At 42.1% G+C, this 576716-nt stretch overlaps 1 protein-coding gene and 1 non-coding gene across 3 annotated transcripts; both read right to left on the reverse strand.

The window, feature by feature from the left end:
- Positions 1-8679: 8679 nt before the first annotated feature.
- LOC124777529 (lactosylceramide 4-alpha-galactosyltransferase-like) lies at positions 8680-464155 on the reverse strand. 2 transcript variants are annotated; one of them, XM_047252975.1, is made up of 6 exons: positions 464037-464155; positions 216264-216319; positions 85917-86106; positions 64716-65035; positions 37442-37661; positions 8680-11197 (listed from the first exon to the last, which is right to left on the reverse strand). In XM_047252975.1, exons 2-6 carry the CDS (start codon positions 216302-216304, stop codon positions 10937-10939), a joined length of 1032 nt encoding a protein of 343 aa, XP_047108931.1. In that variant the 5' UTR covers positions 216305-216319; positions 464037-464155; the 3' UTR covers positions 8680-10936. The 2 variants fall into 2 exon arrangements, with proteins under 2 accessions (XP_047108931.1, XP_047108932.1); XM_047252976.1 differs by lacking the exons at positions 216264-216319; positions 464037-464155 and adding an exon at positions 177260-177321.
- Positions 28943-29017, reverse strand: Trnas-cga. Its single transcript has one exon. It is a non-coding gene; the product is annotated as a tRNA-Ser (tRNA).
- Positions 464156-576716: the final 112561 nt, after the last annotated feature.

The raw sequence follows: 576716 nt of genomic DNA on the forward strand, positions 1-576716 counted from the left end.
GAAGCCACTGTCATACCCATATCTAGGCCCGATAAGGATAAACACCTTCTTTCTAGTTGTAGCCCCATTTCTCTCACCAGCTGTGTTTGCAAGGTGATGGAATGTATGATTCATGCTCAGCTGGTACAGTGGCTCCAGTCTCCCAATTTACTGACCACAGCACAGCGTGGATTTTGAGCACACCGTTCTGCAGTTGACCATCTCGTCACTTTGTCAACCCATGTCATGAATGGTTTTCTGCAGAAATACCAGACTGTGGCCATGTTTTTTGATTTGGAGAAAGCCTATGACACCTGCTGTAGGGCTGGTATGCACTATACTCTACACGAGGGGGGGGGGGGGAGGTGGGGGGGGGGGGGGGGGGGTTCTGTGGTCGCATGCCCCATTTCCTTCAAGAATTTTTAAAAGATTGAGTTTTCAAGGTACATGTGAGTTCTGCCTTGTTGGACACCTTTATCCAGGAAAACAGTGTGCCTCAGGGTTCCATCCTGAGCGTTGTCCTCTTTGCTATTGCCATTAACCCTATTATGGCCTGTCTCCTGCCGGTCATCTCCAGCTCCCTTTTTGTTGATGATTTTATGATCTATTGCAGTTATCCATGGACTTATCTCCTTGAGCAGCATCTTCAGCAATGTCTTGATCATCTTTACTCCTGGAGCGTTGACAATGGATGTCACCTTTCCACGGACAGAACCGTTTGTATGAATTTCTGGTGCCACAATTGGTTTCTTCCACCGTCTTTACATCTTGGGCATGTTACGATAGGAAACTTTCTTGGTCTTTCCTCTTGTCTTACCTGGCTGCCTGCTGTATGGGGTCCCTCAATGTCCTACATGTCCTCAGCGGTACTTCCTGGGGAGTGGATCCATCCACCCTCCTCCACTTGTACCCGTCCCTTGTCCATTCAAAAATAGACTAAGGGAGTTTCGTTTATGCATCTACGCCTCTGTCCCTCTTACGCCGCCCCAATACTGTCCACCATTGTGGCATATGCTTGGCCACTGCTGCCTTTTACACTAGCCTGACTGAGAGTCTGTATGCAGAAGCCGCCGAACTACCACTGTCATACTGCTGTGACTTTCTCCTCAGTAGTTACGCATGTCATTTGTCTTCCATGGCTGCCCACCCATCCTATGCCTCCTTCTTCGAAGGCTCCTTTGATCTCCAGTATGAGATGCATCACTCTTCTCTGTTACCTCCTAGAGTTCACTTTTGGCTCTTGCTCCAGCAGCTTCATGCTGCCTGCCACTTTCCTGATGGGTGTGAACCCTTCACCACCTTGGCTTGATGCAGCAGTCTGCATTCACATTGGCCTTCATTTGCTTACTAAGGAAACTCTCAAGCCTTGCTCTATTGCCATAAGTTCCAGAACCTTCGCACGGAACTTCACTTTTGTGTATACTGATGGCACTTGAACTGACTGTGGTGTCGAGTATGACTTCGTCATTGGAGCTGACGATTTTTGGTATCGGCTTCTGGAACACTGCTCAGTATTTAAGCAGAGCTCTTCCCCCTGTATCAGGCCAGAAAGTACATCTGGAGGCAAAGGCTTTTAAATTGCGTCATCTGCTACGACTCTGTCGATGCCCTTCAGAGCCCCTGTGTGCTGTACACCATCCACCCCTTAGTGCAATGGGGTCCAGGAAAGCTGTCACTTGCTTATTCTTGATGGGGCCACTGTAATGTTTATGTGGGTTCCTGGGCAAGTCAGTCTGACAGGAAACGAGGCTGCTGACGCTGCTGCCAAGGCTGCAGTCCTCATACCTTGGCCCGCTATTTCTTCCAGTCTCACCAATGACCTCTGTGTTGCTGTCTGTCAGCAGATGGTGTCACTTTGGCATCACCACTGGTCCTCCTTTCATGGGAACAAGCTCCAGGGAATCAAGCCTCTCCCAGTAGCTTGGACAACATCCTCTTGGCCCTCTCACCATGAGATTATTTTAGCTAGGTTGCATACAAGTCATTGTCTTTTTAGCCATCGCCATTAGGTAAGTGGTGCTCTCCCGCCACTTTGTGCTCACTGCCCTCAATCTCTGATGGTTCGTCATTTCCTGGCGGAATGCCCTTTTTTAACCACTTACATTCTCATTTATGATTGCTGTCTGATTAGCAGCTGTTTTAACGAATGACATGTGGGCTGTCAACCACATTTTACTTTTTACCCATCATAGCAGTATGGCGGAGGACATTTAATCTTTAATCTCTCTGGCATATTTTATGGATCTTTCTCCAGGTCCCTGTTTTTAGCTGTCTTTCCTTCCATCAACATGTAGTCATTTTTAATTTTTTTTTCTTCCTGTTCTATGGTTCTGATATGAGTGCCTATGTTCTTCAATTGTCCCAAAGAAAACAATGTCATTCAGATTGAAAAGATGCATAGGCCATTTAAGATATCAAAGCAGGTTGTCCACATTTTCAAAGGTGTCTCGAGTGTTATGAAGTCTAAATGACATAACTTTGAACTCATAAAGCCTGTCAGAGCTACGAAGGGAATCTCTTCCGGGTCAGTCTAGTCGCTCTTGATTTGCCAGAAGCCTGCCTCTGTGTCCAATGTTGAGAAGTACTTTGCTTTTTGCAAGCGGTCTATGGTGTCATCAATAGGCAGCAATCCTTCCTTTGTGATTTTGTTCAGTCACTGGCAGTCAGCGCGGAAATGTCATGTGCCATCCTTCTTCACAAGGACCACAGGAGGTGACCAAGGACTCTCAGAAGATTCAGTGACATATTCTCCATTTTCAAATGTGCCATTTGGCTGGCAATGCCCTGTAAAGGTGCTGGCTGGCTGGCAGATAATTCTTAGTGTCAATCCAATGTTTTACCATTGAATGGTTTTTTTCTGTCTTTCTTCCACTCTGGATATGAAAGCATTCATTCGAAAATTGTCACAGAATGGTCAACACTCACTGATACTGTTCATCAGTCAGGTGAGACCTTGTTAACAGTTTGGTATTAGCTTCCTCCAATGCTTTCTTTATCCATAGTGGTAGTGGAGCACTATTTTTCATCGATGGCACAGAGATACCCATCCTACATTGATTAGGCTGTTTCAGCACATATATCTCCAGGGATGAGTTGCCAATACTTGTGACAGTTTGTAATCCAAAGTTCTCTTTGATAACCTGCAATGCTTGTGATCGGTGATGGTATGTAGATGTCTTTTGTTAGCTCAAGTACCTTTTTTTCAGTTGACCAAATATTCACATTTTAACAATGAAGCATTTCACCATTATTTAGGCATTATATTGGCTGATATTTGGTAGCAATAGGTACATGGTATACCACACATTAAATCTCCTAGCAGGTCATTTACCTGCTGGGAGATTTTATGCACAGTATCCCATACCCATCACTGCCAATATCAGCCAATCTGAAGATGCTCAAATAATGATGAAATGCTTCATTGGGAAATAATAAAAAAAATTAGCACTGCAACCAACACTGCTTGTTTCTTCATATAATGACTGGAACTCATCTTGTTGATGACAGCAGGATAACAATGTCTTCATTGGCAAACAACCACCTGGAGCAACCTTTATTTGTGTTTCTTGGAATAGCTTTTGTTTATCCAGAGCTCTGTTGCACTGTTTCCTTTACTATGTGACATATGAAGAGGTGTGGTCTGGCAGTCTTACGTAATTGCTGTATGGCCCATGTTCACAAATCAGTGCTACTTCTTTTGTCTGACTCTGTTCTGTTGCATTTCACTGATGTGCTGGCACCACCTGATGAATTTCTCAGTTTTTGTGACATGCTTTACCAGAAGAGCTTGGTACATGTCTGCTATGATACTCTTCATCAAGTACAAGATTTTGCTGGCTTATGTCATATGTGGATTTATGATGTGGCATTGGACCAAAACATTCTTTACATAAGACTGTCATTTCCCCATGATGGGTCCTGCTTTTAGATTACTGTTATGCTAAGTGGGTTGACTGCAGATCGCCACAAAATATTTTCTTCAGTTGGATGTGGGATTTTTCCGATTTGATGAGCTTCTCTGTGGTATTCTGTAACCACTGGTGGACTTTGCCATCCAAGTAAAAGTACACATTTATCAAAACAGTATGTCATACCACTTGTTGTATTTGGCAACTCAGTCAAATGCTGATGTGCAGCTGACTTCTTGCTGTTTTGGAATTCATTGATTTCCTGAATGTACAGACCTCGGGGACAATTCACTGCTCATATTCCAGTTCCTATCTGAATAGGCAACAGCTTTTATGTTGCCTAATTGGAGCTTGGAATTCGTTGATTTCCTGAATGTACAGACTTCGCGGACAATTCACTGCTCATATTCCAGTTCCTATCTGAATAGGCAACAGCTTTTATGTTGCGTAATTGGGGCCATGGTGATGTAGATATTTTGAAGTATTCAGTGCCTCCATAAAACTCTGTCATGTCGTAATCACAATGAGGTCCAAATCTCAGAGAAGGATTGTTAATGAAGTACAACACTTAGCACTATAGCACATTTACTACAAATGCCAATGTACAAATGGAAAACAACTCAACTCTTGCATGGCATATGTTGCTAGTTATTCAAACAGAGAGTATTCCAGAATACAGAAACATTACAAACATAGGATATTTCAAGAACCTTCCAGAAATGACAAATATTAAATAAAAAACAATTGCTGACAGTTGGGACGAGGACGGGATTAGTGTTTAATGTCCTGTCAACAATGGGGTCATTAGAGATGGAGCATGAGCACAGATTAGGGAATGATGGGGAAGGAAATGAGCCATGCCCTTTCAAAGGAACCATCCTGACCTTTGCCTGAAGTAATTTAGGGAGAGCATGGAAAACCTCACAAGACACTCACAGTTAGACTTGCAGTTAGATGTGTACTGGGACGCTGCATAGTGCTCAGCTCGGTGATTGACATGTTAATCTTTATTAAGGAGATGTTGCATACGGGCAGCCCATCCAGCAGCATACGTGAGGGGACAGTACCAGCTCTGGTCTCCTCTGCTGCCGCTGTCAATCAGCAATGCAGGATTAGCAGACATCGCGGCAGACTCGCTCGCTGCCAATGCTGACCACAGCAGTGAGCCATCGTCAAGATTGTGCGAGGCCTAGGCCCTGTGCATCCGCCGTCACACCCGGGTGAGCCGACGACGCTGGGGGACTGTAGCCCGTTCCGCCCATCCACGGCGGATGAGCAACCAGGAGGAGCATGGAAGAAGACGGGCTGGGATAAAGTACACTGCACTATGAGAACACCTCTTGTGCCGACAGCACCGGGACTCCAACCCAGAGCCTCCTACGCGCAGCGGCCTACTGTCCGTCGCCGAGCCGGCCAGCCAGCCGGGCGCCGCCAGCCACGCGCGGCTGAAGTAAGGGCGTTCCACTGCTACGTCACAGCACACAGCGCTGCGCTAGCAAGACTGGTGCGGCCTGGAGCTGGTGTCATCGCTCCGAGTCAGCGAGGACTCGGGGAAGGTCGTTGATATCACCAAGCTCAGCCAGCCTGTGTTACAAGGGCCACATTGTACTTGGCAGGAATAATGGTGCCATGAATTAATAATGTTTCTTTGGCGTTTCTCACATGTCCACAGTCATTTCCTAGCATCCTGTCAACTGGAGAGGTCACTGCTCGGCTTCCAGTCCACGATGGGCGACCGGGACCACCAGGGCGCCTACAACAGTCTTGAACCGTCTTCCTCCTGAATGCGACTCCTTTGTGCTAACCACTGCGCCACCTCACTTGGTTGACAGTTGCGTTTGAACTGGCAATCCGCAGTGCGCCAGCCAGTATTGCTAGCCACTACACATCATCACATGCAGCACAGTTCGCAGCAACATCTCAGTCACTCCAACGTGGCAGCGATCCATGTTGCCACCATTGCATTATTCAAAACAAAAATGCAGTGTCATCCCAAGTCACACAGAGAATGTACTAACGTCTAGTGTATCTGTCAGATCAACCACTATTCAGCACTCCCCATCACTTTTAAATTATCCTGAAGGAGACTTTTATCCAATATATTTATGTCTGCTTGTGTCTGTATGTGTGGATGGATATGTGCGTGTGTGCGAGTGTATACCTGTCCTTTTTTCCTCCTAAGGTAAGTCTTTCCGCTCCCGGGATTGGAATGACTCCTTACCCTCTCCCTTAAAACCCACTTCCTTTCGTCTTCCCCTCTCCTTCCCTCTTTCCTGATGAGGCAACAGTTTGTTGCGAAAGCTTAAATTTTGTGTGTATGTTTGTGTTTGTTTGTGTGTCTATCGACCTGCCAGCGCTTTCGTTCGGTAAGTCACCTCATCTTTGTTTTTATATATAACCTATAAAAATATGTTGAAGTACATACATAAACTGTCAAAACTTTACTGACCTACAGAATTCATTTTATATAAGCAGTACACCAGCTGAAAAAAACTCATGTCAGCACAAAAAGCCATATATGTTCCTCACTGAAAAACTGGCAGAAAAGTAGGAATCAGCTGCCTCAATCCTCATTCAGCCTTCCCCGCCAAAATATTTGGCATCTGAACATTTGGGTGCTTTTTTGTGTTGAAAGAGAGTAGCAGAGAAACAGTGACGGTAGGAGAGAGACATTGCCAGTGTGTGAGAGAGAAAGAGGGAACAGTGGCAGTAAAATAGAAAGACAGATGAGTGGGTGTAGTAGCAGTGGGAGCAAAAGAGAGATGGGTGGAGATGTACAAAAGCTTGGAGGAAGGGAGGGGGGGGGGGATGTCTGGACACATCCCACCCCCAAAACAAACACACACACACACACACACACACACACACACACACACACAAAGACTTACTCATGCTGGCAAACTTTAAGATGAAAAAGTTTGCCAACTTTACTCCATACCCACATGTTAAAGTTTTTCATTGTAGGGGTGAAAACCGTGAAGAAACCATCCCCAAGGACATGTGTGGAGAGGACAGACAGCAGACTGTAAGTGATAAAGAGAGAGACAGTGGCAATGGGAGACAAAGAATGGGACAAAGACAATGGAAGTGGGGCACAGTGAAAGTAGGAAAGAAGGAGAGTGGTAAAGAAGATAAGAGAGAAAGAGATAAAGACGCTGACAGTGGGAGATCAACAGTATAAGGAAAAAGACTGCTACTCGCCATGAAGATGACATGTTGAGTTGCAGGCAGGCACAACAAAAAGACATTTACACATTTGCCTTCTATCACATCCTTTGTCAGAAAAAGAAACACAGAAACATTCATCCACACGAGTAGGCACACCTCACGTACACATGACTGCTATCGCCGGCAGCTCGGACCGGGATGTTGCATCTCGGTCCAAGCTGCCAGAGATGGCAGTCATGTGTACATGAGGCCTGCCTGCTTGTGCGAATTAATGTTTGTATGTTACCTTCTCTGACAAATGCTTTGGCCGAAAACTAATGTGTCTTTTCATTGTGCCTGCACGCAGTTTAACGTGTCACCCTTAATGAGTAGCAATCTCCGTTTTCTGTATATATTTAACACTGGGAAAGACACAGGATAAATTGCCAACAGTAGGAAGAAACAGTGGGAGAGAGACATAGATAGACAGTGGTAGTGAGGGGGAGATGCTGAGTTTGAAGGCTTCACTTTGGAGAGTGACTGGTAAAAGGATTTTGAATGTTCTGTGTTAAAAAACTGCAAATATGTTAGCATACCAAAATTTTTTGTAAGGAACGTGGAATGAGGGTTGAGGCAACTGGGTCCCACTTTTCTGTCAGAGTCTTTTAAAGAGGAGCATATTTGCCTTTTTTGTGCTCAGAAGGAGCATTTTTCAGTTGGTGATAGGCCGATCTCTGTAGGCTTTCATTGAGGAAATCTACATGCTCCAGAAATGTTATAATGTTCACACTTCGTAATGTTCACACTTTATAATGTTTCTGAGAGTGGAAATAAACATGTTATATGATTCCACAACAGACTGATGTCAGAAATTCATCCCTATAATTATTTACATCTGCTCAACAACTCTTCTTGAAAATGAGAACTCAATTTTTATTCAAGTTTTAATTAACATTAGTTAAATAACTTATGCAAAACTAGTTATCTGAGTCAAGGTATTTTGACCTCATGCTTTGACACAGATATCGCAGTTGTCTCAAAAGACTTTATTAAGAAATGCATGAGAAAGAAATTGAGCAGTGCTTACAGTGTCACTGTGAATGAAATGTAGTTCTGTTTCACTAAATGTTATGCATTATTCCTAAAAATGAAACCAAGAGTCCAAACTTCAGTCACATGATGGCAGCTGATAGAGTGGAAATAAGAAACTTGAATGGTATAAAACTAGATTCATTATTTCAAGCATTTATGTTGTAGTGATAAGGGGCTGTTAAATCACTACACGAAACTTTAGGTTATCATGATCAAAGTGTTTGCAATTGATATTAGATTAGTAAAAAGAACAGAGAAGTCAATAGGATTTATCACAACCCTCATATTTAATGGTTCCAAGTACAGTAGTAGTCCAAGACACTTAAACAAGTTGCTTTAGGTCTCCAAGACATGCGAGGGGCAGTAACAGAAATTTCTTGATTACTGTTGGTTATACAGTTCATTTCATTTCATACAATTTGAAAATGCGTTACTTTTGATCAGAGAGCTACTTCTGTCCGGGAAAAAGGAAATGGGAGGGAAGGAGATTCAAAAATTTGAAATTTTTAGGTTTTTTTAATTCTTTATTTATTTATTTTAGGAATTTGCAAGTATGGCAGACAAATAAATTGTCCTTTTCTGTAGGTTTTCACAAAATATGAGCCCTAAATACTGGTATCAGTGCATCAAAATCTACAAAATATAAATTCTGTAAGGCAGCATTACTTGATATGAATGCCGTAACATTTTGTTTTAAATTGGCAACATTTTCTAGGATTCATGCAAAATAGTCATACATGGCATTCTTTTAGTATAGTTTTTTTCCCCTTGAAAGCAGACAAAATATATAACACTTTCATTCTAAGAAGAGACTACAAATTGGCCTTCAGAATCACATACACAGTGCTTTCTCCAGTTGACTACATTTCTTAACATGATCATTAATTAACAACAATGAAAAATAAAAAGTTTTATTATCCTAACATTGCAGAATAACTCTCTGATGAAATTAGATCAGTTCCTGTTTACAATCCCAGTTCAGTATCATTGTTAAGGTACTGTGATGTTTTCATTAGTAAATGGTATTTAAGCGCACAAAAAACCTTGTCTTCCTGTCAGATGTTCTATGAGACATATATGTGGGGCTGAAAGGTACTGGACCTGTATCAGTGGAGATTTGAGGCATTAATTGTTAAACTGTAACATGATTGTGTCATGTAAAACATACACCTTATCCTCATCTTCTGATACAGCTCCTGTCCAGTTTCAGAAATAGTTATGTACATGAATGGTTGTCTAGTGGATGACAGTTCTTGGTGAAAAGGTGCACATCATCAGCTTTAAAATTAGTTAACCAAAGCTTTACTCCACACTAAATCAGGAAAATTGAGCACATATAGTAACAATGAAAGGGCCTACATAATAGGAAAGTTGCTGATAACACCAGCACCACACTTTCTTTTAGCAAATTTTAATATCAAATTACTTCATAATTGTATTTTTTTTTTTAGAAGGGAGATAAGCACTAAGGTTTAAATTCTGTTAACACAGTTAATGTCTCCAGGAAATTTAAGAATTATTATACCAGTAAAAATCATTTGCATACACAGCACTTCACTCTATATGTATACAACAAAAGCTAGTTGTAATTCCTTATTGAATTAATAACATCTTCACATTTAAAATGACAAACAGCCGACCACTTTATCTCATCAATAAGCAAATCATAACAATGTGTAGTTAATCCACCTTATCAGACAATAATATAAGCACTGAAATTACCACAGAAAGTGGCATCAAATCAAATACCTTGCACAAGGATAGGAGATACATTTATGTATTTTTTTTATTGAATGATGTACTTTTGTTACAATTAGTGGCTATCTAGATGAAAACATGAGCCTTTTGAAATGTCTCAAGTTTCATAGGGAAAAAACTAACTTCATAGGGAACCAATAAATCCCTCCTATTGCAGAAAAAAAGAAAGTTAAAGTAATAATGTAAGCTTGTACTGTTTATGTGAAGCATCACATTTATAGTGTACAGTGCATACTGTCTGGCTTTTTTGTTCTTTTTTCCACTAAGTGATCATGATTATAAATATAAAGCTGCAATTTAAGGTAAGTCATAGGACTGTTAAACGGGCACAACCTTATTAAATGTAAAACAATATGCTGTTGGTGTTTTTCTTTTTCTAAAAGACTGTTGCATGTGCTTATATCAATTTAAATACAATATTAAACAAATTTCCAATGTGTTACAGCAAGTCAGTGAAAAAATTCACTTGTTTAAAAAAATGTTGGTGGACTCTTTGAGAGAATAGTTCTAGCCCTAACAATAATTGTGACTCTCATATCTATCGTTGAGATGCTGTATGATATTTTAGAGGCTCTGCCCATTTATCTTGATTTCTCAGAAATACCAATCTTGACTTTTAGTGTATCGAAAAGCTGAAGAATCACAATTAACAAATTTTTCACAAGTGTTGCTACAATGATAACATCCTCTGCAACTGCTAAAAGTTTATGAAAATTAATCACAGTTTCATGGTTTCTAATGTGGTTTTAATCATAGTGGACACTAAAATTTAAAATGAAATGACTGACTGAATCATCATATAAAAGTAAAGCCCTTATAAGGGTAAATTCGGTACTGGTATGGGAAAATAGTAACTTTTCATAGTTACTTATAACTATCTTAGGAAATAACAAAATATTGAGCTTTGGCCATACTCTCATTGAAAATCCTTAAAAAATAAATTAAATAAATAACTAAAACCTGCAGTTTATAAAGTACAAGTGTTTCTCAATGCTGTTCACATTCTTTGATTAAAAGTCCAGTTTTTTTGTCACTTATCACAGAAAACATTTTCAAAAGCCGTCAAGTGCACTTTTATAGGCATCAGGACAGTTCACACGTGCAATCTTGGCATAAGCAGAGTGAGGGAGTGTTTTGCGGCTGATTCTGCTTAGCTTGTTCCATACATGAACAGCATACGCTGTTTCCAGCTTGGCAAGTGTTGTGTTTGCATCCTCCTCTGAGAAGTACATCTGCCATGAGTTATAATGAACTGGGAAAAATAGTGCTGCTGGCAGCACACGAAAGCCACCACAATCTGCCATAGCTGCTGTCTGAGGGAAAAAAAGAGTAATTGTAAAACAAAACCTCATTTTATTAAATCTCCCACCAAATTGTTACCTCTAAATTTTAAATAAATTATGTAATATTGGTTCTCGTGTTCTGAATGAGAGTCACTTCTTTCCTTCAAAATGGATGTGTTATTGTTGGTTCTGCTCTTCAAATATCAAAAAATGCTTCTTTTATTATTTCTATTTTTATCTTTTTTTTCATAATGCATTTTTCATATTATTCTCCAAAGTCTCTGTTTACCTCTCTTGACAGTCTGACAGATTTTCTATATATTCTCAGTGTACTTTCCAATAATTGCAATGACTGCTCTCTGTTAATATCTTTAATGTCAGTATTTAATGAATGTAAACAAGGAAGTCTGTATGCAAGCAGTTTGAGTGAGATTTAAGGGAGAACAACCAAAATTTAATTTAATACTTTGTACAAGTTACCTTTCATGTTCTACAGTGTACTGAGTCATCAGTGAGATTATGTGCATGCAGCCAAAAGTAGTTAGCACACTATTTCACTGTAGCACACTACATCTGATGATATGCCTGAAAGCACTTACCTATTCCAAATGCCAGTTATTAACATTTAGCACAGATTCTCTATCCACTGGGAATCAAATATTTAGGAAATATTTTATTTTATTTTGTCCTTCTTACTACAGTTTTAACACACATACAGTTGTTCAGTGGTGACCTGTATGTTCAGTGCACAAATGCCAACCATAACAATTTACAGGGTGTTGCCCTGACTGTGTTAAAACAGGATAAAATAGAAACTTAAAATTCAATAGCACACACACAATATTTTGCCTTGACACAGGAAGGCACCTAGAAGAAATACAGAGTTAATGATTTAATACAGTACTGCAAACTGATTTATTAGATATATGTGCTTTCTTGTTCTTGGTAGAACAATATATGAGACATTCAGCCACACATTAATGCCATCACTCTAGTAATTTAGGATGAAACTTCAACAACATGACGTTTTTAACATCATATTCATTTCACTCACATCTAAAATAGAGCAGAACCTCAGGGCTATGCTAGTGGTTGTTGTCTGGTGAGTTAATTTAATAAAACAAGATGCACTGAAAGTAAAGGGCAAAGTCTTTGCAGGAAAGTTAAGTGTGCTGTCTGCATGAGATAACTACAAATCTTTGTCAGTGCTCTAGTTAAATTTCAGGTCGAGGTGCCACTGCATCTCATCACAGTGGCTGGAATAATATTTCTTCCATCATCCACATATAGCTATTCATTACCTTTATCCCTCAATGTTCCATTTTTTTAAGTTCTTCTTGACAGTGATACTTTCGCACATAAAATTAGAGCTCAGTGAACAGCTTCACACGATTCATTTGTTGTTGTTATTGTGCTTTGTGCTAACTGCTAATTATGTTCCTTGCACTTAAAAGTATTCTAGTATCCAGAAAAATGAGACAATGTTCCTCTGTTTGCAAATGGAGGTATGAATTCAAAATGTGCTGGTTACCACGTAGAGGAGGCGTTGAGTTGCCAATAGTCACATTGAAAAGACTGCTGTAATATAACAAACTTTTGACAAAGTCCTGTGTCTAAAATAAAAAACACATTCACACAGGCACAACTCACATACATATGGTATTGTCTCCATGCACTGGAGGCCAACGGCCCAAATCTTTAAGACAGGATCTCCAAAAATGTAGCTGCTGTTAGACTGGATAACCATTACACCTAAAATTTTTCTGATTTGTACACTACATTTACAAGTGTTGAGCAAAACTGGCATTGCTGACAGAATAAAATTTTGTGTCGGATGGATATTCAAACCTGGATTTTTGCATTCATCATAATGCTGCACCATCTGACTCATCTAAGGACATTTCTTGATCACAGTGAAAGCTCCAGTCAGCCAGTATCACTGTTACTTTTCTTAACTGCAAATGGTTCTCCATCATACATTACTGGATTAGCATCCAAGAAAAAAAATTCAGTAGAAAATGACTCGGTGACACCCGAGAGGTTGGCTCCATAATATTAGATGTCTAAAATTAGTCAGCAATGTTTTAGGGTCTCACCATTTGCTCAACAGCAAGGGCCTTCATGAACTCCACATTGTATCAGTTTTCAGAAGGGATGGAGAAAATAATCATAAAACTGTTAATGAAACTATCATCCTAGAGTTTCCTTTGAATGGTTAATAGAGCCACAGACATTTTTGACTAGGATTATTAAAGTTTGAAATTTACTTTGACAGTTAAGAAGCCAGTATTTTACCACTGCTGCTAGTCTGCCCAGTAAAATGATGAAATGTTATATTTTGAAAATATACAGGCTGTAGGCAGTTCATAAAAACTTTCCCTGTGAGAAACAACAGTTATGTCTGTACTACTTGCCTACGCACATCACAATTGCAGTGCTACTTTAAAATGTTTTTTTAAAAGTTAAATTTTTTTTAAGTACAGTCTCTTTCAGAATAATCCATATAACTGATCTCACTGTCATGTGATGCATGTAAATATCTAAATTTGTTCAAAATCTTGAGAATGAGACATATCCCATTTTCATAGCAAGTAGTGTGTTTCCGCTGATTTTGTTGCTTTTGGTCCTCATGATGTGTGTAGACACACACACACACACACACACACACACACACACACACACACACACAGAGCTGTTCTCATTTAATAGGTCAAACTAACGTTTTATTTAACTTTTCACTATTGTTATCTATATAACGGTGAAGTATGAACTAAATTCACACCACTAAACCCAAAATTCTGATAAATTATAGAGGTTCTGGTTAATAAGGTACCCTCTTTCTTTGGTTTTCAGTACTTAGAGATTGTCAGTTTCCTGCCTAATGTCTGCCAACAACCTGTCGAACCCAGAATTTAAAGATCTCTTCTGAACCTCGGATATCAATGCATAGTTTATATTAAAATTACTTTTGCGTACAATATTGGAGGTGTGAATTTCATAGTTCATCCACTCGACACCCCAGTCTGTTCATAATACCAGGAAACCCTGAAGTGACATGCTTGTTGCAGTACAGCCTCTAGATTAAGCTGAAGATAACATTAGCTTAAGTAATCTACAAGTTATGTAGAAATGTGTTGACCTGATCCAGAAGCTGCTGTTGTAAACATCTAATATTCACAGGAGTTAATATCCCAGTGAATAACTGGCTGCTCACACTCCTCTAGTTTGATCTCAAATGTGATGGAACATGATATTTGACTATCAGCAAGCAGCCATTAAGCTCATAATCAGACCAATTAATCATTATTTTATAAGAGTTCAACACCTCTTTTTAGCACTGCTCTGAAACAATGTTCAACTGGCATTGTGGGGAGTGGTGGCTCCGAGTACAGCCAGATGCTTAGTTGTAAATTACTAATTACTTTCCAAGAGCAACCGTCATTTCACTTAAATCACCATGCTTCCCTTATTATACTCCTATCACTATATTTCATTTATTTCTTCATATGTGACAAAAATTTTAAGCTGCTTTAATTGATCAGCATGTAACACTCTGGTGTGCGTGTTTGCTAAATGTATCATAACATAGCACAACTGGTGGGTGTTGTGGGTGATACTCAGCTAAAGTTTAGGATACTTAAAAATTTAATCATTAACTCACCTGTTAAAATATTGAAAAAGTCATAAATTAAGGCTAAGTTAAAAGTTAAGAACAGGATCAAATATGTCTGGTTGATCTCATTCCTACACACATGATTAACAACAAACACAGATACCTAACTCCTACAAAAAGAAACAGAAAAAGGAAAATACTGACCAACCTTTGTAAAGCATTCAAATTAAAAATTATGTCCAAATACTTTCACAAACTATTAAGATATGCTTTAACTTTAATCTGTCTGAAAGTAGCTCTATAGAAGTGAGCACTGTAAGGTAATTATACATAAGCAAATTCAAGGAGGACAGCAGTCAGTCATTTTATGTCTACTATGTAAAGGCTAGTACCATTTTATCTTACTTTATGCTTGTCACATTGTGACCTGACTCACTCTTTGGTAATGAAACAATGATAACCATGTTATAGTTGAAATCTAGATCTGCAATAAATTACAGATTTTGCGACTTTCTTGAATTTTAATGCTCAATGATAATTGCAGACACAGGCATCCAATGGATTCCAGCTCATTAATTGTAAACATTAGATTTGTTTCACACAACTTCATCTTTAATATTGAAATTGAACTTAATTCATCCAAAATAACTTGATTCCGTGATCAAGAGTTTAATGTATTTATTTCTGTCGTGAAAATTGGTGGTGACAAGATTCCTTTGGCAACTGTAATGTGTAAGAATGTCTCATTATTAAAAAACTGCTCAGATGACTTGTTTGCAATTTTGAGTTGCAGAAGTTTAATTGTAGTGCCTTTACAGCTATAGCAATATTATCATATCTGTACCTATGAGAAAAAAGTGTGTTACAATAAGAAAATCTGTTGCAACAACATTTATGACAAAAGTTAAGTTTTAATATTTACTTTCAGGAATGTATCAGTAAATATGGACACTTATTAGTTTTGTTAAACTTCAGTATTCACAAAACCATTAGCACTAGTTGAACATAAATTGATACACAATTATTTTGAATGAAAAAGTATGCCAGAACTTTTCACCTTTTGGACTTTAAATTTCATCAGGATCAGAAAAGACACACATTCATACAAGAAAAAGCCATCACAATTTGCAACCATATGGCCACTGTCGTCTTTGGGCACTAAGGTTTGACTGCAACTGTGTCTGAATAGAGAAATGGCAAGAACTACATATGTGAATTGGTAGGAAAGAAGATGTGAAGTACTGGGGTGGGAGCACGGGAGGGAATGGAGTTAGGTAGAGGCCAGAAAGTAATGGAGGTTGTGTCCAGGCAGGGCTTATGGGAATAAAAGATATGTTGTAGGCAGAGTTTCCATCTGTGCCATCCAGAAAAGCTGGTGTTGATGGGAAGAATCCAGATGGCAAAGTCTGTGAAACAGTTGTTAAAATAAAGCACATGGTGTTGAGTGGTGTTCCATATATCCTTATACTATTATCTACTCCAGTTCCGCCATGGGCATCTCCTTGCCCATTAAGGGCAGGGCTGCCTGTTTAAGCAGATATGAGATCAAGAAATGTAGTCGCACCCATTATGCTGCATTCAACATGGATATGACTACTAACAAGCTGTCTGTCTGCATGTATGGCATGTATGATCACTGCCAGTATGTGGCTAGGAGACAGCTGGACCAGCCAGTTCCAAGAACGCCGCTCAACACAATGTGATTCACTTTAATGACTGCCTCACAGCCTGTGCCATCTGGATTCTTCCCACCAACACCAGCTTCTCTGAAGTGCACAGGTAGGGACTCTCCTTGCAGTATATCCTTTGTTCTTGTAACTCCCTTGGCTTCAACCATCATTAGGACCTGTCCTCCATCTGCTTGTCCTCTTCTCTGCTCCCCATCCAGTACTACACATGCCTTCTATCACGACAATGCACATACATAATCCTCACTCCCCACCCCCTGTTTCACATTAGTGTGAAGTTCGTTTCCAGTGACGTGGTATGGATGTGAGTGATGCTTCATCCCCCCCACTCAGTTGCATCTAAATGCTTCTGGTAAGTGGCCACTTGCATAACTAATTCCAAGAAGCATTGTCCAGCTAAAGCAATATCAGTCTTATCCCAGTGTGTTCCCTGTGCCTTTTTATGGTAAATTCATCGAAATGAGAGCAGAAAAATAAATATAGTTGGATTTGAAACACCTACTATGGAAAAAATATAGCTTTAACAAAGCCAGGGGTATTAAAGAAATTGAATTTAGTATCTTACAACAAAAAATCAGATGTGTCAGTAATGGAAAAGGACAAACTTGACTTTTGCAGACAGGAAAATGAAAACATAGATGGAATTTCAGTAGACTTGTTGTGCATTTGTGGAAACCACTTGGAAATAACTGAAGTGGAAAAGTTCATCTTGATAAAATGGGTTGCAATAGAATGTTGCCTCATTTAACAGAGCAGAACTTGTTAACATCCTCTGAAAAAGGGAATGCCTCAGGCATGGCTAACAAATTTGGCAACTTGTTTGTATACAACCTGAAATCGAAAGACTAAGATAGTCTGGCTCAACACCCCTCTGATTTTATTTTTGAGGAAACCACCCTTAAATTTCTTGATGTGCAATCTGCTCAAAATTGATGAGATCAATAGATAATTGGAAATGGAGCAGTTTTCATTGTCATAAATGAGGTTTGCAAATGTGTATTTTCCTAGAAATCAAAGATAGAAATTATTAATTCTGCCCTTTATGTATCCCCAGGATAAATACTAGTGAACAAAAGTACCACTGGCATAGCAACCAAGGCGTTTGACTAGGGTATGGAGAACACCTGAGTTCAGTTTTCAAACAAAGACTGTCGCCCCCCCTTTTTTTTAATACCAAAAGAGATAGGAATACGAGGGTTAATAAGATACATAAATCAATAGGGAATAATAACAAGGTAGGCACATAAATTCCTCAAACAACATTACTAATGAAAGAACTAAAATTTTAAGCCTTGTTGTATGAAAACAATTCTGAATAAGACTGCTGCAAATCAGTCATGAGGGGCCACACCCAGCCAACTGTGCAGACGGCACAGGACAGAATTTTATTTTGGTGGTTCAAAATTGCACTGCTTTTTCTAGAAACCCAGAGGGAATTGCCCAACTGCACAGATGCAATAATAATTCATAGCATGATCAACTGTAAGCACCAATTTATCAGGCAATGTTATTATATGTCTGTTTAAATGTAAACCAAGTCTGTTTTTCACCAAATCTTTAGAAGGAACAATATAGTGACACAAATATTGTAGTTATTAGATGTTCTGGATGCCATGAGTATATTTGCTTTGAGTGTTTTTATGCCAAATACCATTCATGTTGTTGCTAAAATGGTATACAGATGAGCTAGCTCTCACTAGGGAGGAGATGCTCAGACTGTACAGAATATATAAAAATTCTTGTAAACAAGGACCTGAACTAGATAATACTTCTCATAGAGCTTCTCTAAAATGTAAAAAAATCTACAAAGACAAACTGTCCTTGGCCAAAAAACAGGCATGAGAACATTACGTTGAAAGTGCTGCCAACAAATGTAAAGCAGCGTGGGATATCATCAACCAATGTAATTCATAAACCCATACACAAGATGCAATGCTGCTCCCAGAAGAAGTAAATAATTACTTCCTAACCTAAGTGAGTGAGCTGAAAAACTGGCACTTGTGCACTAGATCATCTTGGTGCTGTGCCCCATTCCACTGGAATGTTGTCACCCCAGAGGATATTGTAAAGCTGTGGCAAGGTTCACCAACTCCGAAAGTATGGACTGTTATTGGTTTTCTAGCTATGTAATGAAAAAATAATACACCTTATCTGTCAACCTCTTTCTTTCATTTTTAATATGTGTTTAGAATCTGGAGTTTTCCCAGATGCACTCAAAACTGCTAAAGTGATACCAGTCTTTAAAAAGGGAGATAAGCATCTGCCCCAAAACTATCGACCAGTTTCTATTGTCCCAATTTTCTCTAAAGTTTTTGAATATCTAATGTACAGTCAACTAAATAACTATTTTGAAAAGCATGATCTCCTCTCCAACAGGCAGTTTGCATATCAACGTGGTAAAAATACCACTACTGCTGTCACTGAAGTTGTTAACGAGGTGTTAACTGCATTCGAAAATAAGGATCTAGTATCAGTTGTACTTTGTGATCTTAGCAAAGCCTTCGACTGCATACCATCTAACACCCTACTTGCAAAACTGGAATTTTATGGCATACACAAACCATTTTTAGATGTAATCAAATTATACTTAAGTAACAGGAGACAGTTTGTATCTATTAAAAATAGATCCTCCTCGCTGAAGGAAGTTCGGACTGGAGTGCCTCAGGGCTCGGTCCTAGGTCCTTTTCTGTTCATCATTGCAATTAATGACTTACCTTACCATGTAGGAGCAAATTCAATTGTGTGTTATGCAGATGATACAACATTGCTCAATACACACCATGACACAACAGAACTGCATCAGGCAACACAGGAAAAACTAGAACTAGTAATGGATTGGTTTTCTTCTAATGAACTCCTGTGTAATCCTGATAAAACACAAGAATTAATTCTGGGTTTAACTACAGCTGTAGAAAGCAAATCAGTAAAATTGTTAGGTTTCCACATTGATTCAAAATTAAACTGGGAGGAACACATTGGCCATATCTGCAAGAGAATAGCAAAAGTGTGTTATCTCATTTGGAGATTGACAGATGTAGTCACTGATGAGTATCTAAATACTCTTTCAATCACACATTTCCTACGGCATATTGTTATGGGGACATTCTTGCTTTGTCAGTGAAATTCTGAAAATTCAAAAAAAGTAATCAGAATAATAAGCAAAGTTAAGCCCAAGGAACACTGCTGCCCCCTCATTATCAAGCACATGATATTAACTGTTGTGAATCTATACATCTACACAGCACTGCTTTATGTCAAAAGCAACTTAAATGAGTTCGAGACCAGAGAGAACATACATCCCCAGAACACCAGAGGCAAACTGGATTTCGACATACCAAGACACAGACTCACAAAGACTGCAAAACTCACACAAAATAATGAGTTTAAAACTCTTCAAACTTCCAGCATCGGCTCGGCCACTGACCAGTAATATTTTCAAATGTAAGATTTATGACTGGTTACTCAAACACCCATTTTATAAGATAACAGAACATTTTGAATAATCATTGACATTAGTATATAAGAATATTCCTAAAAGAAAGGGAATTAAATTGTAAAACCTTTACTGTAAAGTTATTGTTAATTGTATATTTAATGTTCAGACCTATTCCGCTGTAAGTGGTCAATGGTGAATAAACTGAATACTGAATACTGAGGACGTAACAGAATGAGTGAAAGATCCATTGTAAGACAATCTGGATTAAATTTTTAATTCTTTACTAATCAAAGCCATTCGAGAAATTTATTTGCTTACCTTATTAACCCTCTTTCTACCTTATTTGATTCTGGAAAAATACATGTAAAAAAAAGTGACAGAATTCATTTGGGAATCAGACATGAGTTCCTCACTCCCCATCCAAATGCCTCAGTCATTGCGCCAGTGGCACTTTCATTCACCAGCATGTATCTTAAGGTTAGGTAAGCTTCTTTCCTCAATTTCCAGAAAAATATTTGTTTGTGGACTCTCATAAATGATAATGAAAAATGCTCTATTTTCAATTATCTATTGACCCCATCAATTTTGAGTCAGCTGCATGTACTGATCTTTAGGGGTGATTTTCTCAGAAATGGGGAGGTGTTGAGCCCAAATATTTTAGAGCCTTTTGTTTCAAATAGCACACAAACAGCCTGCCAAATATGAGCTGAATCGGTTGACCATGGCTCATGCCTTTCCCTTGTGGGAGTTATCTTTCATAAAGGAATCCCCACAGATAAAGCAACACAAGACCTAATGTGAAGTGTTGGCAAATTTAGTCAAGAAAAATTATCCTGCTGGTATATCCTGAAGCATTTCCGTAAGACTCGTTTGATGATCAAACCTACCAGTAACAAATCTAGCAGCCCGCCTCTGAATTGCTTCTATGTCCTCCCTCAATCCGACCCGATAGGGATCCCAAATGCTCAAGCAGTACTTAAGAATAGGTCACACCAGCATTCTACAAGCGGTCTACTTTACAGATTCTACCAATGAACCGAAGGCGACCATCCGCCTTCCCCACAACTGCCATTACATGCTTGTTCCACTTCATATCGCTCTGCAATGTTATGCCGAAATATTTAATCGATGTGACTGTGTCAAGCGCTACACTACTAACGGAGTATCCAAACATTACAGGATTCTTTTTCCTATTCATCTGCATTAATTTACATTTATCTATATTTAGAGTTAGCTGCCATTCTTTAAACCAATCACAAATCCTGTCCAAGTCATCTTGTATCCTCCTACAGTTACTCAACGACGACACCTTCCCGTACCCCACAGCATCATCAGCAAACAGCCGCACATTGCTATACACCCTATCCAAAAGATCATTTATGTAGATAGAAAACAACAGCGGACCTACCACACTTCCCTGGGGCACTCCAGATGATACTCTCACCTCTGATGAACACATCGAGGACAACATACTGGGTTCTATTACTTAAGAAGTCTTCGAGCCACTCACATACTTGGGAACCGATCCCATATGCTTGTACCTTAGTTAGGAGTCTGCGGTGGGACACCGAGTCAAACGCTTTCTGGAAGTCAAGGAATATGGCATCCGTCTGATACCCTTCTTCCATGGTTCGCAAGTTATCATGTGCAAAAAGGGCGAGTTGCGTTTCGCAGGAGCAATGCTTTCTAAAGCCGTGCTGATGCATGGACAGCAACTTCTCTGTCTCAAGGAAATTCATTATATTCGAACTGAGAATATGTTCGAGAATCCTGCAACAAACCGATGTTAAGGATATTGGTCTGTAATTTTGAGGTTCCGTCCTTCTACCCTTCTTATATACAGGCATCACCTCCGCTTTTTTCCAGTCGCTCAGGACTTTATGTTGGGCAAGAGATTCGCGACAAATGCAAGCTAAGTAAGGAGCCAATGCAGTAGAGTACTCTCTGTAAAACCGAATAGGAATCCCATCAGGACCTGGCGATTTATGTATTTTCAACCCATTCAGCTGCTTCACATTATTACTGGCAGGTTGTATACGATTAAAAAAATAATATTTTCTGGAACATTTCAAGTTTATTAGAAATTTTAAAACTGATCAGTAATTATAAGAAGAATTTTGTGATTGGCTTCTACCATAGCATTTCATGCCTCTTCATTTTATCACATGTATATAGTTCAATAACATTGAACAGTACAGTGGTATTGCATTTTTAATATAGTATACAGATTAAGTTTCTCCAATTTCCACGCCCAGAGAAAATGGTGAATGGATGACAATTAAAGGAAGACGAATGTGGGCAAGCATTAAAACGAAGTGTTCAGAAACAGAAGTGCAGTTCTTCTAGAAAAGAAAAAATTTCAAATCAGACAAAAGCAAAGCAGCATCAAATGAGATTTATAACAATGAAGGCAATCAATTATTGACAAAATTATTTAATTGAATAGATAAAAAATCTACTCACCAAGCGGCGGCAGAACACACACATATAAGAACATTGTAATTGCCAAGCTTTCGGAGATGTTAGCTCATTCTTCAGGCAGAAGAGTTGAAGGGAAAGGAAGAGGGGTGAAGGAAAAGGACTGGAGAGGTCTAGGAAAAGGGGTAGGTTTTGAGAAAGTCAGCCAGAACTGCGGGTCACAGGAGACCTACCATACAGAATGCGAAGGAAAGATTGATTGTTGGGGACTGCATCGGACAATATTCGAAAACCTGAGAGCATAAATATGGAAGACAGGGTATATGCAAGACAGAGATTGCTACTAAAACATCATGAATTAGTTAATAAGAATGAAAAGCTAAGTGCATTGTACGTAACAGAGATGGAAGGGGGGCAGTGAAAAGTAGATGGAAAAGACAATGAAAGATGTAGAAAACTAAAATGATGTGAAGCAAAGAGTAGTTACAATGAAGGAATGCTGAAACGGAACAAATTAACATAAATTAAGGCCAGGTTTGTGGCGAGAACCAGGTCTAGTTCCCCCCGCAGAGTTCTGAAAAACTGGTGGCTGGGGGAAGAATCCAGAAGACGCATGTGGTGATACAGGCGCCATGATCACAAATGTCATGTTGTAGAGCATGCTCTGCAAAAGGATATTGCGAGTTGCCAGTATACACCATCCGCCTATGCCCATTCATCCTAATTGATAATTTGGTTGCAGTCACCAGTTTCTCAGAACTCCACAGTTGTAAACTATCACTAAACATGTCCTTAGTTCTTGCACCCATCTGGCCTTAATTTATGTTAATCTCTTCTGTCTCAGCATTTTTTCATGGTAACTACTCTTTGCTTCACTCCGATTTAATTTTCTATATCTTTCATTGTGTTTTCCATCTACTTTTCACCATCACACTCCCACCTCTGTTATGTACAATGCAGTTAGCTATTTATTCTTATTAACTCGTGTACCCTGTCTTCCACATTTAAGCTCTCAGGTTTTCAAATCTTGTCCAATGCAGTCCCCAGCAATCATTCTTTCCTTCTCATCTTGTACAGTAAGTCTCCCATGACCTGTGGCTCTGGCTGACTTTCCCGAAATCTACCCCTTTTCCTAGTCCTCTCCAGTCCTTTTCCTTCACCCTTCTTCCTTCCCCTTCAACCCTTCCACCTGAAGAAGGAGCCAATGTCTCCAAAAACTTGCCAATTACAACATTCTTTTATGAGCATGTTCTGCCGCCACTTGGTGAGTAGATTTTTTTCTATCCAATTAAATAATTTTGTCAATAATTGATTGTTTTCATTGTTTTGTTCATTGTTGCTAATAAGCCAAAATGGCCATCATTCCTTCTTATTTAACACTCTTGTCCGTCTTTGTTGTCATCTGTCTTGTTCAAAAAAATGTGTTGAAATGTGTGTGAATTCCTAAGGGGCCAAACTAATGAGGTCATCGGTCCCTAGACTTACACACTACTTAAACTAACTTATGCTAAGGACAATACACACACACCCCTGGCCAAGGGAAGACTCTTACCTCCAGCAGGAGGGGCTGTGCAGTCTGTGACTTGGTGCCTCTAATTGCGCAGCCACTCCATGCAGCTGTCTTGTTCAAACTGTCGTCTGTTTTCTACCTTATCAGCTAATCTATCCGTTTATTTATCTGTGTTGTTGTTGTTGTAGTCTTCAATCCAGAGACTGGTTTGATGCAGCTCCTCATGCTACTCTATCCTGTGCAAGCTTCTTCATCTCCCAGTACTTACTGCAACCTACATCCTTCTGAATCTGCTTAGTGTATTCATTTCTTGGTCTCCCTCTAGGATTTTTACCCTCCATGATACCCTCCAATGCTAAATTTGTGATCCCTTGATGCCTCAGAACATGTCCTACCAACCGGTCCCTTCTTCTTGTCAAGTTGTGCCACAAAGTCCTCTTCTCCCCAATTCTATTCAATACCTCCTCATTGGTTATGTGATCTACCCATCTAATCTTCAGCATTCTTCTGTAGCACCACATTTCGAAAGCTTCTATTCTCTTCTTGTCCAAACTGTTTATTGTCCATGTTTCACTTCCATACATGGGTACGCTCCATACAAATACTTTCAGAAACGACTTCCTGACACTTAAATCTATACTCGATGTTAACAAATTTCTCTTCTTCAGAAATGCTTTCCTCGCCATTCCCAGTCTACATTTGATGTCCTCTCTACTTCGACCATCATTAGTTATTTTGCACCCCAAACAGCGAAACTCCTTTACTACTTTAAGTGTATCATCAAGACTAATCAACAATTTGCCCCTACATCTTTTCTAATTCTGATTTCCATGCTCGTGGACGGTTCCACTTTTAACTGCATATAAAAATTCCATTGCTATTTACGAATTTGCATACAACAATTTACACTTCATTGCACTGCATGGCCTTCTCCCGATCATCTTTCACCTATTTATTTGCAAATTTTACAGCTATTTTTTTCCACCATCCACTTTCTTGTTTATATGTCATTTTTTCACGTTTTTGTGCATTTGTTTTTCGCCAAACCGATCTTATCGACTTTTATTGCCATCTCTCACGTCACTTTAATTGCCAAGTTAAGTAGTTTACATTTTCTCCTATGACTTTCACTTTCTGTTTACCCAGTTTCTAAAATTTCATCTGTTTTCACGACTTTGCCGATCGATTTTTTCCTTTTATTTTTTTTCATATCATATAGATCGCCCACTCATTACCTCTTGTTCTATTTCCATACGAATTTTTTGCTTGCTTTTCTTCCATTTTTCTATCTTTTCCACCCTCTGCTTATTTATTTTTTACCACTCTCATGATTTCTAATTCTCCAAACTGTTCTCTTTTGCCATGGTGAATCCCATCTGACAATACACCCATTCTTTTTGAAAACATACCTTTGCACTATCACAACTAAGGTCCCACATTCTGTTTCTTGAAACCTGATTGTCCCTTGGAGTTACTTCAAAAGGCATAACATTGGAAGTCACTGTTTCTAGATGCAATCCTACCCCACTCCAGGCTCTTTTACAGTTTCAAATACAGCAATCTCTTGCTCTTACCTGGCTAACCTGTGACCTATATGCCTCATCAGCAAATTTCCACTCTACCAGACTTCTCTCCTTCTACAAAATCGACCAGTTATCTGCTCCTTATGTTTCCTTGAATGTTATCATCCACCAAGCCAACTTTGAACTGCAACAACATGCCAAACTTGTTCTCGAAAAGCTATCCCACCTTCTCGTAAACTACCTGAAAAGTGGTATTTCCCTTCCTGTCCCTCTGCAGCTCCCTAAACAGCCACACCATCAACCACCACTCTTCTCCTGCAAACTGAGCTTGGCCAACCTTCTTAACACCACACAACCTTCACCACTGCCTCCCAGAACAAGAATAACCCATAATCCCAAGAACCAGTCTCAACAGTACAGTGTCCTTAACCTGTCATCTAAAGCACTCTCCTCTCCTAAATTGTATTATCTAAAGTCCTCACTTTCAGCCCTAAACCTGCGTTTGATAATGCTGCTTTGGTGAAGGACCTACTTTTCTTCACCCGTAATATCTGTTGGAAATATCACTTTGCAACCCAACCACAAAACCTTTCCACCAGCAAACCTGACATTTAACCCTGACTTTAACAGTTCAGACCATGATCCCAACCTGATCCACTGTGACTACCTCAAAATCATCCCTTACAAGCCTTCCACGAATTCCTCAAATCCAGTATTTCTTCACAACCCTTCCTCAGATCCCTATAACATGACTGTAACCTGTCCTCTGCAGAACTCCAGGCTCTATGTTTCCCAAAAGCTGATGACTCCATCATTTTCCTCCCAGCAGATAAAGGATTTGCCATTGTAGTACTTGACCAAAAGGAGTATGTTAGTGAATGTCTACGCCAGCTGTCTGACACCTCTACATACAGCGTCCGCCAACAAGATCCCATCCCTGTAATCCAAACTGACCTGCAGTCCCTCCTTTAAACATCAGGACCCTCACAAGGATTAACACCTCAATCCAAAGAACTTATCACCTCATCCAAACCATGCATCCCCTCCTTTTACCTTCTTCCTAAGATCCACAAACCCAATCATCCTGGTCGTCCTATAGTAGCTGGTTTCAAAGCACCCACTGATTATATATCTGCCTTAGTTGTTCAACACCTGCAACTCATAGTACAAAGACTCCCCTCCTACATCAAAGATACCAACCATTTCCCAGATTGTCTGAAATCTGTGCCTGTTCCACTCCCACCACACACCTTGCTTGTCACCATTGATGCGACCTCCCTCTATACCAACATCCCCCACGTACATGGTCAGTTTGCCGCTGAACATTTCCTCAGTCAGCGTCCATCTGATCCCAAACCTATGACATCCTTCCTACTCACCTTAATCAACTTTGTACCTACCAACAACTACTTCACTTTTGAGAGGCAGACATACAAACAAATCAGTGATATAGCCACGGGAACCAGGATGACTCCTTTCCTTGCCAACCTTTTCATAGGTCACTTGGAGGGGGCTTTCCTGGGATCTGTAAGTCTTCAGTCCCTGGTTTGGTTTAGATACATTGATGACATCTTTACCATATGGACTCATGGTGAGGCTGACCTGCTAAAATTCCTGGAATCTCTGAATACCTTCTCCCAATTAAATTTCACATGGTCCTATTCCGAATCCCATGCTACTTTCCTTGATGTTGATCTCATACTCACCAAAGGCCAGCTACACACTTTTGTCCACATTAAACCTACAAATAAAAAACAGTACTTACATTTTGACAGTTTCCATCCTTTCCATGTCAAACGTTCCCTCCCACACAGCCATGGCATCCGAGGCAAACGTATCTGTTCGGATGCAGACTCTTTACATCAATACATCACCATTCTCACCTCAGCTTTCATTGCATAATTACCGCACCAGCCTAGTTAAAAAGCAGATTTTCCAGGCCATCACATCCAATCCTGGAACTGCTGACCCCTCCAAACAACAGCTTTGGAGTACACCATTGGTGACTCAGTATTATCCTGGCCTGGAATATGTTAATCAGCTACTTCAACAGGGCCATGTCTTTCTAAAATCATGCCCTGAAGTGAGATCCATTCTGTCTGAAATTTTTCCCACCACTCCTAGGATGGACATGGATGGCTGGTAGGACATGTCCTGAGGCATCAAGGATCACAAATTTAGCATTGGAGGACAGTGTGGAGGCTAAAAATCGTAGAGGGAGACCAAGAGATGAATACACTAAGCAGATTCAGAAGGATGTAGGTTGCAGTAGGTACTGGGAGATGAAGGAGCTTGGACAGGATAGATTAGCATGGAGAGCTGCATCAAACCAGTCTCAGGACTGAAGACCACAACAACAACAACTCCTAGGATAACTTTCCGTGTCCTTTCAACTTCCGCAACTTTCTTGTCAGACCCTACGCTCCTTCTGCACCCATCTCCCTACCCTATGGCTCCTACCCCTGTGACCCAGCCCACTGCAATACTTGCCCTATGCACCCTTCTACCACCACTTATGATAGCCCTGAAACTGCAAAACATATACTATCAAAGGGAGAGCCACCTGCAAAACAACACATCATATACCATCATATACCAGCTATTACGTAAACACTGTTCAGCCTTCTACATAAGTATGACTACCACCAAATTATCAATTAGGATGAACTGGCATAAGTGGAGGGTGTATACTGGCAACTCACAATATCCTGTTGCATGCTCTACAACATGACAATCATGACCATGGTGCCTGTTTCACCACATGCGTCATCTGGATTCTTCCCCCAGACACCAGTTTCTCAGAACTCCACAGGTGGGAACTAGCACTACAACTTGTCCGTAGTTCTCGCCACCCACCTGGCTTAATTTATGTTAATTTCTTCCATCTCAGCATTACTTTACTGTAAGTACTCTTTGCCTCACACCATTTTAGTTTTCTACATCTTTCACTGTCTTTTCCGTCTACTTTTCACTGCCCCCTCCCACCTCTGTTATGCACAATGCACTTAGCTTTTATTCTTATTAATGCTTGCATGATGTTTCAGCAGCAATCTCTGTCTTGCTTATTACTCTGTCTTCCACATTTAAGCTCCCAATTTTTCGAATCTAGTCTGATGCAGTCCCCAACAACCAGTTTTTCCTTCGCATCCCATACAGTAAGTCTCCCCTGATGCATGGTTCTGGGTGATTTTCCTGAAATCTACCCCTTTTCCTAGATCTCTCCAGTCCTTTTCCTTCACCCTTCTTCCATCCCCTTCAACCCTTTTGTCTGAAGAATGAGTCAATGTCTCCTAAGGCATGCCCATTACAACATTCTTTGATGTGTGTGTTCTGCCACCATTTGGTGAGTAGATTTTTTTATCTTTCCAATTAAATAATCAAATGTGATTTGAATAATAAACAATTATCTGTTAAATTATCAATCACAGAAATGAAGGAAACTGTCTTCTGAAATAATACAGAAATTTATACCAAAATTTTCAAGATAAACCCAAGGAGTAACAGGTAATATGCATGTTTCCAGAATGAGATTTTCACTCTGCAGCGGAGTGTGTGCTGATATGAAACTTCCTGGCAGATTAAACCTGTGTGTCGGACCGAGACTCGAACTCGGGACCTTTGCCTTTCGCGGGCAAGTGCTCTACCGACTGAGCTACCCAAACGCGACTCACGCCCCATCCTCACAGCTTTACTTCTGCCAGGTTTGCAGGAGAGCTTCTGTAAAGTTTGGAAGGTAGGAGACAAGGTACTGGCATTAGTAAAGCTGTGAGGACGGGGCGTGAGTCGTGCTTGGGTAGCTCAGTCGGTAGAGCACTTGCGAAAGGCATAGTTCCCAAGTTCGAGTCTTGGTCTGGCACACAGTTTTAATCTGCCAGGAAGTTTAATATGCATGTTCTTCAAAGGTGAAAATTGTATAATACAATGCAAAAAACCTGCTGATAGAAGAGGAACACCAACAATTTTACACACAGGATCTGCCGTGCATAAATAAACTACAGACATCATCATAGATTTCAGTTCAGTATCAGAAAGGATCTCCCCAATGACCTTCAAATCAGGAAACATCAGATATGCAACCATCATTATACATGCATTGACAAATGATCACAACAGGAAGAAACTACAGGAAGTCTAGGTCTTTTAGGAGGACCTGGAAGAAATAACAAACAAAATACCAGAAAGACATGTTAAAATTGTATTAGGAGATACCAGTGCATGCCTAGGCAAAGATAAAAAGCACAAGCAAATCACAGGCCCATACATAGAACACAAACCCCCAGCTATGAATGGGGGCATCTCATACATTATTGTCAAAATAATAACTTAAAAATTATGTCACCACAATTCCAAATGCCAGGACAAAAACTCACATGATAAATGCTCAAAAACATATGGGGAGAGTTTCAGATAGTTGTATATAGGTAAATATAACAAACAAAAATACAAGAGAGATTTTGAACTTGAGAATACATAAAGGATACTTGGATTCTGATCACCACTCGCCACAAGTAAAGATAAGACCAATCGCAACAAACTGAAAGGGAATACAAAATAAAATTAAAAGACTGGATCCAGAATACTTGAAAATAAAAAAAACTCCATCTTCAGGCCACGAGTGGCCTACTGGGACCATCCGACTGCCATGTCATCCTCAGGGGAGGATGCGGATAGGAGGGTCGTGGGGTCAGCAAATTGCTATCCAGGTCGTTATGATGGTATTCTTGACCAAAACCACTACTATTCGGTCGAGTAGCTCCTCAGTTGGCATCACAAGGCTGAGTGCACCTCGAAAATGGCAACAGCGCATGGCGGCCTGGATGGTCACCCATCCAAGTGCCGACCACGCCCGACAGCACTTAACTTCGGTGATCTCACGGGAACTGGTGTAACCACTGTGGCAAGGTTGTTGCCATACTTGAAAGTAAACAAAGGCAAACTTATTGAAGAAATTAATCAAAAAACAACACAAAATTGGACACTTCTTGTGAAGACAGTTAAGAAGGCAAGTCATTGGGGTCAACCTCCTACAAAACACCAACATAGATGGTGGAAAGCAACTTGAGATCAGACCACTGAATATAGATTCCAGGCATGGAAGAAGTTTAACAGTAACAGAAACATGGCAGGATTTCCATTAAGTCCAGAAATGAAAACAGTCCTTGAAAGATATTAAAAAAGTGAAAAGGGTATACAACAGAAGTCAACTGAATGAAATCAAGGAAGACTTTAAAAGGAATAATATGAGAAACTTTTAAAGAATATTCAAGGATAAGCATTAAGCAGTTATCAGCCTTCAAATATCTGCTTCTAAAGAACAGACAACCTCTAGAAACAAACACTGAAGAATACTGGAAAATTCCTTCAAAATACGAGGGCAGTTCAATAAGTAATGCAACACATTTTTTTCTGAAACAGGGGTTGTTTTATTCAGCATTGAAATACACCAGGTTATTCCCCAATCTTTTAGCTACACAACACTATTTTTCAACGTAATCTCCATTCAATGCTACGGCCTTACGCCACCTTGAAATGAGGGCCTGTATGCCTGCACGGTACCATTCCACTGGTCGATGTCGGAGCCAACGTCGTACTGCATCAATAACTTCTTCATCATCCGCGTAGTGCCTCCCACGGATTGCGTCCTTCATTTGGCCAAACATATGGAAATTCGACGGTGCGAGATCGGGGCTGTAGGGAGCATGAGGAAGAACAGTCCACTGAAGTTTTGTGAGCTCCTCTCGGGTGCGAAGACTTGTGTGAGGTATTGCGTTGTCATGAAGAAGGAGAAGTTCGTTCAGATTTTTGTGCCTACGAACACGCTGAAGTCGTTTCTTCAATTTCTGAAGAGTAGCACAATACACTTCAGAGTTGATCGTTTGACCATGGGGAAGGACATCGAACAGAATAACCCCTTCAGCGTCCCAGAAGACTGTAACCATGACTTTACCGGCTGAGGGTATGGCTTTAAACTTTTTCTTGGTAGGGGAGTGGGTGTGGCGTCACTCCATTGATTGCCGTTTTGTTTCAGGTTCAAAGTGATGAACCCGTGCTTCATCGCCTGTAACAATCTTTGACAAGAAATTGTCACCCTCAGCCACATGACGAGCAAGCAATTCCGCACAGATGGTTCTCCTTTGCTCTTTATGGTGTTCGGTTAGACAATGAGGGACCCAGTGGGAACAAACCTTTGAATATCCCAACTGGTGAACAATTGTGACAGCACTGCCAACAGAGATGTCAAGTTGAGCACTGAGTTGTTTGATGGTGATCCGTCGATCATCTCGAACGAGTGTGTTCACACGCTCCGCCATTGCAGGAGTCACAGCTGTGCACGGCCGGCCCGCACGCGGGAGATCAGACAGTCTTGCTTGACCTTGCGGCGATGATGACACACGCTTTGCCCAACGACTCACTGTGCTTTTGTCCACTGCCAGATCACCGTAGACATTCTGCAAGCGCCTATGAATATCTGAGATGCCCTGGTTTTCCGCCAAAAGAAACTCGATCACTGCCCGTTGTTTGCAACGCACATCCGTTACAGACGCCATTTTAACAGCTCCGTACAGCACTGCCACCTGTCAGAAGTCATTGAAACTATACGAGACGAAGCGGGAATGTTTGAAAATATTCCACAAGAAATTTCCGGTTTTTTCAATCAAAATTGGCCGAGAAAAAAAATGTGTTGCATTACTTATTGAACTGCCCTCGTACTTAGATAAACCCCTCAACTGCAAAACCTAAAGAAAAAAGTCATCAAAACAAAACCAAATGTTGATTCAAAACAGCCTACAATCACAGAGGTAGAGGAGATTTTAAAAAAAAAGGACCAAAACATCACACCGAATATTCACAAAATTCTTGCAAAAATCTGGATTACAGAGAAAATATGACAGGAATGGAAATTTTCATTGATCCACTGACTGCACAAAAAGGGCAACAAGACATTCTAATAATTACAGATGTATCTCATTATTACTGGTCACTTACAAAATTCTTCCCAAGGCATTACTCAACAGACTGGAACAACATGCTGATACAGATAGGTGAATACCCAGCAAGCTGCAAAAGGGGAAGATCATAATTATATTTAACATACTTTGAACCTGTGAACACTCCTGAAAGTCAGGCAGATGAGCAACACTGTAGTCCAGTTGTGGACTTAAAGGAGGTGTACAACTCCACATACAGAAAGGAACAGTCAGAAAAACAAGGGAACCCATACAACAGACAGTGAATGTCTGTTGTATGAATGCTCTAGCCTTTCTTTCTATTCTGTATTCTTCTAATATGACAAAGAGGGTCTACCTGTCTATGGAGTTTTAGGCCGTCTTAAAGACCACAGTTTGGACTACAGTGTTGTTCATCTGCCTGATTTTTCAAGTGTGTTCACAGGTTCCAAATCTGTTCAATTCAGACACCACATTACATAAAAAGCAAAATCTCAACCATTTGACATACATATAGTGGTCAGATGAGGAAATGGGCTCTCACAACTTTCATTCAACGTGCTGTTGGACAACATTATCAAACAGTGGGAAGAAAAAGTAAAAGGGATTCAGTTAGGAAGAACATGTGCAAACAAAAAAAAACATAAAATGACTAGAATTTGCAGATGACCTGCAGACAACACACAAAAGCACTGGAACACTTAAGTGAAGTCTGTGCCAGAACGGGTCTACAGATATCACATGAGAAAATGCAATACATGGAAAGGAAGAACACCACACAAGCCATGCACACAAAATATAGAAGTGTTAAAATAGTGGAAAAATTCAAGTATCTAATGGAAAACAATCCCAACTTGAAATAATTAATATAGAGTAATGAAATTTTGAAAATACTTTGTCTATGTAACATACTTAAGTGATTAACATCACAAGTTCACAGAATAATGTAAGTGAACTGTGACTTCCTGTGATGCTCATGGCAGGATAGTTTCTCAGTTGAAGTTATGTCCTTTGTGGTGTCCTGGTTGGCTAGAGCCCTCTATTTAAGAGGGTCGTGGCTCACGATGTGGGATTCAGTCAAGGGCAGTGACGGAGACTTGGCCAGCAGCAGTGACAGAGGGAAGACAGTGCACAGAGCATTGCGAGTAGTCAGTCAGCACTATGAGGATGGACAGTGTTGACATTCCAGTGCCTGGGTGTGGTGGCAAGCAGAACTGGAGTGCGGAAGCAGTCATCGGTCAACTTAGGCTCTGTTTAAGAGTCGTGTCTATCTTGAATCCTGAGGAGAGTGCATGAGATTACCCTGGCATGCATGTTAACAGCAAGCTCCTATACTACCTTTAAATAGTGAGCCATTTTGTGGTGGAACTTTTGGATGTGATTGCTTCACGTAGACATTTTGATTTTCACTCATCATTACATAAACTATTTGGACATGGGTCCAGGATACTTGGTATTGCAAGTCCATAAAACTGTGCTGTGTCCTGGTTCACTTGCATTTATCTCGAATCACAAGTCTGGCCAATATTCAGCAATTCCTTTTTTATTATTATTGTCAATATGTTAAGTGGTCAATTTTTTGAGTCAAAGGTTAAGATTATTTGCGGATTGTCTGGTCATTATCACCTTGAGCTAGTTGTGGTTTATAAATTTATCAAGTGAAATTTCATGTCATAGGAGATTGTTTAATGAACTACTGCTTTAACAGTAACTGCGGTCATCACACTATAGCGTTTAACATCTCTTCCTGCATTTGGTGCTACCCAGTGCTTGGCTGTTGGTTTTAGTATTTTAGTGAACTGTATATTAATACTGGGTTTTTGTGTACTAGAAGCCATTATTGGTGTGTGTAGGCCCTCTTGCCTGTTGTTGTCACTTGAGCTCTCGAGCACAGAATTCAGACATGTGTCAATATGAACGGAAAACGTCGAGAATGTGCTGGTTGCTGTGTAGATTTTTCAGGCTATCATAACATCATATTGCCAAATGTTATTTATGAGATCTTGCTATTTGAGTATTTTTGAAAACTAATAGCTTTTACAAATTGTTATTTTTCATATTCACAAGGCCAGATAACTGACTTAATTTCACAACTAGTGAGCTCAGATCTGCAGTTATGTTAAAGTTATATCTGTGTAACATAATTTTTAGTAACTTAAAATTGGGCCATAAGGCTGTTTTTCTTTTAAATTTTTTTGAATTGTTCTCATTGCTTTTAAAAAATTGAATAAGCAGTGTAAATCACTGCAATTTGTGCAATTTGCAAATGCTAATTAATCAATGTGTTGTTACCAGTGAAAATAAAATTTTGTATCCTCAAATAGGGTCAGCATTCCACTCCAGCAACCCAAGTGCCCTGCTTACCATTCCTATACCTTACCAATGGTAGCAGAGTGTGGTCGCAATTTTCATGGGAGGGGGATACTAAGTAAAGTTCACTGGTAACAGTGTAGTAACTAGTGTAACACCTGTACTCATTGAATTGTATTGCTTGTTCTTTGGATTATGGCTGTTGTGCTGTTTATTGTGTTACAGTATGGATTCCACAAGAGCCCATGTGCCCTGCTTAGCAATCCTATACCTTACCAGTAAGTTTGAGAAAAACCATTGCAAGCTTCAAATGCTGGCACATGAATAACCAGTGTAACTGACAGAATGATGAATGCAAGCATGCAAATGTGCACGCATTGTGTTGTACAGGTGCAGGATGTCAGTTTGTAGGATGGACTTCCATGTGTGTTGTGTTTTATTGGTCAATACAGGGTGGGTTAATAATGCTGGTTGTGGATGCTGCTGGAGTTGTCATCTGATGATGTCCCTTGCGTGCTTGGCTGGAAACAGATCTAGTGATCGAGCAGGCCAAGGTAACATGTCAACACTTTGTAGAGCTTGTTGGGTTAAAACAGCAGTATGGGGATGAGCATTATCCTGTTGAGAAACATTCCCTGGCATGCTGTTCATAAATGGCAGCACAACAGCTCAAATCATCAGACTGATGTACAAATGTGCAGTCGGGATGCCTGCACCTGCTGTCACATGAAATTGTGCTGTTGGTTGCAGGTGGTCACCTGGCCTCCTCCTAACTAGCATACTGTCATTGCTGGCATTGAGGCAGAACCAGCTTTCATCAGAAAACACAACAGACCTCTCCTCTGACTTACAACAAGCTCTTGCTTGATGCCACTGAAGTTGCAAATGGTAGTGGCCTAGAGTCAGTGGAATGCATGCTACAGGATGCCTGGCCCAGAGCTGTCCTTGAAGTAACCAATTGTAACACTAACAGTTCATTGTGTCACTGTTGTGCCAACTGTTGCTTGAATTGCTCCTGCAGATACAGTATGGTGTGCCACAGCCATGTGAAAAACGTGACAGTCTTCCCTCTCATTAGTGCCACATGGCCATCCAGAGCCCAGTCTTGTTGTGACCGCACATTCCCGTGACCACCACTGCCAGTGGTCATGTAAAGTGGCTGCAATCATGCCAAGCCTTTCTGCGATACTGTGGACGGAACAGCCAGCTTATCATATTCTTATTACCCAACCTCGTTCAAACTCGATGAGCTGTTGATAATGACATCTTTGTCATCTTAAAGGCATTCGTGATTAACACTAACGTATGTCCAGTCTCAAGAGTAATGACCATTACAGTGTGTACTTAAAGCAAACCTGATTTGCATCCTCATACAAGCACTACCGGTGCCACATTCATTTGACTGGCGTGCAATTTGAATAGGCATCATCTTTCAGTCCTTCTTGGTGTTCAAACTTTTTTTCTGTCAGCGTACATGAATAGGAGGTTCAGACAAGGCAGCCAACATACAGGAACAGAAAAACTTCAGAAATCATAAAAACTCACATGGGCACACTACAATAAAAGAAACATATCAAGACAGGCCAAACTCAGGCACTACAATACAGTTGTAGTTCCAAAAGCTGACTGTGCATCAAAAATGACCACAGACAAAGCATCAGGTGTGAACAGTACACAGAGATGGTATATGGATGAAGGGACCAACCAAAGAATTAGACAAACATACAGATGGACTCGCAGTTATGACCAGAAAATGCTGCTTCAAATCCTGTGGACATAATATGAACAACAGATTCACAAAGAGGATTTTTAACATAGTACACAGCTCAATAAAAAAAACTGGCTTCAAAAAATAGAAAAAGATGTAAAATGCGCAGGTATCAGTACAGAAATAATGAATGAAAGAGATAAATTCAGAAACAAAATCTGAGGTAAAAGGAAGGATGAAAACTGGGACAATGTCAATAATTCACTACAGTATGTTCTACAATGGCACAACAACAGGATAATTTACAGGTCTCTGTAAACAGAGACATGACAGACAAGAAATCTCAAAATCTGGTATCAAAAACAAAAAATTAAAAAGTAAGTAACATAATTCATGACAATTCAACAAACGTAAAAGTGAAATTTAGGGAAGAAAATTTTGAAATAACTAATGTTTTTGACACTGCTTCGCCACCTTACAATCAAAGTGCCATCTTCCAACCTAAACTAGGCCTGAGGCTATGTTTACAGATCAGTATTGCACCACAACTAACATTTCCTGTTTACATTTATTGGCTCCACTAACTCTTGTTACTCTTGCTCAGTCACTTTTGAATGTAGCCTATATCTCAGACTACACTATAGATCAGTCTGTTGCCGCTGCCTATGTATTAAAAAACATGTTTGAAAAATATTTCCAATGTTCTGTTCCCTTTCTTTTTGATATACTATATCATCATTATGTTGCAGGATAAGGCTAACATCTGGTATCAGTAGGTTCAATCGACTTGATACACCTTGACCAATCAAAATTTTAAAAAAAGTGGTTTAATGGAGGAGTATGGTCCAGCAAATATACTGTTCAATTGTGATTTATAGAAAAGTAAGTATTCAAAATGTAGAATGAGGAAAATAATTTCATTAATCTTTTACGAAGAAAAACAAACAGAAGTAAAATAAACTATGTTTTATAATAGAAGTGATCACAAAAATACATCCTTTAAGAAAAGTAGACAACAGGACTGGTTTAATAATTGTCATTGCAAAAAATATTTATGATAGACATGAAACATGCACCAAAACACGTGAACGAGATAGGTCAGTATATTTACTTGTACTTACACTATCAGCATTGCATCGCTGTGCAAGGATGCGTGTAAGGAGAGCAGGTCCATTGTGTGTCCACTGTTCACCATCAAAGCAATCCCTTAGTGACTGCAGGCAAGCAGCAGCCACCTCAGGACCTGCACTGTCAGGCCGTGCAGACAAGGACAGTGCACAGTTGGCTACTGTTGCAGAGTCCTCAGCACCAGCCCAGTTCTCACCCAGTTCTGATAACTGCCTGTGGACCATAAAGCCCAAGCCCATTATACACTGCTCATTAAACAAAAGAGTCATTGTATCCTAATGTTTCTAGTCCCATAAATCAGAACAGTTGTGAATCAAACTGAAATCATGAACAATGGTAGAAAAATGTGCATGGTCAGATTCATTCATTTGTAATGGCCCACTAATACCATCAGAAAGGAAGACATTCAAAGATGTACAATTGTGTCCAGGATTTGAAGTGGGGCCCAACTCCCATTACTTGTGGTTTTGAGAGTTCATGTGCAAACCATTCATTTTCTAGCCATGCTTCTGCAGAACGCCACTGGCAGCCCAACTCCCAATTTTAGAGCTTGAATTAAGAAAATTCTGCAAATAGGAAGAAGGCTCAAGTGACTGGAGTTGGGCCAATCTTGGAATTCAATGACCTGTTTTTCAGAACTCTCACTATGTGACAGCGCAGCCACAGAGCAATAGTTTCGCAAATGGCTTACCCTTCATCTGCTAGCAGTGCTTCAGAGATTGATTTTTAATTAAGTAAATGTGAAAATAAAACAAAATGAACAGGATTGGACTCAGAATAAAAGTGTGTTTACTTGTTCAGATCTGCATGATATTTGTTCATAAATTGTTTTACTGTTTGCAGATTTTAACTCATAAAAAATTTGTATTTTATATGTTGATGTTCATGTTAGCACTACTTTTCAGAATAGTGCAAAAAAACTGTTTGAAAAATTAGGAGATCAAAATGGACAAGATGCAGTTTTACCAGGCATGCTTACACATGAGAAAATAAAGCATAAATATCTTAAATTGGAAGAAAGGAACCATCAAAGATCACATCGGCTTATTTATAAGGTATTTTAAGAAAAATACAGAAAAAAGTAATTTCATTTTTGTTTTGTTATTCACAACAGACCTATTAAATATATCATATGCGGGTGTCAATAACAAAATGCATGGTGTCTGTTCATCAAGACATGTCCAAGAGAACAGACACCACACATTCACCTAGCTGGGCAATGGATCCACCTTTTTCAGTGTGGATGCATAAATACGTACAACCTCCTATGGGAATCTCAGAACAGCAAACATGGAGTAAATGGACGGGGACTGTGGATGGGTAGCACTTGATGGGAAAGTGGATTGACCATGAGGAATTAGGGATATTCCACACAGCTGTGATAACACTTTGGCCTGGACGGCACAGTGGTTAATGCAGCTGCTTAGTAAACAGGAGATCCTGGGTTTGAATCCCAGTCTGGTACACATTTTCCCCTGTCACCGCTGATTCTGAATACTGTCCCTATGCAACTGACAGCAGTAGTCCCCTCCCTTTCCTTTCCTTTCTCCCCCTCTCAACCTCAATTTGCATATAAAATGTATTGCTTGAAACACAAAACAACAAGCAAAGCAACTGCCAACAGGGTTAATATTTGTAAATTCAACACTTTCTTTTTACATGAAGTCATATTTCTCTAATTTTAGGTTACTGCAGGTACAGAATGTGGAACTGTGTGTCATGAAGGTCTTGTCACTTTGCATGGTGTATCTGTGAAATGACTTAGAAGAATACCTATATTGAAAGCTCAAGAAGAGACTCCTGTTGATCAGAGAAACATAATAATAGATGTTGAGCAAAAGTAGAAAATATTTCCTTACAGAGTGATTCATTATGTAAAATCAAAAGACAACATGAAAAGAAGATATTTATCTGCTGATTTGTCTGTTTCAAAAATGTATTGTACATTTTTGCAAATAAATGATCCAGATAATTATGATGAAATTGTAGCTAGAAATACTTATGTAGAAAAAGTGAAATCTGAAGTATCATGCAGGTGTTATGTTAAATGTTTTAGAGATCATTTTAGTTATGCTTTTGGGAGCTCAAAAAAATGTATTTGTAGCCTTTGCAATCAAAAGAAGATCCAAATTCATCCAGAGAAGAGTAAAGAGGTAAGAGATCGGCTTCAAAAAGATCTTGCAGTCCATAAATTTTATTCCAGTTTTAAAAAAAGTATGAAGAAAAGGCTGGGACTAGTGATGAAGCAGAAATATTGTGATTTGATTTTATGGTAAACATACCATTTCCTCATTTACCAATCTGTGAAATATTTTATTTAAGACAACTGTGGTTGCATGTTTTTGGTATATACAGTGACACAACCAAATAATCTAAAACTTTTTTGTGGCCCAAAATAAAAGCAAGAACTAGGGGAAATGAGATAATCAGTTCCTTATACAAATATTTTAATGAAAAGTTAGATAAAAATGTCACAATGTTGTATCTTTTCAGTGATGATGCTGCTGGGAAAAACAAAAGCCATGGTTTCAGTTCTCTCATCTTTAATAAAAAGAGAGAGATTTAAGAAGATAGTTCATACATTTTCTCTAAGAGTACACCAGATTTTCCACATGATCTTTGTACACGCCTGCAGTTCCTGCAAACCCAACAAAACTGCAGGATTTAAGTAAAATAAGAATGCATATGGAAACACTTCAGTTTGCAGAAAATGTAGAATGTGACAGTGAAGTGGAATAATATAATAAGATCACAAGTGGTTAAGTTCACAGAATCGCTCTGCTTTGAAAAATGTATCTGAAGATAAATACTGTGTGTAAAATGAAACTATAGGAGATTTGCATTACTTCATTAGTTGTTTTACATTTTTATTTACTGCAACAACTTACTTTAATATCCCAGAAGTACTGTTATTTCAGGCAAATTTTCTTTTCTATGATATCAGATTCCAAGAAGGGCCTAAAATTTTCATTTTTAATAATTCACTTAAACAAGTTTGAAATGCATTTTCATGCTTCAAGTGTATACATGAATCAAAAATATTTGCTTAAAATAATTTTTTCACATTGTAATACTCAATTCTAAATTTTAAACAGTTTTTCTTGATTTCCCACAAAAATGGTGTCGTGGAATTGGGCCTCTCTTCGAATCCGAGATTCAATTTATAATGAAGGAAAAACTACTTTACATCCCATACAGAGTGCTGATATACATCACCCGCCCAAAACATTCAGAGACTGATTGTATGCCTAGTGTACAAGCAGTGTCAGTACAGTAATTATGATGAAAGCTGAAACAAATAACTGTAAACAGCAGATGTGCATTCAACCAGTGAGCTGCGTGCAGGCAGTGTTAAGCAATGGATGTGCAGCCGTAATGTGTCAACACTGTCATGTCACAAATCTCAATGGAGCAACATCTCTAAGTGTTCAAGGCATTCCCTAGAATGTTTTGAAGAAGTAAAGAGTGTGTACAAATTTTGTTGCACACAAAATAACTCCCTAACAAAAACAGAACCCTTGAACACTTGCCATGACTTGAGTCAAATACAAAACGTGGAAAATTCTTTTCTGGAAAAAATCATCAGGTATGATGAAACTTATTGTTATCAATATGAATCTATCACAAAATGACAAAGTGCAGAAGTTCATATCGAGAGTCAGTGCTTTGATAACATAACTGACATTCGAGCCAACATGACATGCGAATTGAACAATATCCCAAAGAAGGACTTTCCTGACGCTTTGACATAAATTGACTGTGCATTGTTCTCAACTGGGAGGAGACTATGTAGAACACCTGAAGATTTAATACTACCACCTTAACTTTTTTTAATATTAATCCAATCCCAAAACTTTTTGAATTGACAGGTAATTTTACAAACATTATACAAAATACAGAAAAGAAGGCAATCAAAGCAACTGAGATAACAATGGCTCACTGCCGAACTCCTGAACATATTTTCAGTTGTAATATAGTAAATTTCATTTACACAGAAAAGTTTTTATCAGTAAATCAACATGGTTTAGGAAGCATTGCTCATGTGAAACTCAGCTTGCCCTTTTCTCATACAATATCCTGTAAACCATGGATGAAAGGTTTTTGTCACAGTGCCCCACCGCAGACTGTTAATGAAGGTACGAGCATACAGAATAGTTACCCAGATATGTGAGTGGCTCAAAGACTTCTTAAGTAACAGAATCCAGTACGTTGTCCTTAACAGTGAGTGTTTATCTGAGACAAGAGTATTGTGGGGAGTGGACCCAGGAAGTGTGAAAGGACTGCTCTTATTCTCTATGTATGTAAATTATCTGACAGATAGGGGGAATAGCAATCCATGCACATGATGCTGTGGTGTACAGGAAGGTGTCATCATCAAGTGACTGCTTGGGGATACAAGATGACTTGGACAAAATTTCTATTTGGTGTGACAAATAGCAGCTAGCTCTAAATTTGGAAAAAATGTAAGTTAATGAGTAGTAAAAACAATCCTAGCATTAGTAGTATGTTGTGTGACACAGTAATGTCAATCAAATATCTAGGTGTAATGTTGCAAAGCAGTATGAAATGGAATGAGCATGTAAGGATGGTAGTACAAAAGGTGAATGGTTGATTTTGGTTTATTGGAAGAATATTAAAAAAAGTGTGGTGCATCTCTAAATGAGACAATGTATACAAACTAGTGCAACCTATTCTGGATTACTGATCAAGTGTTTGGGATACCCACCCAGTCAGATCAAAGGAAGACATCAAAGCTATTCAGAGGCAGGCTACCTTAACTAGTAGGTTTGCTCAACATGCAAGTATTACAGAGATGTTTCAGGAACTCAAATGGGAATCCCTGGAAGGGAACACTATTGAGAAACTTTAGAGAACTAGCATCTGAAGCTGAATGCTGAACGATACTAATAGCGCCAACCTCCATTTCACATAAGGACCATGAAGATAAGGTAAGAGAAATTAGGGTTGCGGAGGTATATAGGCAGTCATTTTTCACTCACTTTATTTGTGAGTAGAATAGGATAGGAAATGACTAGTAATCATACAAGGTAACCTCCACCACATGTCACAGCCTTGTGGAGTATGTAAGCAGATGCAGATGAAGCTAAAAATATTCATGTAACTGTTAACATTAATGTATCATTTGGTACAGGAATATTCCCAACAAACCTAATATGAGTGTGTGTTACCTGAAAACATGTGGAATCTTCGCAATTAAGCAGCCAATTACAAAATTAGTAGAAATGATTTTCACAGAGAAGTAGATAGGAAGTCTCTTATCAGGGAGGTGTGTCAGATCAACCTAAAATAATATTCAGTACATTGCCTGCAGAAATGGAGAACATAAAAACAAACAATGGAAAATCCAAGAGTTGTGAATTTCTGTGACTCAGCATCTGTGCTATATGGTGAGCAGCAACTACATTGTAACATAAAAACATTTCTTTAAGAAAGAAGAAACAGATGCTAATAATTAGTAGTATTTATAGCATTGAAGAATACATATATTATTCACATTGGCACAGGTCTTCCACTTAGTTGAAGAATGTGTTTGATGCATTTACTATGCCTCTCGTGTAAAGAACATTTATGGTGTGGCATCTCAAAGAAATACATGAAAAGTGGGGTGAGGGCAGGTGGGGCGGGGGGGGGGGGGGGGGGGCATGAGAGGGTTTATGTGTATATAAAAGTGATGAGACCTGTGGAGTATAGCATAAAAAGAGAGACCTGATCTGCTCATATCTAGATTACAGCTACAAGACACCTGAAAACGCACCTTAATATATTCTCAGAAGAACTGATACAATACATTTCAGAAGCTGTGCATCACTAAGACTAATGCTGTTCTAATTAAAGCTGTGGAAATGCCCCTCTATATCTGAAGGGAATTACTAGCCAATAGTAAAAAAAACACTACTATTAGTCAAAGGATACATTCACTAGATACGTATCATACCTCTAACACGGAAGCACAGCATAAAATAAATGTTTAGAAAGGTGCACGAGCTGACTATGTTCCAGCCTCCAAAATTCTATGTGCTTAACTGCTTAATCATGCAAAGACTCAATCAGTTCAGTGGTACAAAATGATCAGAGCATTTAGCAGATTTATAATACAGGCAGAATTGCTTCGCCAGTTTCCCCCTCTCAACTGTGCTATATAAAACTCTCCCTTCCTATTAACACTAGAATTTTTACCGCAGAAACTGTGATCATGAAGAAGGCTCATGCTTATGGTATAAATTGGGATGACAAAATTGCAATTTTGACAGTTTTGAGCAGCACTTTGAAAAACTTATAATTAGGACCAAATCTTAAGTCTACAATTGAAGAGTTATATATACAACATTATAGAGGTAATCAAGACAGCAAAAGCAAGTGGAAATACTGTTAATGTGAATTAGTTAAGGCTCATACTGACAAATAACACATTGTAGTGGCTTGCTTGAAAATGCACAGTAATTCTAATCTTAACATTACACAACAATCATGCAATGTGTTGAGGAGGATTTTGTGTGTGCAGCAGGGCGTGTTCAGTGAGTTAACAAATACATGCAGAATGAACCAGGCTCAGAATTTAAATGTCCCTAAGCCATTTCATTCAAAAACCACAGACAGAACTGAACATTCTAAGTTGACCTGGAAGCTATAAGCCAAACACGAAAGAAAATTTGTAAGGACAAGCATGCAAACTATTTCTTAGCGTTCTTACATCAGCGGGTAAAAACAGAACCCTTATAGGATCACTTTATGTCCTTCTGTCTGTCTGTCCTATTGTTAAGACCTCTTTTCCTCGGGAACTGGTATAGGTATCAAGTAGAAATTTATGTCACATACTAAGGGCTACAATCCCTTGATGATGGGAAAAATTTAAGCTTCTCAGCCAGTACAATCAAAAACTACAGTCAAGCATGTCACATATTTTGATACTTGCAAATTCATCATCAAAATCTATGGGTGAACTAAATACATACATTTCAGCCCTGGTAATCTAGTGGTAAAGCACATGCTTGGAAACTGAGAGGTCACAGGATAGGACTGTGGATTTTTCAGTCTTCCATTTAACCTAGTCTTCGCCTTTCATCAGTGTGAGGAGTCACCAGAAAAAACACATTGTTTGTATTCTGTGTTTAACTGTAGTTTACCTTTCCCTGGTTGGATAACTGGGGTAGGATAAGGACATTAAATGACCAAAGTGGCTTCCACTGAGCCACACAAAATTATCATTATCATTTATATTCATAACTAAGCTTGTTAGAGTATCAACCAACTTCAAATGGTGTCAGGTTTTTCAATGGACTTTTTCTGGCTTGCACTATGTTTTCTGATGTTTGGATTTATTTCTGGTGGTTTTCTACTGGTGTCTTCATTGTGTAGATGACATCATCACAAAATGGCAAAAGGAAGTTTTATTTTGGCCACCCTGTATTATCTGACCATCCAAACTTACACCTAACTTGATTTAATTATTTTTTCAAGCCTGAAAAAATGACCACTTCCTTAATTTGAAAATGACTAGAGCATGGGTTGTTCACAGTACACTTACTCAATCTAGGTGCCATCAACTCTTAACACTGTGAGATCAATCAACAAGAAATAGCCGATCTGCATTATTTACTTCTCATGTGCTCTGAAGTCAACCCGGGGTTAGCATGCCATTTTTGTGCAGGATTGAGAGGCAGCTGTAGGGAGGATGCAAGCCAGTGGCAGCACATTAAAACAGTACCAACAAGTCAATCACTTCATTACAACTCATGAAACTACACTTAGATGACACAGGGTGACAGTCAGGCCCCTCATAGCACGTGATGAATGCTGACGACTGCAGCAGCTAGTAGCACATGACCCAGTAATCCTTGCTGTGCTGTGCAAGTGCTGTTTGCTGTGTAGGAGACAACCGGAACACTTGCAAAGGATGCCAGCCTCCTGGTGGGAAGTTCCACCTCAGCGAGCAGTGGCATGAGGTGCTGCAGCACCCACACCATTGTAGAAGGAAGGGCGGCTGTACCATCCCAGTTGGAACCTGCTGTTCCCTGGGCATAAGTTGTGCTACTGCTGGACAAGCCTAGAGTGGCTCACCAGTGAAGCAGCACTATGTCCTGGAAAGTAGACGTAGTGCTAGTAGGTGGTGCTATGATGGCAGCTGCCTAGGCTATGGTAGCTGCTTGCTGGCCCATGTGCAGCAGTTCCCATCGTAGTCCACTCATCATAGTCTGGCAGGCTGTGAATGTCTCTGCTAAGAGAGTTAGTGGCTCATTTGTTGTGCTGAAGCACCACTTCTAGTTACATCTTTGACAACATGTTTGCAGCTTGTCAGGGGAGGGGGCAGGGAGGGGGGGGGGGGGAGAATCACTTGCATCCTGGGTTATTCTGTAAGATCACTGCCTTACTGCTGCACTGGTAGGCGCATGGTGCTGGGCTTGGTCTGTCTTGCAATACAAAAACAGCTCTGTCATTGTAATTGGCAGGCTGCCGTCCTGCACTGCTGGCCGCTTGCAGTTTCTGCAATGCTGTATTCCAATCCTTACACGGAACTGCTAAAAAATAGTGGGCAGTGCTACAATACCACCATCCTCTGGAAGACCCAGGCCCCAAGTCTCTAACCATGACTGGTCTGCAACAAAACTCAACATGCATGGACAAGAATGTACAAAGATTTATACTTCATTAGTACTAGGTAGCTTGAACCACAAGGTTCAGAGCCTGTGAATTTACCATACAATGTTTAGCTCATTAGATCATTCCTTACAACTACAAGATTACACCTTTTTTATAATAAATAATCAGGGGCCTCAATATGTGGAAACGAAAATTTATAATAAGTTAAAAGGGAACAAGTTAATGCAGATGAATTTGGGTCCACTTAAAAGGAAGCTATATGAGCCACTGACACTGAATGTTATTACTCAGTGGATGAATTCATACAGGATGAACTGGAAACTTGAGCTAGATCAATGTGTTACATATCCAAATAAATATCATTGTAGTGTTATTATTTATTTTAGTGCTATTATTTATTAGTACAAGGGCCGTTCAGAAAGTAACCTCCGGTTGATTTAAAAAAATACACCAAGTTAAATAAAAATATTTTAATATGTACATCTTACAACTACATCTTTGCACTATTTTTCTACATAGTCTCCATAGCGATTGAGGCACTTATCGTATCTCTTCACAAGCTTTGAAATTCCTTCTGCATAAAAATCACCCGCTTGTGCCTGGAGCCAGCCTGTGACCGCATCTTTGAGCTCTTCGTCGTCATCAAACCGCTGTGACCTGAGCCATTTCTTCAAATGCATGAAGAGGTGATAATCACTTGGCGCCAGGTCTGGGCTGTAAGGTGGATGGTTGATAACGTCCCACTTGAAGGACTCAAGAAGGGCCGTTGTTCTGCGAGCAGAGTGAAGACGGGCGTTATCGTGCAAAAAAACGATGCCGGAAGTCAGCATACCACGGCGTTTGTTCTGTATAGCCCGTCGTAACTTTTTTATTGTTTCACAGTACACGTCTTGATTAATGGTTGTACCACGTTCCATGAATTCAACCAACAACACCCCTTTGGCATCCCAAAACACCGTTGCCATCAGTTTTCTGGCAGAAAAATCTTGCGAGGCTTTTCTTGGTTTGGTAGGCGAATTTGAATGTGCCCACATCTTTGATTGTTCTTTTGTCTCAGGGTTCACGTACTTAATCCAGGTTTCGTCACCGGTCACGATTCTGTTTAACAATGGTTCTCCTTCGTCCTCATAACATGACAGAAAGTCTAATGCAGAGGCCATTCTTTGAGTTTTGTGGTGGTCGGTAAGAATTTTGGGCACCCATCATGCACAGAACTTACGGTAACCCAATCTTGCTGTCACTATCTCATACAAGAGAGTCTTAGAAATCTGTGGAAAACCAGTAGACAACTCCGACATTGAGAAACGTCGATTTTCACGAACTTTTGCATCAACTGTCTGAACGAGTTCGTCAGTCACCAATGATGGTCTACCACTCCTCTCTTCATCATGAACGTTTTCTTGTCCACTTTTAAATAAACGTACCCATTCACGGACAACTCCTTCACTCATAACTCTTGGTCCGTACACGGCACAAAGCTCACGATGAATAGCTGCTGCAGAATATCCTTTGGCTGTAAAAAACCTTATGACAGCATGCACTTCACTTTTGGCAGGGTTTTCTATTGCAGCACACATTTCAAACTGCCACAAAAACTAAACTAGCGCAGGTACGACGTTCACTCGACCACGGCTTGATGCCGACTGACCTGTTGAGTGCGTGAATGCACAGATGGCGTCGCTACTCCCCCCACAACCCGCACTGTGACCAATCGGAGGTTACTTTCTGAACCGCCCTCGTATAAAAGTAATTGTAGCTGAATTACAAATTTTTGATGTCTCCTGTACGCAAACCAAATGGATTGCAAATGTACGTCATGAGATGAATAAACCGCAATTCCATTCCAATAGCTTTTGTGAGGACAAACAACACAACTAATATCTCACTAGCCATGCCATCTTCACAAATTTCTGCACACCACTTAACACCTCATCTCTCTTCCAAGGTCTACATGACCTACTCAGTGGCCTTATACTTCCTAAATGATAGGAAATGCTTTCCTTACTATCACATACATTACATCACACATACAACAATTAACTTTCACTTCTCACTTTTCACTTACAGCTAAGAACTGTACTGAAAAACTCCTTCCTTCTTAATAAATTATCTTGAACAAATCAGCTTTAACAATACCTGGCGTAATGTAGCAGAATGGGGCATTATTAGACAAAGAGTATGACTCTACCCATATCTGAGATTAAATGCCATCAGTGGAAACTACTTAAGATAAAATTAAACAAGTCTGATAATTTTATGGATATATTGTGCTACAAATCAAAAGATATATCAAACATAATGTAAACATAAGCCCAACTTACCCTTTGTGAAGTTTATACATAGAAAAGTAGTATGATTATGATAGACACCACTGTAAAGACTCAGTATTCATCTTAGGAACAAAAGTTGTACTGAAGTTGCAAAATAATTAATGGAAATAATTATCATTGTTATTGATGAACATTTTATAAAATTTTAATATGAAAACTGTGATATTTTGAAGTAACTAATTGTATCAGGGACATTGTAAAGCTGAAATCCATGAAAGCATGTAACTGTTAATTGTAAGTTCAGTTATGTTAAATTTAAACAATATGTGATGTGACTTTTTAATTGTTGGAACTTACATAAGCAACCTTGGTGATGATCAAATCAAGTTAATGCTGCGTCAATATTGCAGGAGTTAGTGCTGAGTTAGTATTGTGTCAGTCTTTTATCTATGTTGTCTGTTTTCATTACGTTATTTTTGGTGAACTCATCACAAGTTGCCTAACACTACGTAAAACTGAACCCAGATGATATTTTAAGTGGAGGAACTGCATTAAACCTGAGTTACAGACCTCAGTGATATCTTCGGTAATCAGAATGTTAAGTAACTGAAACGCAGCCACAAAATCTGGTAATGTTTTACTATGATATTTGGAGATGGGACATGTTTAAAAAAAGTCAGGATAGACTTATTAACAAATTTTGAGTTTCCGGTATCTATGCATCACAAAAATATTTCAAACAAAATTCTAAATTGTGAATATGGACAGCACTGACAGCATAACTGACCAAAAATGAAACAACCAGATGGGCAAGGAATGCGGTGAACTACATTTATATTTTTTTTCCATGCAGCTGAAAAGAAAAGAAAAAAAAAAAAACAGTAGTTAGCTCGTATGACCTGAGAATTTTTTGGTGTGTTAGGTGAAACTGTTTAATGTGGAAAAGAGAAATGAGGCATCTAAACAATGAGTAGGATTTAATTATGATTTTGTTGAACAACAAAATAATTTTATAAAGAAACAATCTAATAATCAAAATAAAGAATTACACAAAATATTCAAACAATCATGGAATGTACTAAATCAATCACTAGGTGAAAAATTGAGACATTGACAAATAAACTATTTAACAGTCCACAGAAAATAAGCAATAAAACTGAGGCATCAAGTACTGAATTGAAGCATCAAAAAGTCATTTAAGCGGTAAGCTTGATACAATGAACAATGAAGTAAAAAACTTGAGAAACTCCTTCAACAGCTTTTAGGTGGGGTTGCCAGTCTTCAGGCGCTACTGGAGCCACAAGGCACCACTTAACTGAATTTATCTCAAAGTCTCTGAGAGGTACTTTTGTAATGTGGTCAACAAAGATGCATGGGTGGCACCGAGGGTGTTGCTGTATTGGGAATCATTGAGGGACACTTTGCCCTTTTATTCACCCACATGTCAATGTTACACTCTTCTGTGATCAAACCACAGAAAAGCACACTGTAGGAGAGCCAAAAAAGAATAAACACCTTTTGCTGGTTTGGATCACATTCAAATTTTGTCAAACAGTTTTGAATAGCCCTAGTAGTTCCACCCTGTGTACCAGAGCAAAAATTGTGGTTGCACTACACACCAAAGAGGTCAGATCATGTTCATTAAGGTTGCAGCCCACGATTTCCTTAGAACGGGGTTGAATCATCTGAGGGCTGTCAGCAGTATTGAACATTGTTAAGAACATCATCCTGTTGCTCATTACACTGCAAACTGTGATTATCAACTGTGAAACATATGGGAATCAATGTCCCAAGAGAAGGGGTGGTTCCATTACTGCCTTTTATGCTACCTCCTGAGAGCTTTCCCTGTCAATTACGAGCAGTGGTGTGTCTGAAATATTTTCCTTGGCCACCTGTAAGAAACTACTTGATTTAAACGCTGGATATCTAGGTTCTGACTTACATTGCAGATGCATAAAAAAAAGGGGTGAGAGAGGGTGTGACGACCTTCCCATCATGTGACATGTGATGGTGCTGGGCAGAATTGCGGTGAAATCTGGTGCCTATGTGACATCATTAACCCACCTTACACTTTACATAAACTTTTGAGCTGTGGGCTATTTTTTACATGTGTCAACATCTTGCTGGTTCAAGCATCATTGACCCTGAGGGTGACATTGCAGGGTGCCATGCATTTGCACCATCGCAGAGGAAGGTTGTAGGCACTTCTAAGCCAAATTTCAAAGTTAAGCATCACAACCCAAGACAATCATGTGGTTTCAAAAAACTGATATTATTTTTTTGTGCAATGCAACTGTTCTATTGGAAGCATTGGTAAAGGTTATATGAAGACCATTTTCACACAAGTCAACATCTACAAAAAGCAGAATTTTCAGAAGACACATTCTATTGAATTACTGGAACAATATACACTGCTGCTGTCTTACAAAATTATATTTTACAAATAATCTCTGGATATGTGATACAATGATGGAAATAAAAAATGTGAAAGTCATAAATTTTTTTCTAAACTGAAAATCCACAGATTAATTATTTTGTAGGAGTAATGTTTTAGTTTATTTTAACCTACTGAACAAATAATAATTTAATAAATTTGTTCATTAAGCTAATGTACTTCATTATTTTCACTGTCAAGTTCATCACAATACTCTAGGGCCTTACTGTAGAACTCTTGGGTTCTTCTAATGATGTTCTGAAAAATCTCTTTAGCTTCTGTACATCATCAGCTTTTTTGACACTCAAATTGTTTCTAGGTTTTATTACAGCTGACTGTTTGATGTCCTTCAAACAATCTACATTAGGTTTTTTCACTTCAATAATGATTGGAGAGGAAAGATATGTTGCTCCGATTCTGCAGAGGGTTTCTTTTTTTATAAATAAGAACTCTGGTTTCAAAAAATTTTAATGGTAGCTTCGCTTTCATTAAGCTGTTAGCGCTTGTCTTCAAATCACAAACATGCAAGTCCTTCCCTAAAACCTATGGTTGGTCATAATCTCATGATAGTGTGATGGTAAGTTTACAGTTTCAAGTTTTCTCAATTCCTTTTTAATGGTATCAGGTATCCTACCAGGAGGCACATATGGCAAAGTTCTGCTTATTATGGCAATAATGTGATAACTGTGCATCTCATATGACAATACTTGGCAAAAAGTATAAATAGTTTCCACCATATTATCATGTTCTATTAAAGTGAATTCATACAAGTATCAGACATCTGAACAAGTTACTTCACAATATGTAACTGGTGCTTTTATTTAACATTTCGTGCATGTAAATGACATGGCATTACCTTCCACACAGAAGTTATCAGTAGAATAAAATGTTGAATCAGTTAACTTGTTTAAGTTGTTGCAATCAGGTAAAACTATTCATCAGTTAATGTTTACAGAGAACAAACTAAAATATGTTGAATGTAGAGAACTAGTGTCAACTTTGGTGCTACCAGAATTAAATTCTAGGACTTCACTATGCTTTACAATGTGTACAAAATTCTTTACAGTATGTACAAAACTCAAGAGTAAGCATGTATCTCATATATGGCAAAATGTATTAGTGACAACATGACGAAACTTGTTTTTTACTGATCCACCTTCTCAAATAAGTTTGAAAAATATTCTCATAACTTATATACATGATTTACAATTAATGGGACAAATTAAGTATAATCCCACAGCACTTTCAAATTTCCATGACAGAAGGTACTTGTAGACAGTAGAGATTCACAGAATTTTTTTATCTTTTTCACAAAATTATTTCATAAGAGCAGTGTTTTTGCACAGCCTCTGAGAGTACAACCCCCCCCCCCCCCCAATTCCCCCACCCACCCCCAACACCACCACCACATCTTTTCTACCTCAGAAACAATTTTCTGGTATCATTTCAGCTTGAAAAAGTCTCGATTCCTTCTTAAGCTCTGTTTTCTTTAATAGTCTACACTTGCTACCAGAAATATGCAGCTGGTACAAAATATTAGTCAGCAACATCACTTTCTTCCAAAACTATTTTCCATGGATTACTGTCCTACTATTTTCATTACCTTAACACATGTTTTGTTATAAACTCATGAGATATAGTCAGGATACTTCATTATAGTATCATCAGATTAATGGTAAACACAGTAGAAGCCTTCATCTTATTTCCAGGTACAACAACATACTACGTGACACAACTGATTATCACAACACACCACAATGAATAAAAGTTCCCTAACACAAGGCAAACTCATCTTAATTATCATCTCCAAAATAATACAATGCAACCTATATATCATCAAAATCTTATCAAAACATGAAGAAAATCACTGTATTTCATCATCACAGCATTATAGACCTACCTCAACACAATATCATAATACTCATAGACAATTCATATTTCAACATAAATGCAAAACCTACGAACTCCATGTTTTAAAATACTTGACCATTGTGTATCAGTTCTCAAATCATAATCATCTAGCACATGTTCAATATGTCAGAACCTATTTTCCATCACATTTCAAACAAACATTAATCCAGTTCACACATAAAATTACTGATATTAGTCATATTTCTCATCTGTTACTAGTTTTCAAAGATAACAATGTAGCTTGAAAAATAATCTCCTTAACCTAAGCATCATCTACAGTAAAATGTACTTGAGTTAATAGACAAAAGTTATTAAAGTCTGAAAATTTCAACTTAATACTCTCTTATCATAATATGAGAACCATTTCCACAAAACTCAACAGCCACAAACTACAAATGTGTTTGAACATCACGTACACTCTGTTGACTGGATGATTGTGCTAGAGGAGTATTCTATGCTGAGAGTAATTTACCAGTGGAATATGTTGACATAAGAAAATACTTTTAACTGCAGAAACAAAATGAATTTCTATTCTATTTGACACATATTTATTGTCATATGGTGATGCTTCTTGATGAATTAACAAAACAGTTAAATCCATTCTAATTAGTAATATGTTTAATTAGCATTTTATCTTGGAAATTTTGGATCCACACATACCACATGCAACCCCAATGCTAAAAGAAGACATTCTAATCACTAAGAGTCTATATAGGCTGAAGAAAGAATGCCACACTTGGTGGTTGGCATATGATTCCTCATCTCAATTCAAGCATAAGTGTCTCTAGTAAAATCTAGCACTACCAATAGATGTAATAGAAATGCAATGTTAAAATAATAATAATAATAAAAACATGCATTTTCTTATATTTGCAACAATACAATGAAAATACCTTCAAGTATTAAAAAAAAAAGTCCCTCTGGCTATGCTGCAACCATGTGCAGCATGGCCAAGAACAGGTAGCATGAACTCTGCACTGTGCCAGAGCTGTTCCATTAACTCAGTGATATGAGGCAATGCTGTGGGGAATGATATGCAGACTCATCAATGTTTTAGTCACATTTGCACAAAACATTTATTTGTCAGTAAAAGCATCAAATTGTATCCAATTTACACTTCCACAGTGAGGTATCTTGTGTATTTCTTTCGGTTACTGTTACCTTTGTTTGAACATTAAGACATGACATGAACTTCTTACAGATGTAAATGACCATTTTGTTTTATCCTTGATCCAAATAAACCCAATAGAAAATAATAGGGGATACAGTAACATCATCTGTATCCAATGAGGTACATAAAACACAAGAGGCAGGCTAAACTAGACTGCACATTATGCTATGCACAATAATTCCATTCTGTATGTTTAATGTACAGAGCAATATACACTTTAGAGAAAATGTTCAAAGTGACCAGCTTGCATTTGCAAACACTTCACCCCTCGCTGGATCATACTTTGCTGGAAACTATCCAACACGCCTGCATCCCCCATTGCCAAAGCAGCATGCATGCAAGCTGTTAGTTCATGAACATCCATGTGTAGAGCACTATAAACTTCTTCCTTTAAGTGTCCCACAAACGAAAATCTAACAGATTAAGGTCCGGGGAACATGGAGGCCAGAACATTGGACCTCCATGACCAATCAATTTTCCTGTAAATGCTTTATTTAAAAAGTTAAGCACATTCATTCCAAAGTGTGGCAGCACATCATCATGCTGAAACCATAGCAGTCACCAAGCACCAAGTGGAATGTTTTCTTATGTGTCAGGCAATGTATTGCAAAGACATGTACGATACAGGGGTGCATTCAACTTGCCCAGCCATAGATAAAAGCCCAAAAGCACTCCTGTCATAATTCCAGCCCACAGGTTATGCCAAACATGCCTGAAAGCCACATTTGTGGGTGACATGTGGGTTCCTTTCTGAACAATAATGGCTGTTGTGGAGATTAAAAAAACTTTCACGAGTGAAGCTAGATTCATTAGGTCATGACATATTACTTATAAAGTGTTCATTATGTCCAATTCTGAAAAACTCATTCACAGAACTTGACTTGTTGAATGCGGTCTTCTGGCCACTAGGGTTGAGTTAACGTGTAATGATATGAATGTAGTTGTTCATTGCACAACACTTCAATAACAAGTTTTTGAAATATATGCTAGAACTGCCTTGCAATTCATGGGTACTTTGGCAAGGTGTTTGGTGAACAGTTTCACAACTCATGTCCTGTACTTGTGGAGTACATCTAATCCTTGGACTATCTCTGTCCGTTACTTATAGATGAAGATTACCAGTTTCTCAAAGATGTTGCTCGAGGCTACGAAAAACATTCAAGATGGCATCCTTGAGGATACTGAGCAGTATATGCAAGAGCAGCAGCAGTAGCTTTGGCATCAGATGCACACAGCACCAAAAGCATGTAGATGTATTCATCATTAATGTAAACAGTTGGGAAGCTGCCCTGCAAGAACCTGACAAGACCAGTTATGGTTTTGCATTGCATGTTTAGTAGACAAATGCATGCAGTTGAATTAATCCCACTGAGATGAATTAAGGCTATTGTTGTATGGAAAAATGATGTCCTGCTTACAAACAGTAAGAACTAGGGAACCAACATCCAAAAAATAAAAAAAGAACCCGGCAAGGATTTGAACCATATCTCCATGATGGATGGATGGATGGATGTGGGTTTCATATCCCAGCAGTCTACTCAATGAGCTGTGAGGGCTGGTACAGTAGTGTTGGGTGATAAACTTTTCTCTGTACATTCCAATGTGCTGCACAATATGATAGTGTTGTAAGATCCGTGTTTTCATGCATGTGTTTTCAAAACACACCTGATCTGACTTTGCTAGATAAACTTTTGACTTGAATCTGGATGAGGAATAGCATGCCAACCTCCAAGTGTGGCATTTTTTCTTCACCCTGTATACATGAATAGGTTTTATAATAACTGAAACATGAATGACATAACCATATACTTGTACTGTTCCATAATACAATTATCTGAAACACTTAATTTTTAATTCTGCAATATTAGAAGCAGTAAAGCTTAACTGTTCATTGATCACACAGGATTGTTTATATTTTTCTGTAGTTGTGCTCTGACTGAACTACTTGTAATGGAGACTTTCCTTGAAAGACAAAGTATCTGAATGAAATTGAGGAGAAGTGGGATGCTGAATGGCAACACTTCAAGGACAAGTTTTGGCTGTTTTTGCAATTTTGTGAAATGGAGGAAGGACACTCTCAGGGCATTTATCAAAGAAAAACATGTGTTAATAATTTTCGTAAAATAAATAAATGTGTGTGTGTGTGTGTGTGTGTGTGTGTGTGTGTGTGTGTGTGTGTGTGTAGAGAGAGAGAGAGAGAGAGAGAGAGAGAGAGTTAAAACAGTACTTTGTATAAAATGTAAATAACAGAACTGAATTTGTCACTACTTTGTTTCACTAACAGATGCAGACACTGCAATCACTTTGTATAACAAACCTCCTATTCTGATGCATGCCTGCCACGATAAAGTTTCAACTTTACATGTGATATTTTTGGCATGGGGTGGGGGGGTGGGAAGGGGTATGTATTGTAGCAGAATGGAACAGCGTTAGATGAAGAATACGATTTCACTTATATTGGAGATTATGATACTATCACACAATGTGAAGTTATTTACATGTACAAGTTTAAACTGTAACATTGCTTGCCTAGTGTTCTAATGAAAACTAGTTGACTTCAGATGAAATTAAACTAATACTGATACGTTTATGGAGATATTGCACTACAAATCAAAGATATGTCAAATATAATGTATACATAAGCCCAACTTATTCTTTGTGGAGTTTATACACAGAAGAGTAATAGTGATTACAACAGAGTGCACTGTAAAGACACAGAATTCATCTTAGGAACAAAAGTTGTACTGCAACTGTAAAGTAATTAACAGACATAATTAAGATATTGTTACTGATGCACATTTAATGAAATTTTAATATGAAAATGTGTCATACTTCGACATACTAAATGTGTCAGGGACATTGTAATCATCTTTAAAGCTAAAATCCATAACTGGTTCTATGGAAGCATGTAAATGTTAATTGTAAATTCAGTTATGTTCAATTTTAACAACATGTAATGTGACTTTGTAATTGTTGGAACTTACATAAGCACCCAAACCAGTAGCCAAATTGTGTTACTATTGCATCTTTGTTGCAGGAGTTAGTATTGAGTTAGTACAGCACCACTCTTAGGTCAGTTTTTGGGCACTAACCCCATTTCAGTTTTATCTGTTTTGTGATACAGAAAACATATTTTAAAAGTATTTTGTGTGTTTTGACTACATTATTTTTTGGTGAACTCATCACAAATTGTCTGACATTATGTAAAACCGAACCCAGATGATATTTTAAGTGAAGGAACTGCATTAAACTTGAATTACCAACCTCAGTCATATCTTCCATAATTAAGTTAAGTAACTGAAATGTAGCCATTTAAGCTGGTTATGTTTTAAGAGTCTGACTCCCTGAAACTCTTGTGTTCAGCATCTGTTTTGTCTATCTAGTGGTTTTTTAACTCATTGTTTGAGAACATCATTGAGATCTTTTTGAATGCAATAACAGATCCTCCTATACTTCCCTAGGAAACATATTCCCACACCTATCCTCATACACGAATCACTTATGATACTACCACTTGCAGTACGTTGATAGGTAATCCTCTTTTCGCTCCTATTGCAGTGTTAACACAGACTGGATTTTTCTTGAAATTCTCCTCCGAAAAGAGCCTTCCTGGTGCCCAGTGGCATGATATGATACAAATTAAGCCTCCATGGTCTTGTTTGCAGAGTAATCAATTTGTCCCTCAATCCACTGATGACAGTTTCCCTTAGGTAGAGTTTTGTGTGTGTACGTTTCAGCATGTGTCACTGAAGGTCAGTTCTGGCATTATGTTTTGGCACAAAGTTTACTGCCAGGATTGCCCTGCACCCTTCATCTACAACACACTCATCGTGCACTTCAGACTGTGCTTGCATTGTAAACACCTCATGGCATGCATAAGCAGCTTGCTCTGCAAAACTGTGACCTAGTGCTCATGCTACTGTAACATTATGAACCTCAGGTATACACTTCTCAAAAGATTTTGCCTTGTTGGTCTGATCAGTAACTTTACAAACATGTTCCCCCTTCCTTTCCCTATGCCCGCCATGCTTCTGAGAAAAGAGGTGAATATTTACCATTTTTTTCAGAACATCTGTGGCACAACCATCAGCATCCATGTCAACAGTCTTGTGCATTCCTCATTGTATCTCCAGTAACCTCATCATCTGCAGTGGCACTCTGCATGATGCAAAAATCAATGGCACACATACTCCCCTCTGGCCCTGACTTCATAACGGCTAGACAACTCCCATTTTCACCCAATGAGATATCCGTCTCTTGAATCATCCATGTTGTTATCCACACTCTTATTCACTCCCATGCACGATACATTCTCTCCATATGGGAGTACAGCTGCTTCAGACTCCAATTCCACATGACATCATAGTGGATATTTCAACATTCAAATGGTTCAGATGGCTCTGAGCACTATGGGACTTAACTTCTGAGGTTATCAGTCCCCTAGAACTTAGAACTACTTATACCTAACTAACCTAAGGACATCACAAACACCCATGCCCAAGGCAGGATTCAAACCTGTGACCTTAGCGGTCGTGCGGTTCCGGACTGTAGCGCCTAGAACTGCTTGGTCACCCCGGCCGGCATTTCAACATTACTCCTTTTAACGTCCAAGTTAGTACTCTGCATGCTGCATAAACTCTGGAATTTTTACAATGCTAGCACCCTCTTCATTAACTATCATAACCTTACCACTTACATCATCATCCCACAACAAAACAGCAAAACCAAAATCAGAAGGACACTTAACTGAAGCAATACCAAAAGACATCTTACTGTAACTTAATTACTCTGTTTGAGTGGCTGCCAGTAGTTACTACTTCACACACTAAAAACAATGAATACTTCTTGACAGCCCTTAGCTTCACCTCTTGAATAGCTACACATTCTTAACTACACGTAGATATTACCTTATATATTCCTGGACAATGAGCCACACCCCCACAATTACGCATCTTTATCCATGGATGGCAATTGTAGGCACTGTAGATGCTGCTTCTGACACAAACTGAAAGCAACGCTGGTGCAGGATTGGGGTGTGGCAATAGGTGATTGTGAGGATGTGAGTGCTGGCAGCTCATTCAAACAGTACCAATAAGGCAGCCATTATCACAATTCTTGAAGCTACACTCAGATGCTGTGAGGTGGCAGCCATAGCTCTCACAGCACGTGGCGGGATAGGCATGTGTGGCACAGTGTCAGGTAGCATCCAGCCGGCAGGCTCTCACTTATGCATCCCAGAATGCTAACATCTGTGGCCGGCTAGCAGCACATGACCCAGTTACACATGTCACACTATGCAGGCACTATTAGCAGTGCAGGAGACAACTGGAAAACTTTCAGAAAATGTCAGCCTACCAGTGGGAAGTCCTGCCTATGTGAGTGATGGCACGAGCTGCCACAGTACCCACTTCGGTGTTGACAGAAGGGTGACTGTACTGCCCCAGTCACAACCTGATGCTCCTTGGGCAGGAGCTGAGCTGCTGCTGGGCAAGACTGGGGTGGCTCATCAGTGAAGCACCACAAAGTCCCAAAAGGCAGACTTGATAATAATAGATGGCAACTAGCAACTGGCAGTGATCATAGTGGCTGTTTGCCGTCCTGTGGTGGACAGTGCCTAGCGTAGCCCCCTCCTCATAGCTAGTCTGCCAAGCTGTGAACAGCTCTGCTACAATGTCACAGCAATTTGTTAGAGGAAGTGGTTCATTTGTTGTGCTGATGTGCTGCCTCTAGTCACTTCACTAACAACATTTCCATGGCCTCCCAATGAGGAAACCACTTGGCTCATCTTGTAAGACTGTTGTGTAGGCAAGTTCATGGTGGCTCAATATACGAAAACCACTCTGTTGCTGTAATCAGCTTGCCATCATCTTGTGCAGCTAGCTTCTTCCAGTTTCTGCAATGCTGTGCCACAGCTCGAACCCAAAGTGCAATGCAAGGAATTGTATGCCCCAATAATAAAGAACAAAATGCAAGTACTAGTCAAGGTTATGCATGTTTTACATGTATTCCACACTACAATTTACTCAGGAATATGTAAATATCTACTTGATACAGGGCTTTCAATGTAATAGGTAGTAATATTTACTGGTATACTAAAATACATACTTCATGCATACACCGATGCTCCATCTCACTCAGTAATTTGTATCAAGATGTGCCCCATATTTTAAGACACAAGGTTGTACACAGGGAGCGATGATTTAGGCCCCTGTCAAGGGTGCAGGCATGGAAGGGGGTGGAAGAACTGACAAAAAAAATTCAAGAAAGAAACATGGTTAAAGAACTAACTAGGAGAAGTACATGAGGTCTCCTGTTCCAAGAAGCCTCGCATTCGCCCCATGACAGTAAACACACACAGCTGGCACTATCATTTCTACAATGTCATTACACCCAAGAAGCACCTTAAAGAAATTACTAGCAAACAGACCTCTATCACTAACATGGTTTACGTGGCAGCAGTGCATTTGGTTCACATTGCCACCAGCTATGTGGCCCAGCCATGTTCAACAATATTCATACTGCTATTTTGTTATGGTGTAGTAGGGTCTCACAGGTTGGTGAGTGGGTGCTGAATCAAATATGCTGTTAAAGGTTAAGATATGTTGATCCAAATATTCAAATAGCTGTGAGGTTATTTCTGACTGTGCCAGTCACCTTGTAAATGCAGTTCCAGCAAATTAAAAATGATAAATTATGTAAAATCAAATATGGGTGGGAAAGCAGACTATCAAATTTAGCTATTTTGTTGATAGAATGTGACAAAGTTGCTAATTTTCACTTTTATGACATAATTAATGAGTTTGCTTTGCTCAAAGCAAGAAAATGCAAACTAAAATTATAATAAAAACACAATTCCTGGAAAGAAGTATTTCTCAACACTTAATTACAGAGTTTTTTGGAATAATATCCATGGAAAAACCGCAGTCCATAAAACTTTAGTAAAATTATTTCAGTAAAAGCACTCTTGATCACACATTAATTACTATTTCATTCTGTGACAGGGTTTGATCTTTTATAGGATCATCATCCATCCATTTTACTGTGTGAAGAAGAGTAATACACTTTCTTAGAGGTCAAAGGACATGAATACAATGATAAGAATAAAATAATATAAAAATATGGTTGATATGCTTTTAGTGACAGTAGGATACAGTGCCCATAACGCTCTTGAGAGGTGTGAAGAACAAGGCTGAATAAGGCTCAGTTACTCATAGTTTAATAGCGAAACCTCCACCCACCGCCTCCAGCATAACATCACTAATATGTGACAATTTCATAAAGAAGACTCTGTCCACCATCTTTTGCGTAATATTACATATTACAGACATTATGCTGGAGGTGATCAGTGGAGCTTTCGCTACTAAACTTCAAGCGACTGAGCCTTATTCAGCAGTGTCCACGCACCTCCAGAGCAAGCTTCTCCACGCCACTGTCTCCTGCTGTGACCAAGGATATATTAACCATACTATTATATTATTTCATTCTTATGACTGTATTTATTCAAGTCCTTTGATCTCTATGAAAGTGTATTACTCTTCTTCACAGAGTAAAATGGTCTGATGTTGATCCCACAAGAGGTCAAAACCAGTCACTGAATGGAATAAGTAACTTATATGTGATCAAGGCTACTTTTATTGACATAAGTTTATCTTAATTATAAACCTTTTCCTTTTACTGCTAACTAATAACTTATAAACTATTAATAACTTGTGAGGAGCAAATAAAATTTGATCTTCATTACAGATCTTAAAATGGTTCAAATGCCTCTGAGCACTATGGGACTTAACATCTGTGGTCATCAGTCCCCTAGAACTTAGAACTACTTAAACCTAACTAACCTAAGGACATCACACACATCCATGCCCGAGGCAGGATTCGAACTTGCGAGCGTAGCAGTCGCGTGGTTCCGGACTGCGCGCCTAGAACTGCTAGACCACCACGGCCGGCTACAGATCTTACTAAAACTAACGTACGGTAGTGTCTACAAACAATAAGATATAGATTTTTTGCCTCAATTTCTTTTAGGAACAATATAGAATCTGTAATAACTTAATACAGTGATACATTTAATTTGTTGTATGCAATATTTTTCATTAGTATAGTTTATTAGTGTAATATTCTCTGGAATGCTATTTTTATTTTCAGAAGAGCTGTATTGTTACAAAATTTGTAAATAATGCATGGGCAGAAAACGTATAATGGTTTTGTACAATACTAAAAGGGGGTGGGTTGTCTTCTGCAGTTCTGACAAACACACACAATCACCTAGGTAATCTTCTGACCAAATATATAGATTTTTCCCCTCTTACAAGCTTTTATGAAAAAGTTTTTGCTAGGCTTTAGTCAAACAACTATTTTCATTTTCTAGAAGTTCCGAACATTTTTTTCTCTGCATGCTTTTTTATGCTTTTTATTAACTTACTTTTTTAGCTCCTTACTTATGAGCAAATTGTTTGACTTACACTTTTAGTCACATTACTGTGACCACCAGCCAAAAGCCTGAATACCAACTTTTGCAGCGTGTACCTCTGTGACACATGCAGGAAGAGAGTCAGTGAAGTTCTGGAAGGTACTGACAGGGATGTGAAGCCATGCTGACTCCAATGCACTAGGTTTCCCAGTTGTGGATCCATGGTACAAACAGCCTGATTGAGGTGATCTCAAAGATTCTTAATTATGTTTAAATGCAGAAGTTTAGTGGCCAGGAGATTAAGGCAAACTCATCCTGGTGCTCTTCGAAAGATGCACAAACACTGCAACCTGTGTGAAATGTTGCATGGTCCTGCTGGTAGATGTCATCATACCAAAGAAAAACAAACTGCACATAGTGGTGGACATGGTCCTCAAGGATAGATGCATATTTGTGTTGATACATTATTACTTCCTGAATCATGAGATACGATACCACAAAAACATTCCTCAGGCTATAAGAACTCCTTCCTCCAGCCTTGAAGCTCTGCTTTCAGATGTGTCATGCCACAGACGTCAACAGCCATCTGCCCGATGAAGCATAAAACATGATTAATCTGAAAAGGCTACCCGTCATCACTCAGTGGGTGTCCAGTTAGGGCATTAGCATGCTAATTCTGGCCTTCAATGATCATGCCCTCCTGGATGTCAGATAATTCACTCCATTTGCACATTAATGACTGCACTGTTTTCCGAGACTCCTCGAAATGCTTTATGTACCCCCCACTGCTGGTGCTGCTGTCTGTCATCTGTGAGTGTTTACTGCACATTGACATTGAACATAGGCGGTGGTCACATTAATGTGACTGGAAATCATATCAGTTTAAACCTATAACTCATAAAAGGTTTTAACCTATTATCACTATCATTTTGACATATAAGATGTTGGAGGCACCATAGACATTTCTTCAACAGTAGGTTCCTTGGGCATATCTCCAAGAGCTACCACACTTTGCAGTACAAGTCATCTGATGTAATGATAAAGTATCTAGTGATGAGAAGCAATGCAATCTTTCAACAGACAATGAGCAGCAAACAAACCTACAATTAGAAGGACATAATTGAGCAGCACTACCATGAAAAAAGCTTCACTAGAGTCCAGTAGAGAAACTGAACCAACAGCTCATGTGTGATAATGTGCACAGTTTGTTATTTCAAATAGTTTATATCATGGACTTACATAAAAAGAAGTTGGTATCACATACTAGGGCCATTCAATAAGTAATGCAACACTTTTTTTTCTGAAAGCAGGATGGTTGTATTCAGGGTTCTGAAATAACACATTACTCCACACTATTTTGGCTACAAAACCCTGTTTTTCAAAGTAATCTCTGGTCGACATCAGAGTCAACATCTTGCTAAATCTATAATCCCCCATCATCCACGTACTGCTACCCTTGGAGTGCGTACTTCACTGGGCCAAACAAATGGAAGTTGGAAGGTGCGATATATGGGCTGTAGGTTGGATGAGGAAGAAGAATCCAGTGAAATTTTGTGAGCTCCTCTTGGAGCACAGACTTGTGTGAGGCCCAGCAATGTCATGGAGATGGAGAAGTTCATTGAATTTTTTGGTGATGAACACACTGAATGAGAGTGTCTGTATGTTCCAATGTTTCAGGAGTCACAGCCACATGCAGCTGGCCGGTACACAGGAGACCAGACAGATGATGAGAGACACCTCAGCCAATGACTCACCATGCTTTTGTTCACTGCCAGGTCTCCATACACATTCTGCAAGCATCTCCGAATATCTGCGATACTATGGTTTTCCACCAAAATAAACTACCGGTAGCTCTCTGCTTGGAACACGCCTCCATTGCAGACGCCATTTTGAAGGGTACATAAAATGCTGCAACCTTAATGAAATGGTAGGGGCTGATGTGGGAATATTCCACAATGTCCCACAACAAATTCCGCATTTTTTCAACCAAAATGGTGGAGCAAAGAAAATGTGTTGCAATACTTATTGAATACCCTTTGCAGAAAGATTGCTTCCTGGCCATTCTGTGATTTTGCGTAGACTAAAGGGATTTTGGAGTAAAAATTTCAGAGTAATCATTTTTTAAATCATACTGGAGTGGCAGTGATTGTGTTTAACAGTCAAAACAACATTCAGTCCAGATTGCAACAAATCTTATTTTATCACTGGCTTTGGTCAAAAATGACCACTTTCAGACCAGTACCTGAGTATATACACAACCTTTTTTTTTTTCTATATTGCTTGTATGTTAGTTTGTAAGATGAACAGCTGCGCCATACTTAGCCAATTTAGTTAATTTCAGAGTTACTGGTCTGAAGAGGTCACTTTTTACTAAAACCATTTCCTTCAATTAATAAATTAATATTTGTTACAATCTGCACTGATTTTTTCATACGAGATAAGAGTAATTTACCTGAGTACGACAAAGTCGAGGTCCAGGTAGACACCGCCATATTTCCATAGCGCCACCAGTCGCATCACGTCAGAGGCATGTTCTATTGGCCAGTTACTGGCAGCAAGAGCGCCTTGCTCTATGAGTGGCGTGTATAGTGGCGTGTCACTCAGGAACTCTGCCAGAGGCACATACACTGCTGTGGCACCCGCTGGCACCCAACGGACAGGGAGGGGTGTAACACACGTGTGCAGCACATAGATATGCCACCCAGGATGGTGCCGTGCTGCAGACTCCACAGCACATGCTTGTCTCGGTCTCAGCCCAGACCACGACACATTCTGTAAAACGTAAGCAAAATGTGTGTCTAGAGCAAACACTTAACTATGTCGTTGAGAGCTGCTTCTACTGTCTTCTTGTTTCTTCCTTGCTCTGCAGATTAAGGGTTTTAAAATGACAGAGTGTAAATTTGAAAACAGGCTTTGTTAGAATCGAGCAGCAGAGACTAAAAAAGGGGGAGGGTACAGGGCACTGGCAGGTACAGAAAATCCTCAAGGGGGGGGGGGGGGGCTAGGTATAGGAAACAATTGTTACATTATTAGTAAAAATATTTTTTCGAGTCCCGTAACAATATTTTTACTGAGAAATTGTTATGAACTACTATTATTAATACTTCATAATCAACTGATCACTCTCACGCTTGACTAATCTTCACACCTGCACTTGCTACAACTAGGACTTATTACTTATTCATTCCTCAGTCTTAATACACTCCTGGAAATTGAAATAAGAACACCGTGAATTCATTGCCCCAGGAAGGGGAAACTTTATTGACACATTCCTGGAGTCAGATACATCACATGATCACACTGATAGAACCACAGGCACATAGACACAGGCAACAGAGCATGCACAATGTCGGCACTAGTACAGTGTATATCCACGTTTCGCAGCAATGCAGGCTGCTATTCTCCCATGGAGACGATCGTAGAGATGCTGGATGTAGTCCTGTGGAACGGCTTGCCATGCCATTTCCACCTGGCGCCTCAGTTGGACCAGCGTTCCTGCTGGACGTGCAGACCGCGTGAGACGACGCTTCATCCAGTCCCAAACATGCTCAATGGGGGACAGATCCGGAGATCTTGCTGGCCAGGGTAGTTGACTTACACCTTCTAGAGCACGTTGGGTGGCACGGGATACATGCGGACGTGCATTGTCCTGTTGGAACAGCAAGTTCCCTTGCCGGTCTAGGAATGGTAGAACGATGGGTTCGATGACGGTTTGGATGTACCGTGCACTATTCAGTGTCCCCTCGACGATCACCAGTGGTGTACGGCCAGTGTAGGAGATCGCTCCCCACACCATGAAGCCGGGTGTTGGCCCTGTGTGCCTCGGTCGTATGCAGTCCTGATTGTGGCGCTCACCTGCATGGCGCCAAACACGCATACGACCATCATTGGCACCAGGGCAGAAGCGACTCTCATCGCTGAAGACGACACGTCTCCATTCGTCCCTCCATTCACGCCTGTCGCGACACCACTGGAGGCGGGCTGCACGATGTTGGGGCGTGAGCGGAAGACGGCCTAATGGTGTGCGGGACCGTAGCCCAGCTTCATGGAGACGGTTGCGAATGGTCCTCGCCGATACCCCAGGAGCAACAGTGTCCCTGGGAAGTGGCGGTGCGGTCCCCTACGGCACTGCGTAGGATCCTACGGTCTTGGCGTGCATCCGTGCGTCACTGCGGTCCGGTCCCAGGTCGACGGGCACGTGCACCTTCCGCCGACCACTGGCGACAACATCGATGTACTGTGAAGACCTCACGCCCCACGTGTTGAGCAATTCGCCGGTACGTCCACCCGGCCTCCCGCATGCCCACTATACGCCCTCGCTCAAAGTCCGTCAACTGCACATACGGTTCACGTCCACGTTGTCGCGGCATGCTACCAGTGTTAAAGACTGCGATGGAGCTCCGTATGCCACCGCAAACTGGCTGACACTGACGGCGGCGGTGCACAAATGCTGCGCAGCTAGCGCCATTCGACGGCCAACACCGCGGTTCCTGGTGTGTCCGCTGTGCCGTGCGTGTGATCATTGCTTGTACAGCCCTCTCGCAGTGTCCGGAGCAAGTATGGTGGGTCTGACACACCTGTGTCAATGTGTTCTTTTTTCCATTTCCAGGAGTGTATTTCTGCTTCTGAATGTAAACTAGCATCCTATTTGGCGAATAGCCCGAATTTATAGCGCTACTTGTCGAAGATTCTCTGTACCAGAAAACAGCAGACTATTCGCGACTTTTCTCAACCAAGTGCCAGACAGAATAACGCATCGAGATCACTAGAATGGCCGCGATTTTTCTCGTAGGTATGTGTTAGCTATCTATGTTCCAGACAGAAACGTATAAAATACGCTGACGTGGGTGCTACATAGGAAAGTACAACTACTCGATAACTCGATTCAGTCGAGTCGACTGACGAAAGAAATGAACGAATAGCGTGCGGACTGACTGGCGGAGGCGGTGCGGGTGGGAATGTGGGCGCCCCGCGCGCCATATGCTGTGCTTTTCTTCTGAAAAAAAGTTTGATAGTACTCTGACATTGGATATAATGCAGCGAAAATTACTTATTACTGAAGCATGGGATACCACCCGTCTGCTTTTAGCCATGACGACATCAACATGTCGAACTAAAAAAAAGGTATCGGTCGGACTCTACAGTTTACTCCAGCTCAAATGAAGCAGGCGATACCGAGAAACACCCAAACATACAAGAGAATGTGGTATCGAACACTTCAGTTTACTTCAAATGAAGCATGCGATTCCTATCATCTCCGGAACAATAAAAGAAAATGGTATCATACACTTCAACTGACCTTTAATACACCTCAATGAAACAGGTGAGTCCAATGAACCCTCCAGTCAATGACATCACTTTTCCCACCAAAAACTGTACTGGTATCGTCCGTATTGCAATTACCAACACAAAAAATGAGATAAAAAATTTACGTCCGTGAAATAAACCTTTGGCACTCTTCCAAGTTCTCAACATCGTAAAAAAATTACTTTGTCAACGAAAAAGTTTAGGGGGACGAATCCCCAGCCTTCCCCCAGAAAAACAGCACTGGCCATATGTATTCGCCACTGGTACAGGGCAGAAGATGTCTGGTCGTGGGGGGCGGGGTCTTCATACCTAGAAATGTGTTAGAAATTCTAGAATCACGATGTTTAGTGCCGGCCGTGGTGGCCAAGCGGTTCTAGGCGCTTCAGTCCGGAACCGCGCGACTACTACGGTCGCAGTATCGAATCCTGCCTCGGGCATGGATGTGTGTGATGCCCTTAGGCTAGATAGGTTTAAGTAGTTCTAAGTTCTAGGGGACTGATGACCTCAGATGTTAAGTCCCATAGTGCTCAGAGCCATTTGAACCATTTTTTGATGTTTGGTAAACAGATAATACTTTATCAAATTGCAAGTTAAAAATAATCTTTTTATCCACTTAAGGAAAATTAGCTTTATAGTCAGCCACTATATAAACGCTACACACAACATTCATTTGAAAATGACCATGCATTTATGATCACGATGGTTCCTAACTACTCTCTACTACGAGCCTACAGGCTACATGGAGAGATAAAAATTACTGTTAATGGATGTATAGTCCATGATCTGTCATCGAAACGATCTTGCGAGTCTTTTTTTAGTGAAATGAATTCACCCACCTGTCTTCCAGAAAAGAAACGTAAGAAAAGCAAAGCCCGAAGAGACACAATCACTAACTGGATCTTTATCCTAATAGTTTCCCCTCGTGGAGTAAATAAAGATGGCAAAGAAATGAGTAATCAACATGTTAAATATGGCTCTGGTGGACCTATAATTATGGTTGTTAAGCTTAAAAACACAGGTGAAAAGCCTAGCGCATGCGATTTTAGTGATGACTTTTGTGTAACTGGCACTGAGAAAAAGTGATGATATGGATAGTAATGATGAGAACATTACTGAGAAACGAAATGTTTCAAAAAGAATCGTGAAACCTTATGTGGTCGTTTCCACTGTGTGATATCAGGTAGGTTGTTCACGATAGATGTGGTTGTCACTCTTTCCCGATTTATTATACTCAAGAAAGATGCGGCGGGGTCAGGGATTTTCTCTGGCTCGTGATGACTGGGTGTTGTGTGCTGTCCTTAGGTTAGTTAGGTTTAAGTAGTTCTAAGTTCTAGGGGACGGATGACCATCGATGTTAAGTCCCATAGTGCTCAGAGCCAAGAAAGATGTATTTCATCATGCAGTGGTGTTTCGTGTTTTGTGTGCTGATGTAACATGGCAGATGGATCCATGCCACATCTGTAAACAAAGTTATGGAGAGAATGTCTGAACGGTGAACAAGAAACCCCTGAAACCATCAACAGTAACACAGTCTTCTCTTATGATCTGTTTCTTGCAGTACTTGGACCATGTGCATTCTGTATGGTCGCAGTGCGGTTTTCTTCGCAGCCATCTGACATGTGCCACTTGAATTGCTTGACCAGTGGCTCATTCGACGCAACAATTTCCTTGGAGAGCTCTCCAAGCGTCTTCGAACATTATCAATAACCAATGCACTCAGTGATGGTTTATGTTTACCACTGTTACTGTTTAGTACACCCGTTGTCTCCAGCTTTCTTCCAATTGATAAAACTGTTACCTTTCTTGGAACATCGCGCACACTGTATTCTCTCCGGAATGCTCAGTGTGTCTGTTTTTCAGCACGATGTCACCATAAAAACTCGCTTTCGAAGTGTGTACTGCATGTTTCTGCCATCTAAAGACTGCGAAGAGTCGCTAATGTGTTCGTTATTGTCACGCGGCCCGAACTACACACTCACGGATTTCACAAACCGCGGCTGACAAGGCTGCGAACGAAATAATACGAGCCGGGCAAGCGCAGCGTTATGCTGGGCATAGTCCAGTCAATGAATGCCCAAATGAGGGGAGTAGAGTGCATGGGATGTGCGAAAAATTTTGACTTCAGCACTTTATTAGGAACAGTTAGGCGTGAAGAGGGAGGTGGGGGGTAGAAAGGTCCAATTTTTTTTATTTTTCAGTTATATCTCGTAAACGGTGCACTGTAGAAAATAAAGTTCCGGATAAAAATGAAAGCTTTTTAAATTTCCCATAAAATTGTTTCAATAGATATCAGACTAACTCCCAAAGGTTTTCTAGAAATATGTTATTGAAAATCGATGAATTTCGAAAAAAAAATTTTTTACGTCGCTCTTTCAGTCAGACATTTGCTTCTAGTGTCTCCCACGACCGTTTCTCATAAAAATGGTCAAAGACGAAGCTGTAGAGCATTAAATGTCCAATGTCATATACAGTGTGAGTCAGGAGGAAAGGTACATGCTTTGAGGGGTGATAGTATTAGTGATTCTGAACAAAAACTTCATGTGGACGTATGCCCTATGCCGGCCACTGTGGACGAGCAGTTCTAGGCGCTTCAGTCCGGAACCGCGCTGCTGCTACGGTCGCAGGTTCGAATCCTGCCTCGGGCATGGATGTGTGTAATGTCCTTAGGTTAGTTAGGTTTAAGTAGTTCTAAGTCTAGGGGACTGATGACCTCAGATGTTAAGTCCCATAGTGCTTAGAGCCATTTGACCCATTCGTATGCCCTATTCCGAATGTGTTCCAAGATAGAAAACATTTAATATCACTTTTGTATGTTTTTCTTGAGTAACTCGAGAACCGCATCCTCCAGCGAAATCGTGTCGCATTCCAAAATTAAACTATATTAAATTTCCTACAAAAGAGGTCCTATTCATTTTTTTCTCTGTAACTACTGGTTTGTGCGAAGAGAGCGCGAGAAATGATGGAAAACTCACTCGATGCGCATGCGCTGTAGCTTACGTAGTTTCTGTAGGCCAATTTGAGGTATTTTCCCGACTTGATAGACAGCAAGTGTCCCGTATCAAATTGTTCGCCTCAACTTGGTTCAAATGGCTCTAAGCACTATGGGACCTAACATCTGAGGTTATCAGTCCCCTAGACTTAGAACTACTTAAACCTAACTAACCTAACGGCATCACACACATCCATGCCAGAGGCAGGATTCGAACATGCGACCGTAGCAGCAGCGAGGTTCCGGACTGAAACGCCTAGAACCGCTCGACCACAGCAGTCGGCCGCCTCAACTTGCTACCTCAATATACTATCATCATGAAGTTAGTTTTTCCTTTAGCGTGTTCACCTGGTTTTTCTACAGACTCAAAAGGTCCCTCCGTGTTTTGATAAACTTCACTATCCTTTTCAATAATCAAAGGTCTACTGTGGTTTGAAACAGGTATTGGCAAGTGTGCAGTATCATATGGATGAAGAGGAGTCAAAGTTAGATGCATCAGAAATATGTTCATCCTGCACTGACACACACACTTCTCTAGACGTGTCTGTTCTTGGTATCAGACGCACACCCACAATGAAGTACTGTACCCAACCAACATTTCATGTGCCAGACGTAGATGTGAGTTTTCAGATCACAGCTAAGTCCTCGTTTCTTTCTTATGAAGAGGTGACCATACAGTCTTCCACAGTAATGATAAAATGGTTCAAATGGCTCTGAGCACTATGGGACTCAACCGCTGAGGTCATTAGTCCCCTAGAACTTAGAACTAGTTAAACCTAACTAACCTAAGGACATCACAAACATCAATGCCTGAGGCAGGATTCGAACCTGCGACCGCAGCGGTCTTGCGGTTCCAGACTGCAGCGCCTTTAACCGCACGGCCACTTCGGCCGGCACACAGTAATGATAATCGAAATGGATAAGGACTTGTATATCTGTTACTTCTTGCGTGGGCCGCCAACCATAATGTGTCTCCACAACTCAGGAACAGGGCTGACGCATAAAAATTATTCTTCAGGACGATGTGACTTCCTTAAATAATGAATTCAGTTCAGTCTTACAGATCCTTATGTACGATGTTCACTAACTAGAGATATTTTATTTGCATAAAGATATTTTGAAAATACGTACTTTGCGTTTTGTATTTAAATACTTTTATTTAAAACCACTTTGCATTTACAACTGAAAAAGAAAAAAAAATAATTTGAATACTTTTACTAAACTATTTTGCACATCTCTGACCGTGGACAATTGCTGAAGTCCGTGAGGCCACTAAACTTGAAATTAGCAACACTAGCGGGGCTACACGTACAGAACGTTTGGGAATATGGGGAAACGAGTAGAGCCGAGCATCGATGCTGGTGGAGGCGACTTCCGACATTTGTAGTGAGGACTTTATATGTACGTATGTACTCTTCCAGTTGTGTATTAACATTTCCCAAAATCGCAAATGTGTTCCATTATTGGTTCAAATCTTATGACTCATTAAAGTAGTTCAGGTTTATACGATTCGCACAGTATTTGAGTTATTGTCAGATTTGTTACGCACTCTGTATGTGATTGCACTCTGGCCAGACAGCAGCTTGTAGAGATTTTACGCCTGTGAGCATATATATGAGCTTTTATCTGACAAGGAGACCTTGTGGACTGACCTTGTCCGATGTCCTTTATTATATTCGTAGAATTTGAAAGTCTGTGACCAGAAATCTGTTTATTAACGACAGAGTAAGTAAAAAGAATTCACAAAATGGGTGTAGGTAACTGTAATCGAATGAATAGCATCGAAGTTACATGCTGAAAGAAAGTCAACTTGGATCATGTTTTCCACGCAACTTTTTATGCTTGTATTTAAAATGGTTCAAATGGCTCAGAGCACTATGCGACTTAACTTCTAAGGTCATCAGTCGCCTAGAACTTAGAACTAATTAAACCTAACTAACCTAAGGACATCACACACATCCATGCCCGAGGCAGGATTCGAACCTGCGACCGTAGCGGTCACGCGGTTCCAGACTGAAGCGCCTTTAACCGCACGGCCACACCGGCCGGCTGCTTGTATTTAAAGTCTATATTTTTTGTCAAGTGTAAATTACAATAGACAAGTACTAAATCATAATTTTCTAATTTATTTATTTATTTAATCGTGTCAGAAGCATCGTACATAAAATCAGAATGATTAACACATTCATATCAAATATATAACAAACACAAAGTTTTCTAATGAAAATTATATTTCATTTTCAATTTTGGGTCACACGAAACAAATAAAGATTTGATACAGACATGTGAAAGGACACAAATGTACATCAATAATACTCCATAAAGAATTTTCACTCTGCAGCAGCGTGTGTGCTGAAATGAAACTTCCTTGCCAAAAACAGTATTATTCTGCCAGGAAGTTTCATCAATAATACTGGTGCAATTCGTATGCTCGTTTCTCCACAGAATGAAGAAAAAAGTAGTCGTGGGCTTTCGCAGTAAATAGAGGAGATATAGAATACCCAGGAAAAATGTAATTGCATTTGACCAGCAGTCCAACCTCTTGTATTTTTATGTACTTGAATCTACGATATGATCCTCTGAGGGACGGCTGTCATGTTATTTGTTTGCTTTCCCACTTCCCTGACAGTGTCTCTCAAAGTTTTGCACGATTAAATTAGTTTGTTTCTGTAAACAGCATTCATTCTACCAAGTATGCAAACGCACCAATTTTTTTGGTGATTTACGTTTCTGTGAATTATCGTGCACACGACCATCACACTTTATGTAGGCTTTATCTTCCAATCCTTGCTGATAACGTGAAGTTTGAATTTCAGTTTTGCCACGACCCAGAACACCAGGTTTTGCTTCGGTTTCACTACTACCACAGAATGTTGACTCTGATAAATTGTAAGTGATGTGTAAATGATTTGACATCCACTGTTATTAGATCAAATGAAGACATTAGTCCTATGTCTTGTGGGCAAGGGTATGTGACCATGTGTTGTATGGTATGGGGGCAGTGCCACGTTTGTCATCTGTCCTAATGGACGAAAGTCTACTTAAGTATAGGCAGTTTCAAGTATTCATTCACGAGAAAAAATGTACACATCCCTACATGTTCATCAGGACTTTTAAAAATGTACTACACAGCTCATAGACTGATAAACAAAGAATTCAGTACTTCACTGACTTCATCCAAGAGGAAATTGCCCTTTGGGCCACTGAGACTGAAGAATTGGTAAGATTATGCTCAATTTGAATAGGCATTTTTGCCAGAGAATTGGTCTCAGTTTGTGCAGAAACGACTTATAAAGGAGGATTTAATCCAGAGTCCTTTAACACCAGACAGGATAGCTTCCGAAAATATTTTGAAAAATGTTTGGGTCAAACCTTTATTCAACTAGGTCACTCTCAGAATTTTAAAGGCCAAACCGCCGATGGATCTCCTGGATAAATTAGTACAAGTACCAGAAACCGACCTTCATCACTTAATGTCAGTCTTGGATTCTCTTGTCTTATACAAGAGGATCCAAGAGTGAACAACCGCAACAGTAGTGATGTGGCACAATCTTCTCCGACATACGAGGTGGAATCCAAAATTTTCGGGACTGGTGCTACTATCTAGAAAGTAGGAGTAGTAGATATTTGCACCACTAGGTGGCGAGAGCTGCATATCTGATGAGTCAGTGTGCGGCGTGGCACTCAGCTGGGAGGACATGTTAGGTGTCCACAGTGATTTCCGTAATACTCTGTGTTTGGTGTGTGGCGATTTTACGATGGATCCGCGAACAGAACAGCGCATGTGTATCAAATTCTGTGCGAATGTCGGTAAAAGTGCTACGGAGAGCCTTCCAATGATTCAACGAGTGTTTGAGGGACAGAGCATGAGCCATATGCGTGTGTGTGAGTGTCATGGTCGGTTCAGGGCAGGCCTTACAGACTTCGAAGATGATGCTCACACTGGAAGACCCGTTAGTCGCACAATGCCAGACATTGTTGCCAAACTTCAACAATTGGTTCGTGAGGATCGACGTAGAACCATTCAAGACCTTGCGGACGAAGTGGGTATTGGTTATGGAACATGTCAACGAATGTTGACTGATGAATTGGTCATGCATCGTGTCGCTGCAAAATTTGTGCCAAGGATCTTCATTGCTGATCAGAAGGCACAGCGTGTTTAAGTGTGCATGGACCTTCGTCAGACTGCATCTGATGATCCAACCTTCTTGTTACGTATTATCACCGGTGACAAGTGCTGGATTTACGGTTATGACCCAGAGACAAAGCAACAAATGTCCTAGTGGATGAGCCTGGGCTCTCCAAGACCCAAAAAAGCGAGACAGATGAAGAGCAAAGTGAAGAGTGTGATCACCATTTTCTTTGATACCAAGGGAATTGTGCCCAAAGAATTCGTCCCACCCAATCGAACAGTGAATTCCGCGTACTACTGTGAAGTTTTGCGAAGGCTCCATGATAACGTGTGGCGATGATGGCCCAAACTCTGGCGTCAAGGGAACTGGCTGCTGCATCACGACAATGCGCCCTGTCTCACGTCCTTGCTCACCACGTCCTTGCTCATCAGGGCCTTTTCGGCAAAAAACAACATGTCGGTTGTACCCCAGCCACTGTACTCGCCAGATTTGGCACCTTGCGACTTCACGCTATTCCCAAAACTGAAACTCAAGTTGAAAGGCCGTCGGTTCGACACTAGAGAGGATCCAAGAAGCATCGCTGGTGGTGATAAACACCCTCAAAGAACAGGACTTCCAGAAAACGTTTGACCAGTGGCAGAAGCGCTGGGACCGGTGTGTACATGCGGATGGGAACTACTTCGAAGGTGATGGTGACCATTAGTCCAAAGGTAAGGTTTTCAACAGATGGCAGCACCAGTTCCGAAAATTTTGGATAGCACTCGTAGGTACAGTGATACTACAACAGTGTCCAATACATTATGTAATGCAATCGGGTTTACCTCCCACGCAAAATCCGGAGCATATAGATTGTGGACTACGTGAGTTTAATAAAAGAAAGCGAGATGACAGCCACTATTCCCCAGGATAGTATGGAAATGATCACTCACCAGGCCACCGTAGTAACTGAAATAACCACTACAGCTGGGAATCTCCCATGGGAGGTCATTAGAATAAAAGTCCAAATACAACAATTTGTCTGTGTCAATCACTTTTTATTTTCTCCCACGAAGCATTTCGAGAGTTTGTACTCTCCCATCTTCGGGTGGATAACAGCAGTATCTTGTTACATGTATACCAGCTGGATGCAGCCAGCTGGTGCCCATGTAACAAGATATCGCTGTTTTCCACCTGAAGATAGGAGTAGAAACTCTCAAAACGCGTCATGAGAGAAAATAAAAACTGACTGACACAGACAAATTGTTTTATTTGAACATTTATCGTCAATAGAGTGGCGGTTTCCTTAAAAGAAAAAAAGGTCCAACATGGATGACATAAGGTTAGGTCATGACAAACTGCAAACGCATAATCGTAATAAAAGTAATGAAATGCACAAGGCACCAGTACAGACTTGTACCATTAAAGATGACTGGCAAACCCGACACCCAACAGTAAATATGACTGCATTGTCAGATGAGCCACACGTCTCCAATATGGTGTTGAAATGTAGAGCTCACCATGGGCTGGATGTGGGCAATGCAGGGCGTCCAATAAATATACTATGTTACAACGATGATACAGATATCATGGTGGAATTACCCACAGATCAGTTTAAATGCAGTAATAACACTAAAGAGATTGTACAAGTTAGTATACATGCAATGGTAGGAGGTACTGCCAAGGGTTAAAAGTAAAGTTAATTGAAACCAAGACAGCACCCATCTGTAACACGTATACAGGGTGTTACAAAAAGGCACGGCCAAACTTTCAGGAAACATTCCTCACACACAAAGAAAGAAAATATGTTATGTGGACACGCGTCCGGAAACGCTTACTTTCCATGTTAGAGCTTATTTTATTACTTCTCTTCAAATCACATTAATCATGGAATGGAAACACACAGCAACAGAACTTCCCAGCGTGACTTCAAACACTTTGTTACAGGAAATGCTCAAAATGTCCTCCGTTAGCGAGGATGGATGCATCCACCCTCCGTCGCATGGAATCCCTGATGCGCTGATGCAGCCCTGGAGAATGGCGTATTGTATCACAGCCGTCCACAATACGAGCACGAAGAGTCTCTACATTTGGTACCGGGGTTGCGTAGACAAGAGCTTTCAAATGCCCTCATAAATGAAAGTCAAGAGGGTTGAGGTCAGGAGAGCATGGAGGCCATGGAATTGGTCCGCCTCTACCAATCGATCGGTCACCGAATCTGTTGTTGAGAAGCGTACGAACACTTCGACTGAAATGTGCAGGAGCTCCATCGTGCATGAACCACATGTTGTGTCGTGCTTGTAAAGGCAAATGTTCTAGCAGCACAGGTAGAGTATCCCGTATGAAATCATGATAACGTGCTCCATTGACCGTAGGTGGACGACGAAACTAAAATGAGCTCTAACATGGAAATTAAGCGTTTCCGGACACATGACCACATAACATCTTTTCTTTATTTGTGTGTGAGGAATGTTTCCTGAAAGTTTGGCCGTACCCTTTTGTAACACACTGTATACAAAGTAATAGGGTTGAAGATATTGATAACCAGATAGTGGTCGAAGTAGCCGAGTGGACCACTTCTGATTCATCGCAATGAACTGGGTTAAAAATTTATTTTTAAAGTATGTGCGCATATTCAGTAAAGAATATGGTATTATAAACGCTTATCAGCATCGTATGGAAATCCAGTCCCATGAGATTTATGTTACAATATTTATTCCATCCAGTGATCTAAGACAGCAGCAATTAACAGCGAAATAAAACAGATGCTTGAACGGATTATAATAGAATCTTCTATGTCACCATTTTGCAGTCCACTGTTAGTTGTGGCGAAACCTGACAACACTGCTCCATGTGCAAACTTGTCTGGGGAATGTGGATGAAAAATTACACAAATTTATTGCAATTAAATTCCTCTCTAGCACTGATTTACAAAGTTCTTACTGGCAGGTAAGTCTCACCAAGGAGTCTAGGAAATACACTGCCTTTATTTACAATGGAAGAAGCTAGCAGTTCTGTGTACTGCTATTTGGCTTAAACATGAGTTCAGGAGTATTTATAAATGTCTTAGATACTGGCTTAGGATCTGAACGCTCTGGCCGAATTACACTCCATGTTGATGATATACTAATGGCCACTCATACCTGTGAAGAACATGTAGAATTGTTAGAAAATACACTGAGGCAGGAGTGACAGCTAATTTGCAAATGTCTAAATTTGTCAGGGAGAAGATTAAGTTTCTTGGTCCATAATTATCTCTACTGTAATAACACCTAACCCAGATAAGATTAGTGCCTCCAAAAATTTTCTATAACCTCTTACTAAGCAACAATTTAGAGTTCTTTGGTTTATGCTAGTTCTGCACCCAAACAGCTTTTAAGCAGTACAAACTCGCTAAGTCTTTTGAAGAAAAATACAACATGGGTCTGGACCAGTGAATGTGAGAATGATTTTAAGGCAATAAGAGAGGCTCTAGTAAATTTTGACATTCTGCATCATACTGATATGACTACGGATTTCTCTTTAGTTACTGGTGTGTCATTTTTTGAATTAGGATCATGTTTATTTTAGATCCATGAGGGAAAAGGAAAATCAGATATTCGAGTCATGTTTTGCTAGAGGTCCCTTATCTGAATGCAAAGGATCATACTCTGCTACTGAGTTAGAAACTTTAGCGATGATTTGGGCGTTTAGAAAATCGAACAATTACATTTGCAAAAAAGAACATTTAAGTCTGTTGTAACTATCAGGCGTTGAGCTTTCTCATGTCATGCAAAATGCTACATTCATACTTCGTGTACTGGTCTTTATTTCTTCGGGAATAGAATTTTGAGGTCATTTATACGTCTGGAAGAGATAACTTGTAGCAGATTCACTGTCATGATTACCACAAGGCTTGTCAGAATACACGAAACCAACTGAACAACTGACTACTGAGTAGCAAGATTGTAATGATAGCCAATGTTATTCAGATATGTGCAAGAACATGGCTGATTTATAGAACGTAGACAGTCAAGAAGGTAAAGACGTTAGTTTCAAAATCTATTAGACAAACTGAAAAAAGCGCTACACGATACAGAATTATGTCCCATTCTATGGACAAATTCCTAAGTCCAACATCTGGTATGTTTGCATTCCTAGTTCATATGAAGAAGCATTAATCTGATATACATGTTCTCCGCTAGCTCAGCCACAGGAAAGCAAGCAGAGAAGACACGATATATTCGCCATCGATACCGCACTCTAATATAATATCGATGATAGATTTTTTTTACTTTTAATTAAGGGGCACTACTTTATTAATTGTATTATGATTAACTGATCTCTTAGGATAGAAGATTTCGTGATTTTTTTTTATTTTATACTTTTTATTCTGGCATTCATAAAAGGTTGTATGTTACCTAACCAGGCTAAGGGCTGTATTGTATAATATTTGTGCTTTTTATGGATTTCAAGTATAAGTCCAATTTCACATATAGTATATCAGCATATATTTTTAATGTCAGACGCTCATTTAGCCAAAGAAAAATTTTAACTAAAGACAGTGCATACTGCATTTTAATCTTCATATTTGCGACACTGGTTTACTATGTACTCTACCTAAAGTGCCCTCTGTTGGCAGTAGATTCTTGTATAAATGCCTGACGCAACCTGAGTATTATCAGCACGTACCATGTACTCACATGTTTAACTTGACGATGATTTTTTATCAGAATATTTTAACGGTATATATGGCTGCTATACAAGGCTATAAATATTTCATATTTTTATATTCCATGCATCATTAATACTGTATAGATTTAGTCTTAACTAATTGAACCTGGTCGCTTACACAATTTTTATATTTACAACAGATCTGAAGATGGCGGTAAGCCGAACCCGGTAATAAAGTGTAAAGAAATCTGTGTGATCAAGACGGGCTTGTGAAAATAAAAGTGCCAAAAATAAGATGATTGCGGACTCATTTACAGACTTCATGTCCTCAATTGATACGATTGTTAAGTAAATATGCTTCATGCAATTAAAATTAACAAATCAGTGCGCTACTGATAAATATACATACATACGAACCTAAAGTTTCAACCTCTGAGACCAAAAGAGATCATCTTCTTTTGTTGTTTTTGCTTTGGTGCGCAATAACGATCACATAACTTCAGTTAAAGGAAACAATTATAATCAGTTATTTTGCACACCGAAGTGTTGGGTATAATCTGTGTTAACATTTTTACAGTTTAACAGCTCGTAAGAAGCTCTGTGATAAAAATAATAACCATTATCTGTTTAAAAGACACTTTCAAAAACCATGTTACAATTACACTACACACACACACACACACACACACACACACACACACACACACACAAACAAACACACAAATATATACTGGCCAGTTCCGAAAGTTACTAACGATATTCTACACGTTCTCTCTAAAGCACTCAACCACTAAAGTTCCTGACCTAGGCTGCCTATAAAAGCATCTGATTACCATTTTCGACCGATCTTTGATGCTTAACTTCAGTCAGATTAATTCACATTTAGAATATGTGATAACTTCGCTCGATATTATCGAATAATTCATTGCAATAATTACGCCACCAGCGGTGGGTGTAACCCATCCTTACAATAAATAATCGCATCTGAATTTATGATTTTGTTGCTGTTCACTTCTGATTTCAACAAGCTTTTTGTTCCTAATACTGTCTGATCATTGTAACCTTCAGTGAGTGATACTAATTCTATGACCTTTCCCTGGATGTTCCTGCAGTTTACTATGTCATGTTAACATCTCCTCTATCTGATCCGCGAGAACGAGCACTCGCTGATGTAACAGCGACCTATGCAGGCAATCCGTCTCTGATCCCAAGGAGGGGTTACTCTAACCTAAAAAACCTCATGTGCACACCACCCAGACTCCGCTATCCTAGAAGCTGCCACCTGCGCGTAATGCACGCCTTACCTATTAAGGGTAACCCTACAACTCTCCACCTAATAGCAGAGGTGAGAAATTTGCACCCGATACTGCCACTGAAACGTCTGAGCCTCTGGTTTAGACCTTCCACTTTGCTCCAGACCAGAGGACCATGACTGACCCTGGACAAGAAAGGCATCCCCTGCTGGCTCAGATCATCGGGCAGCATTTCATGTCTGTTGCTAAGAGTAAGGAGCCAGCCGTGTGGTCCATTCCCTCTTTCGGTTTCCGGCCTGTGACATGTACCTACCACTATCCGCCACTCATTCTTGAGTGGAGATGAACTGGTCAGATGTTGTGTATTAGAAGATGCAACGACAACTAGGTCACCGTGGGATTCTAACGGCACCAAGAGTCTCGCAGCTCTCGTAACCGGCCCCCTGATGTCGCCGCAGGTTTAAGCATCAGTGAGAAGCCTCTCGACCGTGGCCGACGCAGCCTCCAGCTGTTTACAGATAACAGCAAATTCTCCTTGTGTTCATTCACAATAAGCACAGTCCCTATACATATCGTAAGTAGCTGAAAGAGTACAAGCAGACATCCAAAAAGCCAAAAAGGAGGAAATTATCCGACTGTGGCGATTCCTAGGCAAAACCTCACGCTGCTGTATGCACACCAACTCACTGAACACAATTGCACAGCACACAGGGAGACAAAAGGCAAACTGATTCTCTAAACGTTCAAACTACTCGATTGTCGTGCTATATTCGGCGTAAATCTGCACTACTAAAACTACGATACATGAAAATCTTTACACAAGGAAACAAAAATTAAATCTGGTGTCTCTTTAGACGGCAATGAAGGCAATATTAATAACCAAACTCACAAAATGAAAAGCGCAAGCAACTGTATAAAAGCTAACTCGCTGCACACAACTGCACAACACGCAGGGAGACAACGAACTGGTCCTTATGAGATTATGAGCGTACCCCGCAATGGAAGTTATCTTCCGGCTTATCCTAAGAGTAATAAGATAAAGGGCTAATATTACCATCAGGATTTGAAGAAATATTTTCACAAGTAATTCATCTCATTTTCGTATATGTAATATTTATGTTTAAGTATACTCAGTGAAGTGATTTATAGCTGGTTAACGAGTAACGAAACTTCCTGGCAGATTAAAACTGTTTGTCGGACCGAGACTCGAACTGGGGACCTTTGCCTTTCGCGGGCAAGTGCTCTACCAACTGAGCTACCCAAGCACGACTCACGCCCCGTTCTCACAGCTTTAATTCCGCAAGTACCTCGTCTCCTACCTTCCAAGCTTCACAGAAGCACTCCTGCGAACCTTGCAGAACTAGCACTCCGAGTGCTCTGTCAGACTTCCATTTCTTCCCAAAACTGAAAATTTTTCTTGGTGGACGAAGATTCACTTCCTACGAAGAATTGATGGCCAGAGTTGGCAACTATTTTGCAGGCCTGGATGAAACTCATTTTCGAGATGGGACGAGGCACTGGAACATTGCTGTACCAAGTTCATTAATCTACAAGGAGACTAAATTGAAAAACAAAAAAAAGGGTTCAGGGATGTAAGTACCTCTTTTCTATTCCGTTCTGAGAACTTTTCAAACAACTCTCGTAATATGAGGTCTGTCCGCCCTTCACCTTTGCGAAGACTTGAACTCTGCTGGGGATACTTTGGGCTTTCAGTGTCTTTGTAGAAATGTCATACTACAAAAATGCACCATACTGGATTTGCGCCAATGTGTATATGCTTAGGACAACAGCACTACATCCTGAGTCATGTCATTGTATTGGCCTGAGAAGGTAGAAACGCTGGGGTCTGACGTGAAGTCGACTATCTGACTCATCCCCAAGGCGTTCCATTGGCAACAGGTCGGAACCCTGAGCAGGCCAGCCAATTTCAGGAATGTTATTGTTAACAAACCACTGTCTCCCAGATGCTGCGTTATGACAGGATGCATTGTCATGCTGATACGAACAATCACTATCTCTAACAGTTCCTCTACTGTGAGCATTACACAACGCTGTAAAGCGTCTTTAGATCCTTCCGTATTTATCGCTTTCTTAGGCGCAATAAGTGGACCACAACGTAACCATGAAAAATACCTCCATACTCTAACATCACCTCCTGCGTGTTTCATTCCTGGCACTACACATGATGGCACGTAACGTTCTCCAGGCATTCACCACACACAAACCCTTCCACACGATTGGCACAATGTATAGTGTGATTAATCACTCCAAATCAGTCATTTCCAGTCGTCCGATGCCCAGTGACGTGGCTCTTTATACCAACTAAATCGTCGCTTAGCACTAACTGCTAAAAGTTTGGTTTAGGAGGAGCTGCTCGACCATAGTAACCTGTTATTTTTAACTCCATCCGCAGAGTCATCGTGGTAGTTGGACTGCTGTTAGCACTTAGACGAACTCACAAGTGATTTCTTCCGCTGCCTGCATGCGATTTTTTACAATCACCCTTCCCAATACGTGATGGTCCGTTTCCATCAGTGCATGAGGTCTTCCTATTCTTGGTTTAGATTTGATTGTTATTTCGAGATTCCACGTTACAATCACATCACAAACAGTCAAATTGGGCAACTTTAGAAGGTTTAATATGTCCTTGATGGATCTGTTGCTCAAGCGACATCCAGTGACTAGTCTACGTCCGAAGTCTCCTGGTCGTCAGCTACTGCTGTTACTGCATCTCTACAGACAACACAATTCCTCAACCCCTTTTCTACTGGTGGGCCCGCCTTTCATAACATCTAATGGGCAGTTCCGCAATACATAGCAGCGTCCAGTTACTTCTCGTCAAACAACGTTTATCAATTACAGTAAGGTAAAGAAAATGTATAATCACCAAAGCGAAAAGAAGATAATGCATGTAAACAATGAAGTCATGCAAGCAGTTGTGTTTTTGGTTTTAGGGCCGTTAAAGACGGCGACTGGATACAGCAAAAGGAATAAACAGAAGAGCAGACATGACCACGAGTGTTTTTGCAAAATGAGGTGGATTTCTCAAAACCAAGCTTCCGAATTGAAGGACAGTTTATAGTCAGTGTGTGTTACAAACAATGATTTATTATTGTGAAACAGTCATTTTCAACGGAAAAAACGCCAGTGTTAGGGACTAAGTTTTGAGACATAAAAATGAAGAAACAGATCGGGAAATAGGCTGGCGTGGAAAACGGTGATTTTGACTGTGTTCAAAATGTGTGGGAGTGGGGTTGCACATGCAGCCCGGGGAATGAAAAGTAGATGAACCAAAGGAGCTCTTTGCCGGAATCCAAAGAATTAGAAAAGATCGGTACGAAGACAATTGAAGGTGGGTGCATGACATTGTAATACACAGGACGACAGAGCAACAGCTGGCCGGTGTGGCCGTGCGGTTCTAGGCGCTTCAGTCTGCAAACGCGTGACCGCTACGGTCGCAGGTTCGAATCCTGCCTCGGGCATGGATGTGTGTGATGTCCTTAGGTTCGTTAGCTTTAAGTAGTTCGAGGTTCTAGGGGACTGATGACCACAGATGTTAGGTCCCATAGTGCTCAGAGGTATTTGAACCATTTGACAGAGCAACACAATTATGAATCCTGTTAATAAGAGATCATAACCGAACTGTACACGGACAAGGCACGAGATATTGGATCTAACTGAAGAAAGGACACAATCACAATCTAAAAAAGTGAATCATGCAAAAGGGAAAATAGATGTTCAATAAGTTAGGGAAGTGCAAAATGACAAAGTAGGAATGGTTAGACGAGAAATTAGGGGATGTAGAAGCATACATATCTAGAGGAGAAGAGGTGCTGAGGAAAATTATAGAGAACTTTCGAGAAAAGAAAAGCCGCTGTATGAACGTGAACATCTCAGATTGCAAGCAAGAACTTAGCAAAGAGGGAAAGGTGAAAGGTTTGGTTTAGTTTAGTTGGATGGAAGGTGTATGTGGAAGGGTTATAAAAGGGAAATGAACGTGAAGACTTTATTATAGAAAGGAAGAGGACGCAATCGAAGATCTGTAGGGAAATACGAAGAATTTGACAAAGAGCATTGAAAAATCTAAATTGAAATAAGTTCCTTGGAATAGAAGAGATCAGGACATTACCTTTGAATTATTGAGTTCCTTACGACAGTCAGAGAGAAAAAAACTACTCGACTTGCTGTGCAAGATATATGAGGCAGGCGAAACATATCTTAGAAGATAGGGTAAAGAACGGAAAACCTTCGTTTACAGCATTTGCAGTTTTGGAGAGAGCTTTTGACAATGCAGACCGCAATATATTTTTTGAAATACTGTAAGTAGCAGGCCTAAAATCCAGGGTGCGAAAGGTTAAAGTACAGAAACACGATTACAGTTGTAACAGTCTAAAGACATGAGAACGTGGCAGTGGTTGAGAAGGGACTAAGACAGGGTTGTAGCTTATTCGCATTGTTGTCAATCTGTACACTGAGCAGACTATAAAGGAAATAATAGAAAATTTGGAGACGGAATTAAATTCCAGGGACAAGAAGTAATATCATTGAGATTTGCCGACGGCACTTTAAATCTGTCAGATACAATAATGGATTCCGAAAAGCAGACGAATGGAATAGACAGCGCCCTGAGAAGAGCAGTTATATGAACACCAATGAAAGTAAATCAAGGAGTATGGAATTAGGTGATACTGAAGGATTTAGGTAGGGGGATCAGATAGTAATAGTAGTAGATGAGTTTTGCTATTTGGGCAGCAAAACAACTGACGATGGCTGAAGTACAGAGGAGGTAAAATACAGACTGGTTATAGCACGAGGAGCATTTCTGAAAAAAAGAGGAATTTCTTAACATCTAATATCAGTTCCAGTGTCAGGAAGTCTTTTTGAAAAGCATTTGTCTCGTGTGTAGCCTTGTGCAGAAGTCAAACGTGGGCGATAAGCGTTTTAGACAAGAAAATAATCGAAGCTCTTGAAATGCAGAAGACTGCTGAAGATTGGTCTTTCAGGTCAAGTGACTAAAAGGAAGGTACCGAACCGGATTGGTGATAAAAGGTATTTATGGCACAACCTGACTATAAGTAGGAACCAGTTGACAGGACACATTCTGATGCATGAAGGGATCGTCAATCTTGTAATGGAGGGAAGTGTGGAGGGATGAATGCAGTACGCACGTTCAAATGGATATAGGTAGCAGTAGTTATTCGAAGAAGAATAGGCGTGACAAGGATAGAGTGGTACAGGGAGAGTTCGGATTGAAGCCCACAACTACAACAAGCAGATTGTTGTGAAACGTATGCTTCTACTTTGCACACCTGCTACAGTGACACAAAGAGAGATCTGCTTACCTTGATGGCACAAGTGGTCTCTACGAAAATAATGTTACGCGCTCCACGCCGGGGCATGAACGGCTCATCGATGAGCAACGGTGGCAGGATGACAACATCGGGAAGCTTGGGTGGAGCTGCCAGCCACGTGAAGAAACTCGTCACACTCAGCAGGAGGGCCGCCACCAGTCCGTACCTCTGCCATCGATACCTGCCAAAGAACGTACACAAGTTGAAGCATTACGTTCTCCATGTGTCATAGCAGTAGTATCTGTGCTTTGATCTATAGATTAGCTACAGTACTAGACCGAAACCGTGGTTCTCTGCGTTAATGAGTTGGTGGCTAATGTATAGGCTATTAAGCAGGAGTTCACAGGTCAATCACAAACCGCTAAGGGACAGTTTTTAAGCACCCCAGTGACTTACACAGTTTGTGTTCTTATCTTTTTTTTTGGGGGTGGGGGTGGGGGTGGGGGGGTGGGGGAACTTCTTTCTTGGTACTCTTGTGACCACAGGAAATCACTACGTACGGGTATATGGAAAGCTGCGTTCTCATCGAGGTTCCGTAGAACGCTAATTGTGCCCTACTGTGAACGGGACAACGAGACCTGTGCACACTTTTCAGCCTGTCAGCGTGGCTCACACGATAATTTCAAGCTTCGACAGTGCACGTTGTCCCTTTACATATATGTAGGGGTGTCTGTTCATTCGGACATGTCCAAAAGAACAGACTCAATTTTTATCCTGCAGCCACTATGAATCAAAACACAAAGGAAAGACATTAGCTGCTAGTGGGCAATGATTTACACACATCAAAAAAAGTTTTGCATCACTCCGGTTCCCAGAACTCCTGAAGATAGACGATGACTGTGGATATTGTATCACAGACACACTCCCTTTGTTCAGAGATGTCACTAAACCCGCCCAAAGATGTAATCAACCATGCATGAGCAGCGCCTATTAGACAGAGGAGGTCCGACAGCCGACCAGTTCCAGTTACTCCTCCAGGAAGGTGGTACACGGCTCGTGTTCTCTGTATGTGCCAGGATGGGCTCTCAACAAGGGAAGTGTCCAGGCGTCTCGGAGTGAACCGAAGCGATGTTGTTCGAACATGGAGGAGATACAGAGAGACAGGAACTGTTGATGACATGTCTCGCTCAGGCCGCCTAAGGCTACTACGGCAGTAGGCGATTGCTACCTACGGATTACGGCTCGGAAGAACACTGACAGCAACGTCAACGTGTTGAATAATGCTTTTCGTGCAGCCACGATTCAAACTGTGCGCAATAGGCTGAATAATGCGCAACTTTACTCCCGACGTCCATGACGAGGCCCATCTTTGCAACCACGACACCATGCAGCGCGGTACAGATGGGTCCAACATGCCGAATGGACCGCTCAGGATTGGCTTCACATTCTCTTCATCGATGAGTGTCGCATATGCCTTCAACCAGACAATCGTCGGAGACCTGTTTGGAGACAATCCGGTCAGTGTTAGACGCACTGTCCAGCGAGTGAAGCAAGGTGAAAGTTACCTGTTGTTTTGAGGGGCCGACGTACGCCGCTGGTGGTCATGCAAGGCGCCGTAACGGCTGTACCATACGTGAATGCCATCCTCCGACCGATAGTTCAACCATATCGGCAGCATATTGGCGAGACATCCGTCTTCATTGACGACAATTCGCGCCCCCATCGTGCAAATCTTGTGAATGAATTCCTTCAAAATAACGACATCGCTCGACTAGAGTGGCCAGCATGTTCTCCAGACATGAACCCCATCGAACATGCCTGGGATAGATTGCAAAGGACTGTTTAAGGACGACGTGACTCATCTACCACTCTGAGGGATCTACGCCGAATCGCCGTTGAGGAGTGGGACAATCTGGACCAACAGTGCCTTGATGAACTTGTGGATAGTACGCCACGACGAATACAGGCATGCATCAATGCAAGAGGACGTGCTACTGGGTATTAGGTGTACCGGCGTGTACAGCAATCTGGACCACCACCTCAGAAGGTCTCGCTGTATGGTGGTACAACATGCAATGCGTGATTTTCATGAGCAATAAAAAGGGCGGAAATGATGTTTATGTTGATCTCTATCCCAATTTTCAGTACAGGTTCCGGAACCGACGTGATGCAAAACTTTTTTTGATGCGTATATATCAGCAGGGAAAGTTGAAAGTTCGTGCCAGACTGGAATTCAACCCTAGGTCTCCTTACTAGGCAGATGCGTTGGCCACTAGCCTCTGGACACACTGCACAGGCTACCCTAGCATGCCTCCAGTCAGACCCAAATTCTCAACCCATCCACACACTACTGACGTAGTGTCTCTTGCCCATTATCCTCATTACTCACAGCATTTCGCTGATTCCCATAAGAGTTTTGGGTTGGTGTGCATGTGCACAGAAGTGACCTTTGCCCATCCTCGCCTTAATTATGTATATGTGGTGTCTGTTCTTTCAGACATGTCGGACACATGACACCATTTTGATCCTGCAGGCACTATGAATCAAGACACAGAGGAATTAAAGGCGTTAGCTGCCAGTGGGTATTGATTGAAAATTTGTACCAGACTGGTTTCTGAAACCTGTCTCTCCTCCTTACTAGGCAGATGTGCTGACCACTACGCCATCTGGACATAGTGGTCAACTTAACTGTATGTGCTACCCTAGCACGCCAGTAGTCAGTCCCAAATCCTGATGTAGTGCCCCTAGCCCACTATCCTCATTATTCGCGGCATTTCGCTGATTGCTTTGAGAGTTTGAGCTTGCTGAGCATCTGCACTGAAGGGATCATTGGCCATCGTCGCCTTAATTATATGTATGTATGTGTGTGTGTGTGTGTGTGTGTGTGTGTGTGTGTGTTGTCTGTTCTTTCGAAATGCCGCGAGTAATGAGGATGATGGGCAAGGGTCACTACTTCAGTAGTGTGTGGATAGTCGAGAATTCGGTTCTGACGAGAGACGTGTTTGGGTAGTTTGAACAGTTGTGTTGACCACTGTGTCTGGATGGCGCAGTGGTCAGCGTCATCTGCCTAGCAAGCAGAAGACCCGGATTCAAATCCCAGTCTGGCACTAATTTTCAACTTTCCGCATTAATATAAATAAATGTCCACAGGCAGCTAATGTCTTTAATTCTGTTGTATCTTGTCTCTTCACGGCAAAAAGTGTTGCCAGCATGGATTTAGGACTTATTAGATGATAGAGTTCAATACATTGTTCTTAATGGGCAGAAGTCTACAGATGTAAACATAATTTCTGAAGAACTCCAAGGGAGTGTTACAATGCAGCCAGTACTTTCAGTGTACATAAATGAACAAAATGTGTGAAGTCGGAAGCTTCGGGAGGCTGTTTGCAGACGATGCTCTTTATAGGAAGGTAGTAATGCAGTAAGACTGTAGGGAAATGCAAGAATAACTGTGGGGGATCGGTGATTGGGGCAGGAACTGACAGTTGACCCTGAACGTAAATAAGTGTACAAGAGCATGCTGAAAAAGATTCCATCCGAATTTTTAATTCTGTTCTCGATATCGGTTGAGGTTTTACATTCACGCACATTACTCGGTCGACTTTCCCGCTTCGCTTACGCAAATTGCAACATTCTGCCGCTAGAGGACTCTATAGCGTAGCATTTAACATGGCGGTGCATGCTGTAATCGAGTTTCTAACCGCAGAAAATGTGTCTCTGACTGAAAAATCGTTGAAAAATGAAAGCTGCGTATGCTGACGACTGAATCGACATCAGTAATGTGTGACGTTGGTTTCGTAATGAAGGAAGCAGTGGTGCTAATCTCAACGTGTGTGACAAGAGTTCAGAGCGGACAACCGAAAGACTCATCGGAATAGATTTGACGAATTCACCCGAGAAAATCGTTGGATAACACACTTCCAAGTAAGTGTGGCATATCACGAGAGCTTCTACAGGCTATCGTTGCAGCACTGCGGTACAGAAAATTGTGTGTACAGTGGGTGGCTCGAATGCTCACTCCCATCGTGAAACAGAGCAAAGCTGACATCCGTCAACATTTCCTTTGCTGTTTAAGCATGAGAGTGATGGGTTCCTTAACAACATTGCGATAGGTGATGAAAGCTGGGGTCAACATTTTAACTCAATCTCGCACATTATTGACTACGATACAGTCATCACCGTATGACAGCTTTCAGTCTTCTATGGATTTCAATTGGAGGCGCGTTTTATGTGGTTTGAAACTCGGTTACAGCATGTTGTTTCTCATGCACCAACATCGAAACGTTACACATTACGGAGACCTTAATCAGAAGAGGGTTGCAACCTTCGGCGATGCGAGAAAGTCAACCAAGTAATATGCATGACTTGTAATATCTCAACAGATACTGAGAGCAGATTAAAAAATTCCGAGGCATTACTTTTCAGCACCGTCGTAACATATTGCACACAAACAGGCGAAGAGACCCATTATTTTTCAGTTATACTATTATTAATAAAACACTGGGAACGGCAAAGACCGTAGACTATCAAGGAGTAGTCATCCGAAGCTACCGCGACTGGCAGTTAAAACAAATTGTAGGAATGCAGAAAAAGCAGATACAGTACATTTCGTCACAGGATCGTTTAGCAAGTGTGACAGCGTTACAAGATGCTCAACAAACTCCAATGGCAGACGCTACAATTGAAGATTTGTGTGCAACGGAGAGTTTATTGTTCAAGTTCCCAGAATGCGAAAAGAGTCGGCCGATAATACGTCTCGTGAACTAACAAGTGAATACGCGAACACGCGATTAAGGGCGACCTGAGTCATGCAACTGTAAGCGACTGGGATCGTCCTCTGCAAGTGACTTCGTGCGACAGGCAGTTTGCAACCAGGTAGGTGATCAAAAATTTACAGTGAGTCCAGTGGATAATGCGGATATGACTTACTTTTTGGAAACGCTATACCTGATCAGGCGTATTACGCAAACTGCTAAAAGAAAACGTAGGTTCTAAATTAGACTATAAGTCCTTGTAGAGACGTGCAACCATTATGAATATAATGATTGGGAAGAATTTTAAAAAGCTGAGTGGGTCCTTACAAACAGTCGCTGGTTTTTTCTGTATTTCTTTATCATCAAAATATCTATTACGTTACAAATTTTACAGTAACACAAACTTCTTATAAAAACCAGTTCTAGACAATATTCAAGAACAAAAGGCATTTTTTACATAGAAATACATACCATTTTAGATACAAATACATGAGAGTTTGATGTAGATGTCAAATTCCGTCACTACTAATATGTACAATAACCCAAACTGTTGAAATATCACACAAGCAATGGCCAGCGGCATCGTGCGTATGTGTGTTGGGAGGAAGGCTCGTTCACACTAGGTGGTGTAATCCTGTCGATGAATGTTTAAGGAGCGCCACACAGTTCGTAGCCAATGTAGGTATTACATTTAAATTTTTAAGGCACAACTGCCGAAAGTGCGTGTCAATATACACTGAAGCGTCAAAGAAACTGGTATAGCATGCGTATTCATATACAGAGATATGTAAACAGGCAGAATATGGTGCTGCGGCAGGCAACACCTGTATAAGCCAAGCGTCTGGCGGAGTTGTTATATCGGTTACTGTTGCTACAATGGCAGTTTATCAAGATTTAAGTGAGTTTGAACGTGGTGTTAATGTCGGCGCTGGAGCAAAAGGCACACAACATCTCCGAGGTAGCGATGAAGTTGGGGATTTTCCCGTACGATCATATCACAAGTGTCTCGTGAATATCAGGAATCCGGTAAAAATCTCCGACATTGCTCCGACCGGAAAAAGTTCCTGCAAGACGGGGCCAACGACGACTGCAAATAATCGTTCGAGACTGCAAATAATCGTTCGACTTGACAAGTGCAACCCTTCCGCAAATTGCTGCAAATTTCAATGCTGGGCCATCAACAAGTGTGAGCGTGTGAACCATTCAACGAAACGTCGATATGGGCTTTCGAAGCCGATGGTCCACTCGTCAAACGAACATTTGACTATTGATGACTGGAAACATATTGTCTCGTCGGACGAGTCTCGTTTCAAATTGTATCGAGCGGATGAACGTGTACAGGTATGGAGACAACCTCAAGAATCCATGGACCCTGCATGTCACCTGGGGACTGTTCAAGCTGGTGGAAGCTTTGTAATTATGTGGGGTGTGTGCAGTTGGAGTGAAAGGCGACCCCTGATACGTATAGATACGACTCTGAGTGGTGACACGTACGTAAGCATCCTGTCTGATCACCTACATCCATTCATGTCCGTAGTGCATTCCGATGGGAAATTCCAGCAGGACAGTGCGACACCCCACACGTCCTGAATTCTTATAGAGAGGCTCCAGAAACACTCTTCTGAGTTTAAAAACTTCCGCTGGGCACCAAACTCCCAGACATGAACAATATTGAGTTGATCAGGGATGCCTTGCAACACGCTGTTCAAAAGAGATCTCCATCCCATCGTATTCTTACGGATTTATGGGCAGCGCTGCAGGATGCATGGTGTCAGTTCCCTCCAGCACTACTTCAGACATTAGTCGAGTCCGTCCCACGTCGTGTTGAGGCACTTCTGCGTGCTCGTGTGGCCCTAAACGATATTAGGCAGGTGTATCAGTTTCTCTGGCTCGTCAGTGTGTAAAACACTTAAAATTGCTTACCTACACACGGGCAGAAATCCTATCTTGCTTATAAAAATTCAAATTACATACAAAACAAGGGTATGGCTCTGAGCACTATGGGACTCAACTGCTGAGGTCATTAGTCCGCTAGAACTTAGAACTAGTTAAACCTAACTAACCTAAGGACATCACAAACATCCATGCCCGAGGCAGGATTCGAACCTGCGACCGTAGCGGTCTTGCGGTTCCAGACTGCAGCGCCTTTAACCGCACGGCCACTTCGGCCGGCAAAACAAGGGTACAAGAATGTTTACAAGGCTTTTTGTTTGCATAGGTATGTAAAATTTTAAATATATGAGCAACTGAAATCTGTTACAGTGCAAATTAGCTATGTAATTTAGCACAAAAATATATATTCATTTTTATTACAAAGTAAAAGTTCTTGGATCATTGTTTATCCGGCCAAGTGCAAATATTTACAACATTAGATAGAGTTAAATCTTCACAAATTAATTTACAGTTTCAATCTCACAACAGAACAAAGACTCATGAGTCATCACTCAACCGGTGTAGTGCAAAAGAGGAGGAATATTGGATGAAGTTAAATTTTCATAAATGAAAGGTTATGTTATGTTATGTTATGCTAACTGGGGACCTAGAAACGACGGAGAAGCTCCGTCCCCGCCGCAGCCGCAGTGGTCCACAACCCCACGACGACTATCGCAGTCCACTTCACCCCTCCGCTGCCCCACACCGAACCCAGGGTTATTGTGCGGTTCGGCCCCCGGTGGACCCCCCAGGGAACGTCTCACACCAGACGAGTATAAACCCCTATGTTAGCGTGGTAGACTAATGGTGGTGTACGCGTACGTGAAGAACTTGTTAGCGCAGCAATCGCCGACATAGTATAGCTGAGGCGGAAGAAGGGGAACCAGCCCGCATTCGCCGAGGCAGATGGAAAACCGCCTAAAAACCATCCACAGACTGGCCGGCTCACCGGACCTCGACACTAATCCGCCGGGCGGATTCGTGCCGGGGACCAGGCGCTCCTTCCCGCCCGGAAAGCCGTGCGTTAGACCGCACGGCCAATCGGGCGGGCCTAAATGAAAGGTTGTCAGTAGTGCAGATATTGGTACAAACAAGAACGGGATACTCTATGATTATATTTTATTTCGATCGAAGAACAGTTCGTCGTAAAAAAAAAAAAAAAAAAAAAAAAAAAAAAAAAAAAAAAAAAAAAAAAAAAAAAAAAATATATATATATATATATATATATCCGGTTACGGTTGCTCGTTGTCTGCTCGTTAATCGAAAATTTTGTGTTCGGCAGGTTACTGACGTAAAATATCATTACTACGAGTATGTCCAAATTATTACCGTTAATTTCATTGTGCAATGTTGATAAACAATTTTTAGTGGAAACTAAATGATCATTCTGTTCCCTTAAGACTTAAGTGGTATCCCAGGTCTTCCTGTTTGGCCGCTGTAGTAACATTCACAGGATCCACATTTGATCCTTTACATACCAGCATTGCAAAACTTATTTTTTGGGGCTTCCAACTTTCGTCGTATACTCTGCCTTTGTTTGTTACTGATTCGGAAACCGACCCGTATATTGAATTTTTTTAAACGTATTTGCAATTTTATCTGATAATGGACCATGGTAACATAATGGAACATGTCTAATGTTTTCCTTATTTGTTATCATTCACTTTTAGGTGTTGGATGAACCCAATAATAGTTAAAAACCACAGTATTTCTTTGATTATTGCAGGATGCATCCAGAGCACGTACTCACAGGAGATCCGATCAATGCTGGCAGCATGGCAAAATTATAAGCATTACTTCTCAATTTTAATGCAAGCTGTCGTTAACTCCGAGCGGTTCTAGGCGCTTCAGTCGGGAGTCGCGAGGCTGCTACGGTCGCAGGTTCGAATCCTGCCTCGGGCATGGATGTGTATGATGTCCTTGGGTTAGTTAGGTTTAAGTGGTTCTAAGTTCTAGGGGACTGATGACCTCAGATGTTAAGTCCCTTAGTGCTCAGAGCCATTTGAACCATTTTTTGTCGCTAACTCAGATTACAACGTACATCGCCGCTGACATGGGAGCATACGGTAAGGAGAGCAACGGTAGTATTTTCTCCAAATCTAAACTTGGCACACATCTTGAAACTGAAGGACTACACATTCAAAAAGTTTCCACATTGTCTGGATCGAATATTAAAGTTTAGCATGTTTGGGGATAAGTGTATCCTCTTAAAACGTACCTAATGATTCTGTTTCCCGCGTCAAAACTTGGTTCATCAATAACAATATTTAGTAAGGGAGTTTCAAAGCCACGGCAAGTTACTGAGTGTACATTCGGTACCATGGCCAGCCAGTAGCGAGTGCTCATGTACTGAGATCAACTCCGATTCGCTAATGCTATTGATAAATATTTGCAGCTGTTACATAGTATTGTCAGAAATAAAGAAGGTGAACAATAATATGTGCTTCATTACAAGAGCAACCACAAACAGAAAGCAGTGGAGCTCCCATTAGATTTGCTGCGCTAGATGAAAACAAACGCGTCACAAGAGACAATGTCATCAGAGAGAAATATGTAGCATATTTCTGTGAACACGACTCGAATGCTTGAGTATGTGCTTGAGTAATATATTCATTATTGCAAAACCTTTCTGTACTATTAACATCACATGCATCTATAAGGTGGTTATAATTAAACTTTCGCTACCTGAGAGGGCCCCATGAAAAGGAGTGATCGTAGGAGAATGAAACTTTTTGGAAACATTTGTAAGGACATACAGAAGAGAACGAATAAACCACTGAAAGTAACATTTTAATTTCCATGTGAGAGGGTAACATCTGCTAATTCCGTGCGACGTTTACGTCCCAGGTTACAAATGTTGTTCATCGTGACGAGCATCTGCGTCCATCACAGCCTGGAATTGCGCAAGAGATACAATTTCACAACTGTTCGCAGCGCTAGTAGAATAGTGCATCACGGAATATTCAGCTGATGTGTGATATCTCGCGCACTTCTTGAAGGTGGCACATTGCGTCCAGGATTCTCCGCCATGGCAACAGTAACTCCCTCAACAATTTGTGGCGCAATTGGCCGTTGGCCTCTACATCTACATCTACATCTACATCTACATCCATAGTCCTCAAGCCACCTGACGGTGTATGGCGGAGGGTACCTTGAGTACCTCTGCCGGTTCTCTCTTCTATTCCAGTCTCGTAGCCGGCCGGTGTGACCGAGCGGTTGTAGGCGCTTCAGACTGGAATCGCGCGACCGCTACGGTTGCACGTTCGAATCCTGCCTCGGGCTTGGATGTGTGTGATGCCCTTAGGTTAGATAGGTTTAAGTAGTTCGAAGTTCTAGGGGACTGATAACCTCAGATGTTAAGTCCCATAGTGCTCAGAGCCATTTGAACCATTTTGAACCAGTCTCGTATTGTTCGTGGAAAGAAAGACTGTCGGTATGCCTCTGTGTGGGCTCTAATCTCTCTGATTTTATCCTCATGGTCTCTTCGCGAGATATACGTAGAAGGCAGCAATATACTGCTTGACTCCTCGGTGAAGGTGTGTTCTCGAAACTTCAACAAAAGCCCGTACCGAGCTACTGAGCGGCTCTCTTTCAGAGTCTTCCACTGGAGTTTATCTGTCACCTCCGTAACGCTTTCGCGATTACTAAATGATCCTGTAAAGAAGCGCGCTGCTCTCCGTTGGATCTTCTCTATCTCTTCTATCAACCCCATCTGGTACGGATCCCACACCAGTGAGCAGTATTCAAGCAGTGGACGAACAAGTGTACTGTAACCTACTTCCTTTGTTTTCGGACTGCATTTCCGTAGGATTCTTCCAGTAAATTTCAGTCTGGCATCTGCTATACCGACGATTCATTTTATACGGTCATTCCATTTTAAATCACTTCTAATGCCTACTCCCAGATAATTTACGGAATTAACTGCTTCCAGTCGCTGACCTGCTATATTGTAGCTAAATGATAAAGGATCTTTCTTTCTATGTACTCGCAGCACATTACACTTGTCTACATTGAGATTCAATTGCCATTCCCTGCACCATGCGTCAATTCGTTGCAGATCCTCCTGCATATCAGTACAATTTTCCATTGTTACACCTTCTCGAGATCGACGTTAGAAATGTAGGTCTATAGTTCTGCACATCTGTTCGACGCCCCTTCTTGAAAACGGGGATGACCCGTGCCCTTTTCCAATCTTTTGGAACGCTACGCTCTTCTAGAGACCTACGGTACACCGCTGCAAGAAGGGGGGCAAGTTCCTTCGCACACTCTGTGTAAAATCGAACTGGTTCCCCATCAGGTACAGCGGCCTTTCCTCTTTTGAGCAATTTTAATCGTTTTCCTATCCCTCTGTTATCTATTTCGATACCTACCATTTTGTCATCTGTGCGACAATCTAGAGAAGGAACTACAGTGCAGTCTTCCTCTGTGAAACGGCGTTGGAAAAAGACATTTAGTATTTCGGCCTTTAGTCTGTCATCCTCTGTTTCAGTACCATGTTGGTCACAGAGTGTCTGGACATTTTGTTTTGATCCACCTACCGCTTTGACATAGGACCAAAATTTCTTAGGATTTTCTGCCAAGTCAGTACATAGAACTTTACTTTCGAATTCGTTGAACGCCTCTCGCATAGCCCTCATCACACTACATTTCGCTTCGTGTAATTTTTGTTTGTCTGCAAGGCTTTGGCTACGTTTATGATTGCTGTGAAGTTCCCTTTGCTTCCGTAGCAGTTTTCTAACTCGAATGATCCTCTCCCACGAGCGATTCCCAAATCGCCAGACAATTCGAACTTCCTAATCATGTTCTCCAGCCACGGTGCGGAAGGAGGAACTCTCCGCATTCGTGAAAAGTATCGATACTCACCAAGAGCAGCGGCACTATTACTGCCGGTTTAATAAAACAGCTTTACGAGTCAAGCCCTGGTCACCTCGCCCATTCCTATGTTGACCGTCCACAACTGCAATGCACACTGATGCTTCAGTTGCAAACCTACGTCGCCGTACCAGTACTGGCGCCTAACGGCAGGTGGCGACACTATCACAACTAACAACGCAAATCGCGCAACACACAGTTTGGGCATCATTCCTATAAAGTTCGGTACCCATAAGGTAAATAGTTTTCCGTCTACACTGGCTGACGTAGCGGAAGTTTAATTATCCTGTGCCGGCCGCTGTGGCCGAGCGGTTCTAGACGCTTCAGTCCGGAACCGGGCTGCTGCTGCGGTCGCAGGTTCGAAGCCTGCCTCGGGGATGAATTTGTGTGATGTCCTTAGGTTAGTTCGGTTTAAGTAGTTCTAAGTCTAGGGGACTGATGACCTCAGATGTTAAGTCCCTTGCTAAGAGACATTTGAACCATTTTAATTATCCTGTACTATAAAAGTGACTACATACTTACCACTGCTGACACCCACTTCTTCTATAACTTTCAACCATAGTTTTCTTTGAATACCACGAGAATAATACTTATCGTCTTTCGTACTGCACGGAGATGATTTTGAGCGAACTACAACAATCAATTTTACACAATCTACATCCGTGACGATTGTGGTTGCAGCAGCATGTGTACTGGGGACGAGCGACTACAAGCGACTATTGCCGTTCCTAGTAGCCCACCGTTGCGTATAATCGCGTCGAATAGCCGCATGTAATGGACGATGTTCCGTAACACTGCTCGTACCGGTATCGATTCCGCGACTGCTCTCGTAATCGCTTCCAGCGGACGAGCAGCCTTACAGTTATGTGCTGAATATGCTCTCTTTTTTTTAAAAAAAAAAACAGTGCTACTGTGAAGCTAACCAGAATGAAATTTCAAACAAAAAAAAGTTTTTCCTCGTGTATGTACCTGTGTCAGCCTGGCGCCGCAGTTACTCCAGGGCCGATACACAGTGCTACGAGCAAGAGAGGTCGTTCCGCCGTAACTTCTGACATTTCGTTTCGCATTGTCAGTCACCTTCCGTGTTGATTCAGCCAGTGGCTTTATAACTCTGCCAACTGTCTCTGAGTGCTGAGCCACAGCCTCTCAGGCAATCAATGGCATTGGCAATGGTCCAACCTCTGCGGCGGCTTTACCTGAACGAGAGCAAAGTTGTTCTTTATTACTCATTAACGATGACTTCAAAGAGAAGATTTTGTATACATGATCAGCCATTTCTTGACGCAAACCTACGTAATTGTGACTATGATGTAGCAGCATCAATATGCCATACAGTTCGTTGGGCCAAATATCTGGTGCGTACCTAATCAGTCATAACGCAAGCTAAACCCGAGGAAAACGTGTTTACCAACAAAAAACAAAAAATGGCTCTGAGCACTATGGGACTTCGCTTCTGAGGTCATCAGTCCCATAGAACTTAGAACTACTTAAACCTAACTAACCTAAGTACATCATACACATCCATGCCCGAGACAGGATTCAAACCTGCGACCGTAGCGGTCGCGCGGTTCCAGACTGTAGTGCCTAGAACCGCTCGGCCACCCCAGCCGGCGTTTACCAACAGATTTTTGTCATTTAATAGTAAAAATAAACAATAAGGTCGAACAGGAATGTAGCAATCACAAAATACGTATTTTCCGTTACGTTTATAATGCCTTATCACCAAACTATTACAGTATTAATTTCTCACGCAGCTTCTATGGTAGCAATGAACTGTCATAATCAAAGCTGCTCCCGGCAATAGTACGGTCTGGGAAAGGGGGGGGGGAGTTGGTAAAAACCTGCAACAGTGGCTACCTTTTTCTTCCCAAATAGTGACAAGTGTACGAAAATCCTGATCATTTGAGGGGGGGGAGGGGGGTTGGGGAAGGGGTGTTGATTTGCGGGAAGGATACCAAACTGCTAGGTCATAGGTCTCATCGGATTAGGGAAGGATGGGAAAGGAATTCGGCCGGGCGCTTTTGAAGGAACCATTCCGGCATTTTCCTGAAGCGATTTAGGGAAATCACGGAAAACCTAAGCCAGGATGGCCGGACGCGGGATTGAACCGTCGTCCTCCCGAATTCGAGTCCAGTGTCCTAACCACTGTGCCACCTCGCTCGGTGTCCTGATCATTTGGCTTGACCTGAAGCCGAACCCACGATTCACCTAACTTCCATGACAAAGATGCCTACGAATGTGGTAGTGTATGCGTACGCACTGATAAACTAGTGTTTCGATATCTGCACGTCTGTACGCGTGGAACTGTGACTGCACAGATCTATGTACAAGGTGCGACAATAAAGTGATGAGACTGATGTGAAAAAAAATGTTGCTTACCGTTTTAGTCAAGTTTAGTATTGCCTCCTTCAAAGTAGTTCCCTTCTGATTGCACACACTTTTTCCAGCGCTTCTGCCACTGATGGTAACATTTCTGGAACACATCGTCTGTAATATCCTCCAAGACCCTCGTCACAGCTTTTTGGACATCTTGTGTTGTTTGAAAATGGTGTCCCTTGACCGCCGTTTTGACTCTTGGAAATAGTGGCTGTGGCAGTACTGAAATTAGCCGGCCGCGGTGGCCGAGCAGTTCTGGGCGCTTCAGTCCGGAACCGCGTGACTGCTACAGTCGCAGCTTCGAATCCTGCCTCGGGCATGGATGTGTGTGATGTCCTTAGGTTAGTTAGGTTTAAGTAGTTCTAAGTCTAGGGGACTGATGATCTCTGATGTAAAGTCCCATAGTGCTCAGAGCCATTTGAACCAGTACTAAAATTTGTTATGAGGTTAAAAATTGCTGAACTGACAGAGCAGTATGGGATGGCGCATTATCGTGATGCAGAATCCAATCTTTCTCACACCAAGATCTTCAGTTATTATTAGACAAACTGTTTCTCGATTGATGTTCAGTTCTTCTGCAATCATTTTCACGAATAATCTTCGATCAGATCATAAGAGTTCACGCACCCTGGCCAAGTTGGCATCCGTCCATGAGGTTGATGTTCGTCCATTGCGGTCTTCATCTTCAACATTCGTTCTGCCTTCACTAAACATTTTATGCCAACGAAAAACTTGAGCTCTTGGCATAACCTCCTCTCCAAAGGCCTTCTGAAGCTTACCGTAAGTTGTTGTCGCGTTTCCACCCAATTTAACGCAAAAATAAATGGCATACCGTTGTGCAATATTACGCGGTTCCATTTCCGTGACGAGTGACGCAAACACGTGTTAACTTATTACAGCACATCTCACGACTGAGCAGTTGCATCGATGTGCTGCTTGGACTAGAAGCAGCTTATAGACCAAGGTCAAAGATATTGTGCCTACAGAAGCCTGCAGGGTTGCCACATCTTGCAAAGAAAATCAGTATCATTACTTTATTGTCGCACCTCGTAGATCTATTATATCCTTAGGGCAAAATCCCCCCTTGGTACTAAACCTACATTAATATTTACATGAAACGCATTCGCAGTCAATATGGACAACCATCAGCTGTGTAATGGAATGACGATAGTGAAAATTTTTGCCAGACCAGGACTCAGACCCCAATTTCCCTTTTATCGCGAGAGGTTGCCTTACCATTAGGCTATCCGAGCACGACTCACGGCCAAATTTCTATATGTCGTCAACCACGTGTTTACAATCTGTGCTCGTGCATCCATTGTGTATATTCCCGTACAGGCGAGGGCATTTTACTGAAAACTCACTTGACTGTAATCGGCAGATAAATACGGTATTACAGTGCTTGCGTTGCTCAGAAGTGCGATGCAGTGTCCCTTTGGACGTGCACGGGAATTTACATAACAAATGTACAAGTCCAGGTTGTAGACGCAATGTTGACAACATTTGGAAGTTTGAGTCTGGCCGTGAACCGTGATCGAATAGCGTAATTGTAAGACGACCGCTCGTGTCAAGGGGGAAATCTAGTTTCGTGTTCCGGTCCGGCACAAATTTTCATCGTTGTCGTTTCATTATTACAGATGATGGTTATCCATATTCGGAATTGCGAATACATTTCACGTAATTCTTAACGGCTGTAGAGGCCGCAGTACCTGTCCCTTCGGACATGCATGCTTGCATGTCCATGTATGTCCATCAATATTTGTCAGTCTAGTCACGGAAGTCTGTAAAAAGTGGAATAGGCGGCGAGTAGTGGTACTGGCCGTTCCTCCGTGCTCAATAATAAAAAACGGCATGCAGGACGTTCTCTCACATGTTCTGTGCAAAGTCCCCACAGATGTAGTCCCTTCAAACAGTTCTCGTAACATATGGGATTTGTTCAGAGATCCTAACAGTCTTCCTATACAACTATGAATGGATTTGCGGGTAGCTTATCTACTTTAAATAATATTTCAGGGTGCCATTACTGCCCATATTTTGACAATCACCGCCAAATAATTAACAATCACGCAGTTTTATACAATCAACCTCTAAAAGTTACGGTAAACTGAGAGCATGGTTTCCACGGTGACCAGAATCCCTAAAGCCGACAGAGGTGCGTAGCCTGCGACAGAAATCTCTAGTGCTTTTCGCGTAACTTTCGAACGATTCGTACAATGATAATTATCATTTGTTTCTTAATATGGTAGTTTACTGTGTAGCAGAGTTACGGTAGCAAAGCTTTAGTTATACTTAAGCTGCTCCTAGCACTTATTATGTCACAGGTAAGTATTAGTAATTAATATTTGATATAGAAAAGTTCTTAGCTTCGTGCCTCTGTGTTGTTGGATCACTGTCGTTCAGAATCGCCGAGTTAGTACCACTCTTAAGTGTATTCATGACTCCTCTCGCCAATGGGATAGTCTCAGAACAATGAGGCGCTGCCAGCGATCCAACTGTGGTAACTGTTTTCCTTCTCGCCGCAGTAGGAATATGTATTGCTGCTTAAGAGGGCGAACTCGCAGTGACATCGCCTTAAAATCCACCAAATAACATTGTAACACCCGATATCAGCACTATTCTCAACAAAGCACCGTGACTCATCGCCGCTAGGGATCTGAGCGCAGTACACCTCGACTGGAACTCGCGAATACGAAACCCCAAAGGCAAAAAAGCTATACGATCACTCACTAGCCCAAAGCTCCATGACACTAGAGCCGGACGTACCCACGCTCGAGCCCAAACACAGGCGACAGAGGTTAGATGTTATAGACATAGCCCTCATCAAGAGCATCAAATGAACACTCAACATTGCAGTTGAGAACGATGTGGTCTCTGACCACATGCCAGTAATACCGTACAAGGAAGAAACACAGCAGGACGCAGAACCACACCGGATACTAAACCACAAGCGCACGAAATGGGCTCTATTCAAGGAAAAGCTCGACAGCAGTATCCCGAAAACATACGAAATTACTCACACAGCACAAACCGATGAAGCTGTCGAAGCATTTACCACTGCGGTCCAGGGCGCAATTGGTGACGCCATTCCAGCTCTCACAACGCGACGACGCTCAACGGCCCTACTCCAGGAAGTCCTGGAAAAACGGTATCCCATTTGAGTCAATTGATGTTTCAAAGTACTGCACTGAAAAGGTGTTTGAATGTTGTGCAGGTGTGGTTAAATTTAGTGGAGCTAAACTTCTTACTGTTGTTATTTATAGATCCCCAGACTCCGATTTCACAACATTTTTGCTAAAGCTAGAGGAGGTTCTTGGTTCACTTTATAGGAAATACAAAAAGTTAGTTATATGTGGTGACTTCAATATTAATTGTATAAGTGATTGTGCAAGGAAAAGGATGCTGGTAGACCTCCTTAATTCATATAATCTTATGCAAACCGTACGCTTTCCAACGAGAGTGCAAGGGAACAGTAGAACAACCATAGACAATATTTTTGTTCATTCGTCATTATTAGAAGGGCATTCTGTTAGCAAAAAGGTGAATGGCCTTTCAGATCATGATGCACAAATTTTAAGACTAAAAGATTTTTGTGCTGCAACACATGTTAAATATAGTTACCAACTTTTTAGGAAAGCTGATCCAGTTGCTGTACAGACTTTTGTAAACCTTATCAAGGAACAAGAGTGGCAAGATGTTTATAGTGCTGATACAGTAGACGATAAATATAATGCTTTCCTCAAGACTTTTCTCGTGCTCTTTGAAAGTTGCTTTCCGTTAGAACGTTCAAAACAGGGTACTAGCACAAACAGGCAGCCTGGGTGGCTGACTAAAGGGATAAGAATATCTTGTAGAACAAAGTGGCAATTATATCAAAACGTTAGAAACAGTCAAAATCTAAATGCAGCAGCCCATTACAAACAGTATTGTAAGGTGCTTAAAAAAGTTATTAGGAAGGCAAAAAGTATGTGGTATGCAGATAGAATAGCTAAGTCTCAGGATAAAATTAAAACCATATGGTCAGTCGTAAAGGAAATGGCTGGTCTGCAAAGACAGGTCGAGAACATAGAATTAGTGCGTAGTGGGGATGTCCGTGTTACTGATAAGTCGCATATATGTACAGTACTTAATAATCACTTTCTGAATATAGCGGGTGAACTAAATAGAAACCTAGTCCCAACAGGGAATCATATAGCGCTCTTAGAAAAAAGTGTTCCGAGACTGTTACCTGAAATGCTCCTCCATGATACTGACAAGAGGGAGATTGAGTTAATAATTAAATCACTAAAGACCAAGAACTCTCATGGATATGACGGGGTATCTAGCAGAATACTGAAGTATTGTTCCACGTATGTTAGCTCAGTACTTAGCCATATCTGTAACTTTTCCTTTAGGAGTGGTCGGTTTCCTGACCGATTAAAGTACTCGGTAGTGAAGCCATTTTATAAAAAGGGAGACAGGGGTAATGTTGACAATTATAGACCTATTTCTATGCCATCGGTGTTTGCTAAAGTTATCGAGAGGGTTGTATATACAAGGTTACTGCAGCATTTAAATTCACATAATTTGCTGTCAAATGTACAGTTTGGTTTTAGAAATGGCTTAACAACTGAAAATGCTATAGTCTCTTTTCTCTGTGAGGTTTTGGACGGATTAAATAAAAGGTTGCGAACGTTAGGTGTTTTCTTTGATTTAACGAAGGCTTTTGACTGTGTTGACCACAAAATATTACTGCAGAAGTTGGAACATTATGGAGTAAGGGGAGTAGCTTACAATTGGTTCGCCTCCTACTTTAAGAACAGAAAGCAGAAGGTAATCCTCCGCAATATTGAGAGTGGTAACGATGTTCAGTCCCAATGGGGCACTGTTAAATGGGGCGTTCCCCAAGGGTCGGTGCTGGGGCCACTGCTGTTTCTTATTTATGTAAATGATATGCCTTCTAGTATTACAGGTGATTCAAAAATATTTCTGTTTGCTGATGACACCACCTTGGTAGTGAAGGATCTTGTGTGTAATATTGAAACATTATCAAATAATGTAGTTCATGATATAAGTTCGTGGCTTGTGGAAAATAATTTGATGCTAAATCACAGTAAGACTCAGTTTTTACAGTTTCTAACCCACAATTCAACAAGAACTGACATTTTAATCAGACAGAATGGGCATGTTATAAGCGAGACGGAACAGTTCAAGTTCCTAGGCGTACGGATAGATAGTAAGCTGTTGTGGAAAGCCCATGTTCAGGATCTTGTTCAGAAACTAAATGCCGCTTTATTTACCATTAGAACAGTATCTGAAATAAGTGACATTTCAACACGAAAAGTAGTATACTTCGCATATTTTCATACGCTTATGTCATATGGTATTATTTTTTGGGGTAATTCTTCTGATTCAAAAAGGGTATTTTTGGCTCAAAAACGGGCTGTTCGAGCTATGTATGGTGTAAGTTCGAAAAGCTCTTGTCGACCCCTATTCAATAATCTGGGAATTTTGACATTGCCCTCACAGTATGTATTTTCTTTAATGTCGTTTGTTGTTAGCAATATTAGCTTATTCCCAAGAGTTAGCAGCTTTCACTCAGTTAATACTAGGCAGAAATCAAATCTGCATGTGGAATGCACTTCCTTGACTCTTGTGCAGAAAGGAGTGCAGTATTCTGCTGCATCCATTTTCAATAAGCTACCACAAGAACTCAAAAATCTTAGCAGTAGCCCAAACACTTTTAAGTCTAAACTGAAGAGTTTCCTCATGGCTCACTCCTTCTATTCTGTCGAGGAGCTCCTGGAAGAGCTAAAAAATTAAGCAAATTCCAGTGTTACATTCTTGATTTTCTTTATTTAAACTAACGACTTGTCGCCTGAATATGTTTCTTATATTTCATTTTATCTGTTTCTACAATCGTGTTATAATTTCATGTATTGACTCGTTCCATGACCATGGAGACTTCTCCTAAATGTGGTCCCACGGAACAATAAATAAATAAATAAATAAAATGGCTCTGAGTACTATGGGACTCAACTGCTGAGGTCATTAGTCCCCTAGAACTTAGAACTAGTTAAACCTAACTAACCTAAGGACATCACAAACATCCATGCCCGAGGCAGGATTCGAACCTGCGACAGTAGCTGTCTTGCGGTTCCAGACCGCAGCGCCTTTAACCGCATGGCGGCTTTATCCTAATAAGAAACCGTCTCAGTAGCCGGCCGCTGTGGCCGAGCGGTTCTAGGCGCTTCAGTCCGGAATCGCGCTGCTGCTACGGTCGCAGGTTCGAATCCTGCCTCGGGCGTGGATGTGTGTGACGCCCTTAGGTTAGTTAGGTTTAAGTAATTCTAAGTTCTAGGGGATCGATGACCTCAGATGTTAAGTCCCATAGTGCTCAGAGCCATTTGAACCATTTTTTGCTGCAGGCTTCAGATGCACGACCACTTCCTGACACCAATTTTGCAAGAGAAAGCTATTGGTAGGGCGCTAAGTAGAGTTGGTTATGTGTCAGGAGCCACCCTCGTTGTACGCTCTTTGCCAGAAGGACAGTAGCGACCTGTGGTCACCAGTAGGCGCAGGGCAGCATCTTGACTCGTGGTTGGCATTTGAAACAGTCTCAGTAGATACCGGCAGCGCACCAGGCGCCTATTGTACACACTGCATGCTAACAGGCTCCAGGGTATCAAACGGGAAAAAATTCAAACATTTGAAACCACACAATGGGACCAAAAACTCGGTGAACTGATACTACACGACCGGTAGTGTGGAATTTAGCTCGACACTTTACCACGGAGCGACCCCCGCTCTGGCCGGCCTATGTGGCCGAGCGGTTCTAGGCGCTTCAGTCTGGAACCGCGCGACCGCTACGGTCGCAGGTTCAAATCCAGCCTCGGGTATGGATGTATGTGCTGTCCTTAGGTTAGTTAGGTTTAAGTAGTTCTAAGTTCTAGGGGACTGATGACCTCACATGTTGAGTCCCATAGTGCTCAGAGCCATTTTTGACCCCCGCTCTGTGAGGACCAGACTCGGCGGAGAAGGTCGAACTAATGGTCAGAACTCTAGCAGAGTCCTTCACACAGAATTTGTCTCTCTCACACACATCATTCACGCTTGAAACGGACCAGGAGGTTACACGACCTGTAGACCAGTCCGTGAGCGATAAAATCAGACGTACCAGCGCACATTAAACCACGTGGGCTATTAAGCACTGCTCAGCTAGGAAAGCTCCTGGTCCCAACGGCATTCAAAACCGTATACTCAAAGAGTTGACGGATAAAGCCAAAGAATCCTTGACACATCGCGAATGTCATCCTACGACACCAACAATTCCCTGTCTTTTGAAAGGTAGCCAAGATCCGGATGTTCAGAAACCAGGAGATCAGAATGAGATTTTCACTCTGCAGCGGAGTGTGCGCTGATATGAAACTTCCTGGCAGATTAAAACTGTGTGCCGGACCGAGACTCGAACTCGGGACCTTTGCCTTTCGCGGGCAAGTGCTCTACTAACTGAGCTACCCAAGCACGACTCACGCCCCGTCCTCACAGCTTTACTTCTGCCAGTACCTTGTCTCCTACCTTCCAAACTTTACAGAAGCTCTCCTGCGAAGCCAGGAGATCACTTACTCCCCAAAAATTACCGACTCATCAGGCTGCTGAGCTCGCTCACCAATATTGTTCAGAGTGTGATTCTAAAACGACTCACTAGGCACTGCGTCAACAACGACACCCTGAGCCGGAGCAGTTCGGCTTCAGGAATCACCACTCAACAACGCAACAACTACTTCTCGTAGTGGAGCATATAACAGGCGGCTCCATCGACGACGGCTGTGTTGCTGGACATCTAAAAAGCCTTCAGCGATCTCACCGACGCTGGTTTCCACGGCGGACTCGTATGCCTGATGCTCCCTTATCTGACGAGCAGATGTTTCAACACCGACATTCATGGCAAACAATCAACACGACATGGCATTCTGGCCGCAGTACCCCAAGGCAGCGTCCTGGGGACCCTCTTGTTTAACTTCTACATAAGTGATGTTCCAACAACACATAACACGATGGTTGCCATCTACGCAGATGGCACTGCCATCCTAGCACAAGATTGGAAACCATCAAACATTAACTTTCGACTACAAATAGCACTCAGAACAGTCGAGACTTGGTTAGAGAAATGGCGTGCCAAGGTAAATGTCGACAAATGCGGGGCTGTTCTGTTTACAAGCAGACCGAGACAACTGCAGAAACACCAGTACTGTAGAAAATTATACACTCACACCCAAGACTGCAGATGTAAGTCGTCTGTTAGATTTCCGGACCTGCATCCAATAAGTATGATTGAAATGCTCTCGACAGGATATTATGTTTCGCAGTCGTTTCCCCCATATCGTAACAACGCCGAGATCAGCGTTGCTAGGAGAACTGGAATTCATTTCCAATGGAACTAATCCCTTTCAAACGAACCATTCTGGCACTCGCCTTAAACTCCACGGAAAATCCAACTTGGGTGCTGGGTCGGAAATGTCAGATTACCCTCTTGAATGTCAAACCAGGAGAACAGCTATCTCGTCACCTCATCCTTATCTTGCTCATTGGTTGGAAAGTATTGCCACAGGCTGAACACTTTAAGGCGTGTGCCGTCGGTTTTCGGTACAATGTCCATAATCAGTGTAGTCACGTACTCTACAAAGGGGTCACTTTAACTCTAGCATACCGAAATAAGCTCAGTGAATTATAGTAGGCAGAAGATTTCGTTGCGAAGTTGTTTTGAAGTTTACAGCAACGCCCAAATGGTGGAAGGCAGTTCAGTTTTCTTGTGGTAGCCGCGGACACAGTGCAGAACATGTTTGGTCTAGACGCGTTCCAAACTCATGAATTTCCACCTCCTGTAATTCGGATTCCTACGGCAGTACTGCTCGAAAATCTGGTAGTCTAGTATACGGAATTGTCTTTTGAAAACTGATACCGGTTGTGCTAAGAACGCTACAGCTTTCACAACGCAGAAACATTCAACTACTGCCATTTTTTTGCGCTTGACAATACCAATCACATTAAGCGAGGACTTAACTACTAAAGTCGAAAAGTTCAGACGCAACACAATCTAACGTCTACCGCTGAACAACTGAGCTTTTTGGCATGCAGGCCAATCATTATGATCGTTGAGCAGAAACTTAAAACCATGTTTACTGAACGCTCTCTCAACAGGTCATAAACACCAAGAGGAAAACTTCCCTGCACCAGGCCTATTGTTCTCATCATTTCCATGTCTACATTTCTAAGCGGCTAAGTTTGTCACCATTTCCAGTTGTAGGTTGCATATACACTCCTGGAAATGGAAAAAAGAACACATTGACACCGGTGTGTCAGACCCACCATACTTGCTCCGGACACTGCGAGAGGGCTGTACAAGCAATGATCACACGCACGGCACAGCGGACACACCAGGAACCGCGGTGTTGGCCGTCGAATGGCGCTAGCTGCGCAGCATTTGTGCACCGCCGCCGTCAGTGTCAGCCAGTTTGCCGTGGCATACGGAGCTCCATCGCAGTCTTTAACACTGGTAGCATGCCGCGACAGCGTGGACGCGAACCGTATGTGCAGTTGACGGACTTTGAGCGAGGGCGTATAGTGGGCATACGGGAGGCCGGGTGGACGTACCGCCGAATTGCTCAACACGTGGGGCGTGAGGTCTCCACAGTACATCGATGTTGCCGCCAGTGGTCGGCGGAAGGTGCACGTGCCCGTCGACCTGGGACCGGACCGCAGCGACGCACGGATGCACGCCAAGACCGTAGGATCCTACGCAGTGCCGTAGGGGACCGCACCGCCACTTCCCAGCAAATTAGGGACACTGTTGCTCCTGGGGTATCGGCGAGGACCATTCGCAACCGTCTCCATGAAGCTGGACGACGGTCCCGCACACCGTTAGGCCGTCTTCCGCTCACGCCCCAACATCGTGCAGCCCGCCTCCAGTGGTGTCGCGACAGGCGTGAATGGAGGGACGAATGGAGACGTGTCGTCTTCAGCGATGAGAGTCACTTCTGCCTTGGTGCCAATGATGGTCGTATGCGTGTTTGGCGCCGTGCAGGTGAGCGCCACAATCAGGACTGCGTACGACCGAGGCACACAGGGCCAACACCCAGCATCATGGTGTGGGGAGCGATCTCCTACACTGGCCGTACACCACTGGTGATCGTCGAGGGGACACTGAATAGTGCACGGTACATCCAAACCGTCATCGAACCCATCGTTCTACCATTCCTAGACCGGCAAGGGAACTTGCTGTTCCAACAGGACAATGCACGACCGCATGTATCCCGTGCCACCCAACGTGCTCTAGAAGGTGGAAGTCAACTACCCTGTCCAGCAAGATCTCCGGATCTGTCCCCCATTGAGCATGTTTGGGACTGGATGAAGCGTCGTCTCACGCGGTCTGCACGTCCAGCACGAACGCTGGTCCAACTGAGGCGCCAGGTGGAAATGGCATGGCAAGCCGTTCCACAGGACTACATCCAGCATCTCTACGATCGTCTCCATGGGAGAATAGCAGCCTGCATTGCTGCGAAACGTGGATATACACTGTACTAGTGCCGACATTGTGCATGCTCTGTTGCCTGTGTCTATGTGCCTGTGGTTCTGTCAGTGTGATCATGTGATGTATCTGACCCCAGGAATATGTCAATAAAGTTTCCCCTTCCTGGGACAATGAATTCACGGTGTTCTTATTTCAATTTCCAGGAGTGTATAAACCTTCCAGGAGCAAAAAATATGATTTTCAATATTTCATATAATTATTGACTGAATTTAAAATTTTGAAATGCTGTCGTAATCTGCTTATTAAGAGACACAATTTAACATCAATGGTTTAATACCAACCTTAGAGTCAGAAACTGTGGATACGTCTTGACCAGCGTAACTCATGGCGCGAAAATTACTCGTACTGTATTCATCCAATATTTGAGACTTAGCGACTTCAAACAAACTTAACACATAATTTCAAACTACCACAAAATAATGAAATTACGTTTTCGTCAGTCATGCAGTAAAACTTCAGCATGTGGCACCACGTTTCAATTTGTTACTTCTTTACTACTTGTAACGCTACCTCCTTCGTAGCGCTGTGGGTTTTATTCTAATTTTCAAGTAAGAATACGAAATGTTAACGAAGGATAGGCGCATCACATACACTGAAAAGCCAAACAAACTGGTACACCTGCGTAATATACTTTAGGGTCTCCTCGAGAACGCAGAAGTGCCGCAACAAGACGTGACATGGACTCGACTAATGTTTGAAGTAGTGCTGGTGCGAACTGACACCATGAATCCTGCAGGACTGTCCATAAATCCGTAAGAGTACGAGGGGGTGGAGATCTCTTCTGAACAGCACGTTGCAAGGCATTGCCCAAGTCCGTCAGAATGCACAATGGACATTAATGGATGCAGGTGATCAGTCAGGATGCTTACGTGCTTGTCGCCTGTCAGAGTCGTATCTAGATGTATCAAGGGACCCATATCACTCCAACTGCACAAGCCCCATACCATTACAACACCCCCACCATCTTTAACAGTCCCCTGGTGACATGCAGGGCCCATGGATTCATGAGGTTGTCTCCATACCCGTACGCGTCCGTCCGCTCGATAAAATCTGAAATGAGACTCGTCCGACCAGGCAACATGTGTCCAGTCGTCAACAGTCCAGTGTCTGTGTTGACGAGCCTAGGTGACGCGCAAAACTTTGTGTCGTGCTGTCATCAAGGGTACATGAGTAGGCCTTCGGCTCAGAAAGCCCATATCGATGATGTTTCGTTGAATGATTCGCACGCAGACACTTGTTTATGGCCCAGCATTGAAATCTGCAGCAATTTGGGGAGGGGCTGTACTTACGTCACGCCGAACGATCTCTTCAGTCGTCGTTGGTCCCATTGTTGCAGGATCTTTTTCCGGCCGCAGCGATGTCTGAGATTTGATGTTTTACCAGATTCCTGATATTCACAGTACACTCGTGAAATGGTCGTAAGGGAAAACCCCCACTACATCGCTAGCTCTGAGATCTGTGTCCCACTGCTCGTGTGCCGACTGTAACACCACGTTCAAGCTCACTTAAATTGTTATAACCTGCCATTGTAGGAGCAATAATCGATCTAATAACTGCGCCAGACACTTGTCTTACACAGGTGTTGCCGACCGGAGCGCCGTATTCTGCCTGTTTACATATCTCTGTATTTGAATACGCATGTCTATACCAATTTCTTTGGCGCTTCAGTGTATTTACCCGTGTGACCCAGCATTTATGCATTGAATTAAGAACGATTTGCCTTGCTGCGTATCTCATTTTTGCTTTCATCAAAGGTCGAAATCGACGTTAGGAAGCGGCAAGCTCGGTGACACAAAACTGTGCCATTGTTAAGTTTCAATGCAGGGAAATGATCTGCATTCAAATAATAATGATGATCGGACTTCGTTAAATGCTTGTATTGCACGCTCGTTTTACAAATATTGGAATGGATAAACAATAACACGGTTATGGTGTGCGATAGTTGCGTCACCAAACCAACCACTTGCAATGTACGCATTTAAAACGCTGCAAAACAAACATTTTCACAGTGAACCTCTGAATTCATAACTTTTAAACGCTTCAGCAAACGCATTTCAACAATCTCTAGACACAGTCCAGAGTAATACTCTTCAAGTTTTTTCCACTTGTATTATGGAGCAGAGGATAGATGGAGTGTGAGTTACTATTTTTTGTACCATACGTGATAATTTTTAAATTGAGCTCTGAACTGTATTGAGCTGGTGAATATTTCGTGTTCTGTTATTACGAAATGGACTTAGTTTTGAAGTAGCTTTTATTACAATTTATTTTTATGATTTTACTACCATTCTCGTAAAGCTCTCAATGCAAAATTTATTTGCATTTTATAAGGATATTTTCTATCTGTATTTTAACTGGATATCGTAGGACCACTTCCAGTTTATTTAAGATGTCCTTTTTTCAATAGGCATTATTCAAAAAAAATCTCTGTCGTCTGCATCGGTTACAATAGAACCCTTGTTAATAAATTATTCATTTAACTTTCGTTCTGTATTTCTGAGTATTTGATTAACTGGCAATTCTAGCCAGCGCACAGATTATTTGGCTGCACGATCACAGCTACAGGTGAATATTTGCAGCGAATGAGCTGCGGGGCATAAAAGCAGTAGTGCATGGCTCGACGTAGTGACTACACCGAGCTGTTCTTTGTGTGCATACCCCAAGCACCTAAAGCATGAGTAACCACACGTAAATATGCAACTGATTTGCTCGTAAGGGATGCTGTTTGGAAGAGCAAACACAATTGCCGTAACCGTTAAACAGCCGGCACACGGACCGTGCTGTCGAACGTTAACGTTGAGCGTGCCAAGTTCAACGTGCTGCCGAACGCTCAGGAATGATACAACTTGTGCATACGGTACGTGGGCCCCAGCGTGGTATACGCGATCGCAACGCACTCCAGCAGCAGTTGAGGGATGTCTCTAGTTCGTAAACCACACTGTTTACTCAACGGGCGCGCGTAAAATTCCCACGTTAGCTCTATTAAAACGCACATTTCCTCCATCGTCCACGAAAAGGAAAGTACCGCGTCCAATCAGTAAGGACAGAGACATATAATAGTTCCATTACAAACAGTGCGGTACAAATTTGGAATACTTGTCCGCATACGATAAACATTATTTCGTCATTGCCCGCATCTCGTGGTCGTGCGGTAGTGTTCTCGCTTCCCACGCCCGGGTTCCCGGGTTCGATTCCCGGCGGGGTCAGGGATTTTCTCTGCCTCGTGATGGCTGGGTGTTGTGTGATGTCCTTAGGTTAGTTAGGTTTAAGTAGTTCTAAGTTCTAGGGGACTGATGACCATAGATGTTAAGTCCCATAGTGCTCAGAGCCATTTGAACCATTTATTTCGTCATTCCCACATTTTAGTAAAACCCCAAGGTCAGTCTTACTCGATCACTGTTCCTACCCAGTAGCAGAATCTTTGCAACGCGTGAATTACGAAGAGTAAAAGAAAAAGGAGCAAAATAGCTTTACACAAGTAGCGCAAGGTGTCCTGTAGATCAAGCCAATCGAACAAAGTCACCCCTAAAAAAAAGGTGAACTTGTATTTACATAACATCAAATATTATAGTCTATACTTATATTGAGCTAATAATAAAGTATCAGAACCTAATGAAACCGCGAATGTTAGGAAAAAAAATTGGTTGTGTCAGGACGCGAACCACCGCCCCAACAAAAAAACTCCCTTAAGGTGTGACGCTATCCAGGACGCTAAACCAACTTCACAACTTCCATTGTAAATCATAGTGACTTAGCACTTTCTAAAAACCTTAATCGTAGGTATGTTACTAACGGAAATCTAATTATAAGAAATTGTACCAAGAACAATGTGTTTTGGGTGGTTCTTCAGTGTGTTGCTGCCTTCAAATAGCCCACTCCCATTATACGCAAGTTACAATAATTCTTTTGCCACGAATATGATGTTTCTCATTATTTTATTGCAACGAATCACACAGTTAACAACGGGTTTTGCAGTGATTCTCAATTTTCTGGTGCTCGGAACGTTATATATACATATAGCCTTGAAATGAATGCCAATATGGCGCCTCACAACTCTGTACTGAAGGGAGACGGCGTGCATGTGACGTAGGTGGCGTTGCGCCATCTCAATGGTCAACACTCAGACGCACGCTCAGAATATCTGACATGCCAGATATTGCTCTGCACGTTCGGAAAGACTTCCGAACGTGCTATTCCACGCCATGACGTCAGAAACTCGGCACGCTCAACGCTCAACGTTCGGATGCACGGTCCGTGTGCCGACGGCTTTAGGTACGGCTCGGTTCCTCAGTGGCAACATTGTGTTACATCTACACCTATACGTAGTTCATGAGCGTCTTCACAGCTTGTATCGTCCAAATGCTTAATGAAGTGGAGATCGATGGGGCGTGCTAACCCAACTTCGACCCCAGCAGCAGTAGGACAGGATGTTGGCGGCAATGTTGCAAGTCCTTTCCGCCTCGTCCGAGGTCCTCATCACGTGTAAACCACGTGCTTCCTCATATCTGCAGCGACACAACCTTCGGAACATCGTTATAAATATAGTTCTCCAATGAATAGTCTCACCAGGCTGTTAGTTTATATTCATTAAAAACTGTTGGCCAGTTTCGAGTATGTGATCATTTTTAAGAGTACAGTTGGATGAGGACACATCTTCCCCGTAAGTATCTAGGATGTTCCAAGATTAGAGGGCATAATTTGAGGTATGTAATCCAGATATGTAGACAATAAAAGAAATTAATTATAACATGTGTTCTGAAATGTACAGTTTCTGAGTTTGGTCACCAAATAATAGCGATATTCACCGAAACATTTCTCTTCCCACAGGTAGTTGCAGTGGCAGAAGACATTAAGGGAAGCGTCCGATTCCACTCGACTACGTTGACCCATGACGCCATCAATGTGGCAGAAACGCCTACTTGCACCGTATACAAAACAATGACGATGTTGTCACTACACGCCAACAAACGCGGACAAAAATACACAGTAACTTCCAACTCCAACAATAAAATGAAACTAACGTGACAACCGCGGGGAAAAGGGAGATTTAGGGCGGGACAAGCTAAATATATAACAATACAAAACACTGCACCATCCTAAAACAAATATTATAAAAAAATCTCAACTTACGACATAGCGCTGCAGCCACAAAACCAACAGGAATCACACATTTCATTCGACCTGTGTAGTTCAAAAGAAGCCCACAATACCAAATAACCAACATCTGAAATTCCGAAGAGCGAAATCGGACATTTCAATTTACCTAATAGCTCAAACGAAGCCCTCGATACCTAAAAACCAACACCTTCAACTACCAGAAGTGGAATAGGGCATTTCCCTTGTCCTGTGATCTCAAACGCAGCTCGCGATGCCTACTGGCAAACCACTAACAAAAAAATCACAAGCACAAACTTCACACTCCTATATAACTCATAAAACACCACCGAAACCAAACACCCAACAATTCGAAAACCTCAAAACTCCCATATTCACTAGATCAGTTAAAACAACCGAAATTATGTAAATATAAAACGGGCACAGCATCACGATTGCTATACAATAAAACCAGAACAAAAATTAGTTACTGACAAAAGCATCCGACAAAATCACTTAAGTTGGATACACACCCACCCACCCACCCGCCCACACACACAACCACAACGACGACAAGTAATCAGACATAACAAAAACGTCAAACACATAAACAAGAGGGAAAAACCATAACAACTCACTGAAAACAAAGCAAACACTTTCAGATCCACGTTACAGCACTGACTACGCAGGCAGATAAACCCACGTCACCACGGCGTTATCCAAGGCTCAAATGAACCAAATACCGCACGTTAAACCCAATCCGTCAACATCCACCACCTGAGGGCGCCAACTACAAACAATTGAAACACACTGCGTCATAGAGACGTCACACACCACAACACCGTTACGTCACAGGTCAAGGCAGACTAGTGAAATCGGACGCTTCCAATGACCCGGACAGTTAATTCCGAGACGATGCGTACAGTCTGGCGTTCGACATGCACATAAATCAGGAGCTGGCAAAGAGGAGCCTGATTTACGATATGGCGGACAGCAATGTCGCGCTGGCTTATCGTTTGTACCAGGAGAGGTACCCACAGCGAAGGTGTCCAGTTCGGAAGACATTTGGACGTCTGTATCGCCGTCTGTATACTCTTGGGAAGTTTACATCTCCTGCTTTGGTGAGGGGACGATCCAGATCTACAAGTCCAGGCATAGAGAAGGAGATTCTGGATTCTGTGCACACGATCCCTTCTAAGAGCACACGAAGGTTAGCACTGCAAGTGAATGTTGCTCATACGACTGTCTCGAAACAGTTGCGATAGCAGCAACTGTACCCTCATCATTTGTAACGTGTATTCGCCCCATCACCAGCAGATTACCCTGCTGGAATTAGATTCTGCCAGTGGTTCTCGCAGCAGTGTGCTACAAATCTGAACTTCTTAGCCTTAGCATTATTCACAAATGAAACATACACCAGCTGGCATTACAAACTTCCGTAGCCAGCATGTATGGGCATGTGAAGACTGATACGAAATTGTATTATCTAATCACCAAGTGCCGTTCTCCCTCAACAGGTAGGCCGGTATCGTTCGAGATCAGTGAGTTGGATCCCATGTATTTTGTAAACAGACTTACGGAGCAGGGATACACAAACTTCCTGGAAAGCACCAAACCTCAAGTTTTTGAAGAAACTCCGTTGATCTTTCGTCAACAGCTTCACATGCTGCGATGGATAGAATGTTTCCAGATCGATGGATAAGTAGTGGTGGCCCAATTGTCTGGCCTCCACTCTCACGTGATGTGAACCCTATCGATTACTACTTACGAGGGCATTTAAAACCATCGGTGTATTCGTCTCCAGTGCCTGACATGGAGTTTCTTTGGAATCGAATAGTGGTTGGTTGTGGGGAAATACGCAAAACACCGGGAATTTGGGTTCATGTTCGGAGAGCCGTGAGACATGGATGTGAGACCTGTATTCAAGTAGGACGTGGGCATTTCGGACGTCTTTTGTGAAGGCAACTAACTACCTGTGGGAAGAAAAATATTCTGGTGAATATCACTTCGATTTGGAATTACATTTTTTATAATAATTCAATGATGACGAGATATAGTCCGAGAAGATACATACCATGGACTACATACAGGGTATGTCTCAATTGGATTACGATGAAGGATAGTTTTATTTATTGCATCAGAAGCCGTAGTCTTCGTATAGTCTTTTGAGGTTTTTTTTTTTTTTTTTTTTTAGTAGTAGTCTATCACCCAACGACTATCACTGTCTTGAAGGTCATACGTCTGGAAAACCAAGGATTTCCAGACACGTATTGTAATAATTTTTTATTGTCGAGATACAAGAAATACATATGTGAAATTATTCCCTCCAGTTTTGAAATACCTTGTACAACAAAAATCACTCGTTATGCTCAAATACGATGACATTCTCGTCAATTCTGAGTTTGTATCCATTGAAGACCATGCCATATTTATTTATCGAGGCTATGGTGCCTCCCCCCCCCCCCCCCCCCCTCCTCTCGACGAAGTAACAAATGCCTTGTTAAGTGCAAACGCAAGACATACAGGATGACACCTGAACCTAACAGACAGCTATCGACATTTCACTCTACACATAATTCTTAAACTTCATTGTTACAGGCGTGTCGCCTGATAAGAATTGCGAGTGTTTTCACACATCTACAACTGTTAAGGTTTGCTTACATGTGTAAAAGCAATCGAAAGGCGTTCTGAAAATTTCTGAAGACTTTCTGTTTGTAAAATGGTCTTTCATTAACTACTCCAGAATGAAGGAGTTTCGTTCATATGTTTACATGTTGTGATCACCAGCAGGATAGACTATTCAACAGGTCAGGCAGGTCTTAGTCGAATACCACAGGGCTTGTAAGATGTCGTGGTCTCCTGACCTTCATTGCTTACATATTCCGCCCCCACAATCATATTCCGCACATCAAGAGGCTTCATTCGAACCCAAACTCGATAAGATAAAGTCAAATGGTTCAAATGGTTCAACTGGCTCTGAGCACTATGGGACTTAACTGCTGAGGTCATCAGTCCCGTAGAACTTAGAACTACTTAAACCTAGAATGAAATTTTCACTCTACAGCGAAGTGTGCGCTGATATGAAACTTCCTGGCAGATTAAAACTGTGTGCCGGACCGAGACTCGAACTCGGGACCTTTGCCTTTCGTGGGCAAGTGCTCTACCGACTGAGCTACCCAAGCACGACTCACGCCCCGTCCTCACAGCTTTACTTCTGCCAGTACCTCGTCTCCTACCTTCCAAACTTTACAGAAGCTCTCCTGCGAACCTTGCAGAACTAGCACTCCTGGAAGAAAGGATATTGCGGAGACATGGCATAGCCACAGCCTGGGGGATGATTCTAGAATGAAATTTTCACCCTACAGCTGAGTGTGCGCTGATATGAAACTTCCTGGCAGATTAAAACTGTGTGCCGGACCGGCACACAGTTTTAATCTGCCAGGAAGTTTCATACTTAAACCTAACTAACCTAAGGACATCACACGCATCCATGTCCGAGGCAGGATTCGAAACTGCGACCGTAGCGGTCGCGCGGTTCCAGACTGTAGCGCCTAGAACCGCTCGGCCACTTCGGCCGGCAAGATAAAGTCAATGTTGTATGAATTCATGTAAACTATATGGAAATAACTAGTAAATCGCAAAGGCACACTGTGGTTGAAACACTCAAGGCTGGCGTACACACACACATTCAAGACACGACCGTCACAAAAGCTTTTTGTTGGGGAGAGTGCAAACCGCACGCCGGGGGGCCGGTCCCTTCAGAGGACGAGTCAACCTATCTACGTCGGCCGGCGACCGCCCGTAGAGTAGACAGCGTTTGCCCGAGTGAAAGGGAGAATGACCCTGTGTTCAGCTTAAAAGCAAATTCCGCTACATTGTGTGGGAGCGCCCAGCCTACGCATTCTTTACAAACATAGCATGCAGTTTCAGAGGTTTTCACAGGGAGACAGCAAACACGCTACAGATTCCCAGACTGGTCGCCTTAAACGAAACGTCATTCTCCCGTTTTAGAAGAGCAATGCTGATTGGCAGGCTATATTCCTGACGCCTTGAGCTGAAGGAGTAATGGAAGAGACTGAAAGATATACCCCTTCACATCTGGCGTAAAGAGGGGCTGTTCTGTTGTCGCTCTTGGAGCGAGAACACGTAACAAGAGCGTGTGCGCTCGTACATGTACTCAAAGAGCGAGGAACAAGTCTCTCCTCAGTGCTTCACTGGGAGAGCACCTCTGTCGAGAGCGAATCGGAGTGCGACTCTATACTGAGTCCTTGCGATTAAGCGTTGTTCACTGTGTTGGCTGCCACAGTTATTGTGCGGTGTGAACGGAAAGAGTTATAGTTAGCCGCCTGCGAGCGAATTTTTGAGTGGCATCGTGGTGGACTGGTTCTCTAACCGGTGTACCACGCCAATAGTTAGACTAGGGGCGAATAGGAGTCCTTGACTTCATCAAGGCGTAGGGAGAGTTTGATTGGCGAAGGCCAATCCAAATAGAACGAGAGTTATCTTATTTGTGAGCAGCGAGCGGCGCAGCTTACGGTATTGTGCACTACAGCTCTTGCGAGCCCCATATTTCCTCCACAACAGTACACTTCACTGCATTTCAAACGCGACAGCCTCGACCGTACCTAGCAACATTCTAACGGATAATTATTCAAGTTGAGTAGGCGTGGCTCTCAGCCATTCTGCCAAGTCAATAACAATCTTAAACTTTGTATAGAAATTTCATTAGCGAATCCTATCCGTAAGAGGTAACTTCACATTCCGAACAGAACCCGGAAATAACTTGTTCAGTTCATAACTAAAAGTGCCATTGTAATTTCTCAGAATTTTAGCAAAATAAATAATAATTTTCGTCAGTTTCATGTTTTTCTTACACTAACTAGCACTACTCCAGTACCCAAGTATCCCACAAGTTACGTAAGAAATTTTGTGAATTTTTGTGTCATTTCCTTACAGCGGACAACTCCTGAAGATATTTATTGCTGAACGTTTTTCAGGCATTTCTCTTTAGAACGTTAGGAGTGTCTGTCTGACTTCCGTAGTAGTGTGGGGGTGGAAATTGCATGTTGCAGGAGCCACAGGGTAAAGGGTACAGCTCAGATTAATCCGCTGCACAGAATGACAGAATAGCACCCACACACCCATAGGCTCTTGACACCGGCACCCTACTTTATGCGGTTCAGAAACCCAGACTAATCATCATCGGCTATCTCTACGAAACGACGTAGATTTTCTTTTGTATATAAGTGCTGTATCTTGTATTCACCATTCACTATTGCGTTTTCCAATGTCTATAATGCACTTTTTCTCATTTTTTCTGAATTTTTCATTCCTTTGCTTAACTCAATAATCTTTAGAAATTGTTCAGGGTGGTTCAATAAGAGTCACTCGATTTAACAAGACTTTATCTTCTACATAAACGAAGATAACAACTTCCAATAACTAAGAAGACAGTTTACAGCACTCGGTATATTAGAAAAATCCTAACCTCGTTGACAGCATAGGTTCTAACCCCCTTGATCCCATCAAAAATTGATGGAGGAGATCGGTCCCACTGTGACCAAGCGGTCGGCTGACGGGGTCTGGCTGCCGTTGTCGGTGCCACTGTGAACGCAGCCCAAGCCGGCGCCGTGGGTTTTCAGGCAGAACGTCAGAACGTGAAACGTGGGGAACAGCAAAACATTACGAGTATATCAAAGCGCTGGAGGCGTCAAGCGCAACGAAGCTAGCGTTTACCCTCCGACACGTTCCAAATCTCACAGCGGTGTGCAGGAAAGTGAAAACCATCCGCTTTCAAGTGGCCCAAATGTTAGTTTCCCTATCACTTCGTGGCCTGGCATAAAGCTGCGCCGTACAGTGAACGGAACCATTTGGTCCTCCCGTGTATGGTACAGGATGACTTAGACAAACTTTCTCGTTGGTGTGATAAACGGCAACTAGCTCTAAACGCAGAAAATCATAAGTTAATGCAGATAAATGTAACGTTCGAATTAATCATTAGTAGTGTGCTGCTTGACACACCCATGGTGATTGAATATCTAGGCGTAACATTGCAAAGCCGGCCGAGGTGGCCGAGCGGTTCTAGGCGCTTCAGACTGGAACCACGCGACTGCTATGGTCGCAGGTTCGAATCCTGCATCGGGCATGGATGTGTGTGATGTCCTTAGGTTAGTTAGGTTTAAGTAGTTCTAAGTTCTAGGGGACTAGTGACCTCAGATGTTAAGTCCCATAGTGCTCAGAGCCATTTGAACCATTACCAAAGGGTTATTACATGGAATAAGAACGTACGGACGGTAACAGGGCAGTGGTCGACTTCGGTTTACTGGGAGACTTTTACGAATGTGGGATTTAAGGAGACCGCGTACAGAACACTACTGCGGCCCATTCTTGAGTACCGCTCGTGTGTTTGGGATCCGCACCTGGTCGGTTTAAAGCAAGACGTCGAAGTAATTCAGATGAGGGCTGCTACATTTCTTACCAGTAGGCTCGATCAACAAGCAAGTATTTGGAGATTCTACGGGAACTCAAATGGGTATCCCTGGAGGGAAGGTGACGTTCTTTCCGAGGAACAACAGGGAGAAAATCCACAGAACCGACATTGGAAGCTGACTGCAGAACAATACTACTGCCGCCAACGTACAACTCGCGGAAAAACCGCGAAGATAAGACGAATTAGGGCTCGAGCGGAGGCATACAGAAAGTCGTTTCTCCCTCGCTCACGTATTAAGGTACAAGGTACCCTTCGCCGCGCACCATCTGGTGGCTTGCGGTGTATGTACAGATCTGTATATGTAGAACTAATGCGTTGGACAAATCAGCTTGTGACACGCCTAGGGAATAAGAGTCTGCTATCTGTTAATGAATAACTAAAGCCTTAGCAGAAGTAAATGATCGTATTAAAATGATTGCCGAAAATGTGTGGTTACAACTGAACAGGAACTGTTTATATTCTGAAATCAGTCGAGATCAACAATGTAAGATGCGTACAGCGCCGAGAAAGGATTCCACTGCCAGCGACGATTTGAATTTCATGAGTCTGAGGAGCCCATGCCATAGTTATTTATCTTCCGAATGTTCTCTGTGACGAATGGACGAATTTCAGAGGCATTCTTCACGTATTAGTTGTGAGTTGACCTTTACTTTTACGTAAGATCTACTATAACCAGACACTGAACTTTATTTATCAAGGTCTAAGTTTAGGTCTGATGATGGCAGTAGCCGAAACATGTTACGTGAAATAACGATAAAGATGATACCTCAGCGACTATGTCAGTGTTATTGGTCATAAACATTTAATATGTTTTGTTAACACAGTTTATCAGAAAATAAAATACAAATTTTAGGAGGGTGTCCCCAAGGCAATAACAAAACGTTAGATACAGAAATATCCTCCAAACCTGTTTGAAATATATTTTCACACTTAACTACATTCTCGCTATGCTTATATTTCTGTTCAGTATTCATTTCCAAGTCTTTCAAAACTAAGTTCGTAACGGCCCTCGATTGACTGTCCCACTATTACGAGCACTTATGGCGCATACTGAATCGCCTCAACGGCATGTGTAAACAAATATCGCAGATTATTTATTGCAGTAGCATAAATCGATATGGCTAAACGCCTAGTAATTCCCAACAAGGAAGCGCCCGTCGGGATAAGTCCTGTGAGTGAGATGGTCATGCTACGAGTATACGCCTGCAACAGCTAATGTAAAACACCATCTCAGCGTCGGTAAACATTACAAAATAAATGAGATGGTGCTCCATCAAAGTGTGAACTACATTACAGTGTAAGAGACAAATCGTAACTTGCTAATTTCGTCATTATTTTGAGCAGAATACACGAAACATTTATTTTCATTAATTATGTACTAACAAGGGAACCTCCCCATCGCACTCCCTTCAGATTTAGTTATACGTTGGCACAGTGGATAGGCCTTGAAAAACTGAACACATATCAATCGAGAAAACAGGAAGAAGTTGTATGGAACTATGAAAAAAATTAATAAAATATACAAACTGAGTAGTCCATGCGCAACATATGCAACATTTAGGAGAAGTTGAGCTCAACAGCGTGGTGGTCCCGTGGTTAGCGTGAGTAGCTGCAGAGCGAGAGGTCCTTGGTTCAAGTCTTCACCCGACTGAACATTTTACTTTCTTTATTTTCGCAAAGCTACGATCTGTCCGTTCGTTCATTGACGTCTCTGTTCACTGTAATAAGTTTAGTGTCTGTGTTTTCCGACCGCACCGCAAAACCGTGCGATTAATAGACGAAAGGACGTGCCTCTCCAATGGGAACCGAAAACATTTGATCGCAAGGTCATAGGTCAACCGATTCCTCCACAGGAAAACACGTCTGATATATTCTATACGACACTGGTGACGGCATGTGCGTCACGTGACAGGAATATGTCGTCGGCCCCTCCTAACTTGTACACTTAGCAAATGGGTAAAAAGATTCTTCTACCTTGCCCGATTTAGGTTTTCTTGTGGATGTGATAATCACTCCCAAAAAAGTGATGAAAACATAGGAGTTTGTCACATAAACTGAAAATAAAAAATTAAACTTTTCACTCGAGGGAAGACTTGAACCTAGGACCTCTCGTTACGGAGCTGGTCTCGCTAACCACGGGACCACGACGCTCCTTGACTGCCAGTCTTCTTGATGTTGCATATGTTAAAATGGACTACTTAGTTTGTATATTTTACTAATTTTTTTCATAGTTCCCCACAACTTCTTCCTGTTTTCTCGATTGATATGTGTTCAGTTTTTCAAGGCCTATCCACTGTGCCAACTTATAACTAAATCTGAGGGGGGTTGCGATGGGGAGGTTCCCTTATAAGTGATTCGTTCTGCTTCAGGACAGTGCTATGGGTGAAAGGCATACATCTCAGTGCCCCACTTCTACATATTTAGTCAAGTTTCTGCACTTCTGCATTTTTTTATCAAGCTTCTTTTTGGTGTTGATTCGAGAGTAGTCTTTATTCACACACCGTATTGGGCCTCCTGGTGCATTCGTGATCAGTGAACTGGAAGAGCGACTGTTGTTTAGCTTCTTTGTTATTGTTATTTTTATTGTCTTCAGATTTGTTTGAAGCAGCTCTCAACATTAGTCTATCCTGTGCACGCCTCTTCATTTCATTAACTACTGCAACCTACATCCATTTCAAACGGCTATCTTTATTCAAGCCGATTATCCCTCTACAGTCTATGAATTTGTATTATTTGATGCCACTGATTTTATTCCGCATATTTTATGATACCTGATGATAGTCCGTGGACTGAAACTGGTTGTGTAATAAAGAATTTTTTATCTCTAGCTCTTGCCTGTGAATTATCACGTATTTATGAGCTATCGGGTGACATCTCCTTAAAATATAGATTAATATCTCAAAAGATCATACTCCAGCTATGTCCGAGCTATTTTTTGGGCATACTAATCCTGAAAAATCGCCTGGACCTGATGAAGCCCTGTGAAACACAGTTTATATGACTATTATAAAATTTCAGCATGCTTGTTGATTATCAGTATCCTGTAACCAAGAAGAAATTAAACGCTTTGTCACCGATGTGACAAATTGCTTCCTTTGCCGAGGTGGTTAATGCACGTTAATGTAATAGTGACAGACCCCTGTAGCCGTCGGCGTTGACCCAGACTTGTGCGGAGGAGTTCCGCTCTTAGGTACACGGTTCGAACCTCGAGGGAGTAATTCACTTTAATGCTTGGCACTGTGCAGTGGAGCAGATCGCCAGCTTTTCTTCGCGTGTCAAGACACCACGTAGCGGCTGTAACAGGCACTTTTTTGTGAAGGTGAATGTGCTGTTCAGAACCACTTTCACTGTGGCAGCTGCAGTGGCTGGCAGTGACTAGCACTGCATTACACCTTGGCCTCTGCATCGCAAAGACAAAACTCAGGTGTCACGTTGCCTTTTTACGCTTCGTTATCGATTACAATGATAATTCTACGATTAGCATGATCAGTAAACTTATGAAAATCTCGACAAAGTTCTATTTAAAGCGCTCTGCCACTACAACTCCTAATGTAGTTGGTCAATAAAAGCAACCAATAACATTTTTGTTTGCCTTTGATGCTTTACCTCACCCAGATTATTTCATACTTGGAATCAATAATAAAGACTGTCAGATATTATCGAGTTCTGTAAGGCATTAAGTAGGATGCCATAATTAGCATCTAACCTATCATTCCGATATACATTGGTGTGCGAAACTTATATACGACAGTTAGTTTTGCATAATGTGCCACTGCCAAGCAACTTAGGTAGATAAAAGTTGGACCATACATAGAAAAAACTACTATGGTATAGTACAGAAGGTAACTTACAGATATGCGCAGTGAAACGTGCAGAAATAAGAAGGCACTGCGATTCATGATGGTCCCCTCGACGTTACAAAAGGGCAGCAGGATTCTTAATAGGGTATGAGATCACCAAGGACAGCAATGCACGCTCTGCAACGTGCTCCCAAAATAGCCGCAAGGTTAGTAAGGAATTCTTCTGGTAGGGCGTTCCGTCCCCCACCACCGCCGTTAACAATTGCTGAATGGTCGTTGCCCTTGGAGGTCCTGCAATACGTCTCTCCGCAATGCTGGACGTTCCCTCATATAGTGAGAGGTGTGAACACATAATGCATCCTGGAAGACTGTCGAACATGATCTTTTGGTGGTCCAGATGTTATAGTGTGGGGAAGCATAAAGTTGCATGGGCGTATTGACCTCCAAATCTTTGACACGGTACGCTCAGCGGTCGCCATTAACCCGCCAGGTTAGCTGAGAGCGCTAAAGCGCTGCTTGCTGGACTCAGGTAGGCGCGCCGACCCCGGATCGAATCCGCTTGGTGGATTAACGACGAGGGCCAGTATACCAGCCAACCTGTACGTGGTTTTTAGGCGGTTTTTCGCATCCCAATAGGTGAATACTGGGCTGGTCCCCACGTCCCGCCTCAGTTACACGACTCGCAGACATCTGAACATGTCCACACTATTCCATGGATTACACTAGACGCAGCCAGCTGGGGTGCACTAATTCCGTCCCCAGGGGTACGGAGTGGTGGCTGGAAGGGCATCCGGCCACCCCTTTACATTAACCTTCCCAAATTCGATACTAACCATGCCGACCCTGTGGAACCGTGGGATAAAGACATTAGCGAAAGGAAGATGAATCCTCAGCACTCGCCTTTACTGTGGCACTGTATACGTTTTACATGAGCGTCGTTTCTGGTGTGCACAAGATCCCGACTTCATTTTTAATGTTCCGTACCTCAAAGTTAAAATTTATATCAAACACTGGCTCTACGGTTCCCTGGCCGTGTACAAAATTTAAGCTTCTAAGTCAATGCAATCTAAATATACAGCAACTTATGTCACATATTCTGATGCTTCCAAACTCACTCGTCAGAACCAATAGACAAACTATCCATATACATAATTAAGTTTGAACAGAACCATCAGACCGCAAAGTCCCTTTCGGACTTGTCCGTTTTTTTGCGAATGACAATGCGTGACCGCATCCCATAGCGTGTAATATCATCTTTTAAAAGTGTCATTTCCGTTCGACTAATTGCTTATTTGTTTCACTTACCTTATGTACTCTACTGCAGCAATTCTTTCTATCTATAGTCCATATTTCACAAGTTGTTTTTCTCGTCAGTTCATGCGAAGGTTATTGTCATCCTTGAGCTTTGCATGCCAGTGTATATTTCAGTCTGAATTTAGGATGTTACTGCTATTCACTTCCCGTTTCAGCTAACTTAATGTACCTAATCATATGTAGCCACTACCAGCGATACTAATTCCAGGACCTTACCACGGACGTTCCTGCACTTTACTAATATCACATTAACAGTTTATCTTTATGATCTACGACGAAGTTCTCGTATCTTTCCTCTCTCTCTCTCTCTCTCTCTCTCTCTCTCTCTCTCTATCTATCTATCTATCTATCTATCTATCTATCCCCCCCCCCACCCTCCGCCAAAGTAGCTACATGCATATACAGTGAAACGCCAAAGAAACTGGTAAAGGCATGCGCATTCAAATACAGAGATACGTAAAATGTCAGAATACGTCGCCGCAGTCAGCAGTGCCTGTATAAGACAACAAGTGTACGGAGCAGTTATTAGATCGGTTACTCCTGCTACAATGGCAGGTTATCAAGATTTAAGTGAGTTTGAACATGGTGTTATAGTCGACGCACGAGCGATGGCACACAGCATCTCCGAGGTAGCGTTGAAGTGGGGATTTTCCTGTACGACAATTTCACGAGAGTAGTGAATATCAGGAATCTGGTATAACACCAGATTTCCGAAATCGCTGAGGCCGGAAAACGATCCTGCAAGAACGGGACCAACGAAGACAAGAGAATCGTTCAATGAGACAGAAGCGCAACCCTTCCGCAAATTGCTGCAGATTTCATTGCTGGGCCATCAACAAGTGTCAGCGTGCGAACCATTCAGCGAAACATCATCGATATGGGCTTTCGGAGGCGAAGGCCCACTCTTGTACCCTTGATAACTGCACGACACGAAGCTTTACGTTTCGCCTGGGCCCGTCAACACCGACATTGGTCTGTTCATGACTGGAAACATGTTGCCTTGTCGGAGGAGTCTCGCTTCAAATTGTATCGGGCGGATGGACGTGTAGAGGGTATAAAGACAACCTCATGAATCCATGGACCCTGCATGTCAGTAGGGGACTGTTGAAGCTGATGGAGGCTCTGTAATGGTGTTGGGGGTATGCAGTTGGAGTGATATGGGATCCCTGACAAGTCTAAATATGACTCTGACAGGTGACACGTATATATACTGTCTGATCACTTGCATCCATTCATGTCCACTGTGCGTTCCAACGGACTATTGCAATTCCAGCAGGACTATGCGAAACCCCACACGTCCACAATTGCTGCCGAGTGGATCTAGGAACACTCTTCTGAGTTTAAAGGCTTCCGCTAGCCACCAAATTTCTCAAACATGAACATTATTGAGCATATCTGGGATGCCTTGCAACGTGCTGCTCAGAAGAGATCTCCACCCCCTCGTACTCTTACGCATTTGTGGACAGCCCTGCAGGATTCGTGGAGTCAGCTGCCTCCAGCACTGCTTCAGACATTAATCGGGTCCATGCCACGTCGTACTGCGGCACTTCTGCGTGCTCGCGGGGTTCAAATGGTTCAAATGGCTCTGAGCACTATGGGACTTAACATCTGTGGTCATCAGTTCCCTAGAACTTAGAACTACTTAAACCTAACTAACCTAAGGACATCACACACATCCATGCCCGAGGCAGGATTCGAACCTGCGACCGTAGCGGTCACGCGGTTCCAGACTGAAGCGCTTAGAACCGCACGGCCACACCGACCGGCGTGCTCGCGGGGGTCCTACACGATATTAGGCAGGCATACCAGTTTCTTCGGCTCTTCAGTGGAAACTGCACTGTAGCATTCATCAACAAACGAACTCTCTTTCCAAAAAAATAATCTAAATTCCAGAAAATATGTTTAAAGGTCTAAAATTACTTGTATCAAAAAGCAACCGACAGAGAGGGATCACTGCGGTAAATGGAGTTTTAGTAACAACAAATTTCACTGAAGACAAAGTGAAGTGTATGACACTGTACTCTTGTAGTGGCATGATCAGAAACAGTTACAACAAACTGATGCAGAGCGCTGCTAATGTGGGAGGAGGATGAAAGCACAATTACACGGCTACATACGAGAACATTGTGACTGACAATATGGCGTATAGAGTTAGTGTTAGTTGTCTCTCCATGTTGCTTGATTGACGGCGAATGAGTTATATGCGGGCCGGCCAGGGTGGCCAAGCGGTTGCAGGCGCTACAGTCTGGAACCGCGCGACCGCTACGGTCGCAGGTTCGAATCCTGCCTCGGGCATGGATGTGTGTGATGTCCTTAGGTTACTTAGGTTTAAGTAGTTCTAGGTTCTAGGGGACTGATGACCTTAGAAGTTAAGTCCCATAGTGCTCAGAGCCATTTGAACCATTTTGTTATATGCGGTACTTGCGGATGGAATACAACCAGTGGGCTTTGGCAATCAATTAAGTGGGGCTATTGTCTCTGTAAGGACTAGCCATCACGAAGACAGACTGACCTCGCTGGGGACGGCTCAGAATAGTTAACACAAGGCACACATTGAGCGGCGCATCGTTAAAGTATTAATTAAAGGTGTCGACGGTGATTTAAGTAGAACTTAACGGTAGAGCTAACGTCTTAAGAAAACTTCAGAATTACGTTCAAGCAATGGCTTAAGGAGGAAGATCACAGTTGCTCCGAGCATTAGGAAAATAAATGGACAGTTCAGAAAACCATAGCAAATTCGTCAGCAACATGTACACACGACACGTAAACGGACAGATATAAGAGAAACCAAGAAGCTGATATTTCGGGAAAGCCGGTATTCTGTGGTAAAATGTTCTGAAGTGCGATTTCATTGCATCCCGGGCGAAAGTATTAAGAGGGTGCGTCATAAAATTTGCCACGTATTCCAGCAGTTCACCAACCTGAAAACCTCTGGCTGAACAATTAATCGTACGACAATTATTTGGAAAGGAGCAAGGAATAATAAGAACAACAACATATATATAATTTTTTTAAAATATAATAACAGTCATTTCTTTAGTTGAATTTGTCTGTTTGTACTATCTGTAATCGTTTTGTCGTAACATCCAAGAAACTGCATTCCTCCAAAAACTTCCTGCACTCGAAAATTAAGTGGCTTAAAACGTTGACTGCCACGTGAAGCTATAAAGCATGGTTTTAGTGGGAGCAGAACTTTTGCCCCGCGTACTACGTGATGCGACCGGCGTAGTGCTTCGTCCCCTCGGCAGTGGTAGGAGAATGAAGGTGTTTTCCGACAGAGCGCAATCCGTAGTGCGTCAGCGCTTTACGTCAGTGAATCTCGACAAGTCTAGTGCGTTATATGTTGCGTTCTAGTGAAGGAATTGCTGCCAGTCAGGTAAAGTTCGTGTGCCAAATGCCTAGAAGGTGAGCTAGAAAGCTACAAGTGCGTTTCAGTGCTGAGGAAGATAAAATGTCGATTAACACCGTGTCAAAAATATGCTGCTATCTGCTTTCCTGTGCTTCGCGTATGTCTGTAGCAAATAATCCTCTTCTTCATCGTCCATTATATGTTTGGCTATCAGCAGTGACTTTCAGTAACTGCAAGTACTAAGCACTGGGTTCCGTCGGAAAACCCCTTCACTATTTGATCACTTTTGACAAATCGAGGAGTTTTGTTTTATTTTCTCTCACGCAACCCAGCAATACGGTCACGGGCGCCCATATCCATGGGCAAGAGGGGAGCGGGGAGGCTAGCTCTCAGGGGAAGAAAAAAAAAATAGCGTAGTCCGGTGTTTTTATTTCAAGAAAAGTATTTAAAATGTATTATGTTGGTTTTTAACAGGGTTGGAACTGAAACTTTTTCATGTCGCCATTCGTCTTCCAGAATATTAAAAATACACCATATTCTCCGGTCTTGCCCTCACCCCTCCTCGTACAAACTATCGTACTGGCACCCTTGAATACTGTACAGTAGAGTAGCACTTTTAAGCAACAACATTTTGTTTCAACACTCTTCCCAGGCAGCACGTGTGGAATGAATAGTTAACGCGCTTGCTGTTTCATTTCTGGGAAAAAACAGATTCGCAACTTGTTTAAGTTTTGCTTCCCTGCGGATGAAAACCGACCTGTCCAGTTCCCGCGGCACAAAATTCCTGCTCGTAGGAAAACCAGTCTTACGGAAATCCCTGTTAGGCCACGCGGCGCTGCTTTCAAGGGCGCTGCTATAGCACAGCCAGGCGCACTTCTAAGTGACGACATTTACCCGTGCAAGGGTGTAAACATACTAGGCGCCCTCCTGGTTGGCCGTGCGCGCCTGGTCCCCGGCACGAATCCGCCCGGCGGACTTGTGTCGAGGTCCGGTGAGCCGGCCAGTCTGTGGATGGTTTTTAGGCGGTTTTCCATCTGCCTCGACGAATGTGGGCTGTTTCCCCTTATTCCGCCTCAGCTACACTATCTCGGCGATTGCTGCGCAAACAAGTTCTCCACTTACGCGTACACCACCATTACTCTACCACGCAAGCATAGGGGCTACATTCTTTCTGAAATCAAAGGAAGAGGAGGAACATGTTGAAGAATGGCATGATCGGAGAAGTGATCAACCAAAGCTTTAATCAGACCTCTTGGGGTTAGAACTGAAATTTTGAGTATAAGGTCAGATTTAGCGGATAAATTGTTCGAGGCCATTGCCGAACAAACTTACTTGCCAGCAGTGAGAAGATGGGTGGATACTCGCAGCGCTTGAGCAACTGGACAGTGAAATACAAAAATGAAGTAAAACGATTTTTTGGGCTAGTTATATGGTTGGGGTTGGTTAGACTATCATCTTTACATTCATACTAGCCCCATGATACTGCATATATGCAAACATTTCCGAAAACAACATGTCCAGGAACAGATCTGAAATATTATTGAGAATGACATGTTTTGCTGACAACAGAAAGAGTAACTGCTTGTTCAAAATACAACCACTTACAGACACTTTGGAAATGAATGACAAAAAAATATTACAATCAACACGAGACACACGTACATGTATTTATAAATTATTGATCCCGTTTCGTGGCCGTATTATATTTAGACAATATTTAAAACAAACCTCAAGAATTAAAATATTTAAGTCGCGCTGCAGATCTCATTACACGTATGCCCTTCTCGCATATACAAGGGAATTCTAGAAGAGGAAAACTTTGCGCCCACTAACAATGTAATGTCTCTTTGTAGAGATTTATTCGGTAAGGGATACATGTTGTATACCGACAACTGGTATACGAGTTTAGAACTGGCAGACAAAAAATGGTTCAAATGGCTCTGCACACTATGGGGCTTAACATCTGAGGTCATCAGTCCCCTAGAACTTAGAACTACTTAAACCTAACCGCTACGGTCGCAGGTTCGAATCCTGCCTCGGGCATGGATGTGTGTGATGTCCTTACGTTAGTTAGGTTTAAGTAGTTCTAAGTTCTAGGGGACTGATGACCTCAGAAGTTAAGTCCCGTAGTTCAAAAATGGTTCAAATGGCTCTGAGCACTATGGGACTTAACTTCTGAGGTCATCAGTCCCCTAGTACTTAGAACTACTTAAACATAACTAACCTAAGGACATCACACACATCCATGCCCGAGGCAGGATTCGAACCTGCGACCGTAGCGGTCGCGCGGTTCCAGACTGTAGCGCCTAGAACCGCTCTGCCACCCCGGCCGGCTATGTCTCATAGTGCTCAGAGCCATTTGAACCATTTTTACTATGGAAGTCAGTCCCTCAGGTCTTATCATCCTGTTCCTTCTCCTTATAGTACTTTCCACATGTTCCTTTCCTCTCCGATTCTGGGCAGAACCTCGTGATTCCTTACCTTATCAGTCCACCTAATTTTCAACATTCGCCTGTAGCACCACATCTCAAATGCTTCGATACTCTTCTGTTCCGGTTTTCCCACAGTCCAGTTTCACTACCACACAATGCTGTACTCCAGACGTACGTTATCAGAAATTTCTCCCTCAAATTATGGTCTGTGTTTGATACTAGTACATTTCTCTTGGCCAGCAATGCCCTTTTTGCCATTGCTAGTCTGCTTTTGATATCCTGCTTGCTCCGTCCGTGATTGGTTATTTTACTGCCTAGGTAGCACGATTCCTTAACTTCATCTACTTCGTCACCGTCAATCCTGATGTTAAGTTTCTCGCTGTTCTCGTTTCTACTACTTCTCATTATCGTCCTCTTTCTTCGATTTACTCTCAATCCATATTCTGTACTCATTACACAGTTCATTCCGTTCAGCAGATCATGTAATTCCTCATCACTTTCACTCAGGATAGCAAATGTCATCAGCGAATCGTGTCATTGACACCCTTTCACTTTGAATTTTATTTCCACTGCTGAACCTATCTTTATTCCCATCACTGCTTCTTCGATGTACAGATTGAACAGTAGGGGGAAACACTACACCCCTCTCTTGAACCCTTTTTAATCCGAGCACTGCGTTCTTGGTCTTCCACACTTATTTTTCGCTCTTGGCTGTTGTACATATTGTATACTACCCGTCTCTCCCTATAGCTTACATCTATTTTTCTCAGAATTTCGGACATCTTGTAGCAATTCACATTGTCGAAGGCTTTTTCCAGGTCGACAGATCCTATGAACGTGTCTTGATTTTTCTTTAGTCTTGCTTCCATTATCAACCGCAACGTCGGAATTGCCGCTCTCGTGCCTTTACCTTTTCTAAAGCCAAACTGATCATCATCTAGCACATCCTGTTTTCTTTTCCATTCTTCTCTATATTATTCTTGTCAGCAACTTGTACCCGTGAGCTGTTAAGCTGACTGTGCGATAATTCTTGCACTTGTAAGCTCTTGCAGTCTTCGAAGTTGTGTCGATGATATTTTACCGAAAGTCAGATTGTATGTCGGCACTCTCACACACTTTACACACCAATGTGAATAGTCTGTTTGTTACTACTTCCCCCAATGATTCTGGAGATTGTGAGAGAATGTTATCTATCCCTTCTGACTTATATGATCGTAAGTCCTCCAAAGCTCTTTTAAATTCTGATTCTAATACTGGATCCCCTATCTCTTCTAAATCTACCCCTGTTTCCTCTTCTCTCATTTCATACAAATCTTCCCCCTCATAGAGGCTTTCAATATATTCTTTCCACCTATCCGCTTTCTCTGCCGCATTTAACAGTGGATTTCCCGTTGCGCTCTTAATGTTATCACCCTTGCTTTTAATACTACCGAAGGTTGTTTTGACTCTCCTGTATGCTGAGTCTGTCCTTCTGACAATCATTTCTTTTTCGATGTCTTCACATTTTTCCTGCAGCCATTTCGTCTTAGCTTCTCTGCACTTACTACTTATTTCATTCCTCAGCGACTTGTATTTCTGTATACCTGAGTTTCCCTGAACATTTTTGTACTTCCTTCTTCCATCGATCAATTGATGTATTTCTTCTGTTACCCATGGTGTCTTCGCAGTTACCTTCTATGTACCTATGTTTTCCTTCCCAACTTCTGTGATGGCCCTTTTTAGACATGCCCATTGCTGTTCAACTGTATTGCCTACTGATTGCTGTATCTACAGTCTTAGAGAACTTCAAGCGTATCTCGTTATTCCTTAGTACTTCTGTATCCCAATTCTTTATGTATTGATTCTTCCTGACTAATGTCCCAAACGTCAGGTTACTCTTCATCACTGCTACATTGTTGTTTGAGTCTATATCTGCTCCTGAGTATGCCATACTTTCTAGTATCTGATTTAGTAGTCTGTGTCTGACCATGATGAAACCTAGCTGAAATCTTCCCGTATCACCTGGCCTTTTCGAAGTATACTTCCTCCTCTTGTGATTTTTGAACAGAGTTTTCGCTATTACTAGCTGAAAGTTATAGAACTCAATTAGTCTTTCGCCTCTCTCATTCCTTGTCCCAAGCTCATATTCCCAGTAACGTTTTCTTCTGCTCCTTCCCCTACAACTGCATTCCAGTCTACCATGACTATTAGATTTTCGTCTCCCTTTACATACTGTATTACCCTTTCAATATCTTCATGTACTTTCTCTATCTCTTCATCTTCAGCTTGCGACGTCGGCATATATACCTGAACTATCGTTGTCGATGTAGGTTTGCTGTCGATTCTGATAAGAACAACCCTATCACTGAACAGTTCACAGTAACACACTCTCTGCCCTACCTTCCTATTCATTAGGAATCCTACTCCCGTTATGCCATTTTCTGATGCTACTGATATTACCCTACACTCTTCTGCCCAGAAATTCTTGTCTTCTTTCCATTTCACTTCCTTGACCACTACTATATACAGGTTGAGCCTCCGCATTTCCCTTTTCAGGTTTTCTAGTTTCCCTACCACATTACCCTTTCGTTGATTATTCAGTCTTTTTCTAATGGTCACCTCCCCCTTGGCAGTCCCCTCTCGGAGATCCGAATGGGGGACTATTCCGGAATCTTTTGCCATTGGAGAGATCATCATGACACTTTTCATTATTACAGGCCGCATGTCCTGTAGATATGCCTTACTTTCAGTTGAGCTCTTACTGAATACTTAAATTCAGAAACTTTACATTTTATATAAAAACATCACCAAGAATTACCAAATTCCGGAAAAAATTAGTCGTACACCTCACAAATTGCCGGGACGAAGACATTCCATTTAGCAGTATTGCTCATACCTCTGTTAATCCACGACAAAAACTAAAACTTGGAAAATCCTGTCAGTGCGAGGATGTTCTAAACTGTAATATGAAGAAAAGTGCCACAGTTTGGTAGGGAAACTGTTTGTATATTTATTGCGATTCGCTAAAAATCTGTTAAAATGCTGTTGTCGGAGATATTAAGAACATTAATGGAACGATCCTGTAATTTAAAAAATTCAGTACATGTTAAATAGATAGTATGTAATTATCTACCATAATAATATTTAAAACAATGTCTTTGAAACAGTGTAATTGTTTTAGCTTTGTACTGAATTTTACACTGCCAGTCGCTGGTGACCGACGCGCACTTAACGTGTTAACTTTTACGTTTTATCCTTTCACAGGTTTCAGTTACATTTCATTCCACTTAAAAACAGTAGTTCTTAGTTATAATATTTGCCAAATAGGATGATCTTCAACTGAACAACCTTACAGCTATTTGTTAAAAAGCTTTAGGCATGATACATGATTTTTACGCATTACTAGTTGTGGCTGTTATGTCAGCTGAAATTCAATGGCAAACATTATAATCTTGCCTTATGTGATACTATCACAGAACTAATTGCAATATGACCAGCTGAAAAATGCTCATGTTAGAGAACAAAAAAGGCGAATATGCTCCTCTTTAAAAGAATGACAGAAAAGTGGGAAGCCAACTGCCTCAATCCTAATTCCGCCTTCCTCACCAAAGAGTTTGGCAAGCGTACATACTTGCGCTCTTTCAACACAGGACATTTTAAATCCATTTATCCAGCCCTCTTTTTAGTGTAGCCTCCATACTCATCATTTCCCTTCCACTGCCGCCGTGTACATAGACTGTGGCGAAAAAGGTCAAGAGATAACGATATTAACACATACAGATGGCGGTAGTATCACGTACACAGGAAATAAATGGACATTGTATTGGCGTACCTGTCAATGGTGTTCAGATGGTTGACGCGAAAATATGTCCGACATGATTACGGCTGCACAACGGGAATTAACACACTCTGAAAGCGGAATGGTAGTTGGAGCTAGACGCATGGGCCATTCCATTTCGGAAATTGTTGGGGGATTCAGTATTTCGAAATCCACAGTGTCAAGAGCGTGCCGAGAATATCAAATATCTTGCATTACCACTCGCCACGGACAACGCAGTGGCGGACAGTCTTCACTTAACGACCGAGCTGCAGTGTTTGCACAGAGTTGTCAGTGCTAACAAACAAGCAGCATTGTGTGAGTTAGTCGCATATATCATTGTGGAACGAACGACGAACGTACCCGCTAGAAAAGTGCGACGAAATCTGTTGTTACTGAGCTATGGCAGCAGTAGACAGACTTTGCTAACAGCACGAAATCGCCCGCAGCGCCTCTCGTGAGTTCGTGATCACATCAGTTGGACCCCAGACGACTGGAAAACCGTGGCCTGGTCAGATGGGTCCCGATTTCAATTGGTGAGAGCTGATGGGAGGGTTCGAGTGTGGCTAGGACAGCGCGAAGCCATGGACCCAAGTTATCAACAAGGAACCGTGCAAGCTTGTGGTGGCTTCAGAATGGTGTGGGCTGTGTTTCCATGGAAGGGACTGCGTCATCTGGTCCAGCTGAGCCGATCAGTGGCTGGAAAAGGTGATTTTCAGTTACCTGGAGACCATTTGAAGCCATTCATGGTTTTCATGTTCCCAAATAATGATGGAATTTTTATGGTTGACAATGCGCCATGTGACTAGGCCATAAGTGGTCGCGAGTGGTTTGAGGAACATCCTGGAAAATTCGAGCGTATGATTCGGTCATCCAGATTTTTTCCCATTTAAGTTCGCCAGTCTGGGAGTGTGGGGATGTCCAGACCACCCCCCGTCCAAGTCTCCTCTCATCTCTCTCATTTTAATTTCCACTCTCTCTCTTTTGCTCCCACTGCTACTGGCTCCAACCATCCATCTCTCTCTCTCTCTCTCTCTCTCTCTCTCTCTCTCTCTCTCTCTCTGTCTATTACTATCCATCACTATCTCCTTTCTCTTTGGCTCCTACTGCTGTTGTCTTCACCCATCTCTCTTTCTCTTTCACTGACACCTTCCCTCCCTCACCATCACTGCCTCCTCTCTCCTTCTCTTCCACTGGCACTGTCTCCTCACTCTTCCACCGTCACTGTCTGTCTGCTACTCTTTTTCAGCACAAAAATGGACGAATATGTCCGCACACATAAATTTTTGTCGAGGAAGGCGGAATGATGATTGAGGCAGCTGGTTATCCACTTTTATGTCCTCACAGCATATTCGCCTTTTTTTGTGCTCTATCAGGAGCATTTTACAGCAGGGTGTGCTGCTTAGCAGAGTGATTCAGCTGACTCTACCTATGGGTTTTATGCAATCCGCAACGCCTTCGTAAACCTCTAATTCGTTACATGCAAACCATTAGCCCTACAGAAAAAAATGAAGAGGACCTTTTTGTAGGAAATTTAATGAAGTTAAATTTTGTACTGGATGCGTTTTTCTTGACGGCGATGTCATCCTTCTATAGTACAGCTGTTCGTGCCTCGGAGCCAGAGACGTGCAAAAGTGGTTTGAGGAACATTATAGGGAACTCAGGTTGATGTCAAGGTGACCAAATTCGCCTGATGCAAAACCTACGGAACACATCTGGGTCCACCGGTCGCTGTCACTGTGAACGCAAATCGGCGTCTCGTTATTTACACGAATTACATGATCTGTGAGTAGACATCTAACGCCACATATCTCCACAAACCCACCAACCAACTGTCGGATCTCTGATAAGCAGAATCAGTGATTGATTTCGTTCCAAAGACGGACAAACAAACTATTAAGCAGGTAGTCATAATGTTTTGCAGAATCAGTATTCGGCTCCAGTGAAATCGCGTGCAACGTTTTTACTTTTCTTAGGTATGATAATCAGACAGTGTTGACAAAATTGTTTCGAAGATCCTGTTGCTTACTACGAATGAAATTTTTCTTTACGAAAAGAAGATCGTCTGTCGAAGCATACCAGTGATTGGCGTATTGCGAACTTCCTTTTATGTCAGACACAATCACATTCTATCACCAAATTATAATTGATTTCGGCCTAAGCTGGCCATCTTCAGGTGCTGTTGTTTCCGTGCGGCATATGGAGAACAAAAATTCTTTATATGGGTTGCCATCGCAATGGACAATGTGTAACCTGGTGTATAGTCCTCGTGCCAAAATACAGGGTGCCTCAAAGTAATGCCTACACTCGCTGAAACTGTATTTCTCTCTAACTAAAGCCGATTAAGATGAAAAATTTTGGTATCATATACATTAACATGTAACTCGAAGTGGTATATGCTGAAAATGACAACCTTCCACAGCAGGGTGTCGTCGACAATAGCTTAGAACAAAGGACATACCACTATTACTGTTTGGAACAGCATCGAGGGCTTACTCATTTTGTCTCTTAGATCATCCAGTATTTGCGGTTTTGCGGCATACACTGTGCCCCTGACAGTATCCCAAGGACAGAAGTGTACAAAGGTCAAGTCCGGCGATCGAGCTGTATATTCCACAGCACTTCATCTTCGTCCTACCAGTCACTAAGAGAAGGGCGACTGACAAATTCCCTTCACGAAGTTGAAAGTGAGGTGATGCCCCATCACCCTTGGTTCAAATGGCTCTGAGCACTGTGGGACTCAACATCTTTGGTCATCAGTCCCCTAGAACTACTTAAACCTAACTAACCTAAGGACATCACACAACACCCAGTCATCACGAGGCAGAGAAAATCCCTGACCCCGCCGGGAATCGAACCCGGGAACCCGCGCGTGGGAAGCGAGATCCCATCACCCTGAAAGTAATAATCTTCACTGACAAAAAGGTCAAACTTAGAGTTACTAAGCGCAACAGTTCTACATAAGAGGCACTGCTTCGTATTGTGTGTGCACCTGAATCACTGTATCAACGCGTTCGTGATCTGTTGAACGTTTCTCTTCCGCTAGGTCCGGTCTGTACAACATGCACCGTTCCCTCAACTTCCAACTTGTCTCGGAATCCTCTAATTGTTAACAGTAAAGGTGGTGGTCTTCCAAATTCAACTCTCTAACGTCATCGAATTCCACTCACATTCTCAGTTTTCCAATCACAGTTTAGCACATGCTTCCGTTTTTCAAACGATAACGTCATGCTTATTTTCCATGCTGCAACAAGTGGAAGCGTTGTCAAGTTTTTCGCTACCTTCTGAATTATTACACAAAAAAGAATTAATTATACCAGCTTTAATTAAAGAGAGAGAGTCACTTTCGAAGAGTGAACACACTATTTTGGACATCTCGCATGTCTTCCGCGCTAATGTTGAGCACTCCCAACTCACTACGAAAACTTTCTAATGGTGCTCTGTAATTTTAGCCAGTTGTGAAGATTACTACTGTAGTAAGATGTACTTTTTTCTTTTCTTTGTGTTTTCTCAGGTTTTTATCAGGTTACTTTCCATTCAGAAAGCTGTTGCCCTCAGCGACTGTTATATTGACTTGTAAATTGTAGATTGCAGCGATCAGTCGTCCTTTTTAAATTTTATTGTGCAAATCTAGATTTCGGCTAGAAGCTAGCCATTCTCAATGCATTATTATTTTTTTGGATCAATGCATGTAATGCCTGTTGGTCGGGCTTTATCCACAGTTCATTGGCTACTCATACACACAAAATAGAGTGATTCTTGGAGTAAATTATTGTAGCTGAACTTAGTAAGGTTGTAGAGACGTCGGTCGTCAGCCGAAACAGATGTTAGTTAATCAGCTGATCGGCCGGCGCATGTCAACAGGGTTCGCGCGCTGACCGCCAGGAGCGCTGTGAGACGCTTTCTCCGTGCTGCAGAGCTCGCTCCATGAATTTAATAATTTTCCTTGCCTTCTTTAGTATTCCTGTTACTGTTACTGTTTTCCTTACTTAGTTACCAAAAAATGGTAATATTCGTTGCACTGGAAATGTTTCATAATGTTTTTCCTACTGTTATGTGAGCTTGAAATAAACTTCTCGTCTAAATAAAGTGTTGAACAGAATTATACGTCGTACGTATCTTATTCTCGCTGCGGCGTCACCCTCGACCGTCGCCTCTCCTGGACTCCCCACCTCCGGACAATCCAAGCCAAGGCACGCTCCCGACTCAGTCTCCTCAAGCTCCTCTCCGGCCGCACGTGGGGTCTGGACCCCTCCACCATCCTCCACACTTATAAATCCCTCATCCGCCCTATCCCTTGTTATGCCCATCCGGCTTGGATCTCCGCCCCCCCTTCCTTTTATAAATCCCTCCAAATCCTCGAACGCCATGGTCTCCGCCTCCCTATCACATCCGTCTCCCCTCCCCTACGCGGATCCTGTACGATCTCATCCCCTTCCCCCACCTCCTCCTTTTCCTTGAAAGGATACGGATCTTGTACACCTCCCGCAAACTCGATCCTCCTCACCCGCTCGTCTCCCCAATCCTCTCCCACCCCCGCCCGCTGCCGCGCCTGTATTCCCACGTCCCACTTGGTCTCCATCTCTCCACCCTCTTTATCCTCTCCCAAGGTGGCTTCCGCCAGCTCCCCCTCCCTGATGATGTCCTCCTCCCCTCCATCTACCCCTCCTATCAACTTTGACCCTGCCCCACCCCCCACTTCCGGTGTCCTTTCCTTTAGGCACCCTCCCTCCCTCCCTTCTCCTCCCTTCCCGTCCCTTCTCTTTCCTTTTCCCCCGACCCCTCCCTCCACCCCTCTTCCCCCCGGGCTTCCCCTCCCACTTCCTCCCTCCCCTCTTTCTACCCTGCCCGTGGCATCTCTGCTCTCCCCTCTCCCTCTCCCACTCCCCTTCCTCCTCCTCCTCTCTTGGCAGGTCCCCGGACTCGCACACGCATAGTGAACATTCGCACACCGGAGATCGTCGCCATCAGTGTTTAGTGTGTGTGCTTCGTTTTGTGTTTCGTGCAGTTTCAACTCAACTGTTCACATGTGCCGTCGCCGTTCTCCGTGTTTTGTGCGCTGTGTCACCAAGTGTTAGTGTTTTTATCGTCCAACGTGAACGGCTTCTTGTTTTTTGTTTTTTGTAACTACTTTCTTTGCCCGCCATTTTTTGTATTGTCTATGTCACCTATATCATATTATTGTACCCCATAAGGCTGAAGAACAGCGTATTAAGCTGCTGCCAGCCCGCCTGTATCAGGTGATGAAAATTACAATAAAGGAAAAAAAAAAATTCTCGCTGCGGAAAAGAACACGAAAAGGAGATTGCAATTACAACACATACGACTGGCGACAGTGATGACCCTGACGTCGCTCACCATTATAACGCCGTTTGATCTTTTGTCAAACTTGTTTATGCCGTTCGGATTGAGAAATGCTGCCCAGACATGCCAAAGATTTATAGATTCCGTTTTGCGAGGCTTGCAGTGTTGTTTTGTATATCTTGATAGTATACTCACCTTTTCAGCGACCACAGAAGAACACAAACAGCAGCTGATTGAGGTAGTTAAACGCCTTGACGAATACGGAGTAGTACTAAACACCGCAAAGTGTGTTTTTGGCCAGACAGAGGTTATCTTTTTAGACCACTGGATTTCATCAAAGGGATCACTGCCATTACCGGAGAAAGAAGAAGCTATACAGGGTGTACATAAAGTCCGGTAACACTTTCAATTCAAATGGTTCAAATGGCTCTGAGCACTATGGGACTTAACATCTATGGTCATCAGTCCCCTAGAACTTAGAACTACTTGAACCTAACTAACCTAAGGACAGCACACAACACCCAGTCATCACGAGACAGAGAAAATCCCTGACCCCACCGGGAATCGAACCCGGGCGTGGGGAGCGAGAACGTTACCGCACAACCACGAGCTGCGGACACTTTCAATTATTTATTAAAAAAGAACATATTGAAATTTGAAGAAAACCTCAGCTTTTTTTGTTTTTTTTTTTACAAAATTCGATATGTGAACCATGAGTGACCTGGCAGACGTCAATTTTTTTTTTACAAAATTCGATATGTGAACCATAAGTGACCCGGCAGACGTCAATAAGGTAATCGAATTCTTGCCATACCCGTCCCAGCACGGCATAGTCGACTGTGGCAGTCGCTTCCCGTATTCTCTCCCGGAGCTCTGCGACATCACGTGGCAGCGGCGGTACATACACCCGATCTTTAATGTGTCCCCACAGAAGAAACTCACACGTAGTGAGATCTGGTGACCGGGGAGGCCATTTCATGAAACAGCTGTCCCTTTCTGTAGTACGGCCGGTCCAGCTCGCCATGTTTGCGACTATCGGCGAATTACCAAACTCCCCTGTGGCGGTATACATGAAAAACAACTTTCAGGGTTTCTCTTCAAAATGATATATGTATGATATCTGTACAATGTTTGGTTCTTGTGCAATAAATAATTGAAAGTGTTCCCCGACTTTATGTACACCCTGTATTGAGTATTCCACGGCCAGAAACTGCTAAAGGACTGCGACGAATCTTGGGAGTCCTTAATTTCTACCGACGTCACTTACCTCATGCGGCAGAACTCCAAGAGCCTCTTACCGCAGCTCTAGCTGGTCTTAAGGCTAAAGGCAAAACGCCGGTATTGTTGAAACAGTCGATGAAAAACACGTTCGAAGCGGCCAAGAAAAGTATAGCAGACGCAGCTCTTCTTACGCATCCTGCTTTGGAAGCACTTCTCGCGCTGGTAGTAGACGCTAGCCAACCGGCAATCGGTGCTGCCTTGCAACAGTATGTGGACGGAGCCTGGCAGCCTCTCGCATTCTTTTCACGAAAGCTATCTCCTGCGCAGCAACAATGGAGCGCATACGACCGCGAATTGTTGGCGATGTATGGGTCCGTTAAATAATTCCGTACACTGTTGGAAGCTAGAGTTTCTGTCATTTTTACAGAACATAAACCCCTCAGCTATACCTTTCGGCAAAATAATGACAAATGTTCTTCCAGACAATATGATCAACTGGGATTCATCGCGCAGTTCACTACTGATGTACGACATATGTCGGGAATCGACAATGTCGTTGCCGGCCGCTGTGATCGAGCGGTTGTAGGTGCTTCAGTCCGGAACCACGCGGCTGCTACGGTCGCAGGTTCGAAACCTGCCTCGGGCATGGATGTGTGTGATGTCCTTAGGTTAGTTAGGTTTAAGTAGTTCTAAGTTCTAGGAGACTGATGACCTATAGTGCTTAGAGCCATTTGAACCATTTTTGACAATGTCGTTACAGACTGCTATCTCGGGTGAGCAGTATCACGAAGACTGTAGATTTCGCACAGCTAGCCCAAGCACAGGGCTCAGACCTCGAACTTCCAGATTTTTTACAAGATGTCACGTCTGGCCTTGAGCTTCGGCCAATCGAAGTTCCAGCGACAACTGGGTGAGGCTTCAACTGGGAAAACTCGTCCTTTCGTTCCTTTGGTGCTACGCAAGCAAGCCTTCGAAAGTCTACATAATTTATGTCCCTCCCTCCCCCCCCCCCCCCCCCCGTTGCCATTTTGTATGGCCTGAAATAAAAAAAGACTGTCGAGCATGGGCTCACGCATGCGTACAGTGTCAGCGCAGCAAGATTTCTCACCATATCTCTGCGTCGGTGAGCAAATTTCCGGACACAACAGCGCATTTGCCCATATTCATATTGATGTAGTAGGTCCGTTGCCCCTTCAGAAGGACTACTTACCTACTGACAGTAATAGACCGATTCACGCGATGGCCAGAAGCCATTCTGGTAGATAACATTTCTATTGAGACGCTAGCCACTGCATTTGTGCCACACTGGATCGCCCATTTTGGTTGTCCGCTTCATATAACCACGGACAGAGGACGGCCGTTCGAATCTGACCTATTTGCCCAACTAAGTAAATTTGCATCACACAACAAGTTACCATACTGCCAATAACAGCATGACTGAAAGCCATTACCGATCGCTTAAAGCCGCCCCAATGTGCCATGAATCACAATGGATCTCCGCCTTGCCACTGGTTTTGCTCGGCCTACGTAACATGTATAAACCGGATGTAGACGCCTCACCGGCAGAACTGGTATATGGAGAAGTCCTACGGCTTCCCGGTGAGTTCGTGGACCCATACGCGATTTCGTTGGACGATGTTAATGCACCACCACTATTCGTCGCCCACCTCAGAGAAAGGCTGACGCAGATCCGACAGCGACAAGAATCGCGCCATGGTACTCGTACATCGCAAACATTCGTACCCCGAGAGTGACGATCCTGTACACACGTAATGTTGCGAGTAGAGGGCGTCAAACCGCCACTCACACCGCCATATACTGGTCCGCATCGTGTTGCCATTAGAGGTGACAAAGTATTTGATATCATCGTCAACGGCAAGATTAGTAATGTTTCCACTGCTAGAGTGTAACCAGCGTTCGTCCTACAACACTTTCACATATGTAACGTAATCAGGTGAAACCTCCCACCACCCAAACCTCCACCGGCTCCAACTGAACGGCAAAACACGTTCCGGACGACGGTTACACTTCCCGCCACGCTGCAGGGACGTCACTTCCGGCTTCATCCAAGGCCGGCGCTTCCCTTTACCGAAGGGAGCTGGTGTAGCGACGTCGGGCGTCAGCCGAAACAGATGTCAGCCAATCAGCTGATCGGCCGGCGCAAAGTGTTCAACAGAATTACACGTCGTGCCTATCTTAATCTCGCTGCGGACAAGAACAGGATAACGAGATCGCAAGTGCAACACACACAACCTGCGACAAGGTGAAAGCTGTCAGTCGGGACAGGGTAAAGACAGTTGTACCAAGTTGTCCGCTTTTTATAATAGTGAAGTACAAGTAAAAAAATTTAATTTATTGCCACGAACTACTATTTCACGCAACAATTATCTAAAAGCTACGGCTTTTGGACTGTGGAGCGACGTGTCTGCCAAGTGAACACCTTCCGATACACATCGCAGACTGCTATACATAACGTGTTACTCGCACTAAACTAATGAGAACACTACAACGTTCGAACCGTCGTGAGAAATGATTAGTAAGCGCAGTGGCGTCGGTGAACATTGCCTGTTCGCTGCGTGTAGCACGTTTGATCTACATCGCCGACAGCTGGTACTTCAGTCAATGAGAAGAGTGCGAATGTCCCAGTTTCGTTCTGCATCTATAAACGATTTGCCATTTCGGAAGGAACAAGTACAGCAACAATTATTAAGGAGAATTTCGCTACTGGTTTATGGACCATCGACGTGGGACAACGGCATGCCGAGTCCGACTTCATAAATGATAGGAAGCTCTTCTCTAGTGGACAAATGCCCTAAACAATTTCGTAACAAACGCATCATTTTGTTCTGATGTAATTATATTTACCTGGAGACCAGAGTCTCAACTTTAGCTCTGATAAAGATAGAAGCTGAAGCAATAAATTAAAATCGGTGCTATAGCTGGGACTTGAACCCTGGTCTATTGCTTACTTGGCAACTGTGCTAACCACTACACCACCGTAGCACTGCTGATACCTCCATTACACTCTGCTATTCCAGTGTCGGAGTGTCAGGAATACTGACACCTCAAGTCTGCGTTAAGGGGCATTGGACGAGGGTTTTCCGTGCAGCTATGGTAACTGAAATGCTATGGTGGTTAGCACACATGTCTAGTAAGTACGAGAGCTGGGCTCAGTGGTACACATTTTAATTCATCGTTTTAGCTTCTATTCTTAACGAGCATCATTTTGCGTTAATGTTATGTTTAGAACTTCTCATTGTTGCTACCGTTGTCACGTAACTAAAATCCCAAGCATTTGAAAGAATACGCTCGGTGATTTCAAAAGCTCAAAACAAAATTAATGTCTTTTATTAAATGAATTTCAATAGCAAATATTGTATTTTTGCGAATACTTTATCTTTTGACACTTCTTTCATTCTTGTACCATTTACGTGTACTACGTATTTACCGGCACCTGCACAAATACAAACCTTTTCAGTTTTGTTTTCTTCTTTTCCTGCTACATACAAATGTGGTGTTGCAGTGTTTGTGAGCTTTTCTCCTATCTTCGCATGTTTATCCAAATTGCATGTTGAATTTTGTGCTGTTTAATGCAATGCGCTATTGAAATACGCGCGTCGTATAACATCCGCCATTAAACTAGCAATTTAATTGGTATAGATAGCATGAAAACTTTGAATCTGACAGATGCATGTTGTTCCACAGCATTTGTTTATATATCAGAATTCTTCGTACTATGGTATTCCAGAGCCACTGTGGGGTTTGTGCGTACTTCTTCAGTGAATATTAGTATTACTCGCGCAAACGAAGTTGACACTCGGCGAGCTGGTTGATGGAAGCGACTGTTAATGGGAAATGCCTTAACAGCCGCGCGGAGTGGCCACGCGGTTTGAGGCGTCATGTGACGGACTGCGTGGCCCCTATCGTCGGAGGTTCGAGTCCTCCCTCGAGCATGGGTGTGTGTGTGTGTGTGTGTGTTGTTATTAGCTTAAGTTAGTTTAAGTAGAGTGTAAGTCTAGGGACCGATGACCTAAGCAGTTTGGTCCCTTAGTAATTCACACACACATTTGATTTGGCTCAAATGACTCTTAGCACTATGGGACTTAATTGCTGAGGTCATCAGTTCTCTAGAACTTTGAACTACTTAAACCTAACTAAACTAAGGACATCACACACATCCATGCCCGAGGCAGGATTCGAACCTGCGACCGTAGCGCTCGCTCGGCTCCAGACTGTAGCGCCTAGAACTGCTCGGCCACACCGGCAGGTCACATTTGATTTAAAATGCCTTAACAGTCGCTCCCATCAGACACCGCGCCGAGTGTCAACTTTGTGTGCACGAGTAATAATCGGGTCACTCCAAGCTGATGTATTAGTTAGTGAATTCTGGGAACATCAGTGGACTGAAAAAAAAGACAGCCAACCAGACGCAAATTACAGATTTATTAAACCTTGACCATGGTTTCGACATCATCTTCTTCAGAATTCTTCAGAAGATATTGTACACTGATGCAAATATTATCTATATCTGATGTGGGAGCTTGTCTAGTACATGCGTGTGTGATCCACTTAATCAATATTTAAAATACTTGATTTAAAAGTAGTAGTCTCTACTGTAGAGCTTTGTCTTAAAACATTTTAAAATACCACACATTTGACAATGGATCCTACAACATATGGAGAGCTACTACTTGTAAATCTGAAGAAGACAGTTTAAACATTTTCGAAACGATGGTAAACGTTTAATAAAGCTGTATTGTGCCCACACGATTAGCCGTGCGGTTTAACGCACTGCCTTCAGGGCGGGAAGGATTGCCGGTCCCCGGCACGAATCCGCCAGGCGGATTAATGTCGATGACCGGTGTGCCGGCCAGTCTGTGGATGGTTTTTAAGGCGGTTTGCCATCTGCCTCGGCGAATGCGGGCTGGTTCCCCTTATTCCGCCTCACACTATGTCGGATATTGCTGCGCAAACACTTTCTACACGTACGCGTACACCATAATAACTCTACCACGCTAACATTGGGGTTACACTCGTCTGGTGTGAGACGTTCCCGGTGGACCGCTCAATAACCCTGGGTTCGGTGTGGGGCGGAGGTGGGGTGAGTGGACTGCTGTAGCTTGTTGTCGGGTTGTGAACCACTGAGTGTTACGGAGGCGATGACGCCTCTCCGTCGTTTCTAGGTCCCCAGTTCCATACAATACAACCTGTATTGTGCAACTATTTGGCTGTTATTTCCAGTCCACTGAAGCTCTTGCATGCACAGTTGCTGAAGCACACCAATGTTTAAATTCTTAAAATTCTGAAAATAGTTAGAACTTATTGATTTTAGTTATCCCAAAACTTTCGTAAACGAGATCTTGTACTCATTTCGTTAGGAACGTATCAGGTTTCCGTAACTTTTAATATATGTTGGGGTTAAATTTTGCTATAATTTAAAATATAAATTGTTTTATTACTAAATTTTTATATGAATACGGTCATTTCTGGTAGAAGTAATTCATGGGAGTTTCCTGTTTCGTTACACAATCACTGAATACGATTCCCCGAAATTAATACTTGATCACTGTGTCAAAAAATTGTTATCATCACCTACCCAGCGGAAAAATGGATTTTTCTGTTGTAGATATACTTTCACCTTCGCTCCGGCCGGTGTGGCAGTGCGGTTCCAGGCGCTTCAGTCTAGAACCGCGTGACCGCTACGGTCGCAGGTTCGAATCCTGTCTCGGGCATGGATCTGTGTGATGTCCTTAGGTTAGTTAGGTTTAAGTAGTTCTAAGTTCTAGGGGACTGATGACCTCAGAAGTTAAGTCCCATAGTGCCCAGAGCCATTTTTTTGAAATCCATGTTCTTCACAGTCACAAGGACTCCAGACGTCCTTCAGGCTATATTTCACCGTTTCCAAACAAGGTTTTGAGATAGCTTTCCGCGAGGTCTTCCACTTCCAATAACAAACACAACAGCCATGGCCCACTTAACTTATTTATAAGCAAACTTCAATCAGGATATTGAGTACACTTTTATCCAGACAACTTCAACAATCTGTTGCTACGGTCTACTAGCAAGATACCACGTATTCTATTAACTACTTCTTCAGAAAGATCCTCGATTGGACGACCGGAAGGAAGGAACGAAGGAAGGAAATAAAGAAACAAGTAAGGAAAATTAGGATTTAACGTCGATCGACAACGAGGACATTAAAGATGGAGCACAAGCTTCGGATTGCGAAAGGTAGCAAGAAATCGTCTCGGCATGATCTGATGTGGATTCGAACTCCACTTCCCCTCGCAATTAGCAACCACAGAGCCACAGCAATAGGTATCAGACGCCCTGAACGCGACAAATCTGCATGATTGTACGACCTCGTTATAACTCATCTATCCAGTATCAAACAGACTGATCATGCAGAGCCACCTGTCATTCTCTCCTTCTTCCCTCCCGCCCTTCCCCCACCCCTCCCCCAACTCTGCCTCAAGTATTTTCTTTATCTGAGCTGTAGTTCACTTTTAAATGAGTCAAAAGATCATCCAGGACAGCTGCCAACAAACAGTTGGATGTTGTTGCTTCCGATCCTTCGAATAATATCTACAATAAAATCATTTTTGCCAAAATACGTGCCCCTTAACAATATTTCTCATTATTTCGCACAAATTTTGATGACGTATCAATCCAACCTCGTAACAACCACCCCTGGTACGCGCGCCAAGCTCTCCATTGTATTGGCTCCTTGAGGAGTGCAGCGCCTTGATAGTGCCGTGTAACAAAAGGCCTTTCACATGCCGAAAATCAATAACCAGCAAGGGCTTCACTCCTTAAAGGGGAGGTCAACGAGGATCAGCCAACAGGTTAAAATCCGTCACTTTTCATCACATCATGGACTATCACTGACCGTGTCCTAAGGAACTACGCAAGAACGTGACTGCATGTGCAACTACACTTTGAAAATCTCTATAAATTTCAGACCAGAAAGTACAAGTTGTTGTGTCACGTATTAAGATTTTCCCAGTTCTGTCTTCCTGTGTAAGAAGTGTGGGAAAAAAGCGAGTACTTATAAGCATTCTGCAGTTTTTAGTCCAAATTCTTCTTCCACATTCGCTACGTGACCATTGTTTACAGAGATGAAGATCATGCTTTGGTTACTCACAGAACAAAACTTCTGAAAAATTTGTATATTTTTGCGAAGTATTACTTGGCTTTCCTCAAGCGAATGGCTCTTCCGATTTTACAGCAATGCCTTTTTTTCCTATACTCACTGTCTTATGTTATCCCAACTTGATATGGGTCCCACCAGTGCTGGAAGTATCCATTGTAGGACATAATACGTTATTTCGTGCATACGCACATCAAAAAACTGGTGCATCACCTCGGTTCCGAGAGTTCCGGAAACTTTACAGAAAATAGGAATAGAGATCAACATAAACATTATTTCCGCCCTTTTTATTGTCCATTAAAACCACACATTCCATGTTGTACCACCATACAGCGAGACCTTCAGAGGCGGTGGTCCAGATTGTTGTACACATCGGTGCCTCTAATACCCAGTAGGAAGTCCTCTTGCATTGATGCATGCCTGTATTCGTCGTGGCATACTATCCACAACTTCATCAAGGTAATGTTGGTCCAGATTGTCGCACTTCTCAACGGCGATTCGGCGTAGATCTTGGTCCTGATTATCCCACTCCTCAACGGCGATTCGGGGTAGATCCCTCAGAATGGCAAGTGGGTCACGTCGTCCATAAACAGCCCTTTTCAATCTATCCCAGGCATGTTCGATAGGGTTCACGTCTAGAGAACATGCTGACCACTCTAGTCGAGTGATGTCGTTATCCTGAAGGAAGTCATTCACAAGATTTGCACGATGGGGGCGCGAATTGTCGTCAATGAAGACGAATGCCTCACCAATATGCTGCAGATGTGGTTGCACTATCGGTCGGAGGATGGCATTCATGTATCGTACAGCCATTGCGACGCCTTCCATGACTACCAGCGGCGTACGTCGGTCCCACATAATGCCACCTCAAAACAGCAGGGAACCTCCACCTTGCTGCACTCGCTGGACAGCTTGTCTAAGGCGTTCAGCCTGACCGGGTTGCCTCTAAACACGTTCCGACGATTGTCTGGTTGAAGGCATATGCGACACTCATCGGTGAAGAGAACGTGATGCCAATCCTGAGCGGTCATTCGGCATGTTGTGTGGCCCATCTGTACCGCGCTGTATGGTGTCGTAGTTGCGAAGATGGACCTCGCCATGGACGTCGGGAGTGAAGTTGCGCATCACGCATCCTATTGCGCACAGTTTGAGTCGTAACACGACGTCCTGTTGCTGCACGAGAAGCTTTATTAAACATAGTGGCGTTGCTGTCAGGGTTCCTCCGAGCCATAATACGTAGGTAGCGGTCATCCACTGCAGTAGTACCCCGTGTGCGCCTGAGCGAGGTATGTCTTCGACAGTTCCTGTCTCTCTGTATCTCCTTCATGTCCGAACAAAATCGCTTTGTTTCACTCCGAGAGCCCTTCCTGGCACAAATTAACAACGCGACGCGATCGAACCGCGATATTGACCGTGTAGGCGTGGTTGAACTACAGAAAACACGAGCCGTGTACCTCCTTCCTGGTGGAATGACTGGAACTGATCGGCTGTCGGACCCCCTCCGTCTAATAGGCGCTGCTCATGCATCGTTGTTAAGATCTTTGGGCGGGTTTAGTGACATCTCTGAACAGTCAAAGGGACTGTGTCTGTGATATAATATCCACTGTCAACATCTGTCTTCAGGAGTTCTGGGAACCGGGGTGATGCAAAACTTTTTTAAGTGTGTATTTTAGTTTCCTAGTATCCTATCAAAGAATCTAAATATTCTATTACTTCAGTTCTCGATTTGCTTTACAAGTTCGTTCCATCGTATACTGCCACTCACAGTTACTATTAGCTACATTTACTACACCACTGACCAAAGTTAAGACTTATAAATCCTGTAATCAAGGCTATTACAAGTTTAGATTTAACACTTGCCCTATCGTCTTGTGCTTTTCCTGTCAGTGTTTTCCACATGTTAATCTTTCGCCGATTCTACGAAGAATCTTGTTATTTCTTACCTTAACAGTACAACTAATTTTCAAAATGTTCTAATGTGTGTGAAATCTTATGGGACTTGACTGCTAAGGTCATCAGTCCCTAAGCTTACACACTATTTAACCTAAATTATACTAAGGACAAACACACACACCCAAGCCCGAGGAAGGACTCGAACCTCCGCCGGGACCAGCCGCACAGACTAATTTTCAGCACTCTTTAATAGCACCATCTCGCAAACGTTTCGATTCTTTTCTTTTCCGGTTTTTCCACAGTCCATGATTCACTTTCGCACAATCCTGTGCTCCAAACGTACCTTCAGAGATTTCTTCCTCAAATTAAGGCCAATGTTGGATACTAATAGTGATCCAGTGAGGTTCTGGAAGGTAGGGACAGGGGTGTTCGGATGCCGATTCCAGTGCTGTGGCCAGCTGCGCTAGCTTTCTCGGTTGAGGATCGGTGGCGCGAACAGCCCGATCGAGGTGGTCTCACATATTCTCGATTGGGTTTGAATCCGGGCAATTTGGTGGCCAGGGGTTTACGGTAAACTCTTCCTGGTGCTCTTCGAACTAACGTTCACTGCCAAGCTGTGTGAAACGTTGCATTGTCCTGCTGATAGACGCCACCATGCCGAAGGAAAACAAAATGAATGTACGGGTAGACATGGTTCCCCAGGATAGGTACACACTGTTCTTATGTTGATCCATTATGCCATCCAAAATGGCGATGTAACGCAGGGAATGCCTTCTAACAGTTGTTGCAGGGTATTTGGTTTCAGACGTTTCACACCGATTGAGCATAAAAGTGATTCATCTCAAAAGGTCAACCGGCCCCATGAAGTGCGCGTCCAGTTACCAGTTGCAGTATTGGCGTGCAAAATCCAGCCATCGTTACCGATGAATACCATTCACCATGGGTGCACGAACCAGGCGCCTGCTGCAGGAGTCCATAAACAGCAACGTTCGCTGAGGGTCGGTGAGGAGTCACTGTTGGTAGCCACTTGGTTCATCTGGGCGGTTAGCTGCTCAACAGTTGCACGTCTATTCACTCGTACACACCTTCGCAGTCGTCGTTCACCCCTGTCATCTATGGGTAATGGTGCAACACAGTTGCCTCGGCGCCGGTTTGGATAGCGCCATATTGTCATGCACGATATACACTACTGGCCATTAAAATTGCTACACCAAGAAGAAATGCAGATGATAAACGGGTATTCATTGGACAAATATATTATACTAGAACTGACACGTGATTACATTTTCACGAAATTGGCTGCATAGATCCTGAGAAATCAGTAACCAGAACAACCACCTCTGGCCGTAATAACGGCCTTGATACGTCTGTACACGTACAGCTGCCCATGCAGCTTTAACACGATACCACAGTTCATCAGGAGTAGTCACTGGCGTATTGTGACGAGCCAGTTGCTCGGCCACCATTGACCAGACGTTTTCAATTGGTGAGAGATCTGGAGAATGTGCTGGCCAGGGAAGCAGTCGAACATTTTCTGTATCCAGAAAGGCCCGTACAGGACCTGCAACATACGGTCGAGCATTATCCTGCTGAAATGTAGGGTTTCGCAGGGATCGAATGAAGGGTAGAGCCACGGGTCGTAACACATCTGAAATGTAACGTCCACTGTTCAGAGTGCCGTCAATGCGAACAAGAGGTGACCGAGACGTGTAACCAAAGGCACCCCATACCATCACGCCGGGTGATACGCCAGTATGGCAATGACGAATACACGCTTCCAATGTGCGTTCACCGCGATGTCGCCAAACACGGATGCGACCATCATGATGTTGTAAACAGAACCTGGATTCATCCGAAAACATGACGTTTTGCCATTCGTGCACCCAGGTTCGTCGTTGAGTACACCATCGCAGGCGCTCCTGTCTGTGATGCAGCGTCAAGGGTAACCGCAGCCATGGTCTCAGAGCTGATTGTCCATGCTGCTGAAAACGTCGTCGAACTGTTCGTGCAGATGGTTGTTGTCTTGCAAACGTCCCCATCTGTTGACTCAGGCATCGAGACGTGGCGGTACGATCCGGTACAGCCAGGAGGATAAGATGCCTGTCATCTCGACTGCTAGTGATACGAGGCCGTTGGGATCCAGTACGGCGCTCCGTATTACCTTCCTGAACCCACCGATTCCATATTCTGCTAACAGTCATTGGACTTCGACCAACGCGAGTAGCAATGTCGCGATACGATAAACCGGAATCGCGATAGGCTACAATCCGACCTTTATCAAAGTCGGAAACGTGGTGGTACGCATTTCCCTCCTTACACGAGGCATCACAACAACGTTTCACCAGGCAACGCCGGTCAACTGCTGTTTGTGTATGAGAAATCGGTTGGAAACTTTCCTTATGTCAGCACGTCGTAGGTGTCGCCACCGGCGCCAACCTTGTGTGAATTCTCTGGAAAGGTAATCATTTGCTTATCACAGCATCTTCTTCCTGCGGTTAAATTTCGCGTCTGTAGCACGTCATCCTCGTGGTGTAGCAATTTTAATGGCCAATAGTGTACTTTAACCACGGCGGCCGTGACCAGTGCACAAACGTAGCCGTTTGGGAAATCCTTCCACATTTGGCCTGAAAGACAAAAAAAAAAAAATGCCTTTCTTTACGTCAGATAAATCGCTCCATTTCCACATTACGACAACTGCACTGTTTTCCGCGTCCCCCGACACGCTGTATATAGCCTCCACCGCTTGTGGAGCCACCTGCCGTCAAATATAGACGGTGATCACATTAATGTGACTGGACCGTGTATATGAGCAGCTTGCATGGATACTATTGGTTTGTTTCTTCACGTCTCCTGTAAAATCTCTAGAATACTATTAAACGGCTGATGGCTCAGTGCAGTCTCTTGGTGCCATGCACTTGTTTACAGAACTAGCCGGTGCACCGAAAGGCAGCCATCATGAATTGCTGCTGAGATGGCCATCGTTACCAACACAAGAAAGGGGCGTTCCGGTGAATGGGTGGTGGAATGGAAAAGCGAAACAAAGAATCAGGTCACTACGATTTTAAAGTAAGATTTGGACTTTACATCCGAATATTTATACCATGTTTTTATTTTAGGAATACTTCGTGTTTTTAAGTACCTTTTAAGAAGGGTTGAACGTAGGCAGCCAGATGATGATGCGTAGCTGTCGATTATATTCCTCACATTTGTGCGTTGTACACTACGTAACAAAAAAATGGTTCAAATGGCTCTGAGCACTATGAGACTTAACTTCTGAGATCATCAGTCGCCTAGAACTTAGAACTAATTAAATCTAACTAACCTAAGGACATCACACACATCCATGCCCGAGGCAGGATTCGAACCTGTGACCGTAGCGGTCGCTCGGCTCCAGACTGCAGCGCCCAGAACCGCATGGCCACTCCGGCCGGCACAGTACGTAACTTTATCGATTATCGTTACAACCGCTTCTCCATTGTTTAAGATGGATAGTATTAGACTGTACATCAATTTTATGATCCTATAAACGATAGTTTTTATTTTTGTTTATGCGCTACTATTAAAAGTTCGCCTTATAACAAGGACTTTGGGTAGGTGAGAGCTCACAGTGCAAGAAAATTGAAATGATCGTATGGCATATTATAGGTCGAGTGATTGACGTCTTTTAAAGTTTTAATTTTGTATCATCTAACATCATCTATAAAATGAAATGTTACTGAATGAATGTGCGACTTTCAATATTTATACTTGAGCCTGCACCCCCACAGTCTTTATGTTAAAAGTGTGTCGTAGTCTATCTTCTACGCTGAAGAAGCAGGCTTCCGGAATACGTCTATAGTTTCAGATGGCGGCGAAGCCTGGTTGTGTGCAATGCTCCATGCGCGATGAAGTTTTGTGCAAGAAAGATTAAATGAAGGAAGAACCTAATACGAGTGGCGTTCAATAAGTAATATAACACATTTTTATTCTGAAAGCAGATTGGTTTTATTCACCATCTTACTACTGACCACTCTTTTGATTACAGCATCCTACTTTTGAACATAAATCTCCGTTTAATGTGACGGCCTTAGGTCACCTTACTGGGAGGGCCAGTATACCCGTATGCATCAATAACCTCCCCATCATCCACGCAGTGCTTCGCGCGGAGTGCATCCTAAATGGGACAAACAGATAGAAGTCGGAAGGTGCGAGATCCGGGCTGCTTGCGCGACACTGTTGCGTTGATGACAAACGTCTCACTCAACGACTCACCGCACTTTTGTTCACTGCCAGGTCTCCGAAGACATTCTGCAAGCGCCTGCTGCGATGCTCTAGTTTTCCGCCTAAGGAAAACGACAGCGCTCTGCTTGGAATGCACCTCCGTCACAGACACCATTTTGAACGCTACATATAACGCCACCACCTATTGAAACCTTATGAAGTTCGAGGGACTGAAGCGAAATATTCCACTATGTCCCACAACACATTTTTCATTTTTTTCGTGGCCAAGGAAAAAAAGTGTGGTGCATTACATATTGGACCCTCATCGTATTATTCGTTTTGAGTAATAAATTATTATTTTTCACGTTGTTTGACGGCACTAACTGTTGACGGACACAGCCTAACCAAGCGGGGTGGCGCAATGGTAAGCACACTGGACTCGCGTTCGGGAGCACGGCAATTCAAACCCGCGTCCGGCCATCCTGGTTTCACTAAATCGCTTCAGGCAAATGCCGGTATGGTTCCTTTGAAAGGGCAACGCGGACTTCCTTCCCCATCCTTCCCTAATCTGATAGGGCCAATGAATTCTCTGCTTGGTCCTCTCTCCCGAATCAACCAACCAATTCAGCCTGACGAAAACAGTGAAGTACCAGGAAGACATGGTCGGAAAATAGTGTAACTTCGTACACATACGCATCATCGGCGGGAATGTAAATGATTAGAGGTGCATCTCCGAGACAGGTAGAACGGCCACCAGAGTGCATTAGTGTTGTTCGTGTTTAGTGTTGTTACCAGGCCTGGTAGGGTATATAAGGAGCGTGAACGACGTCAGATACTGAATGATCAGTCTGAAAGATAAGTATGTTGCAGAGTAGGATGAGACAGTGTTATCAGCACTCGATAGAGTTTGAAAGGGGCCTGACTGTGGGTTTCTACACTCCTGGAAATTGAAATAAGAACACCGTGAATTCATTGTCCCAGGAAGGGGAAACTTTATTGACACATTCCTGGGGTCAGATACATCACATGATCACACTGACAGAACCACAGGCACATAGACACAGGCAACAGAGCATGCACAATGTCGGCACTAGTACAGTGTATATCCACCTTTCGCAGCAATGCAGGCTGCTATTCTCCCATGGAGACGATCGTAGAGATGCTGGATGTAGTCCTGTGGAACGGCTTGCCATGCCATTTCCACCTGGCGCCTCAGTTGGACCAGCGTTCGTGCTGGACGTGCAGACCGCGTGAGACGACGCTTCATCCAGTCCCAAACATGCTCAATGGGGGACAGATCCGGAGATCTTGCTGGCCAGGGTAGTTGACTTACACCTGCTAGAGCACGTTGGGTGGCACGGGATACATGCGGACGTGCATTGTCCTGTTGGAACAGCAAGTTCCCTTGCCGGTCTAGGAATGGTAGAACGATGGGTTCGATGACGGTTTGGATGTACCGTGCACTATTCAGTGTCCCCTCGACGATCACCAGTGGTGTACGGCCAGTGTAGGAGATCGCTCCCCACACCATGATGCCGGGTGTTGGCCCTGTGTGCCTCGGTCGTATGAAGTCCTGATTGTGGCGCTCACCTGCACGGCGCCAAACACGCATACGACCATCATTGGCACCAAGGCAGAAGCGACTCTCATCGCTGAAGACGACACGTCTCCATTCGTCCCTCCATTCACGCCTGTCGCGACACCACTGGAGGCGGGCTGCACGATGTTGGGGCGTGAGCGGAAGACGGCCTAACGGTGTGCGGGACCGTAGCCCAGCTTCATGGAGACGGTTGCGAATGGTCCTCGCCGATACCCCAGGAGCAACAGTGTCCCTAATTTGCTGGGAAGTGGCGGTGCGGTCCCCTACGGCACTGCGTAGGATCCTACGGTCTTGGCGTGCATCCGTGCGTCGCTGCGGTCCGGTCCCAGGTCGACGGGCACGTGCACCTTCCGCCGACCACTGGCGACATCATCGATGTACTGTGGAGACCTCACGCCCCACGTGTTGAGCAATTCGGCGGTACGTCCACCCGGCCTCCCGCATGCCCACTATACGCCCTCGCTCAAAGTCCGTCAACTGCACATACGGTTCACGTCCACGCTGTCGCGGCATGCTACCAGTGTTAAAGACTGCGATGGAGCTCCGTATGCCACGGCAAACTGGCTGACACTGACGGCGGCGGTGCACAAATGCTGCGCAGCTAGCGCCATTCGACGGCCAACACCGCGGTTCCTGGTGTGTCCGCTGTGCCGTGCGTGTGATCATTGCTTGTACAGCCCTCTCGCAGTGTCCGGAGCAAGTATGGTGGGTCTGACACACCGGTGTCAATGTGTTCTTTTTTCCATTTCCAGGAGTGTATTTGGCTGGCTGGTCGAATCGTGTAATATCCAGATTTGTGGGGCATTCGAATGTAACCTTGGCCGGGTGTCAGAATGTATGGGAACATTAGGGCAGGCATACTGCTCGATATGGTTCCGGTCCACCATATCTGACCACCACAAGGGAGGGTCATTGTACTGAGCATTAAGCACATCGCACCCCCTTCACATCTGCACTTGCCATCGGAGAACAGATAATGGACTCCATGTGACATTCTACGCCTTCTCCCAACATTTGGAGACTAGCAGCAGCTGGTATAGGAAATTACCGGCTCATATGTAGACTGTCAGTAACACCACAACACAACATCCACGCCTGCAGTTGTATCGTGCCCGGAGAGCAGGGACTGCTGATGAATGTGTCGCTTTATGTTCAGCGATGAGTCGTTGCTCTACATCACCCCGTCTGACTATCGTTGGTGGGTACAGCAGCGAAATGGGCAGCGGTCCCATTCTTCCAATGTTCTGGAGAGGCACAGTGGCGTCATGGTGTGGGGAACCATCAGGTACATACAACAGCTTTACGACACCCTTCACGACCGAATCAGTACTGGCATCCAACCCAGAGCGGGTGCAACATCATACTGATACCTACGCTAATGCTACCAAGTTATTTACAAATCTGACTAGATTTTGCAATCACTGACTTAACATCAGGCCGGAATTCTAAAACTAGCTTTCAAAAACTCGTTTACGGTAGAGGACTGCAGCACCATTCCCCCTTTCAACTATCGAACAAACGCAAGTATAACTGACATAGTATTTAGTGTACCTGGGATTGTAAAACAGTTAAGATCCTTAGACGCCAGGAAGTCATCTGGCCCAGACGGCATCCCCGTAAGACTATATGGTGACTATGCTACAAATACAGCACCATTCTTATCCATCACCTATCAGAGATCACTGAAACAGCGGAAAGTTCCACGGGACTGGAAAAGGCCCAGGTCATCGGAATCTATAAAAAGGGTAGAAAATCGGATGCACAGAATTACCGGCCAATTTCACTGACATTGATTTGTTGTAGAATCATGGAACATATTTTGTGTTCAGACGTAATGACCTTTCTAGACTCTGAGAAGCTCATCTGCAGTAACCAGGACGGTTTTAGGAAACAGTGGTCATGCGAGACACAGCTGGCCCTCTTTGTGCATGATATACAACAGGCTCTATATACCGGCTCCTAGGTTGATGCCATTTTTCTCGACTTTCGAAAGGCGTTCGACTCAGTTTCGCACTGACGTTTGATCCAAAAAGTGTGCGCTTACGGTCTATTCGATCACATATGAGGTTGGAAGATAGTTTTCTAACAGGCGGCGAGCAGTATGTCGTCCTGAACGGGGTGACTTCCACAGAAACAAGCGTAACTTCAGGTGTGCCCCAGGGCAGTGTAATAGGTCCGCTGCTTTTTACGATTTACATAAACGATCTGGTTGATGGTATTGACAGCGGCATTAGACTGTTTGCCGATGATGCTGTAGTCTACAGGAAAGTAGTATCACACGAAAGCTGAGAACAAATCAATGAGGATTTGCAGAAAATAAATGCGTGGTGTAATGACTGGCAGCTATCTCTCAATTTAGTAAGTGTAACCTACTGTGTATAACAAGGCGAAAATCCCGATTAATGTATGAGTACAAAATAAATGCCCAGTCTTCGGAAGCGGTAACATCCGCCAAGTGTCTTTGTGTAACTATTCGAAATTATCTCAAATGGAATGACCAGATTATACAAGTAGCGGTAAGGCAATCTCTAGATTGCCGTTTATGTCGGAATCCTGAAGCGATGCAGTCCTTCAGCAAAGCAAATAGCTTACGATACGTTAGTTCGTCCAGTCTTAGAGTATTGTTCGTCTGTATGGGACCCTTACCAGTTGGGTCTGATTCAAGAGATTGAGAAGGTGCAAAGAAGAGCGGCAAGATTCGTAACTTGTACATTTAGCCAGCGTTACAAATCTCATAGAAAGTTTGAAGTGGGACACACTTGCAGATAGATCGCGCGCTAAACGGAAGGGGCTGCTGACTAAATTCCGAAACCCGATCTTCGCCGAGGATGTAGAGCACATATTATTACCACCAACTTTCAGACCATCACCACTTAAAGATAAGGGAAATTGGAGTTCGTACTGAGGCGTTCAGACAGTCGTTTTTTCCCTCGCGCGATTTGGGAGTGGAACAGAGGGCGGGGGGTGGGGGGGGGGGGGCGGAATATGACTTTGGCGCGGATTGTGCCCTCCGCCACACAGCACTTGGTGGTTAGCGGAGTATATATGTAGGTGTAGATCACATATCCCCTCAAACTGTGAAGTTTGATTTCATTTTCTTCTCGCCTTCTGGGAGCATAACTCTTTTTTTCAAAAATGGTTCAAATGGCTCTGAGCACTATGGGACTCAACTGCTGAGGTCATTAGTCCCCTAGAACTTAGAACTAGTTAGACCTAACTAACCTAAGGACATCACAAACAGCCATGCCCGAAGCAGCATTCGAACCTGCGACCGTAGCGGTCTTGCGGTTCCAGACTGCAGCGCCTTTAACCGCACGGCCACTTCGGCCGGCTCTTTTTATCAGGTAGTATATAAAAGAAGTACCGATTCCACAGCTTTGGTTAATCACGTCAGACATTTTATCAAATGAAACTATTTAATTTTTTTTTTTACTTGCAACACTCTCGTCCTTCTTGCACCCTCGATATTCTATCCAAGATGTTAATTTCATCAGCGCTGCTGGTAAACCTTTCGGGATATAAGGTCGAGTTCCACGAAACTCTTCTGTTCCTAATGTTTCGTCCAGACCTGCACTGGTCATCTTCAGAGGCGTTGCTCCTCCGTTAAGTCTCGCCGACAGTCAGCAAGAAGCAACGTGGGAGCAACGCCTCTGAAGACGACCAACGCAGCTCTGGATGAAACGTTAGGAACAGAAGAGTTTCGTAGATCACGATCTTATATCCCGAAAGGTTTACCAACAGCAATGACATCCTGTCGTGAAAGCCTTCATTCTACCAATTTCATCAATACTTTTCCGTACACTCCCACGTCATCGATCGTCTATCCCTTTGCTGCTACCGTTCGACCACACTGAGTTGGCGTGACTTCCCTCGGGTGCGTCCATCTGCGTCACACGTTGGAACATCACGTGAACAGGATGCAGGGATTGACAGAAAAAAAAACACACGCGCGTTTCATGTGATCGTTAGACACATCGCAGCATTCATCTGGACCTTTTTTTTAAAATGTACTTTTAGATGAAACAGCTGCATCAGAGGGGAACTTAATTCAAGGGATAATTGAGATATTCTTTTACATACAGGGTGTCCCAAAAGGAATGGTCAATGTTCAGAGATATGACAGTAACGATCATTCGGAGGAAAAAAACTGGAGTAAACAAGGGCTTTGAAACGCTTACCTTAAAAGCTGTGAGACTTGTTCATCTTCAATACAGTAAAATATATATCTTCTACTTCACACGTGCTCACAGTTCTTAAGATGTGTATTGTACACCCCATGTTTACTGGACAATCTTTTCTTGTTTTGGTCCATACTACCTCCTCCCAAAATATGGAAAGCAAAGAGCTTGCAGTAGCGGACATTTATTTCTAGTATTGAAGAAGAAGAAGGCCTCATAGCTTTTAATATTGTGACCAGACGAAACTACTTTCATTCGGCTGTAAATGTGGGTTCTTTGATTGCTCTGGGAGAAGGCCCATCAAACTAGGACACATAAAATACTTGTTCACTTTATTACATAAATAAATAAAACATTTACGAGGGGCGTTCCATAAGTGAAGCACCACTTTTTTTGTTACTGCAAGATGGCTTTATTCAGGGTTCCAGTATACCGTATTATTCCTCACTATTTTGGTTACAAAATCGTATTTTTCAACACCATCTCCGTTCAGTGCGACGGCCTTACGCCACCTTACTTGGAGGGCCTGTACGCCCGCGTGGTATCGCTCTATTGATCGACGTCGGAGCCAACGCCTTGCTGCATCAATAACCTCACCATCATCCACGTACTGCTTCCCGTGGAGTGCATCCTCCGCTTGGGCAAACAGATGAAAGTCGGAAGGTGCGAGATCCGGGCTGTATGGTGGATGAGGAAGAATAGTCCAATGACATTTTGTGAGCTCCTCTCGGGTGGGCGTGAGGCCATGCGTTGTCATGGAGAAGGAGAAGTTCGTTGTTAGTATTTTTGGGGGGGCGAACACGCTGATGTTTCTCAGTTTTCATGAGGGTACCACCGTTAACTTCAGAGTTGATTGTTGCACCATGAAGGAGGACATCAAACAAAATAATCACTTCAGCGTCCCAGTTGACCGTCGCCATGACTTTACTGGCTGACATTGCGGCTTTCAACTTTTTCTTCGGACGAGTGGACGTGTGTCGCCACTCCGTAGGTTGCCATTTTGTTTCTGGTTCAAAGTGATGAAACCTTGTTCTGTACATGCACCCAAGCCAGACGGGGTGCAACATCTTACTGATAACTACGCTAATATTACCAAGTTCTTTATAAACCTGACTCGATTTTGCGGTCACTGACGTAACACCACGTATCCTCTCAAATTGTGAAGTTGTTCGACAAAAAAAGTGCCTTCTAACACGCAAACAAATCCGCAAAGCTGGTCCTTCGTTGTTGTGCCCTTTATGGTCTTGGGTGGCGAGGAAACCAACAGGCATACACCTTTGAATGCCACAATTCTTGGATGGGTGTATCAGTACTACCAACAGAGAAATCCAGTTGTGCAGCGATGTACTTGATTGTGATCTGTCGATCACCTTGAATGAGAATATTCGCACGTTCCAACTCTGCAGGAGTCACAGCTGTCGCGATCTGCTGGAATGCTGCAGATCGGAGAGGTCTGTACGACCTCTGTTGCGATGATGACCGACGTCTCGGCTAAGGACCCACAGAGCCTCTTTCACTGCCAGGTCACCGTAGACATTCTAAAAGCGCCTCTGAATATCTGCGATGCTCTGGTTTCCCGCCAAAAGAAACGCAATGACAATTCCGTGTGTGAAATGCCTCTCCGTTACAGATGCCACTTTGAAGGCTACGTATAGTTCCACCACCAACCAGAATGTCATAAAACTAAAGGGGCAGAAGCAGTAATATTCCACAATGTCTCACAACAAATTCTGCATGTTTTCAATCAAGATTGGCCGAGTAAAAAAAAAAGTGCTGCATTAGTTATTGAACGGCCCTCCCGTACTTAACTTTGACACAGTTCTTTCGCACAGGACTGCTTGATGATTTAAAACTGTCATTTGATGCACTAAGTAACGCACTGTTCTCTTCAGGTACAATGGTCGACATTTGCAACAATATAAGCTCACTGATAACGTAATAACTCGTTTGTCCTACACTATGATGTTGACTCCTTCGGATGAGTTCATGAATTGATGTGAGTTCTTGCTTGCTCGAAGTTATACTGACCTCAGCGAGAGTGCGCTGCAGTGTGGTCCAAGGAGAAAAATGACATTTCAGCATTACCAGATAGCGCTGTGTCCAGCGTCGAGCTAAGTGAACATTCCTGGTGAAATGCGTGCAAAGCATGGTGCAAGCTGGAGGCAGTTGTTACATTCTGAAATGATTTAAATACGATGGAATGGATCCTTTGGACAGTTTCACTCATACCTTCAAATTATTGGCTAAAACCAGATTTTGGCTTTAGTCCTACATCTGGTCGATAAATAACTTTGAAATTACTCATCACGTCCACGATTAGGATATAAGTTCTACAGTTTTGTTGAGCAGGTTGCAAAAATAATGATACTCTTTACAGACAATGTTTTCCATTTATCAAAATACTGTAGAAAAATGGCATGGCGTCTACAACATGGCACGCCACTGACTGCAAGAAGAAGATACACTACTGTTAGCAAGTTGTCATGTAAAATACATAACTCATATTTTCACGGTATTCAATGTAAATATTAGTTTTTGTATTACAAATACACTGTCATTCCAGCTGCAAAAGAAACTAAAAAAACACAGAAAAACTGGCAAATTATAGAGCTTATCAGATCAACTGCCAAAACTGCGACCATTTCTACATAGGTCAAAGTGGCGGAAATTTTCGAGTGAGGCTTAAAGAACATCTTGCAGCCTTTGGCCTACAACAAGGAAATGAAACGGCGGTAGCTGCCAATTTACTTGAAACTGGGCACACTGTTGACAGTACTGAAAATGACCTGGAGATCGTACATATACAAGACAAAAGCCGAAAACTGGACATCCCAGAATATTTAGAAATCTTCAGGCACAAAATCACGCAACCAAATCATAGCCGGCCGGTGTGGCCGTGCGGTTAAAGGCGCTTCAGTCTGGAACCGCATGACCGCTACGGTCGCAGGTTCGAATCCTGCCTCGGGCATGGATGTGTGTGATGTCCTTAGGTTAGTTAGGTTTAAGTAATTCTAAGTTCTAGGGGACTGATGACCACAGCAGTTAAGTCCCATAGTGCTCAGAGCCATTTGAACCATTTTTGCCAAATCATATACGTAACGAAAAGATAGGCAGCGAATACGCTACACTTGTAAATACTGGCTTAAAGCAGATTCACCCATTGTAGCTCTTATATCATGCTATCTTCTTCTGTTCCTTCAAAAATAAACGCGAAAAAAAATGTAAAAACAGTCCGTACCTTTTGTCATTATAATTTGCATAATTTCAGGTAGCAGTGAAAAATTGTAGTCTTAAATAGAAATTATTGCCCCTCCAGTGTCTTATACCTAAACCAATCTATAAACGAGTATCTTTGGTCGCATTGACTCTTTATTTTAAGTTTTCTTCTTACGTTTGTGGCGCTTTATGTACAAGAAAAATCAAGAAATTTCACCATGGGCCTCCAGTTAAGCAGTTTCGCACAAGATGCAGGTATTCCATAGCGCCGCAGTTTGTTTTTAATTGATCTCATTCATTTTGCATTAAATAACGACATAACCTCTCTCAGGTGCAACTGTTTCACCAGCTGAAAACGGAAAGCCTCTTGTAAATATGTAAACCTTTGATGACGGAATAGGTATTGGAAATTTAAAAAAAACGAACAAATGAGAATTGGACTTAATTACGTATGTACACCGAAGAGCAAAGTAACTGCCACACCTGCCTAATATCGTGTAGGGCCCCTGCGAACGCGCAGAAGTGCCGCAAGACGAAGTGGCGTGGACTCGACTAATGTCTGAAGTAGTGCTGAAGGGAATTGACTCAGCGAATCCTGCAGAGCAGTCCACAAATCCGTAAGAGTGCGAGGGGTGGAGCTCTCTTCTCAACAGTACGTTGCAAGGCATCCAAGATGTGCTCAATAATGTTAATGTCTGGGGAGATTGGTGGACAGCGGAAGCGTTTAAACTCAGAACAGTACTCCTGGAGCTACTCTGTAGCAATTCTGGACGTGTGAGGTGTCGCATTGTCCTGCAGGAAATGCCAAAGTCCGTCGGAATGCACAAAGGACATGAATGGATGCTGGTGATCAGACGGAATGCTTACGTAAGTGTCACCTGTCAGAGTCGTATCAAGCCGTATCATGGGTCCCATATCACTCCAACTGCACATGCGCAACAGCATTACAGAGCCTCCATCGGCTTGAACAGTCGCCTACCGACATGCAGAGTCAATGAATTCATGAGGTTGTCTCCATACCCGTACACTTCCATCCGCTCGATACAATTTTAAACGAGACTCGTCCGATCAGGCAACATGTTTCCTGTCATCAACAGTCCAATGTCGGTGTTGACGGGCCCAGGCGAGGTGTAAAGCTTTGTGTCGTGTAGTCATCAAGGGTACACGAGTGGGCCTTTGGCTCCAATAGCCAATATCGATGACGTTTCGTTGAATTGTTCACACGCTGACACTTGTTGATGGTCCAGCACTGAAATCAGCAGCAAATCGCGGAAGGGTTGCAAGTCTGTCACGTTGAACGATTCTCTTCGGTCATCATTGGTCCCGTTCTTGTGGGATCTTTTTCCGGCCGCAGCGATATCGGAGCTTTGATGTTTTACCGGATTTTTTATATCCACGGTACACTCGTGAAATGGTCGTACGGGAAAATCCCCACTTCATCGCTGTTTCGAATATGATGTGTCCCATCGCTCGTGCGCCTACTATAACAGTACGTTCAAACTCACTTAAATCCTGATAACCTGCCACTGTAGCAGCAGTAACCGATCTAACAGCTGCCCAAGACACTTGTTGTCTTATACAGGCGATGCCGACCGCAGCGCCGTATTGTGCCTATTTACATTATGTCTGTATGTGAATACGCATGCCTATACCAGTTTCTTTGGCGCTTCAGTTTAGAAGCTTCATCTTTAGGTTTTGATGAGTTTGCGAGTATCAAAATATATGACGTAAATGGCAATGGCCTTACATCTACATAGATAGGCCTACTCTGCAAATCACACTTAAGTGCCTACCAGAGGGTTCATCGAACCGCTTTCACACTAACTATTATTTCAATCTCGAACAGCGCGCGAAAGAAACGATCACTTATATATTTCCACGCGATCTCTGATTTCCTGTACTTTATTATGATGGTCGGTTGTCCCTATGTACGCCGGGGTCAGTAAAATACTTTCGCATTCGGAGAAGAAAATTGATGTTTGAAATTTCGCGAGAAGATTCCGCTGCAACGACAAACGCCTTTCTTCCCCACAACATTTTCTATGTGTTCTTTCCAATTTAAGTTGTTCGTAATTGTAATTCCTAGATATTTAGTTGACTTTACGGCCTTTAGACATGACTGAGTTATCGTGTAAACCAAGTTTAACGGATTATTTTTTGCACTCTTGTTGATGACCTCACCCTTTTCTTTCTTTAGGGTCAGTTGCCAAATGATTGCATTGCTTTCGGAGCTTAATTTTTTTTATCGTCAAGGTATGTAGTCGTCAGTATGTGAAATAAATTTCAACTTCAATGCCTCTAACCGTCCCTGAGAAAAAGGATCTTGACAGACAAGCAGACAGACGGACAACAAAGTGATTCTACTAGGGTTCCGTTTTTAGCGACTGAGATACGGGATTCTAAAAATGGAAATATCGAAACGCTAGCGATGGACCTTTTTTCACAAAATATTGACCTGATAATAAGGTCAGAGTACTGCAGGGTTCATCGGATCGAACAAAATTCTCCAAGTAGCCAAAGATTGGAAATTCACCGTTCTGGAGCAATAGACATAAAATGACAACCAATCAGCGCAGATGTTTAGCCGGTAAGCGATATTTTTCAGTGTGTAACAATACAGTTTTCTCCATATCAGTAAAGCGTATTACCTTGACAAATTAATGACATTATGGTACTTTTAGCGCATCTGATTTAATAGTCAAGCTGTAGCCAGTTAACACCACAGGAAACAGCGTCTAACAGCCAAACGGGCACAGTATAGTTTACATTATGTGTTAGAAAAACTATGGCATTACCGGTCGATCAACGCTGGTGTATGCGTGAATAGTTGATCTTGAGAGATCAACGGGCATTTAGAAGTCAACTTGGAAATATGGATACTTTGACAAAATGCCTTTTAATTGTTAAGTAATGGCAGTTTCGTACTGTTATTATTTTTTATATATTTGACTCCTTAGTCTTAACGTAACATTTACGTAAATCACGTACGTTGTACTTCTAACTTCCCACGCCAGATGGTGGGTATTATGTTTTTCTTTAAAAACCTGTGTTACACCTCATTTATGTTATTCATTTATTATTGTTTTTCATTACCTTTTGCTCTTTTATATGTCCTGTACTCTGACAACTTATCATCGATCTGTTTTATGTTTTATAAGTTCGTTTTTTAAAAAACAATACGCCAATGTATTTTAGATATTTCCTTCCCCCTTCGTCTGCTATGTGTTGTACGTACATTTTAAATTTTAATTACTGCACGATTCACAAATGCACAAGAGTTATTTAGTGTTAATATCTCGCAAAACCAGTAATACTATGTCTTCACGTGACACATGTCACATAGAGGGCGTGTCAAGCCCCGTCACACCGAGGTCTGCTGAACAAGTGCATGTAAACAGCGACCTCAGTCTATGTGATCGCCGTAAGCTTATTGACACCAGTGCTTAGTAATTTAAGTTATAATTACAGGTATGTTCCTAACAAGTGTTATGTTCATATGCAGATGTAATTGTGATTTTCTGTTTTATACTCTCTGATCGTAATGTGGAAAAAATTTTTAACTTCTAGCACTGAAGATGGTCATTAAGTGACAGAAAATCGATTTTGCGATAATAAACAAAAATATACGACCAATGCTGTCTCTCCTTCCAAGTATACCCATTATCTGGTCGTAGTGCACAGGACACTATGGAGTCGCCAATCAACAGTTTTATTGCTAGGATTTTTCTTAATTTATTACTGGGATTCTTATATTATCGCAATGCTTCTGGTTGTAAATATAGAAGTTGTCGAGGAATCTCCAACCGTTTCCTTCTTGAAAAAAGTTACACCACAAGGCATGTCCTACATGACTTTCACCTTTTATTTTCGATCCGTCCGCGCAAAGTGGAAAATAGTCTGGCGATCTAATTTGCAGTGTTAACGAAAGATTGGATGTAACAGACCCTAAACTATTGTAATGTGTAAGAAGCGGAGGAACTTTTCAAGCCCTCGATATGGGAAAATGAAGAAGGGATAGGTGTTAATGGAACTTACCTGAATCTCTTTTGCTTTGCGGATGCCATGGCACAGATGGCTTCTAGCCCAGATAAACCTCAGTAGCGAATGGAAAGATTCGCGGGAACAAGTCTGCAAGTAGGCCTGACATGCAGTTACAATAAGAATGATACAATGTGTAACCATCCCACTGAAAAAGTATTACAAATTAACAATGTAATTATAGAATAGATTCATAAGTTTTTGCATTTAACAGAGTAGAGATAGCTATTGGATGCACAGAAAAAGAAACAGAAGTAAAAAATACATAGGGTGTTAGGGGTATAAATGCTGATATTGTGATCATTGGTACGTTAATACCCGTATGTATCCCCATCAGTGTGATAACTGTTTTTCTCTGCATTTCTTCCCATGAACACGTCACACAATGTGTGCCTGATGTTATCTGCACAGACGTAACTGCACCAATTAGTTGACTACAACCGTCAGCTTAGACTAACCATTTTGTGTCCATACACCCACACTTCAACACCCAATCTGCTTCCCAGGGGAAAATAAGCTCCAATGGCTCCGCTCTAGCAACACATACTAGGATGTACTACCCAATCTAAAAACATACTACTCCTAATAACTATAATTATTGGTCTGAAAATGAAGTAAATACTTATGTAATGAAGTTCTTACACTGTCGTCGCTCACCAATAAAAATCTCTCCACTTATAAGCCGAACATCCTGTATGTGTGATGTCTGTTCTTTCAAACGTGTGCAAAGGAACAGACACCATTTTTGACTCAGTGCCCATATATGCACACGAAGTAAGAGAAAGACCTCAGCCGCAATCAGGCACTGAAATAAATCCAATGGCGACAAGTGGAAATTTGTGCCGAACCGGGACTTCAACCTTGATTTCCCGCTTTACGCTGTCGTTTTAACTGTTCGGCTAACAAATGGCTCTGAGCACTATGGGACTTAACATCTGTGGTCATCAGTCCCCTAGAACTTAGAACTACTTAAACCTAACTAACCTAAGGACATCACACACATCCATGCCCGAGGCAGGATTCGAACCTGCGACCGTAGCGGTCACGCGGTTCTAGACTGAAGCGCCTGGAACCGCACTGCCACACCGGCCGGCGTTCGGCTAACAACGAACACTTTCCGTCCAACCCAAATTCTCAATTTGCTGCAAGCTGCATATGTAGCGTATACTGCCCATTACCATAATTGCTTGCAGCTTGATCTGGTTCCCGCAAGAGATCGTATGTGGTGTGCATCCGCAAAGAAGGTATCATTGTTGACGGCGAATGATGACACCTTAGGTGCGGACGCACACCACATCCTATCTGAAACTTCCTGGCAGATTAAAACTGTGTGCCAGACCGAGACTCGAACTAGGGACCTTTACCTTTCGCGGGCAATTGCTCTACCAACTGAGCTACCCAAGCACGATTCACGACCCGTCCTCACAGCTTTAATTCTGCCAGTACCTCGTCTCCTACCTTCCAACCTTCACAGAAGCTCTTCTGCAAACCATGCAGAACTAGCACTCCTGGAATAAAGGATATTGCGGAAACATGGCTGAGCCACAGCCCGGGTGATGTTTCCAGAATGAGATTTTCACTCTGCAGCGGAGTGTGCGCCGATATAAAACTTCCTGGCAGATTAAAACTGTGTGGAAGGTAGGAGACGAGGTACTGGCAGAATTAAAGCTGTGAGGACGGGTCGTGAGTCGCGCTTGGGTAGCTGAGTTGGTAAAGCACTTGCCCGCGAAAGGCAAAGGTCCCGAGTTCGAGTCTCGGTCTGGCACACAGTTTTAATCTGCCAGGAAGTTTCATATCGGCGCACACTCCGCTGCGGAGTGAAAATCTCATTCTGGACACTTCCTATCTGTTGCAGGAACCAGATCAAGCTGCAAGCAATTGTGATAACCGACAGCGGAGGCTACATGTGTACTGTGCGAGAAGTTGAGAATTTGGATCGTATGAAAAACGTGCTCTGATAGGCACGACGGTTAAGCCAACCGCTCACGTAAAGCAGAAAATTCGGGTTCGAGTCTCGGACAGGCACAGATTATCATTTGTCGCTACTGGATTTGTTTCAATGCCCAGTTGCCGATGAGATCTCGGATTCTCTCACGTCAGAAATAAAAAAAATGTTCGTAAGGTTTTGTAAATGCGTTGCCATCCATGTCATGGTGAATAATAATGTACCATTCATACGTCACTTTATACCATATCATCTACACCCTAAAAGAATTTTGTGGGAAATAAGCTTGTTGTGGATACGACGGGACATTTATAACTAGTGTGTGTTACGAGTTCAGACTAATGGGAGCGAGACTTTTAACGAAAAATACTCAGAAACTGAGGGTTGTTAAGAGAACAATGGAGAAGTATATATTGGGAGTTAGATGAAGATATAGGAAAAATAAACACATGGATTAGGGACATACTGGAGTGGAAAAATAATTAGAATTGCAATGAAAATGAAACGGTTGCGGCGGACCATATAGCCAGGCGAGTGAATGATGGAACCAAAGAATTTCTTTGCTAGGTCCCAAGAGAGAAGGGAAGACCGACACGATGACGTAATTGAAGGCGAGTAGACAATGTCAAGAAACACGTAGGATCATCAGGCAGCTTATCTCTGAGGACTGCCATCTCATTTAGCCAAAAATGAGTTTTAAATGGTTGACGATTATGTTGATGACGATGATGACAGTGAGATCTACGAACTCTTCTGGCTAACTTTTGCAACTTCTTGAATGAAGAAACAATGAGACGTGACAGTGGCCACCGATCTGAATTTCCGTCAATTGTCTTTTGATTTCAGATGCGAGTTCAAATTAAAAACTTCTTGCATGCTAAGTACCGAGTGGAATGGCACAGAAGGAACGTTACTCGTGCTTAAGGAAAAGCGATGTTCAAATGTAAGTTACTCAGTATAGTTTGTCTTTTTTTTTTAAATCCAATCCAGTAAAATCCCGACATGGTTTCTTTAAGTAGACTGTAGACGATTGCTATTCCTAGAGAATTTATCCAACGCTACACAGTTGAAGTCACGGTGGAGCGGATATGAGCGACAAGCAACAGTTTAAAGAATTGTTCTCTAAAGGAGTGAAATCCTGTAGTTTTAATCAAACGACTGGTCGCATTCCTTGTAACAAAAATTAAAAACTGAGATCATAATGAGCTAGGATGTGAGCGCTGCCTGGTGGCGACAGGTGGGTGGGGCAGATATGCTGTGTGACGTCACATGACGAATCGCTCACTGGACATTACTTCCGCTCTGGCTTCCACGAAAGAAACGTGAGCTTCTGTTGCCTGAGGGCACCTGCGCGCATTATCCTGTGACAGTTCTCCGCCTTGTATCCATAGCATGCACAGTCAGTAAAATAGATCGTGTAGAGACCGGTCGATATTCTTGGAGAAAACTAAGCACGTGAGGGCCGTAAACTTCACGTATTCATCGTGCAAATATAATACTGTTGGAAATAAACGTATTCCTTAAGAATTAAACACAGAACGCCAGTTTTATACTGAAACGCATGTAGTCACCAACCGATGTAATGTTCACACCCCATAATATTTGACAAGCTGTTCAAGATATCTAACAAAGTTAAAATTATAAGAACGCAAGAGGCAGAGTTATTTTGTTAATAAACTGAAAGCGATTAGTTATTGGAACTTAACTATGAACTTCGTGGAATGATAGCGGATTTCATGTAATCAAGGCTTTCGCGATCGGTTATCTCAGTTATTGGTGAATCTTTTGGTCTTTATGGACGTAGTACATGGAACTTTTCGCTCTCAGCGTTTGCCCTGAGCTTCGTTGCATATCTTCAGAGGTTCTCCTGGTTGCGTTGAGTCGTGGATTGACGGGTCGGGTGTACGAGAGCGACACAAATACTCCACCTTTTTCACGATGTTTATGTCGCTCTAAGCTGCATTTGGAATCTTCAGTAGTTTTCTCAATCAGCTTCACTGTTTTCTTTGAATGTTTCTGAACTGTACGAGGAGACATGTAATGTCATTAATCATAAGCTCTAAGTTTAATTTGAAATCTTCAGTAGTTTTCTCAGTCAGCTTCACTGTTTTCGCCGGCCGCTGTGGCTGAGAGGTTCTAGGCGCTTCAGTCCGGAACCGCGCTGCTACAACGGTCACAGGTTCGAATCCTGCCTCGGGCATGGATGTGTATGATGTCCTTAGGTTGCTTAGGTTTAAGTAGTTCTAAGCCTAGGGGACTGATGACCTCAGAGTTGTCCCATAATGCTTGGTGCCATTTGATTTTCACTGTTTTCTTTGAATGTTTCTGAACTGTACGAGGAGTTATGTAATGTCATTTACTGTGTATTAACTGTGTAGGAGGTATGTAATGTCATTAACTGTGCATTACGATCATATGACAGGCATCCGTTTCATTATCTTTCTTTTCTAGTATGGATAATTTATCTACGAGGGTCTTGAACAATGCGGGTAGGGAAGGGACTATCAGAGCCTCTAGATTTTTCATGTCAGATCCCTTCAAGAAATTTACGTTAAAATCTCTACAAATTAATAATCCCTTCTTTGTATCTGACACAGCAAAATAAACTATCAAAATATTTCATGAAAATTCTCCAATTATTCAGTGGACACCTGTGTATTGTAACAACAACAACTTTTGCATTTCCCAGTATTAACTCACAACGGTACGTATCCTGAGATACACAGAATTTACTTCTTTCTTCATTTTTGTATTCTTTTTCAATGAATGTGACAACTCCCCCTGAGCCGGTCGCTGGTGGCCGAGCGGTTCTGGCGCTACAGTCTGGAACTGCGCGACCGCTACGGTCGCAGGTTCGAATCCTGCCTCGGGCATGGATGTTTGTGTTGTCCTTAGGTTAGTTAGGTTTAAGTAGTTCTAAGTTCTAGGGGACTTATGACCTCCGCAGTTGAGTCCCATAGTGCTCAGAGCCATTTGAACCATTTTCAACTCCCCTGATCCATACTGGGACTACATGAATTAACAACTAATTTATAAGCACTCGCATTAAGAATTTCTATCCCTATGGTTATACGATGTTCAGAAAGACAAATTATTTCAGTTTCTTTCCAACCGCTAAGATATTGGGAAAAAAAGAAGAAAAAGAAAGAAGGACTGGCACATCATTTACTTAAAATTTTTTCCCCGAAATACTCTGATGAAGGAATTTGCTTTCATCTTTCCCTTCATTATTTTCTAATTCACAAGCACTTTTACTCTCTGTGCGTTCTCTTTGAAGAGAATACAGTTAGACGCCCTGTCAGGTGTGAGCTCTGCATGTTATCGAGACCTCCTAGCACAATATCTGAATCCTGCTTTGGAAGAGCGCAGCAGTGTTTTCGTGCAAAATGGGCGACAACTCACGTCGCTCGTCCAGTGAAAGATCTGATTAATGGAATCTTCTACGAATGCGTTATCTCCAGAGGTTTTCCAGCTGCATGGCCCACGAGATCACCTAATCTAAACCCGTGTGGCTCTTTTGTCTCTAGGGATATCTAAAATAATGCGTTTACCAGGGACACGTTCGGTCTCTACCTGAAGGTCAGTGTAGAGTAATAAGTTGCTCAGTTTCCACCGCATCTGCTGCGAGCAACCGTTTATCACGTTTTACTGATACAGGATCTCGTCGACGTATTCGGTGCTCATATTGGACAAATTGTGTAAGCGGCGGTTAATAATATCAAAAAATGTATTTCTCACTCGTTTGACCTTCTCTGCCCACCTCGCGGTCGTAATCTGTTACGTACGGACATATTTCTACACGTCTTTCCTGCGTTCAAACAACCAGATTTGCACCTGGTGGCCAAAACTGAAACTAAATTTTTTTGCATTAATCGGTTCCCGCATCAAAGCATTAGCGTAGCTACCAAGTTTAGCTGTCACATAAGACAACTACAGCCCACTCTAGACCTCTGTGAGTAGCTGCACTTTAATTTTAAGCACCCAGTACCAGTTATGAGAACAGAGGTGATCGTGTCGCAATACACAATGGTGATCCGTGTCCAGTGATGTCAGGCACTCCATGTGCTGATACACACTGCTCCTTGTGACACGGAGCACAAAAATATCCTCTTATGAACAAATATTCACAGGTGATTTTTGCTGCATTGATATTCATTCGCGTATCCAACCACGTAGAGCACCTCATGCCAACTTCCAGTTTCATACACTACTAGCCATTAAAATTGCTACACCAAGAAGAAATGCAGATGATAAACGGGTGTTTATTGGACAAATATATTATAGAAGAACTGACATGTGATTACATTTTCACGCAATTTGGGTGCATAGATCCTCAGAAATCAGTACCCAGAACAACCACCTCTGGCCATAATAATGGCCTTGATACGCCTGGGCATTGAGTCAAACAGAGCTTGGATGGTGTGTACAGGTAAAGCTGCCGATGCAGCTTCAACACGATACCACAGTTCATCAGGAGTAGTGACTGGCGTATTGTGACGAGCCAGTTGCGCGGCCACCATTGACCAGACGTTTTCAATTGGCGAGAGATCTGGAGAATGTGCTGGCCAGGGCAGCAGCTGAACATTTTCTGTATCCAGAAAGGCCCGTACAGGACCTGCAACATGCGGTCGTGCATTATCCTGCTGAAATGTAGGGTTTCGCAGGGATCGAATGAAGGGTAGAGCCACGGGTCGTAACACATCTGAAATGTAACGTCCACTGTTGAAAGTGCCGTCAATGCGAACAAGAGGTGACCGAGACGTGTAACCAGTGGCACCCCATACCATCACGCCGGGTGATAACACCAGTATGGCGATGACGAATACACGCTTCCAATGTGCGTTCACCCCGGTGTCGCCAAACACGGATGCGACCATCATGATGCTGTAAACAGAACCTGGATTCATCCGAAAAAATGACGTTTTGGCATTCGTGCACCCAGGTTCGTCGTTGAGTACACCATCGCAGGCGCTCCTGTCTGTGATGCAGTGTCAAAGGTAACCACAGCCATGGTCCCCGAGCTGATAGTCCATGCTGCTGAAAAGGTCGTCGAACTGTCCGTACAAATGGTTGTTGTCTTGCAAACGTCCCCATCTGATGACTCAGGGATCGAGACGTGGCTGCACAATCCCTTACAGCCATGCGGACAAGATGCGTGTCATCTCGACTGCTAATGATAAGAGGCCGTTGGGATCGAGCACGGCGTTCCTTATTACCCTCCTGAACCCACCGATACCATATTCTGCTAACAGTCACTGGATCTCGACCAACGCGGGCAGCCATGTCGCGATACGATAAACCGCAATCGCGATAGGCTTCAATCCGACCTTTATCAAAGTCGGAAACGTGATGGTACGCGTTTCTCCTCCTTACACGAGGCATCACAACGTTTCACCAGGCAACACCGGTCAACTGCTGTTTGTGTATGAGAAATCGCTTGGAAACTTTCCTCATGTCAGCACGTTGTAGGTGTCACCACCGGCGCCAACCTTGTGTGAATGCTTTGAAAAGCTAATCATTTGCACATCACAGCATCTTCGTCCTGTCGGTTAAATTTCGGGTCTGTAGCACGTCATCTTCGTGGTGCAGTAATTTTAATGTCCAGTAGTGTACTTGTTGCGTGCCGCTGCCATATCGCGCGATTTTTACAGGCAGCAGTGTAGCAGTTACCAAACCACGTGGGACAATACAGTCAGTTAGCCCCACAGTCGCAGATGAATACGCAACAGTTTAAACAAAAAATGACAAATGCACAAGAAATTTACAGAAAATCTTCTAACTAATATCTTATGATGCTGGTAAATGCATACATTTACACGTACTTGCACAGACACATACATATAGCCTATAAACACACACAGATGCATACGTACGAAATAAGAACCATGCAGAGCATACAACGCTTCCCATATGCGACCTCGCAGCGCCTCGTGAAGGGAGCGCCCTATTTGTGGCGCTGTGCAGAAAGTTGCCAAAGACGTCCGCCGACGCATTTAGGACCGCGTCAAGACCGCGCTATTTCTGTCTCCGGCGCCACAGCACCCGACACCCATATAGCGGCGCCGAAAGCATGGCACAGCTTGAATTCAGGTGCACTCGTTCACTCCCATAAGGGCAACTGTTAACTAACTGCAAACTTCACCCACTGTAAGTATAAGATACAGTTATTATTAGGTAGTGACAACGGAGGGCAAGGTTCTGTAACATTAGGTTGGTGCATAAACTCGTAGCACTTTTGTTTGGCATGTTGGTATTCCGGTTGATATGGGTTTGTTTATCGAGCGACATTTTTTATTCGTAGTTCACAGTTGCTATTTGAGTTTACAAATAGCTTTGGTCTTATGTCTTACGTCAAAACGGTAGGTGTATCGAAACAAAATGTCCAGACACCCTATGACCAAAATTGTACTGAAACAGAGGATGCCAGACTAAAGGCCGAAATACTGCACTGTAGTTCCTTCTCTAGATTGTCGCACAGATGACAAAATGGTAGATATCGAAATAGATGACAGAGGGATAGAAAAACAATTAAAATCGCTCAAAAGAGGAAAGGCCGCTGGACCTGATGGGATACCAGTTCGATTTTACACAGAGTACGCGAAGGAACTTGCCCCCCTTCTTGCAGCGGTGTACCGTAGGTCTCTAGAAGAGCGTAGCGTTCCAAAGGATTGGAAAAGAGCACAGGTCATCCCCGTTTTCAAGAATGGACGTCGAACACATGTGCAGAACTATAGACCTATATCTCTAACGTCGATCAGTTGTAGGTATTTGGAACACGTATTATGTTCGAGTGTAATGACTTTTCTGGAGACTAGAAATCGACTCTGTAGGAATCAGCATGGGTTTCGAAAAAGACGATCGTGTGAAGCCCAGCTTGCGCTATTCGTCCACGACTCACAAGGGGAGGCCGCCAATTGTGAAATTCAGATTCGATTCATACTGCGCATAATAAAAGCTCATGGCCAGAGGTGTAATGTGGCAAAGCAGCAAGATGCACTTCTAAGCTGTTGTCGAGAAAATCGACAGTTAAAAGAAACCGTTGCGGTGAAATACTACAGCGTCGTGGCGCAGCGGTAAGCGCTCGGATTCGTAATCCGAATGGTCGCCGGAACGAATCTCGCGCCATGCAACCTTTTTTTTTAGTATTTGTTTTTTGTAATTCAAATATATATATACATATATATATATATATATATATATATATATATATATATATATATATATACATAATTCCCGGCAATCAGTTGCAACAATTATGCATATAATAAGTTGTTGAAACTCGTTTCTCGTGGAAAAACTGGCGACTTCGAACATCATTATGTTTTCCGCAAACAAAGTTGTATTTCACAAATGTTATTAATTGTCTTCATAATGTTAACCACGTATAGTTAACGGAAGACGTAGAAACGATATTCCGAAACGAATACGTGTAGCGTAAGTCAAACGTTCGAATTAGAACAGAGACCCACGAACACAAATTTCCTGTGGCAGGTATGAAATATAAACTCCGTTACTCGCTCGTTACACTTGAATGACAGATGTTGAATGGGCCGAAACGAGCCACCGCATAACAGTGTAGTTGCCTGCTAACTTCGAAAGAAGTTAGATGCGGTCCCTAGCGCAACTTATAACGTCGTCGAAAATCAGTGCGGACGGGAGAGCTTTGGTACACCCTGTTAAAAAAAACGGAAAAATGGAGGCGGTACAATTGGAGAGCGATCCGCCTTCACCAACATGCATAAGCAATTCATTAATAGTTTATATATATATATATATATATATATATATATATATATATATATATATTAATAAGAAATATTGCATGGCGCGAGGTTCGATCCGGCGACCTTCGGGTTACGAACCCGAGCGCTTACCGCTGCGCCACGACGCTGTAAAAAATCATTAATCGTTGAGAGTATTTCACCGCAACGGTTTCTTTTAACTGTCGATTTTCTCGACAACGGTTGAGAAGTGCATCTTGGTGCTTTTCCACATTACACCTCTGGCCATGAGCTTCTATTATGCGCAGTATGAATCGAATCTGAATTTCACAGTTGGCGGCCTCCCCTTGTCAGAGGGCCATAGACACGGGTTCTCAGGTAGGTACCGTGTTTCTTGACTTCCGCAAGCGTTCGATACAGTTCCCCACAGTCATTTAATGAATAAAGTAAGAGGATATGGACTATCAGACCAATTGTGAGATTGGATTGAAGAGTTCCTAGATAACAGAACACAGCATGTCATTCTCAATGGAGAGAAGTCTTCCGAGGTAATAGTGATTTCAGGAGTGCCGCAGGGAAGTGTCGTAGGACCGTTGCTATTCACAATATACATAAATGACTTTGTGGATAAAACAGATGTTCACTGAGGCTTTTTGCGGATGATGCTGTGGTATATCGAGAGGTTGTAACAATGGAAAATTGTACTGAAATGCAGGAGGATCTGCAACGAATTGACGCATGGTGCAGGGAATGGCAATTGAATCTCAATGTAGACAAGTGTAATGTGCTGCGAGTACATACAAAGAAAGATCCTTTATCATTTAGCTACAATATAGCAGGTCAGCAGCTGGAAGCAGTTAATTCCATAAATTATCTGGGAATAGGCATTAAGAGTAATTTAAAATGGAATGATCATATAAAGCTGATCGTCGGTAAAGCAGATGCCAGGCTGAGATTCATTGGAAGAATCCTAAGGAAATGCAATCCGAAAACAAAGGAAGTAGGTTACAGTACGCTTGTTCGCCCACTGCTTGAATACTGCTCAGCAGTGTGGCATCCGTACCAGATAGGGTTGATAGAAGAGATAGAGAAGATCCAACGGAGAGCAGCGCGCTTCGTTACAGGATCATTTAGCAATCGCGAAAGCGTTACGGAGATGATAGATAAACTCCAGTGGCAGACTCTGCACGAGAGACGCTCAGTAGCTCGTACGGGCTTTTGTTGAAGTTTCGAGAACATACCTTCACCGAGGAGTCAAGCAGTATATTACTCCCTCCTACGTATATCTTGCGAAGAGACCATGAGGATAAAATCAGAGAGATTAGAGCCCACACAGAGGCATACCGACAGTCTTTCTTTCCACGAACAATACGAGACTGGTATAGAAGGGAGAACCGATAGAGGTACTCAAAGTACCCTCCGCCACACACCGTCAGGTGGCTTGCGGAGTATGGATGTAGATTTTGTCAGTTGGAGATAGCGAGTGGAGCTGTGGAAGCTACAAAATGGAGTGCCAAGTGGAGGAATCGGAACATTACCGACAGATTCTTCTGTCTGAGTTCAGTATATGGGTGAAAGCAGCCGAGACAACCAGAAACATATGCGCCCTCTATTGACATAATGGCACGGGACAGGGCGCGGCAAGAAAATTGTTTCCTCGTTTTTAGGAGGACTTTTTTGACAGTAGTGACACTCTACGTTCAGGAAGACCTTCAGGGTTTGATGAATATCGTTAAAACGTATTAATCCACAATGATCCACGTCAGCGCACTCGAGAATTAGAAAATGAGATTTGCTGTGATCATTCCACCATCGTGCGACATTTGCATGCAAAGCGGAAGATTCAGAAATCGGGTGTATGGGCACCGCATATTTTAAGCCAAAATTACAAGAATCAAAGGGTCGCCATATGTGCATCACTGCTTTGTCGCAGTCAGTTGGCTCGTGAACAACGCCGAGCATTCCTATCCTGTCTAGTTAATGGCGACGAGAAAAGGTATCTGTAACCTGGTTGGTTCTAGGCGCTTCAGTCTGGAACCGCGCGACCGCTACGGTCGCAGGTTCGAATCCTGCCTCGGGCATGGATGTGTGTGATGTCCTTAGCTTAGTTAGGTTTAAGTAGTTCTAAATTCTAGGGGACTGATGACCTCAGATGTTTGGTCCCATAGTTCTCAGAGCCATTTGAATCATTTTTTGTAACCTAACGTACGGAAAAGAAAAGCCTAAACAAACCAGCAACTCCCGTACAAAAGACCCACAAAAGCTAATAATTTACATCTGGTGGACCTGCTGATATTTGTCAACAACTGAAACGTCTTGCAGATGAAATCCAAGAACAGCGACCCGGAAGATTGCGTAAAGTGACATTATTCCACGATAACGACCGCTCGCGTTCTGCTAGACTGTCAATAAGCACTTTACAGGAGTTAGGTTGCGAAGTCATTCCGCATCCACCTCATTCACCTGATCTTGCACCCTCAGATTTTCACATTTTCCACCGTCTACCGAACAACCTGCAAGGAATTTCCTTTCCGGATGAAAATGTACTCCGAACATGGCTCGACAAGTTCTTAGCCTCAAAACTAGGTGATTTCTACAGTCGCTGAATCGAAAAGTTACCCCAGCGTTGGCAGACTGTTGTAAACACTGCAGGAGAATATATTATTGTGGACTAAAGTCTTTTTTATATCTACCTGTTGTATTTATTACACTTACGCTACGAACTTATGAACCAATCTAATACATTCTAAGGCCGGCCGGGGTGGCCAAACTGTTCTAGGCGCTACAGTCTGGAACACGATTGCTGACGTGCTGCAATGTTAAAAGTTCTCAACCTATATTTTTCCGTGCCAACTCGGACTTCCCTCTTTTTATTATGATGATCGTTTCTCCCTCTGTAGTTTGGTGTCAATAAAATATTTTCGCATTCGGAGGATTTATTTATTTAATCGTGTAGTTATTTTATACAATATACAGTTGATATAAGACAAGTGATTTTATACAATATACATATGATATAAGGCAAGATTAAACCTTGAAGTCCGTGTTTTTCAACCAATTAATTAAGCTGGGTATGAGAGTGAAAAAGTCGTCGGGAATTCCAGGGTATGAATGAAGTGGACTGCGTTGGACTATATGTTCAATTGTCTGCTCTTCTTGATTACATTCACACATTGGTGAACTGATCCAGCCCCATTTGTACCTGAAGTAGTTACAACAACCATGTTCAGTCCTTAACCTGTTGAGGCGGCACCAGAGCTTCCTCGGTAGGTCAAAACCTTTTGGCTTCTTTGTCGGATCAAGGTGATGGGCTCTTGTTCGCAATGTTTTTGTTGACCACTCATGCTTCCAGCTTTCATTTAGATCAAAACCATCCGCGATGAGTTGTCCTGCACTAACACTTGCTGATCTTCTTGATCGCAATCGTTGCTGTGGCGGATGACAGAATTCCTGATGCAGTGGTAGAGAGGGTGATGCAGAGATTTTCTTAGCCTCCCTCATTAGAGATTGTTTCCACCTTAAGCGAGCTCGGGGGGGGGGGGGGGGGTGTCGATCGTTGCTCACGTCCGTAAGTATAACCTAAATTACCCTACACGTGACCCCTGACGCCTGGATGGTGCTAAACGAGCAACAGTGTCATAGGTGATATACAATATGTCCGGAATTCGGAGGAGAAAGTTGACGATTGAAATTTTGTGAGAAAATTCCGCCGCAAACAAAAACGCCTTTGTTTTAGTTATGTCCACCCCAAATACTGTATCATGTCAGTGACACTCTCTCCCCTATTTCGCAATAATACAAAACGCGCTGCTCTTCTTTGAACTTTTTCGATATGCTCCGTTAATCCTATCTGGTTCAAATGGCTCTGAGCACTATGGGACTTAACATTTACGGTCATCAGTCCCCTAGGACATAGAACTACTTAAACCTAACTAACCTAAGGACATCACACAACACCCAGTCATCACGAGGCAGAGAAAATCCCTGACCCCGCCGGGAATCGAAGCCGGGAACCCGGGCGCGGGAAGCGAGAAGCGAGAACGCTACCGCACGACCACGAGCTGCGGACTCCTACCTGGTAACGATCTCAGACCGCGCAGCTGTACTCCAAAAGAAGACGGACAAGAGACGTGTAGGCAGTCTGTTTAGTAGGTCTGTTACATTTTCTAAGTGTTCTGCCAATAAATCGCAATCTTTTGTTTGCCTTACCCACAACATTTTATGTGTGTTCTTTCCAACTTAAGGTGTTCGTAATTGTAATTCCTAGGTATTTAGTTGAATTTATGTCCTTTAGATTTGACTGATTTATGGTGTAACCGAAATGTAACGGATTCCTTTTAGCACTTCTGTAGATGACCTCACACTTTTCATTATTTAGGGTCAATTGACAATTTTCGCACCGTACAGATATCTTTTCTAAATCGTTTTGCAAAATGGCTCTGAGCACTATGGGACTCAACTGCTTAGGTCATTAGTCCCCTAGAACTTAGAACTAGTTAAACCTAACTAACCTAAGGACATCACAAACATCCATGCCCGAGGCAGGATTCGAACCTGCGACCGTAGCGGTCTTGCGGTTCCAGACTGCAGCGCCTTTAACCGCACGGCCACTTCGGCCGGCAATCGTTTTGCAATTTGTTTTGATCTTCTGATGACTTTTCTAGACGATAAACGACAGCATCTTCTGCAAAGAACCTAAGACGGTTGCTCAGATTGTCTCCTAAATCGTTTACATAGATGAGGAATAGCAGAGAGCCTAAAACACTATCGTAGTTAGCGCCAGACATCACTTCCATTTTACTCGATGGCTTTCCGTCGCTTACTACGAACTGTGAACTCCCTGACAGGAAATCACGAATCGAGTCACATAACTGATGGATGATATTCCATAAGCACGCAATTTCATTACAAGCCGCTTGTATGGTACAGTGTCAAAAACCTTATGCAAATCTAGGATTAAGGAAACAATTTTAAATTCCGTGTCAATAGCGCTCAACACTTCGTGTGAGTAAAGAGCTAGTTGTGTTTCAGAAGAATCATGGTATCTAAATCCGTATTGACTGGTGTCAATAGACGGTTGTCTTCGGGGTAATTCGTGACGTTCGAACACAGAATATGTTCGAAAATCCTGCTGCATATCGACGTTAATAACGTCGGTCTGTAATTTAGTTGATTGCTTCTACTACCTTTCTTGAATATTGATGTGACCTGTGCAACTTTCCAGTCTTTGGGTACGGATCTTACGTCGAGCTATCGGTTGTGTATGAGTTAAGTATGTAGCCACTGCATGAGCATACTCTGAAAAGAACCTTAGTTGCTTCACTACTCCGAGGATATCAATTTCTAAGTTACTCATGTTGGCAGCTGTTCTTAGCTCGAATTCTGAAATATTTACTTCACTCTCTTTGGTGAAAGAATTTCTGAAGGCTGCGCTTAGTAACTCTGCTTTGGCAGCACTGTCATCAGTTCTTCCATTGCTATCACGCAGAGAAGGCGTTGATTGAGACTTTCCGCAAGCGTACTTTACATACGACCAGACCTAAGGAGTAGACTATAATCGTGATTTCCTGTCAGGAAAGTCGCAATTCGTAGTAATTTATGGGAAATCACATACTAAAACAGAAGCGATATCTGGGATTTCCCATGAATAGATGTACGCCCTCTTCTGTCCTTAATTTATACAAATGAGAGAAGTCCTGTTATATTGTTATGCAGATAATGCTGTCGTTTTCTGTCTAGTTTAGTCATCAGTAGAATTCCAAACGATTCAGACTTGATGTCTACATGTTGTATGACTCTCAACAATAAAGTACGTGCACATGAGTTCTAAAACAAATACGTTAAATTTCGGTTACACATCAATAACATAAATTTAAAGGTCGTATATTCACCTGAATGCCTAGGAATTACAGTTACAACCAACTTAAACTGGTAGTATCGCAGAGGAAATGTTATGCGAAGGTGAACCAAAGACTACATTTTACTGGCAGAAAGGAAGTTGCAACAAATGTACTAAAGAGATTCCCACACTACACTTACCCGTCCTCATAATGGAGTACTGCTGTGCAAAGTGGAATCCTTACCAGACAGGATTGACGGAGCACATCCAAAAAGTTCAAAGAAGGGCAGTAAGTTCTGTATTAAACGTAATTGTGGAATAGAATGCAGCAGGTATCATAAATGAGTTCGGATGGCAATCATTGAAACACAGGCATTTTTCGTGGCGGTGATATCCTTTTCACGAAATTTCAGTTGCCAACTCTCTTCTCTGAATGTCAAAATATTTTGTTGACTCCCACGTACACATAGAAAAACGACCATCGTAATAAACCCAGAGCTTTAGATTTAGGCGTTCATTTTTCCCAAGTGCTAATCGAGTCTGGAACGATCAAGAAATTGTCTGAAAATGGCTCTGTTAACCGTCCGCCAAACAAATAAGTGTGAACTGAAAAGTAATGAAATAGATGTAGCATGGGGTGGGGAAATAAAAGTTGCTCGGAGAAAAAGAGTTCAAAGATAGTTCTTGGAGACCATGAGGGTTGTTGCGATATACTTTAGACTTGAGTGCTCCCCACACAAAGCAATCGCACACTGACAGATCAGTCACCTGGGTGGCCAGTAAGAGCCACGACAAGACCAACCTCTTGTAACAACTCAGTCAGGCGTTAAGACCGTGTAAATGTGCCCCAAGTTTCGGCCAGCTGTATGGGCAGTTGCACCATCCTGCTGGAAGTAACTGTAATTCTCTTCCTACTCTGTTGATGCTGCCACAAATACACGTCCAATCGAATCCATTTGTCTGGGTCACTTTTACTTGCACGACGCTGCATATGTAGAAGGAAACCGTAGAAGCACCGTGGCCGAGAAACTACTGGAGTGCACAATCTGATCTAAGATATCCGGGCAGCCTTATGTAGTACGTAATTGACTACTAGATGATAAGAGAGGCAGACGGACCAGTACAAAAGGAGGCAGGGAGGCCACGCGGGATTAGCCGAGCGGTCTAAAGGCGCTGCAGTCATGGACTGTGCGGCTGGTCCAGGCGGAGGTTCGAGTCCTCCCTCGGGCATGGGTGTGTGTGTTTGTCCTTAGGATAATTTAGGTTAAGTAGTGTTTAAGCTTAGGGACTGATGACCTTAGCAGTTAATTTCCATAAGATTTCACACGTATTTGAATTTGAGGCAGGGAGTATTGGGTTGCCGGTACAGAGGCAGTAACAGCAGAATGAGGCGGTCATGACAGTTCAGTGACTTCAAACGTAGATCAGTCATTGGCTGTCACCAGAGTAACAGATCCATCAGGGACATTTCAACCGTCCTCAAGCTACCCAGGTCGTCTGTTGGCGATGAAACTGTGAAGTGGAAACACGAAGAAAGAACCGCAGTCCAGACAGCATTGTGACTGTGCGTAGGGAATTAAAACGGATGGGGTACAATGATCGAGCAGCTCCTCATAAGCACACATTTGTGTAGCCAAAGATAAGCGGCGCTTGAGGTGGTGTAAAGAGCGACACATACGGACAGTGTGACTGTAAACGAGTGAATTGGAATGATGAATAACGCTACACCTGCGGCAATCCGATGGAAGGGTTTTGGTTTGGTGAATAGCTGGAGAATGTTACCTGCCATCATGCCAGCAGAGAAGTACGGAGGAATTGGTATGAGGGTGTTTTCTGTAGTTAGTGTGGTCCCCTCACTGCACTTAATAAAACGCTACTGTGGAAGGATATGAAGAAATTTAAAGCACTGTGTACCGCGTGCAATAGGGGAACAGTTCATTGGCAATTATTAAATGGTTCAAATGGATCTGAGCACTATGGGACTTAACTTCTGAGGTCATCAGTCCCCCAGAACTTAGAACTACTTAAACCTAACTAATCTAAGGACATCACACACATCCATGCCCGAGGCAGGATTCGAACCTGCGACCATAGCGGTCGCGCGGTTCCGGACTGTAGCGCCTAGAACCGTTCGGCCACCCCGGCCGGCGGCATTTATTATACGAGCATAATGCACCTTGTCATAAAGCAGCATCTGTGAGACAATGTTTTGTGGACAATAACACTCATGAAATGCCGGCCGCTGTGGTCTAGTGGTTCTAGGCGCGCAGTCCGGAACCGCGGGGCTGCTACGGTCGCAGGTTCGAATCCTGCCTCGGGCATGGATGTGTGTGATGTCCTTAGGTTGGTTAGGTTTAAGTAGTTCTAAGTTCTAGGGGACTGATGACCACAGAAGTTAAGTCCCATAGTGCTCAGAGCCATTTGAAGGGTGAACACTCCCCAGAGTCATGTCCACTAATATGTGTCCGGATACTTTCTATCATGCAGTGTAGAAATCAGAGATCTTGGTTTCAATCGTTAGTCTATACTGGAATTTTTTTATCACTTTCGCATGTGACAACGATATTGTTCGTGTAAAAAACCTCAGATTGCATTGTGCTTCGGAGCACACGTTAAACTATAGGTCCACCTGCAACAGGTTAGCTAAGTAAGTTGGAAGGACGGAGGAAGGCATGGACATATCCCATCAGCTCAAAATGTTTAGAGACCAAGTTAATAAAATATGCAGAAACCTTAAGAAGTTGGTTTTAATGTTTTTGAATAGTCTCCACCCCTCCCCGCAACCCTCTCCATGCACTTGAATACAACGCAACACAAAACATCCGTAAGGCATGTGACTCTGTCAGGAAAGTCCTTTTTTTCTGATGTTATTCAACTCGGGCGTCACATGGCTTGAATGCCGATGGACGTCGTCAAAGCGAATTTGCGCACTTTGTCATTTTGGGGAAGGATCGTACTGATAACACAGTCTAGTCACCCAAGACGATTTTTCTTCACGAAAGAATTGTCCGCGTTTTGCATTTTAACAAAGTGGCCGCAGGGCTCCACGCGTTGTTGTTTTTGTTCGAGAGTCAAGGGTGTGCGGGACAAACTATGCAGAGACTTTTCTTTAAATCCTTCTGGAGAATGTCTTCAACACTTGATTTAAAAATTTTGCTCCACTGCAATCTGCGACACAATAACGTTGCCACACTACGGCCACACGTCCACTATTTGACACTGTCTGCTTCCAAATGATTGATCGAATGCCCGTATATTGTTTGCAGTTGTTAAAGTTGCCACCGTATATTCTGCTTGCTCTTAAGTCGTTCATACGCCAAGAATAAAATCGGTCTCGAAACTTTTTAGAGGGACGGTGTTCTTCATTCAGTATGATCCTGTCGCGTTCAAACAAGCTTTCCATTTGATGGCAACTTTGCTTAGATACATGTAAACAGTTAACATTCCATCTTCCTTGAGTTACGGAACATGGTAGTCACTGGGACACACTGTCGACAGACAACTAAAATTCAATCAGGCAGATTATAAGCGGAATCAGTAAAGCGAATGGATCAACGAATTTCCTAATGTGAAAGCCCAATATGTTGTACACTTACACTGGACAGCTAACGTTTTATATTAATGAAATTATCAGGTGTGCTCGGGATGTCACATTAGGACCGCTAATGTTGTTAAATACATAGATTCTTCGCTGACAATACTGTCCTATGTCTACTGTAATCTTCTAGGAACGTAGCAGCGTGCTTCTCTGAACAACTAATACTACACACATCAAAAAAAGTTTTGCATAACTCCGGTTCCCAGATCTCCTGAAGTTAGACGTTGACTGTGGATATTATATCACAGACACAGTCCCTTTGACTCTTCAGAGATGTCACTAAACCCGCCCAAAGATGTAAACAACCATGCATGAGCAGCGCATATTAGAAGGAGGGGGATCCGACATCCGATCAGTTCCAGTCATTCCATCAGGAAGGAGGTACACGACTCGAGTTACCCGTAGTTCAGTCATGTCTAGACGGTCAATACCGCGGTTCGATCCCTTCCACATTGTTACTTTGTGCCAAGAAGGGCTCTCAACAAGCGAAGTGTCCAGGCGTCTCGGAGTGAACCAAAGCGATGTTGTTCGGGCATGGAGGAGATACAGAGAGACAGGAACTGTCGATGGCATGCCTCGCTCAGGCCGCCCAAGGGCTTCTACTGCAGTGGATGACCGCTACCTTCGGATTATGGCTCGGAGGAATCCTGACAGCAACGTCCCCATGTTGAATAACGCTTTTCGTGCAGTCACAGGATGTCGTGTTAAGACTCAAACTGTGCGCAATAGGCTGCATGATGCTCAGCTTCACTCCCGGCGTCCATGGCGAGGTCCATCTTTGCAACCACGACACCATGCAGCGCGGTACAGATTGGCCCAACAACATGTCGAATGGACCACTCAGGATTGGCATCACGTTCTCTTCACCGATGAGTGTCGCATATGCCTCAACCAAACAATCGTCGGAGACGTGTTTGCAGGCAAACCGGTCAGGCTGATAGCCTTAGAAACACTGTTCAGCGAGTGCAGCAAGGTGGAGATTCCCTGCTGTTCTGGGGTGGCATTATGTGGGGCCGACGTACGCCGCTGGTAGTCACGGAAAGCGCCGTAACGGCTGTACGATACGTGAATGCCAGCCTCCTACCGATAGTGCAACCACATTGGCAGCATATCGGCGAGGCATTCGTCTTCATCGACGACAATTCGCGCCCCCTTCGTACACGTCTTGTGAATGACTTCCTTCAGGATACCGACATCGCTCGACTAGAGTGGTCAGCTTGTTCTCCAGACTTGAACCCTATCTAAAATGCCTAGGATGGGTTGAAAAGAGCTGTTTATGGACGACGTGATCCACCAAACACTCTGAGGGATCTACGACGAATCACCGTTGAGGAGTGGGATGGTCTGGACCAAGATCTACGCCGAATCGCCGTTGAGGTGTGGGAGAATCTGGACCAACATTGCCTTGATGAAGTTGTGGATACTATGCCACGACGGATACAGGCATGCATCAATGCAAGAGGACGTGCTACTGGGTATTAGAGGTACCGGCGTGTACAGCAATCTGGACGACCACCTCTGAAGGTCTCGCTGTGTGGAGGTACAACATGCCATGTGTGGTTTTCATGAGCAATAAAAAGGGTGGAAATGATATTTATGTTGATTTCTATTCCAATTTCCTGTACAGGTTCCGGAACTCTCGGAACCGAGGTGATACAAAACTTTCTTTGATATGTGTACATATGACATCAGGCCTTAGCGTGATCTTTAGTGTCTTGTACGCTTTTTCTTGAATATTTGAAGAAAGGTAATTTCTTTCTCTGGAAACTATTAGGAAAACATAGAGAATCAGTCTTTCAGATAGGCTGTAACACTTCTGGCTCCATAGTCTACCTCGCGTATGCATCATAAGAACAGCGTAGTAGATTAGGTTGAAAGCGGGGGAACACTGAAATGTTTCATACAGAGAGGGAATATCTAACATTGGCAGCAAGTAACCTACACCGTGCTCTGTAATGAGAATCGCTCGAAGGGAGATGATATATTAACGGCAATGAAACGTCTTCGTACGCTAATAACAAGCCTTTCAAATACCTATTGACAACTGAATAAATTAGGATTGAGCGAACAATGCAATTTCAAAATGAACGGGTAATTAGTATTCGTAGCCACGTCATTTCACTGTGAGGAATAAGGGGCCCGTATACTTCCCAAGTGTTGTCAAGATGTGTCCTTGACATATTATACTTACCACACACAGCGCTGACTTCAGTATTATGAAGTACGCTGAACGCGATCAGAGACCAAAAAGTCAAATTTTTTATTATAAATATTTAGTGGGGAAGAAAGATAGCAGCAGTTATTAAAGAAAAGACTGAAGGCAGATGGAGGTAAATAGCAACGCACCTTAATCTTGTGACTGTGGTAATATCAGTTTGACAGTTTTGAGGTAAGCATCATTTGTATGTTGAACTGTGTATTTAAAGAGAAAGATGAGGAAACAGTGTAAGAACAAAGTTCTCTGATCTGAAGAACATTAATTAATTAATTAATTAATTAATGGAACTGAGATCAGATTCCTGACCCAGTAAGTAAAATTCAACGGGAGTTAAATACAAAAGGACGTACAAAGTGTTCCTACCTGTAAAACGTTCGATGAGCAGTAAACAGAAAATACAAAGAAAACGATTTAATTACCGTTCAAAGCCTATTTGACAACTTTTTAGAAGCCGCTGGAGATTGCTAGAAAGATTTTCTTGGATAGATCTTTGTAAATTAGGCTTTCTGCTTCTATTATCGTAAATAATTCGCCTTTACAGAACTGGGACAATGTTGAATGAGCTCGCTGCCTGAGTAGCGAATAAGATCTTTGACTCTGTTTTAGCTGTGGTTGACGTGCTAGTCAGTCAGTTGGCCAGCGATGGGCCATTAATGTTTGAGGCTTTGTAGCGGGCTGTTGCGTTTTTCAGAGAATGACATCGGTTTGTGTGTGTGTGTGTGTGTGTGTGTAATCTGGGAGAAGCTATCTGGAATACTGTATTATGATGAAAACTCATCTATAATACTTTCTTGTTCTTTATATTGATGGAGAAGATTTTAGAGGAATTTTGAAGGGAATCGTTGTCCCTCAGTAAACTAATAACTTTCAGGACTAGGTTTAATCTGATGTCTTTGTTTTTAATTATGTCACGAATAACTCAACTAACTGAAATGTTTGTAGTTTCTTTGTAATGAGAGAATTTTGTAAGTGTTAGTCTTTTTATGTTGTGTAGTTCTTTTGTAAATAATCAGAGTACGATTTCTCAAAAACGATTTACTTTAAAGTAAAACCCACGTCCGTGATTTATAGAAAAGTTTAGAACATTTTATCGTGTGTGCATTGCACCTTACGCCACACAAAGTCGCAGACTGGTTCTGACCAGCAAAAAGAAATAAATTAGTAGTGAGAAGTTTATTTTCCTTTAGCTGCCGCATCTGCTGGTTTGTACTCGTGTATTTGCTTGTGAGAACGTTACTACAACAGACACAAAACAGCACGCTGAGCAAGAGGTGAGTCACTTTTATTTCAGGGCAGATCTCCTCTTACATTCCTGAGCAAACAGTGTGTAGTAGGTGTCGTGCTAGCATGCAGATTATTTTTCAGTCAACAGTAGCCGGCCGGTGTGACCGAGCGGTTCTAGGCGCTTCAGTCCGAAACCGCGCGACCTGCTGCGGTCGCAGGTGCGAATGCTGCTTCGGGCATGGATGTGTGTGATGTCCGTAGGTAGTTAGGTTTAAGTGCTCAGAGTCATTTGAACCAGTCAACAGTACTGTTAATATCGAACATTTATTTTCATCTGAGTAGAACAGTAATTTATTTCTGTCGCTATTCCATGTCAAACAAATGGTTCAAATGGCTCTGAGCACTATGGGACTTAACATCTGAGGTCATCAGTCCCCTAGAACTTAGAACTACTTAAACCTAACTAACCTAAGGACATCACACACATTCATGCCCGAGGCAGGATTCCGACCTCCAACCTGCGACCGTAGTGGTCGCGCGGTTCCACACTGAAGCGCCTAGAACCGCTCGGTCACACCGGCTGGCCCCATGTCAAACTGTGCACTTCATGTCACACAACATCCCTAATGTACTTCGCTACTGAATTTCAGTTATATAATTTTCAATGAGCACGTAATTAGTTTCTTTTGGCATTTAATTAGATTCAGTTTCTTTATTTGAAATTTTGCATTTCATGAATTTTATTTCACGACACTGTTCACATAGGACCAACTAACAGCCAGCTTTGCTCAGCAATTGACTACGAGACCTAAAGTACATGTTGCATGAGGAGAAAGTTGCTGGAATCAACATATTCACTTTGCTCACATACAAATTATATTTTTTATAGAAAGCTTACACATTACAAGAGTTTTAACAAAAATTAAAATTTATTAGCGTATCACATTCGTCATTAGAGCTCATATTCCGATGTTATCAAGAAGCTGCCACATAATTCAAGAGCTGTTAGACCCGAGTACCGAGAGTTGTTACCTAAGATTGTGTTACAATTCCGTTCGTCTAATACCTTCATGTGTGTTGTTTTGTCAAAGGCGGCGTTGCTATAACTACAATGGTTTTCTTTGTTATAAAATAACATTTGCGCCGGACTGTCACTAGTTTTATTTATTTTCCTCAGGATGTGTGTCGCGAAATAAATTCCACTTTTAAACGCGTTGTGCTGTACTATCATACTTTTAAACGTGATGTTTTGGATACGTGGACTGCTGTTCTATTCTGGTGAGGTTAATGTAATATAAACACACGTAATTTTATAATTACTGGAGTAATGCCATTAATATGATTTTCTGTAATTTACATTTACATAATTGAAATAAAGTTGTTACAGGTTTTTACAAAGATATGAAACTTTTCTTAATACTTCCATGTCACATAAAACAAAACCATAAGAAAAATTTTTGTGTATACTTTCTAAAATAATATAACTTATGTATTTTCTCTCATAATATTCCATTCACCGAACCTTTTAGATGCATCTTTTAAATGATATCAGCTCTCAACGGTATACTGTAGTAACTAAGTGACTAAAATAGTTGCATGATACGCGGTAAACTAAATCGCACGCTAGACTACAGAAATACGACGTCACCATTAATGACACATTTGAAGAGCAGAAGAAAAGAAATCGGTTCGTGTTTGTTAAATGTAATGAAATTGCCCTGGCGTAAATAAAAAAGTAGTATTGTATATTACTAACTGACAAATTACTGACTTACGTTTCAGTTAGGTAAGACAATTCTAACGACTCCATTGCAGTCCACTAGGGACCGGTTGTCGGAGAAGTAATAGCTAAATTCGGATTTTAGTCAGAAGAGAAAATTTACCTACTTTTTAAGAACGAAGCGACTGACCCCCGTGAGCATCGAGACGAACAGCCAATGGAATTCTTAGAAGACTTCCCGACAAGCATGAGGGCTAGGTAACCCCTTCACTGACAGCCTCAGAGGGATGAGGACATTTCCCACAAATCTGAGCGTAATGTGGCATTCGTGGATGCTTTCACTATACGGATTATTCAAAGGGTTACCGTGACTGGTCGTGAACTTGCCAAATTTGGTTATCAGTAGTTTCCGCAAGACTTCCTAATCGAAGAGAAAGTTGTCATTAGCTGTAAAAGGAGCTGAGCGAATGAGAATGCTCGTGTATAAGAAACAAGCTTATCACTCTGCAGCCAATGCCTAGTTGGCTATGCGGCTTAACAGTTCAACAAAATTTCCAGAACTGTGTGCTAACGTAGCTTTAATGTCAGACACTTTTGCAGGGTCTAAGGGTCCTGGACGCATTGTTTCTAAGGCAGTATCGAGTTCCCCAGGCGGACTTTAACTTTAGGAGAGCGTGATTTTAAAGCAGGAGCTTCGCTACAGCACTGGCACATTAGTAGTTGACTCTACAGTTACACTCCTGGAAATGGAAAAAAGAACACATTGACACCGGTGTGTCAGACCCACCATACTTGCTCCGGACACTGCGAGAGGGCTGTACAAGCAATGATCACACGCACGGCACAGCGGACACACCAGGAACCGCGGTGTTGGCCGTCGAATGGCGCTAGCTGCGCAGCATTTGTGCACCGCCGCCGTCAGTGTCAGCCAGTTTGCCGTGGCATACGGAGCTCCATCGCAGTCTTTAACACTGGTAGCATGCCGCGACAGCGTGGACGTGAACCGTATGTGCAGTTGACGGACTTTGAGCGAGGGCGTATAGTGGGCATGCGGGAGGCCGGGTGGACGTACCGCCGAATTGCTCAACACGTGGGGCGTGAGGTCTCCACAGTACATCGATGTTGTCGCCAGTGGTCGGCGGAAGGTGCACGTGCCCGTCGACCTGGGACCGGACCGCAGCGACGCACGGATGCACGCCAAGACCGTAGGATCCTACGCAGTGCCGTAGGGGACCGCACCGCCACTTCCCAGCAAATTAGGGACACTGTTGCTCCTGGGGTATCGGCGAGGACCATTCGCAACCGTCTCCATGAAGCTGGGCTACGGTCCCGCACACCGTTAGGCCGTCTTCCGCTCACGCCCCAACATCGTGCAGCCCGCCTCCAGTGGTGTCGCGACAGGCGTGAATGGAGGGACGAATGGAGACGTGTCGTCTTCAGCGATGAGAGTCGCTTCTGCCTTGGTGCCAATGATGGTCGTATGCGTGTTTGGCGCCGTGCAGGTGAGCGCCACAATCAGGACTGCATACGACCGAGGCACACAGGGCCAACACCCGGCATCATGGTGTGGGGAGCGATCTCCTACACTGGCCGTACACCACTGGTGATCGTCGAGGGGACACTGAATAGTGCACGGTACATCCAAACCGTCATCGAACCCATCGTTCTACCATTCCTAGACCGGCAAGGGAACTTGCTGTTCCAACAGGACAATGCACGTCCGCATGTATCCCGTGCCACCCAACGTGCTCTAGAAGGTGTAAGTCAACTACCCTGGCCAGCAAGATCTCCGGATCTGTCCCCCATTGAGCATGTTTGGGACTGGATGAAGCGTCGTCTCACGCGGTCTGCACGTCCAGCACGAACGCTGGTCCAACTGAGGCGCCAGGTGGAAATGGCATGGCAAGCCGTTCCACAGGACTACATCCAGCATCTCTACGATCGTCTCCATGGGAGAATAGCAGCCTGCATTGCTACGAAAGGTGGATATACACTGTACTAGTGCCGACATTGTGCATGCTCTGTTGCCTGTGTCTATGTGCCTGTGGTTCTGTCAGTGTGATCATGTGATGTATCTGACCCCAGGAATGTGTCAATAAAGTTTCCTCTTCCTGGGACAATGAATTCACGGTGTTCTTATTTCAATTTCCAGGAGTGTATTTAGCCCGAACTGGGTTTGTGTTGGTGGGTCTGACAAGTAATAGTTAACTGGACAGGTATTGCTCGAAGACAGATTTATCAAAGTGACGTATCGGTTTTCGTTCAATTGAAATGGATTTTCGTATGACTATACGTACGTGTCTGCAGCCTGTATCGCAAAAACTTACTTTACTGGGACACTGAAGACGTCACAAACTGCCAGCTGGAGATTAAACGGCGATTGACGGTGGTGTATGATACAGCACCGTTGTGGTTCAAATGGCTCAATGGCTCAGAGCACTATGGGACTTAACATCTGAGGTCATCAGCCCCCTAGAACTTAGAACTGCTTAAACCTAACTAACCTAAGAACATCACACACATCTAGGCCCGAGGCAGGATTCGAACCTGCGACCGTAGCGGTCACGTGGTTCCAGACTGAAGCGCCTAGAACCGCTCGGCTTAGCGGCCGGCAGCACAGTTGTATAATTTTTAATTTCTCTACGTGCAAAAGGATTGCCAACACTGCAGTCACCAGTAAAATCTGAATTCTTTTAACACGTTCACTGCCACTGTAATTGGCCTTGCTTTGCCACGTAACCAATATTTTTCTTAATAGAATCTGAAAATATATTGCTAAAAGTAATATAACATGTATTTATTTTATAAGTACACAATCAAATTTACTCTCGTGAATCAAAGTTGTTTTGGGGCGCACTAAGGCGTCAGTGGCATATCAGGCCATATTCTGTAGCGGGTGGCCGTGGACGCGCCAATGCGTCTAGTGTATTGTTCCTGGTTAGTGTGACAGTTTAGGTTACTACAATTTCATTTTATATTCATAAATGAAACGAAACATCCTACTGACAAACGACATATTTATTGGACAAAAAATATAGTAGAAACATTCAAATACAAACACAAGATCTCGAAGAAACTTCTGAAATAAAATGTATGTCAAATCTAAGAAAAATACAATCTAGAGCTTTATCCATTACACTCTCAAACAAATAAAATAAATACAAAGTTTACGAATAGTACCGACACATAACTGTCGAAAAATAAATGAGCAACGAAAGTGCTATCTGCCTTTAGAGGTGGTGAATAACACAACAATTCAAACAATATCCTGCTTTATTTGGGCAATCTAGGCACTCGTAAATCGTGTCTGTTCGTTGTCCACGGCTGGCGCATGATCTGCACTTTTTTCGCGGTGTTTTTGATTTTCCATTTGATTCTCGTTTTACCACAACATGTTGGGGATTTCTGACTGGCCGTTCTACCTGCTTTCGTGGCAATAGTGCTCTTATAATACTGAGTCTAAATTCTTGGAGGGGCATTTTTGTGCCACAATATTTATTGTGTAGGGCATGTGCGTTTGTCAGTATCATTTCCACAACGTGGATAAAAAGTTTCTTGTACCAGCGTATGGTTTTGCGTTCCGAGAGGTAATATGATAACATCTGATCGTGCCGATCAACTCCCGCCATAAATTTATTGTAGTTTACAATGGCCAAGGGCTTAGATTTCTTCTCCTTTCTTTTGGTTTCAACCTCAACCATTTCATTTGTAAATGCATTAGAAATGTAGCAAACCTCCCTCTTATCACGCCACTTACCTATCATAACTCCTTCCGCAAATCTGGCAACGGCTTCACCTTTTCGTAGTTTTGCTTCCTGTATTTCCTTGGGTGTATCCTTCCTATTCGCCCTCAGAGTTCCCGTGCAGTGGGTCTTCTTATCCAGGAGCAGCTTTGCCAATGCGAAGCTGTTATAGTAATTGTCCATGTACACATGGTGACCAGCATTCAACTTTTCATCTAGTAAATGAAGAACAATTTTTTGCGCATGGCCTCTTCCTCCTAAATCGTCCAGCATGCCAGTGTATACCGCGAATTTTAGGACCATTCCAGTGGGAGTTGTCAAAATATATAGCTTTATGCCATATTTGTGCTTTTTGTTTTTGATGTATTGGCGGAAAAGTAATCGTCCACGCCAAAGGATCATTGATTCGTCCAGAGACAGTTCCCGTCCAGGGTAGTAAACTTGGCACATCCTTTCATTGAAAAAATTGATAACGGGACGTATTTTATACAACCTGTCGGATGGTGTTGGTTTGCCCTGTTTTGGATTTTCAGAAAAGTGTAATGCACGTAGTATTAGCAGAAAACGATTTCGTGAAATACTATCGGCAATTCCTTTCACGTTGAATAAAGCGTCCTTTTTCCAATAGTCCTGCAAATTCCTCATCTTTACATTTCCCATGTGCAGGAAAACTCCCAAGAACACTAACAATTCGCCAACAGTCACATCTTTCCAACAGTTTATTCGTGATTGTCCTTTGGTTCCCGCAGAAAGGAATAATTCAATCGCGTTTCGATTTGTTTCTTCTACAACTGTCAATAGAAATTCGTCCGTCAGCAAAAGACGAAAATAATCTAAGGGAGTGTTTTCCGTCGGTTGAATAAGCAGTCCCTCATTTTTTATAAATGGGCAATTTATCATTCCAACTGGCTCTCTTTCCCACGCAACAGTTGTATCAGCTGCGTTATCTCTTGTTACCACTCCTTCTGCCATTTCCCTGTCGCTAGGATTCACAGCCATTTCTACAGTCTCATCTAAAACAAACTCGGCTCCGTCAGACTCTTCACTGGATTCCACGCCGTCCTCCTCACTGGCCAGTTCCGTTTCCGAATCGCTTTCTTCTAATATTCGTAATAATTCCGCATCCGTTAGTTTTTGTACGTTTCTTGTGTCCTGTGTTTTACGTTTCTTAGGTTCTGAAGGGCCCGCCGTGTCACGATTGTCTTCCATTTTCAGTCCCACAACAGAGAAAAACTGTAGGGAAAACACACGAACCGCACCCGCAAAAATTGAAAACAATACGTTCTTAGAGTGCCTGCGCAATGAACCACACCGAATGGCTGTGCCCGACTAAACTGTGGCGCTGAGAAACAGCTGAGTGTCTCGCCGCGCAGGCGCGTCGACGGCATATGCACTAGTATCGGCCGGACGCGCTGGTGCGCCGATGGCAGTGAACGTGTTAACCCAGTATCGCCGGTGAATGCGACGTTGTTGACCGGTACCATAAACAAAAAAACTCCACCCAAACAGGCCATGAAAACCCTACGGTAACCGGCCGGCCGCTGTCATCCTCAGCCCGTAAACTCACCGCTCTCCCGCCCGTATGTCAGTTTACGAGGCCGGAGCTGCTACTTTTCAGTCAAGTAGCTCCTCAGTTTGCCTCACAAGGGCTGAGTGCACCCCACTTGCCAACAGCGCTCGGCAGACCGGATGGTATTCATCCAAGTGCTAGCCCAGCCCGACAGCACTGAACTTCGGAACCGGCGTTACCAGTTCGGCAAGGCCGTTGGCTACCGGTACCATAAACCGTTTCGATAATGCAACAGTGGAAAGCTTGATCCGAGTTGGCCATTAAGTTTCCCTTCACCGATAGCGATACAGTATCGTGTAGCAGGATCGAATGTGTTGCAAAAATCACGAGCGCCTGGACTCGGGACAGACGGGATACTGTAACTGCGAGCGGCAACCACAGAGGGTTTGATGACTGTTACACAATAATGATTTCGGTAACGTAATACATTGCTAGACTGATACTTTACATGTACGTAGCCCTGAGGCGCAATTATTAGTCAGTGGATGCTGACGACAGTGTCAGTAGCTGAAGGACAGTTACACATTCGGTACACAAACCAACCTATGCCACATTATCAGCATAGCTGGTAGCATGAAATTAAAGCTTTTTTGTGGGGACCTCAGATTTCTGGCTGGACTGATGCTGCCTGTCACGATTTTCTCTTCTGTGCCAAACTCTTCTGCTCAGAGCAGAACTCGCTGCCAACGTTCTCCATTATTTTTGGATATATTCCAGTTTTTGTCTTCTCCTGAAATCTTTACCGTCTACAGATACCTATTTTACTATGCAAGTTATTCCCTAATGTATTAACACATATCCTATCATCCTGTATCTTATTCTTGTCAGAATTCTTCATAATATGTTCCTTTCCTTGTTGATCCTGCGGAGAACTACTCATTTCTATTCCACCAAATTTTCTATGTCTTTCAGTAGCACAACATCTCAGACGTTTCGATTCTCGTCTTCTCCGGTGTTCCCACAGTCCATGGTTCACCTCTACACAACGTTCTGGTCCAAACTTAACGTTCTCAAAAAACTTTTTCTGTACATTAAGGGCCATGTTTGACGCTGGCAGACTTCATTTGGCTAAGAACCCCGTCTTCACCTGTACTAATGCTTTTTACCTTCTTCTTGACTCACCCTATCTGTGTTATTCTGCTTCAAGGGGAATAGAATTCGTTCATATCGTGGTCACCAATTTTGGTGTTGGGTTTATTGTTAATCTAATTTCTTCCAATCTTAATTACTTTCCCCTTTCTTCGGTATACTGTCAGCTTCCATTCTGTGCTCACTAGACTTCATTCCATTCAACAAGTCCTATAGTTCTTCTCGTTCCAACGGAAGATAGCAATGTCGCCAGTGAATCTTACCCTGAATTTTAATCACAGTCCTGAACATTTACTTCATTTCCGACATTGCTTCTACGATTTATTGTGTGTAGGGGTGAAAGACACGCTTTTTAATCCGATCACTTCGTTCCTGAACATCCATTCTTGTTGTTCCGCCTTGGGGTCTAATACATATTGTTTGTAATGGCGGACAAAAAAACACTTGAGACATTCGCAACGGCACTCTAGTGGATTCTAGCAAACCTAGATTTACTTCTGCACAGATTCTACAACACACACAAAATATTAAATAAGTTTATTAAAACTTGAACAGTCTGAAATGCTTAACTTGGAAATAATTCATGTCCATAGGAATATTTATGTATTTGTTACTGCGGATGAACGCTATGACTTTCGTCATTTGATACCATTACAGAATGAATCTCCCAAGATGCAGTTGACTATAAACTTCGATGCTGTTCTGACTTTTAATACTACGTAAGTACTCTTCCAGCAGCGGTGCCGTATCGAACCTCTTGAGAGCGTGTCTACACCGACAGCTCTCATTCGTTGCTGCGTCAGGCAGCGACTGTCCTTACTTGTCGTTTTGTCGTGCGATACCAAGTTTGCCATTGGACCTCGTGCTTTGGACTCCACCACATTGTACACTGAAGAGACAAAGAAACTGGTACACCTGCCCAATACCGTGTAGGGTCCTCGCTCGAAACTGCCACAACACGACGTGGCATAAACTCGAGTAATATCTGAAGTAGTGCTGGAGGGAACTGATACCACGAATACTGCAGGGCTGTCCATAAATCCGTAAAAGTACGACGGGGTGGAGATCTCTTCTGAACAGCACGTTGCAAGGCATCACAGATATGCTCAACAATGTTCATATCTGGGGAGTTTGTTGGCCAGCGGAAGTGTTTAAACTCAACAGAGTGGACGTGTGGAGTGTCGCATTGTCCTGCTGGAATTGTCCAAGTCCATCGGAATGCACAATGGACATGAATGGCGTATCCAGACGTATCAGGAGTCCCCCACTACTCAAACTGCACACGCCCCACATCTTACAGAGCCTCCACAAGACTGACAGTGCCTTGCTGACATGCAGAGTCTATGGATTCATGAGGCTATCTCCATACCTGTACACGTCCATCCGCTAGATACAATCTGAAACGAGACTCGTCCGATCAGGAAACATGTTTCCTGTCATCAACAGTCCAATGTAGGTGTTGACGGGCCCAGGCAAGGCGTAAAGCTTTGTGTCATGCAATCATCAATGGTACAAGAGTGGGCCTTCGGCACCGAAAGCCCATATTGATGATGTTTCGTTGAATGGTTTGCAAGCTGACATTTGGTGGCCGCGGTTCTAGGTGCTACAGTCTGGAACCGCGCGATCGCTACGGTCGCAGGTTCGAATCCTGCTTCGGGCATGGATGTGTGTGATGTCCTTAGGTTAGTTAGTTTTAAGTAGTTCTAAGTTCTAGGGGATTGATGACCACAGATGTAAGTCCCATAGTGCTCAGAGCCATTTGAACCATTTGAACTTGGTGGCCCAGCACTAAAATCTGCAGCAGTTTGCGGAAGGGTTGCATTTCTGCCACGTTGAACGATTCTCTTCAGTCGTCGTTGGTCACTTACTTGCAAGATCTTTTTCCGGATGCAGCGATGTCGGAGACTTGGTGTTTTACAGGATTCCTGATATTCACAGTACACTCGTGAAATAGTCGTACGGGAAAATGCCCACTTCATCGCTACCTCGGAGATGGTGTGTCCCATCGCTCGTACGCTGACTATAACACCACGTTCAGATTCACTTAATTCTTGATAACCTGACATTGTAGCAGCAATAACCGATCTAACAATTGTGTCAGACACTTGTCTTGTATAGGCGTTGCCGACCGTAGCGCCGTATTCTGCCTGTTTACATACCTCTGTATTTGAACACGTATGCCTGTACCAGTTTCTTTGGCGCTTCAATGTATATTAGCCAGAGTTAGTTATAGCTTACGCTTTTTTTGAGAATTTCGAACATTGCTACTATTTTGCAATGCCAAACGCTTCTTCTAGGTTGACAACATGACCTATGAACATGTATTTTGTTAAGTTTTGCTGATTACAGTGAGATATTTATGACAAATTGTTCCATGTGGAAAATGTCATGAGGCGCAGTATAGCTTACACCCAACTACCACATATGATCCCGCGCTAAGTTCTTGTGTGATCACGTGAACAACCATTTGTCGCCCCCCATTGGCTGCCCGCAGGACGCCCTTGTTAAGGAAAGTTACATTTCCTGCCCTCTTATCGGCCAACAGTCGAGAACAGGTATTCCAAAATAGCTTGAAAATAAGTTTTCGGCGTCAGTTCTCACGATAAAGTCGCTCTGGGCAAGAATGTGCTCTGAGACAGATATAAACTCAGTGCGACAGTGCGTTCTTATTCAAAATGGATTGTGTTTAAGCATACCAGTGTATTTAACAAAACGTAGTGGCACACATTACACCATTGCAATAAAAGCATTGCCGAGTACCTGAAAAATTTAGTATGGTTCAGGGGATTTAGAGAATCCTACGTCCTCATTAGAGTCACGATGTGTACCTTCAACAAACAGTGCGAATTCTTCTGCGAGAGGGACACAATTATTATACGCCGCCAGGTGAGTGCACAGAAATTTTGCGACATGTGCCTGAAATGAACACGTTCAACAGCAATGTCCACGTGATCTGTCAGGCTGTTACAGCTAATCCATATCACCAGGTTCAAGCCGACCGGTGTGGCCGAGCGGTTCTAGGCGCTTCAGTCTGGAACCGCGCGACCGCTACGGCCGCAGGTTCGAATCCTGCCTCGGGCATGGATGTGTGTGATGTCCTTAGGTTAGTTAGGTTTAAGTAGTTCTAAGTCCTAGGGGATTGATGGCCTCAGAAGTTAAGTCCCATAGTGCTCAGAGCCATTTTTGAACCAGGTTCAAGATCTCAAAACAATTAGTTGGGGGTCCTCTATCATCTGTAATATTTTGAACCTAGGGCGTCCAGGGAAGGGCGACAGATCACACAGATCAACATCATGTCACATGATCTGCACCCAGCTCGCTCGTGTATTGGCAAATCGCAGTGTTCGATCTCTGATCGTTAGAAATTGCCAGGCAATCTGATGAATCCCAAGCGACAGATAGCCAGTCTTTCATAATACGGTTGTCTGGTTCCGACTCGTTTTTCTAGTTGTTATTCGAAGTTGACTTTTAATAATTTTATTTCATTTTGCTATGTGCAGTGGCGTTAGAACTTTACGATAGAATATACGGTTACAGAAGGAACATGAACCTCACTCAAAAGTTAAGATAAAGCGGAGTTGTAGCCATTATTAAGAAGGGATAAATATCTAAAAACATTGATACCCTTCGATTTTGCAGTGAGCAGCATTTTGAAGCTTGTTTTGTAAAAGTAGAAATTCGTGGGAAGTCACAATTTACTGGGCTCCTGCTGGTGAATATTAGCAACTAGACGGGGTAATATTAAGAATGTAATATTAAGAGTTGAATGTTTAGGGCATACCTATTCAACAGCCATACAGAGGTCCCCTGTCATTTGATATATTCTAACTCTCCGTCACAAAACTTACAACACGAGTTATGGAAACCAGAGTGCTGCTGTTGGTAGCATTTCTATAGTCACATCGAAATTGCGAAACCACTATGTAGATATTTCTAGTTAAATTACAAGACTAATTAAAGAAAAAAGGAAATGTAGATTTTAAAAAGCATGCAGAATCGATAGATGTACACAGCCCACTTGGCGTCAATGAAAAATGTAATGAACACTAATAACTGGTAGCATTTAACCGTTTCTTCTGTCCCACGCAAGACTCAACAATGCTTTTCTAGAGACAATGCTGTAATCATCAGGTAGTCAATGTGTTCTGTAACATATTCTACAGTTCCCAGAAAAAGTGCTGCAAAAATGGCAATTCTACTTATTATTATTATTATTTTATTCTTTTAGAATATTAGACGACGTGCAGAGAGATCAATTAGCACTGCCGCTAAACATAGCATTTCATTTTTCGTAGCAGAAACACACGGCACAGTGCCGTTCGAAATATTGGCTGAAACTGCACACTAAATCGCGATATTACCAGCGATCTGTGTCGCTCATATGTGTTGGGGGGGGGGGGGGGGGGGGAGGCAGCAATGTTCGGACACCTCGTATAGTGTTGTTAATAATAATCAAATCGGTAACCAAGCATAAGGCATTTTAATTCAAATTCAATAATCCCCCCAGGGGGTCCACAACTCTTTCGTGGATACGTGCGTGGCGAGCACGGGGCCCCGAGCCATTGCAGCCTTCTTTCTCTCCCGGGCTGCATTTCCTTTCCCTTCCCCTCCTTTCCCCTCCATACCCCTTTCCCCTCGCCCTCTCCTCTCCCTCTATTGGTGTCCTTGCTTATGTTGGCCCCCGCTATCCTCCTGGTTCTGTTGGTTTTACACTCCGGCTTTGTTGCGTAATCATCTCCTCCTTTTGGCATTCCTTGGTCCCCCTCTGGGGTTTGACCTCCATTCCAAAATTTCTCTTCCGTAGTGTGAGCCATTTGGGGAAGAGCACCTTACCTAGTGTCTCTGACGTGTGCCCTACTAGTACATTCCACCTTCTCTTTTACGTCGTTGTCTGATGCTAGGGTGCATAGCCAGCACGGTAGCCAGCTCGTGTGGTGGGGTCGCTATGTACCCTTTTGGTTGAGCCCCCTGAACACACAGGGATCACACTTCTGATACCTGAGCTGTGACCTCCTCATGCATGCCTTGGAGTGGTTGCTCGTCATCCTGGAGCATCGGAACTCCCGGCAATGGCCGCCGTGCCAGACGGCCCTTGCTGTGGCTGGGTGGCGCCCGTGAGGAGAGCCCCTGATCGGAGTGGGTGGTATCAGGGCGGACGCTATGCAGATGAAACGCATACGGGTCCAAAACTCTGGCCGCTCTTCTGCGGCCGTCTCTCTGCGTGGTACTGATTCCTCAAGTGCTGCTTCTCTTGCCCCTTCGGCCTTCCCTTCCGTGGCTACCCCCTGGGAGGAGGGTCAGGCCCGTCGTCTAGGGGCAAAACCCTTCCCCCATTATCTAGTTTGCACCAGGACTGATGGAGATACTTTCACCAGTGTCAAACCTTTATTCTTTGTGGAACACATTGAAGACAAGTTCGGCGAAGTGGACTCCCTGAGCAAGATGCGGTCGGGTTCGTTACTGATAAAAACTGCTTCGGCTGCCCAATCTGCGGCCCTTCGTGCCTGTACCCATCTTGGCACAATTCCCGTGTCCATTACCCCTCACCAGTCTCTAAATATGGTACAAGGTGTGATTTTTCACAGAGACCTCATCCTTCAAACTGATGAGGAACTTCGAGACAATCTCGGACGGCGGGGTGTTCACTTTGTTCGGCGTGTTCAGAAGGGTCCTAAAGATAATCGTATTGATACTGGTGCCTTTATCCTGGCCTTTGAAGGGGATACCCTTCCTGAGAAAGTTAAGATTATGGTCTATCGCTGTGATGTGAAGCCGTACATCCCACCTCCTATGCGGTGTTTTAAGTGCTTGCGTTTTGGCCACATGTCTTCTCGCTGTACCCAGGTCCCTCTCTGTGGTGACTGTGGACGTCCACTCCATGAGGGGAGTCCCTGTGTTCCCCCTCCTGTATGTGTAAATTGTCATGGTAGTCATTCTCCACGTTCAGCAGATTGCCCAGTCTATAAGAAAGAAAAAAAGATACAGGAGTATAAGTCTCTTGATCGTTTAAGCTACACAGAGGCCCGTAAGAAATATGCACGATTGCACCCTGTGTCCATGACATCTAGTTACGCCTTGGTTACCTCTTCATCCCTTCCTCCCCCTTCCTTACCCCCATCCCGGACCCCTCTCCTTCCCCCCTCCCCTGCGGCTCCCACCCCTTCTCCTCTGGGCGCCGCTCCCCCTCCCCAGCCGGAGAAGTGTCCCACTCCTTCGGCGTCTGCCGGTCAAGGGCGCCTCTCCCGGGATGCCCCTTCCCGGCACCTTCCAGGTCAAAGGTCTGCTGCAGCGCGGCGACCGCGAGAGCCGCGGTCTATCGGCCCCCAGGTCGCCCGGTCTCTTTCTGTTCCTGATCTTGCTGCAGCTGGCTCCATTATGCCACACAGCCCTCCTCGATCTCAGCCTGAAAAGAAGAAGAAACATAAGTCCCGGGACAAAGAGCCTCTGGTGTCACCGGAGGTCCCTTCCCCGGCTTCACAACCGGATTCTGACCTGTCGTTTATGGATGTCGCCCCCTCCTTGTCGGTGACGGGTGGGGACCCGGCGGTATGACTGGATTTAGCGTGTTCAGCCCTCATTTAAACCATCGTTCTGTGGTTCTCCAATGGAATTGTAATGGCTACTATCGTCACCTTCCGGAATTGAAATCCCTTCTTTCGTCCTACTCAGCAGCTTGTGTGGTTCTCCAGGAATCTCATTTTACTGATGCTCACTCACCGACCCTCCGTGGGTTCCGTGTTTTCTGTCGAAATCGGGTCGGACCCTTGCGGGCTTCTGGTGGCGTTTGTACGTTGGTCCGTACAGACATTGCTAGCACGTGGATTTCTCTCCAAACTACATTGGAAGCGGTTGCTGTTAGGGTCCACTTAGACTCTGCAGTCACAGTATGCAATCTTTATCTCCCTCCTGACAGGACTCTTACACCTGCTGCCTTAACCACCCTTCTTCAGCAACTTCCTCCTCCCTTCCTCCTCCTTGGGGATTTTAATGCTCATCATCCTTTGTGGGGCAGTGCCTTTCCATCTAGACGAGGTCTTCTTATAGACCAATTTATTGCAGACCACGACCTGTGCCTTCTTAATGATGGCTCCCCTACTCATTTCAGTGCTGGTCATGGTACCTTTTCTGCCATTGATCTTTCTCTTTCTTCTCCCTCTCTCCTCCCTTCATTACACTGGTCGCCACACGACGACCTTTGTGATAGTGACCATTTCCCGTTGATTATCACGCTCCCTTCCCGCTCCCCGATGGACAGGTTACCTCGTTGGTCTTTCCACCGCGCCGATTGGCCTCTATATACTGCACAGGTCGAGTTTTCTCCCTCTTTGTTGGGTTGTATTGATGACGTCCTACGTGACGTGTCTGACGCGATTGTTCGCGCTGCTAACCTTGCTGTCCCGCGCTCATCTGGACAATTTCGTCGTCGGCAAGTCCCGTGGTGGAGTACGGCCATTGCCATTGCCATCCGTGATCGCCGTCGAGCTTTGCAACACTTTAAGAGGCACCCATCTGTAGCCAGCCTTTCTACCTTTAAGCGCCTTCGCGCTAAAGCCCGTTATTTAATCAAACAGAGCAAGCGGATATGTTGGGAACGATTCGTTTCTTCCCTTGGTTCCACTGTCCCTCTGTCACGGGTATGGGCTACACTTCGCTCTCTCCAAGGTTGCCATCGGCAGTCCACCCTCCCAGGCCTTCACCTCCCAGATGGCATTTGTACGGACCCATTAGTTCTCGCAGAACATCTTGCGACCCATTTTGCAGTGGCATCAGCGTCGGCCTCCTATCCAGCTGCTTTCCTTCATCAAAAACAGCAGGCTGAAGCTGTCACCTTATGTTTCACCACTTGTGAGTCAGAATCTTACAACGAACCTTTCACTGGATGGGAATTTCTTTCTGCTCTATCTTCTTCTCATGATACGGCCCCTGGCCCAGATTCCATTCATAACCAGCTGCTTCAACATCTCAGTGCTCCACAACGGCACCATCTTCTTCGGGTGTTTAACCGTATCTGGCTCCAGGGTGACTTCCCTTCTCAGTGGAGGGATAGCATTGTGGTTCCTGTCCTTAAGCCTGGTCAGAACCCCCTATCTGTTGACAGCTATCGGCCAATTAGTTTGACCAATGTTGGTTGTAAGTTACTTGAACGGCTGGTAGCCCGTCGGCTCACTTGGGTCCTCGAATCTCGGGATCTATTGTCCCCTTACCAGTGTGGCTTTCGAGAGGGACGATCTCCAATCGATCATTTGCTTCGCTTGGAATCCGCAGTTCGGCAGGCTTTTTCCCAGCGTCGCCATTTGGTTGCAGTGTTTTTTGACCTTCGCAAGGCCTATGACACGGCCTGGCGCCATCACATCTTACTAACCCTTCATCAGTGGGGTCTTCGGGGCCCACTCCCGATTTTTATCCGCCAGTTCCTGATCCATCGGTCATTCAGAGTTCGAGTTGGTACTGCTTTTAGTTCTCCACGGACCCAGGAGACGGGCATCCCACAGGGTTCTGTCTTGAGTGTCCTTCTTTTCCTCATTGCTATCGATGGACTTGTGGCCTCTGTCGGTCCCTTGGTTGCCCCTGCCCTGTATGTGGATGATTTCTGCATTTGGGTTAGTTCCTCCTCGATGCCATCTGCAGAACGGCAGCTCCAGGTGGCTATACGGCGTGCCTCTGCATGGACCCTCTCACACGGGTTTCAATTCTCTCCTTTAAAATCGCGGGTGGTCCACTTCTGTCGCCGTACTACGGTCCACCCTGATCCAGAGCTCTATCTCGCTGCACAAAGATTGCCTGTGGTTCCACAGTTTCGTTTCCTAGGTCTTCTTTTCGACAACAAGCTCACTTGGCTGCCCCATATCAGACTCCTGAAGGTAGGTTGTTTCCGCAAACTCAATGTCCTTCGCTTCCTTGCCCACTCCTCCTGGGGTGCGGACCGTTCCCTCCTCCTCCGTCTTTATCGTGCTCTAGTTCTGTCACGTTTGGACTATGGTTGTCAAGTTTATGGTTCAGCTGCTCCTTCCACGCTGCACGTGCTGGATCCAGTCCACCATCGTGGTATCCGTTTGGCCACCGGTGCCTTCCCTACTAGCCCTGTTGATAGTCTCCTGGTTGAAGCTGGGATCCCCCCCCTTTCTGTTCGGCGGTCCCAGCTTCTGGTGTCTTATGCCCTTACTATCCGTTCTTCTCCCGCTCATCCTTCCTATTCTATCCTATTCCCAGACCATGGACGTCGCCCGCCTGACTCCCACCCTCGGGCGGGTTTACCGGTTGGACTGCGCCTTGCGTCTCTAAACCGTGATTTTCGGCTTCCTTCTTTGTCCTGTCTTCCTCGCTCCCTCCCCTCCACCCCTCCTTGGTTAGTTCCTCGGCCTCGAATTCGGATGGATCTCCGCCGCGGTCCGAAAGATTCCATCCCCCCCGGTGGTGTTCCGTTCCTTTTTCCGCCAAATTTTAAGGGAGTTTCGGGATGCTGTTGTTGTTTACACTGATGGCTCTAAATCTGCTGATCATGTTGGGTATGCCTTCACGTCCTTTGTTGGAACGGAAAATCATCTACTGCCACCCTCATGTGGGGTGTTTACTGCGGAATTGATGGCAATTTCCCAGGCCCTTACCTTTATTAAACAATCCCAACACAACCGCGTTTTGTTATGTACGGACTCGATGAGTGGCCTTCTTGCTATTGACCGGTGTTTTTCACGCCATCCCTTGGTCTCTGCCATCCATGACCATCTCGCTGATCTTCACCGTGCTGCTTGTTCCATTGACTTCCTATGGGTCCCAGGCCATGTGGGTATCCCGGGTAATGAGCTCGCTGATCGTTTGGCTGGGGGAGCAGTTACTTACCCCCCCGTTTTCTGTAACCCCTCCTGCAGCAGATTTACGGCTTCACATCAAATCCCACTTTGCCCAGTCATGGGCCAATTCTTGGGAGGCTACTCCACTGTCTAATAAACTTCGTGCCATTAAGGTGAATCCAGGCCCATGGCGTTCTTCCTTTCGCCTCTCCCGCAAGGAAGCGACCACACTGTGTCGTCTCCGCATTGGCCATACCAGGCTGACCCATGGTTTCCTTTTGCGTGATGAGCCACCCCCGCTATGTGGTTGTGGAGCCTTCCAGTCAGTGGCCCACATTTTGGTTGAATGCCCCCTTCTTTTGGCTCTGCGTGCTAAGTACAGACTCCCCCACACTTTACCTTTGATGTTGGCTGACGATTCCCGGATGGTCTCTCTGGTTCTAGGTTTCCTTCGGGAGAGTGGTTTTTATTCTCAGTTTTAAAGTTTTTAATCTCCCTCTGGTGTTGGGGCAGGGCGGTGAGTGTTTGGGTGTCTCCCACTGTAGGCAGTGTTCAGAGATTCCCGATTCACCTCTCTGACCGGAATCCTCTTTTCTTTCCCTTTTACTCTGTTTTTACCCCTTCATTTTAAGGCTTGGTTAGTTTTTCTATTCCCATACGTACTTTCTGCATTATAGCAGTTGTACCTTTTAAGTCACAGGTGGTCTTGCCTATGCTGCTTCAGCATAGTGTTGGGTTCGTTCTCTTGCCAACTTCCCTCATTTGTTTTTACTAATGACAACGTGACTGCCCTTTTACGTTTCCCCTTTATCCGTTTTATTTTTCTGACTATACTGAGATGTCCCGTTAGCAGAATGGAGTCTATTTGAAACGAGGGACTGATGACCTTGCTGTTTGGTCCCTTTAACCTCAAACAACCAACCAACCAACCAACCAAATTCAATAATGCTACGTTTGATTCCAGTTCATGTTAAGCTTTACATTCTATGAAAGACGTACGATCCTGATGACAACAGTTATTGAAACATCGTAATGAATGAAATTACATTAAGCGATCTAGACGACATTATTCATAAGAAAAAGTAATACGTACAGTTTAGGGAAGTAGCGGTGACCCATAATTTACTAGTCCTCTTAAAGCTACAGGTATGCAAACTAATTGTGTGTGAGGAGTGCATTGGGTGCGCTGGAGGAGTTCCTTGTGCTGTAAAGCTGCAACCTGTGACAAGGTCTTTGTGGGTCACATTATAATTGCTGCCGCGCCGCGCAGCATTTAGTGATAATTCGCAGCCTCGAAACACCGACTGAGTCCGCCTTCGGTAATTAACTGCTCAAAAGGAGATTTGAACCACACTCGTGAATTATTTAGTTTGTTTTTAATCTCTTCTGAAAAAAATCACAAACCTCTGGCACAATACACTTTCGCTCGCAGGAAGGCGCTGTGTAATATAGATAAGAAATTTCTGTGTTCGCAGTTCGGCTCCACGTCGTAAATTTTTGGTCAAATGCCGGGATAAAATCATAACAAGTGTTTCGTAATAATATGTAATTTAATTATAAATTTCTATTATACATTGGTTACACAGTGTAGTGTAATGGTTACATAATAGATAAGTAAGTGTAGGATGTTGCTGCCCGCGGTAAGCCCGACGGGCCAGCAGCGTAGTCTCTCTGCGCTGTTTTTGCATTTCTTCTTCCATTCTGCCTTAGTTCGTTCTGGAATTCGCTCGGCACCATAATTTTTAGGCTTTCTGGATTCTTTTCGACCAGAGCTTTCCTGTGACGCGTTTTCTATCAGTCTGAGCATATTTACGAGTCATATGATGGTTCAAATGGCTCTGAGCACTATGGGACTTAACATCTGAGGTCATGAGTCCTCTAGAACTTAGAACTACTTAATCCTAACTAACCTAAGGATATCACACACATCCATGCCCCAGGCAGGATTCGAACCTGTGACCGTAGCGGTCGTGCAGTTCCAGACTGAAGCGCCTAGAACCGCTCGGTCACAGCGGCCGGCGAGTCATATGAGACGACATCTTTCATTACTTTGTAGTTTTCAATTTAATACCGATTTTCATTTATATTCCGGTGAATACTTCGCAAGCCACCATATGGTGCGTGGCGGAGGGTACGTGGTACCCCTGCTAGTCATTTCTTTTCCAGTTCCACTCGGAAATGAAGCGAGGCATACACGGCTGTCTATGTGCCTCAGTACAAACCCTATTTTCTTTTTTTTTAATCTTCGTTGTCCTTATGCGAAATATACGTAGGTGGCAGTTGAATCGTTCTGCAGTCAGCAAATGTCGGCACTCCAAAATTTTCTCAATAGAGTTTCACGAAAAGAACGTCATCTTGCCTCCATAGCTTCTCATTTGATTTCGCGAAGTATCTCGGTAATATTTGCGTGTTGATCGATCTTACTAGTAACAAATCTCCAGCCCGACTCTGAACTGCTTCGATCTCTTCAGTTAATCTAGACCTGGTGCATATCCCAAACTCGCGAGCAGTACTCAAGAATGAGTCGCATAGTGTCCTCTACAGGCGACCCACACTTTCGTAAAATTCTCCCAATAAATTGAAGTCGACCATTCGCCTTCCCTACTACAATCCTTACACGCTCCTTCCATTTCATATCGCTTTGCAGCGTTACACCCAGATATTTCAACGACGGGGCTGTGTCAATAAGCACTATACTAAGACCGTATTCAGACCTTAAGGGATTGTTTTTCCTGCTCATCTGCATTAACTTACGTTTTTCTACATTTAGAGGAACTGCCAGTCATCACTCCAACTACAAATTTTGTCTGATTTATCCTGCGCCCTCCTACAGCCACTCAACGTCGACACCTTACCGTACAGCACGACATCATCAACTAACAGCCGCTGTTCATTCTGTCCGTCAGATCATTATGTACACAGAGAATAGAAGCGGTTCTGTCACACTTCTCTGGGTTACTCCTGCCGATACCCTTGTCTTTTATCAACATTCGATGTCCAGGACAACGCAATGGGTTCTTTTCCTTAAGAAGTCTTAGAGGGATTCACATATCTGGGGACGTAATCGGTATCTTCGGACCTTCATTAACAGTCGGCAATGCGGCACTGTGTGAAACGCTTTCCGGAAATCTAAGACTATGGAATCTCCCTGTTGCCCTTCACCCATGGTTTGCACGATATTATGTGAGGAAATGTCAAGCTGAGTTTCGCACGAGCGATTCTTTCTAAATCCATGCTGATTTGTTGGCAGAAGCTTTTCAGTCTCAAGAATGTTTGTTGTATTCGCAATCACAATATGGTGAAGAATTTTTCTGTAAACCGTCTACACTGGTACGATGACGTCATAGGCAAAACAAATACTACGAACACACGTACAGACCATTGTGGGCTCAACAGTATACGCCTTGTAAGTCTCGTAGCTATTAGCGATTCAAATCTGGTGGTATTTTGTCACACAACAAAGTTAGACTGAGAAGCGAATGGACGTTTACACAATGAAAGTAAACCTGCATTCTTGAGCGGCTGAGCGCCCTGTGTTTCCGATCGTGAACAGGGCGGTGAGGATCGGGTACACTGTAGAATCTACCAACATACCTCGAAGATTCACTTAAAGTTCAGACCGCGCATGCAGTGATAGCTCACGGTAAGATGGGTCCTCAGCCCTTGAAACTGGCCGCTGAATTGGCTTACACTACAGCGACATAATTCGGACAATCATCCACGACAGTGAGACAATACACTGAAGATCTGTCACGTACCGGATGGCTGTGTCGACCCGGACTGTACGCAATGTCTCCCCACGATCAGTTTGGCCTAAGGCGTCCACTATGAAAACTGTGGAAGCATAAGAGATGGGTAAGGGAACATCTAGAATGGAACGTGAATCAACGGTGTCGGTTCCTCTACATTGAGTGCAAAATAGTCAGACGCATGATACTGTTGGTAGAAGAAACGTGCTTTGGTACGAAGTCGCCTGCACATTCAAGTACGCAGTCGCCGGGTTTCAGCAAGAAAGTGTGAGAGTCATGTTTTAGGCCCATATCATACATGGTTTTCGGACAACTCTCTTCGCATTCGAGGCTGATTTGGCGCTGTACATTACCGGAACAGGATGTTCCAGCCTATTTTTCACTCCTAAGATCTCGGCGACAGGGTCGGCTTTGACGACGATAATCCAAGAGCAGACTGCGCACAACTCGCGAACACGCGTCATTCAAGAGCCAAGAATCACGTGTGTTCATTAGCCAAGCTGTATCTGCTGAAAAATTCTGTTGAGCATTCTTGCGACCAGTTGGAACTTCCATAGTCGCAGGAAACTGCCTTAGGCTGCTTTCACAGCGGCGACTTCGTCGTGGTAACAGCGTGGTTCAGTCTCTCATTAGCCAAGCTGTTATCTGCTGACAAATTCTGTTGAGCATTCTTGCGACCAGTTGGAACTTCCATAGTCGCAGGAAACTGCCTTAGGCTGCTTTCACAGCGGCGACTTCGTCGTGGTAACAGCGTGGTTCAGTCTCTCATTAGCCAAGCTGTATCTGCTGACAAATTCTGTTCAGCATTCTTGCGACCAGTTGGAACTTCCAGAGTCGCAGGAAACTGCCTTAGGCTGCTTTCACAGCGGCGACTTCGTCGTGGTAACAGCGTGGTTCAGTCTCTACAAAGCGCGATTATTCGTGCAGTTGAGTTGCGCGGTTGAATCGCCGAGCACGTGACTGAACCGTGCAGCTGAAACTGAGTGGCGAGAACTGTCTGTGTGCTTGCCGAGCAAGTTACGGAAGGTGTCTGAGGAGAATATATTGCTTTTCGGTTTTTTGTTGAAAAGGAAGTACAGACGTCAACGAAAGTATTGAATTTTCGCAGTTGCGGTGCAAATATTTTGCACATCTCCTCCCAAGCAATACATTTTTCAACCTTGCCTTCTACTGTTCCTGATCATATGGACGACATAGGAGACAATCCGAGCAACCCTCTTGTATTTTTTGCTGTTAATGCTGTCATTTACCATCTTAAAGTCGTCAGTTGTTCATAAACCAATCGCAAAATGACGTAGACAAGGTATCTGTACGGTGCAAAAAATGGCAATTGACTCTAAATAATGAAAACTGTGAAGTCACCCACATGAGCACTAAAAGAAACCAGTCAGATGTCGTTTACACAAAAAACACACAAATCTAAAGGCTGTCGACACGTTTGATGTAGCGCCATTGCAACGATCCGCAACCAAGGGTCATCGCGCAGCCCTTCCCATAACATGTGTTTATCTCGGAAAGTATGCGTTTAAGGACCTATGTTTATTGGACTTACTTTTCTTGTCTTGATCAATATTACCACCTCTCAAAGTATTCGACACCTTTTTTTGAACACCCTGTTTAAGCCATGATTGTTGGGGTAATTTCACGCACAGAGACCGAGTGCATCATTTTACCCCACTTCAGTTTGACACTAATGGAGGTAGGTAGCTAAATGCAATTTAATGAACGCATATTTAACAAGTCAAAATAACACAGTGAATCATTTTTATCAGAATGGGTCCCTCTGTTCAGATGAGGATGTACATCCGTAAAACATAGAGAGCTTCTTGGATGGCGGGTGAATAAGAAATGCCGTCAGTGCTGTTCACAACGGAAATTCTGACAGCGCCACCCGACAAAGTAGGCCAGAGGCAAAGGTGTATGCGTAGTATGTGGTGAATTTGAGAAAGATAGCGATAAATGGTACCTGTGTATTTCTTGTGCTTTTGGTATCATTCTGAATAGAGTGGGTGGGACAGCCCTGAAAACTGTAACTGTGACTCCCGTCTGAAGAAGCATTAGTTGTTCTTCAGATATGCAAGAGACCAGTCACTCGAATCTTCTTTATTTCTGTCGCTATTTTGTCAGAAAACTATTTTTTTATATCTATTCCTTAGTTAACTAAGCTGATATTTTCGCCTTTTACCATTTGAGAACTATGTTGTTCAGTGTTTTGCTTAATAAAAGTAATATTCAAAACATATATTTTGTGCTGTACCCGGTATGTCGGGTAAAATGACACAGTCCGATGATGTTATACTTACCAGTTTCTTTTCTAAAGCATGGAGTTGTAAATTTATAGTTTTAAGGTATGTTACAGTAAACCAATGTGGCCAATACTCTACGTAAATTGGAGCCTCTAGGTGTTATATAATAAAGATTATAATCAAAATCCCTTAGGTGCGCAACCACCCCATTTTCCGCTAACCGTTTTTTAATAGTGTAGAGTAACGAACTGTTCATCTTCCACTTGCGAAGCCATTTTATTCCACCGTGACTGGACGCTGTACTATTCCTGGCAAGCTAGATTAAGATGCCAGAAATTTCTATGGAGGTAATTAATATTTTGTAGAACTCACCCACGGCGCTGGTCAGGGATCAATCTCTTTACGGCAGCCATCCATGACGGAATTTTCTGGAAAGAAATTCACAAATCGTTAAATACTATCTAACGTTTTTTCGCTGTTTGAAACTTTTCTTTAATTGTGCTACAGCTTGTCTTATCACACACCCGCCCTCAGCCCTTCCTGTTACAGCCACATATAGTAACTTAAAAGTTATTTATGGAGAACTGCAATATTCACATTACCATCATCAACTGTAATACGCACAGTTCGTCATTAAAATTGTACGAATGTCAAATAGGAACGCCATCGGTATGATTTCAGGTCATCTATGGAAATGATTCAGGGAGGCATTACGTCACAGACATTCGGTATCTTCGAGTGTTAGCTCTCATGATAGTATCCTGACACCATTTTCAATAAGAAAATGCTCTTTCCACACGCATATTGTCTGAACTGCATGCTTGATGTTAACGTACGCTGTTTATAACATATACAATAAAAACTAAAGTCACACACGAGAGGGATGATTTTTTTATTTGATGTAGAAAATGTTAGAATAATAAAATTTATTAGATTTGCCATCAGACACAATACTTTCATCATTAACATTTTTGAAAGTAAAGTCCTGGGAAGGGAAGGAAGAGGATGGACCACGAAGAAATATTTGGAAGAAATCGAGAAGAGAACAGAATGTGACAGTTACATGTAACAATGAACAGCTAATGACAGAAGAAAGTTGTTGCATTCACAAGATTTTAGGCTTTAGACTGTGTGATGTAAAATTACATATATTATTATTATAAAAAATAAATGAATTAGTCGTATTTTTACACACTGTAAAGAAAATATGAGAATTTTAAATATCTCCTTTGCATAACGACAGGCTTTTACACCACATATTCCCGATCACTCCCTTATTCTCCTTCGTGACACTATGTACCCTCCCTCCCATTTACTACCCATCATTGTCGATTTATATGCTGTTGCAGTACGAATTGATGTTGGTAATATGTGCATCCCGAAAGAAAGGCTAGCAGACTTTCAAGGCTGCGTGGTGCTGTTGGAATTTCTTTATTGTATAACTCTTGGATGATAACTTTCATCTAAGGAATCTTGAACCATCTCGGCTTTGAACACTAATGTATTACTACAATGAAACTTGCTAGCAGATTAAAACTGTGAGCCAGATCGAGACTCGAATTCTGGACCTTTGCCTTTCGCGGGCAAGTGCTCTACCATGTGAACTACCCAAGCACGACTCACGCCCCGTTCTCACAGCTTCACTTCTGCCAGTACCTCGTCTCCCACCTTCCAAACTTCACAGAAGCTCTCCTGCGAACCTTGCAGAACTAGCACTCCTGGAAGAAAGGATAGTGCGGAGATATGGCTTAGCCACAGCCTGAGGGATGTTTCCAGAATGAGACTTTCACTCTGCAGAGGAGTGTGCGCTGTCCGCGAAAGGCAAAGGTCCCGAATTCGAGTCTCGGTCTAGCACACAGTTTTAATCTGCCAGCAAGTTTCATGTCAGCGCACACTCCGCTGCAGAGTGAAAATCTCATTCAGGTATTACTACAATGTAGAATTTTAGTAAATTATTTACCTTTTTGTTTATTTATTTAAACGGGTACTTACTATTTTGTATCCACATTTGGAAATGTTCATTATATACGATCAAAACTAGACATTAATCATCGTCCTTACAAAATACCAAGTCTTTAAACTATTATTGCACGAATAATAAGTAAATGTATTATATTCTCATTAGTTCCTGTTGACGAGTTAGATAAATTTATAGCCATATGATGTTACGATCAAAAAAATACCGTTGGACAGTAAAGCACGACAGTGGAAGCAGACTGGTTACGAAGCTGGCAGGACGCGGTAAGTGTCCGGTACGAGCAATCGTAAACGTTGATCCGTTAGTATTACTCTTCCATCGGCAGTTATGAGCCAGATAGAGTTATACATGAGCAGTATGTGGAATGGAAAAAAGAGACTCCAATACCAGCGCTGGTTCACATTCTACAGCTCATAAACATCAATTAAAGACATACAGCTCGTCAACATAATTTAAAGACAAAGTATAATTCCGCCAGTACTGTATCAGGACGTGCCTAAGAGAAATTATTGTACCATTGGAGTTGCTGGAAGGAATTTCCATCACAATCTTTCTTTATCCTGAAGCAGCGAACACGTAAAAGGATACTTACCTGCTGCGAAAAATAAACGCTTTTGTTTTTTCAACAAAGTTCTCAACAGTCCTCAACAGTGCAACTTCAAAAAAAATCTCGCCACTTTAAAATTCATTCAATTTAAGTATGCATAGTTTAATTTCGAATGTGATATGTTATTTTAATTACTTATAAGCATAAATATTTTCCCTTCTTTCCTGTGCTGTTTATGAAAAGTGTCGAATATGGGTTACCTTGTTTGTCCCTGAGCGACAGTGGTTAGCATTGAAATGTACTCGTAGGTAAACAAATTAAGTAAGGTAATTTTGGTTCCGAATACTCTAAAGCGAGGTGTTGAGTGAAGTATATATTGAATAGAGATAACCTTGTTCATGTCACAGTAATTAAATTTTCCTGTGATAAACATTGACCGAACAAAAAATGTTGGATGTCAATATTACTTCATACAAGTACACATCATGGGCGAATATGTAAACGATTAGACTTGCAGTTCTGTACATCAGGTAGAATGACCACCAGAGTGCGTTAGTGTTGTTCATGTTTTGTGTTGTTACCAGGCTCCGTAGGGTATATAAGAAGCATGAACAACGTCAGATGATGAGTGATCATTACGAAGGACAGAGAGTAGCCGAGTACTCGTGTGAGATAGCATTATTAGCACTTCACAGAGTGAAAGCTGTTTCATTCTGGGTCTAGAAATGGCTGGATGGCCGAATCGTGCAATATCCATATTGGTGAGGCATTCAGATGTGACGTTGATCCGATGTTGGAATAAATGGGATCGTGAGTGAAGGTGTACTCATCATCAAAGTTCTGGTCAGCCATGTCTGACCACTACAAGTGAGGATCATCGTATCATGCACCAAGTACATTGTAACCCCTGCCAGTCCACCCCAGCCATATGGCATCATGTAATAGACTCCCTGCAACATACTGTCATCCCACACTCTAATTGGAGGCTAGCTGCAGCCAGACTAGGAAATTACCGTCCCGTATATCTGCTGCCGTTAATACTTTACCACAAACGGCAGCGTTTGGAGTGGACCGAAAACCGGGGGTGAATGGTGACTAGTAGTGTTTAGTGATCAATCGCGGTTCTGCATTACTGTAGGTGGCCATCTTCCAGATTATGGCCGCCACCTGAGAAGAGGTCTCCAACTCCCAAAGTTTTGGAAAGCCGTAACGGTGTTACTCCTCGTGTCATGGTGTGTAGAGCTATAAAGTATGGCTTCAGGTTACGTTGGTAGTGACTGAGGGGGAACTACACTACTGGCCATTAAAATTGCTACACCAAGAAGAAATGCAGATGATAAACGGGTATTCATTGGACAAATATATTATACTAGAACTGACATGTGATTACATTTTCACGCAATTTGGGTGCATAGATCCTGAGAAATCAGTACCCACAACAACCACCTCTGGCCGTAATAACGGCCTTGATACGCCTGGGCATTGAGTCAAACAGAGCTTGGATGGTGTGTACAGGTACAGCTGTCATGCAGCTTCAACACGATACCACAGTTCATCAAGAGTAGTGACTGGCGTATTGTGACGAGCCAGTTGCTCGGCTACCATCGACCAGACGTTTTGAGTTGGTGAGAGATCTGGAGAATGTGCTGGCCAGGGCAGCAGTCGACCATTTTCTGTATCCAGAAAGGTCCGTACAGGACCTGCAAATTGCGGTCGTGCATTATCCTGCTGAAATGTAGGGTTTCGCAGGGATAGAATGAAGGGTAGAGCCACGGGTCGTAACACATCTGAAATGTAACGTCCACTGTTCAAAGTGCCGTCAATGCGAACAAGAGGAGACCGAGACGTGTAACCTATTGCACCCCATACCATCACGCCCGGTTATACGCCAGTATGGGCGATGACGAATACACGCTTCCAATGTGCGTCCACCGCAGTGTCGCCAAACACGGATGCGACCATCATGATGCTGTAAAAAGAACTTGGATTCATCCGAAAAATGAGGTTTTGGCATTCGTGCACCCAGGTTCGTCGTTGAGTATACCATCGCAGGCGCTCCTGTCTAAGATGCAGCGTCAAGGGTCCTTGCTGATGCAAACGTCGTCGAACTGTTCGTGCAGATGGTTGTTGTCTTGCAAACGTCCCCATCTGTTTACTCAGGGATAGAGACGTGGCTGCACGATCCGTTACAGCCATGCGGATAAGATCCGTGTCATCTCGACCGCTAGTGATACGAGGCCGTTGGGATCCAGCACGGCGTTCCGTATTACCCTCCTGAACCCACAGATTCCATATTCTGCTAACAGTCATTGGATCTCGACCAACGCGAGCAGCAATGTCGCAATACGATAAACCGCAATCGCGATAGGCTACAATCCGACCTTTATCAAAGTCGTAAACGTGATGGTACGCATTTCTTCTCCTTACACGAGGCATCATAACAACGTTTCACCAGGCAACGCCGGTCAACTGCTGTTTGTGTATGAGAAATGGGTTGGGTACTTCCCTCATGTCAGCACATTGTAGGTGTCGCCACCGGCGCCAACCTTGTGTGAATGCTCTGAAAAGCTAATCATTTGCATATCATAGCATCTTCTCCTTAAGTTTCACGTCTGTAGCACGTCACCTTCGTGGTGTAGCAATTTTAATGGCCAGTAGTGTATTATTGGCAACAGTTCCATGTGATCGTATTGTGACTACTAGCATAAGCAATCTCTCACGCTCTTGTTTGTAAGTTTGAGTCGTAATTGCAGTGTCGCTTGTGCGAACCCAGCTTGCAAAACCTCTTATGCAGCTCCTGGATTCGAGATGTAGTGTTATAGTTGGCTACGGATCCAGAATTGTTCCGGCGTAACGTCAAGCGGCGGTACATCGGTCAAGAATATTAGAGCAAAGAGGACTGTGAGACGTCAGACAATAGTACGCTGACCGACCCCTTCTCTAGGACGACGAGACAGTAGCGCCATCTACATGAAGAGGACAGGAGCGCCGCGGAGCCTGGCCGCAGCCCAGTGGAAGTCTAACCGACCTACGAGCTCTACAGCAGTGGCTTATGAACTGTATTGTTTCGCTTGTATTACGAGTTGTATACACTGAAGAGACTTCTTATTTGACTGTCGCCAATTGCTTGCTACATACATTGTAAATTCCCAAAGTTAAGTATAGTCACTTACCTGTAATAAAAATTTATTAACACGATTTGCTTGAAATGATGTCACCGATCCGAGAAAGAAGGTTTCCTAGGCATCCTATATTAGACGAGTGGACAGGACATGACATTGGAGACGACGAGGATGGAATACGTCGGACGGGCATGTTGGAAGAAACAAATGCAGGCAAGGCTAACAATTTTGTTGCACGTATTACCATGAGAGGCAATGCTCAGCCGAAATTTTGCCGGGCCAGAACTGTTCGCATTGCATTACGGGACAAAGTCGCTGCCGAACTTAAAGAATTGCAAGATAACGGAGATATTGCGCCCGTACAAGGTAGTCAATGGGCTAGTCCACTGGTTTTGCTCCCCAAACCTTCTGGTCGCATTCGCCTCTGTGTTGACTTTAAATCTTCAGTCAACCCACAAACTGTGATTGATACTAACCCATTGCCACGCCCAAAGGATCTCATGGACAGATTAGGTGCTGGTCGTTACTTTTGTAAAATTCATTTGCGTGACGCATATCTTCAAATACCACTAGATGAAGAATCTCAAAAAGTGTGTGTTGTGAACACTCATTACGGCTTGTTTCAGTATCCGCGTTTGCGTTTTGGCAGTGCTTCCGCACCCGCCATTTTCCAACGGTTTTTGGAACAACTGACTGCCCAAGTACCAAATTGTTCAAACTATTTGGACGATATTGTCGTATCAGGTCGTACATCTGAAGAACACATTGCAAATTTGCGTGCTTTATTTCGTGTGTTATCTGATGCAGAACTAAAGTGTAGACTGGAAAAGTGTGATTTTTTTTAAGCTTGAACTACAGTACCTTGGTCATCTTATAAGCAGTCAAGGTGTGCATCCTCTTCAGTCACATTTGTTAGCCAGACGAGACCTACCAGTTCCCCGCAATGTCACAGAATTTCAGTCAGTGTTACAGAAAATGAACTATTATATCCGCTTCGTACCGATTGCTGCACAAATCGCAGCTCTATTGCATCGCTTGCGTTGCAAGAATGTCCTCTTTGTTTGGGCAGCTGAGTGTCAAGAAGCTTGGAACCGCGCGACCGCTACGTCGCAGATTGTTATCCTGCCTCGGGCATGGATGTATGTGACGTCCTTAGGTTAGTTAGGTTTACGTAGTTGTAAGTTCTAGGGGACTGATGACCTCAGATGTTAAGTCCCATAGCGCTCAGAGCCATTTGAACCATTTTTGATCCTAACAAACCAGTTGTGTTGCAAATTGACGCTTCCTCTTATGGAATTGGTGCAATGCTTTCGCGCAGAATTGGTGACAAAGACAGCCCTATTGCTTTCGCATCAAAAGTGTTGTCCAAAGCTCAACGTAACTATTCACAAATAGAGAAATTCCACCACTACTCGCATGGCAGAAAATTCTACTTAGTAACGGATCACAAGCCATTGCAATCCTTGTATCATGCGACGAAACCGGTTCCTGTACGAATTGCCCAAAAATTCAAGGATGGGCTTTGTCGTTGTTTCAATACCAGTACGAGATTGTGTATCGTCCGACAGCTAAACATGGTCATGCGGATGCACTTTCACGTCTTCCTCACACAGAATTTGACGCTTCTGCTGCATCTTGTTGTCATATCGATGCTGACGATTCTTATCACTTAAATCTTTACTCTGAACTATGGGAAAATTGCACATGTAGGGAAGCAGCCTACTCACACTGTAGTAAATTCACATCAGTTTCCATTGTGTGCCAGCCAGTCTGCTGTAACTAGCTCTGACGTCATAAATGTTGCGCAATACCTTAAAAATCAAGAAAATGACCTAAAACTTTTCTAGCATGTCAGGAATAATACTAAATTAATGTGTGTTAAATATCAGTTCGATAACTTCAGCCATTTTCGAAATTTGGACGTTTTTCTAAAAAAATCATTGGCGCAACAGAAAAGAGCTAGAGACTTCAAAATTTATATTTAGATTCATCTCTCATAATGATTTAATAAAAACAGTACTTTGGATTTCACAAATTAAGACTTTAGTGGAAATTCATGATTTTCTGGTTTTCGTCTCAAAACTGAAGGAAGCAAGATAGATTAAGTAGGCTAATAAATAAGGCTAGGATGTTTAGATTTAAATAGATTGGAGGTCCGCTATGACTATGAAGATGTGAAAAGTTTCTTTTGAATACCTATAAAATTACAGCGATAGCGGATCTCAAAAGGGCCAGTTCAGAGCTCATCTACTGCGTGCAGTGTAATTAAATTAATTCTCTCGCCCAAAATATTTAACTTAGCCACGTCAAAATTTTATTATCAATACTTACCTGCGTGCTGAATGCACGTTTAAATTAAGAGCTTCATCGGCCATCAGCAAAAGAAGCTATAAATTATTATGTAACTTGAAGTGGTGCGTTACTAGCCCAGCGGCTAGTCGGGAGAGCCGATTTGATCAGGCGTTCCCTTAGCCGTCCGCACCGCGGCTATATATATAAGAACGCTGCGCGAGGAAGGAAGGCCCCAGTTCTCTCCAGAAGCTGAATAACACGCCATCTGTGTCGGGAGTCGCGTCGCATCGGTATCACTGCTACAAACAGCCTCGGGTGCCGTATTAAGTTACTAGAGATACGCGGAACCATGAAATCATTTCAAGTGAAGGGTTAATTCTGGGATGATTTTCATTATCTAGCTTCAGTTTGCGTATTGTCGTATTTTCACGTGCCGTCGCGGGACAGACATTCTACCAATTATTTAGCGTGGCGTTTGATGAAATACTCTCATCAAATTATGGCGAGCATTCATTTCAATATTTAATTCGGACATTTATAGTTGCATCAGCGCATTAGACTCTGAACTGCTCTGTTAGTTAGGTTGAAAGGATACTTGTGTTTTTTATCAGTGAACTTCAGAATATACTCAACTATTTTGGAAAATCGTTTTTGATTAGAAATCCCGGACAATCTCCTAATTCCTCAGAGCTATAAGCTGCAGCTATAATGGTATTCTGAGATGAAGTGGGCACTAGGAACTCTAATTACAGACTTCACGTTTTGTTAAATCACTTTCTGGGTGCTAAAAAGTAAATAGAGAGCCAGTGTTGAGAACGGCGAAAGACAGCATTAACAACATTCTAAAAGCCTGAAACTGATTCAACATGCAAGCATTTATACAGCAATTTATTTTTACAACTTAACCGCCGCCCCACACACAGACCACGGAAGATGATTCAGATTTGAACATTTTGCTACAATACATTCGCATATCTTGGCCTCGCTCTCTGCATAGCATGTAGAACTCTGTAGTGCACCGATACTTTGCACGTCGGCATAGCCTCGCTATACAGAAAGGTGTGATTCTTGTTCAAAATGGCAGTGGACAGTGTTGATCCCTAAAGCTTTGTAAAACGAAGTGTTGCTGTTACTTCACCAAGGACACTTGACGATTGTTCGTACGAAACAGCGCGTCGACACTGTACCTGGCAGGGTACGGACACCCAAGTAGTACAGATGACGTCACAGTGTCACTCATGTGCGGAAAATCAGTCCGCTCCGCCACAAAAATTCTCTGCTTGGCCTAAGTCGCAATCACAATGGCAAGGTGTGCACATAGACTATGCGGGACCTTTTCGGAACACTTGTTGATTGTGGCAGACTCATACAGCAAGTTTCCTTTTTCTGTGCCAATGAACTCGACAGCGTTGCGTAGCACAGTTCAGGCGCTCTCCTCTGTTTTTTTGCCTCGAAGGTTTGCCTGAAGTCATAGTGTCGGACAACTGCCCTCAGTTCACTTCACACGAATTTGAAACATTTTGTGAACGCAATAGCATGCAGCATCTACCAAGTGCATCGTTCCATCCACAGTCAAAAGGCGAAGCGGAACGTTTTGTCAGAATATTCAAGCAGCAGATAGTCAAACGTCGCACCACAGACACCAGGGATCAAGTATCGCCATTGTTTCTCGCCTCCTACCGTTCACATCAGATCCACGGATCCCGAGAATACCGCGGCCACAGCAACCGCCAGGAGGTGTCATCACGACACCGCAGGACGACCCCATGGAGCCTTCGCCACCTCCGTCTCCTTTCGCCCTACCGATGGAGCTGGACCCGCCCAGGTTGCAGCAGCCACCGCCTTCGTCACTTTGCAATGGGACTCAGACACGTACCCTTCTGGTCGTTTCCGGGGGACGTTTCCGCCAGAATGAAGGCCGGATAGCGGGGTAGGTCCAGAACCTGACGTCCCCTGTAACCACAGCTTCTGATCCGAAGTAACATTCACACTCCTGCCTCCTCCGCCGTTGTCGAACTCTCTATACGACGACGGTCCGTCACTTTGTGGGGAGGAATGTTCCGGCGTAACGTCAAGTGGCGGCAAGTCGGTCAAGAACGTTAGAGCAGAGAGGGCTGTGGGACACCGTCAGCCAACAGTTCGCTGACCGACCCCTCTCTAGGACGACGACGAGACAGTGGCACCATCTACACGAAGAGGACGTAAGCGCCGCGCCACCTGACCGCAGCCCGGTGGAAGTCTAACCGACCTACGAGCTCAGCAGCAGTGACTTACGAACTGTATTGTTTCACTTGTATAAGGAATTGTATACACTGAGGACACTTCTTAATTTGACTGTCGCCAATTGCTTGCGACACGATTGTAAATTACCAAAGTATTGTCATTTATCGTACTAAGATAAAAATTCATTAATACGATTTGCTTGAATTGCTGTCTAGCGATCCAAGAAAGCAGGTTTCCTAGGCACCCTATATTAGACGAGTGGGCAAGACAGAACAAGAAGTAGACACTGTCGTTCTCAAGGTGGACGATATTTTGAAAATCGTGCACTCTTTCGAAATAGCGTGGGCAGCATATGAGCGCCTCATGATTCGGCAACTAGTAGCAGTTGATTCAGACGCCACATCACCTCCTAGGAGGGATGGGTGTGGGGGAGGGGGGGGGAGGGATTTGCGGCATTCTCGCAACACGCTTTCCCAATGACGACACCACGTTTCGTCAATATCTGGTGTGTCGATGACCTCTGAAAAGCCGGCCACACCCTATTGGTATGGGTGACGGTGTCTTCTATTTTGTCTAGACTCCTTCGTGGCACACCCACATGTGAACTCCCATATTGATTCGCACATTGGCCCATAGTGGGACAGATGGGCATCTCCAAGCTAAGAGCTTCAGGACAGTCAGATCCCTGTCATCCATATGTATCAAGGGATGGGGCATGAACTTCAAGTGGTTGTTCCCCAGGGCGATCCTAACTCTACCAAGTTGTTCATCATTCTTACAACTGTGGATCAGGATATCCATTTCCAGGTGGACGCGGGATCTACCGTTTCCTTGGTAATCCTCCAAAATTATGTTCATGTGGGTTCCCCAACACAGGCACCATTCTCCCACACCTTCGTCACGTATGGTGACAGTTCAGTTCCCTTCTGAGGTCAGTTCACAATTACAGCTGCCTGCAAAAAGGCCACATAGCTGATAACACTATTTGTTGTCAGCAGACAGTCAAATGGCAACATTTTTGGTCTGGATACCTTCTCACGGCTTAGATTCGCCATTAGTGACAAGGTTCGGGTCATTCTGATACAAGGTCCATCCTAGCTTGTACTAGCTATCTCAGTGACTTCATTGTCATGGACACTTTCCATCAAGATACCTTGCACAACCTTTGCTGCCTCTTTACTAGGTTGCGTGATAAGGGCTCAAGTACTGCTTACTGAAATATCACATTTTTTCAGGAGCATGTGGAATACCTTGGATACTTGCTCAACAAAGAATGTATCCAGCCCACTGACTGCAACATCACTGCTGTTGACTCTCTAACCCGCCCCCCAAAACTTACAGAAACGGCAGGTTATTTTAGGAATTATTCCACGTTCCCCCTTGCACTGGCTGCAGCTGCAGGCCGACCTCCACCTTGGCGGCCTATCAGTACTCACGGCCACCCTGTAAAGCTACCACCACAGCGGCTCAGTCTTCAGTCGTGATTCCACTGTGGTCTTGTATTGTTGGCACTAAGGATTGTTGACTTGGTTACAGATTTCGCTATGCCTAAGATTTTTTATTTAGATTACTCGTTGGATTTGTTATTCTTCTGTGCCACCTCTGTTGCCTGTATTCCTATTGTTGTTGTCCTGTTTCCTCCTGACGTCTCACTGTTGATGGCATTTGCCCATTTTGCAGGTTCTCACGCCATTCCCGGTTTGTCAGATTCTGGCCACAATAAAAATAAAGACACAAGCAAAATTAATTTTCTATGATCTTTTGCAAGATTCGTATTTTAGTTTTTTATTGTTGCAAATTATTGCAATGAGGGCCTGACAAGGATCAGCAATGAGCAAAAAAGCAGCAGAGGCTAGGCGACTGGCAAGGATTCATCAGCAATGGTTAGCTAAGAGTCAGCAGGAGTACAACAACGAGAGAAAATCAGACAACGGAGATGGCACTGCGGGATGAGGAAGTTCTGATGAGTAACGCAAGAGTGAAAACCTAAAGGTAAAGCACTCTGAGACCAAATCAATGGCGTATAATGAGAATGATACCATAGCATAGTAAATACACAACTGAAGGCAAAGCCATCATGTGGCTAGCTTTGTGCAGCAGCAAGTAATATTTTGCCAGCAAGGTGGCTGTGGCCCTGTGGTGCCATGCATACTGACTGGAATGAATTACGATTCAACCCTCACAGCACAATAGTCCTGCAGGGAAGTGGAGATGTAAGGCATTACCAACCATCCCCTCCCCCCCCCCCCCCCCTATGAAATCCAGATGGAGCAGACAGACAGTTCTGAGCTACGTTTAAAATATCAAGTCTCTACGCCATTGGGAACATAGGTTAAAATCAGTTACAAAACTTGCACTGAACAGGCAGACAAGAAAGCGACCTAATAAAGCTACTTAAAAAGAAAACAATGATCACTGCACAAGCCATGTTCCAAGATGGCTGCTCGGTGTGATACGTAGGTCTATTTAGTCCAGAAAAATAAGTTATTTAAGAGTAAGTGGTGTTTAATTTAAATTTATTTAAAAATTTACAATTGTACACCAGCCACAAGTCGCATATAGCTTTCTCTTTATTTTTACATGTTTCATTCGACCAATGTGAGAATCTTCAGAAATTAAGTAGCTGTGGGGTACACATCACAAACATTTGGCTGTGCATTGTGTCACCATCATTCATAAATGACATGTATGATGGCAGCGCTATACAAAGCCCGACATTTGCAACATGAAGCCTTCAGGAACGTAATTCCGAAGATGCCAGCGTTGGTCGAGCGAAACATGTAAAAATAAAGAAAAAGTTCATGTGACTTGTGGTTGGTCTACAATTTTAATTTCTAATGGTAGCTGTTCCCATGCAGGCAAGTGCCTGCACTTCCTAAATTTCTTTTTTGTTCTATGTACTTGTGTTGGGGGATGGGGGAAACTGTATTGGGCCACCAGCATTTTCAGACTAAATGCAGGGCAAAATGATAGAGAAATTAGGGTCCGTGTGTGAGGATTTTTCAAATGAGGGCCATGTAGTGACAGTGGATGGATGGGAAACAGTTCGGATAGGGGTGGGGCATACGACATAAGTGGTGACTTGGACAAGATATCTCTCCAGACTCATGGTACGAAGTAGACTTTGTCAAGCTGTCCTGGGACATGGTTAGCTGCACCTTGATGGAGTCATGAGGCGGATTAATGTGGGGTTAGAGATGGTTGCCGACTTTGCTCTGATACTAGTCAGGTCTATAAATAAATGGGATTTCACTAGGAATTGCCTACACCTAAACTGCACTGGAAAGTAAAGATTGGCATAGCTGATTCATGAAAGTACAGGGATGGATCTTGGACCAGGCATCGTCAAATACCTCTTGTTTGGATAGGAGAAGTAGGTATTTTTTAGTGTAGATCCATAAAACAAGTACACCTATCCAAAGAGTATTTCCACTAGTTTTAAAACATTCTGCAGTAATCACTAACAAGGTAGATTCTAGCAAACCAAAACGCAGACATACACAAGTAAAAGAAAAGGAAAGCATTTGATAAATGAACACAAGACATTTCACAGAAAATAATTCTTCGCCAAAACTTGCGATAAATAAAAAATAAAATATAGAGATTTGAAACCGTGTCCCAATATTCGAACTGCATCACAATTAGTATTATTGCAGACTCTAACTACTTCTACATCAGAAGGTGGAAGGTGCATCATGCCTTTATATCAGGGAAAAGCAGTTGAAATCAAGACATGACCTTATTAATGTAAATGAAGATAAAATCTTTTAAATATCAGCTTTGAATTAATAGTGGTTAACGTCACTGTGAAATTAATCATTCTGTGCGTGTATCAATCACCCAGTGCTGATCAGTAAATTGACAGAAGTTCTAGATAAAATCTCAAGTGCAAAAGTCAACATAATTTTGTGTGGGGATGTAAACATAAACACAATCATCACAAATGCAACTAATAGCACCCTCATTAACATGCCTTGAAGTTTTATGGTGCCCCTCTTGGCGAATAGTGTAGCAAGAGGTATTACAGTGACTGCATCAATAACCGATCATGTGGCCACGAGTAGAGGCAAGGAAGAGTGTTATGTAGCTGTAAAAGATCTCAGGCTCTCATTGTCAGACCGTTTCTGCAGAATAATAAAGTAAAATTGAGTACGGAAAAATCTGTAAACTGTTAGCCTCCAAAGACACCTATAAATCATAAATCAAAAAACAAGATTTTTGAAGAGGACTAGCAAACCAAATGTGGGATGAAGCATAGAGAGAAACGAATGTAAATGCGAAATTCTATACTTTCTCAACATTATTTAAACTGAACTTTGAAAAAGAAAACTTCAAGGCACCCACAACAGTATTAATTTCACAGAAATGTAAAGTGATAACAGTTATTAGGAAGCCCTCTCAAACCCTTAACTGCTTCGTTTCCAAGAAAGAGAACGGTAATGTGCTGGTGTTCTGAAATTACTATCACAGGTATAAAAAGATGTATAGGAAGGTGCTAATTGCTGTAAAGAAGTCATTTAATGACAAAATAATATACAATGCAGAGAATAAAAGAAAAACAGTCTAGGGTGGTATTAAAAAGAAAACAGGAAGAGACAAACAAAGGCATAATAACACACTGATAATGGTGGGGATGAAGTAACAAACAATCCTCATCATCTAGAAAATTATGTGAAAGAACATTTTTCAAGTGCCTCAGAGACATTACAAGAAAAACTCCCAAAAACAAATATAATGCCTGTAAATAACCATGCACTGATTACAATATTACTTCCAGCCACAGAGCATGAAGTCAGTAAAACTGTCCAACACCAGAACTTCGCATGTGGCTTGATTATTTTTTGTTACGGTAATAGTAAAGGTAGCTTAAAATATCTTTGGCGTCCCCTCCTGGATGGTTTTCTGTACCCGCCACTGCTCCCACATGTTACAACAATTACTGTTAGGTTCGCAGTTTTTAAACTGTCCAGAATCACCCCAATTCATGGAATATGAAAGTGCAGTACGTCTGTTTTTGTAACGCGTTTTACACCCACGAGATCATTATCTGGCCAGTAACATTCACATTTACGGGTTTTCCCAGGAGGAATGGTTAATATTCGGGGGTATGACAGGTACGATAATTCGAAGCGAAAAGGTTTATTAAACATGGACTTTAAAATGTATACCGTAACGGCTATGAGCACTTGTTAAGCAGAAGAAATGGGTTTCACAATATCGAAGATGAAGAAGTGCTCACAGCTCTTAAGGTATCCGCTTTGGAGCCCATGTTTACTGGGATTTTCTTGCTTTGAATGATTGTTCGTGTCGTATCACCCAATATTGATCATTTCTCCTGCGACACCGATATATAAAACTGTTTAAGCTGTTTGCATCACTAATTTTAGTACCTGAACGCGCGTGAAGCCACATTAGTTTGCAAAAGAAAATATAAAACGCGTCAGTTTTCCGCCACTCACGTCACATTATATCCGTCCATCCAAGCAACAATCAGTTTACCCGCTTATACATTGACAAGATAGCCTGTAGCGTATCATGAGGCTCAAACTACTTAAATCTATCTCCCTTCACACAATGTTTGAGATGAAGTCCATAAATTATTCGAAATTTAAATGTTCAGTTGTGCGTGGAATGCTTTTTATTCTGACACGAAACAGACCTGCTGCTATATCTGCGTTCACACGAACTCTCACACGCACGCTCACTCTTGTCAACTCTCGGCCCATCGATTTAGCACTCGGTCTTTCCCACTCGTATTGCAGTTCCCCTTTAGTATACGAATATTTATTACAAAAATTTACTTGAAACTGAAATATTGCACGCCCAAAAAGAAACACGTTAATAATAACTAGATAGCATAATACAATACAAATAAAACGCACATGTACCCTAACACTTCAAGAAGAATATAATAATTCCAGCCGGCCGAAGTGGCCGAGCGGTTCTAGGCGCTACAGTCTGGAACTGCGCGACTGCTACGGTCGCAGGTTCAAATCCTGCCTCAGGCATCGATGTGTGTGATGTCATTAGGTTGGTTAGGTTTAAGTAGTTCTAAGTTCTAGGGGACTGATGACCTCAGCACTTAAGTCCCATAGTGCTCAGACCCATAATAATTCCAATCCCAAAGAAAGCAGGTGTTGACGGATGTGAAAATTACCGAACTAACAGTTTAATAAGTCACAGCTGCAAAATACTAACACGAATGCTTTACAGACGAATCGAAAAACTGGTAGAAGCCGACATCGGGGAAGATCAGTTTGGATTCCGTAGAAATACTGGAGCACGTGAGGCAATACTGACCTTACGACTTATCTTAGAAGAAAGATTAAGGAAAGGCAAACATATGTTTCTAGCATTTGTAGACTTAGAGAAAGCTTTTGACCATGTTGACTGGAATACTCTCTTTCAGATTCTAAAGGTGGCAGGAGTAAAATACAGGGAGCGAAAGGCTATTTAAAATTTGTACAGAAACCAGATGGCAGTTACAAGAGTCAAGGGGCATGAAGAGGAAGCAATGGTTGGGAAGGGAGGGAGACAGGTTTGTAGCCTCTCCCCAATGTTATTCAATCTCTATATTGAGCAAGCAGTAAAGGAAACAAAAGAAAAATTCGGAGTAGGTATTAAAATCCACGGAGAAGAGATGAAAACTTTGAGGTTCGTCGATGACATTGTAATTCTGTCAGAGACAGCGAAGGACTTGGAAGAGCAGTTGAATGGAATGGACAGTGTCTTGAAACGAGGATATAAGATGAACATCAACAAAAGCAAAACGAGGATAATGGAATGTAGTCTAATTAAGTCGGGTGATGCTGAGGGAATTAGATTAGGAAATGAGACACTTAAAGTAGTAAAGGAGTTTTGCTATTGGGGAGTAAAATAACTGATGATGGTCGAAGTAGAGAAGATATAAAATGTAGACTGGCAATGGCAAGAAAAGCGTTTCTGAAGAAGAGAAATTTGTTAACATCGAGTATAGATTGAAGTGTCAGGAAGTCGTTTATGAAAGTATTTGTGTGGAGTGTAGCCATGTATGGAAGTGAAACGTGGACAATAAATAGTTTGGACAGAAGCGTTCAAAATGTGATGCTACAGAAGAATGCTGAAGATTAGATGGGTAGATCACATAACTAATGAGGAGGTATTGAATAGAATTGGGGAGAAGAGACGTTTGTGGCACAACTTGACTAGAAGAAGGGATCAGTCGGTAGGACATTCTGAGGCATCAAGGGATCACAAATTTAGCATTGGAGGTCAGCATGGAGGGTAAAATCGTAGAGGGAGACCAAGAGATGAATACACTAAGCAGATTCAGACGGATGTAGGTTGCAGTAAGTACTGGGAGATGAAGAAGCTTGCACAGGATAGGGTAGCATGGAGAGCTGCATCAAACAAGTCTCAGGACTGAAGACCACAACAACAACAAACAACCAAAACACGTGAACCAACAAAGATATAAATAATGTGTAAGTAGGCTGTTCAGGTTTTTATGTTGGTGACGTCACGTAGCGCTCTGTATGAAAATCACTGGCTGTGCTGTATGCAGTCTGTGGCTGGTTGGCATTGTTGGAATATTCGCTATTGTAGAGTTGGGCAGTTGGATGTGAACAGCGCGTAGCGTTGCGCAGTTGGAGGTGAGCCGCCAGCAGTGGTGGATGTTGGAAGAGAGATGGCAGAGTTTTGAGAGCGGACGATCTGGACGTGTGTCCGTCAGAAAAACGAAATTTGTAAGACTGGATGTCATGAACCGATATATATAAGGTAAATACATTGTTTGTTCTCTATCAAAATCTTTCATTTGCTATGCCTATCAGTAGTTAGTGCCTTCAGTAGTTAGAATCTTTTACTTAGCTGGCAGTATTGGCACTCGCTGTATTGCAGTAGTTCGAGTAACGAAGATTTTTGTGAGTTAAGTGATTCATGAAAGGTATAGGTTATTGTTAGTCAGGGCCATTCTTTTGTAGGGATTATTGAAAGTCAGATTGCGTTACGCTAAACATATTGTGTGTCTGTTTAGTGTTGATCAGTTCAGTTCTGCTCAGCTGTTTGAAAATCGAATAACGTAAGATGTTTACCAGCGCAGTTATTCATAAATTTTTTCTAAGGGGACGTTTCAAATGTTTCCATATTGCAGCGACATAAAAAGAGAAAAGAAGAGAAAAAAATACCACTGGGAATTAGCGTTGTCTTCACAAGTTGTACAACATATCTCACTTAAATTCATGTCTCTCGATCCTTGAGCTCTGTGACAGCAGTAACCCAGCCTTGTTCAGTATTTTAGATGACACACTCACGGACAATTCCATAATAAACTAAGACAATCCATAAGGTCAAACTGTGTGTCATTTGTTAATGTATGGAAACGGCTTTGACATTGCGCAGCAAGACTTAATTAATATGTGTGAAAGAGAGGAAGGACGTTACACCGTGAGCAGCAAGATCCCACGATGTACAACTGATGTAACAGGCCCAGACAACTCCATCCGAAGTAAAAAAATCCAGGTTATTAAGGACCTCTGACAAAAATTGTGGGCCTATGTCCCTCAAGAGAACTACGACACTCTTTCCATCCGATTCAGGGCATGCAATGCTGTTCAAAGGGGTGAAGCATCCAGCTGATAAGGGACAAGCAGCGCACTCGCATTCTCAGTTTCTTTGTCCATTTAGCTTGATTCTATAATCATTGAAATAAATCCTCGTAACTGTGCCGTGTGGTCCTACCCTCCGGGGTTTCTGAAATACCGCCACCTGCCGTGTATGGTGCTGCTGTCAAAGTGACGCTCTCTACTGGACGTTTTCGCGGCGAGAACGGAAACGACATAACGTTTTGCACTATCCCAACCATGTCGTCCAAGCTCTCACCAGGCGACCAATGAAAAATCAGAATGGGAGAGCCAATGGGAAAGCGCTAATTTTCACCAGCGTGCATGCAAACTGAGCTAATTTCCAGATTGGAAGTATGTGACTTTTGTTGACCATCTAAAGCACTGCTGCTTCTTTGAAAATTTGTCTACCTATGTGTGAAAAATTTTTCCTCTGAAAATTATATTTATTTGAACTCAGGTAACCTAAGCGTGTTTGAAGTGCAATCAAAAGCTTCTAGAACACTAGAATAGTTTCTGTAAGACATGTTTGGTGTATTTTACAGTGCAGTAGTAAAAGCAAGCCCTATAACGTGAATGCTATCAAATGGGCGCCAAATAAATTATATGACGTGCAGTTATTTTACACAGAGCACTATACGGAAAAGCAGTATTTTTCGTCGTAATGTTCGATGCAGTATTCACACGCTATTCTGTTACCAAATGCAGGCTTTAATCACGGAAACTGGACCTCCTAAAGTTGCTTAAACTGATCACCTTCCTTTTTTACATTTAAAGTTTTTCTGTGGCAGTACGCGTTCTTATTCTCTTGCTCATTGCAAGTGGGTAATAGGGAGGGTTGATCAAAGAAAGTGGTTTGTCTAAAATGACTAGAGCTATTGATGTCGTTCAAAAACAGGTGAATTGGAAGAAGGTCACTGAGGAGTTTCATGTTCTAAAAACAACTCTTATGAGGGCGTCCAACAAGAAGTACAGTACACTTCAGGAAGCAGCAAAAACAGTAACAGCCAGACCTACACTTTTGGGTAAACATCTTGAAGAAGTGCTGGTTTAGTACTGTCTTGCCACGGAAACTTCTTTCTTCTTGCTTACTTGCAATGACTTGTGAAGAAGGCTATACAACTGGCAGAGAGAAATAACATTGAACAAACTCTCAAAGACGAAATTGCTCGAGAAAGGGGGGTAGTTCTTAAACGACTGTCAGAAATAATTCCTACAAAATGGTTCAAATGGCTCTGAGCACTATGGGACTCAACTGCTGTGGTCATAAGTCCCCTAGAACTTAGAACTACTTAAACCTAACTAACCTAAGGACATCACACACATCCATGCCCGAGGCAGGATTCGAACCTGCGACCGTAGCGGTCGTGCGGTTCCAGACTGTAGCGCCTTTAACCGCTCGGCCACTCCGGCCGGCTAATTCCTACAGGGATATGCTACAGCAGAGATCTTTGGTTCGGCAAAGAAAACAAATAGAAATTCTACATCTTTCCTCCTATGCAAGTAGATTGTTTTCTCCGATTTAATGCCGTCTTCTAATTTTGTTTAGTGCTACTTTGAATATTTGTTCATGGGATTCGACTTTGCCATCTATTTATGGAACTAACTAAGTGTAAAGTTTTTAAAAAATTTCATAATAACTTTTCGTTTACTTCCTGTTACTAAAATGCAAATGTTGCATAAGATTATAAATATTACATGCATTTAAAACATAATTTTTTACTCTTTTTTATTCGTTAAATAAGAACGAAATGGGGGACAGCTTTTAGGCACTTTCCACACTAAAAGTCATTTATGCTCATTCACTCACAACAATTTAAGCTGTAGCCTTAGGTTCCTGTCTAGCCACAACAATGAAAATCGCGATATAGTCGAAAAAGACCGTCAGATATTTGTGACAAGTAACAATACAAATATTGCTGGTCTCAGAATCCGTTAAAAATATGAAAAAAACTTTTGCATACAACGAGCTGCAATTCTGCGACCACTAACACGCATTTCTTTTTGAGTCATCAATGTTCTGGCTGGTTTGATGGGCCCGCCACAAATTCCTCTCCTGTGCCAACCTCTTCATCTCAGAGTGTCACTTGCAACCTACGTCCTCAACTATTTGCTGAATGTATTCCAATCTCTGTCTTCCTCCACAGTTTTTGCCTTCTACAGCTCCATTTAGTACCATGAAAATCATTCCCTCATATCTTAACAGATGTCCTGTCATCCTGTCCCTTCTCCTTGTCAGTGTTTTCCACATATTTCTTTCCTCTCCGATTCTGCGCAGAACCTCCTCATTCCTTACCCTATCAGTCCTCCTAAGTTTCAACATTCGTCTGTAGCACTACATCTCAAATGCTTCGATTCTCTTCTGTTTCGGTTTTCCCACAGTCCGTATTTCACTACCATACAATGCTCTGCTCCAAACGCACATTCTCAGAAGTTTCTTCTCCAAATTAAGGCCTATGTTTGATACACAAGATCTGAGGCGCCTTGCCAGGGTTCGCGCGACTCCTCCGGACGGAGGTTAGAGTCCTCCCTCGGACATGAGTGTGTGTGTTGTCCTTAGCGTAAGTTAGTTTAAGCTAGATTAAGTAGCTTGTAAGACTAGAAACTGATGACCTCAGGTTTGGTCCCATAGGAACTTACGAATTTAAAAAAAAAAAAAAAAAAAACTGATGCTAGCAGACTTCTCTTGGCCAGGATTGCCCTTTATGCCAGTGCTAGCCTGCTTTTGATATCCTCCTTGCTCCGTCCATCATTGGTTGTTATGCTGCCTAGGTAGCAGAATTCCTTAATTTCATCTACTTCGTGACCATCAATACTAATGTTAAGTTTCTCGCCATTCTCATTTCCGCTACTTCTCATTACTTTCGTCTTCCTTCGATTTACTCTCAGACCATATTCTGTACTCACTAGACTGTTCATTCCATCCAGCAGGTCACGTAATTCTAATTCACTTTCACTCAGGGTAGCAATGTCATCAGCCAATTGCGTCATTGGTATCCTTTCATAGTGAATTTTAATTCCAGTCCTGAACCTTTCTTTTATTTCCATAATTGCTTCTTCGGCGGCGTACAGACTGAAAAGTAGGGGCGGTGTGTGTGTGTGTGTGTGTGTGTGTGTGTGTGTGTGTGTGTGTGTGCGTGTGTGTTTGACGAGTTACGTGTAATCACTGCGTATAAAAAAAAAGAATTAGTGGTAGGAACGACTAATTTAAAAGACTAAAACGGTCAGTAAGTTGTCATATTTTTCGCTGTTGATGGGCATTATGAACGTAAACTAACACATTCGATATTACAGTGACAGACCGCATTTATAATCCATTGAACAAGCAAACAATTAACCATCATCTGCGAATAACTCCATGGGATCTGACCGGTAACATCGAAAACCACCGATATCTCGACAAGTAACAGTCACTGTGATTTTAGGGCCTTACCAGTTAGTGCCTTGAAAATGACAGAGATTTACAACATGGTGGGAGAAGCTTAACTTCTCCTTGTGCAATATGTTGAACATTATAGTCTGCATAATTAAAAGGATACAGAGTCCTAATCAAAAAGGCTAGGAAGTTATAATTACTATGTATGCAACGTATATGTTGACAAACACATTTTTTAAACCAAGAGTCTTTAAAACTAAGAAATATTATTACTTCTACATTGTAATACTATCGTTACTTCAATTTGATTTTGTTTCCAAACAATCTGATTTTAAATTTATTATGATACGTTCAAGGCTTATATCCATCATTACTTCCCTGTCAAATTCTTTGTGCCCACACTGCAGGTGGGATGTTGTCTGTTGCCTCATTGTCTATTAACCTCATGCACAAGTGATTCACTGTATGTTATCTTGAATGTTTTGATTTTTTTTCACCCACATAGCCTTAAAACCCTTTGCCGAAATTAATTCCATGGAGATACATTGACAGTGACACGTGGGTAAATGCAAAGCTGTGTGATCCCATTCACGTGCAAGGAAGTCAAGTTTGTACGCTCTGTCACGTGACTTGTACAGTATAAATTAACGAGCTGCAGGAGACTGGCACGAATCTGGTTTACACGGTGCTTCATATTTTTATTTTTAAGCTGGGGAAAAATATCCTCTTTTCTGGTGTTTGTGCATTATGTTTTCTCTATAACGGTTGAATTATAACTGGCAATGACCGACTTCGAAGTGCTTGTGAAGCACTTCACATTTATTGCCGTCACCTGAATCTTCGTTTTAATCGCACTGAAACATTTACAAGATACACATTCACAGCTATACCGCAACAAGAAAATGAAAACGAAATAAAAAAATTGATAGTTGAATGAATAAATCGATTGTCACAAAGCGCGGCAACAGTGCAGCATGTAGGAGCGTGATTATCGCTCTCTAGCTGTAACTCACTACTAGCTGCTCGGAAAGAGAATGAATATTACTGGCCGCCAGTGGCTAGTGGAGGGGGATGCGCAGAACGGCTGAAAATTGGGCCGTCTTCTTACATCACATGAACAATAGCTGGGAGTATGGGCCGCCTGTAGCGATTGTGGTGATAGACTTTCGTCGTCGTATGGCTCAGGTATGTAGGCGTGTGTTTAGATGTGGTTCTAGAAGGAGATTTTCACTCTGCAGCGAAGTGTGCGCTGATATGAAACTTCCTGGCAGATTAAAACTGTGTGCCCGACCGAGACTCGAACTCGGGACCTTTGCCTTTCGCGGGCAAGTGCTCTACCAACTGAGCTACCGAAGCACGACTCACGCCCGGTAGTCACAGCTTTACTTCTGCCAGTATCTCGTCTCCTACCTTCCAAACTTTACAGAAGTTCTCCTGCGAACCTTGCAGAACTAGCACTCCTGGAAGAAAGGATACGAAACATGGCTTAGCCACAGCCTGAGGGATGTTTCCAGAATGAGAGAAGTGAATCAAGGCAAGAGAGTGGTCTTAGATTTAGTGCATCATCTGGCTGGCAGTGGTAAGAATATTACCACTGACAAATTTTTCACGAGCTATGACCTTGGCCAAGTATTGTTGAAAATGAAGTTGACACTTGTAAGTACTCTACGTTCTACAAGAAAAGAAGTCCCAAAAGAGTTTTTGTCTTCGAAAACTAGGGAAGAATGCACTACCAGATTTGCATACAGTGGTAAAATCCTATTAGTTTCGTATGTTCCAAAAACAAATAAGGCTGTGCTACTCCTGTCAACACAACATCAATCATTTGAAGTGCCCAAAGAAAACAACTTGAAACGAAAACCAGAAGTAGTGTTGTGTTACAACTCAACAAAATCAGGTGTTGATACGCTAGATCAAATGAGCTCTTACTATTCTGTGAAAAAGGGTACAAAACATTGGCCATTAACATCTTGTCGATCTAGCTGCACTCAATGCCTACAGACTCTTCTGTGTTGCTGTTGAAAAAACAGAGAGACGTCTTTTTCTAATGAAGTTGGCCAAAGAAATGGCAAAGCCCCAAGTGGAACGTCGTTTGAGTTTACCACAAGCAAGGAACAAGGATATTATTAGCAGTATCAAACGGTGTGGATTTGATGATCTGTTAGACAATGGACATCCAGACGTAATACCCGACAATCAGAAGAGAAAGCGAGGCAGATGCTCCATTTGCCCCCGATCAAAGGACACAAAATACAGTTCAACATGCAAAAAGGGTAACAAATTTGTTTGCAAGGAACATTCTGAAATAGTTACTACTTGCAGAATATGTGCAGATGACTATGGTACGGATTCCGGTTAGAATTATGTTTCCTGTTGAGTTGTTCATCACATTTTCTGTAAATTTGAAGCCATTGTGAAATATTTATGAGTGAAACAAATTATGATTTAGAGTAATATTGTAACTTCTGATATGTAATTACTCTGTCATATGTAATTTAATTCTACTATGTACATACCTGTTACAAAAGCTGTGAAATGTGTCTAAATAATAAATAAAATGTAAACAAACAGTATTAAACGACAGACCGTTGTTCTCTGAATGATTAGTACACACAGTCAATTATATATTGATTGGGGTCATGTATGACCCCAGATGGAGTACTAGGGAAATTTTAGCAGAGTGAGTCCTAGGGTTAATTTGTTCATGCTCTTCTGTGTCAGTGAAGGCTACAGGTCTTGTGTCATTCAGATCATCATCTACCTCTGTAGATAAGTTAGTGAACTGATCCGAAAGTTCGGCTACTTTCTCCGATAGTGAACTTATTTCCTCAGTGTGTTTTTCTGAACCAAGTTTCAGAGTGTACATTTGTGTTGAAATCGTATCTACTGTGTCCTTTAAGTTTTCCTGAGTTTTTGCAAGTTGCGTAACTGAATCGGTAGATGCAACTGAGTCAATTTTAGCTTGCAAGGTGTCGTGATTTTCATGAACAATAGTATGCGGTTCTTTTACGGCTGCTTCGTGATTCTGTAATGCATTTTCATGACGCGAAAAAATAGGTTGGAAATGCTCACGAATTTGTGTTTTTACGTCATTACAGACTTTTTGACATTTCGATTCTATTTTAAATAACTCAGCAGTTAAACCTTCACGTGTTTGTTCAAGCGTGGTGTCTAACTTTTGAAGCTGTTGCTGTGACTGTTTTTGATTTTGTTCCATTGCGTCTAACTGTTGCTGTGTTTGTTTCTGGTGTTGTTCCATTGTGTCTAACTTTTGAAGATTTTGTCCCATTTGTTTCTGATTTTGTTCAAGCGTTGTGTCCAACTTTTGTAGTCTTTGTCCCATTTGTTGCATTAACTGTAATAGCAATGCACTGATGTCTGAAACACGTTCCTCAGTGCTATTTCGCAGTGCATTTGAACCGGCAATATTCGCGTTTTGAAAATCAGAAAATGTTTCTTGATTTATTTGAGAAAACGGTGAGGACGAAAAACCTGAATCTACAGTATTTGCAAGATTGTGTCCTGATATTTCGGATTCCTGAGGCGAGCTGTTGCCGACCGGTCGATCGATAATGCTTCCGTGTTCACTAATTGTTTCACTGTCTACACCATTATTTGCAGCCCTCTATATGCATACCACAACTGTTTTACTGTACAACAATGAAAAACTACAACTACAACAGAAATTCTCTCTATAATTACGCGCTAGCAATAAACAATAGCTACACTAAATACACAATCTACGAGAACAAAATCAGAAAATTCCAGTGAGGTATCCTCGGCTAAGGGTCGACTTATGTAACGCCCCCTTAGAAAAATTTATGAACGACTGTGCTGGTTAACCCCTTACGTTATTTGATTTTCAAACAGCTGAGCAAAACTGAACGTACTCAGACATTTCTCTCTTTACTTATTCTGATCATCTAAACTGACACACAATATTTTTAGCGCAACGCAATCTGACTTTTAATAATCCCTACAAAAGAATGACCCTGACTAACAATAACCTATACCTTTCATGAATCACTTACCTCACAAAAATCTTCATTACTCGAACTACTGCAACACAGCGAGCGCCAATACTGCCAGCTAAATAAAAGATTCTAACGACTGAAGTCACTAACTACTGATAGGCATAGTTAGCAAATGAAAGATTTTGATAAAGAACAAACAATGTATTTACCTTAATAGCGTTCAAAAGTCATATATATATATATATATATATATATCAGTTCATGACATCTGGTCTTACAAATTTACTCTCTCTGATGGACACACGTCCAGATCATCCGCTCTCAAAACTCCGCCATCTCTCTCCCCACATCCACCACCGCTGGCGGCTCACCTCCAACTGCACAATGCTACGTGCTGTTAACAGCCAACTGCCCAACACTGCAATGGCAAATTCCAACAATGCAAACCAGCCACCGACTGCACACAGCACAGTCAGTGATTTTCATATAGAGCGCTACATGGCGTTACCAACATAAAAACCTAAACAGACTACTTACAGTGCCAACTGGCACAGTTTTAAGTGACATTAAATTCAGTGAATTTGATAGGTGAGTGCAGCAGCTTAAGTAGGTGTCACTGCAGTTAAGAGGGGGGCGGCAACTCTGTCTACTAATATAAAGTACTTTTCATTACTATCTGCGCACGTGGGAAAAAGTTAAGTACCATCTCTCAAGGCCAGTTTTTGGACCATTATGCGCGTTTGTTTACTGAATGCCATTAGGTTTCAGGACAATATTCTACTGAATGTTTTGGTGCTATTTTAAGTGCTGTCAGTCTATGGTGGTGTTGCTTGAAGATCAGGTTGCTTACTCAGATCTCAGTTTCAGACAAAGTGTTTGTGTTTTCCGTCCATTCATACAAGGTTGGCGCCGTTGGCGACACCTACAACATGCTCACATGAGGAAAGTGTCCAACCGATTTCTCATACACAAACAGCAGTTTACCGGCATTGAATGGTGAAACGTTGTTGTGATGCCTCGTGTAAGGAGGAGAAATGCGTACCATCACGTTTCCGACTTTGATAAAGGTCGGATTGTAGCCTATCGCCATTGCGATTTATCGTATCGCGACACTGCTGCTCGCGTTGGTCGAGATTTAGCAGAATATGGAATCGGTGGGTTCAGGAGTGTAATACGGAACGCCGTGCTGGATCCCAACAGCCTCGTATCACTAGCAGTCGAGATGACAGGCATCTTATCCGCCTGGCTGTAACGGATCGTGCAGGCACATCTCGATCCATGAGTCAACAGATGGGGACGTTTGCAAGACAACAACCATCTTCACGAACAGTTCGACGACGTTTGCAGCAGCATGGACTATCAGCTCGGAGACCACGGCTGCGGTTACCCTTGATGCTGCATCACAGACAGGAACGCCTGCGATAGCGTACTCAACGACGAACCTGGATGCACGAATGGCAAAACGTCATTTTTTCGGATGAATCCAGATTCTGTTTACATCATCGCGATGGTCGCATCCGTGTTTGGCGACATCGCGGTGAACGCACATTGGAAGCGTGTATTCATCATCGCCATACTGGCGTATCACCCGGCGTGATGGTATGGGGTGCCATTGGTTACACGTCTCGGTCACCTCTTGTTCGCATTGACAGCACTTTGAACAGTAGACGTTACATTTCAGATATGTTACGACCCGTGGCTCTACCCTTCATTCGATCCCTGCGAAACCCCACATTTCAGCAGGATAATGCACGACCGCATGTTGCAGGTCCTGTACGGGCCTTTCTGGATACAGAAAATGTTCGACTGCTGCCCTGGCCAGTACACTCTCCAGATCTCTCACGAATTGAAAACGTCTGGTCAATGGTGGCCGAGCAACTGGCTCGTCACAATACACCAGTCACTGCTCTTGATGAACTGTGGTATCGTGTTGAAGCAGCTTGGGCAGCTTTACCTGTACACGCTATCCAAGCTCTGTTTGACTCTATGCCCAGGCGTATCAAGGCCGTTATCAAGGCCAGAGGTGGTTGTTCTGGGTACTGATTTCTCAGGATCTATGCACCCATGTCAGTTCTAGTATAATATATTTGTCCAATGAATACTCGTTTATCATCTGCATTTCTTCTTGGTGTAGCAATTTTAATGGCCAGTACTGTAGATTGGCATCGTCTGAAGATTCTGTTAATAAAATATGAGACTGAATAATTAAATGAAGGATAAAAAATGTCAGCCCAACCACTCTCAGTCGCAAGGAAACCAGAGTTCCACATCCCAATCATGATGTTGCTGGCCTTTACACTGACCTCTCAGTGCATAAAGTTTCAATTCATCCTCTCTCTCTCAGGTACATAAATTCGTCAGAGAGTGAGTATGGAAATCCAATTGTTTAAGACAACACTGCCAAGATCCATTAAGAGCTATTCTCGAATCGTTGATATGTAAAAGAGCAGAAACTTTTATATGTGTTTTAGATTAAGCTGGAGCACTTAAATTCCCACACAAAACCTGCAACTGCTTCAGCGAATGTTACGTTCTTATGTTAACGTCTCTCTCTAAAAATTACGTCGTCTCTCTCAGGGCTTTCCCTTATAACTGAGTGGGCAGGTAAGTTCTCAGCCAGTGCAGAGAAAGTGCGTACCACCCCCATGCATGGGGAAAGTATTGACAGAAGTCAGCCAGTGACAATCCTACACAGCTTGCTCCCGAAATTACTGAAAATGAAATAACGCCCCGGTCACACTCCCAAAGGTGATACCGCAGAGGTAATTGTCAGTAACGTCATTCGAGGGACTAAAACAAATAGACTTCCAACGGTAAATGTTGCTTGTGAACAAAAGTTGAACAGGGAAAAATAGCTCCAGAATTATGTTAGGACTTAGACTAAAGAAACTATTTAGAAGCCCGCCTGAGCAGCTTTCTTAGATTTTTGGAGATGAAGGTGTCGTTGACTTTGAAGGAAAGTCATCAGAATATCAAAACAAATTGCAAAATGATTTAGACGAGATGGTGTGAAAAGTGGTAGTTGACCCTAAGCAACAAAAAGTGAGAAGCCCTTCACATAAATACTGAAAAAAATATATATTAATTTTGTATTAGAAGATAAACCACACAAATTAAAAAGTTGTCGATTCGGTTAAATAACTAGGTATTACAATTACGAACAACTTAAATTTGTAACATCAGACACAAAATATTGTGGGAAAGGCGAATCAGCAACTGCTTTTTATTGACAGAGATCATAGAAGATGTAACAAATGTACTGAAGATACTGCCCGCTGTACGCTTGTCCGCCTCCAAGAGCACTGCTGCGTAGTATGGAACCCTTACCACATAGGGTTGCGGAAAGACATCAGAAAGTTGAAAGAAAGGTACTTCGTTCGATATTATCGCCTAATAGGAGACAGACACAGATACGATATACGACAGACATTTGGAGTGGCAGCCATTACAACAAAGACGTTTTTCGTTGTGGCGAGATCTTTTCACGTAATTTCAATCACGAAATTTCTCTTACGATTGCGTTAATATTTTCGTGATACCCCCTAGACAGGAAGAAATGATTACCGTGATGAAATAAGAAAAATCAAAGTTCTTGCGGAAAGACGTAGGTGTTCATTTTTCCCACATGGCATTCGACAACGGACCGTTGAAGAAACAGTCTGAAAGTGGTTCTGCGAACCACTCAGTGAAACACAATTGTGAATGCAGAGCAGTCATCCACGTGTAAATTTAAGAAAAGTGCATGGTAGATTTCCATATTCTGCTAACAGTCATTGGATCTCGACCAACGCGAGCAGCAATGTGGCGATACGATAAACCGCAATCGCAATAGGCTACAATCCGACCTTTATCAAAGTCGGGAACGTGATGGTACGCATTTCTCCTCCTTACACGAGGCATCACAACAACGTTTCACCAGGCAACGCCGGTCAACTGCTGTTTGTGTATGAGTAATCAGTTGGAAACTTTCCTCGAATCAGCACGTTGTAGGTGTCGTCACCGGCGCCAACCCTGTGTGAATGCTCTGAAAAGCTAATCATTTGCATATCACAGCATCTTCTTCCTGTCGGTTAAATTTCGCGTCTGTAGCACGTCATCTTCGTGGTGTAGCAATTTTAATGGCCAGTTGTGTATTCACGCTTAACGAAGAACAGGTTTCTGAAACGAGAACTTCATAGCAAAGCATTTCCCGGGAAAAAAAAGTTGGCCTTGGGAAAAACGGAGAAGGTGATAATGGAAATTTATTGACGCAGGACGACATCTTTAAGTACTTTTCGAGAATAATATAACACAGATTACAAACAGATATCCCATGTTTAAAAATCAAATGGTTCAAATGGCTCTGCGCACTATGGGACTTAACATCTGAGGTCATCAGTCCCCTAGAACTTAGAACTACTTGAACCTAACTAAACTAAGGACATCACTCACATCCATGCCCGAGGCAGGATTCGAACCTGGGACCGTATCGGTCGCGCGGTTGCAGACTGAAGCGCCTAGAACCGCTCGGCCACACCGGCCGGCGTTCAATAAATACCACAGGCCTAATATGTAAGAAATATATTCTGGCCGCCTTCCCACTCCCCCCAGGAGTTCACGTGTTCTCTTGAGTTATGTTTGTGTAAGTCTGTTGGTGTAATTGGTTATAATATTACCTATTATCTCGGTATTCCACAAATACCACTTTTCAAGAAGAGGCACATAAATGCAAGACTTTTAACGTTTAACAGTTATCGCCACAGTGCATTATTCAACAATAGACAACTACATTGTACCGAGTCCACGAGAAATTTATCCATGTATTATTAGTGTGTAGAAAAAAACAATCACGTCGCTATAAAGGTTGCCTAAGATGAGTATGACACGATGGGACTATATAAATAATGGCGGAAAATCCAAGTATGCAAGCACACAACACATTCTTAAATTTGCACTGTAAATCGTTACCCCCACCAGCATAGGATGAACATACGACAGACGTGCGCTTCTTTTAGAACAAACTAAAAAAGATGAGGAGGAGATCGTGGTGCCATTCTCTCCGCAGTCATGCGCTGATCTGACGATAGTCGGCTTAGAGACCACTGCCGCCGCACCTGCCCCGGGGGCAAATACGAGTACTTTTGCGACCACTCGCTGTCTGCCTTTATGACACAATAAACCACCTTCAACTACCGTCAGAATCACTCATTGTCGCTCCAGCTAACGGCCAAAGTCCTGCCGACCGGAACTGGTCGACGCAGCTCACAAACCGTCAGAAGGAGCGCGGCTACACATAATAAACAATGCCGCTGGTTAATATATACTATCGTAAAATGCAGTCTACGAAGCTAGAGATCTCATTGGCCTAGGCATTATCCAGTTAGAGCCCATATACTGGATGGTATTTACTACTGGCATGATTTGTGGCCGTTTCCCAGCCATATAAACATACCGTTGCCGCAGCGGCACAGCGCGAGCAGTCTAGTATCAAGAACAGCTTCATTCAGTTCCTGTTCAGCACTGTAGTAACATGCCGCGTAGCGGCATACAACACTTTGATATGGTCAGAATATGGCTTTACTTTCATCAGGTCATACACAAATTGGAGGTGGTAAGTTTCTACGGGACCAAACTGCTAAGGTCATCGGTCCCTAGGCTTACACACTACTTAAAATAACTTACGCTTAGGACAACACACACACACACACACACACACACACACACACACACACACACACACACACATCCATGCCCGTGGGAGGACCCGAACCTCCGACAAGGGTAGCCGCGCGAACCGTGACAAGACGCCCCAGATCCCGCGGCTACCCCGCGCGGAGGTCATACACAACATGTCACTCAAAGTAGCGTGTCTAAGGCGGCGAGAAAGTACAGAGACACGGGAAATGTAAACGATAGACCTCGCACAGGCCGTCCTCGTACGACAACACCAATGTAGGGGCCGACATCATCTACCAGGAATATTGGAAATGACTTCTCCTCGGCAATAGGGATTCGTACCTCAGAACAAACAGTACGTAGAAGATTGCATCAGGGTGGTCTTCGTTCCAGACCAATGAAAAGTTTTACACTGCGCCAACGGGACCGACGCAGTCTAAGCACCCTGCCTCTTGCACATCAATATTGGACCGTTGCAGAATGGAGTAATGTCATTTCTGCTGAAGACACCAGGATTGGATTGCGACCGGAGACGTGTCAGGGTTTTGGAGAAGGGCAGATCCATCTAATTCCCATCTACGGCAGTTTGAATGGTCCCCGATACCTTCAAGAGGTTCTACAAACGACTGTAAGGCCCTGCAGACGTGAAGTAGATGACAACTTCATGCTAGTCGATGACAATGCAAGACCGCACCGCACTCTAGCAGTGTCTCAGCATCATCAAAGATGCAACATCAATCGAATGCATTGGCTGGCAAGCTTCCACACATGAACGCAATTGAGCATGCATGGCAGCTGATGAAGGTGGTCATTGCACAGCGTCCGAGTCCATCTGACAGTAGTCAGAACCTCACTGAAGCTGCCATTGAGGAGTGGGACCTCACACCTCAGGATAAACTTGTTCTCATCCAGAGCACGACTCGCAAAGAACTCAGATTTTTATTGTTTTTGTATTCAAGACGTGCACTTAGGAGCGAGCCAGCTTTGTTTGGTAAAGACTTTTTTTGTGACTAACCAAAATCGTTGTTGTTTTCAAAATGAATTATGTTGATTTTGTTTATAAGGTATTGTACAAATTTCAATAGGTGTACTATAATAAATCATTGCAGTAAATTATGATATTCCAAACTTTTGTTGAGGTGTAGGGCGTTCGGTAAACCCCGTTACAAACTTCTAGGACTTGTAGAGGAAGTGAGTACGTAATGTTCTGAATAGGAACTCATGTGCGGAAACGTCATCCCACGGCGCTGCAGAGCATTGAAGTTACATACGCCGGCGCCTGTAAATGTATGCATACAGGGTGTTTGAGAAGTAATGGTCAATATTCCAAATGGTCAATATTCAGGGATATGTCAGGCATGATCATTCGGAACAAAAAAGTCAAGTAAAAATCGGCTCTAAAACGCATGCCTTAAGAGCTATGAGCAATTCTTGATCTTCGATACTGTGAAACAAATCTCTTTTATTGCAAGTTCTTTACTTCCCATATTTTGGAAAGTGGTAGCATGCACCGAAACAAGGAAAAAAGTCCAGTCAACATGTTCTCTAAATTGCATACCTGAAAAGTTTTGAGCACTTGTTCATTAGAAGAGTTGTTTGAAAGTAGCTTATCTGAACAAGTGCTCATAGCTCATAAGGTATGCATTCTAGAGCACATGTTTACTGGACATTTTTTCCTTGTTTTTGTCCACACTACCACCTCTGAAAGTTGCCTATACTACAATCTTAGCAACAGTACCAGTACATGTATTCCACTGTCGGAGTTATCAGAATTACTTTCGCTTATAACTTCCGACTCGTTTGTTTCCGGCATAGAAACCATTCCCTCAGTTAGATACATTTGTCCTTCTTTCTCCAACATCCTAGAAAGTATACAACATCTTCACGGTATCACCCCGCGTATACATACATTTACAGCCGCCGGCGCCTATAACTCTGACGCTTTGTGGCATATATATATATATATATATATATATATATATATATATATATATATATATATATATATATTGGCCTCCACGGGTACACTTCTGCGAATGGTTCATCCACCAATGTGTCAATCCTCATTTCAGTGGAAATGTTCTCTTTACGGATGAGGCTTCATTCCAACGTGATCAAATTGTAAATTTTCACAATCAACATGTGTGGGCTGATGAGAATCCGCACGCAATTGTGCAATCACGTCATCAACACTGATTTTCTGTGAATGTTTGGGCAGGCATTGTTGGTGATGTCTTGATTGGGCCCCATGTTCTTCCACCTACGCTCAATGGAGCACGTGATCATGATTTCATACGGGATACTCTACCTGTGCTGCTAGAACATTTGCCTTTACAAGTACGGCACAACATGTGGTTCATGCACGATGGAGCTCCTGCACATTTCAGTCGAAGTGTTCGTACGCTTCTCAACAACAGATTCGGTGACCGATCGATTGGTAGAGGCGGACCAATTCCATGGCCTCCACGCTCTCCTGACCTCAACCCTCTTGACTTTCATTTATGGGGGCATTTGAAAGCTCTTGTCTACGCAACCCCGGTACCAAATGTAGAGACTCTTCGTGCTCGTATTGTGGACGGCTGTGATACAATACGCCATTCTCCAGGGCTGCATCAGCGCATCAGGGATTCCATGCGACGGAGGGTGGATGCATGTATCCTCGCTAACGGAGGACGTTTTGAACATTTCCTATAACAAAGTGTTTGAAGTCACACTGGTACGTTCTGTTGCTGTGTGTTTCCACTCCATGATTAATGTGATTTGAAGAGAAGTAATAAAATGAGCTCTAACATGGAAAGTAAGCGTTTCCGGACACATGTCCACATAACATATTTTCTTTCTTTGTGTGTGAGGAATGTTTCCTGAAAGTTTGGCCGCCAGGGTGAGTCACCTAACATTACCGCCGGCCGGTGTGGCCGTGCGGTTAAAGGCGCTTCAGTCTGGAACCGCGTGACCGCTACGGTCGCAGGTTCGAATCCTGCCTCGGGCATGGATGTGTGTGATGTCCTTAGGTTAGTTAGGTTTAATTAGTTCTGAGTTCTAGGCGACTGATGACCTCAGAAGTTAAGTCGCATAGTGCTCAGAGCCATTTGAACCATTTTGAACCTAACATTACCGCTGGATATATTTCGTAAACCACATCAAATACTGACGAATCGATTCCACAGACCGAACGTGAGGAGAGGGGCTAGTGTAATTGGTTTATACAAACCATAAAAAAATGCACGGAAGTATGTTTTTTTACCCAAACCCACGTTTTTTTAAATGGAGCCCCGTTAGTTTTGTTCGCACATCTGAACATATAAACAAATACGTAATCAGTGCCGTTTGTTGCATTGTAAAATGTTAATTACATCCGGAGATATTGGAACCTAAAGTTGACGCTTAAGTACCACTCCTCCGCTGTTCGATCGTGTGTATCGGAGAGCACCGAATTACGTAGGGATCCAAAGGGAACGGTGATGGACCTTAGGTACAGAAGAGACTGGAACAGCACATTACGTCCACATGCTAACACCTTTTTATTGGTCTTTTTCACTGACGCACATGTACATTACCATGAGGGGTGAGGTACACGTACACACGTGGCTTCCGTTTTCAATTACATGTCAGGCCAATAGATGTTCAATGTGGTGGCCATCATTTGCTGCACACAATTGGAATCTCTGGCGTAATGAATGTCGTACACGCCGCAGTACATCTGGTGTAATGTCGCCGCAGGCTGCCACAATACGTTGTTTCATATCCTCTGGGGTTGTAGGCACATCACGGTACACATTCTCCTTTAACGTACCACACAGAAAGAAGTCCAGAGGTTATACGATCAGGAGAACAGGCTGGCCAATTTATGCGTCCTCCACGTCCTATGAAACGCCCGTCGAACATCCTGTCAATGGTCAGCCTAGTGTTAATTGCGGAATGTGCAGGTGCACCATCATGCTGATACCACATACGTCGACGCGTTTCCAGTGGGACATTTTCGAGCAACGTTGGCAGATCATTCTGTAGAAACGCGATGTATGTTGCTGCTGTTTGGGCCCCTGCAATGAAGTGAGGACCAATGAGGTGGTCGCCAATGATTCCGCACCATACATTTACAGTCCACGGCCGCTGTCGCTCTACCTGCCTGAGCCAGCGAGGATTGTCCACGGACCAGTAATGCATGTTCCGTAGATTCACTGCCCCGTGGTTTGTGAAACCCGCTTCATCGGTAAACAGGCAGAACTGCAACGCATTCTCTGTTAATGCCCATTGACAGAATTGCACTCGATGATTCAAGTCATCACCATGTAATTGCTGATGTAGCGACACATGAAACGGGTGGAAGCGGTGACGATGCAGTATGCGCATGACACTACTTTGACTCAGTCCACCGGCTCTCGCAATGTCCCGTGTACTCATGTGTGGGTTCATGGCAACAGCAGCTAACACACCAACTGCACCCGCTTCTCCTGCGACGGACCCGTTTGCGTGCTACGCCCATACCTGTTGCATACAGTTGGCGGTAGATGTTTTGCAATGTGCGGCACGTTGGATGCTCTCTGTTCGGGTACCGTTCTGCATACACCCTGCATGCTTCAGCTGCATTTCGTCGACACTCGCCATGGATGAGTATCATCTCCACCTTTTCAGAGTTCGAATACACCATGGTCACAGTTCCTACAACAATACACTATCACAGACGTCTGGTAACACGGTGTACTACAGTTGGTCTGCGTGCGGAGACGAATGCAGCATAACAATAGCAGCAAGCGCTACATGCGGACACTGCGACAGCTAGACCAAACCACAACAGTGCACTACAGCCACACTCGTGAACACGGTCGTCATCGTAAACATGTCCCTGCAGATGCTGCTCGCCGACCGTGGCCCGTGTTTGTTACAACACGCAACGGAACGTTGGAGGTTTCAAGCGTCAACTTTAGGTTACAATATCTCCGGATGTAATTAACATGTTACAATGCAACAAACGGCACTGATTACGTATTTGTTTATATGTTCAGATATGCTAACAAAACTAACGTGGTTCCATTTAAAAAAACGTAGGTTTGTGTTAAAAAACATACTTCCGTGCATTTTTGTATGGTTTGTATTAAACAATTACACTAGCCCCTCTCCTCACGTTCGGTCTGTGGAATCGGTTCGTCAGTATTTGATGTGGTTTACGAAATATATCCAGCGGTAACGTTAGGTGACTCACCCTGTATATGACCTGATAAACTACATCAAAGGCCTCTCTCTCATCTCCTTCAATCGTATAATGCTTGTAGCCCCATCTCAACTGTGCTCAAAAGTATCTGAGATATTTATCAAAAATATACATCAAAGTCTCTGAACTGCATACAAACGACGAACTACGTTTGATTTACTGACTTCCAAAAACTCGTTTATGGACTGGCTCACCAGTCTCATAGGTAAATTTTATTCAAAGCTGAATACCATTCACTATGGAATATTGGATTATATAATATACTCCCTACAAATAATAAAAAAATCAGTGGATGCTTATAAAGTGTTATTAATGAATTAGTTACACATAATATAACTGCGTAGGCTTCTGCGGTCAGAGTCAGCCGACATAATAGTTTTTTGGTTAGGGTACCACGTCATAATGTGTAAAACTACTGGTGCTGGAGAAAGATCAACGTTTCGGCCACGGTTGCAGCGGCCTTCTTCTGTGTCTACTGGTGCGTTCTAGCTATGCAATGTCCCTTATATTTTGTTGTACTGTTCACTATCTTTTTAAAATTATGACGTAATGGCATGCGCAGTGAACAGTACAACAAAATATAACGGACAGTGCATAGCTAGAATGCATCAGTAGCCCAGAAGAAGGCCGCCGCAACCGTGGCCAAAACGTTGGTTTTTTTCACCGCGCATGCCATTACATCATAATTTTAAAAAGATAGCGAACAGTACAACAAAATATAAGGGACACTGCATAGCTAGGTAGGTCCAGAAGAAGGCTGCTGCAACCGTGGCCGAAACGTTGGTTTTTGTCCAGCAGTAGTAGTTTTATAGTTATACATAGTTGTCAACCTGAGTTGTACTTTAAATAATATTCAGCAAACCTTGAAAGCCGTGAAATAAAATCATCTGCTGTTTGGGAACCAGTAGTTCATTGTCATCGACGGATAGCTACACTTTTGAAAACGTGTGTTGTCCGATCTCTCTACCAAGAGTTTCTTCCTGTCAACAGCAGATTTCTGCACTTCTAAATTCAAGCATTGTTCGTTCTCTGTACAACGCTTGGTTCAAGACACAACAGAGCTTAAATTAATTATTTTCCAAATCTATGATGCTTGTCAAATGTCACAATATCATTTCCAAGTATAAAATGACTGCAAAAATACGACTGACACACAAGTAATTGCGATGTCTATGTTGATTATCGTAATGTTTATCTCCACACGGACACATAATCGCTAAATTAATGGCTACAACTCTGAAGTAAGTACTCCAGTGCTAATTCCACGTCTAATAACAGCTGCCCACTTTCCATATCCAACGTGATTGTCAAGTGTAACAATATTCTAAAATGTTTGCAGGAGTACTTTTCAGTGTAAACAAAATGTGATATTTACCTCAAGTATCATAATGTTAATTTCAACATACACACACTGTCGTCAAATCAGAGCCAAAAACTCTAAAGTAGGTTCTGTGATGCTATTTCCATAGTTAGTTACAAATAACAGTTGACATTTTATTCCTAAGGGATCACTGTTATAAAACTAACCTGACCGAGCTTACAACTACAGAATATAGGTATTAACTAAAAGATTATACTATGTAGGCAAGCACACAATCAGTTTGACACCCTGAATGTAATTAACTGGGCGTTCTCTTAATGTAAGTCACTATACACCCTCAAATTAAATATACCCACATTTAACTAGCTCACGCACACCATCTTAAGAGGGATAAATACAATGCATCATGTTATACCTACAAAAATATGATCAATGTCGCTGAATGACAGTTACGGATATTACTAAAATAACACATGCTACTGGAGCTTATCTACTATAACAACTTTTGCAGTCAGAATATTGTACCAAAGCTGTCTAAAAGTTTTACAGATTGTACCTCCTATAATCAAGTGTTAAATAACAGCATCTAATAAAATACACGACACACACAACATAGCTTAAAGACACCAAACAACATATCAGGAAGGAAGGAAGGAGAAAGGAAGAAGGTATTCGATTTTAGAAAGGAAGAAGGTCTTTCATTACGATGAATTACTTGATCTGCGGAATGACATGCTGTGTTTCATCTCCCTCGTGAGTCAATCAAATATAGTCACAGAGACAGATGTGACATCTCCAAAAAGAATGGCAGTGTCGATATCTCTAAAATAAGTAAAATTAATTATCAATTATTGTATTCTAGGTAAGGTAACAATTTCTAACTGTATCGATCTACACTAAATAATACCGCTTTTAAAGAGTCTGTATAACCCATTAAAATACAAACAGCTTACATGCTTCTCGTAAAATGCAAGGACTCTATTAAAATTCGAGTAAAAATAAAGTTGTGTTGCATGTAAGATTTCACAAACTTTGCAAGCACAGTAGGGAATCAAATATCTTCACACCTAAATGTCTGTTTAACTGACATGAATTATAAGTCAGCAGATAACAGTAATACGATTGCATTAGATTTATCTAAATACGTAAATTGTTGCATCTGGAAACTTAGTCTCATTACTTTCTCATCTTGCCATTTAACGTGGGTTAAGAGTTTTAAAGAACTGTGGTAACTTTTTAGGGAACATATCGCCGACGTAGAGTGCACAATACGATGCTAACTGTAGCTCGACATACGCAAGCAACCCGTAGTAGCTTGATGTCCATGTATTCTACTTTAAAGATTAATGACTAAAGCTTTATATTTATTTTATTCATAACATGCTGATTTGAATATTTTATTTCCAATGAAGGCACTCATAGAAGTGTCGAAACCAGGTCAAAAGACTTAAATTTTGTGACCAAGGACTGTAACTGCTTTAACTTTAATTTGTAAACGGTCGTGGACTATGCAGCCATGTTCCAAACTTTAATATTTATATCACATTTCTAATAATCCTACCCCATAAGGGTTTCAGACTGATGAGTAATTACCATAACCCGATGTACTTTTATATTACACACTATGAAAAACGCACTCAAAAATGCAAATCATCTGCCGAGACGTGTTCTGCAGGTGATAAAAAATTATGGATCAGATCAATCAAGGGGAGTATTCACAGGTATTTTTATTATGGCCTACTGACATTAGCATAATGTGGCAGAACTGTAACATACACACATTAAAAAAAGTTTTACACCACCTTAGTTCTGAGAGTTACGAAACCTGTACAGAAAATTGGAGTAGATATAGACATAAACATTATTTCCGCCCTTTTTATCGCCCATTAAAACTACACATTGCATCTTGTACCACCATACAGCGAGACCTTCAGAGATGGTGGTCCAGATTGCTGTACACACCGGTACCTCTAATACCCAGTAGCACATCCTCTTGCATTGATGCATGCCTGTATTCGTCGTGGCATACTGTCCACAACTTCATCAAGGCACTGTAGGTCCAGGATGTCCCAGTCCTCAAGGGCGATTCGGCGTAGATCCCTCAGAGTGGTTGGTGGGTCACGTCGCCCGTAAACAGCCCTTTTCAGTCTGTCCTAGGCATGTTCGATAGGGTTCATGTCTGGAGAACATGCTGGCCACTCTAGTCGAGCGACGTCGTTATCCTCAAGGAAGTCATTCACAAGATGTGCACGAGGGGGGCGCGAATTGTCTTCCATGAAGACGAATGCCTCGCCAATATGTTGCCGATATGGTTGCACTATCGGTCGGCGGATGGCATTCACGTATCATACAGTTGTTACGGCGCCTTCCATGACCACCAACGGCGTTCGCCGGCCCGACATAATGCCACCATAGGGAACTTCCACCTTGCTGCACTCGCTGGACAGTGTGTCTAAAGCATTCAGCCTGACCAGGTTGCCTCTAAACACGTTCCGGCGATTGTCTGGTTGAAGGCATATGCGACAGTCGTCGGTGAAGAGAACGTGATGCCAATACTGAGAGGTCCATTCGGCATGTTGTTGGGCTCAATCTGTACCGCGCTGCCTGGTGTCGTGCTTGCAAAGATGGACATCGCCATGGACGTCGGGAGTGAAACAGCGCATCATGCAGCCCACTGCGCACAGTTTTTCGTCGTAACACGACGTCCTGTGGATGCACGAAAAGCTTTATTTAACATGGTGGCATTGCTGTCAGGGTTCCTCCAAGCCATAATCCGTAGGTAACGGTCATCCACTGCAGTAATAGCCCTTGGGCGGCCTGAGCGAGGCATTTCATCGACAGTTCTTGTCTCTTTGTATCTCCTCCATGTGCGAACAACATCGCTTTGGTGCATTTCAAGACGCTGGACACTTCCCTGTTGAGAGCCCTTCCTGGCACAGAGTAACAATTCGGACGCGATCGAACCGCGGTATTGACCGTCTAGGCATAGTCGAAATACAGACAACACTAGCCGTGTACCTCTTTCCTAGTACGGAACCGGAACTGATCGGCTGTCGTACCCCGTCCGTCTAATAGGCGCTGCGCATGCATGGTTGTTTACATCCTTTGGTAGGTTTACTGACATCTCTGAATAGTCAAAGGGACTGTTTCGGTGATACAATATCCACAGTCAACGTCTATCTTCAGGAGTTCTGGGAACTGGAGTGATGCAAAACTTTTTTAGATGTTTGTATTTCTTCACATACTGTTATCTGTTCGTAGTGTTACAGCAGTTGGCTAGCAGCACCTAACATATACACATCAAAACATCATGAACCAACCATTCACGCAATGCAATTTTTATCAGTTGTGTCAACACAGCTTTCAACACGTCATTAAATGTACCCAATTTCGTGCGTTTTCTTCTAGAACTGCATTTATGTGCTGAGATGTAGCTCCTACTGTGGTCTCATGATTATTTTATAACATTCATATCTATTAGTCGTATACATCAGTGATACTGACAAAATATCTTACGCTACATGACTCAACTGTTGTTGAACTCTTCAGATGCATCACCAAGTGACTGTTTATAGCATTCAATCTATTAGTTAGTATATTTGGGTGATACTGAGGGACATGAGATTACCTTACGCTGCATGGCTGGAGTGCAGTTGAACTGTTGAGGTGCATCATCAAGTGACTGTTTATAGTATTCCGACAATTAGTCAATATGGATGAGCGATAATGCTGGAAATTACAGCAATGTAACCCACATTACGATTGTAAAGGATGGACACATATGGTATTAATGTGCACAAATAGATGCTTTTGATCATATAGTGTATGTGTTATTTCAGCTACGTACTGTATCTTAAAACGAAATGGTAACCTATTACCTCATGGCGCTTAGATTAAATTTTGTAACCTGAAGTCATAGTTTACGGAAGTTGAAGAAAAAAAAATCAAGAAAATAAATACTTTATGAGGAATCTTTATTCTCCAAGTTGAGGGATCTTTATTCTCCAAATACCATCTCATCATTACTCTTACACCAGTTATCGTCAAAAGTTGATCATCAGTAGTATTGAAACATTTCTTCTGTCTTTTGAATAACGGACCACAGTGCAGATGATAATCATTTTACTTCCTCATCACACGTTACCATAATTTAATCTGAAAATCTACACAGCTCCCACCGCGTTTGTCACAGTAAGCAGCTGTGTTACATCCATTCCCCACTGCCGATGGTGGTGATATCATGATAACCTGGAGTGTGCTACTGCGTTTTCTCTTGCAGGTTCCTGACTATTGCATCCTGTGCTATTGTGAGAGAAACTTTAGCGATAAATTGCTTGCCATCTGTGAAATTAGCAGTTGCTTGTGTTAACACAGAATTATTCACATCTTGAAATCCTTGCATTTCTACAAACGCTTTCTTCAATCTGAAAGGATGATGGTGATACCATTTAATTTTTTAATACCATTGAATACGGTATTATACATCACATATGACGTTTACTATTGTGTTTTCTCTTTCCTACCAAGTTTTTGCTGACCACTTGCTTTTACAGAGGCATAGTCAGAACAGAACTGTTACCATAATTCTAATTGTCAATGCTAACCCTTATATACACTCAGAGGCAAGGATAATGGTGGGAGTGGGGGAAAGGGGACATTTGCCGCATTTCATCCCTCCACCCGTCCCACACACAGAACCACTTACAAGTGGAAGATAAGGCCCGGTTTGTGTATCTGTGCATCTACGTTTAGTGGGATTCTTAATATTGCAGCTGGGTCTGGTCAAGTGGTGTTTGCTTACAAATAATCACTGTAAATGTTCTCAGTCTGTAGAAAGATGTGTAATGCAATTTTTTTTGTATAGCCTCTGATGACTGCTCTGACAAGATGAAACCTGCCAGTATTATCTCGCCTGGTTCCCACCAGGTGGCTCCAGTCTACCATGTGTGGGCGTTTTTTGGCTTGCATCTGTATCATTTAGTGGTCAGGGACACGTGGAAGGGAGGATTCAACTGCCAGCACTAGCAGCACACTGATCGACAATTCCCCACCTCCTTTGCAGTTGCATCTCTTATGCGGTTGTCAACAAGTTGTGATTGCTGTTGGATTGTCAAGAGAGGGCATATGAACACTATAGTTCTCAGTTGGGCACTGAGTTGTGGCAGGAGATACCTCACAGTAACGAGTGACTGCAGCAATGTATTTCCAGTCAGCTACCAGTAAGTAGAGTGTGGATGGTTGTTTGTTGGTCTCCATCATCTCCCATTTTTAATATGTTTTAAATATAGTGCCTGTCTATCTTATTCCTATCTTACGATGGTAGAGGTAATTATTTTGAGAGTACAAATTTAGCGACGTGTTGTGATTCGTTTTTTCTCCTAGCTTCTTTTTTACTAGTAAACTAGGGGTAGTCCTATAACAACGTCACATGCTGATAATATAGAGATAATGTTTATTTGGTACATATTCATTGCAGTGTGTTATTTGTTTAACATGGGATACACACGTATTTCTTACAGAATAGTCCCATTAGAATTAACCCACAGACTGGCTGAACTGCATTTACCGCACATGTTATAAGAAAAAAAGATGTACATTACAAAAATTTGGTTCCTGTGATTTATCGCATGTTTTGCATTTACAGTTTTGCATAAGGTTGAAAAATTTTTCCATCCACTCCTTTAGGCTAATTGTTTATGACTAGGATCTATCCTAGTCATTCTTGCAGAATATACTTTGACGTCACTAATTTACAGTGTTTAACCATGCACTGTAACGTCAGTGAGTCTTATCTCATAATTTATGATAACATTTGCTGACGTTTTTCCAGCACTCTACTTTATTCTCACCGAGAATACCAAAGAGTGCAAGGGAATATCGCAGTATCAATGTAGGCTACAGACAGATGACAGTAACTATATCTCTAGCCTTGCAAACCACGATGTGTGTATTGTAAGTTGATCACATAATCACGACGTCACTTCCGGCTATCAATCTTAAAATGAGAATACATAATAACACTACTGAACTGCGTTATGCAGTTGGAGGATATTACGCTGTCATTCACAAATCGCCTAGAACCCTAGAGGACTAAAATTTTTCAGCATTTTGCGAAACATGATATGACATTGTATGTATGTAAGCGTGATGGTCACAGAAAAATATTACGTGCCTGAGTTGAAGGCACAGTGCGAACTGCGGCTATTCCTAGATCAGTCCGTGGAAAAAAAAGGTCCTTTCACATACATTGTGCCACTCCTGACCACGTTTGAAGAAAATTGCTTGGGATTTTCCCCCTGACTAACATTACCTAGGTAATGGACACAGAGGGACTGGCGGAGTTAGTACAAAACAATCCCGAAGAATTCTTGAAATGATTTTTCTTGTAGCAATAGTTTATTTGCTGCGCAGTCTCGTATTTCGATGTAAGGTGGAGTGCTTAAAAATGTCCGATACTTTGCTGCTAATTATGTTCATTTACATTTGAAACTTGAAGGTGGCCATTTTGAAGCATTAATTATGGCAACATTGGCTACCACTTTTAATAAGATAGATCCTAGTCATACACAATTAGCCTAGAGGAGTGGATGGACTAAATTTTCCACCTCATGCAAAACTGGTAATGCAAAACATCCGATAAATCACAGGAACCAAATTTTTGTAATGTACATCTTTTCTCTTAAAACAAGTGTGGTAAATGCAGTTCAGCCAGTCTGTGGGGTAATTCTAATGGGACTATTCTGCTTCATGTATGTATAAGCCTGTGTTTATGATCAGCCATCATACTCACTAAGCTACGTGACCACACATATTTAAAGACTCTTAATCCACTTAAAATGACAAGATGGGATGGTAACGAGGCCAAGTGTCATGTGCAACCATTTTTTACATATTAAGAGAAATATAACGTGATCAAACTATTGGTGTCTGCTAACCTATAATTTATTTAAGTATAACAGACAATTCAAGTGCACTAAATATTTGTGTGATGCCTCACTGTGCTTGCAAAGCATATAAGATAATTTCCACTTTTTCTCGAATTTTCGTAAACGTCTTGCATATTACAACAAACATGAAGCGTAAATCTTTAGATCAAGTCCGCACAGAATCTAAAAGTATGGTATCTTACATATAATACAATGAATGATAATTAATTATTTGTTGTTTGCGAGATATCGACTCAGATCTTGTTATTGGAGATGTCACATCTCTCTTTTACTTTCTTTGGTTGTCTTGTAAATGTGTTTAAACATAACATGTCATTCTGCAGATTAAGTGACATTCTCCTAAAAACATATTTAAAAAGAGAGGTAACATCTGAGTCACTTTTTATGTTTTTTCCGGTTACCGGTTTTGCCTGTGAGTAGAAGTCACCTTCATCTCCAAAGCTAATAACTGCAAACCACGCTTCATAATTTGGGGCAAAGCTTCAGTTTCAATTGCGATTGAAACCAATAATACGAATACACATAAAAGTGACCCAGACAGTGTCTGCTTTTTCATTACATTGAAAGCAGCCATCCTGTCCTCATGTCTTGAGTTGTGCGATGATGATTGAGAAGAACACACTTGTAGGCGATTACGTATCATGCTTTTGCCCCAAGACACACTCTGATACTGCTTTGTGGAATGCCTACGTCAGTGGTTGCACACGATCAGCATACCACATTCTACTATTAACCATTCACACAAGCAGCAAAGCTACACGAGGACTGCAATCGTTAGTTTAGAGTCGGAATGCTCCAAGAATGGCAAGATGTAACACTTGCAAATTAAACTGGGCATTCGCAGCCACCGCAAAGGCTTTCTTTTAACTGGAAAGGAAAGCAGGCAGCCATTTGAAATAGCATCTGCCATCTTGTGTCTTTGGTGGAAAGAAAGGCATCATGCAAATACAAATATAAGTCACTTGTTCCTTTCCTTGTAGGAGGTGTAAAACAGTAAACACGCAGTGGCATTGTGCCTCATACACGTTTTAGTACTGAGTACCCCCAACACAATGTAGAAATCTCACAAATGGCACAAGACACCGAAGCAACATTACTGGTAGTTAAAAGATGCAGTGAGTTAATAATTTTGCGCTATAGTTGATAATCCAAGGTAATCTGATGTATCAAAATCTTCAAGTAATTTTCGCATTAATAGCCAGATGATGTGCTAAAAGTAAATGGCGAGACAGCTAGTAAACATGTTTCTAGGCCACTACCACAGAACCATCGTACAACGATCCTGAAAAGGATTATGACAAACAACATCCCTTTTTTTTACCATTGGTCTGCTGTCTACGACGTGCCCTTTACACAGAATCAGATGCTTGTCGTGACTTTTTTTTACATAAAGCTCAAAAAGACGATATTAATTACAACTTTGAGAAGTAACTAAATAACAGCCAAACAACAAAATTCCTCTTACATAAATATTACGTGAAATACTGATGAATACAGCCAGTAAAGACTTCATTTGTGTCGAAGTACCGTGGAGCATCTTAATATGCTTTGATGATGGCGTCAACAAGTAGCAGCGTTGACTCTAAAGGCACCGAAAGTGTTAAGTAGTCTTCCCGATCGTTATCCCTTGTCGTCCCCAATGGGCTCAATAAGCTTGAGGCCATGTGACCTGGGTGTTCACACATCTGCCCTCATATCTGTGGAGCGTTCCTCAAATGTTTCTGAGAATACACGAACGATGAGGTTATCCATTGTCTTGCAGAGAACACAAATTATTTTTTGAGTACTGCGGCGAAAAAGCGACTGTACATGAGCGCATCGGTAGATTCGTAAGTCGTTTGGCGGTAGATTTATCAGGGGCAGTATTTCATCCCACACAGACACCACTGCTTGAATGGCGGGCTATTGGCTATCAATCGGTTTGACCCTAATATCGACATGTAGAAACGTGTATAGCAACTCATGTGTGTAGGCATCCTATCTCAATGCTTTGAGTCTCCGATAGTGGTGTTTATGCGCCGACTGTAAAGTCAGCAGCCGCGCGGGATTAGCCGAGCGGTCTTAGGCGCTGCAGTCATGGACTGTGCGGCTGGTCCCGGCGGAGGTTCGAGTCCTCCCTCGGGCGTGGGTGTATGTGTTTGTCCTTAGGATAATTTAGGTTAAGTAGTGTTTAAGCTTAGAAACTGATGACCTTAACAGTTAAGTCCCATAAGATTTCACACTTTTTTTTTTTTTTTTTTTTTTTTAAGTCATCTTGTTCTGAAGTGATGCGAGTGGAGCTGTATGTTTATAATGGCCTTCAATGCGATAATTCCTGACTAAGTAAGCTCACCAGTTGTTTTCCGTCAACCAATTACAGCTTTTTGTACTGTGGCCCCTCTATCGAATGTTTCAAACTGTGTTCGTCAACATGTTGTTGCTCTCAGCAACTGACTCAGGATGCAGCACTATCCCTTAATATTATGGTATTACTAAAATTCTGGCTGCATGACCTCTGAGCGTTGGTTACTTAATAGCTACTTACTAGCGAACAAATGTCGACATCGTGCGATGCAGCCATCTTGCGCCCGACTGTCACGCAGATGGCCAGTGCAAGCTGAGACAACACCCCAATAATGGTACGTAGAACTATCCTATCTTCTGTGGCGAAAGGAAACCCCCTCACCACAGTATATAGCATCTCTAATTCAGTTTCTTATGCCATTTTCTGCATTACTAAACATAATGACCTCGTCCATACCACTCAGCATGGAATCTGAAAACATCAATCATGAGAAACCAAACTTGTGCTTTTGTCACAAGATGTCCAGCAAGACAGGGATGATGAAAATCAGGTGGATGCAGTATTTATTTACTTCCGAACTGCATTAGACTTGATACCACACTAACAGTTATTAACAGACTAATTTCTTAAGGGACATCAAATACAATTTGTGACTGGATTGAGAGTTTCTTCGTAGGGTGGTCGCAGCATGCTATCTTGGATGGAGTGTCATCTGCAGTAGTCGAAATAACTTTAGGTATGACCCAGGGAAATATGTTGAACATGTTTGTTTACAACGTACGTTAATGAAGTGGTAGACAATTTTAACAGCAACGTCAAACGTTTTGTAGGTTATGCAGTTGTCTGTAACTTTAACGAAGTACTGTCCGGAAAAAGCTCCATAAATATCCAGTCATATACTGATAAGATTTGAAAGCGTTGCGAAGATTGGCAACATGGTTTTACACTCAGAAATTGCGCGCTTTGTAAAATTCAAAATAACAGTATCGTATTTGGAATATGTCGAATCTTACGAATACATGAGTTTAGCAATTTGTAGGGGTATGAAATGGAACGATCACATAGCCTCAGTCATAACTATAGAGGCCGTCACGAAAATAGGCACCTAAAGGTTATCTCACTATCTTACAAAAATGGTTCAAATGGCTCTGAGCACTATGGAACTTAACTTATGAGGTCATCAGTCCCCTAGAACTTAGAACTACTTGAACCTAACTAACCTAAGGACATCATACACATCCATGCCCGAGGCAGGATTCGAACCTGCGACCGTAGCGGTCGCGCGGTGCCAGACTGCAGCGCCTAGAACCGCTCGGCCAATCCGTCCGGCTCACTATCTTACAGCATTGCCAGTTAGTGGTAATTTCAAATGTCAGTAAAAATTCTGAAAAAATATAAGACATCTCTATTTTTATTAAAAATATACTGTAGTACTGTTTGAAATAAAATTCTTGCAAGCTGCTACGAAAAAAATATAAATACAAACTAGCGTTACAAATTTGGAAGAAAAACAATCTTTTACTCCAACTTGTTGAAAAAACAGAACTGACATATTTGGACTGAAAAAAATATGAACATTCTGAAAGAGTGTAAATGCAAGTGATACACATTTTATCATGAAAACGTAAAAGTGTTCCGAAATACAAAACAAAATACCGTAAGGGATGTGAAACTGTCCCGCCCGTGAACTAAAACTGTCGCTCCTGATGAATTTAGGTTCTGTTGGACCGAGAAAATTGTTACGAAAATCATAAAATTAATTGTATCGTGTCACCTATGAAAGCATTTTATTTGCGAGAGATCCGCTGCGCCGCAGCACCGGAGCACTTGCATGCTGCCGCCAGGATTATGGTTCCGACGGCTCGCCTTACGAGCGAGAATATTCCCTACCTCCAGAAATTTTCTTCGTTTTCAGCTCTTAACTGAACATTTGTCACTGCAAGCAAATCCAAATCGCCGATATGTGCTGTGAAAAAGTAACTGTACGTATTTTCAAGGCCAATATTTCTGTTGAAGTCGAGCAAAATATATTTGCGGGTATGGTTTTGTGATGCCTAAGTTTTCTCGAAGTATACTACAAGACTACTGTCCACAGCTCGCAGTAAATGCATTGTGCACAAAACTTCGTTCTTTCTTCCGCCATGTCTCTCCATTTCACTGCAAATTTTCGTTCATTATTACACGTTCCGAATCACAAACCAAGTGAGCAGACAAGACAAACAAGGAAGGTATCTGAGCCACAATACTAAACTTTTTCATCGACAATACCCCAAATTTTGCTTGTGTTGGATACTCTCTTGTGCTGTAGTGTCTAAGTACGGCTCTAAGCACTAACTTTTTGTCACAATCGCCCAGTTCCGTAGATTCTCTGTACCCCTTTCTTGGATAATCGAAAAAACATGCTAGCATCTAGAGATTCTGCCGATGTTACTGCACTGTCAATCTGGAATACAATCTATTCCGAAATACAACAAGATTTTGTCGTCATTTAATGAACTAGCGCAAAATTTATTATATTCTTGATTTCTACACGTTGGCCAAATAAGTAAAAATTTTCCGTGTAAGTAAAAATTTTCCGTGTATTCGAAACGACAATTTTAGATTGTTTTCTGTCTTTTCGCCTTTTACGCACGCCGACTGGAATAGCAGTACACGTAGGCCCATGCCCATATTTCGCTCGCTACCAAACACACGTCAATGCACTGTTCCACGTAAGATTGAAACCAAACGTGATCACACGATATTGCAGGGAAACACTAAACATTCAGCCGGCGCTGACCTTCAGCATTGTTGACAGTGTATATGTGGCAATAAAGCTATGAGGCGGGAGAATCTCAGGGCTTAGCTCCCATGGATTCTACAATCCGAACCACAAACGGCGGAGGTTCGCGCAAGACGACAAACGAACGGAGATTACATTGTTGCCCGTTCCGAGAGACTTACGGTACGCGCATGAACGTGCTTCGCGCTTGATGCAAGCGTGTATCCTGCAAGTTACCTCTCTCACTTGTTTGTAGGGAAGATGTCGCTTGCAGTCATCATCAGCCATGACAACTAGCAACAAATGGAATAAAAATTCACTACATAACTAGCTACGATGAGGTTTAATGTTAGGATTAGCAGAGCGCTCAGAACACTACTGAACGCTCACTGGCTGTCGGAGACTGCGTGTCGTAGGTGCGCAGAACGAGCCTTAACTCGACCGCCATCGTTTGTAACTCAAAATAGCAAGTGTGACCTTGACGTTTGATGGCCACTCTAAAGTAACTAACGAAAGTAGAAGAAATTGGGGTCCCAACACTCTTCCCTGGCGTAGGCCTGATGTTACTTCTATATCTATCGATAGCTATAGGCTCAAAATTACATGCTGTGTCCTCCCTACCAAGAAATCGAAAATGGTTCAAATGGCTCTAACAAGGGAACCTCCCCATCGCACCCCCCTCAGATTTAGTTATAAGTTGGCACAGTGGATAGGCCTTGAAAAACTGAACACAGATCAATCGAGAAAACAGGAAGAAGTTGTGTGGAACTATGAAAAAAATTAATAAAATATACAAACTGAGTAGTCCACTGGAAAATAGGCAACATCAAGGACAATGGGAGTCAAGGAGCGCCGTGGTCCCGTGGTTAGCGAGAGCAGTTACGGAACGAGAGGTCCTAGGTTCAAGTCTTCCCTTGGGTGAAAAGTTTAATTTTTTATTTTCAGTTTATGTGACAAACTCTTATGTTTTCATCACTTTTTTGGGAGTGATTATTACATCCACAAGAAAACCTAAATCGGGCAAGGTAGAAGAATCTTTTTACCCATTCGCCAAGTGTACAGGTTAGGTGGGCCGACAACATATTCCTGTCATGTGACGCACATGCCGTCACCAGTGTCGTATAGATTATATCAGACATGTTTTCCTGTGGAGGAATCGGTTGACCTATGACCTTGCGATCAAATGTTTTCGGTTCCCATTGGAGAGGCCCGTCCTTTCGTCTACTAATCGCACGGTTTTGCGGTGCGGTCGCAAAACACAGACACTAAACTTATTACAGTGAACAGAGACGTCAATGAACGAACGGACAGATCATAACTTTGCGAAAATAAAATTCTCTGTCGAGGGAGGACTTGAACCAAGGACCTCTCGTTCTGCAGCTACTCACGCTAACCACGGGACCACGACGCTCCTGAGTTCACATTTTCCTTGATGTTCGCATGGACTACTCAGTTTGTATATTTTATTAATTTTTTTCATAGTTCCACACAACTTCTTCCTGTTTTCTCGATTGATCTGTGTTCAGTTTTTCAAGGCCTATCCACTGTGCCAACTTATAACTAAATCTGAGGGGGGTGCGATGGGGAGGTTCCCTTGAAAGCACTATGGGACTTAATCTCTGAGGTCATCAGTCCCTTAGACTTACAACTACGTAAACCTATCTAACCTAAGGACATCACACACATTCATGCCCGAGGCAGGTTTCGAACCTGCGATCGTAGCAGCCGCGTGGATCCGGACTGAAGCGCCTAGAACCACTCGGTCGCAAAGGCCGGCCTTGAAGCTTTCCCTGATGCAAATATTCTATCGTGGAAGACATGGAGTATATCAGAGACTTCAGGAATACTAGCTAAGGTCCCACATGGTACTGTCGTTCCAGATAAGCCCTTTGTTTTGTCTACAAGAAGAAAGAAGAAACTGAACGCTGACGTGTACCTGTTTATTTGGGCCAAAGTAGTGCTAGGTACCCGTCACCGTTCAGCTTCTTCTTTCTTCTTGTAGATAAAACAAAGGGTTTACCTGGAACGACAGTACTTCTGGCATTAAAAATGGAGCTTGGTTGGTTTTTAAATGTTAATAACATTATATGGGTTCAAATGGCTCTGAACATTATGGGACATAACTTCTGAGGTCATCAGTCCCCTAGAACCTAAACCTAACTAACCTAAAGACATCACACACATCCATGCCCGAGGCAGGATTCGAACTGCGACCGTAGTGGTCGCGCGGTTCCAGACTGTAGCGCCTAGAACCGCTCAGTCACGCCGGCCGGCAACGACACTATGAATTTATGTTTAAATAAATTAACATTTACTTTCTTTTTTAAATTTATGGAAGCTCACTTTCATCCTGCTACCTGGCATCCATCACCGATAATTCTCTTTCAGTATATGACGATATGAGGTGATCAGAAAGCGTATAAAATAAAATTTTTAATTTATTTTATGGCTTAATCACTTGCTTTAACTATATAACGTCGAAGGCATTTTTTTCGCAAGAAATATTTGTCATTAGTCGTTAATTGTCTTTGAAAACTTAGTTTCAGGATGTGAATCATTCTTTCAGATGATGTATATGGCAGTAATTAATCCCGAGAGCCAATTTTTATCCAGTCATATGGTTTCTTTCATTTCCACGCTACTGGATGTTTCGGCAATTTGTTCCAAAGTTCACAACTGGGTAAACACCTGGACGAAAAACTGAACTAATAGCCGGCCGCTGTGACAGAGTGGTTCTAGGCGCTTCAGTCCAGAACCGCGCTGCTGCTACGGTCGCAGGTTCGAATTCTGCCTCAGGCATGGATGTGTGTGATGTCCTTAGGTTAGTTAGGTTTAAGTAGCTCTAAGTCTAGAGGGCTGATGACCTCAGATGTTAAGTCCCATGGTGCTTAGAGCCACTGGAACCACTTTTGAACTAATAGAAGCAAATATCGGAACGACCATAACAGTGACGACTGATGTCAAGCCATAACACAGAGGAGTTAATAATACCGTTTAAGCACTGCCAAAACGACCGAATGTCTCACCTGAATGCACCGGGGATCCGGGCGACTGTTTTCATTCGATTGCAACCACCGACAGATTTCACTCAAAAGAACCAATCGATATTTCAAGCGACGCGTTAAACTACAACCATTACCCAAAAACTGATTGAAACGGTTGTTTTCGTAGTTTGTTCCCACTGGTAGAAGACATCTGGCGCGGCGAGCATGAGTTTCCGTGCAAGACTCGTAGACGCTAGTGTGCCATTTGTCGCACTGCTGTTACGGTGAAGGAGGGCGTTCTACCAAATTTAAAAGAAGGGGCAGATCCAATATAAGACGGAGTAGGTCTAGCTAGGATAATTTAAGCTACAAGTCTTCTAATTTTTATTAGGAATTTGCATCATTTAGTGCCAATGGATGGGATGCCCTAGCCAATGTTCTCATATTTTTCTGTAGTTTTTCTTGTTCACTCTTACAACCAATTGAAATGAGATTGCCGAAGTTTATTATTATCTTATATTTTATAGCTTCTGAACAGTGGCGTACTAAACTTTTCAAAACTATGTAAGTTCTCGGTTCCACATAACGCTAAAAAAAATCACAAAGGTTCGGGAAGACCGTCGGATGTCACAGAAAAGGTAAAACGGAAGCTGCAATGCTAAATAATTTTTTATAACGGATTTAGAGAAAATTTTCCTTTGATTTCATAAAAAATCTGAATATTTCTTAAGCAATTGTTCAAGTTTCAGCTTGGAACTATTATCGGTATCATCGGCACAATATTATCTTCTTAGCTTCTTTCGTGACCTTTAATTTCGAAAAATTTGCTTCATCATTTTGAAGTGGTTTCAGAATGAGATAGGGAGCTGTAATCAACAGTATTTAATTTCAGATAGCGACTGGAAGCGGTACAGTGCTTGCAATACTGTGGGTTACGTTCAGTGCCAAAGAGAGGTACCAGCACTGAAAGCGTCAGCTGTGTCACATCTTGAACAATATTCAGTGAATAGTCATTAAATAACTTCTCACAAAAATTTAGCTTCTGGCACATGATCAACACTTTAAACGTGTGGCCATTTTTTGACAGATGCTTGGAAGCAAGAGGGGAAGACAATCCAAAGATCAAAATACTATGATGACGAAGTAATATATTCATTAAAGTGTACTTCATACTAACCTGACCATCAGTCCGGAATTTTTGTTTTTCGGGACAGTCACGATTTCTGTAGCTCTGTCTTGAATCTTTCCAAAAGTAAGCCCGGGCACCTATTATGAAACGATTTACTCCGAATTAGATATTTGTCACCTGAATCGGAATATGTTATTATTGGTCTTCGTTAAGTTGGCCAAACTATTTGAGAAAGAGACTGCTCTTACCAAAAAGTGTCCTCTTACATTGCAACATACTATGTCGTTGGTTTTGGCGTCAACAGCGCTGTGCACGTTGCGCACATGGCATAAAGCTGTTTTTTACCACCATATGTCATATGCACGAACGAAACTATGTTGTGTCGTGTGTTACGTTATATTACGTTATGTAAGTTAGTTGCTTTTCATCGTCATACTTCCCTGTAAGAATGATTGCTCGTTCAAAGACAAACTGCAAAAAGAATTTCCATTGATCAGTGTCATTAATCCTTCGGACTCAAGAGGGGGGTAGTCTTTGCATATCATACAACTCAGCACACTCGTAGCTTCACAACTATGGATTGCACATCGAAGCTTCTTCAAGCAAGACTAGAGACTAAATCTGCATGTGCACGTACAAAAACAGAGGCCATAACAGTGAATGTGTTAGCTCCTTATACTTTAGCTATGCCGCGAGGTGAATTAGAAAATGTGACATTTATTCTACTTCTTATTTATGCACCTAACCGTAAAGAAATTTAGATTCCTCCTCTCCTTGTTACATATTTTGATTACAAAAATGAGGTAAAGGCAAGAATATTAGAATTGAAATCAGTGCTTAAGAAACATCTACTATTGTGAGTGATTATTTAACAGAGTGCTCAGAGAAAATGGTGCGGAAGCTGTAGAAACTATGAAATCAATGTTAAACTTGTGTTGAATGTTTTAATATGCTGTCCGATGCAGACATGCTGAAGAAGATTCACAGCACCGATAATTACTCCTTGATATTAGGAGGTCCAGGGTGAACATAAAGTCCGGGAATACTTTCAATTATTTATTGCACAAGAACCAAACGTTGTACAGATATCATACACATGTCATTTTGAAGAGAAACCCTGAAATTTTTTTTCATGTATACCGCCACAGCGTAATTTGTTAATCTGCCGATAGTGAGCGCTAGTCGCAAATACGGCGAGTTCAGGTGTGGAGCGAGCTTTCTATGTGTTGGAGTTTGACAAAAACAAGCTTACTACAGCTGTTGAACGGATGTCTACAACCAAGTACGGCAAGAAGCCGCCAACAAGGAAGGCCATTTACCACTGGCACAACAAATTCGTTACGTCGGGTTGCTTGTGCCCAGCAAAGTGAAGCGGACATCCCTGTATGAGTGAAGTGAATGTGGAGCACGTGCGAAAGACATTCATAAGGAGTCCAAAGAAATCGGTGCGTCGTGCCTCCCGTGAACTAGAAATGTTTGTTAAAAAACTTTCAGAGTTTCTCTTCGAAGTGCAATATGTATGACATTTGTACAATGTTTAGTTCTTGTGCAATAACTAATTGAAAGCGTTCCAGAACTTTATGTACACCCTGTATACTACAGGGCCATTCTCGAAGGATTTTACAACTTAACTTACACAGAATTTTATTGAGAAGGCTTGCAATGAAGTGACAAAAGTCATGGGATAGCGACATCCACATACACAGATGTCGCTAGTATGCGTACACAAGGTACAAAGGGCAGTGCTTTGGCTGAGCTGTCATTTGTACTCAGGCCATTCATGTGAAAAGGTTTTCGACGTGAAACGCGGTGTGATAGTTGGAGCTAGAGCATGGGAGATTCGATTTCGGAAATCGTTAGGGAATTCAATATTCCGAGGTCCACAGTGTCAAGAGTACGCCAAGAATCCAATTTTCAGGCGTTACCTCTCGGCCGGCCGGAGTGGCCGAACAGTTCTAGGCGCTACAGTCTGGAGCCGCGCGACTGCTACGGTCGCAGGTTCGAATCCTGCCTCGGGCATGGATGTGTGTGATGTCCTTAGGTTAGTTAGGTTTAAGTAGTTCTAAGTTCTAGGGGACTGATGACCACAGCAGTTAAGTCCCATAGTGCTCAGAGCCATTTGAACCATTTGAACGTTACCTCTCACCACAGACAAAACACAGTGGCCGACGCCCATCACGTATCGACCGAGAGCTCCGGCGTTTGCGTAGAGTTGTCAGTGTTATCAGACAAGCAAAGCGTGAAGTAACCACAGAAATCAATTTGGGATGTACGACGAACGTATCTCTTAGGACACTGACTGGTGTCAATGGGGCTAAGGCTGCCAGACGATCGACACGAGAGCCGCCGGCCGCTGTGGCCGAGAGGTTCTAGGCATTCAGTCCGGAATCGTGCTGCTGCTACGGTCGCAGGTTCGAATCCTGCCTCGGGCATGGATGTGTGCGATGTCCTTATGTTAGTTAGGTTTAAGTAGTTCTAAGTCTAGGGGACTGACGGCCCAGTGCTTAGAACCATTTGAACCATTCTTGACACGAGAGCCTTTGCTAACAACACGGTATCGGCTGCAGTATCTCTGCTGAGCTCGTAGGCATATCGGTTGGACCGCACATGACTGAAAACCCGTGCCTGGTCTGATGAGTCCCGATTTCAGTTGATAAGAGTTGATGGTAAGTTTCGAGTGTGGCGCAGACCTCCATGAAGACATGACCCATGTTGTCAACAAGGCACTTTGCGAACTGGTGGTGGCTCCATTATGGTGTTGGAAGTATTTATACGGGATGGACTCTGTCCTTTGGTCCGACTGAACAATCATTGACTGAAAATAGTTACGTTCGGTTACTTGGAGACCATTTGCAGTCATTCATGGACTTCATGTTCCCAAATAAGGATGTAATTTGTATGGATGACAATACGCCATGTCTACGAGCCACAATTGTTCGCGATTGGTCTGAATAACATTCTGGCCGGCCGCGGTGGTCTAGCGGTTCTAGGCGCTCAGTCCGGAACCGCGCGGCTGCTACGGTCGCAGGTTCGAATCCTGCCTCGGGCATGGATGTGTGTGATGTCCTTAGGTTAGTTAGGTTTAAGTAGTTCTAAGTTCTAGGGGTCTGATGACCACAGATGTTAAGTCCCATAGTGCTCAGAGCCATTTGAACCATTTTGAATAACATTCTGGACAATTTGAGCGAATGCTTTAGCCACTCAGATCGCCCCACATGTACACCATCGTACATTTATTGTAGATAATCGAGAGATCGGTTCGTGCACAAACTCCTGCACCAGCAATATTTTTGCAGTTATGGACGGCTGTAGAGGCAGCATGACTTATTGTTTCTGCAGGGGACTTCCAACGACTTGTTAAGTCTATGCCACGTCGAGGTGCTGCGGCACGCCGAACAAACGGAGGTCCGACACGATATTAGAAGGTATTCATGACTTCCATCACCTTAGCGTACACAGGTAGTGGAGGATTAGCCATGTAGCAAAATGCTGCAAGTTTCATCCCATTGTATTGTATTGTATTGTATTGTATTGTATGGAACTGTGGACCTAAAAGCAACGGAGAGGCTACGTCCCCACCATAGCCCTCAGTGGTTCACAACTCCACAACAGGCAACAGCAGTCCACTCACCCCACCGCCGCCCCACACCGAACCCAGCGTTATTGAGCGCTTCGGCCCCCAGTGGACCCTCCCAGGAACGTCTCACACCAGACGAGCGTAACCCCAATGTCTGCGTGGTAGAGTGATTATCGTGTACGCGTACGTGGAGAAATTGTTTGCGCATCAATCGTCGACATAGTGTAACTGAGGCGGAATAAGAGGAACCAGCCTGCATTCGCCGAGGCAGATGGAAAACCGCCTTTTAAAAAAAAAAAAAAAAAAAAAAACCATCCACAGACTGGCCGGCACACCGGACCTCGACAGTAATCTGTTGGGCGGATTCGTGCCGGTGACCGGCACGCCTTCCCGCCCGGAAAGCAGTTCGTCCCATACATTCACTTTAAGTCACACTTTAATTTACTCTTTGGTGAATGTGCCTGCCCATTGGTCATACAGCAAACATCCCACATGACGCCAGTTTCTCGCCACACTTTATTCTGCATATCTGGCGTCAGTTATGCAGTGTTAGTCTGTATGGCTTCAGGTGCAGTCTTTCTCGTAACACTGTCCAGGCAGTTGGTTGAGGAACTCCAAGCTTTAGCCACGCATAATGCGTTCATTTCCTGGGACTGCGAGCAAAGCTAGCTCTCGCTCTCGCTCGCTCTCTCTCTCACTCACTCACTCGCTCGACGACAGGCTTTGAAACTCGAGGGCAACTTGGAGATTTGTTATGACGAATGCTACAACCAGTTTGAACGAAATTCTGGTACCAGGAGTAAATTGTAGGCCTACTAGCGGGTTCCTTATAGTATTTGGTACGAAGTTGTTAACCCTTTGTTGCCGTCTTTGTTAGTTCCATTCAAAACACGCAACGAACACATCCAGATCCTTTGAAGTCTGCCATTTTTGACTTATAACTTTCTGTCGTTCCTAGTGGCGGAATTGTGTTCTATAACACTATGTGCATGAAAGTTTCACTACCAGATGGGACATTAACTACATAATTTTAAATTTTCTGGTTCTATTAGTGAAGCCGGCCGGAGTGGCCGAGCGGTTCTAGGCGCTACAGTCTGGAACCGCGCGACCGCTTCAGTCGCAGGTTCGAATCCTGCCTATGGCATGGCTGTGTGTGATGTCCTTAGGTTAGTTAGGTTTAAGTAGTTCTAAGTTTTAGGGGACTGATGACCTCAGAAGTTAAATCCCATAGTGCTGAGAGCCATTGGAACCTATTGGTGGAATTCGGTACTACAACAATAAGTGAATGAAAGCAAGTATTTTGGTACAAGATGCCACCTTAACTTCTTATCTAAATCGTCTCAATAAAAGTCTATACATAAATGAAGTTGTAAAATCCTTTAAGCATCAGCCCAATAACTATGCAGGTTTCTACCGCCACTCAGCTAATAAGTTTCCTGGATGTAGTTCCGCGCCAAACGGAAAAGAAAGGCTAAAGGCTATGTTGGAGAAACGGACGTTGCGGCCACGGTTGCAGTGGCCTACTTCTGAATCTACAGTAGACCCAGAAGAATGCCACTGCAAGCATGGCCGAAACGTTGGCTTCTCCAGCATGTTCTTTTTTTTCTACATTATGACGTTGTATCATACCCAGAAAACTTTTGTTTCAAATAAAGTGTAAATTACTGTTTATTTTGTAACAAACAGAGTTATATTTTGTATGTATCACATTTTTTTTTCTCAATATCAAAATTTGTAAGACGTCGAGAATTTGGGTGTAGAAAGTATGGCCCCTAATTAAAGCATTTTTATGCAAACTGCAGCTTATTAAAATGCGTGCAGTTTTCATTTCAGGCCGTTCATCGTGACGCTTCACCGATCCCTCTTTCGCCGCGAGTACGATCGAATCGTCCTCTCGTGAGCCCATCTACTGGAGCCAATAGTTACGAGCAGCACCACTTTACATCTGCATCTACATCTACATGGTTACTCTTCAGTTCACACCTAAGTGCCTGGCGGAGGGTACATCGAACCATTTTCTTACTACTTCTCTACCATTCCTCTCTCGAATGGCGCGTGGGTAAAAGGAACACCTAAATCTTTCCGATCGAGCTCTGATTTCTCATATTTCATTATGATGATCATTTCTCCCTACGTAGGTGGGTGTCAACAAAATATTTTCGCATTCGGAAGAGAAAGTTGGTCAATGAAATTTCGTAAATAGATCTCGCCGCAAAGAAAACCGCCTTTGTTTCAGTGACTGCCACCCCAACTCGCGTATCATATCAGTGACACTCTCACCGCATTGCGCGATAACACGAAACGAGCTGCCCTTCTTTGAACTTTTTTGATGTCCTCCGTCAATCCAACTGGTAAGGATCCCATACCGCGCAGCAATATTTCAGCAGACGATGGACAAGTGTAATGTAGGCTGTCTCTTTAGTGGTTTTGTCGCATCTTCTAAGTGTTCTGCCAACAAAGCGCAATCTCTGTTTCGCCTTCCCCACAATATTATCTATGAGGTCTCTCCAATTTAAGTTTCTCGTAATTGTAATTCCTAGGTATTTAGTCGAATTGACAGCCCTTAGATTTGTGCGATTTATCGTGTACCCAAAATTTATCGGATTTCTTTTAGTACCCATGTGGATGACCTCGCACTTTTCTTTGTTTAGTGCTAATTGCCACTTTTCGCACCATACAAAAATTCTCTCTAGATCATTTTGTAATTGGAATTGATCGTCTGATTATTTTACTAGACGGTAAATTACAGCGTCATCTGCTAACAATCTAAGGGGGCTATTCAGATTATCACCCATATCATTTATGTAAATCAGGAACTGCAGAGGGCCTATGACACTAACTTGTGGGACGCTAGATATCACCTCTGTCCTACTCGATGATTTTACCGTCTATCAGTACGAACTGTGACCTCTCTCAGAGGTAATCACGAATCCAGTCACACAATTGAGACGATACTCCATATGCACGCAATTTGATTAATAGTCGCTTGTGAGGAACGGTATCAAAAGCCTTCTGGAAATCTAGGAATATGGAATCGATCTGAGATCCCTTGTCGACAGCACTCATTACTTCATGGGAATAAAGCGCTAGCTGTGTTGCGCAAGAACGATATTTTCTGAATCCGTGTTGGCTATGTATCAATAAGTCATCTTCCTCAAGGTGATTCTGCTCCTGAGAGCAGCTGCCAAGGTCACGAGTAGCGAGTGAGCCCGATGCGCTTACTGCCTACTTACCGCCTGTTATGTATCAATAAGTCATTTACTTCAAGGTCATTCTGTTCCTGAGAGCAGCTGCCAAGGTCACGAGTAACGAGTTAGCTCGATGCGTGTACTGCCTACTAACCGCCAGTGCCGCACTGCTACACCATTTGGAGACTCTCGGTTAATCTGACATCACCGTCTCCGCCGACGTAACGAGATGTTTGTTTGCGACAGCGGCGGGCAATGTGGAAGAAAATGGGCCGATCAATGCAGCAGGGCGTCATCGCGGGGCTTGGGCCGTCGCCCAAGCAGCACAGCGACGCCTGCCCCTGCCCACAGCCTCGGCGCCGAGGCGACGCCTCCTCTCCCACCACGCGCCGACGCCTGGCGGCCAAGAGTGGCGCGTGGGCGCACCGCGGCAAGAGCACGCCCTCCAGGAGACGGCACCGCGCCTCTCCCCAGAAACTGACCACGAAACAAAACAACAATGAAACAGATGACGGTTTAAGAACTGTTCGTCGTGCCCCTATCATCTACCTACTAGGAGAAGTCTTTCCCGCCGGCCGGTGTGGCCGAGCGGTTCTAGGCGCCGCAGACTGGAACCACGCGTACGGTCGCGGGTTCGAATCCTGCCTCAGGCATGGGTGTGTGTGACGTCCTTAGATTAGATAGGTTTAAGTAGTTCTAAGTTCTAGGGGACTGTTGAACTCAGATCTTAAGTCCCATAGTGCTCACAGCCATTTGAACCATTTGAAGTCTTTCCCGCAGCCTGTTTGCCGTTGTCACAAAATCTTTTCTACAATTTCAGTTCATCCAAAACGACAGTTCGCTATTACTTTTGCAAGTGTCCAAAAAACACCAAATTTGCCACACATTAGCGATTATATTAGCGGTTATATCCCTGCTAATTCGTCCTTTTTTCTGCTATTTCTGCGTATTTATTTTCTCGTTTTTGCGACCTAAAGCACAATTTTTCTTACTGGTGACACTTTGAGGTGTTTATTTAACGCATTTTACGTACTTGCTCCCAGTTTATTAAATAAATACTAGACTGAGTAAGAAGGGGGAAAAAGGCGATCGGAGAATAAATGTACTGTAAAGCAAATACAGTTGGTCATGTAACAGTCAACCCATATAACACCATTAAGGGAAGTGGAAAGTGCCACAAATGAAAGAGTTTGGGGACATGTTTACTAATATTTTACGCTTCTTAATCAAATGGTGAAGAAAATAAATTGAAGGCAAAATACACCACAGAAGATGAAAGTGTACTTTGATTAGCTACACTATTGTGTTTTTTATTTGACTTGTGCAGAAAATGTATTTAAGCTGAAGGCAGAAACTGGTAGTAGGTGCTGTGGAAAATTAAAAATAGTTGGTATAGCATCTACCTTCAGCCACACACGTCCAAATTTTTCTCTGTCTAAACATTCCTCTTCAAAGTGTTTTGAACTTACTTTGGAATATTTTGTGGGGACAAAATTACTCCTCCTTATTTCCTGGAGCCACATCTTTACTCGTTGTTCATCCGTCGGGAAACTAAAATGTAAATCACACATAATCATTCTCCATGTCCTATACACACTTAACATGGTCTCCTACTGTAACTTTACCATAAACAAAAAGATTTGGACACACGTTTTATACGACGACAATTATAGACTCCCACTCTATTGAATTTATCTGTCTCCCGTCTTTCAAATCTATATACATAATCGACAAGTCACTAATAAATGCACTGAGGATAGTATTAGCTGCAACAACTAACCATTCCCTTTCCTGTTCCACTAGCAAATTTACGAGAGCAAGCGACTGATTGTAAGCTTTTGTACGAGCCGTAATATCTATTATATAGTCATAAAATCGTAGAAAAATAGGTCTACAGAATCAAACCTTAACTGTAATGCGTCTCGAAATTTTTAAACATAGTACCCATGACAAGTTGCTATCCCTCCTTTCACATATTTTTCTTTGCATCCGTAGCAACAACAATAATTCACCATCGCTATTACACTATCAACAAACGGTGAAAACACAACAAAAACTCTTGATATTATAAACTTCAAACTCTGCGGAAAGCACACACGCACAGCGAAGTTCCGAAAACACATGACAATCCTGCTTTAATGTTGACAACATGCGCAGAACGCAAATCTCACTTCAGAGATATTTGCTCTATGGCTGTATCACACGAAACTAGTACCTCAAGACAGACGTCAACGCTAACACGGTTTGTGCGACAGCAGAGAGCTCGGTTCACATAGCTGCCGCCGTCGCTCATGTTCAACAGTGGAGTAGTAGTTGTATCGCTACGGTATTCTAGGATATCAAAGATCACCTAGCGGGTAGGGACGGGAGAAACCATCCGGTTAAAACCGATACCGGTATCTTAATTCAGAATAATCGTATTTTTCGGTAATTGTTTGGCCTCGTTTATAACCTAAATACCAATTAGCCGTACCAGTTGTGCTAAAATTTTACGTTTTTATATATAGCTTTTTTTTAAAAAGGAGTAATTTTTAATTGTAAACTTTATATTGTTTGAAATATTGCATCATTACAGAAAATGGAAAAAGTGATCAGTGTTATTTCATTAACAATGCCGACAGAAACGAGCAACAAACACATGGCGTAAGAACTGGTACAGCATTGTGAGACAATAATGTCACTACGTATGTGGTGTCTTCTTCCGAACATGTCTCAAAGAACAGATACATTTTGATTCCGCAGCCATTATGAATCAAGGTGCAAAGAAATTAATGACACTAGCTGTCGGTGGGCATTGATATACACTGAAGAGTCAAAGAAACTGGTACATCTGCCTAATATCGTGTACGGCCCCCGCGAGCACGCAGAAGTGCCTCAACACGACATGGCATGGACTCGACTGAAGTAATGGTGGAAGGAATTGATATCATTATTCCTGCTGGGCTGCCCATAAATACGTAAGAGTACGAGGGGGTGAAGATCTCTTCTGAATAGGACGTTGCAAGGTATCCCAGATATGCTCAATAATGTTCGTGTCTGGGGAGTTTGATCGCCAGCGGAAGTGTTTAAACTCAGAAGAGTGTCCCTGTAGCCAGTAATTCTGGACGTGTGGGGTGTCACGTTGTCCTGCTGCAATTGCCTAAGTCCGTCGGAAAGCACAATGGACATGAATGGACGCAAGTGATCAGACAGGATGCTTACGTATCTAGACGTATTAGGTGTACCATATCACTCAAACTGCACTTGACCCACATCATTACAGTTCCTCCACCACATTGAACTGTCCTCTGCTGACATGCAGGGTCCATGGATTCATGAAGTTATCTCCATATCCGTACACGCCCATCTGCTATATACAATTTGAAACGAGACTCGTCCGACCAGGCAACATGTTTCCAGTCATCAACAGTCCAATGTCGGTGTTGACGGGCTCAGGAGAGGCGTAAACCTTTGTGTCGTGCATTCGTTGAGGGTAAACGAGTGGTCTTTCGGCTCTGAAAGCCCATATCGATGATGTTTCGTTGGATGATTTGCACACTGACACTTGTTGATGGCCCAGCATTGATATATGCAGCAATTTACGGAAGAGTTACATTTCTGTCACGTTGAACGTTCCTCTTCAGTCGTCGTTGTTCCCGTTCTTATCGGATGTTTTTTCGGTCGCAACGATGTCAGAAATCCTATGTTCTACCGAATTCATGATATTCACAGTACACTCGTGAAATGGTCGTATGGGAAAATCCCCACTTCATCGCTACCTCGGAGATGCTCTATCCCATCGTTCGTGCGCCGACTAGAACACTATGTTCAAACTCATTTAAATCTTGGTAACCTGCCATTGTAGCAGCAGTAACCGAGCTAACAACTGCGCCAGACACTTTTGTCATATGGGCGTTGTCAGCCGCAGCGATGTATTCTGCTTGTTTACATATCCCTGTATTTGAATACGCATGCCTATACCAGTTTCTTTGGCTCTTCAATGTAAATCATTGGGACAAGTTTTCCGGTACAAATTTTCAACTTTCCCCATTGATTTAAATCAATGCGCACTAGCAGCTAATCTCATTAATTCCTTCGTATCTTGAATAACGTTTCTGTAGTTGTGTTTAGTGGCTTAAGGTACTCGTGTACGTGCGTGGAGTGTGCAAGGCTTGCCCCCACCTGGTCAATACGGAAGTTTCTCGTTGTTGTCGCCGGACACCCGTTGTATTGCTGGATTGGACCAACCGCAGTCTGTAGACATTTGTACAAAGTGACGCAGCAATGAAGTACAAAGCTTATTTCTATGAAATAAAAAAAGAAGGAAATTAACGATAACAGAAATAAATTAAAAACTTAACGATTCATTCATAGTACACAATAACAAAAGACAGTAGCTGATCTGCTGCCTGTGTCTACATAATATGGCTTTAGCTCTTTGAAGTCCTCGAAAACAGACAAATTAACACAAAAAACAGAGTACCTCAACTAGTTTTCGCCCTTTAGCACTGACTATTCGTAATGCCCAAATAGTGTAACAAACCCTGATTACAACATGATTTTTGAGCAAAGTTTCAAAATGTTAGAATCAATAATATAAAACTGCTGATTTTTTGTAGTGTTCAACCACTTATTACATTTCGTGAAAAGCGGCGAACGGTGGACGGACTAAGTTTTCTTTTATTTACATACCTAATTTATTATTTTGATTCTAAATATCTTGAAACTGAGAGAGTCAAATTTTTTCAGTTTTTATTCGATTTCTACGTTTACTACAAAAAGCAATAGTAACAGAAAACCGAAAATAGCTTATTTCAGAAACTGCTTATTTCGATCGGGTTTAACAGTCAGGTTAAGCTAGCGCGGAAGGAAAACGATATAACCTAAAACCGGTTGTTTCAGAGATAACAGCTGTCCATAATAGCTGGTGCTGAAGGAAATATGCTGTTTGACTGAAGTCTTCCGTTTTTTCCGGTTGCGGATTGGAGCGAGAGGGAACAAGAGTGCTTCTACATCAGAAATTCAGAAAGTAGATTCCAAATGTCATCACTGCACCATCAAACAAGCTTATATTCATTCATTCGATTATGCTTGGCCGCAGCTGATATTTCAAAAGTTCAGTACTTACGATGACAATCATGAATTTCATCAACCTAATCGTGAACGAGGAACTGCTGGGTTCAGAAGCCTCCATCTCAGTTGTGAGTAAATTTTGCTCCAGCTCCAAGAACGCTATCCGCTGCCGATATTGTCAGTGGAAGCGGCTCATGAGGTGAGGCTAGCTTCTAGCCGGATTTTAACGACAGCCCAGCCGCTTAATCCAACATTACCAATGTGGAGAAACAAGTCTGAAGTTGTTTGGGAAAGACGAAGCCCTTGCTGTCTTTCCAGCCAAGGTGACTGTTATGGTTATTCTCAATTACAGATTATCATAAGAAATTGCATGTATTACTGGATGAGAGCACATACCGGATTCTTAAACGAAATCCCACATCGGCACTCAGGAGGAGGAAAGATCTTTAGCCTCCCTGCCGGATTGAATAATAATAAGGACATGTGCACCTAGGCGACCTGGGTTGCAACATCCGTCCAAAAAACACAAAGACGATGTTCCACTGAGACCGACAATTAGTGCTGTTGCCAGCCCTACATACAGGCTGGGCAAGTATTTAACTAAATTATTGGCACCTATAGCCATCCACTGCAAAGGACATATTAACACTCAAATGTTTCTAGAGATTGTAAAACAGATAAGGGGACGTACCAGCAGAACAGACATTGAAACTACTGGTTATTCATTTCTCCCCTGAAATTGTAGAAGTGTTTCGATCACCTATATGACCATATAATTTTTGTGTGTTAAAACTTATTATGAAATGACTCTTGCAATAGACGCATGTTCGCAAGTGTCACCAGTGATAGCTAATTTTTTCAACTAAGTTTTGGAAGAACGAGGGTTTGAACAGTGCCTCCCTCAATCCATCACATTTCTTCAGGTAAGTTGATGATACATTTTTAATCTGGCTGCATGGTAGTGAGGCACTGCAGCATATAAATGGTATACATCCTAACATAAGAGTTACAGTAGGGATACAGCAGGACAGGAACTTGCTTTTCTTAAGTATAGGGAGAGTATTGTACCTTGGAACGCTTTTCAGGCTTTCACCTAAAGTCATTCCTGCAATACACGTTTAAAACACATTTTTATTTCATTTCTAAATGACAGCATTCACTTTTTATATTCTGCAGACTTTTTCTGAAACTAAGAAAATTACTCCAGAAAATTAAGGTTTTTCCAAATGTAAAAACGTGCTCCAAGGAACAACACGCTCGTGTGCCTGGCAACAAATATTCTGTTGAAATCTGAGAGAGATGCGATCGAGTATAATCTTTTCGTTACTGTATTCACTCGTCAATCTGTTACATTATAAAAAATGGTTCAAATGGCTCTGAGCACTATGGGACTTAACATCTGAGGTCATCAGTCCCCCATAAATTACAACTACTTAAATCTAACTAACCTAAGGACATCACACACAGCCATGTCCGAGGCAGGGCTCGAACCTGCAACCGTAACAGCAGCGCGGTTCCAGACTGAAGCGTTTAGAACCGCTCGGCCACACCGGCCGGCCGGACTGCTGATGACTGGAAACATTTTGTCTGGTCGAACGAGTCTCGTTTCAAATTGTATCGAGCGGATAGACATGTACGGATATGGAGACAGCCTCATGAATCCGTGGACGCTGTAGGTCAGCAGGGGACTGTTCAAGCTGGTGGAGGCTCTGTAATGGTGTGGGGCGTGTGCAGTTGGAATGATGTGGGACCCTCGGTACGTCTAGATACGACTCTGACAGATGACACGTACGCAAGCATTCTGTCTGATCACCTGCATCCATTCATGTCCATTGTGCATTCCGACGGACTTAGGCAATTCCATTAGGACAATGCGACACCCAACACGTCCAGAATTGCTACAGAGTGGCTCCAGGAACACTCTTCTGAGTGCCCAGACATGAACAATATTGAACATATCTGGGATCGCTTACAACGTGCTGTTCAAAAGAGATCTCCACCACCTCGTACTCTTACGGATTCATGGACTTCCCTGCAGGATTCATGGTGTCATTTCCCTCCAGCACTACTTCCGACATTAGTCGAGTCCATGCCACGACGTGTTGCAGTACTTCTAGGTGCTCGCGGTGGGCCCTACACAATATTAGGCAGGTGTACTAGTTTCCTTGGCTCTTCAGTGTATAAAAGCTGCTTGGTTCTTCAGTGCATAAAAGCTGCCCATTGTTTACAAAATATCGGAAACGAGTAAATATTAGAAACTGGTTCTTCGGTGTGAGGCACTTTTCCCATATAACGTTGTCTTTTTGCTGGCCGCGACCTTACTATTAAGCAAATCAGTGCTTATCATTCTCTAACTCCCCCTGAATGTCAAGTCGTCTGAATGTAGCGCTATGTTCTATCACAAGAACCCGCACAACAGAAAACTAACTGACTTCAGATCGACCAACCAGGAACTGAAATATTCTAAATGTTTCCTTGTATCTTTCTCTTAGCGGATACATAAGGTTGATGACCGCGCGAGGTGAGATGGCCTTCTGGTATGCAAGCAGAGGAACGAAGTAAGTTGATTCCAAACTGACATTTATTAACAACATGGAACATACTCATGAACTGATGAACATTTAATACATACAAAAACTTAACTGTTCAGTTGGGGGAAAGTTATTTTCGTTATTCAATGAGGATTAGGTTGACGAAGAAACGCTACATCTACTCGTACACAGAGGTTCAGACATTCTCAGAATAACCAAAGATAAAATTCACTGTCTTTTTCTAAAGACTGGGTCGTCAAAGCTCGCTTCAGAAAAGGACCGGGAAACTTAATTGGTGTCACGAAGTGTGAGGTGAAACGTGAACGAGTAAAGAACAAGATTGGTACCACTTACATCTAGTTACGCAAAAAAAAAAAAAAACATTACTCGCGAGAACCCCATAATGTTTCTGACAAATAACTTAGAAAATTATGGAAAGTTCCTAGCACAAAAATCTGGGCTAGCAGCATGTAAAATCACCTCGCAAGTGCGCACAGAAGCGGCACGCCATACTCAGCAGACAACAGCACAGCGTTTGCCCCACTCTGCACAAAAACAAGCCTGCCTCCCCGCCGTGCACAGAAACCGAAAACTCTTGGATGGATCGAATTGACCAATGGACGTGATGAATTTTTCAGTGGTACCCGGCGTCCCCTCCAGTCAGAAGACAGGAGAAACAACGCCCTGTTCATCAGGCTGAATTCCATTAGGAATCGTTGTTCTCAATCATGTGGCGTGATTACAATCAGCGATGAACACAACAAACAGTCGCCTATTAATCCGTATCTTATTGAAGATTTACGAGTAGCTAGATTTCAGATACAGTATAGCCATCATCAGCGGTAAAAGGAATAAGAAAACATAGCAATCAGACGCTTGAATTGAATATATCAATAAGCATCTAGCAGTTGCTTACTGTATTTATGTCTCTACAATTTTAACCCCTACACTTGCTCCATTACCAAACTGAGTAACGCTTGATGCCTACGGAAGTGTCCTATCGCCTGATCCCTGCTTTTAGTAAAGTCATGCCTCCAATATATTTTTCCCCCAGTTCGATTCAGTACCTTCTCATTAGTTATGTGCTCTATCCATCTAATTCTCAGCATTCTATCCAGCACCATATTTCAAAAGCTTCTATTCCCTCACTGTCTGAAAAGTTCCACGTTTCACTTCCTTACAATGCTGTTTTCTGAATCTTTATTCTTGTGACCTATTGGTGTGGACTGCCACGAATCCCTCGACTGTGTCAACCTCTTCAGCTCAGAGTAACACTTGCAAACTACGTCCTCCATTATTTGCTGAATGTATTCTAGTCTCTGTCTTCCTCTATAGCTTTTACCCTTTACAGCTCCTCCTAGTACCATGGAAGTTATTCACTGATGTTTTAGCATTTGTCCTATCCCCCCTTCTTGTCAGTGTTTTCTACATTTTCCTTTCTTACCAGATTCTGCACAGAACTTCTCATTCCTTACCTTATCACCTCCCTTATTTTCAACATTCGTCTGTAGCACCACATCTCCAATGCTTGGATTCTCTTCTGTTCCGGTTTTCCTACAGGCCATTTTTCACTAACATACAGTGCTGTGCTCGAAACGTACATTCCCAGATATTTATTCCTCAAATTAAGGCCTATGTTTGATACTACTAGACTTATCTTGGCTAACAGTGCCCTTTTTGCTTTTGATGTCCTCCTTGCTCCGTGTGTCGTTGGTTATTTTGCTGCCTAGATACTAGAATTACTTAACGTCATCTACTTCTTGACCATGTTAAGTTTCTCGCTGTTCACAGTTCTGCTATCTCTCATTACTTTCGTATTTCTTCGATTTATTCTCAGTCCATATTCTATACCCATTAGATGTTCGTTCCATTCAGAAGACCATGTTTCTTCAGTTTCACTCAGGTAGCGCCGGCTGCGGTGGCCGATTGGTTCTAGGCGCTTCACTCCGAAACCGCGCGACGGCTACGGTCGCAGGTTCGAATCCTGCCTCGGGCATGGATGTGTGTGATGTCCTTAGGTTAGTTAGGTTTAAGTAGTTCTAAGTTCTAGGGGACTGTTGACCTCAGATGTTAAGTCCCATAATGGTCAGAGCCATTTTTTTCACTCAAAGTTATCAGCGAATCGTATCATTGATATTCTTTCACCTTGGATTTTAATTTCACTCTGAACCTTTCTTATATTTCCATCATTGCTTCTTCGATGTACAGATTGAATAGTAGAGGCGGAAGATTACATACCTGTCTTTCACCCTTTTTGATCCGAGCACTTCGTTCTTGGACTTCCACTCTAATTACTCCCTCTTCGCTCTTGTATCTGTTATATATTAACCGTCCCTCCCTATAGCTTGCCGCTATTTTCCTCAGAATTTCGAACGTCTTATACTATTTGACATTTTCGAACTATTTTTCCAGGTCGACAAATCTTACAAACCTGTCTTCGTTTTTCTTCAGCCTTGTTTCCATCATCAACGGCGAAGTCAGAACTGCCTCTCTGGTGCCATTACCTTTCCTAAACCCAAACTGATCGTCATCTAACACATCCTCCGTTTTCTTTTTCGTTCTTCTGTATATGATTCTTGTAAGCAGCATGGATTAATGAGATTTTAAACTGATTGTGCGACAATTCTCACACCTGTCAGCTCTTGGCAATCTTCGGAATTGTGTGGATGATGCTTTCCCGAAAGTCAGATGGTAAATCGCCAGACTTCTGCACATCAATGTGAATAGTCATTTTCATGCCACTTCTACCAATGATTTTAGAAATTCTGATTGAATGTTATCTATCCTTTCTACCTTTCTTGATCTTAAGTTTCAAAAGCTATTTTAAATTCTAAAACTAGATCTCATATCTCTTCTAAACCTACTCCCGTCTCTTCTTCTATTGCACTACAGAAATCTTTCTCCACATAGAGGCGTTTAATGTATTCTTTCCACCTATCCACTCAAATGGTGCAAATGGCTCTGAGCACTATGCGACTTAACTTCTGAGGTCATCAGTCGCCTAGAACTTAGAACTAATTAAACCTAACTAACCTAAGGACATCACACACATCCATGCCCGAGGCAGGAGTCGAACCTGCGACCGTAGCGGTCGCTCGGTTCCAGACTGTAGCGCCTAGAACCGCACGGCCACTCCGGCCGGCCCTATCCACTCTCTGCCCTGCTTTTTAACAATGGAATTCCCGCTGCACTCTTCAGTGTTACCACCCTTGCTTTTAACTTCACCGAAGGTTGTTTTGACTTTTGTACATGCTGAGTCAGTCCTTCCTTTTCTTCTTTTTCAGTTTCTTCACATTTTTCATGCAACCATTTCCTCTTAGCTTATCTGCTCTTCCTATATATTTCATTCCTGAGAGACTTGTATGTCTGTATTCCTGAATTTTCTTGAACATTTTTGTACTTCGTTCTTTCATCGATCAACTGAAGTATTTCTTCTTTTACCCACGGGTTCTTCGCAGTTACCTTCTCTGTACAAGTGTTTTTCTTTCCAGCTTTTCAGAGATGTCCCTTCCTCTGCATCTGAGGTGCTTACTGAGCTATTCTTGTTATAGGATCTGCAGACTTAGAGAACTTAAAGAGCATCTTTTCATTCCTTAGTACTTCCATACCCCCCTTTTTGAGTGTCGATTATTCCTGAGTATTTTCTTAAACTTCAGCATACTCAGTACCTGATTTAGGAATCTCTGTCTGAACATGACTTAATCTAACTGAAATCTTCCCGTATCTCCCGGCATTTTTCAAGTATATTTCCTCCTCTTATGATTCTTGTACAGAGTATTCGCTATTGCTAGCCGAAATTTATTGCGGAACTCAATTAGTCTTTCTCCTCTCTCATTCCTAGTATCAAGCCCGTATTCTCCCGTAAGCCTTTCTTCTACTCCTTCCCCTACAACCGCATTCCGGTCCCCCATGACTATTAGATTTTCATCTCCCTTTACGTACTGAATTATCGTTTAATATCCCCATAACTTTCTCTATCTCCTCGTCTTCAGCTTGCGACGTCAGCATGTATACCTGAACTATTGTTGTCGATTCAGGTGAGAACAATCCTATCACTGAACTATCTACAGTAACACACTCCTGCGCTACCATCCTATTCATAACGAATCCTGCTCCCATTATACCATTTTCTGCTGCTGTTGATATTACCTTACATTCATCTGATCAGGAATCCTTGTCTTCTTTCCATTTCACTTCACTGACTACTACTATATCTAGACTGAGCCTTAGCATTTTCTTTTGCAGATTTTCTAGCTTCCCTACCACGTTCATGCTGCTAGAATTCCACGCCCTAACTCGTAGAACATTATCCTTTCGTTGGTTATCGAATACTTTCTCATGGGCACCTCCCCCTTGGCAGTCCGCTTCCGGAGATCCGAACGGGGAACTATTCCGGAATCTTTTGCCAATGGAGAGATCGTCATAACACATATTCAGTTACAGGCCACATGTCCTGTGGATACACATTATGTGTCTTTAATGCAACGGTTTCCGCTGCCTTCTGCATCCTCATGCCGTTGATCGTTGTTGCTTCTTCCGCCTTTAGGGGCGGTTTCCCGCCCCATGGCGAAAAGAGTGCCGTTGTCAGAATGAGGGTGGCTTCCTATGCCGGAAGTCTTCGCCCGCCAATGGTGATTTTTATTCAAAAGCTAAGCGGTGGCAGTGTTTGATCCTGGGACCTAGAACGTTTTCATTACTAATCAAAGACGCTACCCCTAGACCACAATGCTGTACTCCAGATTAGTACTTCCAGAAAAGATGTTTTCCCTTTTTCAGAATTGCTCCTCTTGCTATTGCCTGTTTGCATTTTACATGTTCTCTACTTCCACCATCGTTTATTTTGTTACTCATTTACTACTTTTAGTTGCTTATTTCCTAATCTAACTCTCTCAGCGTCGCCATATTTAATTCGAATACATTCCAATACTTTCGTTTTACGTGTACCGGTGTTCGCATTAAAAACCCTCTTAAGACGCCATCCATTCGGTTCAGCTGCTCTTCCAGGTCCTTTGCAGTCTCTGATAGAATTACGATATCATCGACAAACCTCTAAATTTTTGTTTCTTCTCCCTGAAATTCAATTCCTACTCCAGAGTTTTCTTTGGATTCCCTTACGGTTTGCCCAATGTACAGACTAAATAATATCGGGGAAACGCTAACACCCTGTCTCACTCCCTTCTCAGGTATTGCTTCCAAAAAATGTTCAAATGTGTGTGAAATCTTATGGGACTTAACTGCTAAGGTCATCAGTCCCTAAGCTTACACACTACTTAACTTAAATTATCCTAAGGACAAACACACACACCCATGCCCGAGGGAGGACTCGAACCTCCGCCGATATTGCTTCCCTTTAGTGTCTTTCGACTTATAACTTATTTTGCTCCCTGCATTTTATTCTTGCTGCCTTTAAAGATTTAAACTGTATGGTCTAATCAACATGTCAAAAGCTTTCTCTAACTCTACAAATACTGTGAACGTACGTTTGCCTTTCTTCAGGTTACTAAGATAAGATGTAGGGCCAAATATTGTCTCACATATTCCTACATTTCTCTGGAGCCAAAATTGATATTCTCCGAGGTCGGCTTCTACTAGTTTTTCCGTTCTTCTGTAAATAAATTGTATTAATGTTTTGCAGCTATGACTTACTGCCATACTCCTACTATATCTTCGCCTGTTTCCTCTTTCCTAACTTATTGCCCCTACACAGATCCCTTAAATTCCTTCTCCTTTCCCTTCCTTGCTTAGTACTGGCTTGCCATCTGACCTTTTGGTATTCATGTACGAATATCCAGAGCTCAGATGGGATAAAACAAAGCAAGGAAGGGAAAGCTGAAGGGTGGAAGGAATATATAGAAGATCTGCATAGGGGCAATAAACTTGAGGGCAGTATTATAGGAAGTTTCTAATTCTCGTGTAGACGGCGTCTATGTTTCTCCAAGTAATTCATATTTTTACAGCATTGAATTTGTCTTCCAGCAACTCCTAATCAGACATTTTGCATTTTCTGTGAATCGCACATTCTCTTTCGCCTGATACATTTCCATCATTTTTATATTTTCTCCTGTCATCAGTTCAATATCTCCTCTGTTATCCAAGGATTTTACTACGCCTTCTCTTTTTACCGTGCGATCCTCTGCTGGCTTCACAATTTAATCTCTCGAAGTTAACAATTCGTCCTCTACTGTTTCCTTTGTTTCAGTTCAACGTTGCCTAATTCTCCTCATGAAACTCTCAGCAACCTCTGGTTATTTCAGTTTATCCACGTCTTAATCTGAAGTTTCCGACTGCCGGAGACGACATCTGTCCCTGGAAAAACTTTTCGGTTTAAAATCTGGTTTCGAAATCTGTCTTGCTATTATATAATCTACAAACTTCCGATATCTGCAGGTATCTTCTAAGAATACTGACCTCTTTCACGATTCTTAAACAGAGGGTTAAGATTCTACCAGCTGGCTTTTCCTTTCATTCCAATTTCCCGTTCCATGTTATACTATTATTTTTCCTTCTCTTTCTTTTCCTATTATCAGATTCCAGACGCCCATCACAATTAAAGTTTCGTCCCTCTTACCCATATCAATAATTCTCTTTATCTGATCACACATTATTTCAATCTCTTCACTTCGGAGTTGATTTGTATACAAACTCGTATTACAGTAGCGGATGTTGGTTTCACGTCTGTCTTGGTTACGATAATGTGTTCACTACGTCGTTCATAGTAACTGTTCTAATTTCCTATTTTCTTATTCCTTTTTAGGCCTACTCCTGCATGGCACCTGCCCTGATAACCTTGTAATTGCCTGACCAGAAATTCTGTTCTTCTTGTCACCACATTTCTGTATTTCCTATTATATCTAGTTTCAACCATCCATTTCGTATCAAATTCTCCAACCTAACTACCTTATTAAGTGCTCGAACATTTCACAGTACGACCCGTAGATTGCCAGTTCTGGCGACATTCTCCCGAATGGTCTCCACGCGGAGATCTGAGTAGGGAACTATTTTACCTTCGGAATATTCTACCCAGGATGATGGCATCATCATTAAGCCATACAATATAACTTAATGCCCTAGGGGAAGAAAAATTTTTCAACCGCCCGCCACACCAGCGTTACAACACAGTACTGGTTAATGTTGCAAGATCATGTCAATTATACAGACTGTTGCACCTCCTGTTACTGAAAACGTTGCTGCCCCTCTTCAGGAATCAAGGGTTAGGAAACATAATACTTAGGAACTAAAATACTTGCAACATTAATGTGTTGTCAGCCAGACAGAAACGTTGTGTTAACTGTACTGGGAAGTGGAGAAAACTTATTGATCGCTAATCAGCAGTGCCCTGGCAATGGCCCAATACAGTTGGCGAGAGACGCCGAGGACGCTGCAGTAAAATACAGACTAGCTGACAGTGCTTGCTGTGCGCTGGCATCTAACCCCCCCTCCCTAGTACCGTCAGCTCCTACTCCATCACTGACAAAAACATGCGCGCTGCGTCATTTTAGATACGCTGAAAAGTCTGACCACAGCACGAATACAAAGTTGTAACGGAACTGGAAACCTGAATTATTTTTTGTAGGAATCAACATGGATTTCGCAAACAAAAGATCATGTGAAATCCATCACGCTCCAGTTACATAACTGGAATGCTTCCAGAATAATGCACACCTTTTGATATTATCGAATATAACGTGAGAGCAAATTATTTTAATTTTCTAAGGAGCTAATCTCAGTATATGGATTGTAGAACTGATATTTTAATGTAATTCTTTTTCTGAGAAACAATTCACATTTCAAAACAGAAATAAACACAATTTAATATTCACAAGATTTATTGTTTTTCCAAGTAATTAGTGCATGATTTTCCTTTTTTCTTCATTTTTTTGTTTGTCTTGCAATCCTCAGATGTTCGACATTTAAAATTACTGGGTTCATTGCTAATAATTTTCACGAAACTATCTGTTTCATCACTTGGTTGTTTTAAAGCTTTCTGCAATTAATTGCACCGCATTGTAACTCTCATTACTTTTGTTTAGTTCCATTGTGGAGGCCCTGGGAGTAACACCATCTTCTGAACTCAAAGAACTCTGTGAAAGAGGTAGCTAATCAGGTATCACACAACTTTGTTCTCCAGTACCCAGGTCCCCCATATAATTTTCATCTGGAAATTCTAAAATATTGCATTCACAAAATCGGTCTCCCGTGGACAGAGAGTACTCTTTTGTGTAATAAATGATATCGAGTATTGCTGATGAGACTCCAGTTACATTTATAACAAAGCCCCAGAATCATTTAGAAAACACTGGGTGAATAAAAATGTGCAGGTAGCCAGAGGCAAACTCTACCTTCTGCTCAACAGCTCACGACTGTACCCATTATGTTACGTGTTCGAAATGTATCAGTGTCTAAGTTATATGTTACTTTTCAAGCCTGTGACTACAGGTGTCTTTATTTGGTATGTAAATATAATAAATCAGGCCAAAATCAAAGCGCTTTTGATAAATCATCAGCGTGCCGTAATACTGAGATGGCGTAGTTTCATAGCGCTCAAGTTATACTACGAAAAGTATCAAATATGAGAAAATTTTAACTACGGATATGTAGTTTCCCGTCACTTTGAAATCGTGCCAAAAAACGGCGCGTTTTCAAGGTATCGTCAGTGTGCTGGTGCTTTGAAACAGCTTATATTTACAATACGCACTTTATAACATAAAAACCACCAAATACAGAGTTCAGACCCACAGGACGTGATTCCAGATGGCGTCTGGTAAGTTCTGTCTGTGACGTAAAACCGATGTTGCATCTCATTGGACACATACCTCAGACTTGGCAAATTCTTCGCAGTGTAGTGGAATATGAAGTTCCACCCTGTGACGTCACAAAACTCTACAGCTTCTCGTCCACGGCGTGCTTTCACACCTCATGAGAGGATGCCTTAAGACCCACATTTGGTTCATTGGTTGTTTTCACCTTCAAGCACTTTAATAGCATCTATACAGGATGGTCAGGAACAGTCTGAATAACTTGTAAGGGTGTTGCAGAGGAGAATGCGCTGAGAAATAACTGCTCAGAAAAGAACTCGATGCGTTGCGCCGTTTGCTAGTTATTTAACATGGAAGTTAGCCAATCAGGTCGTCGCACGCACAAATTCAAACAGCCTGCCAGAGGCGGTGTCGCCGAACGTATTCTTTGCTTAGGTTTCTCAGACCGAACAAACTTAGCTTTTGCTCACCTAGCTTAGATTTATCACTTCCGAAAAAGGCACATTTTCATTGGCGATGAGAATTTCAACAAGCAGTAACTCACGGACACATCTTTGCATTACAGCATTTTAGAGTGCGCAGGTGCTTGAATCTGCTCGCGCAACGACCTGATTAGCTGACGTCAATGCTAAGTAACTCGGAAGAGGTGCAAAGTATAGATTTTTTTCGTAACGGTTATTTCTCAGCACAACCTCCACGGCAACACGCTTACAAGCTTTTCAGACTTATTCTGGCCACCCTATACATATAACGTATAAGCACCGTTGCCTGCAATACGTTGTTAAAGAATTGCGTTTCAATTGCGTTCATTGTACGAATTGAGTAACTGAGAAAAATAAATTTCAAAGTGCCGATTTGTCCGGAAAACTTTTAAGGATACATACCGTTTACTATTCAGGAGCGTGTTATTTGTTTCAGTAAGAAACGATTGGTCCGAATCAGCTCTTGTAAGTCAGTTAATTTCTGAACCACGTGAGGCTCCATCTGTGGATTCTCCTAAACAACTTACTCACCAAGAACTGGTGCCAGATGTGCACTGTGTTGAAGAGCAGAACATTGGGCAGCTTTGTAGGCATTGCTTATGGACACAGTCTCACACAGCAGTACTGTATTTTGTGCAGGGTAATTCAAAACGAATATCACGATTACAAGCGGCTATAATTACTGCACAGCGGTACATCAATAAGAATTGTAATAGCGCAAAGGAGGATTACAATTATTAGCAAGATGGAGCTCCCACACATAGGCGTATGAATGTTTGTGCATTTTTAAATCAACATCTCCAAGCCATTGGGTTGGTCCTATGGGACACGACGACGCTGCTCTTGGATATATACCTGACATGTATGATTTTATTTTTAGGAGTTGTGCGAATAAACACAACTACTTGATACTTGCGGGGTGCTAGACCATTTATCCATTAGCCAATTTCCAAGTGATACGGCAGTGCGACGTAGTCTACAACATATATCCTGTAGAGTGGTGGCTGTTGTATATTGGCTTGTATCGTCTGCGTATTGTACTGAAATTGCTTAACAGTTAGTGGTAGAAAAGCTTTCATCTTAGATGCGTATACAGAGTATAATATTGGACTGAGGCACGTTCATTAATAGAGGCCATATCACCGCTCAATCGAACATATGCCACTCAGAGTGTAGCAGCCACTGGATACCTGTAATAGATGTAGGGCCTACCTAGAATTCTAGATTAAAATGTTAGCCGTTATATTCCGTGCGTCTCCTACGACCCATTTCCTTTTCTGAAGCCACTTTGACTGCTAGGTATTCAATAGATGGTGTTTTAATAATCTGTTCCACTGTTTTAATAATGCTGGAGCTTAGGGATATTGGCCATCCAGAACAGGTGTCTCTGGGATCTCCTGTGCTGCGGAATCAACACAACGATTTGTGTGGCCCATAATGAGAGAGGTACCATAAAATATGATACGGTAACAGATGTAGCCTCTGATGGCAAATGAGTAGTCATAGGGTGTCAAGTGTTGTTAATCCTGAGAGCGGTGTTAGCGGTTTGCTTGACTGCCAATTTTAGTTGCTTCATCCTAATGGAGGTGCATAGAAAGTGAACCTCTAATGTGAGAGCAAATGTGGGCTGAAAGATGATGCAGTAATTCTAACCACAAAGCTACTTATCCAGCTTGTCTCCGATGTTCGGAGCATATTTCATTTTACTAAACTTTAACTTGCTGCAATACGAGGTGTGATTGGAAGTGATATGTGTGTTACTGGATCTACGAGTACAGTCTTGTTCCGCGCATATCCCTTCAACATGTTACCTAAGTAACTCCGCTGCGTGCTACTAGAGTAAAGTTAGTTTTGTGTTACTTTTCAATAACGTCTTGTTTGCTTAAATAGTATGCTGTGATACGTTTTTGAGCAGAGGAAATGGATTACTGAAAAAATATAGGGTTCTGTACCAAACAGATGTAGAAGTGTCCGTTGTAAAGGTTCAAATGGTCCTGAGCACTATGGGACTTAACAGCTGAGGTCATCAGTCCCCTAGAACTTAGAACTACTTAAACCTAACCAACCTAAGGACATCACACACATCCATGCCCGAGGCAGGATTTGAACCTGCGACCGTAGCGGTCGCGCGGTTCCAGACTGTAGCGCCTAGAAGCGCTCGGCCACTCCGGCCGGCCCGTCGTAAAGAACAGAGTTACAAGACAGGTAAATATGCTGGTTTGTCTCTATGCCTATCACTGCCGTCCTGTCGGATTACGAGTGGGATAAAAAGTGTACAGGTAATGCTGCGTCACAGCCGAGATAAACTGGTAGGCCCTAATGCCAAACGGTATGACACTGTCACGTGAAGCCCTGTTAACGCGTCTTCCACACGTAAGATTTTATCGGATAGGTGAAGCATGCAGACAGCTGGCGTCAAGAATGAGCATTTTCTGCCGCGTGTGTGTGACCAGGACAATAGTTATCGTTTACTATAACGTATTTACGGAACTTACCTTTTTTGATGACATATTCGCCTGCAGGAAACACCTAGGTGAGCAGAGTAAGCTAAAAGACTTCGGCGTCGCTGAGTGACAGTACAAAGCTCTATCGGCGGAAGCCATCCGTTCACAAGACGCGTGATGTCATGCTTCTGAGATAGGTACGAAAGAAGCGCAATTGTCAAGGACGAAATCTGCGTAACAAGGCAGCAGAGACAGGCAAAGTTGCTACATCTGTTGCGCGCACTCCCAATCATTCGGGATTCTGGTTTCACGAACGAGGTCGACGCGGAGCAGATGGCGTGCGCTTTGAAATAAACAGTGGGCCGCGCGCACGCGAACAGTGAAAGGTGGCACACCGAAGGGGACGGCACACGCGACCGCTTCCTTCACTGTCACAAGTGGGAGGGGCCTTCCGTCAGCTTGCACCTCAGCGGAACTGAGACGGTCATTAGTTACAACGGCCCTGCGACATTAAACCATATTTTACCAGTCAGAAACGGAACAATTACTTTCACACATTATGCCAGCTTTTCGTAATACCCCCGAGAATGTCAGTTCATTTTTTTCTCCATTTTGGCGGTTGCTTGTACACTCCTGACGGTGTGTAGCGGAAGGTACTTCCGGTACCACTATCTGACCTTCCATTCCGTGTTCCATACGCAAATGGCGCGACGGAAGAATGAATGTCGTAAACATCCGTATACCTAAGCGATTTCTCGTTGTGGCGTTTTCGCGATATGTACACTACTGGCCATTAAAATTGCTACACCACGAAGATGACGTGCTACAGACGGGAAATTTAACCGACAGGAAGAAGATGCTGTGATATGCAAATGATTAGCAGCTTTTCAGAGCATTCACACAAGGTTGGCGCCGGTGGCGATGCCTACAACGTGCTGACATGAGGGAAGTTTCCAACCGATTTCTCATACACAAACAGCAGTTTACCGGCGTTGAATGGTGAAACGTTGTTGTGATGCCTCGTGTAAGGAGGAGAAATGCGTACCATCACGTTTCCGACTTTGATAAAGGCCGGATTGTAGCCTATCGCGATTGCGGTTTATCGTATCGCGACATTGCTGCTCGCGTTGGTCGAGATCCAATGACTGTTAGCAGAATATGGAATCGGTGGGTCCATCAGGGTAATACGGAACGCCGTGCTGGATCCCAACGGCCTTGTGTAACTAGCAGGCGACATGACAGGCATCTTATTCGCATGGCTGTAACGGATCGTACTGCCACATCCCTGAGTCAACAGATGGGGACGTTTGCAAGACAACAACCATTTGCACGAAAAGTTCGACGACGTTTGCAGCAGCATGGACTATCAGCTCGGAGACCATGGCTGCGCTTACCCTTGACGCTGCATCACACACAGGAGCGCCTGCGATGGTGTACTCAACGACGAACCTGGGTGCCCGAATGGCAAAACGTCATTTTTTCGGATGAATCCTGGTTCTGTTTACAGCATCATGAAGGTCACATCCGTGTTTGGCGACATCGCGGTGAACGCACATTGGAAGTGTGCATTCGTCATGGCCATACTGGCGTATCACCCGGCGTGATGGTATGGGGTGCCATTGGTTACACGTCTCGGTCACCTCTTGTTCGCATTGACGACACTATGAACAGTGGACGTTACATTTCAGATGTGTTACGACCCGTGGCTCTACCGTCCATTCGATCCCTGCGAAATCCTACATTTCAGCAGGATAATGCACGACCGCATGTTGCAGGTATTGTACGGGCCTTTCTGGATAGAGAAAATGTTCGACTGCTGCCATGGCCAGCACATTTTCCAGATCTCTCACCAATTGAAAACGTCTGGCCAATGGTGGCCGAGTAACTGGCTCGTCACAATACGGCAGTCACAACTCGTGATGAACTGTGGTATCGTGTTGAAGTTGCATGGGCAGCTGTACCTTTACACACCATCCAAGCTCTATTTGACTCAATGCCCAGGCGTATCAAGGCCGTTATTACGGCCAGAGGTGATTGTTCTGGTTACTGAGTTCTCAGGATCTATGCACCCAAATCGCGTGAAAATGTAATCACATGTCAGTTCTAGTATAATATATTTGTCCAATGAATACCCGTTTATCATCTGCACTTCTTCTTGGTGTAGCAATTTTAATGGCCAGTAGTGTATATGGTAGGAAACAGTACGTTGTATTTATTACCGACCTCACGTCCCTCTTTAGATCTTCTGCTATAAACTGTTCAAAGGAATTACGGGAACACTTGTATCGGCGTCTGGTATGTTAAATCTGTTCTGATACAGGCGAAACCTGTGGTCTTATTGCTTGGCTTGAGATCTTCGCTTTCAACGTAGGCAACAATTGAACTCATTCACCATCTATTGGCTGCGCTATGCCTTAAAGTGTCAGATGAACACTCAGGAGGAAGTGAGTACCGGTGCCCCAGTGTTTTCTAGTCAAGTACGCATATGGCAGTTGTCATTTGTGGACGTTGTATTCAACCAAGTATATGCAGGTCCAGTTGCAAGGGGGTCTGATTAAAAACGCACGTTGCTTCAGATGCCAAGGGTCTCTCCATGGTTTATCCACAGATTGTGGACACACTGTAGGGAGACAGAGCGGGTTATACAAGGTCGCCAACGCATTGCATCTCCACGTGACGACCGATATCTAGCCATCCATGTCTGCGTTACGGCATCGTATGGATACCGCCAGTGCACATACAAGACGATGTCAGATGGGCCACTGGAGCCGCTGTGTCCGATCAGACTGTAATGAACAGGTTACGAGAAAGGACCTTACGATCCAGATGACTTGTTCGAGTATTCTGTTCGACATGACAATATTTTGCAGCTCGCCTTCAGTTCTGCCTTTCCCCTGTCAACTGGCAATTACGTCACTGGCGACACTTGTTATTCACAGACGAAATGTGATGGCCGTGTTCGTACGCGGAAACCCGTGGTGAGTAGTACCTGCCAACTGTCCAGGAATTTGACAGATTTCCAAGGTTATTTGATGTTGTGGAGAGGTTCAAAAATGGCTCTGAGCACTATGGGACTTAACATCTGAGGTCATCAGTCCCCTAGAACTTAGAACTACTTAAACCTAACTAACCTAAGGACATCACACACATCCATGCCCGAGGCAGGATTCGAACCTGCGACCGTAGCGGTCGCGCGGCTGCAGTCTGAAGCGCCTAGAACCGCTTGTGGAGAGGATTCACCGCTAACAGTCATACGGATCTAGTTGTTTATGGTCGCATTACCGTCAGGCAGTACATAGAACAGAACCTGTTGAACCATATGGTGGCTGCTGCATACGGTGGTGGCCCAGAATTCTTTCTAACGTAAGCGCCCATGTGCCGGGCGTCAGCTAAGCTTGTACATTGAAGTAATGGAAAGGCCGACGGTGAGTCCCTAGTTAAACCCCATCTTGCATGTGTGGGATGTGCGTGGCAGACGTGTTCGTGATCGTCCTGTTACACTCTCCAAGAACTCTCATGGACTCATTGAAGAGTGGAAACGGATACCACAGGATGACCTCCACAGAGTTATACGGAGCATGCCACCAGCCTCAGGCAGTGATAAATGCTCACGCTGGTTCTCTCAAAGTACAAAGAAAAGCATCTAGGAGGACGGGATGAATTATTTTCAGTTATTGTTATGAAAACAATAGAGAATCTAATGTTTTGTTGCATACTTAATGTGTGACAGATAATGGTATAATCTGGAAACATATTCAGTTCGCAGTTATTGCTCAATGAAGTATGACAGACGCCCAAAATCATTATCCACAAATTTTTTTGACCAGCGCAGTTTCTTGAGTTGTCAGTTGTAATCTAATTGCTAGAATGATGTCTGGGGTTATATTAAATAGTTAGCCAGAAGTACTTTGAACTGAAGTCTAACAAGACAAAAAATTTCAAATAATGACACTTCAAGTCAGCACTTACACTCATCAATGACTCTGTAAAACTATTTTTTATGCACCATGGACCTTGCCGTTGGTGCGGAAGCTTATGTGCCTCAGCGATACAGGTAGCCTCCTTATTGTAGGTGCAAACACGACGGAGAGGTATCTGTTGAGAGGCCAGACAAATGAGTGGTTCCTGAAGAGGTGTAGCAGTCTGTTCAGTAGTTTCAGGGGCAACAGTGTGGATACTTGACTAATTTGGCTTCGACACATCAGCCAAAACGGCCTTGCTGAGCTGGTACTGTGGACGGATGAAAGCAAGGGGAAACTACGGCCGTAATTTTTCCCGAGGGCATGCACCTTTACTGTATGGTTAAATAATGATGGCGTCCTCTTGGGTAAAATATTCCGGAGGTAAAATAGCCCCCTTTCGGAACTCCGGATGCGGACTGCTCAGGAGAACGTCATTATCAGGAGAAACAAAACTGTCGTTCTACGGACTGGAGCGTGGAATGTCAGATCCCTTAATCGAGTAGGTAGGTTAGAAAATTTAAGAAGGGAAATGGACAGGTTAAAGTTAAATGTAGTGGGAATTAGTGAAGTTCGGTGGCAGGAGGAACGAGACTTCTGTCCCGGTGAATGCAGAGCTATAAATACAAAATCAAACAGGGGTAATGGAAGAGTGAGTTTAATAATGAATAAAAAAAATAGGAGCGCGAGTAAGATACTATGAACGGCACAGTGAACGCATTACTGTAGCCAAGATAGACACGAAGCCCACGCCTACCACAGTAGTACAAGTTTATATGCTAACTAGCTCCGCAGATGACGAAGAGATTGAAGAAATGTATGATGAAATAAAAGAAATTATTCAGATACTGAAGGGAGAGGAAAATTTAATTGTCATGGGGGACTGGAATTAGACAGTCGAAAAGGAAGTGAAGCAAAAGTAGTAGGTGAATATGGAAGGGATACGGAATGAAAGAGGAAGCCGCCTTGTAGAATTTTGCACAGAGCATAACTGAATCATAGCTAACACTTCGTTTAAGAATCATGAAAGAAGATTGTATACGTGGAAGAAGCCTGGAGACACTAGAACGTTTTAGATAATTATAGAATGGTAAGAGATTTAGAAACCAGGTTTTAAATTGTAAGCCATTTCCAGGGGTAGATGAGGACTCTGAGCACAATCTATTGGTTATGAACTGTTGATTAAAACAGAAGAAACTGCAAAAAAAGTGGAAATTTAAGGAGATGGGACCGGATAATCTGAAAAGAGCAGAGGCTGTAGAGAGTCACAGAGAGAGCATTAGGGAATGATTGACAAGAATGAGGGAAAGATATACAGTGGAAGAAGAATGGGTAGCTTTGAGGGATGAAATAGTGAAGACAGCAAAGGATCAAGTAGCCTAGGTAGAAAGACAAGGGCTAGTAAAATAGTAAAAATCTTGGGTAACACAAGAGACACTGAATTTAACTGATTAAAGGAGAAAATATAAAAATGCAGTAAATGAAGCAGACAAAAAGGAATGCAAACGTCTCAAAAATGAGATCGAGAGGAAGTGCAAAATGGCTAAGCAGGGATGGCTAGAGGACAAATGTAAGGATGTAGAGGCTCACTAGCGGTAAGATAGATACTGCCTACAGGAAAATTAAAGAGACCTTGGGAGAAAAGAGAATCACTTGTATGAATATCAAGAGCTCAGATGGAAAACCAGTTCTAAGCAAAGAAGGGAAGGCAGGAAGGTGGAGGAACTATATAGAGGATCTGTACCGTGGCAATATTATGAAAATAGAAAAGGACGTAGATGAACATGAAATAGGAGATATGACACCGCGTGAAGAATTTGACAGAGCATTAAGAGAACTAAGTCAACACAACGCCCGGGGAGTAGACAATATTGCATTAGAACTACTGGTGAGCGCGATGTATGAGACAGGCGAGATACCCTCAGACTTCAAGAAGAATATAATAATTCCAATACCAAAGAAAGCAGGTTTTGACATGTGTGAAAACTACCGAACTATCAGCTTAATAAGTCTCGGCTGCAAAATACTGACACGAATTCTTTTCAGACGAATGGGAAAACTGGTAGAAGCCGATTTCAGGGAAGATCAGTTTGGATTCCGTAGAAATGGTGGAACGCAAGAGGCAATACTGACCCTACGACTTACCTTAGAAGATAAATTAAAGAAAGGCAAACGTACATTTCTAGCATTTGTAGAGTTAGACAAAGCTTTTGGCAATGTTGACTGGAATATTCTCTTTCAAATTCTGAAGATGGCAAGGGTCAAATACGGGGAGCAAAAGGCTATTTGCACTTTGTACAGAAACCAGATGGCAGTTATAAGAGTCGTGGGGCATGAAAGGGAAGCAGTGGTTGGAAAGGGAGTGAGACAGGATTGTAGCTTATCCCCGATGTTATTCAATCTGTGTATTGAGCAAGCAGTAAAGGAAACAAAAGAAAAATTTGGAGTAGGAATTAAAATACACGGAGATGAAATAAGAACTTTGAGGTTTGTTGATGACATTATAATTCTGTCAGAGACAGCAAAGGACCTGGAACAGCAGCTGAAAGGACTGGACAGTGTCTTGAAATGAGGATATAAGATGAACATCAACAAAAGCCAACCGAGTCGAGTTAAGTCGGGTGGTACTGAGGGAATTATATTAGGAAATGAGACACTTAAAAGTGGTAGATGAGTTTTGCTATTTGGCGAGCATAATAACTGATGATGGTCGAAGTAGAGAGGATATAAAATGTAGACTGGCAATAGCAAGAAAGCCTTTCTGAAGAAGAAAAATTTGTTAACATCGAGTATAGATTTAAGAGTCAGGAACTCTTCTCTGAAAGTATTTGTGTGGAGTGTAGCCGTGTATGGAAGTGAAACGTGAACGATACATAGTTTAGACAATAAGAGAATAGAAGCTTTCGAAATGTGGTGATACAGAAGAACGCTGAAGAATTTATGAATAGATCACGTAACTAATAAGGAGGTACTGAATAGAACTGGTGAGAAGAGAAATTTGTGGCACAACTTGACTAGAAGGAGGGATCGGTTGGTAGGACACGTTGTGTGGCATCAAGGGTTCACCAATTTAGTATTGGAGGGCAGCAAGGAGGGTAAAAATCATAGAGGGAGACCAAGAGGTGAATACCCTAAGCATATTCAGAAGGATGTAGGATGCAGTAGTTACTTGGAGATGAAGAGACCTGCACAGGATAGAGTAGCATGGAGAGCTGCATCAAATCAGTCTGTGGACTGAAGACGACACCAACAAGTGTCACTCCGGAATATTCCCTATGACAAGTAATGGAGCTCAGTTCAAGCAGCAATTCGGGCAGTTACGTGTTTTGACATGCGTGAACAGTTGTTCATCTTAAAGACTTAAGCCACTAAAGCTCTGAACGTAATTTATAATTGGCGATCAAAAATTTTCCGTGTGAAGGCCGTGAAGTGCAAACTGGTATCATATTTCCACTTCTCACTTTCCGTCGACTTTTAACACACTTCTAGTAACAACAGTATCCAATGTAACTTTGTTCCACTCAACTAGCTCCCCATCGCAATACGCTTTTGCCCTTGACTCTTGAATCCTGGCCACTCACGGCCTCAGATCGGAAAACTCGATTTGTCGACACGACAATGCCCAAAGAAAGTCCATATCTTGAAGAACTTGGCCGGCCGATCGATAATGCACCTTCACATGTGAAAGAACTCCCAACACACATTTTCCAGTGCTGTTAGCCTCGAGCGCCGAGTATAGACGTGCTTTATCGTGGGGATTGATCACATTAACGAACAACATTGCAAGTCTTATTTCGAGGGGCATTTTGTCTGGCGCCCTTTGCGACGTGGAACGTTACTGGGTAGCGCGAACCTTTGAAGAGCGGAAATGGAAACCGTTTTAAGTGCCAAGTCTGACATATGTTAGAGGAATGAAAAAACATTGTATCTCATTTGTACATAACTGATATGTATTCAAAACGTTGAAGAGGTTTTCTGATACCACAGAATTAATGCTGCTCACCGCATGAAGGCTAAAAGCAATAAGACAAATTACAAAATAAATATTTTATTAGAAACGTTCTGAGTGCCATATCAGGAAACTAACTAACTCTAATTGTCAATAACAAAGTTTTTCCAAGTTGATTGTTGTAGGGAAGCCGGCCGGTGTGGCCGTGCGGTTAAAGGCGCTTCAGTCTGGAACCGCGTGACCGCTACGGTCGCAGGTTCGAATCCTGCCTCGGGCATGGATGTGTGTGATGTCCTTAGGTTAGTTAGGTTTAATTAGTTCTAAGTTCTAGGCGACTGATGACCTCAGAAGTTAAGTCGCATAGTGCTCAGAGCCATTTGAACCATTTTTTGTTGTAGGGAAGGAAACAGCAACCAGCCACTGTTAATAATATTTATTGATACACATAGCGCCGTTATCGATTTCGAACAGTCAGGTTTATCTTCAGATGGCTGTTCACGCTTATATTACAGTTGTCGTTGTTTACATTAGCTGTTGGCTGTTTTAGTAACAACAAATGTAATATAATCGTGAATAGCCGCCCAAAGATGAACCTGTCGGTTCGCAAGGGGCTATTTGTGTAAATAATTAGCAGTGGCTGGCTGGTTGCTGTTTCCGACTATGCAAAAATCAATTTGTGTTTTGTGCGTAGCTTAGGTCTCAAAAATGACACTTTTCGATAACATATAGAAAGGAAGTTTTTGTTCCATTTTCCATTGATACTAAGGCACTACGTTTTATTTATGATACTACAAGTGCAAAAATACAACATTAAGGTTTTAAACAGTTGAACTGTAGTCAACAAAACCTGCTCCTCATATCTTTTGTTCTTTGGGGCCCGGAGTGCAAAAAAAAAAAAAAAAAAAAATGGCTCTGAGCACTATGGGACTTAACTTCTGAGGTCATCAGTCCCCTAGAACTTAGAACTACTTAAACCTAACTAACCTAACGACAACACACACATCCATACCCGAGGCATGATTCGAACCTGCGACCGTAGCGGTCGCTCAGCTCCAAACTGTAGCGCCTAGAACCGCTCGGCCACTCCGGCCGGCCCCGGAGTGCAAAATATGTCTTTTATGACATGGTTATAACGAATAACAGCCAGCTACACTGCTCTGTAAATTGTTTTTATTTTATGTCATTCACGATTAGCCCATTTAGGCATATTACCACTAATAGGCGCTCTGTTAAATACATAAGTAAGCGATGATCTTAATGTAATGGTCTGTAACTAGAAACCGAAAAGCTATAAAACATCGTTATGTGTTTATACCTTACATGTAACATCGTTCCTGTCATGTCCTGGTCTTTTTTTTTTTTTTTTTTTTTTTTGGAATCATTACCTTCTCCTAGGTGTACACTGAGGTGTATATCCGATTTTAGTTGATTTCCATATATGCTACTTTTCTGATAGCTTGAATGACAGTGGATCAGCGATATTACATGTTTACATAGCTACCATTATAAATACGTGATGAATGAATTCAGTTGTTTCTTATTTTTATACATTTGATTCTAACTGTGTTTTAGCCTGGAGTTTATTTTAGTTTTATATGAGAGTTTTATTTTACATTCTTAATTTCTTCGTAATTAGTTTTTATTGTCTATGATTTATGCTGGTGTCACGTCTTTGCTTTATACTCTTCATGCCGTTATCACTGTTACTACCGATATGTCTTATTTAGCGTCTCTGAGTTATTACTTTGCCTGTTTTATTGCTTTACAATGTGAATAAACTTTTCTATGTACTTTTCGTGCTTTAGGTCGGTTTATTCGTTCAGTAAATCTGTAGGGTTGCTGTACATATGTGAATATATCTCTGTTTCCTCAAGGATGTTCATGAATGCTCCCTTCTGCGTAATATGGAGGATTCCCAGTGCTTCATTTACAGGTTTTACGTCGTGTTTTCCTGTTTGTAGATGTTGAAAAAATGTGGATGGGATGTTTTTACTTTCTCTGGTGTACTCTTTGTAGCTAATTTTGAATTTTCTACCGATCTGTTCTACGTAGTATTTGTGGTATGTCTTACGCGAAAGTTTCTAAATGCCAGGTTTGTAGTGTGTGGGGGTCAGTTCTAGTGTCAGATTCCATCCGTCGACTTTGAGCAGTAACGTCATATGTAAGGCAAAGACGCTACGTAGTGGCAATCTTTGAAAGCAACTAATCATCTTCCAAACAAACGAAAGTAGCATACGATAAACTTGCAATCACAGGTCACGTGATTAATTACTTAGCCAAGAATTATATCGAAAAGAAGGCAACAAGAGTAAATAACAATAAAAGAGAAATATATACGCATGGGATAAATTACACTACTGGCCATTAAAATTGCTACACCAAGAAGAAATGCAGATGATAAACGGGTATTCATTGGACAAATATATTATATTAGAACTGACATGTGATTACATTTTCACGCAATTTGGGTGCATAGATCCTGAGAAATCAGTACCCTGAACAACCACCTTTGGCCCTAATAACGGCCTTGATACGCCTGGGCATTGAGTCAAGCAGAGCTTGGATGGCGTGTACAGGTACAGCTGCCCATGCAGCTTCAACACGATACCACAGTTCATCAAGAGTAGTGACTGGCGTATTGTGATGATCCAGTTGCTCGGCCACCATTGACCAGACGTTTTCAATTGGTGAGAGATCTGGAGAATGTGCTGGCCAGGAAAGCAGTCGAACATTTTCTGTATCCAGAAAGGCCCGTACAGGAACTGCAACATGCGGTCGTGCATTATCCTGGTAAAATGTAGGGTTTCGCAGGGATCGAATGAAGAATAGAGCCACGGGTCGTAACACATCTGAAATGTAACATCCACTGTTCAAAGTGCTGTCAATGCGAACAAGAGGTGACCGAGACGTGTAACCAATGGCACCCCATAGCATCATGCCGGGTGATACGCCAGTATGGTGATGACAAATACACGCTTCAAAAAAATGGCTCTGAGCACTATGGGACTTAACATCTGTGGTCATCAGTCCCCTAGAACTTAGAACTACTTAAACCTAACTAATCTACGGACATCACACATATCCATGCCCGAGGTAGGATTCGAATCTGCGCAAATACACGCTTCCAATGTGCGTTCACCGCGATGTCGTCAAACACGGATGCGACCATCGTGATGCTGTAAACAGAACCTGGATTCATCCGAAAAAATGACGTTTTGCCTTTCGTGCACCCAGGTTCGTCGTTGAGTACACCATCGCAGGCGCTCCTGTCTGTGATGCAGCGTCAAGGGTAATCGCAGCCATGGTCTCCGAGCTGATAGTCCATGCTGTCGAACGTAACCATTTCCAACCAATGATCGTTCAGTTTCCGGACCAGAAGACCCAGTCCATTCTATGCAAACACAGGCCAGACGATTACGGTGCCTTGTTGACAACATGAGTACGTGGTTTCGTGGGATCTGCGCCACATACAAAGCCTACCATCAGCTCTTAGTAACTGTAATCGGGACTCAACCGACGAGGCCACGGTTTTCCAGTCGGCTAGGGTCCATGAGCCCAGAAGAGCGATGTCGCGCTGTTAGCAAAGGCAATCGCGTCGGTAGTTTGCTGCCATAGCCCATTAACTCCGAATATCGTCACACTGCCCTAGCGGACAAGTTCGTCGTGCGTCCCACATTGATATCTGCGCCTATTTCACGCAGTGTTGCTTGTCTGTTAGCAATGACAACTCTATGCAAACGCCGCTGCTATCGGTCGTTAAGTGAAAGTCGTGGACCACTGCGTTGTCCGTGGTGAGAGGTAATACCTGCAATTTGGTGTTCTCGGTACAGTTTTGACTCTATCTGTCTCGGAATATTGAACTCCATGACGACTTTCGAAGTGTATTGTCCCATCGTCTAGTTCTACTACCATTCCGCTTTCAAAGTCTGTTAATTTCCGTCGTGCGGATATAATCACGTCGTAAACCCATTCCGATGAATCACCTAAGTAACAATGACAGCTCAGTCAGTGCATTGCCCTTTTATATCTTGAGTACACGATACTAGTGCCGTCTGTAATGTACATTTCAGTATCCTACGACTTGGGTCAGCTGAGTGTATAATCGGTATGGATGATGATTACAAGCAGTTCTGCCAATCACCACTACATAGCGACTGCTTCGTTTTCACAGCGGTGGGGGACTTGAATTCATCAGTCAGTTTACTCTCTAAATTCTGTGCACCCCTCTCTCTGCTCATCCCCTCTCCCAGTCACTCCGCGCATCTCCTCCTTCCTCCTCTCCATGTCCATTTCCATCTGAATTTTCATTAGAGTAAAGTGTAAGAAATTTTTCAAGATTTTCCACATTATATATTACATATATAACAAAGTAAATAGCCTATGTCCATCGAAACGTTCTTTAGAGCACCATGTACTCATTTGTAGCTAAACGGTGAAGAACATTTGGCGATTTTCGGTAACAACGTTTTCTCTTTTCATATTACATACGTATATATAGCCAAACTGTTTTTTGTTACAAAACATTTGGCAACAGGATTGTCAAACTGAACAGAAAGCTTTTTATTTTATTTTCAATACCAAAAATGGTACTATCATCCACAATTACGAACATAAGACAAAAAATCAACCTAATCAGTCAATCCGTTCTCAGGTGACGATCTTTCACAGCTGATTTTAATTTCCGACTTTTCCGGAGTATTTTTCAAAAATTTCCTTTCATGGTAACTTTTTCCTGATAATAACGAACACGAACACACACACACACACACACACAAACACACACACAAACCAAATGGGTCTAGCCGTTCTGAGGCAATGATGTTTCACGCACGCGTCAAACGGTCTACCTGTTGATGAAATTCGTATAAAAATTCCTACGTTAGTTCCTGAGATTCAAACGTCAATACAGACAGAAATTGTGGCGATGGACTTTATTTTGTGTATGTATGTATAGACAGTAGAAGATAACGTACAGATATTCGTCGTTAAAAAAATAAATACATGCGTAGCTTTTACGCTCAGTACTCTGCGGTGTATGAGGAAATTGAGGTCGAAAGGAGAACGGTTCCCTACTGGCGCCGTACTGTGTGATTTGCCCTGCTTTGTAAAATTTCTTTTGGTAACAAGACTGTCGCAATAGCTGGGCTCTTGGGGCAGGAGGATGCAGAATCTCATAGCACTTAATGTGAATATAAGTCCCCAAACACGAGGAACGAGTTGATGTTTCTAAAACCAAGTTTAAACTTTTTTCATCTTTGTTTTATGGTATTAAAAGATATTGTTTTTACAAAGAAAGAAACGTGTAAGCTGTGCGGGGCAATTAAAGTCCGACCCTTTAAGTGGACCTAAGATGTCTGGGGCGTCCAGAGTGACGTCAGAGCGGAGAGCAGCGTGAATTAACCTTTCGCTGCGCGTAACAGCGCGTCTGGTGACGTAACAACTGAAGGTGGTAGAGCTGGTACTTGGTATTTTACTTATTTATTGGCTTTTGGTTTGATAACCATAGAACCAACCGCAGTTGACACATATCGGTAACAACTATCAGTTTTGACCGTTATCTACTTTGTATGTCACCGAAGAAAATTTTCGACAGCAGTCACGTCATACATTACAGTGGGCGATATTAATGTTGCCCTTTAACACGTTGACTGCCACGAGGTCGCCGGCGGCACCAGCAGAGCCTCACATCTCACGCCGTGTCACGGCCTGGTGGCGAAGCATCTGTCACTATGCGTGCGTCAATCGGCAGTCTGACGTGGCTTTCCGGGGCCCTGTCTTCATGCGATCGTACATTCTAGTGACCACCGCCGCCAACAACCATGTACAGTGGCCTACATTCCTGCCAAGTATTTCTGCAATATCGCAGATAGAATATCCTGCTTCTCGTATCCCTATTAGACGACCTCGTTCAAACTCAGTCAGGTGTGGATTACTGCGTCTTTGTCACTTTAAAGGCATTCTTGTCTAAGATAAACTCACGAAGTCCAATTTCAAATGTAACTAACGCTCACGACCGATATAGAGTGTACCAGGTGTAAAAGTACGAAAGCGGAATTTCTCTATAGATGGTCCTAGCCGCCAGTGTACGGCCCATGAGACCGCGTCTGCAGCGCTATCTGCTTCCTGTAATGGCTGACGACGAATGTCAACAAACAATAACCAAAGTTCCATACATCGGTATCTGATTAAAACCCTTAAACATGTCGAGTTTTGTGCCTACGAACTACGATTTGCGAACAGCATTAGTTTCCTGTTATTATTTGAAGAAAACTGCTGCAGAATCGCATCGAATGCTTTTCGAAGTTTTCGGCGAACATCCTCTTGGGAAAACACAGTGTTTCGAGAGGTTAAAAAAATTCCAAAGTTATGTTTGTGACGTGAAAAACGAGGAGAGCGGGAAATGGCCGGAGAAGTTCGAAGACAACGAATTGCAGGTCTTACTGGATAAAGATGATAAACTCAACAGGAATTCGTGGAACAACTGAATGTGACACAGAGGGCCGTTTCTCTTAAAGGTGCAGAAAGTGGGGAAATGGGTTCCGCATGAACTGAACGACAGGCAGCAAGCAACTCGAAAGACCACTTGTGAAGTGCTGCTCGCCAGATACAAAAGTAGGTCGTTTCTCCATCGAATAGTGACAGATGGTGAAAAATGGATCTTAGGCGTCGTAAATCATGGGTGAATCCAGGCAAACCATCGACATCCACTGCAAGACCAAATCGCTTTGGAAAGAAGACAATGCTGCCCCAGGGGCTCAGCTATTGTGACAGTCTTGTTACCAAAAGACATTTTACATAACGGGGCAAATCACACACTACGGCGCCAGTAGGTTCAAATGGCTCTGAGCACTATGCGACTTAATTTCTGAGGTCATCAGTCGCCTAGAACTTAAAACTAATTAAACCTAACTAACCTAAGGACATCACACACATCCATGCCCAAGGCAGGATTCGAACCTGCGACCGTAGCGGTCGCTCGGTTCCTGACTGTAGCGCCTAGAACCGCACGGCCACTCTCGCCGGCGCGCCAGTAGGAGATCGTTCTCCTTTCAACCTCGATTTCCTCATAAACCGCAGAGTATTGAGCGTAAAAGCTAAGAGTGCATTTTTTTAAACAACGAATATCTGTACGTTATCTTCTACTGTCTATACATACACAAATTAAAGTTCACCGACACAACTTCTGTCTGTATTAACGTTTGAATTTGAGGAACTGCTGTCGAAATTTTTGTACGGATTTCATCAGCAGGTAGACCGATTGACGAGAAGAGTTTTTGTGTATGTATGTAAATAAAAATCAATTGCTGCATGTGTGAAAGATCATTACCTGAGAACGGCTAGACCTATTTGGTTTTTGTGTTTGTGTTTGTGTGTGTGTGTGTGTGTGTGTGTGTGTGTGTGTGTGTGTGTGTGTGTGTGTGTGTGAGAGAGAGATCGTATTCGTTATTATCAAGAAAAAGTTTAAATGAAAGGAAATGTTTAAAAAATGCTCCGGAAAAGCCGGAAATTAAAATCATCTGTGAAAGATCGTCACTTGAGAACGGCTTGACCGATTTGTTTTTTTTTTTTTTCTTTTTACTGTGTTCGTAATTGTGGACGGTAGTAGTATTTTTGGTACTGAAAATAAAATAAACTTTCTGTTCAGTTTGACAATTCTGCTGGCAAACGTTTTCGTAACAAAAAATCAGTTTGACGATATATATGTTTGTGATATGCAAAGGGGAAATGTTGTTACCGAAAACTCCGAGAACTTCTTCACCGTTTGTCTACAAATTTGTACACGGTTCTCTAAAGAACGTTTCGACAGATATAGGCTACATATTTTTGTAACATATGTAATATATAATGGGGAAAATCTCGAAAAGATCTTGACGGATTTACTTCAAATGTTTTACACGATACTCTAATGAAAATTCAGATGGAAATGGACATGGAGAGGAGGGAGAAGGAGAAGTAAGAAGAGAGTAGGAGGGGGGATGAGAAGATGAGCAGAGTGTGTGGTCGCACGGAAGACACAGTGTAAACTGACTGAACTTTGATGAATTTAAGTCCCCCCACCGCTGTGAAAACGAAGCAGTCGCTATCTAGTGACGATTGGCAGAATTGCTTGTAATCATCTATACCGTTTTTACACTCGGTTGACCCAAGTCGTGGGTGAGATTAGAAGGGTGTCATCTATTATGAGCTGGTGAAACCGTTAACACTGATCGCTACCAAAAGCAAATGATCGATTTATTGAGCATTACGTGAAAAACTGGAAAAAAGGCAACAAAGTCATTTTGCTCCATGATAACGCCCCATCACACACAGCAAAACGGGTCAGAGAAACGATCGAGGCATTGAGTTGGGAAATACTAGAGCATGCGGCTTATTCTGCAGACTTGGCTCCGTCCGATTATCATCTATTTACATCACTGGGACACGCTCTCCCTGAACAACGCTTCGTATTAAAATGTACGGAAATGGCTCGCTGACTGGTTTGCTTCAGGAGAAGAACGGTTATTTTGGCGTGGCATTCATAGCCTGCCGGAAGGTGGGAGAAATGTATAAATAGCAATGGAGAGTATTGTGAATAAAATATTGTTTATCAGTTCCAAAAGAAGAGACGTGTAATTACTGCATCCAAATTTCGGTTTCATACTTCTACACCTGCTATTTAAAGTAAATTTGATTTGCATCCTCATAGTGGTGCTACTATCGCCACTTCTATGCGACTGGCGCGAAATCTGAACAGACCTTGTCTTTCAGATGTAGAAACACGCCTACCAACTTTCGTTTATGTCGGACAACTCCTTCTTGGTGCCGCGATTTTTTTCCGTCAATGTATTTGACAGCCATCGGCATCCGTGCAATGCCCTCAGTGTGTTGCAATTGTCAGTCGTGGACAGATCAGTGTTCAGCTTAGTTCTGTGCACTATGTTGCAGCTCTGTGAATTCGAACGAGGGCAGATTGTTGGTGCTAGTATGGTGCGTCTCGCGTAACCAAGGCAGCCGAGGTGTTTGGTGTTTCAAGAGCCACAATATCGCCATTCCTACCACGTCTACAGCAATGATACTTTTCTTGCACTTGTATAGTAAACCTGCCCTTTCTTTAGGCACATTTGTTACTAATTTAATGGCTTATTCAACAACAACTCATCCTTCAAACCACGACCAAACAATGACTAGGAACATCTGTGTGCAACACCACGAAACCTTATCCCAGGGAGTGCAGGGAAAGTGGAGTATGCAGAACGTGGATCGTCACTGGGAAAGGAGTGGTGTTGGGAAAAGAGTTCCATCGTCTTGCTCAGCACTCACAAGACAGGCCCAGCTCCCACTTTTTAATTATCATCTACTGTGGCACAAATTACACACTGTAAGAACAACTTTTCAAGAAAGCGCTGTGGAGAAACCTATGTGTTCAAATGTGGTACTTACAGGGTTATTACAAATGACTGAAGCGATTTCACAGCTCTACAATAACTTCATTATTTGAGATATTTTCACAATGCTTTGCACACACATACAAAAACTCAAAAAGTTTTTTTAGGCATTCACAAATGTTCGATATGTGCCCCTTTAGTGATTCGGCAGACATCAAGCCGATAATCAAGTTCCTCCCACACTCGGCGCAGCATGTCCCCATCAATGAGTTCGAAAGCATCGTTGATGCGAGCTCGCAGTTCTGGCACGTTTCTTGGTAGAGGAGGTTTAAACACTGAATCTTTCACATAACCCCACAGAAAGAAATCGCATGGGGTTAAGTCGGGAGCGCGTGGAGGCCATGACATGAATTGCTGATCATGATCTCCACCACGACCGATCCATCGGTTTTCCCCTTACAGAGGCATCCAGAACCTTTAAACTGCGCATACCATCGCCGAATGGAGTTAGCAGTTGGTGGATCTTTGTTGAAGTTCGTCCCGAAGTGTCGTTGCACTGTTATGACTGACTGATGTGAGTGCATTTCAAGCACGACATACGCTTTCTCGGTTCCTGTCGCCGTTTTGTCTCATTGCGCTCTCGAGCGCTCTGGCGGCAGAAACCTGAAGTGCGGCTTCAGCCGAACAAAACTTTATGAGTTTTTCTACGTATCTGTAGTGTGTCGTGACCATATGTCAATGAATGGAGCTACAGTAAATTTATGAAATCGCTTCAATCATTTGTAATAGCCCCGTACTTGTAGTAATGAATGTGAAATTAAATTAAGCTTGTAACACTTAGTTAAGAGAAATGCAGACCTCAGCTGCAATTAGACATTGAATTAAATTCAACGGCGGTATGTGAAAATTTGTGCTGGTCCGGGATTCTAATCCGGATTTCCCGCTTTACGCGAGTAGTCGCCTTAACTGCTTCGGCTGTCCGGATACACTTCTTATCCAAACCAAATTCTCAACTTGTCGTACACAACACATGTAGCGTCTACCATCCATTATCCTCATTGTCGCATACATGTCTGATACAACAGGCACAACACATTTACTAATTTACAGGGTGGTCTACTTAAACGTTTCAGCGCAAATATCTCCAGTAGAACAACAGACACTGAAAAACAGCTTTCCCGGGTATGACTGTAAGGCAGGGTCTCATAAAAGTAAAACGTAAACTGATATAATCTTATTTTTTAAATGGGCACCCCGTATTATTTCTTACGCAATCGATAACATGAAAAATCACAGAAAGAGTGGCGTTGGTTGCATCGCAATATACAGTTACATCCCGAGAAATTGCAAAGCGAATTTGAAGCTTGAAATAAACGAAACGCGACACGGTTAGTAGTATATTTAAGCCGATTCTGATGCAAAGAGCATATTGATTAAAATTTCAGGATATAAATCAATATTTAATTTCGTCGTATACCCCGACCAAAAACAAAATTTTCACTTAATTAAAAAACAAATTATTCAATTACAATTTAATACTCAAAAATTAAATCAAAAATCTAATATTCATTCAAATTCAATAACATGAATCGGACATTATTTTTTTGTTTTTTACGTCAATAAAAAAATTGTAATCCAATGATTTTCTCCAATTTATCATCGTCTTGTGTAAAGATTTTAATATAACTATCTGGAAGAGTAATTTTAAATTTATCATCTAAAAGTAGTAAAACGTTCTCACCAAATTTAGTTGGTAAAATTTCATATAGGAATAAAAATCACAATGCTATGCTTTCAGCTATTTCCGTTTTGGCTACTTTTTCATTTATCTATCTCTTACTCGTTTTAAATTGGATACTGATGAAAAATGAGGACAAGAACTACTGGACAACTTAAGTGAAATAAAGTAAATGAATGAAAAATGGAAAGTAAATGGCGATTGATGCAAAATGAGGACAATAAAAATGGTAAACAAGTTATATTTTTTATATGTATTAAATGAACAACATAGAACAGACAGTAAGACATGTATCAAAGGTAGTGTATTGCAACACGTTGCTGAATAAGGGATAAACTTAGATAAACCTAGACTGATTTGTAATAAGTGTATAAATAAGGATCGGCTTAGTAGATATTATTCAAACAAAACCAATAACGACAGTAACATATTGAATAGTACCGATGATATGGGGCAGATATTAAAAAAGTGCACTAAATGTGACACCGTAGAAAGTGTAGCAGAATATGGGAAGAAATTAGGTAAACCTAGATCAATTTGCAAAAAATGTTTAAATAATGATCGTATGAGTAGATATTGTATTAAAGTGACTAACACCCAGAATAGCATGACAAACATGTCGATAGATATAGACAACAAGCAAGATAATAATCCACAGAATAGTATGGACAACAGCAGTAATAGTGGAAGGTCGAAAATATGTAATTCATGTAAAATTACAAAGAATTTAGATTTTTGCAAAAAATCACGGAGAGATTCTATCAATTTGTAGAGACCTTAGAAAATTAAGGTTGGAAAATGAAAAAAAATATTACTCCAACCCAAAAATTTAATGTAATTACATTTATTTACAGCTTACTACAAATCTGCAGTAATAACTGGAAGAAGTCACAAATGCTAAAATTACAGATCTTTTTTGCAAGAATAAAATGCATTACCAGGACACGAGAGAAAAATTAAATGGTTTGTTAGGCGAAGAATACCAAGTAATGTTTGAATTTAATTTTACTTAAAAAAAAAAAAAAAATTCGTTTTGCGGGTATAGATAAATTTTTGGTCGGAGTGTACGGCGAAATTAAAATTTGGCTATTTTTACTCAATATGCTCTTTGCACCAGAATCGGCATAAATATACTACCGCCGTTGCACGTCCCGAGGTGCAAGCGTGACCCCACATATCAATTTTTATGGCAGGAAACACTATTACTTTCGGCCCTTGTGGCAACAGTGAGAGTAAGATTACCTACGTCAGTTACATCGGGATTATGAACAACGTCGGGTTCACGCTTGCATCTTGAGATGTGATATAGCGGCGCGTTTCGTTTATTTCACGCGTCAACCTCGCTTTGCAATTTCTCTGGATGTAATTTCTCTGGATGTAATTAACGTATTGCGATGCAACCAACGCCATTATTTTTGCGATTTTTCATGTTACCGTAATAAATAATACAGGGTTTTCATTTAAAGAAACATAAGTTGACGAATATTTGCTTACATTTGACAATGTCTCATAGAATTTTTTTCATGAGCCTCTGTCTTACATTCATACCACTGAAAGTAGTTTACCAATATCTATTTTTCTTCCAGAGATATTTGCGCTGAAACGTTTCAGTGGGCCTTGACAACAATGATAACACCAGTGGGGATGCACACACACTATGTCCGAACTCTTGCAGGAATCAGATAAAGCTGCGAGCATTGGGAATACTGGCTGATGGACTCTGCATGTGTGGTGTGTAACAAGGTGAGAATTTTGGTTGGCTGGAAAGCGTGTCTGGATAGCCGAATCTGTTACGGCAACCGCTCACTTAAAGTGGGAATTCCGTGCTCGAGTCCTGGTATGGTACAAATTTTGTGTCGCCATTGAATTTAATTCAGTGGCCAATTGCAGCAAAGTCCTGTATTCCTCTTAAGCATATTTAAGTATATACTGCGGACAAAACAGAGACTACACATTTAATAATTTTTCCAACCTGTTAGATCACTAAGGTTGGCAATGCCTGACTACAGCACGAGGTTTACCAACATATAGCGACTACAAAAATAGAGGCATAGGACATGCATATAATGACAACAAACATGCAGGCAAAGGACAAAGTTGCATGCAGACTTCAACAATTGCTATTTCAGTATTGCCAACGTCGGACGCTGTGCTGAAAATCTGTCGCATGATTTACTTACGTCTCTGAACTGAAACGAATGAATATTCCGGATATTTCAACAAATTTTAAAGTTCCTTCGGGACGGAAATTTCAGAGCCCAAATAGAGGACATGTCTATAGAAATCTGGACATGTGACTGCCCTACCCAAATACCTACTTCTGGCTACTTTGGAAGATCACTGTCCCCAAGAAACATGGAAGTAAGATTGTTTAAGGTATTATTGATAGTGTAACGAATAAGAAAAATATTCTGGTGCAAAACGTTTGTTAATTCTCACCTACGCATTACACACAGGAAAAACTCTTTCTTTGTTTTTGTTTGGTGTGGTTTTAATGACATCCCACTTTATTTCCAATTTATAACTGAAATCTATATGCAAATCATCATTCTTTTTCCAGCCAGTAATTTGGAAAATACAAAGACGACATATTCAAAAAATGGTTCAAATGGCTCTGAGATCTATGGGACTTAACTGCTGAGGTCATCAGTCCCCTATAACTTAGAATTACTTAAACCTAACTAACCTAAGGACTTCACACTCATCCATGGCCGAGGCAGGATTCGAACCTGCGACCGAAGCGCCTAGAACCGCTCGGCCACTCTGGCCGGCTCGACATATTCCCATATTCTGATACATATCTAATTTTTCTGTGACAAACTATCTCTTTTATGGATTTAACAACAAGCTCTGCCCCTTCTTGCAGGGCACTCGGGGATTTTAATATTGCTTTTTATTTCCTACATTGGATGATTGTTACGGCACTCTGCGTCTTGGGTCTATGTTATCCACTTTTCTCTCCACGTTCTTGTGGTCTTTCCTTATAGAACTTTAAGTTTAGCGCTTAAGAAAGTGAATGCTCCTTAAATGTAGTTACTCCATTGGTTTTAAGTTCTGCAAATGGCTTTCCTGTTGCCAGAGGCACAATGTCCAGTCCTCCACATTTAGACACAATATGACCACCCTTTTTTAAAGCAGATTCAATTTTTTTTGTTTATCCTTCAATATAAGTAAACGCCTTGAATCCATCTTTTCTTGCGAGTACTCCAGTGTGCAGCCACTTTCCATTGCTACTTACAATAAAGGCCGACACCTATTCTCCACCTATACCTAGATTTTCTTGTATGGTGTTTAATTTGTTAGCTTTGCTTGCACATTGAAGTGGCTTTTTCTCTAGTAACAATTTCTATTGTTTCTTCACAGCAATTGTTTTCTCCAAACAGTCCAGTTTTCGTTTTTTGATCTTGGCCGATTCCATTTCCAGTTTTCTTTTGGATACCCATAATGCATTAAGTGTACCGGCTGATCAAAAAGTCAGTATAAATTTGAAAACTGAATAAATCAAGGAATAATGTAGATAGAGAGGTACAAATTGAAACACATGCTTGGAATGACATGGGGTTTTATTAGAACCAAAAAAATACAAAGGTTCAAAAAATGTCCGACAGATGGCGCTTCATCTGATCACAATAGCAATAATTAGCATAACAAAGTAAGGCAAAGAAAAGATGATGTTCTTTACAGGAAATGCTCAATATGTCCACCATCATTCCTCAACAATAGCTGTAGTCGAGGAATAATGTTGTGAACAGCACTGTAAAGCACGTTGGTGAGGCATTGGCGTCGGATGTTGTCTTTCAACATCCCTAGAGATGCCGGTTGACCACGATACACTTGCGACTTCAGGTAGCCCCAAAGCCAATAATCGCACGGACTGAGGTCTGCGGATCTGGGAGGCCAAGCTTGGCGAAAGTGGCGGCTGAGCACACAATCATCACCAAACGACGCGCGCAAGAGATCTTTCACGCGTCTAGCAATATAGGGTGGTTCTAATAAAACCCCATGTCATTCCAAGCATGTGTGTCATTTTTTACCTCTCTATCTGCATTATTCCGCGGTTTATTAAGTTTTCAGATTTATACTGACTTTTTGATCACCCGGTACTTAAGGGAGCAATTTCTTTACCAAGAATGGTTTAAATCTGTCTGATAGATTTTTTATTTTATTAAGAGCTGCGGAATAACGTTATTAGTGGGAACAAATCCTAATTCGCCAATGTCTATAGTTGACAGTAGTATGGAGAACATTGAGCTCGATTGAGAAAAACAGTTTTATATATGTGGTGTTTGTTATTTTGGACATATCAGAAAGAACAGTCACCATTTTGATCCAGCAATCATTGGTGTGCATCCGCACTGAAGAGATCATTGTCTGGCCTCATGCATCTGACTACTAAGCAGGAGACATATGTTTGAATCCCGGTCTAGAACAAATTTTCGATGATCTCTTCAGTTCGGATGCGCACTAGGCTCGAATTCCTAAGGGAATCGGCGAAATGCCGCAAGTAACGAGGATAATGGGCAAGCGGCACTACATTCGTAGTGTGCGGCTGGCTTGAGAATTCGGGTTTCACTGGAGGCATTCTAGGATAATCCATGCAGTTGCAATGACCACTGTGTCCGGATGGCACTGCATTCATCGCATCTGCCTAGTCAGCACGAGACCCAGGTTCGAATCCCAGTCCGGCACAAATTTTCAACTTTCCCCGTCGATTTAAATCAATGACCACTCGTAGCCAATGTCCGTCATTGCTTTATATCTTAAAAATAACTTCGCAGCTTTAATATAAGAGTAATGTATAAAACATATGTCATCTCTGTTAGAGTCTGCGTTAACGATTTCCATAAAGTTTACAGATAAAATTAAAAAAGGGCAGAGAGAACGTAGTTTAAAATGTTTGTCAGTCTTGATTATCTGGAAGGTTCACTCGTACACGTACACCAGTCAACATTCGTGTATTCTTGTTGCCCCTGTAGACAAACTACAGATCATTGTTAAGCATAATATGGCAGCTGATCTCTACGCCATCTGATAATTTACACCATATAGTTGAAATTGGCACCGAGTACTGTTGAGCAAATGTTAAATAGTGTTTGTTAGCGTTTAATACGCTTAGTCTTCCACAAAGTCAAAACAAATCCATTCTGCAGTTATAAATACTAGCTTCCAGTCTGTTAATACCATATTCTTCAGACAAGAAAGATGTAAAAGTCGCTTATAGACTATTACGGTATATTGATAATTTTTTATTATTACATAATATTACATGCAACTGAGGAAGACAGGACTACAAAAAGTTGAAGATGTCGCTTATAGACGTTTATTGGAGCAATTTATAAAATCGATAGAAGGTTACCAATATCGGTTCGCACCTGGGCCTGTGATATGACATACAAATTTATGTTGCTTGGAGCTGATCCATTTGAAAAAGCCTATTCCAACTGTCTTATCGTTGTTCACTATCAGGTTTCCGTTCCCTTGGCAGTCTCTTTGCACAAAGAAGTCTATGTTTGATGTTAGGACATCACACATCTCCATTTTGTTAAAAATTCCGGCTAAATCTTGCATTATACTCAGGTGCATAGTCGTCTACACGGAACTGCTGCAATATCCCAGGAAGCTCATCATTTTAAAGTCAGCCAATTTCACTTGATACGGCATAAACTCAATTTTTTATATTTCCTCGAAATGGTTTCCACTATTTCCTTGCCTTTTTTTTTCCAGTAAGCCTCATGCTGTCGTGATATCGTTCTCGTGTAGGAGAAACGGTGTTTCAACTTGAAGCCATGCCTTGCAGAGATCAACTTGGAGAATTTACTACGCAAATAGTTATTAAACGAATCACGTATTTCCTTTTTCAACTTTACAGACCCATCCTTCTGTGTCATCCTTGGTGTTCACTTGAATACAGATTCTAACCACATAATACTACCTCATAGCGTTTCTGTAATGTGTGTAAGCACATTTATATTATTCTCACTACGGAGCGTTTCATATTCTATTGAATTTATGTTGCCAATGTCAGAAATAAGATCGTCAGGGTTATCCAATAATAACCAAAAACCACAGCATTTGTCTGTTAGTCTTTTCTTCCATCCTAATAGCTGACGGACGTATAGCACTTTGGAGGAAGCCATGTTTACACTTTCCAGTGCCACAGAATACTAATCAGTTGCACCTATAAAAGCTTCTTACATATCCATGGACCTAAGGGATCATTATGTGACGTCCAGTACGTGATGCCCTACATCGGTAATGCTGGAATTCAATATGGTGTTGTGCCCCACCCTTCACTTTGATGACAGCTTCCACTCTCGCAGGCATACGTTCAATCAGCTGCTGGAAGGTTTCTTGGTGACTGGCAGCCCATTCTTCACTGACTGTTGCACTAAGGAGAGGTATCGATATCGGTCGGTGAGGCCTGGCACGAAGTCGGCATTCCAAAACATCCCAAAGGTGTTCTATAGGACTCTCTGCAGGCCAGTCTATTAAGGGACGTTATTGTCGTGTAACCACTCCGCCACAGGCCGTGCATTATGAACAGGTGCTCAATCGTGTTGAAAGATGCAATCGCCCTCCCCGAATGGCTTCTCAACAGTGGGAAGCAAGAAGGTGCTTAAAACATCAATGTAGCCCTATGCTGTGATAGTGCCACTCAAAACAACAAGGGGTGCAAGCCTCCTCCGTGAAAAACACGACCACACCGTAACACCACCGCCTCCCAATTTTACTGTTGGCACTACATACGCTATCAGATGACGTTCAATGTGCATTCGCCATATCCGTACCCTGCCATCGGATCGCCACGTTGTGTACTGTGATTCGTCACTCCACACAACGTTTTTCCACCGTTCATTCGTCCAATGTATACGCTCTTTACATCAAGCGATGCGTCGTATGGCATTTACCGGTTTGATGTGTGGCTTAAGAGCAGCCGCTCGACCATGAAATCCAAGTTTTCTCGCCCCCCGCCTAACTGTCAATAGTACTTGCAGTGGATCCTGATGCAGTTAGGAATTCCTGTGCGATGGTCTGGAAAGATGTCTGCCTATTACACATTAAGACACTCTTCAATAGTCGAAAGTCTCTGTCAGTCAACAGACGAGGTCGGCCTGTACGCTTTTGTGTCCCTTCAGGTTTTCACTTCACTATCACGTCGGACACAGTGGACCTAGGGATGTTTAGGAATGTGGAAATCTCGCGTACAGACGTATGACACAAGTGACACCCAATCACCTGACCACGTTCGAAGTCCGCGAGTTCCGCAGAGCACCCCATTCTGCACTCTCACGATGTCTAATGACTACTGACATTAGAATTACTCAAAACGTTGATTAGGTCCATTTTTGTTTCCATGTATTTTGAAACATCGCTATCGCCATCACCTTAGATACAAATGTCACATCGGCAAAGTGTGCAAAATGCAAACAACCGACCATTCCTAGATCCCTCAAGGCACAAACATGGTTCTGAAATTGCTTCAAGAGAACAGAATTATATTTTCTTGCCATAATTCTAAACAGAACACCGAATCAAAATTCTACGAATAAGACGAAAAAGATACAAGTGTAATAACACCTTACACAAAAATAAAGCCCTTCAGCTAACAAAACAATACTGATAACCGCCCACTCTAAAGACTTATACCGATTACTTAAGAACAATGATAACACACAAACACATGTCCAAACAGAGCACAACAATGAGCGATACGAGTATAGGTCCTACAAACTGTGCGAAAAAGAGGAAAAATAACGATCGATATACAGGTGTCACCCGTCTTCCTGATTTCAATAAACTTCCATACATACATCGATTAAAAAGGAAGAAAGAGCGAAGGTTATCCAACTGCTTACCAAGGAAACTGAATTGGCAGGTTTTCAAAAGAAATGTTCTATGTTTGACGATAATTAACTAAAAATGAAAACGAAGAGATAGAGAAAGTATATGAGGATACTGAAAGGGTAATACAGTACGTAAAGGGAGATGAAAATCTAATAGTCATGGGGAATTGGAATACAGGTGTAGGGGAAGGAGTAGAAGAAAAGGTTACAGGAGAATATGGGCTTGGGACAAGGAATGAGAGAGAAGAGAGACTAATGGAGTTCTGTAATAGATTTCAGCTAGTAACAGCGAATACTCTGTTCAGGAATTACAAGAGGAGGAGGTATACTTGGAAAAGGCCGGCATATACGGGAAGACAGAGATTCCGAAACCAGATACTGGATTGTAAAACATACCCCGGAGCAGATATAGACTCAGATCACAATATATTAGTGATGAAGAGTAGGCTAAAGTTTTAAGAAGTTAGTCAGGAAGAAGTGGGATACGGAAGTACTAAGGAATGACGAGATACGCTTGAAGTTCTCTAAGGCTATACATACAGTAATAGGGAATAGCTCAGTAGGCAGTACAGTTAAGGAGGAATGGACATCTCTAAAAAGGGCCATCACAGAAGCTGGAAAGAAAAATATAGGTACGAAGAAGATAACTACGAAGAAACTATGGGTAACACAAAAAATACTTCAATGATTGACGAATGGAGGAAGAACAAAAATGTTCAGGGAAACTCAGGCATACAGAAATACAAGTCACTGAGGAATGAAATACATAGGAAGAGCAGGGAAGCTGAGATGTGATGGTTGCATGAAAAATGTGAGGAAATCGAAAAAGAAATGATTGTCGGAAGGACAGACTCAGCATACAGGAAAGTCAAAACAACCTTCGGTGACATTAATAACAAGGGTAGTAACATTGAAAGTGGAACGGGAATTCTAATGTTAAGTACAGAGGAGAGAGCGGATAGGTGGAAAGAATACATTGAAAGCCTCTACGATTTGTCTAATGTGATAGAAGAAGAAACAGGAATCGATTTAGAAGAGATAAAGGATACAGTTTCAGAATTTAAAAGAGCTTCGGAGGACCTAAGATCAAATAAGACAGAAGGGATGGATAACATTCCATCAGAATTTCTAAAATAATTGGAGGAGTGGCAACAGAACGACTATTCACGTTGGTGTGTAGAATGTATGAGTCTGGCGACATACCATCTGACTTTCGGAAAAATATCATCCACACAATTCCGAAGACTGCAATAGCTAACAAGTGCGAGAACTATCGCACAGCCAGCTTAACAGCACATGAATCCAAGTTGCTGACAAGAATAATATACAGAAGAGTGGAAAAGAAAACAGGATGTGGTAGATGACGATCAGTTTGGCACGAGTGAGGCAATTCTGACGTTGCGTTTGATAATGGAAGCAAGACTAAAGAAAAATCAAGACTCGTTCATGGGATCTGTCGACCTGGAAAAGGCGTTCGACAATGTAAAATGGTGCAAGATGTTCGTAATTCAGAAAAAAATAAGGGTAAGGTATAGGGAGAGACGGGTAATATACAATAAGTACAAGAACCGAGAGGGAGTAATAAGATTGGACGATCAAGAAGGAAGTGCTCGGATTAAATGCGGAGTAAGACAGGGATGTAGTATTTCGCCCCTACTGCTCAATCTGTACATCGAAGAAGCAATGGTGGAAATAAAACAAAGGTTCAGGAGTAGAATTAAAATTCAAGGTGAAATGATATCAATGATACAAATCGCTGGGTGAAAGTGAACAAGAATTACATGATCTGCTGTACGGAATGAACAATCTGAGTACAGAATAAGTATTGAAGAAGAAAGACGAAAGTAACGAGAAGCAGCAGAAAAGAGAACAGCGAAAAACTTAACATCCGGATTGATGGTCACGAAGTAGATGAAGTTAAAGGTTTCTGCTACCTAGGCAGCAAAATAACCAATGACGGACGGAGCAAGGAGGAAATCAAAAGCAGACTAGCAATGGCAAAAAGGGCATTCCTATCCAAGACAAAGTACAATGTTTCCGTCCCTGGGGTGAGGGGTGGCGGCAGGAAGGGCATCCGGCCACCCCTCCGAACTAACCATGCCAAATCCGGTTGTAACAAATCCGAACCTGCCTACACTGCGGGATAAGGGCACAAGCAATTGAATAGATTTTTTATAAGAGATGCTGGAAGTGGTGGCCAGGGGCACCCCGCCATCTTGACTTCGCGTCACGACGTTACCAACTACATGCTGTAATACTTAAGGTGTGATGTTAATTTCTCTAGTAATGCACCGTTCAAGATGGTCTACTGTGCAAGGAGTGTCAGCATACACTTTGCTTATTAGTGTGCCCCAAAATATACATCACACGGTCTTACGTCCGGGGATCTTGGCGGCCAGAGGTTTCTACTGACAAGTCCATCTTCAGGCAACACGTTGGTGATGAGGGCCACACTTTGGTTGGATGTGTGAGCGCTTGCTCCATCTTGTTGGAATAGGGCATCTGTTAATTGTACGTAGAAAGAGTCAAAGATGTCTAGATATCTGGCGGATTTTAAGTTGTAATGCACACTCCAGACAACGCCCACCAAACACCTATAGCCTGTGAATGGAGAGGTTCTTCATGCAGAATATGTGCGTTGTCCTGCGACCGATATCTCCAATTCTGGGAGTTTTCATAATCTGACAAATTGAACCAGACCTCATCTGACATGAAATAAAGCAAAGGGTCCAGGTAACCGTTATCAATTAATGTTAACAGCCAATTATCATAATGAACTCTTTTTTTCCTGATCCTCAGATTTCAACTCTTGCACCATTCTCTTGACCGGGCTTTCAATTTCATATCGTTTAGTACACGCTGACACATTTTACGAGATACAGGAACCTATTGCGATAACCTCCTTACCTACTTGTGGGGACATCTCAGTGTCCATGTGAATTCTGTCTAAAGTCAGGGGTCCTCACTGACGGTCGCCTATTCCTCTGCACATTCTGAACGGTTGCTACAGCCCTCCATTTCTTGTACAGATCTTGAACAGAGATGGTCGAGGGGAGTTTCATATCGGGATACTTCGCTTGAGACATTTCTTTACATTCCTTGATGCAGTCTATCCTTACGTAAAAGTCCACAACATCAATTCGCTGTTCTAATGCAGAATGCCGCATTTCTGTAACAACTCAACAATACGAGCTTCTCACAACAGCTGACAAACGAATATACAGCTGCACTCAACTTTCGGGTAAAATGCAGTGTAGCCAACTTTCGAGGCAGTTTTGCCATTTCATAAGCAATTCGACTGGAGATAAACCGGTATGTGAGGCGTACAGGTTTTATGTGGGACACCCTCTACTAGCGGTGTTCAACAATCACGCTCAATTTAAAACAGGTCATTGGTTCTGACACATCTTGTATAAACAAATAGGGATAAAAGTATTAAATATATACAGATTTAGATTTTGATCAGCACGTAACTAAGTACTGTGTACAACTTGAGTAATTCCTACTCACTCTTCAGCTAACACATCCCACTCAGTGATTAAGATGAAAGAAGGCTTGATGCTCGTTAACTGTGAGTATCTCTTAATCAAATAATTTAGAGGTAGATGTTTAATAAATCACACCAGTACTAAACTGTTGAAAAATTATGTCTCTGAGTAACATTTAATCAAAATCAGGATAGACATTGTTATACTAGGTATATAAAATTGAAACGGCGGGAGGGGTTTGGAAGTGGTTTTGAACTGAACTTAGTGAAAATTACAAAAAATTCCACCAAATAAATTTATTTAACAATTTTCAGATCCAATGTGGGACACGTACACAGTCAGAGAACATGTGGTAAAAGAAACACAACTGATAAATGCAGTTAAAACGCGAGATCATTACATCTGCAATAAACTCGAATAGGAAACATTCACAATTAAATGTATTTACTTTAAAATTACAGTGAACGAGTGACGTCTGTATGCATATGGCTGATACCAGAACAGCTTTAAACTTATCTGTGTTCTTCAAAAGAGTCTTTAGTCGAAAAGCTAGAAAGGTTTACTAACAGCAAACATCCCCAACAATTTCTTAATAAGCAAGACCCTTATATTTTGGATGAATTCTCTCTGCGTACAGCAAATAAACAGTGGAATGAACATACCAGAACAACCTTACGATTAGAGAATAAAACAGGCGAAAAAAGAAAACAAATCTTAAAACATAATTCTGGTAGTTGAAATTAATTCACAATTACAAATTTGCATTGAAAGAAAGCAACAATTTTGGTCTGACCGAAAACGGCAACGGTCAAAAGCATAATTGCAACAATTGTTGAAAATTTCAGTCTTTCCGTTAACCGCCTTTTCCATAATAATTTCTAATCATGGCCTAATGGAGTGCATTAGCGTTTTTATTTTGCATGCTGGTATTCCGGTTATTATGGGTTTATTTAGCGATTGTCATGTTTTGTTTGTAATTCACTGTTGCTATTTGAATTCACACATTATCATTTTTCATTTGGAGACAGTGAATGGAGCTGTGGACGCTAGAAAATCGAATGCTAAGTGGAGAAATCTGAACGTTTCTGACATATCCGTGTGTTTGAGTTCCGTAGAGGGGTGACAGCAGAGGAGGCAGTCAGAAACATATGCACCGCGTAAGAGGATAATGTTAGTGGATAGATAACAGCAAGAAAATAGTTGTCTCGTTTTTGGGAGGATTGCATTGATATTAGTGACTCTTCATGGTCGGAAATACTTTCGGGTTTGATGAAGATCGTTTAGAAATGCATTAATCCATAATGATGCACGTCAGTGTGCTCGAGAACTGGAAAATGTGGTGAAATGTGATCGTCCCACCACCGCACGATATTGCATGCAAAGGGGAAGGTTCAAAAATCGAGTGTCTGGATGGCTCAAGCACTAAGGCAAAATCACAAAAATCAGCGGGGCGCCATATCCACATCTTTGCTTGCTCGTTATCGATTGGATCCTGAACAACACCGGCCCTTCCTTTTCTCAATCGTTACTGACGACGAGAAACTGTGTCTTTACGGAACATAAGGAAAAGAAAGGAACAGTTGAGTCCAAAGAATGCAGCAACTCCTCGTACAAACATCTGTGTGCATCCACAAAAGATAATGTTATGCTTCCGGTGTAACAAAGAATTTCTTCCCCGAGGCGTGACATTAATTGTTAACAACTGAAACGGCTAGCAGACGCAATCCGAGAACGACCACCAGGGAGACTGCTTGAAGTGATGCTACTGCACGTTTAGGGTCAACTGCAGATGAGGATACCACCCGTCAGCTTTGGACAAGTCACGTGACTGCAGGGAATTACCGGTAAAACCAGTAGTTAATTGTTACTGATGGTCAGGTGGTGGTTAACTGAGCAATATAAAAAAAATTAAAAACATTGACTGTGGTGACAGTGTGGCGTCAATTGTTTTGTTATGTCAACAACAAGGAATTGTTTACAAAGCTAAAAACGTAAGACTATTCATTCGACGCATCGCTACCAACATCTACAATTCAAGCAGCAGCTGACGACATGTAAACTGCACTATAACCTTCCAAATACAAATAAATTGAATGACTATGAAACAATGAAATAAAATCATGACAGTTAATCTCAAAAATGTTCAAATTTTATGGGACTTAACTGCTAAGGTCATCAGTCCCTAAGCTTACACACTACTCAACCAAAATTATCCTAAGGACAAAGACACACACCCACGCCCGAGGGAGGACTCGAACCTCCGCCGGCACCAGCCGCACAGCCCATGACTGCAGCGCCCCAGACCGCTCGGCTAATGCCGCGCGGCACAGTTAATCCGTCGTGTTATTTCTTACCTTTATGGGCCACTGAGACGTACGTTCCAGCTCCACATATCTTACACTCCGCTTCAAATTCATTTCTTTCTTTCTTAAAGCTGGATATGTGCAGGAAAGCACATCAGAAAATGCACACTTTCATTTAGGCAAAGCCAAATATTTTACGTAATTCACTCGGTTAAAAATTACACTCACAAATCACACGTGCACTACAGAAAGCCAAGCCAATACAAAGCGAAGATACGAAAGGAAAATTTTAAATGATCGATATTTGCATTCGCTTATAGGTCGATCAACGATAACATCGACGGTCCTGGTGCCACCTACTAACACCGCCTTCTTGCGTGTTTATCACGAAGGCAGTGCCAATAGTTGAAGTATTTAAGAAAAGAGCAATAGAACGGGACGAATTGTAAATTTAACTGTATCACGCTCAACTTTGCGAAAAAGCCGGACACTGTAAAAATCCGCCAGGACCCCGGACAAAGAGCTAAAAAGGAGCACATTTCCGGATTAATCCGGACGTCTGGTCACCCTATGCACGGTACCCTTGCCCGATCCTGCTTGACCAGTGGTTCCTGTCGTTTCTTCGACTGTTACTAAATAAAAATGTGTGCACTATAGTTACTGCTCGTAAAGCACTTTATTGTTGCAATCTTTAGTTCTGAAGTGGAAGACATTGTAAGACTTAAGACTATTAATGCTTTGTGTTTGACCACAGCCACTAATATTAGTAACAACTGCAATAATAATAATACTTTGTACAGCGCTATAGTAGCGTTTATCTAATTACTACTATATCGTGCTGTCAATTAAGTCATTTATCTGTTTCGAAGCGAGTAATGAAGCGGTTTCTGGACTACTGGCAGGTACTATGTAGAACTTGGAGAAGATATTTTCTTGAGATATTTAGCATTTGTTGCATATATGTCTCACTTTTATCGTCAGCGATGTACGGGACAAAGCACAACATACGTCTATAGCGGGTGGACTATGTGAGGAACTTGTAACCCCAACCACATTAATGCTACTAACTGAGAAATATTAATTATTGATAACTTATATAATCAGTATCAGAGTCTTACAAAATTGTGGTAATAGTAATGATCTTTTCAAAACAATTTAGTTTCGCAACTGAAACAGAATCGGATCGTTTAGTTTTTACACCTCATAAAATTTCATTTTACCCCCAGGTTGGGAACCATTGTGCTACATTAACAAAAAATACTACACAGGAGCTGGGTTGGGAATTCACTCCGCACCCACCTTATTCACCTGATTCTGCGCTCTCAGATTTTCACCTTTTGCGCTCTCTATAGAAAAACTTTTAATCTTCAACCTTCAAGGAACTTCCTTTCCAGAAGAAAATGTGGCCCTACTAGTTCTTCGGCTCAAAACCACGTGATTTCTACAGTAACTGAATCGAATAGTTGCCCCAGAGTTGACAGACAGTGTTAAATATTGAAGAGGAATATATTATTGATAACTGAAGTTGGAAGATTACCGTCGAACCTCCTTGCCTACGGACGCCAGATGAAAGTTGATGTCGTCAAGCCCTAAATGAAAATTACGCAATGGATAAGTGGTGAGGGGAGCTTGAGAGCGCTACCTACAGAGCGTGCCCTTTCTGTACGATACTAGGCAATGGGCTGGAGGGCTCACACGCTGATGTGTGGATCCCTGCATTCTATATCTTTTATTTCAAATGAATTCCTTTAACTTGACTCCTATGTGATTTTTAGGGTACGTTAAACATTGATGACAACTGATCACCTATTTGTTTTAAACAGTATCACTCGACTTTACAGCGATTGCAGCAATTGCTCCAGTTTACAGATATTACAATTATACAATTTATAGGTCGGGTATACTGTATACTAATCTGCACGCACACTTCAACGGGCAAGACAGAATTGCGTTGGCCAAATGTATACCACCAAAGTCTCCCAATATTTTACATGGGACATCCACTATGTGAGGAGGATAACGGGCAAACTGAGGACTAGATACATTAACACAGGGGATTAAATTTCCGAAATTAAACGAGAACATTCATTTTCTTAGGCAATCCGAAGCTGGAAATAAAAGAATTAGTGAAAATATTCAAATGCCTCTATTCCACGAGTGAACATCGAGAATGACGTACTGAGGGCATGTCTGCTCACTTACCCGTCTTCTGTAACACTCCCAGAATATCGCGGGCACCCAGAGGTCTTCCTGGGCCCCGGTGGAGTGGATGGTCGAACCACTTGGCCGTGACCAACCTCTCCACCCCAAATCTTGTGACACTGGAAAGTCTTTGACTTTTACCTGCCTGTGCTGTCTCTCTGATCCCCTACCCAGGAGTAAGGTTGGCACTACTATACTACAGAATACTTCCCAACTAAGATTTGGCCACGCTTTATGGAAAGATCTGAGGAGGATTAGGAAAGTTCATTTGCAGATCCATATTCACGTACAAGAAATGCATAATACATGACACACATAAATATTTATTATGAAGCCTGACATTTCTTTCCACCCGTCCACTGTTGCACCCGCGGCCGGCCGCGTCGCGCAATAAAACTGGCGGCGGAGCCGCCTCCGTTTGTATTTCCCGGTGCGAGGTAGCAGCGAAACCTGCTGCTTATGGAGCGGAAACTACTGTACCGTTTCAAAGTCTCTGTTTTGTGTATCTGTTGCGTTTATTAAACTGCCGGAAAAACGTTACGAACGTATGCCCCAGCCTAATAATATCGACGCTTACCGCCAGTACAGAAAGTGCGCGGTAGGAGGCACAACGTGTATACAGCAGTCACCACTTAATGCCGTAAGTCCAAACAAGCAGAAGAGCGAAGTGGAATCGAGGAATTGCTCACCATTACAGTCTGTAGTTCTACAGTGAAGTCGTCCCAGTGCCGGCTCTTATGAAGTTCTACCCAACGCCGTGCTACAGCAGAGACCACAGGGCAGGGCGGGCGGCTGGCAACACGCGCGGTTCCCAGCGTCACGGCCACGGGAGGTCCACAGCCGTTATCAGCAAACTGCGGACAGCTGAGGTCCCCACACCGCACTCGCGCTTACACGTCCAGGTGACTCTCCACCGTACGCATACGCTATTCTTAATACCCGTTCCTCAGCGGGCACCGCCGCCTGGGAACCCGGAAGTTCGTCCCGACAGAAGTGGCCAAATAGCTCTATCTATGAAGGATCGATAGTGGAGGACAAGTGGCAAGGATTTCTGGCGCACTGAACAAAAATAAAATATTGGAAATAAAATAGTCTCTGAAACTTCGTGGCAGATTAAAACTGTGTGCCGGACCGAGACTCGAACTTCGGACCTTTGCCTTTCGCGGGCAAGTGCTCTACCCTCTGAGCTACCCGAGCACGACTCATACCCCGTCCTCACAGCTTTACTTCTACCAGTATCTCGTCTCCTACCTTCCAAACTTTACAGAAGTTCTCCTGCGAACCTTGCAGAACTAGCACTCCTGAAAGAAAGGATACTGCGGAGACATGGCTTAGCCACAGCCTGGGGGTTTCCAGAATGAGATTTTCACTCTGCAGCGGAGTGTGCGCTGATATGAAACTTCCTGGAAGGTAGGAGACGAGATACTGGCAGAAGTAAATCTGTGAGGACGCTGCGTGGGTCGTGCTTGGGTAGCTCAGACGGTAGAGCACTTGCCCGCGAAAGGCAAAGGTCCCGAGTTCGAGCCTCGGTCCGGCACACAGCCTTAATCCGCCAGGGAGTTTCAGATCAGCGCTCACTCCGCCGCAGAGTGAAAATCTCACGCTGAATACAGTTTCTGTCGTGAGGGGCTGATAAACTGATGGTTTTGAAGAAGCCCAGGCTGGAAAGTGGGGTTAATAACCATAGGATCGCAACTGACCAATAACTGATCATTTATTTTCTGGTTGAATTTTTCAAAGCGTAAAGCACATCAAAAGAAGATCATAATCGCAAATGAATGCTGTTGCTTGTTACTCATGCAGCTCGCGCGTCATGAATTATACCTCAACACCTAGAAAATAAGCAGGATAAGTGAAAGGAAGGTTTCATCAAAGGAGGGGCACTTACATACTAGCATTCCACACAGAGAGAAAAATAGAATCTGTTATAGATATTACCATAAAGAGTACTTTGCTGTCATTTTCTTACCTGCAATACGAAGTAGACATACACTGCATATTATGATGTATCATGCAGCGTAACTTGCTGTGACAGTGCGAGAGAGAGACAAAGATATTGTTTATTACTCTGTGGCGGTCAGCGCTCACATAATTATTCTTAGGATATATAGTTTTTTTTCTTCTTGTTAAGAGTAATTTTTAGGGGAGGAGAGCCATTCTTGTGATGTAAAAAATCGACGCCATTGCGAGTTTTTGATTCACTTTGTAAAATATAAGTGCATATGGAAGGAAATCAGTTAATAGAACAATAAAATATTGTTCATTTCAAGAAGGTACGTCTTATTATACACCCCGCGATATACTGCTATTGTGATTTATTAATAAACACCAGCTGAGAACAGTTCCGACGGGAGCGTTCAATTGTAGTGAAATAGTTCGATGTTTTCTTCGGAAAAGAAGTCACTTCATGGATCATTCAAATCCACAATAGTAACTGGACATTTCTCAGAACTGAAAGCAATCTGATTGCTATGCAACAGAGCCCCGAAGAATATTTCTCCGTACTTTGGTTACCACTTTCAGCTCAACACGGTATCTGCAGCATCTGGAGCAGATTTCTACAAGAGCGGAAGCGTGTAATCGCTATCAGTTTCACACACCGCCCTGTGTACGCTGTATGTACGCAACAGTGAACATACAGTTACTCACACAAACAGAAAGACAATACTAGGTGGTGTGGGGAAACATTTCAGTATAAAGGCCCTGTAGAGCTAAACAGTAATTAGCCTAGTAAGAAAGGGAGTCTTTATATATGTCTACCGCTAGACAGGACACGATCCTGATACAACACTCATAGTGAACCTGCAATATAAATATGTTAGTAATTTAGTAATTAATGTTTCATTGTGTGTATATATGTCTAGTCTTATAGAGTAACTACATTATAGTCCTTTGTATGTTTCATGCTAACTGAACGTGCGGGAGTATCTTGTGAAGAGAACGAATGCGCCGTCCCAGCAGCCGAGCAGAAACTTCAAAAAGGCCAGAACATTTGAATTACTAGCTTTCTTGAGCATTTATGCATTGTTGTGACCTTTCATGTATTAATTTTCTAAGTATAAATAGTGTTGCTATATTACTTTTACTAGAATTCCAGTATTTTAGTAGATATAGTAAGACAATATTTTATGTGTTATCTATGTACTGTTTTTGTGTCACATTGTAAAGTGTACATTAACAGCATTAGGACATTAACGTTTTTTGCGTGTGTAAAAGTTTAATAGTCACTTTTGTAGGACTTATTTAGAGGAGAAACTGTCAATTGCTCATTTACATGGTGATAACTAGATCTATGTTCAAAGCCAATAAGCAAGCACGCATCACAATGCCACAAAATGAATTAAATAGAGTGAATGCATCGTCAACTAGCGCCACAGAATTTAATACCGCCGTAGTTAGCGATATGTCGATTACGGCTGAGCAACCAGCAATAATTAATGCGCTCACGCCGCCGACACAAACGGTTGCTAGTTCCGACATTCATATGTCGAAAGAAGTCCAGAGAAATATGCAGCAACCAACAAACAACATGAATTTCATCTCTGACACAGACGCGTGCGAAAACGAAATGACTGTACCGAAAATTGTGTCGGTACAATCCTCAATAAGCCCAGTGCAATCGCCAATTGCTGAGAATACCGATTTGTTATCCCAGCTGATGTCAAGTTTGACTGTCATAACACAAGGGATTAAGGCATTGGAAACCTCGCAATCTAATCTTGCAACGGCACAATCCACGTTTGCAAACGACATGAATCGTAGATTCCAGGCATTGGAAACTACGCAATCCACTTTTGCAAATGACATGAATCGTAGATTCCAAGTATTGGAGAGTGCGCAATTTAATTTGGCTCAGGAGCAATCTAATAAACTAAAAGAAATAAATGATAAGATTACTGAAAAATTCCAGAGTTTGGAAACAAAGCAGAGTCACTTGATTACAAGTCAGGCACAACTCATAGTTACACAAGAACAACAGGATCAGGAATTAACAAACAAATACAAAGACATCTTATGTCGTCAAGATACACTAAATCATCAAGTGCAAGAAGTTATTCATGTACAGAACACTATTGCGCAAGACGTGAATAGAATTAAGCACGATAACAAGCAAGCTGTCATTGAGCTTACTCGGAGGATAGACACTCTCAGTCTCGAAGGCGAGAAACACATAGAGAAACTTTTCAGTGAACATAAGGTCGCATTCTCTAAGGACATTGAAGCTCGGGCGAAAGAGCAAACCGAGACAGTGCGAAATTATGTTGACAAAACCTTGAAAGAAACGGTTTCTAACGTGCAAGTTAACAACGAAGCTGCACAAGAACAACTTAAAGCAGAAGTTAAAGAGATTAAGGAGAATATAGGAGATGAATTTCCTGCTTGGAAAGCAATGATAGAAAATACATTAAAAGCATGCCAGCAAGGTCTAGTTAATACTAGAGGGGCACATACTACTTGCAGTTTATCAAAAGCAGACATTATTCCTGATGAAACCAGTGAAACCGAATCCATGCAACAATATCCATGTACTGGTGCATATTTACGTAATCAACCAGAAACAAATTATCGAGATTATCATTCACCGCGTAGTAGCCACCAGAATACACCTGTGACTATGAATGAAGAAAAAATGCTTAAATATCGTCAATTCTAGATATTTATTCCCGAAAGGAAGTCGATCAAACCCGTGGTATTTATCAAGCAATTTAAAGGGATATTGCCGCGAATGTGGACTGAGCAACAAAAAATTATGTACGTTGCAGGATTCATACATGGAGATGGATCGATGTGGGCGTCAGAAGCATCCGATTGGTGTCAAGATTATGACCAATTTGAAGGCGCTTTCTTGCACAAATACTGGAATAAGGGTGTACAAGAAAGACTACGTAAGGAAGTTTTTGACCCACAACCTTTTTCTTTCAAAAATGGATCTTTAAGAAAGTATTTCGAGAAGTATATAAATAAAAGTAAATACTGGAATGAACCAATCCCGACGCAGGATATCATTCGAATATTAAAGGGCAAACTTCCACTTGAAGTTAAGGAAAAACTTCTACATGTGCCTGAACAACATATGGAAGATTTTCTAGCCACATTGGATTCAATAGACATTCTGTTCGAAGAATCACGTGTGCGCTATAACCAACCAAGTTACCAACCTAACAAATACAATAGTAACAACAAACAGTATGGAAACAAACCTTTTGCACACAATTCACCAAACCCACAGGTGAATTATTTCGAGAAAAACGTGAAATTTGGTAACGAAAATCCCGACCAGTGTAATCATGACCAACAATGTGAACAAACATATAAACTGAAATGGAGGAAGAATAATAAGAAGAGGAAGGGATACTATCAAGAAGGGAATTATCAGCAAAAACGCCGATATCAGCAACCAACCCAAGAATATCACAACCAACCACAAACTTCAGGTTGGGTATCAAATGATAATGCAAATGAATGGAGAAATCAACCACCAGTAATAACCGACGTAACGGAGCAGACATCTACTAATAATGGACTATCGTCAAACTAAACTCGACTGTCAGAAGCCCCGACGGTGCAGTCAAGGAAGTTTTCAGGGGCGAAAATTCAAGGGTCAATTTTTTTCGGTACAATGATGGCAGATTATTAATAGAAGAACTTCAGCAGGATATGATGCCTTGTCAAGAGGAACATATCACTGTTCCTGTTGCGAAAATTCAGGCGGCAATTGAAGGCATTATTGTGCAAGTTACTTTAGATACAGGAGCAGCAGTAAATGTCGTTTCTGAGAAGTTATTTAAAAGAATACTTCAGAAAGCAAATCCACCGATTTTTTCCTGTTCAATGTTGTAGAATTTTAGGTCCTACTGGTCATAAGTCTTCTCAGGTTAAAGTGCAGACTCAACTCCGGTTAGATATAGGAAATGTAGCTATAAATTGCACGTTCCTTGTAATAGAAAAATTGGTTGAGGACTGTATCCTGGGTATAGATGAATTTAGAGAGAGAAACTGGCATATCGATTTTTCTCTAGGCCGTGCCAGTTTTACAATAATGGATCAGAAACATCAACTGAATCTTCTCAGGGAATATAGTACCCATGGAAAGTATTGTCAGGGACGAAAGCTGCAAATAAAGTGGATACATAGCAAACCTGTACGGTATTACCAAATTAATTACTTGCAACCAGTTTTAAACCCTGAACATATGGTATATGAAAAGGTGCAAGAACCTGAATATTTGCAACAACACCAAAGAAAGCAATTATATGATCTTCTACAGGAATATCATGTAGTCTTTCAAGAAAGACCTGGTGTAATCAAGGGATACACATGCCATTTAGATGTGATACCACACCAAGTTTTCCGCCATATTTTTTATCCAGTACCATGGCACCAACGAAAGGCAGTTGATGCGGAAATCCACCAGATGCTTGAATGGGATCTGATCGAACCTTCGACGAGTCCATACTGTAGTCCGCTTCATGTTGTCTCGAAAAAGGGAGGAAAAGTTCGTCTCGTGCTAGACGCACGGCAGATAAATAAGATTATCGTGCCCGTGCGAACTCATCCGGAAAGTATCGATGAGTTAATTCAAAAGTTCGAGGGGATGAAATACTTAACAAATATTGATTTGAGAAGTTCATTTTGGCAGGTGGCTCTAGACGAACCATCAAAAAAGTACACCGCATTTGTACATGCAGGTAGAAGCTATCAATTTAAGGTTTTACCTTTCGGACTAAACGTGAGCTCAGGAGTTTTTATAAATGCTCTAGATTATGCATTGGGACCTGCACTTCGAAGCAATTTATCTTTGTTTGTGGACGACATGCTCATAGCTACGACCACATGGAAGGAGCACGTTGATTTATTGAGAAGAGTGTTAGAACGTTTCAAGGAAGCAGGCATAACCGCAAATCTGCAAAAGTCCCATTTTGCTCGAGATAAAATCAAATTTTTGGGTCATCTTATAAATGGAAAAGGCATCTTACCGGACTCCGAGAAACTAAAGGCAATCAAAAACTTTGCAGTTCCAGCAACAATAAGGCAGTTAAAGGGCTTCCTCGGAGTTGTCTCTTTTTTCAGGCGTTTCATTCACGACCACTCTATTAATGCAGAACCGTTGTACAGCTTGTTGCGCAAAAATACTCCGTGGGTGTGGACGCAACAATGTCAGAACGCATTTGAAGCAATAAAACATGCCTTAGTCAATTCACAAATATTATATCATCCAGATATGAGCCAAGAATTCGATTTAATGGCAGATGCTTCGGAAATTGGAATAGGTTCATGCCTCTTCCAAGTAAAGATGATAGATAGAAAATCAACTTTCTGTCCAATAGCTTTTGCTAGCCGACTCTTAACTGCTTGTGAAAGAACATATACGACTACCGAAAGGGAAGCATTGGCCGTAGTCTGGTCATTTAAGAAATTTTACTATTACTTATATGGAGCGAAGACAACAGTATACTGTGACCACAAAGCGTTTTTTGCAAACATGTAAATTATTACATCCAAGATTAGCAAGATGGACGCTCTCACTCCAAGAGCTTCAATTTGAAATTAAATACCTAAGCGGACAGGATAATTTCATCGCTGATGCACTGTCTAGAATGCCAGATGGAGATTTGTCAACTATCAACATCACGGGCAATCGGTCCGAATTTAATGTTCTTATAATGACTGATACAATATATAGGAAACATTTTCTTGACATGTGTAAGAACATGAAAAAACTACAGAATGAAGATCCTTGTTGGCATTCAATAAAGGAAACTTTAGCAAAGCCTGGAAACGATGATCTGAAGAGACTGTACAAAGTTGAGGACTACGTCTTATTTTTCAAAGGGCATCTTGATTCAGATAATTGGAAGGTGTGTATTCCCGAGAAGAATGAGAATGACTTAATTTTGCACACGCACATCACTTGGGGACATTTTGGAGTATTAAAGTGTGCTCGGAAGATTCAAGCGTATTGTTACTTCCCAAACATTCGCAGGAAAGTGCACAGACAGTTAAGGAAATGTAAAATTTGTCAGCTAGCCAAACCAGGAAATTTTTGTGTGAAAGATTTCCTACATCCTATTATACCCACTAAACCGCTGTCAATCATTTCGGTCGACGTCTGTGGTCCTCTACCATCATCAAAGGGAGGATGCAAATATATTGTAGCTTTTCTTGATATATTCGCGAAGTATGTCAAACTTTATCCATTAAAATCAGCTACTGCTGCATCCATAGCCAAGAAGCTGGTCAAGGATTATACAGTCAAGGTAGGCAAACCAGAGGCTATTCTGACAATGGGTCAATGTTCACTGGATTTAGTTGGAGGCAAACATTAGCCAGTTGTGGTATAAAACAAATTCTAACATCAGTGTACCACCCTTCGGCGAATCCCGTGAAACGAATTTTTCGTGAATTAAACCGGTTCATGAGAACATATTGCCACAAGCAACAACCCAAATGGATCGATTATCTTCACGATTTTCAGGAAATTGTAAACAATATGCCACATACTACGACAGAATACACCCGATACGAACTGATGTTTGGAAAACAGGAACAGAATGACTGGATTCGACCAATTCCTAAAGTAGCTATTAACAAAATAGACCTACAAAATAAAGTACGACAATCCTTACTCAATATAATGGACAAGGCAAGAAAAAGGAAAATATATTTTGACAATCGACTTGGAAAAACAAAAACATATAAAGTGAAAGACCAAGCTTTAGTAAAAACTCATCCTAAGGCTTCACTTATACAGAGGAAGAACACAAAATGGCAATTATTGTATCAAGGACCATTTGTGATTAGCAAAATACCCCATCCAGGAACTTATGTTTTGAAGGATGTGAAGAATGGAAAGGTGAAAGGAATGTATCCTCATCACTTGTTAAAGCAATTTCATGATGACTGAAGATTCTGAAGATTGAAAATACTATTCTTATCAAATAATATTGATTAGAGAATTTTCATTAAACCTATGAATACTTAGGATAGTTTTTTTTTTGCAATTTAGTAGTTAGTTTTTCTTTTCAGGCATAATGTACGAGAGATATGCAGACATTATGTATTGGTTTTCCACTGTAAAGATAAGTTTTCTTTTCAGTATGCAGAGAATTTAGCTATAGTATGAATGATTTCTTTTAAATTTTTTTTATTTTAGTAGATAGTAACTTGAATCAGGTTTCACAATGCATAATGACCATGGGTTAGTGACTCAAATGAATCTGGTTATGGCAAGATATTTTTTCTTATGTCAATTCAACAATGTTAGTGTATGTTTGTATTTGCTTTTTTACTCGCTGAGCTGAAGTCATGCTGTTTGGAAGGGGTAACCCGTTCTCAGTTCTAAAAGGACGCCTATTACTTTGTTTCAATCTTTTGTGATGAACATTGTCTTTATAATTGTACTATTGTTGTAACATACCTGTGTATGTAAATTATGTTATGTCAATTGTTGCTCGCGAAGTTACCAACTGAGCGAATGCCTTTCAGTTATAAGCACATCAACAAGTGTTAAAGTCCATCTGAAAGATGACGAGCATAAGTTGACACGGCAGCACCAGTTGGATTTGTGTATAGTGCATTCTAGGGTTGTTGATAGAAATGAAGAACACCTTACGACTTCTGAATATTTCGAATTCAGGACAGAGAATTAGAAAGAACTTTAGATTAGATTCTATTTCAGCTCAGCATAGATCAAATACCTTTTCCACGGAACTTACACTGACTGTTATTTTCATGTTAACCATATGCGGAAAACCATAATACCCACGAGGAGACGGTGAAATGGGAATAGAATTCCATCAGTTACCCGGAGATGACAGATAGAAGGGAATCGTAGATGGACGTAAACCAACGCGTCGACGGTTCACCTCAAGACACAGAAGATTAACAGTTTTGTGAACAGCATTTAAATTCATTAAAAAAAATCCATATTGTAAATATTTTTTTTATTCTCCATTGTAATTCAATTAATTTTCTTTGCAAATGAGAAATACGAGGATGGTAAATCTACCCCGAGGTTTTCCTTGGTTTTCCTTTGTGGGACTTGGCCGAATGGCTAGATTATCCGTTTGAGACATCCCAAGGCGAGTGACAGAAGCTTTGAGTGATGATAAAAAAGGTTTCTGATCACATCTCATGCCATCCTCGACAAATGAATAAAAGCAAGCATATATGCTGCATCAGGAATTCAGCACAGGCTTTGTCAGCAGTATATGCACCCAAATCTATAATTTACATTTAGATAGTCATTCACTAATACCAAAATATCATAAGAAATACAGTGGACATTAATACTCTAGTGGACATTAATACAGCGTCATAAACAATCACCGATATAGTGTTGTGTGAACGCTCGTGTTTGTTTTTGCCCAAAAACGTTCGTCCACAACAGGGGCATATATGATGTATCATGCAGCGTAACTTGCTGTGACAGTGCGAGAGAGAGACAAAGATATTGTTTATTACTCTGTGGCGGTCAGCGCTCACATAATTATTCTTAGGATATAGAGTTTTTTTCTTCTTGTTAAGAGTAATTTTTAGGGGAGGAGAGCCATTCTTGTGATGTAAAAAATCGACGCCATTGCGAGTTTTGATTCACATTGTAAAATATAAGTGCATATGGAAGGAAATCAGTTAATAGAACAATAAAATATTGTTCATTTCAAGAAGGTACGTCTTATTATACACCCAGCGATATACTGCTATTGTGATTTACTAATAAACACCAGCTGAGAACAGTTCCGACGGGAGCGTTCAATTGTAGTGAAATAGTTCGATGTTTTCTTCGGAAAAGAAGTCACTTCATGGATCATTCAAATCCACAATAGCAACTGGACATTTCTCAGAACTGAAAGCAATCTGATTGCTATGCAACAGAGCCCCGAAGAATATTTCTCCGTACTTTGGTTACCACTTTCGGCTCAACACGGTATCTGCAGCATCTGGAGCAGATTTCTACAAGAGCGGAAGCGTGTAATCGCTATCAGTTTCACACACCGCCCTGTGTACGCTGTATGTATTTACCCACAACAGTGAACATACAGTTACTCACACACATAGAAAGACAATACTAGGTGATGTGGGGAAACATTTCAGTATAAAGGCCCTGTAGAGCTAAACAGTAATTAGCCTAGTAAGAAAGGGAGTCTTTATAATATGTAAACATATCTTCTATATTAGTAGTAATGGAAGACATAAGTGTAGTATTTCAGGTGATCAAAACCCATCAGCATGTTATTAATAAAAATTCTATTTACAATTGTGTTGCTATACAACTTTCGCCAATTACTTGCGACCACACACTTGCTCGACTACAGCCGTACAGATTCGGCCCCTGTGACAGACAAGCTACTTCATGTGTCCGCTAGGTAGTGACGTGGTAAAGGATGTTACTCTTTGCATTAGATACATTATACAATTCGATTATCTTACATTTGTACAGAAATTAAAGTGGTCCAAATCTGAAGTTAGAAAATCGTAGATAAAGACTATACAGTAGTAATAGCTGTAAGATATACAAGTGTTAGGGCGTAATGTCAAGCGCCAGCACGTCAGTCTGGAACGAGAGAACAGAGGGGGCAGTGAAGAAGACATCGGCCAATTGCACGTTGATCGACCCCTAATGGAAATGAGCGTACGGTATTGGGGGCCGGGAGTCCCCCCATTCGGGGAAGTTCGGCCGCCGAGGGCAAGTTCTTATTGCATTCGGCGCCACATTGGGCGACTTGCTCGTCGGAGATGGGGATGAAATGATGATGACAACGCAACACCCAGGCCTTGAGCGGAGAAAATCTCCTGCCCGAGCCGGGAATCGAACCCGGGCCCCTTGGCGTGGCATTTCGCCGCGCTCACCATTCAGTTAACGGGGGCGGACTGACCGACCCCTGTTCAGGACGTCAACGGGACAGCAGGACATAAGAGCCGCCCCCGACTGGTCGGGGCCCAGTTCTACATCAGCGTCTAGACTAGCGACCTTAATAGAAGCGTGAATTGTATTACTTCACTTGTATTATGAATTGTTATACTGAAGAGAGTTATTTTGTGTGTCGCCCTTTGCTTGCGACACATCTGTTTAACACAGTGTTGAGTATTGTCATTTTCTTTTCATAATAAACTCGTTAATACGATTTGATTGAGTGTTGTCTAGCGATCCGAGAAAGCAGGTTCAAATGGTTCAAATGGCTCAGAGCACTATGGGACTTAACGTCTGAGGTCATCAGTCCCCTAGAACTTAGAACTACTTAAACCTAACTAACCTAAGGACATCACACAACACCCAGCCATCACGAGGCAGAGAAAATCCCTGACCCCGCCGGGAATCGAACCCGGGAACCCTGGCGTGGGAAGCGAGAACGTTACCGCACGACCACGAGCTGCGGACGAGAAAGCAGGTTTCAAAGACACACCACATTTGACGACTTCTACAAAGGAACAATATTGTCATTTAACCCTTTCGTAAGCCATGGGAAACATGCTTCCCACTACAATGAACTCGCTCCTAGTCCCGTGGACTTCACAGTTCCCACTTCTGCGCGGTGCTACCACCTAGTGAACAGTATAGGTTACTGCTTCCAATCGGAAGTTCCCGCCGTTTTTGCTGTACCTTCGCGCAGAGGCATTGTATAGCTGAGTGTTGCTCTGTAGAGGAGCGTTTGTGATTTTTTTCCTCAAAGCTATAGTATAAGGTAAATACTTTTGATTTACCCAAATTTATGAAGGAAAACGTAAAATTGGAACGAGGAGCATTCCAGTTTGAAACAAAAGGAGCCATTTATGCAGTAAAATGGATGGATAACCGTCCAGTCACTTACCTGTCTTCAATTCATGACCCATGAGAAACAGCCACAGTGAAAAGGAAAAACAAGGATGGTACTAGTACAGAGATTTCTTGTCCTGAAGTTGTGGCAGAATACAACAAAATAATGGGTGGTGTCGATAAGTTTGATCAATTACGAGAAAGGTATGCTATTGGCAGACGTTCTGTAAAATGGTGGCACAGAATATTTTATTTCCTGATGGACGTTGCTGCAGTGAACAGTTTTATCCTGTGGAAAATAAGTAAAAGAGAAAGTGGACAGCATGATCAGCTTACAAACAGGCTCCATCTAGCCAGACAATTGATCGCTGGTTTCTCATCCCAAAAAAGGCGTGGACAAAAACCTGTCTTTCTGTCAAAAAGGGATAAAATACCTGAAGATTTTCGTCATGTGGCTGTAGGGGTGCATCAACCCATTTTAGGAGAAACCTACTGGACGTGCCATTATTGTAGTACCAAAGCTGCGAAAAAGAGCACTCGCTGTGTGTGTACATATTATCAAATACAACTTTGCATAGACCCATGTTTCAGAAAATTTCATGGCAAGTAATTGTGAACAATCATTGTAACAAGAGAAGTAAATTTATCAAATAAATATGACATATAAAACTTCCTGGTAGATTAAAACTGTGTGCTGGACCGAGACTCGAACACGCAACCGAGTTCGAGTCTCGGTCCGGCACACAGTTTTAATCTTCCAGGAAGTTTCATATCAGCGCACACTCCGATGCAGAGTGAAAATCTCATTCTCGAAACATCCCTCAGGCTGTGGCTAAGCCCCCCTCTAGGGGGGGGGGGGGGGAATCGAAATCCAATAAAGGAAAAAAAAATTAATAGTCCCCCCTCATTCTCGCCTCCTTTTCCTTCACCCTCGTCCCCTACACCTGGCAGATCCTCACAGGCTTTTATTCATCATCATATGTACTGCGTTAGTGTTGTGTCTGGTGCCGTTCTACAGTGTCATCAGTGATGTGGTTATAATTGTGTGCTCGACCTGTATATAATCCATGATTGTTCCGTGCTACGCCGTCCGTCAAGTGGCTGTTTTAATCGTTCTGCGACTTTTTATGCTCTGGCCGTACTTTGCCTGGTGCCTTTTAATCCTTACAGTGTGTGTTTCTGTGTGTACAATACTTTTTTAGATTTTTATCTCCGTTTTACGGTATGCTTTCTACGCTTATGTTCCGCCTCTTTTGTTCCTACGTTCCGCCATGTTTTCTTCTTTATATTGTTTTACATGTCATCCTGTCTACTTTCAATGTCTTTTGGCTGAAGGGCAACGCCTATACTGCTGCCAGCCCACCCCCGATGGGGAATTGGAAATACAATAAAAAAAGTTATAGTGTCTAATCTCACTTTGCGCATGCATAATATCCATATTCTCGACGTTGCGCTGACTACCAACGCTATGGAATGACGTGCATCATCACACAGATTTCAAGATTGAGATTCATTTCGTAATTTCATTTGAACGGGAGAGGAAATTATTTCCAAGCTGCTCACCATCACTGAAAAAGATTTTTACCGGTAAGATAAAAACATGAACCAGTCCGTAAAACCAAAGGCAGTAACATATATTTTACAGAAATTTTCATAACAGCAAAAACTTCCAGTGTGTAACTTGCCTTTGCTTTCAGACGTAAACTGTCAGTCACAGTTAGATTAGTAGACACTGGGGAACATTCCCTTGCAACAAGTATTGCAGCAAATTCATTATTTATAGTAAGTAACATCGCTTCCCTCTATGAACCATGAACCTGTGCCTCAGCGACACAGATAGAGAGGCCAGACAAAAGTGAGGTTCCTGAAGAGGGACAGCAGCCTTTTCAGTAGTTGCAGGGACAACAGTATGGATGACTGACTGATCTGGCATTGTAACATCAACCAAAACGGTCTTGCTGTGTTGGGACTGCCAAAGGCTGAAAGCAAGGGGAAAATACAGACGTAATTTTTCCCGAGAGCGTGCAGCTCTACTGTATGGTGACATGATGGCACACCCTGGGACAAAATATTCCGGAGGTAAAATAGTCCTCCATTCGGACGTCGGGGCGGGGACTATTCAGGAAGACGGCGTTATCAGGAGAAACAAAACTGGCGTTCTAAGCATCGGGGCGTGGAAGGTCAGATGTCTTAATCGGGCAGGTAGGTTGAAAAATTTAGGCTAAAGTTAACTAGCCGGAGGAACAGGACTTTTGGTCAGTTGAATTTAGGGTTATAAATACAAAATCAAAAATGGGTAATGCAGGAGTAGGTTTAATAATGAGTAAGAAAATAGAATGGCGGATAAGCTACTATGAACTGCATAGTGAATGCATTATTGTAGCCAAGATAGACAAAGCCTACATCCACCACAGTAGTACAAGGTCATATGTCAACTAGCTCCGCGGATAAGGAGGAGGTTGGGGAAATGTATGGTGAGACAAAAGAATTTTTCAAGTAGTTAAAGAAGCTGAAAATTTAATAGTCACGGGTGACTGGAATTCGATGGTAGCGAAAGGAAGAGAAGGAAAAGCAGAAGGCGAATAGGAAGTGGGGAAACGAATGCAAGAGGAAACCACCTGCTAGAATTTTGCACAGATCATAATTTAATCATAGCTAACACTTGGTTTAAGAATGATGAGGGAAAGGACCTGGAGATACCGGAAGATTTCAGATTCTTTATATAATGGTAAGAAAGAGATCTAGGAACCAGATTTTAAATTGTAAGACATTACCAGAGGCAGATGTGGACTCTGACGAAAATTTATTGTTTATGAACTGCAGATTAAAATTGAAGAAACTGCAGAAATCCAGGAATTTAAGGAGATGACCTGGATAAACTGAAAGAACCAGAGGTTGTAGTGGGTTTCAGAGGGAACATTACAGAACGATTGACAAGAGCAGGGGAAAAGATTGCAGTTGAAGAAGAATGGGTAGCTTTGAGGGATGAAATAGTGAAGGCAGCAGAGGATCAAGTAGCTAAAAAGACGAGGGCTGGTAGAAATCCTTGGGTAAGCCAAGAGATACTGAATTTAATCGATGAAAGGAGAAAATATAAAAATGCAGTAAATGAAGCAGGCGAAAGGGAATACAAACGTTTAAAAAAATGAGATCGGCAGGTAGTGCAAAATGGCTAATCAGGAATGGATAGAGGACAAATGTAAGGATGTAGAAGCATATAGGGGAAATTAAAGGGACCTTTGGAGAAAAGAGAACCACTTGTATGAATATCAAGAGCTCAGATGGAAAACCAGTCCTAAGCAAAGAAGGGAAAGCAGAAAGATGGAAGGAGTATTCAGAGGGTCAATACAAGGACGATGTATTTCAGGGCAATATTTTGGAAATGGAAGAGGACGTAAAGGAAGATGATGAGGGAGATACGGTACTGCGTGAAGAATTAAACGAAGCACTGAAAGACTTAAGCCGAAACAGGGCCCCGGTAGTAGACAACCCGTTAGAGACTTTGGTAGCCCTGGGGCAGCCAGCCATGACAAAACTCTCCCGTCTGGTGTGCAAGATGTATGAGACCGGTGAAGTACCCTCAGACTTCAAGAAGAATCCCAATTACAAGAAAAGCAGGTGCTGACAGGTGTGAGAACTACCGAACTATCAGTTTAATATGACGTGGATGCAAAATACTAACACGAATCCTTCACAGAAGAATGGAAAAACTGATACAAATACAAACCAACCTCCCGGAAGATCGATTTGGATTCCGCAGTTGTAAGAGTCGAGAGGCACGAAAGGAAAGCAGTGGTTGAGAAGGGAGTGAGACAGGGCTGTAGCCTACCCCCGATGTTATTCAATCTGTATACTGAGCAAGCAGTAAAGAAAACAAAACAAAAATTTTTGAGTAGGGATTAAAGTACAGGGAGAAGAAACAAAAACTTTGAGGCTTGCCGATAATATTGTAATTCTGCCGCAGACAGGGAAGGACTTGGGCGAACAATTGAACGGAATGCACAGAATTTTGAAAGAAGGTTATTAGATGAACAGCAACAAAAGTAGTGGAATTAAATCAGGTGATTCTGAGGGAATTAGATTGGGAAATGAGACACTTAAAGTAGTAAATGAGTTTTGCTATTTGGGATGATGGTCGAAGTGGGGAGGATATAAAATGTAGACCAGCAATGGTAAAATAAGCGTTTCTGAAGAAGAGAAATTTGTTAACATCAAGTATAAATTTGTCAGGACGTCCTTTCTGAAATTATTTGTATGGAGTGTAGCCATGTGTGGAAGTGAAAATGGACGAAAGATAGTTTAGACGAGACCATGTTTCTGGACGTGGTGCTATAGTAAAATGCTGAAGATTAGATGGGTACATCACGTAACTAACGACGAGGTACTGAATATAATTGGGGAGAAGAGAAATTTGGGGTACAACCTAATTAAAAGAAGGGATCGGTTGGTAGGACACATCCTGACACAACAAGGGATCACCAATTTAGTACTGGAGGGAATAGTGTGGGGCAAAAATCGTAGAGTGAGACCAAGAGATGAATACAGTAAGCACATACTGAGCGATGTAGGTTGCAGTAGTTACTCAGGGATGAAGAGGCTTGCACAGGATAGAGTAGCATGGAGAGTTACATAAAATCAGTCTTTGGACTGAAGACAACAACAGTAACAAGTAACATAGACCTCTGACATAATAAGTCTATAAAATGTAGAAAACGAAAAGTGAAAATCATTGGAAGGAGACTGACACGAACCTGCTACCTTTCTCTTCACAACTCAGTTCCCTCTCGCTAAGAAATGCGCTACAGTTCCAACCTTGCAGCTAGGACTCCTTATGTGGCATAAACTATCTAGAAACTGTATCTACATAAGTCTTTATTTGACATTTAATATGCAAACTGTATCAAATAGACGTGTTTCTGATAGATCATCACTGTGCCGTGGCAGTGGAACGGTATACTTCTGTAGCACACAAGTTATAATACTAAAAACATCAACAAGAATATGCCTTTGCCTACCGATGTGAAGTTTCCCGTAATTCAGTTATAACAAACTGTAGCTAAAACGACTCGTTTTCGAGAGATCCTCAATTAGGTGATGCTTTGAAACTGCTTATAGTCACACCACGTACTCTACGAGAAAGAAAATCAGTGAATTACGAAATTTAATGCCACACAATACGGCGGTTCCTATGTTCTGCTTGTAACGCGAAATGATGTCACTTCTCACTGGTCACGTCTGACTGCACAAGGTAACAATCGGTCGTCTCAAATTCTTTATTTCTCACTCCGCAGAACAGTGGAACGTGGAACTGAACGCTGTGACGTCACCAGCTCCTCGCCCACGTTTCCACGTCCCGTGAGAGGACGGCTTTTACGTGCCCGCAGATCTCCCGTGTCCACAAGCTTCCGTGTCCGCAAGTTCTGGACACCCATCAGTTTGGCTAGTATGTCATTTAACTCGTTGACCTCCGCGAGGTTGCCGGCGGGCGCAACAGAGGTTGTTCACTTCTGACGATTCTGGCGACGTGTGCCCGCCAGCGGCCACACGCTTTATTGGTAGTACTAAGACCGTTGATGTTTTTAAAAAATGTCGGGAACCCTGTACATCGATATTCAACAGTACTTCATTGTCGGCCCTCTATATATCTGAAAAGAAATTATCGATGCATCGACGGAAGATTTATTGACGTACCAGGCAAAAAAGATATCGGCTGCACATTGTAAATATACTGCCAGGTTTAGAGCTGTATATTTAAGCAGTAATTCATTATTATTAGATACCCGGGTTCCGGGTTCGATTCCCGGCGGGGTCAGGGATTTTCTCTGCCTCGTGTTGTGTGCTGTCCTTAGGTTAGTTAGGTTTAAGTAGTTCTAAGTTCTAGGGGACTGATGACCTCAGATGTTAAGTCCCATAGTGCTCAGAGCCATTCATTATTAGATATTCTGTACACAAAGAAGCTAGCAGCCTAATTATCTCCATCAGAGCAAGCATTGAAAGAAAAACGATGAACGTTCACGTGTGGCGATAATCACTTTGCTAAGAGGTGGTAACTGCAGGTAAGTGATAAAAGGTGTCCAATGGGTCTGTCGTTCAGATTTGTCTGGAACACTTCATGTTGACTTCCCTGTTTTTCATTTCTGCAAACGCCTAGAAGTTGTAGTGTCAAAATTGAGTGATGAAGTTAAACGTTGCGGTTTCTGTAGGTAGCGCCGTGCGCCGAATACCTGCTTTCTGCTCTTCGCTCAGGTCATGCGGAAGCCATCTAGCATCAACTTTTCTCACATTTTACTTTCCAGTTATGATTCTATAAAGTGAAGTGACAGACATTCTGGCCTCATATGCAATTTTCTCACGTGTTTTTCGTCGATCTTTCATTAACAATAACCTGAGAGGTGTTGTTTGTTGCAGTTGGTGGCCTTCCACTTCCTGGTTTTTCTCAGTGCTTACCCGACCTTCAAGGAAACCAGAGGACTAGCGTGATACTATGCTATGATCCATTACACTACTCGCACACACCTCTCTCAAAGCGTTGTAAACTTCCTCTCGGTTCTTTCCACGTAAGGATTTGACTTCGATGTAGGAACGCTGGCCCTCATGTGTAATCCGTCCTGACTCGGTTTCAGCTTCCGTTTTAAAACTGAATTCCTCACGATGCAGCCACGCGAACCAGTAAACATATACGACTGTCATGTCTAAACTCTCGCTAAGGGACGTGAATTCCAATTTGATCTCACAATCTTAACGGTCGCGCATGCGTCGTGTGCAGGACGTTTGAAGTAACTCTCGCATGCAGTCTCAAAACAGTTCACACAAACACAGCTCATGGCCTGCACTCACGGATTCCCTGACCCGCACTCACAGATTCCCTGAACCACACTCACAGATTCCCTGCGACTAAGTGGCCAAGTCATTCCTCTTTTCTCCTAGCAGTGCTAATACCGCAAGGGAAATTAAAGTAATTTGATGGTAGCTGAGAAGTACTGGCAGAAATGCTCAGTAAGTAGAGCAGCTGCGCGCTAAAGATAAAGCTCCCAGGTTCGAGCCCTGGTGCAGCTCACAGTTTTAATCTGCCAGGAACTGTCAGATCAGCACACACTCCGCTGGCAAGAAAATAGATTTTATGAAGTCGGATAACAATTTTTTCGTCGCTATTTGGGCAGATACTCTGTTGTATTCCTTAGTCTTATAGTAGAATTGTAACATGACAGTGGACAGTAAAGCATTGTGAAACCATTATCGAGATTAGTCACATTCAACATATTCTAGAATATGAGTGATTTTTTTGTGTGTTTCAACTGGATCCTCCAAGGTAGCGGGTTTGTTTCTCCATTTTCTTCATTCGTCGTTCACAGTTAAATAGAAACACCAAGCGCGAAACTAAGATTGCTAAAGCCTGTTGTTGCCGCAGTACTCTATAGTTTACACAGACTAACATGTGAAGAAAGAAGTATATTATCATATGGTTAAATTTACATTTCATACTTAACTGTTACCAAGCCTGTAGAACGTGGTGTTTCTCTCTCTCTCTTTCTCCCTCTCTCTCTCTCGCGCACACATACACACACACACACACACACACACACACACACACACACACACACACAAGAGGCGATGTGTGCGAATTCACTGAGGCATTGTTCTTTGTACATGGTGGACAATGGAAGCTACGTCCTTGAGTCATGCGCCTTCTGTGTAACGGAAGCGCTAACGAAATGAGCTCCATGACAGGTTTCGTCGTCAGCTCTGCCTCCAGTGAAAGCGTTTCTTGTTGGTCTACATCGGTAGTCAACTATTTCTACTTTCTATATAAAGACAGTGTTTAAATATTTACCAGTCTTTCTGACTAAAGCATTTCGCTCTGCAAAATGATTAAATTCTTTCTCTGATGTACAACCGAGTTTAAAATTTCTCCTTTTTCTCAGCGTCTCAGTTTGCTTACTTATTTTCATGACAAGTACCTATTCAAAAAAATACTTAAGAAAAATATCATAAACTTTTCATCACAACCTTTTCCATGGTTTTATGTTTTTACTAAAGTAACTGTTTTACATAATGCCGGAAGTATAGTAGTAGAGTGACAATCGGTCGCGAGTGGAAAAACAAACGATAACGTAGACAGCTCCCATCGGGCTGTCCAAGGCCCGCCACTCTCTCGCAGCCTCCGTCCATGATCTATGCTTCTATGAAAGCAGAACTGATACATTGACTGATATATTGTCACGTGGATCGCCACTCCCTTCTGGAGTTGAGATTCCTAGTTGATCTCCGTGATGGATCGGGATTAGTCGCTGCTGCTCATTCCTGAGATGCACTCGTTGGTGGATATAACGGAAGGCATGAGGGCGTTGCACTTCGAAGAAAATGAGTGGCTGGTAACAAATTTAGAGGAGACAGAGACTCATTGTGCCTTGAGAGAGAAGTGCGTCGGAGTTTTAAATGAGAGGACTGAAGTTTCTGAAGGACATTTCTGGGCACACTTTAGTGACGTTCTGCTTACGAAGCAGCCACCAACATATTTTACCCAGTGACACAGGATTTTCGCATGCTACTTCCGTTCAGATTGCATTTAAAGGTAGTTTTAAATTAGAATGGGCTATAAAGAGACAGGCATATCTCAAATATTCTATGACAAACAGTAGTACCATTGACCTGAGCATTAGTCTTAAAGTAAATAGCATCGTTTCTGGTTGTTGCCAGCGGCTTTCAGTTTGCAACTGTACCTCGGAACGATGGATGCACTGGCTTGCGATTTTTTTTCTTTTTCTTTTAAAGGTTTGAGTTCACTCTGCACATGTGCAACATGTTTTTAAGTTGTGACATGACCTAATGGCATAATTTTTTTTTAAAGGTAGGTTGTAACTCAGGAAGTCTGTAATTCTTATATGTATGTCTGTATAATGAGGATTGTTTTACCTGGTTTCCTCGTTTTTAGCACTTGAAAATGGGATAATGTTGTCCCGAAACATGTTATGGCAATAATCGCACGATTGACAATTGTGCTCAAGATCTTCAATATGGCTTGATTAACAGTTGTATGATGGCTTCACTTTAGTTATCCATTGTCATTACCCCATTGTGTCTCTCTGTCACTCTCTCCCGTCCCACAGCCACAGTCACCATCGTTCTGTCCTTATACTACTGTCTCTTCTCACAGTAACTGACTCTCTCTTATTCTTTATTACTGCTACCAATTCATTTATTCCAATCTACCGCTTCTGTCGATTCTCACTGTCATCATTATCTCTCTCTTCCTCGTGATTGTCATGGACTCTGTCTCTCACCCATTTATACTTTCTCCGCCTATTTAGTCCCCTCCCATTGGTACTGTCTCCTTTACTCCTTTGTTAGCACTGTTCTGCCATTGTAAACAATGTTTCACTACCACTGCATCTCTCTCTTTTAATCGCACTGTCGTAGTCTCCTTCACCCTTCCTATAACGCAGCCACTGTCTACTATCATCTAGTACAGTTGTTTCCAACCTGGAGGTAATTACCCCCTGAGGGACAAAATGGAATTTTCTGAGGGGTAAAAACCAAACTACTCGATTCTGTTTCAGTAATGAAAATAATTATTTTCAAAAGACCATTACTATTATCACAATTTTGTAAGACTAATACTGATTATATAAGTTATCAATAATTAATTTTTTCAATTATCAGCACAATGCGATGGAGATTACAGATTCCTCACATAGTCCACCCACAACACACATATGATGTGCTTTGTCCCGCATATCGCTGGTAATTAAAGTGAGACATATATGTAACAAGTGCTAAGTATCTCAAGAAAACAGCTTGTCCGAGCTGTAGATAGTACCTGCAGTAGTTCAGGAATTGCTTCATTACTGGCTTCGAAACAGGTAAATGAAATAATTGACAGAATGACAGCGGTAGTTACATAAGGGCTACTATAGTGTTGTAGAGAGTGTTATTATTATTATTATTATTATTATTATTATTATTATTATTATTATTTGTAGCTGTCAGACACAAAACATTAACGGCCTGATGTCTACCAATTTCTGTCAATTCAGAAGTAAAGAGTGAAGCACTGAAGTAATTTACGATCAGTATGTATAGTGTACACAGTTTAACTTGCTTGATTTTAAATGGGGTAGCAGTGTGCGGATCCAACAAGTGCCGCAATGGAGAAGAGTAATGCAGGGGAAGTATGTTTTGTAACAAGTGTCTACCCTCACTGTGGATAGTTAGCATTCTTATCTGTGAAGGAGTTGTTAGTAGCACTTGTGCGATGCACCACGAATTCCTTCGTCATTCAGTATAACACAAACAAACACACACACACACACACACACACACACACACACACACACACACACACACACACACACATGCTAGCGCAAACTAAAAATCGTTCATCTGCTATCATTTTAAAAATAAAAGTGTCCCAAGAAAAGCCTTTGACTCTATAGTTTAGTTAGGTGTTAAAATTGGTGATAAAGAGGGGGAGGAGTGGTGGGGAGTGGGGGGAGGGGCAACATACGGTGGGGGGAGCGGGGAGGGGGAGAGCGAGGATACTAACTAATATGTGTAATTGCACTCAGGTGTAGTGTTCTAAGAAAGGTTGGGAACCGCTGGTCTAGTATTTATTACAGTTACGTCTCTCTCCCACTGCCACTATCTCCTCCTCTCTCAGCATAAAAAGCGCGAATACTTCCGCATACCAAACTTTTGGGAAAAATTTAAAAGGTGCTAAGTAAAGCAGAATGAGGTAGCTGTTACCCCAATTTTTCAGTCATAGTCTTTTAAATATGAGCATATTCGTCTTTTTTGTGCTCCGATAGGAGAATTTTTCCGCGGATTTCCTTCTTTTCCCTGCTACAGCAGGACATGTCACTCATATGAAAAGAACTGTAGGAGTCAGTAAAATTTTGTGAAGCTGAAATAACGGAAAACTAATTTTACACTTCAGACAGGAATTTACGTGCACAAAAGTATTTTATGTGCTTCAATACAGCAACGTTGGGTTCCTAAAACCATTCTGATGATAACGGAGACATCTGACAGCATATTTCGCCGTGATACGTCGCTTTATAAACTACGTTTTCGCCTTACTTCAGATTTTACGTGTGTATTTTACGTTTACAAGTACGGTAACTTGGAACCTCTGTATCTAGGGAACGGGAAAGGTATCATGAAAATTTTCAGGTTTTTTTTTTCAGATTCGGATCTTAGGAACGAACAGCAAAACTTACACCCATCTGCAGTGCGTAGCCGTACTGGAATCTGCTTTTGGGGTGTTCCTCGATAACGCATAAATATTTTTGAGAAGATGGCAATCCTTGATAAGTGGCTAGAGAATATAAAGTTACAATTTGAGCAATTAGCTGCGGTTATTTATTATTTAGACTTTCCCTCATACCGGATTTTACGTGCGTATTTTAGTGTAGAAGTAGGGTAAATTCGCACCTCTGTATTTCGGAAACGGATAAAGATATTAAGAAAAATTTAAAAGTTATTCGAGAGCGGGATCTTGGAAAGTAATTTCAGCCGTTAGTTGTGCATAGCCGTCTTCGAATCCCCGGCTCGGGTTTGGTTCGCAAAATAGTAAAAAGCATGTTTTTTGGGTTTTCTAAAGAACCGTCCATGACCTAATGGTGCCTCTATAAGCCTCTGTAGACAACATCAAATACAAAAAGAGCCAACCGATGCACTCCATTTGCCTAAGCAGGAGTTAGTGTGTAATATTCATATTTTGAGCTTGTGCTGTAGTATAGTGACATTAAGACGATCCTTCTGCTGATATACAAATGGTCCCTAGCCTGACTGCTATCCAAGACACTTGACCCTACCATTCTATTACCAAAAGAATCCGATGTAAGAGCCACAGAAGAAACCTGTTTTAATGCGTGGCGTTTTGCAACATATTACGTAGCGCATGGTGTCGCATGCGTACCGATTTATCACGTGGCTTTTAGCTCTGGGAGTCTCCGAAGAGATATTCTGTTGGCCGTCGATACAGCTCTTTTCATTTAAGCAGTGAGGCTGCGCTTTTAAGAGAAATGGAATCTGTCGGAAAAGAAAGAAATTGGGAAGGAATACAATGGGCCTTTTGTAAAGGAATAACACCGGCATTCGAATAATTTGAAAGTGGGAAAGCCATTTTCAAGGTTGATGGCTGGTGGATTCGATCCACGTTTCCGAATCCAGGGATTCCTAGCTCAGCGGCTCAACACGTAGAGTTGCCCGAAGTCAGTGGACGATTTGGAAAAACCGGTTGTTGTACTTTGTTTTAAAATAAAAGAAAATGCGTCGCAACAACGTAAGGAATTCTGATATTGCATGTTTTTCCTTTAACTGTGCATGTCTGGCCATTTGATAGCGCGTGGATGCATGCATTTCTTAAGATTTAATTGTGCGTGGAATTCCTGCCTTCTGTTACTATAGCATTACAAGAGCGTAAATAGATTTTAGACGATAAGGGGGGGGGGGGGGGGCAAGGCGTGGTCGGTTCAGACGAATTCAAGCAGACCGCTGAAAAAACTCTTTTAGAAACAAACGAAGTATAGACTGTGCTATCATCACATAGCCCTTCCGCTCCCCACAAACCCCTTCTCATTGTTCTGTATCGGAACTGGTTTTCATACCTGAGTACTGCCGGGGTGACGAAATCGGGCGATATTTTGCCATTATGGCTCATAATGATAGAATTTTGAGCAAAATTTTTAAATAAACGCAACCATCTATGTTTGAGCGATATTTTTGTTGCTCAAGGCGATATTTGGGCGACACAGGCAAATCCAAGAGTATTGTTACTTACTGATTTTAATGTAATGTTAGTTGTAATGTCGTTAACCGCTCCGCTGCCTTGTGAAATATTGAATTATTGCAACCCCAAAATTCCGCCAACCTCCAAATAACGACTCCAGTACTAACATCAAGCAGCTGTAGATACACAGTTAGGCTGTTATAGCAGTGCGTACATATTTTTAAGTTATCTTAATGTCGTCTGTACACGGTGCGAGACAGCTAACGTTGACGTGCAAGCAGGCAGATATCCCACGTCAGGACACACAGCACCGTCGGCACACGCCACGATCTCCTTAACGTGCTATCCAGCTGCAGATGTCGACTTTATTTGACTCGCAAACAATGCAGTTTGTTCACGAAAATGGACGCGCGCAGAATTTCTACGTTAGCTCTATTACACTGAAGAGCCAAAGAAACTGGTACACCTGCCCAAAACCGTGTAGGCACCGACGGGCACTCAAAGGTGCCGCAACACGACGTGGCCTGGACTCGACTAATGTCTGAAGTAGTGCTGGACGGCACTGGCACCGTGAGTCCTGCCTATAAATCCGAAAGAGTACGAGGAGCTGGAGATCTCTTCTGAACAGCACGTTGCAAGGCATCCCAAATTTGCTCAGTAATGTTCAGGTCTGGGGAGTTTGGTGTCTAGCGGAAGTGTTTAAACTCAGAAGAGTATTCCCAGAGCCACTCTGTAGCAATTCTGCTGGAACTGCCAAAGTCCGCCGGAATGCACAATGGACATGAATGGATGCAGGTGATCAGACAGGATGCTTACATACGTGTCACCTGTCAGAGTCATATCTAGACTTGTCAGGGATCCCATATCACTCCAGCTGCACACACCCCATACCATTACAGAGCCTCCGCCAGCTTCAACAGTCCCCTGTTGACATGTAGAGTCCGTGGATTCATGAGATTGTCTCCATACCCGTACACGTCCATCGGCTCGACACAATTTGAAACGAGGCTCGTCCGACCAGCCAACATGTTTCCAGTCATTAGCAGTCAAATGTCGGTGCTGAACTGGCCCAGGCGAGGCGTAGAGCTTTCTGCGGTTATTTCAAGCAGCGTTGATTGTCTGTTAGCACTGACAACTCTACGCAAACGCCGTCGGCCATTGCGTTGTCCTTGGTAAGAGGTAATGGCTGAAATTTGATATTCTCGGCACACTGTGGATCTGGGAATACTGAACTCTCTAACGATTTCCTTAATGGAACGTCCCATGTGTCTAGCTCCAATTACCATTCCGCGTTCACAGTCTATTAATTAATTTCGGTCGTGCGGCCATAACGACATCACAAAGCTTTTCATATGAGTCGCCCGAGTACAAATGACAGCTTCGGCAATGCATTGCCCTTTTATGCCTTGTGGACGCGATACTAAAGCCATCCGTATATGTGTATATCGCTATGCCACGAATTTTGTCACGTCAGCTTGTATGGAACACGTGTACATGCAGTGTGCAAAGCCCTGCCCCATCAGGCCTATAAGGTTGCCGTCGGAAATTAATTGTATTACAGAATGGCACCATCCCTAGTCTGGAAGTATTTTAGAACCGTTGTTTCAATGAAGTACATTGTCTCATTTTTTTCTTTAAAAGATTAAGAACGGGCTGAGCCACTACGAATTTGCGACATCATATTAGGAGTTTACAAATAAAAATAGAAATTAGCCGAGCTGTTGCATGTGTCTACGTAATATGTCTACATCTGCTTGTAGCTTTTGAAAATCGAAAAATTAGCATGAAAATTATAGTTCTTTAATTTCACTTTTCACCTTTTAGCACTGACTATTCGTAATGGCCAAATAGTGGTATGATCCCCGGCAACAAAGTGATTTTTGAGTAGAGTTTCAAAAAAATTTGAATAAATAGGAGAATACTGGCGATATTTGTAGTATTCAAGGAAATAAGCGAAAATAAGTTATTTCAGAAACGAGTTATTTTGAGCGGTTTTAACACCCAGGTTAATATGGTGTTGAACAAACCCGATATAGCCGAAAACCGGTTGTTTCAGCGATAATCGCCATCCCTATAATGGAAGCAGCTTTGAAGGAAGAAGATTGGGTTTTATCGGACTTTTCAATATTTTTTAGCCACCGATGGACGGATATCTGCCACGAACTAAAATCTACAGACGTGCTACTCTCCGCGACCTTTGTGGAACGGATGGTTATACCAATTCACAAACCGTCCAGTGGCTCACGGATACAAGATTACCGCGCGCTGACGCTCCTGAATTATGACATTAAGATCTTTATCAGACTTGGCGGTACGTACACGCTAGACCTTAAGCCAAGTGCTCTCGTCTAACCAAATGTCGTTAGAAAATGGCAATAACATTCACACAGCGATCAGTGAATACCATGATTTGATCGCATTGGCGAGGGCATGTCGTCTGACGGGCGCTTTGGTGTGAACTGATTTCAGTCAAGCCTTTGATGGCGAGGGCCATTACTATTAGGATGCGGTTCTCCTACAAATGCGATATCCGTGGTCATTTATCACTGTCGGAATGCGACATCTCCGTGGCGCGAACTCCAAGCTGGTCGTCAATGGACGACCTAGCCCCCCCACCCTCTCCCCGTGCCGCACGACATCTCGATCGGCACGCCAAAGCTGCCCCCTGTCTACACTGCTCTATTCTGTGGCCCTCGGCCCACCATAATGCGGCCTGCGCCAGCGAGTAACGGGTATGTCGTTACGAGGTCACACATTAAAATGTAAAGCGTATTTGTACTGACGACGTGGTGATTGCGATCCGAAACGGCAACGTCACTGGCAACGCACTGGATTGGACCGCTACACACGGCATGGCCTCTGGCAGTCGTATCAGCGTCACCAAAGCGGCGATGAATATCGGAGCCGGGCTGCCTGCTGACTGTGCTCCACCCTCGCAAACTCACCCCCCCTCCCCCCCTACAGCTCAGGGAAACCAAGAAACGCCACGGCATTGATTTCACTGACGATGTACGATGCACTACTGCTCACAACCAGCGACGACTTTTACAAAATGTCCAGACAGGGGTTGCTGCTGTCTACGAGTACTAGGGGCACTGGGTATCCACCTTTTGGCGTCCAGCAGCCCGCACATCGCCCAGATACTATCTATACCGATAACATTAGTACTTAGCCTTGTTCATGTTTAAGACAGGGCAGTCGCTCAGTTTGTAAGCGCGTTAGTCAAACTATGGCAGCGCCGTCCGGACAGTTTAACGGGTTTGTTATTAGAGGAATTGGCGCCGCCCTCGCTCACGTCGCGTGTGACAGTAAAGCATGTCCCCACGTCACTCTTCTACATTGGCGTGGCCGGCCGCGGTGGCCGTGCGGTTCTAGGCGCTGCAGTCCGGAACCGCGGGACTGCTACGGTCGCAGGTTCGAATCCTGCCTCGGTCATGGATGCGTGTGATGTGCTTAGGTTGGTTAGGTTTAAGTAGTTCTAAGTTCTAGGGGACAGATGACCTTAGATTCGAAGTCACATAGTACTCAGAGCCATTTGAACCATTTTTTCTCCAGTTATTTATGGAGTGCATTTCACGATTCTCCACGCAGCTGGATCATCAGGGGCAGGAGAAGTTAGAATTAAAAGACGACGATAGAACAACGCACGATTCACGTGGGATGCACCTTGGTCAGTACTAAAAGTCATGCCAGGATGATTAAACTATGGAAGAGTTTCGTCATGACTCTTTGCACTGTGCTGCGGTATGTGTCCCCTTTTTATTTTTCGTCGTAACTGAGGAAGGAAACTTGCCTGTTTTTGTTTCTAATCCAGCGCTCAACGTAGTACCGTTTTTCTTTCTTTTGTTGTGACTATAGCTGTATATTACATTTTGTCAGTCCCGTCCATATAGTCAGCCCCCAATTTGATACAACAAACTAACTACTCAGTTTCAGTCTTTTATTACATATAAAAGAGACAAAATTTGAGAATAAGAGTCGTGTATTTAATTTGATGCAGAAGACATTATTTTATGTTTGGAAGTGCTCTGTTTAAAGGCGATGAGGTCGGGCCGAGAAGGCACATACTGGCGAGCGTAAGGCGGGGCTGTAAAATCGGAGATTTTGTCGACTCGGGGACTGCATGCTTGTCCTCATCATTTCATCATCATCGAAAAACAAGTCGCCGAAATGACGACAAATAAAAAAGAATTGCACCAGGCGACAGAGCGCCGCCAGATGAGATCTCGTGGCCGAAATTGCCACACTACCATTTCATTTGCTAAAAATGTATACAACCATCGGCGGTGGTGAGTATTGAAGAAGACATTAATAAAGATAGTTTATACGGTGTGATCCGTATACTAAATAAAACTCTGCAATAATTATACAGGTTTTCAGACTTTCCCAGCGAAGTGTTGTCATCTTGGAAATTCGAGTTTTCTGCCTGTAATGCTCGTCGTACTTGCAAGGTACTTCGCGTAGCTCGCAATGTTCATCAGGCTCAGTACTTACATCTACGTGGGGCTAGGTGCTCCGTCATCGGTCCATGTAGCGCCAGTTGGTAGCAACAACCGTAGTATTTTCTAGCCGTAGCTGTTCCGACTGCTATGCATTTATTATTTGGCTGTTGTCAATAATTTTGTCATCTGACGTTCTGTTCCATTTCCAAGTTGTATTTGGCGTTTAATCTTGATAAATACCGTCATTTAGGCTTTCCAGTGAACTATGCTGTTCTCACTTATGACTTCTGAAGGTTTCTGGACCTTGTTACGTGTAGTTTGAGCATTAATAATTACTAGCCTACATATGATCTGGGTTTGGGAAATTTAGACCTAGCGTTTATTTGTTTGTCTTCTCTTGTTGTCATCTCATCCACTTCTCTGGTGCTCGGCTCTAGCCTTGAGAGACGCAGAGCAAGGTGTAAAGCTTTGTTTTTTACCCGCTGTAGCGCGTCAATATGTTCATTGGCTGCATTGCCCCACACTAGACCGGCGTATTCTAGAACAGGCCGTGTAAGGGCCACATACAGTGTTACTCCACACTGTGTTGATAAAGTCGAATTGGGGTTTAGTAGGGGGTAGAGCGTTTTCATCTGCCCCAGTGTTTTCCCTCTGACCTCTCGGACGTGCGGTCCCCATACTAGATGTCTATCGAGGTTCACGCCTAGGTACTTCCCAGTTCCCGACCAAGGGAGGGTCTCCCATGATGCGAATCGGTACTGTCTGCTGGTAGCTTTTTTCTACATCTACATCTACATTTATACTTCGCAAGCCACCAAACGGTGTGTGACGGAGGGCACTTTATGTGCCACTGTCATTACCTCCCTTTCCTGTTCCAGTCGCGTATGGTTCGCGGGAAGAACAATTGCCGGAAAGCCGCCGTGCGCGCTCGAATCTCTCTGGTTTCACATTCGTGATTTCCTCGGGAGGTATAAGTAGGAGGAAGCAATATATTCGATACCTCATCCAGAAACGCACCCTCTCGAAACCTGGACAGCAAGCTACACCGCGATGCAGACCGCCTGTCTTGCGGAGTCTGCCACTTGAGTTTGCTAAACATCTCCGTAACGCTATCACGCTTACCAAATAACCCTGTAACGAAACGCGCCGCTCTTCTTTGCATCTTCTCTATCTCCTCTGTCAACCCGACCTGGTACGGATCCCACACTGATGAGCAATACTCACGCTTGACGTAGACGGCCGTGCCGCCTCCCGCCGTTTCGCGATCGTTACGGTAGCAATAAAAATTTGCTGCGCGTACGTTCACGCCAGGTTTGAGGAATGTGTCTGTTGACAGACGTCTATGGCCTCCTCTCGCAGAAACTGGCGAAATTCGCCATCCTAAGTGTGAATGTCACTGGCGTTCCACACACGAGCGGTTAAACCTCGTGTCGCTGTGCTAGCCACATAAAATCTGAGTTTTTCCTACGGCTATCGCCTCTAGGGTCACCTTCATAGCAGCCACAATTTTGTGCGGGCGTCTCCGTATTAGCTGCCCCACTGAAAAAGCAGTTTTTTGATCTCGTCTGTGTTCCTTGAAATTCTCTCTGCACTGGTTTGACTTCCCGGAAGAGAGTTTTCATTGCTTTTCAAAAATGTTCAAATGTGTGTGAAATCTTATGGGATTTAACTACTAAGGTCATCAGTCCCTAAGCTTACACACTACTTAATCTAAATTATCTCAAGGACAAACACACACACACCCATGCCCGAGGGAGGACTCGAACCTCCGCCGGGACTAGCTGCACGGTCCAGGACTGCAGCGCCCTAGACCGCTCGGCTAATCCCGCGCGGCTTTAAGTGCTTTTGCCTCACTTTTCTTGGATTCCTGAACGATACGCTGCTGTCTTTGCGGCAGCGATGGGAGCAGCTCTCTCTTCCGTCCCCTCCCTTGTTACCATAGCGTGCCGCGTTAGGTGCACTGTCCGAGTTCTGCGCCTGCTAGGGGAGGCTGCGGATTATTTTCTGGCCGCTGGAGTTCAAACTGCCGTTCGTTCCCGAAATGACCGTCCTCAGATACTTGACTTGCTGGCAGAAATACCACAGTCAGTGCGCCCTGTGTTGGTTGTGGAGGGCTTTTTGCTCTGTCATCATTTCCGATGTTATTCCCCCTGAGTTTGGATGTTGCCTTCGTAGTGACTTTAGCAGGTCGAGTGCGGGATTCCAGGCGGAGACAAGCTGATACCCCGTGCCACGGTTGATAAGGTTCGGTATGAACTTTATTTCGATGGATTCCTTAATAATGCTATCCCAGTATCTGGGTGCCTGTGTCAGAATTTTGACGTCATCGCAATTCATAGAATGATTTAGTTGCAAACAGTATTCCGCTGGTGCTCATTACACCCAATGTCAACGGTTCTGGTGGTCTGGCTGATATATAACATGCCGCACTGGAATGGTATGTAGTAAACGCTTGTTTTCTATAGGTCCAGATCAACCTTTACACTCTCTAACAGAGCCTTAGTCTTGGTCTGTGGCAAAAAACGCTATTGACGTTATACCTGAGAAGAATATTGCCAAATTTGGCATAATAACAACCTATTTTGCTTCTTCTTGTACTTCTGCTGACCTTTCCGGCGGAGAAGCAGAGCGCAGTGCCCTCTGAATATCCCTAAAGAATATCCATTTCTGTAGAACATAGACTGCAGGTGTTCGATCTTCGTCAAGTTGTCTGGATCCGAAAGAGCTTGTACCCGGTGAACCAGAATTTTGATTACACCGTTATTCTGCGCCCGATGGTGACAGCTACTGGCTTGTAGGTACAGATCGGTGTGAGTTTGTTTTCGGTAAATACTGTGACCGAAAGTGTTATCTGCCTTCTTCTGGACAAGAACACCTACGGAATGGGAGTTGTCCGTTGTTCTCCATCTCCATTGCGAAATTTATATTTTTATAAAGTTAAGCTCGTACGCCCACAAACTCGTTTTCGTGGAAAACGTTTCTAAACGGAGAAGAAAGGCGTAATACAAAAAAAATTATCAAAAGGATAATGGCGGTTCTAGGCGGCAATGCCAGTGTATAAAGAGGCCCGAGGCACATTAGTCATCTATGGTCTGACGCTAGAAACAAATTGATTGTCAATATGGTAAAAGCAAAATTATGCATTCATTGTAATTTGAAGTTTGCAACGTCCAACAATTTTTACCAAAAAATTAAAGGTAACAAACATCTGTTGATTGCTGTAACTAGCAATAATAAAAATAATTGTTAATGTTTACTACGTTTTTTACTGTGTCCACCTTCAACTCAGCAACTTCTTTCACCAGGCAATGCTCGTTAATATTGTGAGTTCAGCTTAACAAGCCTAATTGACACACATGCTTGAAATGACATGGATTTTACTGAAACCAAAAACGTGCACAAGACGACGAACAGATGGAACTCCATAAGATACACAAGCAATAACTAGCAAAAGAATTGATTTTTAGCTAAGACGATGTTGTTTATAACATATGCTCGACATGTCGGTCGTCATTCATCAGCAATAACTTTAGTCGAGGGACAATGTTGTGAACAGCACTGTACATCATGCCAGTAGGTATGTGAGAAATCGCCGCCGGATGTTATCTTTCAGCATCCCTAATGACGTCGGACGATCGTGGTAGACTTGCGCCTTCTGTAATGCCACAACCAATAATCACACGGATTGACGTCTGAGGACGTCAGAGGCCAATCATGACGGAAGCGGCGGCTCAGCAAGCGATCCTCACCAAATGATGTGCGCAATGGATCTTTCACACGTGCAGAGCGCCACTCTACAAATAAGTTGTACATTCCGGCAATGGTTCATCAGCCAGGCAAGGCATGATGCGATTCTGTGACGTATCGGCATACCTCGCGCTCGTCACGCTAGGACAATTTGAAAAGCAGCATACCGCTGTCCAGCATCCGCTGGATGCCATTGTTAAAAAATGGTAAGGTCAGTGCGGCTGGCCTGGCACCAATTAAAGAAGAATTGGCTCAATGGGCCCTTGCACAAGGGGTCCTTGGGGGAATGATAAAGGAATTGTAAGAGGAAAACGTCCGACTTCAAAGACAGCAACTAGCTAAGTCTTGCGTAGCCGTCGCTTTGGTGCCGGCTTAACAACCTTCAGTAAAGGATACAATACCACAGGCCTCACATGGTCCATTAACCCTCACATGGTGTCTGGGGTCTTTTTAGACCCCAAGACACATTTATCTACAAAGAAACAGTTTTAATTTGAATGAAAACTTCTTATCTTCCGGATATGCTTCTTATGGACTTTTTATTCTAACTAAGAAAATATTTATGTTTATACCACGGTTCGTAGTACAATAATTGGAAATTTTTGCAGTGGTGTCAGAAAACATCCCAGGCATACAATACGTGATTTTCAATGCTATATTTCAACTTTATTACAAAAATAAAAACTTGCCAACAATGTAGCTTCTAAACCGATATTTATATGTCCATTGTTCTAAATAATACATAGAAAATACATACACGTGCACTGTTATGACAAATTCACATGCAAAATTCACAAACTACGTGCACACCTATAAACCATATTTTAGATACGCCAAAAATCACACAACTAAACGCGGTGAGAAATAAATTACTATTCCAAGAAGTTGCAGAAGAGTAGTTGAGGAAGGGAATTATGACCTTCTTTATATATAAAACAGAACTACTGTTTGTTTGTTTATAATTCATGTGAACGTACAATTCTGTTCCGATCTTAATGAAATTTTGGGCATGGTTCCTTCAAGAGAAAAGAGAGGTCAATCTCTACATAATATTTCGTAATATGACTTCAAACATACACGTAATATATACAGGGGACAGATTGTTACTAAAAATCTCTAAAAGTTCTTGGCCGACTTACTTAAAATTTCTACACGATCCACTAATGAGGTACGCTAAATATTTGTAATACATCAACATTTATTTCAAATTTCCTGGCCGATTTACTTAAAATTTCTACATTCAGACGAAACAATTAAGATAATTAATGAACAATTAAATGCCTAACAAATGAAATACAGGGCAACTATAATGAAAGTTAAACTTTCAACACGGTGTAGAAATAACACCAATCGTCAGAATGACGCCACATTGCAACGGAATATTATCGGAGAAGGGGGAAAACTTATAGCAGAAGAAAAAAATAGGGTGAAAATTGATCAATGGATGGCTCTGTATGTCTCAAAATACGTTAATGAAAACACCTGTTGTTATTTATGAGGCGGAACTATGGGCATCATGAAAAAAAGGGCGACCCGGCTGAGTTACGCAATTTGACTCTTAGTCTGATCACAAGGTGTGGCCATTAACTGCACGCGTTGATCACGTAGGCTGACGTGAGGATCAATGAACTATACTTGACGGGATGTATCTGGAACATCTCAGGTGATCAGCAAGTTAGTAGACAGGAATACAATTAAACACTTAGTTTAAGTCAGCATCAGCGGGGAACGTCGATCTTGACTTTGTACAATAATATTTACAAGTGCAGTTATAGACTGAACTGATTGCTTCACACATATAGATCAATTGTCAATGCATAAACTGTATGTGGCGCCTGGCTAGGTCGTAGCTACTGACTTAGCTGAAGGCTATGCTAACTAGCGTCTCTCCCAATGAGATCTCTGAAGCTATAACAAGTGAACCATTCCTATAAAACTCGGCTGTAGAACTGGCCAGTTAGCTAGCTTGTCTCGTAAGACCAGCCGAGTGGCGGCGCTCGGTCTGCTAGCGTCGACAGTGGCGACTCGCGGGTACGACGTGTACTGACGGACCGCGGCCAATTTGAAGCCTACATGCTAGCAAGTCAGTGTGGTGCCTTGCGGTGACACCACACCTGTCATGCGCACGACCCACAGAAGTTAGTATAAACACTCCGGTTATATGGCTTTTCCTCCTTTCGCGTCTGCGACGTTCGCCATGATTGTCTCAATGCAGGATCGCGCTCTGCTTGTAAAGCTGTAATACAAGAACGAGATGACTGCGCACACGTCGCTCTGCAGAAGTTCCGCACACTGAAGGGTTTGAAAAAAGGCGTTGGTCCGATGACTGCCGTGGGTGTGGAGGAAATGATTCGGAAATTCGAAAAGACGGTTTCTTTTGGCGTGCAGCCTGGTAGAGGAAGGAAACGAACTGATTCGGCGTCAGTGGAAGCAGTGGCCACAGCAGTGCAGGAGGAGACGAATGGTGGTGTGCAAACGTGTCGTCCACGGAGGATTGCCCGAACATTGAACACGGTGTGTAAAATCATACGAAACATCCTTGTTTGCTATTCATTCAAAATTACCCATGTACACGAGTTGCTTCCTGTTGACCTGGCAGCAAGAGAGGCCTTTGCTTTAGAATTTCTTGCTCGCATTGAAGTGGACAATGATTGGCCGTGGAAGATTTTGTGAACAGACGAAGACCACTTCCATCTGACGGGATATGTCAATACACAGAATACGGGCAACAGAAAATTCACTCGCTATTCAACCAGTATCACTTCATCCTGAAAAGGTCACAGTGTAGTGCGGGTTTACGGCATCATTTATCACAGGGCCATATTTTTTCGAAGAGACAGGTGCTTCCGGTCCTGTTACCTGTACCGTCACTGGCAAGCGCCATGAGTGTCTTTTGCGCAACCACGTCATTCCAACTCTCTAACAGCGTGAACGTGTGGATGGGATCATTTTTATGGAAGATAACGCACCTCCACACATTGCAAATTCAGTTAAGCAGCTGCTGAAACGCCTTTTCGGAAAGGTCAGAATTATCAGCCGCCATTTCCTACAGCCTGGTCGTCCCGATCACCTGATCTTATGACTTCTGTCTGTGGGGCTATCTGAAAGATGTTGTGTTCAGTGTTCCGATTGCAAACTTAGCTGCATTGAAGGCACGCATTGCGTAACACATCCTGAACGTGACCTCGGAAACACTTAGATCACTTGTGGAACATGCTGTTTCTCGATTTCAGTTTGTTGCAGAAAACGGTGGACAGCATATCGAACATGTTTTGCGCCAGTCACGCGGAAATTAATAATCCGATTTGATTTTGATTGATGCTTTTTGTGCTGTTTTCGGCGTCAGGACAAGTAAAAACCGATGTGATTGGTGCTTTTTAGCGGTTTGTGGCCTCAGGATAGTTGAAAACCGATGTGAGTGATGCATTTTATGCGGTGTTTGACTTCAGGACAATTAAAAACCGTCTTTTTCCCACCCGAGCCGGCCATAGTGGCCGACCGGTTCTAGGTGCTACAGTCTGGAACCGCGCGACCGCTACGGTCGCAGGTTAGAATCCTGTCTCGAGCATGGATGTGTGTGAGGTCCTTAGGTTAGTTAGGTTTAAGTACTTCTAAGTTCTAGGGGACTGATGACCTCAGAAGTTAAGTCCCATAGTGCTCAGAACCATTTTTAACGCTAAACGTACACCGTAGGCATCATTGTATGATTCAGTTGTCATTTGTAGTCGACCACTATTAAATTACGATGCGTAAAGCGCCTTCTATTGCTACATTTTGTAACTATTTATTTTTCTTTTGCCAAACGTTTTCCCCCTTCTCCGATAATATTCCGTTGCAATTTACCGTCATTGTGACCAGTGGTGTTATTTCTACAGCGGTTTGGAAGTTTAATTATAATCATCCTGCATATCGTGCTAAACTGTAATTCCTATCGCGAGAATAAACTACAGCTGCAATACCTGTCTTAGAGATGGTACTAGTCACTAGATCGCGGGACAAGCGAAATCTCGAGAATTTGACAGAAAAATGATTGCAAACTCTTATTTACTGATTAGTTGCCTTTGTTACATATGACGCTAGATACGTGTTTCGCAGACCGTATCCACATATGTCGCTGAATGTATCTACACAAGTACATCATTGTACGACGCATAGTTCAAGAGGTATGACGTCACAAACACTGAGATGCGTGATCAAATGCTGCATCGTGCATAAAGTTTTAATACATTTAACTTTTGCTACCAAGACACTCCTACAGTCGAGTCAAATTCAGGAAGTCGCTGGCACGTAGCAACGAATTTGACGGTTTTCGACAGTGGGCGCAAACGGCTGTAAGCAAAAGATATAGCCATCTGTAAAGTTATGAAGAGGCGTTGCCTTGGAGACGTTTACAAAATTGCATTGTAGACATACGAAGCAGCTGTTCTTATACATTTGTACGTTATGCTTATTTCTTTGTGCGTCAGTTTCATTCTTTCAAAGGTGTTTTCACGAATACATGGAAATGAAATTTTTCTATATTAAACAAGACAGTTAATTTTTTCGTTTCTAATACAAAGTTGGCAAAACGAGCACCTGAGCAATGGCGGGTTCGTCAGCTAGCATTATATGTTTACCAGAACCGTACTCCCTCGATGGTCGAGTCCCCTTCACAGGAGCAAACTGGCAAGTAATCACCACTGGAAATGAGCCTACCTCTGCTATCGTAATAATCAACAAGTTTATACGAGCTACCGTAAGTCAGTTCTGCAGTCAATATGTAACCGTCTCGGAGCTCAACGCGGAAGTAGGAACAAAAACGCAAAATCTCACGCCTGGCACAGTCCCGTGCAGGATGATGACGGAGCCAAGGTAAACAGTCATCGAACTAGAATTACGAAAATATTAAACAAACTGGCCAACCTTTAGGGAAAGTTATGGAGCAGCCACGAATATCGATATAACATTGAGCAGACAAGGAAAGTTCAAGGAGTCACACAAAGTGACCGTAATATATAACTGAACTAGAAATGTGCAACAGAGAACGCCACAGGAGCCCCGGGTAGAAGGAGCGATGGAACTTAAATAAAACAGACTGGAATCGAGTGCTGTGGGACTGCGAATCGCTTACATTGTCAGAGGGTGGCTCTGACATGAACGAAAGTAACAAAAAATTGGTGCAAGAGATGATACGGGCAGTGAACGCACCTGTATCAAAGAGGAGGGCCATTGCGGCCTTGACGTCGCCGTGTTCGGCCGAGGTCGGTTAGCTCTGCCAGTCTGAGTGTAGAGCAAGAGCCAGCCACTGTGGCCGAGCGTTTCTAGGCGCTTCAGTCCGGAACCGCGCTGCTGCTACGGTCGCAGGTTCGAATCCTGCCTCGGGCAAGGCTATGTGTGATGTCCTTAGCTCAGTTGTGTTTAAGTAGTTCAAAGACTAGGGGGCTGATGACCTCAGATGTTAAGTCCCGTAGTGCTTAGAGCCATTTAAACCATTCTTGCAGAGCAAGAGAGAGGAATCAACGATCGGTAATCTGGAAAGAAGGAATGATAAAGTTACAAGACTTTCCAACATAAAGTACGAGAGGTCCGTCTTGTGACCTGGAAGAAATTTGACAGAGCCAATGGCCAATGATCCGTGGGGAAAACACTAAAATGACCGGTAGGGATGAGTGGTGGGGAAGGATGACTGCAACTTGGCAGGAAACTGCTGAGTTATTGCTTCAGTCCGCGCTCCTTGAATACGATACGGAACCGCAGCGTGCTGTAAGAGAAAGGGTGTAGGAGGCGTACCATAATGATAAGCGGGTCCTCCCCTTCTCAGAAGAAGAGGTGGCTGCTAAGATTAGGACATTCAAAAGAGGGAGGGCCACTGGGTCTGACAATAGTACCTCGCCCCACGACAATACAATGAGTGTCTCATGAAAGGATTATTTTTGAACGTCTGGAAAAGGGACGAACTGGTCATTTCCAACAAGGGAAAACACAGGGATCCCACACAAATGTCTGTTATACGTTGTTGACGATTTACTCGGGAAGCTGCTGTGTGGTAGACTGCAGGCCCATCAGGCCTTGTATGGGTGGAACGAACGAGAGGTAGTTCGGCTTTCGCGTGGGGTGCTTGACATCAGATTCGCTAACGTTCTCAGCCGACACATGCCTGTCGTCGACGTATTATAAGTACGTGGCAGGGATCATTGCGGACATCAGTGGCGTCTCTGACAACTTGTGGTGGCTCTCGATCAGCTCCCGTTTGCGGGGGATGGAATGGAGCCTCTGTACGGCTGCCTGAGGAGCTACTGTAGTGAACGTGACGTTCAGCTATCATCTCCAAGTACAAATAGCTGCAAAGGCGTTATCAAAGTATGCCCTCAGAGCTTTATGGTAGGTCCAGCTTTTTGGGACGTGCATATGGAGCTCTTGTTGGACAAGTAACAGCATTGGAGGTGGCGGTATATTTAGATGATCTCCTTCTCCTGGTAGGTGGCAATAGCTACTTAGAGATGGGGAATAAAGCCAGCCACATCATAGGTGTAGTATATGACTGCTGCAAGGCAATGAAGATGTGACTCGCTCCATATAAGTCAAGGTGTATATTACTAAAAGGAAAATTGGCACGAAACGCGAATATCAAGTGGATAATGCACCAATTCGACGGCAGTCGGAAGCCAAATATCTGGGTGCTATCCTCGACGAACGCTGGAGTTTGGCTTCACATAACAATGCGGTAACACAGATAGCTCTGAAAATAATAAACGAGTTAAAGAATATTGGTGGAAGCAGGTTTCATCTGTCGCCTTGTCAAGTTATATTGTAACAGCGTGCTTGCGTCGATCGTGGACTACGATACCAGCGTTTGGACCCACAAGCTTACTCGGGTGAGGACCGCCGTGGCGGTTGGTAGAGTTCAAACATGCAATCTTCCCAGATCCATTGGAAGATACCGTACGTTGCCTGTAACTGCTCTGCGTAAGTCATGGGCCAATGCCCATTGGACTTTACCGTTCAGCAGCAAGTAGCCATCTACTGCCTGTGAAACCAAAATTTACACAAAGATGAAGACATACTAGGCAGGCGAGCAGATAATGAACAAGAAATTGAAACCACCACACTAGGCCTGTGCAGGACTATTAGGAAGCAGAGGAGACGGGCGCACGTAAGGGACTGTTTGAAGATTAGACTCCTGAAGTCGAGCAAAGGCTTAATGCATTTTCTAACCGGTCATGGGTCCTGTCCTTCATAGCTTTCTTGAATTCTGAAGTTTAGTTATTTCATTTGTGTAACTGTTGCCTCATTTTCCTTCTTTCCAACTACAAACCACAAGAACCAAATTCCGGTGTTAAAGTCGCTCGGGGTAGCTGCGCGCTGTCTTAAGTGCCTTGCCACGGTTAGCTCGGCTCCCCTCCCCCCCCCCCCCCCACCCAACCGTCGGAGGCGGAGTTTCGAGACCTCCCTCGGGCGTGTGTGTGTGTGTGTGTGTGTGTGTGTGTGTGTGTGTGTGTGTGTGTGTGTGCGTGTGTGTGTGTTTTCCTTAACGTAAGTTAGTTTAAAGAAGATTAAGTAGTGCGTAAGCCTAGGGACTGATGACCTCAGCAGTTTGGTTCCCTAGGAACTTACCACAAATTTCCAATTTACCGGTGTTAAATTTTAAAGTAAGCAATGAGGAACCAACTCCAATTTCGACCCATACGCTCGGTGGATCAATAAATGTTGAGACTTATAGTATTAATCTGGTAGAACATTAGAAAATGTTTATAATGCGACAACTGCTTTTGAGATAACGTCAAATTTGAATTTTGGTTTGTAAAATTGAGCTATAACAGCTCTAGCTCAAAATGTCGAGCATGGAGTTGGTTCCGTATTGCGTAACCACGTCTAAATGTAGAGCCCGGCAATCATGTAAGAAATGAACTATAAACGTAGTAAATTAATGAAAGAAATGAAATATCCAGAGCCATTAGTTGGCCGGTTTTTTGCGCTCTTTTTTGGTTTCAATAAAACCCCATGTCATTTCAGGCATGTGAGTCAAGTTTTACCTCTCTACCTACATTATTACGTGAATTAGTGCATTCTCACATTTTTACGGACTTTAGCGTCACCCTAAAACGCGTAGGCATCTGCGGGCACTGTCAGCCTCATTAAAATCTTTCTGGTTGTACTATCGGATCATCTTACCAAAATGTAGAATGATTTTTCACTCTGTATCGGAATGCGTGCTGATCTGAAACTTACTGGTGGATTAAAACTGTTTGTTGGCAGATTAAAACTGTTTGTCAGGCAGAGATTCAAACCTGAAATCATTGCTTTTCGCGGGCAACTGTTCCACTGAGCCGGCCGATGTGGCCGAGCGGTTTAAGGCGCTTCAGTCTGGAACCGCGCGACGGCTACGGTCGCAGGTTTGAATCCTGCCTCGGGCATGGATGTGTGTGATGTCCTTAGGTTAGTTAGGTTTAAGTAGTTCTAAGTTCTAGGGCACTGACGACCTCAGATGTTAAGTCCCATAGTGCTCAGAGCCATTTGAACTATTTGCTCCATTGACTGAGCTATCCAAGCACAACTAACGAACCACGGGAGAACTTTTGTGAAGTTCTAATGGTAGGAGAGGAAGTAAAGGCGGAAGTGTATCTGTGGTTCCGGATCGCGAGTCATGTTTAGATAGCTCAGTTGGTAGAACACTTGCTTGCGAAAGACAGAAGTTCCAATTTCGAGACCCTATTCGGCACTCAATTTTAATCTGCCACGAAGGTTCAGATCAGCACACACTCTGCTGCAGAATGAAAAATCATTCTGGAATCAATCCCTCTACCGCCAGAACATCCTTTCTTCTAGGAATGCTTGTCACACAAGGCTGCAGGAGAACTGTGAAATTTGGAAGGCAGCAGACGAAGGAACGAGATGCTGGCAGAGGTAAAGCAGTGTGGACGGGTAGTGAGACGTGCTCGGCGTGCTCATTGGATAGGGCACTTACTGCAAAAACCAAAGGTCCCGAGTTCGAGTACCTCGCTGATACGCAGTTTTCATCAGCCAGGAAGTTTCATAGCTTACAAAATAATTATATATATTACAGTAATAACCTACGTTCAGATGTGTTGCAGTGGCCTTCCTCACGACAGACTGCGTGTACGTGCGTGACTGGAAACTAAGAAGCGATGATGAAACACAGGATGTTTCACAGTCTTTGCGTTGGCGTTCTTTAGTATTCGCCGACCCTGGGACGACAGGATTGCACCGAACTAGCACGGTGAACCAATCAGGTGTGCAGCATATTACCTCCACCAGAATATTGATAATGATTTTCTGTTGTGGACTGGCAAGACAGCCAATCCAGTATGACAGGAAGCCGAAAGGCACGCGTTTAAGCTCACGCAGGCTGGCGTGAGGTCTGGAAAATGACAAGGAATTGAGACTAGCAAAAAAGGTACGTAGCTTCTGGAATACTTAACTTTAATCCATAATTGGTGAACATCGGTCTGACGGTACATGCATCACAAGATAAATAGCAATTGATAATGGCGCCTTGCTAGGTCGTAGCAAATGACGTAGCTGAAGGCTATTCTAACTATCATCTCGGCAAATGAGAGCGTAATTTGTCAGTGAACCATCGCTAGCAAAGTCGGCTGTACAACTGGGGCGAGTGCTAGGAAGTCTCTAGACCTGCCGTGTGGCTGCGCTCGGTCTGCAATCACTGATAGTGGCGACACGCGGGTCCGACGTATACAAACGGACCGCGGCCGATTTAAAGGCTACCACCTAGCAAGTGTGGTGTCTGGCGGTGACACCACATTTTCAGCAACAAAAAAACTATAAAACGAGTGTCTCTCAGTGGAGAAAGACATCTTGGAAGCGAATTAATAGTTTCAGTTTTGCTCGGCCTACTGCGTTTCATATGAAGAAGATGACTGGGTTACGGAAACACACACTGCACACGAACGCTGCAGAGAGGCTACATCTTGATGCCTCCCAGTGGCGTAACCGGTCTTAAACGACGCCAGGCGTCTCTGAGAAGCTTCAGCGAACATTTTGTCTTTAACAAAAATTGTTCACCACAGCGTGAGATACCAGCCCTAGGCTTTTGTCACAAATGCTTTGAAACATCTTGTATATCACAAAACAGAAAAAAACTATAGCGGCCGCCACGAAAACAGGTATCTCAAGGTCATCTCACCGCGTTATAGCATTGCCAGTTAGTTAAATTTCCGAAAAAAATATTAGACATCTCTATTTGTAGTCTAGAATATAATGCAGTACTTTCCAAAAGAAAATTCTTGCCAGCTGCTATGGATGAAAAACTAACGTTACAAGAAATGTTGAGAACAAATAATTTCTTACTTCAAACTTTTGTTAAAAATAGAACCACTGACATATTTGGACTGAAAAAAATATATGAACCTTCTGAAAGTTTATAGATGCATGTGACATATATTTTATCGTGAAAACATAAAAGTATTCAGACATAAAGTAAAATACCCTAATAGGTGAGAAACTGTTCCGCCTGTGTAACGAAAAATGTCGTCCTTGATTAATTTGCGTTCAGTTGGACCATCTAGAAATTTCCAGCGAGAAAGCTGCTAAGAAAACTATAAAATTAATTTTGGTAACACCTGAGACATCATTATAGTACCGTGTCACGTATGAACGCATTTTATTTGCGAGAGACTCCGTGCACCACCAGGATTTTTTCCGACGGCTAGCTCAATATGACTGCATCTAGAAATTGTTTTATTTGAAGCTCTTAACTCAACCTTCATTGCACCCACGACCCAGCTCGCCGATATACGCTGTACAAAAGTAACTGTAGATACTCTCAGGCAACTATCTTCGTTGAAGCCGAGCATAATACGAGGGTGAGTCAAATGAAAACCTTAAATTTTTAATAACAAATCGAAATTTCGCGCCGTTATCCTGTAAGTTGGTAAGCGTGCTAAAAACAGCTTGCAGAATGGCCTGTAGGTGGCAGCATAGTGCAGATGCACTCATACCGTCGTAGTATCAGTATAAAGATGGCCGCCCCACTTGCGACTTGCACCAAGGAAGAACAGCTTTCTGTTATTCGGTTTTTGCGTAGTGAAGGTGTGAAACCTATTGAAATTCATCGACGAATGAAGGTTCAGTACGGTGATGCATGTTCGTCACAGAAGCAAGTCTACGAATGGAGTAGGAAGTTCGCAAAAGGTGTGACTTCAGTGGAAGATGCTCCTCGTCCAGGTCAGGCACAACGAGTTGTGACTCCATAGACCATTGGAGCAGTTGAAGCCATAGTGAAGGAAAACCCCCCGAGTGACACTGAATGACATTGCAGCATGTTTACAGATTAGTCATGGGTGAGTACACCACATTGTGCATGATGTGCTCCAGTTTCACAAAGTGTCTGCAAGATGGGTGCCACAGCAGCTGACTCCTGAAATGAGAGAACGACGTGTTGATACTTGTGAAGTACTTCTTTGGCGCTTTGAACGGGAAGGTGATGGCTTCCTTGCAAGAATTGTTACTGGGGACGAAACCTGAGTTGACTTAAACCAACCGGAAACGAAGAGAGCGAGCAAGGAATGGCGCCATTCCTTATCATCAAAACCAAAGAAGTTTCCAACAGAACCATCAGCAGGGAAGGTTATGTAGACTCTTTTGGGTCGAAAAAGGCGTCATTTTGGAGCATTACATGCCTAGAGGGACCACTGTCACCAGTGCATCAAACACAGTGCATCAAATCAAAGGGTTGTGGATTGCTGTCAGCAGGTGTCCTTTCGCAACATGACAATGTAAGGCCCTACACTGCCCGTACAACAGCTGCAACACTCACAGACCTGCATTTTGAGTGTCTTCCTCATCCACCATACTCACCAGACCTTGCCCCAAGTGATTTACATATGTTGTTTGGAACACTCAAAGATGCAATGTGAGGAAAGAAGTTCGGTTCTGATGAAAAGGTACGCCACACGGTGCATAAGTGGTTGCGCGGACTACCAAAACAATTTTTTTCTAAAGGAATTTATGCACTTTGTAAGCGCTGGAGGACTTGCATTGAGAGAGGGGGAGATTATGTTGAAAAGTGATACAGCTTTGTACCACTTCTGCACAATAAATAATATTTAAGGTTTTCATTTGACTCACCCTCGTACATTTGTACGTCTGGTTTTTTAAAACCAAGTTTTATCGAAATATACTACAAGACTGTTGTCCTCAGCAAGCGATAAGTGTGTTTTACACAAAACTTCGTCCTTGCAACTGCAATGCCTGTGCATTCCATTAAAATTTTTCGTCCATCATTACATTTCCTGAATCAAAAGCCAAGTGAGCAGAGCAGACATAGAACGGAGGTCTCTGAGCCAGAATAATTTTTTCCAACGTAATCACGCTATATTTTTCTATCCTTCAGATCATCTCATCAGTTGTGGTACCTAAGTACACGTCTAAGCACTAATCTTTTACCAAAATCATAAAATTTCGTAGATTTCCGTTTTCATTTACATCCCTTTCTTGGAGAATCAAAACACAAGCTCACATCTATTCTCCTGACGTTACTCCACTGTTAATATATAATGCAATCGATTCCGAAGTACCATAAGGTTTTGTTGTCATTATGTGAACTTGCACAAAGGTTATATCATTCTAGGTTTCTTCGTTGTCAGCCAGTACATTTGATACGACAATTTTAGATTGTTTTCGAAACTCTTTACACTTCCTACGCAGGCCCTTGCTTCTGCATTTCGATCACTACCAAACACAGGTCCACTCTCCGATCCACCGAAGACTGAAACTACATGTGAACACACGATTTCGGAATCAGCGCTTACCGCCTCCGGACTGCAGGTATCGGGTGTGACCTTGAGGTGTGTAATTTAGTGACCATCACTCTAACAATAAGGAAAACAAAGTTAATATTTTTCCGATATTTATACAGCATGAATGAAAACAGGCTAACAAAACAGAAGTTTAAGAATCAAAATTAATCAAGTACAAGCTGGATCCGAGAAGCTGAATTCGCAATACTCAACATAAAATCAGAACAGCAGTAGAAGGAAAAGAGTTAAACTTTAAACTGAGAAGAGTTCCGAAGCAGGAGCAGTTAAGAGAAGAGTAGCGAAATAGTCTGAAGAAAAGGAAACTGACGAAAGGATGAAATTCTCGACAAAAGAAAAGTGTTCCAGTTGGCCAAAGCAAGAAACACGATAGTAAGACAGGTGCTGATTTTTTTCCTCCATTTCCACCTGCGTTCAGGTTTATCACAGAACCCTATACTGAGGTGACAAAAGTTATCGGATACTTCCTAATATCGTGTAGGACCTCCTCTGGACAGTGTAGTTCAGCAACTCGATGTGGTATGTGTGGTGTCACCGCCAGACACCACACTTGCTAGGTGGTAGCCTTTAAACCGGCCGCGGTCCGTTAGTATACGTCGGACCCGCGTGTCGCCACTGTCAGTGATAGCAGACCGAGCACCGCCACACGGCAGGTCTAGTCTAGAGAGACTCCCTAGCACTCACCCCAGTTGTACAGCCGACTTCGCTAGCGATGGCTCACTGTCTACATACGCCCTCATTTGCAGAGACGACAGTTTAGCATAGCCTTCAGCTACGTCATTTGCTACGACCTAGCAAGGCGCCATATTCAGTTACTATAATTACTTCAAGAATGTGTTCTGAACAGATAATATTGTGAATCATGAACCGTCAAGAGCGACGTTAATCATTAATGGATTAAAGTTAAGTATGAAACTAATTACGTCCGCTTTCTGAATTCTCATTCCTTGTCATGTTCCAGACCACACGTCAGCATAGTTCTTCCCTCCTCACGGCAGCCTGCGTGAGCTAAAACGCGTGCATTTCGGCCTCCACTCGTAACACGTTGTTGGCTCTTCTGCTAACACAAAAGTATGCACTGAAAAAGTCTTTGTAAGTCTCCTGCAGAAATATTGAGCCATGCATTCCCTGTAGTCGTACATAATTGAGACAGTGTTGCCAGTGCAGGATTTTGTGCACTGACTGACCTCTCCATTATGTCTATAAATGTTCGATGGCATTCATGTCGGGCGATCTGGGTGGTCACTCATTCTCTCGAACTGTCCAGACTTTTCTTAAAAGCAATCGCAATCAGCTGGTCCACTGACTTGGCGCATTGGCTCAAAATGGTTCAAATGGCTCTGAGCACTATGGGACTTAACTGCTGAGGTCATCAGTCCTCTAGAACATAGAACTACTTAAACCTAACTAACTTAAGGACATCACACACATCCATGCCCGAGGCAGGATTCGAACCTGCGACCGTAGCGGTCGCGCGGTTCCAGACTGAAGCGCCTAGAACCGCTCCACCACTCCGGCCGGCTTAGCGCATTGTCATCCATAAAGTTCCATCGTTGTTTCGGAATCTGAAGTCCGTGAATGACTGCAAATGGTCTGCAGGTATCAGAACATAACCATTTTCACTCAGTGATTGGTTCAGTTGGACTAGGGGACCCAGTTCCTTCCACGTAAACACTGCCCACACCATTATGAAGCCACCAGCAGCTTGCAGAATGACTTGTTGACAACCTGGGGTCCACGGCTTCATAGAGTCTGCGCCACACCCGAACTGTACCGTCAGCTCTTAGTAACCGAAATCAGGACTCATCTGATAAGCTCACGATTTTCCAGTCATCTAGGGTCCAACCGATATGGTCATGAACCTAGGAGAGGCGCTGCAGGCGATGTAGCGCTGTTAGCAAAGGCACTCGCGTCGATCATCTGTAGCTAAAGCCCCCATGCGTCTAGCTCCAATTACCACCCCGCGTTGAAAGTCTGTAAATCCCCATCGCGCGGTCATAATTACGTTGGAAACCATTTCAAATGAATCACTTGAGTGCAAACGGCAGCTCCGCCACTGCCCTGCCCTTCTATTCCTTGTGTCGTACTACCGCCATCTGTATATCTACATATGGCCAGCCCGTGACTTCTGTCATTTCAATGTAAAGAGCAGCTGCCAGGTGTTACAGACTTGTTAGTGTGGAGGATAAAAGCACGCACAACGGTGGGTTCCTCTTCCTCTGGCAGCTGTAGGATCATGTGGGCGTTGCTTATCTCAGCGCGACAGGATGTGTCGCGGCCGGCCGGAAAACGCGGCAAGGCAGGGTGCAGGGCCATCCGCTCCGCTGCGCCCGCAAACCGTCAAGACAACCTCGCCCTACCTCAACTCACCTCACGTAAACGCGACACTGTCAGCCAGACAACATCACGGCTGTCAAAGCGACACGAATGCTGTCAGGAACGCTAACCCGTAGAGCAACCCAGACGCGAGCACGCATTACAGCAATGCGTCGCCAGGCGGCGCCATTTGTATGTCCTTTAAGTCGGGAAATGTGTTGGAAAACGCACAGACTAGAATGAAAGGTCCCGAGTTCGAGTCTCGGTCCGGCACACAGTTTTAATCTGCCAGGAAGTTTCAACGCACAGACTGATCGCTGATCAAGCTGTATTTCCATGCCGTCCTGTGAATAGCACGCGACAAATCCCTCGATACGTTTCTTTGGGAATGAAGTGTGGTTTTATAGTTCTGTTTTGTTTCGGTATTCCCACGTGGAATATGAACCTTACGTTAGAGTCTGTTGTTATTGAGGGAGCACACTGAAAAATTACGTTCGCATTCTTATTAAGCAGGAATCTACGTAAATAAAATGTAAAAGTTCGTGTGTTCAGAGTCTTATACGGGGGTCATTCAATAATTAAAGGGACAAATTGGTCTGGAGAAAAAACTGTTAGTAGCGCAGGTTCGGTACTTTTATGGCTTTAAGTTGGCATCACTGGGGTGAGCGCTGTTCAGCTGATGTATCAACATTGTTTTGTTTATAACCTCAAAAATACATTTCAAGATGGCGAGTCCGCTTGAAACGTCCACATTAGTTGAACAACGTTCTGTTATTCCGTTTTTCCTTGCTGAAGGCGAGAAACCCGTGAATATATACTGAAGAAAGTTTGTGGTGAAGGTTGTGTGAACCGTGCAAATTTTTACAAGGGGGTAGAGCAGTTAAAAATTGGTCGCGACTCACTGGCTGACGGAACACCTTTCTCGCCGACCAGTTGTAGTTTCAACTCCCTCACTTGAAAGTCGAATTGATGACATTAATCGTGCCGACCGCCATGTGACTGTGGAAATTATAGTTGATAAGGTTCAAGTTAGTACTGGCACAGTTCATAATATTATCTGTAACATGCTGAAGTACCGGAAAACATGTGCAAGGTGGGTCCCAAAGGAGTTGACGCAGCTACTCACGGAAACAACGTCGAGGGTGTGTACAGAGGTAAAGGAACGTTATCAAAGAGAAGGTGAGCACTTCCTCAAGAAAATTTTAACTTATGATGAAACTTGGGTTCACTATTATGAGCCAGAATGAAAAAGACAAAGCATGGAGTGGACGCACACCAACTCACCTGTCAGGAAAAAAATTCAAAACCTAAGCATCAGCAGGAAAAGTCATGTTGACGGTGTTTTGGGGTGCTGAAGGTCCAGTTTTTTGTGATTATGTCGAAGAGCAGCATACGATGAACAGCCAATATTACTTTGTTTTGCTTTTAAACAAGGTGAAGCCAGCCATGAGAGAGAGACGTCGTGGATATCAAAGGTGTGATTCTCCAGCAAGACAACGCACGTCCTCATATTGCTCAACTACGTGGGCTGGGAAGTACTGCCTCATCCCCCTTACAACCCCGATTTAGCACCTAGTGATATCCATTTGTTTGGTGCACTGGAAAGACATTACGTGGGAAGAGGTTCCAGGACAACGAGGATGCGAAAAAGTTTGTGGTAAATTGGTTCAAACACAAGATAAAGAGTTCTTTGCAGTCAGAATAAAAGTGCACAAATGTTCGAGGGGACTATGTTGAAAAGTAGAAAAAGTATTGTTTTGTGAAAATAAACGCTTTTTTTCTCCAGACCAATTTGTCTCTTTAATTATTGAATGACCCTCGTATCTCCGAAAGTTCTTCTCCGATTACTTTGAAATTTTGACACAACGCTGCATTCGAACACGATCGTGTTTTATATACCTACTGGAGCGCCATATCAAAACGTATTTAATATAAAAAAGGGAAACGTTGTTACCAAAAATCTCGGAAGTTCTTGTACAATCAACTTCAAATTTTTACACATTAATAAGCTTATGATGGACATACGTTATGTACTTTTAATAAATTTAAAATGTAAATGTATAAACAATACGTAATAGGAAACCATTGTTAGCAAACACTCGAAAAATTCGTGACAAATTTACTTCAAATTTTTACAGGACGCTACAGTACACGATTCACAAAAGATGGCAGCTCGCGCAGGTCGAGACACGGACGGGGAATTTACTGTTGCCGGTTCCAAGCGTCAGTTGCGGTACGCGATTACACGTGCTCTGCGGTCGAAGAAAGCTTGTATCATGCAAATTGTGTCTTTTGCTTGCTTATGTAGAATTTGTCGCTTACCACCACCATCAGCGATGACACCTCGCAACAAATGGAACGAAAATTCACTAAATAACTCGCTACAATTACGTTTTATGCTCACACTGGTTATATGACATTCACAGTAAAGCGCTCAGAACGCTACTGCACGCTCATTGGCTATCGGAGAATGCGTAACGTAGGTGGACAGAGCAAGCCTGTACTCGACCGCCATCGTTCGTCATTCCATCTGTAATAAACATTCGTACGGACATAAGCTACATACTTTCTTAAACAACAATGTACAGGTTTTCTGTTGAAACCAACTGCGAGGAAGAAACTGCTGTGTTTTGCTCTGCTGTGAAAACGTGAGGTTCTGTTTTCCTTCTTGCAGTCAGTTTTAACAACGATAGTAGGGCATTAATATCATTAGAGAAAATTGTTCCTTCCATAAAAAATGGTTCAAATGGCTCTGAGCACTATGGGACTTAACATCTGTGGTCATCAGTCCCCTTGAACTTAGAACTACTTAAACCTAACTAACCTAAGGACATCACACACATCCATGCCCGAGGCAGGATTCGAACCTGCGATCGTAGCAGTCGCGCGGTTCCGGACTGAGCGCCTAGAACCGCTAGACCACCGCGGCCGGCGTTCCTTCCATACATATTCTTTCTCACAACATGTGTTTTTAAAGAAAAACTATACACACACTAATGTGCTGTTTTGTTTTCTTCATCGCAGTCGGTTTTCACAGAAAACAGGAAAGTTCTATCAATGGCTTATCAGCTTATGACGGAATACTACTGCGGAATGAATTTGCAGTAACAATAAGTAGGGTTCAAGACCAGAGAGAGGAGGACGAGCAGATGGACAGAGTAGAAGGAGGATAACGACATAGAGAGAGGCAGCGGGAGACAGAGACATTCGACACCCATATAGTCGATGGCCATCCACAGCAATAAGAAGCATTCCGCTGTACTACATCTCCTATGGCGATTATGGGCTGACAATGAACTAATTGAATGAATAATTGATGTTTTTAAAATTGTGTTCAGTCTCTTCTTGGCTGCTGCATAACAAAAGTTTGTTAGACGATTTAACATGTGCTGTTATGTGGCATATGAATGTATATCTCCTGTGAAAAACCCAGCTGGAAAGTTTCTACAACTAAGTAATAATCATTCAATTATGCATACTATTTTATGCACCTATGAAATAGTTTGTTTCACTTGTCCCTGCTGTGAAAATTTTAATCAACTTGTTTGTTACATACCGGGTGCTTATAATTCAAGGCAGCTACTCCAGTGGGGGCTGTAATTATCGTATGTTAGTGAAACTTGGTAGATATACTGATGCATTAAGGCGGAACCGATTTACGCTGGAAAACAAATTAGTTCTGTTTGTGGCCTCCAGGTACAAATCTGGCGCTGTACACTGTTAGTATGACTGTATGACATCCACCCTGTCATTTGATAAATTATAACATGAGTGAATAGTATGGCTATAGCGAAGAGAGACCGTGAGCTGTTGGTGAAATTGTTGTATGTGAACGGCAGCAACTACAGAGCTGCATTGAGAGAGTAACGCCGTCCGAAAAGTCTGAGGAGCGACCAGATGCCATAATTGGTTTAAAGAAGATGATAATGTAATTCGAAAACACGAGTGAGCTTGGTGTGGCATCCGGAATATGTTCAAATGTGTGTGAAATCTTATGGGACTTAACTGCTAAGGTCATCAGTCCCTATGCTTACACACTACTTAACCTAAATTAACCTAAGGAGAAACACACACACACCCATGCCCGAAGGAGGACTCGAACCTCCGCCGGGACCAGCCGCTCAGTCTATGACTGCAGCGCCCCAGACCGCTCGGCTAATCCCGCGCGGCATCCGGAGTAGGAAGGCGTCCTATTCCAGTGGAATTTATTGCTGTTGCTCTAACTGATCATTCAGAACGTGAACCGGGTAGTGCCAGTGCTCGAGCAGTGGAACGACAACAGTCCATCGCATGGTCAACAGTACGGAAGTTTGCAGCCTGTTTTAGACTGGTACCCGTGCAAGATCCAGACGGTGCAGCATCTGAAACGCGAGCCGCAACAGCGTTCTTTATTTGTTCTTCGGTTCCTAACACGGGACGAAGTGGATGACATGTGGACGGGTAATATTCTATGAATTGATGAAGCACATTTTACGCTACGGGGTGCAGTGAATAAACAGAGCTGCCGAATTTGCGGTTATGTTAATCATGCGTATTGTGTACAAAGAGCCATTGCATACGCCGTATGTGACTGGATGGTGTGGATTCACAAGCGCCTTTATTCTCGGCCCGTTCTTCTTTTAGAGATGGCCCAGAGGGCCTGTCGGGTGTACCGTGACGTCTTCACATTATTGAGATCACCTCGTAGAATGTGATGCCTGCTTTGGAAGAGTGCAATCGTGTGGAAAACTCTGTTTTCAGGCAAGATGGGGAAGCACTTCATGTCGCTCGCCCAGTAAAAGATCTAGTGATGCAGCCTTCCACGAATGTGTTATCTCCAAAGGTTTACCAGATGAATGACCTCCAGGATCACCTGACCTAGATCACGTGACTTTTGGCTTTGACGATACCTAAAAGAACGCATTTACCATCTGATCTGAAGGCCAGCATACAGGAACACATTGCTCAGATTCCACCAGAACTCTTGCGAGCAAGTGTTGATCACGTCGTTTTACGGATGCAGCTTCTCGTCGACGTCTCTGGTGCGCATATTGAACAACTTGCGTAAGCGGCGGTTAACAGTAAAATCAGCGTTATGCCTTCCTCACTTGTTCTAATCTATTACATACTGAAACATTACTATACGTCTTTCTCGCATTCATAGTGCCAGATTTGCATGCGGTGGCCAAAACTGGAACTAACTTTTTTTTCCATTGTAAATCGGTTCCGCATTAACGCGTTGATATATCTACAAAGTTTCGAGCCGTATGATAATTACATCCTACACTGGACCTGAATGGGTAGCTGCACTGCAATTATAACCAATCATTATTTAAGTCTTTAAATTATGAGAAATGCTGAAAGTTTGAAGTGTATCTTTGCTTTTGAAATGCTTTGCCATGATGCACTTACAGAACGGTGTTTTCTGTTTTTAAAAAACGGATTCTGTTTTAAATTGTATGTGGAAGAACGGAATATGTTTTAAATTGTATGTGTATGAAAGATACATATTTCAATTACTTGACTATAACCTGAGGTAATATCAGAAATTGAGCAGAAACCGGTGGGACACCATTTTGTGTAAGTGCTTGATGAAATATCGTTGTTGGTTGTCTTGGCAACGCTGAAAGAACAACTACGGAATATTAAGACAGCTGCCGCGCGGGATTAGCCGAGCGGTCTGGGGCGCTGCAGTCATGGACTGTGCGGCTGATCCCGGCGGAGTCCTCCCTCGAGCATGGGTGTGTGTGTTTGTCTTAGGGTAATTTAGGTTAAGTAGTGTGTAAGCTTAGGGACTGATGACCTTAGCAGTTAAGTCTCATAAGATTTCACACACATTGAACATTTTTAAGACAGCTGCTGGTAGCGGATATCGGAATGAATTTTCCGTCTTCCTCATTTGAGGCGAATCTCTGGCGATACACTGGCGAAAAACATTAAATATCAGAAGCAGTTGTGATGGAGAGCGGACAGCGCGCATTCTGTTCATAAACCACATTTGACCCACAGTCAAAAGGAGTCCGCTTCACCACAGTTGACATCCTCAGATTTTAATGTGATCAGTGTTTTAAAGCTTGCGCAACACAAGAAACTTTGGTACACCCTCACTCCACCCGTCACCTTAAGGTGTGTGGTAGAGGGCACTTCTGATGTCACCATCTTTCCCGCCAGTTCCTGTTCCGTGGAAAGCGCATAATTTCTGAGGTTTTTAACTTCTACATTGGAGTTGGGGTGTAAGGTACAGTGAAGCGACTCTAACAGCCTCTCCTGTACAAATGTCAACCTCACCTACCCGAGTTGCAGCTAAGGATTGCTGCACGGTACACCCTGTTATTGCTAACGAGGCTCTGACGACCGAGTGTTTCCCGGGATAAGGAAACGCCCCCTATCAAGTGCCAACGGTCTCAAAGAGAGCGGATGAGCGGATAGAGGCAGGGCACTCTCTTGTCCTTGGAGTGAGAAATTGCTCCTAAAGGCGGAAGAACTTCACAGTCAACGGCATAGGATGGAGAAGGCAACGGGAAACCACTCCATTAAAGATCACTCAAGATATCCCAAGAATCAGTAGCGCACCATGCCAGAATCTTCTGTTAAACATAAATCCGGAGTAATAGTCCCCCAATCGGATCTCCGGGTGGGGACAATGGAAGGTCAGGCAAAGTTGAAGAATACACTAAAAATAGCAACATGGAATGTAAGAACACTCCTCCAATGCGGGAAATTAGAGAACCTCAAACTAGAGATGGACAGAATGGGAACAGACATAATAGGAATATCTGAGATGCGATGGCCTGAACCAGGAGACTTCAGATCAGGAAATTATCGTATCATTCATACAGGTACTAACCAAGGAACAACTGGAATCGGTGGAGTTGGAATAATTCTAAAAGGAAAACTCGGGAATCTAGTCACAGGATATGTGCAATTTAACTCTAGGATAATACTAGTCAAAATTGGAACCAAACCAAAGAACACGGTAATAGTACAAGTCTATATGCCGACATCGGCAGAAGAAGACGATGTAATAGAAACAGTGTATGAAGACATCAACAAAGTTATAAATTATGTTAAAGGTGAAGAGAACTTAATTATAATGGGAGATTGGAATGCTAGTGTTGGAGAAGAGAAAGTTGACGGAATTGTAGGGAAATATGGTCTAGGAGATAGAAACGAAAGAGGAAGCCGGCTAATTGAATTTTGTGCCAAAAACAAGTTGGTCATAGCGAACTCCCTTTTCAACCACCATAAAAGAAGAAGGTACACGTGGAAAGCCCCAGGAGATACTAGAAGACACCAAATCGACTATATATTAGTAAAATCGCGTTTTAAAAACCAAATCAAGGATTGCAGAAGCTACCCGTCTGCGGATATTAATAGTGATCACAACCTTGTAATGATGAAATGCTTACTCAAACTCAAGCGATTAGAGAGAAAAACGAACAAAGTATGGAACAGAGATAACCTAAAGTCTGAAGAACTAGTGATCCCTTATGCACGGAAAACTGATGAGATGGCATCAAACATTATTCCCGGGAGTACTAACGAGGAGTGGAAACAAATCAAAGAAGGCATACATAAAGCAGCAGAAGAATTTATTGGGAAAGCCAAACCTGTAAACAGGAAAGAGTGGATAACACCTGAAATAATTTGTCTAATGGAAGAAAGAAGACTATACAAAAATGCCTCTGACGAGCAAAGCGAAAACAAATATAGGAAGCTTAGAAACCAAATAAACAGAGAATCTAGGAAAGCAAAAGAAAATTACCTCAACAGCATTTGTAAAGAGGTGGAGGAAAACATGGTTAAAGGAAAAACTGACTTGGCCTACAGAACAATAAAACAAAACTTTGCTAAACGGAAAGTAAAATCTTCAGGAACTATAAAGAACAAAGAGGGCAAGGTACTATTTGGATATGACACGCTGAAGAGATGGCAAGAATACATTGAAGAGCTATATCAAGGAGACCCTCTAACAGATAATATGATAGAATTAAGCGAAGAAGTAGAGAAAGAAGAACTAGGGGACACAATTCTGAAAGATGAATTTGAAAAAGCACTAAAAGAACTACCAGATAAGAAAGCGGCAGGTGTTGATGATATACCTTCTGAACTAATTAAGAAATCAGGAGACAAAATGAAAGCTACATTACTGCAACTCATACAGAAAATATACAAAACAGGTGAAGTTCCTGAAGACTATCAGAAATGCATCATATTCCCCATACCTAAGAAAGCATCTACTATGGACTGTGAAAACCATCGAACACTCAGTCTTCTTTCACACGCATCAAAAATTCTAATAAGAATAATTTTGAAAAGAGTTGAAAACCAATTGAATAGCACTCTAAGTGAAGACCAATTCGGTTTTAGAAGCGGTGTAGGGACGAGGGAAGCAATCTTATCTTTAAGACTAATAATTGAGAAACAAATTTCCAAAAACAAACAAGTATTTATAGCCTTCGTAGACCTCGAAAAGGCATTTGACAATGTTGTATGGCCAGAAATGTTTAGAATTCTGAAGAAGGCTGGTCTGAAATACAATGATAGAAGGATAATCTTTAAAATATACCAAAATGAAACAGCCTTAGTTAAGAAGGAAAACAAAGAAGAAACAGCAAGAATAAGGAAAGGAGTGAGACAGGGATGCCCACTATCTCCAGTAATTTTCAACGCATATATCCAAGAAGCAATAGACAAAATAAGAGAGAATATTGAAGTAGGAATAAAACTTAACGGAATGAAAATAGATATGTTGCGATATGCAGATGATATCGCCATAATTACAGAAAGGAAAGAAGATTTAGAAGCCGCACTCAATGAAATGGAAAACACCTTAAAAGAACAGTATGGAATGAAAATAAATAAGAAAAAGACTAAAGTGATGGTGAGTGGCGCCCTGAACTACAATGAACCCATACGAATAACAATAAAGGGAGAGAAACTAGGGCAGGTTACAGAATTTAACTACTTAGGTAGCAAAATAACAGCAGATGGAAGGAGCAAAAGTGACATTAAAAACAGAATACAACTTGCCAAAATAGCATTCAATGGAAAAAGAAACTTACTGACGAGTAGAAATGTTAGTTTAGACGTAAGAAAGAGAGTCATGAAAACCTATGTGTGGAGTACAGCCCTTTACGGATGTGAAACTTGGACTAGTGGAAAAGAAGAAAAGAGAAGATTAGAGGCATTCGAAATGTGGTGCTACCGGAGAATGGAAAAAATCAGCTGGCGAGACAAGGCTACAAACGAAGATGTCCTCAGAAGAGTGAAAGAAAACAGATCTCTTTGGCGAAATATACAGAAAAGAAGAATAACCTTCATAGGTCACATTTTACGGCATAACAATTTCATTAAGAGAATATTAGAAGGAATCATTGAAGGAAGAACTCGCCGAGGACGACCTAGATTAAGCTACATTCAACAAGTAATAAATGACATCGGGTGCCAGACCTATGCAGATATGAAGAAGAAAGTTGACAAAAGAACGGAATGGCGTGCTGCTGCCAACCAACCTGTGGGTTGATAACCGAAGAAGAAGACATTGGAGTTCGTATTGAGGACAACTGCCAAGATCAGAAACACCGAAGTAGATATCCTTGGTGTCGCAAAGCAGCTTAAATCACTTAACAAAGGCAAGGCTTCCGGCCCAGATTGTTTACCAGTCAGGTTACTCTCAGAGTATACTGATACAATAGGTCCATATTTAGCAATTATATTCAACCGCTCGCTCACAGAAAGATCCGCACCTAAAGACTGGAAAATTGTTCAAATCACACCAATACCCAAAAAGGGAAGTAGGAGTAATCCGTTGAATTACAGGCCCATATCACTAACGTCGATTTGCAGTAGGGTTTTGGAACATACACTGTATTCGGACATTATGAAGTACCTCGAAGAAAACGATTTATTGACATATAGTCAGCACGGATTCAGAAAATATCGTTATTGCGAAACACAAGTAGCTCTTTATACTCATGAAGTAATGAGTGCTATCGACAGAGGATGTAAAATTTATTCCATATTTTTAGATTTCCAGAAGGCTCTCGACACCGTTCCTCACAAGCGTCTTCTAACTAAACTGCGTGCCTATGAAATATCGCCTTAGTTGTGCGATTGGATTCGTGATTTCCTGTCTGAAAGGTCGCCGTTCGTAGTAATAAACGGAAAGTCATCGAGTAAAACAAAATTATAGGCCCTCTATTGTTCCTGATCTACATTAAGGACATAAGAGACAAACTGAGAACACGTCTTAGATTGTTTGCAGATGATGCTGTCATTTACTGTCTTGTAAAGTCATCAGATGACCAAAACGAATTGCAAAATGATTTAGATTAGATACCTGTATGGTGAGAAAAGTGGCAATTGACCCTGAATAAAGAAAAGTGTGAAGTTATTCTCGTGAGTACTAAAAGAAATCCGCTAAATTTCTATTATGCGATAAGTCACACAAATCTGAAGGCTGTAAATTCAACTAAATACTTAGGGATTACAATTACAAATACCCTAAATTGGAACGACCACATAGACAATGTTGTGGGTAGAGCAAACCAAAGGCTGCGATTCATTGCCAGAACACTTAGAAGGTGCAACAGGTCTACTAAAGATACTGCTTACACCACGCTAGGCCGCCCTATTCTGGAGTATTGCTGTGCGGTGTGCGATCCGCATCAGATGGCACTGACGGATGACACCGAAAAAGTACAAAGAAGAGCAGCTCGTTTTGTATTATCGCGAAGTAGGGGAGATAGTGCCACAGACATGATACGTGAATTGGAGTGGCAATCATTAAAACAAAGGCGTTTTTCGTTGCGACGGGATCTTCTCATGAAATTTCAATAACCAGTTTTCTCCTCCGATTGCGAAAACATTCTATTGGCATCCACCTACATAGGGAGAAATGGTCATCACGATAAAATAAGAGAAATCAGGGCTCGCACAGAAAAATTTAAGTGCTTGTTTTTCCCGCGTGCCGTGCGAGAGTGAAACGGTAGAGAGACAGCATATAGGTGATTCATTTAACCCTCTGCCAGGCACTTTATTGTGAATAGCAGAGTAATCACGTAGATGTGGATGAGTGTACATTGATTCTGAATTTAAATTGTTACGGCACGTATGTTCTAGTTACGTCTACTGTCGAGTGATCTAATTCTCCCTTATATAAATTACAATAAGAGTTAAGTAAACCAGTAGTGGTGGTACTGATAACATTTGCAGAGGTACATGAGATTCCAAAGCCATTGTTGTTCTTGTGGTCTTCAGTCCGAAGACTGATTTGATGCAGCTCTCCAATCCTATGCAAGCCTCTTCATCTCCGAACACCTACTGCAAATTACATCCTTCTGGATCTGCGTACTGGATTCATCTCTTGGTCTTCATCTACGAATTTTAACCTCCCACACTTCAGGCCAATACTAAATTGGTGATTCCTCGATGTCTCTGAATGTTTCCTATCCACCGATCCCCTCTTCTAGTCAGGTTCTACATCAAATTTCTATTCTCCCCATCTTTCTTCAGTACCTCCTAATTAGTTACGTGATCTACCCATCTGATCTTCAGCATTCTTATCTAGCACCACATTTCAAAAGCTTCTGTTCTCTTCTCGTCTAAACTGTTTATCGTCATGTTTCTCTTCCATACATGGCTACATTCCATACAAACAGTTTCAGAAAAGACTTCCTAATATGTAGACCTATATTCAATATTAACAAATTTCTCTTCTTCAGAAACGCTTTGTTGCCATAGTCAGTCTATATTTTATATCCTCTCTCCTTCACCCATCATCTGTTATTTTGCTGCCCAAGTAGTAAAATTCATCTACTGCTTTAAGTGTCTCGTTCCTAATTCCCTCAGCATAACCTTATTTAAGTCGACTACATTCCATTATCCTAATTTGGTTTTGTTGATGTTCATCTTATATCCTCATTACAAGACCCTGTCCATTTCACTGAACTGCTTTGCTGTCTCTGACAAAATTACAATCTTATCGGCAAACATCTAAGTTTTTATTTCTTCTCCCTGAATTTTAATTCTTTGGTTTCCTTTACTGCTTCTTCAATGCATTGAATAACATCGGGGAGAAGCGACAACCCTGTCTCACTCCATTCTCAACCAATGCTTCCGTTTCATGGCTCTTGACTCTTATAACTGCCGTCTGGTTTATGTACTGGTTGTAAACAGCCTTTCTCTCCCTGCTACCTTCGCAACTTCATAGAGTATTCCAGTCAACATTGTCAAAAGCTTTCTCTAAGTCTACAATGGTATAAACATACGTTTGCCTTTCCTTAACCTGTCTTCTACGGTGCGTTGTAGTGTCAGTGTTCCTACATTTTTCCGTAATCTTAACTGATCTTCTCCGACGTGGCTTCTACAAGTTTTTCCATTCTTATATAAAGAATTGGTGTTAGTATTTTGTAACCATTACATAGCTTGGTAATATTGATAACTGTCAGCACCTTCTTCCTTTGGAATTGGAATTATTATATTCTTCTTGAAGTCTGGCGGTATTTCGCCTGTATCATACAGTGTGCACCCCTGATGGGAGGGTTTTGTCATGGTTGGCTCTTCCCCATTTTGCTTTCATCTACAACTTCTCCCATTTCTATAATACTGCCTTCAAGATCATCTCCCTTGTATAGACGCTCCATCTGCTCCTTCCACCTTCCAGCTTTCCCTTCTTTGCTTAGGGCTGGTTTCCATCTGAGCGCTTGATATTCATAGAGCTGCTTCTGTTTTCTCCAGAATTCTCTTTAATTTTTCTGTAGCGGTATCTGTCTTTCCCCTGGTGAAATATGTATTTGTCCTCTAGCCCTTACTAATCAGCCATTTTGCACTTCCTATCAATCTCACTTTTTTGACGTTTGTATGCCGCGCGTGATTAGCCGAGCGGTCTCGGGCGCTGCAGTCATGGACTGAGCGGCTGGTCCCGGCGGAGGTTCGAGTCCTCCCTCGGGCATGGGTGTGTGTGTTTGTCCTTAGGATAATTTAGGTTAAGTAGTGCGTAAGCTGAGGGACTGATGACCTTAGCAGGTAAGTCCCATAAGATTTCACACACATTTGAACATTTTTGGACGTTTGTATTCCCTTTCTCCTGCATCATTTGTTGCGTTTTTCTAATTTATCGTTTAATCAATTAAATTCAGTATCTCCTGCGTTACCTAAGGCTTTCTACTAGACCTTGTCTTTTTACCTATTTGATCCTGTGCTGCTTTCACTATTTCAACTCCCAAAGTTACCCATTCGTCTTCTACTGTATACTTTTACCCTGTTCTAGTCAACCCTTGCGCTCCCTTGACACTCTCTACAGCCTCTTGTTCTTTCAACTTATCAAGGTGCGTACTCTTAATTTCCTAACATTCTGCAATTTCATCAGTTTTAATCTGTGGTTCATAACCAATACATTGTGGTCGCAGTACACATCTGCCCCTGGAAATGTCTTGAGTTAAAATCTGGTTCCGAAATCTGTTACTATCATACAATCAATCAGAAACCTTCCAGTGTCTCCACGTCTCTCCCACGTACTCGTATACAGCCTTCTTTAACGATTCTTAAACCAAGTGTCAGCAATGATTAAATTTTTCTCTGTGCAATATTTTACCACGCGGCTTCCTCTTTCATTCCTTTCCCCCTGTTCATATTCACCTGCTTTTTTCCTTCTCCTTCTTTTCGTACTATCAAAGCGATTCCCTCATCCCAATTAAATTCTCGTCTCCTGTAATTACCTGAATAATTTCGTTTATCTCATTACATGTTTCTTCAATCTCTTCATCATCTGCGGAGCTATACTTTTACATGACCTCATCTCTCATTAGTAGTTTTACTCGTTGCTGAGTGTCGTGACCTCATTTCCTCACTCATTCTTACGTAGTTGAAACTTCAGACACGTGTCCCCATTCACAGCGATCTTCGACCTTTCTTAATTTGATGTGAAAAGGCAGACTGGTAATCTTCTTCGCTTGATCAAACCATCTGTTTGCTGCTCTTCCACGTGATCTTCTGCCGTCAGTTTTTCCCTATACGATGATCTTCTCTAAATTATCCCCTTTCCTTCTAGGGATGTGCCCAAGGAACTGAAGCTATCTTTGACAGAGACGAGAAGATAACCTTCATGTGATTTTAAATTCTTCTATTGTTGAAACATTTGTTCTTTTTTGTGTCCACGGTACATGTAGCATCCTCCGCCAACACCACATCTCGAGGGCATCAATGCGGGCTCCTATCACGACTTTTCACGGTCCAGGTCTCAAATCCGTATAAGAAAACAGGAAACACCAATGCTTCTACCAAGCGCATTTTCGTTGTCTTGGATATTGCGCTATTCTGCCATATGTTAGTGAGTTTGACCATTGCGGCTCGGCCAAGAATGATTCGTCATCCTATCTCTTTATCACACTTTCCTGTGCAATTGATCAGAGAGGCTAGATATACATAATCACTCACTATCTCCAGATTCCTTAAGCATCCTGTATGTTGCTTTTTAATCGATGCCTTGGCGATTTATAACCATTAGTTTGGTTTTCTTTCATGTTAACCTCTAGGCCAAGGTTTAGACTAATATCTTTCACTCTTGAGAACAGATTACCGAGTTCTTACGCACTTCCTGCTATGAATTTAGTATCATCAACGAAGCGTAAATTGTTGATTTTCCTTCTGCCAATTGAAATCATGAACTACAAGACAAATAAATGCAAAAGAAATTGAAGGTTTTAACATGTATTTGGAAATAGACTAAAAGATGTGTGCAATAAATGTAGCGTCAATGAAAAATGTAATTTATTCTGTTCCCAAGAAAAATATTCAAAAACAAGATTAATAAATTACAGTTCTGTCACTGGTTAATTTAGTTTCTGCAAGTGTTAGAGGACAAGTGTAAATCAACTGCCACTGCTGCCAAACGTAGCACATTATTTTGATTGAAGAGTTTAACGACGATGTGTCGTTCGAAATACTGGTTGAAATTCCTATGCAAATCGTTTGTGTCTGACGCGGTGGAAACAAACCGTTTTAAACGCAGGCGGTTTATGGCTCGTGTGTGCGGCCCTTAACGGCGTAAATTTACTGTACAGTAAATGTCGCGAGAACATACCTAAGATGTCTGGGTACGATAATTTTCTGACTACAACTTTCAGCTTCGTGGTGTCACCCAGGCTGCAGAACATTCATGCTCTTCAGAGCGATCTACCACCATGTGCACTGACTGGAGTAATCGGGTTGTCTACGACGCACAGTAAGACGTTATCAGACATGGCTTTTTGAGGAGTGGAGTGTAAGCACACTGGACAAACTGTAATTCGTCTCCAGGACACAGTGTTAATGTAGTGGAAACTCGCTTCTAGCTTTGATGAAGGTATCAAACTCGGTGTGGAGGTGAGTCCGCAATACTGTCCAGGTGCGCTGTATACAGTTGAAGCCACTCAGACTGGATCCCGTAAAGCTATCGAACAGCGGGATGTTGGCTGCTATGTTTCCTTCCCTTGTTCCAATCAGGCCCACACACTTTATATGGGATGAAAATAGGGTGAGTCAACCAGCCATTCGAGGTGCGACAGGTAGCCTGAGTGTTCCTCAGAACAGGAACATAAGTCTTTGTAGCCGTGTGGAGACTGTGAGCGTGTGGGGTTGATCCGTTAGTCTGTAATTCTGCGCAACGGATTAATCTGAGATGTACCCTTTACCCTGTGGCTCCTGCAAGATGCAATTTCCACCCCTACACTACTACAGAAGTCAGACAGACGCTCCTAACGTTCTAAAGAGAAATGCCTGAAAAACTTTCAGCAATAATTATCTTCTGGAGTCATCCGCTGTAAGGAAATGACACAAAAATTCACAACATTTCTTACGTAACTAGTGGGATACTTGGGTACTGGACTAGTGCTAGTTAGTGTGAGAAAAACATGAAACTAACGAAAATTATTATTTATTTTGCTAAAATGCTGAGAAATCGCAATGGCACCTTTAGTTATGAATCGAACAAGTTATTTCCGGGTTCTTTTCGGAATGTGAAGTTACCTTGTAAGAGGTCCATGATTAAGGAATTTGTTGCTAGCGCACTCTAGCAGATGTAATTTCGATGGATTGCTCACGCGCTGCCTGCGATATGTAAGCTATAAGAGAATCTGAGACCAAATAGCAGTGTTGACTGCAGTAGGAACTGTGTAGCAGTTGTAGTAGTTGTTGCTAGTGAGCAGACTGGTCTGGTGTATCGTGTTGGCTGGGTCGGTAGTGGTGGAGCGATGGCGGAGCCTGAGCGTTGTAGTATAAGGTAAAAGCAGCCTCGCGCATATGTAGATTATTATATCAAGTCCCATGTAAATGCTTTTAAAACGAAATCTCTTAATAATAATCTTTCTTATAAAAATTAATTTTTTGACAATCATTCAACTCAATTTAAAGATTTTACTAATTTCTCCAATCCATGGTCATTCTGATTATTGTAAAGAAAAATCAGTTGTCTCTTTTTATACATGACAAATCTATCGGCCAGCATTGCACAGGTCTGTGCCAGAAAAAATTTCTTATAGGAGCAGATATATACGCGTTATCCGGCGACCTTATTGAGGTAAGAATTTTCAGTTTATTCAGAATGATCTTTCAGGGCCATGACGCAGCACTGCTGACGTCCAAAATTTACCAGTTTAAATTCACAGTCATTATTGAAAGGTTATAAGTGAGCAACAATTTTATTGAGAAGTTAGTTACATTATATTATTGGTAGCTTACAGAATTTGTTTATTGGGAGGTTACGCTGAATGTGAATTATATACTTATATTTTTTTCTGTTGGGAGGTTTCGGAATTTTTCTGTTGGGAGGTTACAACTTCTCAAGGATAGGATTCGCTAAGGAAATTTCTATGCAAAGTTTAAGATTGTTATTGACTTGGCAGAATGGCTGAGAGCTGCGCCTACTCAACTTGAATAATTATTCATTAGAATGTTGCTAGGTATGGTCGAGGCTGTCACGTGTGAAATGCAGTGAAGTGTATTGTTGTGGAGGAAATATGGGGCTCGCAAGAGCTGTAGCGCACAATACTGTAAGCTGCAATGACTGCTGTCTGCGCCACTCGCTGCTTACAAATAAGATAACTCTCGTTCTATCTGGATTGACCTTCGCCAATCAAACTCTCCCTATGCCTTGATGAAGTCAAGGACTCCTATTCGCCTCTAGTCTAACTATTGGCGTGGTACACTGGTCAGATAACCAGTCCACCACGATGCCACTTAAAAATTCGCTCGCAGGCGTTTAACTATAACTCTGTCCATTCACACCGCGCAATAAGTGTGGTGGCCAACACAGTTAACAATGCTTTATCGCAAGGACTCAATATAGAGTCGCACTCCGATTTGCTCTTGACAGAGGTCCTCTCCCAGTGAAGTACTGAGGGGAGACTTGTTCCTCGCTCTTTGAGTACATGTACGAACGCGCATGCTCTCGTTAAGTGTTCTCGCTCCAAGAGCGACAACGGAACGGCCCCTTCCACACCAGACGTGAAGGGGTATATCTTTCGGTCTCTTCCATTACTCCTTCAGCTCAAGGTGTCAGAAATATTGTCTGCCAATCAGCATTGCTCTTCTAAAACGGGAGAATGACGTTTCATTTAAGGCGGCCAATCCGGAAATCTGTAGGATCGGCGTTTGGCGTTTGCTGTCTCCCTGTGAAAATATCTGAAACTGCGTGCTATATTTGTAAAGAATGCGTAGGCTGGGCACTCCCACACAATGTGCTCTATGGGCGGTCACGCGCCGCGATAGATAGGTTGAGTCATCCTCTGAAGGGATCGGCCGCCCTGGCGTGCAGTTTGCGTCTCCCAAACTGAAAGCCCCTGCGACCATCGTGTCATGACTGTGCGTGTGTACGCTAGCCTCGAGTATTTCAATCTCGGAGTGCATTTGCGATTTACTAGTTATTTGCATATCATTTACGTGAATTCATGCAATATTGACTTTATCTTATCGAGTTTGGGTTCGAGTGAAGCGTCTTGATGTGCGGAATATGATTGTGTGGGCGGAATATGTAAGCAATGAACGTCAGGAGACCACGACGTCCTACAAGACGACTGTTGTCATCTTGGAAGACAGCGTACTCATCATGAAGTTGAAGAAGAAAGGGAAGTATTGGTCAAGAGAATGCTGAAATAAAAATTTTTGTTCATGTTTACAGTAACCTAAATGAGTGAGCGCAAGTTATCGGATGAAAACCACTGACAAAATGTTTGATTTGGTTAGATATGATTTTGGCAGGGAAGCTAAAACAGATTTGGTCTAACGAGCCATGCCCACACTTAAACCGAGTGCCCTTAAATAGTGCAAGGAGTCCCTTTAACAGTTTTTTCTTAGACACCATTTCTTCAAGTCTAGATTTCCCGAAAATTCTGTGTCTCTTGCTCTCCAACGCAGTACATTCGAAGATTAGGTGTGATGCAGTTTCTTCAGTCTCATCAGAGATCCTCCATTTAGGGTCTTCTTCCATTATACCTATTGTATGTAGGTGTTTCTGAAATTCTCATGGCTGGTCATCAGTCCAACCATGAGTTTAAACTCTTTTCTGTTCAAACCCACGATTACAGAGCTTCTTTTAAAACACGGCTTTGGCATCATTACCTTACCATGTTTTTGTTTAAAGACCTTGGTCCAGTATTCTGCGTGCTGTTTTCTAAGCCAGTTCCGTAGTTATAGTTTGATCATAGCCTTGGTAATTGTCAGGACAGGTTCCAGTCCAATGAATGGAGTCTTTGCCCCCATCCTGGCCAACTTGTCGGCTTGTTCTTTGCCACTGATCCCTGAATGGCCAGGGACCCACACTAGGTTTACCCTATTACTTCCCCCTTGCTCCACCAGACCCCTGTGACATTCTTCAACAATCTTAGATCTTGTTGCAGGAACTGCCACACAAAATGTGTAAGACATCGTGGTCTCCTGACCTTCATTGCTTACATATTCCGCCCTCACAATCATATTCTGCACATCAAGACGCTTCATTCGAACCCAAACTCGATAAGATAAAGTCAATGTTCTATTAATTCATGTAAACAATATGCAAATAACAAATAAGCACACCGTGGTGGAAATACTCGAGGCTGGTGTACACACATACAGGGTGTTTCAAAAATGACCGGTATATTTGAAACGGCAATAAAAACTAAACGAGCAGCGATAGAAATACACCGTTTGTTGCAATATGCTTGGGACAACAGTACATTTTCAGGCAGACAAACTTTCGAAATTACAGTAGTTACAATTTTCAACAACAGATGGCGCTGCGGTCTGGGAAACTCTATAGTACGATATTTTCCACATATCCACCATGCGTAGCAATAATATGGCGTAGTCTCTGAATGAAATTACCCGAAACCTTTGACAACGTGTCTGGCGGAATGGCTTCACATGCAGATGAGATGTACTGCTTCAGCTGTTCAATTGTTTCTGGATTCTGGCGGTACACCTGGTCTTTCAAGTGTCCCCACAGAAAGAAGTCACAGGGGTTCATTTCTGGCGAATAGGGAGGCCAATCCACGCCGTCTCCTGTATGCTTCGGATAGCCCAAGGCAATCACACGATCATCGAAATATTCATTCAGGAAATTAAAGACGTCGGCCGTGCGATGTGGCCGGGCACCATCTTGCATAAACCACGAGGTGTTCGCAGTGTCGTCTAAGGCAGTTTGTACCGCCACAAATTCACGAAGAATGTCCTGATAGCGTGATGCAGTAATCGTTTCGGATCTGAAAAATGGGCCAATGATTCCTTTGGAAGAAACGGCGGCCCAGACCAGTACTTTTTGAGGATGCAGGGACGATGGGACTGCAACATGGGGCTTTTCGGTTCTCGATATGCGCCAGTTCTGTTTATTGACGAAGCCGTCCAGGTAAAAATAAGCTTCGTCAGTAAACCAAATGCTGCCCACATGCATATCGTCGTCATCAATCCTGTGCACTATATCGTTAGCGAATGTCTCTCGTGCAGCAATGGTAGCGGCACTGAGGGGTTGCCGCGTTTGAATTTTGTATGGATAGAGGTGTAAACTCTGGCGCATGAGACGATACGTGGACGTTGGCGTCATTTGGACCGCAGTTGCAACACGGCGAATGGAAACCCGAGGCCGCTGTTGGATCACCTGCTGCACTAGCTGCGCGTTGCCCTCTGTGGTTGCCGTACGCGGTCGCCCTACCTTTCCAGCACGTTCATCCGTCACGTTCCCAGTCCGTTGAAATTTTTCAAACAGATCCTGTATTGTATCGCTTTTCGGTCCTTTGGTTACATTAAACCTCCATTGAAAACTTCGTCGTGTTGCAACAACACTGTGTTCTAGGCGGTGGAATTCCAACACCAGAAAAATCCTCTGTTCTAAGGAATAAACCATGTTGTCTACAGCACACTTGCACATTGTGAACAGCGCACGCTTACAGCAGAAATACGACGTACAGAATGGCGCACCCACAGACTGCGTTGTCTTCTATATCGTTCACATCACTTACAGCGCCATCTGTTGTTGAAAATTGTAACTACTGTAATTTCGAAAGTTTGTCCGCCTGAAAATGTACTGTTGTCCCAAGCATATTGCAACAAACGGTGTATTTCTATCGCTGCTCGTTTAGTTTTTATTGCCGTTTCAAATATACCGGTCATTTTTGAAACACCCTGTACATTCCAGACACGACAGTCACAGGAGCTTTTAGTTCGAGAGAGGTAGACCACACACTGGGAGGCCGGTCCCTTCAGAGGACGACCCAGCCTATGTCGGCCGGTGACCGCTCGTGGAGCAGACAGAGTGGCATTGCGGTATGGCCAGGGACCCACACTAGGTTTACCCTATTATTCCCCCCTAGCTCCACCAGAGCCCTGTGACATTCTACAACAACCTTAGATCTTGCTGCAGGAGCTGCCACACAAAACGTTACAGAACTACTCTGCCCTAACCTGGACTTTTCAAAAATCGTCGCCTTTTGCGAGACCCCCAACTCCAAATGCACATTGTATGCAGTTCCATTTGGTATGTTCTCTCGAAAGTAGGTTGAGATGGACCTGCATTAACTAACACGAGCAATTCCTCCTGGGTTGGAAAATGAATGACGCTCACTAGGCGTGATAGTCGTGTTTGGTCTCTATCAGTTAGAATATTTACGAAGATTATTCTTACGCCCTGTTAAAGGGTTGCGAGTAGTACATATTTCTAGATTTTCAGAGATCAGATCGGAACTGTCATTCACTGGAATAACATGATGTTAAAAACAACTCCTCTCACAGCAGGTAAAGTTTTTGTTTATTAAAACACAACCGGTTTCGCGGCTTTAAGCCGCATCATTAGGTCAACCTACGTGGTAAAAAGCGAAATGCAGTGTCACCACTTTTTGCAGATATTGAAATGAGGAATGTCTAAAATATACTCATAGTGTTAAAGGGCCATAGGCATACCCATGCTTCTAGTCAGAAGTAAATATTCAGAGAATATCGTCAATATTATGGCGAGCGAAAGACAAAGGAGTGCCTCATTCTTTAAAATTTGCCTGCATCTAAAAAGAAAGAAGAAAATATTTTATAGTGCCCAGAAGATAATTTTTTTTAGAAAAGAAAAAAAGAGGCTGGACAGGCGGTAAAGAATTTTAACTGCTAACATGATTAGTCACAGCACTACGCAAATTATAATGTGGACAGAACTAGGTGGCAGTGTCTTACTAGTATGACAGCAGGGCAGATCAGTGCAGGGCATGGCAAAAGCGGCCCGCACGAACGACCAAGAGAGCCTAGTTGGCTGGCGGAACGGAAGCTATCCATGTGGACAGTGTGACGTCACAAAATGGCTCTGAGCACTATGGGACTTAACTTCTGAGGTCATCAGTCCCCTAGAACTTAGAACTACTTAAACCTAACTAACCTAAGGACATCACACACATCCATGCCCGAGGCAGGATTCGAACCTGCGACCGTAGCGATCGCGCAGCTCCAGACTGTAGCCCCTAGGACCGCTCGGCCCCTTCGGCCGGCTGTGACGTCACATACTTTTGACTAGGAGCGCTGGGTCGCTACCTTTAAATGCGAGAATAGTACAGAATTTTATTACCTACTAGCATCTAATCACAAAAACAATCAAAATTAGCCAGAATGCTATGGTGCTTTAACTCCAACTGGCTATTCAACGTGAACTGTGCGTTGTATTTCCACTTAATCTTATATATTCAACATATGGCCTTTTTTCTTTTTTGTGAAGCGTTTTAAATTTTCTGAAGTACTTCGAGTAAGTGCGCTGTTAAATCAGAGTGGGGATTATTTAAGTTAAGGTGTTCCTGAAATCTTATTCGAAAAGAATACAGGTTTGTCCTGTATATTTCTTAGGGCCATCACTGCATGCAATGCAGTATACACCTGCTTCATTATTCACCATAGCTTTTTCCTTGTGCCTGAGTTTTCTGCCTAGATCTGAAAATGTAAAATACGCTGAAATAATGTTTTTGGATTTCATACGTCTGCCAATTTTTTCGGATATTGCACTCAGATATGGTATTCTACAAAAAAATAGAGCTTTCCTTTGTCTGCTGGTCTAAGCGTTATAAAATCTGCTTGTAATCCACTATGGGAAGGAAGATTTCTCTTTTTCAATATACTTCTATTAACTGCGTTAACAAATTCTGGATCGTAACCGTTTTGATACGCAATATACCGTATAATCTCATATTCAGCCACTTGAGCTTCTCTGGTAAGGGGCACTTCATACATGCCGTTTATCATGGCTCGGAAAGCTGCGGATTTATATTTCATTGGGTGACATGATTGCCTGTGTATGAGAAGATCTGTCGTGGTTGGCTTTCGGTATATATAGAAGCCTATATTTCTATTTTTGAATCTGTCCTTCCGGCAGTTATTTCTTTTCCGATTTCTTCACATTTTTCATGCGGCCATTTAGTCTTAGCTTTCCTATACTTCCTAATTATTGCATTCCTCTGCGACTTTTATTTCTGTATTCCTGAATTTACCTTTTTGTACTTACATTTTTGTACTTTCATCGATTAACTGACGTATTTCTTTTGTTACCCATAGTTTCTTCACAGTTACCTTCTTTGTACCCGTGTTTTTGTTTCCGACTTGCCCTTTTTAGAGATGTTCATTCCTCTTCAACTATACTGCCTACTGAGCTGTTCGTTATCGCTGTATCTATAGCCTTAGAGAACTTCAAGCGTATCTCGTCGCTCCTTAGTACTTCCGTGCCCCACTTCTTTGCGTATTGATTCTTCCTGACTAAACTGTTAAACTTAAGCCTACTCTTCGTCACTACCACAATGCCATCTGAGTCTGTTCCTCGGTACGCCTTACAATCCAATATTTAATTTCGGAATCTCTGTCTCCCCATGATGTAATCTAATTGAAATCTTACCGTATCACCCGGCCTTTTCCAAGTACACCTCCTCCTCTTGTGATTCTTGAACAGGGTATTCGCTATTACAGAACTCAATTAGTCTCTCTCCTCTCTCATTCCGTGTCCCAAGCCCATGTTCTCCTGTCACCATTTCTTCTACCTCTTCCCGTAAAACTGCATTCCAGTCCCAATTACTGCTAGATTTTCATCTCCCTTTACATACTGTATTACCCCTTCAGAATCCTCATATACTTTCTCTTCATCTTCAGATTGCGACGTCGGGATGTATACCTGAACTATTTTTGTCGGTGTTGGTTTCCTGACGATTGTGGTAATAACAACTCTATCACTGTACTGTTCACAGTAACACATTTTCTTCCCTACCTTCCTACCCATTACGAATCCTACTCCTGTTGTACCATTTTCTGATGCTATTGATATTAACCTAGACTCATCTGACCAGAAATCCTTGTCTTCTTTCCATTTCACTTCACTGACCCCTGCTATATCTAGACTGAGCCTTTGTATTTCCTTTTTTCAGATTTCCTAGTTTTCCTACCACATACAAATTTCTGACATTCCACGCCCCGGCTCGTAGAACGTTATCGTTTCTTTTGTTATTCAATCTTTTTCTCATGGGCACCTCCCCCTTGGCAGTCCCCTCCCGGATATGCGAATTGGGGACTATTCCAGAATCTTTTGCCAATGGAGACATCATCATGACACTTCTTCAATTACAGGCCACTTGTCCTGTGGATACACGTTATGTGTCTTTAATGCAGTGGTGTCCATTGCCTTCTGCAGGCTCATGCCGTTGATCATTGCTGATTCTTCCGCTTTTAGGGGCAGTCCCCACCCGTAGGACAAGAGAGTGCCCCGAACCTCCGTCCGCTCCTCCGCCATTTTTGACAAGGCTGTTGGCAGGCTGAGGGTGACTTCTTACGCCTGAACTCTTCGCAAGCGAATGCTGATTATTAATCAAAATTCAAGAAGCAGCGGGAAAAAATTCAAGCAGCGGCGGGATTCGAACGCGGGACCGAAGACGTTTTGATTATGAATAAAAGACGCTACCCCTAGACCACAGGGTCTGTGCACATGGTCGATAGCGCATTTTTTTTTTACAGGTTGGAAAACTTTTCCTTCAGCATCTAATGCTCGCGCACATGGTCTATAGCGCATTTTTTTATGGGTTGGAAAACGTTTCCTTCAGCATGTAACGTGGGGCAGTCTTGCAGCAGCCTGACGTAGAATCTTCGTTCCGTTCACTAATGTCACCAGAGACATTTCTGATCAGACGTGCAACCGCTACTATCTTCCTAATCGCCGTTCAATCATTCATTAGAAAGATCTGGCTCTTTTTATCAGTTCAGGAGCATTACATCATTTCTTGCAGACACATTGAACAGTCCGCATTGATACACCAAGAAATGGGGCATCTTCCAAACGGGTTGGTCGTGGAAACGTCCAGACACAATACCTCCCTTCTGCCGTTGTCACGTCACCACGTCGACCCATCTTACAATATTGATTCAATACAATTGACCGTCACATACACACGACTATATTGCCATTACTTACGTCTGTAGTGGAGGATCAAAACTCTACACGGTCTACGGCTACAACCAGTATGCTCTGTTAACGGGCTGACGAATATTTGTTCAGTGATCTGCCACTGTTATCGTCTTGCTGATATGCAGGGCTTCTTCCAACGTGTCGTCAGGGGCTTTTTCTCTGCTGTTTTGCCAGCAATTGCAATTTAGTTTCAGCAGTGTAGGCTGTTTGCTTGATTTGGGGGAGTGGACCAAACAGCGAGGTCATCGGTCCTTCGGACTAGGGATGGATGGTGAAGGAAATCGGCTGTGCTCTTTCACAGGAACTATCCCATCATTTGCCTGAAGCTATTTAGAGAGACCACGGAAAACCTAAATAAGGATGGCCGGACGCGGGTTAGAACCGCCGATCTCCCGATTACGAGTCCAGTATGTTAACTACTGGGACACCTCGGTCAGTGCAGAAGGAGACCATTAGATAAAGCACTCCCAAATTTGTCAACTACGATATTCGACTTGATTGTATGTGATAAAAAGGTTAGCAAAAAACCGAGACTGTTATAATAAATTCTAACCTCCTTGCAAATTGCAAAAAATAACCACCACCCCAGCAGCGAAAAACGAAGAGCAGCACTGTTGTCTTGCGGTTGCCATATCTGTAATTGGGTTGGTGCATAAGCTTAAGAAACACAACAGATACACATAATAGGGCCTTTAGTCAAAACAGTATATTCTCCTTCAGTATTCACAGTAGTTTGCCAACGCTGAGATAATTTTTCGATTACGAAACTGTCAAAATCACGTGATTTTGAGGCGAAGAATTAGTCGAGCCATATTCGGAGCGCATTTTATCTGGAAAGGATGTTCCTTGAAGGTTGTTCGACAGAGAGCGGAAAAGGTGAAAATCTGAGGGCGCGAGATCAGATGCATAAGGTGGGTGCGGAATAACTTCCCAACTCAATTCGTCTATAGTGTTTTTTTCAGTCTGGCAGAATGTAGGCGGGAATTATCGTGGAGTAGCATCACTTCACTCAGTCTTTCTGCTATTTTTTTATATTTATGACACAAGAGGTTCAGAACTAAAACAATTTCCTACGGAAGTTGAATACTACCCTCAAAAAGCCTAGAGAGAACAGACTACGAACTTTCCCACGTGCCTGTATTATTCAAATGGGTTCACCCACGTCGCTACGAACAGCGTAGTTCCGTGGTACGATGCTAACCCGCCATACGGAGGGCCAGGGTTCGATTCCCAGATGATTGGTATTTTCAAACATAGCTGATGAATATTTTTAAACATAGTCGCATGCTCTACAAGCATTTCCGTGAGCGAGAAATACATAAAGAATAAACAAAAACATCGCTCGCGACTAGTAATTGCTGGATTGCTGGTTCGAGTCTAGTTTCGATAATTACTTTTTCAGTTTTTTCCGTTCAGTTCGAATACCTACGTCATATAAATATATGCTAATTAACATATATTTAATCATAATTTTTATGAAAAATGCTCGTCTCCTTGTTTATAATTATGTATCACACACAAAACTCCAGTTTCCGTTGCAGATATAAATCCCTAATCCAGATATAAATCCCTAATCCAGTTTTCATTGCAACTATAAATCCCTAATCACCTTACCTTTATATATAAGGTTGTTTAAAAAAATTAAAATTAATTTTTTTCCATCTTTATGTACTCTTAGCTTAACGGAAATGCCCGGTGAACATGAACCTTTGTTAAAAAATTTAGCACAACTGGTATCGAAGACCACCCATGTGGCAGCTGGGCACGGAGCCACGCAACCCATCAAAACAGTCAACTTCCTTTACGGTGTTGAGCAACTTCGGGGAACTTTACTGTTCGTAGGGGATTTTTGAGACTTACATAGAAATACTTTGAGTAACTGATATTTTTTTCTGAACTCCACGGACCAATATATAAAAAAATTGCAGAACTCCGATTACTGTGGGGTCTCTCTGTTAGTTTCCGACTTTTGGAAGAAAGTGTCCGTTTCTCTTCAAGACGTAAACTTGGTATGGCGTCAACTATTAAACAAATGGAACCTAAAGAGAGGAAAGTTATAGAGGAGTTTTTTTTGTGAAACATTAAACAATACATATATGCCTGATAGGCAATGAATCTGTTTCCAAAAGATTATAACACCAAATGGCATTACGAGACTAAACACGCAGTATTGTTTGAGAAGTGCAAGGGACAATTCCGACAAGACCAGGTAAACGACTTAAAAAGAAAACTTTCTTCTCAACAGCAGATATTTAGAAGGGCGAATTCAGAGTCAACATGCTATGTGAAAGCGAGCTGTGCTGTAGCTCTGATACAGGAAGAAAGTCAAAGCCACATTCAGATGTCGAAATGGTTAAGAATACTTAGACACCGTCGTTGAAATTGTGTGTCCAGAAAAGAAAAAGGATTTCTCAAAAACAACCCTGTCTCGTCAAACTATTACCAGACACTGGAGGACAAATTGAAGGCAATGTAAAAAACCAGTGCGTCTGAGCTCGATTTTATTCACTATCTTTGGATGAATGCACAGATATGGAGGATACTGCCCAAGTCGTGGTCAGAGGTGTTGATGCCCATTTTAATCAAACAGAAGAAGAATTAGAGGCGTTGTATCCACTTAAGGATACCACGAAGTCACGAAATTTGCTGGAAGCAGTTATATTGACATTAAGTCACTTTTCTTTAAAACTAACAACCTACCGGGGCTAACAACGGATGGCGCTCCAGCAATGGCTGGGAAACATGGAGGTTTAGTTCAGTTCATTGAAAACGAGACCCGCAGAGTTGGCAATATGTCGATGCTAAACTTTCGTTGCGTTATTCATTAAGAGAACTTATGTGCCTAGTCCCTCAAAATGGACCATGTCATGAAGGTAGTTGTCAAAACAATGAACTTTGATAATTCGAAAGGATTGAATCAATGTCAGTTCCAAGAATTTCTGAAGTCTTTGGATTCACAGTATGATAACATTTTCAGAGATTATAACATTTCGTATTATGCAGAAGTAAGATGGCTAACCCGTGCGAAAATTTTGAAAAGAATGATTTGAAGCAAGAAATACAATCATTCTTTGAAAGCAAGTCAGAAAGACTTCCAGTTCGAAAATACGGAATGGTCTCCGACTTTGCGTTCTTGCTCGGTTTAATTAGCCACTTGAATGATATTAATCCTCGGCCCCAAAAAAAGATCAGCTGATTAATGTCATGCGTAATCTTATTTCCGCATTCCAAATGAAACTTTGGCTTTGAGAGCAACAGTTACGAATAAAAACTTCACACTTTTACTATATTGTCAAAGCACTCGGTCGTCACACAGGTGGCAGGTATTAAATATGTTTCTTTGAAAGCTGACCTAAGATACGAATTCGAAAACAGATTTTAAGAAACGTTGTCTGCTTTTTTCTGTTTTTGCTACGCCATTCTCCGTTGACATGAGCTCATTATCGGGACATTTACAAATGCGATTCTGCGAAATGCAATGTGATGCACAGTTAAAAGATAAATTTAATCAGATTCGTTTGGAAGAGTTCTATAAAACATATTTGTATGAGAAGAAATATCAGGCGTTCTACAAACATGCTTTAAAAATTATTTCATTATTTGGAAACACGTGTGTGAACAGCTTTTTAATTGGATGAACTACATCAGATGGCAAATGAGAACACGAGTTACTGATGTTCATCTGGAAAACTCATTGTGTGTAGCAACAACTTTAGTTGACATCAACGGTGACTCACTTAGTTCAATCAAACAGAGCCAGACATCCCACTAACATTGTATTTCATTAAAGTGCATAATAATTTACAAAATACATTAATACTTCTTGCTTGTTTTGGTTCACAAGACAAAAATTGGTAATGCGGCCCGCGGGAAAATCGCCTCTCAAAATTTTGGCCCGCCCTGCCGATAAGGTTGGCCATCCATGGTTTACACGATCTTCATCAAACCCCGAAGGTCTTCCTTATCGTGCAGAGACACTAATGGTGAAACGATTGTCCTTAAAACGAGAAATTTCATGTTCTTGCCGTACTCAGTCCAATGACATTATCCTCATGCCAGGCTCAAATGTGTCTGGCTGCCTCCGCTGTTGTCACCGGTCTCAAAGAGAACAAAACTGTATCTTGGAAATATTCCAATTCCTTCACGTGGCACTCGATTTTCTAGCGACCACAGCTCCATTCACTACCTCCAAATGACAAAATAATATATAAACTGAAATAGCAACAGTGAACTAGAAATAAAAACTGACAGCCACTAAATAAGCCAATAGCAACGAGAATATCAATACGCAAAACAAAAACGCTACGATCATGAGCTCCAACCCACTATGTGCTGTAATCCTCCGACGCCTTCTTCCAGTGGGCAAAGCCCATACCTATTTACAAGTTCATGCAACATGTGTCGTTTTCTTAATGCCGGTTCGACAGCACGCTCAGTAGGTGGTAACACTGCAAAGATAATGACGACTGCTCACTTAGAGAAGCCGATAAAAATACTGTAAAGTAAGCAATAAGGAAAAAACTAAGAAATATAATGGTACTACAAGCTGGAATACAAACTGAATAAACGTACGGAAAGTTTTTAAATTGTGCTTAGTATAGTTGCAACAAAATGTAGAAGTCTGCGAGGACAAGAGAAATATGAATATCATCCACCACCCATAAAAGTGCATTACCCAGCCACAACTACAAGTATTATTCTCACCTGCTGATATAAAGATTTTGTACACCACTTTAACGCGTTCAGTGCGACGGAGCTTGGACGGCACGATTGCCCATGACCTAAATTTTCGCCTACTAAGGTCGCACCTACCCATTAAGAACATAGAGGCCGATATGATCACAATTTGGTACAGCGTGGCTCCGCAAGTTACAGTCTTATGTGGTAATTAATTAAACACACTGTAAAATTTTCTGCGGACCATTTCTGCAACTCGGATGAAATCGTGTTACAGGTTGTCATATGATGCATACTACTTGAAGTTAGTGATACAGGGTGGTCCATCTGAAGTTTCGGATGAGATTATCTCGAAAACTATACATCGGGTAAAAATAATGGGTAAGACAAGTTCGTAAGCTCAGAGGGGGACATCAAATGATACTACACGTGACCTCCAGCCCCCGCCCTCTTGGGAGGGGCGGGGAGCAACTTTTAAATCTTAAACGGAAACACCCATTTTTAGTGCAGATTCGGATTCTCCATAAAAAGTAATCAAATTTTGTCTGAAACCATGTTTTAAACCATTGACGGATGGCGCTGAAATCTAGAAAAATTAAAATTGGGGAAGAACTCCGATTTATTTATAATGATCCGAGAAGGACGCATCAAATCGATACAAAACGTGCACCAATTCTTTCATTAGGCCAAATTAAGGTATTTTTTAAACAAATGTATCCTACCCGCCACAGTTTTTGATGGGGGGAGGCGGAATGGTATTAAATCCAGGAACAACGACATGGACGTAGTAGATTGATGTTCCCATGGGGTGCTTCATTAGCGTGAGTCCCCTTGCCTCTCACATGTTGGGGTGCTTAATTAATGAAATTAGCCACGAAGAAATTGTCCCCATTTTTTTCAATGCATAAAGTCAATCGTCTGCGAAAGTTGTCCACAGTTTTGAGCAGCACATCCCGTGGTATGGCTGCAAACGCTCTGCGAATGCGTTACTTGATATCGTTTCGGGTTGTGGGCTGTCTTTAATAAACAATATTTTTTAAATAATCCCAGAAGAAAAAAATCAGGAGATGTCAGGTCTGGTGAACGTGGAGGCCACTGAATTGGTCCGCTGCGTCCTATCCACCGACCAGGGTACCGTAAATTTAAAGCCGTCCGCACATTTTTAGCATAATGGTGAGCTGCTCCGTCCTGTTGAAACCACATTCGTCGCCTAGTTTCTAAATCAACATCTTCCATTAGCTCCAACAAATCAGCACGTAGAAGTTGTAAGTAAGATTCCCCAGTAACATTTCGGTCAAAAAATATATGGTCCTATCAAGTAACCATTTAAAATTCCACACTAGACCATTAACGACCATTTGTGTTGATTGTCAACGGGTCTGTGCCAGTGTGGATGGACAGGGGACCAGTAATGACAATCATGACGATTTAATTCGCCCTTGTTTTTGAATGTGACTTCATCGGTGAACATAACATAGGTAAAAAAAATCATTGTCACCTCTTATTTCATTTCCAAGACCCATTGGCAGAAATGCACGTATATTTGCATATCTTTCGGCGTTAATGCCTGTGTCAGTGTGATATGATACGCATGATATTTATGTGCCTTCAAAATCCTCAAAACAGTTGATTTCGGTATTCCAGTTTGTCTCTAAATCGCACGATTACTCATTTCGAGATCCAGTTGAACACAGGCGAGAACGGTAAGGCTACGAGCGTCATTTTCATTGTATTCGCGATGACGAGGTGGAAGGTATGTGTGTCCATTTCGACCTCGTTGAGTGCAATTTCGAATACTGTTTTCGCTTGGATGTCGTCTGTTTGGGAAACGATCAGCATACAATTGCGCAGCTGCAGTGTAATTGCTATGGCATTCACCTAAAATTAACATCATATTAACAATCTCTGTAGGAGGATAGTGAGCATTGTTTCGCTAAATAATAATTTACTTTTTTACAGTTTATGTTCACGGTTCACAATCTGAATGCGAAGTGACGTTTGATTGTATTTGCACCGACCTTTATACTGAGCCATAGTCAGTTTGGTCACGGTAGCGCCACAGTCGGGTGAGTAATGCAATTGTGAAGAGTTCCCTAACGAAATTTTTATACCATTCCGCCACCCTCCATCAAAAACTGTGGCGGGTAAGATACATATTGTAAAAAAATAGCTTAATTTGGCGTAATGAAAGAGATGGTGCACATTTTGTATCGACTTGATGCGTCCCTCTCGGATCATTCTAAATAAATCGGAGTTCTTCCCCAATTTTAATTTTTCTCAATTTCAGCGCCATCTGTCAATGGTTTAAAACATGGTTCAGACAAAATTGATTACTTTTTTTATGGAGAATCCGAATCTGCAATAAAAATGGGTGTTTTCATTTAAGATTTAAAAGTTGCCCACCGACCCACCCAAGGGGGCGGGGGCTGGAGGTCACGTGTAGTATCATTTGATGCTCCCCTTTGAGCTTACGAACTTGTCTTACCCACTATTTTTACTCGATGTATAGTTTTCGAGATAATCTCATCCGAAACTTCAGATGGACCACCCTGTAAGTTTCATTTATCACATGTACGTTAATTTACCGTAATATTAAATGATATTAACTTGCTACACTGCTTAACACGACGATGCAACAAAAATCATGGGATAACGATATGCACATATACAGATGGCGGTAGTATCTGTGTACACAAAGTATAAAGGAACAGTGCATTGGCAGCACTGTCACTTGTACTTAAATGATTATGGGCCATAGCAGACTTTGAACGCCGTCTCGTAGTTGGAGCTAGACGCACGGTGCACTCCACTCCGGAAATTGTTAGGGAATTCAGTATTCCGAGAGCCACAGTGTCAAGAGTGTGTCAAGAATACCAAATTTCAATAATTACGTCTCATAACGGACAACGCAGTGGTCGACGACCTTCACTTAACGACCGAGAGCATCGGCGTTTGCATAGAGTTGTCAGCACGAACAGACAATCAACACTGCGTGAAATAAACAGCAAAAACCAATGTGGGACGTACAACATATACAACGTATCCGTTGGACAGTGAGGCGAAATATTGTGTTACTGGGCAATGGCAGCAGATGACCTCGCCTGTAGCGACTCTCTTGGACTCTTTACGATATCGGTTGGACGCTGCATGACTGGAAAACAGTGATCTGCTCTGACGAGTCTTGATTTCAGTTGGTAACCGCTGATGGTAGGTTTCAAGTGTGACGCAGATCCCAAGAAGCCATGAACTCAAGTTATCAACAAGGCACTGTGCAAGTTGGTTGTAGCTCCATAATTGCGTGGGCTGTGTTTACATGGAATGGACTGGATATTCTGATCCAGCTGAACCGGTCATTTATTGGTAATGGATACTCGGAGACTTTTCCAGCCATTCAAGGACTTCATGTTCCCAAACAACGGTGGAGTTTTTATGGATGAGAATATGCCACGTCACCGGCCACAGTTGTTCACCGTTGGTCTGAAGACCATTATGGACATTCGGACGACTGGCATAGCCAACACTGTCATCACGAACACTACATGTTCTCTCAAACTTGCGAATAAAATTGTTGATTGTTAGCACACTTGGACCAATTGTCTTCAGCTTGAACTCGGTCGCAAACTTCCTTTGTGCCGCAGTTGGGCTGTTATTGCCCGAATAGTAGGCCTTCACAAGCGCTATACACCCAGGCACCACTGTACCGCGACATTTTGACGTGCAAATGGCCAACAACAAGGCGTGTGCTCATGCACATACTAATTCCCATCGTAACCCGCGGCCAACCGTACAGTTTGAACTGTTTCATTTCATATAGTTCAATAATTGTCACCCTGTACATGTCCTGTGAATACGAACGTCCTATCTTTCGTCGTTCAGAGCGTTCTGTTTTGTCTGAATATGAGTGCATATACTGTAAGTTTCGTTGACCCTTAGTATTCAGTGTTACCGATGGCATAAAGTGAAACATAGTGTTTTACTAGGGCGTTCTTGTCCACAAGAGTTTTGTTCCAAATTAATTCCACTAAATGGGCATTATGAAAGTACTGAAAATTTAAAAACATACATTATTGACTGTAAGCTCGTGCAACAGGCTTTGAATTTTAATACTGCTAGAATGTTCGAGTAGCAAAATTTATCGAAGTGATTCGTGAGGCCCATGTGCAACAGCTTGTTAATACCTCGCCATAACACTGATAGTACCTTATGACAAAGATAAAGTAAAATACTTCTTTCGAGAAATGTTACTTCATAGCAAAGAAACACAAACGTGTTGCAGGTTTCTATGTGGAGAACCCCACTGTCGACATAGGCAGGTAACTGTCACGTAAGCCATTAGCTCCGGACATGTTTGGTACTGAAATATTAGTCGACAACAATACAATTGCATCTGGAGGTGAGGACGCTTCGGTCGGCTTGTCGTGTGTTTTATCCCGATATTTCACGAGGACACACTGGACCACTTGATAGTATTTGCATATATGACTTGAAATCATACATAGTGCGATGCGTTTTCCTCAGTCACCACTGTACCTGTTTACTGTAATGTCAGCGCGTATTTCCGATACTGGGCACAGGAAGCCATGTGCAGTAATATCGTGGTCGGGTAGTTTTGGTAGACATTTGTGAAATCAGTAGCCCCGTCGAGGAATCGTTCCCATAACTGTGTTTGCAATGATCGATAATTTACTGGCTGACACCCGTGACAAGCATGTGATTATTTCCTTTCACAGACAGACATGTTGATTTTCTGCATTAAAAATTTTTTTCCCCAGAAGTTTCATTAGCAATAACAAACAAATGCAGATGAAAGGAACGTAGTTAGTATGATCCGTGTGTCCATATCATGCAAGTTATCTATGTTTGTAATCTGAAATTCCACATTACATTTTGTTTAATCAATTCAGCCGGCTAAGCGTATTAAATGTAGGTGGTGGAATTTGTTCAGCAACCTAAATACTCATGCTTCCACTAACTCGTGTTCACAGTGTCTGGCTCATATCATTTAAAACTCTTACAGGAAACAAATATTTTCTCTGAACCACTGAACAGGCGGATTTACGATCTTTACCGTGCTTTGAAGTATGCGCGAATGCAGATATCCGAAATAAGAATCACTCCGTATTTAAACGTTGCAGGAGAGCGTCACGAAGTGACTGTCGTCAATTTCCATTAGATGGAATCGATATTAATAATTATACACTACTGGCCATTAAAATTGCTACACCAAGAAAAAATGCAGATGATAAACGGGTATTCATTGCACAAATATATTATACTAGAACTGACATGTGATTACATTTTCACGCAATTTTGGGTGCATAGATCCTGAGAAATCAGCACCCAGAACAACCACCTCTGGCCGTAATAACGACCTTGATACGCCTGGGCATTGAGTCAAACAGAGCTTGGATGGCGTGTACAGGTACAGCTGCCCGTGCAGCTTCAACGCGATACCACAGTTCATCAAAAGTAGTGACTGGCACATTGTGACGAGCCAGTTGCTCGGCCACCATTGACCAGACGTTTTCAATTGTTGAGAGATCTAGAGAATGTTCTGGCCTGGGCAGCAGTCAAACATTTTCTGTATCCAGAAAGGCCCGTACAGGACCTGCAACATGCGGTCGTGTATTATCCTGCTGAAATGTAGGGTCTCGCAGGGATCGAATGAAGGGTAGAGCCACGGGTCGTACACATCTGAAATGCACCGTCCACTGTTCAAAGTGCCGTCAATGCGAACAAGAGGTGACCGAGACGTGTAACCAATGGCACCCCATACCATCACTCCGGGTGATACGCCAGTATGGCGATGACGAATACATGCTTCCAATGTGCGTTCACCGCGATGTCGCCAAACACGGATGCGAACATCATGATGTTGTAAACAGAACCTGGATTCATCAGAAAAACTGACGTTTTGCCATTCGTGCACCCAGGTTCGTCGTTGAGTACACCATCGCAGGCGCTCCTGTCTGTGATGCAGCGTCAAGGGTAACCGCGGCCATGGTCTCCGAGCTGATAGCCCATGCAGCTGCAAATGTCGAACTGTCCGTGCAGATGGTCTTGCAGTTGTCTTGCAAAGGTCCCCATCTGTTGACTCAGGGATCGAGTCGTGGCTGCACGATCCGTTACAGCTATGCGGATAAGATGCCTGTCATCTCGACTGCTAGTGATACGAGGCCGTTGGGATCGAGCACGGCGTTCCGTATTACCCTCCTGAAGCCACCGATTCCATATTCTGCTAACATTCATTGGATTTCGACCAACGCGAGCAGCAATGTCACGATACGATAAACCGCAATCGCGATAGGCTACAATCCGACCTTTATGAAAGTCGGACACGTGATGGGAGACATTTCTCCTCCTTACACGAGGCATCACAACAACGTTTCACGAGGCAACGCCGGTTAACTGTTGTTTGTGTATGAGAAATCGGTTGGAAACTTTCCTCGTGTCAGCACGTTGTAGGTGCCGCCACCGGCGCCAACCTTGTGTGAATGCTCTGAAAAGCTAATCATTTGCATATCACAGCATCTTCTTCCTGTTGTTTAAAAGTCGCGTCTGTAGCACTTCATCTTCGTGGTGGAGCAATTTTAATGGGTAGTAGTGTAGTTTTAAGTCACTCTATTGCCTTCAGTGCGCAGAGTCTTGGAAAGTCTTGTTGTTAACATCTGCAAAATCCTTGTTCCTGTTTTTCCGCACAGCTACATGTGCTTCCTGTTTCCGTTGTACCAGCAGCTGCCTAATGTCTGAGTCATCCCCGCCTCGTCCGCAGTAATAGAGGTCACAAAGCTATCTGTAGATTCTTCTAGGGTATTCTACAACGTATACAATGAGATCTTCGCTTCTTGGTCTGACCCAGTTTGTGTATCACATACTGTCCGCAGAAACAAAGGTGACCTTCCTGGCGGTGGCTGGTGGTAGCGACCGTAAAGGCATTCCCATTTAGGGCTTCCGCACACGGGGTGGCTGAAAATGAACGCAAAAGGCAGGCGACCTATATCCCAACTAGTTACTGACTGGCTGGCAACGCTGTTACGCACACAGTGCAACTCTGAAATGGGAAACTGCAGTTGCTGTGTGCGGCCATGCAGCATAGGGAATGCTATTTGTTGCACACAAACAGCTTTTGGTTACACTCGGCGTGTCGAGTATAGATTCAAGGTCAGAGAAGACGAGGTTAATGACGAAATTTCTGGATTCATTTGTACATCCAAAGAAATGACTGTTAATAGAACGACTGAACAATGTTAAAGTGATGTGCACTGTTGTTGACTTCTTTCGCCATAACAAAGCGTTACTTTTATTTTGAAAAGGGAAATGTATTGGAATTTATGTACATGCAAATGTGGTGATGGTGGTTTGTACTCGTTAAATCATTTGTATGTAAACACTGTGACTAACATTTTGGTCACTTCGGTGCAGCATGTGTCCTGTTGCCTAATAGGCACAGAGTCCGCCATGGGCCCCGATAACTTGTTCCATGTGTGATGGAATTGACACGTATAAGGCGCGAATGGCATCCTGTGGTATAGCCATCCATGCTGAATTCACCTGGTTTCAAAGATCATCTGTGGTGGTTGGCACTGGATCAAAGTGCTGCACCTGTCGTTTCACTATACCCCACATACTTTCGATTGGCGACAAGTCTGGTGATCTGGCAGGACAGCGCGAAAGGCTGACATCCTGCGACATCTAGCAGACAAGTATTCGTTTAGCAACATGTGGTCGTGCGTTATGTTGCTGAAAAACGGCGTCTTGGGTGTTGTGTGATTTGTGGTTGTACCCAATAGCACCCTACATCATAAGGCCTTGAGCTGGTGCAGTATGTCTTATGCCAATTCAGTCACTGTGATGCCTCTCCTCCCGTCTGTGGAGAACCAAAATGCGGACATCATTTTCAAACAAACAGAACCTAGATTCGTCTGAGAACACTATCAGATGCTATTCCTTCCCCAGTGACGTCATTCCATACACCAATGCCGTTTAGCACGCTGCTGCACATTCGTCAAAGGTAGGCGGAGAAGTGGATCACGTGCATTTAACCCATTCTCTAAGAAACGCCGACGAACTATCAGCCCTGATGCATTACACTGTTGCAATGTTGCGCTAGAGCCGAGAACGACGCAGATCTGTCCTGCAATTCCGTTCGGATGAGGTATCGATCTTTTCGGGGTGTGGTCTGGGTGGTGCGACCTGACCCATTTCGTCGTGTTCTACGGCCTGCCGTGAACCATTCCGCACACATCCGTTGCATTGCCCAAACACTTCATCCCACAAGAGCAGCAATTTTCCGGATTTATGTCAATAATGCGCCCTCTTTGAAATTCACTGATTTGTCGGTACGATTCGCCCATACGTGTGTGATGCATCCTGCGTGTTTGCTCAGGTCACACTGATCCATTACCTTGTATTTAAAGCGACACCGAGAGGCGTGGGTACATTTTACCGGTAGGTGATGATGCGCCGCGATATTGATGTTGACCTTGAACAGACGGGCCGACACTGTTCAAATGCTAATCACTTCTGCAGAATATACTAACATAGATGTCCTGTGAATATGAACGTCCTACCCCTAGTCGTTCAAGATGTTCCGTTTTTTTCTGAACAGGAGTGTACTCGTCACGTTGAATAGTCGGCGTTCTCTTTCGCATATTGTAGCACTAATATAACAGCGGTTAGGAACGGGAGTCGTTATCGAACTGGAACACTCAGACAGCGAGAGTGCGCAACCAAAAATAATGGTACTGTAACTCTGCAAGTATGGCAACCGCAAACATCGCGACAGTGATATACTTTCTCTCAAGTACTAACATTGCTAGTGGCTGCAAATGTGTTACGGGATCAGATGGCATTTTAAACGCCTTTACGCTTCTAGGCGACACTGTCAGCCCATTCTTTGTGGAGTCAACCATTTAGGTATTACATTTCACACATTATACCAGTTACCTTGTGCTTGAGACCGGAACCACAGCGCAGGTTACAAACGTTGTAACCAGTGTTGCCAACTCTAAAAACCCCGAGTCGCCAGATTCAATATCAAAAGTCGCTAGAAAGTCGCTAAAACATTTTTCTAGGAGTGTACTGAAAATTTCGTGCTGTGAATGGAGCAATAAGCCACTGGGGGGGGGGGGGGAATAAAGTATTAACAAAAACTGTCTCATACGTAATTGCTATATTGTCTTAATTAAATGACGCATCGCTTGCAACAACAGACATATAAAATACGCTAACGTTTAATTAAACATGTTATCATAATTGACGCAAAACCTAAATCGTTGGTTCAATCACAGTAGTCAAATATACTAGAAATATACAACTATATTTGTAACAAAAGAAATCAAGAACTCAAATTAGGTTACAAAACATATACATACCGGTATGTGAGTTATTCGTCTTCGTCACTCAGAACATCGAATAACTCTTCTGTTTCATGCTCTGACAGAACTGTAGTTCATGTAGAGGGTTGAACGTCGCTCAAAAGATGATGTTGCAGTTCGACTGGTTTTGTCACAAAAGAGTAACTTTTGTTCGTTCCAATAAGCTCCAATACGTCTGACGGTATTGTTTCTTCAGCTGGTCTCTCAGTATGATCAAAGCATTAATTGTCTTTAACGATAATCTGTTACGTTGTTTAGTTTTTATAATGTTCATAGAGCTGAATATTCTTTCCACTTCTGCATTTGAATGTGGTAGGCATAGAACAGTCATTGCTAGCTTTGAAATCAAAGAAAAAGGATTCTCCCCTGCGGCATTTTTATACATCAAAACCTTACTCCAAAATCGAACAGTGTTAGTAGTGTTATTCCACCTAATGAAGTTGATATTACGCGATTCTTGCAGCATACCGTCTATGAAATCGCCACTAAAACCCAATTCTTTGGCTACATCCGGTACAGCATTATTTTTATTAACTTCTAGTGTTTCTTCAACATTCAGCATTGACATTTTTTTCAGGATCGTAACGTTACTTGGCAGTCTTTGTTGACTTTCTTTTATGAGTTTCAGACTAAACTGAATGCATCTCTTCTTCAAATAAACTTTATTTTCTTCAGACAAACTTGACTCAGACAATTTCTGTTCAAACATAAAGCCAAGGTTCGGATTTGCGTACATACATTCGCTAGAAACTGGTGTTGTCAACAAATCAACAGTTGGAAAAACTATGTTTTGTTGAGTGACTGCATGAGAAATACAAATGTATCTAGTAATTTAGTGGGGTCATTGTCTTCTCCTTCAAATGCTTTTATTGCTATTTGTACGTCTTTTAAAGCATGTTTAAGGTAAAATATGTAAATATGATTTGAGTCGTCACAATACATCTTGTACAAAAGATCGGCAGTGTAACAATTGTCTTGAACCATGGCAAGTGAAAAATGTAGCTTTAGTTCTTCCCACTGCTCCAGAATTCCTCGTATTGCTGATTCAATTCAAAGCCAACGTGTTGCACAGACCTTCAAAAATTTTAGTGGCTGTTTTCCACAATTTCTTGTCTCATTAACCTTTTTATATTCCTCTTGTCTTTTGGGTGAAATGGAGAACCAATTGTAGGTTTCCCGTACAAGAAACTCTATGTTTCTAGCTATGGTACTCACTGAGGCGTGCGAAACTGCAAGCTGAAGAGAGTGACAAATGCTTCAAAACATATTCTCTCTTGAGTTGTCGAAAAGCCCACTGTTTATTCCAACCATTGCATAAGCATTATTTTTGCCAATTCCTACCATATTAGCTATTGGAAGTTTGAGATCTTTCAAAGAATTCACAAGAACAGCAGCCAGATTTCTTGCATCTGCATTTTCAACTACAGCGAGTTTGAGAAATACTGATTTAATGGTTTGGTTGTTTGCAGTATAGTACCGTATAACGATACCCAGCTTTTTAGATATTGATACATCTGTGGATTCATCTATTAGTACACTGTATTTTTGGTTACTTACATCTTCAACCAATGATTGTGTAAAATATGGAGCCAAAACTTCAGTTATAATGTTAGTGCACTTTGTACGATGTAATTGCATGTTTTAGCGCCCTCGTCACTGGAAAACACCTTCTTGCGCAGTATTCCTAAATGATCTACAGATAAAATAGAACAGTGTTCCGCAATAAATAAAGAAAGGGCGCCTTCCGCTCTGCTTGCTGTTCTAACTGTAGTTTTCAGAACAATTTTCACAGGTAAGGTGGTTTGTGTTTTTTTAAATCAATTTTTTGTTTATGCTTAATAGTTTTCGAATGCTTTCTAATATCACACAATTCAGCATAAAACTCTGTTGAACATACTTGACATCTTGCCTTGGATAAGTCTCCAACGACTGGTTTCGGCCACCCATTGAACTCAGGTTCTGCTTCCCACGCATCCCGATATTTTTGAGCGTACTGTTTCTTCTTCTGCGGGAAATCCATTATGTAAGCCACCACAAGATATGTTTCACCAGTTTATAATCACTGAAAATACATTAAAACTCAGGCGAACTAGGGGTCGTGAAACAATCTACTCACTCGGTAAGTCGATACGAGTCCTATTGTTCATTGTTTAAAACGTAATAATGTCTTAGATACCCCCCACAGAATTGTTCTTGCGTAACCACTGTGCATGAGGTGATAATTTGACTGCGAGTTAACATTTCGAAAAATTAGAGGTTGCTGGACAGAAGTGTATTTTATTATACTTAATATTACATATGGTTTTCGTCAATTCGAAAAATAAAGGGAGTTCAAAAGTTGAAGAATTATAGATCGATACGCTATCGACGATAACAGGCTAGTGGGTAATGAATAATGAATTGTTCCATAGTAGACGTTTTCTTACTCTGTAGGCAATTCCCACATTCAGGTTTACTAAATGCTGAACAATGCTACATGATCTGCTAAGAACTTAACTTAGTAAATCTAGAACAAAGTCAGTGTAGTACCCATTCTATAGTTAAAATCTTAGTTTTGTTATTGAAAATACTGGCCCAAAATAGTTTTGATTTGTACTTCAAAAGTCGTCAGTACTCCTAAAGTCGCCAGGTAAGTCGCTAAATAATTTTTGTCGCTAAAACGTTTTTCTTGTCGCTAAGACGAAGGCAGAAGTCGCCATTTCTAGCGACAAAGTCGCTAAATTTGCAACACTGGTTGTAACCATTATACTGTCCGCAGCTGCGCAGAGGGCTCGCGACAAGAATGCGTCTGTACCTCGTGACGGAATTTGCAGCACAACAGTACGCGCCGTTCTAAACGTATCGTTAATGTAACGTCAAACAACGAAGTACGCCGTAGCAAGGCTAACAATGAAGTCTTCCGTTAGGTTAATGCAGGGTTGCTATAAACGTTTCATTCTTTTTCAAAATTCTCTTTTTCCGAATTATTACATGAACAAATATGATTGAGGCATGGATAGCACAGTAAAGAAACCGAACTTCCATTGTTCCCACTAGTTGGCGTTACGAGTGCAGTCCCTTGACAAAGCGCTGAAAAAGTAACAAGAAACTTTTTGTTTGTTGGGATGTTCAAGATGTTTATTCGTTACAACTGTGCAGCGTGCATTCAGAAGGAATTACGGAAAAGAACCGCCATGTAAACAAAACACTGTGCACTGTTATCGACAACTTCCGGATAGTGGTTGTCCCTGTAAACAGATATGTACCGGCCGACCAAGTGTGCCATATGCAACAGTGGGCGAGAGAACGTTTCGTACGCAAAGCCACGAGCTTCGAATACAGCAGCAAACTTGTGACGGCGGTTGCATTTAAAAATGCGCAGTCTGCAAATCGTGCAACAATTAAAACCAGGAGATAACGGCCGACGCCTTCAGTTTTGCATTACAATTCAGTAAGCATGTCTTCTAGGTGAAGATTCCGCTTCAAAGTTGATACACCGGTCGCTGTGGCCGAGCGGTTCTAGGTGCTTCAGTCCGGAACCGCGCTGCTGCTACGGTCGCAGGTTCGAATCCTGCCTCGGGCATGGATGTGTGTGATGTCCTTAGGTTAGTTAGGTTTAAGTACCTCAGACGTTAAGTCCCATAATGCTCAGAGTCATTTGAACCAAGCTGATACTCAGAGCGGAAGCAACATTCCATTCAACCAGAAGGGTTGCCAAGGCAGCCAAAATCTCTCAGGCAAACAGAAGCTAAACGATGCCAAAGTTAGCGTAAGCAGGGCTATGCGTGAAGCGTTCATTGAATTTGAAAGTAAAATTCTATGTACCGGCTTGACAGAAAATCCTAGGAAGTTCTGGTCTTACGTTAAATCAGTAAGTGGCTCGAAACAGCATATCCAGAGACTCCGGGATGATGATGGCATTGAAACAGAGGATGACACGCGTAAAGCTGAAATACTAAACACCTTTTTCCAAAGCTGTTTCACAGAGGAAGACCGCACTGCAGTTCCTTCTCTAAATCCTCGCACAAACGAAAAAATGGCTGACATCGAAATAAGTGTCCAAGGAATGGAAAAGCAACTGGAATCACTCAACAGAGGAAAGTCCACTGGACCTGACGGGACACCAATTCGAGTCTACACAGAGTACGCGAAAGAACTTGCCCCCCTTCTAACAGCCGTGTACCGCAAGTCTCTACAGGAACGGAAGGTTCCAAATGATTGGAAAAGAGCACAGGTAGTCCCAGTCTTCAAGAAGGGTCGTCGAGCAGATGCGCAAAACTATAGACCTATATCTCTGACGTCGATCTGTTATAGAATTTTAGAACATGTTTTTGCTCGAGTATCATGTCGTTTTTGGAAACCCAGAATCTACTCTGTAGGAATCAACATGGATTCCGGAAAAAGCGATCGTGTGAGACCCAACTCGCCTTATTTCTTCACGAGACCCAGAAAATATTAGATACAGGCTTCCAGGTAGATGCTATTTTCCTTGACTTCCGGCCGGCCGAAGTGGCCGTGCGGTTAAAGGCGCTGCAGTCTGGAACCACAAGACCGCTACGGTCGCTGTGGCCGAGCGGTTCTAGGTGCTTCAGTCCGGAACCGCGCTGCTGCTACGGTCGCAGGTTCGAATCCTGCCTCGGGCATGGATGTGTGTGATGTCCTTAGTTAGGTTTAACTAGTTCTAAGTTCTAGGGAACTAATGACCTCAGCAGTTGAGTCCCATAGTGCTCAGAGCCATAGAGCCTTGACTTCTGGAAGGCGTTCGATACAGTTCCGCACTGTCGCCTGATAAACAAAGTAAGAGCCTACGGAATATCAGACCAGCTGTGTGGCTGGATTGAAGAGTTTTTAGCAAACAGAACACAGAATGTTGTTATCAATGGAGAGACGTCTACAGACGTTAAAGTAACCTCTGGCGTGCAACAGGGGAGTGTTATGGGACCATTGCTTTTCACAATATATATAAATGACCTAGTAGATAGTGTCGGAAGTTCCATGCGGCTTTTCGCGGATGATGCTGTAGTATACAGAGAAGTTGCAGCATTATAAAATTGCAGCGAAATGCAGGGAGATCTGCAGCGGATAGGCACTTGAAGCAGGGAGTGGCAACTGACCCTCAACATAGGCAAATGTAATGTATTGCGAATACATAGAAAGAAGGATCCTTTATTGTATGATTATATGATAGCGGAACAAACACTGGTAGCAGTTACTTCTGTAAAATATCTGGGAGTATGCGTGCGGAACGATTTGAAGTGGAACGATCATATAAAATTAATTGTTGGTAAGGCGGGTACCAGGTTGAGACTCATTGGGAGAGTCCTTAGAAAATGTAGTCCATCAACAAAGGAGGTGGCTTAAAAAACACTCGTTCGACCTATACTTGAGTATTGCTCATCAGTGTGGGATCCATACCAGATCGGGTTGACGGAGGAGATAGAGAAGATCCAAAGAAAAGCGGCGCGTTTCGTCACAGGGTTATTTGGTAAGTGTGATAGCATTACGGAGATGTTTAGCAAACTCAAGTGGCAGACTCTGCAAGAGAGGCGCTCTGCATCGCGGTGTAGCTTGCTGTCCAGGTTTCGAGAGGGTGCGTTTCTGAATGAGGTATCGAATATATTGCTTCCCCCTACTTATGCCTCCCGAGGAGATCACGAATGTAAAATTAGAGAGATTCGAGCGCGCACGGAGGCTTTCAGACAGTCGTTCTTCCCTCGAACCATACGCGACTGGAACAGAAAAGGGAGGTAATGACAGGGGCACGTAAAGTGCCCTCCGCCACACACCGTTGGGTGGCTTGCGGAGTATAAATGTAGATGTAGATGTAGAAGGGTTAAGACCGCTCCAGGTTTAAAATTAGCTATACCATTTTATGGACATTTTAATTAATATTAAAACACCATCTTTGACCCGAAACTAATTATCCGAATTAAGCTACGTCGACCTAATTCGACTAAGACAGCTGTCAAAAATAGGGTGAGCGGTGTTCTCAGATCAAGCTTGGCGGGATTAATTCATTACACCACTGCAAATATGAGTTGTGACTGACTTCTAAATTTCTATTAATCTTTGGCAGATTTTCTGAAAAGGAAGGTAACAACAATAGCTTTAATCACAACACAACGATGATTAATAGAAGAAATATAAGTAAAATAAATCGAATGGTACGGAAAGAGACTGACGGATTCAAAAAATTTTATGTGGTAGCCGTTAAGTGTCCTACGTTGCATCAGAACCGACATCTTATTACGTGAAATTTTACGTTATGATGAACAAAGAGCTTTCTGTCTGAAGAATTCAGATGTAGATCGTGTGCCTACAGTCGAGTTACGGTAAAAATGGCGGAGAATTCAACAGAAATATATCACACCATGAATTCCCAAACATGTAATATAAAATGCTATCCGAAGGCGGTAAAATGGTCTCAGTCTTCAAATGTATCTTGTCATATCATTTACTGCTTTCTTAAACATATGTGTATTTTCGCATTCTGCATATTTTAACTAAAATCACATTTAAAAACCGATACTCATGGCTGCGACCTCGAGGTTACGACGCAGCGACGCACAAGGTGGCCAGAGACAGAATATCTATTCATGATAATGGCTCAGTTTCGGAGGACGGAAATGTTAGAACCAGGAATTTTCAAGAGCGGAGTGAATAAAATTAACAAAAATCTAACTTGTCTCGGACACGAAACCAAACCCAATCTTAATGTTAATGAGTTACTGTGTTTTGTTTCTGGATAAGAAACAAACTTCCTGTATTCCACAAAGACAAAGATAAAAGTTTTTGGTTGCCATTTTAGATAAATTAACTTCGTCCCCCATTTCTGTTTTTAATATTTTATGAATGACATGACCTAACACCGTAAGGTTTGTTGAGATTGTTATGTGCTGGATAATGGAGTTTCAACTGAACCGGTCGCACATTAAAAAAAGTAATTGCAGCTAATAATGCCATTTCTATCATTCATCAAAACTGGGGAACATAATCAACATAAATGATTTTTAAATGGATTCTATCCTTGACATGTAATTCTGGAAGGTCTGAAAAATACATTACTAGAGCTACCAGAATTCTGGATGCAAAACATTTTCCAACCACAAGATTCTTCAGATGTGGGATTCGGACGGTGCAAAAACCTAACGAATAATTCAGTTTGTTGCTCTAAATACCTCAGTTTCTCAGAGCAACTAGGCGCTTTGCTTTCAGATGTATCGGGCTGATGAAGGACGTTTCTCTTTTGAAATTCATGCGTTTTTGGATTTGCATCTATTCGGCGTCCAATTAATACGACATACTTGCGCAAATCGCCCGTTACCATATCGAGCATTTTTTCTGTCTTCCTCTGTGGTTGCAGTGTTCCCTTAGTCAGATACAAGCCAGATTATGTCAGCTGCCCTTTTCGTAAGTGCTGGAACTGGTAGAAGCTGACACCCTCTGAAGCTCCAGCTCTCGGCGAATTCCCGCCGGCGATGGTTTAAAGAAATTATGACTGCACCGTCCTTCATTTTATCTGTTTGACAAAACGAATACAACTTTTGAAAAGACTACAAACAAAAATATTTCAGAGATCTAATTAACATAGCTTTCGCTACTACGGAAGATGGACCAATAACAAAAACAACCAATCTTGAATCGAACTTTACAATAAATAATGCCCGGTTTCATTGCCCTATTTCAGTACAGAGATCTGAATATGTTCATAATAGCTTAGGACTGGACATGACTATTGTAATTTGCAATCAAATGCTCCAATGTCGCATCTGATACAGCGTGTAAAGTTGAAAGTACACGATACTAAAAGCAAGTAAATCTCAGTAAACATACTAGGTCTGCGAAAGAACCATTTGCGAAATGATTCCGACTTTGTGGTTACCAATGGCTACTGACTTAATTCTATGTAAACGTTATCCGAATTAGGAAAAAGTAATAATACTGTACTACATCAAGAAAAGTTATTCGAGATGCCTTGGTAGAAGTGCTGGTGTTCTGTATGAATACGACAACAGTTACATCACTGCACTCATAGTTAAACGAGTTCAAAGTGTCGTCCGTGTACTCGGATGCAGGGCTGTACCCATCGCCACAATGAATTTCGAATCCTTTCAAAGACGCCTGGATCATTTGGAAAGTCTTGAGAAGCCTCTGCTCCAATTTTTCAACCGTGTTAACTGGAATGGCGTACAGTACACTTTTAAGGTGGCTCCAAAGATAAATCCACGGAGTTTAAATCGGGCGATCTGTGATCTTTGAGGCCACGTACGGGTCCTCCTCGCCCAATCCATCTTTGGCCATATCGGCACGTTAGCTGTCAACTTTCCATAGCAGCAAAATGTGCCAGTGCCCCATCACGCATGTACATCATTCTCTGACGTTTCCCTAAGGGAACGTCCTCAAACAAACCTGCAAGATGATGCCGCAGAAACCGGAAGTAATTTCATCGAGTTTGTTTGGTAACATGTCTGACCCAATTAAACGATCACCTAGTACCCCTAACCACCTATAACGCGAAATCTCGCCGATTTGTAGGTTCATGCACAGCATATGGGTTGGAACCTGGAGAACTTCAAACGTGAGAATTGCGATAATTAAACACATGATGATGAGTGAACCCTGCTTCATCAGTAAATGAAATGTTATTATCAAACGTAGGATTGCCTACAGCTTATTGCATCCACTAATTGAACGTTAGTCTAGGACCAAAGTCCACCTCACTAAGACACTGACCTCTACATCTACATCAACATTGATACTCCGCAAGCCACCCAACGGTGTGTGGCGGAGGGCACTTTACGTGCCACTGTCATTACCTCCCTTTCCTGTTCCAGTCGCGTATGGTTCGCGGGAAAAACGACTGTCTGAAAGCCTCCGTGCGCGCTCTAATCTCTCTAATTTTACATTCGTGATCTCCTCGGGAGGTATAAGTAGGGGGAAGCAATATATTCGATACCTCATCCAGAAACGCACCCTTTCGAAACCTGGCGAGCAAGCTACACCGCGATGCAGAGCGCCTCTCTTGCAGAGTCTGCCACTTGAGTTTATTAAACATCTCCGTAACGCTATCACGGTTACCAAATAACCCTGTGACGAAACGCGCCGCTCTTCTTTGGATCTTCTCTATCTCCTCCGTCAGACCGATCTGGTACGGATCCCACACTGATGAGCAATACTCAAGTATAGGTCGAACGAGTGTTTTGTAAGCCACCTCCTTTGTTGATGGACTACATTTTCTAAGCACTCTCCCAATGAATCTCAACCTGGTACCCGCCTTACTAACAATTAATTTTATATGATCATTCCACTTCAAATCGTTCCGCACGCATACTCCCAGATATTTTACAGAAGTAACTGCTACCAGTGTTTGTTCCGCTATCATATAATCATACAATAAAGGATCCTTCTTTCTATGTATTCGCAATACATTACATTTGTCTATGTTAAGGGTCAGTTGCCACTCCCTGCACCAAGTGCCTATCCGCTGCAGATCTTCCTGCATTTCGCTACAATTTTTTAATGCTGCAACTTCTCTGTATACTACAGCATCATCCGCGAAAAGCCGCATGGGACTTCCGACACTATCTACTAAGTCATTTATATATATTGTGAAAAGCAATGGTCCCATAACACTCCCCTGTGGCACGCCAGAGGTTACTTTAACGTCTGTAGACGTCTCTCCATTGATAACAACATGCTGTGTTCTGTTTGCTAAAAACTCTTCAATCCAGCCACACAACTGGTCTGATATTCCGTAGGCTCTTACTTTGCTTATCAGGCGACAGTGCGGAACTGTATCGAACGCCTTCCGGAAGTCAAGAAAAATAGCATCTACCTGGGAGCCTGTATCTAATATTTTCTGGGTCTCATGAACAAATAAGGCGAGTTGGGTCTCACACGATCGCTGTTTCCGGAATCCATGTTGATTCCTACATAGTAGATTCTGGGTTTCCAGAAATGACATGATACGCGAGCAAAAAACATGTTCTAAAATTCTACAAGAGACCGACGTAAGAGATATAGGTCTATAGTTTTGCGCATCTGCTCGACGACCCTTCTTGAAGACTGGGACTATTTGCGCTCTTTTCCAATCATTTGGAACCCTCCGTTCCTCTAGAGACTTGCGGTACACGGCTGTTAGAAGGGGGCCAAGTTCTTTCGCGTACTCTGTGTAGAATCGAATTGGTATACCGTCAGGTCCAGTGGACTTTCCTCTATTGAGTGATTCCAGTTGCTTTTCTATTCCTTGGACACTTATTTCGATGTCAGCCATTTTTTCGTTTGTGCGAGGATTTAGAGAAGGAACTGCAGTGCGGTCTTCCTCTGTGAAACAGCTTTGGAAAAAGGTGTTTAGTATTTCAGCTTTACGCGAGTCATCCTCTGTTTCAATGCCATCATCATCCCGTAGTGTCTGGATATGCCGTTTCGAGCCACTTACTGATTTAACGTAAGACCAGAACTTCCTAGGATTTTCTGTCAAGTCGGTACATAGAATTTTACTTTCGAATTCAATGAACGCTTCACGCATAGCCCTCCTTACGCTAACTTTGACATCGTTTAGCTTCTGTTTGTCTGAGAGGTTTTGGCTGCGTTTAAACTTGGAGTGGAACTCTCTTTGCTTTCGCAGTAGTTTCCTAACTTTGTTGTTGTACCACGGTGGGTTTTTCCCGTCCCTCACAGTTTTACTCGGCACGTACCTGTCTAAAACGCATTTTACGATTGCCTTGAACTTTTTCCATAAACACTCAACATTGTCAGTGTCGGAACAGAAATTTTCGTTTTGATCTGTTAGGTAGTCTGAAATCTGCCTTCTATTACTCTTGCTAAACAGATAAACCTTCCTCCCTTTTTTTATATTCCTATTAACTTCCATATTCAGGGATGCTGCAACGGCCTTATGATCACTGATTCCCTGTTCTGTACATACAGAGTCGAAAAGTTCGGGTCTGTTTGTTATCAGTAGGTCCAAGATGTTATTTCCACGAGTCGGTTCTCTGTTTAATTGCTCGAGGTAATTTTCGGATAGTGCACTCAGTATAATGTCACTCGATGCTCTGTCCCTACCACCCGTCCTGAACGTCTGAGTGTCCCAGTCTATATCTGGTAAATTGAAATCTCCACCTAAGACTATAACATGCTGAGAAAATTTATGTGAAATGTATTCCAAATTTTCTCTCAGTTGTTCTGCCACTAATGCTGCTGAGTCGGGAGGTCGGTAAAAGGAGCCAATTATTAACCTAGTTCGGTTGTTTAGTGTAACCTCCACCCATAATAATTCACAGGAACTATCCACTTCTACTTCACTACAGGATAAACTACTACTAACAGCGACGAACACTCCACCACCGGTTGCATGCAATCTATCCTTTCTAAACACCGTCTGTACCTTTGTAAAAATTTCGGCAGAATTTATCTCTGGCTTAAGCCAGCTTTCTGTACCTATAACGATTTCAGCTTCGGTGCTTTCTATCAGCGCTTGAAGTTCCGGTACTTTACCAACGCAGCTTCGACAGTTGACAATTACAATACCGATTGCTGCTTGGTCCCCGCATGTCCTGACTTTGCCCCGCACCCGCTGAGGCTGTTGCCCTTTCTGTACTTGCCCAAGGCCATCTAACCTAAAAAACCGCCCAGCCCACGCCACACAACCCCTGCTACCCGTGTAGCCGCTTGTTGCGTGTAGTGGACTCCTGATCTATCCAGCGGAACCCGAAACCCCACCACCCTATGGCGCAAGTCGAGGAATCTGCAGCCCACACGGTCGCAGAACCGTCTCAGCCTCTGATTCAGACCCTCAACTCGGCTCTGTACCAAAGGTCCGCAGTCAGTCCTGTCGACGATGCTGCAGATGGTGAGCTCTGCTTTCATCCCGCTAGCAAGACTGGCAGTCTTCACCAAATCAGATAGCCGCCGGAAGCCAGAGAGGATTTCCTCCGATCCATAGCGACACACATCATTGGTGCCGACATGAGCGACCACCTGCAGATGGGTGCACCCTGTACCCTTCATGGCATCCGGAAGGACCCTTTAACATCTGGAATGCCTCCCCCCGGTATGCACACGGAGTGCACATTGGTTTTCTTCCCCTCTCTTGCTGCCATTTCCCTATGGGGCCCCATTACGCGCTGGAGGTGTCACGGATACATTGCATTGCGATACTTTATTCTACCAAACACTACTGTAGCTCATTCCAGGACTTTGTGTGGTAAGTCTCCTTGTCGAAATTCGTGGAGAGTGTTCGACTGTTTCGAGCACATCTTCAAGTACAGGTGTAATTCGTGCAGGCCTATTCTCTCCCGCAGGATGTGAAAAGCTCCCACCTTCTCGGAGGCGTTGATACACCCTTCTGTTGGAGTGCCATCTTGGTACAAGCAAGCAACTTCCCATGAATTCTCATTAGCCTTACCATGCGTGAAATGCATATCCGCATACTGCTTGTTACTGTAATATTCCATGTTACAACTGGTGCACTGCAAACAACTGAAATGAATGACTGTGTGCTCAGCACACTGTACTGTACTGTCTTAATCATTTCCGTTTGCAACTGCTTGTCGAAAATGTGAACAAAGACCAGAGCACGAACCGGCATGCGGTGTTAGAAATCACTTCAATAATCGCTGGTAACTACAAAGTCACAGCGGTCCTATGTTTTCTGAGACTTTTTTCCTTCTGTTATCCGTGTACATTAAGTGCATGCGTTTACACCCTGTATTTATATTCCTACATATAAAAAATTAACTCTGAGAAAGTAACGCAAATCTCGTCACTGGCTTGCGCACTTGTATGTGTATGTGTATGTGTGTGTGTGTGTGTGTGTGTGTGTGTGTGTGTGTGTGTGTGTGTGTGTGAAAGAAATAGTTGGGGGGGGGGGAGAGAGAGAGAAAGAGAGAGAGAGAGAGAGAGAGAGAGAGAGAGAGAGAGAGAGAGAGATTTTATCGGGCCACTTCACATTCATGCGAAGAGAGTAAAAGTTTTCCTTTCAACTGCTTTGTGACGAAATTATTTATCTTTTAACAGACATCTGCAGCTGTACATCTTTCCGCAGTAACCTGCAATTTGAAGTGTAGTTACACGTATGGGATCGTAACTAAAAAAAAAAAATGGCTCTGAGCACTATGGGACTTAACATCTTAGGTCATCAGTCCCCTAGAACTTAGAAGTAATTAAACCTAACTATCCTAAGGACATCACACACATCCATGCCCGAGGCAGGATTTGAACCTGCGACCGTAGCAGCCCCGCGGTTCCAGACTGCGGCGCCTAGAACCGCACGGCCACCAAGGCCGGCGATCGTAACTGAACATCGGCAATACAGAAATTACCTTTCCGCTGTATCGCAATAACGGGACCTATTTCCACTGATAGCAAACTACATACATGCCAGTTTTCATGACTGCTGAGAAGTACACACTCAAAGCCCCTGTGGAAGAAAACCTCAGAAATATGCAAGACATTTTCGTAAAAGGTATTCAGATCATAAGTGCGTGCCAGATAAGAGAGCGAAGGGACGCTGTCTACTCCCTAACATGAAAACTACGGTGGACAGGGAATGTGTTGATGGAACCGATGAATGTATTCCTGGCCACAGTGAGAGGATTGTACTAGATTGTGTATCGCGAATAACGGCCGTTTGTATGTTACAAAAAATACAAAGCACGCACAGCCGATGTGCATGTTGAATTATCGAAGTTATAAAGCGTACAACTTCACAAAAGCTCAATGCGGGAAATTTTGTGGATGTGAGCAGGGACTGAGAATAAGTGACAGAGTGTCTCGGTTGCACTGAAATTAGAAATAGACCAAGTTATTAATGCTTTACTTTAAGTCCACATTTCTGACATGACTGACAGTTTTCTGATTTATTAAGGGTTTTGATACAGAATTTCATAAAAATTTTCACAAGTTCCCATATTAAATTTTAGAATGAGCATTACACGTACCGTTTCAACATTAAGTGACGATTTTTCCGATGTCCACATGGTATTCATCAACGAAATACTCGTTCGGTAGGTGCGATCATCCCTGGCAAACAGGGTAGCTACTGGACGATGGCCAAAAAGTTTTTATGTGGTATTTGCCGTTCATTAAGTTTTTCGAACACCTCTAAGCACCGTTGCTCCATGCTGGTCTTCATCTCTTCCCATTTCTTCAGAGCATTGAGGTCCTCGTAGTTTGAGACGCAGCTTGCTTCATCGAATAAGTTACCTTCTGTTATTGTCGTTGTCGCCGTAGGCATCTGCACCATTAACTGTTGGTAAATCTGCTCATCAGCCATTGTTTTAGCTCGATCCTATTATACGTCTCGAACTCACAGTACTGATGAATATATTTCTATAGGTACAGCGTGCAGCTGTGATAGAAGTTACGTACATGCTCCATAAAATAATTTCTGTCGATTTGCCCGCTCTCCACGAGCTTTTGAGCAATATTTCTTATGCTCAAAGGAATATAATCGTTTTCCGAGCGGTTTGTGTACTTGTTCTTCAGATACACAAACAAGTGAGAAACTTCCTAATGCTAATTTCGTCCCATTCCATCATTTTGACCATATCTTTAAATAATGCAGCTTGAACACGAACGATTTTCAGCCACAGCTCCGAGCATTCATTAGAGACGAATGCATGTAGTGCGGCTGGTCATTTTTCTTACGATAAAAAGTAAGCTTTCAGTGTTACATACAGTTGCAGGATTCTCTCAACTGTACGCAAAGTGGAAGCTATCTTGTTACATCATATCCCAAAATTCTTTTTGTACTGTATCTCTGTCTCTTCGCAAAAATATCTGAGAGCTTATACACGCACTATATATTTATAAAAGTACCAATATATCTTCGTAACAGTATATTCGACATCCACTGTTAACAAATCTAGTGATGCTATTATAGCGTTGTGTGCAGTGTGTGTGCTGCGCAGCAGCTCGGTTCCTAGAGTACCGGAAACTGTACAGAAAATTGGAATAGAGATCAACATAAACATTATTATCACCCTTTTTATTGCTCATTAAAACCACACATTCCATGCTGTACCACCATACAGAGAGACCTTCAGAGGTGGTGGTCTAGACTGCTGTACACACCGGTAGCACGTCCTCTTGCATTGATGCATGCTTGTATTCGTTGTGGCATACCATCCAGAACTTCATCAAGGCACTGTTGGTCCAGATTGTCCCACTCCTCAACGGCGATTCAGCGTAGATCCCTCAGAGTGGTTGGCGCGTCACGTCGTCCATGAACAGCCCTTTTCAATCTATCCCAGGTTTGTACGATTGGGTTCATGTCTGGAGAACATGCTGGCAACTCTAGTCGAGTGATGTTATCCTGAAGGAAGTCACTCACAAGATGTGCACAATGGAGACGTGACTTGTCGTCCATGAAGACGAATGCCTCGGCAATATGCTGCCGATATGGTTGCACTACCGTGCGGAGGATGGCATTCACATATCGTACACCCGTTATGGCGCCTTCCATGATCACCAGCGGCGCACGTCGGCCCCACATAATGCCACCCAAAACAGCGGGGAACTTCCGCCTTGCTCCACTCGTTGGACAGTTTGTCTATGGCGTTCAGCCTGCCGGGGTTGCCTCCAAACACGTCTTCGATGACTGTCTGGTTGAAGGCATATGCGACACTCATTGGTGAAGAGATGTGATGCCAATCCCGAGCGGTCCCTTCGGCATGTCGTTGGGCCCATCAGCATCGCGCTGCAAAGATGGACCCTGCCATGGACGTCGGGAGTGAAGCTGCGCATCATGCAGCCTATTTTCAGCACAGTTTGTGTCGTAACACGACGTCCTGTGGTGCACGAAAAGCATTATTCAACACGGTGGCGTTGCTGCCAGGGTTCCTCCGAGCCACAATCCGTAGGTAGCGGTCGTTCACTGCAGTAGTAGCCCTTGGGCGCCTGAGCGAGGCATGTCGTCGACAGTTCATGTCTCTCTCTGTATCTCCTCCATGTCCGAACAACATCGCTTTGGTTCACTCCGAGACGCCTGGACACTTGTAGAGAGCCCTTTCTGGCGATCTGCGGACGCGATCGAACAGCGGTACTGACAGTCTAGGCATGGCTGAAGACGAGCAGTGTACCTCCTTCCTGGTAGAATGACTGGAACTGATCGGCTGTCGGACCCCCTCCGTCTAATAGGCGTTGCTCACGCATGGTTGTTTTCGTCTTTCGGCGGGTTTAGTGGCATCTCTGAACAGTCAAAGGGACTGTGTCTGTGATACACTATCCACAGTCAACGTCTATCTTCAAGAGTTCTGGGAACCGGAGTGATGGAATACTTTTTTTGGTGTGTGTATTATTCTTCCTAAGACATCTTGAAGTTCGAAGAAAACGTTACAGTGTCCTTCACGCTGAACACCACCAAAATTTGCCGGCCGGGGTGGCCGAGCGGTTCTAGGCGCTACAGTCTGGAACCGCGCGACCGCTACGGTCGCAGGTTCGAATCCTGCCTCTGGCATGGATGTGTGTGATGTCCTTAGGTTAGCTAGGTTTAAGGAGTTCTAAGTTCTAGGGGACTGATGACCTCAGGAGTTAAGTCCCGTAGTGCTCAGAACCATTTGAACCACCAAAATTTGTATTGTCATTATAGCATAAATTCCAATCACTTTTTCTTATAAGAGCTCACTTTTCAACAATGCCCATTAAAGAATCATATATAATGACTGCAGTTTCGACAGGTAAATTCAGGATATCTAATATTTTGACTTTAACTCCAGTTGTAGGATGAAAGTATCGCACTGAGCATTGGAAATATTTTGACATCTTTATGGTTTGAAACATCTGCACATGTAAAGGTAGATGTGACATCATGAAGTTCTGTCTTCAGGCTGTCTAAAGAATATGGCGGGATCACATTCGTTATAATTGCCTCGCACTTAGGTTTCCCATAGCGAAACTTCTTTCCAAATACTTTTTGAATTAATTTAGAAATGCACTTCATCGATCTAAATCTGTGATTACGACTTACCGTGTTGAAGGCACATAAACCTTCGGCTATTGCAAGTTCGAATCGCTGCATTTTTCTTGACAGAAGTAAGTTGTCAGTGATGACGATGTACTTGCAGTGGTCATCGCTGTTTTACACTTGTCACATGTTATATACCTTTGTATATCATGTTTGCCGCCATGAGCAACAGAAAACATCCCTTTGCATATATTTTACTTCAGAAGGTGTTGAACAGTTCCGTAAAAAAGAGAACTCTTTTGCTTGAATTTACAACTTCGCTTTTTCGCAGTCGGTGACTTTGCTAAGCAGAACAACCAGATTACTTCACGAAACTGGGAGAGACAGAGAGATGCAAATTAATAATGTCGGTGTCACCACGCGGACTGATTTAAACCCCAAACAATCGCTTCGCAGCGAAGGTTTTTTTTATTTTTTATTTTATTTTATTTTTTAGATCGCTACCAGCCTCAGTGACCTAACAGTGTTCGCAATCTTTCTTACAACAACCTCAATAACTTGCCTCCGCATTCCATGGGTAACAGACTAGCCGGCCAACTTTTCGCAGGAACTGGGCTGCTGCTTTCTCGCCTTTCGTAAAATATTCTTGTCCTATATTTCTTTCTCTTTTATCTGTGATTGACAAAGACTGCTATTGTACATAGCCACACAGAGATTATGACATATGGATGTAAGATGTGAATGGTGTAATGTGAAAATTACTGGAATGCGTGACATGCGGGGTGTATCAGGCGTTTTGCCGGACTTTTTCTGTTAATTCCAGGATTACAAGCACCACTGCGTGATGATCCCGCAGAATCCCGGGCGGCTGGCCGTCTGATATTAGCTACACTTTGAACAAGGCCGTAAGTGCACCATTTCGCTGCAACAGATTGCAGTGCATCTGGAGATAGGTTTGCCATAACTAGCTGGCCCTCGTCGGGACACTCTGAGAGGGGGATGTAGAAATGAAGTAAAAAATTTAGTTAGTATAATTACTTTTTATTTAGAACACAATTACGTGGCACTTGTAGCGGCAGAAGTAGTTGCTACACCATATCTCTCTGAAGATTTCACCAATTTAGCTAGTCTTTTTTTTCCCTTTTACGTATTTATAAACCTCCATGCCAGTCAGCTTGCAATTAAACTGGCACCGCAAGAAGTCCCCGGCAGTAGTAGATTTCTATCATCAGTTCACTGGGTCGATATCAGCGAAAATACTCTTTCCACATTGGCGTTGTGTGCGAAAATAGAAAACAAATACTTGTATAATTTTAGCAGTTGGCATTTGCTTTATGATTTTCGGTCTCCTTAGTAAAGTAAATCCACCCTTCTTCCACGGAGTGTTTAGACTTACATTCTTCCGAGTCACCGCTTAGTTTCTAAATAGCTCTTCAGATACATATATTCCCGTACACAATTGTCGCCTGCAGTCTTCACACCAATTCAGTGTTAGTGTTTTCAATCATCACCCAATCTGGGACTTCAGATGACGTCGTCCAATCAAATACTTGATATTTACAAAAAGAAGTAGACCATTTCTCTAAGTAATCAAATGTTACGGTACAGAAAGCCATTGTCTTTCTCAAATTTCGAAATCAAATTAATTATTTCTTGGTTAGGGTTCTCATTCTTAAATTGTTCAAATTCAACTTGGTTTGCATGCCAATAAAATTGGCAGTTTTCCTTTCATTCATACGTCTTTGGGCGTCGATTAATATGTTTCTTATTTCAGTTATCAAGACCTTATTCTTCTCCATGTTTTTTACATTTTTTTTCAAAAAGACCGAAGTTTGACTGCAGAAACATGAAGTAAATTTCGGTGATCGGACGACTGAAAAAAATCTGAAAATATTTTAGGTGGCCTGTCTTTGTGGTCAAAAGATTGTTTTAATGGAATCCAACCGGCCGAAGTGGCCGTGCGGTTAAAGGCGCTGCAGTCTGGAACAGCAAGACCGCTACGGTCGCAGGTTCGAATCCTGCCTCGGGCATGGATGTTTGTGATGTCCTTAGGTTAGTTAGGTTTAACTAGTTCTAAGTTCTAGGGGACTAATGGCCTCAGCAGTTGAGTCCCATAGTGCTCAGAGCCATTTGAACCATTTTTTTTTAAATCCAAAGCTTAAGAATTCTCTCAAACAAATGGTTCAAATGGCTCTGAGCACTATGGGACTTAACTTCTGTGGTCATCAGTCCCCTAGAACTTAGAACTACTTAAACCTAACTAACCTAAGGACATCTCACACATCCATGCCCGAGGCAGGATTCGAACCTGCGACCGCAGCAGTCGCGCGATTCCGGACTGAGCACCTTAACCGCGAGACCACCGCGGCCGGCTAATTCTCTCAACTGCGGAAATTAACGACAACCATTTTATTTTAGAAGAGTATGATGATTGACATCAACAAATAAGCAAAATTTTTTCAGCTTCTCTGTTCTTACCGTGCATATTGAAAAATTATTAAATATTTTCTAGACAATTATTTCAGTGTCGACATTTAAGACTCAGCAACACTTGACATGCTATTGTGGAGAATACGGGCAGGGCATCCAATTCCTTCCACATTTTTTCCTAGTTCTCCTTTAATTTGGCAAAAACATTCCACTGGCCGCGTCGATGAAGTCCTCCAAAATTGATGTTGGTATTGAAAGCGATTAATTTATCTAATGGAATTTGCAGTTACAGTGTCTAGACAAAGCTTTGCAATTGTGTCTGATGTTTCGTTATTCAGCGAATCAAAATTCAACAGCTATTGGATCCTGTCAGTTTCAGTAAGGAATTGAACAACTAAAGGAAACATCTTTTCAACCTTCTAGTTCGATGCGTCGGTGCCTATGCCCATAACTTTATAAGCTGTTGTTAGTTCTTTAATCATGAATGTAGAAATAGGCTTTGATGTCGATGCTACCCCGAAACTGTCTGTATGATTCTTCGTAGAAATGTGATGCCTCACATCTGCCTTCCCTCCGTGAGTTACTGAGATGAAACAGCTACAGATCTCACAGATCCGTATATGGCTCTGAGCACTATGGGACTTAAATTCTGAGGTCATCAGTCCCCTAGAACTTAGAACTACTTAAACCTAACTAACCTAAGGACATCACACACATCCATGCCCGATGCAGGATTCGAACCTGCGACGTAGCGGTCGCGCGGTTCCAGACTGTAGCGCCTAGAAGCGCTCGGCCACCCTGGCCGGCAGATGCGTATAGCCGCGCGGTCTCGGGCGTCTTGTCACGGTATGCGCGGTTCCTCCCGTCGGAGGTACGATTCCTCTCTCGGGCATGTGTGTGTGTGTGTGTGTGTGTGTGTGTGTGTGTGTGTGTGTGTGTGTGTGTGCGTGTGCGTGTGTGTGTGTGTGTGTGGTCCTTAGCGTAAGTTAGTTTAAGTTAGATTAAGCACTGTGTAAGTTTAGGGACCGATGATCTCAGCAGTTTGGTCCCAAAAGACCTTACAAATTTCCAAAATTTCCTGATCCGTACGTCCTCTCGTCACCTCTCTTTCGTGTAATCATACGAGAAGTGACGCTTTTTCTTTCCATCCTTAGGCATTTTCGCAAGCTATGATACGACAAGTTTATTAGACTGTAAACAGTCGACAATAACACTTTAGTCATCGAGGGACACGCCACTATACACTTCACGCCCTATGAACCCAAAGTAAACACTTCGAATATTACTAACTTGCACTCGTTGTTCGTATTACGTTTAGAAAGAATCGTCTTATGAGATCGCTATTCAAATGGGAACTGCACGATTCTTTGGTGCTGCTTAACCCTGTCTCGCGAGGTGATTTTTCTGTAACGTATACCATGAGGCGGGGTCTCTGGGATCCCTATGTTTAAACCGAGATTTAAGGCAAAATCATTTGAAATTTTTAATTTATGCTATGTAACATTAATTTTTACAGCTATTTAAGGGTTGTTTGAATTCTTCTAGTTTATTTTATTGCACTATTTATCACACAAAAACACGTAATTTTGTGTGGATCTATTAAATAGTACACATAAATAGGCTGTTAGATTAATGAATTTTACATTCTGAAAAATTATACAGTCTCTGTAGCAAATAAATTTCCAAATAAAACTAAATTTCAGGGTTTGAATTGGCACATAAAAATTTCATCCGATAGGTACAAAAAGAAAGTCTATCAAAGTGACATTCATTGCTGGGAACTACATTTTTATCACCACTCAGAACAGTTTTCGATTTTAACAGACGCTTTAAGTATTTCGTTGAGGAAACAGATAGATCCCCATCACAACTTTCCTGAAGTTCTTCCTCTGAATGAAACTTTTGTTCGAAAACAGAACTGTGATCACTGGTTAATGTAAAATCGTCGTCTTTTTCGTTTGTTTCTTGATCTTTATCAACCGACACATTCCCCCATATGCCGATTAACAACGTCATCAAACTAGGGAAAGTTAAAAATGACACATTAGTGCCAACACATTTTGAGCTATACGGTACCGTAGTGAAGAAAACAGGTACGTAGTTCACGTGGCACCGTCTAGGAGACTCCAATACCTATCAGTAACACGTGTCAACAGAAGGCGATAACGCAAACAACAACAAAACATCGCCGTCTTGGCAATTTAAGGAGGGTAGGAGGAGTATAGAAGATTTCCATCACAACTGGCCTTGCAGAGCGAGTTCGAAAATTTTCGCGCGGTCTGAGAGACCACACCTCGTGAGTTAAGGGGTAAACAGTTCCAGCGCCGTACTGCTGGAGAAGTCTGGCATTCTCTAGAATGATCGCGCTAGATCAAGAAGGTGTTTGCATCGTCGAAAGAGAATACGCAATATGTAACGCAATCTGTGAAACGAGGTCTCTTCTAAAAATTCCGGAACTTTCCCACAAAATTTTTCTACACTTACGTTTTACTTATGGTGCATGGTCTCCATCGAAATACTTTCCTCTGCAGGAATAAAAGACTTCAGGCAAAACACTGCAGATTTACAGGATCGCCTCTCTCGATGTAGTATTGAGTTACATGAAATTAAAATACGTTCAAAAAGTGATTCAGGGCTTTTTTTCTAAGTGTCAGCAACAAGTGTTTATGAAAGGACGGTGTATTACCTGGTCATCTGAAGATTTATAAGGATGCAACTTTGCGTTGCCTATCTTATAAATCGCTATCTTTTGTCACGCGTGTATTAAAATATATTCTTGCGAGTGAAGTTACTACTAAAATGAAGACTCAGGCAATTTAGCCTTCCACAAGGTTTTATTGATTTAAGTCTTAGTGTTTTCAAAACTCCAAGTTGTTAACAAAATTTGAAAAAGACGTAGTTCAGAGGCTTTATACTAAAATTTCACAAGCATAGATAAAGTAGTCAAACTAATATAAAGCTTAGTAATAATAACAGTAACAAATAATGAACTAAAACCTGGAAAATCTCGATTACATTCATATTTACGTTCGAGTTAGATATGAGAGCGTATAAGCTATAATGGGGGAGAAGAGGAGTTTGTGGCACAATTTGACTAGAAGAAGGGATCGGTTGGTAGGACATGTCCTGAGGCATCAATGGATCACAAATTTAGCATTGGAGGGCAGCGTGGAGGGTAAAAATCATAGAGGGAGACCAAGAGATGAATACACTAAGCAGATTCAGAAGGATGTAGGTTGCAGTAGGTACTGGGAGATGAAGAAGCTTGCACAGGATAGATTAGCATGGAGAGCTGCATCAAACCAGTCTCAGGACTGAAGACAACAACAACAATAACAACAACAACAAGCTATAATGCAGTGCGGCGTTGCGAGAGGGTTCAAGTTGACGTCACAGCTTACAGCCTGAGAGCGCGTGACCCCTACCGTGTATTCTAATATCTGTGGTACTAATAGTGCGAGCGGTAACAGTGCATGCCCAAAAATCAGCACTGTCAGAGAACACCAGGAAAGAGGCATTGTTCACGTCGCCCATTAACAGAGCTGAATTTGAGAACGCCCGTTTGAATTTTTTACAAACGGACCACCAAATGGCGCTATTTAGACTTGACATTGTCATTGCATCAAAATTTTTCATTTGATATTGTTACAACAACAGCAGATCAGAAATTAACATAGTAGTTTGCTTATAATAATCAAAGTGTTGTGGAAAAATGAAAATGATGCTAGATCGTTTTTTTTTTTTTTTGGACGTTTTTCTAAGAGGCCAATCAAGAAAAATGCCTAGACTCGCTTCGTTCAACTTTTGATAATCAATCACTTCCACTCACTCACCACAATACTGGCAGCCTTAAGAATCTACAACACTACAGTGCCTTCAATTTTGCATAGACGGTAAAAAGGATCTGTTCCCCATGAATTCTACGCATTGTGAATGAGACTCTGAAACAGACTTGTTCATTTGGTGTACGTAAGGAAATGCTAAAAAAGTCCGACCAAGGAGATGCAAAATCCGCATACAACTTAGTGCTCTAAACTGAAAACAACGAAATTATTGCTTGTAATTTTGGTTACACTGAACATGTGACAGTTATTTTAGATGACCTATAACGGTTATTATGCGGACACTTTAATGAGACAGTTTTAGGTTGAGTGTGTTTTCAAGTATGGCTGCGCAAGATATCCCCACAGGTCGGGCTGAATGAACTTCCATGACTGCGACACTGACAGTCTACGCAAGCAATTGCGCGATAATCGTCACCCAATACTTTTTTGCTTTACTTTGGATTGCGAATTGATACTTTCTTCCGTCACGGGATATGATTAAACACCAGAAGGTATCGGCGACCCCCACGGTAACGTGTAAGTTCTGCCTTCGCAGAAGCACAGAACACTTGTGTAGTTTGCCAACCCTGCAACACTACGAGAAGGGCGTTGCTTTTTTCCCCGCACGGATCCTATGTAAAAAAATAATAATAAATAAAAAAACCGTCGGGCTAAGTGAGAATTTGTTTACACAAGCTGTCATTTGCCAAGTTATAGTGTTCGCACTGTAATGGCTGTATGGCATACCACAGTTTGCTTGGAAGTCATCTATCAAATCAGAATAAACAATTGAAAACGTTGTATCGTTCAACATGAGAATATCGACTGTCGCACCACATGAAACAATTATTTGACGAATAAAGAAGTCGAATTAATGTCACGTTCCCTGTATTAATCTGATTTATCTCCTAATTTTTTTTTTGTTTCCTTATGACAGCGGTTTTCATCCCATCAAGAAGCTCCCGAATCCTTTTAAAAAGTTTTGAAGTACGAATATCAGAATGGAAACAATGTTTCCAGAAATTGTCTAAATGCTTGCAAAAAATTTTTAACTTTCAGAGGCGAATATGTCGACGGACAGGAAATGCCTGCAACTTCGTACAAACATCAGTGGCCTTTCAGTCACGCCATGCGCGACCGTGTTACGTATGCCACAGCACGCGGTGCGTGCGTTACGTAGAAACTCTCGCCATCAGATACGGACCTACTGTCGCACTGTTGCTAAATGAAATTTGTGGCAAGGCAGTCACATACCAATTACCACCAAAGTGAATAACAAAGGGACACACAATTCAGTTGCGGAAAGACCGATCTTCGTCTTAGCATCCAGCGTGTAATCCGCAAACACTGATCATATGAAATCCCACTAACGTTTTACACTATGCCGTAAGACCAGTACTACACACATGCACCGGTCAAGTGCGTGCTTTGATACAGGAGTCAGGTTTGCAAGGACTTCTTGATTGGAAGAACGTAGTACGTTACTGTCGATGTAGCCATCGAGCGATACAAAAGTACTTTAAGCAGTGCTCCATGTTGTGTGATAATGTCATTACTCTTCTAATGCTGTTAGTAAGTAGTGTTAGATGTAGTATCTGACTTTTCGCATATGATGGAAGGTTATTAGAAAATAAAATATATTGGAAAGTTTGCAAACTCGATCTTAGGGTAGAGAAATGTAAAGTCGTGGACTTCACCAGATGTAAAAATATTGCAAGGTTGTGATGCAGTATTCATAGGCATGACATGCAGGAAAACACGGTACAAAGAATACATCGGGTGTTGGCAGTACGAAACAAACCGTTCCACATTTGCAGAACATTTAAAACACCATAACCACCATCCTACAGACATGGAACAAGAAATGAAAATAATGAGAATAAACAACCAGAACAAAAACCTCATAGAAACGCAAGGCAACTTCCACATTCAAAAAACCATCGCTGAAAACAAACATGTGATAAATGAGCAAACACACATCAGTACAGGCTCCCTACTGCACTTAATAAAAGAAATGACAAGATAAAAATCATCTCTCTCACACAAGCAGCCGCAAAAAAATAAAATAATAATTAAAAAAACTAAAAATTAATAAAGGAAATTAAAAAGCACACCAAAATAAATATTACTTCACAACAAAACACACACAAACACACACACACACACACACACACACACACACACACACACACACACACAGTTCACAGATACTTCAAAAATTACTCTAGAAAGTTGGCAATAACATTCGATCTTTGGTAAGAACATCCCACAGTCCGCAACAGTGGCACTTATAAGAAGAGGAACGGCACCAAAAATGGAACAGAAACATGAAATGCAGAAAATCGTCCACGCAATCTGTAAGTAGAATTTGAAGTATTACTACATCATTACCAGAACTGTTTATAACCTGTAAGTACATTGCCCCGAAATTTAAAATAAATAGTAAAAATATGTACATATTGCAGGCCACTGAGGATGCCTTGTAGAGAATAAAGGCAAAATGAGTATGGCACGAAAATTGTGTTTCATTCAGTTGTAGTCAGACGATCCAAAAAGTAAAAAAACAATTATCAATATACCGTAATAGCAGCCTTTATCAGCCGCTAGTGGAGTCTTTCCTCACAAACAGCTGGGAGTAACAATAGGTGGACTATCAACTGTGTCCATCACATAGGATCTGCTGAAGGTGTAACAAATACCAGGCTACCACTGAGTTACAGAAGTCTGAGAAACTTATTTTTGGATTCTTTTTGTGTGGAACTGACGGGGAGCTACGTGAGTAGGTAGAAGAGAACAACAATGATCGCAGCCTTGTTTGAATCGCAGAAAATAAATACAAATGAAGCACGTGTGCCTTGAAACTGAGGGCTGTATCTTTCGAAATATCGGGTGGTTATCGAAGACGTCACGTGGCTACATTCCCGAAACTACGCCGAGAGAAACTCAACAGAAATGCTGATCAATAAAATACAATCAGGCGTATAATATGTCTACAACACCTACGTGTAGCCGGCCGCTGTGGCCGAGCGGTTCTAGGCTCCTCAGTTCGGAACCGCGCTGCTACTCCGGTCGTAGGTTCGAATCCTGCCTCGGACATGGATGTGTGTGATGTCCTTAGGTTAGTTACGCTTAAGTAATTCTAAGTCTAGGGGACTGATGACCTCAGATGTTAAGTCCCATAGTGCATAGAGCCATTTTTTTGAACACCCACGTGTGATTTCCAAGAACTGAATGAGAAGGTGGCACTATTCATGAAACTCGTTCGAGGTCGTGAAAATACGCTGTCCAAAAAATGGTTCAAATGGCTCTGAGCGCTATGGGACTTAGCTTCTGAGGTCATCAGTCCCCTAGAACTTAGAACTACTTAAACCTAACTAACCTAATGACATCACACACATCCATGCCCGAGGGAGGATTCGAACCTGCGACCGTAGCGGTCGCGTGGTACTAGACTGTAGCGCCTAGAACCGCTCGGCCACTCCGGCCGACGAAAATACACTGTCCAAGAACATTAATGTGACCACCTCTCAAAACCCTAAATAACTGGCTTTTGCAGCACTGACAGCTGCTGGATGTGCAGGAAGAGACTCACTGAGATTCTGGAACGTACGGACAGGGACGTGGAGCCATACCGACTCCAGTGTCGTGGACAGCTGCGCTAGGTTTCTCGGTTGAGGATCCACGGCGCGAACAGCCCGATAGAGGTCATCCCATAGATTCTCGATTATGTTTCAATCTGAGCAGTGTGGCGGTCAAGGGCAGTATGGCAAACTCATTCTGGTGTTCTTCGAATCACGCACGGAAATGGCGAGCTGTGCGACACGTTGCGCTGTCCTGCTGGTAGATGCTATCGTGCCGAAGAAAAACAAACAGCATGTAGGGGTGAACATGGTCCCCAAATATAGATGCATATTTGTGTTGATCCATTGTGCCTTCCAGAATGACGAGATCTACCAGGGAATGCCACAAAAACATTCCCCAAACCATTCATCTGAAAGGCCATCTGTCGCCACGCTGTGGACATCCAACTGCGGTATCGGCCAGCCTTCGACGCCGATGAACAGCAGCCAGCATGGGTGCATGAACCAGGCGCCTCCTGCGGAGGCCTTCTCCCATACGCAACAACGTTTGCTGAACGGTCGTTGAGGAGCCCTTGGTTCATCTGGGCAGCCGGTTGCTCAACAGCTGCACGTATATTTGTCCGTACATACCTCCGCAGCCATCGGCCACGTCTATCATCTACGATACATGGTGCACCACAGATACCTCGGCGCCGATTTTGGAGAAAGTCATTTTGCCACGCACTGTATATTTAAACAACGGTGGTACGCAAACAGTTTACAGACTTAGCCTTTCCACCGTTGGGCAGAAAGTCAATGACCATGTCCTTTTGGACTTCAGATAAATAGCTGCATTTCAGGATTGCGACAACGACTGCACTGTTTTCTGCATCCCCCCAACACTCTTTATATGCCATCCAGTCTGGTACTGCCATCTTCCGTCTGTGAGTGGTTATTGCAAGTTGACGTCGAACATAGGCGATGGTCACATTAATGTAACTTAGGGAGAAGCCTACAACTACGACCTTATCGTTTCCAGTTGTTACAGGCTCTAAAGCCTACAAGCAACGGTTTAAGTGCCAACTTTGCAAACGAAACGTTGCTGAATGGCAATGAAGATTTTCTGGATCGTATAGTCTTCGGTGACGAATTGACATTTCACTTAAGTGGAAATGTGAACACGAGTAATGTGCGCATATACGGGTCAACAAGTCCCCACGAGATATTATAGTTGGAAAGATACTACCCTAAGCTGAATTTTTCTGTGCGTATTGCGGCCTTTCTTTTTCGGTGAAGCAACTATAACTGGTGTTTCTTATCTTGATGGTCTAGAATTGAAGCTCTTTTCCTCAACTGGAAGAAGCTGAACCACAGAACTTTATTTGGCGGCAGGAAGGTGCGCCTCTTCATTGGTAAAATAAATAAATGGCGTGTGACGAGGGCCTCCCGTCGGGTACACCGCCCGCCTGATGCAAGTGTTTCGATTTGACGCCACTTCGGCGACTTGCGCGTCTATGGGGATGAAATGATGGTGATTAGGACGACACCCAGTCACTGAGCGGAGAAAATCTCCGACCCAACCGGGAATCGAACACGGGCGCTTAGGGTTGACAGTCCGTCGCGCTGACCACTCAGCTACCGGGGGCGAAGTCTTCATTGGTATAACGCTGGATTTGTGCAAGGGGCCGAACGATAGATCTTGCTTTTCCTGACCTCCACGTTCACACACGAGCTGACTCAACGCGACTTCTACATTTGGGGATTCATAACGGATCTTGTATGTGTGTCTTCGCTACCAGCTGAGCCAACTGACTTTAGAAACAGTTGCAATAATTATACAAGACCTGCTCTTTCATTTGATGTATTTTTTATAATTGTAAGTTGAATGTAATAAATTCTACAGAGCCTTAGAACCCGTACGTTCATTTTGAAACATCCTGTATTTTTTTGGCCTCCACTTACATAGGGAGAAGTGATCATCATAACAAAATAAGAGAAATTAGAACTTGCACGGGAAGATTTAAATGTTTGTTTTTCCCGCACGCTGTTCGAGAGTGGAACGGTAGAGAAGTATCTTAAAGGTGGTTCGATGAAGCCACTGCCAGGCACTTAATTGTGAACTGCAAAGTAATCATGTAGATGGAGATGTCGTTGTTCTTTTCCACTTCATAATCACTTCACAAACAGTCGACTGGGACAGCCTTAGAAGGGTTGAAATGTCCACGATAGAGTTCTTACTCAAGTGACTAGTCCACGCGAAGTCAGTGAACTGTCATGACCGACTCAGTGTACTGTTTACCTTCTTATCTACTGCCAACGAAATAGGTGACAAACTCCCAAGCCTCCGTTTATATCGGCGGATCCACCTCTCATGACATCTAGTGGCCAATTCCGATCACATACGGCCGACTGGGCACTTTATTAAATAGCGTATACTGAATTGCAGACTATTGGCGTAAATTATGTCATTATCTATTCCATAGTACCTAAGATACTAATAAGTTCTAAAATTCACTTCTTGTGCTACCTCACAAGCACTAGTTACAATGCCGTACAAGATCTCAAACTTTATTTTGATACACTGCAAACAAATTTCTGTATACAGAAATTTTTCCTTTATGATAGTTTAATGTTTCAATCAGCCCACAGAATTATTCTAAACTCGCCTGGCGAAAAAATGTTAAACGAAACGAGCATAATGCAGACTTGGATGGATTTCAGCTCATACTAGAACCAAACAAAGCAAGCAGTACAGGAGGGATGTCTAAAACCATAGTTGTCCGCATGCAGCTTTATAATATGGAGAGCCACAGCCTCTGAAAATCATTGTCAATTTAACTTGAATAAAACCGCAAACAACTGTTAAGTGATGATTTATTCACATCATCACTCTAAAGTAATTTGCGGTTTTACTCGAGTTAAGTGTACCATAGTTTTCCGACCACATGATTAGTATACGTCACATTACAAGTCATACAAGACTTCTGTTCGATGACAGCATTAATCTAGGTCATCTGTTTTGAATAGGTGCTGTGAATAATCGGCAATGCGACTGCCCCAACGAATGTATTAGTTACAACTCTGTATTAGTTACAACTCTGCAACGACAAAAGGCAGAGCTAAGCACTATCTGTCGGCGAATTAAGGGAGCTATAAAGTTTCATTTAGTTGTACATTTGTTCGCCATTTCAGCCAATAAAGTTTTTGGTCCCTTTTCCTTCGAAGGTGCTACTGTAACTGGACTACAGTATCTGGAGATGTTAGAGAATTGGCTGTTCCCTCAGCTCGAACAAGAAGCACAACAATTCATATTTCAGCAGGATGGAGCGCCACCACATTGGCACTTATCTGTCCGTAAGTACCTGAACGTCAACTACCCGAGGCGATGGATCGGCCGCCAGGCAGCCCGTGACAGAGCACTTCATCAGTGGCCTCCAAGAAGCCCTGATCTTACCCCCTGCGATTTTTTCTTATGGGGGTATGTTAAGGATATGGTGTTTCGGCCACCTCTCCCAGCCACCATTGATGATTTGAAACGAGAAATAACAGCAGCTATCCAAACTGTTACGTCTGATATGCTACAGAGAGTGTGGAACGAGTTGGAGTATCGGGTTGATATTGCTCGTGTGTCTGGAGGGGGCCATATTGAACATCTCTGAACTTGTTTTTGAGTGAAAAAAAACCTTTTTAAATACTCTTTGTAATGATGTATAACAGAAGGTTATACTATGTTTCTTTCATTAAATACACATTTTTAAAGTTGTGGTATTCTTTTTGAATCACCCTGTATATTAACTGAAGAAATCGGAAATCCTATTTCCTTCCGTTTAACTGTTATTGTTAAGAAACTACGTACACATATTCAATACATTCTACACACTTATCAAGGCTTGTCAGCCTACTCTAGCTGTTTTTGTACTCTCCATACGCTACTAAAATTCATAGGAATTACAAATATGTACCCATTAAAATGTGAATTATGGTGAGAATTGTGCAGTTATTCTTTACAGATTGTTGGTAACTGTGAGGATAATAATAACTAAAAGAACTGATTTTTAGCAGGCATTTTAAGGTAAAGAAAACTGTAACTAATGGTTTGTGATAAAACTTGGTAGGCTGTGGCGTCCTAACGGTCGCGATAGTTTTAATCTTTAGTAATGCTCATTTGAAAGCGTTGCGTTAACAATTATGACAGTAACAATATTATTTGCTAATGACTCACCATGAGCATCAGGAGAGCGACAGAGAATGAGTGTCCCGGAAGTGCAGAGATCAACGTCTATGGGATGTATCTATTACATTTCAGAAGATGGACATCGTCGACATTCAAGAAATTTTCAAAGCAAACCATTAACTTGCAACATAACACAGAATGAAAAATGGCACCCCATAGTGATAACTAATGTTCACTTCGTCAAGATCTAAGGCGAACTCCTTGGTAGTTACAAAGCATGCAGGCTGTTCAGCTCGGTATACACTCTTCAAGCATATAATTATCATCTTATTGGTCTAAATGGATGATAAGAACTGATGGAATAGCCTGGCATGCAAACGAATGCGAAACAGTCTCTCATGGAGCTTATTGCGAAACTGGCTGTCATTTATGGCGTAGCTGCTGAGAATGCGATAATATGCTTTATAGCCGCGAAAAAAAACGAACATCCAGAGGCAGAATTTGTCCAGTAGTTCCAGGTGGTATGAACTGCAATGTCACACATTCTGGAGGGATAGTTTGCTCTAAAGAAGTATGATTTTTATACCTAGATCAGCAACGAAGCAAAAGCAAGTTATTTTGACCAGCTATAGGCCAAAAGTAGTGCTCGTACCATAGTTTTAGATCTCGTACGCCATTTTCCAACCGTTGCTTGTTTTGAAGTAAATATTCCTTACTGTCCTTACAAGATCATGCACACGAGAAAGAATCGTAGGCAGCAGGGTACATCCAACTTCCCGCAGCACAATAAATAACTTTCAAGCCAATTTGCCATCCGGGTTAACAGTCGGCATAGTTGTATACGAATGCGTTAAGGCATTCATGATAGTTGATCTTGATACAACTCTCGTGGTGTCTCTAATTTCCAGAGTTTCTTTCAGATGCATTTCCTTTTCAAATCCTGGTTGGTCGAAATTGAAAACTCCTTATTAAACGATGGGATATGTTTGTTTATCTCCTATACAAATTTTCGGGCCGGTTCCGCAATTTGCTGTGCATCGTTACTTTGTTTGAAATTTCGTTGTCTTACATCTTCCAGTTCTGTAACACTGTTAGAAGTTATGCAGCCATTCACTGCTTCCCTTGAAACCACTGTAATCTATGTCACGTGCAATTTGATATACATAACGTAGTAGGCCACTATCATGTGTATGAAGTAAACTGTATCGAGCATCCTTGAAACGCGCAAACACTAGTTTTGTACCAAGTGCGCCTTGTCTTCCCTTGAAAATCCGTAGTTTTTCTTATGCACTACACGATCATATTGCTGCGGACGTGTCCGAAATATGTTCATAATTGTTTTTTTTAGTATGCTGCGGCTGACTTTCCATGTACGTAATAATGTTTAGTACCCACTCCTTGGACAATGATTGTCCATTACTGCGTTTCACTGGAGACGGGATTTGTGGCTCCCTGTCCGAGAAGGATAATGAATTCTATGGCTCGACACCTGTTTAGAATCGCTTTCACTTGTTAAGCATGTATCGTCATCATTGTACTCCTCATGTACATTGTCCGCACAGTCGAGCGTGTACAACACCACACAGTCCACTGACTCATCTTTCAGGAACGCTAATATTTCATCTGCCGCTTCTTTCTCACTTTGCGAAATTCCTTGGGTTCCTGCAGTCGTAATCCCAACTTCGGCAACTGCTGTTGTAGATATAATGCAATGTTTGCCTACTTTATCGTTGCCATTGCTCTATTCTGTATCAACACCACTAGCACTGTAGCACTGTTGTGAGTTACTCATGGGCTAAGCATTTCAACTATGCTCCGTAGCCTTATGCTGTGCTTACCTCTGGATACCTCCAGCCCCGCCCACTGTTGCCATTAACAGACAATGCTGTGGTTGCATTGTAGGCAATATGTGCGGCGTCATTGGCCTTTTACGACCTCGCGCTCGAAGGGTTCCTTATGAGAGGTCAAAATCAGGAAATCAGTAATGCGCGGTTCTTCATTGTCACCCTGATAATTCGTATATTGAAAAGCTGAGGAGGAGGATAATGATCGCGATTTAGGTTTAGCATGAAGAGAAAATCTCCATGATACGATTTGCTCCCGACATAGTTTCAGTGAACCGAGTCGAGCGCTTAAAGAAATGCAACATAAATTAGTTAATGGCCATATAATATGCACATAAAGAAGAAAATGTAGTAACGGTGTGCGCTAAAGGTGGCTATTCTGAGGGCTAAGAAGTGGATGAATTTCCCTATATCGGAAACAGAATAGATAACGAACGAGGATGCAAGAAAGATATTATGTCATGGATTGCACATCGTAAGAGGGCTACCTTCAAATGAAACAGCTACCAACCCGTAAAAAATACAAACCTTGAGACTAGAAAAACATTCATAAAAAAACTGTGTTTCAAGCGCAACTGTAGGGTTGTGAAATGTGGATGATGGAGAAGACAAAATGAAAGGATTACAAATGTGGTGTTCAGGGGGATGTTGAAGATTAGATGATGCAGATGAAAAGCGTTCTGCAACTACTCTACGAGAGAAAACGTATAATGGACACAAGGAAACCAAGAGAGAATGGTCGCTGAAACAAGTTGAAAGGGTGTTGGAGAGAAAGGACGGCTGGAGCAGGCTTAGATATGAATACGTAAGGCAAGTAGTAGTGAGGGATGCAGCCTTTAGATCGAACTGAAGACGTTAGCTCACAAGCGAGAAGGATGAAATCTATCTTCCGGCTGATGACAAAGACACTCATTATGAACTTTATGAATGGTAAAACCATTTTAAAAGTAGACTGTGGGCTGTCAAATTTTTTATACAGATTAATTTTATTGGATCACGAATTACATTGTTGGCACCTTCAGACTGTGGCGACTTTCAAATGCCTACAATATCAAAATTAACAATGTAAAACACTTTTTCTTGCATCGTTTCGCTTTGCGTATTACACTTGCTGTCACATTATTTACAGTAGTAAGGTGTGATGACGGTAAAGGTTTTACGTTCGTGCCTTACTGGTGTCGCAGGCATTTGAAAATGGCCACAGATTATGGAGTTATGTAACGCATGACACAAAAAACTCATCTGTATAAAACATGATACTGACCTTCCAGGCGGATCATTTAAAATGGTTGTAGCATTCAGAAATAATGTCAAGGCCCACTCATGAAAAATTCGCCTTTAATATGTTTGCCTTACTTTATTTAGTAACCTTAAATATGTTACATAATTTGATAAACGTTTCCGTTCATTCATGTCATGTCATTATTAAAGCCACGACATTTTCCATGTTGACCACTCGCATCCACACATATTTGAACGACTGCCTATTGCAGTCGTTGTAATTTTGTTAGACATTTCCTTTCTATTTTTCTTTTTCACAGCTGCAAAGTTTGAGCTGTGTACAGTACAAACAATCTAACGTACGTACTTTGATTTCGGTCAAAACTAAGTTGCGCATACGTTGTTAAAATGCAGCTAGGTGGCCTTTCTCGTGATCTTTTAATAGTATTTTCTCATCGTCTATTCTAAGTAAGTACGTTTGGAGCACATCATAGACTGCAGGAAAATCGAAATAAAGAATCGAAGCGTTTAAGATGTGTTGCTACGGATGGATGTTGAAAATTAGGTATACTGACAAGAAATGAGGCGTTTCTCCGCAGAATCGGGGATCAGAGGAACGTGTGAAAAACAATGACAAGATGAAGGGGCAGGGTGATACAATATGTATTAAGACATTAGGGAGTAACTTACATGGCACTTGAGCGAGTTGTAGGGGGTAAAAACTGAAGGGGGACAGAGTTTGGGCTATAATTCAACAAATAGTCGAGGACTTTGGGATCAAGTACTATTCTGAGACAAAGTTAGCACAGGAGAGGCACAGAAGCCTAATGACCAAAACAACTAAAGTTTTGCCGCACGGGGTAGCCTTGCGGTCTAGGGCACGTTGCCACGGTCCGCGCGGCTCCCACCCGTCGGATCGAGTCCTCCCTCGGGCATGGGTGCGTCAGTTGTCCTTAGCGTAAGTTAGTTCAATTTAGATTAAGTTGTGTGAGCCTATGGACCGAAGACCTCAGCAGTTTGGTCCCATAGCAACTTACCACAAATACAGTTTGGGATGTGAAGCAACATTAAAAACTTTCTTTATTGATAAGTTGTGTAGCAAGGACAACCACAAACTGTATTGTGTACCGAGTGGAAATAAAATATGTACGACGATTGCGCTATGTTTTAAATTGTGTTAGCCGGCCGGGGTGGCCAAGCGGTTCTAGGCGCTACAGTCTGGAACCGCGCGCCGCTATGGTCGCAGGTTCGAATCCTGCCTCGGGCATGGATGTATGTGATGTCCTTAGGTTAGTTAGGTTTAAGTAGTTCTAAGTTCTAGGGGACTGATGACCTCAGAAGTTAAGTCCCATAGTGCTCAGAGCCATTTGAACCAACCAAATTGTGTTAAGATATGGAAATCTTACGGTGTACTACCAGACCTCGGCAGACCCGACGGTCTCTGCCGTGCATCCTCAGCGAGAAGTTCGCTGCCGCACAGGACACAGCCGATCACACCAATTCACTGGGAGTGTTCCGCTCACTGCACCCGGCTTCCTACCACAACTTCAGAACGGGGCAGGGGGGAGGGCGGCCGGAGGAGGGTGGGGGGGGGGAGGGGGGGGGAGAAGCAGCTCACGATACTGCCACTCGTGACTGTGATAAGCAGTAAGGGTTACAAGAGAAGCCTGTAAAAACACAGTACGTCGAGCTGCTGCGTTAGCGCAACCGGTTGAGGCGACAGTATTGCGATCGGCACGTACTGGATGGAGGTTTTTTTCTTTCCTAATTTTCCGCTAAGGGCTTGTATCGCTACAACGAATCATTTTTCTTCGTAAAGGAACAAAAGTACTAATAATAATCATCAATACAAATTTCTTTCGACAAGGCAGAATTCATAACAGACATTAAAGATGCTCCAAAATTCCTACCCACAAGATACGGTGGAATCAACAGAGTAAATAAATGTACGTACTTAGGGGAAATAATACGTGAAACGGATTGGACAAAGAAGCAAACAAAAATAGTTCCCAGAAAATGGATACGACTTATCAATTAACAAAGGGCAGTTACAATAAAAATCGTTCTCAGTAAAACAAAAATAGAATACTACTACACTACCGTTTAAGCCAGAATGCCTTTGTGCAGTAGAATATTAAGTCCTCGACAAAAAAGAGAGAAATTTAAGAGTTGGAGAAAAAGGAAAGAAAGGTACTGTGCGGTTCAAGGGAAGTTGGAAGTACGTGAAGTACATGGAAGAGAAGAAGCAATGAAGAAATCTACACCTAAACTGAAAAACCGAAGCTCCCAGGAAAAGAAGAATTTCGTTTTATGGTCATTGGTACGAATGAACCCGAAAAATGACTAAAAAAGTGTGAGAGTCACTTGGTTCAGGGAAAGTGTAAAAGGACTTAGCAGAAATCAAAGTTACGAAAGCAGAAATTCTGGACAGTCCATCTTTTCGAAACAAAATCAGGAAGTACGCGGGTTTTCAGGAAAATTTCGGTGTGTGCACCACTGTATGGACAGATTAAAGAGGCAGAGAACTCTCAGAAAGAATGAAGAAATACTGGAATGCTCGAAAATTGGGAAAGACTACTTCATGAGGAAGTTACTTTGCGTGGTCGATAGATGGCCTACTCGAAGAATGACAATGACAGTAACAAAACAACAACATCACGGGACATACATTGCGAAATATAGCCAGGGTATAACAAGGCATTAAGGTTTCCGAAGAGACGATGCACTAAGAAGGCTGCAACTCTCGAGTTCAGTATGCAGTCACGCCAAGATGAGCAAAATCGGTGCTCAGTTGATATTTTACGTTATCATTGCTAGCGCAGTTGACTGTCAGCAATATTTTTTCTTAAAGAGTAGCAAAGAACTTGTGGTAATCATCTGTTATGCTTCGCCATTTCAGAGTAGGGCTTTTTTTCCTTTTGGCATATGCATGAGTAAGTAACTGGATACGTCAGAGCATATACCAACAGAGGAACGATATTCCATCAACATACACACAACCATGTTCTATATGTACCATTATATTAATATGACTATTGATACTAAACAGAAGGAGCACTAAAAATATGATGTCCCTATTGACAAAGGAAATACGTGACTTACGATAAACAGTTACATATTTGACATGAATTTTAATTTGTCAAATCAAGACCAGTTTGTGTCATCATCTTAAGTCTGACATTTAGTAAAAACTTTATCACTACTGGAGCGAACTTGGTCAAGAAACTTCCAAAACAAAAAACAATTGGTCTAAGATCGCGATATAGCGCATCTCACGATTTTACGCCCGAATAGGTTAGTTGAGTATGTATTTCAAGCAAAGTGTGCACCTCACCATGAAAGAAATTTGTCGAATTAAAATCATCAGAAGATGAAGTGCTCAAAACCAGTCTAGTTCAACAAAACAGTTCAACGCATTCGACAGGATCAACTGTCAAACTCGTCCTAAGCTAGCACAAAAGTGAATACTGTTTTCACATGCAAATTTTCTTCGTTCATGGTCGTCTATATACGAAAAGATGGACTTATCCTTTTCGGTTCAAAGTTGTCTTTCTGCACATGGTTCTTTTTCCTTATGAATCTTGTAAATGAGCTGACAGTCAATACCATATTTGTTAGGGGTCTGCCGTTTGTTTTATGCCATGTGCAAGTTATTCCCTATAATGCATAAATGGTTCGTTATGTAGAAACAGTACAGGAATCATCAGGTGGGAAAGCCAAGTATAATCAGTGATGAAGAACAATATTTTTAACGAACCGATTTTTTTCAAAGGCTCGTGCAACTTCAACATACTTATGCGAAATCTTAATGGCAGTGATAGTGGAACTGCCATGTTTCGGCAGAATAAAGTCTCAAATTAAAAAAATTTCCATGTTTCGTTTTCGCTTTTTGCCACAAGTTGTGACTGAAAAATTTTCTTAACTGCTCTTACAGCTTTACAAAATATATGGTACCATTTAAAACACTAAGTCGCGAAATAAAGTTGCCTGAGAATATATGTTATAAGGGTTAAACTGCAGCGCCCTTTTGCGTAGCGTCACTTGCCAAATACGGTACATTGTTTCCATATTGCAAACAGCTTAGGTGGTACTGGAACCACGGTGGCAGGACTTCCTATGTACTTCCTCTCGCAGTCGAAAGTTTGGCGGTTGTTTTTCTGTTAATCATTCTACTACTAACCAGAGAAAGACACACTCACATAAACATACAATAAATTTTAGTTTTTGTCTGAGGCAAATGATAATATTGTCACAGATATAAATACGAATAATCCCAATCCCCCAGTCCTGACCAACGCTTTCGGGAGGTTTCCCTTGCTTATCAGGCGAATGCCGGAAGTGGAAATACTCTGTCAAATACCCCCAATTTCATATATATATATATATATATATATATATATATATATATATATATATATATATATATATACAGGGTGAGTCACCTAACGTTACCGCTGGATATATTTCGTAAACCACATCAAATACTGACGAACCGACTCCACAGACCGAACGTGAGGAAAGGGGCTAGTGTAATTGTTTAATACAAACCATACAAAAATGCACGGAAGTATGTTTTTTAACACAAACCTACGTTTTTTTAAATGGAACCGCGTTAGTTTTGTCAGCACATCTGAACATATAAACAAATACGTAATCAGTGCCGTTTGTTGCATTGTAAAATGTTAATTACATCCGGAGATATTGTAACCTAAAATTGATGCTTGAAACCTCCGACGTTCAGTTGCGTGTTGTAACAAACACGGGCCACGGTCGGCGAGCAGCATCTGCGGGGACACGTTTACGATGACGACCGTGTTTACGAGTGTGGCTGTAGTGCACTGTTGTGGTTTGGTCTAGCTGTTGCAGTGTCCGCATGTAGCGCTTGCTGCTATTGTTATTCTGCATTCGTCTTCGCACGCAGACCAACTGTAGTAGACCGTGTTACCAGACGTCTGTGATAGTGTAGTGTTGTAGGAACTGTGACCATGGTGTATTCGAACTCCGAAAAGGCGGAGATGATACTCATCTATGGCGAGTATCGACGAAATGCAGCTGAAGCCTGCAGGGTGTATCCAGAACGGTACCCGGACAGAGAGCATCCAACGTGCTGCACATTGCAAAACATCTACCGCCAACTGTATGCAACAGGTATGGTCGTAGCACGCAAACGGGTCCGTAACAGGCCCGTCACAGGAGAAGCGGGTGCAGTTGGTGTGTTAGCTGCTGTTGCCATGAACCCACACATGAGTACAAGGGACATTGCGAGAGCCGGTGGACTGAGTCAAAGTAGTGTCATGCGCATACTGCATCGTCACCGCTTCCACCCGTTTCATGTGTCGCTACATCAGCAATTACATGGTGATGACTTTAATCATCGAGTGCAATTCTGTCAATGGGCATTAACAGAGAATGCGTTGCAGTTCTACCTGTTTACCGATGAAGCGGGTTTCACAAACCACGGGGCAGTGAATCTACGGAACATGCATTACTGGTCCGTGGACAATCCTCGCTGGCTCAGACTGGTAGAGCGACAGCGACCGTGGACTGTAAATGTATGGTGCGGAATCATTGGCGACCACCTCATTGGTCCTCACTTCATTGCAGGGGCCCAAACAGCTGCAACATACATGGCGTTTCTACAGAATGATCTGCCAACGTTGCTCGAAAATGTCCCACTGGAAACGCGTCGACGTATGTGGTATCAGCATGATGGTGCACCTGCACATTCCGCAATTAACACTAGGCTGACCCTTGACAGGATGCTCGACGGGCGTTTCATAGGACGTGGAGGACGCATAAATTGGCCAGCCCGTTCTCCTGATCTTACATCTCTCGACTTCTTTCTGTGGGGTACGTTAAAGGAGAATGTGTACCGTGATGTGCCTACAACCCCAGAGGATATGAAACAACGTATTGTGGCAGCCTGCGGCGACATTACACCAGATGTACTGCGGCGTGTACGACATTCATTACGCTAGAGATTGCAATTGTGTGCAGCAAATGATGGCCACCACATTGAACATCTATTGGCCTGACATGTCGGGACACTCTATTCCACTCCGTAATTGAAAACGGAAACCACGTGTGTACGTGTACTTCACCCCTCATGGTAATGTACATGTGCGTCAGTGAAAAAGACCAATAAAAAGGTGTTAGCATGTGGACGCAATGAGCTGTTCCAGTCTCTTCTGTACCTAAGGTCCATCACCGTTCCCTTTGGATCCCTACGTAATTCGGTGCTCTCCGATACACACGATCGAACAGCGGAGGAGTGGTACTCAAGCGTCAACTTTAGGTTACAATATCTCCTGATGTGATTAATATTTTACAATGCAACAAACGGCACTGATTACGTATTTGTTTATATGTTCAGATGAGCTAACAAAACTAACGGGGTTCCATTTAAAAAAAACGTAGGTTTGTGTTAAAAAACATGCTTCCGTGCATTTTTTTATGTTTTGTATTAACCAATTACACTAGCCCCTCTCCTCACGTTCGGTCTGTGGAGTCGGTTCGTCAGTATTTGATGTTGTTTACGAAATATATCCAGCGGTAATGTTAGGTGACTCACCCTGTATATAAAATAATTACAATTCTCCGGGGTCTTCAGGCAAACTCTGAATCTGCTCACAAACATTTGAGATGGGAACTCGTCTGCCATAGTTTTACCCTACTGGGATATTTGGCTGGAAATAAAATGCTGCCTTAGTTCTATCAACTCTAATGAGTAAAAACGAAGCTGCAGCTTTTCGTTCAAAATACCATTTTTTAATACTGTACCAGTTTCATACTGTTCTTTTTTACAAGCAGAAGAAAGTACGAGGTACTTTGGCGTTATAGCTAGAGTGTGTGTGTGTGTGTGTGTGTGTGTGTGTGTGTGTGTGTGTGAAGGGGAGGGTGATTGTAACGCAACTGAGCATAATTTAATATAATTCGCATTTACTGTTCGGTCACAGTTGCAAATTTTTAATTAGATTACATTTTTTAATTTATAGTATTTAACGACACTACATAATTCCAATTCTGTAATTTTACGATTTTCATGTGCTTCGCTACTTATACATCCATTTCAGAAGCTAATACTTTGATATTTTAACGAAACAATTTTTATACCTTTTTTTATTTTTCTGTTTTCTGAGTAAACTTTATGAATTTATAGTTTCAAAGTTTCTCGCTTTGACTATCTTAAGATACTAGAAAAAAATATCTCAGTTTTCACTGCTTTATTTCCACTTTTGTAATCTAGTATTTTATCCACCTTTCACAGTTTTACGCAAGTATCTCTGTTTTCTTTTTTACAGAAGGATTTTTACATAATGGACTTTCTGCAATTTATAATACTAGAGCCTCTCTTGTTAAACCCATAGCTTTCCTGCCACTATCCATTCCTACCACGTCCCCTCCTTTGCCTTCTTTGCCCACTCACAATTCCCCTCACTCCGTAATTTCACTATTTTATGCCGTTCACATTTTACACACCCATACGTTCTATAATTTTAGCACGACCCCCCTTGTTAAACTCATGACATCCCCATCACCCGTAACCTGCTTCTGCTCCACCCCCTCAATCAGCCTCGTTCCATTTCATCTCCTCTCCCCCCCCCCCTCTCACCCCCACCATCCAACATATACCTATTTAAAACATTGACCGGAGTTGCAAAACACAGTTGGCCTATATGGTTCTGCATAGACAAGACGGATTTCTGACGCAACTACTTAGGTAAACTCTACTTTTATGTATAGTTCTTTTCTTTTCTACTTATTGTAAAATAGCTTTCCTTATCAGGTTCCAACCAAGGTTTTCAGGACGTTTCCCGGGGTTTTCATGCAAACTCTGAATCTGCTCACAAACATTTCAGATTGGGAACTCGTCTGCCACAGTTTTAGCCTGCTGGGATATTTGTGTGCATGAAGTGGAGGGCGATTGCAAGACAAGTAAGCATAATTTAATATAATTCTCATTTACTATTTAGTTTTATTTTGTTTTAGATCTGAAGATAATTCAGAGAGACCGAAATATGTAATCTCAGTGAAAATGTGCAACTGCGATGGAACTATGAAAGAGAATTATCTTAATTTTCAATACAGTTGCTGAATCTATCAAGATGATTTGTCGGCTGTAATGAGTTAGGCATAAAGCGGATGATATATTGTGAGAGAACATTTCAATACTTTAGTTATACAGGGCGACTTTCTGCCAACAAGGGAAAAGGTAAGTGACCAGGTAGAAGTTCAAGCTTGGTCGAAATGAGGACTGTTAGTCTATAATGCTTACTGAATGAGTACCCTACAACTTCGTGACAGCGACTGTCATAAAATGGTAGTTGGTCTGCGTTTCCTTCACTCGTGCTAATTACTGTCGAAGCGAGTGTGAAGCATATCGGGTAGTCATACAGTGGTTCGAAGTGAATACTATAGCCCTTCCAAAATTACTACAGGATTGGCAAAGAAGACGTGAAGTTCGCCGAAAATTGTGAGTGAAAAAGTTCGAAGTCGTTCTCTTGGCCAGGGGATTGGCATACAAGGTCAGTCAAGAGAAATGGTTTGTGCGTTACTTGTCTACCTTGAAAATGAAAAACTTAACGGTGGCCCGCTGCTCTCTGTTACCAAAGTGGTCAAAAGAACTGCTGCAGCTTTGAATATAAACAATAGAGAACAGTTTAGAATCATCATCAAGAAACACACACAAACAAGAACATCGGAAGAAAGCAAAGGAGAACACAGTGAACGTATGAAGAGAATTTGGGAAGAACGAAGAAAGAAGAAGAAATCATGACTACTCAAGTTCAATCGCTCTCTCAATAGGGAACAATCGAAATTAATAAATTGTATATATGTTGTGAAGATAGGGAAGGAAATGTTCGACAAAGAAAAGGAAGCTGCAGAACCATCAAAACTTATCGCCTCTGGGGAAAAAAACGTCGTATGGATAAGCGGATTACCAATATCGATACCTTTGCAGAGGATGCGCTTTGTCGTCATGTTTATGATTGTTATCGCAGGAAGGAACGTCTGACACTCAGGAAGTTACTGGTCACACTTAAAGAAACTGGACTTGTTCAAGGCAGTCGCACATCCTTGTCCACAGCTTTACACAACCTTGGCTTTCACTATGGACATTTCTGTTGTCGTAAGTTATTGATGGAGAAGGAGGATATAGCTGCATCGCGACGCCAACTTTTAAGGGACATCCTTAGCTATGAAATATCGAAGGAATGTTGTGGCTTGCCGAAACGTAGGACAATTCTGGTCACGTTTCAAGAGAACGTGGACAGACAACACAGCTAATGGGACAATGGCAGTACCTTGTAGCAGGGGAGGGGGTGGGGGTGGACTTGTTCTTCGGGGTGGAGTTGTTCTTCGTGCAGCACCTTGCAAGGCTTTCTTTCCAACAGTCTCCTCCTTTTTAAATCAAAGCAAACAGGAGATTATGACGAAGAAATGAACCACAGTTCAATTACAAAGTGATTCGAAGATTCACTTATACGAAATCTTCGAAAACCGTCAACAGTTGTTCTAGATAATGCTCCTTACCATTCCTACCATGGCAAACCGAAAGGGAAAACGAGAGATTGGCTTCAGCTTCATAACATCTATGAATGTGACGAACTTAAAAAGGTGGAGCTTATGGAAAAAAATATCTCTACATAAATCACAGTTCTCCCTATACGAAATCGACGAACTGACAAAAACACGTGGACATATTGTCTTAGGCTACCACCTCACCACTGCCATTTCAACCCAACAGTCTAATAATAAATTTACCCTCTCTGCAGTCGAAGCGCTCACAAGAGAAGTTGTCAGGAAAGTCATCGCTGATGATTGGAAGAAAGCCGCTAAGCAAACGCAGAGCACCATGGAAAGAGCATAGTAAAATGAAGCTCTTTTGGAAAATTCAGTGGAAGAGATGATAATTTCTTTAAATGACAACAGTGACAGTGATAGTCACAGTTCAAGAATGATATCCCTGGAGTTTTTTCATTATCCCGATACAAATGGAGCACAGGCGGATCCGGCTACATGTTTGGCGTTCGAAGTTTACGTGTATAAGTACCTACATAGCAAAATTACATCGTCGCAAGTTTTGAAATTTTAATAATAAGGCTTTAATAACAACTAATTCCAAAGAACGTTTATCTCAGGAATTCAGTATGTATCACACGAAATTTATATTACTGTTTACAATATGACTGCTGTAATACAGAGGCCCTGTTATTGGGACTAGTGCAGCAGGGGATACAACCCGTCGGCTTTGGACATTGACGTCACAAGTCGCCAATCGCGAAGCGATTCTTCTTAGTGTTGTAGCTCCCTTCAGTGGCTGATAAGTGGTTTTTGGCTTTTTTAAAAAAAAAAATCTCACGAGATAGAATAAACAGATCCACTTTATGAAGCAATCAGTAAAAAAAACGAAACTGAAACATAACAGCAAAAGCGAAAATGGTAAACTGCTATCTGGCGACTTGTGACGTCATTGTCCAAAGCCGACGGGTTGTATCCCCTGCTGCACTAGACCCCTGTTATTTGTATCGCTTTTGTTCTTAGTAAACAATAGAGATCGGTGTATGTAAGATGCGTTTTTCCACCGCGGCGTTTTTCCACCGTGATAACCACGCTTAATCTTATTTTTTGTTCTGTTAGAATTGAGTAGGCGGATCAGTAAAAATAACTATTTCATTACAAACCTACAGCGATCTGTTCGCGAGCGGACCATTGCGCGTCATAGTTAACTCCAAATTATCTCGCGTTAGATATCTCTGACAGAGTTCTGGTTTCGAACATATGAAAATATGTATTCTTAAGATTTTATTCCCATAATGTATTCACTTAACTTCAATAACAAAAAGGTTTCCCACATGTTGAAAATTCGGTAACATCGTGAGAAAATGCACTTTCGTAAACTGTCCTTGTATCATCTCAATAATTTGTTGTCGCAAATAAAATTAAAATCAGAACGTGGTGTATACATCGATGCTGTTAACGTATTTACAAAATGAATAGTTCGCCTGTTTGCGCGAGTTGAATGAAATGTAGGATTAGGCGTTAGTTCCGTGCCGGACGAGGCAGATCTGTTACGAGTGCTCCTGCCGAAGTAGCAATCCGTAAGTAATTTTGGACAGACTATAAGATGTCCCATCGTATAGAGCTTAAGAAAAAAGTCTTCCTTGTGGCGTCGAAGCGACTGTCAGTTGTCAGCGTGAGAATGTAACCCTCACCTGTCAACTGCGCCAGCTGTGGGCGAACGTTGGCGGGAAAGCGCGCCGCGTCGTTCGGTGTTGGTGGGGCCGGAGATAGTCCGCTGCGTTCACAACAGACATCGAGCGACTGCCCTGAGCGGCGGGACAGCGGCCCGCGGCCGCGTCAGGTTGGCGCCGACAGACACGCCCCTCTGCGCAAGGCTGCCAACTTACACACATGACCACACTGCGCGCAGTAGAACCAGCCATGCTGCGCCGTAGCTAAAAGCTCCGTTCGACTGCGGCTAGCAGTCAGGACAGCGACTGAGGCGAGATCGTGATGGATTTGGTCCAGTTTCTGAATCACAGAGAGTAGCTCATTCCGTGACTTTAATGCAGATGCCACAATGTGGCGTTTATGGCAAGTTGCGGGTCATGATTTGATCTCCGTACAGGTGTGGAAAGGTGCAACCGCTCTGTGGCTTCGAAACGAGCAACCGACTTGCTGCCTGGACCGCGCCTAAATCCGTCGGCACACGGAACCTGCTGTCGAACGTTAACGTTGAGCGTGCCAAGTTCAACGTGCTGCTGAACGCTCAGGAACGATGCAACTGGTGCATACGGTACGTGGGCCCCAACGTGGTATACGCGATCGCAACTCACTCCAGCGGCAGTTGAGGGATATTTATAGTCCGTAAATCACACTGTTTACTCAACGGACGCGCGTAAAATTCCCACGTTAGCTCTGTTAAAATGCACATTTCCTCCATTGTCCACGAACAGGAAAGTACCGTGTCCAATCAATAACTACACAGGCTTATAAGTTCCATTACAAACAGTGCAGTACAAATTTGGAATAGTTCTCCGCATAAGATAAACATTATTTCATCATTCCCACATTTTAGTAAAACCCCAGGGTCAGTCTTACTTGATCACTGTTCCTACCCAGTAGCAGAATCATTGTAACATGTGAATTACGAAGCGTAAAAGAAAAAAGGAGCAAAATATGTTTAAACAAGTAGCGCAAGCTGTCCTGTAGATAAGCCAATCAAACAAAGTCAAAAAAAGGTGAACACATATATACATAGCATCAAATATTATAGCATATTAAAGTAATAATAAAGTATCAGAACCTAATAAATACGCGAATGTTAGGAAAAAATAAATGCAAGTGCTACGACGCGAACCACCGCCCCAGCAGAGGCTTATATCTAGACAGAGACGCTACTAATTACGCTTAACCAACAATAGACTCTCCGTCCTTAATCAAATTGTGTTACTGTCTGCTAAGAACGTTAATCGTAGATAATTATGTTACTAATTGAAATTTGATTATAACAAATTGTACCAAGAACAATGCGCTTTGGGTGGATCTTCAGTGTGTCGCTGCCTTCAAATAGCCTACTCTCATAATACGTAAGTTACAATAATTCCTTTGTCACGAATATGATGTTTCTCATTATTTTATTGGGACGTATCACACAACTAACAACGAGTTCTCCAGTGATTCTCAATTTGCTGGTGCTCAGAAACGGCATATATATACATATAGGCTTGAAATGAATGCCAATATGGCGCCTTACAACTCTGTGCTGAAGGCAGACGGCGCGCGTGTGACGTAGGTGGCGTTGTGCCATCTCATTGGTCAACGCTCAGACGCACGCTCAGAATATCTGACATGCCAGATATTGCTCTGCACGTTCTGAAAGACTCCCGAACGTGCTATTCCACGCTGTGACGTCAGAAATTCGGCACGCTCAACGGTCAACGTGCGGATGCTCGGTCCGTGTGCCGACGGCTTTAAGCTGTCCTCACACGGGACGAGGCAGCAAACGTTGACGCGAACGCAGGCGGAAAACCGACCTCACGAGAGACAACTCCGTCGGCATACGGGACGACGACCTTATTAACGTGATTTGCGCTCTCAGCAGTCTCCAGAGGCCCTGGCGGCTTTATTTCGCTCGCAAACCACTCAGTTTCCTTACGAAAACGCGTTAACTCTGTTAGCGATGGTCGAAGAAGAGCGGAGAAAATCGCAAAGAAAATTCTGGACTCATCGATGGCTTCAACGGTGAATTGTTGGTAGAGATAGAGTACATACATTACCTAATCCTGTACGACAATCTGATATACGTACGAGAAGATGTTATTCGTTAATTCAGATGCATTTCCATCCCATTTTCGGTTTTAAACTGGAGACAGTTAAGGTGCAGCATCTAACGTCAGTTTGTGCATTCACGGTATCCATATTCTCGATGTTGCATTGATTACCAACGCTCTGAAATTACGTACCTCTTTACATAGATTTCAAGATCGAGATTCGTTTCGTAATTTCATTCGACTGGAAGAGGAGACTTTTTCGTTGCTGCTAACCATCACTGAAAAAGGTAATTTCACAATATCAAAATCTTCCAGTGTGTAACTTGTGCCTGCCGGGGTGGCCAAGCGGTTCTAGGCGCTACAGCCTGGAACCGCGCGACCGCTACGGTCGCAGATTCGAATCCTGCCTCGGGCATGGATGTGTGTGATGTCCTTAGGTTAGTTAGGTTTAAGTAGTTCTAAGTTCTAGGGGACTAGTGACCTCAGAAGTTAAGTTCCATAGTGCTCAGAGCCATTTGAACCATTTTTTGAAACTTGTGTTTCCTTTCTAACATAGACTGGGAGTCATGTTAAAATTTATGGCCACTGAGGAAACATTCCAGTAGTTGGCCTTTGGAACAAGAATCGCAACAAATACATTATTTACAATAAATAACATAGATTTTTGAGATCTTTCTATTAAATGAATAAAAAGACCCAGAATTTTTTAGAAAACTAACGTTAAAAAAAGTTTGGAAGGAGATGGACAGGAATCTGCTACCCTTGTTCGTACAGCTCACAACAAGCAGGACTACACACTGCGTTATGGTTAAACTTAAGTACTGAGTCTCCGTGTATGGTATAGACTGTGTAAAGACTGTATCTACAAATATCATTATTTGTTATTTACTCTGCAAACTGCGCCACAAAGATGCGTTTTTGATAGATCGTCATTGAGCCGTGGCATTGAAACGGTGTACTTCCGTGGCTCACAAGTTATAACACTAAAAACATCGACTACAGGAAGCCGTTACGTATGCTATTATAACGAATTGTAGCTTAAACGACTCGCTATCGATAGATTCTCAATTTGCTGGTGCTCTGAAACAGCTTATACTCGTACAACATACTCTGTGCGACAAAAAAAGTCACCAAATGCGATGTTTAACGCCGTACAATATGCCGACTGCTACGTTCAGCTTGTGATGTAAAACGACGTCGCAACTCAGTGGCCATGTTTCTCTCCACGGGGCAAAAATCTAACGTGCCAGATCCTTTATCTCACCCTCCGCAGAGTAGTGGAACGTGGAATTCATCGTTGTAACGTCACCAGCTTCTCGTCCACGTGCGTTTTCACGTCCCGTGAGAGGACGACTTAAAGCATCGAACTCGTCCCCTACTACAGCCAATATTCGACCCTGTTTTGACAATCGCTGTGGATAGATTAAGGACGACAGAGGGTAGCTCAGCTCTACATAAATAGCACTTGACTACAGATATGTATATTTGCCGGGTGGCCGAGCGGTTCTAGGCGCTACAGTCTGAAACCACGCGACCGCTACGGTCGCAGGTTCGAATCCTGCTTCGGGCATGGATGTGTGTGATATCCTTAGGTTAGTTAGGTTTAAGTAGTTCTTAGTTCTAGAGGATTGATGACCTTAGAAGTTAAGTCCCATAGTGCTCAGAGCCATTTTTTTATGTATATTTCCATGAAGACCCAAAAACACACTAACAGTGAAGCTCACAGATCGAACAAGATAAAAAGGAGCGGGTACCAGAAAATTATTACTTGACCGGTAGACGACACCCGGCCAGTCAAGGAAAACCATATACGTAAGTAATCAGAGGACACACAATGAAGAAGTAAGACGTAGTAGGCGAGAGAGATACTGTCATGGCACATGGCAGGAGATCTTTGCAACGGCGATATGGAGGCGTCAGTGGTCGAGGTTTGATCGTAATTACGAATGGCCACTGTAATTTCGAGTGACCTGAATGTAGCAACTAATAAGCAAAAAGATAAGTAACTGTTTCCCTGACTAGACGGTGTCGACAGCACTCAGTTAGCTGCCTAAACCGGAGGCGGCCAAGATTGCGGCTCAGTGGCAGTACCCTGGCACGAGTGCTATAGTACTCGGCTTCGCTGCACATTTCACATCAGAGCAATGCCACGCTGAGCAGGAGGAGGGACTAGAGTGGAAAATTGGCAACGCGCCGCATTTAAGTGGCATTGCAGTCACTCTGCATACGACTTAGTTCTATATTTGACTTTTCTCAACAATGTAGGTCACAAACCAGATAAATTTTTAATATTATTTAATTATTTTCGACACGCTGAAGACAAAATTTTTATCCGTTACAAACTGTCAGCTTACGGACAGACGCAGACAATTTCACAGATTTTCCCACCCAAGCTGCCACTGCATAGTGACGCATGTTGTTTTATAATCGAAAAAAGGTCTTTCACACAAATACGTCGATCGAAATATTGTAGCACTTTTGCAACCTCATTACGGAGACGTGAAAACTCTACCCGAGGAAAGCAATGCAGACGTCCTGGACAGTTTTAACATAAAAGGATTTGTCATTAAAACGGGAATTCTCTTACAGGTCAATCAGTTACATCTACATGTGTTCAGGGTCGCTTTCAACTGAAACGGCAATCGGTCTCGAAAACAGATCGAAACGAGAAATATGACTGGCAGTGTCGTCAAAACGTTTAGGAAACTGTAGTTCTTCCAAGGTGACAATGAATTCTTCAGACATCGCGTTTCCTTTAACAGCAGTGAGCTTAGGGAATTGAACTGTCAACATGTTTCGCTTATGTAATGCTAAATGCATCCCATCAAAACACACAGAAGTTGTTCCTCACCTTGCAATGTCTTACTGATGGCAGTGTGCAGTCAAGTCCACCTAAAATGCAAGGTATGCAATCCATTTCAGATGTTGTAATTTCTGTTCCTGCACTCATTTTTTCTTCACAAACTCAACAATAGCGAGTTTTAAATCGAAATCTCTTTCCAGGCTTGCCCTTGGACTTAGCCAACGTGCTTTGCAGTAATACAGAAAGACTCTATACTCTTCGATCAATTCCATCGAAAACAGTTACAACTGATAGTGTAATAACGCGTGAGATTTCAGAAATTTTACTAGTCATACCAACAATATCTTCATGTGTGGCTGCCTGAAAATTTAGCACAAAGTGCTTCTTGCTGTACTGAACAAAGAATCCCATTTCTCGACCGTTTTAATTTCTCTTTCCTTCATTATCAACTAAATCTTTAAATTTATTCTGCATGATATTGTAATACCGTTTTCTAGCAAATTTTCAGTCCCTGTCGTTTGTGCGACTGCGTAAGATATATTGAGAATTCTTATCCCTCTTCTGTCATTCCCATTAATTTTTAAACAATTGTTATGGTAGATTACTAAAGTTTATTCACCGAGAGCTGGGACGAAACATAAACAGTGTCACGTGAGCGACTACGCTTGTTTCCAGAGAAAGCTATCGGTGTTCACGTGATACGTAGGGGTGTGGAAAACCCTTGGCGCACCCTTTGCAGCTGGCGGCGTTCGGCTGGCTGCCGAGCTGTCACAGCGGACCGTGAGAAACCTGGGCAACAAAGTACGAAATAAATTTAACAATAATGTTAAAATAATTCTGCCGAAGCAGATTTATTTTCATTCAGGTTGCTAACAAAACGCTCCATTGAAACACAATTAATTGTTAATTTTAATAACAATACCAGTAATAACAATGATAAAGGACGAAACAAGGTTCACTCTGTCGAACTTGAACTGTTTTCATTGAGGTTTATAACAAACCGCTCCTCTCTCTCTCCTCCGAGGTGGCGCAGTGGCTAGCACACTGGACTCGCATTCGGGAGGACGACGGTTCAATCCCGTCTCCGGCCATTCTGATTTAGGTTTTCCGTGATTTCCCTAAATTGCTTCAGGCAAATGCCGGGATGGTTCCTTTGAAAGGGCACGGCCGATTTCCTTCCCCATTCTTTCCTCACCCGAGCTTGCGCTCCATCTCTAATGACCTCGTTGTCGACGGGACGTTAAACAGTAATCTCCTCCTCCTCCTCTATAATGCAGTCTAATTTCCACATTTGAGTTTACACTTTTTCTACGACATGGGGGACGCACTTGTTCCAATCCTCTGCGGTCACTGTTCTTATTGCTTGTTGTAGCAGTACTTTAACTTCCGGCATTTTGTATGTTTTGTTTTTCGCTGCATAATAGCCTTTGATTCTGGCCCACACTAACTCGATGGCGTTTAATTCACAGTGGGTACTGAGGAATTCTGAGAACAGTTTTCCCTGCATTCTTCACCATTTCATCTACTGCGTATTCGTTGTGGGCTGTTCTGTGATTTTTAACTATATTTAAAAGTTCTTTCTTCAACATACCGTCTTCGAAATCGATGTTTTTAGATTGTAGCCACTCTGATATTTCGTGCTTATTGGAATTCGTATAGGGAACTTTTTCTTTTCTCCGAGCATGGTACGGCGCGTTATCAAGAACAATAACTGCATTTTCCTGAAGCCGAGGAAGAACATCTTGAAACCATTAAGGTTTCGGCGCACATCTGCTCATGATAATCTCCACTTTTCTTGGATTCGGAAGTCCACAAACATCCTTCAACGAACCCTGCTTTGCTGCCAATGTGTGCGATAATCAGACGTTTCCCTTTACCTGATGGGCTCTTGCTTCCGGTGGATAATCCGGACAGAAACGCTTGTTTTGAAGAATTTATAGTGTCATCTACCCAGACGTAACTTCGGGTATGTCCTGCGTTCACCCAAGTCTCGTCCAAATAGTAAATGGGTCTGCCTTCATCTCTCAACCGTTTAATGGTTCGAAGATAACGCCACCTCCATAAAATGATGTATCCCTGTCTATTAGCATGCTATCGCGCCCACGCCGGACATATTTGAAATTCATTTCTCTCAATAACTTATAAACTGTAGTTCTCTGAAAATTGCCCAGATCTGCATCTTCGTTCACGACTGTAAGCACTTTGTCAATTGTTGGCAATTCGTTACGAAAAAAAAAAATCGTGTACATTCCTTCGTATTGCATTTCTATCGAAGTCATCAACACTTTCAGAAAGTTTCTATCGTAATTTTCCTTTCTTGGGAGACTTCAAAGAGTGTGTGGCCTTGTACTCACTTATCACACAATACACTGAAGAACGTCCAACACCTGTAGCTGCAGCTGTATTCGAAAGAATGTCACTCATCGACTGCTCTGGATGTAACAGTTCCGTTTTATGCACATTAAACACCATGTGCTTCTCAGAAGAAGATGATGATTTCTTCTTTGCTCGCTTCTTTGGTAGACTCAGAACTGACACGTCGACCTCGCTCGCTGAATCCGTGGATGACATAATGAGGACAGCCGTATGTGATGCTAATGAAATAAGTGAATATATAAAATAAGAAACCATGCTATTGGATTCACACATAAACAGTGAATGCTCAGCGTGACTACAAACAGATATACTTACTCTAATAATCAACAACTAGTCTTTCAAGCGTCTTTACAGAAGAACTTAAGATATCCTGAAATCGCCGCTGTACAACACCCACTAACGAGCTCACACCTGCAACTGAGACGGCCACACTGACTAAGCGCTGCGCCTGCGAACCGCACAACGCATCGCTCATAAAGGACAAAGGGTTGCACCCATCGCATTCGAACAAACTACAAAATTAAATTCGAACCTTTCTGAAAGCTTTCTCGCTTACACCCCCACAAAAAAATTTAAAGGGGAAAAGTTTGTCGCTTACTATATTTCGGATGATGATTTGGTAAAAGTTCTGCATCAGACGTGAGATTTTAATTTATTACTTCACTATTACTGACTCTATTGGGCAGAAAATTTGCAGACGTTATCATCATATAGCACTGAAGGCAATTATAAAATTATTTTGTTGTGCGACACACCATTTAGGAGATATGGCGTGATAAATATAAAGTAACGCGAAAAAACAACTTTTCCTGAAAGCTTAAATATTTCTCTTTTTCAGTGACAATAAATTTTAATGTAATGTAAAAAAAGGTGTCGGAAGGTAGTTGTCGGATCACTTTATCATGTTCAGGTGCCAAATTATAAAAAACAGAACTTTCATTTTTTAATTTCTGGCGCCCCTGCCTTGTACACCCCTCGATGGCAGCGCTGTGGTCACGCGCCTTGCCGTGTTTACAGTACGTCTCTTGTTTCGACGAATGGAGTATAGCTGCCTCTTTTTGAGCAGACATCCACTGGACCTGTGAATGTCCTTCATAACACAAACAAATAGCGAAGCGTAAACAGCGACGACACCACGATTCTGCCGAACTGAAGAGAGTTGGGCCGACCGAAAAATGCCACACCGTAATGCTAAATGAAGTGTCGCTCTGTACCTAGAACTTTCGGGAAGGAACGTGAAACTCGATACAAGAGGAGCCTTGGCCCGCACTCTCAGCGAGCGTGAATTTTGGCACACCGTGGCCGGTCGTGGCTTAAACGGTAGGAAAATATGGTCTGAAGACTGACTGTACCAGCCACAGAAACGCGTCTCTGCGGAAGAACAACTTGGGTCCCATTGAGAAAGAGCTCTTAAAGTGAAGGTTACTCGAGTCACGGGATTTCGAAGCAAACGGCCGATTGCGCAGAGGATACCATGTTTTGTAGGCAACCTAGCTCGGTGTTTGGTTATGTGAACATTTAATTCGTTATCAAACGAACCAGTTATAGTTTTGTAGTTGAAAGTGCTATAACTATTAAAAGTGCCTCGGGCAACGTTTGATTTTGTACGAAAAGATTCTCAAAGAAAGACAGTGATGTTAGGTAATTGTTGCCCACGCTATTATGATCAGTCATCATGATAGTTATATTCACTTACGAAATTTTACTCTCACGTGATGTTAATTTTATCATACTGACAAAGATAATAGTTGTCTATAAATAACGTAAAATCATTATGAGTCTGCAAGTCACTAATCAATAGTCGGCCGTTGTGACCGAGCGGTGCTAGGCGCTTCAGTCCGGAACCGCGCGACTGCTACGGTCGCAGGTTCGAATCCTGCCTCGGGTATGGATGTGTGTGATGTCCTTAGGTTTAAGTAGTTCCAAGTCTAGGGGACTGATGACCTCAGATGTTAAGTCCCACGGTGCTCAGAGCCATCTGAACCATTTGAACTAATCAATATACACACATCAAAAAAAGTTTTGCATCACCTCGGTTCTGAGAGTTTCGGAACCTGTACAGAAAATTGCAATAGAGATCAACATAAATATCATTTCCGCCCTTTTTATTGCTCGTGAAAACCACACATTGCATGTTATACCACCATACAAAGAGATCTTCAGAGGGGGTGGTCCAGATAGCTGTACACACGGGTACCTCTAATACCCAGTTGCAGGTCCTCTTCCATTGATGCATGTCTGCATTCGTCGTGGCAGATTATCCACAAGTTCATGAAGGCACCGTTGGTCAAGATTGTCCCACTCCTCAACGGCGATACGGCGTAGATCCCTCAGAGTGGTAGGTGAGTCATGTCGTCCATAAACAGCCCTTTCCAGTCTATCCCAGGCATGTTCGATAGGGTTCATGTCTGGAGAACATGCTGGCCCCTCTAGTCGAGCGATGTCGTTATCCTGAAGGAAGTTATTCACAAGATGTGCATGATGTGAGCGCGAATTTTTGCCCATGAAGGTGAACGCCTCGCCAATATGCTGCCGATACGGTTGCACTATCAGTCTGACGATGGCATTCACGTATCGTACAGCCGTGACGGCGCCTCCCATGATCATCAGCGGCGTACGTCGACCCACATAATGACACCCCAAAACAGCAGGGAACCTCCACCTTGCTGCATTCGCTGGACAGCATGTCTAAGGCGTTCAGCCTGACCGGATTGCCTCCAAACACGTCTCCCACGATTGCCTGGTTGAAGGCATATGCGGCACACATCAGTGAAGAGAACGTGATGCCAATGCTGAGCGGTCCATTCGGCAAGTTGTCGGGTGCATCTGTACCGCGCTGCATGGTGTCGTGGTTGCAATGATGGAGCTCGCCATGGACGTCGGGAGTAAAGTTGCGCATCGTGCAGGCTATTGCGCAGAGTTTGAGTTGTAACACGACGTCCTGTGGCTGCACGAAAAGCATTATTCAACATGGTGGCTTTACTGTCAGGGTTCCTCCGAGCCATAATCCGTAGGTAGCGGTCATCCACTGCAGTAGTATCCTTTGGGCGGCCTGCGCAAGGCTTGTCATCGACAGTTCCTGTCTCTCCTCCATGTCCGAACAACATCGCTTTGGTTCACTCCGAGACGCCTGGACACTTCCCCTGTTGAGAGCCCTTCCTGGCACAAAGTAACAATGCGGCATGGTTGATCTACAGACAACACGAGCCGTGTACATTCTTCCTGGTGGAATGACTGGTACTCATAGGCTGTCGGACCCCCTCCGTCTAATAGGCGCTGCTCATGCATGGTTGTTTACATCTTTGGGCCGGTTTAGTGACATCTCTGAACAGTCAAAGGGACTGTGTCTGTGATACAATATGCACAGTCAAAGTATATCTTCAGGAGTTCTGGGAACTGGGGTGATAGAAAGCTTCTTTTTATGTGTGTAATTGTGCGACTTTGTAGCTATTTTCATTTTATTATTTTAATAAAAATCTAAGGCTTCTTTAATTCACTTGGACAAGTGAATAAGGCGGCATTCTTTTTTTCTTAAAGACTTTGAACATTATTCGTAACATTATTGTTAACAATAGTACCGAACTCTACGATCACTGACCACACTTACGTTTTCTGTCGAAAACGGCTACCGTATATTAGGTGTTGTAGCTTGCGAAGAACATTTCCAGTGGTGACAACGAGACATCTTTGGGTAACACGAGGTAAGCAGGCCCCTACTCAAAAAATTAGCGAACCATCAACTGCAGACTGTTAGGATTTATCCTCGCAGTTTTTCTGACGCACCCCTCCACGTGCAATCATCCCTTGTAAGGTACGACTTTGGTGTCAGGGTATTCATATGCAGTAATGCATCGCAGCTGTAAAATCCCATAGCGTCTTTTTATTAGAACACCCAACGAATCGCTACAACATGACCTAGCCATTTCATATTGCGTTAGTTGTTTTGAATAGATCCCACAGAGAGTGGTCTCTAAAATGTCGAATGAAGTTAAAGATGTACATTTAAACTGAGGACAATGCATTATAAAGGGTTGTTGTACTACAGGCATAATTCTAATTTTAAAATAACATAAGCCACTAAATTTAAGTTTTTGTGAAGATAGTCTTCAGCGGACTACAAAGAAGTGCCCCTACAAAGTTCTCTACTTTAGTCTTACACTCAGTACCATTATCTGTATTGCATTTAATATTCTAATGTGGCCTGTCAGGTCGATGAATGCAGGTGAACATAACCCCTTCCTGTCCTAATGTTGACATCTTGGAGTCTTCGTAGACGATCGCTTTGGCCATAACGTTATATTAAAGACTATCACATTTTTAAAGACAAGGTTATTTTTGGTAATGAAAAAAGACATTAATTGTCAGAATACCAAGCTTTTGAAGAATATTGTGCAGGATGTTCTAGAATCAACAGAGAACTCTAAAGTGTACTTGTGTTCTGAGGCCCAACCTGAAGATGGCCATTTCGAACCCTGGTGTCACTGCTAGCATAAGTCAGCAACAAGTGGATGTGAAAATTGTGGATTTTAGGCGCCCAGAAGCCGTTGGTGAGGGGGACAGACCAGTAAGAGGTGTTAAAGTATAGGAAGGTCTATAAACTCCGTCCGAACAGGCCTTGGAAGGCCCAAAGGTACCGACCTGCCGCCATATCATCCTCAGACCGCAGGCGTCACTGGATGCGGATATGGAGGAGCATGTGGTCAACACACCACTCTCCCGGCCGTATGTCAGTTTCCAAGACCAGAGCCGCTACTTCTCAATCAAATATTTCCTCAGTTTGCCTCACAAGGGCTGAGTGCAGCCCGCTTGCCAACAGCGCTCGGAGACCGGATGATCACCCATTCAAGTGCTAGCCCAGCCCGAAGTGTTTAACATCTGTGATCTGACGGGAACCGGTGTTACCACTGCGGCAAGGCCGTTGCCACTGAAAGTCTATAAATCGAAAAATAAATATGGATATAGCAAGACATAACAAAGTGAAATTTCAAGGTTGTAGATTGTCATCTATTTTTAATTTGTGCTCTGAGAATATTATACGAGAATGGAAATGTACTGATATGAATCTTCGAGTTTTTCTAGTATGTTGGATATTCTGTGATATTTCAGAATTGCAGTCATCCTTCGTTTATGTCCAAGTTTGATGTTTATCTGCTAATCATCTCCAGATGACTTGGTGAACAGTGCTATAGCTTTTCTTCCTTTTTCTCCCCATCGCTGACTGTGTGGTTAAGACGAGCTGTCTGAGATTCAGCCCAGCGTAGAACTCAATTCCTTTCAACCAAATACCAAGCAAGGTGGCAGTGAGACATACGAGGTTCCCAACTGAGAATATTGTGTTAAGAGATTTCCAGTTTCGTCATTTGTCTTATAACCAACTGATACCTCCCTAGTGTCTTGATAGGACTGGGTTGTTGGGGGGAGTGGGAGAGGGGTGATGGGAGCTATTTTTAAACTGTTTCTGAAATAGTGTATCATAAATATGAAGGCCTAGTACGAGGCGTGTTTTTTAAGTAAGTAGCGTTTTGAAACTAAAAAAATACATGCTAAGATATCTCAATAATTTTATTTGTACGTGAAAGCCTGTACCTTAATTTACTTTTCTACATAATTTCCGTCTATATTGAGGCACTTGTCATAACGTTGTACCAGTTTTTGAATACCCTCCTCATAGAAGTCTGCCGCCTGACTTGTTAACCACTGCATCACCACTGTTTTGACATCGTCATCATCTTGAAGAGGCTGACCGCCCAGGTGTTCCTTCATGTGCGGGAACGGATGGTAGTCACTGGGCGTAAGATCGGGGCTGTACGGAGGATGACCTAGAGTTTACCACCGAAAAGATGTGATGAGATCTTTGGTCTGATTCGCCACATGCGGGCGGGCATTGTCTTGCAGCGAAACGATGCCCTTGCTCAACTTACATGGACTGTTGCTTTGATTCTGGTGTGACGTAGGCCACCCATGTTTCATCGCCCGTAACAGTTTGGCTTAAGAAATCATCACCGTCGTTGTGGTACCGCTCAAGAAAAGTCAAACTCACTGTCTAATCGTTTGGTTTTGTGCACATCCGTCAACATTTTCGGTACCCAACGTGCGCACAATTTTCGGTAATTCAAGTGCTCGGTCACAATGCCATACAAAACATTACGAGAAACATTAGGAAAGTCATCCCGCAAGGAGGAAATCGTAAAGCGTCTGTTTTCTCTCACCTTATTGTCCACTTCCTGCACCAAACTTTCATTAATACCGTAGGACGCCTACTCCGTTGTTCATCATGCACATTTGTGCGGCCATCTTTAAATGCTCTCATCCACTTTCTTACCATTCCGTCACTTATAATGTTTTCTCCGTAAACTGCACAGATCTCACGATGAATATCGATCGCTTTTAGGCCTTTAGCACTAAGAAATTATACAACAGCCCGTACTTCACAGTCGGCAGGACTCACGATTATCGGAGGCATCTTAAACACTCACCGCTACGGTCGCAGGTTCGAATCCTACCTCGGGCATGGATGTGTGTGATGTCCTTAGGGTAGTTAGGTTTAAGTAGTTCTAAGTTCTAGGGGACTGATGACCTCATATGTTAAGTCCTATAGTGCTCAGAGCCATTTGAACCATTTTGTTAAACACTACACCGAGCGAGGTGGCGCAGTGGTTAGACACTGGACTCGCATTCGGAAGGACGACGGTTCAATCCCGCGTCCGGCCATCCTGATTTAGGTTTTGCGTTATTTCCCTAAATCACTCCAAGCAAATGCCGGGATGGTTCCTCTGAAAGGGCACGGCCGCCTTCCTTCCCCATCCTTCCCCAATCCGATGAGACCGATGACCACGCTGTCTGGTCTCCTTCCCCAAACCAACCAACCAATCTTAAACACTCAGTACACAACGTAAACAAGGAAGAATCAGACTGTAATGACGTCAGTGCGTAGATTAAGGTACAGGCTTTCATGTAAAAACAAAATTATTGAGATATCTTAGCAAGTCTTTTTTTAATTTCAAAAAGGTACTTACTTAAAAAACACTCCTCGTACGTATATGTTTACAAGAGGGTAAAGTCGGTGACTTACGTGACATGCACGATTTGGTATCGGCCAAATATATATTTTCCATATCACATTATTTATTAGTACTTCGTAAACAATTAGAGAAAAACAGATGTAAACTGTAGGGAGATAGGGTAACATACAGCATGTAGATGAACAAGAGGGGACACTAAGAACGATGCAGTCTTTCCTCCTTGTTGTTGAGTCGATACACCAAAAAAGCAATGAAGGGAATGAAAGAAAAATTCAAGAGTGAATTAAAATTCAGGGTGCAAGGCTGTTGGTGATAAGATTCGCTGATGACATTGCCATATTCAGTGCAAGTAAAGAAGGAGAATTATAGGAATTCTTGAACGTAATGAACATCCAGGGGACTGATGACCCCAGATGTTAAGTCCCATAGTGCTCAGAGCCATTTGAACCAACGAACGGCCTAATGAGCACATGCTACAGAATGAGAGTAAACCAAAGAAAGACGAAAGTCTGATGAGTAGCGGAAATAAGAATCGCAATAAACCTAACATCAAAATTTTAAAGAACGTACAGTTGGATCATAGCATTTTCGTAGTGAATCATGAGCTGCGAAAAATAAAAAGGAAAAGAATTGAAGTATTTGAGATGTGGCGGTACAGAAGGTTGTATAAAATTAGGTGTTCTGACGAGATAAGTAAAGAGAAGCTTCTCCTCAGAATCGTCAAATAAAGGAAAATGAGTAAAACACTGACAAGAAAAGGGATGTGGAAGTAGAAGATCATTGGATATTCTGCCCCAAATCACTGACATCATCATTTTTTTTGGCATAGCGGTCCAGGAATTCTGACCTCATTGTGTTACTGCTCTATGATGTGAATGCGATTACTGACTAAAAGCGTCTATTCTTGCTGCAAAAGTTGTGCGGAGTATAAATAGTTAGTTGCACGTTGTTACAGGAAATGTATATCTTCATCCAACAGCACTTGAGCAAGAGCTAATCACAATGCCACATTGTAGCCGTACTCAAAAGTATCCAAACAAGCTGAATTATTTATCGATCATGTGCTGTTTCTCTCAGCCAATAGCTGTAGGGATTCACTGCTCTTACGCAATTTGCTCTCCATTCTGTGTCTTTGCTCTTTAGTGAGAGGATTAGTGTGAAGGTATTTGGTGTAAGATTTTACTTTGTTATCAATTTACATAAATATCCATTATTTGCTGTAGTGAGAAGACCATTACCAGTGGAATTTTAAAATATGGGGAGTGAGATATTTTGACACTGCTGTGTGTATGTGACATCGTAGCATATTCTGCAAAATGTTGGAGAATATTGATGTAAAATACTTCGACATTACGTTGTATGACGTCATGGTAAATTCTGCTAACATGTTAGCCCTCTAGGGAGTTTTGTGTGTGTGTGTGTGTGTGTGTGTGTGTGTGTGTGTGTGTGTGTGTGTGACAGGGGGATATCCCATCTAAAAAATTCTAGCCAACATTACCATAATTAATGACTGTCCTCTAGTTTCATATCCTAATCAACACATTTAGCAGTAGAATATTGACTATTTTCTGTAATTTGCTATAATTGTAGCTGATTTTTTTACATAAATATCCACTTTAAGAACAAGATCGAAATATTTGCTACGGGAAAAATATTTTGCATCGGCTTCTGTGCGCATATACGTTAAATATTCGACTGCATTCGCATTTCTGCAAGTCTCAGCCTGTCTTTACACACACACAAGCATTTCTATCGAGTCAGTGATTGCTGAAAGTATTGACTGTTACCTCAATATCGAGAAGAAATGTTATTTCACAGATCTTAAGAAAAAGGAAGAACCTAGAACCTGCATGTCAAATTAAAACTATTATCTACACTTCTGTAGTTTTAATTATTTAACGAGGAAATCACGTCTTTCAGCACTGCGGTTGATCTATTTAGTTTGTTACGCTTCAATTTACAACTACAGTATTTACCCTACACATACACTCCTGGAAACTGAAATAAGAACACCGTGAATTCATTGTCCCAGGAAGGGGAAACTTTATTGACACATTCCTGGGGTCAGATACATCACATGATCACACTGACAGAACCACAGGCACATAGACACAGGCAACAGAGCATGCACAATGTCGGCACTAGTACAGTGTATATCCACCTTTCGCAGCAATGCTGGCTGCTATTCTCCCATGGAGACGATCGTAGAGATGCTGGATGTAGTCGTGTGGAACGGCTTGCCATGCCATTTCCACCTGGCGCCTCACTTGGACCAGCGTTCGTGCTGGACGTGCAGACCGCGTGAGACGACGCTTCATCCAGTCCCAAACATGCTCAATGGGGGACAGATCCGAAGATCTTGCTGGCCAGGGTAGTTGACTTACACCTTCTAGAGCACGTTGGGTGGCACGGGATACATGCGGACGTGCATTGTCCTGTTGGAACAGCAAGTTCCCTTGCCGGACTAGGAATGGTAGAACGATGGGTTCGATGACGGTTTGGATGTACCGTGCACTATTCGGTGTCCCCTCGACGATCACCAGTGGTGTACGGCCAGTGTAGGAGATCGCTCCCCACACCATGATGCCGGGTGTTGGCCCTGTGTGCCTCGGTCGTATGCAGTCCTGATTGTGGCGCTCACCTGCACGGCGCCAAACACGCATTCGACCATCATTGGCACCAAGGCAGAAGCGACTCTCATCGCTGAAGACGACACGTCTCCATTCGTCCCTCCATTCACGCCTGTCGCGACACCACTGGAGGCGGGCTGCACGATGTTGGGGCGTGAGCGGAAGACGGCCTAACGGTGTGCGGGACCGTAGCCCAGCTTCATGGAGACGGTTGCGAATGGTCCTCGCCGATACCCCAGGAGCAACAGTGTCCCTAATTTGCTGGGAAGTGGCGGTGCGGTCCCCTACGGCACTGCGTAGGATCCTACGGTCTTGGCGTGCATCCGTGCGTCGCTGCGGTCCGGTCCCAGGTCAACGGGCACGTGCACCTTCCGCCGACCACTGGCGACAACATCGATGTACTGTGGAGACCTCACGCCCCACGTGTTGAGCAATTCGGCGGTACGTCCACCCGGCCTCCCGCATGCCCACTATACGCCCTCGCTCAAAGTCCGTCAACTGCACATACGGTTCACGTCCACGCTGTCGCGGCATGCTACCAGTGTTAAAGACTGCGATGGAGCTCCGTATGCCACGGCAAACTGGCTGACACTGACGGCGGCGGTGCACAAATGCTGCGCAGCTAGCGCCATTCGACGGCCAACACCGCGGTTCCTGGTGTGTCCGCTGTGCCGTGCGTGTGATCATTGCTTGTACAGCCCTCTCGCAGTGTCCGGAGCAAGTATGGTGGGTCTGACACACCGGTGTCAATGTGTTCTTTTTTCCATTTCCAGGAGTGTATGAAAGAGAAGATACTGTATTACTGCAGTGTGGGCACATGGATAGTGATGTTAGCTTGTCCACATGCCACCTTTGTCAAGCGTGACCAGCCATTAAAAACTGGTGGAGTAGACCAAAATGCACGTGTAAAAAAATTGGTAGGGTTAGCTAACTGATGTTAAGGTAACACATCTCCTTTTGAGTAATTGCGTGGCTGCTTTCAACACATTAGGAGCACTGCCTCCACTATGAAGAATAACAAACTTTTACCACCTACCAAAGAGCTTATGCATTGTCTGTCAGCACTAGAAAACATGACTACCACCTGTCTTTTATATGCTCACATAGTAAAGCAATAACAACAGCGAAAAAGTGCTGCCTTGCATCTATTAAAGCATAATCTGAGGTGCCTTTTTATATGACATCACCTCCAGGTGAAGATTACATTCCACCTAGGTAACATTATAGAACTCCAAAACAAACTGTCAATGGCAGAAGTTACCTTAGCATGCACTTACTGCAATGTGTAGCGATGTAGAGCAATTTTGTTTTGATAAGATGATGTATAGAGGAGTAGATAACATAGATTCCATCATACGTATTGTAAATAAGTGTTACAGTGCTCGATTCTGCAGAAACAGATGGGACTGTATCATTGTCTTACCTCTTTCCCAAAGCCTGAAAGGTTACTCTTCAGATTTTAGAACTGTGTTCAAACAGTCGAAAATACCTAAAAAAAAAAAAAAACTTCCACACGTTTGAATTCAAATAGCTCCAGCATAATGCAACATACTGAGGGCAAATTACTACAGTGCAACCTGCCCCAAACGTGATTAGTGATACATTAAATTCCTATGAACAGCCACCAACCAATATTTTAGACGCTGTGGTCAGTCAAGAACTGTATATCTATGACACATCTGGTACTCGGCCTATGACATAGCTAGCATGAGCAGGTCTGCATGTCAGCCCACCTGTAGAAGTTGTAAGAAGAACTGACAGTCTACAGGAAAGCATGGGAGAGAAAGAGAGAGAGAGAGGGGGAGAGAGAGAGAGAGAGAGAGACGGTGCAACAGCATGTAACTGTCAGTTTGTGGCAGTTAATATAGTGCAATCAATCTGTGATATAGGAGAGAGAATATTCACCCATATTCGTTATGTTTACATGTGAAGTGACGGGAGTATTTAATAACTATTGCTATGAATAACTGAAGTTCGAATACTGCGCGCCACAGCATATACCTGAATGCGGAAGTCAAGTCATTGTAATTACAATTTGCTTCTCAAGCCTACATGTGATACACAGAGTAACATAACATAAAGGTGCTGTATGCATATGTATCAAACAACAGAAAGAATAGCTGTAGCCGGCCAGAGTGGCCATGCGGTTCTAGGCGCTACAGTCTGGAACCGCGTGACCGCTACGGTCGCAGGTTCGAATCCTGCCTCGGGCATGGATGTGTGTGCTATCCTTAGGTTAGTTAGGTTTAATTAGTTCTAAGTTCTAGGCGACTGATGACCTCAGAAGTTAAGCCGCATAGTGCTCAGAGCCATTTGAATAGCTGCAACGATAAACAAAACCTTCAAATAAACTGTATTTGATCTGAACATTAATATGAGATCAATTAACTACGAAAGCACCTCAGGGATATACGGTCTGAATCAAACAGCCTTCGACACACTCCCTTTTAAAAAAAACAATGTAGAATGAATTTTTCTCTCTTCGCACTAGAGCACAGCATTACACCTGCTGGAAGAGTGCTGTTAACAGTGGTGCCTCTGCATGTATCAAGTATCACAGGCACTGTGCACACATATACAGTGCGATCTGTATACAAGAACTACTTGAATGAGTCATAACATCTGAACCAATAATGGGACACAGCTGCAATTTTGGGAGATAATAATACACAATTTGGAGGCAACGTACATATGTACATACGTACATGAAATGTTGGAAGCGCCCTTCATCAGCATCGATGCACAATTGTACTTGTTTACCGTATTCAGCGATATTCTGTGAAGCTTATCCTCGCTAGCGTTGCTTATTTCGTCTGGGATGCCCTCAAGGAGTTCTGCAGTTCTCCGTGGTCTATTCTTGTACACTCCACTTTTAAGATAACCCACAAGAAAAAATCCTGGACGGGGAGAGGGTTAGGTGAGGTGATTTCGAGGGCCACAATTTTTTTTTGAGGTTATTCGGTCACCAAAAAAACTGGTTATGAGTTGTATGGTAGTGTTGGACGTATGACACGTTGGTCCATCTTGTTGGGAATCTTGTCGTTGTTGTGGTCTTCAGTCCAAATACTGGTTTACTGCGGCCCTCCATGATACTCTGTCCTGTGCAAGTCTCGTCATGTCCGAAAAGCTACTGCAGTCTACATCCTACTAAACCAGCTTACTGTATTCATCTCTAGGTCTCCCTCTACGAGTTTTAGCCTCCACACCTGCCTTTAGTACTAAACTGCTGATCACCTGATCTCTCAGAATGTGTCCTACCAACCGATCCGTTCTTCTATCAGGTTGTATCACAAATCTCTTTTCGCTCCAATTCTAATCAGTATCTCCTCACTACTTGAGTGATCTACCCATCTAATCTTCAGCATTCTTCTGTGGCATCACATTTCAAAAGCTTCTATTCTCTTCTTGTCTGAACTATTTATCATCCATCCATACATGGTCACACTCCATTCAAATAGTTTCAGAAAAGACTTCCTGACACTTAAAAAATACCCGATGTTAACAAATTTCTCTTCTTCAGAAACGCTTTCCTTGCCATTGCCAGTCTACATTTTATATCCTCTCTACTTCGACCATCACCAGTTATTTTTCTAGCCAAATAACAAAACTCATTTACTATTTTAAGCGTCTCATTTCATAATCTCAGCATCACCCGATTTAATTCGATTACATTCCATTATCCTCGTTTTGCTTTTGTTGATGTTCATCTTATATCCTCCTTTCAAGACACTGACCATTCTATTCAGCTGCTCTTCAAGGTCCTTTGCTGTCTCTGACAGAATTACAATGTCATCGGCGAACCTCAAAGTTTTTATTTCTTCTCCATGGACTTTAATTCCTACACCGAATTTTTCTTTTGTTTCCTTTACTGCTTGCTCAATATACAGACTGAATAACATCGGGTGTAGGCTACAACCCTGTCTCACTCCCTTCCCAACCACTGCTTCCCTTTCATACCCCTCGACTCTTCTAACTGCCATCTCGTTTCTGTACAAATTGTAAATAGCCTTTCGCTCCCTGTATTTTACACCTGCTACCTTCGGAGTTTGAAAGAGAGTATTCCAGTCAACATTATCAAAAGCTTTCTCTAAGTCTACAAATGCTAGAAACGTAGGTTTGCCTTTCCGTAAGCTATCTTCTAAGATAAGTCGTAGGGTCAGTATTGCCTCACGTGTTTCATCATTTCTACGGAATCCAAACTGATCTTCCCTGAGGTCGGCTTCTACCAGTTTTTCCATTCGTCTGTAAAGAATTTTGTAGCCGTGACTTATTAAACTGACAGTTCAGTAATATTCACGCCTGTCAACATCTGCTTCCTTTGGGATTGGAACTATTATAGTCTTCTTGAAGTCTGAATCTTACAAACCAGGTGGACGAGTTTTGTCGTGGCTGGCTCTCCCTCGTCTATCGATAGGTCTGACGGAATGTTGTTGACACGTGGGACCATGTTTCGAAACAGGTCTTTCAGTACTCTGTCAAATTCTTCTCGCAATATCATGTCTCCCATCTCTTCTTCATCTACGTCCTCTCCCATTCCTCTAATATTGCCTCCAAGTTCATGTCCGCTGTACACATCCTCTAAATACTCCTTCCACCTTTCAGTTTTCCCTTCTTTCCTTAGGACCAGTTTTCCATCTGAACTCTTGATATTTTTACAACTGCTTCCCTTTTCTCCAAAACCCTCTGTAATTTGGCTGTAGGCAGTATCTATCTTTCCCTTGGCGATATTTGCTTCTGTATCCGTACATGTGTCCTCCAGCCATTCCTGCTTAGCGATTTTCCACTTCCTGTCAATCTCATTTTCTTGAACATTTGTACTCCCTTTCGCCAGTTTCATTTTCTCCATTTTTATTTTCTCCTTTCATCAATTAAATTCAGTATCTTCAGTGTTATCCAAGGATTTCTTCTAGGTCTTGTTCTTTTTACGTATTTCATACTCTGCTGCCTTCACTACTTCATCTCTTAAAGCCACCCATTCGTCTTCTACCGCATTCCTTTCGCCCGTTCTTGTCAGTCGTTGCCCAATGTTTACTATAAAACTCGCAACAACCTCTGATTCTTTCAACTTATCCAGGTCTCATCTCCTTAATTTTCCACCTTTTTGCAATTTCTTTAGTTTAAATCTACATTTCATCTCCAACAAATTGTGCTCAGAGTACACATCTGCCCCTGAAAAGTCTTGCAGTTTAAAATCTGGTACCGAAAAATCTGTCTTAGCATCATATAATCAAACGTTCTGGTGTCTCCATGTCTCTTCCACGTATACAACCTTAATCCACTTGCTAGCGATGATTAAATTATTCTATGCGCAAAATTCTACCAAGCGGCTTCCTCTTTCATTCCTTTCCATCATTTCATATTCCTCTACAATGTTTCCTTCTCTTCCTTTCCCACCCCGTCCTCTTCTCTTCCTTTTCCAGCCACTATTAAATTTTTTCCCTTAACTATCTGAATAATTTCTTCTATTTCATCATAATTTTCTTTCATTTCTTCATCACCTGCAGAGGTAGTTGGCATATAAACTTATATTACTGTGGAGGGTGTCGGCTTCGTGTCTATCTTGGCTACAATAATGGGTTCACTATGCTGTTCACAGTAGCTTATCTGCGTTCGCATATTATTTTATTCGTTATTAAATCTAATCCTGTATTACCCCAATTTGATTTCATATTTATAAGCCTGAATTCACTTGGCCAGAAGACCCGTTCCTGCTGTCAACAAACTTCACAAATTTCCACTAAATCTGACTTCAATCTAAACATTTCCGTTTTTAAATATCCAAAACTACCTGCCCCATTAAGGAATCTAACATTTCGTTCTCTGGTACGTAGAACGCCAGTTTCGTTTCTCCCGACGATGTGATTAGTCCCCGCCGAAGATTTTACCTCTGGAATATTTTACCCAAGACGTCATCCATCTTTTCCGCAAATGTATTGAAAATGCCCGTATAAACTGTAGTGTAGTATAAGTATTTTATCCACCTTCTTCAGCAACTGTAGTTGCTGAAGATGATGGATAAGATACTAAACTTAACGTTAAGCCACACGCAAAGAGCCATCTGTCTGTACCAAGAAACACAATGAAGACTAAAGATCTCCAACCATATTAATTATAATAAGGAATGTATCGCCAATAAGGTAACACCCAAATGTTTTTGCGTACATGAAAGTGCCTACAATTAGTCATTATGAGAAGTAGACTTGGAAACTTGTAAAGTTCATCATCAATAACAGGATAAAATATTGATTCATAGAAAAAGATAAACTGAATATTAGAACTTAATAATAATGAAATGGTTCAAATGGCTCTGAGCACTATGGGACTCTAACATCTGAGGTCTTCAGTTCCCTAGAACTTAGAACTACTTAAACCTAACTAACCTAAGGACATCACACACAGCCACGCCCGGAGCAGGATTCGAACCCGCGACGTAGCGGTCGCGCGGTTACAGAATGAAGCGCCTAGAAGCGCTCGGCCACTGCGGCCTATATGCACTATAACATCACTAGTGTGTAACGTAAGTGCCTGAAACCGGTTAAGACATTACATTTCTGTTATGCAACTGGATGCTAATTATTTCCGTATATAAACTGCAGTATCTACACTTGAACCAAAGAAAATGCGGCCAACAATCCTGAAAGCTGATGCCGCGCACCACACTCCAAGCTTTTCACCATGCGATGGTGTTCCGCGGATGACAGAGGGTTTACACTAGCTCAGTATCTGTTGTTTTGCGTGTTGATGTAACCTGACAGATGGAACAATGTCTCACCAGTAAACCAAGTTACATAGATAACGTCTGGACGATGAATAAGAAACCTCTGAAATCACTGACACTAACGCATTCTTTTCTCATGATCGGTTTCTTGCAATGCTGCATGTGTGTACACCCTGTATGTGCACTCTGAATGGTCGCAATGCCGATTTCTTCGGAGTTCTGATATGTGCCATATGAAATGCCAGTCTCCTGGCTCAATCGAAGCAACGATTTCCTTGGAAAGTTACCCGAGCGTCTTGCTATTCAATAACCACTGCACTCAATGATGGTTTACGTGTTCCACCATCACTTTTTAGTACACCACTTGTCTCCAGATTCCTTACAATCAATAAAATTGTTGTCTTTTTTGGAACATCGTGCACACTGATTTCTCTCCGGAATGTCCGTTGTGTCGTAACCAGTGAGTCTCTTCCAGTATGTTTTCACATTAAAAACCCGCTCTCGAAGTGTATACTGCATGTTTCTGTCAGCTAAAGACTGCGAACGAATCGCTAATTTGCTCTTTGTTGTCAAGCAGCCAGAACTACACACCACAGACAAGGCGCAACCGGCGGGGCTACGATGAGAACTAACACGAGTCGAGGAAGCGCGACGTTATACCGGATAATGGACTTCATGCGTAGAAACAACAATCAACTTGCCAAAAACTGGCGGTATTTCTGATTCTCCCAGTGTTACTGATATCATTAAAACAACTTTCCCGTTTCTACGAGCTTTCGGAGGGAAATTACGACCCTTTGAAGCAGTTCAGATTTACTGTATGCATCATTCTGTAGTTTTCTCTTACTCCACTGATTATCTCTTGGAGATTTAGTGCTTTGCAATAGCAGACTTCATGGCTTGCACGAGGCGAGCGCAGCGTTGTTGTTGTCAGCAATGCTCTTCCAAAATGCATGTAGTCGGTAAGAGATGAGTGTTATTCGAATAAATTGCTATGAAGACTATCATCTGAATAAAGAGACCATTCAAACGGATTGATTCGCAAATAAATTATTGTCAGATAAAGGGATTATTCCTTTCTGTGAACACAAATAATTATCTGTTATCCATTATTCGTAGCTTAAATAACGAATGACGTAGAGTGTCACCTCATTTTGTTTGTTTATTTCTTGTACAGATCTACAAGTAGTGTTTGCTCCCTTACCTCAGTGCAATTTCTGTTTGCTAAATAAGTTATTAATGATTTTTACATTAGTGGGCCCCGGTGGCTCAGTGGATTAAGTTCCAGACTGTCAAGTCAAGTTGCACTGTGTTTCGGAGTACATGTTGAGCCATAGGTCCCCGGTAACCTGCTGGGTAACACGGATGAAAGGGCAAGTGCGCCTTACCTACAATAGAACAATGCGCAATAAAGCCTGCAGCGTTAAAAGCAACCTTCGGGTTGATCACAGCTTCCTTACTTTACGGCTTAACAAATGCAACATAAAATCGCTTTGTAGGCGGAAGGTCTTTGTAGCTACACTACCGGCGCGGCCCAGTTCAGTTAATGATGCTCTTTGCACACTGGCCCTACCAAAATGCGGAAGTATTCTACATCAGGCCAAAGCAACATTGCAGCAAACAGAACCTATATATTCCTCCTTTATACGAAGATTGCCAACACTACCGAATATACATTTAATATAACTAAGCATTCGTTGTGTTTGTAGTGCTACAAGATGAATGAACAAAGTAAGAGCCCTGTGGTTGCTAATGGCTGATAGCAACAGACTTTAAAATCTCAAATTGTTTATGAAATGCTGCTATATGCCCGAAATTAGAAGATGGAGTAATTTTCTATGAGACTGGTCTGTGCAGTTCCACGGAGCTTCCGGACTGAAAATTTTCGGAAGAGACACTAGATTCGACTAAATAAGAGCTCATAGAATTACAGCACAATGGCGATTTTTTTGTGGAGAAAATGTCATGAGATAACTGAGATATTTTTTCGCCTTCAACACCAACCGCAACTATTGCAGCAACGTTGTATACACTTCAAAATATAAAATACTTCTCATGTATTGCTATTCATAACCAAGGGACAAGGGCGCCCGTACAATAGTCTGTAGATGGTGTAAGGAGGCTGTTAAGGTTTTTATGTTGGTGACGCCACGTAGCACTCTGTATGAAAATCACTGACAGTGCTGTGTGCAGTCTGTGGCTGGTTGGACTCATTGTTGGAATATTCGCATGTGTAGTGAGTGTTGGGCAGTTGGATGTGAACAGCACGTAGCGTTGGGCTGGTGAGCCGCCAGCAGTGGTGGATGTGGAGAGAGAAATGCCAGTGTTTTGAGAGGTTAGTATAAGCGGACGATCTGGACGTGTGTCCGCCAGAAAAAAGGAAATTTTTATAGACAGTCGAACAAATGAGTGAAGGTAGTGTTTTGCATTACACAAAAACTGAAAATTCAAGAAATAAAACAAGAAATTAAAAAAAATCCACTATGAGTCAAGGAAATAAACAGGAAGTTAAGATATCTCAACAGCAAGTAAAAAGGGAAATGATGGGCAATTTTAACAAATCATGTGATGGATTTGGTAATATCCATGAAAGCCATGCAATGACTGTGCGTAATTTGATACTTTAAGTGAGGCAGACGATGTTGAAATGGTATCCACGTCGTCAAAGGTTGACTAACTTTCGATGAAATGTACATAAAAGTCTCGAAAACTGTTCCATGTGGCAGGCTTTTTGGGCATATGGTGTTTAAACTGTGCCAAACTACTTCTGTGTGCAAAAGACTGTCAAGATTTTGTCATCAAATGCAACTGAACTGGTGAAAGAAGTATTTGAACGAATTCTGCAAGCATCTGGCAACAGTTATAATAAACTACATGGTAGTGTAACACATAATGATGACTTCTTTGAAATGTGGGATCGTAACGAGAAATTACGACAGTTTAATTTGCTGCTTTCTTACTAGATCATGTAACAGCCGCGCGGAGCGGCCGTATGGTTTGAGGCGCCATGTCACGGATTGCGCGGCCCCTCCCGCCGGAGGTTGGAATCCTCCCTCGGGCATGGGCGTGTGTGTTGCTCTTAGCATAAGTTAGTGTAAGTAGTGTGTAAGTCTAGAGACCGATGACCTCAGCAGTTTGGTCCCTTAGGAATTCACACACACACAACATGTAACAAAAGTGTATGAAAGCAGGTTTATGTTTTTCCCTGCGCAGAAGCTGGACAATTTTGATTTGAAAATATGTCATGGGGGTTGTCGTTATTGGTCGACGCACTCGCTGTACAGGTCAACACATTGGCCCGTGTGCAGATCGCCAGTTACGATGCTACTGCAGTACTGCAGATATATCTAGGTGTAACACCCACTCACAGAGTTTTCAGTCGGTGGCGGGGACGACGTAACAGACCACATTATGAAGAATTTGTGCAATGGATTCCAGCTGAACTTATAGACAGTGTATTAAAAGGAGAATAACTAGTAATGTAATTACGACTGCTTTTGTCACATGCTTTAGTGCCTATTGTGTGAGTGTGTGTGCGAAGTACATCTCAACATGTTGGTAGGGCATCAAGAGCACAGTACATAACGATGTATTTAGAATTGTACAACGCAGTGCAACAATTAAAAGTGTTTCACGATATGTTAAACATAGATTTTGTCATTTGTATATCAATGGATCATTACAACGTATGTCAAAACTTATAAATATTACTGTATGAGTGGACTGTATACTGTGTGCCAAGTGTATTAATTTCTTTTAACTTGACAATTTTCAAATGATTATTCACATATGTATGTGACACTAATCTGTTCTTTTGGCTAATACTGTATGTATTTCCCAGTTTACAGTTCCTTCGTAGTTGTAAAATACCGTTATTACCTATGATTCATGTTTAAACCTTCCTATTTGTAGCTGTGCATTTCGAACAAACTCATCACATCTATGGCCTTTACTTATACGAACAATTTAAAAAAATTACCTACTTGCTACGCACTCTAAGGTTTTACTTTTCTAAGCTCATGACCCTTGTTCAAGTAGATAAGCAAGTGTTACTCTGTAGATATTTCACTCATTTTAATCGTCTGTTTATATGTAGGCCTGTATATACCTCAGTTATTTCACATGTGCATATCTTCATCTGCGTAAATCTTTGTTTTCTTATCTCATTTTTTAATTTCGGTATCAAGTGTGCTGTGAACATTGCATTTTAGTGAATCAGTGCAACATAGGGAATATGTTGGGACACTACTGTAGGCTACACACCTACAATTTATTTGCTCTTTTTTGTTAATACAAGTACTTACATCGTAACATAGGTCGTGAGCAAACTTTTTTAATATTTTTTATATAATTTATTTCGTTTTTTAGACATGATTGCTTACTTTTGTGTTCTCTGACTAAAGCTATGACAGGTCATGTACAGCAATTACATACAATGCATCCACCCTTTGTAAGACACAAAGCTGATGGTTCTGATACTGCAATTTCTACAGTAATTAAAACAAATTTTGTGAGGTGACCTAGTATTTTGCCTTAGTGTGATGATGGATCCATCTCATACTAGTTCTGTTATCCACAGCAATAATTAAGTTAATAGGACGCAGTATCACTTAATCATGTGTAATTTGAAATGTTTATGTGTAGGAAAATTATTTGACATTAATAAATAGTGTTCAAAGTTGATTAAGCGAAACAATTTGGTAGGAAATCTTATACATGATAGTCAGTGTTTATTAGTCAACAGAGATCATCATTTAATCAGAAGGAGAATTATCTTATCATCTTAGGTGTAATAAACACTGTATCATGTGCATGAGATTATCATTACATATGGGCACATAGTCGTATTCCAATCCTCTATAGTTAGACGCCAGTCCTCTGTAAGTGTAGCAAGATTCTGACAATCTTCTGGTGTTGCAGTGGAATAGCATTGATACACTTCTGTTTTAATAGGAATTGTGTGCAGGCGAGCTTTCCATTTCGTCAGCAGTCACATTATGAACATGATCTTTGCTATGATGAAAGCCATATGATCATGGGACTGTGAAGACATTTAGGTACAGTAAACATTGTGAGTGCAAAGAATTAATTCTAGTGTGAACACTACTCTTATATTTTTAGACCTAAGTTTTTACGTTCATACGAAAGCTAAAGAGACGAAATTTAAGTACCTGACTGGTTCACAACTCCCTGGATGACTTTTTGTTATAGTTTCTTTGATTATGAGTGAGCGGGAAATGGTAGCAAAAACATTAGAAAGGTCTGACTTACATTACACTTCTCAATTCTAAAATTCAGCAGAAAATGAAAGAGGACTTATTTGGCAGCAAAGCAAAAGAAGTCCTAAATGCATTGTCTGTTCCATTACAGAAAAGAGCAACTGAAGATCTTAGAAGCTTTTATAGCAATATGCTTCAGTTTCGGTAAAAAGGTATGATGCAACACATACAGATGACAGCCCCTATGCCCCCCATGCAGTATTTTCTCTGTATGAAGGGATTGAGTTCAAAGATTCTAAAAAGCGTTGCACATAAGTGAAAATATTTGCATAGATGACCTGTATGAAGAGATCAACAGTCATCAAGCCTACCTTAGCAGCAGTGTGAACAAAGATGTGATTACGTTTCGAATTGGCTTAAATTCTTGGCTTCAGTACTGAGCAAGGTGTATAAAATATTTTCAAAGCGATAGGATTTTTGTTCAAAATCTCTGGCTGTAAAGCCTTTCTAGAACGTTCATTTCTTTCATGGAGAATAAATGGTGTGACACAAGAAACAGATGTTCAACGGATTTATCAAGGCAGAACTCTAGGTGACAGTGAACTACGAAAGCAAGCTGTGTTCAGAAATGTTTGAATTTGCAAAGGGTGATATTCAGTTACTAAAAAGTGCCAAAGGTTCAGTGAAAATCAATCAGAATACATCCGAGTCCGATTGATTAGGCCTTGAAAATGAAAACGTGTACATTTTGTGTGCTTTAGCTGTGCACTTCTCCGCTATTAATATTGTGTGCTCTCTATTATACATATGGAAGAGCTATGTAACTGTTCATGTGATATAATGTGTGTGTGTATTTTAGCTTTGAAAATATTGTTATAAACGAATAGCTAGTAGTCACTCCTCTTCTTATTTTACGAAATCTGGCAAAACTAGTCCGACCGCAGCGACTGAGCGTTGTACTGAGCAATCATTAATCTCTTACAGTTTACAGTCAAGCAAGGAAGTTTACATACATTATGGTGAGATTCGCAAGCCATTCTAGTTACCTTACGTTGGGCCATATAATGCACTTGCTTGTCAAGGCATATGACTGCTGTCGATGTAAACAGTTGAAAGTTACAGTGTGTTACCGCAACAGTACTCTGACCAGTCGACAATGAGACAAGCGCCACAGCACAATACGTGCATGCAGCTTTCTGCCACAAAAGATGGTATCTTTCCAACAATCGAATCTTCAGAATTTCTGGATAATGCAGGTGCCTAAACCCTAATTACCACTGACGTAATAGTGGAGTGATGCAGTGATACGTAATTTAATATCGACGCCGATACTCTCCAACATCTGAACAGTTGGGTATCCGACCGGGTAGAGTCGTAATTTCTCCACAATATTTCGGCAGACGTACACGCTGCCATCTTCAGGTGGTTCTTGACGAATGCTGTGCTGTTCCTCTCGACGCCCTATATACAGGGTGTCCCAGCTATCTTGTCCACCCAAAATATCTCTGGAACAATAACAGCTATTGGAAAACGACTTTAACCGGTATCAATGTAGGGCTGGGGCCCATGAATGTACATATTTGGAAACATGCTAAAACGAAAGCATATGTGTTTTTTAACACAATTTTTTTTTAAATGGACCTCCTATATTTTTTCTTCAGCAATCCATAGCATGACAAAGCACATACACAATGGCGTTGATTGCATCGCAATATTCCCATTACATCCCGAGATATTAAGACGCGAAGTTGACGCTTGAAACACCCGACATGCGCTGCTAGCGCACGTCCTGAGGCTCAGGCGTGAACCCCATGCTGCCCGTAATCGCGATGTGATTGACATGCGTAATCACACTTCCATACTTATCAAGATGTCCGAAACGAATAGTCTGCTGCCATCCTGCATTAACGTCGTACATTCCAGCAGGTATTTATCCCGTAGGCTAGGGGTGATGCGCTTCTGTAACATATCTGTGTACCGCAACGTTAGTCACAAAGTTAACTTCGCTTATCGTTAATCCGTTACTAAAAAGCTAATGCCGTTCGACGTTAAAACTTCACTTTACTGTAGATCTAGCGCAAGTGACACTTAATCATTCACTCGTAATAGTAAAATTCATGTTGATGGTTTTAGTGAAACGAGCAAGTGGACTAAAAGTTGTACTGTTGTTTAGGTAAAAATGTTTTGATTTGGGAAGTTCAGGTAGGACATAGAAGATGAATGTAAACACGTTTAACCAATTAGTTTTATTATCACATAATTATCAATGCTATGTTTATCTAATGCGTTAAATGACAAATTGTTGCAAACAAATGTTTCTTAACATCACTGGGTAAAATGGCCCTTTGTAGAAACTTACACTGTGATACCAGCACTACATACTAAACATAGCGTCCACATCTCATGCTCAAAGTGATGCCATTGGCTTGCATACATGGGGTCACTCTGCGGATGAAGGATGCCCTACTTCGTGCTACTGTTTCCTCTTTGATGGCTGTACAAGCATCAATAATGCGTTGCTTCAGGTCCTCTGGTGTTGTTGGTTCATGTTGGTAAACAGCATCCTTCACTGCACCCCAAAGAAAATAATCCAGCGGTGTAGGGTCCGGAGATCGGGCAGGCCACCTAACTGGGCCACCTCGTCCAATCCACCTACCAGGGAACTTAGGTTCAGAAGTCGTCGTGCTCGTAAGGCGTTATGTGCAGGGCATCCGTCATGCTGATACCACATGACCGTTCTCCGGTTCAGAGGTACGGTGTCCAAGAGAACAGGAAGATTGTGTCGTATAAATCTGGAGTATTGTCTGCCATTTTGGATGCCATTTATAAAGAAAGGTCCGATAATGGTATCTCCAATAATTCCACACCAAACATTAACTTTCCACCGACGGAGCCATTTTGGATTGTCTGCGGACCAATAATTCGTATTCCTCATATTGACAATTCCTTTGTTGGAGAATGATGCCTCGTCGGTAAAGAGAACATCTGCAAAAAATTTTGGATTAGTCAGAAGTTTTTGCTGAGCCCACCGACAAAATGTTACCCTATTGCGGAAGTCATTTTGTAAGACGTATGCGTTGCCGGCGATGGGTGAGGCATGGCAGAGTCTCTGACCAGACTTGTTGCTTGTCGCGAGTCGGCGTCAGTCGGTAGTAGTCTTCAGTCCGTGCTAGTAAGCTGTAGTATGCAGTGGTCGGCGCGTGCCCGCGCGTGTCGGCAGTCTGCTCTGGTCGGGACTCTGGAGGATGAGTATTATTGTAGAAGGTAAAGAAGCAGCCTTGCGCATATCTAGTAATGTATATTGACTGTCATTAATTTCTTTAAAAATAAATGCCCCCAATAATAATTTTTATAATCTAAAGAAACTTTTTTAAAGAAAAGCATTCATTTCAATTTAAAGAATATTTCCAATGCATGATCATTCCTTCCGAGAATCAAAACAAAAAAATGTACGCCAGCATTGCACGAAGCTGTGCCGAAAAATTTCTACATAAGAGCAGATATATTCGCAGTTTTTATTGAGGTAAGAATTTTCCTTTTTTTAAAATTCAGAATACAGGGCCGAAGGGCAGCGCTGCTGTCCTCATAAAATTTACCAGGTTACTGAATTTTTTTTTATTATTTCCGGATTTACGAACTGAATTTTCTGGTTACATTAAATGTGAATGCATTTGTGCACAGAGATTATAATGGGAGCCAATTTTGTTCAGAGGTTATATTAAAATCAATTTTGTTCAGAGGTTACAATACCTTAAAAATTCATTTTGTGCGGAGGTTACACTTGATTCATGGTTAATGGTTTCTCATTTAAATATTTCTGTGGGGAGGTTCATGGCTCATGGTTCATTTCATTATTTTTGTAGAGAGGTTACACTTGGTTCATCATTTTAATTATTATATATTCTGTGGGGAGGTTACACTTGGCGACATCCGGACCAGGATCGTATTTCTTTGTGAATCTTCTGAGAAGTAGTCATATATCTGCTCTTATTTCCTTAAATGTAGTTTGCATCTGGCGCAGCGCACTTACCAATTTGTCACTCTTTCTTTCACAGATCATCGGCAATTTCTTGCTCTTTCTTGTATTTGTGTTTGTTGTATTTTGCATTGTCCTTGTTTCATTTGTGCTTAATTTTGATTTTTTGTGAAAAATGCCGCGAAAAACTGTGAACAGTACATCGCGATGTGCAATGAGTGAAACAGCCGACTCGAATAATTTGGCCGATAGTACTTGCGACACTCAGTGTAATGATGACAATCCTCCATTTACAGACAATCAGTGCGTACCGACCACTAATAGTGATTTTAATGTTAATAATCAGCAAACAAATTCAATTGTGTCCTCTGTTAATTTAACAATTGACGACGCGGCGCTTTCCGATACAATGAACGCTGCCCAGTTTGACACACCCGGTTTGCAAAATTTACGTAACGAACAGACAAATTTTTCTAACGAAAATGAACAGTGTAATCAAAATACGTCAGATTTATTTGATTCCGAGGTAGTGACTAACAGTGCACATCCGATTAGCAAACATTTTCAAGAATTACAGAATGACCAAATGGTTACAGAAAACGTGACAAATGCACAAACACCATCACACAGCACAGAGAATACAGTAGCTAATATTGGCATGGATCAAGTTATGGCATTATTGGTATAATTTAGTGAAAAATTTAAACAACTTAATGAAAAACTAGACGACAATTCCAAAGAACAGAATGAAAGACAAGACTTCAATCACAAACAACTTAGTGAACAGAACAAACAACTTAATGAAAATTTCAAACAACTTAATGAAAAACATGACAACATTAATGAAAAACTAGACAACAGTTCCAAACAGTTGAATGAAAAATTAGACAACAATTCCAGACAGCTTAGTGAACAGATTACAGCCATTGCCGCGCAATGTCATGATACTAAAGAACAATTACGCGAGGAAATTGAGGCTTGTGCTAGGAAAAGTAGTGAAGAAATTAGATCTGTTGCTCAAGAATTAAGGAATACGCAAGCAGCTGCAACAGAATCACTTAGAGACGAAATTAGTGCAGTCGGTAAATAATGCTCTGAAAACACAACACAGTTACGTGAGGAGTTTGAATTAATGTCAGCAGAACTTTCACGCACACTGGATGCAAAAGTAGATGCGAAATTCGACCAACAGAACAGTCAAATTGACGAACACTTTAACCACCACCTACAAAACAGTGAAACGCGTTACCGTAAATTCCTACAGGAACAAAATAAAGTAAAACGACAAGTCATGGAAACAATTACCGCACAGAGACAGGGAGATAAACGTAAATTGTTTACGAAAGCAAAAACATACGTAGACAATAATATTGCTACAGCATCAGACGAAATTAATACTATCAAACAGTTGAACACCGAATTGCGCGATGAAATTTCCGATCTTAAATCAAAAACAGATACACACACAGTAGACTTTCAGACAGTGACCGACAGACTTGAACAATTAGAACTAATACAGGATTCCGATGCCATCAAAGCAGACGTTAAAAAATTGAACGAAACCACACGTAGAATACAAAAACAAATTAATGCTTGTGACACTAAAAACGATGATCAGGTAAAAATACTGACTGAAAAATATGATGAATTGGCCAGTCGTATTGACGTTATTGAAAGTAATAATGACAGCAAATCAGACGATACTTCACCGATTTCGTTAAATCAAACACCTGAATTCCAAAATTTACAGCAGACGATCAGTGAGATAGATTCGTCCAATAATACGTTACGTAGAAAATTATCGACTTTACAGCAAGAGGTGACAGAAATAAAAAATATTTCAGTCAATAACACGTCACAGCATACGGCACATTCCGAATATTTGTCACACTCACACAGCCAGTATAATGTAGGTAATTTACAGAGAGTACGTGACTTAGATTCCGAACAATCACAGACAAATAGATTCTCATACAATCCTGAACCTGTTCAGACGTACAGAGACGATAATTTTGATTACAAACATTTTCTATCAGTGAGAAAATTTAAAGTATTTAAAAATGACAGAACACAGATTCACCCCTTGGATTGGATACAACAATTTAGCTTTGCCTTTCCACCGACTTGGCCTGTAATGCACAAACTTTAATTTATTTGCAGTTTTTTGGAAGGCGAACTGACAACTCATATGAGACTGATCGCGAGACAATGCTACTCGGTAGAAGAATTTCAGAATGCTTTTCTGTCAGCATATTGGTTGAAGACGACACAGCGCGGAATTAAGGATCAATTAATTAGGAACCAAGAAATGCAGCGAGCACAGGACAATCAGCCTCATTTCACATGCAGCCAAAGTGATGTTAAGAATAATTAATAAAAGACTTGAAAAAGTAATAGAGGAGAATCTCGGCGAGGAGCAGTTTGGCTTTAGACAGAATATGGGCACCAGAGATGCAATAGGGCTCCTACGAACCTTGGGAGAAAGGTTTATTGAAAAAGGAAGAGACCTATACATGTGCTTCATCGATTTAGAAAAGGCATTTGACAATGTGGTTTGGGACAAGCTGGCGACTATTATGAGGGAAAAGAGAGTGGACTGGAAAACCAGAAGACTTATAAACTCATTGTACCTTAATCAAAAAGTTTCAGTTAAAGTGAGAGGAGAAAGTACAAACTGGATCAGACTAGGGAAAGCAGTAAGACAATGATGCTGTTTATCACCTACTCTTTTCAACCTGTACTTGGAAAATATGATTGACCAATGCTCATTAGACGACAAAGGAGTAGAAATTGGAGGAAGAAGAGTAGGGTGCTTGAGATTTGCTGATGATATGGTCCTTCTAGCCACAGGGGAAAAAGAATTACATGATTTGGTGGACACCATTGCAACTAACGGAAAAAAATATGGAATGAAAATTAACACAAATAAAACAAAAGTATTGGCAATAGGAGGAAATAAGGAAATAAAAATTGTGCTGAATGGAGAAACACTAGAACAGCTGCAAAATTTTAAGTATCTTGGAAGCAGGATAGACACCGACTGGAAGTGCACCACAGAAATTAAAACAAGGATAGCAATGGCAAAAGAGGCGTTTTATAAGAAAAGGAGAATCTTCTGCAGCGGTATGGACAGAGAACTCAGAAAGAGACTCATAAAATGTCTTGTATGGAGTGTTCTTCTATATGGCGCTGAAACATGGACTATGAGGAAAAAAGACAGAGAAAGGCTGGAGGCTTTTCAGATCTGGACATGGCGGAAGATGGAAAGAATAAGTTGGATGGACAGAGTAAAAAATGAAGAGGTACTGAGAACAGTGGGAGAGAAAAGGCAGTTACTGGATGTAATAAAGAGAAGAAAAAGAAATTGGATTGGGCATATATTAAGAAAGAATGACAGACTGATAAAAACAGTTTTAGAAGGTTATGTAGAAGGGAAAAGGAAGCGAGGAAGGAAGAGATTCCAGATACTGGATGACATGATGGACGGTACAACATACAGCAGCCTTAAGAAGGAAGCAATGGATCGCAGAAAATGGAGAGGCAAAGGACCTGCTAATATAGCAGATAACTGATGATGATGATGATGATAATTAGTTTACCGAATTGTGAGAACTCAAATTTTTCCACTGTCAAGCAATTTTTTGAGCACATGGTCCAACAAAACCAGTACTTAAGTGAACCATACAGTGAATCTGCACTTATTCAATTATGTATTTCTAAGTAACCACGATCATTAAAAGTGTCACTTTTAATGGGTCAGCAGAAAGAAAATATTTCGGCATTCAGAGATCTGTTACAGCTTTTGGAAGTGCAGCAATCGGATTATTCCTTTATAAACAAAAATTTTTCATATAATAACCAAGGTCAACAAACATACAGTAATTACGATCAGCCACGCAGTTTCAATAGCAAAGGGAATAGACGGTTCAGGAACGACAACCACCAGAACTTTAATAACAGGCAAAATTTTAATTATCAGTATTGTCAAAATTATCAGCAACAGGAACCACATTTTGGTAACAATAAACGTTCTCCACCGCAACAGCATGACAGCCAGCCGGTTAGCATACCTAACCAACAATGTAATGTACAAGGTCAACCAAGCTTTAATGTTTCGCCGCCTACACGTATGGCGTCAGCTCCAACAAATAGCAACCCACAGCAACAAGGGAATCAGTACGTACAGAAAACACATTATTTCAATTCCTATCGCAATGCACCGTATAGAAATGACTATCATGACAGACGTAAAAGTAATGAACACAATTTTCAGCGTACATTTAATAACAGTCGGTCTTACCAGCAGCAAAATCATCCGCAACAACATATTATCATGAATGAACCAGACAGTAGGTATCATCCCGAACGTAATACGTCAGGAAGAAATAACAGACCCGTACAAATAGTTGAAATGCCACAGTATCCTCCTGAAAATAATAGCGCGTCAGATAGAATTTGACTAGATACAGTACAGGTTGCATCTTCCAGTAACGCAAGCAATGCTTTTGGCACGCAGAATCATGTTCACGAAAATGTTATTACTTTTGACGATATCAGAGACACCCTTTTGCAGGAAAGACCAGTTGTTCAAAAAACCATTTCACACCCTGTCATTGAAGTAAAAATTGGATCATAGAAATTTTCAGCAGTAATCGATTCTGGATCTCCTATGTCAGTCATAAATGAGGAAACTTTCAACGAATGTAACAAAGAGAATACCTATCCTTCGTTACCTTTAGGCAAAACTAAAGTAAAAGGAGCAGTTTCTGGTAAAGGAGTAGATCTAAAGTTACAGACACACTTATCATTTTGTACTGCAGGTCATACATTTCACTCAAAATTTTGGATTGTTCCCTTATTGACGCTGACAGACGTTATTTTAGGTACGAATTTTCTGGTACAACACGACGCAATTATTGACTTTCAAAACTCCTATTTAATGTTAAAGGATGAAAATGTACAACTGGCTTTAGAATTTCAGCACTCTTTATCTGCAGAAGAACAAACAATTAATCGTACAGAGGTCATTTCCGCATCACGTAACATAGACTGTCATTCCACATTGTTAACAGATACGTACGTACACAACTATAATACTCCAGCCGAAGCCGACTATGACGTTGACACTTTTAAAGCGAAACATTATCCCATTCCGTATATTCATAGAGAACAAGTTAAGAAAGAATTGCATGCTATGCTTGACCAAGAAATTATTGAACCGGCAGTTAGTCCGTACATAAACCCGCTACATATTGATAAGAAAAAGGATGGTTCACTTTGCCTCGTACTTGATTCACGTCATATCAACGACATTATTATTAATGAAACGGATCGCCCACAATCACTAGAAGAACTTTTAACGAAATCGCGAAATTTCGTTAAAGAATTTTATTTGCTTTTAAGTTAATTTTCTTTACCTTACTTTCTTTGCGTGCAAACTTTGTTGTAGAACCTCTCTCTTATTTACGTGTGGTAATAAAAATTTTCACTTTCAAAAGAATTACGTACATTTAAAAATTACGTGAACTCATATTAACTGATTAAGAATATTTGGTTGAAAATTAAATTTTTCACATCATTTGGCCTTGGCACACATTTTCTAAATGCAGTGGATTTTTTTGTTAAATATTTTTATTGAATTCTTTCCCGGCATTAGCTTTTGAACACAAGATTATCACTATGAGCAGAAAATGGTTAATTATTACCAAGCCGACATTTAATTATCACTGATCAAACCTACTTTGCTATACATTAAAGTTATTTGAAAGAACCAAAATTGTTAAATTTCAATGTTAACTATCCGTCTAAGAATGCACAAATGTGTAACTATTTTTTTTTTTAGTCTCAGTCAGTCTCTGGATCGCTGTAAAAGAAGAACATTCTCTTAGTTCACTGTTAATGTTTATCTGTCTGTTCCCGATTTACGGGTTTGGTTGATTTTTCCTTTAGCGGAACAATTTTTTAAATGTGCCGCCGCTGCAAATCGATCGGTCGCGGCACAGCCCAGCAACACCGCTAAAAAATGCTGAAAACTCTTTAAAGAAATATTATAGATGACATGGGCAAGCTAATTTACATTAATAATACACACTTTTTATAAATTCTGATATATTTAGATCAAGCAATAATTCAACTCACATTAGTTCGTAATTTCTCCTTCAATGGCGGCTAAATCTAGATACAGACAAATGACGTCTACCCATTCACCAAATGCATCGATACAGCTTCATACCGCTTTCGGCTCTAAACGAGGAAGACCAAAGAATACATAGTGCATTGTGCTTTTATAGTATTGCTGACTATTAACATTTCTTTGTAATTTCACGACATTATTTCCCTCTGGCTGAATTTATCTCTGATATCTCAGATATTGACACATTTCGCAATTACATATTTAATATAGAAATATTACCATCCTAAATACAGAGAGAATATTACTACAAAAAATATTACAATAATAACAAATGTCTTTTACACAACATTCAATAATATTTTTGTTAAATAATTACATTATATACAAATTGCTCAGAGTGGCGTATATGGTACAAATAAATTTCAGTTTGTTAATGTGTGAGTTTGCCAGGGAACGTTACTTTGCCCCCTGGCAGCATTTGGCAAAGAGTTTCTATACTTTGACACAATGGTGCCAGTAACGTTCTTTACAATTCTGTGTTTTTATGGAATGGCTCTTTTAATCAGTCCCAGGGTTAAACATGTTCATGGCTCCCCCATTTGGGCGAAGGCAGACAGAAAACCTGGGCAAAACTGTGCCGGAGCCCAGCCATCCCAGTTGGTTCATGATTAATCTTGTCTCTTTAGCAGTCATTCTTTTGAATTGATTTAACAGTTTGTCATCAACGGTTACATGATATCACTGTCACATACAGTTCAACGATATACCGTAAGGTCACTTGTCCTAGAATATATCACTTAGTTTTTTGAAATCATTTAGCACAGCATCACTTTTTATAATATTCCCACTACCTACGTGTCACAAATCCATCTCCTACACTTGTTAGTGTTCATTTTCTCTTATCAGTTCACAGGTATACATAATAAATGTTCAATGTTTATCAAAAATGGAGTCATTGATATGTTAATGCAGTTTGTGTAAATATTTTAGATAATGACAACAATGCTGTAGTCGGTGAGCAGTGCGGAATGATTGTTGAGAGGCGCTCGGCGTGGCGCGTCGGCCCCGTGTAGGTCACCGCCCCCGGTGTTGACAGCTACGGCGCGGAGGGGCGTGGCTGTCTGGTCTGCTATGGGCTGCTGCGGCCGCTGCATGGCTGATGTAGCCGGATGTGCGTTGGATATCAGCTCGCCCGTGTGACGTCTTCTTGCAGTGCTCCAGCAAACATGCAACAAGTTCACAAACAGTGTACTATCCTTATGGGCATTTTTCCTGCTGTGGGAAAGAACGCACACAGTTATTGGCAGTTATTATTCAGTAGGCCTTCACTAGTCTGGTTTGCACAATGTTTAGTTGTCACAGTAACACGTTTTATGGGCACACAATATTTTTCACCATGTCATGACTTGTCATTAGTCACACGCAAGTTTCACCTTAGGACAAAATGTATCTCTGTAGTCAATGCGCTTTTCTGGCGTCCCTTGACACACAAAGAATTAAAGTTTGACACTAACTTGGTCCACCGTCCGTTATCGGCTCACTGTTCGTGTCGTGCTAGTTCCTTGTCCACTTGCACACATGGCGATAATACAGTTTTTTATTACTTATACACAACAACTTCGTGACGTATTGCTGCAGGTTTAACAGTCACTGTCTGTCTCTGCCACACAATACTGCACTTTTGTTTAAGTTCCTTTATTTTTATTTACAATGTCCGCTGTGCAATTTTTGTAACAGCACATTCGTAACTCTTTACCAAGGTGTGTGATATTTGTGTACATGGTAACAAATATTAAAATTTCGTATTAGTTTGCCCAAAAATCATCTATATTCGTGTTCGAGTAGATTTTATTTGTGCATTCCAGCCGGATTCAGGCATATTGTTCAATAACTCCTTTGAAATCATGTCACACTTTACTATCAAGGTCCTACGTAACTACAGTGTAGCCTCTGTAGGTTAAAATTGACTTGGACTGTATCTGGCTAGTTCCCTTTTTTTTTGATTGACTCTGCACATGCTTCAATTGAAGCTTCTCTGTGCGTAACTTTGCGTTACTTAAATTTGCAATAAGTTTGCCTCCCATGGTGCCCTCGGGTCACTACTGGGTGCATTATTCTCTCTGATAACATTGGTTAGATAATAAAGTTCTCAGGGCCTCATATTATTGATATTATTCTGGGTTCTAATCTGTCAATCTGACAGCTACACATATATACATACATACATATATAATAGAAAAGATTGTGCCAAGAAATATTTCAATTTTGACACACATATAGAAAATTATACAGTACACTAACTAATCATTACTAAAATGTTCCTCTTGGCTGAACTCTGTCACAGCTTAACACTACAAATAATTGCACTAATCAGATTATCTGTGCAGACATTTAGAGCATGTTTTAGATAACACAAATTAAAAGAAGACATAACACAAATATTCATACACACATGAGAAAGTCAATCATATTCTTATAACTAAATACTTCTACACTAGTACATTATGTCTACAGATCACACATCATTAATGTTCATTATTTACAAAAGAATGGTGTCCTCATAGGACTATTAGTCTTTTACTGTATGAATATTTTTACATCCTTACGCAGATACAGTCCCCGTACTCTCCCTGATTGGGGATCTGCTAAGAGATAGCTACACTCATGTGGCACACTTACTACTCTAAAAGGTCCATTGTACACCAATTGCCACTTGCTATTCTGTTTCAAGGATGCCAAGGACTTAGGATGATTGCGTAAGAGTACCAAGTCCCCAACACTAAATTTTTGGTTATTCGTCACATGTCGATTATATTTTTCTTTCCTGTTCTGAGCGCACCTGGTAAGGTTGCACCCTGCTTTCCTTATCTTCTCTTCCTTAGGCTCAAGAATGACTGGGACGTTAGGCAAATGTGCCAGCCACTCATTCAGAACTCTTATTATTCATTATAATCTCGTCTGGTGGGTACCCCGTAGAAGCATGCGGGGTTGCGTTGTGAATTTCCACAAACTTAGGTATCAGAGCTGGCCATCTTGTGTGCTTATATGCAATGTATAACCTGAAAAATTTATTTAACTCTCCAAATGTTCTCTCTACTAAACTTGCTTGTGGGTGAAAACGGGATATTAGTATGTGCTTTATATTTTGTTCATGTAAATAGTTTTTCCAGGTATGGCCTGTAAAATAGGAAGCATTATCCGATATTATCGCTTCAGGCTTACCCACTTGTGTAAAATATTCTTTCCCTAACCATTTAACTATTCCACGAGCAGTGGCTGACTTAAGGCAGTATATTTTTAACTATTTAGAGAAAAGGTCATACACCGCTAAAATGTACTTTAATCCACCCCTGGCTCGTGGGTAGGGTCCTGCTATGTCTATAGATACTAACTGAAGTGGCCGATGAGACACTATAGGATGCAGTTCAAACCTTGTGGACTTATTTTGAAACTTAGCTTTTTGGCACAGAGGACAAGTCCTGATAATGGTGCGAGTCTGCTGGCTTATTCCCTTAAAGTAACAGAATCTGGATAAAATCCTTATTGTTTTGTCTATCCCAGCGTGACCCCATGCTAAATGCGTGTGCCACACTACAGCTGGGATAGCCTGTTGCGGTATACACACGACTCCATGGTCATTTGATACACCCGTTTTATAATACAGAATATCATCTATTATTTTGAAATTCTGAACATTTTTAAGATTGGTTCCTTCTTTAATTTTGCTAATGATATCTCGCCAAATCGGATCAGTTTCCTGCAATGTAGACATATTCTTACACATATGTAAAAAGTCCCTCCTATGTACCTTATCTTGTACTAAGAGTATTCGATATTCCTCCGATTGTTCCAAAATCTTTGACATTGAGGATTGCCCTAGTGGAAGCCTCGACAAGGCGTCAGCCACAACATTATCTTGTCCTTTTAGGTACATAATCTTAATTTTATATTCCTGCAATGCTAACCTCCATCTTAGCAAGCGGGTATGGTATAATTTGCAAGACATTAAATAGCTCAGAGCCTGGTGGTCACTGAATACTTTGACTTCTTTACCATAGATGTAATAATTGAATTTCTTTACCGCCCAAACCACTGCAAGAGCCTCTAATTCGGTAGCGGAATATGCTCTCTCGCAGCTGTTTAGTGTGCGGCTGGCAAATCCGATTACATTGATTGTTGTGGGGTCGCTGCTCCTGTCCCACTGAAATAGACAAGCACCCAGACCGTATGAACACGAATCTGTCGCTATGCAAAAATCTTTTGTCATGTCTGGGTGTCGCAGTATGTTTGCATTCACCAAGGCGTTTTTGATAGCGTCAAATGCGCGTTGACATTCTTCTGTCCACACCCAGTGCGCATTTTTACGCAACAGACTCAATAAAGATTCGTTATTCATTAATTGGTTTGGAACAAACCGTCTAAAAAAGGATGCAAGACCTATAAACGCTTTGAGTTGTCTCTTAGTTCTCGGACTAGGAAACCCACGAATTGCGTCAAGTTTTTTGCTGTCAGGTTTGATGCCTTGTGGTGTTATTATGTGACCTAGAAATTTAATCTGATTACGTCCAAATTTGGATTTCTCAAGATTCGCTGTTACTCCCGCTTGCTTAAACCTTTCTAAGACTCTACTCAGTAGTTCTACGTGCTCCTCCCAGGTGGCAGTAGCAATCACCAGATCGTCTACATACACTGTTACCCTTTGCAGCAAATCCGGACCTAAAACCGCGTCGAGGGCTGTTATGAAAACCCCGGCACTTACATTTAAGCCGAAAGGTAGTACCCTAAATTGGTAGCTCCTTCCCCCAAACATAAATGCAGTATATTTCCTCGACTCGGGTGTGAGCAGGATTTGCCAGAATGAACTTTTCATATCAATAGATGTCAAATATTGCACTCCATGGAATTTTTGAATTTGCTCATCTAAGTTTTCCGGATGAGTCCTGACAGGTACAATAATTTCGTTTATGTCTCTCGCATCTAATACTAACCGTACCTGTCCGTCTGCTTTTGCTACCGCCACCAAAGGACTACTATAAGGGGACAAAGACGGTTCTATTATTCCCCACTCGATCAGTTTTCTTATCTCTTTAGCTACTACTTCCTTCTTGGACCAAGGAATGGAGTATGAAGCTCGACAGTAGGTTTTGTGAGGCTTCACCTCGATATTGTACTGATATTCCTTAACAATTCCTGGTCGTTCTGAAAATACATCTGCATAATTAGATAATAACTGTACCAAATACTGCTGTTGCATTGAATTCAAATTTTCGGACTGTGATACTTTGTTCACAAGTGCGTCCACATTTGCTCTTAATTGATCACTTTGTACGTCTGGATAATAGAGATTTTGTCCTAGACAATGATTGTCTAAATGTAGTATCCACTGATTCCTACATTTTATGTTAATAGTATTTCAATTAGGCACAGGTACCTCTTCAGATGTGAGCATGGACAATTCTATCCTCCTACCAGCGTTCATGAAACTTAATTTTCCCCGATAAAGGTCGATTATTGCGTCCCTTTCTCTCAAAAAATCTACCCCCAAAATGCAGGCTACCTTTAAACCCTTTACTACCAGGAATGAGCACGCTATGGCTTCTTCCCCTAAATACATCTCTACCCGCACTTGGAGTTTAATTATTTGTCGCTGTGCACTTATGGCTCCAGTGACTTCACAATTATTCACGGGAAAAGTCAGCATACGCTTTTCTTTCCCCAGTACTCTGAATAAGTCCATACTCATGACACTGACAGTAGCACCTGTATCTACGATTGCTTGCACATCAATATTGTTAATTTTAATCTCTATTATCGCTTGTACTTTGTCTTTGTGCTCCTTTATGCACGTGGATGGTTCAGTTATTAATTCAGGTCCCATCTGTACCCCGTCATTATACCTAAGGCTATAGATTCCCGATGTTTTGTTCTGTGTCGGGCTGCTCTCACTCCAAACCTCAGCCGACGATGGAGAGCGTATCTCGGCTGAATCTAGTTTGTTGAATTATTGCTGGTGGATGGGTGTGGCTGCTCTGTGTCACTGACCTCTACTATGTGTAAGTTGTGTTGCGTCGGCCGCCACGGTTGCGCAATTGGCGCATTTTGTGGTGGCGGTCGGTTATTGTCATATCTTTCACTGTTTTGCCGGTCCGGACTGGGCCTCTGGTTCTGTGGCCAAGTTTGGTTTGCATCATTATAAGTATTAGTGTTCCACGGCCCCCTGGCATTTTTCCATCTACTATTGCTTGGTGGGCCTGTTTCATATCGGTCATCTGACCTCCTTTTCCGGTCATTATTCACCGGCGGACTATTGCCGTTCCGGTCTCTACCTCTATTCCCGTTTTGTACATAATCTTGTCTCCTATTGTTACCTCCACCGTTTCCATTACTTGGTGGAGGCGTGTTATTTCGACCATTTCTGTAACCGTTTCCGTTACTTCTAGCCTGTTCAGAGGCTGCCTTAACATCCTCCTGAATCAGGTCAATTGAGTCCAGAACCGACAAAAAATGTTCCATATCGTTTTCGGGCACGTGTATAAGTTTTTCCTTTACGTGTATCGGCAAGTGTGATTTCAAAAGTCTGATCAAATCCCGGGATGAAATCTGCTCGTCCCAATAACGGGTCTTATTAATGTACTTCTCAAAATAATTTCGCAAATTGCCTAATCGTGGAGAATACGGTTCTGGATTATATACCTCCTTCCGTAATCTCTCCTGAATACATGTTGACCAATATTTGGCCAAGAATGCCTTTTCAAATTGCTCATATGTACCGCAACTGTCAGCTGCTTCGGTTGCCCATAATGCAGCATCTCCTTGTATGTAAGACATAACGAACTGTATTTTCTGTGTATGACTCCAAACGCTAGGCAAAATGTTTCTAAATCCCTTGATAAACACTACAGGGTGAACAGATTTCTTCTCCGTTGTAAAGGTCTGAAACTGTCGGTTTCTAATCAGACTTTCTTCAATCACTACTTTGGAATGACATTTATTTGTTTCGCTTATATTGGTTGCCTGTTCTGTCTCGCAGTCGCAATTTTTTACTGCTGTATTTATATGCCTATCATTGTTGGACCTGGCTGGCGTGACATACAGCTGTGAGTCGTCATGCCGCAAGCTGCTTTCTATTTCGGCAAGACGACGGTTGACATTCCGCTGCCACAGCGGAATGTCATTGTGTACCAGCTTTTTCAGGTTCTGCACTTCCGCATTTGAGCCCACATCTTTGGCTTCAATCGCGACGTGCACTTTCTCGTCTATTTCTTCTATAACTTCGTTTTCTATTTTGTGCACTTGTTCGGACACTTTGTGCTCAATTACTTGATTTGTGTCAGTCTCTAATTGTTCCACCCTGTTGGTCAGTACACTGATTTCCTCTACGATACTGGCGTTAGCCACTTGGATACTATCTACTCTTTCGCTTAGTTCTTGCACCGTTTTGGGTATGGTGTCATAGTTTTGTTTCAAACTAACAATCTCACTTTGCATAGCTTCCAAAGATTGCATTAACTGCAAGTCTCTCTCATGCATGCGTCGATCACGCTCTGCTTGTTTAGCATCACGTTCTCTATCACGCTCTGCTTGCATACATGCAAATTCAGCTACCAATCTCTGGTCACGCTCTGCTTGCATACGTACAAATTCACTTTGGAAATTGAGCATGCACTCGAACATAACTCTTAATGATTGCACTTCTGACAGCTCACCACTCTCTGCTCTGTGTCCAGTGCTTGCGGGTGGCGCAGTATTTCCGCTATCAACTGAATCACTGGGTAGCAGTGGCAACATTTCTTGCTCTTCTGCCCCCAGATTCTCACATTGTACTTCCTGAACTATGTCACTAACATTACTTTGTGTCCCACTTTCTAACTCGGTATCACTACTTACTGACTGTTGTTCATTATCCATATTGATATCCTTCTGACTACGCAATCTAACCATAGTAAACAAGAGAAATAAAATCTGAACTAAATATCCTAACACTCAGGTTTCACTGACATAATCACACAAGACATGGTCATTTGTTAAAACACACTTATTATATACTACAATGACTAACTACTCAAATGTCCTGTTATTTTAAAACAAAGCACTAACAACAAGCACACGACTAATGATCCGAGAACACTGCACTGAGGCTACTTTACTACCCACAGGACAACTACACTGTAGCTTTACCTTTTGGTGATCTATGTTGGGTGCAGCTGCCCCCTGATGTTGTGGTAGGTAATTAATTTTTCGAAATAAAGAGCTCTCTTCTTCAGCTTGCCTCTGGGTATATAGTGTTCTCATGCAAAAAATCATATACAGGTATTACCACACAATATTGGTTATGCAATACATACAATACATGGAAAAATTGTTAAATGTTCTCCAACAAAGTTCGACTATAATAATTTCCTAGTTATCTCATGGGTATTTAGTGGCCACTGCATATTCGAGCCCCACGTTGGGCGCCAATTTAACGAAATCGCTGTAATTGCTGTGTAAATTTCGTTAAAGAATTTTATTTGCTTTTAAGTTAATTTTCTTTACCTTACTTTCTTTGCGTGCAAACTTTGTTGTAGAACCTCTCTCTTATTTACGTGTGGTAATAAAAATTTTCACTTTCAAAAGAATTATGTACATTTAAAAATTACGTGAACTCATATTAACTGATTAAGAATATTTGGTTGAAAATTAAATTTTTCACATCATTCGGCCTTGGCACACATTTTCTAAATGCAGTGGATTTTTTTGTTAAATATTTTTATTGAATTCTTTCCCGGCGTTAGCTTTTGAACACAAGATTATCACTATTAGCAGAAAATGGTTAATTATTACCAAGCCAACATTTAATTATCACTGATCAAACCTACTTCGCTATACATTAAAGTTATTTGAAAGAACCAAAATTGTTAAATTTCAATGTTAACTATCCGTCTAAGAATGCACAAATGTGTAACTATTTTTTTTTTAATCTCAGTCAGTCTCTGGATCGCTGTAAAAGAAGAACATTCTCTTAGTTCACTGTTAATGTTTATCTGTCTGTTCCCGATTTACGGGTTTGGTTGATTTTTCCTTTAGTGGAACAATTTTTTAAATGTGCCGCCGCTGCAAATCGATCGGTCGCGGCACAGCCCAGCAACACCGCTAAAAAATGCTGAAAACTCTTTAAAGAAATATTATAGATGACATGGGCAAGCTAATTTACATTAATAATACACACTTTTTATAAATTCTGATATATTTAGATCAAGCAATAATTCAACTCACATTAGTTCGTAATTTCTCCTTCAATGGCGGCTAAATCTAGATACAGACAAATGACGTCTACCCATTCACCAAATACATCGATACAGCTTCCTACCGCTTTCAGCTCTAAACGAGGAAGACCAAAGAATACATAGTGCATTGTGCTTTTATAGTATTGCTGACTATTAACATTTCTTTGTAATTTCACGACATTATTTCCCTCTGGCTGAATTTATCTCTGATATCTCAGATATTGACACATTTCGCAATTACGTATTTAATATAGAAATATTACCATCCTAAATACAGAGAGAATATTACTACAAAAAATATTACAGTAATAACAAATGTCTTTTACACAACATTCAATAATATTTTTTGTTAAATAATTACATTATATACAAATTGCTCAGAGTGGCGTATATGGTACAAATAAATTTCAGTTTGTTAATGTGTGAGTTTGCCAGGGAACGTTACAAACTTCTACAGAAATTTCATGGTACTGCTATTTATTCCACATTAGATTTGAAATCGGGATTTTGGCAAATTCAACTCCATCCGAACTGCAGAAAGTACACGGCTTTTCTCTGTTTTGGTGACTGTTATCAATTTTGTAAATTACCGTTCGGCTTAACTATTTCTTCAGCAGCATTTATTCGCGGTTTTAATACAATACTTCCGACAGAACTTAAAGACAGAATCACAACGTACGTAGAGGACATTCTTATTGCAGAAGCTAATTGGTCTGAACATAATCTGATTCTTGAACAACTGTTGCAAACTTTTCGTGCACAAGGACTCACAGTTAATCTCAGTAAATCGCACTTTGGTAAAACTTCTATTAAATTTCTTGGACATGTAAATTCAGCAGAGGGCATTACGCCTGACGCGGAAAAACTTCAAGCTTTACGTGACATTACTGTTCCTACGACGAAGAAACAACTACGCAGCTTTTTGGGTTTAATTAACTTTTTTCGTAAATTTATTCATTACTCTGCTTTAGATACCCCTAGATTACGTCAATTGACGGGTAAAAACACTATTTGGTCCTGGGAAAGGCAAGCACATTCTGAATTTATGAACCTGAAACATGCTTTGTGGAATGCACCACTTTTATCGCACCCAGATCTTACTAGAAATTTTTCCATTGCCTCCGACAGTTCTAACACCGCTTTAGGCGTACACATTTTTCAGGAAATTGAAGAAGATGGGACTACTGTAATTAAAAACATCGCCTTTGCGAGTCGCATTCTGTCACCTGCTGAACGTAATTATTCTGTTACAGAACATGAAACATTATGTGTTGCATGGGCATTTACGAGATTTCGGCATTTCCTTCATGGAAGACATACGACCGTTTATACAGACCATAGAGCTATACAGTTTTTACTTTCCGCTAAATTTACACACGACAGATTAAGCAGATGGAAACTTTATTTACAAGAATTTAATTTTACAATTGTTCACATTCCCGGTACACAAAATATTGTAGCAGACGCACTATCCGGTTCTCTCAGCAACAATCAGCATGACATCGCAACCAACTTCTGCAAAACAAATTTCAGCGTCATGTACATTCAACAAGTTGCATTTGAGAATTTCATTTCGTCGTCATTACAAGACATAGCACAAGAGCAGAGTAAAGACAACGTTTGGAAAGAAATTAAACACCTTTGGCAAGATAGGAATAATGTTACCATTAGAAACCATTGCACTATACGCAATGACATTCTGTTTCGCCGCTCTCATCCTGACAGCAACAATTGGTTATTATGCATTCCTGACGAACTTGTTAACAAATTAATCTGGTATACTCATTTAAGTCACGCACATTACGGAGCCAGAAAATGTTTTCTTATACTGAGACAGTACTGTTATTTTACCAACATGGAGAAACGTATTCGATGAGTTTTAGCATCATGTAAAATCTGCCAGAAAGCTAAGTCAGATACGACTTCACATATTCCTCCATTACACCCCATTGTACCTGTTAAATTGAGACACATGGCCGCTGTAGACATTTTTGGTCCGATTCCCAGAACTAATAGAGGTTTTTGCTACATCTTTGTCGCTGTTGAACTCACTTCAAAATTTGTTACCTTCACTCCGTTACGCAAAGCTACTGCTAAAACTATTTCGAAAGCATTTGTAAAACATTTCCTATTTCATGTAGGGCATGTATTGAAAGTAATTTCCAACAATGGATCACAGTTTCGATCTGCTATATGGACACGTATGTTACGAGCTAGAAATATTTCTCCGATCTATATATCCAGGTACCATGCTTCTTCGAACCCTTGTGAACAACTAATGAAAGAAATTGGTAGACTGTGCAGAATATACTCCCATAAAAAACATATTGATTGGGACACACACATACTCTCATTCCAGGATGTAATTAATTCCATACCAAATGAATCTACTATGCTATCTCCGACTATTATACTGAAAAATGTTGAACCACCTAACAAAATTAAAGAATTAGTAACATTTCCTACATCTCGTCGACTACGACACCATGAAATAATTGACATTGCGCTGAACAACATCAAACGTGCCGCAGAGCGCCGGAGAAGACAGCAAAAACAGGTTTGTACACGCCGTGACTTTGACATTGGACAGAAGATATTAGTACGTACACACTATTTATCCAACAGAGGAAAGAGTAGATGCAGTAAATTTGAGCTTCTATACGCAGGTCCATATCGAATTCGAAGCATTCCTCACCCCAGTGTAGTACACGTCGAAACTTTGAGAACCAGAAAAACCAAAGGGAACCACCATGTCTCCAACATCAAACCCTTTATTGAATGAACATACTTTATGATTTATCACACTATAATGCCATTTCCTAATTTTTTTATGACCACTTATGCAATTACATTTATGTGACTACTTACTGATGATTATCGTATTTTTTCTTGGCAAGTGCCGGCAAGGTAAGATTAGCAGGTCGCTCTTCTTGTCGATACACATCAGACTGTGCACATTTTTCCAGATGAACTTACGCATTTTATGACCACTTATGCAATTATATTTATGTGATTACTTACTGATGATTATCGTATTTCTTCTTGGCAAGTGCCCGGCAAGGTAAGGTTAGCAGGTCGCTCTTCTCGTCGTTACACATCAGACTGTGCACATTTTCCACTTTTCATGTACGTATGATTGTTTTTCTGTTTTGTTTGTATGCACTATGAAATCTGTAAGATATAACAAACACCAGTTGACTTTGACATTTTGCCTGATGATATCTCAACATCGTGACTATTTTACATTTTTTTGCTGCTACATTGTGATGCTCTGTGTACATTTTTGCATCTGAACACTATGTTTTTGACATATTACGTTTTCTGTCATGCTATGCTGTATGCTCAATTATGTTACTATAAACCAGTTTTTATTTAAGGGGTATATGATTTAAATGCAAGACATTAATCTTTGTTCATCATTTTCAGAAAGAAATAACGTGTAAAAGAAATAAATTAAACAGAAATGGGAATTTCACCTTCGCAATGAACGAAAGAAGATGCAATCGTCACGAAGAGTAAATGGATCAGAATTAACAAGCATTAACAAGAATATACTATACACAACGTAGAATAGCAGTCTTAACTAATTTTTTCTTTCAGAATACGAGGCGATTGATGCAGGCTGTCAGACAGAACTACACATCTTAGTTTTAGTGATGAAATATGCTAGAAGTAAGGAACTCTATACTATGAATAGTTATATAATGAATAATGAAGTGACTTTTTTGCAGATGATAATGAATGATGATGAATAATGATGAAGAATATAGTGATAGGGATAATGAAGTTTTTCTTTAGAGGTAATGATAATAATGGAGTTATGATGATATGGATAATGAAGTTTTTCTTTGCAGATGAAAATAATGATGAAGTTTATATATTTACTGTTAGTTAAGAAATGCTATGTAGTTATTTAAGTATTGGTTGCAGTTCGTTTTGACAGTATGTCTTATGTCGCATGGTATGATGACTGAAGGTTTTGGAAAGGACAGCTAGAGAACATATATATTTAATACACATTCATTACCTGTTAATTCGAAGTTCACTACTTTTCAGCATAATATGTGTTTCCTGTTTCAGCTTAATAATCCATTTTATATTTTTTGCAGGTGAAATTATTCACGAAATTAATATGCTATAAGCAGTTAATCATTAAACCTGTTCTAGTACTTGCATTGTTTTACCGATTTGTGTGTGTCATTCATGAATGTGATCACATATACTCCACTTGTTTCGTAACCTTGCTACAGCTGACTCATGACGAATGACGTTACACATCTTCATTTTCAGCAATAACTCAAAAGCAAATATTGTTATGCCCCAGTAATTAATTATCGATCCCAACGCAATGCATTGCTAGTATAAAAAAATGTATTAACAGTCCCAAATAATGCTATCAGTTTAAGAGAATTCTGAGTAATACTGAATAATGTTTTCTAACCACAGACCTTGAGTAATAATTACAGTGTGTTACATGTTAAATATGTCCTATGTCACTTGAATGATGAGTTCTGAGTAATACTGAATGATGACTTATGCATTAATGCTATGCCAATAATTAACTCTTGTTTTGAATGATGACTTCTGAATAATACTGAATAATATTTTGTAAAATTATAAGAATACTTTGTAACAGGCCAATGAGTGCCAATAATTATTTTAAATATGTCGTATGTCACTTGAATGATGAAAAATGTTTTGTACTATTGAATACTTGCTATATGTTTTGTAACTGGCCAATGAGTGCCAATGATTACTATAACTAAGTGAATTATATTAATACTATGCCATTAATTAGCTCCTGTTTTGAATGATGACTTCTGATTATTTGTATCTGGCCAATGAGTGCCAATGTTCTCTGTAAACAGGTGATTTATGAACATTATTCTGTAATACTTCATTCATGGTACAGAAATGTTCAGTAACTGGGCGATGAGTGCCTCGAGTTACTTAAAAATCAATTAATCGACTAGTGTAATTATCAATTATGACTGACATAAGATTTAATGTCCTTCACCTTCTGACCTAATTACTACAAATTACTGCAATATCCGTTTGTCCTGTCTATCCTCATGCTCATGGAGCACTATATTTGGTTTCTGCACTAATTCTACGTTGGTGTACCTTACAAGAACGTGGTGTTGACACGACGTGCTGTCCACCACCTTGAGCGATGGAGATGTTATTATGGTCCCACTGTTTGGTGTACCTAATGTACTACCAAAATGATAACATGGAATATTATTACGACATTTCAGTGTGTTGGCTACACTGATTAATACTTCAAGGAAAAGAACTTCAGATTGTCTCACTTGGTATTGTGCTTCTGTAGAAAGATATGGACTTTCAGTGCAGCTGCGTGCAACCTAATGTGCTACAACCATGATGCAATCCTTCCCATTCCTTTCCTAGTTCTTGTAAAATGATAATGACATATACAGTGTGTGTGCACTTTATTTCACTCCATGATATGTTATGTAAAAATGCTAAAGACTTCTACAGTGCGTGTGCACTTTATTTCACTCCTTGATCTGTTTATTTGTTGTAAAAATGCTAAAGAGTTTTACAGTGCGTGTGCACTTTATGTCATTTGTTAATATGATTTGTACCCATTCCGTATACATTTTGTGATTTGCTGATATGTTCTGAACCACAGTGCGTGTGCACTTTTGTCATTTCTCAATATGATTTGTGCTCATTGCCTATACATTTCTCATTTCCTGACATGTTCAGTACTACAGTGCGTGTGCACTTTTGCCATTTGTTAATATGATTTGTACTCATTGCGTATACATTTTGTGATTTGCTGATATGTTCTGTACTGCAGTGCGTGTGCACTTTTGCCATTTGTTAATATGTTTTGTACTCATTGTGTACACATTTTGTCTTTGCTTGATATGTTCTGTACTCAGTGCATGTGCACTAAATTTTATTTCATGTTCTGCACTTATATACATATATATATATATATATATATATATATATATATATATATATATATTCTGTGATTGTAAAATTAATTAATTAGGAAAAATTTGTTGCTCATGGTAAGTCCAATTGACTCACCATCGCTGCCAAATTTTTGCCCCCCCAGTGGAGGGTTATGTAAGACGTATGCGTTGCCGGCGATGGGCGAGGCATGGCAGAGTCTCTGACCAGAGTTGTTGCTTGTCGCGAGTCGGCGTCAGTCGGTAGTAGTCTTCAGTCCATGCTAAAGTGCGCGTCATTTATGTTGGCGGCCGAGTTTAGGTTCGTTCTGCGCATCTGACGTCACAAAACACAGTCAGCCAATGAACAGAGAACGACGTTGCCAGATCTCGACTGCAGTGCAGAGCATGGACGAGTGTCTTCAGTTTTAGAAATGTTCAGTCATAAATAAAGTAATAGAGCAAAAGCAATGTCTTGATAACAGACTTTCTTTTATACTGCTTTTTCGCAATAAAGAACAGCGGTAATTGTTTATTTCCTATTGGACTTCGACGAAGCGTGAGTAATTCATAGTTATACCAACAGTATTTGTCAGTATTTTGCGTGACTTGTTATAGTCCTCATGGCATCCCATAGGCAGACGAGCTGCGATAGCGTAACGGTGAAGGTGTTTGGCTTTTATGTGAAAGGCTATAAGTTCAAACCTTGTGTGGTGCTTCATATTTTCATTATTTAAAAACAATATCGAAGTGCCTTATTTCACGAATTATATTCGTTTGAATGCAATTTTTTGAAATTTCTAGTGCTTTGTCTCTTCATTAACCCTTTCGCTGCTATAGAAACGTGCTCCCCGCGTTCTGCGCTGTGGGCGATTTTGTCATCACTGCACTGCTCGCCTGTGCAGACACATGGTGTTCCCACTACTTTTGACACGCTTATCATTCGATTTCACAAAATCTATTTGGCCCAAAAATTTGATTTTTACACGTCTTCTTGACTGATACCTTCTCCCCATAAATGACTTAATTTTGTTTCTATGTTCAACGCAGTTATTATGCAGCATTAAATGTAGTAAACCATTGCACGAAATTTTGAAGAGTTTGCAGAGGTAGAAGTCCATAGCGTATACTTTCTGTATGGTCGATTTTAGTAGCCACAATGTTGAGAATGAAATGTGGACAAGATACCTAAGTTTCATATAAAATATACCATATAACGATATCTCATTTAGTTTAAGTACCACATAGGTGTCGTATGTAATATTGAGAAATATTCCGTCTTTCGCGACTGTAATAAAAGTTTTATTTACACTGGACGCATTTGGCTTTATTTTAAAGCACTTCAATCAATGAAAGGTATGGCACATGCACAATGGTACTCATGTTCTATTTCTTGTTTTTGTTCCACAGTCCCAGTTTTACCAATGGTACTGAAATATATTCCTCTTCTGCAACTGGAATAAGCGAATTATTTAGACCAGACGCGTTTTTCTCTTTTGAAGCATCTTCAGTGGACAGTATTTTGTCTCCTCCATTGCCAAGTCACCTTTCGTAGTTTTGTGCTGCGGTAACACAATATTCAACGTTTGTGTTGGCTGATCAGTGTTTTAGCAAATAAATGATGTTTGTGTGTGCCACACACAAAAATTATATTTAACATAGCTCAGAGCACTTCACTGATAGACGGTATATTCAAGTCCTAATGTTTTTGTAAGTCCACAGTTTTGTTTAATGTATTTTGTCTACTTCCTTTTGATTGATTGAAGTGCTTTAAAATAAAGCCAAACGTGCTCAGTGTAAATAAAACTTTTGTTACAGTCGCGAAAGACGGAATATTTCTCAATATTACATACGACACCTATGTGGTACTTAAATGAGATATTGTTATACAGTAAATTTTATGTGAAATTTAGGTATCTTGTCCACATTTCATTCTCAACATTGTGGCAACTAAAATCGACCATACGGAAAGTATACTCTATGGACTTTAACCTCTGCAAACTCTTCAAAATTTCGTGCAATGGTTTGCTACATTTAATGCTGCACAATAACTGCGTTGAACATCGAAACAAAATTGTTATTTATGAGGGGAAGGTATCAGTCAAGAACATGTGTAAAAATCTAATTTTTGGGCCAAATAATTTTTGTGGAATCGAATGATAAGAGTGTCAAAGCAGTCGGAACACGATGTGTCTGCACAGGCGAGCAGTGCAGTGACAAAATCGCGCACAGCGCGCAATGCAGGGAGCACGTCTTTGTAGCAGCGAAAGGGTTAATGCGGCCGTGGTGGCTTTCTTTATGAACTGCGCGCTCCTCCCTAAACGTAAGCTTGCGAACGATGCTATTCTATGGCGCTGCTTCTATTGGCGCGTACGTCGTGTGCAACTGGCAACGCAGCAATCTCCAGCGTCTGGGCGGGCATGCGCGAGCCACCAAGATAAAGGAATTGAACTATAGTAAGCTGTAGTATGCAGTGATCGGCGCGTGCCCGCGCGTGTCGGCAGTCTGCTCTGGTCGGGACTCTGGAGGATGAGTATTAGTGTAGAAGGTAAAGAAGCAGCCTTGCGCATATCTAGTAATGTATATTGACTGTCATTAATTTCTTTAAAAATAAATGCCCCCAATAATAATTTTTATAATATAAAGTAACTTTTTTAAAGAAAAGCATTCATTTCAATTTAAAGAATATTTCCAATGCATGATCATTCCTTCCAAAAGTCAAAACAAAAAAAATATACGCCAGCATTGCACGAAGCTGTGCCGAAAAATTTCTACATAAGAGCAGATATATTCGCAGTTTTTATTGAGGTAAGAATTTTCCTTTTTTTAAATTCAGAATACAGGGCCGAAGGGCAGCGCTGCTGTCCTCATAAAATTTACCAGGTTACTGAATTTTTTTTATTATTTCCAGATTTACGAATTTAATTTTCTGGTTACATTAAATGTGAATGCATTTGTGCACAGAGATTATAATGGGAGCCAATTTTGTTCAGAGGTTATATTAAAATCAATTTTGTTCAGAGGTTACAATATCTTAAAAATTCATTTTGTGCGGAGGTTACACTTGATTCATGGTTAATGGTTTCTCATTTAAATATTTCTGTGGGGAGGTTCATGGCTCATGGTTCATTTCACTATTTTTGTAGGGAGGTTACACTTGGTTCATCATTTTAATTATTATATATTCTGTGGGGAGGTTACAATTTCCATGAAGATCCTGGTGTAAATGAACATGGTAAGTGTTGTGGCGTAACAAGCTAGTTACACCACACTGAGAAGGGAGCCGAAAGGCACGCGTACACACACGTCGACTGGCGTCAAGTCTGGAACAGGATACGTTATGACTGCTATCAAGAAAATACGTAGCTTTGGAATATACTTAACTTTATTCTTTGTTGGTTTACAACGTTCTTCTTTAGACATTTATACGATAACTCTCAAACTAGGTAAGGCTAATGGCGCCTTGCTAGGTCGTAGCCATGGACTTAGCAGAAGGCTATTCTAACTGTCTCTCAGCAAATGAGAGGAAGGCTTCGTCCGTATTGTCGCTAGCAATGTCGTCCATACAACTGGGGCGAGTGCTAGTCCGTATCTCGAGACCTGCCTTGTGGTGGCGCTCGGTCTGCGATCACACAGTGGCGACACGCGGGTCCGACATGTACTAAATGGACCGCGGCCGATTTAAGCTACCACCTAGCAAGTGTGGTGTCTGGCGGTGACACCACAATAAGGATGAAATTTATGACGTTTAAGAATACGCTGTGCACTTGATTTCGACACACCAACTTCACGTTCAAGTTGACGTGTGCTGATTTGAGGATTCACAGCTATGGTAGCGAGCACAGCAACTTCAGCACGTTCATCTGTGCGTGTTCTAGGACGATGTCGAGGTCTTGGATTTAAGCTTCCTGTTTCTTGTAGACGAGATGTGAGACGACCAAACATCCGGCGCGAAGGCGATGTCTTGTCAGGGAATCGTCTTCTGTATAGTCGTTCTGCCTGAACAGCATTTCGTCCACCTACAACAGGGTACAGTACAGGTATGTAGAGTAGGGTAGAAAACAGACATATTAACTTAGTAATCATAACGTTTGCTAACAGTACTATCAACAAACAAGCAATCTCATAACGTATTTCCCGTCAACGTACATTCTCCATAGATCAGCAGCATTTCTACCATATCTTCATGTGTGTACATTATACTGTACAGTATAAGTTCCACAACACAAAGTTTATTCACAATGTGTACTACCTCCGTGCCGTCACTTGATTACTCTGATGCACGACTACACTGGCAAGCGGTGTACTGCACGCCAAAGCAACAACAAATGGGATGCTCGGAGGGTGGTGGAGTACAGGAGTTTGCATGGGTCGCAAATCATAAACAAGGCGAAGTGGTAACTGTGGCAGTAGTGGGAACTACGTTGGACACTTGACTAGGTAGAGCCAGGCCCTGGGCGACAGGCACAATGGGTCATATAACGCATTAGATAAACCTTGTTTTGGGTGTGCAGTATAAATAAGACAACCTGACGGGTGTACACCGATCGGTATTGGTTCATATTGTGTACGTAGATACGTAAAACGTGCAAGAGGGAAACCATTATGTGCTTATGAGAGTTGATGGCAGCAGACCGTATTATTCGTTTCGGAGGTGTGATGGAGGTGTGATTACACATGTCAGTCACATCGCGATTACGGGCAGCATGGGTTCACGGCTGAGCCTCAGGACGTGCGCTAGCAGCGCATGTCGGGTGTTTCAAGCGTCAACTTCGCGTCTTAATATCTCGGGATGTAATGGGAATATTGCGATGCAATCAACGTCATTGTGTATGTGCTTTGCCATGCTATGGATTGCTGAAGAAAAAATATAGGAGGTCCATTTAAAAAAAACATAAGTTTGTGTTAAAAAACACATATGCTTTCGTTTTAGAATGTTTCCAAATATGTACGTTCATGGGCCCCAGCCCTACATTGATACCGGTTAAAGTCGTTTTCCAATAGCTGTTATTGTTCCAGAGATATTTTGGGTGGACAAGATAGCTGGGACACCCTGTATACTAGCCGGTACCCCCACCACCGTTCCTCTCCTGATGTCTTTGGTGCGGCCAGTCTGGCGGCTACTGGAGGTGGTGGGGGAAGCGGCGCCTGGGTCTGAACTGGGGTCTGCAGTATCCCTTCCACCGCCGTCGGGGGCGGTCCTCGATTTCTGGGACCGCATCTTTCACTCCAGGCCGAGTGCAGGGTTCCAAGCCTGACTAAGTTGAAGGCCGCTGTCTTTATTAAATTAGATCGTACTGTAGTCGGATTTCGATGGGCTCCTTAGTAACGCAGTCCCAGAAGTAGCAGGATTGACAGAGTATTTTTGTTTTTTCATAGTCCATAGTATGGCCAGTCTTTATACAATGGTCAGCCACAGCTGGTTTAGTGGCCTGTCGTAATTCGGTATGGCGCTTGTGTTCGCGGCACCTCTCCTCTACAGTGCGGACTGTCTCCCCAACGTATGATTTTCCGCACTGACAGGGAATTCGATAAACGCCTGGTTTTCGAAGGCCTAGGTCATCTATCACTGCACCCAGTAGAGTCAAGGTTTTTGCAGGGGATCGGAATACACATTTCACTTTGTGTTTCCCCAGGAAATACGCCGGGAAAACTTCAGATCGCACTCTCCAACATCGTTTGAGTCTATGACTATACCCACAATCCGTGACAATTCCTGTTTTGTAAAAGTGTTAAATGCCCTTTGATTATAGCTATAGGTTATATAGCGTCTCTGTACCAATATATAATAATAGTATGTTTTGCAAGTAAAGTGAGATGTAGAAATACTGTAAAACAAACTCGTGTGACTGTGAAAAGTGTAAAGACTGTTTTATACGAACAGTTACGAAAATAAACTTTAAAAACAAAGACAATTATGATGTACTTGAAAAATAATCGATATCATTGTACTGTGCCAGATTCCCTCGCTTCTAAACTGATACTGTTATTACTCAGCTTAGCCGCGGGTCCGTAGAGGGTGGTATATGTGACGTACAGTGTAACTGGTCAGCATTTCCACCCGGAATTTGCGAGTGTAAGTCGGACCTTCATTGATCCGCCTTGGTGGGTCGTGTCGTCGGATTTCCTCCTACCTGTGCGCGGTGCAGCTCTCGTAAATGTCGTCCCGTGCAGATTCTTCATTGGTGCATTGGATGTCTCTGTCGGTGGAAGCTAATTATCTGAAATTGCTGTCGATCAACTTTGGGGTATCTATTTACTCGAAATTAACATTCAGAATGCCGTAATATCACATTTATTCCTATTAGATCAATAATGAGACACTCATGTCACCAACTACTCATAACCGAGAGCATGGCTACCATCGAAAAAGGCAGGAAGAGCTCTTAATGCCGACTGCCGACTTTGGCGCGCAGTCCGTATCTCTTACTAGTTTCGTCACAGTTCGTGGATTTCCGATCAAGTTCGTACTTACTAAGATATGCATTTGTTACGAACGGGTGTGAATTTTAACGAGGCAAAATTATGATAAATAGTTTAAAACATCCAAAGGCTCCTTCTAGTATTCATGTTATCATAAATGACTTTAATTATTAAATATAAATAAACAAAATCGGTGACTTTGGCGCCAACATGGCGGTACTTCCAGTCATGTATAATTCCCGGGCTGACGCTTGTGCTAAGGTCCAGCGCCGAGCCCCACCCCACTATGCGCGACATATAATCGCTTCGTCACCTAGCCAGCCAGCGTGGGAAATGCTCTCCGAGTCATGGCCGGCAACGGACTACAGCACTTCCTAACTATCGTGAACACATCAATAAGAGACAATAATTTATTAAAACTGGTAAAAATGTCTTCTTCACGTTAGAGGCACCTTACAATTGATAGGTGTTCATCTGCAGTCCTCAACCTATTTACATACGCAAAGGTTTCTCTCTCTCTCTCTTCTCTCTCTTCCTCTCTCTTTGTGTGGTTGTCCTCCGAAGCGTTATTACGTATACTGCTTATCCAGGTCTCTAATATAATGTAATTTTCTGAGTTGATGTAAAATAGATAAGGTAAGTTGAAGTGTAAGATGAGTTTTATTTGGGGAGGCGTTTTATGTCAGAAATCACAGTTTTCAGAATTATAGCACTGCCTGCAGCGAATAGAAAACAGCATCGCTGGAGCGCTGCAGTCTGCTACCACATTGCCGGCATATTCTAAATTTACGTTGTTGTTTTACAGGCGCCGATTATTTAATAATTTTTCTTTTTGCGAAACTAGAGACTTGGCCCTGGCAGTTTAATGAAGAATTTGCCATTCATTTTATGTTATTGTGTGGTATTCATCCCAGTCCTGTACTAAGTCCAAAGGAGAAGGGACGACTTTCATTGCAAATAGTGAACATTATATTTTATCTAGCAAGTGACAGCCCAAAACATATTTATTTAGGCGGATAATTATCAAGGTGAATTTGGTTGTGTTTTAATGTGTTCGTATGATATCGATCGTATGTAGCTTAGAAATTGCATTGCGTTGCCAGAGTGTTTTTACTGTTTTATGAATTGTAACAACATTACGTCACATTCAGACACACTCACTGAAGTAATAATAGCAATATTTAATTAACAGAGTAAAAACAAAATGAAATATTAACACATTTTAAAGAATATATAAAACGTTATTTAATCAGAGTGTGGCACCTTAAAATTTGGGGACCAATTATGCGGGGCTCGAATAAAGCTAAATTTCAATATTGCATTTGTATTTATATGTATATTTTTTTCTTACATGCAAACCACGTCAGAATAAATATGTAGAGAAGAGAATATTGTAAGATACAAACTAATCTGAGGAGAAAAATATCTCAGAGTTGGAAAGATTACTATAAAAAGGAAGAGCAAAATCTGAATTTCACACACAAGGTAAGGACAGTAGCTCATTTACTCACGCGTATGGCTTTCGTAGTGGTTGTACAGTGTGTTGTAGGATAGAAAATTTTTGGTTCGCACGAAGGCAAAAGTACTTATTTATGTGTATATTGCGTTACTGCATTCAACCGATTGAAGAAAATTGTGTGCAATTACTGTAAGACTTTTAATTATATATTGCAAGCTATGATCAAGTTAGACAAACAAGTAAAATCACAGGCTAGGCAATCCATATCTGAACGAAGTACTGTTCACAATTTATAGGAAGATACTCACAGGGAGCCTCCAGCGCAGCCTAAGCGGAAGGCACTAGTACAGTAAAACCAATGTCGTTTATAGGTAATAATATGATCGAGGATTCAAACGTAGTTACACCTAAGAAATTGAATGTCACTCTGGGAAGGCTGAAAGAGCACCAGTTTGTTCTCTGGTTCCAGACCCATTTGCAGAATTTTTAAAAAAGTTAGAAGAACTCGATAGCAAACGTGATAGGGTAAACTGAGTGAACGTCATTTGAAACAAGCTAAATGTGACAAAGCTTTGGTCACTAAAATGCAAGCATAATTAGAGGTAAAGTTAAATGAATGTGAAAAATCTAGAGCAGAGTCTAAACGAAATAAAAGGTGAATTTACTGATCTTAAAAAAAACAAACTGTAAAGACTTAACTCGTATTAGTCAATACAGTTCAAGCCAGTTATAGATTTAGCAAACAGAGTATAATGTAGTGAAAGAAGTAATACAGAAAATAAGGGAGCGTTTTGAGAACCTAGAACTCGAAACGAAGAAAAGTGTGGAAGAGCATTTGGCTAAACAGAAAAAGAAAGCTGAAGGAGAGTTCAGTCAGAGGTTAGAAGCTACAGGTAAAGAAATTGTAGAACATTTAGAAACTGAACTAAAAGTGCTTGACAACGAATAAGTAGTGAGTTACTATATAACAATGCTGTTAACACGGAGTGTACTACATCTGAGCCAAGCTGCTCAGTGAATAAAGTAAAATCTACTATACCACCTTGGAATAATAACAGTACCGAGTGTGTGGAGACGGTGCCTACGGTATCGAACATATTACTAGAGGAAAACCTTATCAAACACAGGCCATTTCAATCCTATACAGATGAAAAGAGATCGATTCATCCTGTAGTATTCAGAAGAATATTTAAGAACATACTGCCATATGCGTGAACAGAGAGACAGAAAATACGATTTATCATCTTTCACACCCAAAGCGAAGCAGCGTTATGGGCAACGCAAATTGCGGACAGTTTCAATACACAGGAAGAATTCGAAAAAGCATTTTTATCGAAATTTTGATCTTGTTGTATTCAAGAACGGTTGCGAAAACAAGTTTACAGCCCAGATGTGTACAGGGTGTCCCACTCAAACCTCCCTGATTTCAAAGACCCAGGAAGAAAAAACCACAGTAGATACGACAATGAAAAATGCACCACATTGTAGAGCATCTCAAAAAATTTATTTATTTATCATCAATACACCTCTACATGTGAACCATTTGCAGCACACAGAATATCGAGTCTATATTCAATTTCTTGCCAATTTCTTTGTAACATTTCCTCTGTTATTGTTGCAATCGCATTAGTGATATGATGTCGCAATGTAGGAATATCGTCCACTTTGGTCGCATACACTTGGTCCTTCACGAATCCCCACAAGAAGAAATCAAGCCGCGTAATTTCGGGTGAACGTGGTGGCCAGGTAACGGGTCCTCCGCGTCCGGTCCAACGACTGGGAAATTTCCTATCCAGGAACGTGTGAACCACCGTTGACCAATGCGGCGGAGCTCCATCTTGTTGAAAAATGATGCTGGGTTGCAAATGTTGTATCTGAAGGTACACAAACTGCTCCAACATGTCCACATACACTGACCCATTCACTGTTTCTTCCGCAAAGAAAAACGGTCCAACAATCCTGTCGTGCATTAGCCCGCACCAGACGTTTAGTTTAGAACTATCACGAACATGTTTAGTGACAACATGTGGATTTTGCTAACCCCAAATCAGAACATTATGCCTATTAACCGTTCCTGATACATGAAAGGTTGCCTCATCTAACGATAAACATCTTTCCAGGAAGCTGGCATCCATATCGATACGCTGCAGCTTATCCGCAGCAAATTGTTATCGGTGTGGTTTGTCGTTCGTCGTCAGATGTTGTAGAATTTCCACTATGTAAGCACATATACGAAGAATCTGGGGAACTACACGATGCAATGTTGATCGAGGTACATCAAGTTGCCTAGATGCTTGACAAATTGACTTACGTGGGCTTCTGAGAAACAGTTGTCTCATGTCCTCCACTGTCTCTTCTGAAACTCTTTAACGTGCGCTGCCAGAATGTTTCAGAGCACTACCTGTTGCCAGGAACTTCCTACATCATTCCTTAATTGTTCTCACATCCGGTATATCACATTCACATACACGACGACAATTTCTTTGCACAGATATTGGCGATTTTGTTTCTACAAACCACACTACTGCTGGCGGCGCTGGTGTGGAGTCGCCATTTTCACTTCATGCGCCCATGCTGCGCTCTGGCGACGATACTTGGCTCTTCTGACGCGGTAATATAAATTCTTTGAGATGCTCTACTATGTGGTGCATTTTTCACTGTCGTATCTACTGTGGTTTTTCCCTCCTGGTTCCTTGACATCAGGGAGGTTTGAGTGGGACACCCTGTATAATCACAAACGCAGGGTACATTGAGAAAATACTTCGAGAGATGTAGAAGAGGGGTCCAGAGAAACGTAGACACTGTTTGATAGTTAGTATCTTTGGAAGAAAATGACGAATCATTGCAATTTTGCGTGGTAGCGTTGTCCAAAGTTTTATTAATAGATCTTGACGTTTTACAGCAGATGACAGTGCAGCAATGAATGAAGTATGATTGTCGTTTGAGCTGTGAAAGACGGTATTCAAGTGGTGCTGGAAATTAGAAAACATGATGAAGGTGCAACAGCAATGGCGCAATGTGTACGGAACTCAGCCACCAACATGTACGACTGTTTATCGTATTTGGGATAAATTTTAAGCCGACGGTACAGTTCAGGATGTGCAAAAGGACAGATCTGACCGACCAAAAACGTTAACAAGTCCAGCTTACAGCGCTGCTGTGTTGCAACGTTTTACTAGGTCACTTCAGAAATCCGTGAAGCAAGGTGCACGTGAATGTGGGGTAAACTGATCAAGCGTGTGACGAATTCTGAAGGCTGCAAAGATTCCAAGATCACTGCACGCTATGAAGGAAGACGACCCAGATCGAAGGATGGACTACAGCGAATGGTTCAAGCATGCATCACGAAGATCAACGGTTTGCAGTGATGATTGTCGTCTGGTCTGACCAGGCAGAAACTCAAACTGAACGGTACTGTAAACCGCCACAATTGCGTGTACTGGACTCCTGAAAGTCCTCACTTTCACGTGGACGACCATGTTAATCTACCAGGTGTTAATGTGTGGTGTGGTCTGTCATCTCGTGGTTTGACTGTCCCATTGTTCGTTGAAGGTATCGTAAATGGCGAGGTGTATTTTCATACATTGCAAATATCGATTTCACATGTCATCTGAGAGGTGTTTGGAAATGAAAGATTTTATCTTCAACAAGATGGCGCTCCGCCTCATTACCACAGAGATGTCAAAGCCTACATGGATGAAAATCAACTTGGATGATGGGTAGGTTGGAGAGGAGCGGTTGATTAGCCGTCACAATCTCCAGATGTTATATCTCTTGAGTTCTACCTACCGGAGACCGTGAAACATTTAAGTTCACCAACAGAAGCCAGCTACACTGAACGAGCCAGGAGAAACCACAGAGGCGTCTGTGCGGCTATCACACCGGCACCACCGATAGCCGTAGTTCTGTCAACAGTCCAAGAGCATCCAAGTTTTTGGCTGTTAATAGGATATCTTCGAACACACAAAATAACCTTCCCACCGTGTAAGAATTGTAATGGTATGTGATTTTGTTCCATTAATATTGATTACCAAAGAGTATCTACATTTTTCTGGATCCTCTGTAAATAAGACTGGGATGGACTCATCTCAAATCGCGATGTGATTCGGTTACTCAAAGTACGACTACCGAATAACATCAAAGAAACATTCATTAACGTAGCGGAATATGACATGGAACGTTTCATGTCAGTGTTAGATTCTATTGATCTAGCACGAGAAGACATACAGCAGAATGGTGAGCACGGTAATGATAATTCATCTCCTCGCAAGCGTAATAAGCAGAAACATTCGCTAACTCACAATAACAGTAAGTATATTTATAATAACGGAAAGCCATAGAACGGAAACGGTCATCCACCTTTCAACAGGAAAGGTGAGCGTGAGGACAGATTCAGCTCAGGCCTAAAAAGTAAAACGAAATGGAGACTTCTGAACAAAGTGACTATCCCGGACACTGGCATCAGCATCAGGGATCGCCTCCGGACAATACAAATATGCATAATAATATTACCGATAATCCTGCACATGGACTAAACCCTAGTGCACCGCAGTGGTCAAACACTGACCAGAGTGTGAGAATCGTAGATCTAGCGGACAATATCCGTCCCGAAAAGTATCAGTCGTCAAACGAGATTCGGCCGCAATAACACTTCCGTTGTTGGCCGTGAAATGCAGTGCGAGCAACATCGATGGAGTGGGGTGTAGTGTTAAGATGCAACGAAGGTATCGAATTGCAACAATAGCTGTTGAACGAACCTCGTTCTTGTCCACAGAAAGACAGTGAATTAGTGCATGCCGTGGTCGAAGTAAGTGTTTGTGAAATACCTCTGAACCTGACTGTAGATATGGGCGCTTCGGTTAATGTAATGAGTCCAGAGCTCTTTAAGAGGATAAGTCAGGCCTATAAGTTACCAACATTGCCAGTAAAAATTGCAAGGTGACCGGTGTTATAGGCGCTCAGTCACAAACCATTAAGCATCAGGTACTGGTGGAGGTTTTAATAGGAAAGAAGCGATATTACGTACCTTTCTCGTAGTTAAAGGATTGATTGTGGCCTGCATACTGAATTGCTAGTTTTTCCTCGAGAGGAAAGCAAATATTGACCTCTCTAATGATGAACTCATCTTTTTGAATGAAGATAGGAGAGTTTCACTGGCGATGGTATGAAGAAAGACGTACATGGTAAATACTGTTAGACTATTAGCGTAACGTGCAGAAGGCCACAAGTACTGCAAATTAGCAATAACTTATACAATGGAGAATTCTATTATACTGAAAGGAAGGAAGACAATATTCCTGGTACAATTGAATCGATTTCCTCCAAGATGAGAGACTCGCTGTATTTGACCACTAAACCAGCAATAAGAGCGAAATAAGTTGTTAACTAAATATTTAAACGTATTTTCAGAAAAGCCCGGTATTATCAAGGGATATAAACCAGATTGAGATAATACCACATGATACGTTTTGCTACGCGACGTACTTCTTCCATGGACCAAAAATGAGTCTGTCATTAAAGAGATAACAAAAATGATAGAATGGGGAATTATCGAGCCGTTTTTGTGCACTCACCATAAATCGTCAGTCTTAAGTAAGACTTAAGTAAAAGCCGCAATTCCTATATGCACGACCTTCCAAGGTAATCGGTATCCCACAAGTGCCTAGTTATTTACTAGCAGATGTAGAAGGTAATAAAATCACGGGTTTGCACCCGTACAAGAATTTTAAGAAGTATTTATGATGATGACATGTACCTAGTAATTGCAAGTTGAAGGATAGTGCTCGCAAGTAATGTTAGTTTGCTCAAACCATATTTTGTGTAATAATTTGTGTTGTTGTCAATATGTTTTAATAAACATATTTTGGTTATGCAGACAAGTGTGCACTGCTTTCTGTAGTGTACTACTGAATACTTAACTGAAGATTGTATACAATTTGAAGGGAGAAGATTAAACAAGCTTTAAACCGAGTAATATTCTTAAAAATCAAATAACTTCAGTAATTAGATAAATTTCTATTGCAATTTTTTGTGTTTCTATAACAAATATTTGTGGGCTATTTTGAATTTTATGTAATAATAGCAGAAAGAGAGATGACTAAAGGTACTAATTTATCAGAAAAAAACTTGATGAGAAGAATTAGTACAGGAATGTACCATGAGTGTCTTCCGTTCTCTCACTTGAAGCATTGAAACCGTATAGGTTTTGTGTCCCACAGCTTCCTCGTTGAAGTCCTATTTGCAGAAACTTCTTTTGAAACTAAAGATCACCACGCGTGTTTTGATTTATCCGCAGGAGCGTGCATTGTCGTCCTCGAAAAGGTAATCTCAAACGAGAAGTATTAACCATTTTCTTAAAATAATCTAGAAACGAAAGAAACATTATTGTAAAGTTAGGCCACAGTGTGTAAGCCAGGCCACAGCGATCCAGAGATCGATTATTTGGTTGGGTGATATAAAAGAACTAAATACTGAATACAACTGTTTTATAAAGAGACCTGTATGCAGAAACGTGTTAATGACTCTTTTATTATAAGGCAGTGTATTAGTGGCTCATAACCGTGTTGTGTGTGCTAACTGAGACAGTTGAAACGGTGGTTACTGAACATAGAGCGATATTTAACGTTTTCTGGGACAAGACGACGTCGCCACGTCAATATGAGCACAATATATGACCGTGGCAACCAAGGTTTCAAACTTAAAGGTGATAAACTACTGTAAAATGGCATTACTTAAAGTACGGACAGTGTTTTAATGCATAAAGTCCGTGGTGAATGCTTTTGGAACTGTTGCGAGTTAGGTGCAGTCAACACCAGCGTTCCCCGCCAACAGACGCGGCGGTGTGAGCAGTTCATGGTCACGGTGCTGAATATTGTCCCAAATTGAGAATGCAAACGAACGCTTACAAGCAGACGGACGCTAAATGTATACCTACTTCTGTATAAACTTTTCATTTGTTTGATTATGTACACAAGAATTGCAGATGTGCTATCAAAAGCTGAGATATAAAATTACTACAGAATGTCAGTATTCGAGGGTTATGGACCGCTGACACCCAAGCCAAATAAAAACTTTCAGAACTGGTCCTGTGCCAGACAATAATGCCGATAGCGTTGACGTCAGAGCTACTAAAGAATGTAATGCTGTATTCTGGGTTTATTTAATGCACGCATCTGACGGAGTTATGTTATCAGCAAAGCAGACAGTAGCTGAGGGTCATCGATTCGATACCATGTTCCATCCGGGCATATCCCATGCCAACTGCAGCACTCTGTCAACGACGTGGCGACAAAAGCGGCCACGTCGGGCACCAGCTGCACGCGACGGAGAAGACTTCTCGCAAACGTCAAAATTTATTGTAAATGTTCTTATTCAAATAATCAGAAATAATTTGTATATAACAGAAACTACAAAGACTACTCAAACCAAACATAAATCCTAAAACTTGTAAAACTTTACAACAAGATTGTTTTTTCCTGCAATGGTTTTGTAAATACTGCACCAATATGTTCTGAACGCATACTTCGGGTAAACTCTGTAATTATTAAATTTTCAACGTAATTCAAAGTAAAACGTAAAATAGACAATAGTATGGGTACAGATGGGCACCGTCGTGGTTTTCTTGGGTTCCCCATTGACCTCCGCCGGAATGGGGGAGTCATAGAGCAATGTACTGTTTCAAGCAAGCGAATAAAAATCTGTGTCAATAAATCTAGCACCTAAAATGAAACTGCAATAAATGTGTCGTCGAGCATTATTAATGAAATGTAAACCTCTGTAACGCAAGACCTTAAATGAATATAACAAATGAACTTACATGAATGTAAACGTGGATGCCAATAACAAACATCGAAAAAGTGTACCATTAGCATTCCAGTGGATCGTATAACGTCCCTATACCAATACATAATAATAATACTTTTTTGCAAGTGAAATGAAACGTAGAGAAACTATAAAACGAACTCGTGTGACTATGAAATGCGTAAGGACAGAGTTTTATGCGAACAATTACGAAAATAATACAATAGTTTAAAAAACAAAGACAATAATGATGTATTTGGAAAATAAACGATATCGTTATATTGACAAGTGTTCATCTGCGAGCTTATACTGACAAGTGTTCATCTGCGGGCTTATACTGACAAGTGTTCATCTGTGGGCTTCAACCGATCTGAAAAAGGTAAAGGCTCTCTGTCTCTCTCTCGCTCTCTCTCTCTCTCTCTCTCTCTCTCTCTCTCTCTCTCTCTCTCTCTGTGGCTGTCTTCCGAAGCGCTACTACCCATACTGCTCATCCAGGTCTGTAATGAAATGTAATGTAATTTTCTGAGCTGATGTAAAATACAAAAGGTAAGTTAAAGTGTAAGATGAGTTTTATTTGCGGAAGTGTTAAACCTATGTCAATAATCCCAGTTTTCAGTATTATAGAATTGTTTGCAGTGGAGAGAAAACAGCATCGCTGGAGCGCTGCAATCTACAACCACATTACAGGCACACTTTAAATTTACGTTATTATTTTACAGGCGCGTTACTGTCAGCGCTCATTATTTAATAACTTTTCTTCTGGCAAAGTTGGAGCCGTGGACCAGGCAGTTTAATGACGAATTTGTCAGTCGTTTTAAGTTTAGTGCCTGGCATTTACTAAGTCCAAAGTAGGACTTCCATTACAAAGAGTGAACGTTATGTTTGACCTAGCTCGTTGAAAAGCGTGTTTATTATCGCGGATAATTATAATGATGCATATCCATGGGTTTTAATGTGTTCCTAAAATATCGGCAGCATGTGGGTTAGAATTTGCTTAGCTTTGCTAAAGTGCTTTTACTCTTTCATCAATTGTAGCAATATTACCCCACATACAGACAATTTCACTGAAATACTAATAACAATATTTAATCAACATAATAACAATAAACTGAAATATTAACACATTTGCGAAGCATATATAAAACGCAATTTAATCTGAGTACAGGCAAATTAAAATCTCATGCTAAATATGTAGCAAAATATTATTTGTCATTTTAGTACTTAAATGTACAAATACTTGTAAGTATAGACGTAACACTTGTCAGTAGTTTAACGATTTTGCAATGTCTTTGTAGGTTGAGCCCTTCAAGTTAACGTCGATCAAGGGACAGTCCGTACCCATATTAATAGCTCAAGTGTGCATGTATTTGACTGTCTATTTTTAATCAATTTCCTGCTGTTGTTAACAAGAACTCATTGTATTTGTGGCCAATGGTCTTTTTTCTTATAAACTGCCTCACTGTCTCTAATTTTATTTATAATTCATTTATGTTTTTTAATTTCATAATGTCTCATATTGTTTTTGTTCTACGTTTTGACTCTATAATCATTTTGCTAACAGTATTTGCTTGTCACTTGCTGACATTGTGAAGAAATTTACTGTATTGTTTGTTATGCAACTTCAGTTCTTCACTGGAACTGTTCCTGATAAGGATATTTTTCTTAGTTTTGTTAAAAACTTATTACACTTCTGTCAAGAAAAAACTAGAATCGAAGTACTTTACAAATATATTTAAGAAGTTAGCAAATTTTCCATCTACATTCCCTATTAGGTACACATCTTATCCAAAATCTTCTCACATATATTCTTTAAATACCCTGACTAAGCACGTATTTTTTGTTCTTTTGATCAAATTTTTTAATATAGTATCTCTGCATAAGGGAACTGAACATGTTCTTTTTATTATTTTATCTGATAAAATTATTTGTTTTGTGTTCAATACCCAATCATTAATTATTGTCGGATCTGAAAACAAGATATCTCCTTCTTGGAACTGTTATTATAGAGATTAGGCTAAAGCTGGAAAAGAATAATTCCAGGTTTACAAGAGCAGTATTGTCTGATACTAAATCAGCTCAAAATACCTCACACATCATAAATAAATTCACATCTGTAAACTATTATTGACACTCCTTCCAACTGCTTTTTAATGCTTAATACGTTTCAATTGGGTAGTTTTAAATAGTGATATATATTTGCCTGCGTGTTTCAAAATCCAGTACTTCAATACAATATTGTTTCAGGCCTAAGGCGTGGGAATTAATTCTACTGCTTTTTAATGCTTTCAGGTCTCAGGCGTGGGAATTAATTCTACCATTTGTAGAGCAACATGATTCAAGCCTATAATCTTGAATCTTTGTGGCAATGGCGATTAACGCTTTTTGGAAAACAACATCTTTTCCCATAGATCTCAGATTGTCTGTGATATCCTATAAGGCTAGGCCGCAACTCGAATCTTTCCTAACATTGTCTCCAGCCTGGAATTCTATTGAACATTTCTCGGATTTAATTTTTATGCTCACTCCAGCTTGATCAGCATCTCCCAAAACTGTCATTTTGAAATAAACTACAATCGACAGACATCAACTAAGCCAATTTTGCATAAAATTACGACTCACTGTAATAGGTATGTCCCGTTTTGACGTACAGTGATTATAGGTAGCACACCTGTTCGTGAGCTATTCCCATGATGCAAAAATTGTACTGTGATTGTTCGAGCCACACGGAAAAGGTTCATTTCAGTCCAGTTAAGCACATTTTTTCGATTAGTATAGTCATCGTTATCTTAAATTTCGCTAATTTCTAAAAAAGATTCAACATTTGACAAGAGAAAAATCGTGAGATGCTCATGTTGAAGTATCTCTTCAAAGGTATACACTGTTCACAATATTGCGAATTTATCGCTATACCTCACTTGTTTGCTTGTATCAAAAGAGTTGAATTACATTGCACCTGGATGTAGGATGGAATAAGACTGTGGAATACTACACATCTAGGAAGTTCTAGCTTCAGATTATGAAGACAATCATTGTTTCATGAATGTCTGAATGATTAAAGAATGTGGTATACAAATCATTTCATGCTCATGACTACTCTGAAAACATTAGAGGAAGGCTTCATATTCCTCCAGAGGTCTTTCTTAGACTTATTCATTTCAATAGGTACATTTCGACCACCTTGAAGCGATACAAGAAATTGGAAGTTATATATATATATATATATATATATATATATATATATATATATATGTGTGTGTGTGTGTGTGTGTGTGTGTGTGTGTGGCAAATGAATAACTTTCTTCAGTTACTTAAATCTTTTATTATGCAATTACATTTCGTCAAAGAAACTGACTATCAGATTCATATGTACAATTCAGTGTAATATGGTAGTACTTATACATAAGACAATGATGTTGGGTTTTTCCGAAGATAGTGTGTCAGTTGTTCGTCTCATGATGAATTAAGAGTCCAGTGGAGGTCTGGATACAAATGCAGCGCCTCTCCTTACGTCTTGTGTTTTCGCCGATACAGCAGTCCCGTTTCACTGTTGGATAAGGGAGTTCATACACCACATTGTTACCATGAAGTTGTTAACATTATGCCATTGTTCTCGCGAACTGTTACTACTTTTTCTCTGAGTAATTTATGCGATCAGCGGAAGTCTGCACAGCGCTTGAGGGCGACATCTGGCACGCTGGAGTGGTCTCGTGATTGTTTCTTTTCTGTCGCACTGGCGAGTTCCGTCCGTCCGTTTGCTGACCACTAGCTAGCTCCTTTTCTGTATTGGAGCAGAGCTCTTCCCAGCTAAATCTTAAAAGATTGTCGTTTGTGGTGAGAAGGTAATTAGAGGATGTATTATATTGGTTTCCTGGAATATGTGGTCTCGAAGCTTCATTTACAGCCTGGACTGGAGGCGTGATCAAAAACTCTACGCTTTCCAGCTCTTTTCCCATCGAATCTTGCAACCGAGGCCCAGTCCTTACCCGTGACTTTCCCACGACGGTACTACATCGTCGTTCATAAGGCTTGAGATCGCGGATAAAATCTGCTTCTCTTTCAAACGACGAGTTGCTCCTTGTAATACAAGATTCATTATCGTCATATGAACCAGCTTTGCTCTGCCACGTGTCTGTTTCGTTAGTAACTGCTGTGTGACTATTACTTAAAGAATAGGGAAAATTGTAAAGCATATCCCAGTGAGTAGGTTCCAGTACCAATTTGTTACTAAATTTCCCTATTGTAATATCATTATTAGGTGTGAACGAAGTTTCATTCGTCCTCTCCATAGTATCTGGAGGCATTTCGTTCCTAGTTTCTTCGTAGTATTGAGCATGTGGCATCATAACCCTCTCCTCAGGACTTGAAAACATGTAATGGACGTTGCACGAATCCACACCCATGTTCAGTTTAATGCGTTCCGCCTCAAGCTCTGTTGTATTGGCTTTGTTGGACGCAGATAAAATTTGTTTCTTGCTGTACACTGTGACTGGAGTGATTTCGTTCTCAACCTCCTCTTTGAGTTGTGGAAACCTATTAGGGGCGCTTTTTGGGTTTGACATAGTGGTTTTAACCTGTGTTGTTTTAGGCTGCGGTGCGAAGTTGTGTAAGAAACAGGACCACGCAGCTTCATTGTCAGTTTCCTCAGTGTCAGATTCGCTACCAGGAACGATGATAGGTCTGTATCCTGCACCCTGCGAAGATTCCTTTGTTCTCTCAGACCGGATCTCTCCAAAAACCTTCTCTTTACCGTCAACCAGATCTCTCGAGCTTTCTGGACACTGAGCCTGTACGTCCACCGTAAGTTTTGCTGGCGAAGTGCCAGTTTGAGCGACAGCGTCTCGGGTTGTCTTTCGAAGGCCTTTACAGGTCACGTTGTGCAGGGCATCGAAGTCAACTTCCTCACACTGCGTCTGTGGCAACATGTCCCTTACAGTACGCTTTTGATCGTCACTCTTACGTTTTTTAATTGCCCCACCATGAGCATCATAATTCAGAATGATGCCTTGGTTTTCTGGAGTTGCCAGTACTTCACTTTCCCTTTCCCGCGGTAAGTGTGCTGCCGATTTCCTAGGCGTCGTCTCCTCTATTGAGACACGGGAGTCTGATGAGGAACTGGACCATGGGTAAGAAGCCTGCTCCTGTGAAAACGCGTGACATCGTGGAGCAGTCAATAGTAACTCAGGCTCCGTGTCACTTTCGTCATCTGACATAAGCGACACGAGGCGGTCAAACCCCTCGATGACTTCCAACTGCCGCTGACGGTGCTGGTCCATCTTTAATGTCCCCGAACTCGTGGTGGCATTCTCAAACACGGGTGTCTCTTTCTTCGACGGAGGGTGCGTGGTGAGACTCTCACTGCCGTGAGACTGTGGGGTCTCTTTCTTCAATGAAGGGTGAGTAGCGAGGTCTTCGCGATCGTCAGCTGTCTTCTGTGTGTCTTTCACTTTCTCTCCTACGTCGCCCACATGACCCTCTGCGTTGCGGCGACCACGTGCAGCACATGTTACCAGCAGCAGCAACATCACAGCTGCACACGAGTATTCTGCCACCTCTGAGACTAGCTGCCACTCTCCTTCGCTCGTAACACATGTGATGAAACAAGATTCATTGTTAAATACGTAATCAACTGTACGTAAACCGACAAACTAACTTATACACTATTAAAGAATGGTAGAACGGTATATTAAAAGCTGCTGCAATGTGTACTAATTTTCAGACAACCAGTTTCGGTCAAGGGATCATCTTCAAGTGACGCATCACCATTACATCAGGTTAAAGGAAATTTCCTAGGTGTCAAATGCATAACTGAGGCGCTCCCTCGAATAACGACTTTAAGTCCATTTCTTACAAATACTGAATCTGTACTAACAAGTCTTTCTGTTGACAATGTAGTGGGTTTTGGGTTATTAGTGAAGAGGACACGCAAAACACATTCATTTTAAGGTAAACTGGAAAGGAAAGAATATCTAGGATAAGTCCGGGAGAGTTGGGCCACTTTTTTTCTTCAGCATAAAATGTTTGTGTTTCTCAACTTTTTTTGCTTCTGGGAGCATGTTCAAGTAGAGTGTAATGTAAACGTAACAGCAATATATTATTGAGGCACTGCCACTTAAAATAAAAGAGATGTAATAAAAGACGTATGGACCAGTCTACTGGGAGAGACGGACGGTAACAGAATGGTTATGAACGAAAAAAAGAGTCAATTAAAATTTCATATTTATGTTTGGAATATATAGTAATGAATACAGAATTATACTATTAAATATTTTACTCTAAAATAATTTCTCAATTTATTATAAGCCTTGACTGAACATTGGATTTTTTTAAAGGAGTTGTTGGTTTTGTTCAAGTATTATCTTGTTTTCTCTCAGCACAGCAACTACGCTTATTACCAAATGTTGACTATCATGAACATGCAACACACTGAATCTAATCGTAATTTTATTATTTTTGTAATAGATTTTTACCACAGCCAACACAGTCATCCTCATCGCATTCATCAAAGTTATTTTGGTAATCTTCTGCAGTGTCAGAACCGATGAACATGGTGAGCTACTTGGAGCTTTTTCGGGTAGTTTTTCTCTACACTAGTATTTCCTTTTTGTGCCTTTTTTGTGTCTCCTTTATTTTCTAACTCCTCTTTTTTTACTGTTTAAATATATTTACGGAGTTTAGCCCTTAGGATACAGTTGCTGCCATCCTCTTAAAATTCGTGGTTTTATTAATAGAAGGAACAGGTGATGTTTCTTCCGAAAGTGTTATATATGTTGGCTTAGGAGTAATCAGTTTTGAGTTGGTAATCTTGAAAGTCTTAGTCCGCAGCTCGTCTAGTGGCTAGCTTGCTGCCTCTCGACCACGGGGTCCGTGGTTCGATTCCGAGCCGGATCGGGGATTTTCGCCCCCCGGGGACTGGGTGTTTATGTTGTCCTCATGACCACCTCATCTTTGGGTAGTGGCAACACTTGAAATGGAAAGACTGGAACTTGTACGGGCGCTGTTGATAACGATGTTGAGCACTCCACAAACCAATATCATCATCATTTAGTAAGTTTATGTTTACCATGAGTTTAGTGCAGAGTTGTGCCAGTGAAGGAATCTGACTTGTGCAGATAACTCTGCTCTTTTGATGTGCGTGAGATCAGCAGGTCTTGTGATCAGCTTTGAAGTGGCTCGTTGACCTATGTGTGGGATTCTGCTCGTACAGTTGCTGGCACAGACATATCTTCTGACAAATAAGTATATCCTGAGACTGCGACTACCTTCAGTCGGATTATTGCACATGGCTTGAAGCTAAATTTAATTGTGCTCCATGTCTTTCACATTAAAACAAGTGCTGTATCTCTCCCAAATAACATTGATACATTTCTCCCGGCTGTCTGAATGAGACGGACTACCCCGACTTTTATCTGTAGGCAGCGAACTCGGTGGTAATTTTAGGTTACTCTCATGCCTACACATTTCTCAAACTCGCAATAAAAACCTACATCAGTATTGTGCAAACTAAGCGTTAGTGCCAAATTAATGTAGCGACACCATAAAACTTTTCGATATACCACAACAGAGAATGTGATTTTTCTTCAGAGCACTTCTGATCCACGTTTGTTCATAGAGGACCTTCCTCGCAAGTAGCGGGGACGGCTCTCCAGCTTCGCGTTTGTGAAATACACAATTGATTATCCAATGGTCCAGCTCTCCCAGAACTACCATATAATATGTAATTAATCTAAGTCTGGTCGGAACCGTAGCTCTTCGTGTATTTATCATATAAAATTCAGCAAAAAAGTACTGTAGTCTGCACATACCTATTCTAAAATGTTTTGTAAGTTACCGAGAGTTATTTAAAAACAGTTTTAAAGGCATTGAATGTTTGTGTTCGTACTATAGAGTAAATACTAGAGGGCATAACGCAGCAACGGAGATATGGGAAATGGCCTGATCTTCCCAATTCTTTGCATTATTGCTAAGGAAATTCTCAAACAACACCGAGCTTAGAGTTGCAAAATTATTTAGATCTTTCCAAAATTATTTTCTCCGTGAAAATAACGCCGTACTCCAGATGAAGAACAAAACTTGTCATAAATTTTTTAGAAATAACAGTCCATTCTCATTTTGAAAAACAAAACTGATATCTTTGATTTATGCCGGGAATGTGAAGTTATATTGAGTGTCAACGCAGATGAATATCTTGCGTACGACGGTAATCCCAAAAGTAAGGTCTCCTATTTTTTTTTGTAAGTACAGAACCCTGTTTATGTGGCAGTTGGTCACACTGTTATGAAGAGTGCTTCACGCGCTGTATGTAAACATGCGCACGCCGCGCTGAGGCGCTCAGTCTTGGCATGGCAGCAGTAGAAAACGGAGCTCCCCTTCGATGTTCCCGCCAAGCGCGAATTGCGCGCAGTTATTCGGTTTTATGAACGCAAAGGTCGCTGCGGCGATTGAAATCCATCGCCAATTGACGGAAGTGTATGGTGAGTCGTGCATGGATGTCAAAAATGTTCGTAAGTGGTGTAGAGAGTTTGCAATTGGTCGGACCGAAATTCACGACGAACAAAGGAGCGGGAGACCGTTAATTTCTGAGGAGACAGTGTTGAAGGTTGAGCAAAGCATGCGTGAAGATCGGCGGATCATCCTGGATGATCTCTGCATTTTGGTTCCTGAGGTTTCCCGAAGCACCGCTCACAGAATTTTAACGGAAACATTGAACTGCCGGAAGGTGTGCGCAAGATGGGTGCCACGCATGCTGACTGAGGACCACATGCGGCAACGAGTTGATGCTTCCCGCGCATTTCTTCACCGCCTTGCAGGCGAACAGGACAACTTTCTGGACTCAATTGTCACAGGTGACGAAACCTGGGCGTAACACTTTACACCTGAGACCAAGCAACCATCACGCCAGTGGCGGCATCCTTCTTCGTCAAAGCAGCGGAACTTTCTGAACAGCATGGCGGCGAGCTGGTATGACATGGGCATACAAAAACAGCCACAGCGTCTACAAAAATGCATCGACAGAAATGGTGATTATGTCGAAAAATAGCTAAATGTTCAAACTGTAAACTGATGTAAACCATTGTAGAAATAAACAGGTCTATGTACTTATAAAAAAATAGGAGACCCTACTTTTGGGATTACCCTCGTAGAAGGTCATATATTACACAATACACTAAACTAAAGAAAAAGTATCTCAGATCGTCCAAATCTGAAACCACATATACGTTAGTGCCCGAGTTTGAATAGGCACAGAACTTGCCACTACCTAAACTGAACAGTAATGCGCAATGCTGCAAGAGGCTGTCGTGGTTCTGTGTATTTAATGTGCACTGACACAATGACCACTCACTCACTGGTCATACCGGACTCGAGAGTCCATTACCGCAGCAACGTATTTTCGCCATCTGTCACTGTCTTGAGGTATTTCCTTCCATTCACCTTCAATACCTAGGCTCCTCAAATCAGCCTTCACATTGTCCTCCCATCTACGCCTCGGTCACCCCACAGGACGTTTTCCCCCTAAGTGCCCTACCAGTACTCTGCGCGCTGCCCTGCCCTCATCCATTCGAGCTACGTGACCCGCCCATCGCAGCCTACGTGATTTAATAATACTGATTATGTCAGGGCTTGAATAGAGTTCGTGAACCTCTACGTTATGCAGTTTTCGCCACTCGCCCCTAATGTCATCCCTTTTTGCTCCGAAAATTTTCCTCAAAATTTTGTTTTCAAATTCTCGAAACGGCTTTTCATTTTGCACAGTGAGAGGCCAAGTCTCACACCCAAACAGCATAACTGATAGAATAATAGTTTTGTATATTCTAATCTTTAAATTCCTAGGCAATGTCGATGATGAAAGTAATCTATTCAGTGAGAAGTAGCACGCATTTCCCGCCCATAATCTCTTCTTCAGTTCGGATTCAATCCCATCTCTCGAAGTGATATCCACGCCTAGATACTTAAAAGTATTCACTTTTTCAAACTCTTAATATTTCCTGATCTACTGCTGTTGGCATTCTAGTAGTAACCAGGTATTTAGTTTTGTCTTCACTTATCCTTAGACCTACATCTTCACTAGCCTTGATTAACGCATTCGCATTTGCTGTTACAGATTCTTTCAGGAATGACCAGTCAAGTAAATGTTGTTATTTTCTAGAAGGTGCAGAAGACAGACTCAAATTCTGTTTTTTGCTTTTTATGTGAGTTCATAAGCAGTAAACTCCAGCATCCAAACAATATGAATACCATTACACTTCTATCGTATTAGTGCAGAGGGCAAAATAAAATACGAGTATTTTAAGATTCTGTACCTGGCTTTCGGAATCAACAAGTTAACCGTGGGACACGTGTTTTCAGTAAGGGAACACTCATACAGTTGACGCGACCGTAGCTTCGGCCTATATATAAGCATTCTCAAGGATCTTGAAACCATTGTGAGCGTGTGCCAATATATTAAGCTGCTTCAGAGCTGTAGAAAGAATCCAGCACTCTTTGAATTGATAGAAAGAGTGGACTGGCCGTTAAACACTATGATCACCTGGAAGTTTTTTGACGTCGGGGCAAAGTGGGAAACGTCCATTCGAGAGAAAATTGTCATTAATCGTAGCTCGTGTGAGACACTGACAGGGAATCCCTTGAGCGCGAGGTCGCAAAAGGCCAGATGTTACGGCATTCGACGCCTCACATTTTGTCTGCCACGAAACCACAATATCGACTGCTAGTGGCAACAGAGGGCGGGACTGGAAGTATCCAACACTAAGCACAGACTGAGGCTATGGAGCGTTGAACTGCTTAGTCGACTAGTAACTCACAACAGTGCTACAGTGCTGTTGACACAATTCAGAGCAATGGAAACAATAAACGGAGCAAAGATTGCATTACGCCTACAACAACAGCTGCCGAAGTTGACATTTCGTTAGAAAGGAACCCAAGGAATTTCGCCGAGTAAGAAAGAAAAAGAAGACGAAATATTAGTATTTCTGCAAGATGAGTCAGTGGAATGTGTGGTGTCGTTTACAATCGACTGTGCGGACAATATACATGTGGAGTAAAAGATGACGATACTTGCTTAACAAGTGAAAGTGACATTGAAAGAGGTGTCGAGCCATGTTGTTCATCATCTTTCTCGGACAGGAAGCCACAAATACCGTCTCCAGTGAAACGTAGTAAAGGCCAATCGTTGTCCATGGAGCGGCTACTAAATGTAACTACAAAATATATATATATATATATATATATATATATATATATATATATATATATATTTTTTTTTTTTTTTCGAGAAAGTCCACAGCAATATGACCCTGTAGTGCATAAGGAAAACTACGAATATTCAAGGGGAGACAATGCGCACTTGTTACAAAAACTGGCGTTTGCGCGTTTCAAGGATGCTGGATACAAATTACTCTGTGTGCTTGATAGTGACCTACTACCTTATGCACATCAAATTGCGCGCAACAGTGACATGCATTGTTGCATACCTTTAAACACTGCTAAGGAATTGGAAGACGTGAAATAACGGATTTTCAAAGAAAATGTCAAGTTGACAATGCACAGCAAACTGCGGAATCGGCCCGAAAATTTATAGATGAGATAAACAAAATTGTTCCATCATTCAGTAAGGAACTTGTTTTTAACACAGATCAATCGTGATTTGAAGACGAAATGCATGTAAAAGGAAGCCTGGAAATTAGATGCACCAAGAGAGTTGTATCAACATCAACTAACATCAACGCCTTAACGCATCCGTGTACAATTATACTGACTTTTAATCTGCATAGTAATAGGCTGGAAAGTTATTTATTGTGCTGCGAGAAGTTGGAGCTGCTGCACCTCCTAAGATTCTTTCTCGTCTGTGTGGTGTCGCAAAGGCAGGAGGGAATATTTGCCTCACAGCAAGCAAGAGTGGGAATATGGACGTAGGAGAACTACAACTTAGGAATCTACACTGCTTTTAGCTAATTGCTGGTCAAAATACCTTGCTTTTGCTTGATTCCTGGTCTGCGTAAAAAAATCATACTCTTTTACAACCAACTATCCTTCCTGAAAAGTGTGTCACATTGCAATTCATACCACGTAGAACACTGGACAAATTCAGCCTTTGGATTTTTATTTTTTTCCTCGCTTATTATCGCTACGACGAGAGGATCAGTTAGCCAGTTTCACAAGCTACACGACAGACTATTTCGCATTCGGTTGCATGTCATCAAATTTCATCAGTTCTCATTATCCGATTACGCCAACATGACAATACAGGCATTCCTTAAGAGTCGATACGTAGCTGAACGTCACGCACGGTCTCTTAATTCCCAAGGAGTTTACCTTCGATCTTGATGGTGGAAACCTTTTTGATCACTGTGGCGCGCCATTTTTGATTCGGAGTTGATGGTGCAAGTTTATGGCTTGTTTTGAACATTTCTTGAATCTCGAAGATGTTCATTTTGTGACATGAAATACATACATCCCACAGTAGGTTGATCTCTGCACCTCCCAGCCACTCATTTTCTGGTGCGGCATTAACAGCTAATGTTTTTCCTGTCGTAACTGTTAACGCTACACTTTGAAGTGAGCCTTACTAAAGATTGAAATTTCTATCTCGCACTTATGGGGTTCCTTGTCAGTGCTTTGCTTCAGTTTCACGTAACAATTCCTTCTGTACCTGTTGTTGATTCTATACTGGTTAAGAATGGAAGACATTTCATTCCAGTCTACGATATCATAAGCTTTCTCCAAACGATGCCGTGAAGCTTGAAACCTTTAATTTCTGCTTTCTTCACCTTATAAAAACCGCTAAAAATCAGTTCTTTTACTTACTATTATACTCACAGTTACAAGCAATCTGCAAAGAATGACCATAAAATTCTCTCCATAATTCATATTTTAATGCGTACATATTAATAATGCCTATGAATTTTAGTGATCTACTGAGAGTACAAAAACAGCTACAGCAGGCTGAAGTGTAATACATACGGGGTCTGTTCAAAAAATTGCGGAACGTTGATAATTTCGCACCACTGGTGTGTCGGAGGGAAATGCGGTTAGCACCCCTGCAGACACCTTTGTTTGATGTGCAACTGCCGGAAGTTTCATTGTTGTATATCTGTTAGCCTGTTAGTTCTTGTTCGGTGCTGTATTGAGTAGAACGTTGTCGCATAGTTTGCGAATTTCGAGATGGTAGAGTTAGGGGAGCAACGCGTCTGCATTAAATTTTACGAGAGTCTCAAGGAAATATTTACAGAGATACATCAAGTGATGCAGGAAGCTAACGTTTTGAGTGCTTAACCGTACTCGATGTTACGAATGATTCACACGGTTTAAAAACGGCCGGACGGAAGTTAAAGATGACCCTCCGTCAGGAGGCCCTTCCGCGTCTAACGACGATGCTCATGTCAGAAAAGTCAACGAAATTGTGCGTGCTAATCGAAGACTGACAGTCCGAGAGATTGCAGAACAATGTAACATTTCAGATGAATCACGTCCTGAAATCCTGGCACAGCGTCTCGAAATGCATCGTGTTGCTGCCAAGTTTGCCCCACAGCTAGTGAGTCAACACCAGAAAGATCTTCGCCCCCAGTTTGTGAAGAGTTTTTGGATCGCACAAATGTTCCTTAAGAGACTGATAACTGGTGATGAAACGTGAGTCTACACTTACGATGTTGAGACACGGGATCAATCTTCACAGTAGTAGTAGGGACATGGGGCTTTCACCCCAATTTTGATATTAAATTGATATGCAAATTAATTAAACTGATCAATTAATTCCCCTCCCCCAAACATACCCACAACCACACCCACACCTACCTGTGATGACGTCATGTGTTTTTCTCAGCGTGATTGTGGGCCCCAGACCCCCCCCCCCCCCCCCCCCCCAGCTCAAACTTTGCTATTGCGAAAATTTCCAATTTCGGCGAGAATTTCGAATTTTTGTGCGAATTTCTTTATCTCATGACTGTGACAATGTCCCATTGGGATTGGCGGGAAATAAAAAATGGCGGAACCCTTTCCGAGACTCGAACTGTGGTTTCACTGGATGGAAAACCCAAGTGCACCTTTCTAACGCAGTTATAGCGCCAGAGGAGCTTGGAATTGACGGGGAAATAAAAATAGTGGTGCCCTTTTCGGGATTCGAACCCTGGTTCTATTGGATGGAAAGCTCATGTGCACTCTCAACACATGGAAAGTGTCCATATGCAGGAGTGGAAGGTTAGGCTAGTGTACTTGATTAATTCTGAATGGGAAAATGAAGTAAATGCAGGTACTAATTATGTAATTAATCATAAAGATAGTGCCTAATTACACAACTATATGTGTAGCATTAGACAGCGATGGCCTGAAATTGCAAAACAGCTCAAAAATTGATGATACCATACAACCGGTGCTATCCTGCTGGGAAAAAATTTCACAAAAGCACCGAAACTAGCGACAGACCTACAGGCCGGCAGGAAAAGGGCAGGGGTGTTAGGTACTACACTATTGGCCATTAAAATTGCTACACCACGAAGATGACGTGCTACAGACGCGAAATTTAACCGACGGGAAGAAGATGCTGTGATATGCAAATCATTAGCTTTTCAGAGCATTCACACAAGGCTGGCGCCGGTGGCGACACCTACAACGTGCTGACATGAAGAAAATTTCCAACCGATTTCTCATACACAATCAGCAGTTGACCGGCGTTCCCTGGTGAAAAATTGCTGTGATGCCTCGTGTAAAGAGGAGAATGCATACCATCACGTTTCCGACTTTGATAAAGGTCGGACTGTAGCCTGTCGCGATTGCGGTCTATCGTATCGCAACATTGCTGCTCGCGTTGGTCGAGATCCAATGACTGTTAGCAGAATATGGAATCGGTGGGTTCAGGAGGGTAATACGGAACGCCGTGCTGGATCCCAACGGCCTCGTATCACTAGCAGTTGAGATGACAGGCATCTTATCCGCATAGCTGTAACGGAGCGCCTGCGATGGTGTACGCAACGACGATGAATCCAGGTTCTGTTGACGGCATCATGATGGTCGCATCCGTGTTTGGCGACATCGCAGTGAACGCACATTGCAAGCGTGCATTCGTCATCGCCATACTGGCGTATCACCCGGCGTGATGCTATGGGGTGCCATTGGTTACACGTCTCGGTCACCTCTTGTTCGCATTGACGGCACTTTGAAAAGTGTACGTTAGGCCTACATTTCAGATGTGTTACGACCCGTGGCTCTACCCTTCATTCGATCCCTTCGAAACTTTGCATTTCAGCAGGATAACGCACGACCGCATGTTGCAGGTCCTGCCGGACCTTTCTGGATACAGAAAATGTTCGACTGCTGTCCTGGCCAGCACATTCTCCAGATCTCTCACCAATTGAAAACGTCTGGTCAATGGTGGCCGAGTAACTGGCTCGTCACAATAAGCCAGTCACTATTCTTGATGAACTGTCGTATCGTATTGAAGTTGCATGGGCAGCTGTACCTGTACACGCCATCCAAGCTCTGTTTGACTCAATGCCCAGGCGTATCAAGGCCATTATTACGGCCAGAGGTGGTTGTTCCGGGTACTGATTTCTCAGGATGTATGCACTCAAATTGCGTTAAAATGTAATCACATGTCAGTTCTAGTATAATATATTTGTCCAATGAATGCCCGTTTATCATCTGCGTTTCTTCTTGGTGTAGCAATTTTAATGGCCAGTAATGTACTTTTATTCTTTTTGGCGGGAAATGTGTTCAACTGATGAGATGCTAGTGTTGGACAGAGAGGACTCTAAAAAGTGTATTATCTGTAAGCATACATCTGAAGTCAGTGTCTATTGTTGTTTGATGTCAGATTCCGCTACAGAGGCCTGCTCAAAAACCACCCTGCAGCCCAGGTAGCCAAAGTCAATACATGCTTCCACAACTGATGGAAAAAATGCATCACAGTTCTAATTATACTTCAAAAGCAGCACTCGTATTGACGGGTCATAATGCAACACATTTTCTGGGGAAAATTGTCGTCCCAAAAGGCTGCAGTTGGGGCGGTAGTTCTCATCGAAGGGCGTCCAGAAACTGCCAAAAATCGAGGCCCACATACCTCCCCTCATGCCTCCCCCCCCCCCCCTCCATCCATCCTTCCACATATGGAGAGGGATATACAGGCTTTTTCAAACGGCCAGCTGCTCTGCTGAACGCCTTGCAGAGCGAGCTGGCCGCTGTCCACCTTAAGGCGATGGTCCTGCGCCAACACAATAGCGTGTATAGTCAACTAAACAATAGGAGTTAAAAGGTCAGCCGCCTCAAGTGCAACTTGTTCATCTGAAATATAGCGACACGTCTCCCACACACCACCTCCCTGGTTAGAGCGCGGCTGTGTTTCGCGACCACCCCCAGTAGACATACCTCCCTTACCCCAGCAGCCAGCCATTGTGCGATGGAGAACAATTGTATTTAACATGAACGCAACTCTTTCTTGCAATCTTTTAAGACTGGACTCCTCTGGAACGACAGCGAAATTCCGGAGAACGCTCCAGATGGCTTCTTCAAAAGTCAGCTGCTTGGAAAACAGGAAGCCTTCAGCCTGAAGTGACTGCAGCCTCACACCACAGTGTCTTCATACAACACGGCCGGCGAGCACGCGTTATCGACCTCGACAAAACCTACACATACAACAGAGCGCGACGCCGGCATCCCTCAGGACAAAACCGTGGTAAATGAGGGCTATCCCGACTGTGCAAGACATGCACAAACACAGACACACTGAAAACAGAGCAAACGCACTGCAGCTGTTGAATATGTGCTTGGAGGTGACTGGATGCATTCGAGTACAGTACATCTACATCTACATCCACATCTACATTTATACTCCGCAAGCCACCAAACGGTATGTGGCGGAGGGCGTATGGTTCGCGGGAAGAGCGACTGTCGGAAAGCCTCCGTGCGCGCTCGAATCTCTCTAATTTTACGTTCGTGATCTCCTCGGGAGGTATAAGTAGGGGGAAGCAATATATTCGATACATCATCCAGAAACGCACTCTCTCGATACCTGGACAGCAAGCTACACCGCGATGCAGAGCGCCTCTCTTGCAGAGTCTGCCACTTGAGTTTGCTATCCCACTTACCAAATAACCCTGTGACGAAACGCGCCGCTCTTCTTTGGATCTTCTCTATCTCCTCTGTCAACCCGATCTGGTATGGATCCCACACTGATGAGCAATACTCCAGTATAGGTCGAACGAGTGTTTTGTAAGCCACCTCCTTTGTTGATGGACTACATTTTCTAAGGACTCTCCCAATGAACCTCAACCTGGTAGCCGCCTTACCAACAATTAATTTTATATGATCATTCCACTTCAAATCGTTCCGTATACTCCAAGATATTTTACAGAAGTAACTGCTACCAGTGTTTGTTCCGCTAACATATAATCGTACAATAAAGGATCCTTCTTTCTATGTATTCGCAATACATTACATTTGTCTATGTTTAGGGTCAGTTGCCACTCCCTGCACCAAGTGTCTATCCGCTGCAGATCTCCCTGCATTTCGCTGCAATTTTCTAATGCTGCAACTTCTCTGTATACTACAGCATCATCCGCGAAAAGCCGCATGGAACTTCCAACACTATCTACTAGGTCATTTATATATATTGTGAAAAGCAATGGTCCCATAACACTCCCCTGTGGTACGCCAGAGGTTACTTTAACGTCTGTAGACGTCTCTCCATTGAGAACAACATGCTGTGTTCTGTTTGCTAAAAACTTTTCAATCCAGCCACACAGCTGGTCTGATATTCCGTAGGCTCTTACTTTGTTTATCAGGCGGCAGTGCGGAACTGTATCGAACGCCTTCCGGAAGTCAAGGAAAATGACATCTACCTGGGAGCCTGTATCTTATATTTTCTGGGTCTCATGAACAAATAAAGCGAGTTGGGTCTCACACGATCGCTGTTTCCGGAATCCGTGTTGATTACTACAGAGTAGATTCTGTGTTTCGAGAAATGACATCATACCCGAGCAAAAAACATGTTCTAAAATTCTACAGTACTACACTATGCCGCCCGAACAGAAAAATTGTGCATTTGCGCTAGGTGTTGGCAACTCTACAACGTTTAAAAGCAATTTTAAAATACGGAACGGGAACTGATGTCACGGTCGCATGGGTAAAATCGATAAAATCACAACAAATTACGGAAAATACGTATAAATTGAGGGAAAATACGCCGAAATGCGGGGAAATTGAGGGAGTACTTGCATGTCTTATGGTTGGTGCAGAACAATGCTAGTACACTGGAACGAGTATACGACAGCAACAGGAATACGAGAAAACGTAGATATGGGAGCATCGGGAACTGGGGAAATAGTCTTTTTTTTTCGTCGAGGTAACATTGTAGTAATATTGATACACGCGAGTTGACTGCTGTTTTTGATGCTTTCCTTCTAAACTTACTTGCATATGCGTTAAGGGAGGACAGAGTGTGAATGGAGTGATTGGCTGAGGTGTAGTTATAACGAGGTAGGATTTAATGGTAGATTGCTGATGCATTTTGGAGAGAGAGGGACATGTTGCTGAAGGTCATTTGACCATTTTTTCAGTTGTTCTGGCAGGATGCATCATTTGTGTGACACGATCTGTTTTCAACTCCCATACAATTGCATGTTCTGCATGTGACTTAGAGTACTGTCTACTTGCGATAGTTAATGGCAAATCTCTCGGTCATCAGATGACATCCATCTCAAGTGTAATGAAACATAACCGTTCTATTTCGACACATTCTTCTAGATTAATGAATATTTATGCGACGAACTCCATTCCCCTGCTGCATCTTGGGCTTAAAATCGAGTCTTCAGTTTCATAACTACGGTGATTCTAAGTTAGCGACAGGTGTTTGTGACGTACTGCAACCACTGTGTATACATCTGCTTGACAGATGTCTTGTTTACGGAGTTAGTGGCGGAATGATGTGTAATTCCACATGTCAAAAGGCTCTGAGCACTATGGGACTTAACTTCTGAGGTCATCAGTCCCCTAGAACTTAGAACTACTTAAACCTGACTAACCTAAGGACACCAGACACATCCATGCACGAGGCAGGATCCGAGCCGCGGTCGCGCGGTTCCAGATTGTAGCACCTAGAACCGCTCGGCCACCCTGGCCGGCAATTCCGCATGTCAGACAGCACTGCTATGCGTTTGTCTCTTTCTTTGTAAAAGGCATTCTCTGTTACTAACCATCATTTTATATAGGATTGATGCGAGCCTAGTATAATTCCTGAACTGTGATCGGATGTGAACAGTTGGAGCTATACACTTCTGGAAAGCTATACTGTACATGTATCACCAGGAATCGATGTTTTACGGAAACATTTTTTCATTTTACAGTTTGTCACCATAGTTTATTGTAGAGAAACCTGCAAGGAGAATGTCATGCGCTGGAAATACATTTCCTACAATGGGATAGTTGTTGTTGTTGTGGTCTTCAGTCCTGAGACTGGTTTGATGCAGCTCTCCATGCTACTCTATCCTGTGCAAGCCTCTTCATCTCCCAGTACCCACTGCAACCTACATCCTTCTGAATCTGCTTAGTGTATTGATCTCTTGGTCTCCCTCTACGATTTTTACCCTCCATGCTGCCCTCCAATGCTAAACTTGTGATCCCTTGATGCCTCAAAACATGTCCTACCAACCTATCCCTTCTTCTAGTCAAGTTGTGCCACAAACTTCTCTTCTCCCCAATCCTATTCAATACCTCCTCATTAGTTACGTGATCTACCCACCTTACCTTCAGCATTCTTCTGTAGCACCACATTTCGAAAGCTTCTATTCTCTTCTTGTCCAAACTGGTTATCGTCCATGTTTCACTTCCATACATGGCTACACTCCATACAAATACTTTCAGAAACGACTTCCTGACACTTAAATCTATACTCGATGTTAACAAATTTCTCTTCTTCAGAAACGATTTCCTTGCCATTGCCAGTCTACATTTTATATCCTCTCTACTTCGACCATTATCAGTTACTTTACTCCCTGAATAGCAAAACTCCTTTACTACTTTAAGTGTCTCATTTCCTAATCTAATACCCTCAGCATCACCCGATTTAATTTGACTACATTCCATTATCCTCGTTTTGCTTTTGTTGATGTTCATCTTATATCCTCCTTTCAAGACACTGTCCATTCCGTTCAACTGCTCTTCCAAGTCCTTTGCTGTCTCTGACAGACTTACAATGTCATCGGCGAACCTCAAAGTTTTTACTTCTTCTCCATGAATTTTAATACCTACTCCGAATTTTTCTTTTGTTTCCTTTACTGCTTGCTCAATATACAGATTGAATAACATCGGGGAGAGGCTACAACCCTGTCTCACTCCTTTCCCAACCACTGCTTCCCTTTCATGCCCCTCGACTCTTATAACTGCCATCTGGTTTCTGTACAAATTGTAAATAGCCTTTCGCTCCCTGTATTTTACCGCTGCCACCTTCAGAATTTGAAAGTATTCCAGTTAACGTTGTCAAAAGCTTTCTCTAAGTCTACAAATGCTAGAAACGTAGGTTTGCCTTTTCTTAATCTTTCTTCTAAGATAAGTCGTAAGGTTAGTGTCTATCTTGGCCACAATAATGCGTTCACTATGCTGTTTGTAGTAGCTAACCCGCACTCCTATTTTTTTTATTCATTATTCAACCTACTCCTGCATTACCCCTATTTGATTTTGTATTTATAACCCTGTAATCACCTGACCAAAAGTCTTGTTCCTCCAGCCACCGAACTTCACTAATTCCCACTATATCTAACTTCAACCTATCCATTTCCCTTTTTAAATTTTCTAACCTACCTGCCCGATTAAGTGATCTGACATTCCATGCTCCGATCCGTAGAATGCCAGTTTTCTTTCTCCTGATAACGACGTCCTCCTGAGTAGTCCCCGCCCGGAGATCCGAATGGGGGACTATTTTACCTCCGGAATATTTTACCCAAGAGGACGCCATCATCATTTAATCATACAGTAAAGCTGCATGTCCTCGGGAGATAGTAACAGCATTGAATTCCACATGACTAATAGGTCGGAAACCTCAACGATCTAGCACTATAGCGTGTTTTCAGTGCAGACGCGTTTAGCCTTAGGAATGCATGTGTTTATGGTCTGTATTATCAATACTTTCTTGGTACTGACCCCATATGCTACACTTTATTCATCAGAAGAATAAACCTGATGTAAACATTATACCATGTATTCTTCTGTGTTTGCTTTAATCTCATTGGATTTCGTTTCACGTGGAGCGGATGCCAAGTTGTGACCATTACAGTCAAGTACAATCATAAGGACACGTTTTATGCTGTGTTAGACGCACATAGGTTGCGATTATGTGCGGGACAACGGCTTTACTGGCGCATTAAACTAACGGTCCAATTAGCCTGCAGTGATGTGAGCAGTTGTATTTCAGACGTAAAAAGATACAGGCAAAGAAACAATATAGCTTCGAATATCATTTAATTTTTAAAGGGAATGAAATAATGTTCGGCAAAACTGCAGCACTACCGCGAGCTTATTAGGTGACCAGACGGAAAGCATAAAATGCTCTCGTTCTCAGTTGACGTAGTATTACAATCACAAAAATGAGTAATGAAAATTCTTAACTTAAACACAGCGTAATTTTTCGAACGAACCATGCGTGATGCAAAAGTATAGTGCAGGGATTTCACCGTACTGTTCAATACTGAAGCCACAGAAGGTATTAATTACAGTCAGTCGTCTGGTAATCCCTTAGCTCCTTCCTTACCCGAATCCGAGAAAAACATTTCAGTTCTGGAAGTGTCACCTGCCACGTTGATAACGAGCTTATCAACAACAGAATCCACGAAGCCAACTAGGCGCTGTATTTTCTCTTCTTCATTTGTGACGATCCGTTCTATACCCCGCCAACGTTCGGCAGTTACATGTGAAAAGCTGCGTGCGTTAGTTCCAGGACGTCTGAGAGCTTAACAGTCTTGTTACTTCTCGAGCCAAATCCCGCGACTTGCCTCCAGATCAGTTCTGTTGGGTTCATATTGTAATGGTACAGTAGCAAATGTAAAAATGTAGCATTTGTATAATGTGCTCGATGCCGTGGAAATGATTGTTTTTCATATATCTGCGATACTTATCTACCTCTGCGGTATAAAACGATGAACATAGTCCAAATAAAGGGGATTTGGTTTTTCATTCTGCCTTATAAAATGAAATTGTTATGTTTTTTTAATTTAGGCAACTTTTATGAACAGTCTTTCATAAAACATCGATAATTAAGAATTTGAATTTGAAATGAAAATTGGAGTTTCACGTCCATAGTGTATTTAGAAACAAAAAGACGTGCATTAGTCACAAAAATCAAGATAAGTTTCATAATTACGAGCTGTTGGTATTTCAAATTGAACGAGAAAAAATACGATACTCTGAAAAACCGAACCAACGAACCATTAACTGGGTATGGTTAACATTCCACTACACTATCGAATGCGCTATAGTACGATGCAGCCGTGTGTGGAAGGGGGGGGGGGGGGCAAAATCAACTCTAGTACATACAGTCGCGCTGGGAAAACTTCAAAGTCGATTATATCTGTAAATTTATGAAAAACATTAAGAACAGCCTATTTCTTGGCACTTTTTAACCGTATTCCACACGCGTGTTTCACTACGGAATGGAAGGCAGCCTCAGCCATTTTCATACTGCGCAGTAACAGCGCGACAATCGGAGTACATCGCTGCAGATGCTGTGACTGTTCACGATTTTTGAAATAAAAACTACGTATCTAAAGCGTGATTAAGAAAAACGTCGATGAATATCTTAAAGTTTGATTTAACGCAACTTCCAAGAGCGTAACAACACCAGTGTACGTGTGCTACGGCTTCAGACTAATCATCGCGTTTGTGTTTGTTTACAACAGGTTTATTCTTATGATGAACGGATTATAGAACAATAAAATTGATAGCGTTTGTTGTTCTTGACAGTCTGTTATATCATCACAACGGCCGCGCTGTTTAAAGCGTCATGTCACGGACTGCGCGGCCCCTCCCGCCAGAGGTTCGTGTCCTCCCTCAGGCATGGGTGTGTGTGTGTTGTTCTTAGTTTTAAGTCAGTTTAAGTACTGTGTAAGTCTAGGGACCTATGACCTAAGCAGTTTGGTCCCTTAGTAATTCACACACATTTGAACATTTTATCATCACGACAGTTTCTATCTACATGTACACCTACATCGATACTCTGCAAATCACATTTAAGTGCCTGGCAGAGTGTTCATCTAACCACCTTCACAATTCTCTATTATTCCAATTTCGTATAGCGCGCGGGAAGAATAAACACCTACATCTTTCCGTACGAGCTCTGATTTCCCTTATTGTATCTTACATATCGTTCCTCCCTATGTAAGTCGATGTCAACAAAATATTTTCGCATTCGGATGAGAAAGTTGGTGATTGGAATTTCGTGAGAAGATTCCGTCGCTACGAAAAACGCCTTTCTTTTAATGATGTCCATCCCAAATCCTGTATCATTTCTATGATACTCTCTCCCATATTTCGCGATAATACAAAACGTGCTGCCTTTCTTTGAACTTTTTCGATGTACTCAGTTAGTCCTATCTGGTAAGGATCCCACACTGCGCAACAGTATTCTAAAAGTGGACGGACAAGCGTAGTGTAGGCTGTCTCCTTAGTAGATTTCATATCTACTATACACAGATTAGGGGGTGCTAACCTCTTCGACATTCGCGCATCTGGTGGAATCTCGTGCTCTTGGACGGTTGCAGGACAGCAGTTGCAGACTCGGTTTGCACTGCTCCTTCACGAAATGTGGAATGTAGCAGTCTTCTTCTGGTCAGCTGCAGATTAAATCAGTGCCAGTGCTGCAGGGAGCGTTGGCCAAAGACAATGCTAGGAGATCTTTCGGTCTCTAACTTTATCCTGAGAATGCGAGAATGCATTGTGTCTCCCATCCACATAGAGAAAGATCTTAAGTTACGCACTATGATCGAAGTGCTAGAGACATGTAGATCGCTTTAAGGTATACTTTAGTGTATATGTTCGAGAATTAACAATTAATGAACTGACTGCACAGTCTTATATCTGCATTCGCAATGGTACTCGCAAAGTAGTGGAATGACTGTTTAGCAATGATACAGAAATTGGGAAGCACTCTGCCGCGTCATTGGTCGCTACTGAAATTATGGTAAAATTGCTAAAATTGATCGCACGATCAACACCGATGCTTATTATTGCAGTACATCGACGATGTCTTTTCCATTCCATCCATCCACTGGTACGCTGTTGATTACCACATAATGGCTGACTGACATCGCTTGTTTGAGATGCAGAAACAGTGTTGGTGGAGGGGCAACACCTTCTGGGGATGGCTAGCACCGAAACAATGATTGCGTACATGACTGCAATATGAGGATTCAATCGAAACAGAATACAGCGTCATCCGCTATCCCATCACTGTGAATGATGAGTATAAATCGTCATTCACCTTCGGTCAGCATTTTGGAAACGCTCCGCAATGCCTCAAAACTCTTCCAGTTTCCTTACGTTGTGACTGTCTTTTATTTCAATCACCCAGTGTGTGTGTTGTGGGAGCAGCAGTAACAACATGCAATGTCTCGTTTTCTGTTAGAGCCAGTGGATCTAAACGTGTTAATGTCAGTTAAGAACCTGACACAGACCTCGAAGCCGTGGTGGAAAAGCCAAAATATACGTCACTGTACAAAGCGTGTTACGGCATAAAAAGGAGAGTGTCAAACAACTGGTAGTCTGTGGGATAAGGTCCTCGTACAGTACAGATGATTAAACTTTACACTGGTCGGTGCAAGCGACTTTGATCACTGGCTGCCTGCTCCGTGGATCAATATATTTAATAGGATCGCTGCATATGATCGATGTCGACACTCAGACAGTATTTGTTTTCGATATGGAGAGATGCGGTAAAAATCTTACCGAGTTCTCCATTGGATGAAGTTAGCAGAGCTTTTATAGTTCGTAATTTTTCTCTTTTGGATGGTACAGAATAACGATGACAGAATGTTTAGCGGATAGACGTGAATGGACCCTGAGGAACACAGATCTTTGGACAGATTGCAGTACCTCTATGACGCTGAGTCTTCCTAATTTTCCCGATAGGAAACACCAACATAAATGTTGGTACTGTCTTTGATACTACCTCGTGTTAGCACTGAGCTCACACATCGTACGCTGTTGGCGGAGCTACGACAACATGTTCCCATTTCCACTGAGTGGTCAAAAAACGGTCCTGTCGCATTAACTCAGCTCCCTGTGTTTCTACACAGGATGCAGAATGTGGTAGATACAGCTCCCTCCGAGTTCTGCTCAGTTCCGACTTAAACTGGAACGTTCACATGCGCAAAGATCCAGGGATGGCGGGGCAGAGCCTGAGGAGCGGTTACAAGACCCATTGGGACTACCTAAAACCATTGCAATGTAACTGTAACAGATAGGTTCGAAAAAGGTGACTCATTTCGAGATATGAGAGTGTCATGAATATGATTCGATAGTGGCTGTAATCATTACAAGAGTTCTCTGTAGGATCCAACGCAGGTGTGTGGCTGAATGGAAAGACTGATTTCAAATTGCAGACAGCATTTCTACTGGAAAACGTAACACTAGAGATCTGAAAAGCCAGTGTACATTTCTTACGATCTCAGTTAGCACACCATCTTTTGTATGTGATTATTCTCTACCAACCATCACCTGTAACCCAGTGGATATATCGCAAATGCTCTGATGTGGCGTCGAGACAGAATGCGTTACAAATACTGGAGAAATATCTAGCGGCGGCACGAGGGAGTTGCAAATATCGGCTGCACACCACATTCCTTAACCGAATCACTTTCTGAATTCGGTGATTTTATTATGAGCTTACACCGTCAGCAACTTGTAACCACGCCGTCGATCTGTTAATACACTCTCCAGCGATCACTGTCTATATTTATTGTCGCGGTATTTGTACGGAAAAACCACTTCATTCGGAGGTAATGCCATGCCTCGATTTATATGGCTTCTATAGCTTTTAACAAGCATATCGTTAGTGATACCTGTGAGCACCTGTAGAACGTAGACCACTTGTGACAGTAACACGGCTGTTGCGATCGTGTTTTTAACATCTGGCAGCTTGTAAGACTATTATGCCTCTCTTTCTAAAACAGCGGTACCACACGCAAGGAAATAACTTACGAGACATGACCACCCATTAAGTAAGTATGTGACTGTTCCAACATATACAAAGAAAATGATTATGTCCTGTCATAAGGGAAGGTATGGATTTGACGTGGAAAACTGCGATAGCCATAAAGGGAATGAAAGATTCTTTTTTAACACTGCTGATGAAGGAACAATAGAGGAGCCCTCTTGTATGATTAATTGTTTGCTGTATATGGTCTTCTTCCAGTAAAGACGACAAAATTTAGTGCAGGTCTGCGAAAAGGACTTCGAGCTCTGGCGTCCGGCTCCAATGGAGCGATACATTATATGTAATATGTTCTGGCGTAACCACAAGCGCCAGAACGCAGATGAAGAACACAAGAACAGAGAAGGCAGTGAGGCGGCGTCAGCCAATAGCCCGCTGACAAGGACCACGCCACGACAGGAGCGAGCTCTGCAAGAAGCGAATATATGTGCCACTCGTGCCAGTCTCGGCTGGAGAGTATTAGGACAGTAGTAGACCCGGCCTGGTAGTGAGTGCTACGATAGCAGTTAGTAAAAATGGCCCTGAGCGCTATGGGACTTCTGAGGTCATCAGACCGTAGCGGTCGCGCGGTTCCAGACTGTAGCGCCTAGAACCGCTTGGCCACACCGGCCGGCAGTAGTTAGTAGTGATCCATATCAATTGCTTACATGGACATTATCTATAGCAAAGAACATTACTTGTTTGCATGCCGCCCATCACTTGCGACACCATTGTAAAATTCAAACTTAAGTATTGTCAATCTTCTTATTTGTAATAAAATGTGATTTGCTTGAATTGTTGTATAGCATTCCGAGAGCGCAGCATCCCTTAGGCACCCTATAAGCGACGAGCGGACAGGACCCCACACAATATGCTCCATGACAACATGCAGACGGTAATTGTTTTTCGATGTATTGGAAGAGAGAGGCGCGGTAAAGTCTTATGAGAGGTTCTATTACAAGGAGTGCTATAACTGGTTAAAGTTTGGATGCAAATAGTTCTCTCAAAACTACACCGATTTTGCTCATAAAACTAATAGGAACGCCTGTCTCTATTCTTGCGGACTCATGGCTATTTTATTATTATTATCATAATCATCACGACTGCATGTTTAAAAAATAGTTCTTATTTCATACTTCAAAACCTCTAATTATTTAATAGACACCACTTGAATTATAGCTCATTGTAGAATCTAGAAATGATAATGGTTTGCTGCTGTATGACTGAAGCTATACAGACATGTCGGCAGAGGTGAGTTATGCATCAAAAATGTCAAATGTAAGCAAGCAGATAGTAATTGGTTTTGATGTAATGGAAGAGACGTGTGGTAAAAATCTTATAGGAGGTTCTATTACAAGACAGACTCTCACGATTTGTTTCGTAAACGCTTGTAAGATGTAGCATCGAAATGGTAAAACGAGAGCTGCCGTAGTGTACAAAACAGCTACATCCTCTTGCTGTTGTCATACGTAATGCATGCGAGCTAATGCATGAAAGATTGTATTCTCTAATTTTATTTCATGTGTCTGAAATGTTTGTAATACACACATGCTCATCTGTGATTGACTGTGGCGCACTTCACAAAATAATGAGATGTGAGTTATACCCTACAGTTGAATGTGAAAAATATACCGATTTTGCTCATAAAACTAAAAGAAAACAGTCTGCGTCTATTTTCGTGGAAAGAGGACATTTATTGTAGTGCAATTGCGTGTTCCTTTCTTAATAGTTTCTTTATTATAGGAGTTGTATTGATGTTGTATACACATGTCCAGTGCTCGGATTAGCATGGCGGCCGAGTTCCCTAATAGGTCACGCATGTCCCTTTAGACAAACAACCCACGCTCGGGATAGCCCTCATTTATCACGGTTTTGTTCTGAGGGATGCCAGCGTCACGTATGTGTAGCTTTTGTGAGCATCGAAAATGCTGACCAGCCAGCAGAGTGCACGCTGGGGCGCATTGTACTGAAGGCATTGAGATATGAGGCTGCAGTCATTTTAGTCGAAGGCTTTCTGTTTTACAAGCAGCTGATTTTTGAAATATCCATCTGGAGCATTGTTGTTCCAGAGGAGTCCACTCTTTCCGAAAAATACGTTTAACCGATTACAAGAAAGAGTTGCGTTGATATTAAATACAATTATTCTCCATCGCACAACAGTGAACTATTGGGGGCGAGGTCAGTATGCCTACTGAGGCTGTGCTCTGACTAGGGGTGATGTGTGGGAGCCGTGTCGCTATATTGTAGATGAACAAGTTCCACTTGAGGCAGCCATCGTTTTATTTCCAATTGTTTAGTTGACATGCTATTGTGTTGGCGTAGGACTGTCGCTTCAAGACAGACAGCTGCCAGCTCGTGCTGCGAGGCGTTTGGTGGAGCAGCTGGCCATTTGAAAAAATCCGTCTCCCCTCCCTCCCCTAGGTGGAAGGATGGATGGAGGGAGGGGAGGTATGAGTGGAAGTATGTGATCCTCGATTTTTGGCAGTTTGTGGACGCCTACCAACGAGAACGCATTTTCAACTACCACCACCTCTGCAGTCTTTTGGAACGACAATTTTCCCCAGTACATGTGTTGCATTATGACCCCTTCATTACAGGTGCCGGTTTTTTCATGTCAGTTTTGAAGTGTAATTAGCAGTGTGATGTATTTTTTCCATCAGTTGTGGTAGTATGTATCGGCTTCAGCTACCTGGACTGCTGGGTGGTATTTGAGCAGGTATCTGTAGTAAACTCTGATGTCAAACAACGATAGCTACTCTCCTCATCTGTATGCTTACAGGTAATACACTTTTTAAAGTCCTCTCTGTCCAACAACAGCTTCTCATCAGTTAAACATATTTCCAGCCAAAAAGAATAAAAATGGTACCTTACCCAACAGCTTGTGTGTGAAAGATAGAGTTTGGGTCCCTGTAACTAGTTTCGAGTGGTATTATGAAATTTTTTCCCAGCAGGATAACAGCAGTTGTGTGATATCTCAGTTTTTGAGCTGTTTTACGATTTTCGGCCGCCCTTGTGTAGTGTTATGCATATAGTTGTGTAATTAGGCCCAATATTTATGATTAATTATGTAGTTAGTACCTATCTTTACTTCATTTTCCCGTTCAAAATAAATAAAGTACAATAACATAACTTCCTCTCTTGCATCTGGGCATTTTCCATGTGTTGGGGGTGCATGTGGGCTTTCCATTCAGTAGAACCAGGGTACGAATCTCGGAATGGGCACCGCCATTTTTAATTTTTCTGTCTATTCCTGGCGCGTCTGGGGGTATAATTGTGTTAGAAAGGTGCACTTGGGCTTTCCATCCAACAGAACTAGGGCTCGGGTCCTGGAAAGAGCACTGCCATTTTTAATTTCCCGTCAATTCGAATGCCTCTGGTGGTATAATTGCGTTAGTGGGGTGCACTTGGGCTTTCTGTCCAGGAGGACCTGCGTTCAAATCCCAGGAAGGGTAACGCCATTTTTAATTTCTCGCTAATTCCCACATGGGGGTTCAGATGGGACGTTGGCACAGCCCTAAGACAAAGAAATTCCCACAAAATTTCGAAATTCCCTCCAAAATGTGAAATTTCCGCCAAGATTCGAAATTTCTGCCAATAAGGTGGGTCGGTGGCGTGAGGGAGAGGGGTGGAGGGCGGGGGCTGGCTGCACGTACAGGTTGACAAAAACACATGACGTCATCTGGGGATGGGGGCAGGCGTGGGTCTATTTGGTGGAGGAGGTGGCCCGGGTTCCCGGGTTCGATTCCCGGCGGGGTCAGGGATTTTCTCTGCCTCGTGATGACTGGGTGTTGTGTGCTGTCCTTAGGTTAGTTAGGTTTAAGTAGTTCTAAGTTCTAAGGACTGATGACCATTGATGTTGAGTCCCATAGTGCTAAGAGCCATTTGAACCATTTGGAGGAGGTGGGCATGGTCGCGTGGGGATTAACTGATGAATTTAATTAATTTGCATAATAATTTGATATCAAAGTTGGGGTGAGAGCCCCATCTCCCAACTACTCACCATGGGTCAGGAAAGGTTCTCCAAGACCAAAAAAGATCATCAGGTAAGTTCAAACGTCAAAGCAATACTAGTAGTTTTCTTTGACTTTGAAGAAATCGTGTCAAAGGGACAAACTGTTAATCGATGATACTATCGAGACTTCTTGCGTCGCCTGCGATAAAATGTGAGAAGGAAACGCGATAACGCATCCGCACAGTCATCACTGTTGGTGCGTGACTGTTGCACAAAGAACGAAATCACTTTGCTACGTCATCCTCCGTACTCTCCAGACCTGGCTCCTTCGGACTTTTTTTTATTTCCAGACTTGGAAATCCTGTTGAAACAACGAAGATTTGCAACGATAGAGGAGTTAATAGAAAATTCTAAGACCTCGCTTCTCTCGATCCTGCAAGGGTCGTACCAAGACTGCTTCCGGAAGTGGAAATGGCATTGGGAGCGGTGTATTAACTGTGGAGGAGAGTATTTCGAAGGAGACTATGCCCAATAATTAAAAGGTAAGCGTGGCAAAATTTTGTGGAGAAATTTTCGGAAGTTTCTGAACAGACCTCGTACATCCCACACAAGGTTGATTTCTACACCTCCCGGACACTCATTCATTTTCTGTCGCCCTCCTGATGTACATTGTCATTAGCAGCCAGCATTCTTCCTGTCGTAATTGTTAATACAACACTTTCAAATGAGCCTTGCTGAAGACTGAACTTGCGACCTCACACCCAAGGGGTTCCTTGCGAGATGCCATTATGATCTATGGACCTCAGTGAGATTTTCCCTCCATCAAAATGTCGAGCCGCTGATTAAAATTATATTTCGGTGAAGAGCTGTGTAAGTGGCAGAACTGCGTATTATTACGTATACTCATTGAAATTATAATGTTACGTTACGAGTGTATTACAATGCTTGAAACCAATGCAGAGGAATTTAGCAAGAACAACAAGAACATGAACCACTGACGCTGTCAGACGTTACGCCCTCGCTCGATGCCAAAAGAATAAAATACGAGGGCGTGCTGAAAAATAATGCCTCCGAATTTTTTATGCGAAAACTCTTAAAATTTTTTGAATAAAAAAAAATATTAACGTTCTACGCTTTATCTCTCAGCATAGTCACCCTGGTGACGGACATATTTCTCCCAAAGAGCGAGCAGTTTGTGACGCACCACAGAGCGTTTGGCTTTTTTAACGGAGTCACGACCTCAGCTCTGCTTGCACTGCTTCATCATTATGAAAGGGAAGTCCTGGAAGGTGTTCTTTAAGTTTTTGAAACAGATGAAAATCTAATGGAACCAATTCGGATTTGGATGGAAGATGATCGTTGACAGAGAATCCAGATCTTTTAATTGTTGAAGATGTCGCAGAGCTCCTGTGTGGTGTGGCATTGTCGTGCTGAAGGAAATCTGAAACACGCACCGACAGTCATAGTTTCGTTGCACGCCGCCATGTTACATGCAACCATTCGGATCCTTCTAGCGGCAGATGGCCGCAAATACGTAGACATGAAAAATAATGATGTAGAACGTTAATAACGTTTGTTTTATTTAAAAAGCTTTAAGAGCTTTCACATAAAAAATTCGGAGGCATCCAGATGCCCTCGTAGTAGCCGAATAGATTTGCTCTGATTTTTGTTTTATTCTGTTTGAATAGAAAGCCTCGGTTGGAGATGGTTAGAGAATCAGTGGGATTTTATGATTTTACTATGACTCGGCACCACGCCAACCAGTGTATTAACTCTGAAAGTAATTAAGCAGTGGTCCAGCATGCTCGCATTAATTTTTGTACGAGCAGTTCAAAAGTATTTAAATTTGATTGTGGTCAAGCAACATCAACAATTTATGAAAATCAGATGTGTATTCATTTTACACTACAATTAATAGTTTTTTTGGTTGTGTACTCGCTACAGAAAAGGTAACACTCTGGCGGCTAGCGTTTCAAAAGAGATACAGCTAATCAAAAGTCAAGTTAGATGTTATTCGAGTTAATCTATTCACCTTTGCCAGGAGAATTCAGCATTGCTGGTAAGTTAGATTGTTTTGTTAGTAAGTGAACGCATTGCACTCAGTGTATCTCGTTAAAGAGGTGATAATAAATCCGTGTGATTTATCATCGTGGTATTTAACGATTATGACTCGATGGTTGAATGTTTAATGATAGTAGAATTTAAGGTCCTTTTAAACCATAATTTTAAGCGGCTGTGGTTATACTCGTCCTCCAGGGCGTGTCAGATGCTACCTTAAAAAAAATACGCAGGGCAAAATACTACAAAGGCTAGTACCACGTATTTAATATTAGTCGTTTCTGCCACGTACACAGATTAATAATATTCAGGAATCTGTCAATCACCATCGTGGAACCAAGGCCGTAAAACGGCAACCAATCAGCGATGATCGTCGGAAGTTGTCAAAAATATGTCACACGGCTCACAGTGTACTTGCGTGTTTCAAAGAGAACCAGGACGAGTTTGCCGTACTCCCTTCGCCTCCATACATCGTGGATTTAAGCTCAATCTATGATCTGTGGTACCACCTCGATCAGGTTGTATGCACCATGGAGCCTCAAGCGAGAAACCTAGCACAGCTGGCCATGGCAATGGAGAATCTACGTACCTATCTGTATCTTCCAGAATCTCACTGACTCTCTTTCTGAACATCTTGCAGTGGTACGCGCTGTAAAACGTGGTTACTCAGGCTTTTGGCAGGTGGTCACATTAGTGTGACTGGACAGTGTATGTAAGAGACGGCAGCTTATAGACAGGCTAATAGATTGTAGAAAGATGAAGGAGGACCTTTGCTAAAACCCAAAGGATAGCAAAATGCCCAAATGTGAAGAGGGTGAATGCTGTGCTATACCGAGGGAGAGGCGAGATAGGCCCCTGCTAAGGGCGAAAGCACAGAGGGGCCCAAAAACTAACTGAAGGGAACACGAAATAAATACCTGTTAAGAATTAACTGGGAGAGCTACGAGAGTCCTTGTACCCGTCGTGTTTCTATCTTCTGCCTAGGAGAAGGAGGCTTTCGACGGCTCGTTACTGTAAACGCGTGTTGTTCTCGCAGTGTTATTTCTAACGTGCCATTAAGTCCGTGTAGCTTCGTCAAGAAACGACTACTATTGAACAGTCTATCGATAAATGCATGAAGTGCGACTTTATTAGGAATACCGGTATCCTCGTTCAAAAAAGTCGTTCTGCCTGAATTTTCATTGTACATCTAAATGAAAAAAGCTTTTTTATGAAAATTTTCGGAAGTCAGTTAATCGGTGCTAGTGGTTTAAAGTTACTGTAGCTCGTATTACAACAATGTTGTGTCACATTTAGTTTTGCCTTTCAACAGGAATGTGTATTGTCGGCATTTATCGTAAACTAACTCTTCTTTCGAGTTTGTTAGCGACGGAAACCTCAAATAAGTTAGTAAATTTTATACCAGGTTTTTCCGTTGCCTTAAATGAAATTCCGTTTTCCGTATTAATACTTCTATTGCGAAAGAAAATTAGTAATACTTTAAGGGTACTAGATCCAAAAACTAAAAGAAAATCAACAAGCTTGTTTAAGTATTTTTTTTTACTATTTTGTAAAAATATTGCACCAGCCCTACCGTTGAACGCAGCTCTTGAACACGGGATTGGTTAGTTGATTTTCGAAAGCAGCCAGTTACTTAGTTACTTTTCTACATGTTCTACAGATCATTCAAACAGTTCTTTCATCGAAACAATATGGAACGAGTCTGTTTGTAGGACGTACTTGCATGATTAGTAAACACATTAATTTTTAGTCTTACTCACGCAACTGCACTACATAACTAGTTTTTTTCCAGGGTGCCTGTTATTAAATAAAAATTACTTCACGTAATCGAAATAGTTTCCCTGTAGGTAAGATTTTACGTTAGACTTGAAGCTTGTTTTGCTACCTATCAAGCGTTTCGAGTTATTGAACAAATGATCAAAAATTTTTATTGCTTTATATGGAACTCCTTTCTGAGCCACTGACATGTTTATTAATGAGTAATAGATGTCAATTTTTATAGGTTTGTAGGTATGGACATAACCTTCTCTAATTGTGGTCGATTATTTTTGACAAATTTGTTTAGTGAAAATACGTACTGAGATGATGCAGTTAAAAGGCCTAAAGTGTTGAAGAGACACCTCTATGGCAGCAACAGGTGAAAATCACGTATTATTCTTACTTCTCGCTTTTGTGAAATTCATGCTTTCTTTCTAAGTGACTAACTACCCCACAAAATTATTCCAGAAGACATTACTGAGTGTAAAATGTGTCACGAACTTGATTCGTTTGTTTTCAGTAATAGCAGCTACACAAAGAGCACAGGTAGGTGAACTTAATTGTTTGAACAGCCCCCATTTCAACTTTTCATCAGTATGGAGACCCAAAAGCGAACTTCTTTCTGAGCCACTGATATGTTTATTAATGAGTAATAGGCGTCAATTTTCCTCTAGGTTTGTAGGTATGGACATAATTATTCTTCTCAAAATGTAATGGGTTATTTCTGACAAATTTCTTTAGCGAAAATATGTATTCTGCCCTGTTTACTGACCACTGTTCATGTGTTACATCAGTTGTTGGTATGGCTCACTTTGTTGTACATACCTAAATGTAATTTGTTTTCTCACATTTCTTATAAAGAGATTTAATAGTTGCATATTTTAATGTGGAAAATATTCCTACGCGAGTTAGGCATATACGAGGTGTGACAATAAAGTAATGAGACTGATTTTCTTTGCAACATGTGCCAACCCTGCAGACTTGTGTAGGGAAATATCTTTGACCTTGGTTTATAAGCTGCTTCTAGTCCAAACAGCACATCGTAAGCAGTGTTGCCAATTTAGCGACTTTGTCGCTAGAAATGGCGACTTTTACCTTCGTCTTAGCGACAAAAAAAATTAAAAAAAAATTTAGGGACAAAAATTATTTAGCGACTTATCTGGCGACTTTTGGAGTACTGACGACTTTTGTAGTACAAATCAAAACTATTTTGGGCCAGTATTTTCACTAACAAAACTAAGGTTTTAACTACAGAATGGGTACTACACTGACTTTTTTCTATATTTACTAAGTTAAATTAAGTTCTTAGCAGATCATGCAGCATTGTTCAGCATTTAGTAAACCTGAATGCGGGAATTGCCTACAGAGTAAGAAAACCTTGACTATAGAACAATTCATTATTCATTATCCACTAGCCTGTTATCGTCGATAGCGTTTCGATCTATAATTCTTCAACTTTTGACCTCTCTTTATTTTTCGAATTGACAAAAAACATACGTAATATTAAGTATAATAAAATACATTTCTGACCAGCAATCTCTAATTTTTCGAAATGTTAACTCGCAGTCAAATTATTATCACATGCACAGTGGTAACGTAAGAACAACTCGGTGGGGGTATCTCAGACATTATTACGTTTTAAACAATGAACAATAGGACTGAAATGGAGTTACCGAGTGAGTAGATTGTTTCATGACCTCTAGTTCGCCTGAGTTTTAATGTATTTTCAGTGATTATAAATTGGTGACACTTACGTTGTGATGGCTTACGTAATGGATTTACCACAGAAGAAGAAGCAGTACGCTCAAAAATATCGGGATGCGTGGGAAGCAGAACCTGAATTCAATGGGTGACTGAAACCAGTCGTTGGAGACTTATCCAAGGCAAGATGTCTAGTATGTGCAACAGAGGTTTATGCTAAATTGTGTGATATTAGAAAGAATTCGAAAACTATTAAGCATAAACAAAAAATTGATTTAAAAAAACACAAACCACCTTAGCCGTGAAAAGGTAGCGGAAGGCAGAGCGGAAGGCGCCCTTTCTTTATTTATTGCTGAACATTGTTCTATTTTAGCTGTATATCATTTAGGAATACTGTGCAAGAAGCTGTTTTCCGGTGATGAGGGCGCTAAAAACACGCAGTTACATCGTACAAAGTGCACTAACATTATAACTGAAGTTTTGGCTCCATATTTTACACAATAATTGGTTGAAGATATAGGTAACCAAAAATACAGTGTACTAATAGATGAATCCACAGATGTATCAATATCTAAAATGCTAGGTATCGTTGTACGGTACTATAGTATAAACAACCAAACCATTAGATCAGTATTTCTCAAACTCACTGTAGTAGAAACTGCAGATGCAAGAAATCTGGCTGATGTTTTTGTGTATTCTTTGAAAGATCTCAAACTTCCAATCGCTAATATGGTAGGAAATGGCACAGATAATCCTTCTGCAATGGTTGGAATAAACAATGGGCTTTTCGAACAACTCAAGAGGGAATATGGTTTGAAGTATTTGGTATTGATCCGTTGCATTTGTCACTCTCTTCAGCTTGCAGTTTCGCACGCCTCAGTGAATACCATACCTAGAAACATAGAGTTTCTTGTACGGGAAACCTACAATTGGTTGTCCATTTCACCCAAAAGATAAGAGGAATATAAAAGGGTTTATGAGACAATAAATTGTTGAAAACAGCAACTAAAATTTTGAAGGTTTGTGCAACACGTTGACTTTCAATTGAACCAGCAATACGAAGAATTCTGGAGCAGTGGGAAGAACTGAAGCTACATTTTTCGCTTGCCATGGTTCAAGACAATTGTTACACTGCCGATCTTTTGTACAAGATGTATTGTGACCATCAAATCATCTTTACATGTTTTACCTTAAACATTCTTTAAAAAACGTACAAATAGCAATAAAAGCTTTTGAAGGAGATGACAATGACCCCACTATATTACTAGATACACTTGTATTTCTCATGCAGTCACTCGGACAAAACATAGTTTTTCCAACTGTTGATTTGTTGACAACATCAGTTCCAAGCGAATGTATGTACGCAAATCCGAACCTTGGCTTTATGTCTTAACAGAAATTGTCTGAGTCAAGTTTGTCTGAAGAAAATAAAGTTTATTTGAAGAAGAGAAGCATTCAGTTTAGTCTGAAACTCATAAAAGAAATTCAACAAAGACGATCCTGAAAAAAATGTCAATGCTGAATGTTGAAGAAACACTAAAAGTGAATAAAAATAATGCTTCATCGGATGTAGCCAAAGAATTGGGTTTTAGTGGCTATTTCATAGACGGCATGCTGCAAGAATAATATAATATCAACTTCATTAGGTGGCACAACACTACTAACACTGTTCGATTTTGGAGTGAGGTTTTGCAGTATAAAAATGCCGCAGGGGAGACTCCTTTTTCTTTGATTTCACAGCTAGCAATGACTGTTCTATGCCTACCGCATTCAAATGCAGAAGTGGAAAGAATATTCAGTTCTATGAACATTGTAATAACCAAAGAACATAACAGATTATCGTTAAAGACAATTAATGGTTTGATCATATTGAGAGACCAGCTGAAGAAACAAAATAAAGGTTGAACATCTTTTGACATACCGTCAGCCGTATTGGAGCTTATTGGAACGAACAAAAGTTACTCTTTTGCGACAAAACCAGTCGAACTGCAACATCATCTCTTGAGCGACGTTCAACCCTCTGCATCAACTGCAGTTCTGTCAGAGCATGAAACGGAAGAATTATTCGATCTTCTGAGTGACGACGATGAATAGCTCACATACCGGTATGTATATATTTTGTAACCTAATTTGAGCTATTGCTTTCTTGCATACCGGTATGTATATATTTTGTAACCTAATTTGAGTTATTGCTTTCTTTTGTTACAAATATAGTTGTATATTTCTAGTATATTTGACTACTGTGATTGAAACAACAATTTATGTGTTGCGTCAATTATGATAACATGTTTAATTAAATGTTAGAGTATTTTATATGTATGTAGTTGCAAGCGATGCATCGTTTAAATAAGACAATATAGCAATTACGTATGAGACAATTTTTATATTTTTATTAATATTTTATTACCCCCCCCCCCCCCCCACACACACACACACTGGCTTACTGCACCATTCACAGCACGAAATTTTCAGTACACCCCTAGTAATATCAGTTTTAGCGACTTTTGATATTGAATCTAGCGACTCGGGTTTTTTAGAGCTGGCAACACTGCATCAAAGCAACTGCTCAGTCGTGGGTTGTGCTGTAATAAGTTAACACGTGTTTGTGTCTCTCGTCATTGAACTGGGACCACATAATATTACGCAACGGTATGCCATTTCTTTTTGTGTTAAATTGTGTGAAAACGCGACACAACTTACGGTAAGCTTCAGAAGGCTTTTGGAGAGGAGGTTATGTCAAGAGCTCAAGTTTTGCGTTACCACAAAATGTTTAGTGAAGGCAGAACGAATGTTGAAGATGAAGACCGCAGTGGACGACCATCAAACTCATGGAAGGATATCAAGTTGGCCAGGGTGCGTGAACTCGTACGATCTGATCGAAGATTAGCTGTCAAAGTGAACTGAACATCAATCGAGAAACAGTTCGTCTAATAATAACTGAAGATCTTGGTATGAGAAAGATTTGTGCAAAAATTGTCCCGAAAAATCTCACACCACAACAGTGAGAAACACGGAAAAATGTGGTAGCCGATCTGTTAGAGCAAACGGAAATCAGCCCAGAATTTTTGAGCCGTGTTATCACTGGGGATGAAAGTTGGTTTTTTCAGTATGGTTCAGAGACAAAACGCCAAAGTTCGCAATGGTGCTCATAGGGATCATCCAGACCAAAAAAAGCTCGCATGTCAAAGTAAAAAGTGAAGTGCAGGCTTGTGTGCTTCTTTGACTCCAAGAGAGTTGTTCTTAAAGAATGGGTGCCTCCAGGACAAACAGTTAACCAATATTACAACAAAGAAATTTTAGAAAGACTTCGTAAAAGAGTTCTTCGTGTCCATTCCAATATTGCTGATATTTGGATTCTGCATCACGATAATGCGCCATCCCATACTGCTCTGTCAGTGCAGCAATTTTTAACCTCAAAACAAATTTCAGTACCACCACAGCCATCTTATTCGCCAGATATTGCTCTGTGCGACTTTTTTCTGTTTCCAAGAGTTAAAATGGCGGTCAAGGGACAGCCTTTTCAAACAACACAAGATGTCCAAAAACCTGTGACGAGGGTCTTGGAGGATATTACAGAAGATGAGTTCCAGAAATGTTACCATCAATGGCAGAAGCGCTGGAAAATGTGTGTGCAATCAGAAGGGAACTACTTTGAAGGAGACCACACTAAACTTGACTAAAACGGTAAGCAACATTTTTTTCACATCAGTCTCATTACTTTATTGTTGCACCTTGTGTAGCGCTAAGGACATTACTTATTAAGTTAGAACAGCTTTTCAGAATTCTGTTTGAAGTTCCATCAACACTATATGACCTCTTGGATTCTAGAATATTCATAGTACTATTAATTTCAGTGAAGGATGAGGGTGCTACTTCTAGATGTTTAATGTTTTGTGAAACAGCATTTTAATGTATTCTCTTGCTTATTCAGCTGAACCATTTAATCCTACTTTTTCTGCTACCTTTAGAAAGTGAGTTTTAAAACACTTGCAGCTTGTGAGTTATTAATAGCAACATTGTCATTAATTTAACTGGTACAGTAACTTGTACATTGACCGATTATCCTGTCACCCATTTTACAATAACCCACATAGTTTTGATCTTATTATCTGCATTATTAATTTCTATCATGACATGCATATTTCTGGACAGTTCAATGACTTCCCATAAAACATTACAGTGCATTTTGTAGAACGCATATAACGTAGAATCTCTCCTCTCTTTCAAGAGATTTTAATCCCTTTAGATTTCCATGACTTAATTGTTTTATAATTGACTTTTTGGATAACTTTTTAAGATACCTACTTTCAAATATTGACAAACATTTACTGCGGAACATACTGATTCTCACATTAGCATCTCTTTCTACATACATCCCATCTTATATCACATCTTTCAACTTACTCTTAAAACATAGTACCTTGTCCTCATTAATAAGCCTCACTGCTTTGTACAAAGATGCGTCAGAGCTGTAAGGTGCTACATTGTTTATTTTCATAATTTTGCCTCATGAACAGTTCGTCCATTAAGAATTGGGTGCACATTATTTTTTTCATTCTAAGCACTGTCTATAAATTTTTATCTGTCGTATTTCTGCTATCCTGTTGCACACAAGCTGGAAGATTAACTACTGAAATCAGTTTGTAACACCCAAAACATGATTCCAGGTCATTTTTACCGTCAGTATCTTTTAAGAAATCCACTTTGAAATCTCCACAAACTACTAACTGTTTCCTCCATCTTGTCTGTCAGGTAGCTCGGCAATGCACCTAGGTTTTTCACTAATAACTGAAAGTTTTCTAGAGGGTATCTGTGGACTGTCACAACTATGACAGAAGTATACTGCAGTGACAGCTTATAAGCACATGTTTCTAGACTTTGATCTGTACAAAAATTAGTAGTTTCAATAATTTTTACTGAATCCCCAACTTTTACATGTGTTGCAACTCCCACTTTTTCCATGTTAACTCTACACGAGAATGGCGCTGCTCTATAATCGCTGATATTCAACATCTCTATTCCTGTCGTTACATGGTGTTCTGCGACGCATAAAACATCCATCATTTCAGAATATTCCACATCTTCTATACATACAAGAAGGTCATCTATCTTGTTTTTTAGCCTCCTAACTTCGATAAAACTATCTTTACTTTCCTGGAAACTGTTACATATATTGTCATCCAGTTCTGTTCTAACTGATTTCAAGCCATTCTGTCTATAACATGATTCTAACCTAAAAAAATGTTCCCCTCTGACTCAAGTAATCACAGGGATTTTTCTTTGTGCGCTTGTGGCCCCCATTACACTTTTTACAAGACGCTCAGCTAAGCTGTCCTCTTTCGTCCTATACTGTTGCAGGCCATGATTTGTGCATCCCCATCTCCCAAATTGCAGCAACAGGTAAGACGCAGTCTGCTCCTTGTTCATACGATTGACAGGTGTGTTAACCCAAGGCTGATCAAGGTGTTGCAAAACCCCTTGATATCGCCGTGCCTTCTGTCAGGCGACTGGAAGCTGTTGCAAATTAGTGTTTTGAGAGCGCTCCAAAGAGTTGCGTACCACAGAATCAGATGGAGGATAGTCCTCTCCTGTGGAGCCTGTCTCCTCTATATTCTATAGGAAGTGCGGGATCTGTTACCACTCGTCTATTTGAGCATAGCAGTGAATTTCAGGAGACAGATTACGATACTGAATATAGCATTGCTAAGATGTCTGCAAAAGTGTATGGAAAAATATATGTTCTTGTCACCACATCGTTGTCAAGCGTACCAGATATCTTCTTCGGATATACAAATCCTATCCCTTGAATCAAGATAAGATGACATACATTGATACAGACAGTATAAGGTTAAACACCAAGGGCAAAAATGTGTTGCTACGTGTTCATTTAAGCTTATTATTATAATTAGGAACCATTCTATCTCTCTCTCAGTACATATGTGTGTGTGTGTTTTTGTGTGTGTGTTGCTCAACAGCGAAATTATCAGCTTATAGCCTTTCTTCTATGTCAAATTAACAGCGCTTGCCTTAACCTTTTGGCAGATCTAAAGACGCTTTGGTGACGTGAGATTGCTAGAAGATTTTAAACTACCGACTTACCTCCAGCTCTTACTGTTTACAATTGTGTACGGATAGTATGTATAGTTAACGGTGGCTTCAAACAGTTTCCTTATTACTGGTAGCTGCCAACGCTAAGAAGCTAACCCCAACACAGGGACACTACGTAGGGCTCTCTAGCAAAACATAACATGAAAGATTGAAAAGATTCACAATATATCTTTAATTTCACCGTAAGGGACTCATTCTACCACAGATATTTCCAAGTTGTTTCTGGCATAACTGAAATTCAAAGCGATATAGCTTCCTGATATTTGTTCAACTTGAAAAACAGGTGCACCAGAAATCTTTTCATTTACGCCTGTTACATAAAATGGCACTTGCCATTAAAACTGCAGCTCCATATTCATATTTGAAGCTGTTGACATAACAAGAATCATTTTTATGAGCAAAATCTTCGTCAAATATTGACAGAAAGTTAATCATAAACGCATGTAATATGCATTCGTTGTCGCTGACATACTAAAAGCCATTTTTATTCGTAAGTATATGTCACAAAACAGAAACAGAATGTCAGATCAATTAGTACCACCACTAAACTTTGAGAAGGCAGAGTATTTGTGTTACGATCTACGAAACCCGATGAAATGTGCTCCTTCATTGCGACAGTGATTGTTCATTCTTCCCAGTTACAGATATCGCAGATACTGAATTCTTAGATTATCTTCTCGACAGACTGCGATTTCACTACCGTAAATTCGATTATAGCAATCTTTTACACGAAAACATTTAGAAATAACGTGGTAATCATGCACTGCTTTATAAATTCTCAGAATCAGCAAAGCAATCTACGACAATATAACAGTTTATCCGAGCAAAGGAAGTGCAACCTCCAAAGATTTGTCAAACTAGACCACAATTGTTCCATAAAAATAGTAGTGTAGATATTAGATAGTGAAAGAGTACGGTATATTTAATTTTACATCACTAAATTATGCATCGCTCATTTACCTGTAATCGAAGAGTTGCTTGCGTATGATGTTATATCAGCTGAAAACATGTTCGAATATGCCAGTAACAACAACATCTTTAGAAATTTGTCCTTAATGTCACTTTCTAGTAATGGGTCCTGATGTCCAGAGTTCTAATATCTGTTCTTCGTGTCAGGTTGTAAACAGCT

This window comes from Schistocerca piceifrons, chromosome 2 (assembly GCF_021461385.2).
Source record: "Schistocerca piceifrons isolate TAMUIC-IGC-003096 chromosome 2, iqSchPice1.1, whole genome shotgun sequence".
NCBI classification, from domain to species: Eukaryota; Metazoa; Arthropoda; class Insecta; order Orthoptera; family Acrididae; genus Schistocerca; species Schistocerca piceifrons.

Excerpts from the sequence above, each read along its gene's own strand:
- LOC124777529 (XM_047252975.1), bottom strand. The coding sequence starts at position 216,304 with ATGGCTGCCGTAAAGAGATTGATCCCTGACCAGCGCCGTGG. Across the intron at positions 86,107-216,263 it reads ATCCCTGACCAGCGCCGTGG|GTATCGATGGCAGAGGTACG; the intron begins GTGAGTTCTACA and ends GTTCTTTGGCAG. Across the intron at positions 11,198-37,441 it reads AGCGATGCAATGCTGATAGT|ACAGCAGCTATGGCAGATTG; the intron begins GTAAGTACAAGT and ends TTTTTCCCTCAG.